The 576,716-nt window shown below is 35.9% G+C and overlaps 19 protein-coding genes across 38 annotated transcripts in view; 10 read left to right on the top strand and 9 right to left on the bottom strand.

Annotated features, from left to right (window-relative positions):
* LOC120630845 (1,4-alpha-glucan-branching enzyme) overlaps positions 1–13,297 on the top strand; it is a 13,629-nt gene extending 332 nt beyond the window's left edge. The window contains exons 2-14 of the mRNA XM_039900144.1: positions 1,438–1,607; positions 3,678–3,895; positions 4,763–4,907; positions 5,479–5,569; positions 6,184–6,393; positions 7,014–7,085; positions 7,834–8,005; positions 8,439–8,648; positions 9,037–9,208; positions 10,006–10,190; positions 11,197–11,334; positions 11,675–11,788; positions 12,227–13,297. Coding sequence (XP_039756078.1) covers positions 1,438–1,607; positions 3,678–3,895; positions 4,763–4,907; positions 5,479–5,569; positions 6,184–6,393; positions 7,014–7,085; positions 7,834–8,005; positions 8,439–8,648; positions 9,037–9,208; positions 10,006–10,190; positions 11,197–11,334; positions 11,675–11,788; positions 12,227–12,274 — 1,945 coding nt within the window. The 3' untranslated portion in view covers positions 12,275–13,297. The remainder of the gene's footprint in view (positions 1–1,437; positions 1,608–3,677; positions 3,896–4,762; positions 4,908–5,478; positions 5,570–6,183; positions 6,394–7,013; positions 7,086–7,833; positions 8,006–8,438; positions 8,649–9,036; positions 9,209–10,005; positions 10,191–11,196; positions 11,335–11,674; positions 11,789–12,226) is intronic.
* Positions 13,216–15,219, bottom strand: LOC120630846 (glutathione S-transferase C-terminal domain-containing protein homolog). Its single transcript, XM_039900145.1, has one exon. The coding sequence runs from the start codon at positions 15,126–15,128 to the stop codon at positions 13,314–13,316; it is 1,815 nt and encodes a 604-aa protein (XP_039756079.1). The 5' UTR covers positions 15,129–15,219; the 3' UTR covers positions 13,216–13,313.
* Positions 15,220–15,635: 416 nt separating this feature from the next.
* LOC120631070 (guided entry of tail-anchored proteins factor 1-like) lies at positions 15,636–17,818 on the top strand. Its single transcript, XM_039900486.1, has 2 exons — positions 15,636–15,839; positions 16,183–17,818. The coding sequence occupies exons 1-2, from the start codon at positions 15,753–15,755 to the stop codon at positions 16,606–16,608; spliced, it is 513 nt and encodes a 170-aa protein (XP_039756420.1). The 5' UTR covers positions 15,636–15,752; the 3' UTR covers positions 16,609–17,818.
* A 1,902-nt stretch (positions 17,819–19,720) lies between these two features.
* LOC120631099 (mitochondrial carrier protein Rim2) lies at positions 19,721–55,213 on the bottom strand. Of its 2 annotated transcripts, none has more exons than XM_039900535.1 (8): positions 54,759–55,213; positions 53,164–53,317; positions 39,771–39,838; positions 32,880–33,058; positions 29,174–29,286; positions 27,062–27,281; positions 22,772–22,874; positions 19,721–21,036 (listed from the first exon to the last, which is right to left on the bottom strand). In XM_039900535.1, exons 1-8 carry the CDS (start codon positions 54,797–54,799, stop codon positions 20,916–20,918), a joined length of 999 nt encoding a protein of 332 aa, XP_039756469.1. In that variant the 5' UTR covers positions 54,800–55,213; the 3' UTR covers positions 19,721–20,915. The 2 variants fall into 2 exon arrangements, with proteins under 2 accessions (XP_039756469.1, XP_039756467.1); XM_039900533.1 differs by having other exon boundaries at positions 39,771–39,928; positions 54,759–55,212.
* Positions 55,214–55,584: 371 nt separating this feature from the next.
* On the top strand, positions 55,585–61,045 carry LOC120631166 (superoxide dismutase [Mn] 1, mitochondrial). The gene is made up of 5 exons (XM_039900623.1): positions 55,585–55,743; positions 56,964–57,142; positions 58,357–58,495; positions 59,182–59,336; positions 60,764–61,045. The coding sequence occupies exons 1-5, from the start codon at positions 55,712–55,714 to the stop codon at positions 60,907–60,909; spliced, it is 651 nt and encodes a 216-aa protein (XP_039756557.1). The 5' UTR covers positions 55,585–55,711; the 3' UTR covers positions 60,910–61,045.
* A 316-nt stretch (positions 61,046–61,361) lies between these two features.
* LOC120631240 lies at positions 61,362–63,114 on the top strand. The gene is made up of 3 exons (XM_039900722.1): positions 61,362–61,391; positions 61,561–62,925; positions 63,062–63,114. Exons 1-2 carry the CDS (start codon positions 61,362–61,364, stop codon positions 62,914–62,916), a joined length of 1,386 nt encoding a protein of 461 aa, XP_039756656.1. The 3' UTR covers positions 62,917–62,925; positions 63,062–63,114.
* A 343-nt stretch (positions 63,115–63,457) lies between these two features.
* On the top strand, positions 63,458–194,449 carry LOC120630886 (kinesin-like protein unc-104). Of its 17 annotated transcripts, XM_039900205.1 has the most exons (42): positions 63,458–63,562; positions 72,371–72,407; positions 133,265–133,422; positions 149,567–149,649; positions 155,502–155,580; positions 158,910–159,070; positions 159,997–160,181; positions 162,366–162,477; positions 162,779–162,922; positions 164,791–164,793; positions 165,580–165,743; positions 166,553–166,692; positions 167,108–167,152; positions 169,554–169,685; positions 169,998–170,198; positions 171,206–171,363; positions 172,000–172,156; positions 172,433–172,605; positions 173,082–173,196; positions 173,826–173,959; positions 174,710–174,921; positions 176,741–176,932; positions 179,627–179,764; positions 180,431–180,561; positions 181,392–181,580; positions 181,974–182,154; positions 182,508–182,598; positions 182,677–182,775; positions 183,467–183,676; positions 183,837–183,975; positions 184,185–184,305; positions 184,940–185,042; positions 186,244–186,424; positions 187,079–187,191; positions 187,945–188,004; positions 189,182–189,310; positions 190,119–190,248; positions 191,033–191,159; positions 191,933–192,134; positions 192,710–192,846; positions 193,385–193,486; positions 194,185–194,449. In XM_039900205.1, the coding sequence occupies exons 3-42, from the start codon at positions 133,323–133,325 to the stop codon at positions 194,243–194,245; spliced, it is 5,334 nt and encodes a 1,777-aa protein (XP_039756139.1). In that variant the 5' UTR covers positions 63,458–63,562; positions 72,371–72,407; positions 133,265–133,322; the 3' UTR covers positions 194,246–194,449. The 17 variants fall into 17 exon arrangements, with proteins under 17 accessions (XP_039756139.1, XP_039756143.1, XP_039756142.1 ...); XM_039900209.1 differs by lacking the exons at positions 63,458–63,562; positions 72,371–72,407 and adding an exon at positions 128,650–128,762 and having other exon boundaries at positions 173,847–173,959; XM_039900208.1 differs by lacking the exons at positions 63,458–63,562; positions 72,371–72,407 and adding an exon at positions 128,650–128,762 and having other exon boundaries at positions 181,407–181,580.
* LOC120631239 (15-hydroxyprostaglandin dehydrogenase [NAD(+)]-like) lies at positions 97,260–101,468 on the bottom strand. Its single transcript, XM_039900721.1, has 5 exons — positions 101,364–101,468; positions 100,362–100,598; positions 99,008–99,181; positions 98,450–98,601; positions 97,260–97,434 (listed from the first exon to the last, which is right to left on the bottom strand). Exons 1-5 carry the CDS (start codon positions 101,466–101,468, stop codon positions 97,260–97,262), a joined length of 843 nt encoding a protein of 280 aa, XP_039756655.1.
* On the bottom strand, positions 103,095–108,553 carry LOC120631238 (15-hydroxyprostaglandin dehydrogenase [NAD(+)]-like). The gene is made up of 5 exons (XM_039900720.1): positions 108,449–108,553; positions 106,996–107,232; positions 105,730–105,903; positions 104,700–104,851; positions 103,095–103,269 (listed from the first exon to the last, which is right to left on the bottom strand). The coding sequence occupies exons 1-5, from the start codon at positions 108,551–108,553 to the stop codon at positions 103,095–103,097; spliced, it is 843 nt and encodes a 280-aa protein (XP_039756654.1).
* A 9,782-nt stretch (positions 194,450–204,231) lies between the features above and the next one.
* Positions 204,232–225,210, bottom strand: LOC120630811 (vacuolar protein sorting-associated protein 11 homolog). The gene is made up of 17 exons (XM_039900102.1): positions 225,069–225,210; positions 224,832–224,900; positions 222,325–222,498; positions 221,544–221,696; positions 221,095–221,225; positions 220,132–220,282; positions 219,070–219,498; positions 218,121–218,396; positions 217,691–217,910; positions 216,369–216,591; positions 215,385–215,543; positions 214,401–214,558; positions 213,766–213,847; positions 213,148–213,363; positions 212,318–212,452; positions 206,530–206,774; positions 204,232–205,127 (listed from the first exon to the last, which is right to left on the bottom strand). The coding sequence occupies exons 1-17, from the start codon at positions 225,081–225,083 to the stop codon at positions 204,772–204,774; spliced, it is 3,192 nt and encodes a 1,063-aa protein (XP_039756036.1). The 5' UTR covers positions 225,084–225,210; the 3' UTR covers positions 204,232–204,771.
* Positions 225,211–226,552: 1,342 nt separating this feature from the next.
* LOC120630813 lies at positions 226,553–228,042 on the top strand. Its single transcript, XM_039900103.1, has 2 exons — positions 226,553–226,712; positions 227,162–228,042. Exons 1-2 carry the CDS (start codon positions 226,624–226,626, stop codon positions 227,346–227,348), a joined length of 276 nt encoding a protein of 91 aa, XP_039756037.1. The 5' UTR covers positions 226,553–226,623; the 3' UTR covers positions 227,349–228,042.
* Positions 228,043–233,985: 5,943 nt separating this feature from the next.
* Positions 233,986–464,533, bottom strand: LOC120630905 (beta-1,4-N-acetylgalactosaminyltransferase bre-4). 3 transcript variants are annotated; one of them, XM_039900245.1, is made up of 11 exons: positions 464,271–464,533; positions 285,809–285,896; positions 246,733–246,833; positions 245,134–245,338; positions 243,787–244,076; positions 243,223–243,358; positions 240,365–240,462; positions 238,747–238,936; positions 237,944–238,066; positions 236,044–236,139; positions 233,986–235,211 (listed from the first exon to the last, which is right to left on the bottom strand). In XM_039900245.1, exons 4-11 carry the CDS (start codon positions 245,298–245,300, stop codon positions 235,079–235,081), a joined length of 1,233 nt encoding a protein of 410 aa, XP_039756179.1. In that variant the 5' UTR covers positions 245,301–245,338; positions 246,733–246,833; positions 285,809–285,896; positions 464,271–464,533; the 3' UTR covers positions 233,986–235,078. The 3 variants fall into 3 exon arrangements, with proteins under 3 accessions (XP_039756179.1, XP_039756178.1, XP_039756180.1); XM_039900244.1 differs by lacking the exon at positions 285,809–285,896; XM_039900246.1 differs by lacking the exon at positions 285,809–285,896 and having other exon boundaries at positions 245,134–245,335.
* Positions 464,534–478,266: 13,733 nt separating this feature from the next.
* LOC120631236 (sperm flagellar protein 2-like) lies at positions 478,267–484,081 on the bottom strand. The gene is made up of 2 exons (XM_039900718.1): positions 480,672–484,081; positions 478,267–480,304 (listed from the first exon to the last, which is right to left on the bottom strand). Exons 1-2 carry the CDS (start codon positions 483,986–483,988, stop codon positions 478,267–478,269), a joined length of 5,355 nt encoding a protein of 1,784 aa, XP_039756652.1. The 5' UTR covers positions 483,989–484,081.
* A 2,490-nt stretch (positions 484,082–486,571) lies between these two features.
* LOC120631068 lies at positions 486,572–491,186 on the top strand. The gene is made up of 2 exons (XM_039900484.1): positions 486,572–486,679; positions 486,762–491,186. Exons 1-2 carry the CDS (start codon positions 486,653–486,655, stop codon positions 487,239–487,241), a joined length of 507 nt encoding a protein of 168 aa, XP_039756418.1. The 5' UTR covers positions 486,572–486,652; the 3' UTR covers positions 487,242–491,186.
* Positions 491,187–494,709: 3,523 nt separating this feature from the next.
* LOC120631138 (coiled-coil domain-containing protein 47) lies at positions 494,710–513,499 on the bottom strand. The gene is made up of 11 exons (XM_039900584.1): positions 513,348–513,499; positions 512,125–512,267; positions 510,694–510,794; positions 509,609–509,713; positions 507,562–507,736; positions 505,527–505,660; positions 502,733–502,891; positions 499,687–499,877; positions 496,664–496,817; positions 496,074–496,208; positions 494,710–494,916 (listed from the first exon to the last, which is right to left on the bottom strand). Exons 2-11 carry the CDS (start codon positions 512,261–512,263, stop codon positions 494,812–494,814), a joined length of 1,398 nt encoding a protein of 465 aa, XP_039756518.1. The 5' UTR covers positions 512,264–512,267; positions 513,348–513,499; the 3' UTR covers positions 494,710–494,811.
* Positions 513,500–520,511: 7,012 nt separating this feature from the next.
* On the top strand, positions 520,512–539,070 carry LOC120631154 (lysozyme-like). Its single transcript, XM_039900607.1, has 4 exons — positions 520,512–520,673; positions 533,203–533,376; positions 535,310–535,383; positions 538,815–539,070. The coding sequence occupies exons 1-4, from the start codon at positions 520,523–520,525 to the stop codon at positions 538,962–538,964; spliced, it is 549 nt and encodes a 182-aa protein (XP_039756541.1). The 5' UTR covers positions 520,512–520,522; the 3' UTR covers positions 538,965–539,070.
* Positions 539,071–541,801: 2,731 nt separating this feature from the next.
* On the top strand, positions 541,802–546,261 carry LOC120630956 (lysozyme 1-like). The gene is made up of 4 exons (XM_039900325.1): positions 541,802–542,198; positions 543,377–543,553; positions 544,525–544,598; positions 545,974–546,261. Exons 1-4 carry the CDS (start codon positions 542,135–542,137, stop codon positions 546,115–546,117), a joined length of 459 nt encoding a protein of 152 aa, XP_039756259.1. The 5' UTR covers positions 541,802–542,134; the 3' UTR covers positions 546,118–546,261.
* Positions 546,262–548,075: 1,814 nt separating this feature from the next.
* On the bottom strand, positions 548,076–565,502 carry LOC120631136 (low density lipoprotein receptor adapter protein 1-A-like). The gene is made up of 6 exons (XM_039900582.1): positions 565,388–565,502; positions 553,291–553,464; positions 551,309–551,414; positions 549,732–549,903; positions 548,551–548,613; positions 548,076–548,207 (listed from the first exon to the last, which is right to left on the bottom strand). The coding sequence occupies exons 1-6, from the start codon at positions 565,434–565,436 to the stop codon at positions 548,127–548,129; spliced, it is 645 nt and encodes a 214-aa protein (XP_039756516.1). The 5' UTR covers positions 565,437–565,502; the 3' UTR covers positions 548,076–548,126.
* Positions 565,503–569,194: 3,692 nt separating this feature from the next.
* Positions 569,195–572,501, top strand: LOC120631120 (inhibitor of growth protein 5). Its single transcript, XM_039900562.1, has one exon. It carries the CDS (start codon positions 569,410–569,412, stop codon positions 570,232–570,234), a length of 825 nt encoding a protein of 274 aa, XP_039756496.1. The 5' UTR covers positions 569,195–569,409; the 3' UTR covers positions 570,235–572,501.
* The last annotated feature ends 4,215 nt before the right edge of the window (positions 572,502–576,716 follow it).

Raw genomic sequence — 576,716 nt, 5'->3', positions numbered from 1 at the left:
ATAAATGGAGATAATTCAAAAAGAGAATAGTCTTTGAGGTTAACATTTATGTTTACAGTCTTTTGATATCCCAGCGGTTAAAGCGCTGTAAGTTGTTTTCCGATTCGATGGAATTTATATCAATTTCTGCATTGTGTGAAAGTTTAGAAAGAAAAAATATGTTTAAGAAAGCTTTTTTTATATTTATAGATGTTACGTATAAAAACAAAACATGCATTTGAAATATTTTTATGACGAAACTAAAACTAATCTTAGATGAATATTTGCAGCGCTTTAATGATTGAAAAGCCAGTTCAATGTCAAACTTAAGGTCATTGTAGATTACATAGCGTAGAGCGTAACTTTCTTCGCAAAGTTTTCAAAACAAACGAAGTACCTACGATTTTTTAACCGACTCTATAGAAAAGAAATCATCTTACATGTCATTTCGATTCCTACTCGTTTATTGTCCTTAGAAAGATTTTTCTATGAATGTGCCAAAGCGACAATCTCGTTTAGGCTAGTTAGCTGCATAGGTACAAAAATTAGAATTACATAGGTACATACCTACCTAACTACCTACGTGGGTACGATCTATTGCCCACTACTTCGGTAGAATACCCATGGTAAATTGTAGATTTCATCATTATTACATTACATCTTTCGCGATCTAGAATAAATATAAAGACCGGTTTGTAGGAAAATAATATTTTTTTATAAATTATTCATAAGCTTTAACGAAACGATAAGAGAGACCTGGGAACTCGTAAAGGAACTATTCTGGTGAACGATCGGAGTACGGTCTCAAACGAACTCCCTAGTTACCTTGTCTAATTTAGTCTAAATGAGCAAGTTTTAGTGCCGTGTTTAGTTTAGTATCCTACAGAAGCTTTACAGTTTAATTCGTGTCTGTATTTCCTTTACAAGTTAACCCTTGACTGCAATCTCACCTGCTGTTACGTGATGAAGCAGTCTAAGTAGCAACACTTCGCAGGGCATCCAAGGAACACGCATTACAACGTGCTGCCCTTTGTAGGTGTTCATTCTCATGTGCCTGTAATTACATCTGCAACCACGCTCTTCAGACCGGACCACAACATTGCAACAATGATTTCTTTAATATAGTTCAACGGGTACATACCACGGTGTATCTAGTATGTCGAAAAGTTAGCGAAATACTGACAAAAAGAACACGAAATCGGGTAGTCCGATTCTGCCCGTGACAGACTTGACATCTCGTACCAACGCGAAACTACGAAACTACTACGAAATATCGACATATCGTGGTATGTATGAACTATACTTAAGCAATGTTGATTAACCACGAAATTCTTAGTTCAAAATCTTTAATTGCAACAACGATGCTTAGCGGCATAAATAAGCTATTACTTTTTACTAGCAGGTATATAAGTGAAGTATATAAGTATGAGTAATAGTATCTCATTTTTATGTTTACAGTTACGCGTGTTTTAAGGACATCTGGGACAAAATCCAGGCGTGGGATGGCGGTTTGGAGTCATTCACAACGGCCTACACGTATTATGGTCCGCAATTCGGGTTCGACGGATCGGTAGTGTGGCGAGAATGGGCCCCAGGTGCACACAGCATGCACCTGCAAGGGGACTTCAGTAAGTAGCCAATAATACGTACTGAAACTAATAATTTGTATCGTTAATTCACTGTTGCCGACTCTTTGAGGTAGCCGACGCCCATCTTTCGGCCTGTGCCAGCGAGCTTCAGTCACTTCAAATTGTTGGCACGTACAGCGTATTGTACACCATATTAATTCTGTGTTGCCGACTCTTTGAGGTAGCCGACGCCCATCTTTCGGCCTGTGCCAGCGGGTTTCAGTTACATCAAATAGTTGGCACGTACAGCGTACTGTACACCTGCAGCATATATTGGTGCGTTGCGATATAGAGTATTCAGATGAGAACCCCCAATATGTGTGAGTGAAGGTACTTATCTTTATTTCCTTGTATTGTTGTTGTTAGTTATTCTACCTATGTATCACGGCACGGTAATTATATCATTGACGGCCGACTGGCGCAGTGGGCAGCGAACCTGCTTTCCGAGTCGTGGCCGTGGGTGCGATTCCCATAACTAAAAAATTTTTGTGGGATGAACATGAATGTGTTTCAGTGTCTGGGTGTTTATCTGTATATTATAAGTAATTATGTGTATTATATTCATAGAAATATTCATCAGCTATCTTAGTACCCATCGCTAGTTGGCGATGTGTGTAATGTTGTAGTATATTTATTTATTATTTATTTATTATCCATCTATCTTTTACGGATGCTGTGGTCCATCAGTCTAAGACTCTTGCGAAATAACCTTGTAGATATATATTTCAATGAAAAGTTTATTTCAGTGAATACTTTATGTAAATTTAACTGGCCTATTTTAATAACATACCATTTATTTGTACCATAATGTATTCCGTTGCGCACTTTAGTTGTTACACAGATCAAGGTATGATAAGACCGTACAAAAGGAGTCCTTATCGCAAAATATCTTTTTCAAAACATTCAACCATTTCAAAATAGAATGCTCACACGTGGAATAGGAAGTAGGTACCACGGTAACTACAACAATGACTGGTAAAGGATATTACTAAAATTATTATCTAAGAGGGACAAAGGCCTTTGCGGTGATAAAATCGGTAACCTTAATTGAATACGATTTATATAGAGGCCCAACTCTTGGTACATACAAAAAAATTATACCAATCCTATAAGATATGTAATGTACCAACTTTATCATCATCATCTTAACCACAGCACGGCTAGCATGGGACGGAGACAATTATGTCCCCGGGAAAAGGTTATTCAACTCTCAGAGTTTTGGCGTACAAGTTGAAATAATATCAAAAAATAATAAACGGGGATAAACTTCTCCTATTCCATGTTCCCGTGGTTTAGCAGGTGGACACATTAATTATATTCCCTGTTAGGGGATATAATTTTTATCTTCTGCCTGTACTAGCCCTGCAAGATGTCTACTACTGGACATACTCGTATGTGTTTGTGGAGGTTCCCACATGCTACGGTTTTGTGGCGCTTGTACCTATCCAGCCACTCCCTAGGACTCGTTTTATGTCTTCTGTCCATCTTGTAAGGGGTCTAACGACACTACGCCTTGCAGTTCGGAGCATCAGGGTCGTTCACCTTGATATTAAACTTCTGAAAACGCACATAACCCCGAAAGGTTAGTGGGTGCTGGAAATCGAACTCAGCCCCTCCCCGAAAGGAAGGCCGAAGTCCATAACAATTGTTACAGTAATTTTATAAAGTGGGTAAATAATTAAACTTTTTATAACTATAAATACATATTGGCCCGATATTGTATTAAATTAATTAGTATTTATACAAATATAATTATTATATTATTAATAAATAGTTTCCAAGAAATAATTTAAATTATATTTGATTAACACTCAATGTTCATGGCGTTGAGTACGTGGGTATTTTGATTAAATGCGGGTGCACTTTCGAAACACTTCAGATGACGCCGTAGCAACCCCTCAGGTGGTTATCGGCAAGTGTCCTACCGAAAAAGAAGATACATTACAGTCCTGTATGGACTCGAACGATGCAAAGGTACCTCCCGGTGTCTCAGTCTTTATCACACTATTCTATCACCCATGTAAAGTCACTTAGATACTTGCCTCACTTACTTTATTCATTACTTTTCAGATGGCTGGAATCCGAAGAGTCATCCATTCAAGAAGCTAGAGTATGGGAAGTGGGAGCTGTATATCCCAGCTAACCCGGACGGCTCCCACCCTCTGAAGCACCAGAGCAGAGTGCAGATTATTGTAAACGACCATTTGTACCGCGTGTCACCATGGGCTAGCTACGTCAAACCTCACGAGGGATTCACTTACCAACAGTTCATTTACAGGCCTAATGAGGTAAATCTATAAAATATCGTATGACGACTTCCCTGGCGCAACGGTGAGCGCTGTGAATTTAAGTAGAAGGTCCCGGGTTCGAAAGACGTGAAGCTAAGCGATTTAGTGTTCCGGTGCGATGTCGCGTAGAAACCGATTAGGGGTATGACTACCATACTCTCTAACAGGTTAGCCCGCTACCATCTTAGACTGAATCATAACTTACTACCAGGTGAGATTTTCAAGGGCTAACGTGGAATAAATATATATATATCGTTGGCTAAACTATTAATAAACAAATAGGTTGTTTTTGGATGAAAATGACTAGATGGTATTCTGTCAAGGCAATTTCTAAACGTATTGTCTCAATAATTCCATTATCATATTTAAAAATCTGTTACTTTTTATGAGATTACCTTTCGTTTTTTAAAATTTTCCTTTACTCAAGTACCTAAGTAGTAAGGTCTTAGGCACACAAATTAACCTCTAACAAAATACTCTTTAAACACGAGGCTGAACCGTTTATCCGACGATATGTCACACAGTACATTAAATAAGAATAGTTATAATATAATTAGTTACAGACAGCCTTATTTTTACTGCAATTATTTTCTACTGTACACTTCTGTACACATTTTACTACATTTAATTAATTCTTAATATATCACCTGCTTCGACGGTTAAGGAAAACATCGTAAAGAAACCCGCATGACGGAGAGTTCTACATAATTTTCTGAAAGGTGTGGTGGAGTCCTTACAGTCCTACAGCCCTTACAGTTCTACAGCCTTAACCCCTTCTCATTGTGTGAGGAGACCCGTGCCCTGAAGTGGGCCCGTAATAAGTTGATATTATGATGATCATGATGAATTGGTTCTTTATTGTTTTAGCCTTACAAATTCAAACACTCCAAAGTTAATCGACCAGCTTCTCTAAGGATTTACGAGTGCCACGTCGGTATCGCTACCAATGAAGGTCGTGTTGGCACGTATCTGGAGTTCAAGGACAACGTTCTGCCTAGGATCAAGGGCTTAGGTAAACCTCGTCTTTTAGTATAAAACAGATTTTTCTATCGATAAATTCTTAGTGCCATCTTGGCGTGTAGAATGTAGTGCCAAGATTATCAGCTAGAAGTATGTCAGCCATAGAATGGAATTTCTTTCTGGTGCCCAATTTGCCATTCTACCAGCAGCATCTCCACAGTAAAAGCTACTACCAATGTCTATAGGTATATTGCCATTTTTCTGAATGAAAAGTTAGCTGCTTTGTTAATAAGGTGGTATACAAGAACTTTGGTCTGCTAAAGAATATGTTCACATTACAAATTAATAGAATATCAATGATTAATTTTGAAATCAAATGGTTATTCCTACGGATGATAAAAGAGAGTGCACCTGTGTTTGCGCACACAGTTGTTTAATATAATATCCTTGCAGTTAGAAAGAATCTCTGGAGATTGACCCCTATGGTGGGTTTTAGTTGGAAACTGTTTATATCCTGCTAAACATAATACTATCTCTATCTCCAGAGGAAGTTAGAGCACGCAGAATGTTCGAGAAGGGTTTTTGGTAGCTTCCTAAATATAAAACAAGATCTTTTATTACAGGTTACAATGCAATTCAGTTGATGGCTGTAATGGAGCATGCCTATTACGCATCATTTGGATACCAAGTCACAAGTTTCTTCGCGGCTAGCAGGTAAGGTTTTATGAATATTGCATCAAATTTATATTATGAGTTTTTATTTTTGTTAAATGTTGTAAATACTGTCGATTAACAGACTTTCAGTAATGATGTTAATAACGTCATCAGGACTGAAAGTCAGTTGCTTCATCTAGCTCGGCTACAGTAAGCCGATTGACAAGTTGTCTATATCTATTTACGGCTCGGATTCAACCAACAGACAGGTAATTTTATCACCTCCAAAACCTGCTAAGCTACCTTCGTGCTCAGTTTGGTTTAAATAGAGATCTCGGACTCCTCTGCATTTCAGCCCGAATAACTTTTTCGAAAAGATCTTTTGGAGGTTGTAAAGTTGAAGTGTTTATCTTGCGTTATCTGGACGTGGGTTCACTCCGTAGCCTCGGAGGTAGTGGTGTGCACTATGCACAGGGTTTATAACCAGGGTACATAAAATGGATAAATTCCGCATCTGTATGAGTTATATAGAAACTTAACGGTAGGCAGTGCTTTTTGAATGTATGAAGTGCACGCCAGTACAGTCTTAGGTCATTGGCACTCCCACAAACAACAGAACACCACTGCCTGTCAACAAACTCTTAATCACCTTATAAGTGATACTCACTTTTCAGCCGATATGGAACTCCCTGCGAGCTAAAACAGTTGATCGATAGAGCCCACGAGCTCGGCATATACGTATTGCTAGACGTGGTGCACTCCCACGCCTCGAAGAACACTTTGGATGGACTGAATGAGTTCGACGGTACCAACGCGGGCTTCTTCCACGACGGACCCCGCGGTACGCATTCTCTTTGGGACAGCAGACTGTTTAATTACTCAGAGTAAGTAAATTCTATATTATAAATGTTCTGGTATGTTTTTTTTTTAACGGAACCACTCGTCGACTTTTCTTATCCCAGCTATGTGGCATAACATATCTTCTTTTAAAATTAAAGATATTTTGTTGTAAAATATTTCTTACGACCGACCGGGCCGACCGGTTTCATATAAATTATGCGTATATGTGCTCAGGGTTCATATGTGAGCCAATTCCTCAAGCCTGTTGCCTGGAAGAAATCACTATAAGTGATATATAATATATATAATATATATATATAATATATATAATCACTATACCGCCTTTGTTACACAAATTTAAATGACTTGTACCTTTGTTCTCTTTTATTTATTTCTTGTGCAATAAAGTATTTTTGATTGATTGATTTGCCTGTATATAAAGTCTGTGACACTCTCAGGCCTATAAGCTACCTACACGCAAAAAATCAGTGAAAGAATCATAAACAAACCAACAAGCTTTCTCATTTAGAATGTTAGTGTAGAGTTATAGCTCTTTCCCAAGTACAACCGTTCAGTTCAACCGTAGGCATCTTGGCCCATTATATCCATTTTTATGTTGCAGAATTTTCGTCTTTAAAAATTTAAAACTTTATATTTTTTTCAGAACCGAGGTGCTACGATTTTTGCTATCCAACCTGCGATGGTATCAGGAGGAATATCAGTTTGATGGATTCAGGTAAGTCAAAAGTGCAATGCATGACTTAAAAGATTGGAGCACCGTCTCAAGGTCGTCTATGTATCAGAACTTACAAAATACATCTCGGAGATTTGCATTGAATTGCAAGACACCGGGCAGAATTCCATCACGATGTCGTCAATATCTTATTATTTTCCCATGCATAGCTACAGTTTGAAACGTTCTTCAGAGTCAGGAAACACTGATTTCTGATTCTTACAATCTAGGTTCCTTTAAAACAAGTTTTATTAGACATCTTATAGTGCTCACCTAAGGTCATATCCAATTAGGTAAAGATCCAATTATTGAGGACTATTTTCACGATACTTAGGAAGCACCTTAATCGGATGCCTAGTGATTTAGGTGATTCCTAAAAGAAAAAAAAGCTTAACGAACTAAAACGATGACTAACGACGTTGTGCGCCGTCTAAAGTTACGACACCGATTTGGCGGCGGATGGTAAAGTTTAGGTGACTCGTAAACTGAAACATACATGAAAAAATATAAATTCCGTTTTTTGTTATATATCAATATCTTACGAAAAATTAAAAATATGATTATACAAACAAAATACCGCACTTTGTAGAACCATAGACAAGATGGTTTATATGGGTTGCCCAGTGAAAATCGGTTAGTGAAAGGTATATTTTTGATTAGGTGTTACTTACTTAGGCATTGCCTTGTCCATCAGTAGTGAAACGGGCATATGTCTTATAAAAGGAAACTATATTATTACTGTATTTCACAGATTCGATGGTGTCACCTCCATGTTATACCACAGTCGCGGAATAGGCGAGGGTTTCTCGGGACATTACGATGAGTATTTCGGCCTAAACGTGGATACCGAAGCCTTAGTCTATCTGATGTTGGCCAACGAGCTCATTCATAGAAACGATAAACGCGCCATTACTATTGCCGAGGTATGTGATTGAGCTTTAAACGCAAGTTTTTTTTTTTAATCCATAGTAATTATTGTCCTTGTTGGCAATCCTTTTGGATATCCAGCTTTCAAACTATTAATTTGCTTTCAAACATACGACGAAATTGGTATATTCCTTTGATGCTGGCAGCATTTCCAAACTAATTCTTTGGCCTACTCTAGGATCACCGGTAGAATCGTTAAACCTTTATGACAATTCATTAAAAGAGCTCGAGCCCACGGTCCCAAAGTATCTACTCGACCCACCATTGACGAGGTGTATCGAAACACGTTGCATCCCACACAAGTGACCTTCCCAAACTCCACGGAATGAGCTTCATACTATCAGGTCTCTTGCTATCGTTCCGCACATAACCAATAGCTTCCAATACAGCTGAATTTGGTGAATGTAATTAAATTAAGAATGTGTTCAGGATGTATCAGGCATGCCAGCTTCAGGGCGGCCGGTCAACGAAGGCGGCACTGGGTTCGATTACCGACTAGGCATGGCCATTCCTGACATGTGGATCAAACTGCTTAAAGAGGAGAAAGATGAAAACTGGGAGATGGGCCACATAGTTCACACTCTAACCAACAGACGCTGGCTGGAGGGAACTGTGGCTTATGCTGAAAGTCATGACCAGGTATTTTTTTTAGTGTTTCCTACTGTCCCATTAAATTTTAATTGTTGTCTCCACATACGCGTATAGAAGCAGGCGTTACTTTGCGGAAATACATAATATATTATGAAAATTAAACTTAAATTTGCTATACTCCGCGAACAGCAGCGGAATCTGTATGGTGTAATTTGTAATTACTTCAATCCGTATACTCCACACCAAACAGATCCCCGGCAATGTACCCTCTATGCACGTTTCGCTCCGAAACCATCAGGAGATGTTGACTTTGCAATGAATAATGGTTAACAATTGTTAACAATTGTAAATCGTAAACGTTATCACGAGCTCTGTTACCCAAAGGTTTACTACTACTGCTAAAAGGATTATGATTATTCCTTCGTATCATGTACAGGCTCTGGTTGGAGACAAGACCATCGCGTTCTGGCTGATGGACGCGTCGATGTACTCGCACATGAGCACGCTGAGTGAACCCAGCCCGGTCGTAGAGCGGGGCCTCGCACTGCACTGCATGATCCGGCTCATCACCAACGCGCTGGGCGGCGAAGCTTACCTCAATTTTATGGGTATATTTTATTCCACTACGAGTTAGCCCTTAACTCATCTGGTGGTAAGTGATGATGCCGTCTAAGATGGTAGGCGGGCTAACCTGTACGGAGTATGGTAGTCTTACCCTTAATCGCTTTCTACGCGACATCGCTCCGGAACGCTAAATCGCTTAGCGGCACGTCTTTGTCGGGAATCGTACCCGAGACCTCCTCCTACTCGTAGATTCACTGTGCTCACCGTAGCGCCGGAGGGCGTAAGGGTCAAATGTCAAAGTTAAAATCAAAGATGGCACTTTTGATGCGTAAATTACAGTAAACATGTGTATGGTGAGCTCAAAGCGATAACTACGTTCGTAACCTTAAATCTAAAGCTACGACGCGATTGTCCTAAAGGCGCCCTGGTCTATGGATAAGACCACAACAAACTTGCTCGACAAAAGGGTATATTTATTGAATAGAAGCAGGCGTTACTTTGCGGTATTCCATGATATATAATGAAAATTAAGCTTAAATAGGAGAAACTGTATGGTATAATTAATAATTTCAAACCTAACCTAACCGTAATGCTACAGTATTTTATTTCGTGACAATTTTCTATATTTATATCATCATCATTACGGGTCTCCTCTCAGAATGAGAAGGATGAGACCGTAGTCTAACCACGCTGGCCAATTGCGTGCGTGCGTGCGTGCGTAGGTAGACTTCACACGCCTTTGAGAACGTTGGAGAACTCTCATCTTTTCCATCACTGTTGAAGCAAGGTTGGCGCTATATCGTTTAAAAAACATACGCTTATTATATTCTCTGATCATCAGGTAACGAGTTCGGCCACCCCGAGTGGCTTGACTTCCCTCGGGAGGGCAACAACTCTTCGTACCACTACGCGCGTCGCCAGTGGCACCTGGTGGACGACCCCCTGCTCAAGTACCGCTTCCTCAACAAGTTCGACGTCGATATGAACGCGCTTGAGGAGAAATATGGCTGGCTCAGTTCTAACCCGGTGAGACAATTATTGTGATAGAACTGCTAGTACTCTCGCACTTAATTTGGCCCGCGTGTACAAACGTATTGTAAAGTGCGCCCAAATAATCCGCGGATCAAATGTGAACAGACAATGAAAATTTTTAATGAGTAATTTTCATCTTCCCGGGACGAGCTACTTACGTTATGCAAAGAAGGCACCGGTGCGTTCCTGGGTGATCCCGGAGCTTCCCTAAATGTACTGACGCTGGCTATCAAGGGGGTTTAGTGCGTAGACCGTAGTCCACATAACCACAGAACTCTCCCTTTAAGATTTCTCCCCCGTCAACAATATTAATCAATATAGGTTAGGTCATTTTATTAAACATATCAATTTTTACAACAGACTAAAATTAAAATTTATTCTATTTTTTGCATAAGACCTAATATTTTTTTGTTTACATCTAGTCCGCTGATAAGTTGGCCGCACTATACATGTATTTCCATATACGCAAGAGGTCACCCAACATCCTTGTTAACTAATATACTCACTTCCGTAATTAAAAGGTTTTTCAGGAAAAGCACCCTGTCTATTATTACATCAAAAATTCAGGCGCTTTAGCGGTCCCATAGGAACCGTGCATTTATCTAACATAAAGACTATTCAAATTTCAATGTCACTCTCCCGCCTTACGAGCCGATGAGGCCAGGAATAAAAACAAAAAAGAAGAGGTTGGGTTCCATGAATTCCAACATTCCTATAATCCGTGAAAATCAGAAAATCGGAGATACGGTGCAAATTGTTACTTCTTTAATTTGTATACTCTAGGCAATAATTCATTGAAAATTTAACATCTCTTGAGCATGCTTCGGAACGAAACGTGCGTAACGAATACATTTTAAACAATCCATTTGATGTGAAATTTAAAGATTGAAGATATAATCAATGTTATAATAATTTGTGTCAAAATCCTTTTTTTCCTGAAATAATTAAATGGATTAAACAAAAAGGAAGGTCAAGCAATATTATCGCTTTCTTTCCCCAGGCCTACGTGTCGTGTAAGCATGAAGGCGACAAGGTGATTGCGTTCGAACGCGCCGGCCTGCTTTTCGTGTTCAACTTCCATACCTCCCAGAGCTTCACTGACTACCGTGTGGGCATCGACGTTGCGGGAAAATATAAGGTAACAAGCTGCCTTCATTATTCTTCTGTTATTGGGTGTCCCACAAGGCTCAATTTTGGGACGCTCTCTATTTCTGGTCTATACATATAAATGCTATAGAGATACTTGTGACATTTTTATTATTAAATTGTTATTGATAGCAGACAAAGGGTATAAGGATAACTTTGACTATGTAAACTTAGCTATGTCTCATATAATATATTATGTCACACTGGTTTACTAACAATAAACTTTTAAAAAAACTTACCTTTAAATAAAATGATAAAGCACATTGAATGTCACGGTTACGGTTAAAAATAAAGAACTGAAGCGATATTGAAGTAAATTGCGTTCTTTTCAGGCTGTATTGTGCACTGACAGCAAAAGGTACGGCGGTTTCGGGCGCGTGGAACCAGACAACGAATTCCATCATACGCAAAACATGCCGTGGGGCAACCGGAATGATTCAGTACAGGTAATAAAATATTTACTTATAGATTTTACTGTAAAAAGAGCTTTCTGTTCGACATCGTCATCAGCTTTCCTGAAAATTATCCCCGAAATTGTTTAAGAAATGGCCGTGCGTGTCTCGCAAACACTCGAAAACTGTCAGCCTGAGACTTCAGTATAAGTAGTTTTGAACATGAAAATTAGAACAAACAGCCGAAAAACATTAAGTCTTTTGTAAGGGCATTGTTAATTTGTTTTTAGATTATATTAAGTCCAAAGACTGTTCATAAAAGGAGTGTAAAAAATTGGATAAGGGCTAATTAGGTTTTGCTTGAATCCTTTTAACATCCCAAGTGACGCTGGATAAATTCGTTAAAATCATTATGTCGCCATTTTCTAATTTATATCGTACATTATGCAGCGGTTATGTATTTTTATTTTTTATCTTTAACTTTTGTTTCAGATCTACATTCCTTGCCGTTCAGCTATTGTTTACGCCCGATATGAATAAAAACAAACACTAATTTCTTAATCAAATTATTATTTTATATTTAAGGTAGGTATATATATGATTCTTTTTCAAATTCCACATTGTTTAATGTATGTAAAAGTGTGCAAGCATTTAATTTAGCATGCAAGATTAATGTATCTACACATTATTGTAGTAAAATAAATAGTTTCCAAATGACATTGTTCTGTGCACCATATTAGCATTTTGGTAAAGGTTACATGGTTGGTGTATTTATCTCACATGTTAGACCCTGAAATATAAAGTGAAAGGGCAATTAAACAAAGATAGCTTTTTTGAGTTGCCCAACAATACAAATAATTAATGATCATGAAACAACAGCATTAGCAGTATGCTCACTAATTTGGATTGTAGACAACCAATTTGCAATAACTATACAAACATAACTGTAATGTCTAACAATAAATCTGATCAAAGCATATGAGAAAGAAAGAAAATATCTCAATAAACAAATTGATGGAAATCCTGATAAGAATATCATTATAGTGTCATTTTTATATGTATACAGGTCAGCTCAGGTGCACTTACTTATTTACAATATTTTATATTTTATTGTATATTTTATTTTATTACATATCGCGATGTATTATTAAATGTCAAGTAACTGTATACTTGTGTCGAAGTGCCATAACCTAGTCACTCTATACATTTTGATTTGTTTTTTTTTTAAATTTTATTTAAAATATTAGAAATTTATTTTCAATTTCATAAGTGTCTTTAATACAAGTCTATATTATAAAGGGCTATCCTGTTCATTTATTTACGAGTATTTCCTTATAGAAACAAACATAAAGAAAAAAATCTGATTGCTGTATTAAACAGGTTGAAGAGTAAAGTTGTTATTAATATGTATGGCATACCTAGTAGCATGTTATATTTATATATTTGGTTGTTTAGGAAGCCAAGGTGTTATTGTTTATTACTTTCCAATTTTATGTAATTGAAAGACTTAGATAGTAGTACAAAAATATTTTTATTTTTTATTAAACATTGTTTTGTATGTAACATATTGTTTTTCATTTTATGATGGTACACCTATAAGTAAATTGTTCTTTGGAGTGCATGATAAAGGTTTTAACCTTGACAGTGTTACTTTGAAGCCAAATTCTTCAGCTAGTCTTGCACGATCAGAATCTATTACAGCCATACATCTTGCTCCTCTGATAGTCAATGGATGTTCTTTATGAGTTTGATCAGCAGTGTGGCCAATACACAAATATTGGCTTATTGTCATTTTCCTAAACATAGCACTCCGCGGATAAATAAGCCTATCAGTTGCATGTAATGAACCATAGCAACATGGACAAATAACAAACTTGGCATTGGCCTTCAAACATTTGTCCAAAACTAGATCACTTGCTATTCCACAGGCATGTAAAGCTATTCCTATATCAAATTTTCCAACAAAGAAATCTAAATTGCATTGGAAGAAGTAGACATTTTGTAGACCCATTTTATGGACTCTATCCCGAGCCCTCAAAAGAGATTGCTCCTTATTTTCTAGGAGGATGACTGTGCATTTTGGAAGTAAGTATGCAATGAGGATACCGAGATGTCCACTTCCACTACAGAAGTCAACGATAAAGTTGCCTTCATTTGCCATTGCTAAGACAGCAAGACATAAATTTTCCAGCTGTTGCGATTTTCTTACAACTCTCTCATCTGGTAGGTGGCCAGCTGATGGGTTAGCACCATCAGGAATTAAGCTCCAATCAAGACCTTTAACAAAACCAGAATCACTTAAACCTAATTCCATACCTTCTTCCAATATACTTAAAGCATTCTGTATATCTTCTGGTTTGGTAAACAACCTTTTTTTAGGATTAAGTCGTTTAGGATCTGACTTATAGAGACTAACATCTTCTGTATGTGGCAATTCCATATTTTCAATTGACAGTTCCTTAATATTTATTGTGTGTATAATATTATTTATATTTTTCAGTTCTTCCATTCTTTGTACATTTGAAAACCATTTATAAGTTAATGGTAATAGTGACTCAATTACTTTCTCATCAAGACTTTTAATTACTATGGAATACAAAGTGAATAAAATTAAGTCAGCAAGTGTAAAGAATGGGCCTTCAGCAAATTGATGTTCAACGTTAAGATCTTCAACTTTAACACTACACTCTACTTCAAGTTCTTTTTTAATATTTGATTTCCATTTTCTTACCTTTGGGGTTCTTGTCTTTTCAGATGATTTGTTAACCTTCTTCAAATCTGAAATACTGTTTACAGTGTCTTTATTATTTGATATTATATTCTCTTTCTTTAAATCCCTTGCGATTTTGTATACATTATGTATTCTAACAGGTTTCTTTAAATGGTTTTCAAATCTGACTAAACTTTCTGGTATTTCTGATAATATTTCTTTATGTAGTAAGTGATTAGCAGAATTTAATAAATCAATTTCACAGAATTTAGTCCAAATGGATACTTCATTTGGAGCTTGAAGACAACCTTTTCTAAAACCAAGTAAGCCTTCTTCGGACTCACTTGGAGACAGTGGAGATGACCTGTATTTACATATATGGCGTGAAACCGCGCATAAACCAGTAATTATTGTATTCTCGTAGAGAACTGAAGGATATGCACATGAAGACACTTGCCAAGGAATCTCGCTATTATCAATGAATTCTATACAACTATCACTTAAGTCTAATAGTCCTATGTCTTTATCATTAGATGCATGAAGAAAGTTCAGTTTCACTTCTTCAGACCGACAATATTTGTGTACACAGTAAGTTATCAGTGATTCTAAAGGGATCTTTATTATTCCTGTTTGCTTATACTCTTCATTCGATGAATATGTTAGTAAATATACTTCGTTTTTCATTATGAACTTTATTTATCTGTGAGTGTGGAGAAAAAGATAATGAAATAATTAATATTTCACTATAATATCTAGGTTAGAAATAGTTAGAACTATGGAGGGTAGAGGTTAGAACTTTGGAATAGTACAGATGTCACTTTCAGTTTCATTCAATGTCAGACGTCAGTATCAAAATATAATCAAATCTCTAATTACCTACTAATTTATTTGACTGAATAGGAATAAGATGTCAAATAAAAAAACAACAAACATCTCTTTAATTATTTTTGATAATTAAAATTATTTAGCCATTCTGCTACGAAAAGAAGAAAAAGAAGATCTTTACCTAATGGTCTCACTGCGGACTCTGGTTAAATTATTTCACTATAAAAGCATTAACATTAATTTACATTATGACTTCAACAACCGCGTTGGGTCTATAAAATAGATTCCAATAAAAATGTAAACAAAAATTATGCAGTGGCAACATTAGTATCGAAATATATCAATTGTCATTTTGACATTGAATGCGCCAAAATATTTGTTTTGAAGAAAAGTACCTAGCCTAAAATCAGATTTTTTTACCACAGATTTTTCTGTGAGAATATTTCATACTGCAAAAAATAAACCTTTGCATAAACATCCATAATGTTAGAAGTCCTTAATGGATTTCTCCTCCTTTACTTCGTAATCCTTTGTACATTGAGTGCATTCGTTCCAATTTTAGTAAGACCAGTAAGTATAACTCTTAAAGTAATAGAAATATTATTTTTAAAGACTAATTTTTCAGACTTTTTCAATTACAAGTTAACCCTCGACTGCGACTTGACTTGATGAGTATCTGTATCTCGAGTATGTGGGTTATACAAACCTAGTTAGGTACTCATATCACGGTCCTTGTCAATACAGCTTTGCCATTAGATGGTTACTAGTGGGACATGTCTCACACCATACTATATGTGCCAATTTATAAATTAATTCCAAAGTTGGCCTTATAAAACCCTGGGACCAACCACTTATGTGTGCCTTATATCCTGCACACTTCTTCATGTTACTGAGTCAAAAAAATATTTTACAGATTGCTGCATGCTTTGCAAGGCCTTCAAAAGATGACCGGTCTCTTCTTGCAGAAATGGTGAAACTCAAGTCAGAGCAACAAAATATATCAATGAAAGATGAATTTGCAGCATTCTCAAAAATACAGCGAAAAATAAATAAACTAGACACCATACTAAAAGAAAACTCACAGACCCGTTTAAGTAAAAGTCTAGCTATAAAAGGATCAATTCATGTGGTGCTGCAAGTTGTTATTGCTTTAGTTATTGTTGTATCTGTATTCTGGTTTAGGCGAGAGCCAATAGTAGCTTTAGAAGGAGATCTGTTTCCTTTTTCCACAATGCTTAGATATCCAAGCAGTACACCAAATGCTGTATCAACACATGTATGGGTTTTGATCTCAAATGTATCAATAAGAACTTTGATCAAACCTTTTGCTTCAATATAAAAAAAATACTCAGATGTTCATTAACTATATTCATTCATTATAATGTACTGAACAATCAAAGCTTGCTCAAAGATGCTTTGAAAAAGTAGTAAATAACTTCTAACTGAACAATGCATGAATAATACATTCAAATTTCTAAGTTCAAAAGTGTTTTATTCTTGTCTACATGGGTAAAAATGTCTTATTGCAGGCACTTATAAAACATGTTATCACTGAAAACAAAAGCTAGGAGAGTTCCAAATCGCCCTAGCTGGCTGCTTAAGAAGGGCCCACAACAAACATAGCCAGGTTTATATTTTATTTTTGTTGAATTAATATTTAGCTATAAAGTTAGAGCAATTCATATTCAGGCTTTTTTTTCATACATGTTGTGTAACGTTTTATATATACTTTGAAGTAATTATTGAGAGATATCTCAAGGAATTTCATCTGGTAATTTGTTATAAAATCATATACAATTACTCTTAAATGAATCACTTATTTCATGCAGCCTAGTAAATGCACTACAGTCCAGTCTTTTTAAATTTTGTCATTTTTATGTATATTAATTCAATTTTTAAAAATTTAAAGGTGAAAGTTTTTTAAAAACAAGCCTAGCAGTTTGTCATACAACATATAATATTACTGGGTATGCTGCATCGCTGCATATGCTGTTTGATAAATTATTTATATGTGGGCCCCATTGAAGTTAGCACTTGTTATACCTAGAAATATTGTTGTATCCAACAGAGCAATTCCTCATTAAGTTGTTCAATGATTTTTACTTGTTTAACATTCGGTAACGTGAATATAATACACTTGATTTTCCTTCTGTTTAAATTTACCTCAAACCATAGTACTACTTTAGCAAGGCATTTGTTTACATAGTCAAGATTAGTTTCGCGTCGTATAATTTCAACCATCAGTGATCAACAAACAATTATATAATAATAACAACCCTGTGATTGTCCTTAAAAAGATCATCCATGTAAATGACGTACAGAAAAGGTCCTAGTATAGACCCCTAAAGGACACCTATTTTCACACATGACTGTTTTCCATTAACGTCATCTTTTTGAATTCTATTGTTAAGATAGGAAATCTTTAAATATAGTGTTATGCCACAAATAGTGGTGTAATTTTCTGATTGATGCCTCATGTTGAGCACAATAAACATATACATATTAGTAAGGAGTTATAAAAATATTTGAATAAAAAGCTTTTGATAATTTTTAATTATTTTATTCAATAAACAAATTTAATAGTACTCTTATACTCAGTCTGACATACGTCCAAATCTTTCCATAGCAAATATACAACCAGAAAATCTGTTCTACCAATTCCTAATATTTTAACATGAATCAATGTTCTACAATTGTCCACATTATTTTGTAAACTAATCAAACTTAAACCTTAATTTTAGGGATCAAAATAAACTTGACTTGGCTGGAAATAAAATGGTCTGATTCTTTGATAAAACCTGAGTGAACAGATATAAAAACTCACATGTCCTCACTTATGTATTTAACATCGTAGACATCTGAATTTGATTGTTATTAAAATATTCTTATTCAAAAATAGGCTTTAAATTGATCTTTTAAGGATTCATTTTACTTAAACGCAATGAGGATATAATCACTACCTTGTATAGTAAATAATTGCCAAAAATTATATAAAATGTATTCAGATTATGTATACATATATGTGATATGTACATGATTATTTTTAATTTTAAGTCCCTCATACCTAATTTCTACAAGTATTTTTTATTTTCAGACAATTTTAGTACCAGACTAGCCAATCAATCACTTTGCTCATATAGTAAAATGATTTATTAATAATTTGATAACTTGGGACCATTATGGTGACTCCAAATTACTAATATTTACAAGCGCTATATCACAGCTCACAACTTACTAAACCTGTGCTAAACTGCTCAATTATATAGAGTTGAGCTGATTCTGCGCATACACTTCTCTGAACTCAACTAAACCAACAGAGTAAAAATACTGGTTCCCTTTTCCACAAAGAAGATAGTGATGATAATCTGGTATTATGCTCTCTAGATATATGATTGGCGCGACTTTAAGACTTGTCTATTTAGTTAAGCTTAGAGATTTATATACACCAGAATTGGCCGCATTATGGAAAACATTTTATCAAAGCACTTTTCTTACAACTATATTATGGGCGTTTATCAATAAAACTTCAAAAAACTAGAAATCTTATTTGGCAAAACTTAAATCTCAATAATGTAGCATGATGATGATGTGATAAAAATCATGCAGTTTTCTACAAGGAAAATTGTGAAAATTATAACAAAACTTTTTATGTTTATGCAAAATTATTGAGATTAGCATGGTAGGAAAGAATTTTATAAAATCATCTATGTTGACTGTTATAATGTAGTTAATATTTATTTCTAAATCTTGAGACAAGGCATGAGAATAATCAATGTATTTCATATAGTATATTTTTGTACCGTAGTACAAAAATACTCACTTTAAACTAATTACACATACTGTGATACGGGAGATAAATGAAATTGAAAACTTATAAATATAACAGAATTATTTAATCGTGTTGCATGTTTAAATTTTGCTTTATACAGGTAAATTTATAAAACACAAGACTAGAAATCTACGACTAAGCTAATATGTATTTATGCATTAAAAAATAAGACAGTTTGAATTTATACAGCGGCAGTAAACCAATGTGTGAATTATTTTTTCGATGTTATCCAGCCATGGTGAGTTTTTGGTTATCATAAAAACTACATACTATAATCGGCTTATTATAATTACCAATGAGCCTTGTAAGACAATGGATATTCTAATTATAGTAGAATGAATATTAAGTTACCGACATAGCTCAGCGAGTCTCGAAGCTGAAGTGGAAATGGGCGGGGCACATAGCTCGGAGAACCGATGGACGTTGGGGTTCCAAAGTGCTGGAATGGCGACCCCGCACAGGTAAACGCAGTTTTGGTCGGCCCCCAACGAGGTGGACACACGACATCAAACGAGTCGCCGAGAGCCGCTGTAAAACAAGCGGCCCAGGACCGTGGATTTTGGAACTCCCTACAAAAGACCTGTGGCATTGGGCTTCAATCGGTTGAAGTGATGATGATGAATATTAAGTCAAGGTCATATTTATATTGTACAACAACAACATCATCATCTAAACATCATTTTAAATTGCATGTCTATTTTTATGTAAGAATAACGTACAAGTTAAGTTAACGTACTAAGTAACCGCTGAATAAAAAAAACTATTATAAAAAAATATTTCTATTACAAAGAAACACCATAAAAGTAAAAAAAAATGCAAACATGATTTTCGTGATAGAATTTTACAATCTTTTAACTCTTTAAATTCTAGTAGGCACACTGAAACAACTATAATTTTTGTTACAATAGTTTAGAGTCAGCAATATTTGATAAAATAACTTTGTTTATAAAATTTAAAATAGAAAAATAATATTATAATTATCATATTAGGTAATGTTAAAATAAAAAAACTTTTAGCTCAACATAAGAATTTCCAATCTCTTAAAACCAAGTTTGTTATCCAAAATAAAGTATGACAGTTTATAATATTATGTATTGACGACAAATTAGTTTCTACACTGGTCCATCCCTGCAGTCGTGAAACTGCATAGAAATATTTTCTCACAGTACCCTATCGACCAATGAAAATGTATCAACAAACACCCAACATGCACTTTTTTCAAAATGTTTTCCGGTGTATCGACCAATGAAAATGGGCTCGTGACAAAGTAAGCCTTAATCGAACTGTTCTATTAAAAATAATCTCTGCCATATTGAATCCCAATTATCATCATTCATACGTAAAACGTATGTGACCAAAACAATCACTCATCCAAGAACAAAACGAGATTTACATCTTAATATAACTGGACTTAACATAAATAGACTGAAGTGATCGAAAATACTAATTAATCTACTTCGTGAACTATAAAAAATCTGAAACTTTTAAAATAAAACCTCCAAATATAATCAATAGCTGCATATTTTTCATAGCATATATGAAACTAGAAAAACGTCACTAATTTCATGTTTTATGAGGGCATGCTATTTTCTAAATAGAGCATGCCACAGCTGTATTACAAACATAACTACATTGCGATGCAATCATCGATTAGCCAATAGGATGGGTGCCGTGTAGTTGGACTGTGATAATCACATTGGTGGCATCAAAGTATAGCAATAGAGTATTTAGCAGTGTTGCCATCCTCCTCTAATCTGTTGTTTCTAAGCGAGACAAGCTCATTCTACGGGTATCTCAAGTACTGATTTGGTGCAGAGTTAAGTATTTTCGTAGAAGGAGCTATTGAAGTGGGTGGTGAGGAGATATACAACTGCTTCGTATGTGCTCATCATGATGGCTGTGTTCGGAATTTGTCGGACCAGCTGTGTGCCGAGGCCCCTGTAAAATAAATACTTTATTGGCTTATTCAATTTGAGAATTTATAATTTCTGATCTGATCTGATCTCTAATTTCTGCTTTGCACCAGTGGCGTGCATAGAGGGTATACGAGTTATAAAAAACTTAAGGATAGACTTTGTAAGAATTATAAACAATTTGTAAGAATTATAACCCTTACTGGAGATTTTCTTCATTTTATACCATCTGCATACCCTGAGCATACCCTCTATGCACCCTACCTACAAAGACGTGCCGCAAAATAATTTGCGTTCCGGTTCATCACAATCGGTAGATTAGCCCTCTACCACCTTAGACCGCATTATCACGAACTACTCTGTGAGATTGCAGTAAAGGGCAAGGACCAGAGAGCTCGTACTTTATTTTCGCTTACCGTTCTATCTATTTATGACATGTGGGCCTTTAATTACGTGGAGCTCCAGTACGTTGAATTATTTGGAACTACGTAAGTCCAGCTATGAAATACGTAAGACATATGGCAATATTATTATTTTCGCTTACTCTAATATCTTGTTGTTTGTTTGTTTTATTACTTTATTGAACAATTAAAAAATTATATGTACGTAGGCGAAACTTAATGACTGGAGGTTATTTTAATAGTCTACCCTTTGGTAATGTAGACAGGGTTTAGTAGTTGTGTGTAGATAGAGAGTAGTCATAATTTACAAAAAAAAAAACAAAATTGGAGGGATTAGATTGCAGTACGATTTTGTAAAAATAAAAACTATATTCAGCAATTAAAATTGATTGATTACGCCTCTTCAATAATTTAGTCTTAAAATTACCGTCTTAATTTAATAGTAAATAGAATATTTAAAAAAAAAACGTATTTTCACCTTTAATATGTGATGATTAATTATCATTGGTTGAAGATAAATAATGAAAAAAAAAATAGAGTTCAGCCCGAAATAATATTTTTAACGACTTTTTTTTAAATTAACTAATAACGCAATGTCAGTTCGACCTTGTCAATGCTCATATAGGAGACTGGTAACAACGTCGCAATTTATCGCTAATTGAGATAATAATTAGTTTGACGTAGATTAATTAATTAAATTAACTAAATGGCAATCTGTTTTGTTTTGGTCCAATGAATTTTTATCAGCGCTGCTCTATTTTCTCTCAGACTAGTTCTTAAAATAGAATTAAAGCGAGTACGGAATTATAATAAAAACACGACAGTCGAACACTGTTTTTTAAATTTCAATGTGGCGCCATACAGCAGAAATTTACTCAAAATTGTAGCATCACAGGTTTCGGTATCTTACCGAAACTCTAAATTGCTTGTTAATCAATAAATATACTACTACAATAAACACATCGCCATCCAACACCAAAGTAAGTGTAGCTTGCGTTATGGGTACTAAGATAGCTGATGAATAATATACATAAATAGTTATAATGAACAGATAAACACCCAGACAATGAAAAACATTCATGTTCATCACACCAACATTTTCCAGTTGCCAATCGGCCGACAAATCACTAGGATGGTCATACTTATACCAGACTTATAAGTTCCCAAATTCAGACTGGTGTAGTTTACAACACTCACCAGTCTGAACACAGCACTCAAATCTCATTTACGATGAAGATACAAACAAAAGTTATGTAATAATAATTAAACAACTAACTATTGTTTGTATCTTCACTGTCAATCTTTTTTTTTAAACGAGGAGTACTTAGATATATAAATTAAGAAAAAGTATTTTTTTACCTATATACTCCGCGGTATCCCTCCTCCAACCAAACGGTGTGCAGCGTCTGCCAGAATTTGCGATACTTGTCGCCCTCCTCCCGCAAACGCGTCCTTGCTACCTCTGTAAAAACAACCATTTTAACTCGACTCGCGTATATTTTAATATTTTTTTTTTCTAAAAGTAATCCTTTGACTGCAAGAGTAGCTATAAGGGCAGTCAATGAACAAACTTGAGTGAATAGATACTCATTTTGTACGGAGAAAAAAGTACAGAAAGCAAAGAAACAATCTATAAAAAATAATCAATTTTTTGTGTGACAAGTGATAGTCCAGTGAGTAAGAATTTGCCTTTACTTTCGGGGGGCCGAGTTTGAATCCCAGCACGCACCTCAAACTATTTTAAGTTATATGCGTTTTAAATAATTAAAATATCAATTGTATTGTTAGCTTAATTTTATAATAAAACACTGGTAACCTAGTTTCTAGATTGGTTTAATCAATGACCATAGAATCTTACACCATACATTATAATAATAGAGTACATTCATAACATAGATATATGACATCAATAGCAATTAAAATATCACTGGCTTCAACGGAGAAGTAAAACATGAACTGCATGCCTGAGACTTCTCCATAAAGTTCTCATAGTTGTGGACTCCACCAATCCGCAATCTCTCTCGCCACACTGAGCTCGCATACCTATATATATTGTTATTTATTACGTCACTCATGTGAGGGTAACCTGAGTTTTACATAAATCATTTCTTTAACAATCAAATATGTCTGATAGCGTTAAGTCAGAAAGTGAAAATATTTAGTTCCTGTCATAATCTGTACTTTTGTGCCTAATACTTGTACAAAATAATTTCGATGTTTCACATCTGCCAGGCGTCCCGTGACGGCTCACAATTTTTTTTTTATAACTAGCCTTTTACATAATTGGTCGCATAGAAGAAAGTCATCACTATTTAGTGATAAGGAAGGCGATCTATACGCTGTAGTTTGTGTTGTTTTTCTGATTTGTGTAGTCTGGTTTATACATTCATTAATTCCAAATTTAAAAGTTTATCTCAAATTGGTTGGCAACAATAGTGTCAAATGTCATCTGTTGTCGTAAAAGTGTACACTCGACGATAAAAGTGATGCGTTGAGTTACCTATTTACATTATTACATATTTATGTATTTACAGTTATCGACCGGGAAGAATTTATGTTTATTCGTTTACGTTGCGGTTACGGTAGACTATTATCAACCCATTACCGTCCCACTTCGGTATTCGACACGGGTAGTTCAACGCGCTGGTAATTATTTATGACAAAAAAAAATCTTAGTGACGAAATAAAAAACTTCGGTATATAGTCGGGCAACCAAAAGAAACGACGTTACGAAATATATATTTAAAAAATATGTAAATATAATTTATAACGCTGAAAAATCGGTGAACAATTAGCTTATATTTTTATAAATTACATTGTTAGGACAAACTTAAATAAGCTATGTATCTTAATTTGTATATTATAAACTTATTGTTTTTTCAGTAATGATTAAAAAATATTTATTTATTTTATTTATATGTACTTGTTCTGAATAAATAAAAACTTATTAAAAAAAAAATACAATAAAAAAAACCTAAAACGTCATGGAACCGCGAGACATAGTGCTAAGATCGTGGCAGTTAAATTAACTTGATCATAAAAAAAAAAACTAAAAGAGGCACCTAGGCTAATTTTTGTATCGCACTTGATACTACGTCAAAGACGTAGAAATAGAGTTTTAATAAAATGAAAGATTTATTTTTAGTATCTTTGTTTGATATGCATAAAAACTAAAAAGCATAGTGACGAAACCGGCATGCCTGAGGTGGATGGAAAGAGCTTTTAAATGGCGGTGGAAATAATGTAATCTAGAAAAACACAAATGAATTGGTCCCTTGTGACTTAACTATATAGCAAGCACTAAGATAACTTATACAAATAATTAGTCTAAAATAGTAAGGAAAGCAAGAAACAGCATTCAAATTGGTCGATACCTTTCGGCGCTACGATGGGACTGCACAGAAGAACACAAGACACGCAAAGTCAAACGCTATTAATCTAATTTTAATGGCGTAGGTAAAACTAGAATGAGATATAATTGCAGAGTGGTGTAAACAAACACCATAATGCAGCGTACCCATAAATACAACGTAAACAATGACAACTGATTTATCTTATATACTATCAGAGTACTTAGCTCACGTATTTTATGGACGCCCCGTCCATAAAATACGTGAGGTGTTTTTAAATTTTCTGTCCCTCCCCACTGTGAGATTTTTCAAAATGTGGGTTTCTTACGTTAACGCGTTGGATTTGTATTGTAAAAAGACCAATCTACCAAAATAGTATAATTTTTTTTTGTATCAATCAGAAAAAAAGGCGTGATATTTGCCGAGACCCCCCCTCTCTCCAACGTAATATTAGATGAGATTTGACTCGACCCCCTTCCTCCTTTAAACATCACACTTATTTTGTGAACGCCCCCTTAGCTAGATTACGAAAGTACTCAAGTACTTAAGGTAATTGCACAATTATCTCTGAAAGTACTTTGTGGATTAATTGATCCACAAGTCAACAGCGAACGATGAGTTTGTTGTTTACAATGTCGACTTATCGCTGTCGGTTTCTTCTATGTTTTCGCTTCCGCTCTTGAGCTTATTCCTATCGTTAGCAAAACTTTTTTTATATGTATCTCTCTCTTTAGTCGGTCCCTCATGACTGAGGATCGTCGATCGGCTATGGCGAGTAATCTTGTCATATATGATCTCTCTCCATCGGGCCCTTTCTTTGGCCATTTGTATTGCCTTATAGAAGGTACGGGCACCAGTTGTCTTAGTTGATCTGACCACCGGGTTGGAGATCTGCCATGGGGACGTTTGCCTTCTACATTTCCAACCACTATCAACTTTTCATTGCTCTTGTTTCCGCGTCGTGTGATATGTCCAAAATAACTAAGGATGCGCTGAAGGCAGATGGTAGAAAGACGTGTTTTTTTTTAAGTTGTAAAAGAATAGACGATTGTGCGCTTGGCAGTCCACGGTATGCGTAGCATTCGCCTCCAGCACCACATTTCAATTTGCTGTCTTTCTCTAGTTAATTTATATTAATATTTAAGTTTATTTGTATACTTAATAATAATTCATAACCAAGCAGAAGGTCTGATGGTAAGTTGAAAGCGTCGTCTATAAATAATGCAACACTTCGCACTTCGCGTTCACTGCTGTCCCTACGGACAGCAGTGAACGCGAGATTTACGCCTGCACAAGCCTGTCACGAGATACGTTATCACCACTGCCTGATTAAGATTAAAAAAGCGCGGGGCCCGTAGCAAATTCTTTAATTGCCCTTAATCTGCTAAGGGTTCTTAAGTCGAGTTTGACGGCCGATTGGCGCAGTGGGCAGCGACCCTGCTTTCTGAGTCCAAGGCCGTGGGTTCGATTCCCACAACTGGACAATATTTGTGTGATGAACATGAATGTTTTTCAGTGTCTGGGTGTTTATCCATATATTATAGTATAATTTTTATAAAAAAAAATATTCATCAGTTATCTTAGTACCCATAACACAAACTACGCTTACTTTGGGGCTAGATGGCGATGTGTGTATTGTCGTAGTATATTTATTTATTTATTTATTAAAGTATAAAGTAGTTAAAATACAATTCAATACTCAATACGTATAAACGTATCTTAAGTACAATACGTATTTGCTATCTATAAGTAACAATTTTGTGGGTAATTAATAGTTAAGTAAATTACTATAGGCGATCTCTGTGTGAGTGTGCCTGTCAGTCAGTCTGTCAGTCAGTCAGAGATAAGCGGTATTAAACATGCGGGGCCCCCTATCGCGCGCGGCCCGTGTCAATTGCTTCTCTTGCTACGTGGTTAATCCGGCACTGGTTATCACCCCGCCGGTCTCCAACCACACTTAAAACTCACATACCATATAAAAATATTAGAGATGCGTGCTGGGATTCTAATCCCCGACCCCCCCGGAAAGTCTAAGTCTGAACCACTATGCTATCACCGCTTTTGCATAAATATTATATATATATGTGTACTTCTATTTTAAATTTAATTTTTATGTGTTTATTGTTTTATGTTTGCACTGTCCCGCTTTCTTGGTAATCTAGGCTATCACCAAGGGTCGTCTGTGAGAAATTGATTTAGCAGTAAGACCGCCTTTGCACACAACGTATGTAGATTTCCTTCTTAAAGTTTTGCTAAATACATAAAATGCTAGGAAATAATTTGTCACAACATAACATACCATGTGGATAAGCGATGCAAGAGGCGACGGTTTTGGAAAAGGCCCCGGCTGCCATAAACTCGAGGAAGTCCCTTGGCGAGCGCTGATCGCTTGGAACACCGTCTAAACTTCTCGCGGCCATTAGTCTAGCCTTCACGCCTTCGTACAGTACGAAGTGGACGACCGTTTCACTGATGCCCATGTACGATGCTGTTATGCCTTTGTAAAAACCTCTGATACCCTGTAACAAAATTATAACAACACTAGTTGCCGCTCGCGACTTCGTCTGCGTGGACTTCAGAATTGGGTCTAAAGCTTCGCTCGTTAACAATTTTTAATCCTATCACGGGAACTATTATTGGAATTAATAGCATGATGTGAAAATTATAGTATGGTGTATAAATTCAACGCAAGGGTAATGCTGTAATCGTCTTGGGCGCCCCTAAACCCATGGCTACACTCAGTATTATAGACGCAACGCCCTCATTACGCTCGTTATGTACTCCAAAAGTCCTCGTTACGCCGATGGACATTAAATTACCCACATGTTGAACAATCCTCTCTTGCTCAAAGATGGCCTCGAAAAAGCTGTTAATGTAATTTTGGAAAACCTAATATTTGACTTTATGTTAAGCTTACAACGATCAACGTCAAGACGATTTTCAATTTATTATAAAACGTTAATATAATTAATTCTACAGCTGATTGCAAGGCTACGGTAAAGTAAACAACAGTTATTACTGTTATTACATTGAAAATTATATACGAGGAAAATGTCTGGTACATAGATTTGAGTGTTGCCGATAGTATTAAGGACTTAGGTCAGTTTTCACTAAACCTCGGCATCAAATGCCTAGTGATTTAAGAGAGAGAAAAAAACGTTTCACCAACTCTTATGTGATAACTATTGGTGAACGTTTGATGTGCGCCTAGGAGTCTCTTTAGATAAGGCGTTACTTATTTAGGCGTTGCCTTGGTCGTTATTATTGAAAACAGGCATTAATTGCAGGTAATGTTATGTTATGTTATATTTCATCATCTTCATATCAACGTGCCCGGCCGATTACAGGGCACGGGTCTCCACAATAAGAAGGAGTTAAGGCCGTAGTTCGCCACGCTGACCCAGTGCGGATTGGCGTTATGTTTAGGTTACGTTAAAAAGGTAGTTATTCTTACTGCAAATGCCTTCGATATTAATTTACTCATACACCCACGGTGTATTTTAAATCTGGCTTAGAAATTGTACTCAGATTTGATCAAAGTTTCAGAATAATTTGGCACAGGTGGATTAAACGTGTATTGAGTGCAAAGATCTATAAGAGACACGGCGCACTGCAAATAATGTTTTATTCTTAGGACGAAAAATAAAAAGTATTTTATAATTTCTACATAAATAAGCATGCGTTTCAGGTCCGTATTGATAAACTGCATCGAGCTAAGATTAGGTTCTCAAGTAGCGGTCAATCTATGCTTAAGACTGAAATTGAACAAGCTGGCACAAATTTGGGGCGGTGACGTCCGTATTTTATAGTTCCATGTGGATTCGATTGGCAAATTTAAAGATAGTTTTTTTTTTAAAACGCATAATTATGAAATATGAGAAAAAGTAACCTTTTCTATCGAAATACACTGTACGGAAGAATTAAGAAGTGGTGACCACTATAACGGATAGTTTTTTGACTAAAGGTGAAATTGATAAGAGCACGGACCACTTAGCATTTTAGGTCGCTTTTTAGTTTTGAGCGTTCTGAAATCGAGTCAGGTCATATAACGCTTATAAAATGAGTTTCCTTCTGAGGTACGTTAACCTCGATGCGAGTCTATCGGCCAAGTACAAGATTTGCACGCTCGCAATCGAGGAGTCGTTATTGCATATCAAACTCTACACCATCAAAGTAAAATGGACCTAATGTCGCATATTTTAGAGTCGTGAATCCTGCACTTCAAAATTTTGTTTTACAAACGTTCTGTAAATCACCCGGCAAATTTGAGCTTATAAATAAGATTAAGACATTTTATTTCGATCTTCTAGTATTTCGATACTCGAAAACGACTACTCGAGCGCGAGCGTGCAAATCTTGTACTAGGGCCGTTTCCTTAGTACAAAGTTTGGTTGTTTTCTTTGGTATTTACCGTTTTTGTATATATCCTTTTAATGCACTGCCACGCGGTGACGTTGGCGCCATCGAGTTGAAGTCGCGTCTTCACGAACCATATGGGGTTAGTCATCGTGCACGAAACGAACCCTGAAATAGAATAGATATTCGAATACTTAATATAATATAAATGCCAAGGTGTGGCACTTGTTTTTTTTGTTAACTATGCTTTGCTCAAACGTTGAACCGATCCTGATGAAATTAGGCACACATGTAACAAGCATCACATCATAATCATCATAATATCAAGCCATTACCCCTACAGGGTACGGGTTTCCTCCCACAATGATTAAGGCCCCAGTCAGCTCCGCGGCCGACCGTCACGCGACATGCAACACACAGTCGAAAAAGTCTGGGACGATGTAATAAAAGTTTCACTTAAAAAATATCATTCGTATTCCTTAGTAAAATTATGTCTGTGAATTTCACATAGAAATAGTTTGGACGAAGTCGTGTGGAACATTTAGAAAACATATGATATTATTATCCCCGGATACTGTAAACATGTGTTGTTTGGCTTTGTTTACTAAATAAGTAATTGAGTGCAACTTTTTCGCGAGTCTCACACGCTATTATATTACGTGGGCATGGATGGTTATAGCGATTTCCGCCGCATTTAATTTCAAATGACGTCGTATTTGCATGGAAGACGTATACATTGGCCTTAAAGATAATGTATTCAATCTTTTTCCCGTAATAGATCAGCCTGTAGCCATCATCCGTTTTAAACAACTGTCTTATTGACTTCACGTTTGGATCCAGCAAAACCATGACACAGGTAGAACTAATAATATCTACAAAAACATTACTATTAGTCCAGCATTCAACATGATTTCAGCTGGGCTCGAGATTAGATCAGTTAAAAAAAGGCTTAAGAGGATTGGAGATATCATACCTCCTTGCCTTACACGTCGTTGATGTACGCGCAAAAGTATCATATCCCCCGATCAGAGTTCAGTGGGTAAAATATCATACAACATAGTGGTTTAAACATTAAAGTTCCCCATAATCCTTAAATGGTATGGAAAGTTATTTAACTTTAAAAGCTTTTCTCTCAAGTCTTTAAGTTCTGTAACTGCGAAGAACACCGTATGAACCACTACCGAGGCGGTCACAACATTAAAATAGATTAAAAATGTTTGCTATCTCCATATGATTTTTGTAGTTAGTTTTTAAACATCCAAGTTTCTTAAAATAATTGTATTTTCTTTACAATATCTAAATCTGGTGCCGTTTTAATTTACCTCTGCAAACTTCCCCGTTAAATTCCAAATAACACCGGATATAACATACCACAGTATGTGAATTTTTCATACAAAGCATTCACCTCAAATGATGAAGACGAATTGCGCCGAGCAACGCTAACAAATATGGCTAATATTATAAGCAAATCGTTTTGGAAGAATACCTAGATCAGGTAGCTATGGTGAGATTGACCCAATATTGAAATTGGCACGCAATCTGTACTTAGTTTCTATATATAACCGTTTGCCGCTTCAAAGTAACCAGTAAACAATCGCATCCGATGTTGAAATAGAAGGCAACAAACGAAACTACGCGACATCACCACCTTTGCACACCATAAGATTTGTTGCTTGATTTTTCTGTACACCACTACTTCTTTGGTGAATTAAGATTCTTGATCTTTGCTAAAAAATACAAGAAAAAGTTGACATTTAGCAATCAAGTCTGATTTACTAATATTAATCTGTTCTTTTATCTGTATATTAAGTATTTATGTATATAATTCATTAAAATATTCATCAGTCATCTTAGTACTTAGGGCTAGCAAAAAACCCTTTGGATCAAAGAAGAACCATGATGTGAAGACCAACGGACAACAAAAATTTTGATCAAATTTCTTATTTGGTGCTTAAACATTTCTTAAAAAATGTGAATAAGAAGGTTGATAATGTCCTTTGCACCTTGAAGGTCAGTTATCCAGTAGTCAAGTAGATACCCTGACTATCATCTTCATCACCAGATCAATCTAAGGAGCTCTTCCACTGGACAAAGGTAGGTTTGTAGAGATTGCAACACTACGATTCGGAGCCGCAAGTATTCAGCGACTCCCTGCAACTCGTATAATGTCGTCTGTCCACCTTTTGGGGGTCTACCATAGCTTCGCTTTCTGTTAGCGGTTTGAAACACGAGCCCCTCGGGATCCCAATGGAACAAGACGTACCCAAGCTCAAGTTACGCTGCTGTAACTAGGTGAGGCACTCCCGACACAGAAAAATCACGAGCAAAAAGTATTTCAAAAATATATAACCAATGTTTAAAAGTAAACAGTAAAACTAAATGTAACGGATGTTGAGTCATTAATCGAATCGACGAATTATTTAAACCGGAATAAACATGCGCCGAGTTCAAGAGCACGGCATCACAGATTTAAATAATTTTCAAGGAGCGCTTCACAGATATAAACATCTTGACATTGAAAACTATAACTGTTATTTTATTTAACTTTAAATATTATTATGTTATCTTAAAACAAAACATTTCAATGCCGGTAAAATAACCTCTGATAACAGGTTGTAAAAAAACCTTTTTGTTATAAGCGAACGGGAGACGGAATTAAGGAAAAAGATGTGTAATTGAATTGGTGTTATTTACAGATAATCTGTTCTATAATTGCCCTTTGAGGTTATTTATAGGAGATGTGTTATATATCTTGGTTCTCAAAATCTGGTGTCTCTATTGTGCACTGCCAATGGGCAAAGCAGTGCCACGTTAGTTCCTTGGCAAGGTTTCTATTAAACAATACCGTATATCCAAAGACTTCGTATTAGTGTATGATTCGGCTTTCCTACACTAAATTCCTATTCAAATTGGGGACTCTTCTAAGAAACAATTCAGCCATTCAACCATAATTCATTACGAAGACATAAGGAACACCCCCAATTTGCCACTTTTTTTTTTTTTTGGCAACGCACCCCATGGAGACATTACAGTTGACTTATTCGTCTCCCCGGGGCTATTAAAAGAATGTAACAACAAGTAATAATTACAAATAATTAAATTAAATAAAAACAAACAAGTAATAATTACAATTAATTCAATTAAATTAATAAGCTACATAAAATTTAAAATTAATAAAAAACAATAATAATAACAATCCCCAAAAATTCAAAAATAATAAAAAAAACTAAAATTACATTTCAGATTACCTACTCTCTAATAATATTTGAATCTGGTTTTGGAGCTGAAGCGGCGGATGAATGTTAGAGGTTGGAAGCTAACAAATTTTCTCAGTCCCTTACACCTTTCCATTAAATTACTTATTTAGGTGACAGTTGAGATAAAGTGACACGCATAGAATATTTGCTGTATGCATGAAACTTTTTAAGGGATTTTTCAGCGAATTTTACTATGAAAAACAACAAAGGTTGTTTCGACCTTCATAAATGGTAAATGGCAGATTTTCGAGTCCTGATCACCTCTAGTCAATGAATTCCAGTTTTAACACTTAGAAGTTAGCACCGAAAACTTTACAAATATCATATATGTTGTAATGTTATTAATAATGACTGAGTTTACGGAGAAGTTTATTTCAGCCAATAGGAATTGTTGGCGACTATCAAGCAAGAGATGGTTGGTCAAAGTTTGGTTTAACAATATACGTCTGCTTCCCTTCTGTCAAGCGCGAAACACTAAAAGTTAGGGCTAATATATAAACATACCTGCAGCACTGGCTGCAGACAGGTGCACTATTGGTGTGTCCGGTGGAATATGTTGGTTGAGTATAGCCTTCGCCTGCGAATACGTGCAGAAGTAGATTGCTCTGGAAGGAGCAACGCCCACTATGTTCGGCCCAAGGCCTTTGAAGAGTGCACGGGCGCCTTCATTTTGAACGATATGCCTGAAAATAATAAGAGTAGTTATCCTTACTAATATTATAGATGCGGAAGTGTGTTTGTTTGTTTGACCAAGCTTAACGCCCTAACTTAGCAACAAATCTACTTTGTGTCTTTGGAAACTGTTATAAACGGGGACGAAGAAACCGGGCAAAAACTATAAACTATATTGAAAAAGGGGAATATAAAACTAAATAATGTTACGGTAAACTTATTTCTCTAACTTAAGATAGAACCTAAACAATATAGTATAACATGTCCGCATAGAATGACGCAAAAGTTAGGTTTTTGGGTGTGCTGAGCCTGATTTCTAAATTTTATTGGCTATGGTTAAATCACTTCACAGCACTCGGAAATTCATTCAATGTAATGGACGCAGCTGAAGCCCGAGAGCTCTGTAGGAATCATGCGTGTTTTCGGGCAATTTTATAATAACAGTTTCTGAATTTTCACCGGTCTTGTCTGTATTGACACGTTGAAACTAAAACCTCGTACGAATACCAATTCCAATTCTCATACTGAAGTAAATCTACATATAACCTTTAGTTTGAACTTATTTACCTCAAGATATTGTATCTGCTTGCGTAATAGTGCGGTTTATTTACAACTCGTTATCAATTACAATATAGGTATGTTATAAAGTATTTACATCATTTACTCCGCGGTGAGAAAATAGTCTTGCTATTGCGCATATACCATTAAGAATTAATAAATTTATCTCGAGGTTGAATCTCAGCAATGTAAACGTAAATATTAATAGTTCTTATTTGATTGTACATCAATCATGAACTAAACTAAATTAGTAGTTCTCTAAAAGTTATACCATTATTTTTTTTAAATATTCCCATAACAACACAAATACTATATTTATCATCATCACATCAACCCATTACCGGCCCTCCTCTCCGTGTCCTCCCACAATGAGAAGGTGTTAAGGCCGTAGTCCACCACGCTGGCCCAGTGCGGATTGGTGGACTCCACACACCTTTGAGAACATTATGCAGAAATCTCAGGCATGCAGGTTCACGATGTTTGCCTTCACCGTTGAAGCAAGTGATATTATAATTACTTAAAACGCACATAACTTAGATAAATTAGAGGTGCGAGCTGGGGTTCGAACTGGGCCCCCCGAAAGTGAAGTTAAGCTCCTACCCAATGCGCTATGACCGCTTCATATATTTATATGAAGCTTTAAGTTAAAAGTCTTTTTATTATTGCTTTTCCAGTGTTTGATGCACGGATCGGGCCAATGATTAGTAGTGGTGGAGCTTAGCTATGATCCTCCCCCGTGCCTCAGAGAGCACGCGGCCCTACGCTTTGGTCTCTTTTAGGTCACGTCGGAACTCGGACTTTGAGAGTGAGGTAATAGAGAGAGAACCTGCGTTACACACGTATGCAATATAATATCTCGTAAGTTCTCGTTGGAAAATCTCTCTGAAGGTTTTACCATCAGGGTGATCAGGGAATCTGTTTTGTTATATAATTATTGCAAACTCTGTTACTGTTCAGCCAAATTAAGTCACTAGCGCAAAATGGTCCACTTGCTGAAATTGAATTAGGAGGATAACCTGTCCGAAAATTCAAATAATCGTGCTAATTAAGGTTATGGTACACCGATGGTAACCAGACTCATTCCTTTCTGCAGAAAAACCAGTGAAAAAGATGACGTAGTATGCGTATTGAAGTTTTCGTTTATCTGATTAACAGCAGTGTACAATGTATGAGACGATCACAATGCTTCGAAGTCAAGTTATGTAATATGGGGGCCCGGTATCTTTCCAGTCAATCTTCATGTTGCCCGAACTGTCTTTGCATTTTCTTATCGTCATTACAAATCGATGTGTACAATGTTAATATTATGGAGCAAACTGATAGACGTCTGCTTACATTGACTGAGTGCGACGTTAGGGTTGCTCCTATAGAAATAGATTACATTATATATACAAACATTAATCATCCTAGTCCAAGTCATAATATAGGAGAAGAATCATAACGTAGGTAGAAAATCACGCTCTGAAAGGCGGTGTGCACTTAGATTTAGCCGGCTACATATAGTAGCGGTAGAGAAGCAGTGATAGCCTAGTGGTTAGGACTTCGGCTTCAGACGCACCTCTAACTTTTAAAAGTTATGAGCGTTTTAAATAATTAAAATATAACTTGCTTCAACGGTGAAGGAAAATATCGTGAGGAAAACTGCATGCCTGTTATCCATTATGTTCTCAAAGGCGTGTGAAGTCCACCAATCCGCACTGGGTAAGCGTGGTGGACTAAGGCCTTATCCCTTTTTATCGTGGGAGGACACCCGTGCCCTGTAGTGGCCCGGGAAAGGGTTGATGAGATGGTGATGACATACATAAGTCGCGGGCGGTGGTTATCGTTTGGTTCGATTTATATATGAATAAATTTAGGTTAGGTTATAATAATAACTACTGCCCCCCAAATGCATATAATCAATCCTGTGTGTCTAGATTGTGATTATTTTATTTGGGATGCGACGATAAGTAACGAAAAAATGTACGTCGATTAGATAAGTTTTATTTAGGTACTTTTAAAATTGAGATAACAGTTTTATCTAAGTACAATAGGGGTAATACTAATATCGGAACAAATTATTGTAAATAATACAAACTTATATCATAAATATGAATTTGTTCTTGTTTATCTCTTACCAAATCACGACTCGACGGATGGACCGATCTTGACGAAATTTGGCAAAGAATTAGCTTGCATCCAAGACACGTCAAACGAGACAGTTTATATTCTAGGAAATAATATACTTCTATATTATCAGCAACATAAATAGCTATCTACCGATTAATAAGTGATTATTTAATGTTTTATTATATCTATTCTATGGGTGTCCTCAATTGGATGGGATCTTTCAAAACTGCATTATTGCGTAGGGGTAGGTACCTACTTAAGATCGAATAGACGACTAAGACTATGAATAAGTCACCGTAAACATCTGTATTCAGTACCCTTACAAGCAAGATTTGTACGCTCGCAATAGAGCAGTCGTTTTTGAGTATAGAAATACTTGGACATGACAGTAAAATGGACCTAATAGGCTCTTGTTTAAAGCTCAAATTTACCTGTAATTCTTCAGCTTGGTCTTTTGGCGGCTTGATCTTTTTTATAAATAAAAATCAACAGGACGGTATTAGAAACTCTAAGACATGTAAAATAAGACCCATTTACTTTAACGGAGGTAGTTATGCAAGAACGACTCGTGGATTGCTAGTGAACAAATCTTGAACTAAGGCTACAGAATATCATATTTGAGTTTTGATTCGAGGATAAGATAAATTGTTATTGATAATTTTGACTTTAAAACAAACAAAATGAACGGAAACAGGTAACTCAGGCAAATCTGGTGGAAAAAGTAAGTGCTTAAATATTTGGCGTAAATATACACCGAGTGCAAATTCTTCACGCACGTCTCTCGTGACCAGCGGGTACCCCTTATCTATTAGCGCAAGTGTGATAACCATTCGGTTCAACTAATACTGGTTACAACTAATTTGTCTTTATTTAGTTTGTCTTAACAAACATAATTCTTACGGTATAGAGATTGGTTGCTATACAGAGTTATTATTGAGACAGGCATCGTTTGGTAGCTATGGAAACAACGGTTACAGGTCGGATTTGTTAATTGAAATTAAACTCAGATTTTTTTTAACATCAAAATCTGCCATAAATGGCACCGCACATAAAATAACGATTCATAACGCAAGCGTAAAAGAGGCAACCTTATTCTCTCTCAATTTCGTCGTTCATATTGAAACAATCAAAAGAAGCCAACAACATACGTATTGAGTTAGGTGGTACCTACTCATGACTCGGGAGCAAATAATAAAAACTTTTAGAAGCACTTTATATTTTGCGCATTAGGATCATAACCAAATATGGTAAAAATTCCAACATTATTAACTGCATTCTAGAAAAGCATACTATGTATAAATAATGCTAGATAATAGCAATCAAAAAATAATAGTTTAAGTAGAAGGCTATTATTAATATTATTCCAACAGAAAGACGAAATATTAATGAATCTACTTACTGAATGGATTTATGGAAATAGGGTTGCAACTTACAACATTTTATTTGAAATAAAAAATCTCATACGACCTACTTAAAAATGCTTGTTTTACTTCGTGAAAAAAAAATATTTCACGGTCCAATTATGAACTTTACTAATGAAAAAATACTTGAAGCTATTGAATCCATAACTATAACCTATTAGGCAGTGGCGTGCATCGAAGGTATGCATAGGGATATGCAGTAAGAGTTATAAATACTTAAAGATAGGCTTTTTATGACTCTTACTACTCTTATCCTTAAGTTTCTTATAAGTCGTACTGGAGATTTTCTTTATTTTATATCATCTGCATACCCTGTGCAATACCCTCAATGCTCGCCACTGCTATGAGGTTATACCCAACGGTTACATACGTATTTTGAAGGCTGGTGTAAATAATAAGTATACTATTTCTACTTTGTATAATTAAAAACATTACTATGAAGTCACATAATGCATCATGGTTTGAGTCTTTATCAGCATCCTGAAAAATGTTCTATTGCTAGAAACAGGCTTCCTAGTTCCTCACGTATAGGAAATACATGAGCAAGGAATACATATATCATTTAGAACTTTAGACCATGCAGATTATGGGCATAGAGGCCCATGAAAAGGAGAACGTTCCAAAATTGAGAAAAATAATGGCGTAGTTAAGTATGTATTGTGATAGCATGTCGAATTATTAAACGTTGATTATGTTAAAATAGTAGGATTAAAAAGAACAAGGATATCTCAGTGGTTCGATAATTGCTTCCAAACATGCAATGATGACTGCGTGCCAAAGTGTCAGTTTGCAAGATAGAGATACATCCACATTAGCGCGAAAATAGTTTAACATGAAACGCTACGCTACGACTGATGAGTGAGTGACATAGACTGCATCGTCACTGAGTAGTCAGACCCACTATCTAGAGAATAAAGCCGAAAACACATTTGCATCACAACAATACACCAAGCGAAATGTTGAGTACATGTCTGATCGGGCAAAATACTACGATTGTAGATTCATCAAAAGTGGCGTAACGTAGCATGTCATAAGTGTGGCTAGATCGATTTCATTAAAAAAGGAAACCGCAAATATACAAAATCCGCGTCTAGTTTCTTTAAAAAACAACTGAAACAAATAAATATCTGATTTTGAACTTTTTTTGTTACTGCTAATAATGAAATTTAAGTGATTTTAACTAAATTCAAAATCAGATGGTATTTGTAAACCCTCTAACCAGTGTTTGCTCCAATTAATAATATTGTTGATTTAAAAGGATACGAGTAAAAATGTTTCAAGTACACCATGTGAAGCAAAAACTCGAATACCAGACAAGAAATATCTCGTGATAAGAAGTATCTTAAAATTATTATTTTGGTTCATATCCGAAACAGGTGATCCGTAAAGATATAGCAAAATATACGAGTCCGTATCCATTTATTTCACATTTTGTAATTATTTGGCATGCTCCAATGTCAGTTTATGTACGGTTCTTTATATCCCAGTGAAAACTCAAATAACATTCCATAAATTTCTGATTCAGAAACGGGTTGGCTATATTTAACTTTGCATCTTTGCACATGCTTATAAAACATACGTGGGTACAAAATTTATTGAAAGTGATGACGTAGCCTAGTTATATCTAAGTTGATTCTCATACCTAAAATTATAGCGAGTTATTTGCTGTTTTACATTCAGGAGTACTATCTCATTTTTGTATGTAAAACAGTAGTCTTTTCTACTGTCAGATTATCAACAGGTCTTGGTCTATGGCGCTAGAGAATAGAGGACGCCCTGAAGGTGTATAAGCAGCAAAATAAAGATAAACGTTAAAACAAATACAAGTTACGAATTAACTGATATTTCTTTCTGCAATTATCGCCGAGAAGTAATAACTGAATGACACGGCCAATTCTGCTCTTTGGAAAAATAAAATCAAAACAAATTTTTACGGTTGTTACTTAAAAGACGCAATATTTTTTACAGAAACCAGAACAATGGAGGTCAATATCAATAGAAATTTCATTTTTTTTTTAGTAGTTTGCATATTAATGCAAGAGACCAGAAAACAATGTAGAAGTGGTTACAAAGTATCAAGATTACGCGTAGATTACTTGAACAAATAGAACAGTAGCACTTAGCACAATTGATAAGGATAACCTTGGTCATATTAGTTATGTAATTCTTGCAAAAATTGAGAATATCCTATTGCCTAGAGATGTTTTTTCATAAGCTAAAGCAAATTATGTTTTATGTATGCACTTAAAGAATGTTTAGATAATTGTGACTTGTAAAACATAATTTAAATGATAAACAAAATTGGATTACCTGATAATATAACCTAAATTCTAAAATAAAAATAATAGACAAAAAAAATGTATTTTGTTTATTCATAAACTACTTTTTCAACAATAATTGTCTGAAGAACATGAACCATGTAAAACAATAAGTTAAGTCGTCCCGGTCAAGAAATATTAAGCAAACAGAATACCCAGTGTGAGATTTCCTATCTCTGTTTACTTATTCGATCGGAAAAAGCTCTTCATTAGATGGCGCTCTTTCGATACCTTACATCGAATTTACACGCGATGGAATAGTAAACGTAGGTAGAAAATCTCACACTTGGCCCTTTTTATGATATAACTGTTCTCACCTGAGGCAATGTATGAGACTCATCCTCGCTGCGGTCCTTGCGTGGCCGGCCCTCGCGCACTGCTGCACCTGGTAATTGTAGGACATCAGCATTCGATCTGCTTGCTTGGTGTAGGCGAACATTGCGCCCATCGTACGTCTGTAGCCCCATTTGCCCTCCTGCATTATATTGCCAATTAATATATTGGTGCTGCTCAATTCTATTGAATGCAAAACTGAAACCAAATTGACAGGAAGCAGATAGGATGGTCACGTATTTTCGACACACATAAAACAATTTAAATTCGATACAAATGATATTTATGCATATCAAACTCTAAAACTTGTGATATCCTGTCAATTTGGTTGATTCGATTACGTAAAACTCACGTACAACCTAAATTAATTAGCACCGTATACCTCTACTTATGGAGGTTAGTTCTAAGAGTAACCCAAACACACTTAAATGTTTTCTTATTCGTTAGTTATTTTTTTTAAATATTCTTATGGTAACTAAATTACAACGTCTTTCATTTTATTTTGGTGTGAGTATATACATAAACAAGGCATTCAACTTCTGGTTATTATCGATATTAAAACTGGTATTTTATTATTGCGTTCTAGCGGTACTACTTTTATATATCATAATTTCCGGTGTACTTTTGTGAATGTTAAAAAGCGGGTCAAAAGTTTGTGGCAAGAATATTTTTGTTATTCTACCACTGCTGGGTTACTAAATACAACTATATCAGTTCCAGTCCTATCGGTTTATTACCCTATGAGATATTGCTAGATAAACTGGTTAATTGGGAAGCGCACACCAACAATCTAATAAAGTTTCTCACTCGCTAGAAGATGCCATAGATCAGTAAGGGAGCAATGATATCCTGTTTAATGGGACTAAGTATCGACTCAATTGAAGAACATCGTTCAGGCTGGCTGATTGAGTTAAACATCTCGGTTAAAATAGGCTCGAATTTTTTGTGGTTCCACAGTAAGATTGCCGTTTCAGTGGAATATGATGCCGAGAATGGTCTTATTAGATTTAGAAAGATGCGATGTGGTTTTGGACGACAAAACTTCCATACATCTCGATAACAGAAGTCCAAAAGAAAGGCGTATCACTGCACAAGTTGAAGGTAAAAAAAACATGGCTACAGATTTTGAAAATGTAGGTAAATTGTTTTTTGCTCGATTAATAGTCATAGGAAAATACAGCGGTATAAGATAAAATGCCAAAATGTCTCATGGGGTGTGTACAAAAAAATGCGACCACTCCCAAAAATCATATTGTGTTGCGTTCCAAACAAAATGCTAAGAAACATAGTAAATCACATCTCTCAGAATTGGACATTTATTTGTGCACACCCTCGCGTTCTGCGAACTTTTTGACCAGCTCACGTATACTATCATTCTTAATTTTATTACGTTGTCTTATCAATAATCAAGCAAAAATTTTAAATTCAATTACACTTCTTAGTGTTATTACCGCCCTTGGCTTCACGAGAATTTGATTAGAAGTTTATTCGAGGTATTCAATTCAATTCGATAAGAAGTTCGTTTAAGGCATCTGGGATATTGTTTAGCAGGTTTATCTACTGTTCCTGCAACTTACGAATACAATGATTACGTAAGGTACCATTAACATTATAGCAGGAAGGTTAATAGCGTTAATATGATGCCGCAAATACAACAAAGGCAAGGAAATTGACCGAGACAACAATGAACATTTTGTCTCAATCATTTTGTGTACATTCCTTTGTATATACGATGATAATGTAGCTGATTGAAGCAATCATTGGGTCAATCACAAACAAACTAGGGTATTAATTGAGAAACTTAAAAACCACACGTTTTGCTAAGAAAATATACGAACACACTTAGTACACAAAATTCTTAAGGACTAAGAAGTAAACGTGGTATAACGACGAAAAACTTGTGTAGGGTTTTGTCACACTTCACCTGACCGCGCCTTTCAAATGTCTAAGCGTGATAAAAATAAGAACAACAAATCCGATTATTTCATGTTGTATGTATTTGTATGGACCTATTAGTTTAATATCAGTCTTGAATTCAGTTTTCGCACGACACGAGTATTATATCTTATCGTTACCTGAACTAAATTAAAAACTAAATAAGAGGAAAGTTACTAATACGTGACGAATACTTAAAGAGCTTGATCTAATATCTTGTTATTTGAAACATAATAATAATGTGAACATTGAAATCAACGGGGTGATGGGAACATCCGAAGAAGCAACTAAGCATTATAATTATATTGTGATTAGAAAATAATCTTTTCATATTTCGATGAAATTTAAAAAAGAAAATCAAAAACAGTCTATCAGTTTGCAATGATTTTATTATTCCATTTCACAACGATTGCGTTTGAATTTCGTAATGATTTCTACACGTTTCGTATACTTACCATCTTAGGGAACAATATAACAGACGATGCAATCGTTGTAATAATCCTAGTGCTAGAGCTGGAATCGTATTTTATTATAGGACTATGGTTTTACTTGAGAACAGATGACCTTGACGTTAGTCTAGCATTTGACCTTGAAGTTGTTTACATTGCCTTTATACAGGCACGCTACGGTTTAAACAATGTGGCATTTTGAAAATCAATACGCAGACAAAATGTGATTTACTCGATTTCCGTTAATTTAACGTTTAATTCTAAGCAACGAAAAGCTAATAGATGAAAATAAATCGAAGAACGCGAACATTAAATATTCGACTAAAAGCAAATGATCTCTAATTAAATTAGAACAATCAAAAAGACTACTGATCAGTATTAGATGATTGTTTTAAAATTTTATAAGCGAATAACCGGCCGCCACATCATTTTTTTTAATAGTGACTACGTAAAATTCATATTGTTAGAATGAATAGCTGATATCTCACAGTGCCTGACACTATAAGTTACAGCCGAAATATATGCTATTAAAGATGAAGAAATGGTGGTGGAACCATAACTCTTAGCTCACCCTAACACGAGTTAGGTAACTTTTACGATAGTCATAACCAAGTTAGGGACAAGGGAAAATATTTCATGGACCGAATCAAGAGTGTTCTGTAAAAAATATTTAAGCGGTAGCTAAAATAAGGCCAAAAACTAATAACGAACATTCGTTCACTTGTATAAACAACGTGCTATCAAAATATATGGAAAGATGTCTCGAAAAAACCAAATAAATATAATCTAGATAAAAGAGTGTACTAGATAGCTAAAAATATCCGAATCTACTGTGTAAACAAGCTATCGCAGTACAAACCTCGATCAATCAAGTAAGTGGTAAATAAATTAGACGCTGAAACCTTACACGGTGTCAGTTTCCTACATGATTCACTTATTTTGACGCCATTTAACATAGGTACCATCAGCACGGCTAGCGTACGTAGGCAACAAAAATGTTAACTCCGATTATATAAACTGACAAGGGAAAAATTTATTTGTCCACATGCCAAAGCACGGTAAAGGATAAAAGGAGAAGTTGACCCCCTTTTTATATTACACGTATATTATTTAAACTCGTGCGTGCGCTTATGCTCGAAGAGTAGATACAATTATCGTGGGAGAATATAAATCTTTTCCTGTGGATAAAATGTGCCCTGCCCATAAAAGCCCCGCCTTGAGCTTATTCAAATACTAGTAACATATTCAATTAATGGATACGATATCCTTGTAAGTACTTATATTATGACCTATGTAGAGCACTGTGGACATTTGTTGGTTAACATGACGACGGTGATGATTATTTTTTATTATACTATAAAATGACCATAGACTGCAACCTCACCTGCTTGGTAAGTGATGATGCAGTCTACGACGGTAACGAGTTAGAGTATCAGGAGTATGGCATTAATATACTAAACCTAAAGCTTTATTGCTACCTCCAACCCTTGGGCACCAAGGAGGTTACGTCAGACTCCCCCCCTCTAAAGGGGGGAAACCTAAACTAAAAACCACCACGGCATGTCCCTCTAGTTGGTTAGACGCCCGGGAAACCCTTTGTATACCTCCCGCACGTAAACCAGCTACCTATGGATATAAGTGTTATTTCCTCTACAGTTTACCGATCTACCAAAAGGGTTATGGGTATGTTAACCTTCGATAGCTATTATCGAAGGTTAACCTACCCATAACCCTAATCGATTTCTACACGATATCGTAACGGAACGCTTAGCGGCACGTCTTTGTCGGTACGGTGGTAACTAGCTACGACCGAAGCCTCCTACCAGACCAGACCAGAAAAAAACAAACAGAAGTTATAAAAAAAATCGTTATTAAGACAATCAAATCTAATAAATAACTCACTAGATATCGAAGGAAATATCCGATTTCTGAGACATTTCCCAAAAAAGTTGTGTACTTTCCACTTCCGGGTGATTAGTGCTGCTTATTCAGGTATTAGTTGTACACAGCGAAAAATATATGTTTTTCTTGAGCATATTTCTGACTGAATGAACCTCGATAGAAAAACATTACAACGTTACCTCGTACGAAAATTTCAAGTATGTTTTTGTTAATATCTTAAAAAATGGAATAAAACAAAGTGAACGAAAGTGACATATAATATGTAGACATTAATGATCGAGCGTACACCTACCTAATTTGTATCAGCTTATCTTAATTACTATGATACGCCCTTCGCACAATTGTTATGATTTCAAATTTAAGTAGATAAGAAGAAGAATCACTAACTATACATTTGTTGGATGAAGAATTATGGAACAGATAATAATAGAAATAACCTACCCACTGCGTCGTAAAAAAATCAGCAAGAAATAACAAAAATAATCCAAGTATATAATAGCGTTCGTTAATTTCATCCGCCTTTAATACCAAAACTTATCTACGAATTTGTCCAGAAGTGATGATAAATACGTGATTTTGACCAAATTAAAGGACAGTTTAAAAAAAAAATTGTGGGGCTCCCACGACACAGCGGAAACGGAATTTATAACCAAAACAAAAAAAAAGAGGTCATAAGAAAAACGTAGAATGGGACACCTCAGTAGGTTAGCAAATGACATAAAATGTAAGAAGTTACTGGACACAATCAAAATACGTATGTCCAGCAGTCGACGACCATCGTTTTAAGATATGATGATGATAAAGGAAGTAAAAAGAGATTTTATTAAAATTTTGTAACAAGACAAACTCTCAAATTAAATCATTAGTGTTATCTAGTAGACGACTGACTTTACTGGCTAGACTGATAAAATGGCGATAAACACGTAAGGCTAGTTATGTTAAGTTTATGCAATTAATAAACAATTAACAGTGTTTATTTATGTATTCTTTTTGTTAGCTTTTTTCAGAATTGCTAACTCTTTAATGCAAATAAAAATGCATTGTACCCAATGCAGATGTAGGTTCTCTGCACTATGCAGAGCTGCATCGGCTGGGCTTCAGTATAATCTAGATTTAACCTAGACTAGGAATCATCAGTGGGGCTAGCAAAGGCAGGAGACAAAAGTCATATCCCCCGATTAGGGATAAAATAAAGCACGGCACACATTATATATTTTTTGGATATTACTTCCACTTATGCCCTAGTGCTCAGAGAGTTGATAAAGCTGTGGGAGAAGCTTTCCTCGGGGAGATAATTATCTTCTGCCTGAATTTTGGTTTTTACCGAGCACTTTCGTGACGCATATTGTAGCGAACTTGATTGTGAGTAACCGTATGAAACAAAGAAACAAGAAAGTAGCGTCTAAAAGATTTTTATATCCAATTTGCATCATACGCTTATTTATTGAGCAACTGTTCAATTTAGTAACGTTTCCAACAGAATATGTTATAATATGACTGCGACCGTTGTAAACTTATCGCAAATTATGACATGACCAGTTAGCAACTATCAGAGATTTCACACGATCTTTAACGATTTCTAAAAAAATTTAAGTGTGATTTAAAATACCATTATCTATGTATACTTAAAATTTATTAATTATCTTTATATTTGAATGCAAGTATTTTTATATACATAAATGCATAGTGCACACTATCGCCAATCAAAGAAAACATGCCTATTAATAGCGAGGCCTTGAATTATAGCTTCGTAGGTCGATATGACATTGGGCAAGGTCGTCACTTATCTAGGTCATCTAAGCATTCAAGAGTGTCTTTATCTGAATTGCTCTTCATCCATCATCTAATTTCTAGTTTATGAAACAGTCGCACAATAGAGGGTATTAAAAGTAGTGCTGGCTCGAAGATTATGCATTAAGCGATGTTATTACTTTTTAATACTGTCATATATGAGTTTGTTTTATACCTGGTTAAGTCGAGTTTTATATAGGTCAATCCGTACTAATAATAGAACTGAAAATTTTGACTCTTTGTTTAAACGCGCTAATGAATGGGGTAAATGAGTATGATTTAAAATATCATTTTTGAATTTGATAGCCCTTTGCTTGAGGAGGGGTTTATTAAATAAACACTATATAATATAGGCTATTTAAATCAACTATAATCAAACTACGACCCTTAGAAAAAGGGCATTCTAAGTAAAAATGCAGGAGGGCGATGCGACACGGTGGGTAGGGATATATTGTGAATAATATCTGCATCATTGTTTTTCTTGATTTTGCTGATAAAGGTCCTGGCGATACTCATTTAAATCAAATGAATCTCACTCAGTATTATCAAATATTTAATAAGATAGAATTTAACTATTGACAGTAAATATTTCTAAAAATACAACTTAGAGCAAAACTTCTAAAAAAATAAAAAAATCAAATATGATATATCTAAATTTTTTTTTTCTTAACTAAATTTGACTTTATCGTTTTAGCTCTTTTGAACTTCTTCTGGTCAGATAATACATATTTTAATATCAAAGCATTGTTTTGATACCAATAAAAATTCTTTAATATAGATACGTATGTCATTATTCTTATTTTTGAAATCATAATTATTGTCACAACTGTGAGATTTGAGAAATTATTTATGATATTTAGATAAGAAAAATATTGTGTTATCTATTTTTAATAGGTACGGTTAATGGATATTTTTCTTTATAATCATTTAGATTGGGTTATCAACTATAATTATTTTTATCTACCCACATGGTTTAAATCCCCTATAAAAGATTCTGAAACAGTTAGGTTTAAAACATAAAAACACCCATCAAATGATATCATGTTGGACTGCCTTTTCAAAGCTACTTACTTGGCACTGGCAAAGTACATTGTGCAGTTTGGCCCTACGTAAAGCCATAAATCAAAAGAACAAGAAAAAGACCATGTTGGACTGAATTTCATAATAACACTCCTTGGCTTTTTTTTACCAGAAAAAATCAAGAAAGTAATGAATGATACTAGGACTGGCTGTTTTAATTTGGTAGTAAGCTAACTGTTTCAGAATCTTTTATAGAGGATTCAAATTGGGTGTAGATAAGATAAAGATATATTTAACCCACATTCGTGTTTTAATGTCCATTATTGTACAACAGTTGCATAAATAACTATTATCAAGCACTGTAATTATAAGTAATTCCTATAAAAATATTTTTAAACTTATCTAAAGAAACTATTGAGAATAAACATACTTTCCATAGAAAATAATAATAGATGATATTATATACGCATCGCAACCGAACAATCGCCTTCGGGACTGATCCATTCTACGTGACATTTGTACAAAAATATTTGTTGGCATTCGAGAGATCCATTAACTACAAGTTCTTATTGAAAAGATCGACTAAACGCGTTTCACCTCAGACTATGAAAATTCTTCATAATCTATTAAAACAACAATTCATTAAAAATACTATATGAAAGATTCTAAAGAATCCCTTTACTAAAATGAAGATTTTCACCACTAAGGTTTGTCCGGTTGTCCTTAAAGTTGTAATAATAATTTTAAATAGAAAGTAAAGAAATATGATCGGCAATATAAATGACGATATGCACTGTACAATATAATATTATACAAGATAAAGAGCCAACGGTCTCATTAAAATGTGGCCTTATGTGGCTTAGACTAGAATAGGAAAGCTATGTCAATAACAAAACAACGCGACGCCTGCACCGGCCTACACCTAACAAAACTGGTTTAGGACAAAAATAGACACAGTTAAGAGATGCATAGCAAAACTATTAACCTAGCTATATTTACTACGGTTAAAGGTTTCAAGGAATTTACGGACAAATAGCGCGACTGACATGACATGACCCCGCAGGGTGATTACGTATCTCGCGACAGGTAATCGTAATCACCCTGCGGATTTGATTTCAGTGGAGGTGTAGTCGTCGATCACTTATAATAAGTTAATTTTTACTAGCGATCGTAGGGTGTTGTACACAATTTTTGTTGCAGTTTTTGATGTTTTGTAGAAAATTGTATTAGGTTTTCTATCAAGTAATTCTAACTTGGAAAGCATGTTGAGATGTCGGTGCTGCGCCTGATTTCTTTCCGGTCGTGTCGGAACTGCCGTCTGTAGGTGTCGATCGAGTAGGACTATGAGAGCGACTATAGATAGAGATTGCATCAGTGTTTACGCACACTCTTCTGCACTATAAATCTATCTGGAGATTGACTAACGTGGCCGAAATCGGTCATCGATCTGTTTTAAAATTAAATTAATATTTTTATAAATGGTCTTTTAGCTTAGCTTTCAGAAAATATCAGTATATATTTTGAAAGGGATAAGTAATTTTTTTTTTTTCTCCCAAAATTTAAAAAAAAAAAAATTTATCTAGAAAACTTGACTGAATCGAGAAAACCGGATAACCACGTTGCTAGGAATATGGTCAAAAATAATGTCTAAGTATATATTTTTCACTGTGACGTTTAGCAAACGCCATTTAGCAGTACTCAGCAACTAAAGAATTGCTGTAATTTAATAAAATACGAGGCGTGCGTGAAAATGCTTATGTATATCTTTGAAAAGACAATGCAATCTTAAGCAAATATGTAAATGAATCCGCATTTGAATCCAATGTATGCGTAGGCGTAGCCAATGAATGAGAAACAGAAACTGACGTTTCGTATTAACTGAACTGTCAACTTTACTCTCACTAAAATTATTGCATTTATAATAGAGAATAACAAACTTGAGTCAAATAATCACATAGTTTTAATCTAATCGTAACACACCCTTGACCACAACTGTCAACTTATGACGTACAATTTTACTGTCCTTGTACGAAGAAATAATCGCTGATAGCCTAGTGGCTAGGACCTGTCTTTCATAGGATCGAGTTTAATATTCGGCACTTTTTTTTATTCGTTTAACGTTATATGAAAACATCGTGAGGAAAGCTGCTGAGGAGGGTTCTCGCTAATGTCCTCAAAGGCGTATGAAACCTACCAATCCGGACGTGGCCAGCGTTGCACTACGATCTGAGCACTTTTCATTTTTTAAGGAGATCCATGCCCTTTAGTTGGTTGCTAATGATCATTATGATGACATGTCCATTAAGTCCTTTTACATTATGTTTTAATAACATGTAGTTGCCACGGATACTTGAAATTAACTCGTATTGAAAAAAAAGAGTTTATAATTCGGTCTTTAAAATACCGTTGTATACAGAGACTTATTGCAATAGCCTTAGATACACGAAAGTTGCTCAAAACTTGCGGGGTAGTAAGTAACCAATTAAATTGGCCACCTGACATTTAAAATTACATGCTGTTCAGAAATCTATATCCTGAATAATATCTGAGATAATATCTCATTCATTCATTCATTCGTATATCCTACTGAAAATGAACCCTTAAAATAATCCACAATTCCACAATTCGTAAATAAGTCGTTTTAGCTTATTGGATTGTTGTTTGACTGTATATTATTATTGAAGCAGTGGTAGATACTCCTTAACGGTAGCAGTTCGGCCAACCATCGGTCAATCACATCATCAACTTGGGTCAATGTCATTTAACAATCTGGCAGATATAAAAAAAACTCAGATAAATAAATAAACTGTTCAATTTAATTTTACTAACCATTCCATAACAACTTATTACGTCATAAATAAAGATCATATTATTTAGCGTGCGTCGTGGCCTAGCTTTTAATAGCGGTATTTTATACATATCGAATTCTGCGCACCCAAATAATGGTAATAATACTTTGGCACATAAATGACCTTCTGGACGCGTCGTTAAAATTTTTTTTTACACTTTTATGACAGAACAGATTTAGCTTGACAACGATTGGTTTCGTACGTCCAAAAATATATTACGTTGGTGTAATCAAGAAGATTGTATGCAGAAAGTTTGACGTTGATGGCTAAACAGAAAGTTGAATACAGCCTGTAAATGCGCCTTTATTCAAGCTGACGTTCACGAAACATCTAGGAAGGAGAAACCAACGAAGCTATAATATTATAAGATTTGAGCGGTAAGCCACTCTTTTGCTTAAATTTATTTAAATTATCCACCGACTGACTCATTCTAAGATCGGATTGGTGTGGAGTTTAAAGTAAAAAAGCGAGAATTTCTTTCAATCGAGCAAAATTGTGTCTAAAATAATTAAGTAAGGAAGATTTGTTGCTAACGGAAAAGTAGGTATTCTAAATTATGCGCCACTAACAGATGCCAAAAATACTTCTGACATGAATAACAGCGCCGAATCTGAACCATCGATTGTAATTTATGACTTACTGAAAATTAGATCAACTCATATGCTTCTTACCTTTCATAACGTTTTAGGCAAAAGTTTTATTACCAAATAATTATATTTTTATTAAGACGTCAAATTATGTCGAAACTAGTGTTTACTTGCTTCCCACGTTTTTTATATTTATTTTCCTTTTTAAATTCTTATTTAAGTCATACTAATTCTGATAAAGATGAATTATATCTAAAAATTCAAATTATCAGAAAAATATCAAAACACGCGGTAGCGTGTAAGCCAAGTTAAAGATTTAAGTACTTTTATTTTGCAAATAAATATATTTTAGAAAATGTTACGTAACTATCCTTTGAGGGAAATCTATGTCGATCAAATAAAGATTTATATTTTTATCAAAATATAATATTTTTTTTTACCAAGAATAGCAGTAGAATCATGTGATAGTCATTATCATGATTTGTTCACCATTTGTACTGTAATATAAATATGTTACGCTACTTTTTATATCCTAATGGCGACCGAAAATATAAAAACTATAAAAACAAATGTTTACCTATCAGAGTGGATAAAGCATTCATTCAACTTGTTGTATATAAATTACTTGATTCGTTTCGTTCTACTGACTGCACATAATTGTTTAAGATAATTTATTTTTCCGCTTTTTAAATGATAATTTTATGTCAATTTATTATGTCAATTAATTTATGGAACCACCGATTACATTTACGTATAATAGGTTACTATAAATAGGTTATTTTATGAAATAGGCAATATATATTGTCTTGAAGGAAAATGAATATTATTATACCTAATAATATATAATCAATTGAAAATCGGGATTCATTTACGTATGACGAACAATTTGTAAAATCGGTTCAGCAGTTTCAGAATTTATGGATTACGAATGAACAAACAAATCTTTATTCTTTATAATAACAGTATAGAACTTTATTTATTACTTTATTGCTCCTCAATGATCGTTCGAGAATAATCTTAACTGTCCACATTTTGATTAGCTAATACACTATTGTTCAGGAAATTATGAAAATAAACTGCTTTGATAATACACCAATAAGGTATGTAATGAGCTTATTATGACAGCACTGTGTAGTTGCATGCTACTCTAACAGTTTCCTGCAATCACATAATTAAGAACCGCTTATCTCTGTTTTATGATTGCAGCATGATACTGTTGCAAACAGGACTAAAGTAAACTTATTACAGGTATTCTCTGCACCATTTTGTTGTAGATATCTACTTTGAATACAGATGCAAAAATTGTTTATTTCAAGCATATATATTCAAGCAATATTCAAGCATATTATATATAGCAGCTCTACTATTCTTTTAAAACATCAATTTCATTAAACATTTTTCAATAACCAACATCCTATTTTGGGTACATAGTAAGATAACTATTAATATATTTTTTTAAATTAAGAATATTTGGTGGTTCTTCATTAAAAAAAGTAAGCACATTTTTTGTGGCTAGTTTTTTTAATAATACACTTGCTTAAAAAGTCATGGTTGGTTGTATCATTTTTTTTTTTAAACTGTCCATAGCAGCGTTCATAATTTTCATGCACTATGATAAGCAAAAGTGGACTGTAAGTAAAAATCTTTTAAAATTTTAAGAAAAAATTGTGGTTATTGACTGTAGTAGAAAAACTACAGACAATCACTCATTTTTTAAGGGTTTATGGTGGTTTACCTAGTCCACCAGTGATCCTAGAGCGGGCAGTTACCTTGGCCTAAGACTTAGCTTGGCCATTCAAAGAGCAATGCTGCCAGCATCATAGGCACTATACCTCCCTACAGTGGTTTTGAAGATGTTTTAGATGTTATTTGTTTTTATTTTCATACATAGGTTATTCTGTTTTATGAATAAAATTATGTAACTCAGATTGGTAAATAAAAACTGAAATAATTAAAAAAAATTGTGTTCATTGTAGTTAATAATATCACAAGAGATTCTGAAATTCCTTTGTGAAGAAAAAAATAATTTTCATTTTATTGTCATTTCAAGTTGTTAACTATATTTTGATTTTATAGATCAAAAACCAGGCAGTGTAAAGGACTAGACTGATAGAACTGAAAACTCAAAACAATGGAATAACAAAAATGGAATCAGTCATTGATGCGAAATCTAAAGATTTTACCCATCCATAAAGCCAAACACATATGATACAGTAGAGTATATACAATGTTCTAGTGTACATATACACTAGCTGATCCGTGCAACTTTGTTGCACCAAATCAGTTATTACCGGAAAACACAAATAAAATGACATTTTCTATAAAATGAATCCTAGTTAGATCGATTTATCGCCCCCGAAACCCCCTGTATACTAAATTTCATGAAAATCGAAAAATAAAAGGTATAAGATATATATCTACACAGGCTGCTATACTACATGGTACTAGTCTGGTGCAATAAGTCACATGCATATCGAGGGCATCCGTAAGTTTTTCCCCTAATAAAAATCCCTTAACATGGCTAAAGAGTTTTCACTTCAAAAAATGAAGTTTTTAATTTTCTCAAATAACATTAAGAATATTTGCATTTAGCATTGGCAACTATAATAAACGACTTTCTATAAATTAGTTATACCCACACCATTACTGGAAAGCTCCATTATTTATAACTTAAGACAAGAATTAATTTTAAATGTCAGTAATCATGCACCACACTGGCAAAAGATATTTAAATTATTACAGTAATCTATCAAATCCAGGGACTTATCTCAAGAATACAGTAGTTATAATTTTAGTTTAAGCTTATTTAAAAAAAAAAAGTAAGGATAGCTTAGTTATATTCACCTGATGTTTTGGAATCTTAGAGCAAACTCGCTTTGAGGTGGCAGCACCAGATGGAGGGGGTGGTGGTGGAATGCCCACACCCTTTGAGGATTGGAGTCTTGTCTTAACTACTTCTAGAGGACAGGTAACCACTGCACCTGCAGTACCAGCAATCCTAAAAAAAAATTCCTTGTGATTTATTGACATAGCTCAAAGCCACAAATCCACTTCTATTATTCTACACATATCTCAATATACCCCAATCCAATGTGTTGTAGTGAGATGATAAATACCTTAAAACCTTCCTAAAGAAACAAGTTATCAATATCAAATCAAAACAGAAATTTGATTTGATATTGATAACCTTTGACTCAGAAAGTAGGGTTGCTGCCCCCTGAGCCAACCGGCTGTCAATTGAAGGTATTTATTCCACTGAAGAAATTAAAAATACAAATTGTTAGAGATATATATTTTAGAGGTTCAATTAAGAAGTGGGGTTTGTCTGACGCTGGCTTTAGTATTTTGCTTGGTTATTATTGAAGTGAGGACAGGTTTTATTTAGTGCACCACTCCTGACCGCTGTTTGTAAAAGATATATATAGGTGTAGTGGCCCTATCAGTGACTAAATGAGTAAGAGCTTTTAAATTATTTTGAGAAGTACTACAGCTTTAAATATTTTATAGTATACAAGAACTAGCTGGTGGTTGGTCAAAAACCAGAGATTAGTTTTATTGGAACTGCATGCGTATTGGCACCATAAAATGTATATATATGTATAGTATGCTTAATAACTATTATGTATAGTATACAGCTCACCTGTCAGATTAGATTGCTAGATATAACTATAGAATATATAAGAATAAAATTGTATAAGAATAAGGCCTTGTGACGTAATACCAACCCAAAAAACTAAAAAAAAAATACAAATTATAAAACCTCTTGTAATTTTTTGACATTACATTTTTTGATCAATGTTTTTTCTTATGCACCATGATGAGACCACCTTAATATAATTCTATACTGACATTTTTTCCCCTTTTAATGAAACTGAATAACTGTTATGATCATTAAAAATACAAAGTACAGTAAGAAACTACTATAATTCTGTAATCATATTCATAATTTGCATATTTGTATACTAATCCTACCAAATGCAGTACTAGAATCACCAGCATCATTTCAAAGAAATATGTGGCAATGTCACATGTAACTTATTGCCAGTATTTTTGATAATACTGTGGCGATTGATGTATTTCAAATTCAATGCTCCAAAAGTACTGTTTACATTATGTCAGCTAAAGTTTCTTTAGATATCGATGCAGTTTAAATAAATCGCTACTCCGATCTTTCGAAACACAATTTTTTATGCAATTAGAAAATAGAAAATGTATAAATAACCCTAAAACGTTTATAACCTACAGTAAGGCTACGAGCAAAGGCAATATTATTTCAATTAGATGGCGTACTATACTAAATAGTGGCGTAAACATCACCAGCGATCAACATGTGCGTATTAGTTCGTATCAGCCCGATAAATTATGCTAAGACCTTTTTGCGTATCAACAATTTTCAAAGTTATAAGTTTTTAATTAAAAGTAAATAAACATTAACTCACCCGCCGGCTAGTAAATGTATCGCTGTATCCTTTTGAGACATTTTAGCGGCACCGGTTAAATTACATGACTGTAATTACGTCTAAAAATAAACAAATGCACTACCACCACATATAGCAACGTCTACACAGTATTTATTTACCAAGTACACATTTAATTCTGGCACGTAAAAGTTACATCATAGTTAAAAAGAAATTTATTGGAATTTAATGAGTTACAGTTAAAATTGTACCAATGATAAGAATTTTTAGAAACACTACTTCGCATCAGATCTACACAACACCAAACCGAAACCATACAATATCAACAACAGGCACAGACACAACTTTCGGCACAACGACTACATGTCAAGTTAGGTACTAAACACAAACAGGGGTTCACGTGCACTATCACACGTTTGCATTGTAGGGCTATATCAGCGATTTCACGGAATACTAGGTTTTATGCCATCAACTAAAAGGCCTAAAATAAAACGATAGAAAAACGATATCAAAACACAAGACCACAGACCTAGTACAAATAGGTTTGTGCGCAAAAAAGAATAAATGGTTTCGTCATAGACTACATAATCTATTTTACCACAGATCTTTAGCCCCCGATAGTTTACATTTCGTTCTCAATTGCCACTTGAATTGAATTGAAAATACAAACTGAGCACAATGACAAAATGTAATCATCAGTTACTAACATTATAATTTGAATCATGGATCAATGCGGGCACACAGGTACCATTGCGTAAACGTAAAGGTACCCTGACTCCAGGCCAATAGTGATATTAAAAAAAAAAAATAGTTTGACAGTTATTGTCAATTTGTGCAATTGCAAAACGCCAATTTGACTTTGACATATTCGATTTTTTGCAAAGCAGATTTATTGCATAATTGTTTTTCTATTTCTCTAAATAATAAATTACGTATATATTTTCGCCGGTTGTTGGCAGCTACGCTCGGTAACAATGCTCGGCACACGTGGGATTGTCACGTTCATGTAATTATCAGTATATAATTTTTTATAGGTACCATAAGTATATTCATCAACTTTATCCTGAATATGTGTTCGATCTATATTTTAACTATACAATACGTCATATATTTCCTCTAAGAAAAGATATATATACTAAGTACCCGACGTTTAAAAGAACTCAATATTGTACCAAAGTTACCTAACTGGTTTCTTTTAAATATTCATAATTGACGAAAATTATTGTACAAACAGAGTGGAACAAAATTATGGAATGAACATTGATAGATGAAAGGTGAACTCTACGGGTGCACATTTATCTATCTCTTAAAACCGTAATACAGTTGCATATTAGTTGCTGTGTCCTGTTGTTTCACCTACATTAACTTTGGGTTTTGTATAATGTTATGTAATCCTAAATCTTTATCTTTAAGTTCATATAGTGTATTTTTTTAAGTACTATTGCAGTCCTCTCTCTGTTATACAAGATAATTAGTACGATAAGAATTTTTTTTAACATTAGGAGGCATACTCCTTGCTTCTTGATGCTAAGTCTGTCATTGTCATGCTTGCCATTAGGCATTATTGTTGTGTATATAGCACTAATGAGATCTAGGTAGGGGCAATCTCCCCAGAAAATCAATTAATTATTGCATTGAAAGTACTCAACTTATATATGTAGAGCAGAAAAAAAAGATGCCAGAAATTACTTCAAGGGGCATGTAATCTCCACTCAATTAAATGTCAAGACTTTCTAGAAACATTTTTGTTTATAGTCACTTTATTAATATTGCTTGAAATATTTTTCATTGTTGTAAGAATATAATATACTTTTTTGCTATTTAGAAGAAATCTTTTTTTTTTGACACTAAAAGGTTGGGCACAGTCCTGTCTTAGAGGAAGTTTCCTGTTAGGGCCATTATAATTACTTAACTATGAATAGTTTAGGTGTGTGCTGCAATTTGAACTTGGTCTCCCAAAAGTGAAGTCGGAAGTCCTAACCACTGGGCTATCACCACTTGGCCATTCTAGTGATGATCATTTTAGCTTATTAATACCACACTGCTGAGAATAGGTGGCAGCTTGTAATATATTAAATTTTTGAAATAGTAAAAACTCTAAACTTCTTGAGATACATGTCCAACACAAACTGTAATTTTTTTGCTTTGAAACAAATCAATTTATGTTTCAAGTTATTTGAACATCTTGTAACCCATTTATGTACCAAAAGTTTTGTATGTTTTCAGGAGAACTGTAGGTGCATCTCGCCAGGCTCACACCCTACCAGAACTGCCATATGATTACAATGCACTTGAGCCGGTGATCAGCAGGGAAATAATGAGCTTGCACCACAGCAAACATCATGCCACCTATGTTAACAATTTAAATGCAGCTGAGGAGAAACTGGCACAAGCCCAGTCTAAAGGTTGTATATTAAAGTATATTTACCTTTGTCCACATTTTATCATTGTGGCATCATTATTTCAAAAAGAACATAATTCAAAAGTATAGGGCAAAGAGCAGAATATATAGATATTAACGAGAATATCTTGTTTTATATACCATATATACATGATGATGAAAAATTTTAGGGAATCTTAGTTTTATTACATATTATAGTTCATTTGTCAAATAAATAGGTTGTCTTATTTTAATTTTGTTTTTATATCTAACAGCAGTGGACACAAATGCAATTCTCTCCTTATTGAGTGCTATAAAGTTCAATGGCGGTGGTCATGTCAATCACGCTATATTCTGGTTGAATCTGTCTCCATGCAACTCCGAGCCATCCTGTGAACTGAGTCTAGCCATTGATCAGTAATGTGTTAAAAATTGTGTTGTAAATTATACAAACTGTAGTTTGAGTAATAATATGGTATATCCATTTAAAAGCGGGTTTTAAATAGATATACCTAATACCATAGTTATAGTCAAAGGGATATACCACAATTTAGTTAAAATTTATGTACAATAGCACCAGTATCTTATGGAAATTAGTAGCAGAATTTGACTTGCACAGTTTTGTCAATAACTTTTCAATACTAGTAATAAATATAAAAAAAAGTATATTTAATGGCTGGACTGGACTGGTTTGGTAGCCTAATGAGCAGATTGTATTTAAAATATGTTGGTTACGAGACTCCGTTTTTTTTGACTACTTTTGTTATACTTTAAAGTTTTAGTAAAGTGACACTTTCTATGTTATAACATTCAGTCTTAAAAGCAATAGTTATATGTTGTTTCGTAAAATGCTCATTTGTAGTTGCAATCTATTTGCAAGTTTAATATTTTATTGATATAAATAAATTATAAAGCCCTATTGATATATGCATTGAAAAAAAATACAACCACTTTGAGAACCTTGTCCTTTTTTTGTAAGTCGGTAAAAGGTGTAAATGCAAGAAACTTTCCAAAACACTGTTTTCGTTGAGTCCGTTGCTGGGCTGGAATGCTGCTTTTTGATTATCTTGATGTACATATGAATATTTCCCAGAATTACAATTATAGTGTTTCAGTTCTCCAAAAGTTATAATTCCATGAAATCTCTTTCGATTTTTTTTCATTACATCTAATATCTTACTATGGCAGTGACATAAGGTCAAGTATAATAATGTTTTTACTGTCTCCAACAATCTTCAGGTGACATCTCAACAATTATCAGCTTGGCACCAGCCCTCAAATTCAATGGGGGTGGACATATCAACCACACAATCTTCTGGCAGAATCTGTCTTCTAGCGGTGGTAAACCATCTGATGCGATTAACCAAGCTATTCAGAAGTAATTATTCAAAATGATAACCTGTGCCCTTTTTTTCTTTTTTTGTTAACATTGATACTAACCACTAATCATATTTCTGCATTTTCTTTTTTTTTTATTATTTTCCTATTAACATCCTTTGATATTTGCTAGAAAATATTAATTTTATCTGATCTTCTCAATTGTGTTTGTATTTTTGCTCCATTTTTATATAAGTTTTAATTTTATTTTATGCCTTTTCGTATAGTATAGTAATTGAGCACTTATTTTGTCTTTTTTAATTTTTAAACATTTAATAACCGTACGTATCCTCAAGTATTTTATAGAGAATATTTATAATAGTATTTGATATTGTGCAAGTAGGGTACAGTTATTAATTTTTTAACTAGATTCCCCCCTCGCTTATGATTGGTGGTAAGCCTATGACCATATACAATTTCTGTTTTGCAGTGGGCCTAAAACATATTTTTGGTATAAAAAGTATCCAATTATCATTTGAATCAGTTCAGCTATTGATTACAAAACTATTAAATTGTAAAATTAGTATTCTATTAATTAGAACATGTCTGCACATTGCTTTATTCATTACAATAGCAAAATGGAAAGGGGTTCGTTTATTAACGCTTTTACTAAAATTATAATCATTTGAACTTTTTCACTTGATTACAATAAAACGGGAATTTAAATCAATTTTCAATTCATTGCAGAGATTTTGGATCAATGGAGAACATGAAGAACCAACTGGCATTAGCATCAGTGGGCGTACAGGGTTCAGGATGGGGCTGGCTCGGATACAACAAGCTGATGAAGAAGTTGCAAATTGCCACTTGCCAGAACCAAGATCCTTTGGAAGCTACGACAGGTTCGCACATTTGGATTTATTATTCGTATGTGCCAAATTAAACATTCCGGAATGAACTGGCTATCACGATAAATCTACGTCCAAACCCGTATACGATACTAGACGTGCACACTTGCTCGCGCATTTAAGTTTACTCTCGCATTTAAGTTTACTCTCGCGTAAGCACATAAAACTACAAAAGCAAAAAATGATTGAGATTAAATTACTTTTGCATAAATGTCTTTACTTAAAATATCACTTGCTTCGACGGTTAAGAACAACATTGGGGAAACCTGCATGCCTGAGAGTAATATTCTCAGTGTGTGGAGTCCACCAAAACGCACCAGCGTGGTGGAGTTACCCCCTTAGCCGACCTCAACCCCTCTCATTATGGGAGAAGACCTTTGCTCTGTAGTGGGCCGGAAATGGGTTGATGTGATGATGATATCTGTATGGTCACATACAATATCAACTAATATGATTCGGAAAATGTAATGGTAGTTTCCATCAACTACATTATAATCTCACTATAGCATAGGTAGGTAGACCGTTAATAGCTTTTAATTGGAAAAAGTATGATATGATAATAATGATTCAAATGAAAATTAAAAAAGCCCAGAAAAAATTATTTTATAGAAAATATCTGCTCCAACAAACCCATCTGGCAGGGTAGCCAAAATTAGAACTAATGACACTATATTGAGATGCCAATCAGGACAATTCTAGAAATTGAGAAATTGAGAAATTGAGTCAGATATTTTAGGGGTATATATATACTTAGTGAGGGGACGCCTACCATTGCTAGATGGGTGATCAGATCACTTACAATATCCCCTATAGAGAGGTTTGCCAGGTCTTCTACACTTATACTATCCTAACCTTGTAGTTCCCATCTTACCAGCTCATGGGGCTCAGCTATGAAATGAAAACTGGTTTCCACCTCACCACACTCTGGACAGGATGGATCTTCTGCAATTCTAATTATCGTTAGGGGTCTATTTAACAGGCAGGGACCTGTGGTTATGCCTGCTACCAGTACTATAATGGTTCCATGTTATGAAAATTAAGCTTAATTTTCTATACTCCGCGAAAAGCAGGAAAATCTGTATGGTTTAATTTATACATCCTTCAATCTTTATACTCCACACCAAATAGATCTTCGGCAATGTACTTTTCGCTCTATGCATGTTTCGCTCCGAAACTCTCAGGAGATGTTGACTTTACAATGAATAATTGTTAAGATGTTGACTTATGAATATACTTGGTATAGTAATAAGTAGTTCAACCTAAAGTTGCAATAAGGTGGATTGCGCAGGTACAACGCCTCGCTGTGATCTGTTCGTTCATTTCGCAGGAACACTAGTGTGCAGATTAAGAATGTTCTGGATCGTCATATGAAAACATTAATACCACCAGTAAAATAATGCTCCCTTTCGATTTGTTTTCAGGTATCGTACCTCTGTTTGGAATCGACGTTTGGGAACACGCTTACTACCTTCAGTACAAGAATGTCCGGGCTGATTATGTCAAAGCAATCTTCGAAATCGCCAACTGGAAGGACATTTCAGCGAGATACGAAAAAGCCATTAAGTAGATCTGTACCAAAAAAAAAACACTGCATTTGTTATTTTTTTTGCAAAGCAAAATGTTTGAATGATGTAACGGTTAGAATGTTATTTGCAAATTGTGATGCCTTAATAAGATAATTAATCATAATAGAGGTAATGTCCCCAAAATGTGTTTTATTGCCATTAAATTTAGTAACTAGATCGACAATATAGTCATAATTGCAAACTGTTGTGCCAATGGAAGCACCGCAATGGAAACATCATAAACTATTACTAATTCCATGTTCTAGTGGTTTGCATTTTTGGTATACTTTTTGCAATTCACGAAGGCGAGTGAGCTTTGCTCGTGGTTGAACGTGTATATGTACATTGCTGTAGTGTGCGTGTCTGACGGAGCGATCAGTTGCGACCGAGCCGTCGCAACGGTCACTTGTGCTTGTTGTTTCCACGACGCTCATTGCCACGAAGTACTGTCAGCATGTCAAAACGCAAAGTTGTTCATAGCGAGGTAAGGCATTTTTTATTTTTAATCGTTTTTTGATGAATTTTGAAATAGTTAATTTATATTTTGCCAGAAAGAATAGACAGTAGATATCATTTTGTAGGAAAAGGTTTTTGGACATGCAACAATTTTCTAAGTGTTTTGGATATTTAATAGTATGTTTTATTATTTATAGGGACGAGCAATTATCGCTAAAGTATTTCACTTTCTTCAAGAAGAATATAATTTTATGAAAGTGAATAACAGTGACAAAAGTGATTTAAGTCCTTTGGCTAATTCACTTAAACGTACTGCGGAAGCAACTGGCATCTCTGGGCGCACTTTAACTAGAATATTGAAAGAAGAAAAGGAGTTGCCGTCATCTTCCTCCAAGTTCACTTCACCCATGAAAAAACGACGTAAAAGAGACAGCAAATTCACGTTGGACAATATGAACAGAGAAATTATTCGAACTACAGTACAAAATTTTCACATGGAACACAAACAAATACCAACTTTAGCGAAACTTCAGTCAGTTTTGAGAGAAAAAATTTGTTTTGACGGATGTTTGAACACTTTACGCTCTTTGCTCATAGAAATGGGTTACAAATGGAAAAAAATTGATAACAACCGCAAATCATTACAAGAAAGACACGAAATACAACTATGGCGTTTTAATTTTTTGAAAAAAATTAATCAATATCGTTCAGAAGGCCGTCATATTGTATATACAGATGAAACATATGTACTTACTTCTCATGTACGACAAAACACCTGGTGTCTAAATAACAAAGATCCAAGAAAAAAAGACACTTCTTTTTCAAAGAAGTTGAGTACGGGCAGCCGTTTCATTATAGTGCATGCAGGCAACAGTAGTGGTTTTATTAAAGATGCTTCTTTAGTATACAAAGCAGCATCCACAGCTGGAGATTATCACTCCAACATGAATTTCGACAATTATGTCAAGTGGCTTCATGAAAAGCTTCTGCCAAATATTCCAGAAAAGTCAGTTGTTGTGATGGATAACGCATCTTATCACAACACCCGAAGCAGTAAAATACCTACATCAAATTCTTGTAAGAGTGATATGAAAAAGTGGCTGACAGAAAACAATATTCCGTTTGATGAAAAGTCGCGAAATATAGAACTGTATGATTTAATAAAAAAAAATAGAGAGCGTTTTATAACGTATAAAATTGACGAGATAATAAAAAGCAAGGGTTGCGAAATATTGCGATTGCCTCCCTATCATCCCGAACTAAACGCGATTGAAAATATCTGGGGTATTTTAAAAAATCGCATTGCCTCTAAAAACATAGCACAAAACATGACTGAAGTACAAAATTTAATTTTTGAGGGCTTGAACAGCATTGACAGCAACACTTGGCTTAATACCTGCAATCATGTAGAAAAAATTGAAAAAGAATACATGAAGTACTTTGATTCTGACTTTGAGTTTGTTATTAATGTAGGTGAATCAAGTGACAGCGGTACAGATGAGTTTGAAAGTAGCAGTGATAGTTTAAACGAAGATGATTTATTATCGACCTAAATTAACCTAGTAATTTTGGGATTTTATTATTTTTATTATTTGCATTAAAAATATTGTATAGTAAATTATGAGTTTTTTTCTTTTCATTTTTTTTATGCTAACCATACCCGCTTTCGATCTCACGCACACTGTTACACCTTTACAGATACGTGTTTACCACAAGTAAATCCCGCTCGCCTTCGTGAATTGCAAGAACTATAACTGAACTTGAACTGAACCCAGGATGGGTTCAATTTCTCGTTGTTAAGTTAGGTTAGTCAACTTGAATTTTGTCAACCCTTGAACTTGGGATGGATCTTTAAAAAGTTTAGGGACCCCTTGCTTATGGAACCATAAATTAACTAAAATATATAAACGCTCACACCCAGGTAAACTAACATTGATTAAAAAATCGTTGGTGATCAAAGTGTAGGACGTTCCGTTTCACGGTGAAAGCAGTTGCCGTGAAACGGAACGTAATACGTATAAACGTCAAAAAGAAGAATGTCATGTTGATTGATTATTATCCTCATAATGTCATAGTTTTTTGTGATAGTGTTACAACTGCTGCTGAAAATAAATAAATATTTTGGATTATTCTGATTGTATTGACGATTGAACATTTAAAAAGTGTTTTCCGAGATCAGTTCCAGCCTCTTATGATCTGGTAAGTGGACATTTTAGTTTGTATCTCTTATATAGTTACTACTGAACTACATCTTGTTACCCTTATTGATTTTTCAGGAAAGTAGTACTAAAGATACTAAACCAGACTAGGTAATATCGTTTATTTCAATTACTAAAAGCACTAGCGTGACTTAAAGAAGCATATAGATGTTAATTATGGGTCATTCATAGTATTTCATGTAAAATTTTATCTGTAAAGTTTTTTATTTATTTAATAAATTAGGTGAAACCCTTCGTGCTTGAAGGCTGTTGTTCAATTATTATTAGGAAACTAGAGTCTGAATTACAATCTAAACTAACTATTGCTACAAAATTTTTAAACAAAGAACGTTAATGTGAAACAAAAAATCAATATAATACATCGGCTCTGTTTTACTTTCACCTACCAATATATTATACTATAAAAAAATACCTTCTGTGTAAGTTTATTGAACTCCAAGAGTAAATTAAATTTTTACCCAACTTTTTATATTTATAAAAAAGTATTTGTATAAACTTCCTATGGAATGGAGGAGTGAATATTGGACTAAGCCATAATGAAGTTTGGCTGGGCTTAACAAGTATAAAAATATATTTATAAAATGTATAAAAACACACTCAATACATCGAGGTTACTAAACTATTGATGAATTTCTTAATGACAAGATTGCCTGGAAGCAAGCCATTCCATTTTCATCTCACACAAGATAAATTCAAATTCATAAAAATTCAAATTCATTTATTTCAAGTAGGCCTGCTTTATAAGCACTTTTGAAACGTCAAGTATGTATGTTTGTAGTGACTCTACCACCGGTTCGGAAAGCAGATTCTACCGAGAAGAGCCGGCAAGAAATTCAGTAGTTGCTCTTTTCCAACATCAACATTTACAATCATTTTGCTATCTTGCGGGAGATGAGAGCGAGGCTGGCTGCTTCCAATCTAATTTGTCATTGAGGAATTCATCAAATTTATAGTAACCTCGCTGTACTAGATGCGTTTTTAAACATTTTTTAAATGTATGCATTGGTAGGTCAAGAATTTCCTTAGGAATCATGTTGTAAAAGTGTATACTCAACCCCACAAAGGAGTTCTGCACCTTTCGCAGACGATATGCAGATATCACTAATTTATGTCAGTTTCTGGTAAGACAATTGTTTAGAACAAAGATTGTTAAATTGTAAAACAATGTTGGAAAAGAACAACTGCTGAGTTTGAGTCTGCTTCGCCTCGGTAGAATCTGCCTTCCGAACTGGTGGTGACTCACTGCAAACAGACATACTTGACGTTTCAAAAGTAATAATATTAGGCCTACTGGAAATAAATGAATTTTAAATTTTTTACAGTAATTGTTCACTTACCATACATATAAAAAGGTTGCTACAATATATTCGCTCTCTTAGTACTTTAGTATGTTGTGTTCTGGTAGCATTTTTGTGATATGATTTAAAGAGTGTGGTTAGTAAAGTAGCATAGCTGTCGCCAAGCAGCAGTGCTGTGTTCCAGTCTGTTTGGTTGCCGAGGTAATTACAGGTACAAGGCGTACACTTACGCCTCAAGTTGATGGAAACACGGTGGCGTGCACTTTTTAAAAGAGTTCCTTGCATGCCCTGCGAAGTGTTCAAAAGGAAGGATGTTGAGACGCTGTGGCTACTGACCCGCACTGGACAGCGTGGTGTACTAAGGCCTAAAACCTTCTGGTCTGTAGTAGGTCGGTAATTCGTTGATAATAATGATGATGGCTGCTGGCTGAGATCAGCTGCTTCCGGCTACGCTACTCTTTGCTTCTATATAATATTAATTTACGTTCTCGTAGGAACTCTCAGATAAAAAGTAGATACCTACATCGTTAAAAAAATACTTCTTTCTAGTTATACTAACAGTAAAATAAGCAAGCGTACTTTTGTTATACTAAGGTTTATTTAAATTCCGGAAGTTTGATCGAGGAATGTCCCGATGTCAGGCACAAGTTTTTTAAAAACCGTTTGGTGAAATCTTCAATAGGGTCCTACATTCACTGCTTCTACATTAATTAATTATTTTAGTCCAATTATTTCTACAGTTCCATGCAAGACTTTGAGATGCTAGACCTACGCCAAGAATGCAGCACATAGTTGCAATGTAGGAGAATGTGTCAGCTATGGGGATAGGTCATTCAATGTTGTTGTTTTAGGGTGTCTTTATGGTTTAATGAGTCTGACCTACACCAAAATGCAGCGCATACACGCAATGCAGGAGGGTACCTATGTTTTAGCTATGCAGATATTTTCGGCAGTGTTGTTTTTCAGGGTGTCCGTAAAATTGAATGTGCCTGACCTACACCAAAATGCAGCGCACACATGCAATGCAGGAGGATGTGTCAGCTATGGGGATAGGTTTGGCATGCCGTGTTGTTGTAGGGTGCCCATGAAGTTTAATGCTAGATTTTATTTTGCCAGACCTACGCCAAGGACTCAGCGTATACAGACAATGTGCGGGGATATGTGACAGATATTTTGATCGTTAGCAAAATGCAGCGCATAAATGCAATGCCGGAGGATTGAGTCAGCTAAAGCTAGGTCTGACAGTATTGTTGTTTTAGGGTGTCCATAAGTTTGATGCTAGATTTTGATTTGCCAGGCCAATATGCATCAGGTATATGTCATGCAGGTGGATATGTGACAGCTTATATCGAGATCGGTGCCGCAGTGTTTTAGTTTTGTACGGGAGCTATGGTGATACGCTCGAACGTAACAATAGGAAGATCTTCCTCCGAGCGGTTGATCGTGCTCGGGGGCCGAGGTACGAACATTCATTTTTGGAAGTTTTATATATAGGCATTCTTCGTGAACACTTCGCTAGCGCGATGCAGGAGTTTTATAGCGCCATCTAGAACTGTAACGTGGAGACCGCTACAGTTTCAATGTGCCCATAAAGTTAAATGTTAGCATTTTATAAACCTGACCTACACCAAAATGCAGCGTATATATGCAATGTGTGTGTCAGCTATAGGGATAGGAATGGCAGTGCTGTTCTTTTAGGGTAGCCATGAAGTTTATTTTGCTTGACCTTCATCAAATGAAGCTCAGACATGCAATGTAACAGGATTGTGTCAGCTAAGTGGTTAGGTCTGGCAGTCAGTGGTGTGCATAGAGGGTATGCACAGGGTATGCAGATGATATAAAATGAAGCAAATCACCAGTACGAGTTATGAAAACTTAAGGGTAGGCTTTTTATAATTATTTTATAATCTTATAATGCCTAATCCATAACCATTTTATTAGTCATACTTGATTATTTATTCTTTTTTATCATCTGCCCGCTTGGTGCATACCATGTGCATACCCTGTGTGCACGCCACGCTGGCGGTATTGTTGTTTTAGGATATCCATAAAGTTGAATGCTAGATTTGTTATCTCTCTATATTCATTGCAGGAGACCTTTGCCCAATATTTGGATAAATAGGATAAGGTTGATGATGTATTTGTTTAGTTAAGACGATCCCTACTGTTTCTTCGCTTTAAGGAATCATATATTTAAAGTTCGATGATGCTTATGAGATGACAGATGACAGGAGCCGACTAGCATCGTCGCTTAAAGCATAAAGCATAATAAAATAATATTTATTATTTTGACGCTCTTGTTTCTGAATAATAATCTTTCTTTTAAAGACGGTGGGCATGTTACATAATAAACACATTTTTTATTATTTTCATTAGTGTTTTTACCTATACTTGGAGGAGTTATCAATTTTATAAATTTAAAATGCATATAAAAAACACATTATATACTTTATTCTCAGAAATGAGACGCTGCTAAAAGCTCGGAAAAATTTAAAGAACATTTCTTAAATATAGTTCAACGGGCACATACCACGATAATAGTTTGGATTTGTGTATATTTCGACTCAGTTGCATGGATCGTTGTCACGACGGGACTCAATCGATCCATGCAACTGAGTCGAAATATCGACAAATCCAAAATATAATCGTGGTATGTACCCGTTGAACTATATCTAAGAAATGTTGATTAACCAAAAAATCTTAGTTTAAAATCTTTAATTTAAAGAACATTAAAAACAGTAGGCCAACTAGTACCTTCGGCGTTATAAACTTATAATTGTCCGGTCATAACTCATCGGAAATTCCAAGTGGTTGTCATTTGTGTTATTATTATATTGTCCCAGTAATTGTAATAGCATGGCAGCACTACTGCGATGTGTTATCGAGGGTGGCGCCGCACGCGATACTGCCGGCCGGTGAATGCACTCGTCCCATCCATTACAAAATATACTTCAGGAAGCTAAAGAATATTTTGCAAATGGATTTTTATTAAGACAAGACATCCTGTATGTATGATCGTACAGGACACGTATCTCTTCTCAGAATAAGCAGTTTGTACCTTAGTGCACCACGCTGGCCAAGTGAGGATTGGTAGACTAGACTAGTACTGTCATATCCTAAAGTTATACTCATTCGATTTTAATGTTTTATAACTACAAGTTAGCCTTTGACTGTCTCACCATCGTTAGTGTAAGTCTCACGGTGGTAAGTGATGATGCAGATGTGAGCGGGTTACCTGTTTGGAAGACGGCAGTTATATTAAAACTACAGAATTAAGAACTTACAGAACCCTCATTCAGCCATTGCATGCAGTGCATTTTGCCCACAAACAGTGAAACACACCCGCGGAATGTTGCTTTAACAAACTATACCCATTTTGCCCATTTTATGGTAAACGTTTAGAATATTATAGGTAAAATATTTAGTGTCAACTGCTAAGTCGAATGAAGTGATTCACCGCCTGTGCGAGAAACGCTACTAAAGCGGAGTGATTTTTGATGCTTCAATATTAGTAGTGTAAACGGTTTGTCAAAACTTTTGTACGGCTTGGTCGATTGGATCGCGATCGGCGGCATTCGAAAGAGCTTCACTAAACTTAGATTTTCTACAATTTCAAAAATAACAAAAAATCTCAAAAATAAAAATTTTGAGCAACTGTTTTTTAGAATAACTTTTAAACGGCTCTACCGATCGATCCCAAAAACCTCGTCGATCACCGCCGGTCCGGTCAAAATCAGTTGATCCGTTCGAGAAAAATTCCTAAAATGTGTTTTTTTTAGAATAATTTTGAAAATTTTCGTCTAAATAATTTTTGATCTAGAATTCTTCGTAGAACTCAATAAGCTGCGCCGAATGGCGCCAACCACGTGCAAATAGGATGATTCGTTCAAAAGTTATAGCAATTAGAGAATTAAAAAATAGTTTTTTATGAAACTTCTATCAGACTTTCGAGATCGAAGAACAAAATAAGTATGGAATTAGCGGGAAGTTGCAGAGATGGCCTTTAGGTCAACCGTTTTCCTAATTTTTTTTTAAATGTTACTTTTAACATCGGTATTAACATTATCGTTGTTCCTAACTTGTATATGCAGGTTATCCTAATCCCTCAACCAGTGAACTACTTTTTTAATGCTTGTGAGGCGCTATTGGTAAGAAAATCAACTCGTACGGCACAAATATTGTTCAAATTTTTAAGAAACCCCATCGAATCTACAAAATTACTGCAACCCATGATTGTGGCAGAGATACGAACTTCCAAAGACTTGGTTGCGTGGTAACATGCAATTATACATAATATTTATTACATACATACATAAATTATTTATAAATTTAAAAAAAAAACAGACTTCAACACACGCCCAGGAACTAAAAAGCAAAAAAATAAGCTACATTATTTTTACATTATTGTTGATTTTTAATAACAGCTCAACCGATTTCTATGAAATTTAAATGGGACCACCTGAAAAGTATGCAGTGGCGGTACTACCATACAAGCCGAAAAGCCGGGCTTGCGTTACAATATCTCTTAAATAAATTTCTCGACTATTCCGAAATTAAATTAACAAAATAATTAAAACTTGATAGCAATGAGTATATAAATACAATGTTTTAACTTTTGCTTAATAATGTATATACTCTTTGTCTGCTTTACTGCAAGCACTACGTTACTCTGTCAGGTAGTCTCTGTGGTAGCAACCAGCCGAACGGCGCGGCGCCGCGCCGAACTGTCACTATCGCGCTCTTCGCGTGTCTTCGTACGCGACCGGAGGCCCCGCTTTGTCTCGCTCATACTCATTTGCTTATATGGGGCTTTTATTATACTGCTCTCTCTCATAGAAATTTCAATGTATTTAGCAGAGACAATCTAGATTATTTAATAATTTAGTATGGAGATCAAATGCCAGATTGCTAGTTGAAGTTAGTGAAGATGACCAGAGAGCGAAATGAAACAACTTCACGCGTGTTATTGTTTGCGTTACAACTAGTTGACACTTGACAGATTCATTATTATTGATTAGTAACTACTTAGTTGTTTATTATTGTTTTTTTGAGTTGAATAGTGCATTTTACTGGTTTGTTTTCTAAAAATTATAGTAAATATTGTTAAATATGAGCTCAATTTGTGTGCAAATTATTTCTGTGGCGAAAACAAAAAATAATTGGCGAGCAACAGGTAAATTTTTGCATATTTTTTTCTAATAAAAATAATGGTTGGAACGCGGCTGGTTACGACATAAAGTACCAGGCATCATAAGAATTAAAGAGAGCAGAACTCAAAGAAACACTTGGGATTACTATGATTACTTTTTAATTTTGGCAAACATTGCATAGGTAGAAACTTCTTTGTCATAATTCGCGTGCTGACCCTAACCGTAGTGTTTTTCAAAGATTTGTTGATATGGTTTGTCATTTAGCACAACAAGAATGGTGACTTAGAGATCATGACGAGTTAAATTTGTCCTTTAGGTAACTGGGCTTGCTCAAATTCAAAACCATAGGAACGCCACTGAAAGTAAGCCCTTTAAAAAAAAAAAATTTTTGAAATCGGTTCAGGCGTCTTTGAGTAATCGGGTTACATACTCGTACATAAAAAAAAAAGATTCCGACAAATTGAGAACCACCTCCTTCTTTTTTAAGTCTGTAAAAATAAGAAATTTGGGTACTACTGAATGATGGGGCTTTGGACCTCCTACAACGACAAAGGTAGGTTGTAGCTTTTACGGTTGTACCTTTTTCGACTCCATTGTGCCAAAATACTTTATCGATAACGTTTATAACGGGCTTAGTGCCATTAATTAAATTTCGTCAAAACCCTATTTAGGAGTTCGTTTACCCACAGTTGACTTTGTCGCCCTTTCGCGAACAATAACACACCCTGCGATTTCGGTTACGGGCCATAACGGGTCAGTGACTCATGTGATAGGACAAATCCATTTATCTTACTACGAGCTTATGAAAAATGTTTATTTTAGATGACAAACAACGCTGTCATTTTTTTAATATTCATTATCCTTATCCATTAATAATGTCAATGTAAGTTTGTTTGTTACGTTTTCACGCAAAAACTACTTAACCGATCCTCATGAAACTTTGTACACATATTCTTGGAAGTGTTAGAAGTAATATAGGATACTTTTTATCCCGACATTAAGCTGGGTTCCTTTGGGAGTGGTTGACGATTTTACACCATAACTCCGACAAATTATAACCGATTTAAATAATTATTTTTGCACTATAGAGGTTGTAATATGTGTTTAATTTTGCCAATCTTTGTGTATTTCTGATGAAAGTGGTTGGAGATAGAGGACAGAACTCCTCAGCGGCCGGCAGCAAACCCTTCATTTAAGGCTCAGCAATACTGAATACTTAAATTTTTTAGAACTACAACTAAATTGAAAGACTACATCAGATGTATAGGGGGAGGCCCCTATACGAACATTGTTTAAATATTTTAGGGTAGGCAGTGCTTTTGTGCATGTATGAAGTGCACGCCACGGGCGTATTTAAAGGCACAAAAGGCTTAACACCTACGCCTAAGATATATATTAAGTGTTCTTTGCACGCTTTCCTTCTTGTTATTCCTTATTTATCTGCTTGCTTGTGAAAAAAAAACCGCGATTTTGTTCGCTGAAATTCCGTATTCGGAATTCTCGCGGTATGTAAATATAGTAGAAATCTTATAAGGCTAGAAGTGATACGTTCTTCATATTTAAGTTGTCTGTCCTCGATATAGGTTGAGATCGAATCGCAGTAGATATTACGTTTAAATCGTTTTGTGGAAGTAGGTCGGTAATCTACAATGCAATACGGTGCTCGTTTATGCTAAGTGTCGCTTTTACGGCTTCTGCTAACGAGTTACTATTTTTTTTTAACGTTTAATCGATTACAGCTCGACTATAATAAAATCATTGATATTCAACAGTTGTTCAATAAAATGTTAATGAATTAAACAGAAAATGCGATACATATAATACCCGTTGTTTAGAGTAGGCTGAATGTGATTAAACCTTCGCCTAATTATACTGAATTTAAAAAAATTGTTCCTTGTGATGAAGACTATTATATACATACAGTTGAGAAAATTATGCGACTGAATAGGCTGTATGGTCAATTATCTTTGTCTGTCCTAAAGGGTACAAATGTTAAAATATATACTTAGGTATCAATGCGTAGAAATAAATAAATAAATATACTACAAAGATACACACATCGCCACTTAGCCCCAAAGTAAGCGTAGCTTGTGTTATGGGTACTAAGATGACTGATGAATATTTTTATGAATAATATACATAAATAAATACCAATATACATAAAAACACTCAGACACTGAAAAACATTCATGCTCATCACACAAACATTTTCCAGTAGTGGGAATCGAACCCACGACCTTGTACTCAGAAAGCAGGGTCGCTGCAAACTGCGCCAATCAGCCGTCGAAAACCGTAGAAAGATATTTGATAATGCCTTAATAACTGACTTTATTGTTCCAGATGTAATACAACAACAAAAACTCGAAGCACTCTTAAGGTAAGTGCCTCCTAAGTGTGTAAAAAGGATTTGAAGTTAGATACATTTCTCCCATACAATATACATACATATAAAGGACGTTTCGTATTTATTTCAAATCTTATTTATTTATTATGTGTCTATGTAGAATTTTAAAATAAATACTAGTGGGGGACATCCGGTAGACGTCGCCTTTCTCGAAAAGCAGCGCCACGTTAAATATTATATCTTAAACAAATGTAACATACCGATACCAAAACAAATTAATATTATTTTTTTTGAAAAAAAATTACAGAAAAATTCTGGATACGGGCACTCTCATACCTACTAATAACAATTTTTAAAAAATCATTAAAATCGGTCGAGCCGTTTCGGATGAGTGCGAGCACATATTATACTTACGTGACACGAGATTTTAATATTCAAGATTGACTAGGTTTTTATAGTTTTACATTGCTGGAGGTCATGTTGTATAGTTTTTCCGAATGTATTTTTTTTGTGAATTTTTTCACGCATAAAGAAAAAAGGAGTTTTTATAACAAAACTAAGTTAAGTGTCGCTAGGCACTTACTATTTATCATAGCATGTTATTAAATATCTTTTTCATTTAAACCTTGAACTTCAAGTGCACTTTATAAAAGTGGTCGCGTGTATATTGTTTTTATTGCGAACTGAACTAGAACAAACATGGTTTATTTATTTATCCAAGGAACAACAGGTATACTTTACTTAAATACACAAGACAAAGAAATAGGTAGTATTTGCCGTGCGGCCAATATTTTTCGTCTTAGAGCAGCTAATCATTCAATAATTCCAATTATTTCTGAATGTATTAAGATTTCTTAATAAATATCCAGTGAACAGTGGTAAATTTTAAGTTTTGAAGGTGGGCGTGATCACTGTTACGCAGTTTCATACTTTTACAGTGATCATCGTTTAATTCATTAGCTGTTAAGTTATGTTATTGTTCACAAATAAATAAAAATGTATGTAATGCATAAGTGATAATAAACAATAGCAACCATTAAACAATATAATTAACAATTCGTTGCATAAGAAACACCCTATGGCGCAGGTGAGGCTGGAGGTGCGGCATTAATATTTTGCAAATTTGGGACAAATTCGTTCACATAAAATTTAAATTACTCTTTCCCATAAACTTGTTTCTATTTTTCGAAATAAACATCCACGTTCGAAATATCATACCAAGTTTTACCAACAAAATTTAACAAATCTAATTTCATGCCTTCATGTTAATCTCTATATATAAAACAAAGTCGTGTTAGTCACACAATTTATAACGTGAGCACGGATAGACCTATTTTCATTTTGTTTGACGTGACAACGTCTTATAATTCGATGGAGCCTCATGCGGCGTTACCTCGCTCTGAGGCGTTCCATTTAAGGCTTGAAGTGCAAGCGAGAGCGCGGAACAAGCGACAAAGAGGCACAATCGGCCTCCGCATTCGGCAGCGTTCGACATCAGTCTCTTTACTACTTGAGTGAGCGATGCGTCCGCGTGGACAGCTGCTATACAATAATACATTTTCGTCAAGTATGAAATGCAGTGAAAAGTTTAAAAAAAAATTGACATAATTGTATTATCTATATCTATCCAAAATATCTATCAAACAAACAAAATTAAAATTTTCTTTTGAAAAATGCAGCCATTCCATCAGTGTTTTCTTATGACGTTGGCACGTTCAACTATCGTCAGTACAGAAAACCGATTTTTTATTTGTTAGATTTCTACTACTAGTCCGGAATAGGATAATAAGTGTTAAAATAAAATATTTATTAATAAAAAAATATATTTAAAATAAGTGGCAATGGGCCGGGCACATAGTTCGGAGAAAGGATGGACGTTGGGGTCCCAAGGTGCTGGAATGGCAGCCCCGTACTGGTAAGCGCAGCGTTGGTCGACCCCCAACGAGGTGGACAGACGACATTAAGCGCGTCGCAGGTAGCCGTTGGATCCAAGCGGCTCAGAATCGTGGAACTTGGAACTCCCTACAAAAGACCTATGTCCAGCAGTGGACGTCTATCGGTTGATGTGATGATGATGATTTAAAATAAAAACAATAGTCTAGCCGTCAAGTTGTATTTAAACGTAGAACGTTTGATGTGACCTATAGAGAGCTTCATTAATCCGGTGTAAGATGAGTAGATACTTATTGTACATACTTAGTGTTCGTATTATACCTTACAAATACTTTCATATGATACCCATATTGAGGGAGTTGTGAAAAAAGGTTAATACACCATCTTGTTTCACACACGCACACGTATCCAAAGTCTTAGGTTTTACCTAAAAGAACGTTTATCCTTCCGCATTTCTAAGAAGTATTCATTATCTTCTTAACCTATACAGCACTTTTAGGCGTCTCAATTAAATTTCGTGTTCGGAGCAAAACTGTGGTGAGGCAACCTGTGCCTTTTGTTCGCCAGTTTTAATTATTTAACAAGCATCATTAGTGTTCATTGTTTGTTTTGTTTATGCAGATTATTTATTGTTTGAGAAAATATTGCCCGAGAATAATAATAATAAATAAATAAATAAATAAATCATCATCAACATCATCATCTCAACCAATTGACGTCCACTGCTGGACATAGGTCTTTTGTAGGGAGTTCCACAATGCACGGTCCTGGACCGCTTGCCTCCAACGGCTCCCAGCTACTCGCCTGATGTCATCTGTCCACCTCGTTTGGGGCCGACCTACGCTGCGTTTACCGGCTTAATAAATAAATATACTACGACAATACACACATCGCCATCTAGCCCCAAAGTAAGCATAGCTTGTGTTATGGGTACTAAGATGACTGATGAATATTATATACATAAATACTTATAATATACATATAAACACCCAGACACTGAAAAACACTAATGTTCATCACACAAACATTTTCCAGTTGTGGGAATCGAACCCACGGCCTTGGACTCAGAAAGCAGGGTCGCTGCCCACTGCGCCAGTCGGCCGTCAAATAAATGACTAAGTTTTTACTACTGAAGTTTTCATCTATTATTTAAAATCCTGTGTCCTTAAACCTGAGGCACAGATGTTAAGCCTCATGTGACTGTCATAACACCACCAATTACGCCCTTCAGACCGGAACAGAGTATTGATGGAACACGCCAATGCCGGAATACAGCAGTGCAGAGCGGCATAAATAATGTGGCGTACACTTCATAAATCCACAAAAGCACTGCATACCCTAAAATTGATGTATAACCCATATACGAGGAGAATTTTAGTCGATATATTCAATTTTCCTGCAGTATGCATACCCTGGTAAGGAACCCAATGCACGCCACTGCGAGCTCTGTCACAAAAACACAATCTGACTGTCACAAATCTCAACGCTAATCTTAGATTGCATTATCATTAAGCACCAAGATCAAGATCTATTAGTTTAATAAATTAAATAGTTCAAACAAACTGGAAAACACGTTATAAAAGCGTTTTTTTTTAGATTTTCTTGATCTATTATTTTTATTAGGGCAAAATTATAATCAGTAACCCATTCACCATCAAAGAGATAATTAGAGATCAAAGAGAGAAGTTAAAGATAATGGTTGGAAATTAAAATGAACATCATGCCTGCCTTAGTGGCTACAGCTGAAAATTATATAAATTAACAAAAATCTTAATTTACAAATCAAAAAAAATGGAATAATCTTATCAAATTAGTATATTGTCATCGGTCCTCGATATATCATCTCCAAAGTTTGAACGAAATCAGACCGTTTGAGGAGGGTCAAAATCCAGTCCAAAGAAGTCGGTTACAAACATACCAACAAAGCTAATGAAAATCTTATTTTTTACATTGAAAATTGGAATAATCTTCTCAAATTAGTGTATTGTCATCGGTCCTCGATATGTCTACAAAGTTTGAACGAAATCTGACCGTTTAAAGTGGGTCAAAATAGCGTCCAAAGAAGTCGGCTACAAACATACAAACATACAAGTGAAGGTAATAATAAAGCGTGTAAAAAAGAAGTCTCAATATTTTTGGAATACTCTTAATAAACAGACCGACGATTTGCGTAACTACGCAGCACCCTCCCTTAGGAGAGAGATTCCAACTTAAAACTACTCTGTATCCCCAAACTAAAACCATAATTTCATAAACGAAATCCCTTGAGACCATTTGTTAATTCGAAACTGAACTTGGCGAGTTACAGCCATGTAGCTATATAAACGGTAAAGTTTTAACAATTTTACTCGTGTAAAGAGCCATTAATATCCCGGGACAGGGTTACGAGCCGGCCGACCTCTGCCAACTCACTTGCAATTTATTAATTATACCGAGGACAGCCTTTCTTGGTTTCAGTTATATAGTAGATTTCATTTACGCAAGTAACCACTTCGATCAAGTAGTCTTCGATGGTGAGATACCTGGATACGTCAAAGACGTACGTACGTAGTACAATTCCAAAGTGTCCCCAAAGTGACCCAATTTCAAAGCGACCCAGTTAATCTGTTCAATGTTATTATTTATTTACGAGATAAAAAAATATTAAGAACATTAAATTATTTGTTGGTGCATATGAAGCATGCTTTATCGAGTGACAGTGGCGCGGTGCGGCGGCGGTATGAATTCATTCAATAGCAGTCTATTCAGGCAGCTAACTAAAATTAAGAGTTGCTTCCAAATTTTTAAATGTATAAAAAACCCGGTGTATATTGTAATTGGTAAAGGGTTTCAAATATTTTTCTTCAGGTTATTGTGTAAAGATTATGACTACTCCCGTGGCAGTGGTGAAGTGCTATGCTGTTGTCTTGTGGAAGGGCTAAGCGTGGAGGTATCCATGAGGATTTCCCCACGAAAAAAAAACCATAACATATATTTATATAGATATTTATGTTATATATTTTATTTGTATTTATATGTAATATATATATATATATATATAGTTATATTTATATACATATATATATATATATATTATAGTTATATTTATATACATATATATATTTTATTTATATTTATATATTTGTATAATTTTTAAATCTTATTTATTGCACCACCTACCTCTTTTTCTATGTTTTTTCCTTTTACGCCATTGGTTGCCTGGAAGAAATCGCTATGTAGCGATAAGGCCACCAAATTGTACTCTCTTGATTTGTATTTATATCTTTGTAACGAAACTTTTTGTTTCTTTGGTGTACAATAAAAGTGTATTCATTCATTCATTCATTCATAACTACCTGATCCGCCGAACTGCGTATTGCCCGGGATGGTGATAGATTAATGGATCAACGTTTCCATGAGAATAAGAATAAAATTGTTGTTTTTAGTATTTTCCTTGCAACTTTTCCGTATTTTCCGTTTGAACCACGTTTTTTATCCACGTTTCTGATACGTGCCGCTAAGATGTGGAACGCCCTCCCGGCAACTGTTTCCTGCCACGTATAATTTGAGTACCTTCAAGACTAGAGTGAACAGGCTTTTTCTAGGCAAGCGTGCTCCAACCTAGACCTCATCATTGCTTTCTAACGGGCATGATTGTCGTCAAACGCTGGTCTTTCGTTAATAAAAAAAAAAAAACCTTTCTTAGAAATCCACGAATATTTCAAAACCTAAATCAGCCAAATCCGGCTAGACGTTTTCGTGAGACTCACGAACAGCAATTCATTTATATATATACATATATTGCGCGAAGGTCAGGATAGGACATATTGACATAACATCATACGCAGACACCCATTTACGCCCACCCACGGCTCCGCACTCCAGTGACGTCTTTCGGGAAAATTAGCAAATCTTGAGTGGGGTTGAGTAGGCTTTCCAATGGGACATTTTATTAACGTGCGTGACGCAAAAACGACGGGGTGTTATAAGTTTTAAGTGATGCGTATGCGTGTGCGTGAGCGTGTGCGTGTCAGTAAGTCAGTACGTCAGTTAGTCAGTCAGTCAGTCAGTCAGTCAGTCCGTCGCGTCGGCAGCTTTTTCAATTGTTAATTTAAGTATAGTAGTTATTTCTCATAAAATCATAAATAATATATACTTCAATTAAAAACTTAACATTCATGACCTCTGAGCTACCAGTATTACAATTTATTAGAACCATGCGGTTTATGTAGCTTAATACATATGCCTCAAGTTGATAGAAAAACAGCCGCAAAGGTATAATTTAATCAAAAGTACTTATACTGTGGTATGAGTTAGATAAATGGTCATTTGTCTAGGGCTAGAGAATAAATCTTTGGTAGGGATAAATTTTGTATATTTTCTTACGTCTAATATGGGGAGATAGCTGAGGAAGTAAACAAACTTCCTGCAAACAAAGAATGGGGAGTTACAACAGGGGTGGGTCACTCGCCTAACGGCAGAGGAGATAGTTCATATTTACCGCTCTATGAATAAGTTAGCGGTGGTTAGGACTTCTGCTAACCTTGCGGGGGGAGGGGAAATTTAGAACCAGGCTTCCTACAAAAGTAGCAATATAATATTTTAACGCATTAACGGTGAGGGAAAACATCGCAAAGTAACCTACATTCCTCAGCATAATATATTTATAATATATAAGAGCGCCTTCTACTTGACAATTATATAATAAACGAATAAGTCACAGAATTAAGAACATACAGAACTCTCATTCAACCATGCAGTGCATTGTGTACAAAATCAGTGAATACGCCCCGCGCACGTCTTACTTCACAACCGCGTTATGTTGGATGTCACACACAAACTTTTCCCATTTTTCCCATTTTATGATAAACGTTTAGAACATTAGAGGTACAAAAACGATTGTCAACTGCTAAATGGAATAAATCTGTACCAATATTTTGAATGTGATAGTGTGTTTCTTTGTATGTAACAGCATAAGACGGCATAATTAAAATAAATATAACATTCGTAAACACAGTAAACGACACGACATCCACAAAGTGACCGCATATTCAAGTAACACACAGTATTATTCTAAATTAGTTTTTCTAGCTGTTTGCAGCAGCCTTATGTACCCAACGGATTTGCATGCTATGTTCGCATCGAGAAGGCACAATTGTATACACATGCCAAATGTCCTATAGTTTATATTAGAGTAAGCAGTTGATTGTCAGTTTTGCGAACTAAATTAAAAAAAAAAAAAAAAACAATACTAAAATGGAGTGCCTTTTAATGCTCCAATATTAGTCGTATACACGGTTTCTGTAATGTTCTGAATTCTGTGGAATATGTATACGTAGGTAGAAATTCTCACACCAAACCCCAAGGTACTAAGAAATTTGAACAGATTCCGGTCCTTCCCTAGGAATCGAAACCAGGACCTAGTGTTCGTAGCTGAACAACTACCAACGAAATATTTAGAGAGCATAACTTTATTATTATTAAGCCGGCTCTTTACGTACTTTTCAGTTTATTAGCATAATAAACAAAACTTGAAGTTTTAATGAACACCCGAAACTGACGGAATAGTCACGTGCCTTGTTACAAATGAAACGAACAACGAGCTCCTCACGTTTTCACGTCACGTTGTCAGAGGTTGGAAAATAGGAAAAGTTGTTTTTTTTTTTCAAGTAGGTAGGTACTAACTTCGTCTCAAGGTTTCCTGTCTATCTGTATTCTGCAAGATATTTTTTTTTTTATTTGGAAAACGTACAGCTTTACATTTTACATGGTTACAAAATTTGATAAGATAATTCCAATATCCAATCCAATATTTGACGGCCGATTGGCGCAGTGGGAGCGACCCTATTTTCTGAGTCTTAGGCCGTGGGTTCGATTCCAACAACTGGACAATATTTGTGTGATGAACATGAATGTTTTTCAGTGTCTGCGTGTTTATCTATATATTATAAGTAATTATCATCAGTTATCTTAGTACCCATAACACAAGCTACGCTTACTTGGGACGGCTTAACTAGATGGCGATGTGTGTATTGTCGTAGCATATTTATATAATAAGTCAGTTAAGTTTCCACCAATTTGTAGGTACATATTTACATTTCCCGAGACGTGCTTATATAAGCTCGCGTTCAACAGTTAGGTAAGGTTTGCTGCCGGAAGCAGGACACGACTTAAACACGTTCCCTGATTTCGGATGCAAACCTCTCGTACTTATAAAATAATATATCAATATGTTGGTATTTATTGCTATATCTATCGCATGACATTAGGAGAAATCTAGTTCTACAGTAATTACGATTAACTTGTGCAAGGTGAATTGTGTACGTCTGACAATTTCTCTTTAATGGTTTTTGTATCCTATATTTAATTTTATTTAATAAATAAGGACAATCGATCATACTATTAACTAATTTATACAAAAAAATCTGATCTTTACGTTCGCGTATTAATTCTAAGGAAGTAAAGCTGTAGTTCGAGGAACCAAATCTCTTATTGTTGCACTTCAGAAAGATATATGCGAAAGTAATGTTTTGATCTAGTTCTTCCCTCACAAATCAAACTGAAATAACGTGAGGATCTGTACCCTTACGGCCACCGCACACCGGGCAGCATTATTATTTTTACTAACGTCGTACGTAACTTGTGGTAATAATAAACATATTACAGTGTTTGTAGATCGACATGAGAAATCCCCTTTGATGCCTTTTCGATGTCTAAACATTCATTGAACAACACAACCATTCTAGCCCTAGTGCATTTATAGAAGTTACGAGGACGTGGCGCGGTCCTGTAGTGTGTATCCATATTGAATGAATGAATTACACATATTATTTTCAAGTAGTTACCACTGAGTAGTACCTACTACTTTATTTGCTCATTTGAAAAGTCAATGCTGTTTGTACTTGTTGTAAACCAAGGATCGGACGGCAGATTCTAGTCATTAAAGAATGTTGTAAATTTTGCTGGCGATATGATAGACATGGTTAACTTAAGACCCTCTACATTCCATAGTTTATACACCATAGGTTTGACACCTAAACCTCAAGTTGCTGGAGTCGGGTGGCAATTTAAAAGGACGTGTTCCTTGCATGCCCTCGAAGTGTTGCTCTGATCATAGGCGATGGTTACCGACTGATCAACAAATGGGCCTTAAAAAAATATGTCCATTCCGGAGAAAATATAGTAGTATATTCATTTTCCTGAAAGTGGGTTATAGCTATTGGGTAAATACTTGATATAAATATTGCGAAGTGAAATACTTGTTAGCCTAAGGATCAGCGTAGACCAAGTAAATATAATTCTTGAAAAAATATTAATGTTTACACCGTTGCGGACACATAGTGTTTGTCGGGCCGTAAAAAAATAACGTTCCGCGATAATATCCGAACGCGGCATACTATAATAGTTTAAAGAAGAGATACAGCAGTTCTAGTACAGACAGTACGTCTAGACAGTGTCGCGACAGTGTATAAAGGTTACGCAGGTCTTTTACTAATGCGACCATTAAGGGTCCTGCACTTTTAATTTAAAATCCGCACTTTGAAAACATATGTGGTTGACACAAAATTGCGGGTGCAGGTTAAATTTGTTATAATATAAATATATAATATAAATACACAGTCGTGTTGAGTGGTGCCGTGCCCTCCATAAAAAAAAATAGCGAGAAAATTTATTGTTAATACTTATACTAACAACTACCTGTTAACCGCGTTATTCGTGCGCGTTTATTACTTTTGTTTTTTTTTAAATCACGTGAGAACTGCTTGTTTTCTTGGGATAAAAACGTGCCTATATTACTCTGCGTACTTTCAACTAACTTTGTGTCAAAAAGTAAGATGATTGGTTGCTTAGTTAACCGTGAAGAAATGACAAAACAAAACAAAAGAGCACACACACTTTCTTTGATAACATTGCTTTTGTGCGGTGGGCCTTAGAGCTTTAAACTTGTCACAGCGATTTTATATCGCTGGCGATGACGTCACCTTCTTAATGAAATTGAACTTTAAACAACCTCTATTGGTATATGCCTAAGTTGTTTACTTAGGAGATGAGTCGAAGGGCAGACGTTGCTAGGCCGAAGTAGGCCCAATTCGATCCGAAGCAGGACCGTATTCATCTAATTTAAGTCTTCCACTTCACTTTGTATAAAAGCTTTAACCGTTGAAGTGTATTGTTATTTCCATGTTATAAATGGCTGGATATTAAAAACTTTGAGCCTTAACTAAGCAACCATTCGACTTGATTTTTGGTAAAGGGATAGTTGAAAGGACGGAGAGTAAATTTTATCGTGGGAAAACAAATCGTTACCACGGGATACTGTAATGAACGCGGAGGAAAACTGCGAGCTAACTGCTAGTTCTTTTATAAATTGTGCTCGAGCTCTGAAAATATATTCATTGGTTATTCAATTTCATGAAAGGCGTCGCTGAAAGCGCGTGGGTGGAAAATGATTGGTTTACTCGTAAAGTTATATTGGAATGTGTCTACCTTATATTAAGTATTGTGTCATAATAATTTACATCGATTAATATTTCGCCCCTTTTATATATACATAACGTATATTTGTAGACCTCCTTGGCACAGTCGTTAGTGTTGTGGATTATAAATTGGAGGTCTTGGCTTCTATAACCGGCAGGGGTAATGGAAATTTGTATATTTTTTTCTTGTCTGGCCTTGCCTCGTGGGAGGTTGCAGCTGTGGCTAGCCGCCCTACCGACAAAGACGTGCCCCGTGTGACATTTAGCGTTCTGTCACGATGCCGCGAAGTAACCGATTGGCGTCACGATACACTATCTATGTAGCAGTGGCGTGCATAGAGGGTATGCACAGGGTATGTAGGTGATATAAATTGAAGAAAATCTCCAGTCTTAAGGAAAACTCGAGTATTAAAAACTTAAGGATAGGCATTGTAAGAATTATTAAAGGGTATTTTTTTATTTTTTTTATTTATACACTTTATTTGTACACCACAAATAGGAAAAAAAAAACAATGGACACAACAAAAATAAACTTAAAAAGTAGGATACAAAGGGCGACCTTATCGCTTAGTAGCGATCTCTTTTAGGCAACCTTAGGATTAGGAAAACCAAGGGAAACCGATTAAGGGAAGGGTAGGCACCCTTAAGTATTTATAACTCGTTCAGGAAATTTTCTTCATTTTATATCATCTGTGCATACCCTGTGCATACCCTCTATGCACGCCACTGCTATGTAGGGAGGTTAGACTGCATCATAATTTTCCACCAGGAGAAATTTCTGTCTAGAGCTTACCTTTAGTGGAATAAACAAGCAATTAATTTATTCTAGTTCTAATAGATTAACTAACAGGTAAACTAAACAATTTATATTCTTGAAACTGCTCCTGAAGGTTAATTAAAGTCTCATTCGCAAACAATATGCCTAGCAATAATTTACTTCGTGCCATTCCTTCCCACGCGTTTTAATTATGTAATTCGCTCGCAGAGGGGATGTATAAAGGCACGCGTTGACTGACTCGCGTCTTAAAAAAAATGAGATTTATGTAACAACTGTGTTTTTATTATTTTATTCGCAATTAAAAATTAAAAAAATAAGTATGTCTTATTACAATTGGAATCTCTGACTAAGCTCCAACGATTTTCATGAAATTTAGTATACAGCGGGTTTCGGGGGCGATAAATAAATCTTGGTAGGATTCATTTTTAGAAAATGTAATTTTATTCGTGTTTTCCGGTAAACCGATTTGGTGCAGACGAAGTTGCACGGGTCAGCTAGTATTTATAAAAGTGAAAGTGATATTAATGAATTTTAAATAGAATATTAAACGGAATAGTGAATATAAAATTAAATGGCGGAGTACCAGGTACATTTTACTCTTTCATTAATCGATAATAATAAAAGTTTTACTTAAAGGCGTAAAGGTTACACGCACACACTTTTTATTCATTTTCAGTAATTTGCCCACTTAGGGCATACCCTGTGCTGATACTGTACGAGCCCCATTGGTAGTAGGCCCTAGGCCAGGCCCTTGCCCAAGGTCATCCGGATAAGCTCACATCCGACTTTATACCGTAAACATTTTACATGAAACGATATCGGATCGCATGTTATGAAAACTGAAAACGTAATTTTTCATATCGGTTAATGGCTCATATAGCAACATAATAGTTGATTGTTGTTTAGCTACGATGAATTTATCTGGGGCAATTCCGTATAAAGCCATATTTGTTGTGATATTGCGTCAGATTTAATATCTAGCTTATAATAACGACTAACAACTTTTGTTGACTGGACCTGCGACTCTATGGCCGCGATTGCCAGAGAGTCTTAGGTTCAAATCCTGTCGGTTACGAAATTTTTATTTGCCATTTAAAAAAATATATTTTTGATATTTTTTCCAAGATAGATAATAACACTATTATTAAAATTGTAAAGATATAACTTGTGGATCCTTATAAAGTATATATTAACCGAGGCATATTTAAAAAGTACTTAATGTTTCGATTTTTTTTGTAAGTTTGAGAACTTGGAAATTGTACATCCTCGTCAATTAAAACACTCCCATATAATACTGAGAATTCATAATATCCCTTGCTTTAAAACCGTAATAGTTATATGTATTTCATTTATTTTTATTTATTAAGGCTGAAACAGTATAATTGAAACTAAGAAGTAAAACACATAGAATGTAGCATACACCAATTAAATAACCGATAATAATATAAATATACCCGTACACATATATAACAAACGCGACTTCGCGTTGGTTTTTGTTTTTGATGTACACAATCTTTTCATTAATTTTTATTAGAAAGTATATTTTTAAAATAGAATAAAAAGAAGTGCATTAATATTAATAGAAACAAATAAAATTAAAATAAGATTGCGTTAAGAATGTTTTTATATATTATTTTTTAATATTTCTAAAACGTTTTTTTACACTAATAAGTTATAAAAAGACAAGTAACATGAAACAAAAAATAGATTATAGATACTTTAGTCTTACATATTATTTATCTACTTCGTAAATACGAATATTCTTCGCGTTTGGGGTTAAAAATAAAGGAAAACGCTAAATATATTACTTGCAAGTTTTAGTACTTGGGCGCCGGCGAGACGCAGTCGGGAAATCGATGTTAAAGTATTGCCTTTCAACCCCTTGGCGAAAGCACGCAATTCTAAACTATAAATACGGGAAATTACCACCGTTGCTTACCACGACCTAGTCTATGTTCGAAACCGACGCAATAACATGGGACCTGTTACTATGACCGTTTTGTTTCATATGACAACAGGAGTTCCGTAACACACCTCTGAAGAACCTACTAATCGTACTCATCACATCAACCCATTACCGGCCCACTACAGGGCACGGGTCTCCTCCCACAATGAGAGGGGTTTAGGCAGTGGTCCACCACTCCGGCCCAGTGCGGATTCGTGGACTTCACACGCGTTTGAGAACGTTATGGAGAACTCTCAGGCGTGCAGGTTTCCTCACGATGTTTTCCATCGCCGTTGGAGCGAGTGATATTTTAATTTATAAAAACGCACATAGCTTAGAAAACTTACTGATGCTTGCTGACACTCGAATGGTAGCCTGTCATATGAAATTTGAATATCTTAATCGTTCCAGTATATCTATATCTTAGCGCGCTTAGTACTCGTGTCAACGAAATTTGTTTTTATTTTGGAGGCTTACGTGTTACGACGGGAGCTATGGATGGTAGCTAAGTGAGCGCATCTTACCCTATCGGCTACAACATTTAGGATCAGTGGAAACGATCATTTAGTTTCATAGCCTAGCTCACAGCTTTGCTGCCTAGTTGCATTCTGGTGAAAGAACTTTAAAAACTAGCCTTTATAAGCTAGCCATTGTCAATTGCCGACTTATAGTCAAGTGCGTTTCAATGTAAATTTCATTAGTTTTCAACAGCTAGCTCACCTGCTGGCGTGTGATGTAGTCTAATGTGGTAGCGGGCTAACCTGTTAGGGGTATGAATTATATTAAACGTTCCGGAATGCTAAATCGCTTAGCTGCTTGTTTCTATCGGTCTATTATTGAAGTGAAGAATTATAATAATAATTTAATAATAATAATTTAATTCACAAGAATGTAGGTCCATACAGTTTTTAAAATGTAAAGTAGTTATTATAATATTTATACAAACAAATGCGTGCCTCACAAATTATATTGGTGTGTATGTAATACATGTATGTAATGGTGCCATTTAAAATCTACTGTCCCTGATTTAGGTAAAAACAGGTATTACAGGCTAGGCAATTATAACGCTAATTACTATTTTAAGGAAGAATGAGGATAATGAATATCTTGATTGATGTAGTGAGTTTTGACGACCGCCCGGCGCAACAGTTAGCACTGGGAATTTACGTAGGAGGTCCCGGGTTGGATTCCCGGCAGGGCAATTCAGGAATTTATAATTTCTGACCTTCTCTGGTCTGGTCTAGTGGGAGGCTTTGGCCGTGGTTAGTTACCACCATGCCGACAAAGACGTGCCGCTAAGCGATTTAGTGTTCCGGTGCGATGTCGCGTAGAAACCGTTTAGGGGTATGACGACCATATATATATACCCTCTAACAGGTTAGCCCGCTACCATTTTAAACTGCATTATCAATTACCACCAGGAGATTGCAGTCAAGGGCTAGATTGCAGTGGAATAAAAAAAAAAGTGAGTAGGTAGGTGCCACTATTCTTAAGAATTTATTCTTACACCGTAATAGTATTAAGACAACTTGTAAATTTTAGTTAATAAATTAATTGAATAATAATAATAATAAAGGTAATTACTGCTCATAATATATCTCCGTTTAGCCCTTAATCGTACTGCATCGTAAACAAATCGAGGGATGAGCTTAAGAGTCACAAATTGCAAGAGAACATCTATAAATTAGGGCAACGTTCTCTCCCTGGCGACCCATTCGATACACGTATTTAGGTACTCACCTACCAATGTTCTGTTAACGTCTTCACAGCATTTTATCTGATCCGCTATAGTGTTTCTTCCACAATGAACACAAAGCTTTATTTATTATATTCCATAATACTAGGTATAGATTTCCTTTGGATACAGTGCCTGATTAAGCAAGCGCGGGGCCCGTAGCAAATTCTTTAACAGATCCCTTGATCTGCTATGGGTTCTTAAGTATAAAGTAGTAAAAATACAATTCAATACTCAATACGTATCTTAAATACGTATAAACGTATCTTAAATACAATACGTATTTGCTATCTATAGGTTACAATTTAGTGGGTAATTAATAGTGTAGTAAATTACTATACGCGATGTCCGTATGCGTGTGCGTGTGCGTGTCTGCCTGTCAGTCAGTCAGTCAGACAGAGATGAGAGGTATTAAATATGCGGAGCCCTCTTTCGCGCGGGGCCCGTAGCAATTGCCACTCTTGCTACGTGGTTAATCCGGCACTGTTTCCTATTCTTCTTCCTCGGAGTCCCAAAATGGGGCTCGGGGTAACCGCTCAGGGCGATGGCCCTTTTCGGTGGTAGCAACGCCGTCTGCAACTACAGACGGGTCACTTGGTGGGACCGTTGGGTCCGTGGTGTCAAGTCCGGGGAAGAAGTCGCGGCAGCGCGATCAAACCTGCGTTATGACGCGGCGATCAGCGGTACTGCGGCGACTTGGTATGTCCTGGATGGGGCTTACGCCCGCCGCTCAGCGAGGTCGAGCTTGCCAATGTGCATTGGCAAGCGCCCGTCAGCCAGCGGCGAGGAAGCGTTTGGAAGTCCGGTGGTTATGTGGTCCTCGTGGGGCGCTCCGTAGACAGCGCGTCTTCATCCGCCACTTGAAGACGCCTGTCTTGGCGGCACTGTTTGTATACCGTTCCCGTTTATATCATCGTCGTAGCATTCTGCTTTATAAGGGGGGGTAAATAATTAAACTTTTGATAAACTATAAATTCATATTGGCCGCTAATAATTATTATTTAAATAATAAATAAAGTTTTTTTTTTCACTCTGATGTTATCCTGCGATCAGTCCTTGACTATGAGCAGATGTGTTCATAGATATTTTAATTATTTAATGATGATTTCCCATTGGAAATTGTCATATTGAGGAAAGACTGGGTTAGCATTTATTTAGGTCTAGAATATTTATCCTTTTTAGCCGGTTGAGACAATCTGGTACGGTGAGTTGTACTGTTGATCCGCTCGACCGTAACAATAGGAAGATCTTCCGAGCGGGTGATCGTAGCCGAGGACCGAGGTCAGAACATTCATCTTCGGAAGTTGTAGGTATATAGTAATTTTTTGTGAACACTTCGCTAGCGCGATGCAGCATTTTTGTGGTGCCATCTAGTTCGGTAATGTGGAGACCGCTAAAAACTTATTATTGTGTAGTCCCGATGGCCATCCGTTCTCTTCATCATCAGTTTAACTTGACTAGTACATTTCGAAACAAAATGCTCAAGTTACTTAAAAAAATACTCGAATCGCTACAGGTGTGGCGATGTGAAGAGTTCCATAGATTTCTGCAAGAACCCTCCATAAATCTTGACCTGGTGGAAAAGAGTAACAACTTGGGAAATCTACATTTAAAAAAAATAGGATTTGCTTAATCGTTTTATAAGTAACAAAGTTCTAGATAACAAACGTAAAATCGATTCCTCCTAAGATCCCTGTGATAAATCTTGACCTGGAGAAAATGAGACCACTTGGAAAATAATCCGGTTCAAAAAATAAAATAATTTTCCAAATCTCTTAATAAATGAAAAAGTTCGAGGTAACAAGCATAAAATAAAGTCGGTTATAACAAACATTTTTTATGACGCAGTGGGGGTTCCCAAGCTTATTATGAGAGCGGCGCACTTACGAGTACAAGTTAAGAAATTCGTAACGGCGCAGCATCCCACGCCCTAACCCTATTCTACGTTTGTAGAGAAAACGACACTAACAATAGAAAAAAGGTTTTGTTTGAATTGTTGAAAGTCAACTGTCAAACCTTTTTTAGAAAAACTAAAATGTTGACTTTAGCTTACTTCATGGTGTCGGTTTTTTGTGACAGTGTGCGCGCGCATCGTAAAAATTTACTCTCACCATTTTTCCCTAACGCGCGAAAAGAAGTATAACTTCAAAAAAAAAAATCTAGATTTTTTTGAAGTACAAAAGGTGCGCCTTGCGGTCTACCTCTGTACTTTCTACGCCCAGGTTGGGAGGCCCTGGTATCAAGTATGATAAATAGTCGCATGAAGCTTCAAGCTACAGACTATTTACCTTGAAAATACAAGATTCCCATCACTTTCCATTAGTTTCCGCATGAACGATTCGAATTAACCTTCAAAGAAATGTACGCTTTGTATTATATCGGAGGTCGAATCAAAGACATTGGCTCTGATGTAGGAAGTACGCCCGCATGCCCGCTGGCTTTATTAAGGTTAGGCTCCCTCCTGGAATCCCAATTATGAAACGACTTTTTATTGGCCGCGGCAACCTTTGATCCTAATCTATGGCTTGTATTTTCCTGCAAGTTGGTCTGCTCAGAATTTCTGTTGTTTTTATGCATATAAAAAATCAAATAAATATAATAAACCCACAAACAATGACGCAGTCGTCAATATCTGCCATCTTTATTAAATTCATTGAAGAACTGAAAAGATAGAATCAAGATTTTATTTTAATAATCTTAGGCGACAGTGTTCACGAACGCAGTCGGAAACATCGGCTTACTCCAAGATTTTGTAGCTCTACCAGTTTGTATTCCTTCTTTCGCATTTGGGTAAAAAACATCACCCTTCTTTTACAGTCAGATAAAAATACTGGTCGGACTGATCTTAACGTATATCCCGAAACCCACTTGGGGTTGGAAACTTAAAATTTTGATATATAACTATATGTTTTTGTACACATTCTGCCAACACACTTCGCTACTACTTCCGTCTACTGCGATCAAAATTGAAATTCAAAATTCATTTATTTCAAGTAGGCCTAATATGAGCACTTTTGAAACGTCAAGTCTGTCTGTGTGTAGTGACTCTACCACCGGTTCGGAAGGCAGATTCTACCGCGAAAAAGCCGGCAAGAAACTCAGCAGTTGCTCTTTTCCAACATCAACAATTTACATTTTACATTTTAACATTCATTTTTCTATCTTGTGAGAGCTGAAAGCGGAGCCGGATGCTTCCAAGCAACCTTGTCATTAATCACCGAACTGCTTGTCAAGCGTGGTGATTATGGGTAAACCTGCCTTGGGAGAGGGCATTAGTCCAGCAGTGGGCTGTTATAGGCTATTGATAAATAAATATACTACGACGATACACACATCGCCATCTAGCCCCAAAGTGAGCGTAGCTTGTGTTATGTCATATAATGTCATATGACGATGTCATAATTCGTTCAGAGGAAATTGCATACAATTCTACAATATACTACCAATTGACATCTTGGAGATGTCTCTTAAAAAGTTCAAAGTTTGTATTAAACGTAAGCTTAAAGAAAAGTCCTATTATAGTATAAAGGACTACGTAATCGATAAAAAAGCTTGGGTGTAAATTATTGCTCTAACCAGGTTGCTCTTCTAATAATTTAAAATGACATTGTGAGATGGTGATAGCAAAAAAAGCACCCGGCTAAGTTTGTTGTGGGCTTCTTCTTAGACCAGGACGCGTTTGGAACCCTCGTAGCTTTAGTTTTAAGTTTACGAATGTGGTTATCGCCATCATCTCACTACCGTGTAATTCTTATGTACGCATCAACAGTGCCACCTACTTGAATAAAGATATTTTTGACTTTGACTTTGACTTTATGTGTTATGATTATTTTTAGGAGTTATATATATCCTCATCATTATTATGTCAAAATTAGCGGCCCACTACAGTGCACGGTTCTCTTACCACAATGAGAAGGGCTGAGGCCACGCTGGCCCAGTGGTGGAATATACATAAATACTTAACAGCCCGTCGCAATTGATGATTTAGATTTATAACAGAAGCCTCTCCTATTGCGCAGTCATACCTATAGATTCCGATTATACAATCGCGTGATGGAACCACTTTAACCCACGTTACGGTTACACGTGTCACTCTCAATAAAGGTTGCTTTTAGGGCTCCGTATACGAGGGGTGGAACGGGACCTTATTAGTAAGCCTCCGATATCCGTCGGTATGTTCGTCTGCTGTGCATAAATCCACAATAAAACCCTGAGTTGCCAACTGCCTCGTAGATTGTGGTGTCTACAGAACAAGCATAGAAAAGGGCATGGACCCAAACTTTTGCTAGTACAATTCACTAGGAGGTACAACTAGAAAATTAAAAATTCTAAATTCAAAAATGTTTTATCTTGTAGGCCTTATTACAGGCACTAATAAAGCGTTTATACATTTAACACGTCACACTGTTAGTGATGGTGATAACTGCATTCGTTAACTTAAAACGAAAGCTAGGAGGGTTCCAAACGCGCCCTGGTCTAAGAAGAGCCCACAACAAACTTAGCCAGGTTTTTTTTTGTTATCACCATTTCACAGTCTAGTTAATGTTGAGCTATGAAGTAAGAGCAATTCATACCCGAGAGAACTAGAGATAGTGATCGCAGTACCACCTATTTTGCGATAAACGTTTTAAACTGATTATTTGGTTCGGCTAGACCCTGTGGCAGACTGACAACGACCCAAAGGCAGGGTGGTTTTAGTAACTGCACTTCTATCTGATACTCGAAAAAGAACTGGGTTTATACTTAATGGAAATTTAGTAAATTCATATGACAACAAACTCTTAACGGCAATTTTAGTTGTCGATATAACTGGATACGCCAATTAGTTTAATCGATAAACGCTTTAAGTACCTAATAACTAATTGTATATATTGCTCAGTCATCTACATAAACAATATTATGTATTTCTTTAGATTTCAGGGTCAACAGTGTCAAGACAGTTTGTCGTAGGTCAGTGTTATATAAAAAAGATTTTATTTCATTTCTACTTATGATAATTTCCTGGTCAATTTACATGTATATAGTAACATCTCTTAGATAATCAATTTCTCTAGAAAACAAAACAAGAAATTCAACAAAAGGCCCACGCTTTGATAGGAACCTCAAGCCAACCCTTTGTTTCCCGGATGGCTTTGTAAAACGCTTTTTCAAAACAAACTCTATCCATGTAACACTGTCAACCCCACTACGCGAGCCAGCTGCCGACCAATAGCGATGAAGCGTAGGTACACAGGTAGGTAGGTAGGTAGACTTTTCGTTTCTTTACCTTTTTTACGACCTACTGTACTGCCTACGGAGGCAGTACAGTAGGTCGTAAAAAAGGTAAAGAAAATTGTATCTGTACGTACTACTACGGAGTAGTACGTACAGATACAATTTATGCACCGATGTGGTGTCTGGAAATAGCATGCACATTGGACTAATCTCAACTCCAATTTTCCCAACGTCATCCTACATTGATTGAATTGTCACCGATTGAGGGTGTCAGAGTCTTCCAGGCGTCGCGGTGCACTTCCGTTGGCTTCGAACTTCTGAGCCCTAGACATTAATCTCGGGTGAAGTTTATTGCTCAACCCAACCACTGATAACACTGCTGCAAACATTTTTAGGGTAAGCAGTTATATGAGTGGTAAAGCTTTTGATGACAGATCTCGTTTGGGAAAGTACTTTCGAGTATTTCGGCTGCAAAGCCGCATTGCTGTTTTCCGTTCAGAAGGGCATGGTAGCTGGTGTAGTTAAAGGCACATGAAGCCTACCTTCTACTACTACTACCTACATAATACCTACGCCTCAAGTTGATAAGCAAGGGGGGGCATCGTAGGCCGTGTTTCTTGCGGCAGTCTCGCGGATAGCATCTAGTTTATGATACCATGGGTCGCCTCTTGAATGAATGAATGAATGAATACACTTTTATTGTACACCACAGAGAAAATTTACAGAGATACAAATACAACAGCACAATAAGGTAGAACGTACAATTTGGCGGCCTTATCGCTATATAGCGATCTCTTCCAGGCAACCTATGAAAAGACAGTGGTTATTTTTGTCTTGACTATTACGAACACTAGAAAACTAGAAACCTATAACGCATAGTATGAAAATAAATAAATAAAATAAATATACTACGACAATACACACATCGGCATCTAGCCCCAAAGTAAGCGTAGCTTGTGTTATGGGTACTAAGATAGCTGATGAAAATTTTTATGAATATTATACATAAAAACTTATAATATACATATAAACACCCAGACACTGAAAAACATTCATGCTCATCACACAAACATTTTCCAGTTGTGGGAATCGAACCCACGGCCTTGGACTCAGAAAGCATGGTCGCTGCCCACTGCGCCACTCGGCCGTCAAGACCGTCGTCGACCATCAAGAAACATTATAAACATTAAATGTTAGGACAAAGTCAACTTAGAAAACGTAGCAAAGTAAACGATGTCACGAGGCTTTAGAAAGGACGTATGATAAGAGATAGATATAGCAAATGAACAAGAGATGGTATCAAAGAATGAAAGGGAGACAAAGGAAAAGGGTGTTATATGATGTTGAAGAGGTGGTTGGACCAACGTGGCGGAGCACAGTACAGGAGAGTCGCAAGACAAGCTGATCCAAAGTCAGAATAAAGGCTATGATTGACTATTATTATTTTTTCTGTATACGACATTTTGTCGAGCTATTTGCTGTGCGAGCTTAGGGAAGAGCGGACGCATGCGCGCCGGTGGGCGGGCGGTCGATACGCGTGACGTCACGCGCCGCTTTTAACGGCGCCGACCCGTCGCACCAATCGATGTGGACGTTTAAGAGTTTCGCGAATTTTCTGTTATTATTTCATTACAAAAGTTAGCATCTACCATATTTATACTACCATTTTGTTGCGTGTGTGCAGGTGGAGGCAAATATTCTCTGGTCTGGTCTGTTCTGGTAGGATTGCAGTCAAGGGCTTACTTTTAATGGTATAAAAAAAGAATCCTACCCTAAGTGTCTGTTTGTTTGTTACCTACGTTGGGCTCAACCACTGCCCCATGTTGATAAATATTATATAGCTTGGACCTATGATGATACCTATTATGCCGGAAAACTATCAGGGTACCGTTCACGCGACATTTGAAAAAAGAAATCTCATGCACTATTTACTCAAAAATTGATTTTGGCGAAGCTTTGCATAAAGATAGGTCTGCAGAGATATTTGGGAGTTGTACAAAACTGAAAAAAAAAAACGCTTAAGAACTCACGAGCAATTGCATTTAATAAAATACTAGCTTCTGCGTAGACTTCAAAATTGGGTCTCAAGCTTCGCTCGTTAACATTTTTTAATCATACCACGGGAACTATTTGAGAGATGTACCTACATGTCCTTTTCCATAGCATACCAAATTTGAAAGCTGTCTACCCGTAAACAATTTTCCTTGGGTACTACTTAAGGAATCGAGATGAAAGGTAGCCTATTTTCTTTTCCATGACAAAGGCTACATGCATGACAAATTTTATCCTAATCCGTTCAGCCGTTTCTGCGTTGATTGAGTGACAAACATCCACACTTTCACATTTATATACTATATGTTCGTAGGATTTGCCTGTGGCTTCGCCCGCGTTTACTACCCTATATCCCAGCTAACTTTAATAAATAATAAATATAATAAATATACTACGACAATACACACATCGCCATCTAGTCCCAAAGTAAGCGTAGCTTGTGTTATGGGTACTAAGATAACTGATGAATATTTTTATGAATAGGATACATAAATACTTATAATATACATATAAACACCCAGACACTGAAAAACATTTATGTTCATCACACAAACATTTTCCAGTTGTGGGACTCGAACCCACGGCCTTGGACTCAGAAAGCAGGGTCGCTGCCCACTGCGCCGATCGGCCGTCAAAACTTTATAAATGCGAAAGTTGTTGCGCGAACTATGGGACGTTTTTTCTAAATTTCTTCAGTTAAAGATATATCTATATGAAACGTATTAAGGTAGGTCTTGGAGCCTACCTTAATAGGCTTCCACGCGGCAAGTTTCGGGGTAAACGATCGTGGTGAGTTAAAAGTAGGTACTATTAATTCAAGTTTTTTTTAAGCTTTATCAATAAAGTAAACTATTTTATAATATTCTTGCTATTATTCGAGACCGCGTCTGAGTTCTTGTTAAATCCAGCGGGTACCATTTTTTATTCCTGGGCTGGAAGAAAAAAAATCCTATTTCCTTGCCTAGAGGGAAATCTTGCAAAATTGCGCAATCTTACTAATATTATTAATGCGAAATTTTATGTGGATTCTTCTTCTTCTGCTTGCGGCTCAGGTTCGCCAAATAAGTTGTATGGATGGATGGATGATTGTTGATCTTTCACGCAAAAACTACTGAACCAATTTGACTGAATTATGGAATGGAGATAGATTATATTAGATTAACACATAGGCGGCCTTTTATCCCGGAAAAATGTACAGATTCGACAGAATTCATGAAAAACCCAAAAATCCGCGTACAAAGCCGCAGGCAACAGCTAGTAGTAATTTTGTTGTAGAAGTCAGTTTAAGTACTTCCACCATGCTTATTTCTGCCGCTAAGCAGCAATGCTGTGTTCCGGTCTGAAGGGGAAAGCAACACTTCCCAGGGCATGCAAGGAACATGTTGCGCCCTACAGTGCCGCTCTAGGTATTAAACCTCATGAAATTTAAAATTGGATGAGCTCAGTCACAAAACCCTCTACTACTACTTTAGTAGTAGTAACTACTACTACTAGTAGTAGTAACTACGCAAACTACTAAAGTAGTAATAAAAGAACCGTTAGGCCTAAGGGCAACGGCACGTCAACGATTATTTTACTATAGGTAAGCAATGTTAGGTCGGGGCCGTTACATCGCCCCAAATTCACCGCGTAATTCTCGTAGCAAAAAGATCACTTCATAGTTTAGTTTCACCGCTAAACCTGTCGTTGACATTGTTTGGGTGATTAATAACAGGTGGGCTGAATCCCTCGGCCTGTTGTTTTACATACAATTCGTGTGAGCTTGTGTACCGTTAATTTAACGAGCCGTTATGTCGCCCCAAATCCACCGAGTTATAGCTAAATTTCACATCATAGTTCAGGTGACTACTACTGCTGAGTGAATAACGACCGGTATAACCAGATCCATTAAACAATGGTTATAAAAGTCTGTATGTGATCCGTCTTTTATTTACTTCATAGACATTGTGCTTTGATGTATATCAGGTGTCCTAGCTTATTAATCATCAATCTAATCCAAAATCTTCAGATGGCAGATTTAATTTATATAACTACTACGAGTACATTCAATCGGTCCATTGAAGATTCTGGATCATGTGTATCGTAAAATGCGACAATGTGTAACCGAAATACTGTTGAACGGAGCATTATTATTTCATAAGGATTCACTCCAAAAAATATTAATGAAAAAAACGATATTTCTTTTTCTATACAAACTAATTCAAAACATTTTAAGTGTTTACTAATGACAACCCAATTGAAACTAAAAAGACCGACACTCGAATAGTACCTACGCTACACGACGCGTATCTTTATCTATATACATATATATAAAAGGAAGTTGTGCTAGTTACACCATTTATAACTCAAGTACGGCTGGACCAATTTTTATGATATTTGTTTTTTTGATTTCTCTTAGTCCGGAATAGGATAATAAGTATTATAATAGTAATAAAAAAAAAAGATCCGTGGTACGAATTTCGCAGAAACAGCAAGTAATAGATTAAATAAGTGACACATCACTTGATTTTAATTTTTTATGTGATGTTATGGCTATGTCTGATTTTTTCAGTGTGAACTGTGACAGTGGTTTACTCGAAAACTATTAAAGCGTTTCGGTTTCACGGATAATTCTCAGAGACAGTAGGTAAATAATGTGCCTCTAAAGCCTGTAAAGTAATATTTCGGTTATCATTTACACGTTGTATACATTTCCTTGCGGCGGACACAGGATATTTTTTTTATCCCGGGAAAGCAAACGGCACCCAAGAGATTTAAACGAAAATCGAAGCTAGTAGCAGATTTAAATGAACACGTTTGTATACTTTGATGTTTATTTTGAAACATTAGTGACACCTTCAGGTAGCAAAAGCAGTTGCAACGGCTTGTTGGCTTCGTCCAATATGGATGTAATGTCTTGTACGGGTTTGTCGCGCGTGGACAGCCACACTGATCCCGGCTTGCCTTCGCGGAACATCTTCAGGAAAGCTTCTACAGCAGAGTCAACGCTAAAACGAAATAAATTTGTTTCTTACAAAAAACAAACCGACTTCTTAAATAATTGTTATACTTACGGACTAAAAAAAAAATAAAGTTTTGCTTAAATCAACCTTGAACACTATGTGCTACAACTAGCTTCCAGTTGCAAAAAAAATGTACTACAACGATTAACTCGATTGAAATTTTGGTTGTACCCCGATTTACTGAATAAATCTGCGTAACGTTTCCGAGTTTTTTTTCTGTTGTTTGATTGCGTAAACAATGCATATTTATGGCATAGCAGGAATCGCGGTTGGTTTGCTGTAATTTTTTGAAGAGTTCAGTTGTCTGTCTCCGAATCTTTTTATCAGATCTATACGAAATTTAAATGGGACCATTTCGAAATAAACCCCTTTTGAATAGCTGAAAACCTTTAAAATGTAAGTGGTGTGGCATAACTATTCCGACTTTATGCCACGTTTATTTGCAAGACACTAATGCCCGTTTTCACTAACCAAAGACAAGGCAATGTATAGTCAGTAACGCCTCATCAAAAAAGATTCTTACATACATTTACCCCTCACTAATCGATTTTCACAAGGCACCTTATATAACCTTGTCTATTGTTCTTTCCACAAGGTGTGGTATATTGTGTTTTTATTATCATGTTTGTCATTTTTCGAATGGATTTAAGGCTATTAAATAAACCGAATTTTTATTTTTTCATTTGCCAAGTTTACAAGTCCGCTAAATCGGTTTCGTAACTTTAGACGGCGCCTAACGTCGTCAGACATCATCACCGAGGAGATTATAAAACTTTTTTTCGGTCTAGGAATCACATAAATCACTAGGCATTCGATTATGGTGATTCCTAGATTTAGTGAAAATGGGCATTACAGTCAAAAGTTAAAATTAGCAATAAAGTGTCTTCCAGTGGGTACGATGGTGAATTTTTAAATTACCGTCATGTAGCTCATTGAGTTCTAACTTTGGCAAATAACAATATATAAACTTACGTTGCAATTTATCTGAGTAGGTATTTACCTTTGATAAGGATAATTAACAGTAGCACAGAACTGCTGCGAGAATTTTTGATCTAAAAACTTAGATTGAATATTGCTCAGAATTGGTGTCGATGTCGGTCCAAAACACATAGTCAGTATCCGAACTCCGGTATTATCGTAGAATTCAGGTGACTAGAAAATAAAAAGTATTTCATATTCTGAGGTTTTTAGGATTGTACGCTGTCGTCCGCGATTCTTACGCTTTTTAGAAAAACCTCTTTTGACCCTTTTTTTGACTGGGAATAAAGTAGCTAGTAAATGAGTAATTAAATTCAAATGCAAAAATTCTTTATTCCATTAGCGGCCCACAGGATAATGCGGTTTAACGTAGCTGCGGGACACGGGCCTTCTACCAGAATCAGAAATGCCGGAGTTTTGCCCGACCATAGATTAAAAAAAACAACAAAACTGATAACCACCTCATTATTGCAGAAAGTCTGTAAAAATCAACTAGCGTTTATGATGTTGATTTTTTTTTTAAATAGTTTCTTTATACTTTAATTTATCGATCGAGCGATGGTGATTTGTACATGCTTACCGAAATGCTCCTACTAAAGTGTAATACAGCAGCCTTAGAGCCACAGTAAATAGGCAGAATATCCATTTTAACGATGGCGGCGGTTGAAGCTATGTTGATAATGCTGCCGCCAAATCCACCCTCATCTTTGTGCATGTGGCTTATGCCTTTCCTCGTGAAGGACACCAGACCTTGCTGAAAGCAAAGCAATACAATGTTGAAAGTAAATAAATCATGTTTGATCTATCTTGAAAATATAAATAATGTAATAAAGGAGATGTACTAGCGGTTAGGATGTTCGACTATAGATTTAGAGGACAAGGGCTTGACTCCAGACTATTAGGGGTTATTTTTGAAATCCTTATCCCTCCAATTTGTTGATTAACGGCGGTTAAGCCTTCGTGCAGGCTTAGCGATAATAATCGTCAGAGCCTGCGCCCTCATTTTGAAGAGGCGTATTGGGTCTATGGTCTGGATATAATGAAAGGGAAGTGCAGGTGAGAGAGGGAGGGGAGCACTGAAAATTTAAAGGTCGGTGATGATGATGATGATCATAAAGAAGAAATTGTAAACGCTACAAACTTTTGAAGCGGTGATAGTATTAGTGAGGCTTCGGCCTCGCTTTCGGGGACACCGAGTTTGATCCCCGGCACGCACCACAAACTTTTCAGGGCGTTGTGCATGTGCGTTTTTAATTTAAGTTACACTTGCTTGATAAAATATCACTTGGTGAAAACGTTGAAGGAAAACATCGTCAGGAAACCTGCATGACTCAGAACTCTCAAAGTCGCGTGTCTGTGAAGTTTAGCAATCGTCACAGGCCCAGCGTGGTGTACGACGCCCTAAACCCTTCTGATTTCGAAAGGAGACCGCTTAATGCCATTCTATCGCGATCGGCTGGTTGCTACCACAGAGTCTTCCTGCCAGAGTAACGCTGTGCTTGTATACTCTTTGTCCACACATCATTGTGCAAAAGTTTAAACATTTTGTTTGTGTCCTCATTGCTATCAAGAATGATTTGTTTTATTAATTGCATTTCGAAACAAGTAGTCGAGCAAAATTTAAAATAGATTTGAAATGAAAACTTATATAAAGTTGTCTTAACTTTATGTAAGTTTGATTACTTTTCAATGCAAACTTTTTTTTTATTAGGAATAAAATGATTTAGGAATAAAAAATAAAACAAATTCCTGACTGCAATTTCACCTGGTGGAAAGTTACATTAAATAGTTATGAAAAGATTGCTTACATAATAACACAAGTATAAGAGTTTGTGCTTTCAGAAAAATTTTGTTCGTGGCATTGATGGCTCCTTTGCGATTGATTTATTTAATTATGTACAGAAAATTAATTGATTATTTAATTATGTACATACAAAATTGACATCTGCAGCTGTTCTCCAGGCATCTATGGAATCGTCCATGATACCTGCATTGTTGATTATAACGTCTATCCTTTCTAATGCAGTTAACACTTCTTGAAAGCTGTTCTTAATGTCCTCTTCTTTACTCACATCGCATCGGATGAAGATGACTTTGTTTTTGTATGTTTCGTTAAGTTTTTCTGCAAAATCTTTGCCAACTTTCTCGGCGACATCCAGTATGGCTATTTTCTAACAAATAAAATAATATCACATTGATCCGTTAGTAACCGTAAAATAGGTACTTTGTATATTTTATTCTGCATGACACACTAAGTTTTTTTTAGAAGAGGTTACTGGTTTTTATTTCAATACAAATTCTTCCATGACCGCAACCTCACCTGGTGGTAAGCGATGAGCAGTCTAACATGGCAAGAGGCAGTTAGGGGTACAGCAGTTATATTCAACTCATACCTCTAATCGGTTTCTACACGCCACCTTAGCGGAACGAGAAATTGCTTGACGGCATTTGTTGGCAGGTTGGTAGCTCGAAAATCTGATATTTAAAAGGTCTGCGTTACTTTTTCTGCTACGTAGAAAGAGGACTAGGCTAGTTTAAACCGTGAAAAACCAGTTAATTCTATATGTACGAGTCGCAGGCAAGTTCTTTGAAATATAAACATGAAAGTTGTAGAATAAAATATTACGTTAACCGTAATTTATAACTGACTTGAAAGATAAGACATTCACGAGTTGTGTAACGTGTTAAAGTAATCGAATATTACTTTAATATGATCGAAGCGAAGAAGCGAAGCTTACGCTTACGCTTACTCATCACAAAATAACTCATAGTGAACTATCAGAACTTCTTATCTTAACTTATTGTCCCTGCAGCAAAATCTATATGTATTACTCGAAGGGTTGTGATCAGTTCACAAACCTTTACACAAACCAACCCGCTAAAAAGCGATAAAAAATTAAAAATAACTTTTTTTTTTTAATTATGAACACACTCACCTTTGCCCCGAATGCTAAAAACGCTTCGACATACGCTGCTCCGAGTCCAGAAGCACCGCCAGTTATCAAAAAGGTTTTATCCTCAATTTTTCCATCTTGTGCCATATTAATTTATTACTCAATACGTTCGCACTGCAATATACGAGCAATCAACTGAAATGCAATCTATCTGATTTGCGGTAAGTATTATACAAAATCCGCTATCTTGTTGGCATCTTATGATAATGTTTATTCTTCAAAATATTTTATGAATGTTATTTAATTTAATCCCCGCGTTTATATGATAGGAGTAGGTGTTGTGCGCGGCTTCATCCGCAGTTTTTTCGTTTTTTTAATACCGCGGCAATCGTTTGTTCTTCGGCATAAAAGTATCCTTTAATCAAAATCAAATCAAGCTGTCTTTTAAATCCTCCTTGAACTTTTTCTGGATAAAATGAAGGTATTCTAAATCCATTTTAAAGATGCAAACTATTTGTATTTTTTTTTCTCGATGGCCTGGTCACTGCCGAATCCTCAGGTAGGCGCACGCTACACGGCACGCCGCGCCGCCTTCTCAGCCCTGTCAATAGTCGGATGCCAAACTTCCCCTTAAACCCGCCACCCGCAGGCCTGCAAAACTATATGTATGCAATACTTTATCAATAAAGGTGCAGTGGTTGCGCCAAACATAGGTAACGAACAATTAAACAAAATCGCAGACATATTTTCGCTTTTGTAATAATAAGTACAAAAGCAAAGGTGATACTGATAGTGAAATTATGATAGGTTATTTCTTGATTACATAAACCTGTCTGACATAACATGATAAAGATAATTTAATTGGCATTTTATCTTTTATTTCACAATAAATTAAATTTATAATATATATAATAACACAACAGCAAGATGACAATATAAACTATATGGTTGTATTATTAGCAAAAATATTTTGATACACACACTTATGAAACTTTCGTGTATTGTGTGATGCGAGTGTAAGTGTTTTGTTTTTATTCCATTTCTGAAATGATATTAGTTACAGCGATGTTACATTTGCGTTTACGTGCTTTGCGTACCTACATCATAGGACTCAAGGTCAAATTTGTATGATAGTTCCAGTATCTTATAAGAAAATCTGTAAAAATATTGTTTCTTTTGTCGGTTCGGTGATGGTATCAGAGAATGAAGCCTTATTTATATTTCTCATTAGCTGTTGCCCGCGTTCTTCTTTAGCGTCAAATTTCGTGGGAACCGTTTGCTTTTCCAGGAATTAATGTTACTATCGGTCCCTTCAACTAATTGTATGCCAAAAATCAAGTCGATTGGTTGCTTAGTTAGTGCGTAAAGTAAGGAAAAAAAACAAACAAACAAATACACAAACAAACACATTTTCGCAATTATAATATTAGTATGGATATAGTTGTTGATGGATGAATGTGTATTTGAGCAAGTAAATAAGGGTTATATTTATTTTTTAATTCTAAATAGTAAAGGTCCAGCACTCCATACATTTTTATACAGTCTGTTTCTCTGACCCATTAAAAGGGTGATCAAAAGTGCAATGAAGAGGATCCTGATTGCATCCAGCGTGTATCCTAGAGAAGTACATTTTTTTATCCCAGGAACTTCATTTCCAGGAATACAAAATGTCCGTCGTATTTTCAAAACAACAAAACAATCGCGGACGACTTACTCACTCTCAATCGCGGGTGCATTTAGTTTTAAATAAACACGTATTGCATATATTGATGTTTATTTTGAAACATTAGTGACACCTTCAGGGAGCAAAAGCATTTGCAATGGCTTGTTGGCGTCGTCCAAGATAGATGTAATGTCTTGAACCGGTTTGCTGCACGTGGAAAGCCAAACTGATCCAGGGTCGCCTTCGCGGAACATCTTCAGAAAAGCTTCTACAGCAGTTTCAACGCTAAAACCAGATAGTTTTTTTTTATATTAAACAAACTAACTTCTGAAATCATTGTTATGTGTGCTTTAAGCTAAGTATAGCTTACAAAATAACGCTACTACTACTAACTTTGATAGAAAAAGTATTAACTGAATACATCTGCGTAACCTTTTCGAGGGTACAGTAGTAGTTTTATATTTTTAACAATGCGTATTTATGTCATAGCATCGGCAGCAATCGCGGCTGATTTGCTGTAATTTCTTGAAGATGAGATCAGATCAGATCATATCAGATCTATATGAAATTTAAATGGGATCATTTCGGAATCAACCGCTTTCGAGCAAAATAAAAAAAATATTACACTTTATAATAGGCTGTATATGTCGCATCGCTCGTCGTATACAGATGGCTATGTTAGAAGTTTCCCTGAAAGATGAAATCCGAAACGAAGAGATCCGCAGGGTCCGGGATCCGCACCTACGTGACCTACATATCCCAAATCATCAGCTAATTGTAATGGTAACGGACAGGCCAAACTACTCGTAGGCGTGGTGGAAGTTGGACATGGAAATTCCTGGAGGAGACCGTGAGAAAGGAAGCTTAGTGTTCGATGCCTCCAACAAGAATATGTTCCGACGAAATATAGAGAGTGGTAGATAAAGAAGGCTAAGGACCGATTGTGATGGCATTTTTTGAGAAACGTGTATGTTCTCAGTAAGGAAGCTGAAATTCAGATTATGAGGCTGGTACGTTGAGAAGAAATGAAGACAACTCAGTGAAAAAGTACTAAGTATTAGGGATACTTAGTACTTTACCTAAACAACGATGGCAATGTAGCCACATGACGGTTTAGTGTAGAGAGGGACAACAACTCAGGACAAAAAGGGAGGGATTTAAAACTCAGGACAAAAAGTCCTGACGCCTAGGTGCAAGGTGGCCTGACCCCAAAGTAAAAAGGAAAACGTAAAGAAAAAGAAGCGGTTAGTCCCAAATACATGTTATAGGTTTTTTCTACATCGGTTTCAAACCCTGTTTGAAACGTAAATCAAAGTAGTTAATGTATCTACATTTCTTCACGTCAAATACTATTACTTACTACAAACAATGCAGGAATCAAAAATCCGCATTTTACAGGATTGGTAGGGCTTGACAAACGCGACATAACGTCGAGGAAGCTGTGCAGTTTTTCACTCTTCGACTGACAGCACCTTGCATACGAAACACACTGCATAACTATTCCGACGTTAGGCCACGTTTATTTGTAAGATCCTTACAGTTAAAAGTTAATAATAAAGTGTGTTCCGGTGGTTTGGATGGTCAAAGTTTGATAACGTTATAAAATAAATAACTTAAAATACTAAGTTAACATTTTAACGACGCTGTTGCTGGGTTGTGGCGATCCAAGTTTAGCTGTGCGCTGCATTAATCTAGTTAAAATGTATCGTACTTACCTTTGATAAGGATAATCAGAAGAAGCACAGAACAGCTGCGAGACTTTCTGATCTAAAAACTTAGATTGAAGGTTACTCAGAAGTGGTGTAGATGTCGGGCCAAAACATATAGTCAGTATGCGAACTCCAGTGTTGTCGTAGAATTCAGGGGACTGTAAAATAAAAAAATATTTCATCTTCTGAGGGTTTTTAGGATTAAGTGTACACTGTATAATTTTAATTTCAAATATAACTTGCTTTAACTTGCTTTTAAGAGTCCTCCATTATGCTCTCAACGGCGTGCAGATTAGTAGACTTCAGAAGTCTACTATTCTGCACTTGGCCAGCGTAGTGGATAGACTACGGCCTAAACCGTTCTCATTCTGAGAGGAGACCCGGGCCCTATGGTGGGTACGGGCCCACTATAGGGCCCGGGTTTATATGATGATGACCTTGACTTAGAGATATATTTGGGGACGAGTTTTAACCCCGGCACGTCCCTCTATTTATCCAATTTATGTGCGTTTTAAGAAAATTAATTATCACTTGCTTTAACGGTGAAGCATTACATTGTGAGGAAACCCGCATGCATGAGAGATATTCATAAAGTTCTCAAAGGCGTGTTAAGTCCACCAAACCGCTCTTGGATAGCGTGGTGAAGTATGACTTAAAAGCTTCTCATCCTATGAGGAGACCCATGCGATGTAGTGAGCCGGTGATTAAATGATAACTTAAATATATAGAGTGACAGTAATTACACGCCTTATATTAGCTTCACCTGTACGTTTGTAACTGACTCCTTTGGACTTGATTTTGACCTTCGGTCTGATTTCGTTCAAACTTTGTAGATATATTGAGAACCGATGGCAATACAATAATTTGATAAGATTATTCCATTTAATTAATGAAAACAAATTTGATAACATTATTTGCTAAATAAAATTCTTGTTAATTAATATAATTTTCATCTATAGTAGATAAGGCAGGGATGATGTTAATTTTAATTCCGATTTCTCTAATTGAACTATTACTTTTTATTTTACTTGCTTACCGATATGCTCCTACTAAAGTGTAATACTGCAGCCTTAGAGCCACAGTACACAGGCAGAATATCCAGTTTAACGAGTGCGGCTGTCGAAGATATGTTTATAATGCTACCGCCCAATCCACCCTCATCTTTGCGCATGTGGCTTATGCCTTTCCTCGTGAACGACACTAGACCTTGCTGAAAGCGAAATGTTGCTATTACTTAGTCAAAAATTATTTTTTTTATTTTGAAAAATATAAATAGATGGAAATTCAAATAAATTATTACGTAATGAAGAAACGGAAGTCTCTTCCTGGGGTTTTTTTTTATTCAAGTTGATAAAGTCAAGGGACTGTAATCTCATCTCATTGCTGGTAAATGATGATGTACGCTATCTCGATAAAAGTCATATTAAAACGCTTATGTAACTTTTCATTGTCGGATCGAGCATTGAACTCAAGTAATGTTGTGTGCCAAAATACATAGCATATTAGGTACAGTTAATCAGACCATGTTAAACTTGTAATTATTCAAATCTGGGGTTAACCGTAGATTTTAGCTGTTTAACTTTCTTTTTCTAATTAGCCGCTTTTTTAACCTCACTGCATCCAACAACTAAAGTTGTCTTAACATTTTGTAAAAATATTTTTATTACTTTTTTTATGCCTTCAAAAATTAACCCTTGACTGCAATCTCACTTGGTTATATGTGATGGTGCAATCTCAGTCTAAGATTGTTAACATTAAACTAATCGCTTTTGTTCGCGACATCCTACCTATTCCTTCGCGGTATGTAGGTAGGTAGGTAAAAATAATAAAGGAAATCTGCTTTTAAATAATTGGTTTTTTGTCTTTTTTAATAAAATACTTTTACTCTATTTTCAAACCGTGCTTTACATTCAAAAGTAATAAAAAGATTGATTACATTATAACACGAAAAGGTAAGGTAAGGTAAAACAGTATATTTATCGTTTGCTTATTGGCTATCCAATCAGAAAAGTTTTGTCCATGACTTTAATGGGTATAGCCCACATTCTTACGAATATTATAAGTGCGATTTTTGGCATAGAGTTAGTTGAAAGGACGGAGAGTATTGCATAAGATCGGAGAGTACTATATGCTACTTTCTATTCCAGGAAGAAAGAACGTTATTGCACGGGATTTGTAAAGGAACCGTAATAAACGCGGACGTTTACGGTAAACAGCTAGTAAAATATTATTCTTTGCACGGGCTACTTTACGATTTAATTGAGTAAAAATGAATTGATAAATTATTTATTTACGGACATACCCAATTGACATCTGAAGCTGTTCTCCAAGCATCTATGGAATCATTCATGATACCTGCATTGTTGATTATAACGTCTATCCTTTCGAATGCAGTTAACACTTCTTGAAAGCTGTTCTTAATGTCCTCTTCTTTGCTAACATCGCATCGGATGAAGAGGACTTTGTTTTTGTATGTTTCATTAAGTTTTTCTGCAAAATCTTTGCCAACTTTCTCGGCGACATCCAGTATGGCTATTTTCTAAGAAACAAAAGAATATAACATCGATCGGTTAGTAACTTTAAAGTACTCTACTTTAAAGTTTTTTGCTAATTTAGAATTCTGTAATCTATGTAAGCTGCAAATTAATTTTTGATGAAGATTTCACTTTAATGCCTCGAAATGCTTAAAATCCAGGGTGTCATACTGTAAGGTTTGTCACCCAACTAATGACTGGCCTGAGAAGGCGGCGTGGCGTGGAGCGTTCGCCTCCCTGGAGGATTCAGCAGCTACCAGGCCATCGACGACGGGACGGATCCCGTGCATTGGGGGTCGAAACTTTGGCGAGAGAGCGGGTTATACGAAAGTGAATCCCGTACTCTCAATTTATGGTCTACCGAGGGACTCAGGGAGTGATCACTTAACTACTCCGTTTTCCCCAACTGAGTGGTATGAGTCAGCCATTTTCGTAAGTAAATTCTATGTGGATGAGTCGCAGGCATTTCTTTGAAGTAGAAATATGAGAGATTATTACGAGTATTCCCGTAGCCCGTTTTCACTAAATTTTGGAATCGTTATAATCGTATGGCTTTTGATTTAGGTGATTACTAGAGAAAAAACGTTTCACGAACTCTCATTTGATGTCTACGGTCGTTAGGCGCATGAAGTAATATATACGACACCGAGTCGACGGATCGTAAGGTTTTGGGTACTGTAAACAGAAAACTTTGCAGAAGAAAAAATTGAAATTCGGTTTTTTCTTATTAACCATAAGTCCATTCGAAAAATTAAAAATATGGTACTAAAAACATAAAATATACACCTTGGGGCAACAACCATGGACAAGTTAGGTTATATGAACTACCTAGTTAAAATCGATTGGTGAAAGGTAAATATATGCCTAGAAATCTTTCTTGATTAGGTGCTTACTAGGCATTGCTTTGTTCGTCGTTTGTGAAAATGGGCATTGATAAAGGGAGTTGCGTAAATATTAAAGTAATAAGCTCACCATAACAAAATAACCGATAGTGAACTACCAGTAGACCTTTTAAACAATTATCGTCCATGCATCAAAAGCTATATTTTCTGAAAGATTATGATCAGTTCTTATTTGGATAAGATAAACTTGTGTTTAGTGGGTTGGGAAAACACAACCCACTAAACACAACGAAACGAAAAAACGAAACGAACCGAAAACGAAATAAAAAAAATAATAACAAACCGACTTTAATTTTATTTTTATTATAAGCACACTCACCTCTGCTCCGAATGTTAAAAACGCTTCGACATACGCTGCTCCGAGTCCAGAAGCACCGCCAGTTATTAAAAAGGTTTTACCCTCAATTTTTCCGTCTTGTGCCATATTAATTTATTACTCAATACGTTCGCTCTGCAATATGCGAGCAATCAACTGAATTGCAATCTATCTGATTAAGCGGTAAGTATTATAAAAAGTCCGCTATCTTGTTGGCATCTTATGATAATGTTTATTCGGCAAAACATTTTATAAATGTCATTTAATTTAATCCCCGCGTTTATATGATAGGACTCGATGTTGTGCGCGGCTTCGTCCGCGGTTTTTTCGTTTTTTTAATCCCGCGGCTATCGTTTGTTGCTTATTAGGTAAAGTATGCTTTTTTAGGTTTAACTTAAAGCTGCTCAATGTTCAAAATCAAATCGAACTGTAGTAACTTTATTAACTGTAACTGTGAATGTACGAGTATCTAAGGATTTTGTTTAATCCTACTTGAACTTTTTCCGTATAAAATGTAGGTATGCCTATACACCTGCATCAATAAAAAAAAAAGAAAAGTTCATCAATCCATCTCGAAGATTCAAGCTATATGTATGCCATATTTTACGAATAACGATGCAGTGGTTGAGCCAAACATAGGTAATGAATAATCAGACAAACCCACAGATATATTTTCGCTTTTTTATTAATGAGTAGTATAGATTATTCTGTCTGTTAAATCAATAAAATATGACATACAAACACATGATTAGAAAAAACATCAGTGCATACGAAAAAATATAATGAAAAGGTCTGACCCTATGACAAGACGCCCAGCGGGCTTTTTCTCTTTGTGTGCATATAGTGTTTAGACCCACCACACTGCTCCGATGTGGGTTTAGATAAAGACACAGACTCTTAGATACGGTTTATAATGAGATAATACTGATAGTGAAAATATGAAGGGGCATTACATAAACCTACTAATGTTAAAGATAATTGAATTGGGATTTTATTTGTTATTTCACTTTAAGTAAAATTCACAATGTAGATACATAATAACATAAGATGACTAATAGAAATTGTTGAACTATATAGTTTTTTATACTAGCAAGATTATTTTGATACACCCACTTTGCCTTTTCAATGCCTTACCTTTTCAGTTTAATCTCGGTCGTAACTAGCTTTATTCTAGGCCTAGCGTCACGACGGTAATATATCTACTTTATTATTACTTGATTCAAGGCCGCTTTTTAGCTTAAATAACGATTCCTTAGAGCCACATCTAAATTATGACTTGTGTGTGTGGGTGTATGTGTGCGCGCGCGTGTGTGTGTATGTGCTTGGAGGCGTATGTATGTATTTTTATATTCCCAAGCCGGAGAGAGATTTTCGCTGAGACAAGGTTGAGCTCGCGATTATCATAAGAGCCACTTGCATAACGGCACACCGTTGCATATTCAGGGCGCTAATTAATGACACTCCAAACGAGATCGTAATAGATTTAACCCCGTTTCGTTTAACCTCTTCAAAAAAAAGGAAGATTATTAGTTTCCCTGCAAAACTGCCATTCCTAAGTTCGTCACCCTCTAATGAGGACGGAGATATCAATAAATTGTTACAAGTGGAAGGGTATTAGGCATCGTAACGTCACAACAGATGTGATGAATTTTGACTTAGCTATGACGTGCCCACTGTGTAAATTTTTTGTAGGTTTTATTGACGGCAGGTGTTTTTTTTATAACTAAAATAGACTAGCGCTTGACCACAATTTCACCTGATGGAAAGTGCAGATGTGGCCTAAGATGGGACGCGCTTGCCTCGAAGATGCCTATTTACTCTTGTTTCAAAGATACCCAGGTTGTAAGAATTCGGAAGGGTGTTCCAAACCCCAGCCAAGTGTCCCACCTAAAACCATCTCATAAAAACAGAGCAAAACTTCGCAGGGCATGCAAAGAACATCGGTAACCACGCCTTTTAAACCGGAACACAGCAATGATGCTTGGCGACAGAAATATTCATGGACGTGGTTTTTGCACGGACGAGCTTTGTCAAAAAAGAGCTCTTTAACTACTCCACACAGATAAAACGGGCAAACTTTTAAAAACTAAACTAACTATATAACCTTTAAATTATACAAGTGGGAAGCTTTGGATGTGGCTAGGCTAGGCTTTACCGAACAAAGACATGTCGCTTAGCAATTAAGTGTTCCGGTGCATTATCGCGTAGAAACCTATTGGGGGTATGACCATACCTAACCTGTTTGGGGAGTACCCTAACAGTTTAGTCTGCTACCATCTTTTACTGCATCATTACTGGTGAGATTGCAGTCAAGGGCTAACTTGTAGTGGAATAAAAAAAAAGAGGAAGCACCTCTATACAATAGTACCTTAATATATTTTTTGCGAGAAAGCATTTTAATCATGCAAAAATAAGCTTAAAAAACATTGTTTAAATTTCTCATAAGCGCGCAAACTTTTATAAAACTACTAAAAGTTGTTATTTGTTTAAGCTGCTAGTTTTGTACACTAACTAGATAATATATTACCAACCACTTTATTGTGTTAATTTTAAATTCTGATTAAGTAAAACAATTTTTTTTTGAGAATAGAATGTCTTTTTTTATTATTTTGAATTTGAATTTTTGGTTATTGTTATTATTATTGTTTTTTTTTTAAATTCTTAATGTTATATAGCTTATTTTTATGTTTTTATTTAATTTAATTTGTTGTAATTATAACTCGTTGTTACATTCTTTTAATAGCCCAGGGCAGACGAATACGGCTACTGTAATGTCTTCACGGGGTGCGTTGCTAAATAAATAAATAAATTAGTCTAAACGAATAAAACCCTTCTTTCTGAGTTCATGGTAAAAATCCATCAGTGCATTGGTGGATATTTTTTATCTTTTGTTTCCTCGCGCAGAATGTTCTCTGGACAAGAGGGAATTACGCCTTTTGTTACTGCCTTTTTTATTACGTATAGTGCACTCTGTTTCTAATCTAAAATAAGCTCTTACAAAATTTAATTATTTAGTTTTATTCGTCACTCAGTACAGGAGCAATCCTGTGTAATTGATACGCCTGATGATTCGTGATGTTTTATGGCGTCGAAACAAAGAAGCCTCAGATATAAGGAAATCAATAGAATAACCAAATAAAGTGGCATAGCTTGATAATGAATTAATTTAAATTATTATATATAGGTATAAAGACTCGCGGATATGTGACCGATGCAAAAAAAAAAATTCATAACAAAGTATTTTCGAAATTAAGTGTAGTATGCGTAGAAGCGTAGACCTTTATTTAATGTTACGTAGACGTTGCGTAGAGTGTTCTACATACGATATACTTTGAAAAATATGTTGGACGCAAAGTCCCGTTAGAATCAAAACCCATCTAAAATAAGCAAAGCTTTAAGAGCAGCACTTATAGATAGAGTGAAGTAGTAATATTTGTAGTAGTATTTATAGATAGATAGATAAAATACTTTATTACACATGAAAAAGAAAACGCAAATTACATCTTAATAAATTTAGGCAAATATTGGTATGCAAAGGTGGTCTTATTGCCGACAATCCTTGGGGAAAGTTATTTAAAAAAGTAAAGGTTGGATTCACACAAATGTATTTCAAAATTAGTAAAATAGATTTTAGTGTAGTCTATAACCTCTCATAGACAAGGTACAGATAGAGCTAACTTTCTAGAACCTGTCGGTTCTTGTTAAACTGAAATTAAGATAATTGCAGTATAACAGTAGTATCTACCAAAGTTTATTGATTGCAAATAAACAGACAACAAACAAATCTTTCATTTTTATCATATTAGTAAATATGTAGGTCCGTTGATACATGATTTGTACAAAAACAAATTCTGCAAGTCTCGATAAACCGTATATGACACAAACTAGCTATGTACCTACACTCTGGGAGTTATCGATTGTGCACGGAAACCTGACCTTTAGCCTTTGTGCTGAATCGCACTACGTAGCTTTAGAGCGAGAGGGTTATTTGTATTAATTTATCGTTTAATTAGCTGCCTGCAAGTATGTAAATTGTACATGATTTATGTGATAACAAACAGATACGTGCTTAAACACTCTGAGCGCATGTATTGGTAATAGTAGAGCTTTTTGTGACAGCTCGTCTGGGGAACTACTACCGCAATGCTTATATCTGCCGCCAAGCCGCGTCCTTACCACCTGATCCTGTATCGCACCTACAAACCCTTTCGGTCTCCCCAAAGAGGTCACCGAAACGCAGCCATTGCACGGACGCTTATTATTATTATATTAGTACTAGCTTCTGCACGCGATTTCGTCTGCATGGACTTCAGAATCGGGTCCGAAGCTTCGCTCGGTAATCATTTTTAATCCTACAACGTGAACTAAGTGAGAGATCGGTATGGAAAGTACATGTCCTTTTCTATAGCAAAGGTGACATGATGGCAGACATCTTTGAAATTTGGTATTAAATTTCAAAAATTTCTGCCGCGGCTTAGCTCGTAAACAATTTTCAATTTTCACTCGGGAGCTTCTTAAGGAAGCTACATGCATGCCAAATTTCATCTAAATCCGTTCAGCAGTTTTTGCATGATTGAGTAACAAACATCCACACTTTCACATTTATAATTTTATATAGTAGGATAGTATATTAGTAATTATATATGCTCGTAGGTTAATGTTTCTCGTCGGGGCGGGGTGCCAAATAAGCATTCTTTGGCTTGGCTTTGTATCTATGCTTTTTTCGTCTAATCCTTTCGGAAAACTATCGTGATTTAAAGTTTCTGAAAAAAAATATTGTATAAGTTAGTATTTTAGTAGTTGTTAGTATAAGTTCTACATCATGCCTAAATATGAGAAATATAAAATAAATTTTTTAAAAGACTACAGATTATTTTGCTTTAATGGCGGAAACGTATTTTTTTTCCAGAGGTTTAATGTAGTGTTTAACCCATTTACGCCCACACGAGTTCAAACCTCAATTGGGTTGGAGCATTCAATGTAGCAGCAGAAAAGCAGAGTAAAAATGTTTTGCCGCATTATTCCAAAAAATTTTTTTTTGTCACTGCGTCGCGTCGGCGTTGAATGCAGGTTGTATGCTTAGAGAACATCATTGCTGATGGAAGGCTTTTCCGCTTTGGCTCTGTTATTACGTATCACAAACCACCTCGCCACCAACTGCCTTGTTTGTGTTGTCGTTAGACTGCATCAGTACCATCAGGTGAGATTGCAGTCGAGGGCTAACTTGTAATGGAAAAAAAGAAAGGACTGTACTGTAGTAGGATGGATGTCGATGATAACATATCAACTACCATACCACGCAAACTTTCCTTTCCATATTCATAACATTGGAAAGATATAGATTTCAGTAGGTACATCTAGCTGTCTTGCGGTTCAAAGAACTGAAGGCTGGGACATATCTTCATGAATATTTTAATATGCAACGTTCCACACTGTGCGACCTCAAAGGGACCAGTTACAAGATGTCTACTGTAGATGTCTACTGGCGTGTTAATATGTAAGACCGTAGGCTGAAAGCTTTCTAGCCAATTCGAGAGCCTTCCATTTGATGACCTCCTGGCGCAGTGGTAAGCGCTGTGGTCTTAGTATTGGATGGGTTCTATCTCTGCTGTGGTCTGGTGAAAGGCATCGGCGGTGGCTAACATCCTATCCTACGATGAGTGTTATTGGCTTAATATAACTGCATAATAAGTAACGAGAAAACCGCATTTGAAAAAGGATTTTATTGATAAATGAAATTTACTAACAATACTTAAATTAATACATTTAATTCCTTGGACAGAAAGACGTGGAATATAAATATCGCATCATATGTCAGAAAATAGTATGTAATAAATAGTAACTATCGAGAGAATTTCTCCTTATTTTGGTGGCATTCAATATATTTTCAACCGACTTAAAAAAAGAGGTTATCAAATTGATTTTTTTTTCTGTATATTTGTTACGCGATTACTCCACCAATTAGAAACCGATTTAAATGATTATTTTTTTGTTTAGTATGTCATACTTTAGATCGAGGACTCTCTTTTCTTATGTTAGAGGCACAACATTAGCGATTTGAGTATTTCTTTCGAAAAGCACCATTTGGTAAGTGAAACCGATGACAACTACCACGGATGGCCACCAGAAATAAACAATAATAAGTATTAGACGGGTTACGTTTCCTTTATGCTATACAGTAGTTAAGCAATTTATGCTCGTCACAATTAAAGAGCCGATGTTGAAGTGTCGGAAGAACTCCTCAACCAATAACGCCTCGGCTTCGGGGAAACAATGTATTGTAAAAGGTTGAGAGTAGTTGACATTTGGCTATTATAACTTATGGCTATGACAACGACTTTCTAGAACAACTAAAAAGCAAGAAGTAAATATTTTCCACGAACCAAACATTTATTATTTTTTAAAGAACCGGATTTCTAGACTAACTAAAAAGCAAGACATAAATATTTTCTATAACATTTTTAAGTCTGTGTCAAAATGTAGAAAATAACTATTTACTTTTCTACATTGCTACTATATAAAAGGGAACCGGATACAAACAGTAGGTATATATTCATGAAAAAAAAAAAGACAGGCTTAGCTATCCTAAATACATAAAGTGCTGCCACATTTATGGGGCACATGTCTTTCGAAAAACAAAAGCGGATGAAGTCGCGGGCAACAGCTAGTACATTATACATAATAGTTTTACAATTTACTTGGCATCGACTTAAAAGTGTTGCAGAAATTAGTTTTTCTAGAAATCCGGTTCTTTTGCAAAAACATTTTTAAACTGTTGATAAGTAAGTAAGAATCTTAAAAATATTTGTTTATTAAACCAAAAACTGTATTAAATTAACACATAAAGATTATTATTTCCTAAGGACGATGATACATTGCCTGGATTATATTACAAAGCCTCTATACGTTCCGAGGTTGAATTTGATGCCCCGGCTCGAGAACGAACAACGTTGACCTAAATTCTTCTCACAGCTAGAGTCGCCCTGTTTCTAGTAAAATATTGCTTGCGCTTTTATCTTGAAATCAATATTTTATTAAACAATACCTCGCTGACAGTAACTTTCACGTAAATGTGCATTTTGTATTTCGAGATACATGAATTTTGTGATTAAGACTGCTTTTCCACCAGAGATGTACTACGTTGCTAAGCTGCGGATATGTGTCAACCCCGCCAATAGGATAGCTTCGTATTCCTAGCTTAGCCACACTTCGCTCTGGTGTGTGGTGGTACAGCAAACGTATGGTGTTTAATGAGTGTCGAACCCACCAATAGGATAGCTTCGTATTCTTAGCTTAGCCAAACTTCGCTCAGGTGTGTGGTGGTACAGCAAACGTATGGTGTTTAATGAGTGTCGAACCCACCAATAGGATAGCTTCGTATTCTTAGCTTAGCTAAGCTAAGCTCTGGTGTATGGGGTGCAGCAAACGTTTTGGTTTTTAATGAGTGTCGAACCCACCAATATGATTGCTTTAAATTTATAGCTTAGCTATGGTATGGTTTTTGTGTAGAAAGAGACATTACAAGGATGTGTGCCCGTTTTTACTAAACCTAGATATCGCCTTAATCGAATGCCAAATTATTTAGACTATGTATACAGAAAAAAAAACTTTTCACCAACTCTAAGGTGATAAATATTGGTGTACGGTTGTTGTATGCCTAGGCATCTCCTTAGATTAGACATTTCTTAGTTCGTTGCTTGTAAAAACGGGCATAAGAACTGTAAAAAAAAAAAAAAAACTTAAACTTAGTGTACTCAGGAACTTCACAACCTTGTTCCTCCTTCCCCGTTCTACCACAGAGCAGCGAGACACCGTGAGCGGTGGCATCCTTATGTGGTTGATATTTCATCAACACGCACGAAACGTTTTTTATCCACGTTTTTGATACGTGCCGCTAAGATGTGGAACGCCTTCCCGGCAACTGTGTTTCCTGCCACGTATAATTTGAGTACCTTCAAGGCTAGAGTGAATAGGCTTTTTCTAGGCAAGCGTCCTCCAACCTAGACCTCATCATTGCTTTCTAACGGGCATGATTGTCGTCAAGCGCTGGCCTATCGTTAATAAAAAAAAAAGAAAAAAAAAGAATGCTTGCTGCACCCTTTGTCGATGTAAAGGTGTAACAAGAGACGACCGAAGTCTTTCACAAGGCCCTCTACTTTTTTGTCGTAATACCCTTGCTAGAGTAGTCTTGGTCATCACGTTGGGACACTGTTTGTTACTCGACTCACTATCGTTCGCCACTCCTCCCTATTTGAAGACACTCTGGTTAACTCGTGCAAGTTACCACACACTGCAGATTTGATTCCATCGCATGGGTGACCTACCTGGCGCTCTAGTGCCTTCTACATTGCACGCTAGACAATATCTAAAAAGGAGGTCACCAATACCTAGATGCTGTAGAGAAAAATACTAATATTTACATTACATAGCAATATAAGAAGTCTTTCTCTACAATATAAAGGTTCTTAACGAATCTGTCATTAATTGTTGATTAGACCTTTCTTTGACGAAGATTTTATAATAAACAAGTCTCACTAACCTTGTTAAAATAAACTCCTGTTCTAATTACATTATTTGTCAGATAAATTACAGCAATTTTCTTGCGGATACTTTCAAAAGACGATAAAGTTTAATGGGTATCCCACTTCTGATTAATTAGTGGTCTGTATCTCCTTTTAATAGATCTTAATTACCTGTAATGATAACCAAAAGATTCTCATTATAATCAACGGCCTACATCTAGGTACAAGCCCTATGTCATAGGACAAAGGGATTTGAGTTTTTTACCCGTCACGCTGTATGTACGACATACAACACAACGAGTACGCAACAAACAAACAGAATAACAAATCTCTCATTTAATAAGTATGGATTTTACGTAACTGCTAACTAAAATACGGCTTCGAATACATTTTCCAAATAACAAAGATGGTGTGTGTACGCGACTGCAGAAAATCGATACAAGAGTTTCCTCGACCACCTTCCGTTACGGCGTTCATGTATTAATACCGTGCAAGATATACTACGTAAGTAACGTCGAGCGGGACTGAAATTGGGAACACCAATTTTGCAGAAATGTAATCTTATAAAATAGTAGCAGTATACAGTTGCACACGACTTTGTTTGAGTTAAATTTTTCATCTTCTCAGTCTTACTTAACAATTGATCATTGTAAAGTCAACATCTCCTTAGTATGCTCCGGTACATTGCCGAGGATGTGGAGTATAAGGATTGGAGAAATTATAAACTACACCATACAGGTTCTCCTGCTTTTCGCGGAGTATAGCAAATAAAGCATTTCCATAATCTTCTTAGTCGCTTCAATCTTGTCAGACTGGTCGTGGTCGTCATCACAATTTATAGGTAGTTAATAATAAATAAATAAATATACTACGACAATAAACACATCGCCATCTAGCCCCAAAGTAAGCGTAGCTTGTGTTATGGGTACTAAGATGACTGATGAATATTTATATGAATAATATACATAAATACTTGGAATATACATATAAACACTCAGCACTGAAAAACATTCATGATCATCACACAAACATTTTTCAGTTGTGAGAATCGAACCCACGGCCTTGGACTCAGAAAGCAGGGTCGCTGCAAACTGCGCCAATCGGCCGTCGAGAGTTGTTAATTTTAAGGAGTAGAAGAGCTTTTTCTGTTAAGAGTTCATCAGTTGATGTTAGTCACTACCTCGATGCTTATTTCTGACGCTAAGGAGCTTTTGTTTGTTTCGGTCTAAAGAGCGTGGTTGCCGGTGTCATCACAGGCATTTGAGGCTTCATACCTACGCCTGAGATTGATGGACACAGGGCGGATCTTTGTAGTAAGTGTTCCTCGCATGCCCTGCCTACTGATGCTGTGGTTATAGGCTTTTCAATTTATCATCCGGTTGGCCATCACTGCCCCATCAATTAAACAAACAAAAAAGTATTATAATACAAAATTCACTCTCGGGTTTTTGTTTGACAATACTTGCATATTTCAATGTTTGGAATTTCTAAAAGAAGGACTTACCTACCGGATTGATCGCTTCCTTGACGAGTGTTGCTAGAATAAAAAGCAGTCTAATAAATCACTGTATAATATAGTTTTATATTCTGGCTTATACTGTTTTCAAATTAATCGCAGATAAACATTTCAATTTTATTAATTTAACTAGATAATCGCGCAGTACGTATACGGTGTCAAGTAGAATAGTTTCTCTAAAAAAGCCCATCAATTTCTAGCTCATTTTTAAAGATTTGTTACTGCACTAGATAAAAAACTCGAGTTATTTCTATCAAACAAGGTGGCTCTACATTGCGAGGTAGAAATCAGGTATTCCTCTGGGTTAGACTTCAATTTCATTGCCTTATTGCATTATTTGTTGCCACTCCGCCGGGAAAGTCTTTGATGACTGCCATATTATTGTTTGTTGTTGTGTAATGTATGACGGAGGTTGGTATTTTGTTTGCTTTTATTAGTCGTTTGTTTATATTGGAATCTTTATATCGTTCACGGACATAGAAGTCAGGTATTCTCTTTGGGTTAAAGTTCCATTGCATTGCAGTGTTTGTGTTCGTTCTAACAGGATTGTCTTGATATTTCTTTAGTTTTGTTAAAGGATGTCAAAGTAAGTTAAAGTAATGTTCACAAATATTTACGTTATCTTTTTCTGTGGTTTTTTCCAATTTAATTGCATGATTTGTCAGCATTCTTAGTGGCCAGTCATCGACATGATTTCTTATTTTTAATTATTATCATTAATATTTTTTTGTTATTTGTTGTTTTTGCATCCCTAAGAAAACGTCGCGCTACTTGCCGAAGCTATAGGCTCTTGTCAATTTTCAAGTGATATTTCGAAAAATACGACCGTCATCAACTATTAGGTTCACAGCGCTCACCGTTACGCAAAGGAGGTCGTTAAAACTCAGTAAACATACAAAAAAAACAACGTTAAGTCGAATATAAAACCTAATCCTTTATTAAAATCGATTACTAGGTTAAGTTATGTTTAAGGCACAGCAGTTGTTTCTGGTACAATACAAAAACACGAAAGAGGAAAAACTGGATCAGTTAATAAGGTTCGTTCTACTTTATTTCACATTGCCTTAGAGAATATAAAATTTCTTCAAGCCTAGTAATTTTCAGACGTTTTCCTTATCCCTAAACATTTATTTACGCGTTCACTTTACGTGATAGCAGATATCAAGATGGTAATTCTCGCCTCGTACAATGACGGTCAAATGAGGCGTTTCTCAAGGCGATTGCTGGAATTTTATTTGAGCGAAAATTCTTTCCGCCAAATGATTTGTCCTTTTAAATTACTAAACCTGTTGCTCGGAAAGCCGAAATTAATGCTACTTATCTAACAATGGTGCTATTGACACTAGATTTTTCATTTTATAGCAATAATTGACAGACTATGCAGATGGCGTGGATGGATGGATGGTAAGGGAAACATCATTGCCCATAGTTAAAGCAACACTTTGCATGCAACGAACACAGTTTAGAAATTGTCGCCCTGTGTTCATCAGCCTCAAGCCTCATGTGACTGTAATTACGACGGCCCTTCAGACCGGACCAAATCAACGCTGCTTGACGGCAGAAATAAGAACGGCGGCCGTAGTACTTTTCAACGACTGAAAAAATTATCTGCAAACCTGTTAAAATAATGCGGTAAGCTACGATTACGGTACTATGTCGTACTGATTGAGTCATCACCAGGTTATAAGATCAATGAATCAGTTGTTATCATTGTCATTATTTTCCGGTCAAACAGTCACCCATATTCTGTTTTAGTTCATATTAATAACCCCAATATAAAATACTCTTTAAGCCATGAATTACTTAATTGATTTGAATTGGTATGAACATGAATAGTGGAATTGACATGAATTGGTTCAAAGTTGCGATGATACTTGCGGCTTATTAAATAAATATAAATAATTTATAGGTACTGCGACAACGCACACATCGCCATCTAGCCCCAAAGTAAGCGTAGCTTGTGGTATGGGTACTGAGATGACTGATGAATATTTTTAGGAATAATATACATAAATACTTATAATAAACATATAAACACCCAGACACTGGAAAACATTCATGCTCATCACACAAACATTTTCCAGTTGTGGGAATCGAACCAACGGCCTAGGACTGAAAGCAGCGACCCGCAAACTGCGCCAATCGGTCGTCCAAATATTAAATGTTTGATGTGTTGGTTTTATTGTTTTTGGCGCGTTTTGAAAATGCTGCTATCGCATCTTAACTATGATAAACTCGCAGACTTTTAGTAGGTAATAATGAGTGCTTCAGTCATGTAATAGATAATTTTTATGTATAGGCAATAGATTTCTCAGCGCACGCCAATTAATGAATTTTGCTACTTTGGGTTGGATTATTGCAATTTTCTTTACGATCCCCAATTTTTTTAAACTTGTTATAGCTGTGAACAAGTTATATATGTGTAAACAAGTTATAGCTATATATGTATATGTTACTTCGTGTTAGTTTAATTATCCGTTGGCCAATAAATGGCTAAAATCGGTCCAATACTTTAGAAGACTATTCCGACACAAACAGACAAAAATAACACGACCGTAGCTGGTATTTGGGAAATAGCAGTACTTGTTATTTTGTATTGGAGATCGTCGACTCAGTTTAAAATTTTATGATTAACAAAATAAGTATGACTTTCTAGATTAAAAATTGGTTGCCTGTAAAGTCGGTATACGGGCGAAAGTTTTACGTGACAACGACTTTGAGTGGTAAAATAATTTTAATGTGAATATTCATTCGTATAGTAGGAAGAAGGATGAAATAATAGTAACAATTTAAAACATTTATTTATACAAAGAATTATATTTAAAACATTAATTTATACAAAGAATCTCGCACTGAATTTAATATTAACAAAATTTTATTTTTACCTTTACACATACATACGTATTTATATACAAATATACATACAATAACTTGCAATACATTTGCGTACAATGAAACAGCGTTTACTACAAAGGGACGCGTGCCTTTCACTTTTTATGTCTGCCTCTCTCGCTCTTAGGCGGGCTAACCATGCCCGAGTGGAAGGGACGCGTGCCTCTCACTCGCTCTCATTGTGAGCGCATAACGTGAGCGGAGCGTAACGCAGTTTCTTGAAGTGTCACCCGGCAAACCAATTTATAAGACGTTGTCACGTCAAAAAAACAGATACTAGTTTTTTTTTCTATAGAGAGATATGCGTTGATTTATACTCAGTTTATTTTTGTTATAAAAATTGTTTAACATCAATGTATCCATCTAAAAATATCTGCTTCTGTTAATGCATGTATTTTCTAGGTCCATTAAGGCTACAGTAAAAAGCTCTCGTAGTGCCGTGGGCGACGCTATTAAGCGCGGCAACGTTTTTTATAATGTAATATAGTGAGAGGCTTTCAGTAAAAAATTGTTTGCGTCGCTCGTGCAAAAAGTTAGCGAAGCAACAGTTAAAAACACCGTATAGAATTATTATCGTCAGGTTGGTGCATTTAGATGGCTTGCTTCTATTAACTGTGATGTCAGTTTTGATTCTTTTAACAATTTAGTGATTTTTTTAGCGGCAAATAATCCGTTTCAACTTTATTACATAGTAAGAGATTGTTTGGATATTAAAAAATCGAAACGTAATAAGATATACTAATGTTAGATAAAAGTTCTTGAGCTCTACTTTTGTTTAGAGGCTGTTCAATAATTGCGTAACCAAAAATATGGTTTCATCTAAAGTCCACTTGGCAGATTTTTTAGTTCATTTCTTGATCCTGTTCTATTAGAGTTAATTATATTTTTTGTTCCTTATAATCTGGTTTATCTATTCTGTGGATTTCACTTTACGTAGCAATATACGACCTTGCTTATATGTAGGTATGTCTAAAAGTGCATTATTCAACTTGTATTTCAATATGGCCGCCAAGCATTGTTTGCGGTAAAGCTTTTAAATTCGCTCGTGAGTCACAATCGATGGTATTAACTGTAACTTTCGTTCGGAAAAGAGCTCGATCTCTAGGTGGCGGTGACGTCAACACTCGTCTAAACTTTGTTACTGCATGCAGAAGATCTTATTTAAAATTCGCAGTACATAAGATAAATATCTTGAAGAGAAGTTAAGCGGGCGTAGAAATATTTTTAAAGCGCTTTGGGAATTTCTTAAACGGATTGCAATTCTCGTCTTTGTATCTGACTAAATTTGATATTTAAGTAATATCCTACCTAATATTATAAATGCGACTGTGTGTTCGCTTGTTAGTTTGTCCTTCCTACACGCTCTTATTAAGCAACCAATTAATTTGATTTTGCCATAGAGCTAGTAGAAAGGACGGTGAGTAACGTTGGCTTCGTTTTATCCAAGGAAAGAAAAAGTTTCCCCTCGGGATAGACAATAAATATTTTGTCCTAAATAAATATAAAATATGTATTTTACTTTAACTCACCATTCTCATTTACTGGCTCTTTGCCTGTAAACTTACAATCATCACTTTACTTCCGGCAGTTCTTGTATCAAGTAGTGTCAAATGAGATGTAGAACGTTACACGGGCGAAGTACAAAGAGCTGATTAGGCAAAAAGTTTAAGCAAAAGAAGAAAAATAGACATAACTTGTATGGATTGGATGAACAACAAAAAAATATATAACAATTGATTTAATAAAGATACTACTAACTGCAGCTCTATCTTACGACCCAACTTCTATAGTTGTGATGTTGATGCATTCCTTAAATCATTCCCAATTCACAGCACTACCTAATCTGTTATTTATATAGGTATACATATGCAACGGTGCAGTTTAGTTCGAAGTCGCTTCAGTTCTTTTCGAAGCCACTAAGTTCAAGTAAGTGCCACTTTATCGGAGCTTGGCTTCGACCCAGGTCGCTATTTTTGAATTCGAATTGTCTAGAACATTCTATAGTGGTTTCACTACTTATATTCGTATTTTCATTGAGCAAACTGGCACGTTACGATCCAGCTTGGTTAATTAAGTGGTGTTCCATATCTATGTCAATCTATATCTTTAAATAATATATATGTATCTTTAAATTTTAATAATACTTAAGATAAAGCCGAAGAGTTTGTTGGTTTGATTGGACGCGAAACCATCATTTTTTATATTTGTCATCATGCTACGCATACGAGCAGAGAAAACGGAGTAATACCGCTGGCCGACAAAGCGACGCGTAAGGTTTGGAGAAATGGACTCATGAAAGAAGTAAGCCCAAAAGTCACAGAGCAACTGCTAGTATGTTAAAGTTATTGCGGTTTTTTTCAGTATGAATGTTTTTTAAAATTTCAAATCCATAAATTACTGTTTAAATACTTTTGACCTGAATCATTTCTTATATTGCAAATGCGAACGTGTGTTTGTTTGTTTGTTAATCCTTTCGTCACGCCCTTACTAAGGAACCAATTTACTTGATTTTGTCAGAGAGTTAATAGAAAGGAGAGTAACAGGGCTACTTTTTATATCAGGAAAACAACGGGATTTGTAAAAAGACGTAACAAACGCGGACGAAGAATGCGGGCAACAGCTATTTTATTTATTTTATTTATTAAAGAACAAATTTTGAAAAGGAACACCAACAGCTTGTTCACGATACTAATGTAAAGAAAAGTTACAAATATTATGTTTCTAATCAGTGTAACTAGCCACTTAAAGGTGTGCACAGCATTTACTACAAAATGACGGATATTAACACTACAAACTATAACAAAAAGTTAAACAAAACTAATATTACAACAAGAAAAACTAAAAATAACAGAAAAAAACTAAAAATTATAATCCAAAAGTGCAGTCCGGATGGCTTGACAACGCAGAAATAATAGCAAGTTTAAAATCCTTTGCCCTTTGAAAAAATAGATCAATATTGTTATTTGCGCCAGCAAGATAATTATAAACACGACTTAGGCGATTAAGAGCTAGTAAAGTTATTAGTACTAACAAAATCTGCAAGGGTTGAAAATTTGTCATCAAATGTTATATTTACTAGACAGCGGTAGACAGAGAGGAGGCAAAGAGTTACAGTTTCTGTGCCCAATCAATACACGGGTGTTGCGTCATCGCTTTGTGCCGATTAATGCGTACTTAGGTTCGTTCCTTGACCTCTCCCTTCATGATTTCCAGCTGAGGACAAGGGTTCGGTTTTCCTTACGTTTTAGTTGGAAGCTTATTTTGAAGACGGCCTTAAGGAGCTACGAGTTTTCCATTATTTTATGTATGTATATATGTTTTTAGGGTTACATAATAACAGTTCTCCAAACCGCTTAAATTAGTGTGGAGCGCCTGTTTACTGTTATTTGGTAGATGTTTTTAAATTTACAAGTGATGAAAGAAATTGGGTTTTTCTAATCTTTTAGCTGAAAGCTTCTTTAGATGACGGTCTTGATGCTATAAATAATTAGTGTATAATTTGATTTGCAAAGAATCTAATTTTTCAATATTTTGTGTGGGTGGTTTTAGAATGACGTATGTACAGTTCACTAAACCGCTGTAACAGCATCGGTTGTCTTATTAATGCACCTTGACCTCTTCCTACATCATTGTCATTTACAGCAATATTTTGATGTTCCCTATCGCCTTAATAATTCACAGCTTTCGGCAAGTTATCAGTTTTCCCTTCATAATTTAGAGCGCACAGTTAGGTTTCAGTTTTCCTTACCGATACCTAACTGTGAGCTATTCATGATTCACAGCTAAGGGCAAGTTTTCGGTCTTCCTTAACCTCTTTATGATTTCCGGATTACAGCACGGTTTCGTTTTGTTTATGGTGAAATTTCGGGAAAGCTTTGGCGTAACGAAATTCAAACAATAAAATCGTTGCTTTTCTTTTCCTAAATTTCGAAAGTTATCGGTTTAATTTTATAATGTGTACGGTAGATACCTATTTAAACACTAGGTATATACATCTGGATAGTGTAAAACTAACTAATAATAGTAAAAATATTCTTTATTAACAGACATTTGTAAAAAAACTAAATTAAATTAAATTTTAAATAATTAAAAAAATACCAAATCTATATCAGTATGTTATTTGACATACCTTCCATTTACAGAGCACTGAGAAAACACATGCATGCCCACCCAGTGCTGCATGGATTCTTGTTTTTCTGATAGTGTACTCAGAATACCGTTGGAGCTAATTCAGCTAAACAACGATGCTGCTTTTTCTATCATAATACCATAGAAATCATTGGTTTGAGCTTCAGCAAAGATGTATTAAAGAAACGCGACAACAGTCTGAAACCATTATTTTACTGGACGCGCAGGTCGTTCTAGGCCCTTCACATATATGTCAACCAAAGGCTACACGTGTAAAAACTTTGGCAATAAGCTTTTAAGAGTGTAAGTTGTACCTCCTTATTGCAAAGTGAGACCTGCGACCTAACATGTAGCATCGGACCGCCGACGCCCAGCGCTTACTTTCACATCACATCTGACAAGTCTTCTGTTAGTATATACTCCACATACTTGAACTCTATGACTCTTTTCAGAGGAATTTTCAGATTAATTAATGAGCATTTATTAATTCAGTGTCTAGCAATGCATTGCAGCAACATTAATACCAATTAAACAGATTGCAAATAAAATATTCTGTTTAGTGCCTTTACAACCATCATTCAGGGTGCTAACAGCATTATAACTCTCCTGATAGTAAATAACATTAAAGTAAAAACTGTTAACAGACATTAATTAATTTACATTTTGTTCGATAATTGTTTAAAAGCGGTGATAGCCCCGTGGTTAGGACTTCGGCTTCACTTTAGGGGCCTGTGCCATGTGCGTTTTAAGTAGGTAATTATAGATAGCCCCGTGGTTAGGACTTCGGCTTCACTTTAGGGGCCTATGCCATGTGCGTTTTAAGTAGGTAATTATAATATCACTTGCTTCAACGGCGACGGAAAACATCGTGAGTAAAGCTGCATGACTGAGAGTTCTTATAAGTTCTGTTAAGTCTGCATGTGACCACGGCCTAAACCTCTCCACATAACCTTCTCATTATGGGAGGAGACCAATGCACTGTAGTTGGCCGTTAATGGGTTGAAATGATGATGATGATGATGATGATGAAATAAATATTTTATGAAAAAAAACGTGTGTGTACTTATGTACACGTGTTAGAAGTTATACTTCTTTGGCGTAACAAGATAAAAATCTTTTCAATAATTTTATCTTGCGCCTTATTCCGCGTTTGTAGAAAAAACTACTCTAACAATAGAAAAAAGGTAAGTATATAATACATTGAAAGTTTTTTCGTAACTGTATAATGCGTTATAAAGAACTTTCAACTAACTATCTCATTATTGGTCAACGAAGCTCCATTCAACATTAAAATTTGAGATTATTGAATCAATTAGATTGAAAGTGTACACTGTCAAACCTTTTTTGAAATTAAAATGTTGACTATAGCTAACTTCAGGGTGTCGGTTTTTTGTGAGTGTGCACGCGCATCGTAAAAAAATACTCTCATCATTTTTCGCTAACGCGCCTAAAGAAGTATAACTTTAAAAATATATTTGGAGGCATTAATAAGTTTCAGCATGACCTACCGGTCCAATATTCAAATTCTGCGCCCTCACAACCCATGTACTTGATGGGGCGACTGAAATCAAAGCGTACGTGATCAGGCTACCGAACAGTTTCATTTTCAGTTTCTGAAGTCACCTTTATTTACATTTTGAAATTTATGTGTACCTATTACAGACCCAGGGGCTCGCAAGTTTATTCCTTATAGCTGGAGCTGCAGGCTAGCGCTGAGGATGGGGTTATTACAGCAACACATTGTCACTTAAAAACTTAGTTGATACCTAATAAGATAAATTCTTGACGAAGGCTTTTTTAATTATTTGTTTTATTTCCTTAGTTCCAAATTTAGTAAAAAAGAGGGAAACAATCTAACTTATCTCTATATTAAATCTCGGCCATAGGCCCTTCACATAGATTTTCATTATTTATGTAATGCTTAATATAAGATCGAATAAAGTTTTATTAGATGTCATTTATAAGCTTATTTGAATGCATCAATGTATAGTTAAGTTACAAGAAGTCTGTATATTGTAAAAATATATGATGAAAACAGTGAACGCATGGGCTGACTAATTAGATTTTCCTTGCTGCTATATAATAAATTAGAATGATTAGTTTCATTCAAAAATTTTACTTTCGAGGCGTAAGTAGATTAAATACTACGTCTCGAATTCCATATCGAATCTCATTGAATTTAGCTACGCTTCGGGAGTAGAACATCTGAAATGGACGGCATGTGTATTTTTCTAAAGCTATAGATTCACTTACGGGTAAAATCGCAACCGAATTTTACGGTTTATCCCTGTCAGTGTTGGTTGTCAGTTTTGTTTACATTCAAGTACAACTTTTGAAGGTACTTAAGACCGAAATTTGTAAGAAAGCACGATTATATTAAACATGCAATTTTTAATGTATCGTGTCAGCTTTATCAAGTTTTATCTCTCTGCTCCCTGTTTTGAATTTCATTCCACAAACAAAAATAATAATTTTGTTACGCTTCTGGAGAAGTGAGAAATGTCTGTCTTATTTGCTTTAAGCTCGCTATCGGATAAATTCGCAGCCGTGCTTTACGGGTTTTGGCTGACAATGTTGATATTTTTGCCATTCTAGTCCCATTTTTGCAGCTAATGCCAGTTAAAAGAGATTTAACACAGGCAACTAATAGTTAGTAAAAGTGCGATTTTGAAACTTAACCAGTGAGTTATTAGTGAGATATGCGTTAAAATTTAATTTCCAAAAAAATCTTTTAGTTAAGTTACACTTCTGGAGTAGAACATTTGAAATGTACGGCTGCGTAGATTACTAAAGCTTTAAATTCACTAACAGATTAATTCGAAACCGTGTTTCTCAGTTTCTCTCTGACATTGTTGCTACTTATGAGATTAAAGAATAACTTCTCATGCTTATGCCTAAACTTTCAAGAGGTTCGTGAAGTACTAAAATTCATGTTTTAGTTATCCATTAGCGAGCTTTATTGGCTAATAAGACCGCTGTATTTTTCATCAATGGATTCAGAGCCTTTAAGGTTGTTTGCGGTGCGAGCTGCGCGGTGGGTTGTTCGCGCACCGCGGTGTTAGATCGAAGGCCCTGGAAGGGTACCGCGCATGCGCCCCTACGGCTCCGCCGAGGCCTTTTCCGTCAGCCCGCAGTCGCACCGCGCATACATCGGCGACGCCATGCCGACCGACGCTGCGACCTGACTGGAGCGCCCTGCTCTGAAAACCCCTGAAAACAAACAGAAGCCCCAATCTACACCCTCGTCCACCAGACAAGGGTAAGTCCACAGCGGCTCGCAAGGATCCCGCTAGGCGACGGTCTCCATCAAGGTTAAAAGCAGAAGCTTTCCCGTATCTGAAATGCACAGAGGGCGCCCGTGTGCCCGGTGAGTCATCTCTGCGGCGACACGTTTTCATGGCCGCCTCTTCTTCGATCTCCTGAAGCATCGGGCGTTTCGATTGAGATGTAGGTTGCAGTGCATGTTACGTAAGTGCGTGGGGAGTGCAGCGGCCGTGGGGCCGATACTTTCGAGTCGGTGTTCAGCCAACCGTCCGCAATTACAGCACGCGATGATTTCAGGAAACATTCACCATTTTGTACGCGAACCTTGTACCGTGAACAACTGTGAGTACAGCTCGTAAATCGTGTCGGAGTCATGCGTATATCGTTTTCGTTTGTGTTTCATCCGTACATTGAGTTGGTCGTAAAGAAAATTGTGTGATTTTTCGTCTGTTGTGAAAGTGCTTTCGGATTACAATTGCTAGTTTTTCCTAAGTGCGACTCTTCTTTTGTTTGAGTGCTTCTATTCCGTTATTGTGATCTCCTTATTCAGTGGTGGGTAAAATACTTCGTTCTGTTAATTAAGCAAGTAGCGAATGATCGTTACACGTATCTTTTTCTTTAATAATGATTTCAACAGTTAATTTATATTATTGACATCGAAAAAATTATTTTGCCGACGAGTTTTTACTACCCAAAACGAGTTTTTTTGTTTTTTTTACAAGACAGACTAAAAATAAATATTTTTATATTGCACAACTAGCAGGTACACTTAATATTATATGTACTTAATACTGTATTTAAGCTGTTTTACCTTTTGCTTATAATACGTGATGTAGCTATTATATAACCCTAATATTGTATTGACTCTTATTGCCTCTTTCTTGCTAGTTGGATGTACTAATGAGTCGTCCCGTTCTGTTTATGTTCCTTTAAAATATTTAAATACAAATTTCGCTATCTTTATTATTTATATTTTATTATCTTTCGCTTAACCCGCACTCCAATAACTAGAAAATATCAACCTTTATCAATTGAAACTGTTATTATAAAGCCGAAGAGTTCTTATCTTATAAAGCGTTAAAAGAGTGTACTACCGATTCTAAAATATTTTTAAATAGCTCGCATAAAGATGAAGGATAAGGGGTTTTATAACTTTAATTAAGAATCCATAGTTAACTAGGATAGAACTCCTGGTGCTAAAATGTACAACACAAATCAATGATCGATGACCTTAGTGAACATTTGGTTGTGTCGGTCGGCGCGTGCGCTGCTGGCTCAGATGCCATCCGGACCGTGACAAGCGCAACAGACCAACGGATCTTGACCCGCTATTGTACCCTAACGCTCGAAAACTAATAAACAATCTTAACAAAAATCTTCACACCGAAGATTAAATTTAGTAGTGCTATCGTTAAAAGATGTTGATATTATGTTGTGCACAAATATGTTAACTAAGTTGATAGGTCTATCTTTTTCCACAAAGAGCATAGTGAAAAGGATAGCACTATTTTAAATTGTTTCAATTTAATTCAGTTACGAGCTTTCTGTACAATTTGCTCCATAAATTACCACTACTCACTTCAAGAGTCTTATACACGTCCGATCTGAATCCGAGAGAAATAATCTGGCAGTCTAGAAAATAGGTCTGGAGAAAGATTAGTAAATTTGGATGTTGTTAATACATCTGGATATAACCCATAAGCAATGAAGTCAAAACTTGAAGACAATATTGTGACGAATAAAGGTTGTAAGCTAAACCTGTCGTAGGAGAGATGTCGACGAGGTAGTGAGCGGAGAACTTACTAGTAAAGGTGGGATAATCTCCAGCAATATGACATGACATGAAATTTGATGGAAAGTGGCTGGATGAGGCAGAAGGCACACTTCTGCCTCGCGATACCAGAAATGAACATATATAGGCTGCTGACTAATACATTAGTGCACTGCACTTCGTATTCAGTAAAATAACATTGTTCTATACCATATACCATCTGAGGAACTATTCAGAACGCAGTAAAAAAACAACAATGAAATTGCCTTTGTAAAAGAACTTTTGAAATAATTCGAGTTAAATAAAATAATGAGCTTCCAGAAGGTGTTTCTGACGCAAACGCGATTTAAATTAAAACTTCTAGTTCAGTTGAGTGAGCCTCATTATATGCTTTCACAGCTGTTACTAGGTCACTTAAAGGATTTCCTTTCATTTCCAGCGCCTGCCTTTAAAAATATAACTAAACGAGGTGGAACGCAGAGATATTTGCAAAAATTAATTCAGCTCTCTTATTAACCTTAATTTACATTTTATAGGGCACGACGTTCATTAAGTTTTGTGCTCTGTAAATTTTTACTTTTATTAGTGCCATAACACTATTCTGTTTTTTTTATATCTCAATGTTATTTACTTTTGGCTGCCGACACAATATACATTTATCTTGCTCGCCATCAACATTATAAAAAAAGATACCTAAATATGGTTTATTTCTACAAAGATGATCTGCAATTCACTTTGCCCCTCTTCCAAGTTTCTTATCAATCGATTACGTTAATTTATCTAATAAAAATAAAACTAATATATGACCGTCTCAAATATTATGCCTTATTTTCCTAATAAAGCATATTCCATGCAGATAATAATTTCGAAATCTGTAAACAATTGTCAGTAAATAAATTAAAGACAATGTTCTACCGTTATCGCAGCATTCCTCTGGAATAATAAACGCGAATATACAAGTAATTATCAAAATAAAGACTTTTATGTTTGTCAAGAGCTTGTCTCTATATTGTTTACAATTCTAAACCATATCTGTATCGACTATGTACCTATTCGAATAAATAAATATTTGACTTTGACTTTTGTTTCTAGTATGTTAGGTTAATTACTTAATTTGTAGATCAAGGCCTTAGCCTTGAAGCAGTATTTTAAAATGTAACTGTATATGACATGCCTGCACGTCCTAAAAATAAGGATTATAATCCTGAAACAAAACGATACAAAACAAGAACTTGTAAGAACTATGATGAACACATACTAATTATTTTTTCTTAATAAAAATGACATTTGTAAAACATGGCTGGTTAACTAAAAAGCATAAGCATAATAATGGTTCGAGCTCTGTTGTAGAAAGTCTCTTAGACATAACATTGTATTTAACAGATCTCAAAATGAGGTGAAGTCGTTTCTAACAGACAGACGGAAATCTTGAGACTTGAGGGTCTCTGAAAAGTAGGTACGTGTTGCATAATAAAATACCCTTCGTTATCACAGGCAATTAAAGAGGAATTAACGTTTCCTATACATATCGTTAAATCTTCCTGGCCTTTTTTTAAAGCATATAATTGAATAAATACAGCATACAAATATTTCACAAACTTGAAGTGAGCCGTATGTTATCCATACCATTTGTTTCTTTGTTTTAAACTATGTTCGGCTCAACCACAGCACCGATCTTAGTGAAATTTTGCATAGAAGTAGCTTGCTTTCTAGATCTATGTTACTTTTTATACATAAAAGAACTGGGGTAGTGTTTCAGGGGGATTTAAAAATGAGCATTTGTTACCCTTTACAGCTACACCGATCTGACATTCTGCGTAGAGATAACCCCGGGTAAACTTGATCGGTTTCTGTAAAATTTCCGAAAAAATATTACTTCAGATATATTCCTTTGGTTCGCTCAAAGCCTTTCGCTGGCGTCCAAAATGATTAATAACCTTGGTCACCGAAGCTTGTAGTCAAACGATTGCACGCGAAATGTGGTTTTATTTTCAGCACCACAGAGGTTATTTTTTTAATGAAGTGTCCTGTGTTAATTTTTTACAACTGCGGTTATTAGAATGTTAACCAACTTCCTCGTACACAAATTTAATTTGTTTCTACAGTTTGTATTCATAGAGTTTTATATTCATCTTGTTTAATTAATTTAACAAGAAATGAATACTCGAGATTCTTTTGACCGTTATCTAAAAACAAAAAAGTTTATCCGTCCACGGGCAAGAATTAAAGTTATGCACTTTAATATAAAATATTTCTAACCTTGTTTAAAATGAAAACTAAAGGGTGTTTCTCCATTATTATTGTCAATATTTATTTTCTCTTAATTACCCTGTTATCAAGCTTCACCACAATTTTTATTGATTTATTTGCAATGCAATTTTTATTGATTTAAAGCATATGCAATTGTCGGCACCATTCAGCTGTTTACAAATCCCTTTAACTAAATAGAAATGTCTATAAGTAGTTCCATCGTTTTCACTATGCTCGTTGTGGAAAAGGACATGCAAATTTAGTTAACTCTAGTATTTTATTATTGACCTACTAATTCAGACTACTGTGTACAACAGGATTGGCAGGTTGCTAGTTGGAGCTTAAAACGATGAATTTCTGTGTCTTATGTGTTTTTACTTTTCTTTAGAATAAACAAATGGTGATTTCGATTTTTGTGGCCTATGAATATCGTTATGGTCGAAAGATACATTTTTAACCATTTCCTTTAATTCCAGGTGCAAATCGGTTGCAGTACCGATGTGTTAGAGGCGCGGCTGCATAAAAACCACCGCCATGTCGTCGGTGAAGGTGGCGGTGCGGGTCCGCCCCTTCAACTCCCGGGAGATCGCCCGCGAGTCCAAGTGCATCATTGAAATGTCTGGCAACACTACAGGTTAGTGTTACTTACTTTCGTTTTATTTGTTTTCATTATACCTTAGTGCGGAAGATAGTAAGATTTCGTTAAATACTACCAGGAAATGCTGTCTCAATTCCATACGTTCTCTAGTTACCACAGAATACATTTTTTTTTCAATAAAGGGGTTTGTCAGCCATAAAATGACGAAAACAATAAATATCCGTCTATACTAATAAAGCTGATGATTTGTGTTTCTTTGAAACGCGCTAATCTCTAGAACTTCTCGTTGGATTTAAAAATCCTTTTTTAGCATTTGATAGCCCAATATCAAGGAAGGCTACATGCACTTGCTTTAACGGTGAAGAAATCTTTATGCCTGAAAGTTTTCCATAACGTTTTTAAAGGCGTGTGCAGTCTACCAATCCGCACTTTGCCAGGGTGGGTGGAAAACGGCTTAAACTGCCGGATGATGATGATATTTGGGTTACAAGCTTGGCAAGTAATTGCAAATGATGATTTCTAGATTGCCTAGATTAATCTGATTTCAAACGCGTCTCGTTTACCTTCTTAATTGTTAATGTATTTCGAACTACTAATTACTGCCACATGTTTAGGCCCGCTTGCATCAATAGCTGGTGCAAACAAATCCAAAATTCAAATTCAAAAATTCTTTATTCATGTAGGCCTATTACAGGCACTTATGAAGCGTTCATAAATACGAATATATGTTTACATAACTTCGTTGGCCAACTTACGTAACTCCCGGTTTTTTGTAACTTCGCATTAAATGTTAAAAATTATAATACTTTATTGTTGTGCGTCAACGAAAATTAACACAGAGTTAGTCAACCCGGGATTCTTTATTTAACGCTGTATTAACGGTCCCGGTATATGATTCGTCTAATTATGAATGGGTGACGATTACTGAAAACACGTCTCTTTTGCTCTACCACAATTTGTGTTTTGTTTGTTTTTTTTTTTTTTTAAATTATGCCTCAACTCGGTTTCATTGCATTGTCAAATTGACTCTCAGATTAATCAATTTGGTCATTACCAATCCTGAGTTAGTAATTCAACCCTCCAATATTATTGAGTTAAAAGTTTAAAAATATACCCAAGGTTAGTCCGCAATACTTTGACGGCCGATTGGCGTAGTTTGCAGCGACCCTGCTTTCTGAGTTTCCGTGGGTTCAATTCCCACAACTGGAAAATGTTTGTGTGATGAGCATGAATGTTTTTCAGTGTCTGGGTGTTTATATGTATATTATAATTATTTATGTACATTATTAATAAAAAATATTCATCAGTCATCTTAGTACCCATAACACAAGCTACGCTTAAATTGAGGCTAGATGACGATGTGTGTATTGTCGTAGTATATTTATTTATTTATTTATTATTTATTTAATACTTGAATGCGTTAGGCATAATTGTAATTTGACCCCGATATTAGCAGCTTACTCTGAGTTAAATAAAATACCCCAGGGTAACGCAAGCGGTGTATTATTGAATATGTAAACAAAAAGTTTTCGTTAAAATAATATTGTTATTCATTTTACTCGAATGAATCTGTCTACATTAAGGTGACATTACTGTCCATTAAATGAGGCTTTACGAGCCACGTCTGTTACAATTTAACGCGTATTTCGTGAGACCTCGCTGAATTAACTTCATTTGGCCCTTGGTTATGAAGAGTGGCGTTTACCGCCTTGCGGGAAAAGCTCTGTAATTCTATATAGAGTGCCTTTGAATGAGTTTAGTGAATTTTCTTTATTTCTTATATATTTCGTTTTATAACACAGTTTCCCCTTTTATTAAAGTTCGATACCCAAAGGGAAACACGGGACCCTATTTCCGAAGAGTCTGTGCATCCGTGTATCCTCCGTCTCCATCCGTCAGTTGAAACTTTCATATATGATGTAAAATACAGAATAAAATAAATATATAACGGGGCTCCTATAGAAAAGACACGATTTTTGACGTATTTTTATTATTTTTATAATGGTACGTAAAATATTAGGTCAGTATTAAAAGTAGATATTTGTTTAGTTTTGTTTTCAATATCTGCAAACATCATAATAGAATCAGTCATATTAGACAGCGGAAGAGTTTATGTGGGAAAGTTTATTGTAAATTACACATTCAGTTCATAAAAAGGGCAATAAAATGTGAATCACCCTGTATTTGAATTGCCTATGTTTGGGAGGGTGCCGCGTGAGTCATATTGCAGTTTGGGATAAAGCCAGAATTGCAGGGGATGCTATGTATGAGCAATACACATCTGCGAGTAGTAGAATTGCTTTTTCTGGTAAAAGTTGAATTACGTTTTTTTCAGAACTCCCTCAATATGTGTATCAAATGAAAAGTCGTGACTAGTAGACAAATGTACACTATATTGTCAGTCGTAATAATAATATTATTTTAATATTTTGTTTAAAATGTTTTTTGAAAACTAAAGCTACCAGGGTAACAGACGCGTTTTAACTAGTTGTACTACAGAACTGTAGGTACTATTGTTTCTTTATTGTAGATTTCTCCATTCCTTTACCGTTTCAGGTCCTAATAGAATAAACATTACTGTGGTCTGTGACTAGTAACAAAGTAGACGACGAACGTGTGCGTGCCCTCCAACGAACGACTATTACGACAGAAGGTCGGACGAAACCTTTAAATGTATCAATGTCACAAGAAATAGATAGCCTAGCGCTGAACAAATGTTTGGAAACAATTTTACGGTGAATCAATTCCATCCGAAATCAACAACCGAAACGCTTGCGAGACTTTGGTTTTAATGGGAAACCGAGATTGATTAATTTGTTACAAAATAAATGATAATTATAGTGGCATCGTTTAAATTTATGTTTTGATTAAACACAATTTAGTATGTACGAGTACAGTCAAAACTCAATATCCTGAATTCGTTTTGTTTAAGAACACATACAACTAATGTTGAGATTGAAAATAAAACGTAAATACTGTAACGACATTGAAATTAATTACTTTATAGTGCTACTAACTTGTTTTGTATCAACGATAGTTTTATGTTTTATGCTGAGACAAAATGTGTATAAAATCCAAAAGCCTTAAACCTATTAAAATCTAAATAGAATGACGACATAACCATTAAATTATTTTAAGTGCTAAAGGTTATCTCATGTTTTAGATTGGGTCACCCGTTAACACTGTAGAATTTAATAATTTTTTTGCTATTCCGCTTTAATCAGATTTTCCACATTATAAGTTTCGCAGGCTATTGTGTAGGTGGGATAATTTTTTATTACAATTTTTTCTCTGCCAAATGTAGTTAAGATTTCCTCATTGATAGATTGATGTTTAATCTGCACCAGCTGTAAAGCAGCGCCACCTACCGGTTCTAATAGTGCTTTCAAACCAACTAGAAACCCATTGCAATATAAACACAAAATTTCATCCTTCCAAAAATTTCAGTTTAGGAAGAGGTGAAAAACACACATACAGAAGGATTTTAGTTGTTTTCTTACCGTTGAAACCTTCCATACACATTTTCGGAAGTATTTCAAGTCCTAAATCAGCCAAATCGGTTCAGACGTTGTCGGGTTTTAGTAAGACTAACGAACAGCAACTCATGTTTATATAAATAGATTTGAAGAAATCTAGTTCCATAGTTTTATAAGAATTTTCTATAACCCGGTCAATTGGTAGCTGGTACCACTGCGTCTAGCTTTAGTATTCACGGCGGCGGCGTTCTCTCATGTGAATTATATATATTTGTCCAAAGAATTTGGGAAAGTATTGGAGCCAAGTTAGATTACAAGTGAAATATTGCCCCGTTCCTATTTCGGCCAGAGGGTGTAGTCATGCCACGCAAGCAGCCAAATAGCAAAGTTTATTATATCTCACGCGATGTTTCACTTATATTTCACTTTGTGTATTAACTGACCAGCTTTGTTTGTTTGTTTGTGCTTCTTCTACAAGTTTATGTGTAGCTTGTTTAGTTTCACATGAACTTAGTAGCTGCTGCCCGCGACTTTGTCGGCGTTAATTACGGTTTTTTTACAAATCCCGTGGGAACCGTCAGTTTTCCCGGAGATTTTTTGTAGGTAAGGCAATGATAAGTACTTTAGTCATTTAGTACAATACTTTCATTAATAGTTTTCTCAGAAGACGCCAAAAATGAATTTTATGAGCAAAATTTATCAATTTAAAGATAAATTATTGAAAATTTCTAATGGATCTAATATTCAAAATCTTTGTTACTTCCTGTTAAGTAAGCTTTGTATTAGTTATAAAATTGTAAGAATTGGTCCACTCGTCTTGGAGCCTATTGGGTGCAAATAAAAAAAAAATCCTCTTTACAATACTAATTATTTATTACATTATTATTGTATAAATAGACGGCCGAATGGCACTGTGGGCAGCCACCCTGCTTTCTGAGTACAAGAGAAGTCTGGGTGTACATTAAACACATCGCCATCTAGCCCCAAAGTAAGCAGAGCTGGTGCTATGGGAAGTAAGATGACTGATGAATATTTTTTGGAATAACATGCATAAATACTTATAAAATACAGATAAACACCCAGACACTGGCAAATATTCAGTAGTATTTTTTTATTCAGTAGTAGTATTTTTTATGTAAATTATAAGTATTTAAATGTATTCATAAAAATATTCATCAGTAATCTTAGTACCCATAACACAAACTACGTTTAATTTGGGGCTAGAATGCGATGTGTGTATTGTCGTAGGATATTTATATTTATTTAATTACATATACTTAATTTTTTTAGGACCATAGTGGTCTTTACGGAGAATTGGTACATTATTTTAGTCGTTGAATAGATGAATGAAACCAAAAAGCAGACTTGGTACATTAACACTCTCTCCAATGGTATTTATGACTTTTTGCCTCTTTACAAACTTGTTACCTAGCCTCGGAGTAAAGCACTAATTACGGCGGGTAAAATTCATTAGAATTTTAATTAAAATCGTCTTACTGAGTTCTGGCGTACAAAGTTTCTATTTGAGAACGGATGTTTGATAGAGCTTTGTAACTTTTACACTGTTGAATATTGGTTTAAAGATTCTTTTACTTGTATTTTTAAGAGCAACTCGCTACTTGATTGCAAGCTTCTAGCCAATTTTTCTTAGTAGAAGCAATAGGGAGGAAAAAAGGTTAAGTAAATGACGGTAGACAATTGTGCTAGACTTTTAATTTAAAAAAGCGCATTAGCAGTGCTCCATCACGGAAAACGGCGTAACGTTCTCTTATGCGGTCAAACATTTTCGTCTGCCTCGCTTGTCAGCGCGAATACCACAGTTTTTTTTTTTTTGATAATTTTAATTCTTCACATCTACATCACATCACGAGTGTCGTGACGGACAACTTTTTTCCACTTTTAGCTGAATATTTACTTTTGAAATATTTATAACTAGTTCTTGGATAGAAGCAGACGTTATATATATTACGAAAATTAAGCTTAATTTACACCGCGAAAAGCAGGAGAATCTGAAATCTTCTTAAGATTGTTAAGTCAACATCTCCTGAGGATGCTCCGGTTTCGGAGCGAAACATTCGTAGAGGGCACATTGCCGAAGATCTGTATGATGTGGAGTATACGGATTGAAAAAATTATAAATTATACCATACAGATTCTCCTGCTTTTCGCGGAGTATAGCAAGTTAAGCTTGATTTCATAATATATTATAACGAGTTGTTGCCCGCGTTAAGACTTCCGCGATAATGCAACAAAACAGCAACGGACATATTTTTATGGGCTGGATACTAACCATAGCTATGTATTCTTTATCCTAGGAAAATGCAAAGTTCGTATAAGACATATCTTCAGAGCTCAATTGAGTTTTCGAAACAATATCCAAGACACAAATAAAACATTAAATACTAATCAAATTAAGACAATAAACATTACTGTAACACGTAGAAAGACTTTCGTATTTATAACATACGGAGAAGTAGGCGTTAAGAACATCATAATACGAGTACATTAAACATTAATCTATCAATTAGGGAGTCTTTATAACATATCGAGAAATAGACGGTACAACAAAATATAAATACCAGTGAATACCAAATAGGACCTTTGTAGTCGTCACTCATATTGAAGGTTTTGTAGTAGGCGTTACTTGGGCGAACTCGTGACGTCACTGTGTGCGTCATCTCCGAGGGATACGTTATTATAGATTTCCGTAGGCATTACATTTAATATATCGAATCGTATGCGGATAGAAGACGGACGCTAAACGATTTAAACTCCATTCCATAATCATTATATTTCCAACTTTCTACCTAAATATTATAAATGCGATAGTAAGTTTGTTACGCTTTCAGACCTTAATTACTGAACCGATAATCATGAAATTTCGCAAACACGTTGTCAGGGGTACAGAGAAGAAAATAAACCTTTGAACTTGAGACTTTGAAAAACTTCTCCACGTTTCATCAAGGAAGCATGGCGGTATTAAAAAGTTCCTGAAAACAGCACGTGATTTGTTTATGTTCGGACCTATAACATTTTTAATAAGCAATTAGTATACGATTTTGGTACCAAAAAGGAGAGTCTTCAAGTTACTATGAAATTTCAGATCGTTTAAACGCTAGAATACCAAAAATTAATAATAGTTCAAAATAAGCTAATCAACACGTTTTTAAAGAAACTACTTTTCGAAGAAACAACGAAAAAACAACATTTTCTAGTATAGGAATGAAATGATGAACGGGAAAATTAATATCATTGTAACAAAAACCACGTTTTTGTTACAATGATATTAATTTCTCTTTTCATTAAGATCTTTTTCAAGATATTGTTATAGTGACTCTTCTTTTACTAATATCTATGAATAAAATATATATAACAATAATAGATATAATACTAATTTACTCGGGTACAAACATCGGTTATGCCAAATATCATAGATCCGTGGTGGCACTAACATTTTTGACAGAAAAACCATATACAACCTGTAACGGAATAACGAAATACTGTTAAAGGGTGCATAAGTATATTTCATAAGGAATAACCCTGTAAAAATATTCAATCAAAAGAAGCATATTTATTTTTCCTACAAACTAATACAAAATATTCTAAGTGTTTATTTATGGCAACCCTATTGAAGATTTAAGACCGACACGTGTAAAGTACCTACGCTACGCGACGCGTACCTTTTTTTATTTTTTTGTCGTGGTGGAAAAGCTTTTTGGCTACCTCTGTCCTTTTGGGCAGGACAGAGGTTATGTGGGACTCGTTTAACCGAACTAAAAACCACCACGGCATGTCCCTCTCGTTGGCTTTATTGGACGCCCGGGGAACACGCGACGCGTACCTAGTAGAGTGACAGGAATCACTTGATTTTACATTTGCATGTGATGTTCATTGTTAGTTCATTGTTAGTTCTGTATCTGATTTCCTTCAGTAAATCGGTTTCGGTTTCCCAGATAAGTCTCAGACAGTCTCAGACAGACATTGAATTATTTCGGTTTTCATTTACACGTTGTACATAAAAAACCTAATACTAATAATCAAAAAATATATTAGCCCAGAGTGAAAATGTTTCCCTCATATTAGGTTACCTCTATAGCCAATAAACGTCAAACCGCTTGTGTTCCCTACGGGGTGGCTAATTCATGTTGGCTCACTTTGATTGCCATTCTGGGCCTTTGCGGGGTGCTTAAGAACAATGGATTTTTCCCTTCAATTGTTTTTCGCTTGGTGTAGGGCTATTAATTAAGTATGACGCTTGTCGCGTTTTATAGGTGTCGCGTAGGCTGGAGAAAATTCTGAGCAGAAGATATAATAATATTGTTGAAGCCCCCAGGATCAAGGTTATTATTAGTTTCGAATTCTCCAAGTTTTTGGCAAAGCTAAATCGTGGTCTCTTAACAATTTTTTTTAGTATATACTATAACTAGCTGTTGCCCGCGACTTCGTCTGCGTTTGATTGTGTCTTTGATGTGACGTTCAATTTAGTTGTAGTTCTAAAAAAATTTAAAGTATTCTGTATCGCTAAGCCTTAAATGAGGGGTTTGCTTCTGTTCGCTGAGAAGTTGTGTCCTCTATCTCCAACCACATTCAGATCTACATAAAGTTTGGACAAAATTAAACCCATATTATAACCTCGATAGTCCAAAAATTATTATTTAAATCGGTTATAATTTGTCGGAGTTATGGTGATAAATCGTCAAACACTATCATCCCCTCTCCCAAAGGAACCGATCTTAATGTCGGGATAAAAAGTATCCTATATTACTTTTAACACTTCCAAGAATATGTGTACAAAGTTTCATGAGGATCGGTTAAGTAGTTTTTGCGTGAAAGCGTAACAAGAAATTCCCATTGACATTTATAATATTAGTAGGACGTATGAATGTACTACTTCTGTCAAGTTTTAAATAAGTAGGAAGTTTAAATTTTGAGCTCGTCCGGGGAAGTACTATCGTCATGCTTATTTCTGCCGCCAGAGGCTTTGTTGCAATTCTGTGTTCCAGCCTCAAGGGCGTCGTAACTGTTTAATTACAGGCCCGTGACGCTTCCGCGTCCTTCGCGGAGGCGTGAGGCGTAAGGAGGAACACCTACGCCTCAAATTGATGGTCACAGGGCAGCCAACTTCAGGACGTGCTCCTTGCATGCCATGTGAATTTTTGCTCTGCTTTTAGGCGATAATTTTCCACTTACCATCAGGCCGGCCATCAACTTGGTCCGTCAATTATTACTGAAAAAAAAAGATACATTGGTAGTGGTCTATAGTATAGACTCTGTATATTAAACTGATGTACTGTATATAAAAAAGTACATAATAGGTACGGGGATATAAACTACTGAATAAATATCTAATCCCCACGACACAAGCCTAAGCCTTCACGAATTACATACCATAAAAGTGTTCCACGTTCCGAACGTGGAAGTAACGCTCGGAACGTGTCCGTGCTATAGGAACGTGGCTTACGTGCAGCGTTTAAACTTAACATTATTTATTGTCTCTTAAAATTCCTTCACTCCTGCAATGCAATTTCGATATCCAATGTGCAGCTTCTGAGCACTTCTGTTTATTTTATGGTGGTTTGCCATTAACAATCACGTTCAATAGGCTATTTGGTACGTCAATTAAAATTATAAAAAAAATATATAGTATCGTTCAAACTAACAAAAAAGGCTGTAAAAGCAGACATGAGATTTTGTTTACGTCCCAGATGAGTTGTCTAGAACAAAGGCTTACATCTATTTAGGTCAGACGTGTACGTTACCGAGCTTTTTGCTAAGGATTTGAGAGCACTCGAGCAACACGATTTATGCAGGACCCAGCCTTGTAAGAGCAAAAAGGTCTTTATACATTTTCGGAATAAGAAATTTTTGTTGAGAAATTATTTTTCAACTCTACTTTCGTTTAAAAATAAGTTCTGTTGTAATGGAATATTACAAACTCTCCAGTAATTTGTCCTTACGAATCTATAACCGGTCATGGGTCTCCTCTCTGCATAAAGAAGAAATTAGGCCGTAATTAGTTCCCCACTTTCAAGAAGTTCGGTTTGGTAGACAACATTATGGAGAAATCACAAGCATTCAAATTAACTCACGATATCTTCCTTTACCGTTAAAGCAACGATATTTAATTCCACAAAAGATGTCCTAAACACTAGCCTAGGGAGTTCGGATTTCAGCGCTTCATTACCACTTCATTGTCATTATTAGACTTAATGTCACACTCCTGAGGACCGGTCTGTTCTATCATAGGAAAGAGGGTTTAGCATTGCTAAGCGTAGCTTATTATTTATTTCCAATGCTTGGCTAATCCGTTCTTAGTGAAATTTGTCATCGATGTACTAGAGACTGACTTTTAAAGCGTAGAGAAACTGACTGTAAACTGTCTAGTCAACTGAACTCGTAGATACCATTATTAAGGTAGGTACATTTCCACATTTTCCGTTACATTGGCGCCTTTTGTAACGAGTAGGTAAGTTGTGTAACCTTGGGTTGTTAATAGACCTTGAATGTTAGAATGCGAGAAACAACTACTGTTGAAGGTGTTTTCCGGACCGGGGAGATAGCGCGTAGCTTTGTGCTCCCTTGCTTTATATTGTTGCCTTGCTATTAATAATTGTTATAGCCTACTACCCATATTCTCTATAGCGTATCAAGGCAGTGCACAACGTTTGTGATAGTTCACCATCATCATCATATCCACCCATTACCGGTCAGCGACAGGGCACGGGTCTCCTTCCACAAAGAGAAGCGGTTAAGGCCTTAAGTCCACCACGCTGGCCCAGTGAGGATTGGTGGACTCCACACAACTTTGAGAACATTATCGAGAATGAGGCATGCAGGTTTCCTCACGTTGTTCTCCTTCACCGTTGTAGCAAATTATATTAATTCCTTCAAACGCACATAATTTAGAAAAGTTAGAACTTGTTGGGATTCGAACTCGGCCCCCCGAAAGTTCCTTCCCACATCACCGCTTCGATTCGAAAAATTATTTGATTTTGTAACAGTTAATTGTATGGTAACAACAACCAATCCATTCTTATATTATAATCGTGGAATTGTGTTTGTTTATTTATCTGTTATCGTTAAGTCCGATCTAGGTAAAATAGGGCACATTATTTAGCTTCTGTTCAGCATAATCACTTTTATCAACCCCTTTGCGTGGGCTAGTTGGAAGACAAGGTATTCGGTAGATAACCTTTTCATCTCGTGCGTACAATACTTTGAACGACAAATATAGTTAGACAGACATTTTTCACGACAAAATTATTTTTCACTTTTAGAAATTTTTTATGGCATATTAAGTATATTAAGCACTTTAAAGTTTATGTTTCTTTTTAAATTTTAATGTAATTTGTGGTTAATGTTACCGTTTATGAGAAGTTGTGGAAACTTCATTGGTTTATGCGATATAAAAATGCGTCATTACTCTTTTGTGTAATAGTACCTACTTACTGTTCGTTTCTCTTGAAAAGCGAATAAAAAAATAAATTGACGACCTCCCTGGCGCAAAGGTGAGCGCTATGAATTTAAGCAGGAGCTCCCGGGTTAGATTCCTTGCTTACTTTCCTTTGGTGGGAGGCTTTGGCCTTGGCTAGTTGCCACCCTACCGACAAACACGTGCCGCTAAGTGATTTAGTGTTTAGTGTAGTGTTTGTAAAAGTCCACGAGAGCTACTGCCGACTAACTGTCGCTGAGTTTGGCAGGCTGTGTTTAAGTGTATGTACAAATCTTTAAATAAATAAATAAATGCGAAACTAGAATGCCTTTATTTAATAAGAAACATAAGGAAACCGCGACTTACAAGAACTGCGGTGTAGGTACTCGTAAACATAACTTGGTTCAACAAAATTTTTAACCTAACATAAAAGTCTTACCAGGTTTTTACCCCGACAAAGTTGAAGAACACTGTTGCAGCTGGAAAAGCAGTGAAACAAAATGAAATTACACGAGTCTCGGTGGGGGTCGTAAAAGTGCTTTTACTTAAGGGCGCAACTTGACTCATAAAACGCTAGTGTTAAGCCGCAGACTTAGGCGAGAGCGTGTTCCCGTACCCTTAGCAAGGAAATTGCACGTTCGCAGTCACAGAGTCGTTTTCCAGTGTCTCAAGAGTGTAAAAGTATTTTTTCTTCGGCAAAACTATGGATACCGCTGTGCCGCCTTTGGCGTGGAGGTTCTGCTAATTAGTCGCCTGGTGACTCTGCAAAAATAACGTTTTCCGTGACCCAGCCAGCTGGCTAAAATAACCTTACCTTACTTCCTTTATATCAAGGTAATTTAAGGTCAAATTTCCTAATTTCAATCACTGAATTATATAGGATTTGCTGCTTCGGAAATGTCGTTATTTGAACGACCGCTTCAATTGTATATTGAGCAAGCTACTACTATACTAAGAAAATAGTATACGTAGCGCTACCCAGCGAAGTAATCGTAGCTAAGAATCAAATGCACAAGAAACAAATAATTTTGCAGTCGTATACACCAATTTTCATATCACTACTGCGGGAAAACTGTCCGAAGGAAGCCAAACAATTCAAATACAATACACAATCAAGGATTTAAGAATGAAAGAGCGAAGCGCGTTTCTCAACGTCCCAATATGTTTTTTAATACAACAAAAAAAAAACAAAAGTAAAAAAACGTTTACAACATTTCGTCGTGTTCGAATTTCAAATAACTTTTCCAGTCTAGTAAAAAGTCATTTTTAATTATCGCAACACTATAACGAAGGATATCTATTGAAACACGTTTTATAGCCTCAAATTCCGGCTTTCATTTCACAAGTGTGTCATTAGGAGCGCTAGTTTTAGAAGACTGTTACTAGTGTACAAGGTTTTTGAGGTATTAGAATTTTATGAAGTTGCTGGTACTTATTGTATCATGATGAAAGACGCATATCAAGAAGTACACGTATGTATTGTAATATCAAAGTTAACTCCCCCTTCAACACTATGTATCGTATGGTATTTATATTTATTTATCCTTTAAACTGCATTCACGGATGCAATGAAGATTTCTTTGATCGTTGTTAGATGTTTGGTTGCACCGTAAAAGTGTTTATCTTAACGACCCATAACGCTGGAAAATAGGCTAAAGCGAGCGCAGTATAAGGTGTTTTTTTTTCTTGGAGCAAACTATTCTAGCTAAATCAAACCAGGCACATAAGATTTTTGATTTAACTTTATTGAGTTTGACACCATTTATCATGTACATAAACCAGTTGATATAACTCTTTGAGTTTTGGCCAAAAATCCTCAGTGGCCTCAGTAGTACGAGATCTCATGTAAACTAACATCAAATCCACTCTAGCGTTAAACTGCCATTTTGTATGAAAGGCAAGTCCTTAAAATTTGATACCTCCATACTTTGACAGATAAACTAGTATTAGTTGCAACCAATCCGCACTTGGCCAGCGTGGTTGACTACGGCAGTTAACCCTTCTCATTCTGAGGGGAAACGCCTGCCCTGTAAGTAGTGGGCCTATTAATGATGAAGTTACTCATATCACCAAAATGAAAACCTCTGTACAAAAAAAATGGCTGCTAAGATGTAAATTTAATGCAATAGAAACTCTTTGCGAGTTACCTATTTTAAAGTCGGAAAGTTGGCGAAATGCAGTGAAATAAAATGAAATGATATCTCTCGGAGTGCCGCTTAGGGAATGAAATCTTATTTAAGATGCAATATGACGAGTCGTAAAGCAGTATTGTAGTAAATGGCGTGAACGGGAGATATTGCGAGAACTGCTCAGGATTTTTTAATAAAGGAATCCTTTTGATGTGTAGCTTTTACGGTATTGCTATTACTAACCAGTTCTCATTCCCATACAAAACACCGTGCAAAACTATCAATTTTTTTCCCACTGAAGTATATTTCAGAAGCCTATCAACATCCCACTGTTGCACACAGGCAATCTCTCCCAGAAGAGAGGGGGATACAAAGCATAGAACCACCGCACTGCTTCAATGCAGTTTTTACCCTTTAAAGATTATTATAACATATTAGTAAAAATAACCGGTTCTGACGGTTTAATGAATTCTCCGAGGCACCACCAATTGAAACGAAGACGGCGGATTGGCGCAGTAGGCAGCGAGCCTGCTTTCTGAGCCAAGGCCGTGGGTTCGATTCCTACAACTGGACAATGTTGTGGACTGTGTGATGAACATGAATGTTTTTCAATGAATGAATGAATGAATACACTTTTATTGTACGCCACATAAACATAACAAATTAAAAGTAAAAATTTAAAAAAATGTATACAATTTGGCGGCCTTATCGCTACATAGCGATCTCTTCCAGGCAACCAAAGTCGTTAAAAACAGCTCAAGAAGAGAGTCTGGGTGTTTATCTATACATTATAAGTATTTAAGTATATTATTCATATAATTATTCATGAGTTACCTTAGTACCCATAACACAAGCTACGCTTACTTTGGGGCTAGATGGCGATGTTTGTATTGTCGTAGTATATTTATTTATTTAATTACCAATTCCGGGCTGGTACTGAGTATTTAAACAGAGAAGTCTAATAGCTTACACATCTTGACCCGACCCAATCGAATCCAATACCTTGAATATTTAATAGGGTCCCCATACAAGAATCGTGCTTTTGGAGTCCTTTCTCACTATCATTATCACATTACCGGCCCTCTACAGGGCACGGGTTTCCTCACAGAATGAGAAGGTTTTAGGCCGTATTCCACCACGCTGTCCCACACACCTTTGAGAAAGTTATACAGAACTCTCAGGCGTGCAGAGTTCATCACGATGTAAACCTTCACCGTTATAACAAGTGAAATTTAATTGCATAAATTAAAAACGCACATAACTATGAAAAGTAAGCCGTCACCACTGGTCTATCACCGCTTACCACTGGGCTTTGACTTCTTATGCTGCTTTTTGCTCGATCCATATAATGTTAACACTTAATAGTGTTTCATATTGCACGTATTGCACATTGGTATAATACGTTTATGTATAAGTCCCGAGTTAAAAAAAAGAGTTTAGAGAAAGAGCGTTAGAAGTTATAGGTAGGCAAAAAAAATTATTAAAACGCAGTAGTGATTAACGATAAATATTAAAATCAATCAAAAAGGTTTTATTAACGTAATAATGTTTATTTATTCACACTGTACAGTTACGAAACACGTGTTCTAAATATAAAAATACTAGTACATATATACAACTTGAACATAGTTATCGATTTTAATGCCACCTGGAACTAACATTACAATGTAGAATTCAGGTGTCGGTGTGCGCGCATCGTAAAAATTCACACTCATAATTTTTCTCCATCGCGCCAAAAGAAATATAACTTCGCATTTCATACGTTAACGTGTCTGAATTCGTTTGAACTGCGATGCGACGCAGCGGTGTCGCCGGTCGATACGTCGCGACAAACCGTCATCTAATCCGGCCTTACACAACGAAACCATTTCATAAAACAAGCATAAAACGGTATCTTTTAAGAAATGCATATCGAAGAGTTATTGAATTCAAGGCGTGTTTTCAGATATCGGATAAAAGAAGACTTTAGTATACGGAAGTCTATATCAGTACACTATTTGTTTACCAGAACTACGAAATACATATCGGAGCGTAATTGAATTTGAGATATGTTTCTCGATAATTTATAAATTTTTCAAATGAATATAAAAATTTCAGAACCAACCGGACTTGAAATTGCTGCTCTTTTGCAATCTCTTGAATTTTTGATATCTTTTTCAATAATTTATAATTTTTTTTAATGCATATAAAAATTTTGGAAGCAAATAAACTTGAACCAGCGAATCTCTGGCAATCGCGACCTGAGAGAGTCACCAGAGCGTCGCAGATTAAAGGCAATGGATATCATTGTGTGTGTGTGATAAAAGCAGGTTTTTACCGGATGGATTCGAATCCCACCAGTTTTGAAATTTTTATTCATTTTTGAACTATAGAATTAAATATATATGTATTAAACGCGGACGAAGCTGTGATAGCGATAGCGATAAATTAATAGAATGGAAAATAGAATGGAAAAAAATACAATAATTGGTACTAACATAACAAAGAAAAAGAAAAGAAAATAACTGAATAAAAATGACACTATCATGCCGTACTTTTAAAACTATTTTGACTTCTTTTTTGAAATAAACGCTGACGAAGAATGCGGGCAACAGCTAGCAATAAATAAAGTTTTATAAATCCGCAATAAATTAGCGTTTACAAACTTGGGGTGTCCCAAATAAAGTGGTTTATTTACTTTTTAAATTATACATTGAGGCCGAAGTAATTTGCTACTCCGCAATCTAAACTACTAAAAACTAAAAATTATTATCTGACTAACATACTTTTCCATTACTACTTAAATAAAAATGAATTTTCATCTCCTTTCCATTATGAAGTTTACTTTCTTTTAAAAAGTTTATATTTTTTTGTTTTTATATGTGATTTCATAACTGGACTTCCCTCAACTAAATAGGTACTGACAGAATACCAGCGTTGTGGGTACATTAGTATCCGGAACATTAAGCTGAGTCAGAACCTTTTTATTGGCACGACACATCGTAGACTTAAGCTATTAATAATTAAGTACAAAAGTTTTAAGTTACTCCGTATGTAAGTCTGTTTGTGTTGTTCTGGTAAATAAACAAATTCTATTCTATTCTATTCAATCTATAACAAGTGCTATTTTTCAGTTCTTAATACTATGTATTTGTTTGTTACAGTTATAATCAATCCGAAGCTGCCCCCGAACAACAAGGAAGGCGCTAAGAGCTTTAACTTTGATTTCTCCTACTGGTCGCATAATGTGAGTACATAATCTATCCTACATCCACTATATTTTCACCCCTGTACGGGAAAATTATGATGTCAGCAGTCTATTTTTGTGTGTGTTATCTATTGAGTTAGTTTTTTTATATGTAATTTATTATATGATCGATACCTATACAAAAACAATACGCAACTTGTAAACGGTCTGTTATCATATACAAGCTCCAGTAACGCAAAAAATCCTTACTAGTACTAAAATGCGTAAGTGTCTTTTCGTGCTTCGGCTATGAATGCGAAAGGGTATTGTCGTGTCGGCTTCTTCTCGGTAGAATAGCCTTACGAACCGGTGGTAGAGATATAAACAGACAGACTTGACGTTTCAAAAGTGCATGGAAGTGTGTGAATTTTTAATTTTGTGCGACTGTTTTGTCTGTTGGTAGGCTTAGGCCGTGACCAGTTACAACCATACTTACAAAGATATGCCGATAAGCGATTTAGCGTTCCGGTGTGATGTCGGGGGTACGGTCTTACTCCCTAACAGATTAGCCCGCTACCATCTTAAACTGCATCATCACTTACCACGGGTTGAGATTGCAGTCAACTGCTTACTTGTAGTGGAATAAAAAAAATCTAAAAGTGTAGTTGTTTGTTTTTCTAAGTAAGCAATCAATCAACTCAATTTTTGGTATATAAACCTTATTAAGCACAAACGCGGCGCACTTACTAGTTAAAAAGAAACGGCGTCCGCGCCTGAAGCTAGCTAGTTGAAATAGATGGGTAGGTACTCGTTAGTTAGGGCCAAAAATAAATTATTCTAATTATTAAACTAATAAAACAGTAGTAAATAATAAATTTTAACAAAGAATTAAGATAAATGAAACTGCACCAACAATGGGATAGATAACTTGGTGATCTCCACACACTTCTTTTTGAAGTACAGAAGGAGTACAACTGTACATCCTACGGCGTCCAGGTTGGACGGTACTTTTTACCCCATGAGATCACAATAAATATGGCTCGAAGGATTATTTTACAAATTAAATTGCAAAATACGCAAGCGGCAAGACGCAATACTTTATCTACTTTCATAGGTAACTACAACTAAATGCAAAAGTGTTAAGCGCTAACAGCTTTAAAAGATGTATCCATTGTCTAATCCTCACACCATGTCAAGCGAAATAATGACAAAGGTATGAACGAAGCCATAGTGTAGCGATGCATTCGTAAACGGACCTGCACAGAAGGTTCTATAATTTTGAAAGTTGCAACGATTATGCATTTAAGTCGGTGTAATTATAAATTCAGATATTAGTGCGTCAAAACAAATCAGCTTTATAAGTCGTAACTATTATACTCTGTCTCTATTTTTATTCTCTCTTTGTTTTACGACAAAGAAAGACTATCTCCCACCTCTCAAGTGTCTCACTTGTTCCGTTCGCAAAGGTAGCCGGGAAGAGATCACTTTTGGTGATAACGTCGCCTTTTTCTTCAAAATTATCTTTATTTTTACCTGTATTTTTTATCCGTTTTTATGCAATAAATTTATTAAAATAAAAATTTAAAAATACTTGTAATAGTCTTACAGATATTTATATATGTATGGTTTGTTAAAGTATATATTGGTATTCTTATTTCTTCAAACATATGTTATTTCTTAATACAACGTGTACTGTCTCTGAGACTTATCTGTGAGCCCGAAAACCTTTTGAGAAAACCACTGCCATAGTTTTTAATGAAAGAAATCATATACAGCCCCTAACATCACATGCAAAATTAAAATCATGTTAATCCTGTCACTTTATTAGGTACGCGTTCTATAGCGTAGTTACTAGGCGCGTGTCGATCTTTTAAGTTAAACAGGGTTGTCATAAGTAAACACTTGAAATGTTTTGAATTTCTTTTTAGGGAAAAATAAATATGTTTCTTTTGATTTAATATTTTTACAGGGTGATTCCTTATGAAATACACGTAAACTTCCTTTACTATTATTTCGTAATTCTGTTACACGTTGTATAACGAAACTATTCCTTAATTTGTGTTTTCTAGTTTATATATGAGCATGTAGCGCCGCCTGTTAAGTCCGCTTGGCGGATAGAAATGGCCACCTTTTATACTCTACTCGTTTTCTATTCTTCTTTTGTTTTTATTAACTCGTAGTGGCGTGCAAATAAAGAATATAAATAAATAAAAAATAAGTTAACGCAAATGCAATACGTATTTATACACATATAGATTGTGTATATATACATATTGCATTAGTGTCTAGGAAACTATTTAATATATATCTCAAATAGTTTCCTAGACACTAATCACTAGTGTGTCTAGCAATAAGCCACACAAGGTATTATACATTATGCTGTATGGTCTCGGAACAAACGCACAGATTGGCTTCCAAAACAGATTTCCTCTGCCAATAGAGAAGATTAGTTTGAGGGGCTGCGACGCGATTGGGTATTAGTTTTCAATTACTTACTTCCTAAAGTAAACTCAGGCTTTGCATTCACTTCCTTGTTTTGTCTGAGTTTATTTACTTCACAATAAATGTTTTGTATAAATTTATTATGTATGTTTTGACGGCCGATTGACGCAGTGGATAGCGACTCTGCTTTCTGAATACAAGGCCATTGGTTCGATTCCCACAACTGGAAAATGTTTGGGTGGTGAACATGAATGTTTTTAGTTCCTAGGTGGTTCTATCTGTATATTATAAGTATTAATGTATATTATTCATAAAAATATTTAGCAGTCATCTTAGTTCCCATAACACAAGCTTGACGTGTCTAGATGGCGTGTGTATTATCGAAGTATATTTATTTATTTTTATGGATATATAAAATGTTCCTGCAACCACTTCTATTTCGAAAAAATCAACGCTATAAATTAGTATACTCATGAACAATCACGGCCAGAAAATGACCTTGTTTATACCACTATAAGTTAACCCTTGATTGTAATCTCACGTGTTGGGAAGTGATGATGCAGTCTAAAATGGTAGCGGTCTAATCTGTTAGGGAGTAAGGTCATACACCTAATAGGTTTCTACGCAACATCGCTTAGCGGTGCCTCTATGTAGGTAAGGTTAGGGCTGTGCAGGTTTCCTCACGATGTTTTCCTTCACCGTTGAAGCAAGTGATATTTTAATTACTTAAAACGCACATAACTTAGAAAGTTAGAGGAGCTGGGATTCGAACTCGGCCCCCTAAAAGTCCAGCTCCTACCCAATGCGCTATCACTGCTTCTTACGAGTAATATATCAATATGTTATTACTCGTTAAGGAAATAGGAAGGCAGCCATATTAGATCTGGCACCAACGGGATTAGGGTATTAGATATCTGTTGAAAGTAATAAGGCTTCTAATGCCAACCATTGCTGTCTCTTTATGTAATGAGCCTTTCTATATCTTATTATCAATTGCATTAATCAATGATTATGACAATGATTATATGTCGATTGTGTACTTTCTATTTAAATAGCAATATAAGCGCACAAAAGTAAGTGTTTTACTAAATCACATTACAAATCATTCTTGGCTTTTCCCTCCCAAATATAACATGTATGTTTACTACATATTAAACATTCTCTTGAATCACCGATCTATGGCTTAAAACTAAATTAAAATCCATTGCGTAGTTTTAAAGATGTCAGCGGACAAACAGCGACAGTGACTTTGTTTTATACTATTACAGATCATTAATAGGCATGAAATTTTAAGTAAGTAATTTTATTGCTTACTTAAAATTTCAAGTAAGTAATAAATTTTAAGTTATAACATATATTATTACCAACTTAAAATTTCATCATTACTGATTGACTCAGGTCTCTTCCCTCATAGAAGAACGCGTCTTAGTGTATTGGTAGGGTGGGTCTTTGCTCTTAAACGCTACTCCTATCCGAGATGGTGGGCTCTAAAAAAGCCGCACGATAACCCCAACCTGGTAGTAGTCGAGGCGTCCTCGTACTCCCAAACCGATCTCATCAGGAGACGCCCCAAACACGCGTAGGTTTCCTTAAAGAACAAATAACTAATGACAATGCATCTCAAGTAGGATGCATCGCCCTTCAGACGGGAACACATCAAAATACTGCAGCAGTAGCGGCAGAAGTAAACGTAAACGCCTACGAAGACGCTGTGTGCCCTATTTCTGATGTCTTCTGGACGTGGTCATTTAGACTAAACCCTAGTCCATGAACTCGCAGCCATTAGTTATCAGTCGATCCTCCCGAGACGATATAAACAAGAATGAGATTTATTTGAAAATATTGATTACGGTATTTAATATCAGTGAATCGAGGAGCTTTTGCATGTCAAAGCAATTTATTAGCTGCGAGCTGTGAACCCAGGCGGGTCAACTGTCTGCCAGGCCAGACTGGCCATTAAGGTCGTGAACCCACGCGCTAATCCTAAAGATGTATAAGTTTTCTTCATTAGTAACAATGAACTCGGAATACTATTTTGTTTCTTCTTACTAATGGCATAGAGTTACATGAATGAATGAATGAATACGTTTATTGTACAGAAAACAAATATAACAACAAAAAAATGCGAATACAATAGAAGAACCGTCCCATGTAGTGTGATGTAGGTAGAAATTGCCTCGTTCAGCGCAACGCTTCAAACCGCAAACTCCAATCTCTGTGTCAATAATAATTAATTTGCAATACGATTTCTACCACGGCCTGTGGAATGGTTCGATTTGCGGTTAAATCTCCGAATGGACTACGATTCAAATGACAATATTATCTTTAGGTATTTCATTTAAAGCATCTAAAGTAGGTAATTAATAAAGCTAAAGAGTTCGTGTTTTTTAACAAGCTAACTTCTGCAACTAATTGTCACATGTTAACAATATTTTCTTGAAGAAGGCTTTCCGCTATGCACAATTTTAAATTTTTCTCACTATGGGTCGAATAGGGGAGGCAAATTTGTATGAACGCGCCTCATTTTTTGAAGTTATATCGATAAAGGATTTAGGCTCACAATAATTAAAATGGTAAAAAACATGTTTCCGGACTTGTAAAAAATACTGGCAATAATTAAAATGGTGTAAAATACAAATTTTGAAATTATATATATGTATACAGATATATTTTTTTCGTAGTCGTAATTTTAAACAGTGGTATACGTATTATAAGTATCTACATATAAGGTATCTACTAAAGTATCCATGCAAGGGTTTGTAATTTTATGCGTCTTTCCAGCTAAATTACAGATTCGTTTCATAAAGGAGGTACGATTGTTTTGATATTTAATAAACCGGCGAACAGCACGATGTTACAGGATTTGCAATTTTAATGACGGATTTCGCCGCATCTGTTCAATTTATGCAAATTCATTAGACGGTTCCCACACGCTGTGGATATGAAATTTATGTTCTGATTTAAATATTTATATGAACTATTTACACTAGCTGTGGTTTAGTTTGAATGATTGATTTCATCGGCGATGAGTTCTTGGTTTTTTATTTATTTTTTTATTATTTATTTATATTTATAATTTGTGAATTTTCTCTGGCCTGGTCTGGTGGGAGGTTTCGGCCGATAAAGACATGCCGCTAAATGATTTAGCGTTCTGCTGCGATGTCTTATGGAAACCGAAATAGGCACGGCAGTTAACTGATATGGGTTCAATATAAGTTAACTGCTGTGCCATAACAGGTTAGCCCTAAATCATCTTAGATTGCATCATCACTTAACAGCCGGTGAGATTGCAGTCAAGGGCTAACTGATAGTAAAAAAAAAGTCTTAGCGATATACGAAATGTCATAAGCTATCAGTAATTTTTACAATTTACAAAGGAGCTGAACAACTGTATTTTTTATACCGTCATCCTTTCTTTCCTTAGGCAATCGTTGTCTTTGAAGATTTTAATATATGAATTTTGTCCACAGCCACATGACCCGGAGTTCTCCTCTCAAATTATGGTTTACAAAGATATCGGCGAAGAAATGCTTCAACATGCCTTTGATGGTACGTCATATATTTAATTTGGCTTCCTTCTTTAAATCAGTACATCCACTGTTATTTTTTTGTAAGAAATCTGGGCACTTGTATATTAAAACGTAAGTAAGTAGTAATAAATTGTATAATAAAACGCATAATAAAACGCAAGTAGTAATAAATTTTAAGATGCTAAAACGATTTCGACTTATAAGTAGGTAGATAGTATAGGGGGCAGTGGCGTGCATAGAGGGTATGCACAGGGTATGTAGGCTTTTTTTGTTTTTTTTTTTTTATTAACGATAGGCCAGCGTTTGACGACAATCATGCCCGTTAGAAAGCAATGATGAGGTCTAGGTTGGAGCACGCTTGCCTAGAAAAAGCCTATTCACTCTAGCCTTGAAGGTACCTAAATTATACGTGGCAGGAAACACAGTTACCGGGAGGGCGTTCCACATCTTAGCGGCACGTATCAGAAACGTGGATAAAAAACGTTTCGTGCGTGTTGATGGGATATCAACCACATAAGGATGCCACCGCTCTCGGTGTCTCGCTGTTCTGTGGTAAAACGGGGAAGGGGGAACAAGATTGTGAAGTTCCTGAGCACACTCACCGAAGTATATCCGGTAAAAAACCGATAAACAGGCAACATTGCGTCGGTGCTGGAGACTATGTAGTTTCGCCTGCGTTAACGAATTGTCGCCTATAATTCTCCTGGCGCGACGATCCACCGAATCCAAAGCTTCAAGTTGGTACTTGGCAGAGCCACCCCACAGGTGACTACAGTACTCCATGCAGGTTCGCACTTGAGCCTGGTACAGTGCGAGGCGTTGACCTGGCGTGAAGTACCGCCTAACGTTATTGAGGATACCAAGTTTTTTAGCTGCCACTTTGGCTTTGGACTCGATGCATTTGCCAAAATTGAGATTGGATGAGATGTTGACACCCAAGAGCTCAATATGGTCGCTAATTGGTACGGATACACCCCGGAAAGTGGGAGCCAAGGTGAAAGGGCTCTTTTTTGCGGAAAATAAACACGACTGCGTCTTGGCAGCATTGAACTTAACCAAATTGGCGTCACCCCAATCAGACACCTCTTTTAGAGTCAAGTTAATACGCTCCACCAAGGACTCTCTATGCTCAAGGATATCATTAGCACTGGCCCTAGGGCTGGACAAGTACCTCTCCGTAACGGTGCTGTCATCAGCGTACCCAAAAAGATTGGGATTCAAAAGATCGTTGATGTGTAGCAGAAAGAGAGTAGCGGAGAGGACAGATCCCTGAGGAACACCGGCATTGACAGCCATGAGGTTAGAAGAGTGGCCATCGACAACCACTCGAAAAGACCGTTCCCTCAAAAAATCAGATATCCAGCTGCAAAGGCCAGCAGGTATTCCGTAAGCAGAAAGCTTACTGAGAAGGCCGCCGTGCCAGACCCGATCAAAAGCCTTGGAGATATCCAGAGAGACAGCAAGTGCCTCACCGTGTTTCTCAATGGCTTCGCCCCATGTATGAGTGGCATACACTAGAAGATCACCAGTAGACCGGTTCTTACGGAAACCATACTGTCGGTCTGATATAAGATCGTTTCCTTCTAGTATGAGAGGAGCTTGTTATTGAGTACACGTTCCATAGTTTTACAGAGTATGGACGTGATGGCAATAGGTCTGTCAATGGCAATTGGTCTGTAAATAGGCTATATAAAATGAAGAAAATTTCCAGTACGAGATATAAATACTTAAGGATAGGCTTTTTATAACTCTTACAATGCCTATCCTTAAATTTTTTATAACTCGTAATGGAGATTTTCTTCATTTGATATCATCTGCATACCCTGTGCATACCCTCTATGCACGCCACTGATAGGGGGAAAGTTTGAATACTAGCACGCACTTTTAACTTTTCTAAGTTATGTGCGTTTTAAGCAATTAAAATATTACTTGCTTCAACGGTGAAGGAAAACATCGTGAATAAACCTGCATACCTGAGAGTTCTCCAGAATGTTCTCAAAGGTGTGTAAAGTCCGCCAATCTGCACTGGGCCAGCGTGGTGGACCCCTTCTCATTGTGGGAGAAGACCCGTGCCCTGTAATGGGTTGATATGATAAGGATGATGATGAAATGGGTCCTTTACTAGCATTTAGGTACAGATCCCTCACAAAAATACATCTCTAAGCCTATTCTTTAGGACTCTTTTCGAAGCCTTAAGGCAACAAATGCAGAGACATTTGTGTTCCTAAACTCATTCATCACACTGGAAACAATAATGTATGTTGTCCAACCACCAAAGTAGTTCTGGTTTTTTGCACTACTTCCTCACTATAACTGTGCCGTGTGGTGCCTGCAGATACATTAATACAGTTGTCAGTACAGTACCCCTCTTCTTCCCGCGTACCTCGTACGAGGCGACTAAGGGAGTATAACGGAGAACGGGCAGTAGCGTTCTCTGCGCCACTACCATCATCTACGACGATCACCAAGCCGTTTGCCCAGCGTGGTGATGGGCAAATCCTTCCTCGTTTATTCCAGCAGTGGATTGTTACAGGCTATTATTGAATTTATGTTTAGTAGAAGCACATAAAAAAGTCACATCGATTTTTAACAAGCAAATAACGCACTATTAAGGTGCTTATAGCGACGAATGATTGCCCCCACAAATTGTTTGCCAAACGACCTAACTAAAAGCGGATTAAAACACTATTTATTGTTAATTGCAATATAAATAATGGTATGCAATCGCAGCGTTCAAACGGTTGTACGGTTGTACCCATTTAAATGGTTTATATCTATTCGAAGTTTATTTCATTATAGTAACCACCTTACCATACATCTTATATGCATATAATTGGCCGATTGGCGCAGTTTGCAGCGATCCTGCTTTCTGAGCCCCAGGCCGTGGGTTCGATTCCCACTACTGGAAAATGTCTGTGTGATGAGCATGTATATTTTTCAGTGTCTGGGTGTTTATATGTATATTTTAAGTATTTATGAATGTTATTCATAAAAATATTCATCAGTTGTCTTAGTACCCATAACACAAGCTACGCTTACTTTGGGGCTAGATGGCGATGTGTGTACTGTCCTAGTATATTTATTATATTTATTTATTTATATGTTTCTTGTGTGCGTGTGTATGTCACTGAACTCCTCCTAGACGGCTGGACCGATTTGAAAAAAATTTTTGGTATACGTTCGGGTGGCACACTGTATGGTTTAGATTCACAAATTAGCTCCACAGATGGCGCTGGGGTCCGCTAGTGTAATATAAATAACGTTCATACATCATTTATAATAGCAGCCAAGCTTCGTATTAGTGGGAAGAACTTTAACTATAACTAACATCTACTATTTTATCCGCAGGTTACAACATATGCATATTCGCCTACGGACAGACTGGCGCGGGAAAGTCCTACACGATGATGGGCCGTGGCGAGGATGGCCAGGAAGGTATCATCCCGCAAATCTGTAAGGACCTGTTCCGGCGCATACGCCAGACGACCTCGGAAGACCAGTCGTACTCGGTAAGATATGAAACCAGTGTACAACACAATATATAGGGTTATATAAAAAATTCCGGAAAGGTCTCCTGTAGTTAAAAACCCCCGATTTTCAATATACTGTATTCTTTCTGACTGATTTTCATCAAATATAGCTAAGAACACTCTCGACAAACAAAAAACAAAATGAAAATTGGCTCATCCGTTCGGAAGCTATGATGCCACAGACAGACACACACACAGACACATCAAACTTATAACACCCCGTGTTTCGTCGGGGGTTAAAAATATAAAAAAACAAGGCAAAAATGTGTGCCGTTCAATGTTTTTTTTCCGATCGACAGGGTTAAGATGTGTGCCAAGAGATAGTTATGTCTTCCCATCATTTCGTCTTAACTCATATAAATAGAAAGAGAAAATGGTAGACATAATTATTTATCACGGGGCGCGCATGTCAGCACTACATGCCGTGTTTAGAATCCTCGTAGCTTTTGTTTTAATATAACTAAATGTAGTTTCACCATCACCCAACCACAATGTGTACGTGCGTTACAAAAGTGCCTTCTTTAGGTACCTATTGTGGATTATTTTACACGTTATTTTTATAGAAAGAAGGACCAAGCAAATGGTGTGTTAAAGACCATCGGCTATAAACAGAGTAACACTTCGCAGGACTGCAAAGAACAAGAAGAACCAAGAAGTGCCGCCCCGTGTAAACCACCTGTTTATCAATCTGTGTGCTACCTTGGCCGTAGGTTTTAAGCCTTATGTGCCTGCAATTACAACAGCAACCATGCTTGACCGGAACACAGATATGCAACTATGAAGCAGATATAAGCATAGCGGTAGTACTTTCTCGGACGAGCTCTGCCACAAAAAACTCTAATACTAGCTACTATATCTTTACTGAAGTCTTCATAATTTTGACAGATATCTCTAATTTTTACCAGGTGGAGGTGTCATACATGGAAATTTACTGCGAGCGAGTACGCGACCTTCTCAACCCAAAGAACAAGGGCAATTTGCGCGTGCGTGAACATCCGGCTCTCGGCCCCTACGTTGAGGACCTGAGCAAGCTTGCCGTCATGTCCTACCAAGACATCTACGACCTCATCGATGAGGGTAACAAGGCCAGGTAAGAAATGTTATGTTTCATATCCTCTCGATTTTTATGTCCCTTTTAAGCAATGTGGTGAATCCGATTATGTAAGTCTGAATTTTCTAGTGCCATTTTGGCACGCGAACTCGTGAATGTTTTTATGGTAATTTTATACAAAACTATATGGTAATCCGGCGCACTTGTGGCGACATTCTAAGCAAGCTTGCCTTTATATCATACCAGTCTTCTACCTCATTAGTAAGTGTAACAAGGCCAGGTAAGAATAGTGGTGGTCTATATGAGTTCGTAATCTGCTCATTCAAACTGCAGAACAAAGGTAACTAAACGCTCTGCCCTTATACAGAGAACTTGATTGCTCAGCTTTTCTACCAAGTTTTCTGGGAGCTCATCGATGAGGGTAACAAGGTCCATTAAGACGTAATTTTTTTTTTAATGTATTTAACCTGAGCGTCTTAGAAACACCAACGTCCAGAGAACTTTAGGAAGCTTGCCGTTATGTTAAGGTAATTTTTTTAATTTTTATTATTCCTGAGTAATTTAAGGTTATTTTTAATGGCCCTTCTTTTGAACGACGTTAGTAGGATATAGGATCAGGAAGCAAATAATTCTCACATACACTTCTTAATTATAAAAAAAAATGGAGTTGATTATGAATCATAAATAGGTATTTAACCGAAGTCCTCAGAAACAGTTTCGCCTTGCAGTTCTAAGTCAAGGTGAACATTTGCATGCATTTTACAACATTGCTGCTATACTCGGGGGTTTAGCGTGGTAATGCAAGATTACATGCATATAATTCGTATTATGTAATGCACACTTTATTTTTTCAATATTGTTGAATTCGCTTTCATTGCTGACATATTTGTTTACAAAATGGCCGGTTGATTCAGAAGGAACCGTACTTAGGTATTTCAAAGGATTGTGTCACGGCTGTTCTTACGGCTACTTTTCATCTGGGTGGGCAAAGCAATTACAAAAGATCATCATAGCCAATATGTATCCACTGCTGGCCTCTTTTAAGCAGCGCCAAGTCTTTCTCTTCCAGCCTTCTGCATACAATGGATGCCTGCTACTCACCGAAAGCCGTCCCAGTCGTTGTCAAGGGACGCCATACGGCTGCATGCCGAGTCGTGGCAAATGATAACAGAAAGTTTATTGTTGTATTGCTTGCGACACTATCCTAAAGAAGTTATGACAAACTTCTCTTTCGCCTTACATCATTTTCTTCTTCCAACAGATTATATCTTCTATCTTTTAACAACCTAGCTTTTTGCCAAAACAGGGGTTTACTAATATAACTTAAAAGCTTGAAGCCAGTGAAGCTGTATTATTTTTAAATATCAGTAATTTTACACACCAATAGAATTAAGGCTTGACATTCTAAATTCTAAAACATAACGCCAGCAGTATTAAAATAATACTGCAATGGCAATGATGGAGTAATCCCGCAGTTTTGATAACGTTGTTTTTTTAACCCAATGTCATTTAGGAAGAAAGCTCTACTCATACCACACAGCTTGTTATCTTGGCTTGGAAAGTCATAGTCATTAGAAGTATAACTATGCATTTTAACCAATGAAATTATTCAAAAACGACATCATGAAATAATCACCTAATCCGATTGGCTTATGCGGCACATGTCGGTCCCACCGGACATCCTAGGTCCTAGACTTACTCGTGTTATAGAAATGTGTAAGTTATATTTTAACTTGTCATATTTGTACGATCCAGCGGTGATAGCCTATTTTTATTTTTTTTACGTGGGGAATCCTCATGGATACCAACACACCCGGGGAGGTGCAACGGTTATGTCGGACTCTTACCGACTAAACCCCACGGTGTTAAAACTCGTCGCCTAGTGACTGGATTACGGGAACGCTTTCGCACACGACCGCGAAGCGGTGATAGCCTAGTGGGTAAAGCTTTGGCTACCCTTTCGGGAGTTACGTGCGTTTTTAAAAAAAGAAATAAAATGTCACTTGCTTTTACGGAGAAGGTGAAAACATCGTGAGGAAATCTGCATACCTGAGAGTTTTAATTACGTCATAACAGGAACGAGAAGTCTACCAATCCGCGCTTGGCCAGCGTGGCGGACTAAAACTCCGAGAGAAGACCGTGCCCTGTAGTGGCCCGGTAATGAGTAGATAATAATGATGATGATGATGATATTTGTACGCTTGATTGTTTGTTTGTACGCAGGACGGTCGCAGCAACAAACATGAACGAAACCTCTTCCCGTTCGCACGCAGTATTCACTATATTCTTCACACAGCAAAGACACGATAAGACCACGAATCTCGTCTCTGAAAAGGTAACCATTTATTTAATTTAACAGTCATTTTAATTAATTAAACAAATTAAATAACTTATTACTATTGTATTTTTCTCTTTGTATTTTTACAACTATTACATTTTTTTTAAATTAGTTCACCAGGCTATGTAGTGTTTATATCATTTATTAGTATTACAATAATAGCTTCCATTACAAGCAGAATTGAGAGCTTTAGAAGTTAATTTAATTAAATTGAAACGTCTCCTGATAAACTTTATCAACATTTATAAATAAAAAACACTTTTAAGACGGATTGTTAACATCGTAACTTTACTTGTAGGTTTCAAAAATATCTCTAGTGGATTTGGCCGGCTCAGAGCGAGCTGACTCGACGGGTGCCAAAGGAACGAGGCTGAAGGAAGGTGCTAACATCAACAAATCGCTCACAACGCTCGGAAAAGTTATCTCTGCGCTCGCCGAAATTGTAAGTAACGTTTCCATTACTTATGCGTGAAAAAAGGCTTCCTGGTTGTACAATGAAAAGTTGTCATGTATTAGACTCTTACAACACCTAACGTTGAAAGCAACAATCGTATTTAGTTGGTGTGCTATAGATTAATATTAAATACGACAATAACAACTTAGTATTTACGTGATGTGACACTTAGATGTAACTGGAAAACTATGACAATTAAAGAATTAAACAAGGGTGGAAAGTAATCTGTCAGTTTACGATACCCTTAATGAAATCACGTAATACAACTTTTTATTGTACAACTGAAGAATCTTTGTATTATGTGTCTTTAGTTTTATACATAGTAGCCGGATTGGGGATGTTCGGTTTAAAGACGGGCCAGTATCTTATATATTTAAACGAGCAATTCTTGTATATATATAAATGGAATGTCGGAATCGGCTCAAACGATTTTCATGAAATTTAGTATACGGGGGGTTTCGGGGGCGATGAATCGATCTAGCTAGGATTCATTTTTAGAAAATGTCATTTTATTCGTGTTTTATCAACAAATATATATATAATTAGAATCTCGGAATCGGCTAAAACGATTTTCATGAAATTTAGTATACAAGGGGGTAATATGATCGATAAATTGATCAAGTTAGGATTAATTTATATTGGACATACGACTATTTTTTTAGTCGACTCATTCGCGGACGAAGTTTTTATTATAATTCATTATTGTTTAAAATATTTATAAACTTCAGCATCGTCGCAAGGTTTCCTATCTATTGATATTCTATAAGATATATTTTACGAATTATGATCAAGAACCTCCCTCACCACAGAACTGACATTCCAATTTCTTCTGTTGCCCCTGCCACCTGTATATAATATCAAATCAATAGGGAATTTTAGATAAGGCATCTTCAAGACAAACGCACTACACTTAGGTTTCGACAACATTTAGCATCAAGTGTGATTGTAATGTATATATTTCAAAAAAAATATTTACTTGTTTCACATAAGATCTAACTGTTTTAAACATACTGGTCCTCTTTCGCCCCGGCCTACGCCCACCTCGGCTTCTATCTGTTTAGTGCTATAATGTGGTTGGTAATGTGTAGGTAGCTGTGTACTATATAGTAGTGGGGTGAATGCGTTTGTAATGCTAGGGTTACACGTATCGTCGTTTTTGATGCAGAACAATCTATCGTAGTAGTAGAACTTTTTGTGACAGAGCTCGTCCGAAAAAGTACTACCGCCATGCTGTCCTTGGGTCTGAAGTGCGTGATTGGCGGTGTTATTACAGACACATGAGACGGCTGAGGTTGATGGAAACAGGGTGGTACATTGTAGGACGTGTTTCTTGCATGCCCTGAGAAGTGTTGCTCTGTTTATAGGCGACGGTTTATATTTATCGATTACGTTGATGGTAAATATCTATATCGATAGATATATAGATAATAAAAATATACAAATTATATAATAATAATTTACATTAAAAACGACGATAAATTCTTCCATGTTCTTATAAACAATCTATCATCAAAACTGTCTATGTGTTGTAAATTAGTTTATACAGATTTTATTTAAAATGTTTCTCTAACGTCAATCATATACAATCTAAACTCATGTACTTTTTTATACCGTAGGGTACTTATAAAAAAATAAAATAAAGAGGGAGACAATAAAAAACTATTAATTTTCCTTATTTATGATAAAATCATGCTCATAACACAATTAATTTTAAAATTTTTAAAATTATGATATAAAATGTGACAATATCATTATGTTATACTTCGTATATGATTTCTGTATGTAAATATATATTATGATTTCATTCACATTTCGAATGTCCTTCTGCATCTAATTTGCTTGGATGATGTGTGCAGTCGGTAAGTGGAATGGGTCTTTTTTAATTTTGTGTAAATGTGTGCTCTCTTATTTTGCATGCTTTGTATACTTAAAAATTTGGCTAGTTTTGTTTTCAAAATAAAAATTACACATACTAGGTGGAAACGATAAGTGAATTATCCCTGGACATAAGAATATGATTGATGCTGTTGTGTAAACTACATCGCCTGGTGATAAAAATTACATAAATAACCTAGTTATTGTTATAATTTGTTGTCTACAAATTTAATTATTTATAATAATAAATAATTAATTTATAATAATAAATAATTAATTTGGTATTAAAATAGGTAAAAAAGCTTGCGTTTCCACCCTGTGTATCTTTAACAATGTTTATATCATTAGTAAATAGAACGTGATTCCTACAATCGTTGGTATGACGCAGTCTTTCAAAATTAAAAATAATGGTTTTATCTTTGCCGCTCGCTTACTGAAATAAATTTTCTCCCTCGCACAAAAATCAAAGAAATTGCGAAATCGTTGAAGTTTATTTTTTTAGCTTATCACTATAACTTTACGTATTTTGTTTTGTTTTCCTACACAGTCATTTTACTCCATAACTATAAAATATTTGTATAGCCCCAAGAACAAGATATATCAGGGAAAATACAAAGCTTCATAATAAATTTGATTATTTGTAAAACAAATAAGGCTTTCATCAATTGTTTATAAATTACTCGTAGTCATTGTTATTTTTGTAATAAAAGTAGGTAGGTGCTCTTGAAAGAAATAATCTTAAACGGATTCATTATTATTGTTTACGGCAGGCATCAAAAAGCAAGAAGTCAAAAAAGGCGGACTTCATACCGTACCGCGACTCTGTGCTCACTTGGCTGCTACGTGAGAACCTCGGAGGCAATTCCAAGACCGCCATGATAGCTGCCATTTCACCTGCCGATATCAACTACGACGAAACACTCAGTACATTACGGTAAGACAATAACTTTTACGAATACACAAATAATAAAATAACTAATAGGACGATAAGTCGTATAGTAGGTAGATTATTCATTCATATGCATAATATTACTTATATAAAATTTCTGTTAGGTAAATAAAGATTTGAATTCTCTCGCATAGGCGTTATCATAAAACGGTACATATTATTAGCCCATACTTCTCTGGTAATTTATTATTATACTGCCGTGAAGTGTTAAGAAAAACCAGTAGGATAGATTTACAGTAGTAGAGTGGAATAACTCCTTCTTAAGGTGACCCTGGTCAAACACAGCCTAGACATGAATAAGGTGGACAGTCGACATCTAACGAGTCACAGAAAGCTGCTGGATACAGATGGCAAAAATTCGATGTTCAACAGTGGACGTCCATTGGTTTAGATAACAATGGTGCAATAGTTATCGTCAGATCTTGATGATTACTGAGAGTTATAACTAAATTTGGTTACCGAAACACTGTGGCAAGGTAAATGACCTTCAAATTTTGGTCACCTAGTTACAGACTTTTGCAACAGGTGATTGGTAAAGTGAAAATTTAAAAGATTGATTGTTTATCAATCGAATAAAAAAAAACAAATCAATCTAATCTAAATTCTTTAGATAACAGATTGAATTTAGTAGTGCTATATTCTACACTCTTCTATGTAGATAAGGGATAACACTACTAAATCTTTGGGCATTGTATTGTATTAATTGAGAGGCCTTCAGTTTGCGAGACTGGTGATCTGTCCTCAGTAATATTCCCCATTTCGGGCGTTAAAGACTTGTAATATGCTCTGAACAGATATGCAGATCGCGCTAAGCAAATCGTCTGCAAAGCCGTGGTCAATGAAGACGCGAATGCCAAACTTATCCGAGAACTCAAAGAAGAAATACTCAAACTACGCGAACTCCTCAAAGCGGAAGGCATCGATGTCGAAGAAGGTACGTATAAGCGTTTATTTGAGCTCTTGTTTCTGGAAAATGTTATTACAATTTAACGTGTGCTTAAATTTTGATAAGTATTCAGTGTTTGGGGTTGAATCACGTAGGTTTAGTCGTCATGTGAAAGCTCGATAATTGCTTGAAAAGCTCGTCTTGTGAGTGTTAAAATGTAAGGCCGGCTTTGGGTTATCGTCAATTATGTAAAAGAAGAATAGGTGTACGAATAGGATAAGGTACATTTTCGGATAAATTTATTACTCGCTGAAATAAAATGAAAGAATAAGCGAGCGGTTTGGCGAATGAGTTTTAACTAGCTATAAAAAGAATAGCTTGATGAGAATAAAACGCCACAAAAGTTTTTAAAAAAAGTATGAGTATGATACTAAACTTCAACTTTTGTTTTTCAATTGCGAAGGACCAGATGGTCGAGTCTTATACGAAAAGAAAGATCAGCCTACCAGTAAGTAAAGTAAAGAGGCTTGCATCGCATATGTACACCCCACCTGTACGCTTTGCCTCAGGGTTGCCAGAACAAAAAATATTACATGTTGAATGACAGATATATGGCAACCCGACACATTAAAAAAAGAAAATTGCACCCTTTTCCAGAGCTTGTGGCGTTGTAGGCGTGCATACGTAGCAACAGATATGTAACCGTCACTTGTCGGCATATGATATATATATTATGATACATAATACCTGCGCTTCTATTTATTTATATTGGTGTCGGTGTTGGTTTCTTCAATATTTATTATACGATGTATTTTTAAGTAATTATTTCAACGTCTTCGTGGTAAATTTTAACGTAAATATTTTCATGTGTATATTTACTAATTATTTTCACAATCGCTGAGCATTTTTTGAATTTCGAACTTCGTTTAACTAACATATACTAACACATATTTTAATTTGTCACTACTACATTTTATCGTCACATACTTTCCTGAATTATGGTATTATTAAACTTAAAATGCTCAGATTTTTCTTACCGTTCGCAGGCATTTAGGAATCGTTTTTTTTTAATTATTTTTAAAACATTAAATGAGGAAATGTAAAGCATGTTACGAATATTTGTATTATTTATTGATATAATAAAAAAAATCAACATCATTACAGTATACTGAAATTACATTAAAGTAATGTCGCGAACGGAAACATACCTATTTTTATATCCATGTTTTGCAAACAAGCTTTATAGCTTCGCATGTTTTTTTCTTATCTTTTGTGTCTAATTATAGACTTTATCTTAATTATCGAAACAAAAATATAAAATATTTAGAATAAATACATTTAGATTGCATTTTGAAAGAATACCTAAAATATTGCAATATAGCATTGCTGGAACGTAAATATTTCAATCATTAATTCAGTTTTTTAGTTACTTCAGAACAGTTTGTCAAAGCTTTAAAGTTAACAAACGCGGCAGCGAAGCTACGTTAATCTGTCAAAGGGATTTTAACAGTTTAGTACTGAGCATAGCTTACCTACAGTCCACCATTTTTAATGCTGTCCACGCACAAATCCTTGATTAATTAATCAATAGCGAAAAGGTATTGTATGAAGCAACATTTTCTAAAGCACCTTGTTTTAGTTTTTTATGTATAAAAAGTTTTTACTTTGTATTTTTAAACATACTCAAATATTCCTAAAAGAGGTTCCAACATCATGTATTAATGTCCTATTTCACTAAACCTAGGGATGGCTTAAATCGAATGTCTTATAATTTTGACGATGTCTATAGAAAAAAAAACGTTTCACCAACTCATAAGTATTAGTAAACGGTTGATGTATGCGTCGGATTCTCCTTAGATTAGGCGTTACTTATTTAAGCATTGCCTTGTACGTCGTTAGAGAAAACGGACATTTTATCTATTAATACCTTTACAGAAAAATATTCCAATTTGTACCAAGCCATCACATGTATTTCTGAGTACACGATTATGAAATGATAATGATTACGAAAAAGTTAAACAGTTTACGGTTGAATAAATATCACACACAATTCATATGTTTATGATTCTAGCTATTGAGTTAAAAAGTTCCATATGCGTTGTCGTCTTTAAACCAAACAATAAAATGGTGGACAGTAAGTAGGCCAAAAAGGGCAATACACATTGCATACGAAGTTATCGCATCATAAAATTTGCTTTGACATACAATTACCAAAAACCTATCGATGTGACGCTTGTCTTGACTCAAAAGGATCTCTGTGTACAAAGGGCATGGATGGAATATTAATATTCAGACGAGTTCAAAGTGAATCAATTTAATTAGAGGTATTTTATCAAAATGTAGTCTAAGTTTATTTACTGGTATTTTATCTAGAACAATACAAGTATGAAGGGTTAAACGCACTTGTATTGGTTTGGTGGGCACAACACTTTCACGTAAAAGTTCAAAGCGCAAAAAAGGTTTTTGGTTGCAAAGATAATAATTTTCACAAAACTCATTTTAAGTTGAAATTATTCGGCGGAGTTCAGTCGATAGAGTTTACATGAAAGTTAAGTGTGCAAAAAAAAATGCTCCAACAATTAAATATTACAAATCTTTAAATTCAGTCAAAATATCGCAATGATCTTTCCAAAAGCAATAGGAATCTCTTTACGAGAACTGTCTGTCATCTGAATCTTTCAAAAACAGGTGCAGTTCAAAATCTTTGAAATCATCCAAAATTTGCGGTGTAATAAAAATAATCACATAATTGGACTCGCTTTACTCGAGATTTAAATAAATAAATAGTTTTTTAGTCTATGAAATTATTAAAATCCTCAAACATATGCCTCAAAAGATTGACAAAACAAACTAGAGCTTAACTATAATTGTCCATATCAAACATACACGTATACTGTACAATAATACAGGTGAGGAGAATGCATCGCCAATGCGCAAGAAGAGTGAATCGGAAGCACTGTCCCCCAAGTTATCAAGAGCTGCCACCACCATTGCTGAGGAGGCCGTGGATCAGCTACAAGCATCAGAGAAGCTTATCGCAGGTAAAAATGTAGATCTCAATCTGTATTTTAAAATGTTAAAACATTGAAATTCATGAATTTCTTGACGGTTAGTTCGCTTTAATCTTCTTTCCTATGGTAAAGTACTACAGCAAACAGTGGTTAAAGAAAATAATTTTGTGTTTATGTGATCCAGATTTTCACCAGGTAGCATTAAAGGCACACGGATTTATCGATCGTATAATGTCTTAAATAAAGATTGCAGGAATTATTCCGAAAAAAAAGCTTAAACCCGTTAAGCAAAATAAGACGGTTCAAGTGTGCAAACATAAAAATATAATTTCTGTGTACTAGAACTCAACGAAACGTGGGAGGAGAAGCTTAAACGTACGGAACAGATCCGTGTACAACGTGAGGCTGTGTTCGCGGAAATGGGTCTTGCGGTCAAAGAGGGTGTCACAGTGGGTGTTTACTCGCCGAAGAAAACTCCGCATCTGGTTAATTTGAATGAAGACCCCAATCTCTCCGAATGTCTACTTTATTACATAAAAGACGGTAAGTTAATATGATTTTTAAAACATACGTTTATTGATATTTTTAGGAGTTAAGTTGATTATTTGGTGTACCAAATAATGAAATATAATGGGATCCGTAGTTACCATTATATTTCTGGAGCATTCTAATGGATCTTGAATTCATTAAATTTTATGTATACAATATTATATTGTTAAAATTTATAATCTGTTAAAAAATGGTTTCATGATAAACAAATTAATGTCTTTCTTGATTTCTTTGTTTTGTATATAAGCAAACCGTGGGCGTCAATAGCTGTAAAACAGTTTTTAACTAATACAGTTGTTATCCTTCCTCAGATTATAAGAATCCGTTGTAAATAAAACGCAATACAGACTATTATTATTACTTGTAACTTGATACACAAGAGTGAATAAATCTATCCTTTCCATTTTTAAATCTATATAACTTCTTGCAATAGCCCCTTAATGTCGCATTTCTTTTGTCCATTTTCTTGTTATGTTAATTCAAAGTACTACTGCTCTTTATACTTTCTACCTATGTTATCTACGCTTCTACCCGGAGATCAGATTGCGAGATCAAATGACACACTTGAAGATTGTTTCGCTTGAATTATATTCCTATAAAGTCAACATGTTCTCCATTAACACATTTTATTCTATTATTCTTTAGTGACTGAACAACGTAACATGTAATTAAAATAAAACTCTTAATGCTTAACATTTTCTTCGCTCTGGGAATTTCCTTTGAAATCTCGCTTTTGGTTATGTTTTAAAGTTTTCTAGTGCTTATAAAAGTTCGTCATGAGCAAACATTTGAATTTCAACATTTCTTAATTAGGCCACTAAACATGTATTCTTGATTTTCTTTATATTTATACGCGTTTGTGAATGTCAATTGTTTCTAGAATCACAAGTTCTTGCTTGAATTCAAAACTTTCCGAATGTACAAGTAGGTCTTGCAACTTTCGCAGAATGTTTTTTTATTTTCATAAGGAGGAAACTGTTAACGATAATAACATTTCGTAGGAATAACTCGTCTGGGTACGGCCGAAGGAAATGTTCCACAAGACATACAGCTCTGCGGATCACATATACTCAGTGAGCATTGTATATTCGAGAACACGGATGGCGTGATCTGTCTCATACCACACCATGGCGCTTTGGTCTACGTAAATGGACGTGAGGTGAGTTTTTTTTACATATGTTAATTCAAATGTTAAGTCAAACTTCGGTTTATTTATCTGAGAAGGTGGTAGAGGAGGAAGTATAATGTTGTTAATGCTAAGCAAGCGAAACAGATTGTGAGTCGTACCATATTTTAGACTGTGATCAATAACGTGTTATGCTGTCAGTAGTGTGTAAAAGTGACCTTGAGAAGTTGAGAATAAGTTCCTACGAAACGAATCAGTAATCTTTTTCTTGTTTACATTTGTATTACATATATGTATGTGCTTGGCAAAATAAACAATGAAGGTTAAATAATTAAAATTAATAAATAAGATTTAAGTTGAATTCAATATCACACACCAGGACACACCTTTTCCTGCATTCCTGCAGTTATTACATTTGGGCTCAAGTGGTAGACTTTAAGATTACAGATTCTGATCGTGATTTTAGTGGGAAGGGACCCAGCTTATCTTTATATATATATTTCTTGTGTGCGTATGTATGTCACTGAACTCCTCCTAGACGGCTGGACCGATTTGAATGAATTTTTCGGTATGCGTTTGGGTGGCACCCTGGATGGTTTATATTCATAAATCAGCCCGACGGATGGCTCTGGGGTCAGCTAGTATAATATATATTTCTTTGGTTTCTAGATAAACGAGCCAACCATCTTAAAGACCGGCTCCCGCGTAATCCTAGGCAAGAATCACGTATTCCGTTTCACACATCCCGGACAGCCACGTGAGGAAATCGTTTCGTCGAATAAGGAGCTCAACGATGGTAACAGCAACACTGAAACTAACAAAGATGGTAAGTTTTTTTCAAATATTTTGCTTCAAATGCTAGTTTTGTTACAAAAATACATTGAAGATATCTTCAGTTACATAAAGTTATGGATAAAGTTCGATTCAAATTTTATGTGGTCGCGTGGAATTTAGCTGCGAGTGTAGTGTACATTACAAAAAAAAAAGGATATGAAACTGTTTTATTATTCGAACCAATTTTTTTCAAACATCTGTTAGCTTTCAAACCATTCCATTCTCTCAATTTAACGGAAAACTTCTTAATCAGTGGTTAATTCCTTAGTCCCGAGTGAAACAACCACCGAAAACGTCGACTGGGACTTTGCACAGTGCGAATTGCTGGAGAAACAAGGAATTGATCTTAAGGCTGAGATGCAGAAGCGGCTTATGGCTTTAGAGGAACAATTCCGCAGGGAAAAGGAACATGCTGATCAACAGTTTGAAGAGCAACGAAAGGTATTTTTATTGTGGTCATGTGTTATAACACTTTTGCGTCGATTACGTCAAAGAACCATTTAGAGCTACTGAGCCAGCCAAGTAGGAAAGTATTTGTTCCGAAATTTCTGTGATGATTTCAAACGCTACAATGTGAAAACTCGACCTTTTGAATTGATTGATATGTTAACTATCAAGTTCTAAAAAATAATTTGCTTGCAAATCATTTTCGTTATAAAACTACATTATTTACGAATTCCGTCAATCTTCCGTCAAAATTCCGAATTTTAGGACAGGTGAAGAAATACTTACGCCAGCTCTTAAGTTTTCAAGTGGGTCGACGGATTGCAATATTTCTGACTTTGATATTTGAAATTATTCTATCGTTCAGACAGCGCTGATAGAGCAAAATGTACAAGAAAGTGAACATTATTGGATCGGACGGTTTGACCGCACTGAGAGAAGGATTTCAATATTTTTTTAATAAACTTTGCCAGAATTACGAAGCTCGTATAGACGCTTTGCAACGACAAGTCGAGGAGCAGAGTGTCACGATGTCGATGTACAGCTCCTACACACCGGAGGACTTCCATAACGACGAGGATATATTCGGTGAGATATTTTGAATAACTGTAATCCTTAGGTCAAATTATTAATATACTAATAATAATATTTGAGAGTTTAACAATTGGCTTAGAGTATTTTTAATACTCCCTAATCTCTATCTGTTCTACTAATAAAAAATCAAAGATCCTTATGTCGGGTGTAGTACGTATTTCAACTCGCTGGCCAAGTGCGTTTTACTAGACTTGACACGCTCAAATTAACTCTTTCCGAAGTGCCGTGATAAACTTTAGTGAACCGATGGATTATGTCGATCTCCATGGCTCTGATGGGGAGCGTTGCAGCCTTTAAGTGGCTGGTTCCGGGTTCGATCCCGGCAGGAGTTATCGGAAAATTTATAACTTTTGCATTTTTGCTGGTCTGCGAAGCCTTCGGTCGTGGCAATTAACCCTCCCTTCCGAAGAAGAAGTGCCGGTAAAGGATCTAGAGTTCCGGTACGATGTCGCATAGAAATCGATTTGGGGTATTTTTATTATAAAACAGGTTAGCCCACTACCATCATAGACTGCATCATCACTTACCAACAGGTGAGATTACAGTCAAGGGTTAACGCCAACTGCCGCTTCCGGGCAAGCTCTTGCGTAGTAAAGCATTTGTAACGTTGTGTTATGGGGTAGTGAATCCCCTGTTTGAGACAGAGTGCTGGTCGGCGCGCGAGGTGGGACTGGCGGCGTGGGCCTTCCGCAAGTGGAAGTACCATCAGTTCACATCACTGAGAGACGACCTATGGGGCAACGCTATCTTCCTCAAGGTTAGTGAAGACTCCACCAGGTTTACTGATTTAATAAACCATTCTCATACAATTCATAACTCTAGCTGAGACAGCAGATACTAACTCTATATATTAAATCTACTAATCTACTAAAAGAGAACAAACATGCAATCAAAACTCTGGCTCATCAAAGTGCTCAGATTTGGATTGAAAACACCTGATAGTTCTGATAATACTTAAATCAGCCCTTCAATCCAATGTTCAAGGACGCACTTACAATCGCAGGTTAACTTTAGTCCAAATATGTGGTCGCGGTCACTCAGTGTCACACTTGATAACTTAGAAGTGGCTTCACTTCTCAGAACAGACAGACTCAGACGTAACGTACGCCTGCTTCTATACAACGTATCTCAAGGCCTACCTTTGTAACGAAAATCTAAAATAAATGGAATGCTCCAGAAAATTTTTGGTTTATGACTGTTTTCAAAATGACATTGTCGTTTCGTAGATTCGGATTTGGTATTAGGTACTAATATGGTCCTTTGTAACAATTTGTTCCGCTCGGCGACCTATAATTTAGGACTTAAAAGTGGTCTGGTAAAAGGATTCAGCCGTTGCGTAGTGTTCTAACAGTAAAAGTAACCTATTGAATTTGCCAACCTAAAAACTAATTCTGGGATTGATTGTGCAAACTATAAACCTTAGAAAATAACACATTTTTCTACTTTAGTAGTATGTTCAAATTGTTATTGATGATCACTATTCAAAAACGAATCTCTCACCGAACAGGAAGCAAACGCAATATCAGTGGAATTACGCAAGAAGGTCCAATTCCAATTTACTCTGCTAACTGACACGCCCTATTCGCCCCTGCCCGCTGAACTCGCGCCAAGAGACGATGCAGATGACGAGTACCGACCTTCCGCACCTACCGTCGTAGCCGTTGAAGTTACCGACACTAAGAATGGGGCTACGCATTATTGGACTCTCGAAAAGTTGCGGTAAGTTGAAAAACTATACAAGACTTCCTGCTCTAACGTTTATAGACATATCTAGTAAAATATTTGGGGCCTCATTAATAAACTTGGTATAGCGACGGGATAGTTATGCAGTGTTTTGTCACACTCTAACAGAAATCACCTTTAAAAAAAAATTGGACGTAGCTAAACGAAAAGGCCCACATTCAGGTAGTTTTCAGACATTAGGGTCTTACAAAGTAACGGTAAAACCGTCTGAATACTTGTTTCCTTGTTACGTTTTTTAAATTTCACTTATATTTTTTATTACGTATATTTAAGACAAAGATATAGAATATGGATAGTCCTAAAAGAAATAAATAATTATATAACGACAATACACACATTGTCTTCTAGCCCCAAAGTAAGAGTCGGTTGGGTATGGGTACTAAGATAACTGATGAATATTTACCCAAACATTCATATTCATCACACAAACAATTCCCAGTTGTGAGAATCGTACTGCAATACTGCATCAATCTGTCGTAATCATATATTCTTAATTGTAGGATATATATATATATAATAAATATATACTAGGTACAACCAGATAATTATATATTCTAGGTTATATTTTCATTTTAAAAGCGTTTTTATTTATTATTTATCGTATTACGTACCGTACGTGATATATATATATATATAATATCTATATATATATATATAATATCTATATATATATATATATATATATATATATATCTACATTTTATTTAGTATTTAAATATACCCATTTGTTTTTATTTGCGTTGTATTGTGTTGTTTATTATTTTTTTATGATTTTAATGGGAAATCTTACGCTGCAGGGGTGGTATCAAATTATAAAAAAGTGTCCCTTGCGTGCTTCTTGAGTATGGTTATTGGTATATAATATTGTATGTATGACCGTATTTTATTAGGTAAGTACATTTTTCTCTATAGAATTACCATTTAATGTCTAGTTTGTGTAATATGTTATATACGGATAGCGCTTTCTTATTTTGCTGCCTTTTATTTTCTTTTTTCCCTTACGCTTTATATATTTAATAAAATAGTTTTTATTGTTTTGTAATTATGATATTTTAGGACATTACAATGAATGAGAATTTTTAATAACTTAGAATGTTATAGGAGATAGTTATTAATACTTTGTGTAGATTTAGATTCATCCAGCGGCTTCGACGAGTAAAGTTTGTACGAAAAGTTTTCAGCAAGATGCTATTTTTTTAAGCTAGTGTATTTAGGTTGGGATTTAGAAAAGGTATATGTCTAAATTGAATAAATTTTTTAAATAAAGATTTTACAAATTTATTTATAGGGTAATAATATAGGGGTTTGAATGATACTCTTAATGGTAATTGTTTTGTAATAGTTTTGATGCAAAATCAAATTTGAAACTCAAAATATATCATATTGAATATCTAATAATAAAGGACTTTTTAATTGTTAAACCATAACATCTATATAATTGTTGTCTTCTATGGTGTCTCAGAATATTAAAATATTTTCGCACATCATTTTTTCCATAAATTTATTTACAATCAATTTAAATGTTTTTCAAATTATGGTTACTTTTATGTCCTGTATCTAATACTTATTTACACCAATCGTTTTATTTAAACTGTAACGCATAGAAACGCGACGTTCGTTTGCGTTTTCATTGTCAGCCCTTGTCAAAATCTATCTAACAATGGCGTATATAAAACACGTACACGCAAAACACGGCCGTGTCCACGACACAGCCGGACACCGATTTTGTTTTTTGTAATTCGTGTTGGGTTACGCGACTGCAAGGCGGGTGTATTGTTACATGTATTGTACATAGCCATCGGTTGGAGCTCATGCGCCAAATATACAACATGAACGAGAGCGCGTACGCGGACGAGGACGAGCCCGCCACGCCGGTGCCGTCGCCGCCGCCCGCCATCCCGCCACCAACCGACTCGGACATACTACAATGTATCTCAACGTGTGCGAACAACACGCGACTCTCACTAGCGAACCTACTGCCCTCGAGGTTTGTGCCTCATGGGAGAAACAAAGCAGAACTTCAATAAGCCAGGCTGATGTGGTCTGGGGCTAAGACTGGCTGGGTTTTCAAAATTAAAAATCAAAAATTCATTTCGTTCCAGTTGACTTGACGTTTCAATAGTGCTTATACTTTTGAAACTTCAAGTCAGTCTGTTTTAAGTGACTCTATAGATATTGTATGAAAAGTGTCATGGAATGCCACTGTGCTGGAGACCAGTGTCTCCACAATACCCACTACTGACACAGCCCCTGACCGCTTCTGTGTGCTGACTGCGAGATTTTTATCTTTTTGATCGCGTAAAAGTTAACTATGATTTGTATGGCGTCGAAAGACCGCCATCTCTGGTCCCTCGATTGCGCTCTTTCGACGCCATACAAATCAAAGTTAACTTGCCCGCGATCGTCGAATAGATAAAAATCTCGCACTCAGCACACTGTTCTTCTGATACAGTGTTTTCGATTACTTTGAAGTACATATTGAATTTTTAGCATTTAAAAATCATTTCCTGCTAAAAATTCGCGGCAAAACGAAATGTTAGAAGTTAATTTTTGTTCAAGGTTTAGTGGGAGTTAGATTTGTCTCTCCTTTTGTTCGTATCTACTTCGGTAAACTCTGTTGAAGTAGGCACGAAATAAATCAATTAATCTCTTTGTTTGGATAATATTTGGAATTATTTTAAAAATAATTAACAAATGTCGACGTACCGTAAACTCGGAAAGCGATTTATGGACTTATTGCCAGTCCAAAGGTCGAAGTTTTCTCAACTGTTTTGTTTCTGCCAAAAAATGAAAAAAAAAGTACACTTAGAATGTCGAACGTGTCTGCTCAAGTCACGCTTTTGTAAGGCTTCCTCTGCTTTGATGTTCAAATGCAGTGCAGCAACAATCTCAAAACCGCAACATTGTATTAAAAAAAACCCTTTTTATCCCATTCCATGTTTGTTCCATTGCTATATGTAATACTCGTAAAAATATTGACATCCGCATAGCATATGCTGTAACCCAGGTGGGGTAAAAGTAATATCTTAAGGTGCTGAGTGCTGCTTAATGATACTGAAAGAATTCATACTATTAATCAATTATTCTACGTAGTTTTTCACAGCGAAAAAAATATATTATGTTATTCTTGACCATATTCCTGACAAATGGTTGTCCGCTTTATACAATTCAGTAAAATTTTCTCGATAGAAAAGAAGAGCTACCTCTAATGGAAATTGGAAGGATATTTTTCTTACTTATTAATTAAAACTTTATTTAGATCTATTGCAAGATTCAAATTGCCGTTAAAAAGGCTAAAATGTGCATCAACTCAGAAGTTGATCATTTGATATTCTTCGATAGATTTTTTACTCTTATGTCATTTATCTTACACGTTCCAATAAACTTTCCTTCGAAAAGTGAACATTTTTTTTATTTCTAACAAAATGGCCGCCAATTTACATTATGTTATTACTTTTATCCCACCTTCTAACTTTCAATAGAATCATAATATGATATTTAGTGTACCCAAGATGAAAATCAAATTATGCTCCCATTTCTGAGTTGTCATAAACTGCTAAGTTATGCCGAGCTTTATGTACGCCTACACGAAAGTATAAACCGTAAATTATGCGTAGTACTTTATGTGAACAGTAAGTGTTTAGAAAAATGCATGACATATAAAATATGAGTGTTCAATAAAAGGTTTGAATGTATTTTTATAGCAGAAAAACAATTCGATTGGTTTATGTTATATTTGTTCGCATGTGCCATCGCAACAAGCAGAATAAGTGCCGTGTCGTTTCATATATCTGTATTCACTAACATTATTTTGAAGTCTTACAGTGTTTTGAAACCTCCATCCCTTTTTCGATATCGCGAGGAAAACTTCAAAGTATTGTTGGCGATAGTCTTGTCATAGTTTACACATCGAAAAATCTACTAAAAGCAGATAAGCAAGTTTATTAGCAGTAAATGAATAGTAAATAATTAAGTTGTTTTATGTCTGGTAAATTATTTATACGATATTGTAATGGTACTAACTATTCGTTGGCTCATTACTACACACAGTCGCGAGTGCAGGCGCACTTCCAATCCGTGCCTACATTGTCAGTCACAGGACATCTATTTAATAGAAACAAACTCTACAGATATCATCAGTAATTTTTAACACTGTGCCTTGTAGTGACGGCAGTTCAGAATACAGTTTTCACGACCCCTCCTCTTCCCGCGGGTGTCTTAATGGGTGACTACCCATTATATAATGGAAAGTCACCCATTAAGACACATGTATAATGGGGACAATTAAGACACATATATAATTGGGACTGTTCCCATATGTGTCTTAAAAATAAGAAAATGATAGATAATTCATGCTTGCTTATTATGCTAAATGCTTTTTAGATTTGTTGATACAGTTTAACTGCAATTAAATCATTACAAACTTTTGAGTTATCTAAGGAAAGAAATGCGAAGTGATCCCATTTACACTTGGCCGTAAAAAATTGTATGTTATCTAAAAAAATACTGATGCTTTATAGTTATTAATTTTGCCATACGCGACGTTGTCAAACCGTCTCTTTTGCTATAGCCATGTGGAAAAATAACCAAGTGTGATGGGATTGTGTAGTTAACGTGAAGTTTTTAAAACACCAGGTTATTTTGTAGAGACAGTTTTTAGACTTTGAAGTTGTATTGACAGGCAACGTCTGGAGCTGATGCGCGAAATGTACCACAACGAAGCGGAGCTTTCGCCGACGTCGCCTGATCACAACATCGAGTCGGTCACCGGCGGTGATCCGTTCTACGATAGATTCCCTTGGTTCCGTCTTGTTGGACGGTGAGTTTGGCTTATTTATCCATTGCTGACATTCATCCTCCGCAGCCAAGTAGATAAGATCTTTATTTGCATAATACACCACACCTTTACATAGATGTCATTTAAATATCAATTACGAAGTAATAGTGTATTGCTATTAGAAGGCGTGCAAAGTAACGTACCAATGCTGGGCACAGATCTCTCCCATTGGAGGGACGGTTTCAGAGCATAAGCCCACCACGCTGCTTTTAACGTATCGACCCATTACTGGCCCACTACAGGCTAGGGTTTCCACCCATCGGGGTTAGGACCGTAGTCCACCACGCTGGCCCAGTGCGGATTGATTGACACCACATACCTTTGAGAACATTACGTAGACTCTCAGGCATGCATTTTCCCTCACGATGTTTACCTTCACTGTCGAAGCAAGTTGAATTACTTAAGTGCGTGCTGGGATTCGAACTCGGCCCCCCGAAAGCGAAGTCGAGCTCCTACCCACTACGCTTTCACTGCTTCTAATGCGTTCTTTATAATGTTATTAAAGGTGTGAGAATTTTACTACTACTGAACCCATACACCATTCTGAGGGTAGACCCGTGCCAAGTGGGCCGGTAAAGGGTTTAAAGTGATGATGGTGATGAAGATATTCAGTGAAAAAAATTATGCAATTGTTATTATTTTTAACAGGAGCTTCGTATACCTGTCGAATCTCCTGTACCCGGTTCCGCTCATTCACAAGGTGGCTATAGTGAATGAGAAAGGAGACGTGAAGGGCTACCTCCGGGTGGCCGTACAGGCAGTCATCGATACTGAAAAAAGTGAGTCATTTCTAAAGATGTACCCTTTTAATAAAAATATCGCAACCTAAAATATCTTTATATATATATTTCTTGTGTGCGTGTGTATGTCACTGAACTCCTCCTAGACAGCTGGACCGATTTGAATGAATTTTTCGGTATGCGTTTGGGTGGCACCCTGGATGGTTTAGATTCACAAATCAGCCCGACAGATGGCGTTAGGGTCCGCTTGTATTTCTATAAATAGCTTCGATGAGCATTAAGCTTTATTTGCTATACTCCGCGAAAAGCAGGAGAATCTGTATGGTGTAATTTATGATTTCTGCAAATTTAAAAAAAAAACAAAATTCAAAAATGTTTTATTGAAGTAGACCTTATAAAAGGCACTTATGAAGGGTTTCAAACGCGCCCTGGTTCAAGAAGAGCCCACAACAAATTTAGACAGTTTTTTTTTGTTACCACCATCTCACAGTCGAATTAATATCTTCAATCTTTATACTCAACTCCAAAGAGATTTCGAGGTTCTTCCGCAGTGTTACACCCGAGTATCCTCAGATGTTGACTTTACAGTCAACAATTGTTTTATCAAATATAATAAGATACATCTAAAATAACTGATGATTGTACAGTGTAATAGATAATGACATATGATTTAATATGATAATATTAACAATGAACTAAAAGATAATTAAAGTTTACTTACTAACCTCCGTAAGAGGTACATGCAAAATAATAATTTGACTAAAACAGATTAATATTCCTCCCCACAGAGATTGAATATTAAATACAATTGTATCTTGTTAAACTGAATCTGGCTGACATGTAACAGGTGACATAATCAAAATATAAAGACAATTCTCTCGTAGATAACGCTGAATTCGCAGCTGGGGTGAAACAATCGGCAAAGATCTCGTTCGACGATGACATAGCGCCCGCGAGGTCCAGACTCAAAGCGATATCTAACGTCGACAAGAACAATGCTATAAATGCTATAAATATCGAAGATAGGCCCGAGCAGGACTCTAACATCAAAATCGAAGGTAACCAGCATAAATTACATTTTACAAACTTATATTTCAATTAAATGTATGCATTTAAATTAAATAAATAATTAAATATACTACGACAATAAACACACCGCCATCTAGCCCCAAAGTAAGCGTAGCTTGTTTTATGGGTACTAAGACCACTGATGAATATTTTTATGAATAATATACATAAATACTTAGAATATATATATATATATAAACGCCCAGACACTGACACAGTTGTTGGAAACGAACCCATGACCCTGGGCTGCAGAAAAGCAGGGTTGCTGAAAACTGCGCCTATGGGCCGTCAAACAATGGCATTTAGCGTATGCAACTATTTGAACGTGGATGTTTATTTTAAAGCGAAGAAATTACCTTTTTGATTGGTAAATTTCTTTGTAGAACTAGCCGTAGCAGAGTGCGACGCCGACAGTGGACGTGGAGATAGTTCTTTAGCTTCCGAGCTGAAGGAGGAAGATCTTCCTGAACATTTGACGCTAGGTCGCGAGTTTACATTCCGGGTGACCGTTCTTCAGGCACATAGCGTTTCAACTGATTATGCAGATGTGTTCTGCCAGTTCAAGTAAGTGTTTTTAACGTTTTGTTTTGCTTTTAATTGCTAAGTGATCTCTTAATATGAATAATTGTTATAATTGTGGCATGAACGGGATCAGAATGATTTAAACATTAATGGGATTTCAATTATTTACAAAAACTGTCGAGAATTCAAGAAACAATTCATCAAATAGGTTTCTAAAGATAATAATTCTTAGAAGACTAAAGTCAAATGATTTAAAATTAAATTATGTGATAATTATTTAAAAAGGGTGTTATGTATGGAGAAAATGTCTAAAACTATTAAATGAATATGTGTAAAATTGATTTAAATGTCGATTGACAGATATTGCAAAAACTTGAAACGTATCTTTGTTATAGCTTCCTGCACCGAAACGAGGACGCATTTTCAACGGAGCCGGTTAAAAACGCTGGAAAGAATACGCCTTTGGGATTCTATCACGTTCAGAATGTATGTTGGTTATACTGTGTCTTATTCATTCTCTATTGCTTATTGTCCACTGTTCTAACTATTTGTTTATCTCCACAGATCACAGTGCCAGTAACAAAGTCATTTGTCGAATATATTAAATCGCAACCGATTGTTTTCGAAGTATTTGGACACTACCAACAACATCCTCTACATAAGGTTAGCCCTATAATTTTAATGACCTCATATTTAGGTTTAATTTCAACAGTTTAGTAATAGTTATATTTAAGTTATGTTTTAGTAACATATAATAAATAAATAAATATACTACGACACACACATCGTCATCTAGCCCCAAAGTAAGCGTAGCTTGTGTTATGGGTTCTAAGATGACTGATGAATATTTTTATGAATAATATACATATATACTTATAATAAACATATAAACACCCAGACACTGAAAAACATTCATGTTCATCACACAAACATTTTCCAGTTGTGGGAATCGAACCCACGGCCTTGGACTCAGAAAGCAGGGTCGCTACCCACTGCGCCAGTCGGCCGTTTCATTAATATTTTCTGCACTGATATAAGTACAGTTACATAGCAACTGATGGCAGACGTGGAGTTAAATGAATATTCCAAATTTTTTTAAATTACCAATGAACAATAACTTTCCATACTATCTAATATAAAAGATTGTGTTTAGTCACTGTACTCATTTTGACGTGAACAAGAAATGTCTTACATATTTTCGGTTGATATTTACCATGGAAAATTAACGGAATATAAAAATTAGAGAACACTATTGAACGGAATAAATAAGTTAGTGATATTTACATACTAAATTGATATCGCTAGGTGTCATAACCTATCGATAGGTACTTTATATGAAATTACATTGTTCCAGGATGCAAAACAAGATGGACCAGTGGGCAGGGCTCCACCTCGACGAATGCTCCCGCCATCACTACCGATATCAGCGCCAGTCCGAAGCCCTAAATGGAGTGCCGCCAGTGTTGCGCCGCCTTGCTGCTCCTCACATTTGCACTCCAAACACGACCTGCTAGTGTGGTTCGAGATATGTGAGCTGGCGCCAAGCGGGGACTATGTACCAGCGGTACGTTAATCAGTAAAAAGTACTGTTTATTAATAAATGCGACTCTAGACTCTAGATCGTGAGTTATGGCCAAAAAGAAGTAAAACTTATTTTTAAAAACATAAATGTAGTTTGGGTAATGTTGTACCCTGTCACTTTAACTGGGTTGTATTCACTCTAGGTGGTGGAGCACAGCGACGAGTTGCCGTGCCGAGGGTTATTCCTACTGCACCAGGGCATCCAGCGACGTATTCGCATTACGATTCTCCACGAGCCATCATCCGACTTACAATGGTCTGACGTTAGAGAACTTGTTGTTGGTAAGTACAAACATGTTTAATAAAAAAAAACGACAATTGAGAATTTTTTTTTTAAATTCAGTTATTATTAGTTATTTTATTACCACCTAGGTATTATAAAAAATAGAATACCATGAACTGACCCTAGAATAAAAGAAACATAGAAACTTTATTTTCCAGTGATTTAATGAGAGAAAAGTATGCAATATATAGGACAATGTTTGTTGTAGGACGCATACGAAACATACCGGAAGCAAACGAAGACACGACAGACGGTGACGAAGACGGGGCTTTGTCGCTCGGACTATTCCCCGGTGAACGACCCAACCTGGACGATCGAGCTGTATTCAGGTAATTCGGATCAACAAATTGCATTAATTAGTCTCATTTTATGTTTTTTTTTGTTGGCTTCCAATGAGCTGGAATGGCGACCTCCCGGTAAACACAAACATTAGGAGCCACCCGATGAATTAGACAGATGACCAAAAAGGAATCGCTGCAATACACACAATACTGTAATATTTGAGACTACCTATCTACAACAGTAGATGTCATCACGTAACCTGACGATGACGATGATAATGAATTTTGTTGGAGTAAGGTATATATTTAAGTAACATTGATTGAGAGATTTTTTTTTTAACAGTCTGTCAACAAGTTATATCAAGGTTCATGCAACCCTTAAAGAAATTTGTAGGAAGCATAAAATACTCGCTCAGAGAAGAGTTTAATCTGAGTGGGTATTGTTAATAAATATAAATAGTAAAATTTATAATTAATAATGAAGACTCGAACGCGGTGGCAGGGCGGCATAAGACAGCGTCTTGCCGTTTTCTGTGACGGCATACTACTAACATCTCCTGCGATCGCCAACTGTCTGCCCAGCGTGGTGATTATGGACAAATCCTCACGTTAGGGCAGGCCATTGGTCCAACTGTGGACTGTTATAGGCTATTTATAATCGACATAATTTGTTTGTGTACAGATTCGAAGCGGCATGGGATAGCAGTTTGCACGGTTCCCCGCTGCTGAACCGAGTGAGCGCTAACGGAGAAGTGGTTTACATAACACTCAGCGCCTATCTTGAGGTGAGTCGCAACTGCGGTCTCTATTTATCGTTCTAGTATCTCTCTCACAAGCTGGCGATACTTTGCGGAAGTTCATGATAAACTATAAACGTTAAGCTAAATTTGTATATTCTACGAAAACCAGGCATATCTGCACGGTGCACCTGGTATTTTTTTAAATCTTTATACACTGATGTGACACTGGTCTTCCAAAATGTGCTCCAAACGTACTATCAGTTTGACACTGGAGCATCATCAAATGTTGACTTTGCCATCCGGAATTGATTTAGGTTTAGTTTCACAAGTATCGGATAATTATTTGTCTTACGACCGAACTTGCGGTTAGCTTGATGTCGGTATATTATTACAGGACTAAGGCCCGTTTACACTAAGGACAATTATTAAAACTCTGTCTACATTACCAAAGGTTTGACTGGCAAAACATGCCTCCAGCCATTTAGTTTCGCCTATGTACATATAACTTCTCAATAAAGTATTAAAACAAAACGAAATAAGAGTTGGTGAAACGATTTTTTTCTATAGACATCGCATAAATAATTAGGCATTCGATCAAGGACATTCCTAGGTTCAGTAAAAACAGGAATTAGTGTAGATCTGATTGATTACTTCTAAAGAATTCCACGACGTTATAAATAGTATCAAAAATCTGACAACAGCTGCAAAGGGTAGTATATAGATTTTGATGATGTGCCGCTCGATAAATTAATTTGCTAATCAATTAGGGTTGAACTTTGCTAAAAGTTATTTTTCCCTTACCCAGGAACTGTCCATTTCTGCAACAGTAATAAAAACTGTCTTCTGACAACGTGTATGCAAAATTTGGATCAGAAAAGCGATGACGCCAACAAACTTATATATAATAATTATAGTTTAGGATGTTTTTTTTGACAGTGTAAGTTATTTAATAAAGTTAGGATAAAGTGACTACTATAACTGAAGCCCCAAAGAAGAAGTAATATACATTTTATTTAAACGGTTTACAAAAGACGGAATTAATGCTAAAGCATCTATCAGCCAGCCTCATTCTATCGACTTGTTCACCGCCGAACTGCTTCTTAAGTAAATGAACAATATTGCGAATCAACGGCAAACTAAGTGTAAAGTAACCAATGGATTTTGGACAACCCAAAACTTCTTGTACAAATTTAGCAACACTATGTTTTAATGAGATCAAGGATATAGGCATGTATTTGTCCATCAGGTGGAGAACTGCGGTCGTCCGGCAATTATAACGAAGGACCTATCAGTAGTGGTGGTTGGACGTGAAGCACGTACGGGCGCAGGTCGCTCGCTACGTCGTGCTTTGTTCGGTTCCAGAGCCGCAAGAGCTGATCGTCTTACAGGATTGTATGAACTCAGCTTGCATCGGGCGCTCGAACCAGGTTTATGTTAAAAATATTTATTCTATTATCATACTCTACCTCTTAGCACTTTTCCTTTCAAGGTTTTGGGCTCATTTATTAGGATTGTCCACGGTTTATTAAGGCAGACGAAACAAAAAATAAAACAATTATTCGGTCCAGTAATTTTTGAGTTTTTGCGAGACTTATATCGATTCTTTTATTTAGATATTGGCTTTTTTATTGACTATTTTACCTAGCTGTAGTTTTTAGTAAAAAAGCTAGTTGGGACTGCTAGTTTTCTCGGTATGAAAAGTTTCCTATATCCGTCTCGAAAATGTCCATCCAAAATTTGCCAAGATCCGTTTAGCTATGAAGCGGTGCATAGGTAACGAAGGCTATTCTTTAAATCTCCGGTACCGAACCCCGGTGCTATTTTGGGAGAGAAACTATCCTCTGTCTATCTCCAGGATTGAAGCTTTATGTGTGCCAAATTGCATCGAAACTCTTATGGCAGATCCTGAGAGTTTTAATAACGTTTTCAAACCGCGCTGGGACAGCGTTGTGGACTACGGTCTGTAGCCTTCTTATAGCCTTCTTATTCAGAGAGAAGAACCGTGCTGTGGTAATGTTGATGACCAAATTCAAGAGAGATCCTACATTATGAAGTAACCGTACTGTTTGACATTTTAACAGGTGTCCAGCGTAGACAACGACGTGTGTTAGACACCAGTGGCACCTACGTACGTGGAGAAGAAAATCTGCACGGTTGGCGTCCTCGCGGTGACTCGCTTATATTCGATCATCAGGTCAGAGTTCTGATCCTTTTTCACTATATAATGCGTACTAGTAAACATTAAGACATTAAGACTCCTTTAATTTTATGATATCATTAAAAATTAAACTAAATTCAATTTACTACCAATTAAATGTAAAAAAATGACTGTTTCTACTCATTCAATTTGAATTACTAAGTAAAAATATTAACAATTCTTTGATTTAATAATAAAACTTCTGTGCCATTTTATAATAAAATTGCATGTTTTGTGATAAAGTTGATTTGATTGAGAACATCTTTAACAGTGAATTTCTTCTTGTTTGTGATATGAATTTATTTTGAAGCTAGTAGTTTAAATATTCTTTTGTTGCTACGCTGCAATATTTTACTCTATTTAAAAAACTTTGGTTCTTTAAATCCTAATTTAATAGATCGTCAACTTCTATGGCGGTATATAGATCGTTTAGTTTTAACCTTCATAAATCCCAACTCAAGTATGTTTTTTTTTTTTAAATAATGAAATGGATAATATAAGATAAATTGCATCCGCACTTTTCAATACATTTTAAGATTATTGTTTGAATAAAACCAAAGTCCATTTAACTATAAACTAATTGTAACATATCTTAAGAAATATTCAAAATATTAGGTAAAATTAAAAATTTATACCAGAATAAAAACGTATGTTTCATGTATCGTACAGGAGGTTGACGAACTATTTCTCCTGTTTTATTATTTGTTGTTTGAAATCATTAATAATTGTTTCTTTTTTCTACTCAAGCAGAAACGTATCTGGCGCAAACTGTTCTATGATTGGCCGCTGGACGTTATCGATAAATTGCAGGTCCACAAATATGTTTCCTTAGCTATTTAGTATGTGCGCAATCATCCATTCGGTGTATACCTTACTCTCTATTCATTCGTACTAAATAGCTACTGAAAAGTAATTTGTGTACTGATTAACAGTCCATTCTCACCTATTTCACGCAAATGAATAATTAGGCATTATTATATTATAATTATTGTGTATTTAGTGTTTTATTACTTTAGTTTTAGAAAGGGCGTATCTACATTTATTTTATTATTATTGCTTACTTGAAACTATCTATGATTGTAAATATATAGTTTGTCTATGGTTTATATCAGTATAAAATAAATTCCAGGTCTTCCAATAATCAAAATTCAAAAAAAAAAAAAGGTTGATATTCTTTTTCTTTGAACTGCATTATACCTTACTTGAAGGTAAGTTATATAGGGCAAAACTGCAAAACCACGGAAAAAGAAAGAAACAAAGCAAATATTAAAGTAATAATCCTACCCTACTAAAAATACTCTATACTACTCTCAAAAAAATTATAGTTTCTGTTATCATATTCATTGCTTATTTTGGTTGATGGTGTATTATTATTTATCGATAACGTCCTATAGTATGTATAGTATTACTAAAGCAGTGTAGAATCGCCCTTCCAAAATAAATATCTATTACCTTTTGTATCTGCTTAAAGCTTACATTATTAACATTTAATCACACATTTGTAATCCTTACACAAACACGCTTGATCATGTATTGTTTTATGAATTATTATTAGTATTGAAGCTTTATATTTCGATATAATTGAATTAAATCAAAATATTTTTTATATGGGATCATCGGTGTAAAATGCTTTGGTGTTTCAAAAAGTTTAAATAGTATTTAGTAATTTTATTTATCTCGTTAATATCAATTTATCAAATTCGGTTAAATATTGAGTGGACATGGTTTTTCACTGAAGTTAGTCATCACTGAGTTACTTTTAAGTTGTAAGGTAAATGACAAAAGTTAATTTTAACGCTAACGCACAGGCGTAGCTGATAAACATCTTTCAATAATAAGTTGGTTAGTGCATACATATTTGTGATAACAAGCCTTTCATTTTGCTTTATCTAGATTATAATAAATATACCTGTATATATGTAAAGAAAACCAAACTAGTTTTTTTAGTTTTGTAGATCGGTAGTATAATTTAAACAAACCATTTCAGTGGGAGCTCGAAAAGATGACTCGATTAGAGCAAGTGGGTCGGACAAGACACTTCCTTGCGTTACGCGAGCGTCTTCGCCACGGACACGAAAATACCGTTGCACCAAACGACTTTACTAAAACTGAGAAGGTATGATGATTTAAGAAAAAAAATGCTAAGATAATTTTATATATGACACTTAAATTTTAATTATATAAGCAAGTTCTTGCATTAATACAATAATCTTGGCGACGTTTCCTGGATATCGGAGAGAATTGCACTATGGACATATCTATTTAGTTAAGTTGAAGATTTGTTTTGATTTATTGATGTTATAAATTCCTTTGTAGAATTACCGCTTTCGCCACTAAAGTTTACGCTCGTCGGCGATGGATTTTAGAATAATTATAATTCCTAGGATCAAATGCCTTATTTTATGCAAAACCTAAAATTAAACACATTTTATGTTTAGCGATAACAAAAAATAATAATAAAAATGTTGGCTTCATTGCTGTAAGCAATCTCTTACAGGCAACCTTTGTATGAAATAAATATAGCAAGAGAGCGGGACAGTGCTATGAGCATACAAATAAATTTGAAATCTAAGATGGCCGAACTAAATCATGAGTTTATTTTTTGTTTTACAACATTGTTTTAACTAATACACTGATAGGTCCAATATTCATATTATAGGGATGGGATTGAGTATATGCTAATATACTCAATCCCAATATATTTTAAAGGAATTCAATGGTGGCATTTTCACATGGTACTTCAGGCCAAGTAAGATATTTCGTGTCGTGTAGCCAAAACAGACTTCAGCGATTGCTCAGTTATTGTATATAAGCTGATATCAAACAAAGAAGCACGAAAAATTAAAATTTTGTGACGGGCAGAAATGGTAATTGTAAATTTACTACCGCTTGTTTTTTAATTTGGCCTCTTTTATTTACCTTAGGAGGTCAGCAATATGGCTGCCAAGGCTGCATCAGAATGCGCGCATACACGCGATGAGTCTGTTTACGAGCCGTGGGAGATGAGTCCGAGAGAAAAGGAAATCTCCACGAAATTCCTCAAACTTATACAGGGTAAGAACATAAATTGGGCAAGAACCCAATACTTACAATAATCAGATTAAATAAAAGGCTTAGATTCCACACTCTAGATTTTCTTACAAACTATAAATGAAAAACTTATTTATTTATCGTTCGTTTAGTAAGCTTCGCTTCGTTTAATTTCCGAACTTGTGGTCAGTAGACTTCACAGTCTTGAACACCGTCGCAAGGTTGCCTGTCCAGCTGTATTCTACAAGATACATTTCGGGGAGTGTGCTCAGGAGTATTCGATTTGGTTAAATCATCTCCTTTCTACCATCGAACTGCGACGACGTACGTTTTGCTTCTTCCTTTCTGATCCGCACCGTAAGGCCTGGAATGCCCTCCCATCTTCTGTCTTCCCGATAACTATAATCTTGGTACCTTCAAATAAAGAGTGAATCGGTATCTTCTAGGCAAGCGCGCCCCATTTTAGGCTGCATCATCATTTACCATCAGGTGTGATTGCAGTCAAGCAATTATCTATATATTAAAAAAAAAAATTGCTCCATATCGGACTCCAGTGAAATCTTGACAGTTAAATTATTTAAGTATATTGGGGAATTACTTATTTCTACTGCCCAACAGCATTTTTGCAATGCTGTGTTCCAGTTGGAATGGCGTGGTTGCTGGTGTAACACACATAAATTGTTGCTTAGTATGTTCATAGACGATGGTCCCCGATTTACCATTAGGTGTGCTATCTGCTCGGTCCGGCAATTATTAAAATAAATAAAAATCAGTAGCCGCTTGAAGATGGTAAATTTGGATGTCACAGGAAGGATAGGTGGCAACAAAGAGGTGGAAACTGCAGTATCTCCAGCGACGCCGGTCGACGAGGGCGTATCCGCAGATATCTCCACACCCAGTCTTTTGTCATCCATACACAGCGCCAGCAGCTTCGAGTAAGTATTTCATAATAGTAACCTAATTGTTATTTAAGTACTTTATTAGTATTTAGTCTCGAAATTTTATCATCATCTTTTAAAGCCGAAGGAAAACTTTGATTTACTTTATGTTCTATATAGACACACGAGATAGGTTATAGACTGGATTTATTTCCTTAAAAGTCAGTATCAGTGTCCAAAAGTTTCCGCGCGGGCATAGTTTGCTCTTACTAATATATTAAACGTGTGTCTGTTTTTTTGTTTGTTTGTCCTTGCTTGGCGCCCTAACTAAGCAAACAGTCATCTTGATTTTTAATATAATAATTTCAATGGACGGAGGTTGATGTCGACTACATTTTATTCCAGAAAAAGAAACGGTTCCGACAGGATTTTTCACTCTTCTCATTCGGAAAAACCACCATTAACGCGGATGAAGTCGCGGGCAACTTAGTAACATTAGTAGGATAGGACTATCCTACTATCCTACTAATATTATAAATGCGAAAGTTTGGGTCGATGGATGGATGGATGGATGGATGGATGGATGGAGTGATGGATGGATGGATATGTATGTTTGTTACTCTTTCACGCAAAAACTGCTGAACCAATTGGACTGAATCTTGGAATGGAGATAGATTACACTCTATATTAATTCATAGGCAGCAGCCCAGGATAAAAGCATTTAATCCTGGGAAAATGTATGGTTTCCGGTTCCCTTAGCAGTATGCACAAAAAAACGGTTATGAAGTTGCAGGCAACAGCTGGTTCTTAATAAAGTTAAAATTCTTCAGGCTATGCTCGCCGGAACGGGCTTTATTGGAGAAAGCAGCAGGCGCCTGGGGAGTCACGGGCATGCACGGTAACAGCGTAGTGAGTGCTGGCGTGCTGTTCGTGCCAGATTGCGAGGAGGTGCGAGTGTCGGCCGCCGTGGCGCGACGTGGGTACCTCAACGTGCTGCAACACGGGACACATGGCTGGAAGAAGCGCTGGCTCGTGAGTTCTTTTTTCTAATACAAATGATCTTCCCCACATCACCTACATTATTTTAAGGTCAGCACGACATGGCTTCATCAAACTTTATGACAGACTTGTTGTTTTATTAAATTTGAGTCATACTCTTGCTCTTATCTAACGTGATGTGAGTTCGTCACAACATGACTTTTTAAAACTTGAAGACTTTTTCAGACACACGTTTTGGCATATTTTTTAAAAATCGACCGGACCTTCAAACCTCCTTGGGAAAGTTTTGTTGGGTAAAGTAACCGCCACTTCTCGGCTGGGGTAGGCATTATGGAGTAAGGTGATATAATACTGGTTTAATACTTTATTATTTTGGCCATATAAATATAATTTATATGGTTAAAATAATAAAGTATCACACCTTTAAAACACGTAGGTCATTCATGTGCCACTTTCCGAATAAATGCGGACGCATTATTTGTTCTGGATAGCAGTGCTCATAGCATTGCCAATGAGTACAGAGTTACGACCTTCGATAATATTCGAATTGCAGACTCCATTTTAATTCCTCGATCAGATGTAGTAAAAGCCATGATGACGATCTGCAGGTGGTCCGCCGGCCGTACGTGTTCATCTACCGCGACGAGCGCGACCCAGTGGAGCGCGCTGTCATCAACCTCGCCAACGCGCACGTCGAGTACTCGGAGGACCAGGAGCAGATGGTCCGCATGCCCAACACTTTCAGGTAACTTTCTTTGAGTGGCTTCCTCTTCTTTTTGACCTTATCCATGTTATGTGGTTTTGCCACAACACGTGCTATTCGTTCATTAGATAGTTTTAATATTATCTGATGATAATCCTTGAGGATTAGGACGGAACTCTAGATTCACTATAGACATATATTTTTTATCTTTATTGTACAACCATAAATCCGCTTACGTAAGGCGCACTTAATGTTAAAGCATTTTCTACCGACAAACCTTTGATACACAAACGAGTCAGACGATGTAGCCAAAAAAAAACTAAAGTAATAAAAAATATATATGAATATCTTATCAACAATCAATACAAAAATTTAATATTTGGTATTGTTTAAAAATCATCTCATTCAAATTCTGTGTAACCACCTCCACTACTGAGTTTTATTTAAATAAAATTGTTTTTTTTCCGGAGAGAATTCCTACCTTCATTGTATTCAGTTTTCATTGTGGAATCTATAGTTTCATTTATGAAAAAATGTGTTGAATAGTGTATCATTAGCAAAGTTCTGTTTAATGTTCCAGTGTGGTGAGCAAGGAACGTGGATACTTGCTTCAGACGCTGGGCGACAAGGAAGTTCACGACTGGCTTTACGCCATCAACCCATTGCTAGCCGGACAGATTAGGTGAGCAGTCCTTCCTCTTTATAATATACTCTTTTACGCTAGATCCGTCACTAGCAAATCTGTTTTGACTTTGAGTCTTTATAACCGTTTCCAAGCATCGCTCTTAAATACAGAACGGATAATGAGGTATTCTCTGAATATAAACAAGCCTAGACTCTATAATGTCGTGAGTCTCGGGGCCACAATTGCAGGTTCGAACCCTGGGTTTTCTGACATAGACATTTTTAAACCCTACCTTAAAAAACATTTTGAAGAATATAAATTGTGGTTATTATAATTTTATAAGGCGGTTTTATCTAGTATCTTATGAAACCTTTTGGCAGTAAGATGATAACAAGTAAATTTCTCTGTGTGTATGAGTGTATTACCACCACATCAACATCACCGCAGAAAGTTGTGCGAGAAAATTTGACAAAATTGAACCTTACGTTGAGACGACCAAAAAGCGGTCTTAACACAAAAGTGTTTTGTAAATACTGATGAGATGTTGTAATAGTGAAGAAAAGCTAATTTAAAAAGGCCTTTTCTTAATTAACTGTCCTTTTTGGGAATCGAATCTGGGACACGTGTAATTTGATAGAGGCTAAACCAAGGTCAAAGTTGAATATAATGCCATAGTATAACTAGAGTATAAGACTAAATAGAGCCAGCCAGCTCGGTCCATATCTCTATACACGCGTGAAGGTGTGCGCGCGCAGGTCGCGGTCCGCGCGCCGGCCCCGCCCCGCGCCCGCCGCGCCCCCGCAGCTGTCCGCATGAGACCTCACCATGGAGTCTATCCTCGTTTTTTAAGCGCGTCGCCGACGGACGCGTGTACGCGCACAGACCGCTCCGCGCAGTGCGCACCTCGCATAGATATTAACACGGCCCAAAAACTATTGACACTTTTGCTCGGTGTGTAACGAACCTAACCGATTGGCGGGGTTAAGGTACGCTTCGGTTCCTCCGCAACGCATTTCTGCTTTGTAAAAACAAACGCTTCAAGCGTTTGTTTTTACAAAGCAGAAATATTACTTGCTCCAACGGTGGGAGAAAACCTGTATGCCTAGGTACCTCCATAATGTTTTTAAAGGTGTGTGGAGTCCCAATCCGCGCTGGGCCAGCGTGGTGGACTACGGGCTTAACGCCTTCTCATTGTGGGAGGAGACCCGTGCCCTGTAGTGGGCCAGTATGTTGGTAGATGATTGTTTGAAGCGAAGGCCACGCTAAAACATCCAACCTGTTTCCTGTGTCTTCTTGTGTTTTCTGTACGACCAACCAAAACCAACCAACTCTTGCTCAAACGGGCTCGTATTGATTGGTCAATAAAGGACGCAAACTTGCATCGCGTAGGTTAGTCGTTTGGGTTTGGTCTTCCTTTAATTCATCGCGAAGTTCAAGTTCAATCAAGAAACATGGATAATAAATACTGTTGAGGCTGAGGAGGTTGACGCGTCAGTATGAGGCTTGCGGCCTCGGGCAGTCAAATACTTTGGGTGCTGGGCATGCGTTCAAAGGGTGCGGGCCATTCGAAGCGTACCTTTAGATTGTACACATCATCAACATGTCGTCAAATTTCCTATATCTCGCACAAAGTGTATCTTCTTCATACGCGTGGCTGGGATTTCAGACGCCCTTCAGAGACTTTTATGTTCCTGGGTCCTTACTACCGTTTCATCAATTCGTTTTCGAGCACATCAATTTCTGAACTAAGTTCGGTTGGTTTTGCTTACATCATTCACGCTCACAATTTTAATGATGCCAACAAAATTAGACAAAAGCATTAGAAGGCCCAAGGTCATCCAATTACAAACCAATGATGAGTGCGCAGAGGGTCAAGGGCGTACATTGCCGAATATCTGTTTGGTTTGGAGTATAAAGATTGAAGTAATTATAAATTACACCATACAGATTCTCCAGTTTTTTTTTGCGGAATATAGTAAATTAAGCTTAACTTTCATAATATATCATGAAATTCCGCAAAGTAAAACCTGGTTCTATCCCAAGGTCATATGTAATTTTTTAGCTCACAAGCGTCTAAATGGCTCAACCTACTCACGTAAAAGCAAATTAGTATCAGTTGTAGCGACATTAGCACTTATGTCCTGTAAGTTGTGCTTGACCACATTGTTTGAAGTCACTCAAGACGAATTAACGGCAACCGGGCTAAAATTTTGTAACCGAAATGGGACAGTTGCGTAAAGATCTCGAAATATCCTTAGCCAAAATCGGATTTATTGTAAATTGGATAGAATACCACCGAGCAAAAGTTTAACATTGTATTGTATACGCAAGATTCTGTGACTGGTTTGGTAGAAAGAATAAAGATAGTTAACATATTCATTCGTTTAAATATTCATTGAAATAGATCAATTATATATAGAAATTATATTACGTTGCATTCCACTGACATGGTTTGTTAGAAAAATGAAATACCAGTGGAATATTACAAGCCCTGGTTGGGGCCAGAGATTAATAAAAAATAGTTCAATATATATTATATATATTTTATAAACTTCTGAATTATATACTTAAATCAATTAATTTAGCATATCTCGATTACTATAAAACAGTATTATTATTGTATATTAATTGTAGCATTTGATGCTATATACGGTCTATACGTAAATATAATATGGGTTGTTATATTTTTACAATGTTCTTAATAGTTTTAAAATGACGGTCAAGCGTGAGTTGGGACCAAACCGGTGCACCGATAGCAGGAATGGGGTAAAGTGCTATTTACATTAAAATATTTAATGAACAATAACTATTGGACCTTTTTATGCGGGCTGTCTTAATATCTACTGTAGGACGCACAACTATTGTAATAAGTTTTTTTATCTGTGTATTTTTAACAGTATATAAATGTTATGGTCTTTGCACCGCTACATTTTAAATATTTCTTGCCAAATATTGAAAAGAAAAAGAAACATAGAGCAAGACCAATTTGACTAGATATCTTAAACAAACTTAAACGTTGGATACGTAGGAGGAAGAGTTACAGATATACTAACAAATGTATGCAATATACATCAAATATGCTAAGACGCCGTATCCCGTCAGACTGGCCTTACTTTAGTTTTAAAATCATAAACTAGATAAGCAAAGCAAAACATCTTGCCCGTTTATGTGTTCTATACTATTTCCGTATAGATGATTAAGAATAAATCTCAATTTACTATAAGCTTAAATCATAGTTTTAGGTTGCACGGTGCAAGGACTTAGATTAAATTTTACCCTTTATTTCGTCTTTATATTACGAAAACCAATTTAATGTACGACTAAAAGTTATTAGACAAATGTAACGTACTTAAAGCATGAAATATCTAGGTAATTTAGTCTATGTACTATTGTGTATCTGTATAATATTCATCTTTTAATTGTAGTTTCAGACTTCGGTAAATTTACGTAAACCTTTATCTCAAGATAGGGTATTTCGTAGATTAACGTTTTCGTATTATAAAGGCGTAATATTTCGTGCAGTATTCGTTCAAATGATGCGCACAAAAAAAAAACATTGTCGGCGATGTCACTCTAATATAAACAATGGACTCCATAATGTATCGCGGGGAAATTTCAAGTGTAATATGAAATGACAAATTATTGAAAATATCTATTTTAGATTCTCACTAAATGTTACATGTAATAATTGTGTAATTTAACTTGTAATCATACGTATGACCCGAACGGTAGATATATTTTGGGACTCCGCTGGACCAGAGGCGAGATGTTTGTTCGTGATGTCATACGTTGTTTGATTTCACCCTAGTATTGATTGTAAATACATATAATAATTTAATGGCAACGTAGTTAAACGTAGACTACGCGTTTCAATAAAAAAAATGCTGCATGGGCGATCAGAATAATTATTAAATATAATAATGATTTGCTTCGATCAATAATTTACTAGATGTTCTTTTTAAAGAGTGTCCGGGAAATAATAAATTGGTTCTCACCCAATGTGTTGGTTACCAATTCCACCTCTCGTGCTAAGTCAAAGTGAAATATACAGAATGGCACACTTTTGATGCGAACGTACCTTACATTACAAAAAATGTGTACATGGTAGAAATGTGTACATGTTGCACTGTACTTAACGGCGGAAAAGTTTAAGTAATAATACAAGTTATATTACAAAACTATTAGGTACTTTTTCTGCTAGATTTTGTATGCATTTTCGTTATGGGACGACATATCTAGTAAATAATTGCTCGAAGATTATTTGTGTTCTTTATTTCTTTATGTAATTTTCTAATCGATAAATAAATGAATAATTAATTTATAATTTTATCAAATGGATTGTATAAAGTAGGTTTAATGTCATGTTACCGGTATATTGTCACGGTAACGAAATGTAACGTTGGTACCATTCGTTAGTCCAGCCTCACAAATCATTCCGAAAGTTATCTAGTCATGTACCATGTAGGTACATTGTATGTGATAGACAAAGATTAAAATCGTGGATACCCTAATCGGCTTTTTTCTCATCGGTAAAATTTTGTAAGTCACCCATTTGACGTTCAATGAGTCTCTAAACTAAATTGACAAGTGTAAAAATAGTGCTGTAATTTACCTACTACGAATAACATTTGTGTTATGGATGGTTTTACTATTAGAACTGTCAATTTAATACAGTTTAGAGTTTTGTGTAAAACGGAATAAGCTCCAACGACCAAGGTATATAATCAAGTAGTCCAGATGGGATTTTATTCGGTGGACGTATCTACGGTCAAAATCTTTGGTAATAGAATATAGTTTCATAGGTACAATGCTGTGCTGCGAACAATCACCAAGTAGTTTGTTAAATAAATGTTTCGGTGTTACGTTATTAATACGCGTGTACTCGTTCACATTTCCTCACACTCGAATAGGTGTCCCCGCTCGATTGCTTTTGTCTTCATCTTGCGTCGTATCTTTTTATTATATTATAAGATCGTGTCACAATGGAAAACTATTGTCAGCATTTAAAACATTAAATACAACTGTTTACAACAATAGTACATCTGTATTCGGTTAGTTAACATCTAAAACCATTTTTGGTAATATTTATTACCAATGGAGAAGTCTTAAATCGCAAAAAAAAATTGGTCTTCAGCCAAATAAATCCTAGGCCAGTATCATTTAACCGATATCTATCTTATGACTGGCTTTTAAGTTGACCTATAGTTGAGCTATTCTTGAAATCCTTTTGCAATTAAACATGGTTGGAGTGAAGCCCAAGCAACGTTAAGATGAAGATAAAAGCGCAAGAGCGTGGACACACCTAATTCTTAGCTCAATGTTAAAGATAGTCTACACCTGCCGAGTGCTCGACTGAGTACTAAAGCTATTTTGAGGATGGCATTCATGATTGTTACTACGCAGTTTAACAATGCAGTGCACTTTATTGAAATAGACGACAAGATACTATAATATCGACGTCATCTTTCGATTATTTGATTGGTGGAATCAGTGCTAAATGTAAACAACATACAGGCATATCCCAATGAGATTCGACCTATTTAGCTATCTAGGTAATTTTTTTTCCTGCGGATAAGCATAGCTCAATTTATCCTCCACTGACTGACTTGAGCTTTCATAAGGCCCAGAAAGATCATGTATCGGAGACATGCTGCTCCAAGACGGTCTACAGTTGTAGATGTATTCATAATGTTTATACTAGTACCTCAGTCCAGTAACTCTCTCGGTGTAAACCATCCTTAAAGTACCAGATAACAATTTATCACCGTAGTTAGAGTAATTGATGTGACCATAGGTTTTGTATGTTTTCATTCTCAATATTTTCTATATATATGATTCGGATATAATTCTTAATCTTGTTACCGCTTTGGTGTTGAATTAAATAATCGTCACTAAGTATCGCTTTTAGGTGACTATTTTCGAAAAATAAAAATCATATTATATACCTAATTCTATCCCATGACGACTTCGTAAGCTTAAGTAAACCTTAGTGATTGTAAATAAATTAACTTCTTTAAAAAATAGTTCGTTTGGGTATATGAGTTACAGTTAAACTAGAAAAAATTATAAACCTATTGCTTTCTTCTACGTTCTAAAGTCCATTCACCAGCTTTCATGCCGTGGGCTTTGCTGTAAGATTTTTTTGATATTAAAGCGATTTAAGAACAGGAGTTGCGAGCTGTCACTTTCAGAGCACGATTGTCTGACACCATGACATAGTTATATGACAGGTCGCGACGAGCTGTCAAGAAAGATTACAGCACAATCCTGCCAATTTCGTAGACGGTACTCGGCTAAACACTAGAATAACCTGGTAATAACTTAGCATAGACAATATAGATGTAAGATCAAAAGTATTATCCAAAACTTAGACATGCTGTGTGTTATTGAATATTTCTTAAAATATTTATAAAAATAATACATTCATAAAAAAAAAATTGTCGTCGAGCAAAATTACTGTTTTTTGAAATTAGAGTTTCTTCCGGCGCAACGTCAAATATTTTTTTGTCTCAATGGTTTGTTGTCTATGATTTCAGAGGAATTTGACGGTGTGCTTTTAATTCTTGACAAAACGTCCCTTTCAGTAATAAGTTGTCATGTCCAAAATCGGCTATTACCACTAATATGTGCTATTAATTATTATATATATCTCCCGTTGGTCGAAAGTATAGATCTTTAATCGAATGAATCTATTTAATATTTATAATTTTCTTTTCTAGTCATTTATTTAAATATACATTCCAAAGCTGTAAATTCCTTTATTTTTTTTCTATCTAGCGTAATCTATTTTGCATAGCAAAATGGCGTTTATCCTGTTGAGAGAACGGAAATTAGAAACACGGGAGTGCCGTGCGTTGGATAATATATTTTAGTTCTATTTATGAAGGAAAAAATTAATTTGCATAGCTTCATTTAGGTTATATTTTTGTAGTTCCAAAAGATCTTTTTAAATTAGAGATAACAGCTTAAGCTGGATTATATATATTTTTATAGAGTGTACTCTAAAAGCTATACTGTTATTTTTATAGAAATAGCTGTTTTCTATTCTTACGTTCACTGTTTTGTGTAATTTACGTTTTAAGTATTACTTGGGAGTGTTGAGTAGTAAGGGGGTAGGAGGGCTTGTGAGGGTTAAGTTGGAGCGCGAGGCGTTCACAGAGGCGGCGAAACTCTCGCCGTTCTTGTGATTTCGATAGTGATTGTTGTATGTTGGACGAGAATGATATTGGAGGAATTATAATATATTCTATGTATAATTTATGAATTTCATTCAATTTATGGAGATAAGAACAATGTAATAATTGGTAATATTACTCATTGCTCTAAATGTACTATCAAAATATATTATACACAGTGTTAAAGGTCATAAATAAAATGCTTTGAAAATTTCCATATTGTTGTTTCTTTTATAAATATAGACCCTGTCAATACTGGAGTTGCCACTCTGTTACTAGATATTGGTTATACTGAAAAAGGGCGAAACTTTGCTACCGGCCCACTACAGGGTGCGGGTCTCCTCCCACATTGAGGAGGGATGAAGGCCGTAGTCCACGACGCTGCCCCAGTGCGGATTGGTGGACTTCACATGGATGGATCAATAAAATTTCATCCACCATAGTTTTGACATTGATAAGGCTTTTAATGAGTCTGATGCAAAGAGGAACTGCTACTGTGCGGCTAACAAAGCAGTAGACCAAAGTTATATCCCCTGTCAAGGGATAAAATTAACGTATCCACCTACCAGTGCACGGAAAAAGGGAATAGACGAAGTTCACCCGAAGTTTTTTTTAATAGTTGGTGACATAGTGGCTTCACTGACGAATAGGTAGTATCTCATTATCGGCCAACTACAGGGCACGGGTCGGCTGTCAGAATGAGAAGGATTTAGGTTTTAGGTAACCAAGGTCAAGTCCGGATCGGTAAACTTCACACACCATTAAAAACATTATGTATAGCTTCTAAATATTAAACTCAAAGATAGACACAGAAACGCAACCATTAGAAATAAAACCAATGTTATAGATGCGTTAACCTATAGCAGAAGCCAGAAATGGAAATGGGCAGGTCACGTCGCACGCGCCCCTAATAATAAATGGACAAAACGCATATCTCTATGGAAAGGTTCAAAGGGCATTAAAAAACGGGGTCGACCAAAGGTACGATGGGCAGATGAAATTGAGTGTGGCTGGCGAGAACTGGCTTGAAAGAGCGCTAAACAGACCTGAGTGGCAGAAAATGGGGGAGGCCTTTACCGACAAGGGGTCCTTGGTTTCATAACTCAATTTGTCAAAAAAAAAAAAACAAACAAATTTGTAACAAATTTGCAAAAGCTTATATTCTTATCTATTTTTATATTTATTATGTTTTTTTTTGTTTATATTTTTAACCAAGGAATAATAAAAGGCTTTTTATTTTATTTATTTATAGTTTTCGGGTATGTAGATTTCCTCACATGTCATTCACTGTCAAAGCTGGTATTATTTTAAATTAATAATGCAAATATCTCTGAAAAATTGAGAGGAAGAACCACTGGAAAGTTTCCACCGAATAACCTCAATTCGAATCCCAACGCGCCCTCGAATCTTTCCTAAGTTATGTGCGTTTTTGCAAATAAAATATCACTTGCTTCAACAGTGAAGAGTTAATAATGCCAATGAGTCCACCAATCCACACTGGGTCAGTGTGGTGGACTATCCCCTTCTCATTGTGGAAGGTGACCTGTAGTCACACAAACAGACAGACGACATTTTAATAATGCTTATAAAATATGCCTACTTAAAATAAACAAATATTGAATTTTTTATCATGATTATGGTAAATACCATTTTCAATTAGTTGTTCTATTGAACATGCCTCGATATATCTTGTAGGCCCTACATTTTCTATCTTTATTAAACCATTGAGTAAATCCAACCTCGATAAACGAGATAATTTAAAAGAGGTTTTTGAACAAAAACAATGAAATTTTTAAATGAATATTCCAGAAAAAGAAACTACAAGTTTCTATGATAATGTTTATTAACTATACATTTAGAATCTGGGATTTCATCTGTAGAATATACATGTAAACAGTGATCACGCGAGTCCATAACGCGAGTTAATCGTATAATAACTAAATCGTATAAACTAACATAAATAGGACGCTGAATATTACTTTTTTTTTTTTGCTTATGTACACACACTTTAACAAAATAATTTTATTTAATAAATATCTTTAAGCACAGTTAAAAAATAAAAATATAATAGACTGACTTATTTTTAAATGACTAATATCCTCAAACAACTGATTCTTCAATAGATTTCATTCTATTTGAGAGTTCAACAAACACAATATAGGTTATAAAATTTGAGGATGTCCTTCGATCTCCATGGGATCCTATCATCAGATCCTGCATTGGTGACAATGGAACCACATCGTGAGTATGTGCACTATACGTACACTATTATAGAATAAAATGATTTTCAAAATAGGTCAACAATTCATTTCAAACAAACTGATACACAATGATGAAACAAGAACCTGCTCCATTTTTAAAGTCGACCGAGGACCATTTGCCACCGTAGTGCCAGTTTCTAGTGTCGAAATGCTATAATGTCAACGTAAAATTGATCTTATGCTGCTCATTTTACAGTCTCAAATCGCGTGCTAGTGCATTTTTTTAAAACATTAGTAAAATGGAACTTATTCAATTTTAGGTTCCAATCGCGCCCTGGTCTTAAAGGAAGCCCACAACAAACTTAGCCGGATGTTCCTTTTTTGTTATCACCACCTGGTCATTTAGAATTATTAGAAGACCAAGCTGGTTAGAGCAATAATTCACACCCAAGCTTATGTCAATTTCACTTATAAAATAATTTTCATTATAATATGATAACATAAACAATAACTTATAAATATTGACACAGAAAATTTAGTTTTCTCGCGCCAATCATGACTATTCAGTCTTTCGATTAAATATTGCCCAAAATTATTCTAAATCTTCACTAATAAGGATTCAAATTCTTATACTACGTCGAAAAGATTTTCATCATAATCCTTTTTTATGTTGCCCGATGTGGTTTTTAAAACATATTATTATAGCTTGACTTTACATCTGACCAGGTATTTTTTAACCCCTAAATATTCAAAAATGCCGAATTACATTTTTTTCAATATGGGTATCAAATTAAAGGGCTTGACTTGTAGAATAACGTACACAATATTGAATGTCGGGGGTTTTTTTATTCCACTACTAGTTAGGCCTTGACTAAAATCTCACCTGCTAATAAATAAGTGATGTTGAATTCTAAGATGAATGCTGACAAGGTATAGCAGTCATATTAGCCCACATCAGTTTTTACGCGACATAGTACCGGAACTTTAAATCGCTTAGCGGCACGTCTTTGTCGGTAGGGTGGTAGCTCTAGCCAATGCCGGAGCCCCCCACCAGGCCAGAACCGAGAAAATTTTGCAAAATATACTAAGATACAGAGTAATTGTCCAAAAGGTGCCTAATAGTTCTTGATTTGAGTAACCTTGATTGATTGATTGAGATAAATCTTGATTGATTTGAGTAAAAAGTATGCTTTTTTTTTAGTTATTATATAAATGAATTTGTTTAAATTAAGATTTGCATGTCTTAGATTATGACTAAACATGTATACCTACAGTATTTTATGCAAATAAAATAATTGAATTGAATAGGACCAGTGGCGTGCATATGATATAAAATGAAGAAAATCTCCAGTATTAGTTTTAAATACTTGAGGGTAGGCATTTTATAACTCTTATAATGCCTATCCATAAATTTTGTATAGCTCGTACTGGAGATTTTCTTCATTTTATATCATCTGTATACCCTGTGCATACCCTGCATGCCCCTGAATAGAACCCATATTACATATCACCCGCGGTGAATAAGTCTGTACACGAACTTTGAGTTTAATGCAATTATGTGTAAAGAATTCATCATCGCGAACAACAACGCGGAGTGCAGCTGTTATAAATCTAATTGCAAGGATATTTGCTTTGACAAACTATAGCAATATCTCAGTTTATCACAAATCGCTCGGGAACCATAGACTCTTTTGGTGTAAAACTTAGCGTATATGTTATTCCAGTATATAAACTATATTCATTCCAAATTTCAGTAAAATCCGTTTAGTAGTTTTTGCGTGGAAGAGTAACATACACACTCACAAACTCACGTTTATAATATAACTAGGATGATGGTATAACGGCAGCCTAATGGATTCTAGATCTTCGCAATGTGTACTATACGTGAGGAAGAAGTGCTAATGAGATATACACTCAAGGCCCAGTCTTTCCATTAAATAGTGTCCCAAAGAATTACTTAGAATCTTCACGCAAAAGGATTCAGATTCTTATCATAATCGTCATCTTCGCCGAAGGGATTGTTTGTATCATTGTTATCTTCGTCGGCGAAAGGATTCTTGGCTTCGTCGTATCCTTCGTCGAAGGGATTCCTGGCATCATTCGCGATAGCTGTGGATATGTTTTGGGGTTTTCTTGCGACTGCTTTTCTGACTGGCAACGGAGAGTCAAAAGAGGATTGTACTTTTGGTAGTAGCCTAGTGAGGTTAGCTTCCAAGCTGGAAGCGTATTGCTGTTGTTCCAAGAGCCTCATTCTACCTTCTGGCACAGGTATCACTGAGGTACCTTGTGGTGCGACCTGCTTTGCTGTATTTGGTACGAACACTGGAAAAAAAAAGTTGATAAAATTGTAAAAAATAATAATGCATGTTGTATTAATGTATACAACGTGTAACCGAATAACGAAATACTATAGAAGGGTGTATAAGTACATTCATAAGGAATCACCCTGTTAAAATATTAAATCAAATAAGCATATTTATTTTACCATACAAACTAATTCAAAACATTCTAAGTGTTTACTTATGACAATCCCTATTAAAGATCAAAGACCGACACGCGCATAGTACCTACGCAACGCGACACGTCCCTAGTAAAGTGACAGGAGTCACTTGATTTTAAGTTTGCATGTGATGTTAGGGCAGTATCCGATTTCTTTCAGTAAAAACTATGGCAGTGGTTTATTCAAAAACTATTAGCGTTTCGGTTTCACAGATAAGTCTCTGAGACTGTTATTAATGTACCTCTAAAGCCCGTGAAGTAATATATCGGTTTTCATTTACACGTTGTATATATGGGTACATAGACTCAAACAAATGTCATTAAAACTTGTGTCGTATTTTATTTTGGACCTAATAATTGTAGTCGTTTTGAAAAACTGTAATAAGCAGAAATTTCACTATAGCTTAAAACGTAAAAATATGCATAAGAAAACAATTATTAATATTATTTGTTGGTTTTCCGAAATTCGACTGCGTCACCTTTACAGCCTGAAGGCTGTAGAGCGTTTTCGAATATGTTCTCTCGACTCGCCTGATGTCATCTTTCCACCTCGTTAGGGGCCGACCTACGCTGTGGGGTCGCCATTCCACCTTATGTCCCCAATGTTCATCGGTTCTCCGAGCTATGTACCCTGCCCATTGCCACTTCAGCTGCGCTACTCGCTGAGCTATGTCGGTAACTCTAGATCATTGTCATTTCTGATTTGATCACGTAGAAATACTTCTGAGCCTTCTTATGAGGCCCATAGTAAGCGACCACGTTTTGGATCCGTAAATCATCACTGGCAATACGGACTGTTCGAAAACTTTAGTCTTCAGGCACTTATTTTATTTATTTATTTAAACTCTTTATTTGTATACCACAACATTTAAAATATAACAAAAACAGAAACATCGAAAGAAGTAGTAATACAAAAGGCGGCCTTATCGCTTAATAGCGATCTCTGCCAGGCAACCTTAGAATTAGGAAAAAAAAGAAGAGGAGAATAGACTGCTGGTGGTACAAATATTAAAATACATACATGCAAATAACTACATGCTAATACAAAAACTAGTGTGCACAAATAGATAAAAAGTAAATAATATAATAAATAAATAAATATAAAAATAAACTAATATATATAATAACAACACTTACATAATTAAATACTTTAACATACAATAAATGAGTAAGTACATATATACATACTATTAAAAGTCGTTAACACTTAGTATATCTTTCTTACCTTGTTTACTCTGTCCCTCTTGCAACCTCAATTTGGCCTCAGCACCCGGGCCGTAAGTTTGCAAGGTCACGGGTGCGGCTACGGGTGCGGCCACGGGTGCAACCACGGGTGCGGACACGGGTGCGACCGCGGGTGCAGGTGCAAGTGTAGATCCGGGTGGTGTAACAGACTGCTCAGGCGTTTCGGTCACAACTGTCACCTTATTGAATAGTCCGCGACCGAAGTATTCTGATACCACTGTGAAGCTGAAAGTAAATATAATAAAAATTATTTATAATTTTTTTTATTGATCCAATTATATTAGGGGCCCATATCTTAATTAATTTACATTTCGTATCTTCTTCCTATAAGAACGACTATATGAAAATATAAAACCTACTTTTTTAGTAATGAAACTTGGAAGACTTTATATTCTCGGACTTTTGATTAAAATCTCACCTTCAGAACCGAATTTGGACAAATATCTTTGGAACCAATCTAAAGCTTACTTAACTCTGAAAAGTATATATTTTGAAATAAAAGAAGAATATTTCAAATTTGTTTCTAAATTATGGAGCTCTAAGGAAAATAGCATAAACAAATAAAAAGGAACAAAAAAAAATGTTTGTAAATGTCAAGAAAGGTTATTTGGATTTGAAAATGCTAATATTTAATTTTGGTTGTTTTCACTATAAAGTTTTTTAGGGTCACTTAAATATGCTAACCAACACATTGGCTCTGCTTCACTCTCATCGCCATAGCATTTCAGTCCATAGAATTGTACCACCTTTTTCTTACTTTGTTAATGCTCACCATGCAAACATGTTAAAATAAAACAGTATAATTTAACAATCGCACCATTATTAGTGAAGCTAGGAAGTTTTATAAACTTTCCGATATTTTTTAAACAAAGAGTATTGGGAAATTTGCCATTTTAAAACACAAAGCTGACGCGAATTAATACACTTAATAATACACGTGGTTATCCGTAATGGTATCGTTGATAACAAAAACATGTTGTTAAATTAATTTATATACAAGCTAATTTAATACTGTGTTGAAACTTATCACCTAAAACTTGTAAATCAGCGATAAAAAATGCTAAAATAATCAAATCTTTATCCAATTTCAGCAAATAAATAAAATTGATTATGCTGTCTGTAATTCAAATTTTCTAAGTATTATAAAATACTCGTAAATTGGACAATTTTTTTCGATAGTAAGTTTTGAAATGTGTCACAACACTATCTTAAATTTCATAGTGCAATGCCGCAAGTGTTGTTTCAACATCGATAGTGACTAAAAAGAATAATTAACATTTCATAACTATGAATGTTGCGTATTCCGAAAACGCCATGACAACGGCACTTATGCTAAAAGTTCGAATTAATAAAATGGTTTAAAATTTGACAAAACTTAAAACTTTTTTTAATAGAAATTATTTCAAATGTGATGTTATTTATCATCATCAATTAAGAGCTTGTTACAGTCCACTGCGGAACTAAAGGCCTCTCCCAATGGGAGGGCTTGCCCATAATCACTACGCTTGGCAAGCGGGTTGGAGATCGCAGTAAATTGTAGTAGTAGCATAGAGGACGCCGCTGCCCGTTCTCCGTTATATTCCCTTAGTCGCCTCGTACGATACCCGCGGAAGGAGGGGTAGATAACTATATTCTGATCTACCGTCACCACGTGGCATGAAAAAATAGTATTTTATATATATTGATTGGAACCTAAAATTCTGGCAGCATTTTTTTTAAAATGATTATGACCATTAAGCTTAATTTGCTATACTCCGCGAACAGCAGCAGAATCTGTATGGTGTTATTTATAATTTCTTCAATCCGTATACTCCACACCAAACAGATCCTCGGCAATGTACCCTCTACGCACGTTCCGCTCCGAAACCGGAGCATTTTCAGGAGATGTTGACTTGACAATGAATAAAAGTCATGCGTAGAGGGTACATTGCCGAGGCAGATCCTCGGCAATGTACCTCGGTAATGTATTTGGTGTGGAGTATACAGATTGAAGTAATTATAAATTACACCATACAGATTCTGCTGCTATTCGTGGAGTCAGTGGCATGCACTTCATACATGCACAAAAGCACTGCATACCCTAAAATTTTCGTATGACTCATAAATGCGAAAGATTTTTCCATTTTATGACACCTTCCTTCTTTATGCATACCCTTGTCAAAAACCCTGTGCACGCCACTGCGTGGAGTATAGCAAATTAAGCTTAATTTTCATAATATATTATGGATTTCCGCAAAGTAACGCCTGCTTCTATCCAATATTTTTTAAATGAACTAATTAGTGTTGTCTTCTTGGGATTCACATAAATACCAAGAGTTAAAATGGAAGAAGACAATGAAGAAACACTTTATTGCACGTATAAAATACAGGAAAAGAAATAGTAAGGAGTATACAGTACACAATGTAGACATGTAAAGGCGGCCTTATTGCTGCAAGCAATCTCTTACAGGCTTAATGGACTATTTTTCTCGATAGCATCTGTTTGAAATGTGCCACAATACTATTGCGGGCTGTCAAAAATTGCAAAGTGTTACGTCGCACGTATAATGTCAACATTGCTCGTGGATAAAAACCATTAACAACATTTTACCTTTCGTAGCCCTCATCAATGTGACTCCGAAAACACCACGATAGAGGGGAAAACATATCGATTCAAATTATACACATCACACATCACTGACCCGTTAACAGTATTAAATTTAAACAAAACTTGTTTACACCATATAGTCCAATTTGATAAGAAAAAGTAAGGTACGCGCGCGGTCACGACTCAAGTCGCAATGACATTGAAGAGCCAATGAAAGGCCGGTGTGATAGCGATCGGTGCAAACGTAATTTTAAAAGCGCAAATTAAATATTGCTAGCTGTTGACCGCGACTTCGTCGGCGTCAGTGTTTTAAAAATCGGTCAGTTTTCCCGGGGATTTATATAGGTAATAATAAGTACTTTAAACATTTAGTACATAACTTTTGGTCACGCCAAATAATATGTAGGTAAAATTTTGCTACTTCAAGTTACAGTATTGCAATTTACTTAAGGATATCAATTTATTTTTCAATAAATAATAAGCTATGATTTTACATCGTGATTATTTAGCTTTCTATTGCAAAAAAAAAATGGGTAAAATCGGTCAAGTAGTTAGGGAGTCTATTGGGTCCAAACAAACAAAAAAATCTAACATCTTATAATATTTGGTACTAGTTGTTGCCCGCGTTTATCACGGTCTTTTAAAAAGACCTGTGGGAGCCCTTTGTTTTTCTGGGATGAACGAAGCCTTTGTTACTCTCCGTCCTTTCAACTAATTCTATGCCAAAAACCAAGTTGATTGGTTGCTAAGTTAGGTCGTGAAGGAAGGACACACAAATTAACACACTTTCGTATTAATAATAAGTGAGGATTTAACAATTCAAATTCAAATGAGTTTTATTCATCACTTATCACAGGCACTTAGGGGGTTTCCATAAATAACGTGAGTTGGTTTTTTTAAATTTTCTGTCTAAGGTAATTTCAATGTTGTCATAGTAATGTGAAATAATAATAGTATATTGAATTTTTTAAAAGGACGGAGTATAACATAGGTTAAATTTTATTCCAGGGAAGTTAACGGTTCCCAAGGGGTTTGTTACAAACGCGGATGAAGAAATTAAACTATAAAATAAAAAAAAAACAAGCTCTGCTAGTCTGCTCCGACCGTGGTTCCGGTTTCGACCGGTATATAAATTATTTATCAACTCAAGGTGAGCATCAAAGTATGTGAATTCGTTATAGTTTAATTGTTCTTACGTATGTATATTTAAATTATCTATTTATACATTTTGGTATTTACGTTACATACATATCTATCAACACTCTTGGCACTATCCCGTTCTCTTGCTGGAAGTCCTGTCTACAAAGGTTGCCTGTAAGAGATTGCTTGCAGCAATAAGGCCGGCTTTCCTACTTCCTATTTCTTTTCATGTATGTTATACGTGCAATAAAGTGTTTCATCTTCTTCTTCAACGGTGAAGGAAAACATCGTGAGGAAACCTGCGTGCCTGAAAGTTCTCCATAATGTTCTCAAAGTTGTGTGTGCCCACCAATCCGCACTGGGCCGGCGTGGTGGACTACGGCCAAAGCCCCTTCTCATTGTGGGATGAAACCCGTGCCCTGTAGTGGGCCGGTAATAGGTTAATATGATGATTACGACCATTTATTTGCAGTAAGCGCTACACGCTAGCGCAAATCGTACTTGAACATGACTGTTAACTGAATTTTAAACACATTCCGTTACTATATGTGCTATACGTGTTTCTGTCGTCTTCTATATTTACTCAGATGCTATTCCTAAAGCAACATTATACATATATCACTGAACTAATGAAGTATAATATCATTGGTTCACAAGCGATTATTTCTGGTCTATTACCAGTATGTTACGTTTCTGGTATGTTACGTTTTTTAAATGTTTTTAAGGGTGATTCCTTATGAAATATACTTATGCACCCGTCAATATTAATTCGCAATTCTGTTACATGGTACATCGAAAGAAAATTAAACACCGGGTGGGTTGGTCCGCTGTACTATTCGAATTTAGGTAATGCATCCCAATTTCCCCACCAATGCTATGAACACAAAAGCGTTTATTCGTGGAGAGGTTATTTGTTCATTTATTTATTTAGTACCAGAAATTTAAAAATTAACATACAAAGGACAGGACCTGCACAAGAACAACTTATCTCTTAAGAGATTTCTTCCAGATGCCCTCGAATGTGAGAAAAATTGAAGAGTAGAGCTGAGTAGGTACAAATAACTGATACGAAGAGATACAATACATGTGTGACGGTCTCCACATTACATAACTAGATGGCGCTACTAAAAATCCTACATCGCGCTAGCGAAGTGTTCACTAAGAATGCCTATATATATAACTTCCAAAAATGAAAGTTCGTACCTCGGTCCCCGAGCACGATCACCCGCTCGGAGGAAGATCTTCCTATTGTTACGGTCGAGCGTATCACGATAGCTCCCGTACACATGCACACATATAATTATAACAGAATCCCGATTTATCCCAAAGGAACGACGCTTTATTCCAGGATAAAAAGTACATTCACTCTCATCAGATATATTGATGGCCGATTGGCGCAGAGGGCCTGCTTTCTGAGTCAAGGCTGGGTGTTCGATTCGCACAGCTGTAAAATGTGTGTGCGATGAACATGAATGTTTTTCAGTGTCTGGGTGTTTTTTAAATTATAACTAAACAAACGTGTAACAGAATTACGAAATAATAATGGATGCATAAGAATCACCCTGTAAAAATATTAAATCGAAAGAAGCATATTTTTCCATACAAACGAACTCAAAACATTCTTAGTGTTTACTTCTGACAACCCTTTTGAAGACAAAAGACCGACACTTGCATAGTACCGACACAACGCGACGCGTACCTAGTAAGTCACATGATTTTATTTTTGCGTGTGATGTGTGTGTGTGTTTACTCAAAAACTAACTTTTCGGTTTCACAGATAAGTCTCAGAGACTGTACACAACGTAGCTGTAAAGCCTGTGAAGTATTATTTCGGTTTTCATTTACAAGTTGTATATGTATGTTATTATTAAAAATATTCATCGGTCATCTAAGTATCCATAAACCAAACTACGCTTACTTAGGGGCTAGATGGCGATTTGATGTCGTAGTATTTTATTTATAACTTTGCTTTCGCCGGGCCAAAGCCCTTTCGGGCCCTAGGATGAATACGCCTATGACTATACTAACACAAACTACTCACGGGTCAAGGTCAGCGTGTAGCCTCGAGTGTAGTTGTTCTGCGGCGGGGGGTGGCGGCATAGACGCTCTGTTCCTGCCCGCACTAGTGACGCACGACGGACACTCGTGCTCGCTCTCAGAGTACATTTGGAAACAGCTGTGGACAAAATAACTGGTGTTTAGTCTTTCTTTTTTTAATTTCGTTGATACATTTAGATGCAAAAGTGACCTTACATCTATTAATTCGCCAAACTAGAAACTTCGCTAGAAATTGAACCTAATGCACCTAATAACCAAAAACCATTTCTTATTACAGTTTTTATCATTTATTGATTTTCATTTTTTTTTTAATTCTTAACAATGCTTAATTAAAAAAAAGTCCACCCTCCTTTTGAATCGACGACGAGCAACCGACGGTCAGGGCTCCAGAGTGAAGAACCTCCTCACGATACGCGCCATGCAAGGAATACTGCCTTCTGTATTCGACCCATGATCCAACAAGCGAAAGCTTCATAAAATGGTGGTCGAAGCTTTTCGCGAGAAGACAGTCAATTATAACTATATAAAAAAAAATCATTAGTAAATTTTTTTTTATTTTTTTTCCTCTACCATAAAGCATCACTGTGATGCTTATTCTAGCGTATTTTCTTGATTAATGAATAACAACAATTTTAGACATACTGGCGGCTTTCTCAGTCCAAGGCTGTGGGTTTGATTACCACAACTGGAAAATGTTTGTGTGATGAACATGAATCATTTTCAGTGTCTGGGTATATATGTTCACACGAGCGTATTACGTAGCATAGTAAGCAAATAATTCGAGACATTAGTTAAGTTCAGTTTAAAACTTACTCTTGGTGGTAGGAATGCTGGCAGAGGAAATGCACGGAGGGTAGTTCCAGAAGTTTGTTGCAAGCTGCGCAACGGGAGCTTTGGAAGGTCACTGGCTCATACTGGATCACCTTGATCTGGGCTTTCATCTTCTCGATTTCGGATTTATATTTCGCTGCCAAGTCTCGTTCCCTCGTGATGACGTCATCTTCGGACTTTAAGACGTCCATCAAATACCTACAAGGTATTTATTATTGTAGTTAAGTTCGAATTCAAAACCATTTGTCAATCGAAATTATCAATAAGTAATTAGGTCTTAAGCGGTGCTACCGCATTGGGTTACCTGCACTCGTTCTTGAAAGCATTATATGTAAGGATTTCTGTTTCATTTTACTTTACTGAACTCTTTATAAACGAAAAGTGGATATAAACAACTGCCTTACTCGAAATGAACATAAGTTACATCTGCATATCTTTTGGGATAGGTGCAGAAGTCATTTGTGGGATTGAGTATATGCTTTTATAATCTGATTCTCGAGGTAATTTTGGACCTGCCAATGCATAAGTTAGATAATATATCTATAAATAATACGTTATTTCTTATTCATTACGTTATTCATTATATAATATTATACTTACTTCCTAACGTCTCCAAGTGTATAGTTTGATGTGCTCGCCAAGCAATCGATGACTTGGATAGGTGACAAGAGTTTTTCAGTAGCTAAAAAAAAAACAATATAACAGATACTAATAAAAGTACGTAAACCTTTAGGATACAGTTAGTTAATAACAATACAAATTAAATTATTTGAAAAACATCTTATCCTTTAAATGCAATTTTGAAATATCAAATTTGTATGTCTGAAGTTACTCTGAAATCAGGTTAGGAAAGCAGGTTAAAGAATTTATTTTCAACAAGGGTAGTGGATTTAAATATGTATAAACACTGAAACGTAAGATGTAACATCTTATTTACTTTACTAGCGTGATTTTTTAAATAATACGAATAGGTTAAAAAACTACAATCACGCATGCGTACGACAATCACCTATGCGTACGAAGATCGCGCATGCGTACGACATTCACGCATGCGTACGACAATCGCGAATGCGCAATTTGTAATAGATAGACACTCTTACCCTCTATGTGTTATCTTTCTCCGATCTTATGCAGTTCTCGACTCTCAAGAAATGTGGCTAAATGTGACCTTGAAATTTAACTTTCAGTAATATCTAATGGCAGCCGATGAAGTTTCACTGAAAAAATATACTCACCCGCAACGTGCAGTAATTCAGGCAGACACGACGGAGGCGGCGGTGCCCAAAGTACGTCGAGCCATAGCCTCGGACACGCGGCTCCGCGTTTACGACACACGCTTAACGCACGCTCCGCGTCACCCGACCGCAGATGTAACGCCACTTGGGCACGCCATCTAAGGAAATTAAAATTGCATTAAAGGAATCTCACTACTATCCCATACATCATACGCCTTTTTAAGGGTATAACTAACTTTTGGCCTGAGGTCATTGTGTACCGTCGCTATAGGGAAGTGTGACCAAAAATCCCTTCTTATGTTTTCGTATTATTTGTTTTGTATTTATGTTATATCCTGTATATATTGTTTCTTGTTTAATTGTGTTTTGGTTTTGTATAGTATTTAGGTTGTGTCTATTATGGGCCTTGATGGGATCTATTCACCTATCAAGGTACCCTGTTGCCACCTTAGCCTACATCATAACTTACCAGAAGGTGGGATTGCAGTCAAGTAGTGGAATACAAAATAATAAAATTATTTGTATCGTTTATCTGTATACTATAAGTATTTATGTACATTATATTCATAAAAAAATATTCATCAGCTCTCTTAGTACCCATATTACAAACTATGCTTACTTTGGGGCTAGATGGCGATGTGTGTATTGTCATATATTTATTGATTTATTTATTATATTTGTACAGCCCAACTACTACTGCGTTAGATATCTACAATGAGATATCTACGTTTAATCCAGGGAAAATAAAAGGTTTGTACGCGTTTCACTTAACTTTTGATATTTGTTATGTACCCATTTGACTTAACCGCACATATATTTTACCGCTTTCTAAAGGTGAACATAGGTTACTATTTATCTCGAGAAAGATTTAGACGGGATTTATAAAAATATTCGTTATAGAATATATTATATGGAAAAAATAGGACACAAATAATTATATTGTATACTTATAGTACTATAAGTTACATAATTTTTAGTACTTACAACTTAATGTCTTCATATAAATGCAATATTCCCGCTTGGAATCCCAGCATCTGGCATATGATAAGTATTTGGTCGCGGTCGAAATTTGCATCGGGGTCCTTCAGTATTGTTAATATTTTTTGCTCATAAGTTTTTTTATCACTTTCTGGTGACTTCGCCCTAAAAAGCGTATGATAAGTTTACAATTTTTTTTTAATCTTAACAACAAGTGTATGGACCGAAAATTTGTAAGAACCTTATTCTTAAATTTATATAATTTAAAATGCATATAAAAATTTTCGGAAACGACAGGATTTGAACCTCTCTGACAATCGCGGCCTGAGCGATTTATCCAATTAAGCTACGGCTCTCCTACCGTCGATGCCGAAATTAGTAAATGCCTTTACATCAGTCTCATTGCGACTATAGCGTCATCTATAATCATAAATTTATAAATTTGATAATTCCTCTAAGTGTAGGTAAAACACTAATAAAATTATACAAAACCTTATTTTTGGTTGTTTTAGCACTTTTCGATTAACCCTAAAGATAAATATAAACAGATAAAAATAATTTTATTGTTCCATAAAAATGACCACACTTGAAGTAGTTCTGGCATCACTATATACTCAGGTTAGCCTAACCTAAACTGAGTATTGTTATATAGTCGTCAGTCACATCAAATGGTCCACCTATTCGCACTGGGTTAGCGTGGTGGACTGCGGCCTTAGAAGGGTTTAACTGTGGGGGGAGACCCGTGGCCGGTAATGGGTTGATATGATGATAATGACATAAAATAATTTGTACGTTAACAGCAAATAGGCGGTGATATTGGGTAGGAGCTCGACTATACCTTGGGAGGTCACAGGTTCTTTCCCTTTTTTTTTAGCTCCCTCTGACCCTTGGGCAGAACGGACGTTACCACCACGCTGGCCCAGTGCGGATTGGGGGCAGGTTGGGGATATACCCTTGTTTACAATAATTAAAAAACCGGGAAATACTGACCAAACATGTATATAATGTTCGATGAGGGCGTTGTAAACCAAAATGGTGCACTTGGAGTCGACAGAGATCATGTGCTCCAAGAAATCTATGAGCCTCTCTGAGTTGCTGAGGAACATGTGTATGAAATCGTCCGGATACGACCGGTCCGGTTCCGTGAATCCACCGGATAATGAGTTCTCGTCTACTAATAGACGATCGCGTGGTTTGTAGTCCGTGCAGAGAACTGGAAATATTGAAAAAAAACATTATTTTTATATCACACCACAGTGACCTAATTAATGTGTCCAAGGTTTACTATTATATTCAGAAATATACAACGTGTAACGCAATTCGGAAATACTGTTGAAGGGTCCCTGTAATGTGGGTCCATAAACATCCCTGTAAATATATTAAATCAAAAGTAGCATATTTATTTCTCTGTACAAACGAATTCCTAATTATAATAAGAATAAATAATAAACGAACCCTATTGAAGATAAAAGACTGATACCTACATTATGCGATACGCGACGCGTAGCTAATAAAATGACAGGAGTTACTTGATTTTAATTTTGCATGATGTTAGGGCTGTATCTGATTTCTTTCAGTAAAAACTATAACAGTGTTTTATCAAAAAGTATCCGCATTTCGATTTCACAGACAAGTCTGAGAGAAAGTAAATAATGTACCAATATAGCCTCTGAAGTATTATTTCTTTTTTTCATTAACACGTTATGTAGGTATAAAGGGACACATTTCTAAAAAGTAATGGACCATAAAATTTAAGAAAATTTAATTAATAGTTTGCTTACAAGAAGCATCCTACATAGGGTGACAGCGGCGCGGTGCGCAGGCGGTATCATTTTAATTGCGGTTGCTTGACTAACTTAATTTGATAAGCTTCCTTATTAAAACTTAAATTATTTGAATATTTGGTGTTCCTGTAGATCGGAGTGCCAAGTGTGAGATTTTCTATATACGTTTACTTATTCAATTGTGAAAGTTTACTACGACTTATATGGTATCGAAAGAGCTCTAGTTTCAATACTGGGAAACAGAACTGTCACTAGATGGCGCTATTTCGATTCCATATAAATCGTAGTTGAGTTTCACGCGGTCGATTATATAAACGCAGGTAGATAATCCGACACTTGACACTCAGATATATTAAATGTCGACTTTATACGAAAAAAATCACTTAGTATAGAAGCGCTATTCGCAAAATTATGTGCATTGGCCGGATTTTGATTTGGATTTGATTTGAATTTACCGGATTAAAAAGTTGTAGAACTATAGACTTATTTTCATTTCAAGGAACCGGACATAAGTCTAAATTAACTCACGCTTCAGAAGTTTAGTGCTCTCTTCAGGCTCGTTCTGGATTAATTTATGGCCGTACTTCTTCATAAACATATCGGCGTCCTCATACTCGAGATTGGCTATATATGACAGTGCTTGTTTGAATTCCTTCTTGTCTTCTATGACCATTTTGAGGTACCAGTCGTGGCGTTTATGGTTACCTGCCAAGGAGAGCGCGTCGTCCACGCTTACTTGACGTACCACCTATAAATGGTAAGAAATAAGTTGCTAAACTTCTAATGAGGAGTTACTAAGGGATAATTTTGGCCTACTAATCCGCACATGGCCAGCGTGGCCTTTCTCATTCTGAGCGGAGACCTGTGCCCTGTTGTGGGCCGGAAATGGGTTGATGATGATGCCTTACCGGAAACATTGTTAAGGGATGATACGATATTATTTGTGTAACATACAAACCTTGATAGCGACATCCACGTCAAAATCGATCGCCTTGTCCTTGGAATTGATGAATTCTTTTAGCTTTCCTTGTTGATCGTGTTGGTCGATCTTCACGTAGCAAGTTAGCAACAGTGTCGTGTGGTCTTCTGTCGCGCATCCTTTCTTATGGAGGACCTCTAAATACTGGACTAGCGGTTCCAAGTGTCTCGATTCGAGGTATTTACGGATTACGTATGAGGTTTCCAGCCATCCTATCGTTTTAACGTACTGGTCTATTGCTCCTTTGAGATCACCCTGCAGGAATATTATAAAGTTTACTTTTTACTCCTATGGAACGGAGACAAATTAATTACATTTTTGTTATAAACAACTATGGCCGTCACGGCAAACGACTTAACGCCCTCTTGTGCCGTCATGCGACAACTCTCGACAAGCTTGTTTGTGTATCACGTAGACCATTTTATTTCCAATATATTAAACTGAAATGTTTCACATCAGCCAAACGTCCAGAGACAATAATTTTTCACCTGTTTTTCAATAACAGTGGGGACTTGACTGAAACAGACTGGACTGAAATTGGCCTTGGGATCCTCCCCCTCCCGCCAAGTCAATGCCAGGATCAATCTAGTTGAAGTCCCCACTAAAACTTACTGCCTTAGCCATAGTTGGCTAGCTTTCACCTTAAGACTCCCTATAGCGCTATGTATGAGCAACTGAGGTCATCTCATCTCCCGCAAGATGTAAAAAATATTTGAAATGTTGATGTTGGAAAAGAGCAACTATTGAGTTTCTTGCCGACTCTTCTCGGTAGAATCTGCTCTCCTAACCGGCGGTAGAGTCACTACAAACATACATGCTTGACGTTTCAAAAGTAGGCCTACTTAAAACAAATGAATTTTGAATTTGAATTTGATCGATTTGATATTTGAATAACTTGACATCGAATATTTAAAAAAACCTTACTTACCTTGCTATATAAATGGTCACCGTACTGCTTATATATCTCCATCAGCCCTTCAATATCGTAATGCTGGCTACTAGCTGTTCTTATAGCCACGTCATACAAATTCTTCTTAAACAGCATAGACAATTTTGACTGCAGATCTTTTTCGTCCAAAAATATCATCTCTTTTTTCTTTGTTAATATATAAAAAGAGCCCCACTCTGTCAAAACTGCGTCAATTTCTTCGAAGGACTTTGAGAATACGATAAATTTGTTCTGTATGTCCAGTATGGTTAGGTGGTTTAGTTTTGGCGTGGTTGCGGAACTCGAAGCTTTGTTCGAAGTCTCGTTTGTGGTGATGACTAAATAACTTCGGAACCAGTTCAGTCTGAGCTTTTCTCCTTCAAGGGCGTAACACGGACCGCGGCCGTCGGTTGTGTAGCAATAAATGGCCTAAAATGCATATATGATTCGAGCTGTAGCTGTGTAGTTACGGGGACTAAAGGTCAGTACAGACCAAACTAAAAAATACCCCAACAATTTCCAACTGACTCCACGCAAAATAGGACTACTATATTTATTCCCAAAGCCTTTAGTAAATGTCTGAATCGGATATACACGTCAGTACAGACAAAACTCAAAAATACCCGAACAATTTACTAATTCCATTGAAAATAGGACTATATTTATTGCCAAAGCCTAAAGTATATGTCCGTATTGGAAAAAAAAACCTTCGACTATTCCACGGAATCGGCAACTGCTCGGTCATTTTTCCGTTCTGTTAGAACGGACTTCTAGTAACATTCGTTTGGTATTTTGTTTTATTGTTGTTTACAAATTCCGCGGAATTTCGGTTTCCTCGAGCTAAAAAGTATCAATTGTTGTGTTAGCCCCGATTTCTGACGTCACTCAGTCAGATAGCCCTAGGCCCGACTCTTGGCGAGCATTTGAACTCTCTCCCATCCCTTGGTGTATCTGTTTGGACTGTTAATCCCATCAACTGGTAGAACTCTCCAGCTGGCTAACAGCTACAAACCTTGTCGTGAGTATACATACATTAGTGGTGGCAACAGTGAGTATACATACATTAGTGGTGGCAACGGTAAGACGATGTCCGTCCGCGAGTACGCTGCAGGCCGGGGAAGCGCCCATTGCGTCCAACACAACACAACGCTCGCTGCCGATCCAGCAAACCATCACACAAGCGCGAGACACCACGAACAACTTGTCTGCGCCCCTATACATTAAACTATTTATGTAACTTATACGCAATGAGGTAAATTATTATTCGAGTGCTATTTCTTTTAGGTTTGCTGAGGCTCAAAATGTCATCTATGTACTAACAACACATTAGCGGCAAACACAGGACATGGGTCTCTTCCCAGAATTAAAACGGTTTAGACCGTAGGCTGCGGTGCGGATGTGTGGACTTCAAATCGCTTTGAGAACATTAGGGAGAACTCTCAGGCAGTTCTCCTCACAATGATTTCCTTCTCCGTTAAAGTTATGTTTAATGCTTCAAACGCACATAACTTAGCAAAGTTAAAGGAGTGTGTCGGGGTTCGAATTTGGCCACCTCAAAAGTGAAGACGAAGTCCTAACCACTGGGGCCAAGAGGTTAGGACGTCGTCTTCACTTTTGGTCTAGTCTAGTGACTACGCTAGACCAAAACTCCGTCCAATGTTAATGAATGATTAAGAGATTTTTAAATTTCACAATTTGATTAGAGATGTTTGTGACAGATATTCCGGGGAAAGATTATCGCCATGCTTCTTTCTGCCGTCAAGCAGCGATGCTATGATCCCGCTTGTAGAGCTTGGTTGCCGGTATAATTACAGGCTTAAGAATCTTAACACCTACGTCTCAGATAGATGGACACAGGGTGGCAATCTGTAGGATGTGTTCCGTGCCCAGAGAAGCTTTGCTTTGTTTATAAATGATGGTTTTTCACTTACCATCAATTGGGTCATAAGCTTGGTACGTCAATTATAATGTCAAAAAAATATATATATATATTATAGATTCTGATAATATATAAATAGTTTTTACTTGAATGCGAGACCAGTTATGGGACTAGATCCAGTATCCGGTAATGTCTTCATCTTCCCACTGCGTTGCCTTGTGATATCACCGCGGTATAACGTAACTGAGCCGTCTTGGAAACCAACAGCAAGGAGATTCTTGAAAAAGGTTTTAAGATTTACAAAACTTGAAAATAAATATGACTTTGTTGTGTTTATATGACTAGAATACGTGAAATTAAATTATTATTTTAATACTTTGATATAAAACTAATAAGTTCGACAGCATACAATGCAAGCGAACGAGAGACAAATAGAAGATAGAAGAGAAAAGAGTCAACGAGAGGAGAGGTGAGAGTCAAAGACAGGAGAGTCAAAGATAAAAGCTACACGAGAAAAAGAGATAAGAAACAAAAAGAGATACGGGAAAGAGTGAGGGAGCCGAGATGGACTTAGTCAGAATTAAGAGAGACTTACTTTATTATCATGCACCGCAAGTGCGGTCGCTTGTGTGGGATACATATGTGATGGCACGGCACGCGATGTTCGCACGCATTTTGGATTGCCGTGCCTGTCGACGCGCGACCAGTCCCATACTTTTATTAAAGGTGTCACACCAGCTTCATCTTCCTGCAATGATAAAAGGCAATAGTTAATTCCGATTATTAAAAAAATATTTATTTATTTATTGATACTCTTTATTTGCACACAAAAAAAATACATAAGAAGAATAAAAAAAAAACACAGCAGAAGCAGTATAAAAAAGGCGGTCTTATCGCTGCGTAGCAACTCTTCCAGGCAACCTTAGGATAAGGAAATCAAAATGATAACAGACTGCAGGTGGTGAGTATTAAAAAAAAATACATACTAATACTTGAAATTAAAACAATAATAATATATTAATAGCATTCTGGTCTACCTGCTAACCTAGTGGAATCACTTATTGTTGTGTTTACTGGTACAAAAATATTTTAACGTTTGCTATGTTTCATTACATCAAAGTCAAATATTTCTTTATTCAAATACATATATATAGATAATATAAATACAGGCAAAAGTATAAGTTTTTTATTTGGATATTATTGCCCGGAGATTGGTTACTGTGGGAGGGGAAATTAATTTAGTCCTATCCCCTTAGAGAAAATGTCTTCTGCCATCGGTCAGGCCGAAGACCAAGCTAGTCTAAGAAGAAGCCCACAGCAATAAAAGCAAGGTCCTCTTTCTTCTACACATGTGTTAGTTAAAAAAAAAAACTCACCCCAATCGTAACCAGATATGGATCATGTGGCAATTGCTGACCAAGAGTAACTGTCAGGTCGTATGCTTTGAAAGATGTGATCTCCCAGGAACGAGAAACGAGGTGCGCCCAGCCGGTCACATCGCAAAGTACCACATGATTATTACCGCTAGTTGCTACTGATACACTAGTGTCCTTGAAAAAATAAAAGTTATCATATTTATTAAATTTTAAATAAATAAATAAATATACTACGACAAAACACACATCGCCATCTAGCCCCAAAGTAAGCGTAGCTTGTGTTATGGGCGCTAAGATAGCTAATGAATATATATATTTTTTATGAATATAATACACATAAATACTTATAATACACAGATAAACACCCAGACACTGAGAAACATTCATGTTCATCACACAAACATTTCCCAGTTGTGGGAATGGAACCCTCGACCTTGGACTCAGAAAGCAGGGGGGCTGCCCACTGCGCCACTCAGCCGTCAATTCTTTGAATCTATAATTTTTAATTTGTTCAGGTCAGGTTTTAATCATCTTTGTTTAAGTTAATTTGACGGCTGATTGGCGCAGTGGGCAGCGACCCCGCTTTCAGAGTCCAAGGCTGTGGGTTCAAATCCTACAACTGCAAAATGTTGTGTGTATGAACAGAAATGTTTTTCAGTGTCTGGGTGTTAGTGTATATCTATATTTATAAAAGAAAGTTTTGTTAGTTACACCATTTATAACTCAAGAACGGCTGGACCAATTTTTAAGATATTAGATTTCTTGGATTCCTCTTAAGCCGGAATAGGATAATAAGTATTAAAATAAAACATTCATCAAAAAAAAAAAATGATCCGCGGTACGAAGTTCGGGACAGCTAGTTATTCATAAAAATATATAACACAACTACATACAAGCTACGCTTACTTTGGGGCTAGATGGCGATGTGTGTTTTGTCTTAGTATATTTATTATATTTATAAAAAAAAAGAGTACTCTAAGTAGTATGTATAGTGAGAGTAGATCAAGATATATTTTTCACCACCCGTCTTCCTGCGGGTGTTATATAAGGTAACTAAGGGAATATAACGAAAGGGCAGAAGCATCCTCTGTGCTACAACTACCATCTACTGCGATTACGATTCTGATTAGTGCGAAGTAAATTTGTAAAATCTTAGTAGTAAACCTATTGAAAGAAATATACACAAATTAGATATAAGTCATTGGGCAAATCTGCTTCAAGGATTGCACATAAACCTTAAGATCTGTTAGTTGTGTTAAGTCTTTATTCTTAAACAATAACTTAAGGTCTTATTTTTTAGTTATCTTGTATTTGGTACTTGTTGAATTATCATTGTTAGCTTATTTATCCCATTAGGTTTAGCCTGTAAAGATAGGTTTTATATTATAATAATAAATAAACAAATGCACCTTTGAAATTGATAACTAGGGAATTTATACATAAATTATTATAATAAAGACAAAGTTTCCATAAAGTACTACAATCCTTATGTTATTTTATGATGTGAAAACTAATCATAATTGATTCCTGACTAAGTAATTAACATAATGAGTATTGTGTGTTATAAAATTTCTAATCAGTAGCCATTGCTATAGACACTTATCAAAAAAAAAATGTAGTAGTTATGTAAATAAATTAATTAGTCGTTTTGATAAAATTTAAATCTGATGTGTTTAAATATTTGGACGGAATAAATTTCTAAATACAAAATGCTAAATCTATGAGATTATCCGTAGTGATCATAGCACTACATAGGAGTGAATTCATATCGAGCTGAATTCACAGAGCAAATTCAAATTCAAAATTTCTTTTTCATGTAGGCCTACCACAGGCTCTTATGAAGAGTTCATACATATATGTTTACATAATTGTAAGGGGATGGTGATAACTTTGTTTGCCAACTTAAACCTAAAGCTCAAAAGGGTTCAAAATGCGCCCTGTTCTAAGAAGAGCCCACAACAAACTTAGCGGGGTACATTTTATTTTGTTATCACCATCTCACAGTTAATTTATATTAAACTATGAAGCTAGAGCAATTCACACAAAAGCTTTTTTATTGTTTAAGTAATCCTTAAGTAAAGCTTTCTGGTTCATCCAAAAATAAACATTAGGCCAATTGAAAAAGGGGGTACGGCAGGTTTTTGGTATTATATACCAGTATTGAACAAAACCAAAGTCAAAAATTCTTTGTAACATAAAAAGCAATGATGTTTGCAAACGAAGTGGTTGGTTTTAGTGGGAATTTGGTGATAGCTAAATTGCAAACTTATGATTATTGCTAAAATTTACTAATGCATTATGTCTGAACAAACTCAGATTGCTGCGTGATTTAACTTTCTATCATACTCAACACTTTTCATCAGGAAGCTAAGTAAGGTCTGAGACCTTAGGTGGTACGTTTTCACGTGAGTAAGGTGAACCTGACTTTGGTGTTAAGCTGTATTGATTATCCATACTAACTACTATAAGTAACTTATATTTTTAAAGTTTGTTGAATACACACTTACTTGTAAGCATTCTGCAATCTTGCCACTGTCTATATTTTTATGGATATCAAAAAACGTAAAGCGACGCCACTGAAAATATAATGTTAAATTAGTACTAACTAAAGCTTCTTAAAATTATAAAGAAACTAGCTTAGTGCATCTTAATAACTTCTTGAGATAGTTATTTCAAAAAACAGCAACGCAACTCCCCTTTGACCATATAGAAGTTTAAATTTTACCTTACAAAAGTAGACTTACCTCTAAAAATGCCATTGTGTCTAAACAAAAATGATCATGCTACTGCTAATTTGTAACTATTTATTTAATGCTTTGATTTCCTATAAACTGGAATATAAGAATAAAGTAAAATTGAAAACAGAAATTCTGTGTATAGTTATTATAGTCGGAAAAATGTAATAGGCCCGTTTTGACATTTGTGCAAGACCATAGAATGTAACTTGGAAGGAAACTGAAAGAAACAAAAAAATAAAAATCAATTACATACAGTGTTTTAAAAAATACGTAAATTTTTTTGGGACGTTAAATAATATGAAAGAATATATCGCGAGTATTCTTTTTGCGCTTACTTCATAGTAGCATGCAATTTATAATTGTTGCGAAACGTTTCGATTACAGTTACGTTCTCAGTCTTTTTTTTTTTATACTAGAGCTGTAACCATTTTTTTACTGAATATCGAAATTAAATATTGTGTAGTTATCTTTACTGCAAAGAATAAGCTTGGTTCTCAAAATGGGTTCTAAATAATGAGTCTGAGATGATGTATCTGACCAAGCGGCACATGATTGAAGCGTCCCCGCGCGCACTGCGCAATTTTTCGTTCCATATCTTGTAAAGTTGACTGTGCGCTCGTTTAAGTTTGATATATATTGTTTACTATTACGTTAACTATGGCTCTTCTAATTTGGACATTAATTTAAACATAGTGATTTGACTCGATTTTTGTGTTTGTTGTTATATAGTACTAACTCTGTTTCAACATGTTGAAAAGTGGACGTATAATCAACAGCCAGTCACGCGTATTGGTTGTGAAGTTAAAGGAATACTTTGAACGAACGAACACTTTACAATACATAATAATATCAATCAAGTACTGAAACAAACGAATTGATTTATCGTGAGTATCGAATACAGAGTCTTATGGTTCCATAACTAGTTACGTCGCGATGACAAATGTCAAAACGGGCCTATTACATTTTTACGACTATAGTAATTTGCATTGTCTTTGACAGCTGACTGTGACAACTGACAGTTGACTGTAACTGATAACTGACATTTAACAGTGACAGCCGTAAACAAAATGTGTGCTTTTTGTTTTGGGTTCTAGTCTGTGTGTAAGTCACGAAGAATATTTTATCATTGGTTTCCACCAACAGAAATGATCCACCAATCAAGGGGTAATGTTATACCAAAGTAACTTGTATACTTAAGTACAAACCTGTAGTTACTTTCGACATTCCTTGCTTATTTTCTAGATTACACGTATTATCTATTATTATTTTTTAATATTCAGAGGTAGACTTTAGACTTATCATCAGGTGTGATTGCAGTCAAGCGTTCGTCTATAGACATGAAAAAAACAAAAAAAAAGACACAGCATGCAAGGCATTCAAGCGTACTTTCTGCAAACACCTTATTTTAATCAACAATACTGGTTGCTCTGATTTCCCATAAAAAAGTAAAATGAAGTCAAAACCCAAATAGTCTCATTTTATAACTGAACCCAATTGAACCTAAACCTGAACCACAAAAATAATGAAATTTTATTTTATTTTTCTAAATTTGTATTGAAATATGCCGAAATACTATAGATTTAGAGCTACGTCACCCACTCTTAAATTAAAACGAAGTAAAACGGACAATGAAAAGGAAGTTTTAGAAAAGTGAGTCATCATTAAAATATAAAAATTTGTATGGCCGAATATTCATTCCAATGTCCAAGAAAAAGTAGGCAGTTACTAATATTAGTAGGGCAAGCTGAGGTGGCATTGCGTGCGTGCGTGTGTGTTCAGTAAGGTTGATTTAATTTGTTGTTGTTTAAAAGTAGGTATTTATTTTGAGATCACTATGCCCCAACATATTTTACTCTCCTAGTATTACGGGTTTCGTACCAAAACGGTATAATTGTGGACTTTGAAATTTTGAATTTTTGGACAAGTTTGTGCTAATTGAATTGACAATTCTAACTATCCTTTTCCACTGGTAGCATTGTGATAAAGATGCCACTACTTTTAGACCAGTGATGTATCTAGGATAGGGTACCCACTGGTGTATCCCATACTATAAAGGGTAAACACACAACTGGTGTTTTATCAAAGGCCTCCTATTCCAGGAGTAAAGATAAAAACGGGAGTTGGCTGGATGTGACGCTGGCTTGCACGACAGCGCCCTCGTGGTACCTCAGGCGAACTTCGTGGCGGGAAAGCCCTCCTCCGATGGGACTGCCACGGCAACTGGCGGCGATGCTCCGAACCTCACTAAAAGTGACCAACCGTGCGATGTACGTCTTTAAAGTTTGATGTTGCCAGTTGGTGCTATCAAAATAATTTTAAACACGACTAAGATAATTTTTACCCAAAGAATTTTAGTCTCTAGCATAAATGATCAGGGCCTGGGTAACCATTTTGTATATTAAATTAATACGTGCGTACAAAATCCGTTCATTTTTGTTCATGTCCTCGGTTTTTAGTAAATAAACAATTGTTTTTGTGAATAAGTTTTGTAAAAATTAAATGGCGTATGATAGATAAGGTGCTAAATCCCGCTATGAGATCTGTCAACATAAAATGTTTACCATTGGATCGGGATATTCTTTTTAACAGAAATAAATCTCAAAAAATAAACAACAGATAAAAAAATCTAAAACGCATTTTATTTAAAAGATTTCACAAGATTAAAGGGCAGTTAAAGCTCATAATACGATAGAAATAGCAGTGGTCTACGACAAAAAAAATGTTGGGAACCGCTGGTAAAGTTTTTTACCAGGTAATTCTGTAGGATATTTTACAGTCATGACAAAAATCTATTGACACAAAACTTTTAACCGCCCATATTCAATTGACTCGTGTTTACCACAATGTAACCTTAAAGTTTAGGCATATGATCTGAGATGAACGATCTTGCCAAGATTAGGCTAGAAAAAATTATCGGTGTATCGATATCTTTCTTATTTCGTCTATTCTATGCGCCATACAACGCAATGTTTTTTGTAAAGGTAGGATAGTAGGTAGGTAAGTAAAACAGCATATTCAAAAACAAACGATATATTTATAAAAAAAAAAAAACAAATCAGCATAAAGGCAGGGTCAAACCCAAAGCGTCCAATATGAAGCTCCACAGTGGCCTGCACGCAGCTAACTCTAGTTCAATCTGTATTAGAACGCACGCAAATTCGTAGGTCCTTGTGAAATTTTGGACGCCACTGCGGATACATTTTGTACGCTTTTGTTTGGCATTCGATTTAAAAAAAAACAATGCACTGTTACAATCTTAAGTACCTAGCTAACTCAAAGATCTCTGACTATAAATTACATTTGGATGGTTAAGCGAATTCTGTACACCTTAACTATATTCCGCATGTATAAAATGCTATTTTAATACAGTTAGCTAAATTACGAAGATATTCTAAAGCTTGTTATTTATTTGTTTTATTTAATGTATACAAAGGAACAGGCGAATAGTGTTATTATAATTAATGTTATAATTGTATACTTTCTAATAATACATTTTATATTAGTTTGAAAGAATGTATTGAATTTAAGGCCGCTTAGCAACGCAGATTTTAATTGTTATATCCACCTTGAAGAAAGTTTATTTAAAGCATAGAAATAAGTAAGTATAGTACAAAAACTACTTTGAGAGCGCCCTAGACGCAGAGTCAAACGCACCAACCAGCCAGCAAACCCCCGCTGTCGTCCTACTGAGGTGGCAGGGCTGTTACCTCTTTAATACTTTGAATTTTCTAGAATAAATCAGAAATATGGTAAAGTACTAATTTAGATTAGATTTATGATATCTCATGCCACTAAAATAATCTTTTTTAAATACAGTTTTACGTGAATCGTGTTTCAAACGTGTGTATCGTTTAGTTACTAATGTTATGAGACTTTAATAAATAAAAAAAATCAAGCTCAAGTTGATTATTTGTTATACCTACTATTATAACATTGAGCCCAAGAGGCGTACTTTTCATAATTTTTAAAATCGATTAAGCTGCATATAAAACCATATCAAAGTTTTTAATTAATTGAAAAAGTCGAGAATTTACACTTTAACATCATCTTTTAATTGAAATACTTATTCGAAGTTATCAAGGTATGGTTTTTCTTTAAATAAAGCCTTTGGAAAAAAGCATGATTTATATCATGTTAGCATGTTAGCGTTTGAAAAAATATTAGAAAATATATACCTACTTGTTTGTTAAGTTTACGAAAAACGGTATTATAATGCATTTATTTTAAATATAACATTCCCGGAAGTTTGAGCTTTTACTAATTTACGCGATATATTTAACAATGTCAATCACACGATTTCGGATTATCAAAGACGATAATAGGCGTCAGTTTACAGTACCGGGGAATTCCGAAGATTCAAAACGTTTATCAGGTTTCCGTTCGTTCCATTCATGTACGTGTTCCTATGCATTTGGAGAAGTAAGTAAGTAGTACTCGGAGAACTTAAAGCGATATCGTAATGGTAACTGATTTATGCTAAGCAACTTTGGTTCGTTAGTGATCCACTAACTAAGTATAAAAACGAGTGGTGGATTTATGCTTTAGAACCCTCCGTAATGTAAGGAAGGAGCCCCATGTCTAGCATTGTTAAATTAATAAGATGTGGAATCACTGTCCAGGTCTGAAATAGAGCAACACACGGTCGAGGAATATTGCCAGAACGGCCAATAAATATCATTTGTTTAAAACCATCAAGAATAAGGGTCTACTTTGAAAACGCCGCTAGAGCGTACAGCGGTCCAGCAATTTCTGTAATGTTCGTGCTGGAAATTGAGGTTATATTATTTTGATGCGCAGCGACAAAACAGTGTTTTCTATATTTGAAAATTTTAATTATTAAGTGGGACAAAAAGTTGTGAAGGGTGGTTTTCTATTGAAAAGGTTTGACATAAGGGCGTAGGGGTAGTAATAATTTGTTCCCATTATGCGTAAGGACGTTAAATGTTTTGAAAGAGTTGGTGTGGGCACTTCAATTACGTATTTAGTCATCATTGCAATTCTTGAATGTTCATACCCAGTCTTCAGCTTTTTAAGAAATTTTGCATTTCGAATGACCGATAAAACGGTAGGACAGTAGGACGATAAAAAAAATCATGTATGCGTATGTAAGTTATACTTCTTTGTCAATTACAATTATTTTTACACATTCAAATTAAGTTAAACAAGACGACGACATTTGATGTCGGCTGCTACGTATAAAAAGCAAAAAATCTTTTTGGCGTCTCATAAATAAATCATTGGAGACTAAATTTGCTTGCATCGTCAAAAAGTTGCCAAAAGAAGAACCTATCAGATCAAAAAGTTGCCATGTGTCACTAATCTAATTAAAAATTATCAATTTCAACATATAATATTTTTTTTTATCATTAATAGGTACATTTTGTTTAGTATCGGAATATCAATTTAACTTATAAGATAAGATTACAAAAGCGGAATAAAAGCACTTATAATGGAATTATACAGCATATTGTATGTACTTACAAATTGAAATGACTCTGGACTTTGAATTCCTTTTAAATATAGGCCGAAGTTGGGACCGACCACTACTCAACTCTGTACCATAGTTTACCGTAGTTAAAGCTCAATTTCGCGTTAGTAAGTTACTTATTTTTAAAGTGCCATCGCACTTTATTTCGATTTTTTTTTATAATTTCTCACTTTTATACTGAGCTCTACTATTCATATGTACTGGACAGTGCAATTTAATTGCATAAAGAAAGTTTGGATATTTTCGTATACCTTTTAGCTAGCCGTTCCAAACAAAGTTATGTCGTATTTACATAATGACGTCTAAGAAAGTTTAATCATGGTCCGTCCGTTATACCATGTGATGTTCACTCATTAACTAAAAAATATACTAGTATCCTCGTTGTTCGGAAATCGGAATAAACATTTTATTTTAATAAGATTAAAAAAAAAAATTGGTTGCTCTGGATGTTTACAGATTAGCCAAAGTCAGGGTAGCCCTTTCGGCTACTCTGACATTGGCTAATCTGTGAAAAGCCAGAAGGAAAAAAAAAGAGAGAGCATCTCTACTCTCTTGATTACAAGGCCGATAAATTCGGGTTGAAACATCGGACTCGTGTTTTGTTTTACTATTACTGTTTGCATATAAAATAAACATTCCATGTATCCGTTTGTATATTGGTCTTATCTTTTTTTTTTATTGGTTGCATCTTTGAGTAGTGGCGGTCTACCTTAATCCCTATTTTCATATCACAATGAGTCGCTTACAACTAAACGTACGGAAGGTAAATTAAGCAAAATATTACAATCTCATTGATATCACATTACTATAATATACCTACAAGGTATGACGATGACGATGCAGATTGATCAAATCTGAATATTTGTATTCCCGGAAACCCTGGTGTTAGCTTACAACTTAACAGATACAAAATGGTAATAAATTTTAGACGGATACAAAAATTCTAATAAAGACTTTAACCGACCGGCCGATCTTAAAAATTAGTTTTCAAGTAAATTTAGCAATTTTATCGATATTTAGTTTCTTTTAGCACATTACCTCAGGTTAAAATATATTTGTCTTGTTTTCCGTGTCACATTGACCGCCAAATAAATTCTGCCTATAAACCTCTAACCCATTGACCTCTATTACTTTTATATAGTCTAAAAGAGGTCAGTGATCTAACCTCATTTTTTTTTTCTTTATGCCTTTCCGTACGGATAAGGCAAAGGTTTATCGCAGTACAACCATATCTCTAGCGGTGTTATAGAATACATTGCGGTAACCTGTCACTTTGTAATATTCAGCCGCAATAAATGTCGTTATTTCGTAATTTACCACTGTTAAATTGCTGAAACTAACACAGATTTAAGAAATATTTTGAATGATAGTAGAAACGAATGTAGTGGTACTAAAAGTCAGTACTGGATCAATACAATCAATCATCGTCATATAAATATCACGAACACATTAAATTTATAGGTAATATTGAACAAAATAAATTACTTTACATATAATACATAATAAACATAGTTACGCCGACTTTACAATCTTATTAGTTTAGTTTTATTCTGAGAATAGATTCGTAATCAGTTAACATATTATTCCTAAAGTAAGTACTAATAAGCAGTGAGATGTTTTTGCCCCAATAGAGGAAGACCTAGATACCTAGATGGTTAGAACGCATCGTTAGAATCTTTTTTTATCATTAAAAGCTTCAAGATTTAGGCGTTAATCTCAGCGCTAAACCCTAAATTATGTAATTCCTCAATGCTATTGGAAATAACATTTCACTGCCATACTAATAAGTTTGCGATTGTTTTACTTGTGTACGCTTCTATAAGCTATATTACCCAATTAATTAGATATATTCATGTTATCGTAAGTACATTATTATACTCGTACATATAGTTACATACTAAAATCTTTGGACACTACGACATTTTCATTGCTTGCGAATCAGTTACTACTAAAACGCGATGCAAATGCGACAGTCGCATCGTATAGATACCTTTAGTAGGAGTTTGCATGCCACAACCGTCGACAGTATTCGAGTATTGAAATACTATAACCTCATGTTAAAATGGACATTCGTGTAAATTCTTCACATGTAAGATACATAGCTGTATGTACAAACTTAGATGCCCGGGCATGTTTTATCTAGCAGCATCTTATTACCTAGACCATCTAATATTAAGCCTTTAGGACCATGGCCCGGCTTTTTGCTTTTTTTTTGCTTTGTATCTGTATACGTTTACTCAGATGGATGACATAAAAAGGAGTAGCAATCATATAACAATAATTTCAGATAGGCGTGCTGGCTGTTGATGTATGGACAACAAAACATTATAACATTATTTATATTTAAAGAGGTCTCAGGAGGAGAAATTACTCTAATGGTAAAGTATTTGACACTCGAAAACCATCGACAGGAGTTATGATTTTGTACTAAGGGTACAGACTGTGACTGTATAACATTCGGAGCTAGTTTAAGCTGCAAAATGTCGAGACGTGCAAAGGTAATTAGATCAGGGTTTTTGTTCGTATATAGCATAACTACGAGTAACTATTCTTTTGTTTAATTTATAATATATTTATCATTTATGACAATCTATTTACAAATAAGCCGTATTTGAGACGTGTTTACTAATGCAAAGATTCTGCATACTCATCATAATTTTATTGTCCTGCTATATCTTACTTTAAAAATGAATTATACAAGTTGTTATTCAGTTAGTCCATTAACCAGATAAATACTTTCAGTTATTATTTTATAAACCTCCAGACAGGTCAAATCTTAAGCTATTGAAGGTGAGAGGAATTTGGTATGAGTAATAGATATATCAAAAGATGATGAGTGCTCAAAAGGTGATCTAAGATACACACATTTATTTCATAAAACATACTCTATTAATTAAAAAAAATACATTTTTAAATTAAGATCCGTGTATGATATTATTAAAAATAATGCAATTATTCATTCGGTTCTTCATACCAAATTTCTATAACTCTTATAATTTTTAGGTAGGATTTACTTACTTCTAATTTAAAAAGAATATTAGCTGTATGACCTTCACATTAAAATTTCGGACTTTGTGACAAAAATGTTATTCTTATAATATATAGATATATACTTCGTTTTTCTTAAAGTAAGCCCAAATAGTTGACACCTGTTACTTAAAATAAGGAAGCTTTTAAATTATAGCAATGATCTACTTGTAAACTTATTGACTATAGTTATCTAATTATTTATATTTATAAGTTCAAACATTTTACATTCAACCGTTCATTTTAACATAAAGTTACTTAAGTTGCGTATAGCGTAAGAATGTAATAGAAAATATAAGAAAAAAATAAAATAATTGTTAATTTAACTACTAAAAAACACTATAAAAAAGTGAATGTTTATAAAAATATAGATTTAAAATTTAAAAATAAAATAAAAATACGAGTAAAAGTAAAATCGTTGAATTAATGATTGGCATTTTATGACGTCTTACATACTGATAGAAATTGTACAGTATCCTGCAGGAATATAAATTTTACTGCGTCCCAATTTTTTTTAATTATTTAATACATATTAGTTTTGAGAAGAGTTTTGTCTGACTAATCAATTGATTGTTCCTTATAGATTACTCATAAAAAACTCGAAAATGAGAAGTAATCCAGGAATTCAATTTAAAAATAACAAAAATTTAATTTACTATCCATTTAAAATGCTGAGCGAAAGCAACTTCAATTGAATCACAGTCATAATAATGTAGTGTCCACACAATGCCAACGTATTATAATATAAAATAATTTAACTTAACAGATAAATTGATGAGTAAGAAAAGCAAACCTATGCAGAACTAAAATAGGTATTTATTTTTTATTTGACCCGATCGTTTTGTTAGTTATCTGAAACACGTTATCTGAAATTAACTTTGACATGATTCCTTTCGCTCAGCTTTTTAAGCGGACGATTATTAACACTATCACCTCAATATCATCCGTTGACTCGATAAATGAAAACATATCGTAATAAAAAAAAAAGAAAATGGAACCATAAAAAATCTGCAGTAACACCACTGACCTCTATTCATAACACATTAGACTGTGTCCCCATTTTGCCCCCATTTTAAGCATCAAACGAGCATCATATGAATGTCTCTGAAACGAATAATATAAATAGTAAATTAAATCATAGTTCCTTGAACCCTCGTGAACAGCACCAAAATGGCGGCAATAATTTGAGGCTGTACCCTTAATACGATATTATTTGCTCGCTCACCATCAAGGAGTCGTTTTCGCGTATTAACCGTGCAATTAAAACGGACCTAATGCCACTCATTTTAGAGACGAAAACCCTGTAGTATTAATTTTCCAAACGTTCTGCAAAAAGACCTAGCTGAAAAAGGAATATTGACCTTTAAAACAATTCGTATGAGATCCATTATACTTTGACATTCCTGTGTACTAAGGGTACAGCGGTTAGAGGTCAGTGAGTAGGACAGTCTATGAACAGACGTTACCTATCGCCAAACAACAGCTTGGCGAGATACATCCGTCAGCTACGCTCGTCTATATTCGCTAAGATGTGCGTGTACAGATGGCGTTGCGTTACCTGTACCAGCTCGTATTCGAGCGTCGATAGGCCGTCCTTTTGGAATGTTTTGCTAGTTTGGGATAGGAGCTGGTACCTGGAATATGCAGAAAAAATATGCTTTAATGATATCAAAATCAAACTCAAAGTCAAAAATGTTTTAAAGTCAAAGTCTTGTTGACCTATGAGTAATTTTAGGTAATGGTGATTCGTTGACTTAAAACTAAAACGTGCGCTGGTCTAAGATGAGCCCACAACAAACTTTCGGGGTTTTTTTTTGGTTATCTCACAGTCAAATTAATATTCAGCTACGAAGTTAGAGCAATTCACACCCAAGCTACTTATCGTTAATGTAATCCGTTATGAAAGGATTTTTCTATAAGCTTACGTTATATATAAACTTTGAACTTATTGAGTATCATCTGGTAATTCGTTTTAAAATGATAAATAAATAAATATACTGCGACAATACACACATCGCCATCTAGTCCCAAAGTAGGCGTTTATGAATAATATACATAAATACTTATAACATATAGATAACACAAAGACACTGAAAAACATTCATGTTCATCACACAAATATTATCCAGTTGTGGGAATCGAACCCACGGCCTTGGACTCAGAAAGCAGGGTCGCCCACTGCGCCTTATTTCTATTTATGTCTTTATACTGCGCCAGATTGATTCAATGATATACCCTTAAATGAAGTACTAATTTTATGAAGCCTAGTAAACTGCACTACAAGTTTATTTTGACTTCTAATATCCATATTGTTACAGTCCACTTTCTTTTTGGATTTTGTTATATTTCCCTTATCTCAGCAATCGGATTAGTGGTCAAAAACGCTATCACATCATGTTTAATTTACAGTACCCATATAAATTTATTATGATGATGTAGCAGTAGCAAAACATATTATGTACTTACCTCTTAGGATTAGGTGCAGATTTCTTATGATCTAGCATCGCGTATCGTGCAATCGACATCTTGTACCTCGCTATATGGTAATTGACCTTTTTTAATCTGTAACCAAAAAAGTCCATGTTGTGAAATTTGCGTAAGGTAAGGTAATTTGCGTTTGGCAAATCCTATAGTTTCCCTATTTACAAGCTTAGTACCAAGGTTACCAGGTTTAAAGATATGAGAAGTCTACTATTTAGATTTTCGATGACCTTGATTTTTTTTAGCTCTTTATGGAACAAATAAAAAAAACGGTTTACAAACTAAACGCTACAAGCCAACTGACTTGCTGGAGGGCTGGCTGGTAGCGTACAGTTTGTAACGTGCGAGAAAAACAAGTGTGGTATGGCATGGCATGTATGGCAAAAACCAAACTTATGTCATTGATTCAAAATTCAAAAAATTCAAAAATTCAAAATTCATTTATTTCAAGTAGGCCTAATTAATAAGCACTTATGAAACGTCAAGTCTGTTTATAGTGACTCTACCACCGGTTCGGAAGGCAGATTCCACTGAGAAGAGCCGGCAAGAAACTCAGCAGATTGCTTTTTTCCAACATCATTTTAAAGTTTAACAATCTTTAGAATTTTTCTGTTTTGTGAGAGATGGGAGCGGAGTGGCCTGCTTCCAAGCAGCCTTGTCGTTTAGGAATTCATCAATCGTGTAGTAACCACGATTTATTAAATGTATTTTAATATATTGTTTAAACTTAGGTAAAGGTAGATCTAATATTACCTTCGGTATCATGTTATAAGAGCATATACCCATCCCCACAAAGGATTTCTGTACTTTTCTCAGACGATATGCAGATATCACTAATTAATGTCCGTTTCTTGTTAGTCGACTGTTTATATCGACTTTTTGTTTATAATTACTTATGTTTTGTTTAATAAAGATAAAGATAAAGATAAAGATTATAAGGTATTACATGATTATATGATTTGAAGATACCCAAAATTACAATTAAAATACATATAATCCTACTATCCTACTGATATTATAAATGTAAAAGTGTGGATGTTTGTTACTCAATCATTCAAAAACGGCTGAACGGGTTTGTATGAAATTTGGCATGCATGTAGCCTTTGACATGGAAAAGAACGTACCCTACTTTTTATCCCGATTCCTTATGAAGTTCCCGAGGGAAAATTGAAAATTGTTTACGGGCAGAAACTTTAAAGTTTTGGTATGCATTTCACCTATGCTATGGAAAAAGACATGTACTTTCTATACCGGTCTCTTAAATAGTTTCCGTTGTTAGATTAAAAATTATTAACGAGCGAAGCTCTACGCCCAATTCTGAAGTCAAAGCAGACGTAAACTTAGACGTACGTATATTTAAAAGTTATGGTTCAATGGAGCTAACTCAATTGCTAATTTTGAAAATTAAAGCTTAAATTGAAGGTTCTAAACACATCCTAGCAAAAGATAATAAAGATCCTGCAGCAAACTTATCTGCATAATAGAGTTATTCAAACATCAAACAACTATAGTGACACAAAAAACTGCACTGCAATGAATGTTCCGTGACTCAGAGATGTTTTCTTAGGTAATAATGGATACTTTCATTATGTTGTAAATATTTTTTACGTATCATTCATAGTTTCCTCAATGCAAGTCAAATAATGAATTTTATATGAAAAATGTTGCTACTTCGGGTTACATTACTGCAATTTTCTTAAGGGTCTCCAATTTTTTTTTTTAAATAAATTATAGTCTATATATATCGTAAATAGTTCAGCTTCCTTTTGGCAAAGAAATGGTTAATATCGGTCCAGTACTTTGAGAGCTTTTTTGTTTGAACCCAATGTTCAAGAAAATCTTGAGTATTTATAATATTAGTATAGAAGTATAGATATAACCTTACCTATAAAACATATCATCGTCTTCTCCGCCCCAACCCCAATACTTATTGGAGAAACCATTGACCTTGGTAAACTGTTCCGCAGTCATGGCAGACACACCGCCAAAAATGTCCTCGTATGGTAATCTGTAAAGAAAAAAAAAGAAAGTATACTTTATTGTACATTCAAAATGAAACGTAAAAATTAAAAAAAGACACTAACAGAATTCAAATGTGTTGAAGCTGAACAAAATCAACTTCAAATAAACAAAAAGGTACTCGTAAATCCCATTTTTGTAACAACTGAAAATTTCCACTATTACATTCTACGCAATGAGTGACAATTCTCATGCAAGTTGTCAGAATTTACCTAGTAATGCCTAATCAAAAAAGATTTCTAGGAATACATTTACTTTTCAGCAATAATTATCACCTTAGAGTTTGTGAAACGTTTATTTTTACACCGCCACCGCCTAAATCATTAGGCATTCGCTTTAGGCGATGCCTTGGTATAGTGAAAACGGGAATGAGGTATTAAAGAACATAATTTAATTTTTTTTTCATCTGTCAAGTGTCAGATTCTGTGTCGTAACTTTAGATGGCGCCTAGCGTCGTAAGACATCACATAAGAGTTCGCGAAACAGGCATTAAAGAAGGGTCCATATCAAGTTATAAAAAAAAAGTTATCTGACTCGCAAGTTGTTTTTTGCAAAGTTAAGTCTTTGGAAGTTCTGATATTGGAGTGAAAAAAAAGAAACATAATTTTCTGTCTGCCGCTTACTAACCCAAATGAAGCTCTAACTTTTGTTTTATCAACAGTGTCTTACTTGAAATTAAGTTTATCAATAGAAGCGGACATGTGCCTCGGCTGTCTGGGACAGGAGTACAGATTCCTAGAGTCTAGAGGCAGGAGGTCGATGTCGTGGAAGATGAAACACTGCCATCCTCCGTTCTTCTGCTTCTGGCTTTCCGCAAAACCAACGTTCATCAACTTGGCGCGGTTGAAGTCGCTGTTACCTATTTAAAAAAAAAAAGATTAAAACGCATAACGTAAAATATCTTGCACAACGCTTTTCAGTGTTCTTATATATCCAAGAACCTGCATCTTTTGAGATGATAATAGACGATAATGTAATTGAATGGCAATAATAAATTCATTTTAGTAGAGCTTTTCGTCACAGAGCTGGGTCCGGCGAAGTACCGCGATGCAATGTTGTGTTTAAGTCTGTAGGGTGCCGGTGTAATTACACAACAATACACGGTGGATACAAGAGCAGTGGCGTGTACTTCATATATGCACAGAAGCACTGCCTACCCTAAAAAGTTATATCACTCGTAAAGTAGGAGGATTTTTCCATTTTGTGCTTTTGTTTTATGTTTTTGAATTATGTCTACCCTGGTCTGAAACCTTGTGTACAAGAAGCCTAAGACCAACGCAACTGTACAAGAAGCCTAAGACCAACGCCACTGTACAAGAAGCCTAAGACCAACGCCATTGTACAGGAAGCCTAAGACCAACGCCACTGTACAAGAAGCCTAAGACCAACGCCTCGGGTTGATAGACACAGAGTGGCTTGTTGCAGGACGTGTTCTAAGCATAGCCTGCTTAGTGCTTCCCTGGAGTAATGTTTTTGTTAAGCAATTAATTATCAGTTGCTTTAACGGAGAAGGAAAGCATGGTGAGGAAATCTATATGCCTGAGACTTCTTCATAAAGTTTTCACAGGTGTGTGAAGTCTAGTATGCATATTGATGCATTGGGCCAGGTTCGTGGACCCAAAGCCTGCTCATTCTGAGTGGGAATTCGTGCTCCGTAATGGCCCGGTAATGAAAATTATGACATTGATTGACTAATCTAAGAAGTGTCGCTTAAACAGTTTGAAACGTCTCTCAGACGTACAGGCCATTTTTGTTGTTGTTGTTGACAAATCAGTTTTTGTCTAATGACACCTTCGTTTGTAGCTGGTTACCAACCCGGCGACAACAAGATACGCGTGATGCGTGAGACGTCACGAGTCACGACGCCCATTAGGGTTAGCATGCGTGCCAAGAGCTAGTCTCTACCTTTTCCTCCCTTTTTTATCTATAACGACACGCGAGATAATGAGTAGACGACATAACTATCGTAGTGCGCATACTAGCCCTACAGCAGGGCTAGCACGGGTAGGAGACAAAAATTATCACCTGACAAGGGATATAATAAACATGTCCACCTGCTTAAGCGCGAAAATATGGAAAAGGAGAAGTTAAATCCCGTTTATTATTACAGATATTATTTCCACTTGTGCTCCAGTGCTCTGAGAGTGGATGAAGCTGTGGGAGAAGATCAATTTTTATCCTTTCCCCGGGGATTTAATTGTATCCTGCCTATGCTAGCCATGCAGGTGAGTATGTAGGTGTATTCACAGATCGCACTTGAGAAAAGACATAAAGAAACACTACTCACCTTCCTGTTCAATAATGAATATGCCGTATTCCATTTGTTGCTTCATCAGGAAAGGATGCATATGGTTTAAAAATATCGCTAAATGCTGCTTGCGATCTCTGAAAAGCAAGACAAATTGATCAGTCACTGGTATTATTGGATAGAAGCAGGCGGCGTTACTTTGTGGATTTCCATTATAGATTATGTAAATTAAGCTATATTTGCTATAACTTTACAATTATTGTGATGCTCCGGTTTCGGAGCGAAACGTGAGTAAAGGGTACATTGCCGTAGATCAGTTTGGTGTGGAGTATTAGGATTGAAGAAATTATAAATTACATCTTACTCATTCTCCTTCTTTTCGCGGAGTAAGTAAGTGTGGCAAATAAAGCTTGATTTTCGTAATAGTCACTGGTAAGTCTTTGCTCTTTACGAGGTACACTAAGAATTGCTTTTTTTTTGTGAAAGTTCTTTACTTAGATTCTTTGTATTTGAAAATCGTAAAACGAAAATGCTTCACGATAAAGAAAGAAAGAAAGAAACAAATGTATGGTTGGGAAAGAGATAGAACAAACTCTGTTTCCTATTCTGTTTTATATTCTGTAACTGAATAACATGTTTTGTGCTTATTTATTTTACAGTGGGCAGTGACCCTAACTTCTGAGTCCAAGGTTGTGCTTTCGATTCCTACAACTCCTAAATGTTCGTGTGTTGAACATGAATGTTTTTCAGTGTCTGGGTGTTTATTTGTAAGTACATTATAAATAATTATGTACCTATATTGTACATAAAAAAGTTCATTAGTTATCTTAGTACACGTATAACAAAAGCTACGCTCACTTTGGGGCTAGATGGCGATGTATGTATTGTCGTAGTATATTTATTTATGGAATAATTTTTAAGCTCGGAAACAAATTATACAAAACTTTACATTCATCCTAAAACTACAGGACTAGCAACTCATAAGGCCGTAGCGCTCGCCACTGCGCCAAGGAGGTTGTTTAAATTTACCCGAGATTTGAAATCGGGCTTTAGCATATTGATGCTTGAATACCTGAAACCAGGGTGGTTAGAAAACCCTGCAGTGTATACGCCTCTGAATATTTATATTAAAGCAGAACAACTCGTAATTTTAAATCCCGCCACCATAAATTCACCAGAAAGCGAAAAAGGTGGAAAAAAGCGAAAAGAGCAAAAGGTCGCAAGGTGAGATAAACGCCTATCTCGACGTTTATGAAGATTGCTTATTGGGTAGATAACATAAATATCACGCCCTCGGATTCACTTAGACGCGGAGGGTGGTGAATCTGGGAACCGGATTTAGTATAATTTTTTGGCGTTAAAGGATTTCTACCGCGTTACGTTTTAAATTTAAGTATGTACGGAATAGAATTTAATCAGAATCGTCATAACTATCTATTAAATACAAGCATACGCGAAACTTCATGTTATACAACCAAATTTAAATTCTATTTTTTCTTGTCTTACAATGTTAACAATCTTATTGTGACTTTATTATAAATTTATTTTCAAATTAATCAGAAAGATTACATTTTGTTTTCCCACTACAATTTAGCCCTTGACTGCAATCTCACCTGGAGGTAAGACTAACCTGTTAGGGAGAATGGCGGTCATACCCCTAATCGGTTTCCACGCGACATCGCACTGGAACACTAAATCGCTCAGCGGCACGTCTTAGTTGGTAGTGTGGTAACTAGCCACGGCCAAAACTCCCACCAGACAAAACATAACAGAAACAAAAGACCAGAGATAGATCAGAAATGATAAGTTCCCTAAATGCCCCTGCTGGGGACCGACCACGGAATCTCACACCTACAACCACAGCACACATCACTGCGCCAGAAAGATCTTCAAAAGCAATAAAAATAACGCTGCGCGCCGTTCGTATTTGTCTGGTTGTAACGGATTGTAGCAAATTAAGCCAAGTGTTTTTTGCATGAAACCGAAGTAGTATAGAAATGGATATTGCTTTTCAAGTCCGTATGCAGTAACTGAGTAATTAATATTCATCAAATCAGTAGAGTAGGATATACCTACAGGAATCTCGAATTCGCAATTCGTGTATCATTTTGTTTGACCTAGGTGCATGATTATCTACAATAATGAAATTACGTTGTGATTATATTCTCTGCATTCCATAACGTAAATTTTGTTAGTGTTTTATACAACGACTAGAATAATTACGTCAAAAACTTTTGTACCACATTAAAAACAAACAGTGTGTAACCATTAAAAGTAATAGAGAACAAGATAGGCTTAAACAGTTTTGGACGTACAGTACAATCCATTTGTGCATCAGTACACTGATTAATTTAAAGACCAAAGGAGGAGTGAACTGGTTTGTAAACGCAACCATCTTAAAATAAACCACCCTCGAACATGATACGGCGATGGTAACCTAACTTTATCATACTGCTTCTTTCAGTATGAAGATTACGCCTAATTTACGCCATTTTGCAAAGCCTATGAAATTGAGCTTAATTTGCAATGTACCCCAATGTTATGAATAATTGTTAAGACAAACTTAACAATAATTCATTTTAAAGTCAACATCTCCTGAGTATGCTCTGTTGTCGAAGTGAACCTTGCGTTGCCGAAAACCTGTTTGGTGTGGAGTATAAAGATTGAAGAAATTATAAATTACACCATATAGATTCTCCTGCTTTTCGGGGAGTATAGAAAATTAAGCTTAATTTTTACAATAAATCATGGAATTCCGCAAAGTAAGGCATGCTTCTATCTAATAAACGAAGCTTTCCAAACGATGCATCCGGAATGTAGTTAGCATAGCCGAAATAAGCAAAGGATTATAATTCAAAATCCTGGATGTAATTCTGACAGTTGTTGTGATTGTTTACCTGAATGGCACAATAATTGCCACTTTATGCCTGGCAGTACAGTTTGGTGGCGAGTACCGCCCTCCGAGTTGTACTTCAGGGTACTTTTTGTCCACTGCATCTAGTTCCATTTCTGTTTTGTTAACTAGTACGGGACCTGTGAAGTATAAAATCACAAAGTAGTTTAGAAGTAAAATATATTGGTGCAGAAGCAATTCTAACTTTTTGGTTGCATATCTTGATATTTTTGTAATGTCCAAGAAATAATGACTTCATCCATTATCCCGAGAGACAAGAAAGAGTGTCTATCGCAATTTATATTCTTGCTTAACAGTAAAGAAAAACATGGTGAAGAAACCTGCGTGTCTAAAGTTCTCCATTATGTTCTCAAGGTCATGTGGAGTCTACCAATTCGCGCTTTGCCAGGGTGGTGGACTACGGCCTGAACCCTTCTCATTCTGAGAGGAGACCCGTGTCCTGTAGCGGTAATGAGTAGACCATGGTGATATTGCTTATTGCATATGCAGATTTTACAACTTCCTCATCAGGTTAGCCTAAAAAAAAATATAGAAAATATGATCTTACCTAAGTCCGGTGGCATTTCATCGCAAAGCGGCATTGAAGGTTCCGACATTTTGAATTCCGCGTCTTCAGTGGTTACAAGATTTTTGATTCCATCCATAATCTTCGTGATCAATAGTGGTGTGCTTGTATCATCTAACAAGTTCTGGCGAGTCATATTGATTGCTTCTTTACTAGAATTCCTGTGCATTGTACTGTTTATTGCGGCTTTGTGTGTAGAATTTCTTGTCGCGTTTTCTGTTGCAGTGAATGGAAACTTCTTAGGCCAGATTTGCAGTGTTTTATCACTGATTCTGTAATAGAGGTTAGGTTGGATTAGAAATATAATATTTGTAGACGCAAGCATGAGCGCAAGGTCACGTTATTTTGCAGAATGTTTTACAAGGTTTAGTGGAGTGAAAATTAAGAAATTTACCCTACTGGGAGCTTATAAATTGAATGTCTGTCTAAGATACGGACTAAATACAAAAAGCAGCATTTGCTTTTGGCACCCTTGGCGGTTACTAATGTTAGGAGGTAGATTCATACTCACTAAAGGCAAGATTGAGGAGCGTTTTGCACTGGTAGCATCATACTCACTGTAGGAAAGATTGAGTTGCACTGTACAGAAGCGTACAGACGTAGCTATAATCAAGGGAATATTAAGTAGCACTGTCCAGATGTATTTAGTGGTAGAGTAATACTCACTTGGGGCCAAATTGAGTAGCGTTGTGCAGAATCGTCTATAGGTTTGCTTCGTACTAACTTGAAATAAGGTTTAGAGCAGCACTGTATGGAGGTAGCCAAATGCTTCAGAGAAGATTGAGAACCGTTTAGTCAGGGGTAGGCTTATATTCGTTGCGTGAGTAGCGTTGTGCAGAGGTAAGTAGAGGTAGTCTTCTACTCACTTGGGGGTGGATTGAGTAGCACTGTGTTACGATAGTCTCATACTCACTTGAGGGAATATTAAGTAGCGTTGTGCAGAGGTATGGAGAGTTAGTCTTATACTCACTTCGGAAAGGATTGAGTAGCAGTTTGTTACGATAGTCTTATACTCACTTGAGGGAAGATTGAGTAGCGTTGTGCAGAGGTATGGAGAGTTAGTCTTGTACTCACTTGGGGAAGTATTGAGTAGCAGTGTGTTACGATAGTCTCATACTCACTTGAGGGAAGATTGAGTAGCGTTGTGCAGAGGTATGGAGAGTTAGTCTTGTACTCACTTGGGGAAGGATTGAGTAGCAGTTTGTTACGATAGTCTCATACTCACTTGAGGGAAGATTGAGTAGCGTTGTGCCGAGGTATGTAGAGTTATTCTTATACTCACTTGGGGAAGTATTGAGTAGCAGTGTGTTACGATAGTCTCATACTCACTTGAGGGAAGATTGAGTAGCGTTGTGCAGAGGCGTGTAGAGGTAGGTGCGTAGGGGCGAGGCGTCGAGAATGGAGCCGAAGAGGAACTCGACCGCGGCCAGCGCCAGCACCAACAGCAGCAGCAGGCGGAGCGCCCGCGCCGCCCGGCCGCCGCCCGCTCCGCCCATCAACGCATGCGATGCGCGGGCGCACGATTCGAGCACTGCTGGATTATGTAATGCAGACGGTTTAGAAGCCTGAAGCCAGAAGAGCTTCCTTCAAATGGAGGAGGTTACCAATTCGGATGTTTATGGGCATAGCTTCGTCATTTACAGACGGATAGGCAAATTTAACGAAACTCATCAAAAAATGACAGCTAATCTACTGCGATTGCCGCTACGGCATAAATATGCATTGTTCACACAACATAACATCAAGCCTGTACGCCTCGAAAAGGGTAGACCCACATTTCTAAGTTAGTAGTATTTGCATAGTATTATCATTTTTTGCAAGTTATAGCTTATTTATATTATAAATATTATTTATAGTATTCAAGCTTGATTAAGGCAAAAAAAATCTTTTTACGAGTATCTATTTATAAATATTTTTTATAGTATTTACTAAAGATTTACTAATGAGGATTTATTAAAGCTTTAATAATAAAATGGAAACCTAGTCCATTTTAATCGCACTTAAAAGCGATTAAACGAATATTTTTACTAAAATCGCTTACCAAGTCATTTCGTCCTACGTCCATAAAGATTTAGTACCAAACTCATAATCATTAATGTAATCAGTACTTAAATGGAAATAATTAGTTTTTAAGATAGCGTTGTGGCAAAACGAAAACCGTATAGGATCACAGTTTGTTTTCTATTCAGGCTATTTCTGTGTTATATACTCGATGGAAAAATAAATGGTAAGTTTGAGATTTGGTACACATTCAGGGCGTTACATAACTCAGTTTTGGTCGTATGCAGTAAATTAAATTAAAATGTATAAAAGATTGTTGTTTTTTCCTTCTACATTAAAAAACAAAAAAAAAACATACATTTAAAACTATCTGTTTCACTGTAATTTCAAACTGCTATATTATTTTTTATAACTTTGAATATTTTAGTTTAAAGTATTTTTTAACGAAAGATAGTGTGGAAAGTTGCAACCAAATAACGCCTAAACCTTTATTATAAACTAGCTTTTGTCCGCGTTTGTTTTTGTTTTGACTGCATCCTGTAGGAAAAGTTCATGTTAACTGGACTCAGTAAATGGACACGACTTCGAAGGAGAATTTAGTGTACGTCGGTTTCAGCTTCTATCACTAGCAACAAATCAACAAATAGTAATTGTTAAATTAAGAGACAACATCGTACTCCAAGTAATTGGATCTGGCAACCGAGTTTAAATTAACATACATAGTTGGAAACTTAGGTTTCAGGCAACTTTCCACGGTGGCTAGCTAAATTTGGTGTCAAACTGAGATACACAATCGGCCTGCAGACTAGACAAGAGAAAATTCAGACATTATAAATTCTAAAAATTGCCCCTGCTGGAGGTCGAACCCGGGTCTACCCCTGGAAGCTAGGAAGCTCACCATACATGTGTATTAATTTTATATCGTACCTTTGAAAGAAATCTGTGCAAGGAAGGGGCTCTATGGAAGTGTCCCATTGTCCTCATTGAATGTCCCCGCACCCGATGTTTTTGTACGCTTCCATTTTAACCTGCAAAGAAAAGAAACTGCTCTATAGAATATACTTTTCACTGATCGAGCGAAGCAGCGTCTTAGACTTTTAGTGAAATTGCATTTTGTCCGTCTCTCTGCCCGTCCGTCCTATATCTAAATATCCGCATATATCTAAATATTGCAAAGTTGTGACTTTTTGGGTCAATACGTTTACTTCACAAATATTATGTTAGCACGGTTAGCATGGCACACATTTTCTACAGGGGGAAAGGACAAAATGTTTATCTTCTCCCACAGTACCCACTCTTCGCACGTTATTTCACAAATGGTTCATTTATATCATTATCATCATCATAATGATCACGGTTTCCCCTCAGAATGAGGGCAGGGGGTTTAGGCTTCAGTCCATCACACTGCGCGCTCACCAAGTGCGGATTGATAGACTTCACACACCTTTGAGAACGTAATGGAAAACTTTCAGGCATGCAGGTTTCGTCACGAATGTTTCCCTTCACCGTTAAAGCAAGTGATATTTTTAATTCCTTAAATGAAAAACGCACATAACTAACATAACGCTAATGTTAGAGTTCCGTGCCGGGAATCGAACTCGGTTATCACCGCTTTATTTATATAATAATAAAGTCAATGTTGTTTGTAAACAGAAAAACAGTTGCCGAAAAACAAATTTACATGGCAGTCAATTCACTTCTTTTTTGTCTAATTTATAATGGTGCGAAGCCGGGGCGGGTCGCTAGTTTATTAAAATATTGAGGCACATGAATGAATTACACTCCTATCTTCATATATATATTTCTTGTGTGCGTGTGTATGTCACTGAACTCCTCCTAAACGGCTGGACCGATTTGAATGATTTTTTTGGTACGCGTTTGGGTGGCACCCTGTATGGTTTAGATTCACAAACCAGCCCGACAGATGGCGCTGGGGCTCCGCTTGTCTTTATATATATATTTCTTGTGTGCGTGTGTATGTCACTGAACTCCTCCTAAACGGCTGGACCGATTTGAATGAATTTTTTGGTAGGTATGCGTTTGGGTGGCACCTTGGATGGTTTAGATTCACAAAACAGTCCGACAGATGGCGATGGGGTCCGCTAGTTTCCTATGAAACTAAGCGCAAAGCTTGCACCAGTATGTAATTATTGTACGAAATTAATGGCAAGGCTACGCCAGGCGTAATTAGCGTAGTCTGTTGTAATTTCCCTCTTTAAATTAATATAACATGGCCGGGTGCATGTTAAATCGCGTAAAGCATGCAGAAAGTAGCACGTCGGGCAAATTGGACAAAAATTTGTACTAGCATAGCGGTTTCACTAATTGGCGTCGGTTTATGAGTGCATGTGAATAATTCTTTCCAGCAGATTATTCTGAACTACCGGGGGGTTGCTACGTTGTCGAAATTCGACCGATTATTAAATAGGGTTGATTTGATTTTCAGCACAAAGCTTTATTCTTTATAGGGGTCGCTGCGTTCTCTAAATTCGAAGGATTAAAAAATGGGATTGATTTTATTTTCATCACAAAACTTGAATCTAAATGGGAGCCGCTACGTTGTCCAAATTCAGCCGATTATAAAATAGGTATGATTTGATTTTCAGAAAATAATTTTAATAAACGGGGATCACTACGTTGTCGAGATTCGAGCGATTATAAACCAGGATTGTTTTGTTGTAAGTAAAAAAAATATCTAATTATAAAAAATCTAATATAAAATATAAAAGCACTGTCGAAAAAAGGCTTCCAATTCGTCAATGTAATTCAAACTCATTTTTCATGAACACTTTTTGACGACTGACAGTAATTACTTATGTAATACTTATATTATTGATATTGTAAAAATAAATATATATATAAATTTGGAACCGGATTAAAAGACCAATTATAATAGTAGTAAAATAAAGCTCCGCCATTTTCGAAAGTAGGCTGATAGTAAATGAAACATATTTTCATGCATCGGCATTTCAGCTGAAGATTTATCGTGGCGTGCCCTCAATTAATATTTCTTGCTTTGTTCTAGTAACAATGGAGCGGCCGGGTGGTTTAACGGGCTAATATTTTAACGCCCCTGTTTTGTTTCTACTACCCTCAGTTGCCTTCAAGGACTTAATAAACATTTATTGCTTATTGACATAGATTTTCCGCTGAATTTATTAAGAAAATTTTAATTGAACAATAATTAAGAATAAAGATAATAACATCAAATAGTTTATTGAGTTTTAGGTTATTAGTCTACGCAGTATAAATTAACTTTTTTAGGAGCCTATCAATAAGGAAACAGAATGAAAAAAAATGAAACACTGACGACTACTAAAGCTCAGTCCATTCTCAATGACTTGCCCTATCTCTTCATATAAAAAAAAACAAAAATTAAGTTTACCTTTATTAAAAAGGGGGCAAAATCAGGGGAGGGGAAACGACAATTAATTGAAAATTGCGTTAAATACGAAATTTTCAAGTACGACCCTTTGTTATTTTTTTTTTTTTATTTCGTTCGCAAAACTGACAATCAACTGCTTACTCTAATATAAACTATAGGACATTTGGCATGTGTATACAATTGTGCCTTCTCGATGCGAACATAGCATGCAAATCCGTTGGGTACATAAAGCTGCTGCAAACAGCTAGAAAAACAAATTTAGAATAATATAACAAAAAAAATATATAAATTACTAAGAAAAGAAAAACAAAATATTATGGAAATAAAATTACTTAAGCAATAACCCTTTTCTTAACTTTAGCTTAATACTAGGTATGTTATCATATATACCTAACCATTTGATGCAGGGATCGGAGGAAAAGGGTAGAGGAAGAGAATTTATCATCCTAAAGAATATAGTATGCATGATTGCGCATTCTTTTGTGCTTGGCTTAAAAATATTTTGTACGGACATAAACGTACATTACGTATCATGCGTTCGAACAACTTCGGTGAAAAGAAGCGTGAGTTTATTGAACGAACTAAACTGTTAAACTTTTATCACAAAGACAAAATTAATGTATTTCGTTTATTCGTGCGGAAAAACGTGCCAAATATACACAACACATGAAAAACACAACATGAACAACAGAACATGTTCTGAGACAAGTTCGGGGGTACGTAGTCATTGTAAAATGAAGTTGTTTTCAACAAACCGTTTTGACCGTTGAAGTCACCTGTCGTGAAGTCATTTTTTTTTAAATACATGTTGATTAAATAATATTTAGAAATGTGAAATAATATAGTTGATTACCTCATTGATTTATAGATAGCATTCGATTACGGATAATAAAATGTCTTAGGTTATTTTTTTAGGGTCGAGGCAAAAATGGTAGGTAGGAGGAAATGAGCTTAAGATACAAATGCACTTATATCCCGGGTTGCACATTGTACTTGCAGCTTAGTTGCTTAGCACTAACTAGCCCACAAGTGGGCAAGACGTCCCACCAGACAATATGGAAACTTAATGCAAACGAGTCAAACGTACCCTGCGAACTAGAAGGCCGCTGTGCTAAAGAGGTCGTAAAATGTGTTTTCACTCTTTTAAACGACGTAGCTGGCACTTAATGTAGATTAAAAAAGCAATTCGAGGTAACGACGGGAAGGTGATAAATTAGCGTAAACTGCTTTCAAACAGGGCACTTCTTTATGACATTTAAATTTCAACTGCAAACCTCTTGAGATTTAAATTTTGACACCTTAAAATGCAAGTACTTAAGCCTTAGTACCGGTGGCGTATGCACAGGGTATGCAGATTACATAAAATAAAGAAAATGTCCAGTACGAGTTATAAATACTTTAAGGTAGGCTTTTTATAACTCTTACAATGCCTATCCTTAAGTATTTTATAACTAGGACTGGAGATTTTTTTTCATTTTATATTATCTGTCCGCTTAGCGCATACCCTGTGCATACCCTGTATGCACGCCACTGCTAACTACCATCGCATATTAAAACGACAGTTTTATATGACACAGTTTGGTGTCTCTAAAATCGTTATCAATAATAAGTAGTATAAATAAATGCACTATAAATGCGAAAGTGTGTTTTTTATTTCGTTATTCCTCCACGCCCTAAATAAGCAACCAATAAACTTAATTTTTGTAAGTTTAAAGACCGGCAAGTAACATGCGCTATTTATTTTTTTAGGAAATCGAGCGGTTCTTACGGATTTTGAAAAACCGTTATAAACGCGGACGTAGAACGCGGGCAACCGCTAGTAAGAAGTACCTACTATTATTTTGAAACAAAAGAGTCAGCTATATTAAAATTATTCTGCTAGCTATCCTAGTCTGCCTACTCACATTCGCCGTAATCGCGTATTCGAATCACTTCACATAAATAATAACCCTACACCTAAAATAAACCGAATTTATTTTCCATTAGGTCTTTATTCGAAATTGTTTTTTTCATAACGTCCGTTAACAAAATATATAAATCGCGAGGCACCGTGATGCGAACGAGCGTGAAATACTCGTACACGACCTGTGAATGAATGAATGATTCATGTGAATAAATCTAAAACCATGGGCTACACAATTCGAAACGCAAAATTTACGTTTTTTTTTTTTGCTTCCTTTCGTTTTAAAACCAATAGCAATTTGGCTTTTTTATTTACTTTTCGAGGAAAGTAAACAAAAGTGCTTTTAAAATAACGCTGTAGGCTAAATCATGATATGGGTATTTTTTATCCTTTCTACGCGAATCAAATAGCCGGATAGGTTTCGCGAGGCAATTGCCCGAAGCGCTAGTAAATTTAGCTCATCGCTTGTGCGCGCAATGTCTCATTTAAGCTCATCAAGTCTTATTTGCCTGATTGATGTATGATGAGTACCATTTTAGGGTAAATGAAAACATAGCCTATAAACAGAGCAACACTTCGCAGAGTACTGGTTCCATCAACCTGTGGCGAAGGTGCCTGTATTTAATAATAATAAATAATAAATAAAAAAAAAAAAATACTACGAAATGAATAAATATACGACGATACATATATCAATTAATAATTATAAAATACTAGTTGTGCCCTGCCACGCTTCGCTATGGCAAATTTTTATGCAATGGGTTTTATGGGTGGATATACAATGTTTTGTTTTTCCACTGTCTGCGTAGATATAAAGACTCGCGGATATGTGACTCATACAAAAATAGATAAAAACAATCCTTGATGCGGATATTCTATCAAACTAAAATTTCAGCTCGATCGGTGCAGAACTTTTTGAGTTTTTGAAGCGTACACAAACCAACATAACATTTATATATATATAGACGAATAAACATCCAGACATCTTTCATAACAAAAACATTTTCCAGTTGTGGGAATCGAACCCACGGCCTTGGACTCAGAAAGCAGCCCACTGCGCCAATCAGCCGTCAAATTACACTGGTAACCACGCTCAGACCGGAACACAGCCATGCTGCTTCGCGGCAGAAATAATGTCACAAAAACTCTGTCACTCTGTCTCTTCTACTAGTACTAGTTTTAAGTTAAGTGTACAGGTGCACTCATTGAACAACTGGCGATTTTGTGGAAAGCAACATGCTGAAACATTGTTTCTGAATGAGTATTGCAACATTGTGACGACCATTACTACGATGAAATACGACTTGTTGAAAGTTGTTGTTTTTGTATCCACTAATCATTCGTTCATTTAACAATGTTGCTAAAAACCCAAATTTTGGGTTTTCAGTTTAAAATTGGAAATTAAATCGAATAGTTATAAAGTTATTCAGTTTATTGAGGGCGAGAAAATAAGTGCCCAAGAAAACAGCATCTTTAAAATCATCATCTCTTCAAACAATTGACGTCTACTGCTTTACATAGGTATTCTGTAGGGAGTTGGTCCTAGGCAGCTTGTTTCGGCGGCTACCAGTGACTTATTTTATATCGTCTGTCCACCTCGTCGGGGGGCGACCAACGCTGCGTTTACCGGTGCAGGGTTGACATTCCAGCATCTTGGGACCCAAAAGTTTATTGGTTCTTTTTTTTTTTTTTCAAAGGATCTGATTTTATCACTTAGAGATATTCCTAACATAGTTCTCCCGTTATACTATATTAATACTACGTTACACAACGTTACGTTACACTGTATATACACTGTATACATAGTCTACATTGTAACGTAGTTTTTCCAAAGGATCTATTCATTTTCTGATTTGATCACGTAGAGATATTCCTAACATAGTTCTCCCGTTATACTATATTAATACTACGTTACACAACGTTACGTTACACTGTATATACACTGTATACATAGTCTACAGTGTAACGTAGTTTTTCCAAAGGATCTATTCATTTTCTAGTTTGATCACGTAGAGATATTCCTAACATATTTCTCCCGTTATACTATATACATACTACGTTACTCAACGTTACCTTATACTGTATAAATAGTCTACATAGTTCTCCCGAATATAAGGACAATCAATAAAAGCCTATTTAAACTGACCAATCGGCATGAGTGTTTAGAGGCCGCAGTAACAATAACTGATTTGTTAGATACGACTGTAGACACTATTGTAGAACGTGCCTATGTAAAATGAAACTTTTTTATTGGTTATTGCAATAGACTTTGATCAATATTAATTATGCAACATGGCTAAAAACTGCTGCGTTCAACAATCCGTTGCATCAATTTACTCTTGGGATAGCGTAAATGCATCATTCAAATTTCATTTATTTAATATAAGCACTTTTGTAATGTTAAATACAAATGTTTGTAATGACTCTACCATCGGTCCGGGAGGCAGATTCTACCGACTAGAGCCTGGAAAGAGATCTGCTGTATTTGCTCTTTTCCAACATATTGAATGAATTTTTTAACTTTCAACATCAACATCACGTTATATTGAAGCTGGTATAGAGATGTCAAGTCGTAAGGTTTAATCATCCATTACAAATGGAACTAGGCTGTATTTTAATTACGCTCTTGTATTTAAACGGGAAAGTAATAAATAAAATATTCTATACTGCGACAATACACACATCGCCATCTAGCCCCAAAGTAAGCGTAGCTTGTGTTATGGGTACTAAGATGACTGTGAATATTTTTATGAAAAACATACATAAATACTTATAATATACATATAAAGACCCAGACACTGAAAAACATTCATGTTCATCACACAAACATTTTCCAGTTGTGGGAATCGAACCCACGGCCTTTGACTCAGAAAGCAGGGTCGCTGCCCACTGCACTATCAAAGTGTGTCTTTTGTTTATTGTTTTTATATTGTTTTATCTATGTTCGGATAAGCTTCACACATAGACGCAGTGTACTGCTACAAAGTTCTCACCTACCTGAATAAATAAGATACCAAACGATTTTTTTTTCAATCATCCGGAAAAATTATGTAAAGTAGGTATATATATATTTTTTTTAAATAAATTTAAAATGCATATAAAACTTTACGGAACCGACAGGATTTGAACCTGCAGCTCTCGGGCAATCGCGGCCTGAGCGCTTTCACCAATTAAGCTACGGCTCTCCTACCGTCGCTGCCGAAAATTAGTATATGCACATCAGTCTTATAGCGACTGTAGGAGGTATATATAGCATTTCAACATCTTTAGACTAACGACTGAGATGTAAGTATGTATTATACCTGTCTAATCACCCGCCATTTTAAACCTTCAATTATTTAAACATTTCTAATCACAAATGCCCGTCCCATTTTTCCTTATTTTAAATACTTTGAATTCCCTATAACAAATGACTGCATTAACAATGTGTGGCATAACAGTAGCGTACGTATTATCGGTAAGCAACGTTGAAATCTCATAGTTAGTTGATTAAAGATTAATTCTAAAGATTAATGGCGTAAAACTTTAATCCCCTCTCCCAAAGGAACTGAACTGAATTTCGTGTTAATGAACTGAAATTCAGTAGTTTCAGCGTGATGCGCGGCCTAGATGCAGTCAGACAGTCACGAACGAAAAAAAATAAAGTATTGGGTTCAGTATAGGTTATGTTTGTATCTACATGTATCAAGCTATTATATATATGTATTTATGGTAAATTTTATCAGGACCAATGCTGTGCTAAAACAAAACACACACACTACACGTTTATAGTATTTCTAGATACGGATTACTCTGTTCTTATGTTATCGAAACTCACGTAAAGCTTATCGAGACACTCCTACACGGAGTATTGTCAGCGCACGTACAAAACAATATTCAAACACGTAAATATTTTCCGTATTTTTTGTGGATCCATGAATAATTAAACCAGTCTGAATTATTAACATGGTGCTTCGTTTAAAATGTGACAAAATATCACTCGTATTTTTACGGGGAATTCTGATGCTTTAGTAATTTTACGATTTTAGGCTCATTTTCGAAGCTTTAGCATTACAATAATAAACAAATATGCTACGACATACACACGTCGCCATTTAGCCCCGAAAAAAGCGTAGCCTAATTATTGTGTTACGGGTACTAAAATGACTGAGAATAAGAATTTACGCTGGTTTCGATGTTTATTTATTTTTTTGAATAATATTTTTTTATTTAGATATAAAGAGATGATGTCTAGTGGACAGGAATATATTTTTTTAAATTTTTAACTAAAGGCCAGCGCTTGACGACAATAATGCCTGTTAGAAAGCAATGATGAGGTCTAGGTTGGAGCACAATTGCCTAGAAAAAGCCTAATCACTCTTGCCTTAAAGGTACTTAAGTTATACGTGGCAGGAAACACAGTTGCCGGGAGGGCATTCCACATCCTAGCGGCAAACGTGGAAAAAAAACGTTTCGTGCGTGATGATGGTATATCAACCACATAAGGATGCCACCGCTCACAGCGTCTCTCTGTTCTGTGGTAGAACGGGGACGGAGGAATAAGATTGTGAAGTTCACCGAAGTATATCCGGGAAAAAAACCGATAAACAGGCAACATTGTGGCGGGGCTGCAAACTATGTAGTTTCGCCTGTGTCATCGATTTGTCACCTATAATTCTCCTGGCGCGACGATCCTCCGTAACTAAAGTTTCGGCTTGACTTTCGGGGGTAAGGAATCCCGGCACATACCTTTTAATTTTCTAAGTTATGTGCGCTTTAAGCTATTAAATATCGGTGAAGTTACAATAATTGTGAAGATAATTTTTTTTCAGTGACGTAATGCGTTTTCGAAATAGGAATTTGTTGTTTAGGAGTTTTGTGGCATTGTTATTTGTATTATTGTCTAACTCAGTTCAAGTTTATTTAAAAATAGAAACATGTCTAACGTTCTATCGGAAGTTGTTTTAAAATAAAGCAAATGAAAGACGTTCGTATCTACAATTGATACACTAGCCAGTTTCTATCCATTGGACTACAAAAGATGTTATGTGTGGTGACGGCATATCAGAATACGGTTGGCACCATCTCTCCTCTTCCCGCGGGTGTCGTACGAGACGACTAAGGGAATATAAAGCAGAATGGTTCTCTAAGCTGCTTCTGCTACCATCTACGGCGATCACTAACAACCCGTCTGTCCAGCGTGGCGATTTTGGGCAAACACTCTGAAAGAGGCCTTTAGTCCAGCAGTGGACTGTTATCGATGTGCTTGATGGCTACAAAAACTTGCTTTGCAATACTATCTGCACCTGTAGTTCGTAACACATTGCGCAAAGAGTAGAAGTAAGTAAAAGTTTTAGCTATCACCTAACATTTCGCAGAATTAGTTAAACAAATTCGTTGCCGAGACCAGCTTGGCGAGTGCCAGCTCAAACAGACGCAACTAACGCATTGCAGATATCCCCGGACGAGATTCGTTTCCACAAAAACATGTTTGTTTATTTTACTTGCGTCCCGTTCAAAAATTTAATTTGTCGACTGCATACTTTGTCCTGTGCTCAACATCTGTATAGTAGATACACCTGTCCCTTTTGTAATTATGGTTCTATTATATAAACTACAAAGTTCTAATTTAAATATACAACTTTTTGTGTATTTGTTTGTTTGTTACCTTTTTATATATATATATATGGTGTAAATCTATTAAGTTCTTTACTTATATTGTTTCCGACAATTTTTTGTGCCTCTAGCCATCTATCGTTTTTTTTGGTTGTTGCTAACAATCATTACGAAATGTGTCACACATGTAACTTGCAACCTGGAGATGGAAATAGGATACTATATATCCCGGAAAAGTTGCTGTTGAAATGTTATATTTAAGCTATTTATTGTAAACCAAAAAAATAATTTACAAAAGGCAGATTTAATGCTAATGCATTTTCTACCAGCCAAGATTTGAAAAACTAGCATTTTTTACCTATGCATGGCTTGACCGCTTTACATATCTGGGTGACTTAATTTAACTCTTAACTTTTCTTACATATACATAATAGATGCGAACGAGTCTTGGGCAACAGCTATTATCTATATGGGGCATGAATAATATAAATAGTCGTGTTTAGGTACATCTAGCGGTAGCTAGCAACTTACTGATACACTTGCCATGTCATTGGGGACCACAAAGCGTACCCCAAAAATTGGCTACGAAGTATCATCTCTAGAACGTATTTCATTATATAGATAAAGCGTAAAATGGGCATAGTAGGTATACTCATATCCTACAAACTGAAATGGCACTATTTATATAGTCTGATTTAGAAGCATGATAAATTTTGCAGTTTGTCAAGCTTTCGGAGAAAATTTGTCAAGTTCTTGGAGGAAATTCGCTGTGCTCTAGCAAAAATTTGTCAAAGCTTAAAGCGAGATTTTGCTGAATAACGTATTATAATAAAAGGCTTTATTGACCTCGATAACTCGTAAGCAACACACAAACAATTATAAAATTAAGAAAAAATACACTTAAACAATTAAAATGTTCATTGTGTCGTTGTGGACAATGGGCCACCACCTCAGCTCTGTTCTGTGTTGCAGGACGATGACGTAGGTAACTGCCTAAAAATATTGCAACGCTGATTTTCAGAGGTTTTTTTTTTTTCTTAATTTAATTGTAGGTCTTTGAGTCTTTTTGAGATTATCATCATCATCATCATCATCATCATAGACGTCCACTGCTGGACATAAGTCTTTTGTAGGGAGTTCCAAATTCCACGGTTCTGAGCCGCTTGGATGCAGCGGCTACCTGCGACGCGCTTAATGTCGTTTGTTCATCTCGTTGGGGGTCGACCAACGCTGCGCTTACCAGTTCGGGGCTGCCATTCCAGCGCCTTGGGACCCCAACGTCCATCCTTTCTCCGAACTATGTGCCCGGCCCATTGCCACTTCAGCTTCGCGACTCGTTGAGCTATGTCGGTAACTCTGGTTCTTTTACGAATCTCCACATTTCTGATTCGATCGTGTAGAGATACTCCGAGCATAGCTCTCTCCATCGCCCGATGAGTGACTCTGAGCCTTCTTATGAGGCCTATAGTTAACGACCATGTTTCAGAGCCATAGGTCATAGGTTTTACAAAACTTAAATTATATGTAGATATGATTTTGATAAATTCGCTTTCCGAATTTTTACTATAAGTACTTTTAATTATTCTGAATCCATACACAATCTCTGTTTATGTAACACTTACATACTAGCACATATAAATGCTAGCTTAAATCTGTTTGTTTATTCTTCTTTCACGCAGCAACATTTTTTTTATTGATTGCTTAAGGCATACAGCCCACGCGTGTCAAACGGAAGAATCCGTGGGCTGAACAACCGCCTGTACTTATACTTTGACGTAAGAAACAGAGTAGTGTAGGCGGACTGCTTCATAACAAACGTATCTACGTGAGATAAATGTTGGGGGAATACAAATACAAAGTATGTTTGCTTAAGCTTGTTTTCTGAACGCTTTCAGAACACGAAGGAAATTTTTACCTTAGTTTATACAATTTATTATTATTTTATTTAACTCTTTATTTGTACACCACTATAAAGATAGGAAAATAAAAAAAAAACAATAGAAATACAAAAACAGAAGTAGAATACAAAAGGCTGCCTTATCGCTTAGTAGCGATCTCTGCCAGGCAACCTTCGGATTAGGACAAGATGAGCGAGAGCGGACAGGTGGTGTAAAATGATTATAAACCTATATTCAAATAGCAAAATACAAATACATAAACAAAATTGCACAAATAAACTAATATATACTCAATCATACATAAATACTTAAGAACATATAGACAATAAAAATAAACATAAACAAGGTACTAAAATTCGTCAATATTGCGCAAGATAATATGCTTTCACCGCGTTTTTAAATGTTACAAGCGATTTAGACTCACGTATATTTAGTTCATACATATATTCTGGTTATTATCAACATCAATCTCCACCTATTGAGTAGCATCACCGGATACGATTACAGAACGTTGCAAAATTAGCTACACGTTGAAACGCGACTAAAATACTCTCTAATTAAATAAGCAAGAGGTTTAAAAGAGGCACTTACTTCCGTATCACAGACGGACAATTCTATTTCATTTAATTCTATTTCTATTCATCGTTATGATAGCTAAAGTTTCTTTTTTTACAAAAAAGCTTTAAAAAAAGCTGCTTTAAATCTCCCCTATATTAATTTTCGGGAATAAGTTTTAGGATAATTTATTTATATAAGCCATAAAAAAGAAGGACTTCCAAAACCAATTAGGAACTTTGCGTATATTTTCCCCTCACTCTGGAAAATTACAAGCAATTAAACTTTTTGCCGCTATAATTTGATTCGAATGAAACGACTATTACATGATTTCGTAAAACTAAGTTACTAATTCTTTTTTTTCTCTTTAAAAGTTCTGATATGAAGGAATTGCGACCTCACGCTTATTAGAATGCAGTTTTTGAAACTTCTTTAAACAAGGTCTAAATTTTAAGTCGTAAAATGTAGTTAAGGCTTCGAAGTTCTCCGTAGCTTAACCTCGCATCAATGCAAAAAAAAATGTACAACGCATCAAAAGTTTTGACTTTGCTTAGCCTATATATATTACATCCTTTCCTAAGACTTTGACTCTATTAGTGTTAATAATTGAGGTCAGTGAAAAAGATCCGTTCCGTCTGAGATGTGTGCAATCCTGAGGTGCACACAGAAAACCAACTGCCATTATTGACATTTTGCATAGATTATCTCACATAGACTACATATCATAGAAGATATAAACACTACGTTCTGTGTTTATATTATCTTTGTATAAAATGCTCTTTGCTATTTGGCTAACAAAATACGTCCAAATAGTATTACAGCCTTGCACTGTAGTCTTGCTAGTTAATCTGCCATCTCAATATCTAAATCCCGAATCAACGTCGCGGGATAGCGTAACGCAGAATATAAATGTTTGCTATTTTCCATGACATAAATGCGGTTTAAGAGCATACTTTCATTTACAAACATAGTTTATATTCCCCGCAATAATCGCGTTTGAAGTACATTAGTACACGAAAGTTTGTGTGTTCAACTGTTCACGTATTTACAGGGCAGGAACAAAACTAGCGGATTAAGTTACCGAGCTCGCGGGTCTCGTTTGCGGTTACTAAATCCTGTTAGTGTACACAAATAGAGCAATAGGGCGGAGACCATAAAGATAACTTTCCTAAGCACATATAATATTTCGGGAAAGACAAATTATATTAGGTTTCCTTACCTTACAATTTCATAAAAATTGCTGTATTATGTCGTAATGGCAACTTTGATCTCAAATATCTACTCTTTGGTTAGAAATTCTAATTTCAAATTTATTCAAGCTTTTGTGTTTTAAAAACCCTGATTCATTTGTTTTTTCCTCTTTTGTTTTTTCTTTGGGTCATAGTCACTCAGTTTACAAAATGGAGTACGAGTTCCATCGTGGCACCAGTGCTGCAGAAACGGCTCGAAGGATTAATCATATGTATGGCGGCGGTGTCGCAAAAGATTCCAAAGTTTTCATTCTGGAAATTTCAACCTACAGAACAAGCCACGTGGACGGCCGGATGCCAAAGTTTTTAATGAAGAGTTAAAGGCTATTGTGGAAGTGCACGCACGTGCTAGCTGCTAACACCGAGTGGTCAAACAGTTTTAATCCACTTGAAGCAAATTGGTTAGGTGTCAAAGCTTGAAAAGTTGGTACCTCATGCTGAATTGAGTGAACAAGATGATTCCTAAGGTAAAAACAGATCTAATATAGCGAGGTTACTATATATTTGATGAATTTCTTAATCTACCTTAGATTGGGAGCAGCCCGTTTTGCTCTCATCTCCCGAAACAATCAATCTGCTTTCCAAACCGGTGGTAAAGTCACTACAAACAGAAACGCCTGACGTTTAAAAAGTGTTTATAAAGTAGGCCTACTTGTAATAAATGAATTTTGAATTTCGAACCTGTGATGAAAATGGAGCCAGTTTGATAATCGGAAACGTTCACACACACATACCAGAGAAAACTCAAAAATTATAAATTTTCTAAATTGTCAGACCGACACAGTGCTTACTACTGCGCCGGGGAGGTTGTCAAAAATAATGATTGCGCTTGCTCATTAATCAATTAATTGTCTAGACACTACATTTGAATAGAAAGTTAAGCTCAACACGTAAGCAGCAATGGAAATACTCCTCTGTACTAATCCGTCTGTCGGTGCTCGACACAAGGGATTTGATGATTAGAACCGTTTGCGGTTGTAAGCTTATTCAGTATCTGTCCAAACAGACTTAGCTCAAAGATTAACCATGACAAATAGTAAACAGCGCTCGAGCGGGTTAGATAATAACATTTTTAGCGTTCCATAAGAAAGGCACTTGGGGAAAGTTCTACAAATTCTACTTACTCCATTTTTTAAAACTTTATTTACTTTACTTTTTAGAGCTTTACTAGGTACCTACTACTTTTGACAGGGCATTATTGAATAGACGATATAATCTTAAAGTGGAGATCCCTTACGATTAAAATATATGTTTTGTTAATCGAATGATTTTATTACTAAAAACTTATATTACAAAGTTGACCGTATTTTTTTTCATTCTTAACGTGCTGTTATAAGGTTAAAACCTTGATAGCAGTTTCATATTTGTGCCTTTTGGAGTAGAGGCTTTGAGACCGTGGGCTCATATCTATTTAAAGAAATGTCAAATACGAGTCCATCAGTGATCCTAGAGCGGGTCCTTGGCCAAATAATTAGTTTTGCCATTGTAGATTATTTTTGTTAATGAATGAAATTATTTTATTTCATAAATTAAAAAATAGATGACCCGGTGAACTTCGTATCACCAGCGAGCCATCTATTAACTGACTTGGGCAACGTGACTTACCCAGCGCTGTTTACCAAATTTGACTCATATGTGATACTGCTACTTGGCCATACATTATTTGCAGGCATGTGTGATAGAAAATTAAATGTATCTGTAATAGGTAAGGTAAAACTCGAGTAGATACCCGGGACAGTCGTATACGATTGAAAATATTTATGTGATGTAGGCTTCGAATAGTTGGTTAGACAAGCTCCGGGGGCAAGAGAAGACATATTTGATGAAATATGTTGATAAAAGTTCCATCGCTAGACGTCTATCTAAAATCAGACAAATAATAAAGGCATTGGCAGAAAAAAACCGTAAATTAACCACACAGAATAAAAGAAAGGAAAAAAATGGTTCTATGCTTCTAAATATCTTTATCCAATGGAAGTTATGACAGCAAAAAGTTTAACTGTTCGAGACTTTGTAACGAGGCGAGTGCAAGAAAAATAGGAAAAGTTTTAATGGATTTTGTGGATCTCCTGTTTCGTGAAACGCTGCAAAATGTCTGGCTACTCCCAGATGATTATCCAGCGTAAATGAATAACTAGTCTTGGGTATAAGGGAAGTTATGTGAAAGTGTTAGCATTTAGAAAATTACGTGACATTACATATTGCTTCAAGGCGTATGTAGGTATTTATATTTTCCTTCTTTACCACGCCAAATTCTTTAAAAAAAAAAATAACATACGGTGAGGTCTTTGGGGATTGCCGATAGAAGTGAAACTAATGCCCGTTTTCACTAAACCTAGGAATCGCCAAAACCGAATGCATAATGATTTAGGTGATATACAAACGAGAACGATTCACCAACTTTTAGGTGACAACTATTTGTGAAAAGTTTATATATGCCTAGGAGTATCCTTGAATAAGTGTTACTTATAGTTAGGTATTGCCTTGTTCATCGTTAGTGAAAATGGGCATATATCTATGTACATACTATACACAGTCTACATATAGTTCATGGGAAGCGAGCGGTGGCGATGACGCGAGTTTCACGCTTTTTGTTCCCCCGAAAAGTGCTTACCGCGCCTTAAGAAAAGTCTAATGCCCGTTTTCACTAACGAAGAACAATCCTTAAAAAAGTAACGCCTACTTTTGGAAGATTCTACTACCTATCTTAGGTTTACCAATAGTTATCACCTAAGCGTTGGTGAAACTTTTTTTTTTCTACAGACAGCTGAAATCGTTAGGCATTGGGTTTAGGCAATGTAAAAAGTCTCCTAAAAAGTAGTTTCTTGATGAAAAAACGCCTTTTTATGAGACAAACGCGCGAAAGAATGATGATAAATTATGAAAAACACAATAAAGTTTTATTATAAAAGTGAAAGCTAGTCTGGAAAGTCAGTATGCAACACAAAAATACTAGAAAGTCTATCTTCCACAAACGCATTGCAGATATTCTGGCATCGGGAACAACGTGTTCGGTATGTTCCACAGCAGTTCACTCTAAATCTTGTTATAACATATTGGTTCTCACCATTTTTCTTACTCTATCAGATTTGTGGAACATGTAAGTGGCATATAGATATCTAAATTCGTATTCAAAAACGTATATCAATTAAATCAAACATTAAATAAACCCATGTGCCTGTAATTACACTGGCAACCACGCCCTTCTGACCGAAACACAGTATTGCAACAATCGGATATAAAAATGACAGTAATGCTTCTCCAGACGAGCTCTGCACAAAAAGCTTTACTAGCTTTACTACTAAAGTACTGTAAACCTCCTCTCCCATGAGAAAGGAGGCCTACGCCCAGCAATGTAATAGTCCGGGGTGTGTGATATGTGATAGCTGATAACATAAGATATAAGGTATATTAGTCATTAGCGCAGTCAGTATCAAAGCGTCCTACTATCCGAAGAACTGGTGCTTTTAAACATTAAAATTCTTTTTGAAAGTACGAAACGATGTTTAAATTCATAAATACTCCCGCATTTTACGGAACCATGAATAATAAACAAATTTGAATAATTTAATACGTAATGTTATGCCTTAAAATGTGACAGAAAGGTATGAGCGAACCGCTGCTTTATATAAAGTAAACATTTAAATATATGAATTCTGCTGGATATTTTCTGTCCATCAATTAATTGGTTTTCGATGATTACGTAATTACTATGCAATGACGAGTTGGACTATTCTTTGAATTGAGAACGACTTTCCTGTTCTCTGATCGTCACAGAAAGAAATTTCATCCCCAAATTTGTAAGCCATATTATTTATAGGTCAATAGTTCTTGATGAAGGCTATAGGGATATAGCCTATATATCTCACCTCTAAGTACATTAAAAAAAAGGATTGTGTGCTTTTATGAAACCACGGTTAAAGCGAAACTTTCTTTCACATTGTAGATATTTAACTAAAAATTTCCGTATAAAAATCGCTTCGTCAATCTTAATTGCATACTTGGAAAATGGGAATGATAAAAGTAGACTAGGTCGCCAACTAATATTTTTATTGAACTCTGTGTCTTAGAGTACGATATACATAACACTTACCAATTTGACGGCCGAGTGGCGCAGTGGGCAGCGACCCTGCATTCTGAGTCCAAGGCCGTGGGTTCGATTCCCACAACTGGAGAGTGTTTGTGTGATGAACATGAATGTTTTTCAGTGTCTGGGTGTTTATCTGTATATTATAAGTATTTATGTGTATTATATTCATAAAAAAAATATTCATCAGCTATCTCAGTACCCATAACACAAGCTACGCTTACTTTGGGGCTAGATGGCGATGTGTGTATTGTCGTAATATATTTATTTATTTATTTATTTTATATTTAATTATTTAGATTGAGATTATACACATATCAAAAAACTTAAAACAATATTTTATAATCGTTGAGTCATTTTGATTCGTTTTTCAATTATTTTCAATTATTATATTATCAATTCTATCTTCATCATAAATGAATATTTTATGGAGCACTGGCACTAATGATTGATGGTCTATACTCTATACACTACACGGTCAGTTAATCCGAACTATAGGCGCCGCCATATTGGTATCGGCTGCTCTGACTAGCGCCTGTCACTTTATCCCTATCCGCGGCCGGCCGTCACGCGGTATGTATTACACAGCCGAAAGAGTTTCAGAACTTCAATAAAGAATGAAATTCTGGATGTGAGTCTGAATGAGAGTTTTTGACATACTAATTCTTAACGCCCTCTCGCTCTTATGAAAAGTTAGAGTCCTTTTTAGAACTTAAAAATTTATCTCGCCTAGGCGATGCAAGGATTTTATGACAGTCCTTTTAAAAGTTGCGAGTATATCGATGAAAATTAAGATTTACGTTGACAATAAAAATGGAAAAATGTATGTTTCAGGTTACATAAAAATTCCTCTCTCAAAGAGGTTAAATGGGTGCTCATACCCCATTTAACCTTGTTTATTTGTTACAGTACGGAAAAGACAGTATAACCAGGCCAATTTTTTAATAAATCTTTCATTTACCAAAACGTTACACTATAACGTTTTGGTATTAAGAGAAACCGACAGATTTTTTTCTATATAAGTATAAGGAATAAGCTGCACGCAGTGAGCTAAATTAAAATACAGTAACATATTACATCAGTGTCTGCACCTACGAGTATATACATTATGTAATCTCATCTATTTACAAAATCAAATGTTTCATTTGTTTAGTTTGATGTTTTGTTTTCCAGAGCCATCGACTGATTTGCTCTTTATAAGTATATACCTGAGTATAAAAATTAAGCTGCACCTATATAAATTATACATAAACAAATCTTTCATTTGTTTAGTTTGAGATTTTTTCTTCTATAATAAAAAAAAAGAGTGCATGCTTAACATACCGCATGGCAGAAGTGAAAACAATTACTGTGTTTTTATCATCTATAATGTTTATAATGTTTTTTTTCAATATATAACAGTAGCACGATAAACCGCTAACCACACAAACTAACCTAACGATGTAAACCAAATAATTGTTGAAATAACTATTATTATGCACCAATAATAACTATTAGGTATGAATTGAATGTATCTGTATCTTTCTCGCTTGGGGACACTCGCCGGTCCCGAGTTCACCCGATCGAACCTTTCACCTCGGAACGTGATGGTTCAGCCTAACTTAGTTACCTACGGAAAAATCTGTGAGAGGTGCGCCGAAAGAAGTTTTCACTTTAATTTATTTAGTTTAACGTTTTTTTTTTCAGAGCAATCGAATAATTTGCTTTTTATAAGTTCAAAATAATAAGCTGCAGCTATATCGATAGATCAATGTTGTATAAACTAATTATAAAAATCGACTCCACCCTTCCCAATCGTGCACTACTCAATCGATGGTGGTCGCGTGAATAGAAAACATTATCCCTTAGACTTAGTACGAGATATGCTAGCTCGCTATCGACGCGACGGGTCGTTTTCGCATATCAAACGCCGTACCGTCAAAGTAAATGTTTCTAATGTAACTGGTTTCATGCCCGTTTTCACTAAAACTAGGAAATGCTTAAATCGGATGCCTAATGATATCGGTGATGCGTCGAGAAAAACGTTTCACAACTCTTAGATGATGACTAGCGACGTTAGGCGCCATTTAAAGTTACGACACCAATTGGGCGCAGCGACGCGTAATGTACTCGTAAACTAACACTTGAGAGATGAAAAAAAAAAACAAACAAAGTACCACACCTTGCAACAAAAATCATAGACAAGTTAGGTTGATTTAGTGAAAATTCATTTGTAAAAAGTGAAAAAAATTAGGTATGTCTAGAACTCTTCTTTGATTACGCGTTACTTACTTGGGCGTTGTTAGTGAAAACGGGCATTACAGTCGCAAATCGTGTATTTCTGAATTTTAGTTTGACACATATTCTGTCAAAACGCGTCCTGTTGAAGGGAAAATTTAAGCTAAAATACTGTGCAGATAAGGTCCATTTTACTCCGATATTCAGTATTTCGATATTCGATTGCGAGCGAGCAAGTCTTGTACTAAGGCTACAGAGGCCACACCTTACGTTCCATAAACACGTGTACAAACAGTGTTTTCTATAATAATTGCGTTCGGTACAAACTTTGTTTGATCACGTACGACGACGCGGTAATCGAAGGAAATGCTAAAATCATCCGCATATTCTTCATATTTATACATAGACTAGCAGATCCGGCAGACCTGCAGGGTGATTACGTATCTCGCAACAGCCTTGCGACAGGCGTAAATCTTGCAATCAATGCTGCCGAACGTCACTTTTCCATAAAATAAATAATCGAAGTTAATGCTAAAATCATACACATATTCTTCATATTTATAGATAGACTAGCAGATCGGGCAGACCGGCAGGGTGATTACGTATCTCGCGACAGCCTTGCGACAGGCTTAAATCTTGCAATCAATGCTGTCGAACGTCACTTTTCCATAAAATAAATAAACAAAAGTGACGTTTGACAGCAGTGATTGTAGTCATGCAGGGGCGCTACCCATCGAGTCCAAACCAACCAGGAAACCAATGAAATACATACACAAAATTACATAAAATACAACACAACAATCGTCTTCCACGCGTGTGGTAAGGAAGACGACTGTTTTTTTCTGTTGCCTTGGTAAATTCTTGACTTTTGTTGATCGTAAATGTAAACACCGGTGCTTGTTACTGATTTGTTTTTATAACACAGTAGTACACTGGTACAGTTATTTCGCTACAATTATTTATCTCAACAAGTTATATATTGTTTATGAATAGCGTAACTTAGCTTATCCTTCTTTATAATAATTATTTGGAATAGAAAATAGCCTGTATTGTTATTTCAAGTCAAATCTATCATCATCATCATATCGACCCATTACCGCCCAACTTCAGGGCACGGGTCTCCTGCCACAATGAGAAGGGGTTAAGGCCGTAGTCCACGACACTGGCCCAGTCCGGATTGGTGGATATAACAAAAGACATTAAGGTAAGAAATTTAAATAAGAAAAGTACATCTATAACCTTATTTATATTATAATGGTACATATAGAACTTGTACACTATATATATTTTTACCAGGGTAAATAAAAAATAAAAAAAATACTCACCGAAACTGTTTCCAAGCGGCGATCTAGCCTATTCAGATAGAAATATTAAATTATTAAGTGAAAACTGGGTGAAAAGATGGATAGATATTTTTACATCACAGGATTTTAGTGATCCCAAGGGACTCGTTCGAGTAATGGATCGTTACCCGACGCGTGGTGTTTGACATGCCATATTAATCAGGGTTAAGCGTGAAATATTTTGTGGTTAGGTATTTCGCTTATGTACATAAAAGTTGGATAGAAGCAGGCGTTCCTTTGCGAAAATCCATGATATATAATGAAAATTCAGCTTAATTTGCATGGTGTAATTTATAATTTATTCAATCCTTATACTCCACACCAAACAGATCCTCGGCAATGTTCTACGCACGTTTCGCTCCGAAACTGGAGCATCCTCAGGAGATGTTGACTTTACAATGAAGAAATTATAAATTAAACCATACAGAAGCTTCATTTTCATAATATACATAAAAGTTTTGTACAATTATACTGCTTTGGCGAGACCAAATTCTTTGGTAATCTGTATGTTTGACTTCGGTTGAGATTATTCGATCCCTAGGTCGGATGAAAACAATATATTATAGCTACTTTACAGTCTCATACAAAGACAGATCACAGAAAGACGTAAAGCCATTAAATAATACTCAGGTTTTCAGATATTTTTCACGCTACGTTTCCCGAAGAAATTTTAATGTTGACACCTTGTTAACTCAATTTTGATGGTATTTAAACTATTATCACTGTTATTTTATTTCATTTCTAGACACACTTTTTTCCCCCGCTAATTTTTATTTATTTTTCATTTGGTTTCGGAAACTGCGACTTTCATAAAGTTAATGTACCTATAACTAATTAATTTTGATTTTCTTTAGTGTTTTACAAAAATATTAGATTAAAAATAATGGAGCATTTTAAAAATATTACACTAAATTCAAAACACTTTTAAAGTTTTTAAACACTTTTTTTTTAAACACTTTTGGCGCGTTAGGGAAAAATGATGAGAGTAAATTTTTACGATGCGCGCGCACACCGTCACAAAACACCAACACCCTGAATTTAACTATTTTTGACAGTGTACACTTTCAATTGTCAGAGTGTGCGGACTCATTCCAGTGATTTAATTGATTCAATTGTACAAAAATCTCAAATTTTATTGTTGAGTGTAACCTGGTTGTCTGATAATGAGTGCATTAGTATTCCAAATTTAAGTATGTTTATTATGTCCATTTCTTTAATTATGTAGAAATTATGTTTTTCTGATAATTAAATAAACTTTATTTAACTAGATAATACGTTATAATTAAACTTTCAATGTAAAAAACGACACTAAAAATAGAAACATACTATGTATCTATTGTTGGTGTCGTTTTTTTCTACGAACGTAGAATAAGGCGAAAGAAAGAAATCTTGTTACGCCAGTATGACTTGTAAAGCGTGCACATAAGTACACACAAGTTTTTATTTTCACTGGCCTCCTTACTGGGTTTAGGCAGCAATATCGCCCTTTTTGAGCTATCGAGGTGAAAACAAGTAGTCTGCTGTTGTATCTAGTACATTGTATCTGCTGTATCTAGCTGTTGGCCGCGACTTCGTCTGCGTTTGATTTTGTTTTTTAATGTGGCATTATATTTAGTAGTAAGTAGTTCTAAAAAAAATCAAAATACTCAGTATAGCTAAGCCTTGAATGAGGGGTTTGCTGCTGTCCGCTGAGGAGTTCTGTCCTCTATCTCCAACCACAGTTTGGACAAAATTAAATACATATTATAACCTCGATAGTACAGAAATAATTATTTAAATCGGTTATAATTTGTCGGAGTTATGGTATAAATCGTCAAACACTCTCATCCCCTCTCCAAAAAGTACCGAGCTTAATGTCGGGATAAAAAGTATCCTATATTACTTCTATCACTTCCAAGAATATGTGTACAAAGTTTCATGAGGGTCGGTTAAGTAGTTTTTGCGTGGAAGCGTAACAAACAAACTTACATTCACATTTATAATATTAGTAGGGATTTATGTTCTACAATGCAATAGCTATATAACACTTTACACGGCAATATGTTAATAGCCACCGCTGTAATACTGATGGAGTTCATAAATCCCTTGGGATTTGGGACGTAGCGTTGGTAATGAATCGCCGAAACCCGTGAGCGGCAGGTGACAGCTCGCAACATTCATCATGATCCAGGTTACTGCATATATACTTGTACGAGGTGTTAAACACATAATTGTCATATCAACCGACGGATGTCTACAGCTGGAAGCCTTCTGAAGGGGTGTCCTACTTAAGAAACATTTATTTAAAGTAAATAAATAATAATTGTCCACCAATCCGCACTGGGCCAGCGTGGTGGACTACGGCCTTAAACCCCTGCTCTTTGTGGGAGGAGACCCGTGCCTTGTAGAGGGTCGGTAATGGGTTGATATGATGATGATGATGATGAAATAGATAAATAAAAAATATACTACGACAATACACCTTCTCTTTTTTTTTCCTAATTCTAAGGTTGCCTGGCCGAGATCGCTACTAAGCGATAAGGCCTTGTATTCTGCTTCTATTTTTATGTTTCTTTTTTTCTTGTATAGTTCTTAATGTGCTATACAAATAAAGAGTTATAATAATAATACACACATCGCCATGAAGCTCTAAAGAAAGCGTAGCTTGTGTTATGGGTACAAAGATAACTTATGAATATTTTTATGAATATACATAAATACTTATAATGTAGAGATAAACACCAACCATACCATAAACATACATAAATACTTATAATGTGCAGATAAATACTGAAAAACATTCATGTTCATCACACAATTTCCAGTTTTGGGAATCGAACCCACAGCCTTGGACTCAGAAAGCAGGGTCGCTGCCCACTACGCCAATCGGCCGTAAAATAAGGCCTATTATAATCACTGTTTACTATGTTTTAATAATAGGAACCAAACAATTTTATGAATGTATGATATTAATATTTTCATTATAGGTATTCAATATTTTTTTAAACATAATGTATTTTGTACACAAATAAATACTGCTTAAAAAAATTATATTCATGTAAGAAAAGTTTAAAAGACTAGCTTATAATATGTGCACGTTGTAAGTTTTGCAATTTTCTGAGCGATTACGGTGACAGTCACATATATATTCTGAGCCCCCTATACAGTTGAGTTTAACTATAAGTTGATCTTTCTTATCAGGCCGAAAATTAGCGACGACTTTTGTAGCAGTATGTAATATATAAACTGCTACCGCGGGTGTATATTAAATGACGGAGTTCGTAAGTCCCGTGGGATTTAAAACGTAGCGTCGGTAATGAACCGCCGAACCCCGTGGGTGGCAGGTGACGGCTCGCAACATTGTTCAGTTTACTGAATACATTTACTCGTTAAAGGTGTTAATACATTTTATATCGTGATAGACATTATGGAGAGCGATGTGGAATGTGTGGGGGAATATATACGGATTTCTGAAAATGAAATTGGCGCCTTCCTTTCTTCTCCTTCCATCACGCCCAGTGGCGTGCACTTCATACATGCACAAAAGCACTGCATACCCTAATTTTTTCGTATAACTCATAAAGGCGAAGGATTTTTCACTTTTATGCCATCTTCCTTCTTTATGCATACCCTGGTCACAAACACTGTGCACGCCACTGATCAAGCCCAAAGAAAGCAACCAATCGACTTGATTTTTGGCATAAAGTTACTTAAATAAATTAATAAATATACTGCGACAAAAAACACATCGCCACGTAGCCCTAAAATAAGCGTAGCTTGTGTTATGGGTACTAAGATAGCTGATTAATATATTTTATAAATTTAATACATATAACACTTAAAATACACAGATAAACGCCCAGACACCGAAAAAAAAACATGTTCACTACACACAACGCCATCGGGCCCCAAAGTAAGCGTAGCTTGTGTTATGGGTACTTAGATGACTGATGAATATTTATATGAATAATACACATTAATAAGTACTTATGATATACAGATGAACGCCCAGATAAACGTCATCACACAAACATTCTCCAGTTGTGGGAATCGAACCCACGGTCTTGGACTCAGTAAGCAGGGTCGCTTCCCAATTCGCCTTACGGCTATCGACTTGAAAGGACTGTAACATAGGTTACTTTTTAACCCAGGAAATAAATAGGTTTTCACAGGATTTGTAAAAAAACTGAATAAACGCGGACGACTAAGTATAATGGAAGAAATGAATTTATTATATGAAATTATTATTGGTCTCGGATATTCATTTCGCCGTAAATGTGTTTTGTATCAAAGTGCAGTGAAAACAAACATCTGGTTTGGTTTAGATTAGTCTGTATGCCAGGTCCCATGTGGTGCGAGCCGACACGTTGAAATTACACACACATATTTGCAGCTTACAATATCAGAACTAGCTAGGAATTTCGTCTCTCATTTTCAGAATACAATAATGGTCTGTTTTCATTCCATTTTAAACTTTAACTATTATGGCTAAGCTTAATTTGAGTTATTAGGCTTTAGAGCTTAGGCTGTATTAGCGGCTTAAATTCCCATTGGAGGAAGGAATAAGTGAGTAAGCTAAGGTAAGGCTAAATAATAACATAGCTATTGTAATTAGATTTTTCAAATTGTTGTAGCACGTTTCCTACGTTTGTATTACTTACTTTTTTAACTTTAACATTTTCTGTAAAAAATTTAGAGTGTGCAATAATTTTTTAGTTGTAGATCTAACCTAACCAACAGTCGCACGCCCAATCGCCCATAATATTATAATGTTTTTGTACCTATAAGCTCAAATGTTTGGACGCACTTTGGTTAAAGAGCCAGTTATCTTTAAGGATGATCATGCAACGTATAACATAATTATAAAATAATATATAATTCTGTTATACGTTGTATACTGTTATATAATGAAGGATGTATATTCCATAAGGAATCACCATGTGAAAATATCAAATCAAAAGTAGCATATTTATTTTTCCATACAAACGAATTCAAAACACACGAACGGCCGTATTCACGCAGTGGGCGGCGACCCTGCTTTCTGAATCCAAGACCGTGGGTTCGATTCCCACAACTCGAAAATGTTTGTGTGATGAACATGAATGTTTTTCAGTGTCTGGGTTAGTATTATGTATAATGTATATTATTCGTAAAAATATTCATCAGTAATCTTAGTACCCATAACACAAGCTACGCTTACTTTGAGGCCCGATGGCAATGTTTGTATTGCCGTAGTATATTTAGTTATTTATTTATTCTAAGTGTTCACTTATGACAACCCTTCACTTACAATAGAAGATATAAAATAGACACGCGCTTCGTACATACTCTACGAGACACGTACCTAATAAAGTGACAGGAGTCACATGATTTTAATGTGATGTTAGACCTGTATCTGATTTCTTTCAGTAAAAACTACGACAGTGGTTTACTCAAAAACTCTAAGGTTTTCGGTTTCAAAGATAAGACATTAAATAATGTTTCACTTAATCCAGTGAAGAATTATTTTGGTTTTCATTTACACGTTGTATTCATTTAAAATCAAAAAATCCCCTAACTAACGCGAACTTTACACAGATTTTTAATGTGCCTCTCAAAAAGTTCTGGCTACGCAAAAACATCGCTACTAGTTGCTATCGGTTCGTTGAGTTTGTATTATTGTGGTCCCGAAAAGTTGCAGGGTGTCTACTTTAAGCTTGTTTTCACGCACAAGGCAATGCCTTAATAAGTAACGCTTATTCTAAAGAGATTCCTAGGCATACATCAACCGTTCAACAAAAGTTATGGACCTAAGAGTTAGTGCAACGTTTTTCTTATAGACATCGCGTAAATCATTCGATTTAATAAAAAAAAAAAATAACTATTAGCCAACGAGACTAAAACAGTTTTATTAAAAAGTCTGCAACAAATTTATAACCGCACCACCTAGGCTTGTTGTAAAGGTTTTTAACATCCACTGGCAATTTGCCAAACGTAGATAGCATTAATTACTTACTTGGACATATGTTGTGAGGATTTTGCTCTCAACTTGAAATCTCACTTCGGAAACCAATGAAACCAATGGGAACATAGCTGCAAAAAACTTGGCATCCTTAATAAGGTTAGGCGGCACTTCAAGCCGGAACAGTTTCTTACCTCGTCCCAGTCAGGTTAAATCATCCCGAAGTACTGTTCCTATTAATGGGATGGTTGTGCCAAAGCTTTAGATTTTCAGTAATGATTGCAGCCATATTCTGCTCAGTATATGAATATAAAACAAACAACGCTTTTAAATTATATCTTGGTATTGCTTAACAGTCTACGGTGTTCATTATAACAGCAGTTGCATTAGACGTTAGAAAGGAATGTTTTATTGTACACTAAAAACCCAATAATTTATCAACAAAAAAACCACACATTGAATATATTACCACACATAGTTGTACAATTAATTGGTCGACCTATCGCTAGAAAGCGACGTTAAGATCGGCAACCTTCTTTTAGCTTAATTTAAGATAAGAACTGAAATAGAAGTTTATTTAATTGAAGTTCTAACGCGTCTTGGGGCAGGAGCTAATTCGAAGGAAAAAGAGTTATCCATGCCAGTCGTTCCGTCCTGTGCTACTTATGTTATCTTCATTTCAAGAAAAACTTCTTTACACACGCTTGACTTGAGGAGTAAGCTGGTGAATGCATGACGAGAGCGTTACGAAAAATGTGATTGGGCCAGGCGAACACAGCAAAAATGTGTCTCTAAAGCCTGCGAAGTATTATTTCGCTTTTCATTTACAGGTTGTGTATACATACATATAGATAGAGCTAAAGAAGTTTTAGTTCAGTCTTGCGGTCTAAAGCAAGTTTTTTGCAAATTCGGTATCGTTAGATTTGTCTCGAAAGTAAATTTCTATTAAATAAAAATCCAGTCTGCCGCTGCTTGGTTTACATTGTTTACTCCCGTCAGTGCGCAGGCTGGTGTGGCCATGCTGACCCGCAAAGCGGAAGCAAAAAAGTTATCTATTGCTTGCCATAAGTTTCTGCAGGCTTGGCGCAAGCTGCCTGGCGAATGGCCAAGTATACGACTTGCTTAAATTAATTCGTCGCAGATACTTGGCGGAAAGTGCGGTCTCCACTTGTGAACGTTGTTTTCTGCAAAGGTACAGTTTTAGTTGTTGCTATATTATCAAAATTAAGCTTAATTTGCTATACTCCGCGAAAAGCAGGAGAATCTGTGTTGTGTAATTTATAATTTCTTCAATCCTTATACCCCACACCAAACAGATCTTCGGCAATATACCCTCTACGCACGTTTCGCTCCGAAACCGGAGCATCATCAGGAGATGTTGACTTTACAATGAATAATTGTTAAGTGAAAAATTCGCCAAATGTGTCGCCTTTTATACCTTTCTGATCCCCACCTAATCTATCTAAGCCCCTCCCACCTCCTATAATCCTCCATTAAAAGGAGGATTATAGGAAAGAGTTATATGTCATTTATCACATGGCAAATGCAAATGGTTACAATTCAGGTTTGGTTGATAGCATAATTAAAAAGAAACAACAGAGGCTGATTGCTAAGGAGTTATACGCCGTACCAATGGACAAACTGAATAGGTATAAGACCAGTCTGACTTACTTCACAAGAGCTTGTCACGTAGCTATTACGTAAGGATGTCGAATCTACCTTGGAAATTCTGATCATCATCCTCATCGATAGCCTAAAACTTCGCCAAATGTGTCGCCTTTTATACCTTTCTGACCCCCACCTAATCTATCTAAGCCCCTCCCACCTCATTAGTGCCTCTGAATATGTTCAATAGAGGTGAAGTTGATAAATTTATTTGTTCGTTTAGTAATTCGAACCTCCCATTCCTATGTTTAATAATTTCTAATTGTTCCCTCAAATCAAGTCTCAACCCTTTGTCGCAAGCATGTAATATTTCGTATGAATGATTACTGGTTACGTTATGTCCACTGTCTAAAAGATGTTTTGCAAAATGAGATTTTTCAGGGTGGTTATGATTGAAGGCTGCCATATGCTCTTTGTAACGTGTTTCAAATTTACGTCCGGTCTGACCCACATATGTGGCGTGGCATTCAGAACATTGGAGTTTATATACCTCCTCTGCCTCTGTTGTTTCTTTTTAATTATGCTATCAACCAAACCTGAATTGTAACCATTTGCATTTGCCATGTGATAAATGACATATAACTCTTTCCTATAATCCTCCTTTTAATGGAGGATTATAGGAGGTGGGAGGGGCTTAGATAGATTAGGTGGGGGTCAGAAAGGTATAAAAGGCGACACATTTGGCGAATTTTTCACTTAACAATTATTCATTGTAAAGTCAACATCTCCTGATGATGCTCCGGTTTCGGAGCGAAACGTGCGTAGAGGGTATATTGCCGAAGATCTGTTTGGTGTGGGGTATAAGGATTGAAGAAATTATAAATAGCACCACACAGATTCTCCTGCTTTTCGCGGAGTATAGCAAATTAAGCTTAATTTTGATAATATATCATGGATTTCCGCAAAGTAACGCCTGCTTCTATCCAATATTTAGTTGTTTCTGTCTTCATAATTGGAACAATTTGTTTATTAAATATCTCAACTCTAGTAACAGACCGGATACGTCGCAAGCGTCAGTTTTTGGTAAAATAAATACTTATTTAAAAGGCAATATTTAAAAGGACATAAAAAAAGACATACACAGGACATGTGTTTTAGGCTATCGATGAGGATGATGATCAGAATTTCCAAAGTAGATTCGACATCCTTACGTAATAGCTACGTGACATGCTCTTACCTAAAGAATAAAAGGTACGAAGATTAGACGCCACCCTCGAATGGATATAATCCAATTTGTTCCCGGTGACTAGTTCGCCGATATTTATTATCGGGGCGCTGAAAATCTGACGCCTCGAGTAATATTAACACACTTGAATAAACATTGAATAATGTATTGAAATACATGATGTACCCGTAGGTTTGTAGGTTTCCCCATTCTCTGTGTGTGGAATATTTCGTATGTTTGATTCCCGGATGAGATGAAGTTAGGTTAAGTTTAAAAAATCAAAGTAGAAAAAAATGTTTCACTATCTCTTTCTATATGGGCACCTTATTCATCCTCATCATTATCATTTTGTTAACAACCCACTGCTGAGTTAGGCATAGGATAGACGGTCTTAGAGCATAGACCCACTACTTTGTTGCAATGAGGGATGGTGGGTTTAGGCGATTAATTAAAACTTAGTGACAATAAGCGGTTTCAACGGCTTAGCAAGTATAGCTAAAGTCAAATATTTCTTTATTCAAATAGGCACATAGATGGCGCTTTTGATGCGTTCATTACAATTTACATACTCAATACTATGTACCTACACTATGTATGATAAATACATGCGTAAACTTAAAACTCAAGCTACGAGCGTTCCAAATGCGCCCTGGTCCAAGAAGAGGTCCATAACAAATTTAGCCGGGTGTCCTTTTTGTTATCACCATCTCACATTGTTATTTGAAAATATCTAAGGAGCAATCTGGTTAGAGCAATAATTAACACCATAATACCATATAATTAACGCATCTTTATCCTCATAGTAAAATTCCATAAGCTCCTCGAGGCATGGAATTGAATAAATACCGCCAATTCCTGGCTGGTATTGAGAATTATTAACAATCTCAATATCCATCAATTAGTTTTAACTGGACATCAAACCCAAAACCCTGCGATCCCTAGTTGAAAATTCCAGTAGACCTCGAGGCAGCCTTATTTTAAATATGGCTGGCTTCGTACGCGGTTTTTTGGTATTTCATGAATCCTGCTTAGGGAACCGGGAACAGTACATTTTGCCGGGATAAAAAGAAGCCTATGTGTTAATCCAGGGTATATTATCTATCTCCATTCCAAGATTCAGTCAAATTGGTTCAGTACTTTTTGCGTGAAAGAGTAACACCCCCCCTCCATCCATCCATACAAACTTTCGCATTTGTAATATTAGTAGGATTCTATCCAGCTGCTACCTTAAATAAAGCTACATTAAATAAAGCAATAGATAAACTAATAAACAAACAGAGGGGCATTTCAATTTCTTGAGACTGAGTTTGATCCGCACGAATGGCTTCTCGTTATAACAGAGCTTCCTGAATTGCATTCGCCAAGTTTAAATTTATAAGCTAACTAGCTGACCGGCGTAATTTCATCTGCCCCTAATTGGTTATTACCGGTTCCGTTTGCATTTCCAAACGCGACAAATCTTAATAAAACTATATATATTAACGTTTGCAGCGCCACCTGTGCCAAATTGTATATCAAAACTATCCAGGACCCCACTCGAAGAGGTAAGGAGCATATATCTGCTCACGCTTCACGTACGCAGCTCCAGCCTGGTTTGCCCTCTGCTCGGCCCACCAAGAAGACCGGCTACAGGTTCAGCAAAACAAGCGCCTGATTTTAGGAGCCCTAAGGTACGTCAGAATTGACGTCATCAATCGAGACACCAGGACGCCTATCGTGGAGGTTTTCGTCCGCACAATCGCACGCCACATGTTCGCTCACGCAGATTACGGGCCGTGCGAACACCTCCACGGAATAGCCCCAGCTCTGGACAGACCTATAACAGGGCGTCTACTACCTCGAGAGCTCCTCCAATCAGCTCCGCCAGCGCGACAACGCGTAGGCACAAATGGTGACATCGATGACGCGAGGCCCATCGGAATTGACAACATCCCCGGCGGCGACTTCGCTGACAGTGACGCGGGGTCATTTTACGGACACGACAAACCAACAGTCTCAAGGCCAATGATGGCGGGCCCTAGCCCCTAGAGAGGGGCTAAAACAACAAATACCAGGGTTATGCTGCGAATATGACCCGGGTATGGAGGCGTTGCCTCGAGGCCCGTACCCCCGACCGGCCTATTGACCGCTTGGAGATGACCCCCACGCACGCACTCAAGATGAAGTGAAGAAATGCGTCCGCAAACTTGTGCAGCGTATTTTTATTCAGCAGTCCACCTGAAGGGCGTCAACTACCTCGTGGCTAGCATCTACAATCATCTTCTTCGACGTGGCGAACCACATGTGCGGTTGGAGACGATGCGAGCATCACCAGAATCGAAAATGCACCCCACAGTCGCACGGCGCCAAAACTTTCGCCCACATCGCGGGGTCTTGTATTATACTGATGACCTTCAGGCCCCAATATATATAGGTCTTAGCTACAGAATTAAAAACATACAGATCCCTCATTCATTGTAGCCGTGTACACAGTTTCTGTATGTTCTTAATTCTGTGGTCTCAGCCTATTTATGATGAGATAGACTTGATGAATAATTATATGGATATAACATAATAATATGCACTTATGATACGCATATAAAAACCATTCCTGTTCATCGCATAACCATTTTCCAGCTGTGGGAATCAAACCAACTGCCCACTCAGCCAATCATCCGACACATATATATATAAAGAAAATATATTGGAGAAGTAAAATAAAGCATTGAACCATAAACGAAATGCAAGACTGAAAGTTGCAACGACTCCGGGATGTGATCTACTTTGCTCCAATTGAATGTCTCCTAGAGTTCCCTGGACTATATAATATGTAGTACGACCAGTTTCTATTGTAAATTTTTTCTTTTGAAGCAGTCAAATAAAGTAATAAAGGAAGGAGTGAGACAAAGTTGCAACGTCAACGGATGTGATCCACTTGGCTTCAGACGAATGGGAGCTCGTTAAGTTCCCTGAATTGCATATACCTATTTTTTACCAATTTTTTTGATGTTTTTTGACTACTCTGCTAACGTAGCGAAGCGTCGCCATGTTCGTATTACTATTGCCGTTCTTCTTCGTCGCGTAAAACCTTCTACACGATTGTAAGAATTAAGTCTGGAATCGACTTACTTTTTAAGACTCATAAGGAGCTAGTTGATCATACTTCGTCCGCATTTATTACGGTATTTTAGAAATCCCATGGGAACCGCTAATTTTTGTATAGAGGCGTTACTTTGCGGAAATCTATGATATGTTATGAAAATTAAGCTAACTTTGCTATACTTCGCGAAATGCTCCTGAGAATCTGTAAGGTGTCATTTATTATTTCTTCAATCCTTATACTCCACACCAAAAAGATCTTCGGCAATGTACCCTCTACGCTACCCGCAACCGGAGCACCCTGAGGATATGTTGACTTTACAATGAATAATTGTTAAATTAAGTGCGCTTATTTTCTTAACATAAAAATTAGTCTATGCTACTCTCCGTCCTTTCAACCAACTCTATGCCAAAAATCAAGTAGGTTGGTAGCCTTTATTTAGGGCGTAAAGTAAAGACAAACAAACAAACACAATTTCGCATTTATAATATTAAGCATGGAATTATTTCATTTCTATTATTGGTAATAAAATTATATGTATTTTGATAATCTATCATCATCATCACATCAACCCATCACCCACTGCAGAGCACGGGTCTCCTCCCACAATGAGAAGGGTTTGTTAGTCTATACTTCCAATATATTTTGAAAACATTGATCGGCGGAACATAATATCGAAAAAGAAAAAATTAAAGTAAGCACTGACGTTTACGTCAATGTAAGGTATAGACTATAGTATAGTATCCAAAACAGTATTTTTGTAATTTTTTGTCTTTAACAGATTTTAATGCGATTCCTTAGATACTGATACTCTATTTTGGAATTTAGAAAAAACTAGCGTACCCAGCCCGCTTCGCCGGGCTAGATTTTACTTTATTTTATTTAATCAATAAACTTACATCATTAAATTTTTAATTTAAGTCTCATAATATATTCAATCATTTATTTCTCTCCGTATTTATTTTCTTCTATTCTCTTCTCGAGCGGGTGAAGATCATTATCTACACCCATGTACACCCAACAATAGAATATCATCATAGTAAATAAAAGCTGTTTTTGACAGTTTGACAGTTCAAAAATAGGAGTGCTCCGATCGTCACCAAACTTTACAGGGTTACTCGCCAGGTCAATCCGGAGATTCTCTGAAAGTTTCATTGAAATCGGTCCAGCCGTTTCGGAGCCTTTACGGAACATACTCACACACTTTCTCTTTTATATATATAGAAGATAGATAGAAGATTTGATAATTTTCCTAATGACAAGATTGCATAATAAATATAAGCACGCTGCTCAGTTATTCTCTCGTAAGATAGATAAATAAAGTGTGCGTGCCACACGTTGCAGGACATGTTCTTTACACGCCCTGTGAACTGTTGCTCTGTTCATAGACGATGGTTTTCCACTTACCATCAGGTAGGACATCTGCTTGGTCCCCCAATTATTAACATATTAAGCTACTTCTTAAAACTCTACAACTAGTTTAGTGTACACACGACCTAATGCGAAAGTGCGTTGTAGTTTCACGAGCTTATCGTACCGCATCCGGACTGTAGCAGACTCCCGACGGACCGCTAATACATTATACATGCGATAACAGTGTGTTAGTTTAGGAACCGTGGAAAACCCTATCTATATATATAACTTGCCCGCTACAAAATCTGCGTCTTTTTCAGGGTTTTAAAAATCCCTCGGGAACCGTTTGGTATCAAGGAATACATGGAACTATAAATTAAAAAGCCCCGTCTCAAACAAAAATAAGTAAAATCAAAATAGTTTTATCCGTTCGGGAAATATGATGCCAAAGACACACAAAACCCACCGACACACCCACACACAAACACACACCCACACCCAAACACACACACACACACACAGACTATTTATTTAAATAAATTGGTAACACAAAACAGTTAATAGTTTTGAGGCTAAAACATCTTCCTTGTATCCTTATCTTGAGGTTTAAGTATGAAGCACCGGGCTATTGAGCCGTGATGATAGAAGTTATCTCAATTAAACAGTTACGAAGTTTGCAGTACTTGATTCAGTTAAATTGGATTAATACACCGTAACTTTTGAGAGCCGCTTAAGTTTGATGCTTGGGTTTTAGGCTTTGTTATAAATTCATCACAAGACGACAACGTTTAAAAATTAAATATACTACGACAATACACACATCGCCATCTAGCCCCAAAGTAAGCGTAGCTTGTGTTATCTTATCTCTTATATCTTTAAACGAGCAATTCTTGCAACGATTTTCATGAAATTTAGTATACAGGGGATTTTTGGGGCGATAAATCGATCTAGCTAGGATTCATTTATATCTCGGGCAAAAACTGCAAAAATATCCTTTTTGAGAGATTCTGATGCGTGCGATGCGTGACTTGTAAACGTTACGCCAAACGTGTAAGTATATCGGAATTGTCGGAATTGTTGTTTCTTTAAAGTTTTATCAAACAGTCCGTGTCAACATACGAATATTTTTTTAAGTCGGCTCATTCGCGGACGAAGTCGCGCGGGTCCGCTAGTGGATACTAAAATGAGAAAGGACTGATGAAATTTTTTATGAATTAGTACTTATAATATCCAGAATAACTAATAGCTTTAGTTAACGACGTCGTTTGCGTTAAAATCACTGCATATATATTCCTACGTTATGCTACTTTTTTCTGTAATACGTGCTGTGTGGTGATGGCAGATCAGATTACAATGGTCACCACCCCTTTTCTTCCCGCGGGTGTCGTACGAAGCGACTAAAGGAATCTATCGGAGAGCGGGCAGCGTCTATACTACTAATACTAATACACCCCACCAATCGGTTTCCCTTGGTTTTCCTAATCCTACGGTTGCCTGGAAGAGATCGCTACTAAGCGATAAGGCCGCTTTGTATCTTACTTTTAAGTTTATTCATGTTGTTTTTTTTTCTTATTTGTTAAAATAATACCATCTACTGCGATCGCCACGCGTGTATCCAGCGCGAGCACACGATTATGATTACCCTCCCGTTGGGATAGGCTTTTAGTCAAGCTGTGTTCATAGGCTATGAATTTAGGGCATATTGCTAAACTTTCAATAAATTTATTCAAGATTTCAAACTAAGATTTACGTGGTTAATCAACCTTTCTTAAACCTCCCGTCCCTGTCCCGACGATCGATGCAACTGGGTCGAAATATCGACAAATCTAAAAATATTATCGTGGAATTATCAATTTAATAAATTCAAAATGCATATAAAAATTTTCGGAACCGACAGGATTTGAAGCTGCGACTCTCTGGCAATCGCGGCCTGAGCGCTTTTTTTAATTAAGCTACGGCTCTCCTACCATCGATGCCAAAATTAGTATATGCCTTTTAAATCTGACTTATAGCGACTGTAGTGTAAAATTGATAATTCCTCCAAGTGTAGGTAAGAACACTAAAAAAAATTTATAAAATTATATTACCCGTTGAACTATATTTAAGAAATTTTTTCTGTCATTTGGCATGAAGTAACAGACATGGTTAAAGTGTAGACCTTCAAAACCTTTTCAAGGTTACCAGGGCCTTAAACAAACCGATATTTATTTAGGTCGAAACAACCTCTTCGGCATAATAGTCCGGCGTTGGAAAGTTATGAAATTTGCAAAAGTCAAAGTCAAAAATATCTTTATTAAAGTAGGCCCGGCCCATAGGTGGCACTTTTAATGCGTACATAAGAATAACACGGTAGTGAGATGATGGCGATAACCACATTCGTAAACTTAAAACTAAAGCTACGAGGGTTCCAAACGCGTCCTGGTCTAAGAAGAACCCACAACAAGCTTAGCCGGGTGTTTTTTTATTATTTTTATCACCATCTCACAATGTCATTTTAAATTATTAGAAGAGCAATCTGGTTAGAGCAATAATTTACACCCAAGCTTTTTTATCGATTACATAGTCCTTTATACTATAATAGGACTTTTCTATAAGCTTACGTTTAATACAAACTTTGAACTTTTTAAGTGACATCTCCAAGATGTCAATTGGTAGTTTATTGTATGCAATTTCCTTTGCATCATATTCAGCCTATTACAGTTAAGAGCGGTGATGGCTCAGTGGTAAGGAACTCGACTTCACTTTCGAGGCGCCGAGTTGAATCCCAGCACGCACCTCTAACTTTTCTAAGTTATGTGCGTTTTAAGCAATTAAAATATCACTTGTTTCAACGGTGAAGGCAAACATCGCGACGAAACCTGCATGCCTGAGAGTCCACCATAATGTTCACAAAGGTGTGTGGACAGTGGCGGGCACTTCATACATGCACAAAAGCACTGCATACCCTTAAATTGAAATATAGCCCGTATAAGAGGAGGACTTTTCCATTTTATGCAATTTTCGTGCTGTATGCATACCCTGGTAAGAAATCCAGTGCACGCCACTGTGTGTGGAAATCAAATCTGCAATGGACCAGCGGGCCGTAGCCTTGACTCCTTCTCACTGTGGAATTATACTCTTGCCCCGTAGTGAGCTAGTAATGGGTTGATATGATGATGACATAAATAGGCATCAAAACATCACACTCATGCTTTAAATTCTATTAATTAAAAAAAGTGGTAGTGGTACAATTACGGTAAGAAAACCATAAGCTTTGAAGGAGCATTAATGTATAATAAATTACCTAACGACATTAAAATAGAACAAAATTTCAATAATAATTAAGAAAAAACTTAAAACTTTTGTAATTGATAAAATCTGAGTGCTGTCCTGTCAATGTATGACAGTATTAAGTATTTATTTATAATTTTACCCTCAAGTTTTTTTTTTTTTACAAAATTTCTGATTGTTTCGTACGTGCCGTTGTTTGTAGTTTTAATATTACCTACATGAAATCAAATCTGCAATGGACCAGCGGGCCGTAGCCTTGACTCCTTCTCACTGTGGAATTATACTCTTGCCCCGTAGTGAGCTAGTAATGGGTTGATATGATGATGACATAAATAGGCATCAAAACATCACACTCATGCTTTAAATTCTATTAATTAAAAAAAGTGGTAGTGGTACAATTACGGTAAGAAAACCATAAGCTTTGAAGGAGCATTAATGTATAATAAATTACCTAACGACATTAAAATAGAACAAAATTTCAATAATAATTAAGAAAAAACTTAAAACTTTTGTAATTGATAAAATCTGAGTGCTGTCCTGTCAATGTATGACAGTATTAAGTATTTATTTATAATTTTACCCTCAAGTTTTTTTTTTTTTACAAAATTTCTGATTGTTTCGTACGTGCCGTTGTTTGTAGTTTTAATATTACCTACATGAAATAAGGTGTAAATATTCTCATTGAGTGAAATTGTAATTTCTTTTGAGAAAAATAAACGTCTTTAACCACAAGTGTATTATTGGACGCCTGTACCCAGCCCTGCGGGGGGCTCCCCTCTCACAGGAGAGAGATTTAACCCTCCACGCTTCTTCAATGCTGGTTGACCAGATTCAACGTTCTACAAAGTGCCGCGCTGTGTACATAAAACGGAGGCCTACGAGTAATATGCCTGTAATCGGATGCGGACCTCTGTCACGGCCAAAAAGCTCTACCGAAAAAGATTTAGCCACAGAGTCAGCGTTATGTGCCGTGCTATACTATTCGAGAACAGCAACGCAGCTTATTTCTCAGGCACTCGTTTTAATCAATGTTTCCAATCAAAGGGAATTCCATTACAAAAACTCCATTAACAATTTCCATTTAAAAGTTCTTTTTAAAGCAGAATGTCCATAATTAAGACGGTATCAGCCATCGCTCCCAGTGCCCCGGGCGTAACAGAACATTACGAACTGTTATAAGGCGAACTTGTTTATTGTACGAGTGCAAAAATAAAAATTCCGATTCGTCGCTGCGTCAGCGTTGAAAGCGAGGTTGTGTGAGACAATCAAGACTGCTAAGTTAAACAATTTAGTTCAGAGACACATTTTGCTTACTCACCTTGGAATTGTATGCTATTAATCGATTTGTTCTTATGTTTGTCACATGTACCCGTCGCTATAGAACACACTGTACTGTGTATCGTTACCTGAAAAAAAAAAGAAAAACTTTAGTACTAAAACATATTTTTTACATAAAACTCAAAGTATGCTATAAACTCTGAACGGAGTTATTTTGTTATTTATTTTTTATTCCACTACAAGTTGACTTGACTGCATTCTCTCATGGTGGTAAGTGATGATGCAGTCTAAGATAGTAGCGGGCTAACCTATTAGGAAGTATGGTAATCATACCCCTAATCGGTTTCTACGTAACATCGTACCGGAAAACTAAATCGCTTAGCGGCACGTCTTTGTCAGTAGGGTGGTAACTAGCCACGGCCAAAGCCTCCCACCAGGCCGACGTATCAACGAAGTTAGCTCAAAAGGTCGACTAATGAATAAATAATTAAGTTTAAGCCCGAATTAAGAGGTTCCAACGAGTTTGTGTGTGATAATCCAGTTACCCGAACAATATTCTACCAACTCGTCCTCTGTACCACAATTTAGTTATCATGCAGTCGGTAACAAACTTACGCTGAGCTACGGTGAGGATATTGCGAGGAAACGAGAGCTGTAGGTAGCGTGCCACAAATTAGTTTAGTTTATCTAACATGCGGAATAGAGTTTAAAATGTACGTGCCACAAGATCTAGAACTTCTAGTTCAAGATAAATAAATAAATAAGTAAATAAATATACTACGGCAATACACACACCGCCATCTAGCCCCAAAGTAAGCGTAGCTTGTGTTATGCATTAATTTATTGCAAGAAAGTGGTGCATTCAAATAAAGATATTAACGGCCGATTGGCGCAGTGGGCAGCGACCCTGCTTTCTGAGTCCAAGGCCGTGGGTTCGATTTCCACAACTGGAACATATTTCTGTAATTAACACGAATGTTTTTCAGTGTCTGGGTGTTTATCTGTACATTATAAGTATTTATGTATATTATTCATAACATGATTCATCAGTTATCTTAGTACCCATAACACAAGATACGCTTACTTTGGGACTAGATGGCAATGTGGCGATGTGTATTGTCGTAGTATATTTATTTAATTATAAAAAAAAAAAAAATTAATTGTAACCAAACATACTCTGCCGAATAGGCCACATGTGCCTGTAATTACATCGGCAACCACGTCCTTCAGACCGGAACACAGCATTACAATAATGCTCCTTAGCGACAGAAATAAGCATGGCGACAGTACTTCCCCGGACGAGCTCTGTCACAAAAAACTCTACTATTATTTAATATGTATGTCGAGTTTTTTGTACAAGTCAAATTTTACATGGCTAATCTTGCAGTGGTAGAGTAACTACAAACATACATACTTGACGTTTCAAAAGAAATTGAAATAAATGAATTTGAATTAGAATCTTTATAAAATACAAACGTTGTCGTGATGTTTCGATTGTCAAACTGTGACTTCACTGTGCTTGTACAAACCCTTTAAACTTATGTGATAGTAATGGTAACCTTTAGGGTTACTATTTCCGTCACGTTTCGGAAAATTGCGGTACGAACCCGTAAAACAACTTTAAGAGAACTTTTCCAACTTAAATTACGGGAGCCTTTTGTACAACCCTCGTGTCTCAGTTAAAAAACTGTGTTCAAACTTTTAGTTTTACATAGATGAGTAGCTGGTTTTTTTTAAAACAAATATACCCTCTTTTATGATATTTTCAAGAATATTTATTTTCTTTCTTGTTAAAGATTAAAGATGTTTTCATTAAATGAAAGGAATAAAAAACTAATTACTTACTAAAAAGCCTGAACACAATAAAAACGTCTTTATTACGATCCTATTCAGAACCAGGGAAGTCCCGTTTTCTATTTTTACGTGATCCTGTTTCCCGATAAGACAAGTTCATTTCGCACAATGAATGTCACCAACAAAGCCTCCAGCGAAATGTGCTGTTGTTTTGAAAGCACTATGTTCCTTTTTTACTTCATTAAAATGTTATTGGGGTGCTGATTTTATAGGATTCGTGAAGCCTAGTTTCATCGTCAGCCTAATAACCAATAACTGTTTTTTTTTTTTTAATAATGTTTGATGAATGCCAATTGGTTGATATACTAGTTCAACTTGTGTAGTTCAAGAGTTAAACAAATCGATTTTGTTTGTAAAAAAAAATAAAAAAATTACCTCTTATTTTTTTTTAACATGCTATTGGTGTAATTCTTTTATTGTGCCATGTGTGGTGGCAACTAGGAAAATTTAACGGAGAACGGCCAGACTACCTTGGCGATACCAACTCGTCTGTCCAGAGTGGTGATTATAAGTAAATCCTCCTTTTGGGAGAGGCCTTTAGTCCAACAGTGGACTGTAAAAGGCTATTGATGACGTAAAGTTATAAGATCATACTTAAAAATTCTGGATAAATTGACTTATCAACATATTTCACGTACGTTTTATTAAAAACATTTTGATAGAACTCATAATCTATACGATATTTTTAAATTTCTTACTCAAAACTATATGTAGCTAAATGAAGCTAAGATAATAATCCACCTATACCTGGGTGGGCCAGCTACATTTTTCCACTTTTTGGCTGGACGTGCTTAACCCGGAATGAACAGGGCAAATTACGAGCCGAGCACTAGAAGCTTGTCCAGAGTGGTGATTATAAGTAAATCCTCCTTTTGGGAGAGGCCTTTAGTCCAACAGTGGACTGTAAAAGGCTATTGATGACGTAAAGTTATAAGATCATACTTAAAAATTCTGGATAAATTGACTTATCAACATATTTCACGTACGTTTTATTAAAAACATTTTGATAGAACTCATAATCTATACGATATTTTTAAATTTCTTACTCAAAACTATATGTAGCTAAATGAAGCTAAGATAATAATCCACCTATACCTGGGTGGGCCAGCTACATTTTTCCACTTTTTGGCTGGACGTGCTTAACCCGGAATGAACAGGGCAAATTACGAGCCGAGCACTAGAAGCTTGTCCAGAGTGGTGATTATAAGTAAATCCTCCTTTTGGGAGAGGCCTTTAGTCCAACAGTGGACTGTAAAAGGCTATTGATGACGTAAAGTTATAAGATCATACTTAAAAATTCTGGATAAATTGACTTATCAACATATTTCACGTACGTTTTATTAAAAACATTTTGATAGAACTCATAATCTATACGTTATATATATTTTTAAATTTCTTACTCAAAACTAAGATTCTGCGAAGATAATAATCCACCTATACCTGGGTGGGCCAGCTATATTTTTCCACTTTTTGGCTGGACGTGCTTAACCCGGAATGAACAGTGCAAATTACGAGCCGAGCACTAGAAGCTAATTTAAAGAAAATACCAACACCTACCAAATTTTTTCAACCTCGAAAGTCGAACCTACGATCTATAGTCGAACATTCGAACCTCTACACCAACGAGGCAGTTTAATCGATAGAAAACTGTATTAATGTAAACTCTAATAAATAAATAATTAATTTATTGGTTTGACTATTCGCAGCGTATCCTATATAAAATCAAATCAATTTATATCAACGGTATCCGAAATACAATACAGTATAAATATCCATTAATATTGTAATCAGCAATACCAATCAGGGCGAATTGCAATTAAAATGGCAAGTGCTTCTGTAAACATTTTATTTACTGAAACTTTACTAATTGGATTTTAATATTGACTAATTAAAATTTACGCGAATAGCTGAAATCTGCGTTCGGTAAACAGGTATTTCATTAATACGTGCGTATTTAATAAGCAAAAATAGTCTCGTTCCCCAGTTCGATCTCTAGCGGGCGCAATTGGGAAATTTTCCAGCTAGCGAAGTTTCTAGAACACATGACCATATATACAACTTCCAAAGAAGAACGGGGACGATTGAACGTCGGTCCAAGCACGAACACCCGCTCCGTGGAAGATGTTGGTATTGTTACGGTCAAGCGTATTAACTTAGCTCCCGTAAAGGGACAATTTCGGAATTTGTAATGTCTGAATTTACCCTGGTGTGGTCTGGTAAAAGGCCGTCTCTAGCTAAAACGCTACCGACAAGACGTGGTGCCGCGATTTAGGGTAGGCGGAAAGCCATCGCGTTTAACAGAGCAACACTTCGCAGGAATGCAGGGAACACTTCCAACATGGGCCTCATGTGCCTGAAATTACTCCGACAACTGCATTACAACAATGCTGCTTGGCGGCGGAAAAAAGAAAGGTATTAAATTGTTGTGCAGGCTTGTGAGCAGTACCAACACCCTCCTTAACACATGGGCCAATAAGCTGGATAGCCCCCTCTGGAGGTGCTGGAATGGTGCACACACGGGCTATAGGAGGGCCACACCCAGAGCCTGGTTTGTTGGGCCGGTATAGTTTAGGATTTAAGTTGTCTAACATAGGATAGTGGTTTTGTATTGTTACTAACATTATATTTATTTATTTTAATATTTGTTTCGTGTTTAATTATTAGTATTTTATTAATTTTAATTATTTTTATTATTATTATTATTATTATTATTATTGTTAATTTAATTTGTGCTTCATTTTATGTTATTGTTAAAAACTGTTAAGTGCACACTATATGGGCTATGCCTGAAATAAAATTTTATTATTATTATTATTAACTGACTCTATTCCACTTCTTCGCTTTTGTCCTATTTAAACTTTTCTAGGCGTCAGTTTACATGTCTCTGAGTGTGTGTGTGTTTTTTTTAAATAAAACTGTAAATGCAAACCGAAATATTACTTCACATGCTTTAGAGTTATATTATTTACTGTCTCTGAGAATAATCTGTGAAACTGAAACGACAATAGTTTTTGAGTAAACCACCAACAAACCATAATTTTTACTGAAAGAAATCAGATACAACCACCAACTTTAATGAATAAATATATTTCTTTTGATTTACAATTTTTACAGGGTGATCCTTATGAAATATACTTTCGCACCCTTCAACACTATTTCGTTATTCGGTTACACGTTGTACCTATATGTACCTGTATATTTACGTATATATCTGTATAAATATATATATTAAAGATTAACACCCATAGCCCACATGTCACACTGCAGATTGGTTGTGCAAATTGTACAACTTAAGTAACCAAGAAACACATAAAACAACACGTTTTATGTGTTTCTTGGTGTGCAAAAATACATTTTTTTTCTTTCTTACTTCCCAGGAGGACGTTTGTCACAAAAAGCCTTACTATTAAAATAATCAATTAATAACAGAAGCGAAACGTTCCTCAATATAATCACTAAAATAACGAAGATCAAGTAAAACCGAGTTTGTAAGATCCCGTAATTCGACTCAATTGTCTAAGTTTTCTTTCGAGGAAAGCAAAGTTCAGTTCAGTATAGTTTGCTGGGAAAATGAAACAATGCTTGTCTTTTTACTTTTGTATTTATGAATACCTTTTGTGTTTTATTACAGACTTGTTTCCTGCTGGGACCTGTATTGTTTTACCAGGATATTTGATGATCTATGTAATGGTCCAGTATATGGCATATTCTTTTGTCTGCATGGCTTCGGCCGCGGCTAGTCACTACCCTACTGAGAAAGACGTGCGGTCATGCAATTTGCGGGTCCAGTACGATGTCGCGTATAAGCCGATTAGGTAGGTATACTTTCAATATAACTGTCGTATTCTTAACAGGTTAGCCCGCTGTTATCTTAGACTGCATCATCACCATCAGATGAGATTGTAGGAAAGGGCTAAATTGCAGATGAATAATAAAAAAAAAAGAAAGAAGTCAAAATTCAATTTTGACGACCTTGCTAAGGCAGTTGTCAGCACTGTACTTTTAAGTGGGAGGTCCCGGCTCCATCTGGCGGCATTTTAGGTTTTTTTTTATATCTGAATTTTTTCTGGTCTGCTCTGGTAAATAAGTTAGCCTCCCACCAGACCAGACCAGAAAATTAAGAAATTATAAATAGATATACCTAAAAGAAACCGCAGTGCACCCCGCTGCGCCTGGGCGGTTGTCAAAACGAGTCGCAATTGACACGTAGTTTCCCGAACGCCACCCATCACACTTAGATTTCGCCCAGAGAACAAGGTTATCATCATATCAACCGATAAACGTCCACTGCTGGGTAAAGGTCTTTTGTAGGGAGTTCTAAATTCCATGGTTTTGCGCCGCTTGCGTCCAGCGGCTCCCTGCGAAACGCTTGATGTCTTCTGTCTACCACCTCGTAAGGGTCGACCAATGCTACGCTTACCAGTGCTTGACTGACATTTTAACACCTTGGGACCCCAACGTCCAGGACGTTGAAATCCCAAGGTTCGAGTTATGTGCCCCGCCCAGTGCTAGACAGCTTCGTTGAGTTATAACGGTTAATCTGGTTCTTCTACGGCTCTCGTCTGTTCTGATTTTAGAACAGGGTGATGATATCAAATACTATAGCAATCTTTACAGGTCTTCTTTATCGTGTCTGAGTTAGTGCGAACGTGAATCTACAAAAAGATATGACTTGATTGATCTTGGCGCCGACCGGGTGGAATTTAATCTCGCGGAGGCCAGAGATTAATCGCCCCAAGGAAGGGTATTGACGTCAAATGAGCCTTCCGGAGCGAGCTACTTTCAAAGGAAAACCGAACGATCCATTACCAATTTTATACTTATTAATGAAATAGATTTTTCATCCAGTACGAGTTATGATTTTGATAATTCTTGAAATTAGCTTTAGTATTTAAATAAAATCGACTGTTAGATGGTGATAACAAAAACAAAATACCCGGCTAAGTTTTTTATTGGCTCTTTTGGGATTCTCGTAGCTTTAGGTTTAAGTTGGCGAACGAATTTATCACTATTGCCTCACAATTATGTAAACGTATATACTATTATACAATAGTCTAAAATTTAAGGATTTTCTACCCATAGAGGTTTTTTGCGAAAAATCTTATAAATCATTTAAAAATAAGCTAAAAAAGCATTGTTTACATTTTTTATAAACGCGCCACCTTTTGTATTTTTGTGTTTGTTTTGTTTTGTATCAAACTAACTAGATAGTAATATATTACCACTTCCTTGTTAATTTTAATTTCTCATTATGTGAAACTGTTTCTTTTAAGAATAAATGTCTTTAAACTTATATATGTATGAACGCTTCATAAGTGCCAGCGATAGGCCTACATTAATAAAAAATATTTGAATTTCAATTTATTAGTGAACCTTTTGTGACCGAGCTCGTTCGGGGAAGTTCCACGACCATGCTTATTTCTGCCGCTAACCAGCATTGCCGTGTCATTGTTTTTGTCTGAAGTGCGTGGTTGCTGGTGTAATTACAGACACGTTAGGCCTCCAATTTATGTACACAGGGCAATCGGCAATTTAAGGATTCAGCGTCGTATAGCGCGCCCGATAAGATTGTCCGCCCCCATAAATTAATTGCAAAAAAATATAATACTAGAAAGCAGGCTATTTCGTCTGCTTTTCTACTCCCATTTTCTGTATAACTATTTCCCCCACTGTTATTATAAATATAAAAGCGTTCATACATGGAGAGGTTATAAGAGTATTATCCTAGCTCTATCCCATAAGAACTATGCATTTTCCAGGGTGAAAAATTACATTTACTCTTAACTTCTACTTGCACCGCCCCTCGCAGCCAGCCGCCATGACCTTTTTTGTCCTAGGGTAAATACGCGGCACTTTATAGGACGTTTTCGGCTGTCTGCTTGGTTCGACAATTATTATTTAAATGTCGGTTACTAAACATAACTCGAACAAAAACGTGTGTGTATTTATGTATAAGCGTTATAAGTTATACTTCTTTGGCGAAAAAAGATATTTTTTTTATCTTTCGCCTTATTCTACGTTTGTAGAAAAAACGACACTAACAATAGAAAAAAGGTATTGAAAATGCATTATCAATAGTTTGTAGTAATAATAGTTTCACTCAACATTAAAATTTGAGATTTGTGTAGAATCCATATATTGTCATCGTCATTATAACCCCAATACCGCACTCACACACACCGCTCCAATATGGGTGTAAACAAAAACACCAATACCTACCCGGTAGTAGTACCCAGGACCTCACAATCCCTTATTGAACAATGAAAACCAACGAGGCAGTTCGCAATGAACAATTATCTGCTTTTGTTGCTTATTGCTGGATTTCAATAATGAATAATTGCTCATCCGCACCGAAGCTCGGCAAGTGACGCGCAAGATTGAAAATCTTTTGATGAATAATTCACATTCACTCGCAGTTTCATTCATCAAATCATTTACAAATAGGATTGAGAGACCGAGACCTTTTGTTAGAGGTAGGTTCGGCGAAAATATACTCTGATTAAAATGGCTATTTCGGGATCAATGAGGAAAGATTTCAGAGTTCAAGAGAGCAATTTATTTGTACAGAAAAACTTTAAGTCACTGTTCAAATTAAAATTTAATTCATATTTGGTGAATTTAATTTAACGCGTAAGTATACAACAACTTAGTTCGTACTAAAATATAGATATTTTAAAAATGGTTTACAAAATTACGATAAAAACTTTTATTTACTTTTAGCTTCATATGTGGCTTTCTTGAAACGGGCAAGAACACCGCAGGAAAAATTCTTAATCTTGAAAAAGTTAGCATTTGACTGCAACCTCACACGCTGGTAATTGATGATACAGTCTAAGACGGTAACGGGCTAACCTGATAGTGGTATGGCATTTATATTAAACCCAGTAAGGGTTCAACGCGACATCGCACCAGAACACTAAATCATTTAGTAGCATGTATTTGTAGTTGTGGTAACTAGCCACGGCCGAAACCTCTCACTACACCAGCTTAGACCAAGGAAAATTCAGATATTAAAAATTCTTTGAAATTGCCCTTTTTTTTTTAATCTCCATCTTCCTGGAGCGCTTATTTCCTCCGATGTGGTGGTCGGAGACCTTTTGTATCCTTTTAACTTTTAATTAAGTATTTTTATTTGTTTATTTATGTATTATTATTATTAATTTATTTATTTATCTATTTATTGTTTATTAATTTATTTATTAATTATTATTAGTGTTTATTCATATATTTGTTACAGATTTTTGAGTAGAAGTAGAAAGAGATAGGGCACTACGATGTTACATATGTAAATCTTTATATTTTGAAATTGCCCCTTTATGGGAGCTATGGTGATACGCTCGATCGTAATAATAGAAAAATCTTCTTCCGAGCAGGTGTCCGTGTTCGGAGACCGAGGTCCAACGAGGCATCTTTGGAAGTTGTATATATAGTCATCGTGCCATCTTATTAGGTAATATAGAAACCGCCACATCCGCTGCTGGGAATCGAATCCTGGACCTCGGTCCATCTTAAAACCATGCCGCTCACTGCTGCGCCAGGAAGGTCGACAAAAACCCATTCGCTAGTTCAGTATACTCAAACCGACCTAATTGGGCACCGTCTTACGCTAATACCTCCTAGACGTCATTAAAACGCTATCAATTATTATTGGCAATGACGTTAGCTTCGGAAATTGTTACACAAGTGGAGTTTCAGAACATCGATATTCCATTAATATCTCATCTATGTGCACAATCGACTACCCTGTGCTCTCAGAGTAGAATTCATTAAATGGAGATCTCTGGCGTAGTGGTTTGCGCCTAAGTTTCCGGGTTCGATTTCCATCATTTTCAACCAAATGATCACAAGCGTGCCCCATTACATCCGTCAAAGTAGTAATCTTCAAATGGTTACTACAATCAAAGGGTTACTACTTCGCATTTATAATACCAATATTATAAATGCGAAAGTAAGTTTTTTTTTTTGTTCCTTCAGGACCTCACTTAAGAACCAATCAAAAAAATTCCTACGTTTTTTTTTTTTTTTTTTTTTATTTATTTATCAAATAAAGCAATTACAATAAAATGGTTAGTATAAAAACACCGAAAAAACCGCAGAGGTTTGTCCTCGGTGCCTATCTGCAACGATTACCTAAGGTGTTAATTAGAAGAATAAAACCAGCTGTGGGAAAAACATACTGCTACATTGTAGAACGATAGGAACCAAGTAAGACTGTCAATTTTAATTTTTAATAGTAGTAAGTACCAAAATAATACATATAAACTATACGAGATACAAAAGAGTCAGCCAACTAACTTCGCTAAAAAGTATTCTTTGAGTTTACGCTTAATGTTTTTAATATTTACATTTTGGATCAACGTTGAAGGTAGTTCGTTCATAAATCGCGGAACCAAAAAGGCATATTTACGTACGTAACGTACGTATTTTTGGCATACAGTTAGTTAAAAGGACGGAGAGTAACCTAGGTTACTTTTTAACCCTGTAAAATAAGCGGTATTTGAATTGAATAAGGAAATGAAATATCCTTTTGCACCCTTCAACAGTAATTCGATTACACGAGATATTGTTGAAGAATGCATATTATAAGTATATTTCATAAGTAATCACACAATAAAATTATTTAATCAAAAGAGGCACATTTATTCTACAAACCAATTCAAAACATTCTTATTGTTTATGGCAACCCTATTGAAGATAAAAGACCGACACGTACATAGTACCTACGCTACGCGACGCGTACCTAATAAAGAGTCACTTGATTTTAATTTTGCAGGTGATATTAGGGCTGTCTCTCATTTCTTTCAGTAAAAACTATGGTAGTGGTTTAAAAAAAAAACTATTAGTGTTTCGATTTCACAGAGACAGAGACAGTAAATAATGTACCTCTAAAGCCTATAAAGTAATATTTCAGTTTTTATTTACACGTTGTATATCTTAAATGAGTACAAATAAAAGTCGACTAGTGAATCAATTTGATGCACACGCTAGTTTGTTAAAAAAAATCGCCCCATACATCATTGTAATCGCTTTATTCAAATGTGCGATCGGGTGACAAGTAGTCCAGCGCAATGTAAATGCGGTTTTGATGTATTACGTATACTCAGAACGTATAAAACAATTTTTAAATTTTTTAACGGACGTCAAATAAATGGTGAGTACACCTACATATAGATCGCAGAAATGGTTTGTGCGCTTTGCAAGCGACGGCACAACGGCTCATGCACAAAGCAGGCGTCGGCTACTTCAAAGACCGGGCACGTACTGTGCACCTGCAATGTAACCGCGATATGGAGGAATTAAGTTTAATAATACTAACCTACTAAGTATTTTATATATTACTTATACTAGCATGTGGTTTGTACATTGAGCGTACTAACTTGTTATCTCGAATCGTGAGGCCCTGAGTTCGATTTCCGAATTCCGATTTTAATTGAAATTGTTACAAATATGTTTTTTCTCTAACAAACACACAACTAACAATAATATGTCTAATAGTTGTTAACCCGCCTACCCGCACTGTAGCAGTGCGGTGTGCCGAAGCTCTGAACCATCTCCCCTAAAAGACCCGGCTTGCTAAATTTCCACATTAGTAGGCTGAGGTTTATTATGACTATGAGGTACTTAAACTGACCCTATGTTTTACAAAACTTTGTTCATAATCATAACGATTTCATTGTGATATTTGTTCATCTTTTATATACAAACGGAAAATATTGGTAAATAAAGCTAACGGAACGGAACGTTTACGGATTTGCTGAGTAGCCAATTTATATAATATTTTGTGAAGGCCACTTAAACGACGTAGCTCTTGTCTACGACTACGACTTTAAACGTGCTACGCTTTAGCTTCGGTTGAGTAAAGGGGCTACAATCGCTACAGCATTGTCTACGCCTCGTTAATCAAGTGTCTTAATATATAAAAAAAAACCCAGACTTTCAATCTATATAGTGTACATTATTCTACTGGTCAAACCCTTTCATTTCAGACCAGTATTGAGGGAGATGTGAAAAAAAATCTACTTCGCCATTTTGTGATGGCGGCCATCTTGGATTTGCCATTGGTCATGGGTATTACACTGATCTGGCGGTTGAGTATACCCATACTATGGGAGTTTTGAAATACGCTATTTTGTGGCGAAGGCTATCTTGGACCGATTTTCATTAACCGTAGCTAAGAACACTCCCAAATAATTAACCTTTCGAACAAAAAAAATAAAATTGGTTCATCCGTCCGGGGAATACGATGTCACAGGCAAACACACACACACAAACACACAAAAGGGCAACTAATTCTCGGCTTTTGTTGAAAAACAATAATGTAACTAGTACTACGTACTAATAACACAAATTTAGTGGGTCTGTTTTTTTCTTAATGAGATTTGGCACGGATAGCAATTTTTTTCCACGAAGTAAAATAATGGGGTACCGCGGAATCCATTTCTTTTATTGTATACGTAAGCTATATTTGCCGCAAATATATACACTGATTGCTGAGCTACCGACTTCTAATCAGTAGAATCAGCATTCCGCACCGATGGTAGAGTCGGACGAAATAACGACCACATGTCGACCCTAAGCTTAATAAATATACCTAACAATTTAGTCTTAGTTATAAAGTCTATATAATATATATGAGAGGGTCCGTTTTTTACGTATGGAATACCGGCAGGGGTAATAACAGCTACGAATTCTCCTTCTACCTTTCATATTTGAAAATGGAACGAGGATAAAGCTTGATCGCTATAAATCCGATTCCTCCGTCGGGACGCATGGTACTATTCTTATTTCTTATTGGGAATCATTCATCACAGACCCTTTGTTGAATCTCTAGGCTTGTCGATTCCGCCCATTAAACAACAGTTAAAGGGGTTTTTTTTGGGATAATGCCAGGTTCTTTGGCTTAAGTAGATCGAGCCTTAGAGAATCCATTAAGTGTTTTGAAAAACCAATATATGGCAAGAAAAACTTTATATATCTAATATAGTACGCGGACTGATCCGAGTCTGACTGGCTTACCAATTACAGGCGTGAGTACATTCAAGGAATACGTAGAAGAATACAGAAAAAAAACATTAAAACCTTACATTCCATAAAACTAAAATACTAGTAAACTCTGCATGCTACGAGTAGCATTTACTCTTATTTCATACGATTTTTTTGTTACGTTGCAAAAAATATGGGACAATATAAAACTTGACGCAGCAAAGATAGGGCCACCCATTATTTCCCTTTTGCACGAGAGCTCGGTATAAAATTCTTTAGAATATATTTTCAATGTGAAATTATTTCGCATCGCGCTCTTTTCGTTTCGACGTCGGAGCGACGTGTTCCGTAAACACGTGACCTGCCAAGCAATTGTAGATCTACTGACAAGAGAATCGGGTATATAATCCAGTAATCCAAAGTACTGCCAACCACAGTAAGGACACAGATTAGCGGTTTTACAGTTGGGACATGGCCGGAAATATTTTCAACCAAATTTTAGTTTGAGTATTATGGTAATCATAATAAAACCTAACCTTAATATTATTACATAAAAATCAATTTGTATAATGCAAAGCAACTAAAATAGTTAAGTGGTGCTTTAATTCTTTTTACATATTTAAAAATTTAATTTATGAACATAAAAATATAACAAAATTTAAGAAGAAATTGTATTGTAACAATATTAATATTAGAAGTAAAAATAAACTTGCAGTGCAGTTTACTAGGCTGCATAAAATTAGTAATTTATTTAAGAGTAATTGTATTTCATTTTATAACAAATTACCAGATGAAATCCTTGAGATGTCTCTCAATAAGTTCAAAGTTTATATCAAACGTAAGCTTATAGAAAAAGCCTATTATAAGAAGAAGAAGAAGAAGAAGAAACACTTTATTGCACGTATAACATACAGGAAAAGAAACAGTAAGGAGTATACAGTACACAATGTAGACATGCAAAGGCGGCCTTATTGCTGCAAGCAATCTCTTCCATACAGGTAATCCTTAATATAATATTAAGGATTACATGTATGATAAAAAAGCTTGGGTATGAATTGCTCTAACTTCATAGCTGAACATTAACTCGACTTTGAGAGGGTGATAACAAAAAAAAAACCGACAAATTTTGTTGTGGGCTCTTCTTAGACTAGGGCGCGTTGCGAACCCTCCTAGCTTTAGTTTCAAGTTAACGAATGAATAATTTATCTCCGTCACTAACATTAAATACCAGCTGTAGCCTGCGAATTCGTCCGTAGTGTTGTATGGCCCATCTCAGAATAAAACATCCTATCTCCGTCACCAGGACTTAAGCTTTCTCTATGCTAAAAGCCTAGCTGTTAAGCCATGCGTAACAACGACATTTTTTTAGAATCCGCCGGGCACGTTACTATGGATAAAAAGTATGACTCGATTTCCACGATGCCAGCTGTATCTGTGCCAAATTTTATCTAGATCAGTTCCGCAGTAGATCCGAACAAAGGTGACAAACAAACAAATAAACAAGCAGACTTTTTTACAAGATTGACCGAGCTTGCCGACGCTTGTCGACTTGCAGTAAAAGCTTGACCTAAGCGTTCGTTTTCCTATGTGCCTGAGCAGAGCCTCAAGTCAAGTATGTTTGTGTCACAACTGTATGATTGGTAAGCTATGGCAGGTACAAGGCAATCATGCATGGCACCAAAAGTTGTAATATTATTGCATATTCAGCAAACGCTTGCAGCAGCTGGTGTATGTGAAAACCGCCACATCCCGAGCGGTAAATTTTTAGATTAAAATATGTTTGTGAAATGCGAGATGGTTTGTGTCTTCATGTTTTTTTTTATCGTCGACGCAAAACGTGGCTTTTATAAGTTTATCGATCTTTTAGAGTTGCTTTTAGAATATCTCATTGGTCTAGTTGATACAAGTTTGAGTACGGATCAAGAGTTATTTGGTTTCGTTTCCCGGAGTCTTTTTTCTATTCCAATACAAGTTCGCCCTTATCTGCAAATTCACCTGATAAATACTATAGTCCATAATGGTAGCGGGCTAACCTGTTAGGGGTATGGCAGTTATTTTAAACCGATACCACTAATCGGTTTCTACGCTATATCGTACGCGGCACGTCTTTGTCGTTAGGGTGGCCAGTGGCGTGCATAGAGGGTATGCACAGGGTATGCAGATGATATAAAATGAAGAAAACTCTATAAACGCCGTTTAAATAAAATAAAGCAAAATCTAGTCTGGCGAAGCGGGCTGGGTACGCTAGTACAATATATTTTGTAACGTAACTTAAGGTTTAAAAAGGTAATACCAAAAGCAAACCTTTTCACGCATAATCGGTCGCACACTTACCGGTCAGTGGACCGAACTCAGCGTCGACCGTAAAATACGCCATATATTACAGAAACTGCTTCACGTTAGAGATCCGTCTATACTAATGCGTATAACAACCAAAGCGGAGATACATATATATACTAGATACATTCTATTTTGTAACGTAACTTAAGATTCAAAAAGGTTATACCAAGATTAAACCTTTTTACGCATAATCAGTCGCACAGTTACTGGTCAGTGTACGAAACGAAATTCGCTATAATATATTAGCAAAACTGCTTCACGTTAGAGCACCACGGGTATTTACGAGTAGCACAGCCATAAAGTACTTATTTTTCATTCTCCATAGTAAAAGTAGTAGTAAAAGTTATATCAAATTGAACCTTTTCAAGCATAATCAGTCTTACCTATACCGGCCAGTTGAGGCGAGCTCACTCCGACCGCAAAATGCATCATACATCACTTTTATTGTTTCAACAAAAACGCAACTCATATTTCCTTCTAAGTAGACATATAGTTTACTATACTGGCGTAGTGATTTATATATCATTTGGTACCAATTTCAACCGATTTAAAAAAAGGGGGAGATGCAATTCGACTGTATTGTTTTTTTTGTATATTTGTTACTCGATTACCATTACACCTCAGACGTGGTCCCATTTTATTGGTGAAGATTGGAGGGCTGGAGAAATCGAGGAAACTAAAAAAAAGCATATGTATATTTACTAAGTAATTTTAAATTTTACTTCATCATCATCATCATCATCACATCAACCGATAGACGTCCACTGCTGGAAATAGGTTTTTTGTAGGGAGTTCCAAATTCCACGGTTCTGTGCCGCTTGGATCCAGCGGCTACCTGCGACGCGTTTAATGTCGTCTGTCCACCTCGTTAGGGGTCGACCAACGCTGAGCTTACCAGTTCGGGGCCGCCATTCCAGCACCTTGGGACCCCAACGTCCATCCTTTCTCCGAACTATGTGCCCCGCCCATTGCCACTTCAGCTTCGCGACTCGTTGAGCTATGTCGGTAACTCTGGTTCTTCTACGATTCTCCACATTACTGATTCGATCGCGTAGAGATACTCCAAGCATAGTTTCTCCATCGCCCGCTGAGTGACTCTGAGCCTTCTTATGAGGCCCATAGTTAACGACCATGTTTCAGAGCCATAGGGCATCACTGGCAACACTGGCAAATTTTACTTAGCGCCAGCTTAAAATTGTTAAAGAAACTATTTATTATTTGCTCTTTAGTTGTTTAAGAAAGTCGATTTCTTTGTCACTTTTTTTTGTACATAATTTTCTTTTAGTTATATTAAGGTATCCCTTTCACGGGTAATCAGTACTCTACCGGTCACTGGAACGAGCTCACCCCGACCGCAAAATGCACCATACATAACTGGAATGGCTTCACTCAAGAGCGCAATCCATATAAATTTGCGATAATCGGCCAATAAGAAGCGAAGCGGACAATCGAATCGGGGTTAGAGGTGAGCGTTTATTTTGAGTTAGATCAGTAAGTAGGTAGTTTTTTTTATTGGATGAAAGGTTAAATTATGACGTCAGAGCTTTAAGGTGCCAATGGTTTATTAGAGGCCCTACTATTTATTGCACAATAAAGTTAAAAGTTAAATAATTCTGCATTCAAAAAGGCACTTGGATGGCGTTAAAAAAAATAACTGGCTAAGTTTGTTGTGGGCTCTTCTTAGACCAGGGCGCGTTTGAAAGTTGGAACCCTCGTAGCTTTAGGTTTAAGTTGGCGAACGAAGTTATCACCATCCCCTTACAATTATGTTAAAATATATGTATGAACGCTTCATGAGTGCCTGTGATAGGCCTACATGAATAAAGAATTTTGAATTTGAATTTGCCCACAACAAACTTAGCCGTGTGTTCTGGGAAATAAATGCATACTAATGTTATAAACGGGAAAATGTATCTGTTTGCTTTATTTCTTGCCTAGATTCAACCACTGCACCGAAATTGTAATAATAAAGATTTTAAATATAAATAAAATCCATGCTTTAAAAAAAAAAAACATTTTAAATATGCCCTCGCCTTTATCCCGTTGTAATTTCGTCAACTAAGACCTAAAAAGTATCGTAGGCCTGTCACTTATACACTCCGATGCAGTCAAAATTTACCCTGAATTTTTTACATTTATGTTAAACTTACATTTACGCTACACATCTCAGGGTAAATTTTAACTGCATATAGTTTTATACACAGAGGTTTACATATATTTATATTATTCATTTAGTAAACGCATAAACCCGTGATAAATTAGTTAAACGATGGTGAAAAACGCGTTAAAATCCATCGCGTGGAATAGAAGGAGGTAACGGTGTGAGATATAAATTAGGTTTTCCTTTTCTATCGCGTCATGAATAAACCCACCAAAACATCGAATAAGGAATCGTTTCTTTTTTCGTTTCTCGGCACTTCTTTGTCGCATTAAAGCCTGAATAAACACTTTAATCAAAGTCTATTTTCACCGAATACTCACTTGGATAAAAAGATTTCGGCGCTCAATCTTATTTGAATAACAAGACTGTGAGAAATTTCGAATAATAAGATCTGAAAATCCCAAACAATCTTCGACCTTATGTGTTCTTCAATCATCTGGCAATCTTGGATAATATGAAGAGAAATCTATAGCTTGAGCCGTTGAAATATTTGAATTCATAACAAAAAGGTTGCGATGTATTTTGTTATGTTACAGTATCGTTTTTGTTTTTCCCCACTCCCTTTATCCCTTTGTCCTAATTTTGTGTTCTTCTTCTTGGTCGCTAACTAAGGGCCTCATATTCTTATGCTCAGAGTCACTCAGCGGGCGAGAGAGCTATAAGTTCGGACTATCTCTACGCGATCAAATCAGAAATGAGGAGAACAAGAGTTACCGAAGTAGCACAACGAGTTGCGAAGCTGAAGTGGCAATGGTCGGGGCATATAGCTCGCAGAACGGATGGTCATTGGGGTCCCAAGGTGCTGGAATGGCAGCCCCGCCCCGCACTGCTAAGCGCAGCGTTGTTCGACCCCTGGACAGTGGACAGAAGACATTAAGCGCGCCGCAGGAAGCCTCTGGACGCATGCGGATCTAAACCGTGGAATTTAAAACTCTCAGACCGTAATTTTATCAGCGACTATAGCGCCATCTAGTAGGAAATATTGCAGTTTCTATATACTTGCAGGTCCATCTTACAATACAGGCGCGGATATTTCAACTGCACAGTCAACAAATTATGTTAATGTCTTGCTGAATTTTACCGGGAATCACGACTCTGCATCAATATATAAACAAAATTTAATGATCTTTTTAATGCTTACAGTAAGCCGGCATCCGTTACATATCCGTGTATCGCCCTGCCAACGATAAAGCCCTGCTAAACATCCTTATTCTTATTCCCCCAAACCCTCAGAAGTCATAACAAGTAATATCTCCGTGTTATATGGACATATTTCTTTTGAGATACGTGTTTCGGGAAGAGCTAGACGTTGTATCTTTTATTTTTATCTTTATGGAGTATTTCTTGTTGGCTTCGTATCTTGTAATAGATAAATTCCCTAATAGTAGACGCCGAATACAAATAACTGTATAAGGAATTCGCGAAGAAGTATTTCTTCTGTAATGTGTAATGCTTCGTTAGTAGTTTTATTCGGTTGTAAAATATTAATTTCCCTACTCTCAGTATTGGATAGGAGCAGACATTACTTTGCGGAATTCCAAGATATACAATGAAAATTAAACCTTATTTGCTACACCTAATCTGTGTAAACTATAAAAATCAGCATGGTGCAATTTATAATTTCTTCAATCTTTACACTTTACAGTAATTATTTCTTCCAAAATGTACACCTTCGCACTTTTCGCTTCGCCTCCGGAGCATGCTCAGATGTTGACTTCACAATGAACATATTTTGTTCGTATCATAAAGATAGATTTCGAATAGTGAATGAATTTTTTTTTAGAATTACGTTTCAGACTAGAGAATTACGAACAAACAAGTCTTTCCGCTTTATAATATCAGTAGGTTATATTAGTATAGATAAACCCCTATTTGTGTGTCAGTGTTTAAAGATAGTCTACAGTCGGTCGCTTCTAGGGCTATGGATAAAGAGTGCCTAGTACTATTTCGTGAAGATATTTACAGTACGAGTAAGGATTCAAAACTCAATTAAATTTTTTGAATTTAGAATCTTTGATGTACAATGTTTACACCTACAACGCAAAACCTGAGCATAACTCTCGTTGTACAATTCGAACCCTGAGCATAACTCTCGTTGAGTTTGCTCCAAAAACTGAGCCTGAGTGAAAAAATAGCCCTTATTTAGAAGATCGGCGATGGACTGCGAAACGGTCGATCGCCTGACTTCATTATTTATTAAAACGAAGTTAAGAAGTAAACGCACGTTCCGGACGTTAGGGACGTCTGGAAAATTTTACAGGGCGACTAAAATAAAATAAAAAGTCGAGAACGAGCAAGCCAATTATGTTATATCTTATGAAAAGGGTAATAGTGCTTCTACACGATACGTGGAGACATCCTTACTTCCTCATCCCCACTAATACGAAAGCGTGTTTGTTTGTTTGTTTGTCCTTCACGCCATAACTGGGCAACCAATCAACTTGATTTTTGGCATAGAGTTAGTTGAAAGATATTATGTCTTGCTTCTAGAATAGAGTTAGTTACCTTGCATCATGAAAACGGATATAGAACAATTATTATCTCAGGAAAATTAACGGTGCTTGTTTTAAAAATCGTTTAAAATACGGACGAAATCGCGTGCGATGCTAGTTAATGATAAAGACATCTTTAAAAACAAAACTCAAACGTTTCCAGGTCGCTCTTTAGTACAAAAAGAACATCGTAAACCTTTATAGAGGTCACTCCGACGTTTTGTGCGATCCTACTTTCATACGGAGAGTGAAAATTCATAAAGCAAAAATTTTATGACTCAGAAACTCGGTATATTGTTGGTAAATCGTTGTTCTTTGGCAAAGAAATAAACATTTTTACAATAACGGCCCACAATGATGTCAAGATACTAAAAGTTATGTACGTATTTTATCCATTGAATTTTCCTACGGGTTTGTTACGTAAACCTTTTTATTTAAATTGAAAAAAAAAACCTAATAAACCTCAAAGTCAAAGTCAAAGTCAAAAATATCTTTATGCAATGAAGAAAATACCATAGGTGGTACTTTTGATGCGTACGAAAGAATTACACGGTAGTGAGATGATGGCGATAACCACATTCGCAAACTTAAAACTAAAGCTACGAGGGTTCCAAACGCGTCCTGGTCTAAGAAGAAGCCCACAACAACTTAAATTTCAGTAGTGCAAGTACGCCATGCTTATTATTGCAAAGCATGATTGGTGTGTACTGATCTGAAGCGCATGGTTGCCCGTGGAATTCCTTGCATAATCATCACCATCAACTCATTACCAGCAGGCACTACAGGGCACGGGTCCCCCTCTTAGAGTGAGAATGCGGCCAAGTGCGGACTGGTAGACTTTTAAGATGCCGTATTTTGGTACAGCTATAAAATAATGAACCAGTAAAGCCACATGTGCAAATAGTTACGAAAATAATGTTAATTTCAAAGAAGCATACGGAACGAGACAGAAACAAAAATTGTGCAAACATCAAAGCTATGATTAATAACGTAAGATTAAAAATGCGAAGTTGATTACATTTTTATATCATGTAATTTGGTTCGTAAGCTTTAACAAAGGCGTTTTCGTGCGAGCATCACAGTGTACACTGGAGACGGGCGAATGAAATTTCTCGACAAAATTTCACTCTAGTTTTAATAAGTTGGCTCGTACCCATCTTCCGAGCGCACAAAATTGTTATGATCCTGTTTAACATTTTATATGGGTTATTTTATATCATTATTATATTCCAGCGGGATGCAGGTCATAACTAAATGTACTACCTTATTTACTTCACATTGGGGTGAGGTTCGCCGTAATCGATCCCAAGCGTCACGAGGGATTTGGAATAACGTAAAACGATGGTGTGGAATTCAGAATCCTGAGTGTATCAAGAGGTTTAGGGGCGCCCATTTATCGGGGTTGGAAAAAATTTAGTGTAACATTTTTCAGTTACGCGTCACATTTTTTCGTTACGCGCCGTCTTTTTCTTGTCCCAACCACGGTTGATTCGAGTTTATTCGAACTTCAAATGCATTGCAAAATTTAAACGGCTGAAGACGTAAGCATATATCATAATACTAATGATGTTGTTAACTTTGTAACTTCATCGATAGATTTTTCTGTTCTTTCTCCTGACTGGCTCAATGCCAAATGGAAAATAGGATGAATATTTTGATTGTTGCACTTTATATATCTCCAAATCAGAAGTTGGACGATATTATTAATTTTTATCATGAAATTATTATTGAAACATTTGTTTTAAGAAACCCTGCGAGAACTGTACGAGTCGACGTTTCTTAATTCTTATATTTAAAGTTTACTTGATTACATCTAAATAAGACTAAATAAGACAATACAAATACGACAAGTACAATGAAATACATATTGGTGTATTCTGGGCTCCCTATCGCGTAGCGCGGTCAGATCCTAAGCGCACGTCCTAATTCCTTCGACTTCATTGCGATTCCAAAACAGATATAAATAACAACAACTAAGTGACAAAGTACCCAGGTACTTACTAACTCGCAGCGTAATGTGATCAGCTTTATTCCCGGAAACACGGAAAAATATAAGCGAGATAAATCACATTAATTTGGTTGTGCCGTAACGTGAATTGTGAATAGAAACATTTTAATGTAACGGAGCGGGCTGTTACAGATCCGAAATCCGAGTAACAGATGTTTGTTATCAAGTCAGAATAATTTGTATGAGGTAATAATTTATTTTACTTTTGGAAATATAAACTGCTTATCCCTTGTTTTTTTAGTAAGAAAACACAACTGTAATAAGACTGATTAACAACCGTTTCACAATTTTTATTTAATACAGTCGAATTTGCAAAATTCTTTTTTTACTCGAAAGAGGTTTATTATTATTCCGCATATAAATCTCATTTTAATGCTTATAATCGACGGAATAAGCACAAGCCCCACCTGAGTAAGTGTAAGTGGGGAACCATCGCCGACAAACGTGCGACGTTTTCCGTTAAACGTGCGACTTTTTCGTTAAACGTGCGACGTTTTCTGTTATACATTTTGTAGGGTACAAAGTGCCACACTATGTCCATCAGCCTGGGTCTTAGGCCTGTAATTACATCGATAACCACGCCCTTGGGACTGGGACACAGCAATGCTGCTTAGCGGCAGAAACAAGCACTTCCCCGGAAAAGCTCTGTCAAGAAAACCTCTATTACAACTAAAAAGGTGTTGTTTTCTATTAAAGAAGAAGCTTCCATGACATGATATATGTTGTAACTCGAAACCATTTCAGAATTGACGCATTGAAACAAATTAATAATTTCGCTAGAAGGATGTTTTTTATTACTTATAGATTTAATTTTGTAAGCTTTTATAGATAAGCTTTCTTTACATGATATAAGTTATAACTCGAAACCAATTCAGAATTGACGCATTGAAACAAATTAATAATTTCGCTAGAAGGATGTTTTTTATTACTTATAGATTTAATTTTGTAAGCTTTTATAGATAAGCTTTCTTTACATGATATAAGTTATAACTCGAAACCATTTCAGAATTGACGCATTGAAACAAATTAATAATTTCGCAAGAAGGATGTAGTTATTACTTGTAGATTAAATTTTGTAGGCTTTTATATAGACTTTCTTTTCATAATATAGTCATAAGTTTTGACTAGAAACCATTTCAGAATTGAGGCATTTAAACAAATTAATATTTTCGCTAAAAGGATGTGTTATCTATTACTTATAGATTAAATGTTGTAAGCTTATATAGAGAAGCTTTCTTTACATAATATATTCGTAAGTTTTAACTCGAAACCATTGCAGAATTGAGGCATTTAAACAAATTTATATTTTAGCTTTAACCGCGGCCATACCCAAGGGTCGCATAAGGATTTATAACAGAGGCTGTAAAGGTCCGAACATTCAGTCAACAGCCATAAAAAAGTCCTTTATTGCATTACATGAAGACGGGTTTGTTAGCATTATAAAAATGTGTATATGTTTCTAAAACCAGATACTTATCGCAGCTTCATATAGGAGTATTTATTCTGTTTAATGTATTCTATGAATTTAATCCTACTTCCTTATCCTTATAATATTATAAATGTGAATGTTAGTTTGTTTGTTACGCTTTCGCGCGAAAAGTACTTAACCGATCATCACGAAACTTTGGACATATTCTTTGGACGTATTCTTGGAGATTTCAGAAGTAACATAGGATACTTTTTATTAAAAAAAAAAATATATTTTTACTAAAATGTTTGTCGAAAATCTCATGTATGACTATAGGTGTAGACTATGTAGCAGTACGCTGCGTCCCGAAATTTAAGTTGGCGAAGCTGCAGGGCATATCTAGTGTATTATAAATGTGAAAGTGTGGATGTTTGTTACTCAATCACGTCGCAACGATTGAATCGATTTGGCTGAAATTTCTTACAGAGATAGATTATAGTCTGAAATAGCACATAGGCTACATTTTATCCCGGGAAAAAAGAGAGCTCCCGCGGGAATAAAAAACAGTAATCCACACAAACGAAGTCGCGGGTATCAGCTAGTGTAATAATAAGGGTATGTGCAGACGATTATAGAACAATGCTTTTTAGTATTTTAGTTTTCATATTTGTTCTTGCTACCGCCAGGCTCATATGATATGCGCAGTAGCTGAGCGCTGTAGTTTTAAGTGGGAGGTCCCGGGTTTGATCCCCTTTCCCTGGACGGGTTTGGTGGGAGACAACAGCCGTAGCTGGTACCCACTGATGTACGAGACGATATTAATCCTAGTAATATTAAGAAAAAACTGAAATCCTTCTTTTTAAGTCACATGATCATTTTTATAGAGATCACTTTTTAGCGATAAGACCGCCCATTGTACCTGTGTTTTATTGTGTTGTTTTTGTTTATAATTTAATTTCTGTTAGGTGTACAATAAAGTGTCTTTTCATTCCATTTCATTTTATACACAACACTGGCAATAATGTTCTGTATGCGTAATAATTCTCTGTTAGCATATAACACAAACCTGGGTGGTTTTCTGATGTTAGCTATAAGTATTTTTTTGTAAACTTTATGTTTATAAATAAACAAATAATAATAATAGTTAGCAAGCGTTGAAACCGATTAGGGATATGGGTGTAATATGACTACCATACCCCTAACAGGTTAGCCCGTTACCATCTTAGACTACAGCATCGCTTTTCAACAGGTGAGATTTCATTCTAGGGCTAACTTGAAGTGAAATATAAAAAAAATACGATACCAAAAAATCAAATTAAGAATAGAATAGTTTGTGATAATGACTACAACACTTTGGTATTCTTCATTATATCAATCCATTACCGGCCCCATACAAGGCAGGGTCTCCTCCCGCGATGAAAAGGAGGTTAAGGCCATACTCCCCCACGCTGGCCGCATGCCTGAGAATTGTTAATAATGTTCTCAACGAAGAAGAAAGAGTCAGCCAATCTGCACTGGGCCAGCATGGTAGACCACCGCCTAAACCCATCTCTTTATTGGAATAATGGGTTAATATGATTCAAATTCAAATTCAAATTCAATATTTCTTTATTCATGTAGGCCTATCACAGGCACTTATGAAGCGTTCATACATATATGTTTTCATAATGGGATGGAAGGTAAGGGGATGGTGATAACTTCGTTCGCCAACTTAAACCTAAAGCTACGTGGGGTTTGTGATGATGAGATTGTTCAATATGGATGTTCAAACTTAACGATGAGTTTAAAGTAGCTGCCGAGCATAGTGAGGTTGTTGCATTTATAATTCTGAGTGTAGTGATGGGTTTAGGGGCGTCCAAAACGTGGACAACGGTTATGAGGCATACTGTAGTGTTTTACCTTCTTTATTTGGCACTTCCTTACTTTATGTCAAGTAATTGAAGTAACAATGATAATAATCGTGAACCAGCTATCCGACACTTATCAGAATGCTGTGTACCGGGCTTTTAATACACGATATTTTACCGATAGTAACAAATACGTAACTACTGTTTATCTATGATAAAGCAAAGATGAGCAAATTACCAACAAGGCGCCTAAACTTAGGCTTACAAAATTGCAAAATTTTCCCTATTACCTCGGACCTTCTCAATTTCAATTTATTCAGCACAATGCATAATGTTACATTTATAATACAATATTTAAAACAAATCTAATTATATAATGTAACGTATGTACAACCAGTTTTGGCGCAGCTTCTTAATTAAATAATTTTATGAATTTAAATAACATAAGTAAGACATCGTATAGTAGGGAAACCGATTTTATTGGGAACGCTCAAAATAAAAAAAAAAACATTTACGGAATAAAAGCATTGCTCTATGAGGTGTTTTTTTTATATTTAACTAGCTGACCCCTGCAACTCCGTCTGCACCAAATCGGTTATTACCGGAAAACAGGAATAAAATGACATTTTCTTAAAATGAAGCCTAGCTAGATCCATTTATCACCCGCGAAACCCCCTGTATTCTAAATTTCATGAAAATCGTTGGAGCCGATTCCGAGATTCTAATTATATATATACAAGAATTGATCGTTTAAAGATATAAGATAGATCGATTTATCTCCCCCGAAACCCCCTGTATACTAAATTTCATGAAAATCGTTGGAGCCGATTCCGAGATTCCAATTATATATAAACAAGAATTGCTCGTTTAAAGATATAAGATTAAATTCATTGTGATTTTCAGTGTTCCTCTTAAAATCTGTCAGATAGTCAATATTTTTACAGACATTGCGTATGGACTTTGCTTGTGGAGTGCTAATTTTGAATAGGGGGAATTCAATTTATTTTTAGTTTTTTCCGGAAAACGCCGTTCATTTCTTTTCTTTTTGGTGTAAATTTGCAGATTTTATAGATATATATATATACAATAGAAGGTACTATTTTTGCCTTGCTGCATTAACCAACAAAATGGGTTCGTAGGTATAAGTATATAAGTGGAACTACGTCTCAACTCGAGTGCACCACAAAAACCCCCGAGGGCGCTCGCAACCTGTAAAACTGAAACTTCCCTGTTACCAACTCTGTAAATGAGTTAAAGAGCAGTACCCATCCAACTCCGCGCACTTCAAACAGATTAATCGGGCCCTATTTCCTGCCCAACTTCCTGTAATGTTGACTACTAACTATTGTGTACACTCAGTAGCGTGGATACAGGGCAAAAAACTACCAAACTAACTTTGGGTAGGCGTTGTGAGTTAAAGTATGCCTTCCGTTAAGTTAATATAACTCATACTGAAAATAATTATTCATTATAAAGTCAACATCTCCTGAGGATGCTTCGGTTTCGGGGCGAAACGTGCGTAGAGGGTACATTGCCGAAGATCTGTTTGGTATGGAGTGTAAGTGATTGGCGCAGTGGGCAGCGACCCTGCTTCCTGAGTCCAAGGCCGTGGTTTCGATTCCCACAACTGGAAAAAGCTTGTGTGATGAACATGAATGTTTTTCAGTGTCTGGGTGTTTATCTGTATATTATAAGTATTTATGTGTATTGTATTCATAAAAATATTCATCAGCTATCTTAGTACCCATAACACAAGCTACGCTTACTTTGGGGCTAGATGGCAATGTGTGTATCGTCGTAGTATATTTATTTATTATTATTTATTTACCATATAGTCACTAGCTCACTAAATATTAAGTTGGTATGTAGTAACCTTTCTAGTAAGAATAATTCAGTCAAGCTTTTTATGAGAGTTCTGCAGGTCGCTGGTTCGCATATCCAACACTGTATGTCGAAGTAAAATGGACCTATTGAGACTCGATTTAGAGTCGCAAAGGACTTTTGTTTTACAATCGATCTATCAAATACGATACGTGTGTTGTACGACAACACACATCGTATATTTATTTATTTATTTATTTGTCACGTAAATTATATACTAATTCTTAACCTCTCCATACTTGACAAGATAAAAAATGAGTCTACACCTCTAAAACGTGTAACATAGCCAACGAATAGCCCCGAAGCCCCGAAGCTATATAAATTTTCTACGTACAGCATCTATTCTCAGAGTGCACGGATATAAAATTAAACTGTCAGACGCTCCCTGAAGACCTCATTAATATCAAAGACTAATTATCACTGGAGAACCCACTGGGGTACTTGCTGTTTATTATGGATTATAAAAGCCTGATGTATTTTAATATTCAATTTGAAGCCACGTTTTCTTAAAAATGGCCACGAGGGCACCAATCGCGTCCTGTAGCCCGCGAGAGTATTATGTATATTTTATCTCGTTAAATAGGATCGAAAATCGCAGATACATTTGCCACGCATGTTTGCCTTAGTGGTTTGAAAATACGCCCTTGACAACCCTTGATAGCCCTTATTTTAAACGTGATACTTGATTGATAAAAATCAATGAAAATATTTTATTTCGACCAAACAGTCAGAGCATTGTATATTACCCGGTTGCTCATCTGCGTGTTTCTTTTCGTTTACCACACATAAATGTTTGTGTGATGAACATGAATGTTTTTCAGTGTCTGGGTGTTTATATGTATATTATAAGTATTAATGTATGTTATTCAGTAAGTATTTATCAGTCATCTTAGTACCCATAACACAAGCAACGCTTACTTTGGGGCTAGGTGGCGATGTGTGTATCGTCGTAGTATATTTATTTATTATTATTTATTTACCATATAGTCACTAGCTCACTAAATATTAAGTTGGTATGTAGTAACCTTTCTAGTAAGAATAATTCAGTTAAGCTTTTTATGAGAGTTCTGCAGGTCGCTGGTTCGCATATCCAACACTGTATGTCAAAGTAAAATGGACCTATTGAGACTCGATTTAGAGTCGCAAAGGACTTTTGTTTTACAATCGATCTATCAAAAACTCGAGCCGAAGAATTTTGGGCTCCGTGAACTTCAATGTGAATAAGATCCATTTTACTCCGATGTTCAACTATTTCGATACTCGTAAACGTCTCCTCGGTTGCCAGCGAAGCAAATCTTGATGTAAGGCTGCAGGCTGCCCTTGACGTCGGGATCCGCCATACATTGGTGGGTCAAAAACTTGACAGATGTCCGGTGAACACGCATGGTATCAGAGGGACACACAGTTGTAATGCAAGCCCCATAAAACCAGTCTGTTTCTCCCATCGGATTCACACTGTCTAAAAAAAAGCGTGATCCCAGCCATAGCAGATTCTAAATGCATCATTAAGGTCAAAGATTTATCTGCAACGCGATATTAAATATAGGTACTGCTTTTTAATCACGACGTTTTGCAATTCCAATGATTGTTTGTGTTGAAAATATAAAAAAAAACAGTTGGAACAAAGAGGATTTTCCGCTCATCCGCTCTGGATTCTGACAGTATTTCCCTTGCTGTCGGTCGGGTTGATTTATATTGTTAATTAAACCGCTCGACAAGATTACGTGAGCGTTAATGCAATAATCGTATTTTTGCAACAATATCACGCGAATTCCCGCTGTAGTTGCTACTCAAAACATCAAATTTAACGAAATCTCTTGACGGCACACCGTCGTTTATATGTTGGCAATTAGCCACGGCCGTATATTCCTAGCAGACCAGACCAGGAGCCAGAGAAAATTCAGCAATGATATCATCCCAAATTGTCAGGAATCAGACCCGGATCCAAGCTAAGATATTTTTGTTTTAACTAATCTTTGGAATGAAAAGTTGGACTTGAAAACGATTCTGACGTTTAACATCGGTCTATAGACGACCCACAGCTGGGCCTCCTCTCTCATAGGAGTGACGGTTTTAGAGCATAAACCCACTACACGCTGCTCATATGCGGCTAGGTAATAATAACCACTATTATCACAAGTAAATGATAAGAAGTGGGATCGATGGCTAAACTTGTAACTCCAGCCTGGTACTGAAAAATAACAAAACAAAAAACTGCCATACAAAAAACCAACTTCAGAAATAAAAATGCTATACTAACCAAAAGTATATTTCCTGCATTTTGAAGTCGGTGTCATGTAAAATGCAAAAATACTAAGTACTTTCCTTGCAACAATAGCGGACGGAATTACGAAATACCGTTGAAGGGCGCATAAGTATATTTCATAAGGAATCACCCTGTAAAAATATTAAATCAAAAGAAGCATATTTATTTTTCCATACAAATGAATTCAAAACATTCTAAGTGTTTACTTATGACAACCCTATTGAAGATAAAGGACCGACACGTGCATAGTTCCTACGCTACGCGACGCGTACCTAATAAAGTGACAGGATTTTCGGATTTCTTTCAGTAAAAACTATGGCAATGTTTTGCTCAAAAACTCTAATAGTTTTTCGTTTAGGTTTCACAGATAAGTAACAGAGACATCAAATAGTGTACCTCTAAAGCCTCTGAAGTATTATTTCGGTTTTAATTTAAAAGTAAAAAAAAACAAAAAAATACACTCAAATTGATAACCGCCTCCTTCTCTTAAAGACGATTATAAACACACAATACCTAACAAAGTTTGCACCGAATCAGGATTCGAACCCAGGACCTCGCGATCCGCAGTCGAACATGCTAACCTCTAGACCAACGAGGTAAAGGTGTTATACAAAGTTTACTATTAAGGCCCAAAAAGTTTGACATTGTATTCGCCTTCGATGTTTTTCTCGCTACAATACAGGAAATAGTACGAGGAACCTTCGTAGTAAATTTCCGGTGCCTAACGACCCAATGTTCCTTCCTGTTGACTTCCTTTCATCGCTTCAGGTACATTTGCTATTGCAATCGTTCGGGCGTTTCAATCAGACCCATACGTAACTGGTAAAACTACGCCAAGAGTGAAGAGCTAGAGAGGTAGAGTAGCTAGACTCTAAAAACAAAGTTGACAGTTAAAATATAAATTGATAAATAATAAATAGCTAAATAAATACATATACTACGACAATACTTACATCGCCACCAAAGTAAGCGTAGCTTGTGTTATGAGTACTTAGATAGCTGATGAATATTTTTATGAATATAATACACAAAAATGCTCATAATACATAAACACATGAAAAATATTCATGTTCATCACACAAACATTTTCCAGTTGTTGGAATCGAACTCACGGCCTTAAACTAATAAAGCAGGGTCGCTGCCTACTGGGCCAACCGGCTGTCACGATAAAATGTATCTGACTTATTTCAGTAAAAATTATGGCAGTGGTTTACTCAAAGACTATTAGGTTTTCAGTTTCACTGATAATTCCCCGAAACAGTACATAGTGTTCCTCTAAAGCCTGTGAAGTATTATTTCGGTTTTAATTTAAACGTTGTATATACAAGAATCAATATATTAATATTCTCTTAAAGCCTAAATTACCCGACATTAACAAAATAAAAGAAAATCACTTTTAATCAAACAAGACATGAAGTGTAGGGCAATTGCACTAAAACCAATATGGCTCCACAATAAGTTGTATTGTGATAAGTTTGTCACGAACTTTTTTCTATATCAGCTCATTCTATATCATATCAGTCGCTTCGCGGATAATAAGCAAAATATTATACGTACGTATGGGGTACGTTTTCCCCATCAATTAATTATAATCTTGAATTATCTACTTATTTTGGGTATATATTAATTTTAAACAAAATCAGAGTACAACTCATACACGCGCGTCACAGATAAAATGATGTTTCAAAGCTAAAATAGAACACATTTTTCAATTAAAAGGATTTTGAATCGCTTCACTCAAACGCAAATTGAATTTTCGCATGGAAGTTCATAAAGTTATCAAATTGGCAATAATTCTTTCTGTTTTTACGAGCTAGCTTTATAACTGGTTTTATGAAATGGTAAAATTAAGCAATCAAGCGGTATATAATCTTCCAGATTAGATTTCATCTATGGCAGCTCCTTTTGGTTAGGTCTTCTCTAGTAACTTCTCAACGATTTCAGCTTAATTTATGTACCACGGCTGGGCAAACACTTTCTCTTTTATAAGAGAGAAGAGAGAGGGACTACATATCATTGATTCGCCCTTAACGCTGCGATGTAAAAAGCTGGGCTTACTTAACGAATTCCGACTATTTGGCAACAATTTATGGCTTAGATAAATTAGACTGAAAGCTTAACGTACTCTTGACGAAGGGTACTTCAATTAGATCCTAAGTAGCACATAAAAACTGAATATTAGATATAATTACTTAATTAATATGCCAAGTTGAAATAGGAAAGCTATAGCAGCATTTATTTAGCAGCAATATCAGCGAGCGAAAGTTATGAGGTGTAGTGTAATTATCCTTTGCAAGGGTCCCCAATAATACAGTCCACGGCTGTAATATCTATAACATGGCCGATTGGCGCAGAGGGCAGCGATCAAGCTTTCTGGGTCCAAGGCGGGTTCGATTCCTACGACTGGAAAATGTTCATCACCATCAAATGTTCATCATCAAAAAACATGATTATTTTCAGTGTCTGGGTGTTTATCTGTATATTATAAGTCATCATCATCATCATCAACCGATTGATGACCGACCGGCCCACTACAGGACACGGGTCTCCTCTCAGAATGAGAAGGGTTTAGGCCGCCTTTGAGAACATTATTGAGAATTCTGACTGCATTGCTGTATAACTGCCCGAGCTGTATAGATAATACAAAGACTGATACCATGCTGTTCCTTTCTTACGACGGAAAGACTGAACCGAGTTTGGGGAAACTTTAAGTTTCCCCAAACAAAGTTAGTGAAGTTAGTGAAACCCACTGCTTGTAGATAGAACCTACTGCTTTTAGATAAGTAATAGTTAACGCCAATAGTTAACAATAGCCATCCAAAGTATATAACAAAGTTATAAACTCGCAATGCCCCAGGCCGCCGGGATCACTTGTCAATTTATAAATTGAAAGCCAAGGAGGGAAATCGCCCGAGGCAGACAATACTAGGAGCCATGTAATGAAGTTTTAGATGTTACAAAAAGCACCCTCGGGGAAAATATACTTTCACCTGAATGATGACAGAAAACCCTTTAAGACACTTTGATTCTTTTAATAGTTTACCTGTAACAAAAACATATTATATATATATATTAGTTAAACATATATTTAGTACTAGCTGTTGCCTGCGACTTCGTCTGCGTTTGTTTTTCGAAAGACATGTGGCATTCAAATTAGGTGTAATTCTACTGAAATTTTTATGTTGTGTATGCTTATATAAAAAAAGTAAGTAAGTAATTATTTAAATCGGTTATCATTTGACGGTGTTATGTCGTCCCATCTACCAAAAGAACTGAGCTTATTTTCGGGATAAAAAGCATCCTATATCACTTCTAATACCTTCAGGAATGTGTACAAAGTTTCATGATGATTGGTTCAGTAGTTTTTGCGTGAAAGCGTAAAAAACAAACTTACATTCAAATTTATAATATTAAGTAGGGATAGGGATTGTGTGTGTGCCCTGTGGTGGGGGCAGCATAGAGCTGTCATCAACTCCCCTCTTCTAGCGGGTGTTATACAATGCAATATAAATAATAACGGAGAAAGGGCAGAGGACGCCCCTTGCGCTACTACCGCGGTCACCAACCCGTCTGCCCAGCCAGGTAATTATGGTCAAACCCTCCCTTTGGGAGAGGTCTTTAGTCTATCAGTGGACTGTTGCAGGCTGTTGATAATAATGATGAGTTATACATGGCACACAAACACAATTAATTTGACGGCCGATTGGCGCAGTTTGCAGCGACCCTGCTTTCTGAGTCCAAGGCCGTGAGAAAATGTTTGTGTGATGAGCATAAATGTTTTTCAGTGTCTGGGTGTTTACATGAATATTGCTATTTATTTATGTATATTATTCATAAAAATATTCAGCAGTCATCTTAGTACCCATAACACAAGCTACGCTTACTTTGGGGCTAGATGGCGATGTGAGTATCGTCGTAGTGTATTTATTTATTTATTATTTATATTTACAATTTTAAACAATAGATACGGAGTATTGACGCTTTTGATCGCATGGTAAAACAAGACAACGTCGGGACACTGTATAGACGCTGTTTATGTCCCTTACTACTGAGGCCAGCAAGGGTCCTTCGCACTTATAACACGATAGCTCCGAGACACCTTCGGACCTCTACTAAAAGGACATAATCGTTATCTTCTACAATCAAGAAGGATATAGTAAACATTAATGTAAGTACACATGATACCAAACTTCATTACCGCATAACAAATATTAGCGTCCCAACAAAGTGTTTTTCTGTGTTAGCTTACGTTATGTACGTAAGGTTATTACTGAGGAAATATTCCGCTCAAATCAAAATTCTTTATTACTGAGCAAAGCGTAGTCTTGAGTTTACTTTGGTGAAATTGCACTTGGCCGTTAGTCCATATATATAACTTCTGAATCAAGGAACGTTGTAATTTCAAATTCATAAAGTATATGTAATATATGAAATCTTCTTTCGCTAACAAACTTAAAGGGCTTGCTTCTAAGTGACTTACAAAAATCCTACATCCGAAGCTAGTGAACGTAGACATTTGAAATTGAGGGAGATTATTTATTCTTTGAGCATCCCAGAGATATACTTAGAATGTTTTTTTTTTTTAATTTTAACGCTCTTTGATAGATTGATAGCTAAATTCTTTAATGCACACAATTAAGTGATATAGATAAAAAATATTGGAAACAGGAAAATTAAAATTGCGCAAAGTCAGTCTTATTGCTTCAAACTATCTCCTCCAGACAACGCTTAATGAAAGAAGAAAATACATGATTAGGTAAGAGCGAGGAGTAGGAGTTAAGAGCATTAAAAGAGGAAGAAAGTCTGTATGAAAGTCGACCAATCATTTGTAACTAAACCCAAAAAAAAAAATAAACAAAAAAAAATACGCTTACGCTACTGGGTTTTTTTTACGAAGTATTTCTGTTTTTAGTGTATCCATTTATTCTACCCTAAATCAGTTTTAAAACGCTATAATAAATAAAAAATATATATATATATATATATATATATATATATATATATATATATATATATATATATATATATATATATATATTTTATTTATTTTATTTTATTTATTAATTGTATTATTATACTATAGCGTTTACGAAAGAAATAAATTTTAATAATTGTATATATATATATATATATATATAACATAAATAATACAATTATTAAAATTTATTTCTTTCGTATATATATATATATATAGAAATAAATTTTAATAATTGTATATATATATATATATATATATATATATATATATAACATAAATAATACAATTATTAAAATTTATTTCTTTCGTAAAGAAATATCGAATCAAATAATTGTTGTATTTTGATTAAGATTAAACACTATCGTCTGAAAATTAAAATTGGTTGTACACTTCATTTTCTTATGACCCCGAATTGTAATTACCATACCATTATTTTAAAAACTTGTACACTTGTCAAGGTTTGCAAATTGGAATGCAACTTGACTGTCCTTATTGTTCCAAAGATGCTGGGAAATATCTGCCGCACTTCCTTATTTTTACATACTTTCTAAAAAATGCTCAAGGTTCATCAACTGAGCCGAGAAATATGTATAAACATAACCCAGACAGGAAATCTATATTTTCCTTAAAGTTTGTTAAAAGCAGAAACCAAAAAGTGTACTGAGTTAATTGGCAAACATTCTTGAAAGAAAAATAAAGCACTGATAAAATTTTATCATTTTCTCTAATAGCTTTCCTCTAATGTCCTTTTTGAGCGAAGTTGTGACGGGCAATAAGTTTAATTGCGTCCAAGTTAAAAGGCAAAAATGTAATGAGAGGAAAATTGTGAAGTTTTTCAGGTGCTCCTTGACATTGCCGTTTTCCTTTAAAAGTACGTTACTGATCTGGGGCCTTACTACCACCGCTTAAAACAGTGTTATTTTAATATTTTAGATGCGCTCGTTTCAAAAATGTAATCCCTATTGCTTATTCTAATATGTCAGCACCGCACCTATCCTATTTTATATACTGCCTTTCTAAAGCTAAAGTTACGTTTACTACATAAACAAAGTTTCTAGATATGATCGAAAAAACGCAAAAATATAAAGAAACGATGCCATTTGATAACTAATAAACATATAAAAAATTTGAAACGATGAAAATGTAGATCTAACGGAGCTCCAAATACAGTTATTCGAAATAACTGTACTTGGAAGTTTCTAGAGTGAATAATAATTAAAGCAGGAGATTTTTGGCTTTTTAGTCTAGGATTTTTCTGATAACGCCTTGTATGTACATAACTAAAATATCGTAAAGTTACCTTTTTGGCTTGGATTGCATTTTATCATTTATACGAAACATTAAAAATAATTTAAAATAGTTTACAAACATTTGAGGTTTTAAAAAAAAAGTGACGGTAGCTACAACAATGGAAGCCATTACAGTCCGGTCTTTTATATTGGTAAAGCAGACGGTAGTAATACTTAAACTATTTTCAAAGCGTTTACGTACGAAAGGACATTCAAGAAACTTAAATATACAATGAAATATTAAAAAAAAAACAATAAAAATCTACTTTTTATAACAAACCAAAATAAACCGACTTACTATCTCTAACACAACAGCTCTAAGGGCGTTTTTAAACAAAATTAAATAAAAAATAAACGTTACTTTCGTAAACATGTTACGAACGTAGATATTTGTAATGTGCATAGGTAATTGTTATTTTATAAATTACTCAATAGGTCAATAGGTTACAATAAGTTTAATAATTACTGTGACCTCATTATATATTTTGTACTCGTAATAGGAGAATAGAATAGGACAGAAGCGAAAGAATAGACTAGACTAGAACAGAATATGATGGAAAGAATATAACAGAATTGAGCGGAACAGAATAGAATAGAACAAAATAGAATGGAATAGACTAGAACAGAACAGAATAGAATATAATATAATGAAATGGAATAGAAAAGAATAGAATAAAACAGAACCGAATAGAATAGAATGGAATAGGACAGAATATAATAGATTAGAACAAAACAGAAAAGAACAGAACAGAATAGAAAAGATCAGAACATAACAGAATAAAACAGAATATATTGGAACAGAACAGAACAGAATAGAGAAGCACAGAACAGAACAGAACAGCACAGAACAGAAAAAAACAGAAAGAGAATAGAACAAAGAAAATATAATATAGTTAAGGCCGTAGTCCATCACGCTGGCTCAGTGCGGATTGGTGGTGATGCAGGTTTGATGTTTTTCTTCAGCGTTGAAGCAATTTAATTCCATAAAACGCACATAATTAGAAAAGATAGAGGTGCGTTTTGGCTCTGGCTCGGCCTCCCGATATGCACAAATAAAGACAATTGCATATACCGTATTGACACATTCAAAAATAAATATCTTGAGTACATTAACTAGATTATAACTTACTTTAACATTTTAAAGCTAAAATAAAATAAACGTTTTTATGTAATTAAATTATCCATTTAGCAGAAATTCCGTTTCAACAAGGTACAAAGTTAGGACAGGAAGCTTAAGAAATGCTATCTCTTGAAAATAAATTTTCTAGAGGCAGCCATTTAAATTAAATTGGGAGTAAACTGGAGTGCATCCGCTTCCATTACTCAGGAGTTTTCCGATTACATTAATCGTCTCTCCGACTTCAAATAGAAAAGCCGGCGGATCTTTTTAATACGATAGTCTTTTTTAAGCCGTGTCTGAGTGCGGGATTTCTCATCTATTCGGTCGGTTAAAGTTAGCTATGATTTTTATGGTGTCGAAAGACTGCTATCTCTGGTCCCTAGATGGCGCTCTTACGAAGCCATACAAATCAAAGTTCACTTTTACGCGATCGAATTGATAAAAAATCTTGCACTCAACACACCGATGGAAATACGGAACGGTTTTCGGATAACTTGTGTATTTACCTTTTTGGTCGTCTGCCACCTCGTACTTTCTCCTAGTTAAATGAACTAAAAGTCATTTGGTACACTAACAGAGTTACCTGACTTAATCACCTATCTAAAAAGTGTAGAAAATACGAACACACATGATTCAGTCTTGCATGTTCGTATTTAAAATTTATTAAGAAGAGAGAAATTTATAAGAAGTTTACAGTGCTATGAACACATAAAGCAAGATAGAGGGTAGAATTTTTTTTTATATCAATAGCGGGCAAACGAGCAAGTGGGTCACCTGATGATAAGTGATCACCGCCGCCCATAAACATCTGCAGCACCAGAGTAGCCACCGATGCGTTGCCGGCTTTTAAGGAATTTGTTTATCCGCCTCTTGAATAACCCTAGATTGTATTTTTGAGGAAACACAGATGGGAGATTGTTCCATAATTTGCAAGTGCGAAGTAGAAATGATCTGGTATTTCGAACAGTAGAAGAACTTAAAAATTTTAAAGGTATTAAATCAAATAAGTATAAGAAAATCAAGCAGTTTTACGTAGTAGTAGAGATGTTTGTGACAGAGTTTGTCTGTGGAACTACCTATGCCATGCTTATTTCTACCGGCAAGCAGCATTTTCGGTACAAATATAGGCACGTGATGCCAACATGATGCGACACCTACGCCTCGATTTGATGGACACTGGGCAGCCTGCATGCCTTTCGAAGTATTGCTCTGTTTATTGGCGATGGGTCAAAATTCAAAATTCAAAATTCATTTATTTCAACAATAAATGAATTTTGAATAAGCACTTTTGAAACGTCTGTTTGCTTTTAGTGACTCTACCACCGGTTCGGAAGGCAGATTCTACCGAGAAGAAGCCGGCAAGAAACTCAGCAGTTTATATCTTTATTTATTAATTATTTATGTACCATAAATTGCGATTGTGAACATAACATACATGAAGTGTACAAGGGAAAGCTTATCTCTATAAGAGATCTCTTCCAGCTACCCCAGGATGTGAGTAAGATGATTTAATTTTGGTATAGGTCAAATAAAGGTACAATATACTTCATAATAACTAAGTACGAAGTATAATTAATATATCTAAATAATAACAAAATTCTACATACTAATGCAATAAAATTTGAATATACTATATATACAAAATACATAAAAATAATATAATAAATATTTATATTATATAAATATAAATATATATCTATAATAAGTAAACAGTGATAAATATACTATGACAACGATAGATAATGCTCCTTTACATTGTGTTTAAAAGAGTGCACCGATCGGCAGTGTCTAATATGTTCTGGTGGTAAGTTCCAAAGGTGTGTAGCGTGGACGGAGAAAGATTTCTTGAAGAAAATAGTATTATATGAAGGGACATCAAGAGGATTTTTTGACAGTTGCTCTTTACCAACTGATCAAAAATTTACATTTTATATTTTAACATTCATTTTTCTATCTTGTGAGAGATGAAAGCGGAGCCGGATGCTTCCAAGCAACCTTGCCATTAAGAAATTCATCAATTGTATAGTAACCTCGCTGTAATAAATGTGTTTCGGTTTTAAACTTTACATCTGATGGGTCAACTGCTTGGTCTGTCAATCAAAACTATAAAAAAGCATACATGCATGACCACAAAGAAAAACGCTCTTTACAAATTATAGCTCATTCAAGGCACACGACCCACTAAGTGGCGTCCTATGCTCATCAACCTGGGGTGTAGGTGGTAAAAACCTCATGTGTCTGTACACCAGCAATTGGCTGTCATTATATCGGCAACCACACTCTACTACTACAAAAAATTGGTTGTCTGTAAAGTCGGCTTACTGACGATAGTTGAACGTGACAACGTCGTAACTGATGGAATGGTTGCATTTTTCAAAAGAAAATTTTAATTTTATTTGTTTGGTAGATATTATCGTTGCTATAAACAATTGACACCACATTCACTTTTCACTGCACTTCATCCTTGCCGAAAACATGTAAATGTATTATTATATAGAAGCTGTCCACGCGGACGCATCGCTCACTCAAGTAGGAGAGAGACAGATGTCGAACGCGGAGGCCGACTGTGCCTCTTTGTCGCTCGTTCCGCGCTCTCGCTTGCACTTCGAGCCTTGAATGGAACGCCTCAGAGCGTGGTAACGCTGCATACGTCATGTTTTTTCGTGCGTGCAGCCGGCTCCATCGAATTCTAAGACGTTGTCACGTCAAAAACGGATGTAAAACTGAATGACTGATGATGTTAATATTTCATAACAAATTACCGAATGAAATCTTTGAGATGTCTCTCAATAAGTTCAAAGCTTATATAAAAAGTAAGCTTACAGAAAAATCCTATAATTATGTTAAGGATTAAAAAATAAATAAATAAAAAACTTAAACTATAAAAAAGCTTGGGTGTGAATTGCTCTAACTTCATAGCTTAATATTAATTTACTGTGAGATAGTGATAACAAAAAAAAAATACCCGGCTAAGTTTGTTGTCGGCTCTTCCTGGTCTAAACCAGGGCGCGTTTGGAACCCTCGTAGGTTTAAGTTGTCGAACGAAGTTATCACCATCCCCACACAATTATGTAAACATGTTTGTGTGAACGCTTCATAAGTGCTTTTGATAGGCCTAGATGAATAAAGAAATTTTGAATTTTTACACTAAAACTCCAACGAACTAAAAAGTTTATTCATCAGTGTGCTGCAAAAACAACATGGAGATATGTACAATATTATTATAGGATCTGTGCCCGCCTCTGAATAGACTTGGCCTCCACAATCAATCGCTCCCATCAAAGTTATAAACAACAAAAGAACATCATTATTTGTAGGTTAATTTATTATTCATGAAACTACGAATAGTATAAGCATATTCACAATATGGATCATTTTCATTTATTAGCTTTAGATGTTATTTATTACTAGAAAACGTGTAGTAATCGCATATTGAATACTAATGGAATGTTGAGACTAATCTAAATGTTAATTTTTAATTTTTTTTTTTTATGAACAAACAACATCACATAATGTTCTTTTTTAAAGTGACGCTTTGCAGTAAAACCTCGTATGCCTGTTGTACGCAACGACCACGAAAAATAAACAGACTTAGTCACAAATATCTTTATTCTCCTCCCACAATAAGAAGGGGCCTGAACCCTTCTCATTGTGGGCGTGTGTGGCAGTCCACCACGCTGGCCCAGTGCAGAATTGTGGACTTCACACTCCTTCTAGAAGACTCCTTTCAGCACATTTATACCCGACTAAAAAGAGTCTTACCAAACCAAAAACTGGAAAATGTTTGTGTGATGAACATTAATGTTTTTCAGTGTCTGGGTGTTTATCTGTATATTATAAGTATTTATGTGTATTATATTCATAAAAAAAATATTCATCAGCTAACTTAGTACCCATAACACAAGTTACGCTTACTTCGGGGCTAGATGGCGATGTGTGTATTGTCGTAGTATATTTATATATTTATTATAAAAAAAAAAAGCCATGGTCTAATTTAATTTTGGTTAACTTTCATACTCTCACAATAGCTCGGTTTGAAGCCGTTTTAACAGTCGCGCAATCTTTTCCTGCAAAGTCTTTAACAATATTCACATTGTACGAGGTCTCCCTCACTGCAGGAAATAATTCTATAACCTCAATGTTACTTTTATAACGCCCCATCGTGCAATGGACAACAATGGAAACTAGTTCTTTAGAAGCCCTAGGATGTTGCCCGCTGATGTCATTTTGTTTTTATAACAATGATAAGTCTCCATTTAGCTGGGTCTTTAGTAAACTTATTTATGGCGTGAAAACATATTTTTCTGACAACCGAAACGAGTTAATTGAAAAAAAAAAACTGTCATTTGATACCTAAGCTTGTATTATGACAATTAAGCTTAATTTGCTATACTCCGCGAACTGCAGGAGAATCTGCATGGTGTTATTTATAATTACTTCAATCCGTATACTCCACACCTAACAGATCCTCGGCAATGTACCCTCTACGCACGTTCCGCTCTGAAACCGGAGCATCCTCAGGATATTTTGACTTTGCTTTAAATATATTATGGATTTCCCCAAAGTAACGCCTGCTTCTATCCAATACCTAAACTTGTTTAAATAGCTATGTAACACTTAATATATTTGTTATTACGGACTGTCTGTTGCGAAAATAGGCACAGACCGCCTCATTTGGCGCCAACCTATGCATAATTTAACTGCTTAAGATCTTGCTTCAACGGTGAAGGAAAACATCCTGAGGAAGCCTGCAAGCCTGAGAGTTCTCCATAATAATCTCAAAGGTGTGAGGAGCCCACCAACCCGCACTGGGCCAGCGTGGTCGTCTAAGGCTTAAACTCTTCTCATTCTGACAGAAGACTCGTGCCTTGTAGAGGGTCGATGATGATGATTTAGTATAAGTGGTTATTACAAAATGTCTCTTCCAAAATTTGACCCATACCTGTCTGGGAAGGCGCCAATGAAACAGTAAACGCCTAATTTGATTCCAACCAATGGAAAACGTTTATTTATTACAAACAGTGGCAAGGAAAAGTTTGGTACAAAAACAGGAATAAATAAAAAACAGTAGTACTTGACAAATCGCGACTGATATGTTTAGAAGTCAGGTGGGTAAAATAAATATATATTCCAACTTTCCGCTATGTTATCTATTCTTTGAATATGGGTAAGTTTGCTCCTCAGAGACAAATGGAAACTTTCTTAGTTTTGATCTTTGTATGCAAAGAAGAGTATAAGTTTGATTTATTATACCATCTGTTCGAAATGCTAAGCAGAAGACATTTGTCAAATACACTAAAATACACGTTAGTTATACTAAGTAAATAATTCAATTCTTTTGGTGGTTTTTTAAACAGCTCATTCGCTTTACGTTTGAAGTTCTTAGATATAGATATTTGCCATAAAAGATTCAAAAAGTTTCGAGGATTTAGAATTAGAACACCTGATGACTGTTATGATACTTAAATGCCGAAATGACGGCCGAGTGGCGGAGTGGGCAGCGACCCTGCTTTCTGAGTCCAAGGTCGTGGGTTCGATTCCCACAACTGTTTGTGTCTGTATTTCCTTTCAGATCTTTATCCAAATAAATAGTTTTATAGTTAAAATTGATTATGTACCTGCAAATTCTTCTTTAAATTATTCAAATTGGACCTATCGTTAAAACGTTACGACGGGTATAGAAATGCTTAAAAATATTTTAATTATATTTGATGCAGACGAAGTTGCGCGGGTCAGCTAGTATATAGTATATAGAGAAATTAGGAACAAAAAAATAAAAATGATTTATTTAATCATAGTTCATTCATTTTAAACCTCGTAATATAGCCAAATTGGAATTCAAATACGTACATACATATGCAGTCAAAATATAACCCTCCTTTTGGAAGTCAGGAAATAAATCACAGCACTCAATAATAACCGAATCACATAATTTCATCACGTGTAAAAATGATTAAGCCCACTGAAATTGGCACGGATCAGCTTTAATATTATAAAACTTTTGAATTAGTTTAGTTGAACGCGCTAATCTCAGGAATATGGTTCGAAATGGTTTTATTTTTATGTTGGTTTATCGGCTTAAGCTACATTTTACTTAGCACCGACTTAATAATAATGTTGTAGAAAATATTTATTACATGCTTTTTCAGTTACATTACTAAAAAAAAAAACGAATTTCATTTATAAGCACTTTTGAAACGTCAAGTCTGTCTGTTTGTAGTGACTCTACCACCGGTTCGGAAGGCAGATTCTACCGAGAAGAGCCGGCAACTCAGCAGTTGCTCTTTTACAACATCAAAAATTTACATTTTACATTTTAACATTCATTTTTCTATTTTGTCAGAGATTAAAGCGGAGTCGGATGCTTCCAAGCAACCTTGTCGTTAACATAACAAAGCCGGTTCTTTTTTTTTTTAATTTTTTTTATTCATTTATTATTGTGTCTAAATAAACTTTAAATCAAAGTAATAAGTGTAGTAGTGTAGTGCACACAAATATATAATGTAGTCTGATCGTAAACGGTCCGTTAACTGTGATCGCTGCCTTAATTGAAAATCGACGGCATTGTGCTTTCATTATTATTTACATTCTGTCAAATACGTCACTTACATTTGAGCAGTTTGCCTTCACGACGAATAACCAAATCAATTTGTAGAATCTTTAATTTACTCGTAAATACCTATTTCATGTTTTACTGTATATAAACTACAGTTTTATCATTAACAAATTGATGAATGTATTGCCTAAAATTTTACAACACATAGCCACCTAGCCTCTAAGTAAGCGTGTCTTATGGGTACTAAAAACAAAAATTACTGATGAATATTTTTTTTAAATATTTTACAATAATACTTATAATGTTACAAAATAAGATAAACAACCAGAAACTGAAAAACATTCATGTTCATCACACAAACATTTTCCAGTTGGGGGCATCGAACCCTCGACTTGGACTTAGGATCCAGGGTCGCTGTCCACTGCGCCAATCGGCCGTCGACCAACTTTTATCGTACGGAACCGTTCGTGTGCGAGTCCGATTTGCACTTGCATTTTATTATTAAAAAAAAAACTAACTCACCCCTATGCTTCATCCGCGTTAACTATGATATCGTGATTTTCAACTTCGTTTCCATTATTTTATTTTGCATTATGGAGAACGCGTCAAGCTAGCCGAGTCTAGCAAGCGTCAGCTGCAAAATTTAATAAAACTTCGTAACCAGTGGTCTTTCATTTTCACTCCTTCCTTTGTTATCTTTACTGCAATTTATTCCTCTTCCCTTTTTTAAAATATTATTCTTTCTATACTTTATAATTACTGTTTCTGAACTGTAAAAGCAGGGTTTTAAATTAATGGCCATGACATTCCAATTTTGGGATTGTTTGCACACTAATATTATAAATGCAACGGTGTGTTAGTTTGTTTGTCCTTCCTTCACGCCTTAAGTATGCAACAAAGAGTAAGTTCATAAAACGGAGAGTTACAAATGATACCTTTCATCCCGGAAAACCAGCGGTCCCGCGGGATTAAGTAAAATGGACGGACGAAGAATGCGGACACTAACTAGTCACACATAAACCAGAGATGAGCTGATAAAGGAAATAGAGTGTATAGCCAATATTTTTAATACCTGTCTATATTTGCTCCCCAATAGACAGAGTTAGTATCTAAAAGTCCACCAAACTGCTACTTTGTGGCGAGGAGACTTCCGTACTGATAAAGTTGTCTCCAAAGCTTAGTCCTATCATACACTACTAACTAAACTCTGCCAAACTTCCCAGCTGTATTATTCAATTTGAGAATGATTATTGGTAAGAATGTGCCATTTCCGTGGGTACATATAGGAATAAAATGATATTATGTAAACACTCGACTAATCAAATGATGTTTTTATTCGAACCATATGGAAAAAAAATGTTGATCGGTGTGTCAATGTATAAAGTTTGTATAGGGAATTTATCAGAAGTTGAATTCTTAAGGTATATAGATTAAAACCAATGCCTTATAATAACAACAAGACTATTGCCATTCAAAAGTGGGTATCGTTAAGTTAACTAGACTAACAAATTAACCCAGCCATCAAAAGTAAGTAGGTATCGTTAGTTAGGTAAACAGGACTAACAACCTAACTTAGCTACCAAAAGTAGGTAGGTATCATTAGTTAGGTAAATCGGACTAACAATCTAAGTCAGCTGCCAAAAGTAAGTAGGTATCGTTAGTTAGGTAAACCGGACTAAAAACTTAACTCAGCTACCAAAAGTAAATAGGCATCGTTAGTTAAGTAAACCGGACTAACAACCTAGCTTAGCCACAAAAAGTAAGTAGGTATCGTTAGTTAGGTAAACCGGACTAACAACCTAACTAAGCTACCAAAAGTAAGTAGGTACCGTTAGTTACCTAAGCCGAACTAAGAAACTAAATAAGCTATCAAAAATATGTGAGTAGGCATTTTAAACTAATTTATTGACCACATGACCTTAACGTGTCAGCAACGGCTTATGAAGCCCGACATTCAAAGTAACAATTGGCTTATCTGTGTACAAAGTACGTTATGTAAAAATGTCGCGTTTCATCTATATAAAGATGTTCATAGATAATGCCCACCTACGTATTTATAACGCATTAGCCGGCCCGGCAAATGATGTCGTGCTATGAAAATAAACCTTTGAATCTGTTAGCTACGGGGTCCAATTGTCAACCTAAATCATTCAGGGACCCACTCAAACAAACACAAAAATAAAATGACTTAGTAGGAAATCGTAACTGAGTAATTTTTCTCACTTATAGCATAGGTACGTATGTTAAAAAGTTCGCAGTATCTCTGCCAAATTTCAGCCAAATCGGTCCATCGATCTATCCATCCATACATACATCCATCCATCCATACATCTATCCTCACAAACTTTCGCATTTATGATACCAGTAGGATGGTACGCATGCATTCGTCCCATATGCCTTGCGACTTGCTGTTATCTGTGAAGAATTATGTCCTTGATCTCCGACAATATTCATCAGATCTTCATTAAAACTAGACAATACATGATTGGTAGTATACAATGTCAAATAAAAAAAGAATTATTAAAATAGATGCAAATTTAACGGAGATATGAAGTAAAATTGATAAAATTTCCTCCCATTTCCCGGAGGAAACCTATTGTATCGGGATAAAAAGTATCCTATATGTTGACCCGGGATATCAGCTACCACTATACCAAATTTTATTTAAATCCGTTCAGTTGTTTTTACGTGATGCCCGGACAGACAGACAAAAATTAGTACAGAAACCTTCCAGTTACAGTTTTATTATAAGTATAGATAAGGCAGGGCAGAAAATATAGACTGTATTTAATCGTTCTTCTTCATTGGTGGAATACCATAAAACCATTAACCGTTTAAGGGGTATGTTAAAGAATATATTAGTTTATTAAGTTCACTGTTAGTCAAAGATAACTTTACAAAAAACCGTTTAACACCGATTTATGTCTGAAGCAACACACAAGAGCAGCAATAACACACAAAAGTAGATCGAAACTTCAACGTTTCCTACTGATGACGGTACAGTCGCTATAAGACTGATGTAAAAGGCATATAGTAATTCGCTATAAGACGGATAGTAGCTTAATTGGAAAAATCGCTCAGGCCGCGATTGCCAGAGAGTCGCAGGTTCAAATCCTGTCGGTTCAGAAAACTTTTATATAGATATTAAGTTAAAATAAAAAAATAAAATTGATAACTCCTCCAAGTGTAGGTAAAAACACTAATAAAAAATAAAAAAATAATAATAACACAAGCGGAATTAAAGTTTGAAGGCTAAAACCATTGAAGTCGTTGTCGTCGACATAAAATATGCTAATCCTCAAGACCCTTTCGGAAAAGTAGCGAAGTTTTCAAAGTTCGTTCATTAGTCCACATTGAGCGGTTATGAGACACAAAGTGCTTGTCTTTGGTAAACGACAACAAAGATGTTGGCGCCATCGTCGGTGCCAACGTTGGTCTCCAATTGCGTTAGTTTACTCTAGTTTGAGCCAATGTGAAGAGAATGTGGTGATGTCGGCATAAGTACTTACTTCTGTAAAATACTGATTTTACCATCGTCATCCGCAGCGTATTAACGTCCCACTGCTGGGCACAGGCCTCGTCCCTCACAGGACGATTTAAGAGCATAGACCCACCATACTGATCCAAAGTGGGTTGGTGGGCTTTAAAGACTATTACCACAATCCTACTTATATTATAAATGCGATAGTTTGTGAGTATGGATGTATGAGTGGATGGGTGTATGCATGGATGGACATGGATAAAGTAATCATTATTTCCTACAAAAAAAATCCGGGAGGCTAAATGTCTAACTGTTAAGACACAATAACCGCTTTTTGTTATAATTTGTCAATCAAAACACGGGTACAATCTTAAGATGGAGACGTTCCTATCAGATCCTTATCCAAATAAATAGTTTTATAGTTAAAATTGATTATGTACCTGCAAATTCCTCTTTAAATTATTCAAATTGTACCTATCGTTTAGTTACGACGGGTATAGAAATAATAAATAAATAATAAATAAATATACTACGACATTACACACATCGCCTCCTAGCCCCAAAGTAAGCGTAGCTTGTGTTACGGGTACTAAGATGACTGATGAATATTTTTATGAATATAATACACGTAAATACTTATAATATACAGATAAACACCCAGTCACTGAAAAACATTCATGATCATCACACAAACGGGTCTCCTCTCACAAGGTAGAAAAATCTTAAGATAGTTAAACTATAAATTATGTTGAAAAGAAAATGTGTTGATGTCGGTATAAGTACTTACTTCTGCAAAATACTGTATATCAAACTGCTGAGTTCCTTGTCGACTTCTTCTAAATGAAATCTGCCTTCCGAATCGGTGGTAGACACTACAAACAGGATGACTTGAACTACCAAAAGTGCTTATAAAATAGGCCGACTTAAAATAAATGAATTTTGAATTTTGAGTTGTCCGCCACTCTGACCAAGTATTCAGGTCATATACATATACAATAGAACGTTTAAGCAATTCTCATTCTGAGAAGAGAACCGTGCCCTATAGTGCTATAGTGGATTGATAGTGAACCCGTATTCAAGCAGTATTGAGGGGCTCAGCTTTAAATTCTATAAAAGGTGGGGCCTATGCCAAGAAGTTGTAAATGAAAAGGCTGTTGGATCATTAAAAATGTAATAAAACCATTGAAACTTGTTTATAAACACGTATTATTACTTTGTCTATGGTAACAAATGAGTACCCTAACGTGATGTACAAACAAACTTTAAGTCACGTAAGCCGGAATTTTGTAGCAACTTATGTAGTTTGCAGTTAGCAACAAAACGGTATCTGCGCAGATGGCAGCAGCGGAGAGTAATGAACGAAGTTAGGGCAACTTTCGCTACATTTCCGAGACTGTATCGAGGATTAACATAATTTTACACCGTTGAGTGTTGAAAACTGCCTCAAGTGATCCATTGAAGTAACTTTTTAATTACCATCACCTATCTGAGTTTGAGAAGTTATAGCTTGTTTATGAAGTGAGTGCGAAATATTTTAATAACTTTCAGAAAGGAGTATCTACTTAAAACTTTACTTGTCTTCACGCATTTATGTGTTAAAGTGGCTGAATGATTTTACTTTTTTATTTGGTAGTAATTATTTATGGACCAAGCAGATGTACTGATTATTTTTAAGTACAATCAATTATATTTTTAAAAAAATTTCTTACGGATGTATTTACTATTATTTATGTAAATGTAAAAACAAAAAAAAATAAGAGTTTATCAATGCATTCAATTGAATTTAATTCAAACGGTTTTTTCTCGCTCCAGAGAGATGGGGGGTTATAACTGCGACTCAGTCTTGCTAGCAGTATTATCGAATTTGGGTTTCATGATACAAATTACCTTATGTTCGCATTATTTACTACTACTTGTACTATTTTTAATTTACTGTGTAACTGTTAATTGAAATAAACTTAATATTATTATTATTTCTAATATTTATCTTAATCTTTTTTGGTGGGTAGGCGCATAAGTGTTGTGACATATTAAAACCTAGCTCTTGTTTTATTTGTTTAATAATAGTAAAAATCATAAATATACTATTACAAATGTACCTGTAAGAACTTAAGAACCACCAGCATTGACTCCAGTAATTGTTTTATAACACTCTTCTCAATTTAAACTTTTGCCACATCATTGCCTTTCTGTCACTGACTACACATAAACCTACTTTAAATTGCACAATTAAACCATGGAATTACTGAAGAAGTCAGTGGAGGAGCTAGCTGTAACTTTCACTGCAAGGATGGATGAGTTCCAGAGGGAAGTCAGGACATCTATCCCCGCGGCAAGTCCTTCCTCCAATATTAATTCGCAGTTTAGTGTGTTCCGGTCATTTGTAATGACAGCTTTGGAAAATCTACAGCTTCAACTCCAACTACTCTGTAGACAGCAGGACGCAATGGAGGTTAGGTCCAGGCGTAAAATGCTTTTTGTACATGGGATGCCTGAAGTCCGCAATGAGGATCCAGCGCAGAGGATTGTCCAATTACTGTCTGAGCGGCTTGATATGCCTGATGCTACTGGGAGTTCCATAAGCCGGTGTCATCGATTGGGTGGCCCTGTTAGTGACAAGCCTCGGGCAATACTTGTGAAGTTTAAGGACCATGGCCTACGGGATAAAGTGTGGTTTGCCAAAACCAGTCTTAAAGGCAGTGGTATTACTCTGTCTGAGTTTTTGACTAAAGGTCGACATGAGGCATTTGTTGAGGCTAGGAAGCGGTTTGGGGTGACTCGGTGTTGGACAAGGGACGGCTGTGTTGTGGTGCTTGGTGCGGACGGAACCCGGCACCGGTTGGTATCCGTGGCTGAGGTAAGCGCTATCCCTGCCCCCGTTGGCGGTGCAGCTGGAACCTCAGTGACGGCGTCTACTGCGGCAACGGGGCCATCTCTGCCTATGCCGACCTCCGCAGCAACCCCTAAGCCCCATGTAACAGTTAGAGCCCGAAAGCCTATTAGGAAATAACTCTGTTAAAGTTTTCTGTTAATTTCACTTGTGTCGCACTTAGTTTGTTATTTCGCCGTCTTCATATATGTTTATAACAGCTTTATATTTCTATTTGTATACAGTACTTGCGCTTGCTAATACTTAAGCAGGTAGTTTTTCAGTAAGGTTATTTTATATTTAATTTAGTTCTGTCGGATTTATCTGACAGACAAATGACAATTGGTATCTGACGCGTCACTTACTTTATTGACTATGTTATGTGTTCTGTCAATTGGAATTTAAATTGTTTGGTTTTTGTAAATCTGTAAAAGTTATTGAGAATGCAAAAAATAAATAAATCCAAAGACAGCGCTCTTTGCTTTTATTTATTATTTTTTTTTTATTATTATTATATTTCTATTTTTAGCGTTGTGTTTCTGTCCTCTTTGTAATCGACCTAGCATATATAGAGCGTGGTGTATTAAGCATGAAACATACGAGCGCTCCGTTGGTTATTGTAGTCAAAGTGTGTGTGTGCGTCGTGTTTGCATTCTCATAGTATTGCTTAAGCTTCGTAATATATTTTGAGCCTTGTTTTTTTTAGCAAGGAATGTAAAAATTTGGTTATATCTTGTTGTAAACAATTATTTTACTTTTGTGTCTCAGTTCTTTTATTTGTTATTTTTTAAAGAAGCTGGTGGTTTGATGTTTGGGTACATTTTGCATATTTTATATTTTGGTACTTTTTTTTTTTTTTTTTTGTTTTATTACTATTTATATAAGTATATATATAGGTAAGTTTATATTTATTATTGTATTATATAATTTAGTATATATATATTATTGTTATTATTCTTATTTTTACAAGGTATTTATCTCTTATTTATATGTCATCCTCAGATACAGATAGTGATCTATTTCTGTCATTGTCCTCCGTTGATGAGTCACTAAGTGGTTCAAGTTTCCACAGTGCTACAGCAGCCTCATTTCCACTCAATGTCACTCTAAATTCCCATTTCTCTGACTGTGTGAAAAACTTTAATGTTATTCACATTAATGCCCAAAGCATTCCGGCTCATTATCTTGATTTGCTTGCGTCAATTGAGTCCCAAAATATTCATGCCGTTTTAATTTCGGAGTCCTGGTTGAAACCCTGTTTGCCTTCGACGTCATATTCATTGCCTGGATTTCATCTGATTCGCAATGATCGCATGAGCAAGGGTGGTGGTGGTGTGGCGATCTATCTTAGATCTTATATTCCTTTTAAAATTATTAGTTCGTCATGCCAGCCGCCGCCTATTGATTCTGCTGAGCATCTTCTGGTAGAAATATCATTAGCCAAGACTAAAACCCTGTTAGGGGTTTTCTATAGCCCTTCTCTCTTAATAAATTATTTCTCTTCTTTCGAAGCTTTACTTGAATCATTTGTGCCGAATTATAGCCAGACTATTATAATGGGCGATTTTAATACTTGTCTGCTTAAAGGCGATAGTCGAGCTAGAAAATTTGTCTCCATTATCGAATCTAGTAATATGCATATTCTTCCTTTATCAGCTACAAACTTCCGAACTGTTCTCCTTCTCTTCTTGACTTAATAATAGTCTCGTCTCCGGATCTTATTTCAAAGTATGGCCAGTTTTCTGCCGATGCTTTTTCTTATCATGACTTGATTTTTCTTTCATATAAACTACGTCCTCCTAAAATTAAACCTAAAACACTTCTGCGGCGTAATTTTGGTGGAATGGATATCGATCTATTGTGTGATGATGCTTGCAAAATAGACTGGTCAGTGGTTGAAAATGCACCATGCATTGAGGATAAGGTTGCTGTTTTTAACTCTTTTTTAACTCAACTTTATGATACTCATGCACCCATAAAGATAGTAAAGCTAAAACATTTGCCTGCTCCCTGGCTAACTGACGACCTGAAAAGTCTTATATTAAAGAAAAACGTTGCAAAGTCCAGACTCAAGGCAAAGCAATCTGATGAAAACCAGAGAAAGTATATTAAAATCAGGAATCGCTGCAATACATTGTGTAGAGATGCACAACGACGCCATATTCATACTTCAGTCGAGGACGGCGACTCATCCCGGGTCTGGAAATTTCTTGAAACTGTTGGAGTTGGTAAATCATCCCATAATTCATCCCCTTCTAGTGTTGATATTGAACATTTGAATCAATATTTCTCATCTCCTCTTAACTCTTTTAATAGTTCAGATAAAGCTAATACTCTTCATTCTCTTTCCGTAACTCCAACTCCCGCTTATCCTCCGTTCACTTTTAGTCAATTCTCTGAATGTGATGTTAAGAAAAGCATATTGTCAGTCTCTTCGAATGCAGTTGGTAGCGACGACGTTAGCCGTAATATGATTATTCCTCTCATAAGAATTATTTCGCCTATTATCACTCACATTTTAAATGAGTCCATCTCTTCTTGCAAGTTTCCTGAAGCTTGGAAGAGTGCGCATGTTGTTCCTCTCCCTAAAAAGGCTAATCCTACTAAGTTCTGCGATTTCCGTCCTATCTCTATCTTACCGTTTCTTTCTAAAGTCCTTGAAAAACTTACTTACCAACAACTAAACCTTTTCCTTAATAGGCAGTGCTTACTTAATCCTCTCCAATCTGGTTTCCGTTCCGGTCATAGTACGGCTACTGCTCTGATGAAAGTTACTGACGACATTCGTTGGGGCATGGATAATAAACAACTAACTGTGTTGACCTTGCTGGATTTTAGCAATGCTTTTAACACTGTAGATTTCGATGTACTGTTGGCTATTTTACGTTCTCTTAACATATCTCCATCTGTGATTGACTGGTTTCGTAGTTACCTTCAGGGACGTCGGCAGCGTATTCGCGTTGAAGAGACTTATTCATCTTGGTGTGATATCTCTGCCGGCGTGCCTCAAGGGGGCGTGTTGTCACCATTACTCTTTTCTGTTTTCATTAATTATATTACTCAAAAACTCTCTTCTCTCTATCACATGTATGCGGATGATGTTCAAATTTATACTCAAACATCTCTTGAGAATCTTCCGACAGCCGTTTCAAGGATGAATAAAGATTTAAGTGTTATCCTGGAATGGAGTAGATCCTATGGCCTCACTGTAAATCCTAAAAAATCTCAGGTGATTATTATCGGTAGTCGGAACCTAATCTCAAGAGTTGACTGGTTTTCCTTGCCGCCCATAGAATTCAATAGCTTCATAGTTCCGTACTCTGACAGCGTTAGAAATCTGGGTGTAACTATGGATTCCACTCTAAGTTGGACTAATCACTTAAAGGAAGTCAGCAGGAAAACTTTTGCATCTCTAGGTTCTTTGCGTCGCCTTCAATTTTTCCTTCCGATTCCTACCAAGATTATGTTAGCACAGACTCTCCTTCTTCCTATTCTGGATTACGCTGACGCAAGCTTTGTTAACCTAACTGACGATCAGTTAAATAAACTTGAGAGACTTCAAAACATTAGCATTCGGTTCATATTTGGGTTACGTAAATATGACCATGTATCACAATTTCGCTCTCGTCTCAAGTGGTTACCTATTCGACTTCGCCGGAATTTGCACATTCTTTCTATTCTCTACTGTGTGTTGTTTTTTCCTTCTTCTCCACCTTATTTAAAGTAAAAATTTGAATTCGTTGGTCGCCCTGGTGAAGTTCTCCGTACTGCAAGGAAATTGATCTTAAGGGTGCCTTCACATAATTCATCTTTCTTCCACCGATCTTTCACTGTTCAGGCTGTTAAGCTTTGGAATGCCTTGCCTCTTGAAATCCGAGAGGCACAGTCTATTACCATTTTTAAAAAACTTGTCAAAGATCATTTTCTGTCTGCATCTGCGGATCTTTAACTTGCCTATTCCCTTCTGTTTTATTTGTGGTTTGATAATATTGTATATATTTATTTATTATTGATATTAATTATATAGGTATATATTAATTATTATCACTATCTATATATTTTATTGTAAGTTTGTTATATGTACATATTATATTTGTATATATAGGTTTATGCATGTTTATTTGCAACACAGTACAGTTAAATGCACCACCTACCTCTCTTCTTGAGCTGTTTTTAGCGCCTTTGGTTGCCTGGAAGAGATCGCTATGTAGCGATAAGGCCGCCAAATTGTATACCTTTTGTTAAATTTTTACTGTTAATTTGTTATGTTTATGTGGTGTACAATAAAAGTGTATTCATTCATTCATTCATTCATTCATTCATTCATTCATTTATTATTTTTCTTTTTTTTTAAATTATTAACTTAAGAATAAAATAAAAAACACTATTAAAAATTTATAAAAAAAAAAAAAAAACTTCCACCCTCCGCTTGCGGGGCTTTTGAATGCCCAAGCAACCGGCGGTCAGGGCTCCAGAGTGAAAAACCTCCTCACAATACGCGCCGTTTCAAGGACTACTGACTTCTGTATCCGACCCTTGATCCAACAACCAAGCGAAAGCTTCTTGAGATGTTGGTCGAAGCTTTTCGCGAGAATACCAGTGACTGAAACGACGATCGGAACAACAACGGTCGACTCAACACTCCACATGGCGGTAATCTCGTGAGCAAGGTCCAAGTATTTAAATACTTTTTCCTTTTCAGCTTTCACCAGATTATCGTCTTGTGGAATAGTTATGTCAACGTTAGTGTGCACGGCGCACTGATCGATCGACTAGCACTATATCAGGTCTATTAGCTGTAATATACCTGTCAGTGATAATCGTTCGATCCCAGTAGAGCAATGCACTGCTATTTTATATTTTTATTATTATTATTATAACTGATTATGAGGAAAACTATCGCCTATAAATACAGAAACACTACGCAGAGTACGCTAGAAACATGCTTCATGAGCCTATAGTTATACCGGCAACCATGCCCTTCTTACCGGAACACAGCATAGCTGACGGCAGAAATAAGAAGGGCGGTAGGTTTTCCCCGGACGAGCTTTGTCACAGAAAGACATTCGTGTAACTCGTTTGTTAGAAAAAAGATGGAATGGTCAAAAATGACACTTGCCTATTCATTTTTTATTATAAAAATATAATTCTTATATTCACAATGAAACTTTACTACTAAAAAGGAACTTGAATCACAACTTCATAGTGCTAATAACATTTGCTTAAACAAACCGTATAACCGAGTGAAATTGTAATGTCTTTTGAGAAAATAAACGTCTGTTACCACAAAATAATTATTAATTAATTTGGGCGTGAAGAGTATGCCAAAAATATTATTTACCCTTAATAACGATTATTTTATTCTCATCCTTTTTGTATGAGGTAAGACGAGTAAATGACAAGACATAATTACCTTTCTCAGTTTGTATAGTTGAAAACTATTGTTTAAAATTCATTTTGCGTTTTATTTATTGTCAGCTTGGTTGCTTTAAAGCGCAAGTCACTTAAGCTACAAAGAAGTTAGTCTACAAAGCTAATGTGGACTTTTAAGAAAACCGGGGGGGGGGGGGGGGGGGGGGTAATAAAGGAATTCCTTGTTCTTTTTCTCTTGACTTGCTTTCCTTTTAAAGTATAGAAAAATAAACTAAAAAAATCCTTTTACTTTTGTGTTCGTTTGGTTTCCTTCTTTTATGCCCAGGTTGTTTACCAGCGTTTGTGATTACAAAAGATTACAATATAGTGGTTAAAAAATTTTCGTTCTTTATGTTCATACGAAATTTTTTTCGGCATAAAGACAAATGTTTTCATTATGTGGTGTTAAAACACTAAACGGAAAAAAACTAACAATTCACTTTAGCAAAGAATTAATTTTGGTTAGTTTATAATAACATCCATATGAACATTTTTAGCACGATTGCCTGTATTAGAACTGAAGAGTATAAAAGAGTATTTCGTCATCATCATATCAAACCATTACCGGCCCACTGCTGGGCGCGGGTCTCCTCCCTCAATGAGGAGGGGTTAAGCCCGTAATCCACTGAGCTGGCCTAGAGCGAATTGGTCGACTTTGGGAACAGTATGGAGAATTCTCAGGCATGCAGATTTCCTCACGATGTTTTTTACTTCACCGTTAAGCAAGTGATATTTAAATTGCTTAAAACGCACATTACTTAGAAAAGTTAGAGGTCCTCGGGTTAGGCGTACTCGGTCGAAGTCCAACAAACTAGGCTATCACTGCTTCAAAAGAGTATTTAGATCGCTAAAATATTATTATTTTAATATTATAAACGCTCTTGTTTAAGAATTATGTTCGTTTCTAGCCGCGCTCCGCGGTGAATAAATCGTTTAGTTACTTTGTTGAGACACAATGGAAGGACGATGTTTGATTATATACAGGGTCAAAATATACCAGATAGCTCTCGACCCGTAGTTGCTTACATTCAAACTAACAACTTTTGTTCTACAAATTATTTTGAACTAGATAGTTTGTGAAATATTAAATATTTTACATAGTTACTACTCTGTAATGTAAAATAGGTAACAGCGCGCGAACAACGACTCTATCGTGCGTGCTCGCAGCGGTTTGGCAACAGGGACAGTGGACTATGGTGACTGTTTCGCTGATCACATGCATTTGGTTTCACAGTGTAATGTCACTACAGAAATAACACGATAATCATTTATTTGAATGAAATAAATAAATACTGAATTTTGAAATGTCGTAGAACAGAAGTTGGTAGTTTTAATAATAGGAACTACATGGCCGACATGCTTTCTGGTATTTTTTTTAAAGCCCTGTATATAAAATACGAATGTTCCTATAAACAACCTTCCTATAATCCAACTCCTATGTTACTCTCCGTCTTTTCAATGAACTCTATGCCAAAAAAGAAGTCGATTGGCGGCTTAGGGCTTGAGGGGAGGACAAACTAACAAGACAAACACTTTTCCTTTTATAATATCACTGGCTGTTCTACGCCCTCGTTTATTAAGGTTTTTTACTAATCCCGAGGGAATCGTAAGGTTTTTGGTATACAAAGTAAGGTCAATATAACAAACATACGCAACTTTATAATATTAGTTAGGATGGTTTAGATTTTAGGGGCGTAGTATGAAATATAAAACTGTCAGTTTAAATAATACTGCCAGCGATGGTAGAAAGCCCGCAGTTCTGGGGATGTAAAATCATGTAAATCTGCGACACTTGGCGAGACACTTGGCGAAAGTTGCCACAACTAAGTTCCTAACTCGAAACTTTCGCGATCACGATCTCCGATTCAACGACCAGAAATCTGACTTAGTGTTCTATCACAAAGTTGATACCACAGCTATGGGTAGCACTGCTTAGTTGTTTCTAATCTTCTTGACGACCTCCCTGGCGCAACGGTGAGCGCTGTGAATTTAAATAGGATGTACCAGGTTCGATTCCCGGCACTGACAATTTGGGAATTTATAATTTCTGAATTATCTCTTATTTGATCTGGTAGGGACTTTGGACGTGGCTAGTTACCACCCTGCCGACAAAGACGTGCCGCTAAGCGATGTAGTGTTCCGAAGCGATGTTGCGTAGAAACCGATTAGGTAGTTTTAGATTAGTATGACTGCAATACTCCCTAACAGGTTAGCCCGCTACCATCTTAGACTGCATCATTCCTTAATACCAGGTGAGATTGCAGTCAAGGGCTAACTTGTAACGCTATTTTATAGCGTTGCTTAATTCGTCAATTGAACTGAAAAATTTTTTATTTCATTATAAGTTAGCCCTTGACTGCAATCTCATCTGGTATTAAGTGATGATGCAGTCTAAGATGGTAGCGGGCTAACCTGTTAGGAAGTATTGTAGTCATACTAATCTAAAAAAAAATAAGATTATAGATATCTAGACATGATAAGCTAACCTGAAGGTATAAGACGACAGTTGTGGGCCCAGTAGGTTCACACCGTGGTCAATCGACCACTAGCAGTAGCAATTTAACGCAGTACCTCTTCTATCGACAACTTTATAAAACGTCTCTTAAGTCTACACGACTTAGTCGGTCCATACTCTTCTTTTCACCCAAAGAGCTCCATGAGCTACATATCCAAAGCTTCGCATTATTACAATTGATTTTCATGACATATCACAGTAATTTTAACATAATTTAATGACTTAACAATTGGCTGAGCCATTATTTATATAATAATACAATGATTTATTATTCTGACACATATATATATATACGTATATATATATATATATGGTGGTAGGTGATATGTCTGTATATATATATGGATATATGGTGGTAGGTGATATGTGTGTATATATATATGGATATATACTAGCGGACCCCAGCGCCATCTGTCGGGCTGATTGGTGAATCTAAACCACTGCCAATGCCGAAAAATTTATTCAAACAGGTCCAGTCGTTTAGGAGAAATTCAGTGACATACACACGCACACAAAAAATATATAATATATAGAGATATTTCCAATAAACTAATTATAATCCTACGACAGAAATCGTGTATTTGTAATAATTATAAGGGTCAAACTGTTTCTTATTGCTACGCCCCGACAGGGTCTCATGACTTTGTCAAGGCATCCCTGCCTTAACAAAGTCATGAGACCCTGTCGGGCATGTTAAATAAATAAACAAATATAGTCCACTTTGGCAATGTAAGGAATGATAGACCTTTCTGCGATTAACTGACACAAGCCACCCGACAGCTGCAAATGTGTTTTAAATTCTTAGGTTAAATTAAACCTTAAGATCACGGACAGTTAGGCCAACGACTGTCAAGACGCAGACCAATAGGGTATACATATATAAAGGTATCCTAAAACAAAAGGAACTAGATAGATATAAGATAATTTTTTTTGTATAAACCACTATTAAGATAAGAGTCATCGATTTGATATCGAAGTTAATATATAATGAATGTAACGTACGAACCGAATGAATCCAATCGCAAAGAACTCGATTCAGTTCAGGATGAGAATCAAAAATTTATGGAGGCAAGAAAGAAAACGCTGTTTCAGCTCGCCTCGCGTAATTTGATCCGATTTGCCGAGTACCCTCTTAGGGAAGGGCAAGTAACGTTGATTAAACTTTAATCCATAGCTATAAAATAGTACTGTAACATTCGGACTCACTGACTCACTGATAACGCACATAATTAGCTGGACCGCTTTTCTCGCCAACCTGAATTAGATCATTTTTTTAGATGGGAAACAACTTTTCTGGCGCAATGGTAATTCTGTGGTCTTATAAGTGGGAACATTCGACTGCCTTCCTGACGTCCACCATCTTAGTTTCTTAGATAGATAAATTCTTTATTGCACACAATTAAGTAATAAAGATAATATATATTGAAAACAAAAATACGAGAAAAATAAAAATGCACAAAGGCGGTCTTATCGCTTTAAGCGATCTCCTCCAGACAACCCTAAATGAAAGAAGAAAATGATCACGGAAACGTTTCTTAATGGGTTTTTGGTGGAATATTCCTATATCTTTCCGTTTAAAGGGGTAAATGTTTAAGTATATATTAGTTTATTATATTTTTTTATAGTTTGTATTATTTTATTTGTGTAATCTAGTTCATGTATTATTATGTAGTTATTCTTATGTATTTTTTTTAATTTTCCACCTATCTCAGCACGGATCACGACGGCCTTAACCTCTTCTCATTGTGGGATGAGACCCGTACTGAGTGGCCGGTATGTTGATGATGCTGATGCAGTCAGTTTTCCTCATGGTTTCATTCTAAGGTTGCCTGGCAAAGATAAGGCAGCAACTAAGCGATAAGGCCACTAAGCGATAAGGTCTTAGTTTTTATCTTCTTCTATTATTTCCTTAACTTGTGGTGGTGTGCAAATACTGTGTATAAATACAGAGTATAAATAAAAAAGGATGGAAACCTACTTAAATGTACTAATGTACCTATTGTGTCCTTACTGCTCGAGTTTAATACCTGTACTTGCCATAACATCTATTTTTGTTCACATCCACAAAAACTTTTGTTGAAGTTACATTACTCTTTCATAGCAGTTTCGAGTCACGTCTGCTTTAATATCTCTCGGGAGTTAAGATTAGACATTTCGTACCTTTACGCCGGATACTCATTAGCGAACGTATCCCGCTACCGTATCCATATAGACTTTCAACTGGGGCTGTCAAAAAATGCTATTTGTATAAGGACTAATGGGTGGTAAATTTGACAAACAAACAAACTCATCATAGTATTATTTTTGTTCCAATTTTAGAGCCTAAAGTATAAATATGAAACTTGAGCAAGTCCACTCGCGTATGCTCACGATTCGGTCACGGCTCAAAGGCTCAAACTTACGCGAAGATTTCTCCGTTCTATCCTAACTGACGCTAAAGCAAGGTACACACCACCGCAACCAAATTGCGTCCAGCGTTCTAGGTCACCCTGGTTGATGGGTACTCAAGCAACAAGACCCTAATATTCATCTTCCTCGGAGCAACAAGACCCATCCAACTTCTTCCGAGATATGAGGCTCGGCATTTTTTTATTGTAATAATTGACAGACCAAGCAGATGGCCCACCTAATGGTAAATGGAAAATATTTTTCGCCTATAAACAGAACAATACTTCACAGGGCATGCAAGAAACACGTCCTGCAATATGCCGCCCTGTGTCCATTAATTTGAGACGTGGATGTTAATGTCATGTGTCTTTACACATAAATACTTAGTATATACGTATAATATGAACACCCAGACAATGAAAAACATTCATGCTCATCACACAAACATTTTTCCAGTAGTGGGAATCGAACCCACGACCTGAGGCTCAGAAAACAGGGTCGCTGCAAACTGCGCCAATCGGCCGTCTTTTGGTGTTACTACTAAGTCTGGGTGTTTATTTGTATATTATTCATAAAAATATTCATCAGTTATCTTAGTACCAGTAACACAAAGAACGCTTACTTTGGGTCTAGATGGCGATGTGTGTATTGTAGTAGTAAATTTATTTATTTAAGTATGTTTCTTTGGTTTATTTATCATTCTCTGGGCTCATCGGGGCTTCCTTATCCTAGCATTGCGGGGTCAAACCTTAATGGCAGTTATATTAAATTCATAGCCCTAATCGATTTCAACGCGACATCGTGTAGGAACGCAAACAGGATTGGCGAATAGGGCAGTGAACCTGCTTTCTGACTCCAAGGCCGAGGGTTCGATTCTCACAACTGGAAAATGTTTGTGTAATGAACATGAATGATCTTCTTTATCTGGGTGTTTGTCTTCGTCGGTAGGGTAGTCACTATCCACGACCATAGCATTCCACCAGATAATAAAGTTAACATTTCAATTTATTCGTAGTTAACTTTATTATATTCCTGATGAGTGAAAGGTTTATTTTGACAGACGACGGGAAAAAGTGGCTTTGTTTGAACGAACAGGCTGTATTTCTATGGCCTAAATACTCAATACAGAACAAATGCTGAATACACCGGCAAACAGTCGAAAGGGTTCTGAATATATAAAACGGTATAAAAAAAACATCTGTCGAGGTTTTATTATTTTTAGGGTTCCGAACCTCACGATGAAAAACAGCACGCTTTGCTGGTTATGTCTCTATACATTTTTGAAGGCGAAATTTAAAATACGATCATTTAAAACTTGATACCATATGTCCCACTTGTTAAGTGTAACAGTACCTATTTTTGGGTGCTTCCCATTGGCTCAAAACATTTTAATTTTAAAGCCAACGACCAAAGTTGGCACAAGTCACAAGCGACAAAAAATGTAAAAGAATGCTTTAAAAATCAAATAAAATTAACATCCGTTTTTTTGTTTTTCAGGCAGTCGAATATTTTGCAAAATAAATAACTTGCTATGTGTTTCAATGGCAAGGAACGCGCCTACGCGTAAGCTCTTACTGAAAACTAACGCATTTAATATGGTAGATACAAATATATTTTTTCTTTTTAAGGTACGGACTCCTCAATGCGTGGATCTAAAGCACACTTAGCTGTACAATTTGCCCAGTTCAATCTATAGTACAAATATTTTTTTATATTCCGTATTCGGCGGCATGCGGGTTCGCACCCTGCTGGACGGACGGTTTGGTGATGATAGTAGGAGGTAGTAGCAGCACAGATGACGCTGCTGCAAGTTATCTTTTATATTCCCTGAGTCGCCTCATACAGCACCCGCGGGAAACGCAAGACAATGAAAAAACCATGGTCAATTTAGTTAATAATATTTAAGTTTATTATTAATTTACTTTAGGATAGCTATCATATTAATCTTTGTAATATTTTGCAAATATTATTATTATTATCTAACTCTAGAAACTTAACCATTTTCTGTAGCACAGTGCTATTCCGTATGACGCTTTGTCTCAGATATTCTTAGCAAATGACTTTATTATTGTTCGTTAATTAAATAGAAGGAGAGAAAAATATGTTATTTAATAAATTATGCTACACATTACAATTTGCGACACCTTACGTGGTATGTCATTAGGTAGCATCATTGGGTGCTTCTCCTAAAAATTCTTCTAAAACATTAATTTATCGGCCGAGTGGCGCAGTGGGCAGCGACCCTGCTTTCTGAGTCCAAAGTCGTGGGTTCGATTCTCACAATTGGAAAATGTTTGTTTGATGAACATGAATGTTTTTCAGTGTCTGGGTGTTTATCTGTATATTATAAGTATGTGTATTATATTCATAAAAAAATATTTATCAGCTATCTCAGTACCCATAACACAAGCTACGCTTACTTTGGGGCTAGATCCAGCCCAGCAGTGTGCTACATGCCCTCCCAGGCATAAAAGCATCTAGTGCTGATTTTCAGCTGAAACCCTAGTCCACGCTACGGAAATAACAACTAAAGCTGCTGATTTCAATTAATTAAATTCTTATTAAAATTGAAATTAGAAATTAAAACAAAATATAAAAGATATTAAAAAGGTTTTAAAAGATATCAAACTTTTTCAATTCCCTTTCAATATTAATCCTATGCTTTACTAAATGTAACCATGCCATAAGTAAATTATGTGTAACAAATAGTTTTCGTTACATACAAAGCTTATTAACGCCTCATCATTATCACATGTTATAGTCGTAAAAATGTAATAGGCCCGTTTTGACATTTGTCATCGCGACGTAACTAGTTATGGAACCATAAGACTCTGTACTCGATACTCACGATAAATCAATTCAAGTTTGTATCAGTACTTGATTGATATTATTATGTATTGTAAAGTGTTCAATCGTTCAAAGTATTCCTTTAACTTCACAACCAATACGCGTGACTGGCTGTTGATTATACGTCCACTTTTCAACATGTTGAAACAGAGTTAGTACTATATAACAACAACACAAAAATCGAGTCAAATCACTATGTTGAAATTAATGTCCAAAATAGAAGAGCCATAGTTAACGTAATAGTAAACAATATATATCAAACTTAAACGAGCGCACAGTCAACTTTACAAGATGAGGAACGAAAAACTGCGCAGCGCGCGCGGGGACGCTTCAGTCATGTGCCGCTTGGTCAGATACATCATCTCAGACTCATTATTTAGAACCCATTTTGAGAACCAAGCTCATTCTTTGCAGTAAAGATAACTACACAATATTTAATTTCGATATTCAGTAAAAAAATGGTTACAGCTCTAGTATAAAAAAAAAAACTGAGAACGTAACTGTTTTCGGAACGTTTCGCAACAATTATAAATTGCATGCTACTATGAAGTAAGCGCAAAAAGAATACTCGCGATATATTCTTTCATATTATTTAACGTCCCAAAAAAATCTACGTATTTTTTAAAACACTGTATGTAATTTATTTTTATTTTTTTGTTTCTTTCAGTTTCGTTCCAAGTTACATTCTATGGTCCTGCACAAATGTCAAAACGGGCCTATTACATTTTCCGACTATAGTGATAATAACCGAGACTGACGGCTTAGCGTGCTCTCATTACTCACCCTCAATATATAGATTTTTTTTAAACTCAATACAAATTCTTGACCTGACGCGGAAATCGGACCAAGGACCTCGCGATTCGTAGTTGAACCCGACAACTACTAGACAAACGACGCAATTAAAATTTTATTACTCCTTGTAGCCGCTATCCCACATTGTGTGGCCACAACATGTTTTCTTCAGACTTGTTTTGGTTTAAGCGATTGTTTTTACGACCGACCACCTATCTGACGTCACCTCTCCTTGGGAATGCCTTGTTTGTTTGTGGTTTCGTGTAGTAACACATTTAACAAATCGTGGTTATACACGATTGATGAATTCCTTAACGACAAGGCTGCTTGGAAGCAGGCCACTCCGCTCTCATCTCTCACAAAACAGGAAAATTCTAAAGATTGATAAACTTTAAAACTATGTCGGAAAAAAGCAATCTGCTAAGTTTCTTGCCGGCTCTTCTCAGTGGAATCTGACTTCCGAACCGGTGGTAGAGTCACTACAAACAGACTGACTTGACGTTTCAAAAGTGCTTATTAATTAGGCCTACTTTAAATAAATGAATTTTGAATTTGAATTTGGTGGAATAACCACCACCTTTGAGCGTACAGGTTTTAATTGTTTATTGCCGTATATATATAGAAAATAAAAAATAACATTTTAACTGAAAACTTTTTCTTTTTAAAATAAAAAAGCTTGGGTATGAATAAATGCTCTACGCAGGTTGCTTTTTCATAATTTCAAAACACCATCTGTGATGCTAATGTTTTGGGCTTGACAAGGGCGGTTGGAAACCCTCGCAGTTTAAATTTTTGGATTACGGATGTCAATTAATTTCATCTCACTACCATGTACATATTCTTTATATAATGTACGCATAAAAAGTGCCATAAATAGTTACGCATCACGTAACGTATGTACTATGCGCGTGGCGGTCTTTTATCTTCAATAGAGTTGTCATAAGTAAACACTTAGAATGTTTTGAATTAGTTTTTGTGGAAAAATAAATATGCTTCTATTGATTTAATATTTTTTCTTATGAAATATACTTATGCACCCTTCTGATAGTATTTCGTAATTCCGTAACACTTTTTTGTATTTCAAAACAGCAAAAGAACAATCAGTCAGAGTTTAGAACAAATTTGGTTAGCATAAAAAAGGATATGGTGATCCAACATTACAAGATACATAATATAGGAACAAACAATTTTGTAATGCATGATTTATGCAAAAAATTTAACGCGGAGCACGCAGGGGAAGCTTTCAGAAGGAAAAAAAATCCCCCGATTTCGAAACATTCTTCATTGGTGCTCTTTGACGGCCGATTGGCGCAGTGGGCAGGTTTTAATTGTTTATTGCCGTATATATATAGAAAATAAAAAATAACATTTTAACTGAAAACTTTTTCTTTTTAAAATAAAAAAGCTTGGGTATGAATAAATGCTCTACGCAGGTTGCTTTTTCATAATTTCAAAACACCATCTGTGATGCTAATGTTTTGGGCTTGACAAGGGCGGTTGGAAACCCTCGCAGTTTAAATTTTTGGATTACGGATGTCAATTAATTTCATCTCACTACCATGTACATATTCTTTATATAATGTACGCATAAAAAGTGCCATAAATAGTTACGCATCACGTAACGTATGTACTATGCGCGTGGCGGTCTTTTATCTTCAATAGAGTTGTCATAAGTAAACACTTAGAATGTTTTGAATTAGTTTTTGTGGAAAAATAAATATGCTTCTATTGATTTAATATTTTTTCTTATGAAATATACTTATGCACCCTTCTGATAGTATTTCGTAATTCCGTAACACTTTTTTGTATTTCAAAACAGCAAAAGAACAATCAGTCAGAGTTTAGAACAAATTTGGTTAGCATAAAAAAGGATATGGTGATCCAACATTACAAGATACATAATATAGGAACAAACAATTTTGTAATGCATGATTTATGCAAAAAATTTAACGCGGAGCACGCAGGGGAAGCTTTCAGAAGGAAAAAAAATCCCCCGATTTCGAAACATTCTTCATTGGTGCTCTTTGACGGCCGATTGGCGCAGTGGGCAGCGACCCTGCTTTCTGTGTCCAGGGCCGTGGGTTCAATTCCCACAACTGTGTTAAAGCAAATGTTTGTGTGATAAAGAGGAATGTTTCTCAGTGTCTGGGTGTTTATATTTATATTATAAGTATTTATGTATGTTATTCATAAAAATATTCAACAGTCGTAGTACTCATAACACAAGCTACGCTTACTTTGGGGCTAGATGGCGATGTGTGTATTGTCGTAGTATATTTATTTATTTATTTATATATTTTTGGTCTTAGCGTGAATATATAACAAAGGCTTTTAACATTCCTAGATAAATGGGCTATCTCTGAAATAGTTTTTGGACAAATCATATCGGACCGGTAGATACGGACATGCAGATTTATTCAAGAAGTTCCTTCACCGATAAATCGCGTAATAATAAATTACTTAAAACGCATATAGCTCCGAATAGTTAGCCAAACCACTAGGCTAACATAAAATACACTAACATACACACTCACGTATTTATAATTTAATATCCTCTCAGCCAATGCTGACGTCGCTTGTGTGGGTGGCGAAAGCGTAACACAGAGTTTTTATTCCAAAAGGGTAAAAACAAATTGCTTCTTCCATTAAGCATCGTATAACAAATTCGGCGGTGTCATGTTACTAATTTGCGCGAAATCGGGATACGAGTATGTTACGTGATTTTTAAAACGCAGGTAATGGGTTGTTATTAAAATAAATAAATAAATATACTACGACAATACACACATCGCCATCTAGCCCCAAAGTAAGCGTAGCTTGTGTTATGGGTACCAAGATGACTGATGAATATTTTTATGAATAATATACATAAATACTTATAATATACAGAAAAACACCCAGACACGGAAAAACATTCATGTTCATCACACCAACACGTTCCAGTTGTGGGAATTGAACCCACGGCCATGGACTCGGAAAGCAGGGTCGCTGCCCACTGCGCCAGTCGGCCGTCAATTAGGTTTATTATGATACTGCCTGTTCTTTGCAATTAGAGTTAACTATGCCTACTAGTCGAATCATTATGATATATACTAGCGGAATTCTGTAGCCTTAGGCAGTGGGCCGACCGCTGACGATGAACGAGAAACGAGTATAACTAGAAACTATTGAAGAGTTGGCGATCAACGGGACGCGAGTGTGTAGTTAAGATAGTTTTCTCGCCAGGCTATAAGCGACTGTGCAAGTGCGTCGAGCGATTACTCGCGCCATTCATACGTCATTGCTATCCATACGTCTACTTTCAATGCCGCACGTAAACAAATGATCAAGCGTGCGAGCATTACTGAACGAGTATCGCTGAGCGAGTTTATTGCTGAAAGCTCGTCGCTCAACGACAAAACTAGTAAGGCGAGTCGTCGTAGGCAGTGTAAACAGTCAGCAACTTTTACGGAACACGGAATGTACGAGTACATTTACTGTGCGTTTCTTGAGAGAGAAAATCGCCGATAGTTAGGCGTTTTCTCGCCGGCGGTCGGACCACTGCCTTAGCACAAGATTTGCTCGCTCGCAATCGAGGATTAGTTTTCGCATATCAAACTCTGTATCGTGCAAAGTAAAATGGACTTATACCACTCTTTTTTAAGTCGCCAATCGTTTACTTCTGATTTTTGTTTTACAAACGTTCTGTCTAAAGCCAGAGCTAAAGATTTTTGGGCAAATTTGAGCTTAAACGAAATACAAATAAGAAACATTTCAAACTTAAATACGAACTGATACCCTATTTAGCTCGTTAGTATATTCAAAAACTGTGAGTTAAGTGTTTTCTACTTTTTAAATAAAAGCCAATTACCGGAACGTACCAAGTTTTGTTAATATAAATTGAAAAATGACAGACTTTCATAAAAAATGTGTAATCATGTTTAGCGGTATAATTTAAAAATATTTTCTTAGAACACCAAAGAATATCTTTAGCAAAAATGCCTGTTCTTCACTCAGCATGTTATCTGTCTGTATATAAAAGATAAACAGTAAAGTTTTCCGTAATTTTAAATGAAACCGAAACTAATAAAGGAAGAACTATATATACTTCATAATTACATAAGAAATTAATTAAAATCCTCGTTATTTTAATATTATGGTGATAAATCATCACCGTAAAATGCCATATTGCCTGAGGCAGGAAACTTTATGTGGACGCTTTAATAAATCACATAATGTGTGTTGATGTTGAATGGAATGATTTAATGATGGTAGTTACCAGGATAAAATTATCCTATTTCGTTTAAGCTCAAATTTGCCCAAAAATCTTTAGCTCTGGCTTTAGACAGAACGTTTGTAAAACAAAAATCAGAAGTAAACGATTGGCGACTTAAAAAAGAGTGGTATAAGTCCATTTTACTTTGCACGATACAGAGTTTGATATGCGAAAACTAATCCTCGATTGCGAGCGAGCAAATCTTGTGCTAAGGCAGTGGTCCGACCGCCGGCGAGAAAACGCCTAACTATCGGCGATTTTCTCTCTCAAGAAACGCACAGTAAATGTACTCGTACATTCCGTGTTCCGTAAAAGTTGCTGACTGTTTACACTGCCTACGACGACTCGCCTTACTAGTTTTGTCGTTGAGCGACGAGCTTTCAGCAATAAACTCGCTCAGCGATACTCGTTCAGCAATGCTCGCACGCTTGATCATTTGTTTACAGTGCGGCATTGAAAGTAGACGTATGGATAGCAATGACGTATGAATGGCGCGAGTAATCGCTCGACGCACTTGCACAGTCGCTTATAGCCTGGCGAGAAAACTATCTTAACTACACACTCGCGTCCCGTTGATCGCCAACTCGTCAATAGTTTCTAGTTATACTCGTTTCTCGTTCATCGTCAGCGGTCGGCCCACTGCCTAAGGCTACAGAATTCCGCTACCTTAATGATGGTAGTTACCAGGATAATATTATCCTGGTAACTACCATCATTAAATCATAATATACCATCAACACATAGGCTGCAGGCTGCATAGGCAGCCTATGTGTTATTTAAGGATATAAGCTATCTTCATTTATAGGTTCCATTATCGTATCTATATATATATATCCTCCTGGCCGTATCCGACCACAGCGACTCCTTCTAGATTTTATGAACGTACCTGATGTGCTTTCAAGTGACTGGCATAACCATTCTTTGTTTTAAATGTGCGATCACATTGGCAGCACGTCATTATCGTGGACGGAGTGACGCTCCAACATACAAACAATAACATCCATACTAGTATTATAAATGCAAAACTGTGTCTGTTTGTTTGTTCGTATTATTTCCGATGTCCAGATCAACCGTTGCACCGATCTGGATAAAAATTGTCACACATAAAGCGTACATCCTCGAAATGGTCATAGGATACATTTCCCGGAAAAGCTGCTTTTAATATTTACTAGCAGGATTAAAGAAAATAGCATATGTTACCCGTTCATGGCTTTGCCGCTTATCTTAGCAAAATTTTGCATGGAAATATGGTGGTTGCATCCTGAAGGCGGCGAAGGATTCATTTAATCCCGGAAAAATAAATTGTTTAAAATGCATTGCGCGGTTTCTGCGGGATTATATAACAACCCCTAATAAACGCGAACCAATTCGTAGGCAACAGCTGGGTTATAATATTAGTAAGGGGATGTGTATACATTAACAAGTAAAATTGCTATAAAAAACTGAAGACGAACAAGGTCTTCGAACCCCCCGTCGAAGGTATCATAGACATTACTAGAAAAAAATAATAAGATAATAGGATTTTGAACCAATATAAAACTAAGTTCATTGTACATAATGACTGAACAAGCAAATGTCCCACCTGACGGTATCGAGGGCATGCAAGGATCTCGTCATAAAAAGTGCCGTCCTGTGACCTGAGGCTTGGTAGGTGTTAAGCCTCATGTGTCTCTTATTCAAATTCGAATTTCAAATTCTAAATTTCTTTATTCATGTAGGCCTATCACAGGCACTTGTGAAGCGTTCATACATAAATGTTTACATAATTGTAAGGGGGTGGTTATGACTTCGTTCGATAACTTAAACCTAAAGCTAGGAGGGTTCCAAACGCGCCCTGGTCTAAGAAGAGCCCACAACAAACTTAGCCGGGTATTACACCGGCAACCACGCCTTTCAGACCGGAACACAGCAATGCTGCTTAGTGGCCATAATATGCATGGCCGTAGTACTTCACCGGAAGAACTTAGTCACAAAAAGCTTTCATCATCATCATCATCATCTCAACCAATTAACGTCCACTGCTGGACAATAGGTCTTTTGTAGGGAGTTCCACAATACAAGGTCCTGGGCCGCTTGCCTCCAGCGGCTCCCAGCTACTCGCCTGATGTCATCTGTCCACCTCGTTGGGGGCCAACCTACGGTGCGTTTACCGGTGCGGGGTCGCCATTCCAGCACCTTAAGACCCCAACGTCCATCGGTTCTCCGAGCTATGTGCCCCGCCCATTGCCACTTCAGCTTCGCGACTCGCTGAGCTATGTCGGTAACTCTAGTTCTTCTACGGATCTTTTCATTTCTGATTTGATCACGTTGAGGCACTTCCAAAAAGCTCTGCTTCTTAAATATTTTAAGTTACCATAGATTAAAAAAAAAAAAAAAAAAAACGTGTGTGTACTTATGTGCACGCGATAGGCGTTATACTTCTTTGGCGTAACAGGATAAAAATCTTTTTAAAAATTTTATCTTTCGCCTTATTCTGCGTTTCTAGAAAACACTACTCTAACAATAGAAAAAGGTATTTAATACATTGAAAGATATATTATAACGCATTATCTAATTATATCGGAAAACCAAGTTTCATCATTAAATCTTGAGATTTTTGTTTGTGCAATTGAATCAATAAAATCACCGGAATGAGCCCGCAGACTTTGTCAATTCAAAGTGTACAGTGTCAAACCTTTTATTTTTATTGAAAAACAAAACTGTTGTCAGGGTATCGGTTTTTCGTGACGGTGAGCGCGCGCATCGTAAAAATTTACTATCATCATGTTTCTTTAATGCGCCAAAAGAAGTATAACTTCAAAAAACCTTTCAATATCGTCGTCATTCTTTAGAAAATCGAAGAAACAATAAAAGGTAAACAAACAATAGAATAAACGACACAAAAGAAATCTCAACTTTCGACTTTTCTTCAAAGCAGTCGTTACTTTTGTTTCTAGTTTAGTTATGTTAAAAGTTTCAACGCTCTAGTTTCGTATTACTTTTTTACAACTTCATTTCCTAACGTACGAACAAGGGCAGTTAATTACATTCCTACTCACAAACGGTAAAGTTTTACTTACGTTAGTTTGTGTTATACGAAATTGAGAATTTTCTTATTGAAATAGAAATAGAAAATATTTATTAGGAAAACACAGTACAGTAAATCTTTGAAACCCTGACCCCTAAACTAGGAAATCCCTAATCTTAGGGGCCAGTGCCTTCCCAAACATTGATTCAATCATTGAAACAATATATAGTGCACTTTAACAAAGAAAACTTTACAAAGGTCTGTTCTCTAACGGTTAAGTGAGAATAGCATGCTCACTGAAACGCGAGTGTGTGTGTTTATGTGTATGCGTGTGTGTGTTTATGTTTGTGTGTGTATTGTTTATGTCTGTGTGCCCATCTGTGTTTACACCACCCATAACTGATGGCCGATAGGCGCAGTGGGCAGCGACCCTGCTTTCCGAGTCCAAGGCCGTGGGTTCGATTCCCACAACTGGACAACATTTGTGAATATTTTTCAGTGTCTGGATGTTTATCTATATATTATAAGTATTTATTTATATTATTCATGAAAATTATTCATCAGTTATCTTAGTACCCATAACACAAGCTACGCTTACTTTGGAACTAGATGGCGATGTGTGTATTGTCGTAGTATATTTATTTATTATTTACGAGTATTTATAACTGGCCCACTACAGCGCACGGGTCTTCACTCAGAATGAGAAGGCTTTAGGCCGTTAAAAGAAAACTTCGTGACGAAACCTTCATGCCATGAGAGTTTTCCATAACGTTTCAATGACGTGTGAAGTGCCAACCCGCCCTCGACCAGTGTGGTGGACTACGGCCTAATTATGAGATGAGACTCGTGCCCTGTAGTCGAACGATGACGAACGAAAACTTCCTACTTCTTTGTCGGCCTGATTATTATCTGGCCTATGCGAAATTAGCAGTGTTTAAATTTTTTGAGCTTTATCCCAGAAGGATTGACAAGCATTATGAAAATTAAGCAAATGCTATACTCCGCGAACAGCAGGAAAACCTGTATGGTGTCATTTATAATTACTTCAATCCGTATACTCCACACCAAACAGATCTTCGGCAATGTACCCTCTAAGCACTAAGGTTTCGCTCCAAAACCGGAGCATCTTCAGGAGATGTTGACTTTACAATGAATAATTGTAATGATTTACAAGCAGACAGATATGAAGAAATTATAAAGGTTTCTGACCATAGCCTAAAAACTGAACCATTAAGCTAGTTACCTATACGTGTTGCTAGGAGATTTCATAAAGAGCTCTTACCTAATTATAGTGTCCGTGATAAGTAAATGTGCTTTATATAGTCCATGTAAACTTAAACCAAAGTACTTATACGTACAAGATGTCGTCGCACAGACTCGTAACTCAAACCTTGACTTAGATAAGTAGGGCGAGAACACAGAACACGAGAACTGCTCCGTACTCGGAGCATTATAGAACAAGGCTCTGTCTTACGATGGTCTTTGGAAATTGGACTGCGGCCAAAAGGTCAATTCTACCAACTTGTAACATTGGACTGGTTTCCAATTCAGCTATAACAAAATCACTTTATCAATCTGACTTGTGCCAATTTTTAGTGTTATATGTTCACTACGACTATATCGTTTTGGAGACCTCTCTGGCGCAGCGGTGAGCGCTGTCTGTGGTTTTAATTTGGAGGTCCCAGATTCGATTCCCAGGCAGGAGCAATTTTGGAATTTATAATTTGTGAATTTTCTCTGATCTGGTCTGGGGGGCTTTGACCGTGACTAGTTATTACCCTACCTACGAAAACGTGCCGCTAAAAGATTTAGCGCGTTACGTTACGATATCGCGTAGAAACTCTTTAAGGATACTGATTTATTCGTAGACATTAGATTACGGGTATGGGCTTAATATAACATACTCATAACAATCGTTTAGGTTCGCCAACGCATTTGTCTGATGATAGGCTTCCGCCGTAGCTAGTCACCACCGACCGACGTGCCACTAAGACTTATTTGGTTAACCAACAGTTTTACATTACAATAAAATAATTTAAAGTAGTTTATACAGTATGAAGACACAAATGTTCAGCTACTTATAGGTAAACACCGCATGCAATAAATAGTGTTAAACTAGCTTACAAGTACACAAACAAGATATAAGTATATACAGTGTAGGCAATGTATAAAATTTCATTCAGGCCATAGAAAACAATTTGAAAAATGTACCACTGCAATTTTAAGGTACCATAAAAAGCTAACATTAATTAACAATATAAAATTAAGAAAAAGTAAATTAAACGAACAAAATAATATGATTTAATACAAGCGCATAAAATAAAGAAATAGTAAAAATTCAAATAGGACACTGATAAAAAACATTTCATGCATCGGAGCATCCTCAGGAGATGAATAATTGTTAAATCAACATCTCCTGAGGATGCACCGGTTTCGGAGCGAAACGTCCGTAGAGAGTACAATGCCGAAGGATTGAAGAAACTATAAATTACATCACACAGATTCTCCTGCTTTTCCTGTATAGCAAATTAAGCTTAGTTTTCATAATATATCATGGATTTCCGGAAAGTAACGCCATTATTCAAACTAGTTTAGATTAGAATAATATGTATAGTTGCAGTAGATGTTGCACGTCGATATTCCATTAATATCCCATCTACGCCCCGCTCGGCCATCCACTCAGCTTACAATGGGAACTTGTTATAAAATGCATTGCGGAATATTATATGCACGAGTATATACCTTTTGCTATGAATTGATTGTTCTCCACGGTTTCAAACGGTCGTAACGTAATGTTATAATGGCAACCACGTTGAATTCTCATTGACACACACAACTCGCTGACATTTTAACCAGGACACACGATAGTGTGACAGCTAAGTTCCCGCCAAGAATTAGTTAATCATCATCACATCAACCCATTCACCATTACCGGTTGTTACCTCCTCCCACAAATAGAAGGGGTTAAGGCCGTAGTCCACCACGCTGGCCCTGTGCAGATTGGTGGACTACACACACCTTTGAGAACATTATGGAGAACTCTCAGGAATACAGGTGTCCTCACGATTTTCCTCCACCGTTGAAGCAAGTGATATTTTAATTACTTAAAACGCACAGAACTTAGAGAAAGAGATGCGTGTTGGGATTTGAACTCGACCTCGAAAGTGAAGTCGAGCTTCTTACACAATGCCGCAATAAGTTAATATTTCATTATAATTAGACCAAATAACCTTCTGAAAAGTGCAAGTTATGTACATAATATGATTGTATTGATGTACGATTTAAATTTTTCGACGACACAAAATGCGTTAGTGTGCGTTTATTTATAAGAGTTAGATATATCGTTTCACAGACTTTTCATAGCCATCATTATGAAATAGTGGAGATTTATTCATTCATTAAATGTTTTCAAAGTTTATCAATTACAAACACACATACCTAAGTATCGTTCCTCTTTTTAAAATTAGTACACATTATATAAATAATAAAATCGAAGCGTTGATAGCCCAGTGGGTGGACAAAAGTAACCACTTTTGTTTTATGACAAAATTCAGTATTAATTTATTTCATACAAAAAATTTACAAATCATGTTTTTTCTAAGTGACTGTACAATGTGAAATAAAATACATGCCCCTGTTGCCAAACCGCTGCAGGCACGCACGATAGAGTCGTGGTTCGCGTGCTGTTGCCGATGTTACATTACAGAGTAGTAACAATTAGAGTATCTATGTAAAATATTGAATAATGAATATTTCCCAAACTAACGCCTTAAAAAAAGGTCGTAGAACAAAAGTTGTTAGTTTTAATGTAAACACAAACAGGCCGGGAGATTTCTGGTATTTTTATTCAACCCTGTATATGCGTAGAACTAAATCAACTACTAACTTTTGCCCGCGATATCGTCCGCGTTTCTAACACTTGCACATTAAAATCGCAGAGTCAGTGAAGTGGCTGTAAGTTGTCAGATTCAGTACAGCGTCGTGATATATCGCATCCATATACCATTTTTCACGCATAAAAGCCGATGTTTGAAATTCTTGTTCGGTCTAATAAATATTACCGTAAGAGCCTCACTGATCTAGTGGTTAGTCTGTTCGTTAATGAAACACGAGGTTCCAGTTTCGATAACCAGGTTGGATAAAAAAATTTGAAGTTATCGAAATTTTTATGCGCATATACGCAGTTGGGCGTTTTTTTATAAAAACTATTTTAACTCTCATTCTGTTTCATTTATAGCATTAAAATAACACTGGAGTTAACTAAGCCTTATTACGTAGTTGCATAAGTAGTTATTAAAGCCCACATAGCATTGATGATTATTTGAAGTAGCGTGGATGCTCTAAGAATCTAAGGAGCCATGTACGAGTAAGTCAGTCGTATAACGTTTATATAGTGAGAATATTGATGAACAAATAGTTCTGTTACATTGTAATTTTCCCTTTAAATAACTTATTCCAGTAGTCAAGCCCTTCATTTGTTATCCATATTGTGAAATACAATTTAAACCGCCACTTTGTGGTGGCCGCCATCTTAGATTTGACATTCATCACAGTGTTTAATATTCTACTAGACAAGCCCTTTAATTCGTTACCAAATTTGAGGGCGATTTTGTAGCGGCAGCCATCTTGGACCTATTTTCTTCTGACGTCGCTAGGAACACTTCCAACTAATTCACCATTGAAATAGTTAAAAACGAAATCAATATCGGCTAATATATATCGGCAATAGCATACACACACACACGCGCGCGCGTACGTAAGAATTTTAACTAAGAATATAATATATTTTATAATCAGTAAAAGATTTTTTAAATAAATAACATTTCCTTACATCATATTAATATACAAATTTAAGTAGAAAACTAAGCTTTTTTCAAATTGTAGTAGTTCAATCTAAGTTATTACGTCACGAGACGCACACTTCTTTTCCAATGGGTCACATTACTACTGGGAATAGACGATTTTATAAACGCTTTTTAAGCTTAAAATCTAACTGTCTGTAGTGACTCTTCCACCGGTTCCGTAGAAAGATACGACTGCAAAAAAAAGGCGGCAAGATTCTTAGTCGTTGCTTTGTTAACTTTTCTCCGTTGTTTTGAAACGTTGTTACGTAAAGGCCACTACGCAGGTAGTCTCTACAGCGCATGACTGTGCTGATGCTGCATAGCGTCTTGCTACATCCCTAAAATACTAGCATACATTGCTTGCTACTATTGATTTGCTTAAAAATAAAAATGCGGTGATAGCCTAGTGGTTGGGACTTGGGCTTCACTTTGTTGGGGCCTCGTTCGAAATCCAGCACGCACCTTAAAGTTTTTGAAGTATTATGTGCGTTTTAAGCTATTAAAATATTTACTTAAACGGGGAAGGGAAACATTTATCCCAGCTTCGAACTCGGTTTGCAGCGGTCTCCGCGTTAATAAACTGTATGGCATATCATGAAAATTAAGCTTAATTTGGTATACTCCGCGAAAGCCGCTTTTCGTTGGTGCTTGGTGTTTTTGTGTGTGTGTGGCGTGTGTGTGTGTGTGTGGCGTGTGTGTGTATGGCGTGTGGGCGTGTGTGAGTGTGTGTGTGTGCGTGTTAGTACCGAATCAGTTTATATTCAATGTACGAAATTATAAGCCGTATATACCATCATCATATCTAACTGCTGGAAATCAGTCCGCTTGGCTCCAGCAGCTCCCTGCGAATCGCTTGATATCTGCTGCATCTGTCCCTTGTGGGGTCTATACCAACGCTTTTTTTCGGTGCGAGGTGGCCATTCTAGCACCTTGGGACCCCAACGTCCATCGGTTCTCCAAACTATGTGCCCGTGAATTCAACTATTATTCAATGATGTAGAAAACAGGAACATTCTTATTGTCTTGCAGTAAACCTAAGATGTTTAATTAGTGCAGCGGTGAGTTATGGTACTATGCTGATGCTATTAGAATCATACCTTTAGTTTTACGAGTGGATTACCTCTTATCGCGTGTTCTAAAAAGTATGAGTAGAAATCAAAGCAGGTCACAAACATTTATACAATCCATTTGTACGAGTAGGTCTAAGGCCTGACGAAAACATTTTTTTATTAACGTGTTGGAAAAGCTTTATGGCAAGGGACTTCCTCCTATACCAAAAGACCATCACGGCATGTTGCTCTTGTTGGCTTTGCTACACGCCAGGGGAACCTGTTGTATACTTCCTGGAGGTCTACCAACTACCCCGACCGATTGCTGGGGCTCCCGCGCTAATGAGGAGGGGATCAGGACAGCTTGAACTCCCCCTCACAGACAGTGGAGAGGCTAGTATACTGACGGTTAGCTTACCCAAAAGCGAAGTGTGTGTAAGTACGACACAGATCGGTGTAATTTTTTCTTACCTGTAACAAAATAAATGTAAGTTAGTTAAATGCAGGATTCAGAGCAAACTCATGAAATTTCACAGCCGATTCGATTTCCCAAAATGTTTTTGTGATAAACATTAATGTTTTTCAGTCTCTGGCTGTTTATATGTATTAATGCATAAAGTATAAGTTAAATTTATGTATATGACGGCGCCGGCAAGAAATCTGTAAACAACACGTGCACCGCTCTCGCCACCTGGCGCATTGTTCATTATCCCCACTCACCTACTACTCAAGTCGTTATGATCCGTATATAAAGACCAAAACTACAGTGGCGAGGCAGTCTGGGCTCTGGCGTAGCACGGTGCACATGATGTACCCTGCTAGTAGCTTATCCTAGACCCTTTGGATAATTAATTTGTGGAAAACGAATTAATTATTATTCTCAACTATAGATTGGAATTAGTAGCCACAATTTATAGTTGATAACCATCTCGTATAATTACTATCTTGATTGAAGTAGTGGTTAGTTATTATTAACTAAGTGATTATAACTTCACTTCATTTCAGAGTTACAAAGACTATATTCCTGACTCATCCGCTTCTTTTATTTATCATGTCCGACCCCCCTCTGCCGACATATATTATTCATAAAAATATTTATTAGTCGTGTTAGGCACACAAGCTTTATTAATGAATCGAAGAAATTTTGGAAGTGAAAACTTCTTTTAGCGCGGTACGCATATTTTTAGGTTAGATAAAATCTCTGGACTCGTGACACCGTTACGGTTTCAATTTAGTAATTATTTTAATCATAATGATGATGTTATGAGAGTTGTCGAAATTGTTAAAGATTGATAAAGTAATATTAAATGTATTTTTCCGCCGCTCATTCTGACTTTTTGTCGCTGTGACTTACTGTCGCCAACGATGCACCCACTGTTGAACGGCACTGGGCGCACGTTAGAGTCGTCGGTTGCTGAAACTATTTGTCGCCGTATTGTCACGTATCTACAGTGAGCGCACTTCCACATATCTTCATAGTACTTCCCTCGGTGCCAATAAGTGACGGCGACAAAAAATCACATTAAGCGGCTGCCCTTACAGACAGACACGCAGATACATAATTTGCGTCGAAATTTGGGGGGGTAAAAGTTTAAACGAACAACGTACAAAGCAAACAACGGAATGAGCTCGGAATGAGTTCATCGAGGCTCTTTTAAAGTTGAAAGTTGCAGAAGTACAGCATAAGATGCAGGAGGGCCGATTGCGCTGGTATGGGCAAATAATGCGTAGACAAAAGCCACATGACACACACCAAAGTTACATGAAATTAAACAGACATGTAAGCTCCCATTATACATGGATGCCCAGTTATAAATTGTTTTAGTTCTAACTAAAATTTTACGACCTGCAAACAGCGGGCGTTTCCTAAAATTGAGTGCAGTTTAAACTGTTGCCGGCTTCGTGACAACGGGTGCCCGAATTTTAGTTAACTATCAAATATTTGCTGAACACTACCAGTTGTTCTGGTGCTGTTATTTTAAGAATTGTCGTTTTGGTTATTTTTGTTTTATACAACGTGTAAAAGAAAGCCGAAATAATACTTTACAGGCTTTAGACCGTACAATATGTACTGGCTCTGAGGCTTATCTGTGAAACCGAAGACCTGATAGTTTTTAAGTAAAACACTGCGATAATTGTTATTGAAAGAAATCAAATCTAACATCAGATGCAAAATTAAAATCATGTGACTACTGTCACTTTATTAGGTACGAGTCGCGTAGCGTAGGTACTATGCGCGTGTCGGTCTTGAATCTTCAACAAAATTGTCATAAGTAAACACTTCGAATGCTTTGAATTCGTTTGTATGGCAACACTTGGCTTCTTTTGATTTAATATTTTTACAAGGTGATTGCTCATGAAATATAATCATGCATCCTTCAATATTATTTCGTAATTCTGTTACATTTTGTAAATTTACTAGGTTCTAGCCGTTGCCCGCGACTTCGTTAGTGTTCATTTTGGTATTTCACATATGCGGAGAGAAGCGTCCGTTTACCCGAGGTAAGTTTTTTAGGTAGTTTGGTGACTTTTTTTTTATATATTAATTAAGTATTTACACAAGATAATGATATTTCTGATACGTATCTGATACCGCGAGGATGCTGAACGCCCTCCCGGCAACTGTATTTCCTGCCACGTATAATTTGAGTACCTTCAAGGCAAGAGTGAATAGGCTTTTTCTAGGCAAGTGTGCTACAACCTAGACCTCATCATTGCCTTCTAACGGGCACGATTGTCGTTAAGCACAAGTTCTTAGAAATATATAATTGTAATAGCAGAGTTATAAGAGCGTCCCTAATTCGAACTTCACCACAAAGCCATCTATCTAATCTAATCGCAGCTAGATAGCCTCGTAAAGCCGTCATAGCCTAGTGGTCAGGACTCTGCTCTTTCGGGGGGGCGAGTTCGAACGCCGGTACGCATCTCTAACTTTTCTATGTTTGATATGTGCGTTTTAAGCAATTTAAATATTACTTGGTTCAACGATAAAACTACTAGGTACTAAATTAATATAATGAACTGGAAAGTGTGTTGGTCTGTTTGTCCTTCCTTCACGCCTTTACTAAGCAACCTATCAACTAGGTTTCAGACATAGGTTTAAAAAAAGGTTCCCACGGGATTTAGAAACACCGTTAACGCAGACGAAGAAAGCGGGCAATAGTAATAGCTACGACAATAATTTCTAAGCTAATCACAGAGCTCCAATTTCGCTGCCGTCCACATTTATTTAGTACCAAACGAATTGACATTTCTTGTCAATTCACTTGTGTTCACTTCTCCCGTTTATTTTCATTAATCTTTTCCAGCGATGCGATTCTCTAAGTGTAGCCTTGCTGTCAACGTTGACGCAGCGACGAAATGAAGCGTTACGTAATAATAATTATTCGCATGGTATGAAAGCAAGAATTAAGTTAGGCTTATTATAAATCTAAACTTTTAGAGTCGCCAATGGTACCCTATTAGGTACTAAGTTTCCGTCTGTACGTCGAACCGCTTGTCTGACAGCGGGCTGTATCTTATAAGCCGTGTGCCGAGTTGAAATTTTCAAAGAGGATATGTCTATTTCCGCTATAAAAAAAATGTAAACTATACCATCGCACCTAATTCACACAGTATTTTATTTACAGAATGTTCAATATTAATAATATCCATCTTTGCTTCAATATATAGCTGCTAGCTATATATGTATATATATAGCATATATAGCTGCTTAGAGATTAAAGAATAACACTACAATTTACTCGGTACTCAGAACTCGCTTTAATCAATGTTTGCAACCATAGAGACTTTCTACGAAAACTCCATTTACAATTTCCATTGATAGTTCTTTACTAAGCAGAATTTATATTCTTAAGAAGGTATTTTTACTGTACTACTGAAAAAAGTCATAATTTGTCTTTATTATGCATTTACATTGGCTGAGATTTGTCAATGGCCATTCCAGTAGAGCTACGAGATAATAATATCCAAAATATTTTCTTCCTATTCCTATGAGGTAAGGCGACAAAAAGGCAGACATAATTATATCCATTAATCCGAGCGGTCCCTGCAAGTAATGTTGAGAAAATTGGGAACAAATAATTATTCTCGAATTGTAAGAGCTTAAAAATACAGGATAAATACAATAAAATACTTTCATTTACAATTAAATTTATAGATGTATCAACGTTGTAAGCGATGATGTGCAATAAGAGAATAGCACCGCAGCTTAAGGCTCAGGCACTCGCTTTAATCAATGTATCCAATCAAAGAGAATTTCTGTGAAAAGTCCATTTACAATTTCCATTGAAAGTACTTACAAAGCAGAATGCCCATAATTAAGACGGTATCAGACCTCGCCCCCGCTACCCCGGGCGTAAAAGGAGCATAACAAACTGTTATGGGGTCAGCTTTATGATTATTGTATGTTCTTACATCGGCAGAAAAAAATCGTAAAGGTAGGGTTACATTGACGGAGCAACGACGACGATTTCACCAAAGTCCTGAATGGTGGCATTAAAATGTTAACTGCACACGAAATATTTTTTGACACCTCATCATACAATAACTGCAAAGTTTTTACATCACAAGTTTTCGACAAGTATATTAAGTTTAAAGATATGGATAAAAGGACAAGAGCCCAATAGTGTTAATAGTAATATGCATAACGTGTTAGAATAACGAGTGATAATAACTGAGAACGTATAACAGCTGAACCAACCTTAAGTAATGAAACTACCAAATAAAACAGTATTATTTTAAACAATTATTTTGACAGTTTATTTGTCATACCTTGACGTCCCAAAAATAAGGATTCAAGTTTTATAAGGAATCGTTAATACTATTTTTAAAATACCGCTTTAAGTAAGTAACAAAGTAGTGCACAAATCCGCACTGGGTCAGCTCAGTGGACTACAGCCTAAACACTTCTGGTTCTAGGAGGAGACCCGTGTCCTGAAGTGGGCTGGTAATGGGCTGATATGATGTGGTGACAGTTATATATTTGAATGATAATGAAGATGATTAAGTAATAGCAGTAAGGCCCCCAAACATAAATTGTATCATGGACATAGAATAATTTTTATCCCGGAAAACCCAAAACATTGCTAAATGTAAGCCAACCTTAACGCCAAGTAGTCAAGATGTGGATCAGAATTGGGTGCTTTGGTTCGTTTATGTTTTGAGGAAATTACATTTCCAGTTTAAAATGGGGTTTAAAGAGGTATTAATTATTACTATTTGACGTTTTCTGTATCCGTTGTAACGTGATTATACTCGCGTACCTTTTTTATCCTTTGACATAAAAAACCGGGCATAGAATTGATAATGGTGATGATGATGATGATGATGATGAAGTAAAAGCAGTAAAGCCCAAACACAAATCCTATCATGGACATAGAATAATTTTTATCCCCGAAAACCCAAAACATTGCTAAATGTAAGCCTACCCTAACGCCAAGTAGTCAAGATGTGGATAAGAATTGGGTGCTTTGGTTTGTTAATGTTTTGAGGAAATTACATTTCCAGTTTACAAGCCTTTTATAAGCTCTAATACTCCCATAACTTTAACAGTTAGATGAAATTGGAAATGGACCAATTTTATACCCAAATAGAATAGCACTAAAGGACAAAAAAAAACTAAATGTAACCAGGTAACTTTATATTATGTAGTCTCGAGAAAATAGGGTGTGATAAAAAAGCTTAAATTAGTATCTTTTTTATACTAAGATTTTGCATTTCTAAAAAACTTCATAAACGTAAGTGATAACTACGCTCCAATTCTATGCCCGGTGTTAAAGTCGAGGGGTAAAAAAAAGAAAAGCGAGTATAATCATGTTATAACAGACAGCAAACGTTAAACAGTTATAAATAATACCCCATAAAACCCTTTTTAAACTCATAACTTTATTACATTTTTAATAAGTCAATTTAATTTTTCTCGTACAAATTGATACCCCAAGTTATTAGCCTTTCTGGCCTAGTAATGAACCTTTTAGTCTCCGAAAAGGGGTTGGGAATTTATAATTTTTCTGCTACTTGGAGAGGCATAACCTGTAACTGGAGTAATATCAACGAATAAATAGTTTCCAAATACAAAATGTATGGATTAAAAGTGAGAAGTCAAAGAGAAATAATTGGCTTCAAAGTAAAAAGACACCAGTGAGAGGAAAAATTCGCCTTTGTCAGGTTAGTGAGGTTCGACCAATAATGAAACAGACCGCTGAAGTTCGCTTTGTACAATCTAACTGGGAATGTCTATGCACATTCGCATGCTGTTTTTACGTTCCTTTCTTTATTTTTATGTATTACTTGCACACAACAAAGAGAAGTGTTGTTCCAAGTTAAAATGTTAAAGACTAGCCTTGTTCTGAGGTATATCACCTCGCTCTGCTGGCTCATCTGCCTGCAATATTGCAACGTTCGCTCGGCTGTTAAGAGTTGTAGTGTGACGTTTATTGCCCTATAAACCAGAACCGGTGGTAGAGTCACTACAAACTGACTGACTTGACGTTTCAAAAGTTCTTATAAAAGCGGCCTACTTAAAATACTGGATGTGGACTTCACACACCTTTGAGAACATTAAGGAGAACTCTCAGGCATTCAGGTTTCTTCGCGATGTTTACCTTCACCATTGAATTGAAGCCAGTGATATTTTAATTACTTAAAACGCACATAACTTAGAAAAGTTAGAGTTGCGTGCCGGGATTCAAGTTCGCCCCCTCGAAAGTTTAAGTCCTTCCCCACCGCTATAACTAGAGAAAGCCTTCTCAACCAGCCAAGTCTTCAGTTTTTTTTTAAAAATATATTCTCATTGATTTCATTTTAAGGTTGTGAATTTGGATAGAAGTCTATGAGGGTACCGTAACTAACAATGTATCTTTTTTTGACAGCCGGTTGGCGCAGTGGGCAGCGACCCTGCTTTCGGAGTCCATGGCCGTGGGTTCGATTACCACAACTGGAAAATGTTTGTGTGATGAACATGGAAGCTTTTCAGTGTCTGGGTGTTTATCTATATGTAAGTAATTATGTATATTATATTCATAAAAATATTCATCAGCTATCTTAGTACCCATAACACAAGATTCGCCTACTTTAGTATACTTATTTATTTATTATTTTTGCCAACTCGTTTTTTTATCGGCATTATGTTTTTAGTAGCTGATTTTATGCTGACAGTTTTCAAACTATTAATGAGACACGAAACCGAGTCACCCGCCGATAACAAAGCGGCATGCTGGCAGTTCGACAGATTTGATGTGCAGACAGACTCCCGTTGCTAACAAGCATTCCAGCTTCTCAACTTTCACGGTATGTTATGATGCTATACAAATTAACTTACGTTATCGACAATGGAGAAATCTTCACCATTATTATAACCAGTGGCGTGCACAGGGTTTTGGGCCAGGGTATGCATAACGCAGGTACAAAGCATAAAATGGAAAAATTACCCTCCAATTCGAGTTATATAAAATAATTTGGGTATGCAGTGCTTTAGTGCCTATATGAAGTGCACGCCACTGGTTAAAACTCTGTCCACCCTTTACGCTCTAACTGAACCAGTCAACCTAATTTAAGGGCATAGTTAGCTGAAAGGACGGAGAGTAACATTGGCTACTTTTATTCCAGGAAAACAAACGGTCGGACAAAGAACGCATGCAACGTCTAGTTTTATCATAATAGAAAAAAAAAACTGGGCTACAAGAAAACTGAAAAGACTTACTAGAATGTTTCAACATCATCACATCAACCCATTCCCGGCCACTACAGGGCACGGGTCTCCTCCCACAGTGAGAAGGGGTTAAGGCCTTAGTCCACCACGCTGGCTCAGTGCGAAGTGGTGGACTCCAGATACCTTAGAGAACATCATGAACTCTCAGACATGCAGGTTTTCTCACGAACTTTTTCTTCGCTGTCAAAGCAAGTGAATTTTTTTAATTACTTTAACGCACATAACTTAGGAAAGTTAGAGGTGCGTGCTGGGACTCAAACTCGGCCCCCCGAAAGTGAAATCGAGCTATCACCGCTTCAGAGTGAGTGCCCAACTTCAATTTAAAGATTGCATCTAACAACGATTACACGACTCTACAAAAAAATTTTCGTTCTTTGTCCTAAAGTTTATACTATTATTTTCCAGTTAGTTATGCACAAAAACGAAAAGAAAATACCTTTTTTCGGTATAAAGTTTGCTTTTGTGAAAGTTTTAATAATAATACTCATTATTCAATTTTTTCATAAATTTTAATTGATTTTAATATTTTTAAAAAGACCGCGCGGTGAGAGTGGGGTATTAACGTTTACACTGTGCCGCTAGATGGCACCCGAGTGATAAACAACCATCAGGTGTTATTTACAAGCCCAGAATAACTTAAAATGTCGTCAAAATACGATGCTGATGCATTTTGTTTTATATGTGGTCAATTATAACAGTCTTCTAAGCACAAAAGCAAAGTTTTTCATGCCATATATTTTTTTTCCGTCTTATTACGACCTAATCTACCGAAATTTAATGCTTTGCAATCAAAGTCAAATTTCATGTTGACCCGTGTTATTATTAAAGGAGTATAATTCCAGATCTTTGTTATTAAATGAGCTTGGTTTTAACTCTCATTCAATATATCTATTAACACACCTTAATTTTTTTTTTCCTTTTTTTAACGAATGGTTTGACGATAATCATGAGGTCCAGGTTGGAGCACGTTTGCCTACAAAAAGCCTTACTCTTGCCTTAATCATGGTACTAGGCAGTAATCACAGTTGGGGGAGTGCGCTCCACATCCTAGCGGTGCGTACGTGGATAAAAATTTAAGTTCAGACGTCGGCCGGTTAAAAATCGTACGAAGATATGCTTGTGATGATAAATTGGATATCAGACCATCTTCCCCTTTACCTACTGTTAAAAATAATTTATTTGCCTGTAATGCTTTCAAGCCTTAATAACTACGATAGTAAAAGTGTATTAATTAGTTTATGCAAAAATTCTTAAGATACACGTTGACAAGGGTGCGTATAAAAGTCTTAGGAGACGGTTACACAAAGAGAAAGGCACATTTGCGGAGGGACAGAAAAAATACTTTTAAAAAAGGATAACCCAAACTGATTCAGCCGGGCTGATTGATAAAATCCAGAACAACGTGAGCGAAACCACAGGCAAAAGCTGGTAAAGTGAAAAACTTAAAGCCACAAACGTTTAATTACTAAGCTAGTCATTAACATTCGAAATGAGGCAGATGTAAAGGAGACAAATTGAGAGCTTGAATAAACCTCAACCGCAACCCGACGGGAGGGTTCTTGAAAGCTCAAGTGAGAGCTATCAAATTACTAAAAGCGTAGATAACGTCAAAACCTTTCAAAAGGATCCAAATTGACAGAGTTTAACTTTTCAACAGACTTCCAAAAGGTTATTAATTCCAAGTAAATTTTTGCGATATTGACTGATATAACTTAACTTATAACTTTTGCAATTTTTTATGTGCTAGTAAACGCTTTAAGCACATTTTCTAGGCGCCCATAATTTAAAGAGCAGTATCTCTATTTTCTACCATTTTCAACTTGTCGACTAGACCATGAATGATTTTAATAATTGGATACTGTTAACCGTAGATTTTCTAATCTTAAATGACTTTAATTTGACTTTAATGCCCGTTTTCACTAACGAAGAACAAGGCAATGCCTAAATAAATAACGCCTCATCGAAGGAGATTCCTAAGCATACAACAACCGTTCACCATTAGTTATCCCCTACTAGTTGGTGAAACCTGCCTGAGTGACGGATTATTTTTCTAATGACATCGTCTAAATCTCTAGGCATTCGAGTAACACGATGCCTTCTTTTAGTGAAAACGGGCATAAGATAGATAAATAGATACGTTTATATATCATCATCATCATCATCAACCCATTACAAGGCACGGGTCCCCTCCAAATATAAGAGGGGGTTAAGGCCGTAGTCCACCATGCTGACCCAGTGCGGATTGGTGGACTCCACACACCTTTGAAAACATTATGTAGGTCTCTTAGGCATGCAGGTTTCCTCACCATGTTTTCCTTCACCGTTGAAACAAGTGATATGTTAATTACTTAAAACGTAAACTTAGAAACGTAACTAAGCATAACTTAGAAAGGTTCGAACTCGTTTATTCATATATTTATTCATTTTTTTTTTATAAAAGCATGACAATTGCATAACAAGTTAGCCCTTTTCTGCAATCTCACCTGGTGGAAAGTTATGAAGCAGTCTATGATGCTAGCGGGCTAGCCTGTTAGAGGTATGGCAGTTATATTAAACACAAACCTTAATCGGTTTCTACGCTGCATCGTATCGATCAAATCAGATCTGATATCTAAAGTTAAGATGTTTTCAATAGTACTGATAGTGCCAAATACACAAACATAATGTCAAATACAGATATAAAAGAGACAACGCAACTTCTCTAAATATATCACTACATTTTACTTGGTAAATAAGAAATATTTATTTTCTGCTATTAAGTTGTATATAACAAAGTCAATTGTTTTTTGTCAAAAATAATTTGCATTTTGCTTGCTGTATGACAGAAAAATCAAAGAATTTGACTCAACATATACGTGAGCTGGAAACGTTTTCAATTCACTTTTGGCCCTATTACCTAAAAGTAATTCCACCCTAATACGAACTCTCGCTTTAGAGACTAATCCTGGATGCCTGGAGGAACATATAAGACTATTTAGCCTTTTCACAGAACTTTTAATTAACTAAACCATTTCGTTACAATGAGGTTTAATCTTATCGGTGCCTGCCCTTTCGTTATTTTAACGTTGATAACGATACTTTTAAGGTAGTTATTTAATTATTTAAGCATACATTTTTTACTGAAACATGTTATAAAGGATTGTTTGTAGCATAAAACCGCAAAAGGTAACCCAGTATTTTCACAGAAAATTATTAACATAAGGCTGAGTAAGAAAAGGTTGTAATTGTACATGACCAATGAAAAAATGAACTAGTACTCGATGATGAATATATATAATGAATGGTATCATATCGAATGACAATAACGTATATTCGTATAGCCTGTTTTTTCAAAATTAAATTTCTTCAATAGAAAAGAAGTAATAAAATCAGTTAAGTAATTTCAAAGCTTATTGATTACAAAGAGACAAACTTTCATCTTTTATAATATAAGTAGAGATATAGAGAATTTCATAGCATGCAAGTTAACATTTTAGTACTTTTAAATGCTATAAAATTATCTAAATCTCTACTAATGTTATTAAAGATGGAAGATTTCTTTGTAATCAATAAGCTTTGAAACTACTTGACTGGTTTTCATACTTCTTTGACTATTCAATAAAAAAAAATTAGATTGGTTATCGATACACTTTTAAATTGAAACTGTATAACTCTAAACTTGCTATGATATTACATAATTGCTTATTTCACTGAGCATATTTTAATTAGTGTATCTCTATGGAGCTAAATTAAAATAGCAAACTATTCGTTAGTGGAGTTTGCTTTTTAATTCAGTTCAACGACAGTTCGAAGCACCCAGAATGTTTACGTCCCTCAGTAATTAGATGCTCTCACAAGAGCACTAATAAGTTGTTTACTTGGTTGTTGATTTTGCAGCTTTATAACTAACTGTACAGTTTAATTTTATATTCAAATAGGAGCTATAAAATATTTTCAACATTTTTCTTCATAATTAACTGGCTGTTGGCCGCGATTTTCATCATTGGATAGGAGCAGACTGGTCGTGTGCGATTTGAACCGCTTTTATTATTGGATAGGAGCAGACTGGTATATGTTTACTTAGCAATCGTTCATTGAAAACTCACCATCTCCTGAGGATGCTCCGGTGTCGGACCAAAACGTGCGCACATTGCAAAAGTTATGTTGTACATTGCCGAGTTATGGTAAAACTTTTCTACATCCGTCTCCGGAATACAAGCTATCTTTATCCAAGATTGGTTAGGCTATGTAGCCTTGCAAAGGTAACAAAGGCTATGATTTTAAATCCTACGAATATGTTACCCTAGTGCTTTTCCGGGATGAAAAGTATATGTCTCATCTTCTTCGACGGCCGATTGGCGCAGTTTGCAGCGACCCTGCATTCTGAGCCCAAGGCCGTGGGTTCGATTCCCACTACTGGGAAATGTTTGTGTGATGAACATGAATGTTTTTCAGTGACTTGGTGTTTATTTGTACATTCTAAATATTTATGTATATTATTCATAAAAATATTCATCAGTCATCTTAGTACGATAACACAAGCTACGCTTACTTTGGGGCTAGATGGCGATGTGTGTATTGTGGTATTGTATTTATTTATATTTATCTAGAGGGTAGCTTATAAAGCTTGTATAAGTCATCGATTTCATCAACATCGATGCAGTGGTTCAACCGAACATAGGTAACAAATAAATAAAAAAATATCACTATGAAAGTCTCCCTGCAAGGTACAGGCCTCCTCTGTCATACGAGAATAGAATTTAGAACTTAGCCCCGCCACGCTCTTCAAACACGGACGGTGGGTATTGAATAAAATATTTGGTTTTTTTTCTTACTGCCACGATGGTCGACTGCAGTACGCCACGGTCTTGGGTTCGCCTCCCGAATCGAGCCAATGTCATAATCTATTTTCTATCTTATTAAGTCTGGAAATTGGCGGTGATTCACCCCCGTGCCCCGGAGAGCACGTTAAGCTGTCAGTTCTGCTCTGCACTTGTCTCTTACCGGTCATGTCGGACTTGCAGTCCAATTAGACTAATAGTATGAGTGTGTACTATAATATCTCTCTGCTAGCATAGGCAGCACGGTTAGCATGGGCAGAAGACAATTATATAATCGGGGAAAGGATAACAATTTATCTTCTTCAGCAGCTTTATCAACACTCAGAGCACTGGAGAAAAATATCAAAATAATATACGTTGAAAAATTAACGGGGGTAAACTTCTCCTATTCCATGTTCCCCTGCTTTAGCATGTGGACACGTTAATTAAATCACTTGTCAGGGGATTTAATCGGGTGATATAATTTTGGTCTCGCAGAAATCGGTCAGGGAAACTGTCGTTACTGTTATATTTTTCTTCTTTAGGTGTGTAACTTAAAACAAGTCAGTCTTCTTTGCTTGTTATTTAAGTTCAAATACAGCTTTAAGCTTGTACTGTTTCTAGAAAATACGATTTCATGGTACATTTCAATTCCGTTTTCCAGTAAGAAAGTTTTATGTATTTACCGCGGTAATTAAGTTTGCGTTTAATTTTACCTAGTTCTGCAACAGTTTGAAGCTGTTAGTGTTACCTTTTAATTGTAGTTTATGGGAACATCTGATGCTATATTTATTATCATTTTAATTTAGTTCAGCTGCGGCGTTTACGTGTTTGAATATTATTTTCTATAGACCGAGCTTGCCCATAATTTTTTTATCCGACTGCGAAAGAAGGAGGGTTATGCTTTACAAGGGTATGTATGTATTATCGAATTAAGAACACACATAATCCTTATTCAGCCATTATTGTATGCAGGGCATTGTGTCCGAGAATAGTGAAAGCGTTTTCACTTTATACTTTTGGGAATGTCGCGAGCTCACCAATTTTTTCCCATTTTATAGTGAACGAGGAACCATGATTACTGTCAACTGCTAAATGGTATGACGTGACTAACCGTTTGTTCGAGAAACTATTCTACAGTTGAGTGGTTTTTGATGCTTCAATATTAATCGTATGCACGGTTTCTGTACGTTCTTAATTCTGTTATATGTATAGATCTTCAGGCCCTAGTATATAAAAATTAAATAAACAATTTATTTTGTATATTTTAGTTTTAAAATGTTATTTTATAATGTTCACACACGCATTCGGAGGCATCTGCTCTCTCTGAGAGTCTCTATATCACCAACCAATACAGAAATCGTGCTTCAGTTTACTAGGTTACACTTGTTTGTTGAGTCAGTTAATATAGATGTGTTTTATATACAGTTTAATTTGCTTTCATCGAAGCGGAAGGTTTAATTTTGTATTCCAGTTAATTACGTTTGATTTTTAATTTAGGTCGCAGTAGCTACATTGTTTACCGGACTCAAAACTTTGTGCTCTCGTTCGAGCTCGTAAGAGCTTTATAGAGGGCTTGCGGTTATATTTTCTTTGGGTATTTATAATTGTATTTCATAAGCATAATTAAACCTTAATAAGCCTCTAATATTATTCGAGAAAGAGATATTGGTGACGAAAAACGTACTAAAATAGATGTTTTATAGTCTAGTATATTTAAATAATATAATACAATAAAGGTCAACAGTACAGGATAGATAGACAGCAGGAAGCATCTTTGTTTTATGTAAGTACACTTATTAGAAAATCGGTTTACATTTATTGTCAAAAAAATTAAATTTTTATATCCTTCTAGTAGCCGAATATATAAGTGCATATATCGCCTTATGTCACTGTTTACCATAAAAATGTAGCTAGCATGGTTCTTTGTTCGTACGTACGTCTTTGATAATAGTCCGAGAATAGATAAGACAAGTGGAGCGTTGTTTATCATCCCCTATCTAAGGAAGCGGCTTGCATCTTCCTCAGTAATTAATAGGATGGTTTGGCCTACTTACATGTTCGTAAAGGATAATGCGAACTAGTTTTTCGATAGTGAAATTCTCTATCGAGATCATATGGTTCACTGTTCATGCCACTAGTCCGCGGTAGAATGTGATAATCCTAGGACAGCTGTAGGTACTCGTATGATAACAGGGCACTGCCCACTAAATGAACACCTTTCTCCTGCTTTTCGCGGAGTATAGCAAATTAAGCTTAATTTTGATAATATATCATGGATTTCCGCAAAGTAACGCCTGCTTCTATCCAATATTTAAAAACGGTGAGCTTGACCGTGCAGGCTCGACTTTACATAAAATTAACTAAATTACATCGAGTCGCAGTTCAAAATATTTGGTTCAATCAACAATGTAAGCAGTTAAATGTCATTCCAAATTATATTAATATCAGATCCAACACTCGAAGTCGAGCATGTAATATTGCAATAACCAAAGCCCAAAGAATTTGGTTAAATGATTCCTCATTCCTCGCGTCACTGGTTTACGGTTAGAGACAATTTGAAACTCCATCTTAAAATACTTTACTCAGAACTCACCTTTAAATTACACAATATTGAATTTGATTTATTAGACAGTAAAGCTAGAGATTTGGCATCTTTCGAAGTCCACAAGAAATTTCTTTCCCAAAAGAAAAAACTCCAAGTCTTAGTAAATAAATCCTCCCAATATTCTCCGATACACTATGATACGATGAATACTGCAAACTATAGACGCTATGACAAATATGCCCAGTCATGTTTTTCATCCCCGTGTTAAGAATCTTACGGATACTATTCTTTCAGAAGACGAGACAAAGCTTCTGGAGAATGGTTTAAAATATAATATTCCCAATAATATTTCTAAAAAATCATTGGAAACACTGGCAATTGACGCAGAATTAGCAGTGTCTCTTAGTAAAAAAGATGACATAGTTAAGAATATAGTTGCGCATGAAATTAAAACTACGCCTTCAGCCCCATTATATAATCCAGACATCGGAGTATTAAGATCTTTAAAGAACACCATTGCAGATAATGATCTTATAATTTCAAAAGCAGATAAGGGGAATGCCGTTGTGATTATGGACCGCAACGAGTATGTAAACAAAGTTAAAGATGTAATCACAGGGGATGAATTCTCGCAACTATCTTCTGATCCAACTAAACATTTTGCAGCAAAAGTTAGATTAGCTATAAATAAATCAGAATACATATTCCCTTAAACATCATTAAAGCAGAAAGTCATTGAAATGAATCCTCGGGCCCCAGCATTGTATGGCTTACCAAAGATACATAAAGGAAATATTCCTATACGTCCAGTGGTTTCATACATTGGAGCCCCAGCATATAATTTAGCCAAATATTTAAATTATATTTTAAAATTGAAGACTTCTTTTCAGCCAGAATTTGCAATCAAAAATAGTATTGAATTAGTAAACAAAATCAAAGATATAAATCTACCTATCCGTTGCAAATTGCTGTCATTGGATGTGGACAGTCTGTTTACTAATGTTCCAGTTAATGAAACTTTACATATTTTGACTGAATTATTAGAAATTAAACGTCTACATCCAGGAGAAGTATCAGAATTAATAGAATTAACACAGATATGTATGCAGCAAAATTATTTTAGATTTAATGATATGTTCTATCATCAAAGAGAGGGATTAGCTATGGGATCTCCACTAAGTCCCTTAATGGCTGAAATATTTATGGATTATTTTGAAAATAAGAACATAGTAACTCATAATAATATTTTGTATTACTATAGATACGTAGATGATATAATTATATGCTGGACGGGGACAGATAGACAGCTAGATGTTTTTGTGGAAAAGCTTAATAAAATTCATCCAAAAATTAAATTCAAATCAGAGATGGAACAAAACAATTCATTAAATTTCTTGGATTTGGTTATAACTCGTAGTAACAATAAGCATCGATTTGAGATTTATCGTAAGCCTACATATACAGATAACACCATACCAGCTTCATCGTGTCATCCTTGGCAGCATAAACATGCAGCATTTCTTAATTATGTTCATAGATTATTATCTATTCCATTAACTAAGGAGGATTATAGGAAAGAGTTATATGTCATTTATCACATGGCAAATGCAAATGGTTACAATTCAGGTTTGGTTGATAGCATAATTAAAAAGAAACAACAGAGGCTGATTGCTAAGGAGTTATACGCCGTACCAATGGACAAACTGAATAGGTATAAGACCAGTCTGACTTACTTCGGATCTATATCAGAGCGTGTAGCAAGGATACTTAGATCACATGGAGTTCATGTGGCTTTTAGAACAAATAACCAACTGAGAGCTATTTGTAACGGTAAGGACAGATTGGACAATAAGCACAGATCAGGGGTATATAAACTCCAATGTTCTGAATGCCACGCCACATATGTGGGTCAGACCGGACGTAAATTTGAAACACGTTACAAAGAGCATATGGCAGCCTTCAATCATAACCATCCTGAAAAATCTCATTTTGCAAAACATCTTTTAGACAGTGGACATAACGTAACCAGTAATCATTTATACGAAATATTACATGCTTGCGACAAAGGGTTGAGACTTGATTTGAGGGAACAATTAGAAATTATTAAACATAGGAATGGGAGGTTCGAATTACTAAACGAACAAATAAATTTATCAACTTCACCTCTATTGAACATATTCAGAGGCACTAATGAGGTGGGAGGGGCTTAGATAGATTAGGTGGGGGTCAGAAAGGTATAAAAGGCGACACATTTGGCGAATTTTTCACTTAACAATTATTCATTGTAAAGTCAACATCTCCTGATGATGCTCCGGTTTCGGAGCGAAACGTGCGTAGAGGGTATATTGCCGAAGATCTGTTTGTTGTGGGGTATAAGGATTGAAGAAATTATAAATTACACCACACAGATTCTCCTGCTTTTCTCGGAGTATAGCAAATTAAGCTTAATTTTGATAAGAACACCTTTCCATTTTAGGTATAACTGACAGTCCTCTCTGCAGAGCATGCATGAAGACGGTAGAAACACCGATACACGTTATGCTCCAATGCAATGGAGTATCAGAACAACGCGCAGAATACCTTGGCTCCTCAGCAACACTGCATGAAGCACTCGGCGACCTGGGCGGCCTGCTAAGCTTCTGGAGTGAGCTCGGCTGGCTGGAGTGATCCGTCGGGGAGCCGCATCAGTGGCCATATGTACAACGGACGGTTCTAGACCAACCAAGTACGGAAAAGGCCAAACAACAGAAGAAGAAGATGATGCGATATCCTAAATACAGTACTAAATAAAAGTCAGATACCTTATCATGGCCAAATTGTGACTTTTTGCCTTAATGTATTCAAATATTTGGGGGTATACCTTGTTTTTATACATACAAATACATTCAAAAAAATCCCCTACAGAAAGATAAGAAATAAAAAATGTGACTTGAAAAGTCGCGCCGGGAACTCGAAACTAGCGAGGAATTAAGGGGCGAGTTGTAGACCTACATAAACTGTGACATTTGTAAGTTTAATTTTTGATTCTTGTTTTACTCATAATGTGAGATTGCAGTCAAGGGCTAACTTGTATAAATAAATAAAAAGTTCAAAAAGAATGTATGTAAAGTTAAGTGCGCCGAAAGTGTCGGCATAACGATGCGACACCCGTGAATTGTAGTACAAACGTAGTACCATTTTCCTTTCGCGCACCGCAACGCTTTGTATTCATAAGCACTGTAAACTTCACATGTAGGTATCATGTCAGCCGAGTATCATCTGTATGGATGTGTCACCCGAATCTACACCGTCCGAGGCTACGCAAGCAAGGGCACTCGGTGTAGCCGCTGAAAGCATATTTTTATCATATATATATATTATATATGTGTATATATATATATATATATTATTATATATTATATATGTGTGTGTGTTCGTGTGTGTGTGTTCGCGTGTGTGTTGGTGTGTGAGTGTTCGTGCGTGCGTGTGTGTGTATTTGTGGCATCGTAGCTCGCAAGCGGCCGAACCCATTTTCATTTTGTTTTTTTTAATTTTAATTACATTGTACGGATTATAGCAACTAAAGCATGACATGACATTGACATATATCATAGACTGCCTCGTTGGTCTAGTGGTTAGTCCAACGATCTGTGGAATATTATAGCGCTATAATATCTACCACGTTGTTGGAAAATCAATCCGCAGACTGACCAGCTCGGCCGAAATCAGACTGGGAATCTGTGAGTATTATCATGGAATTCCGCAAAGTAACGCTTCCATCACATAATTAATTAATTAAAATCTTAAAAATCAAGCGTTCAAAAGCGTTCCACGCTAAAACACTTATACCTATTCTGTAAGTCGCCAAATTAAATAAAGTCTACATTCACTCCTCAACTTTGTCGAACAAGCCGGTCTCAGATCCCTTTTTGGAATTAGCATAATCAGTTCGGCTCAGGCTCCAGCTTAGCGGAAGTTTTGCCGATCGTAAAAGCTTTGGGAATAAGCATGATAATGTCTCGTGTAATTTCAAAGACATTATTTATACGTAGATACTCTATTTTTATTTACAGTGTGGAAGCGGAGACGCATTTAGCGCAAGAGGTTTTCTTTTAGCGCGAAAATCACATTGATCCGTTGCTCTTTTGCTGCGTGAAAGAAAGAAAACCTACAAACAAAAAGCAGTAATAGCGTAGAAAAAAGGGGTAGCATAGTCTAGTAAATTTTTATAAAATTGAATCAACCCTCGACTTTCGATATAGTGTACATAACGTACTAGTCAAGGTTGATAATTCGCCATTTTGTGGTCGCTATCTTGATGTTAAATTATATATAATAGTATAGTATATAGTTATATATAGCATAGTATATAGTTTCCTACTAGTGAATCCCTTTGATACCCATATTGTGGGAGTTGTGGAAAAATATGTAGGCCGCCATTATGTGGCGGCGTCCATCTTGGACTGATTTTCATCAATCACACACACTCCAGACTAATTCAGCATTCAAATAAAAAAAACAAAATCAAAATCGTTTTGTTCGGGCAGACCTACAGACACAGAAACGTCCAACTCATAACACCCCATCGTGTTTGCGTCGGGGTTTGGTAAAGAAGCCTGGTTAGTACATCAGCCTCCCGATAGGGGGCCGATTTCCATCGCCAACTCAACTTTTAGGAATTATGTGTAATGTGCCAAATTATTTTCATTTCGTGCATTATATACAAAAATGTAAAAATTTGACCGCTATAAAACGTTGCAATTTTAATCTGTATTTAATTTTGGTTTCATACATTTATTAAAATATAATAATTTTAGAAAAAACTTAAAATGTTTGCGCGAGTAATCGTCAGGTGCAATTACGCAAGGGAACTCAAACAAAGGCTGCCGGCATACATAATATGAAGTATATTCCAACATAGTATTGTATTGATATATCGGGGATTTAGCTCGCAATATTGACGCACGCATTCAGATTTCAGCTGGAACACTGAGATAGGGCTGCCACAATTTAAATGAATTATTTTATGTGTATCTACGAGAATGCTTATAGATACACGATATTGAGCTGTATAGAGTTGAAGGTCATGGAAAATCAATTAATCTATTCATTCATACAAAGTATGACATATTACATAGATTCTTTGAATACTTTGAGTATTCAAAGAATCTATGTAATAGGCGTATCTGAGAGGTATCTTGATGTGCGGTGCAAAGTCACAGATTTAAACTTAGATAATGAAGCATACGATCATTTCTCTTGATTAGTTCTTAAAAAGGGCCGTATTAAGTAGATTTTAGTCTAGTCTTTTGTTTCAAGTTCCACGGTTTTGATCCGCTTGGATCCAGCGGCTACCTGCGACGCGCTTAATGCCGTCTGTCCACCACGTTAGGGGTCGACTATGTGCCCCGCCCATTGCCCCTTCTGCTTTGCGACTCGTGTAGCTAAGTCAGTAACTCTGGTTCTTCTACGGATCTCCACATTTCTGATTTGATCACGTAGAGATACTCCGAGTATAGCTCTCTCGATCTCCCGCTGAGTGGTTCTGATATGAGGCATAGTTAGCGACCGTGTTTCTGAACCATCACTGGCAACACGCACTGTTCGAAGTCCTTTATAATACAAGTATTATAAAGGACTATACTATCCATTACCGGCCCACAATAGGGCACGGGTCTCCTCCCACAAAGGGTTAAGGTTAAGGCTGAAGTCCACCACGTTGGCCCAGTGCTGATTGGAAAACTCTCAGGTGTGCAGGTTTCCTCATAAAGTTTTCCTTCACCGTTGAAGCAAGTGATTTTTAATTGCTTAAAACGCACATGTGTTACAAAAGTTACAGGTGCGTGCTGGGATTCGAACTCGGCCCCAACAGGAGTGTAGTGGAAGTACCACTGGGCTATCACCACTCCTTCGATCAAAGATTATCTGTATCTCAACAGTGCCGATACTTAGATAACATCATCTAAGGTGATCACAATCTAAGAGCCTCTACCAGAAAGCAGGCTTTTAGCCATGGATTTACATATTATTTGAAGATCAGAGTTTGATGACATTTAATTATTACTTTAGAATGTATGCTCACGGACCTTCGAAAGCAGCTAATTAACGTCGTAGATCTCGTTTCACCCAATTATTCTTCTTCTTCTTAGTCGCTACAGCCTTAAAAGACCGGCCGTGGTCGTCATCTGGGTGGGTCAGCTATTATTCATTAATAAAATTTAAAAAATGTCATATGCCATAGTGGCTTTTTAGCTGGTTCAGGGAAGTATTACCGTCATGATTAGTTCAGGTCTGAAAGACGTGGTTTCCGGTGTTATTATAGGCACATGAGACTTAACACCTACGTCTCAGGTTGCCATATGGACACAGGGCAGTACATTGCAGAACGTGTTCCTGGCATACTCTACAAATTGTTGCTCTGTTTAAATCAGACGGTTTTCATTACCATACTGGGCCATTTGCTTGCATTTAAACATTATAAAAAAAATGTGCAGTTCTAGAATAGTGAATTAACCAATTCACTAAACAGTGGCAGCCCTACTCAGAAATAAACAGGAATTTTCATTCAATTCCAGGCTTTTAGAGATATTTGGAGGATTGAATTGGTTTCACGCTCGTATCACGGCTCCCTAATTACAGTGATTGCGTGTTTTAAATTAAAACGTGTTGCCTGAAATGCTGCGAAAGGACAATAATTGAATTAATTATTGGTAAAGCATAGCAATTTCCGTGTGGCAACCCCACATAACCTAAAAATAGTAACTAAGTTTAAGCCGTCTTAAGCCGTCTAGCCTTATATTTAATTCTGGAAAATAACTTGAAATTAGGTATCCACTATTAAAATAATAGTAGCGGGCAGAATCTTGCATTTTTGAAGTTAAACGTTTTTTGAATCGTTGTGATTTCAAATTCGATGAAACGAAAATAATAAGTAGATAGAGATATAAATGTATAGGATTCAACTTGCGAGAGAATGAGATAGAGCACATTACATATTTTATTTCCTATTTAAGTTACCAAGGAAACCGAATATTATCTAGATAAAGAAACCAACACATAATTGTATAGGACAGAGTGAGATAGAAAACAATATACATTTTATTTCCTATTCTAGTTACCATGGAAACTAAATAATAAACCTTACATTTATCCTAATAGTTCTGATACTCTACATCCCCCTCAATCTCTCGTAGGCTACTTTTCTGTAGTTACACTTCAGCCGTGTGTGAAGAAATTGCACAGGATTTTTTTTATATTAATAATTGATGGGAAACGCAGATGGCGCCACCCGACGGTCATTATCAGCATCATCATTTCAACCCATTACCGGTCCACTAAAGGGCATGGGTCTCCTACCATAATGAGAAGGGGTTAAGGCCGTAGTCCACCACGCCAAGGAAAACGTCCTACAAAGTACCGCCCTGTGTTCATCAACCTGCGGCTCATGAGGCCTAACACCGTAACAGACTATTAAGAAAATTAAGCTTATTTTGCTATAGTCCACGAAAAGTCCGTCTTTTCGCGGATAATAGCAAATTAAGCTTAATTTTCATACTAGCTGACCCGTTCAACTTCGTTGCACCAAAATGGATTGGACATTTTCTAAAAATGAATCCTAGCTAGATCGATTTATCGCCCCCTGAACCCCCTGTACATTCTAAATTTCATGAAAATCGTTGGAGCCGATTCCGAGATTCCTATCTTAATATATATAAATCTCCTGTCACGATGTTTGTCCGCGATGGACTCCTAAACTACTTAACCGATTTTAAATTAAATTGGCACACCGTGAGCAGTCTGCTCCAACTTAAGAGATAGGATAGCTTAGATCTTTAATTATAGTCGCAATTTTATTTTATTGCAAATTATTTGTCTTTAATTAATTGACAGTCACATGTTATACATATATATACTACTTTACTCATTTAAGGCTTAACGATACTGAATACTTTAAAAACAAAATCAAACGCAGACGAAGTCGCGGGCAACAGCTAGTTATATATATATACAAGAATTGCTCGTTTAAAGATCTAAGAATATATCATGGATTTCCGCAAAGTAACGCCTGCTTCTATCCAATACCGTAACACATGCCTCTTGTGCCTGTTATCACACCGGCAACGATGCCCTTCAAACCGGAACACAAGAACGCTGCTCGGGGACATTGCTTCCCCGAAAGAGCTGTGTCACAAACAGTGGCGTGCACTTCATACATGCACAATAGCACTGCATACCCGATTTATAACCCGTATACGAGGATAATTTTAGCCGTTATATCCAATTTTCCTGCTGTATGCATACCCTGGTAAGGAACCCAATGCACGCCACTGGTCACAAAAAGCTTTAATACTATTCCTAGTATTCTCTATATTCCTAACGCGAGGAAAGGACGACCAACTTACTAATGTCGATGTGCATTAAGAGTTTAGGACGAAAATGGCCTTCAACTAAACTATTTCGGAAATATTTACATTTACCACTCGGGTGGGTGACGTCATCGCAAATGAACTATGCAAAAACGTAAATGAACTTTTTATTTGTAATCATCACTGTACAATAATGTAATTTATGTGTTTAAACAGTTTTAGAAATACCGTCAGTAATATTATGACTATAAATAATATACAACGTGTAACGGAATTACGAAATACTGTTGAAGGGTGCATAAATAAATAAATATACTACGACAATACACACATCGCCATCTAGCCCCAAAGTAAGCGTAGCTTGTGTGATGGATACTAAGATGATTGATGAATATTTTTATGAATAAAATACATAACAAATACTTATAATATACAGATACACATATACATAGATATACAGATTTCTTATGAAATATATTTATATATACCTAAAAGTATATTTCATAAGAAATCACCCAAAAGAAGCTTATTTATTTTTTCCATAGAAACTAATTAACAACAAACAAAACATTGTAAGTGCCAACCCTATTGACGATGAGAGACCGACACGTGCACAGTACCTAAGTTACGCGACGCATACCTAATAAAGTGAGAAGAGTCACTTGATTTTACTTTAACGTGTGACGTTAGGGCTGTATCTGATTTGTTTCAGTAAAAACTATGTTCTCAAAAACTTTCAGTTTCACAGATAGGTCTCAGATACACTAAATAATATACGTCTAAAGCCTCTGAGTATCCGACTTTCAACATAGTGTATATCATTCTACTAGTCAAACCCTTAAGCCCATAAGATAACCATATGGAGGCAGTTGTGGACAAAAATATATAAGTCGCCATTTTGTGAAAGAAGCCATCTTGGGCTGATTTTCAACAACAATTGCTAAGAACTCTCTCTAGTAATACACCTTTCAAAAAAAATACAATCAAAATCGGTTCCCCTTTCGGGAACCGGGAACACGCATAGACAAACTCAGACACTTCAACCTTATTAAAACCTTATTAAACCCCTGCGTTTCGCGTCGGAGGTTAAAAAGGTTTCGAATGACACAACTGCATTGGTAGCTGCCAGTTCATGCGTCATGTCCTTGTAATTTCCTACAAATCGATACTAAAATTATGTATTGAAAAGTAGCTGTTTTTATTCGGACATTTTCACTCCGAACCCGCTTAACAAAATTCAACAATTTTGGCAAGATGATTACAGCATAGGATAATTTCAGCCAGAGAAAGCAGACTGTTCTTAGTTTAAAAAAACCGTAGGTAATATATACAAAAACCGGTGACGCCTCGGGTAACAGCTACCCCCTTGGTAATTAATGTTGTACAGCGGTTGCATAGTAACGCAATGTTTTGTCTTCTTCTTTCAAATGTCAAGTAACCGATAACAGATAGAGAGAAAACATTGCATAACTAATCACCCTATACAACTTTTATTAGTGAAGCCCCTAGCCTAGTATTTTAAAAATATACCACACAATACTCTATTCTGACGAGTTGTACAAAAGTAATTTGTAAAAGTCAAAACTTTCTTTATTCGCGTAGGCCTTTGATGAATACCTGCAAAGAACGAAGAACTTACAGAAACCATGTACACCACTTATAATGAAGCATTAAAAACCACTCCACTTTAGTGTGGTTTCTCGCACAAACTGTTAGTCATTTCATACCATTTAGCAGTTGAGTAATTATTTTACCTCAAATGTCCTACACGTTTACCATAATCACCAAGTTAATGTTTCATTTTAACAGATAGTTTTTTAAACAGTTACCTATAAACTACTAACATAATTGATGTAGTTTAGACGTAGTGCACTTCAAGTTTGCTATCACTTAGGCAACCCTCCCTCTATCTTTGTGTTTATAAGTCTAACAAGTTTGAGTAGTAATTTAATTAGCCACGTGTTAAGGAAACCTTCCCGTAAGCTTCGGCGGTAATGTTTTCTTAATGTCTTCCTACAGTTAATACGAACCTAGTTAGATATACTTATTTATACGGTAGGTACCTAATGCCGTTGGTCTAGTGGTGAGCATGTTCAGCTGCCGTTCACGAGTAGGGTTCGTTTATCGGTTCGGGTCAATGGATGGTATTGGATTTTTTACACGCTTTTTATTATCTTCACTTATATGTTGGTTTGTTTACCCGACTCCTTTGGTTTTTTTTTTTTTTTGTAAACTTTTTATTTTATATAATATACAAAATTATAAATATAACCTAAAATAAACTATTTAAAAACTAAATAAAATCTAAAACGTCCTCGAAACCACCGCAGCGAGGCACAGTTCCCAAGATGCTGGCAGCATTTCCCCTTTGGATGGCCAAACTAATTCGTTGGCCAAGGTAACTGCCCGCTCTAGGATCTCCTTTGGACTATATTTTTTCCACCAAACCAACGGTCTGATTTCATTCAAACTTTATAGATCCATCGAGGTCCGATTTGAATACCCTAATTCAACAAGACTAATCCATTTTTCAATTTGCAAAATAAGATTTTTGTTAAATTATTTTCATTTAAAGTCGATAGAAACAATTCTGAAGCGTTGACGGTCGATTTGCGAAGTGGGCCTCTGCTGCTGTTTTTGAGTCGAAGGCCGTGGGTTCGATTTCCACAGCCGATTTCTCTAATATCAACAAATTTGATGGTGAATGGATTAATTTTGCTCTAATAAAATTAATACTTAAAGAAAAACTAAATAAAACACGCTTTTATAAATAGTCTCAACTAAAACGCAGGAAATTAAAGTAATCGAGTAGCCACCCGTGAAGTCCCTTTTACTGAGTAGACCCAGTATCAATCGGGAACTTCATCGTCAGTTTCACTTGAACCGAATAGTGCTTTTCGAAAATTCGATAGGAAATGCACACGTTACTGTCAAATAAAAATTACCGCAACCGCTATAGGTCGGCCCTTTATTTGAGGATTTAGGTTTCCCGGGATGAATCGTAACCTAAAGAAAATCATTTTTATAGGGACATTTTCTTTTGGAATATAACATAGTTCTTTTTCTTCCTGGCACCTACTTTAAATGTTGTAGAAAATATTTATTACTTCCTTCTTTGTTGGTACTACATTTTTTATTTATCTTTCAATGGTCGTTCATATTAATCACTTAATATTGTGGTACTGGTTAGATCTCAACTTCGAGGAAGTAAATTGGCTCCATCGCATTCCGGCTCCATCGGATATGATTATTATTATTTTTTAAATTAGTTATACCAGAAACATTCAATTTAAAACCCATAACCACTTTAAAATATACCCCATATTTAAAAGATGGTCTTTCTACAGATCTAAAATTTTTTTTAATAAATATTCTATTGTCTATGTTACTTCGTGATAGTTAGGCGAAGGAATAATTAAAATTGGTTCAGTACTTTCGGAGCCTATTGGGTACTTTTGGGTAAAACTTTTCTGTTTATAAAATTAGTAGAGACCTAAAGATTGTAAAACTTACCTATTTATAATATTAGTAGAGAGAATTAAATAATTAAAAGTACTAAAAATAAATTATTAAATTATCTACGTGGTAAAATTAAATTATTAAATTATCCTTGAAGTTAGCGTCAGCTCTTTTTTTTCTTAATGTCTTTCCGACTGTACCTACGAGCTAAGTGAGGGTTACAATGGAAAAACGAGACACCCCGTAAAACATAATATCACTAATTAGAGAAATTATTTATAATTTAAATGTAACGAATACTTCAGCTTTCATATAAAAGTTATCTAAGGAAAGGCTCGCAATAACCTCATTATTATAGCTGTTTCTTTAATCCGTGACCATTGCTCTTAAATGTAAACACATGTATAATATGTTATGGTTGTTGACACTGCGTTTAATTAACGTATAAAATAATTTTTTTTTTTTCTCATTTGTCTTTCAAAATCCGCGCAACGGAGTTTTAGATTGATGCGGTTTTTTTTGATATGCATAGTTGTAATATATAATATAGCTATTGAGTTTGTTTGGTTGAGCGCGCTAATCTCAGAAAATGTTGTTTCGATTTCGGTTCTGTTTTTTTTTTTGATGACTAATGGCTACTATCATTAATGATAAATGTTGCAAAAGCTGCAAAAATATCCTTTTTGAGAGATTACGATGCGTGCGATGCGTGAACGACGGAAGTGTATAGTAAGTATATATGTATGTATGTATAGAAATTGCCGGAATTGTTTCTTTGAAGTTCTATAAAACAGTCCGCGACAACATATGTATTTTGAAGTTGACTCATTCGCGGACGAAGTCGTAAATAGTGAAATGATGAAAATGTCGAGTAGGGCCGTTTATTACTAGTTCAAACAGTTATTTTTCAAAAATATTTGATGCCGGAAAAAGCCGCACAATCGCGTACAAGTGTGATTTGTAATATTGTATTTAGCTAGCAATTAATATAAATTTTTTTATACAGCCAGCGGCTGCGTCTCATTATATTGGTAACATTCACCTACGCGGCAAAAACCGCGGACCAAAGCGATAATATAATAAAACTTTATGCTAGACAAGAAATGTTTTAATGGATTAAAAGACACTTCGATATATAACCACTTATGTCCAAATTTAATTAAGCACTATATCGCCATTAAGATACTATAAAGTTAGCTTAAAAGGTTTAGATAAGTAACTTTGATCGCGAGCGTCTTGCATAATAGTCACAATAAAGGCATAAAGAAATAATCTTCTTCGGGGAATCGTCCTTAAAACAACATTCAGCGATATTAAGGCTACGCTGGTGCTATTAATACTGTATTGTGATAATTGTGGGCGGAAAAACGATATACAATTTTCCGTAGCGTTTTTCCGGTCGGTTATAATGGCCTGTACGTAAATACAGTAGAATTTCCACACTGCCTGATGCAGTAAATCGAGGTCGATGACGTTTGAAGTTAATAGCACACTGCTGCAAGAGCCGCATGAATCGTATGACGTCAGCACGATGAGTCCACCACATTGAGCGTACTGACGAAATGCCTACCTTGATTTTTCCGATAAGACGTTATTCGCGTAGTTACAATAAAAAACATTAATTTAAATATAGTGAAGGTACATTATTCAAAGCCCCAAATTTGATATCCATATTGAGGGAGTTGTGAAAAATAAAATCGAACGCCATTTTCTCTTGGTGGCCAACTTTGTATTGCCTTGTTTCAGGTTGAAAGATACATGGTTGCAATTTGTAGGGCGTGTGCTTGCATCCTTCGAAGTGATGCACTATTTATAGGCGATGCTGCTTGCCACCTGCTTGGTCCGTGTGTGTGTGTGTGTGTGTGTGTGTGTGTGTGTGTGTGTGTGTGTATGTGTGTATGTGAGTGTGTGTGTGTGTATGTGTGTGTGTGTTACGAATCCTATTCGTTAAACTACACTACAACGTTCCCACGCTCTACATAAAACAGCGTAACAAATTTACAGGATTGAGTAAATTGATCCGATATCAAGATAAGATATAAAAGTAGGTATGTTTTATCTTACAATTGAATCTTAAGCAAAATAGGATTTGATTAGCTGATAAACACGCGCTATAAATTTATTTAGGTTTTTTAATGATAGAAATGCTACTGATTTTTTTATCGATTTGTTTGTTTTTGCTTATTATAAAGTTTCACAATCTTTTGGTGATCGGCAAATTGTTTTATCTCAATTAACCGTCAATCGGAATGAAATGATTTAAAGTTGATTGCTGACTGCCGCAAGATCCGCAAGCTCCGTAGAAGCCACGGACGGGGCAAACTGCACGCAACACTTTAACTTACTGATAAGTTATGAGATTGGAGTAAATGAGAAATTATTTCCATAATTATAATATACGTTTCCGTTCAAGCTACGGTACCCTCGGTGCACGAGTTTGACTCACACATGCCGATTTGTATTTCCATTGCCTTTTATTTATTATGTTTTGCTTTCATGTACATGATTGTGTTTCTTAAAAAACATTAAACATTAATTTGACATGGACGTGATGCTCTGACAGTCTATTAGTGCAACCAAAATAATTGATTATTTATATAATATTCATGCACGAATGTTCCATATATTATGTACAATTATTATATCGTTAAAAGCATATTTATCATCATCATCATATGAACCTTTTACTGGCCTACTGCAGGGCACGGGTCTCCTCCCACGATGAGAAAGGGTTAAAGCTGTAGCTGTAGCTGTAGTCCACCACGCTGGCCCAGTGCGGATTGGACTTAAATTGTAGTGAAAATTGTTTGTGTAAGAAGTGTTTTGCTTCTTTCGAAAGCTGCGTTTCTCGTGGCAGTTTACAATCTACTTAAAGACAGATAAATAAAAAAATTACCAACGATTCTTCACCGTGCGTAACTTGAGATAGTTTTCCATACTATCTTCATTCTACATAATAAAAACCCTGGCCCAACGCGTCGCGTCGCTTGCCTACATTATTATCTCGTTTGCTCGGCTCAGGTCGCAGCAGGATGTTACAATATAACCTATATACCCTTTCTCAATATATATATTTATTTAAACCGGCAGTGTAGGTATTGAAGAGTTTAAAGACACAAGAAAATAAACTCCTCAACTGTATACTAATATTTCTTTTGTAAGTACTTATTGAAGAAAGACAGATTAGGAGCTTACCGCTTACAGATTACGACAGACTTAGGAAAACCTTTAAATAAACAGATTATTCGGCTTCGAATAATTAATGTACATAATTATGAATTGTGAAGCGGCTTAAGTGATTCAAGAATGAATCACTGTTTCCCTTCAATTCCTATTATAAGTGAAAAAATTAAGGCGGTAACGCCAAAATAAGTTTAAGCACAGTTTTTATGTTCAAGTAATGATTGATAAAAATCAACCAAAAACAGAAATGTGAGCACTAAAATTATCTGGAATGATAAGAAAAATTAATATTCTCTGTTTTAAAACAAATTTTGAAAACATTTAAAACGAAAACAAATTTTGAAAACATTTATACCATCCCCGCCTGATGACCTCGGAGACATGTTTTTCATACTCTTCGATAGATTTAGTAATAAAAGAGGCTGAAAAAACTAGTTTATCGAGCAATTTATGGGTTTTTACTTTTTTTTAAAGTCTAACGTATATAAATATGATATCATGTTTGAAAATGGACATTTTAAAACCCAATTACATTTGAATAAGTTACGGTTTTATACATTCAAAACGGACAATTAGCGAATGTAAAACAGTTACTTGAAGTGTTGTAATTGTGCTTTACGTATCATTTAGATAGAGTTTAAAAAAACCTATAAATGATTAATCATGTGACCGATTATGTATTAGGTTCAGAAATGCCAATATATTAGACAGACTTTTTCCTTTTTTTTTTGTAGTGATAATTGACGTACCAACCAGATGGCACGTTCTGCAATTTGCCGCCCTGTGTCCATCAAACTGAGGTGTAAAGCCTTATGTGCCTTTAATTACACCGGCACTCACACCCTTCAGACCGGAACACAACATTGCAACAATGCTGCTTTGCGGCAGAAATAAAAAAATTGGTTGTCTGTAAAGTCGGCTTACTGACGATAGTTGAACGTGACAACGTGTAAGAAAATACTGATGGAATGGTTGCATTTTTCAAAAGAAAAATGTAATTTTATTTGTTTGATAGATATTATCGTTGCTATAAACAATTGACACCACATTCACTTTTCACTGCACTTCATCCTTGCCGAAAACATGTAAATGTATTATTGTATAGAAGCTGTCGCATCGCTCACTCAAGTAGGAGAGAGACAGATGTCGAACGCGGAGGCCGACTGTGCCTCTTTGTCGCTCGTTCCGAGCTCTCGCTTGCACTTCAAGCCTTGAATGGAACGCCTCAGAGCGAGGTAACGCCGCATACGTCATGTTTTTTCGTGCGTGCAGCCGGCTCCATCGAATTATGAGACGTTGTCACGTAAAAATGGTTGTAGTATTTCCCAGACGAGCCGTCACAAGAGGCTGTACTTCTACTAAAACTCTCGTCGCTGCGTCGCCTTATTTTCAAATTTTAACAAGAGTACGAGAAATATTTCGCGCTAAATTAAATCTTCAAAAGTGAGATGTTAATTAAAAATCTTTATTTCCGGTGCGGCTGTACACTTGTAAAGGCAACGACGGAATTTAATGAAATATTATCTATATCTATATACTTATACATAAAATGAATTCATATTTCCCTTGGTTAATTGAAAACGACTACCGATTTCATCCATCTTTTATTCTTAATTTTTCTAATGCTTTGTGAAACGTTCCTACGGAGAAAAATTTCGCATTCGAATGCTTAATTAAAGATCACGAAAATGGCGTTCGTTAGTTAATGCTATTAATAATTGGCGACGGGAGAAAATAGGTACTGCGAATAATCAATCTGATGCAAATATATATATCTTTTTTTTTATTAAATAAAAACCGATTTCTGAAATAATTGATACACCAACTAAAAAGCAAATACTAGTTTACGGGGGTGCATGCGTGATGTTATGTTATTTGATTGCGTAAACAATGCATATTTCTGGCATGGCAGCAATCGCGGTTTATTTGCTGTCACTTTTTGAAGAGTCCCGTTGTCTGTTTCCAATCATCAGATCTACATGAAATTTAAATGCGACCATTTAGGAATAACCTCATTTAGAAAAAAAAAAAGTTTTTGCAAATCTGTCCATAAATTACGAAGTTATGCCCTTTTAAACAAACATTCATAAAGAAAAACAGTTTAACACTGACAGAAGGACAGACGGACAGCGGAGGTTAAGTAGAACCGGACCGGTCTACTAAACCTCCGCTGTCCGTAAAATGCTCATTTTTTTCATATCCAAGTCAGAGGAACGTAATTATTCCCCTTGTACCCGTGACAAAGATTAATTACTCGATTGCCTACTAAAGGGGCACTCGATCCCTTTTGGGCCACAAGATAGCCTTACTTGTATAACAATTACGTAACCTACATACAAAGAATGCGGAAAAGGCTCTCTAGCGGGAAAAGCTAATTTATGTAATTACCAACATCATCAGAAATTGGGACATTCATATCCCAATGCTACGCTAAGGCTTCCTTTCTAGGAAATCCAAGATTATTTCGAACATTTATAGGATTACCTATTGCGCTATCTTCTATTAAAGGGACCAAGTATAGACCGGCGTGCACTTCGTACATTCACAAAAGCACTAAGCACAGAATCATATATCTTTATATTATATATTTTTCAATTTTAGGGTAGGTACCCTAAAATTGAAAAAAAGAAGGAGGATTTTTGGTGTTTTTGGCAATCTTTCTACTGTATGCATACCCTGGTAATAAGCCTAGTGCACGCCACTGACTGCAGTTATTATTTTGTTATTATAATATATACTGCCTCTGTACATATCACACCGCTGTACATATTATGATATTGTATGCCTCTTACTGTGTCATTAGGTCTTATTTAAGGTAGAAGTCGCCTCATCGGCGTAGGCCTCCCCCAAGTTTTTCCACAGAGAATCCAATTTTCTGTGTAAAACATATCTCCACCTTTTCTTATGCCAACCTTTTTTCCTTTTTTGTCTCTAGGTATCCATTCAGTTAGTTGTTTCTAGAGCAACAGTTAGTTTCTAATAACTATTGTAACAAGTATAGATTATGTAGTTAAGGCTGTACTTAGATCGCATTATTAAAATTCAAAATGTCTTTATTCATGTATTACTATAACAGGCACTTATGAAGCGTTCATACATATATGTTTACATAATTGTAAGGGGATGATAACTTCGTTCTCCAAATTAAACCTAAAGCTACGAGAGTTCCAAACGCGACCTGTTCTAAGAAGAGCCCACAACAACCTTAGCCAGGTAATTTTTTTTTTGGTATCACTATCTCACAGTAAATTAGTATTAAGCTATGATGTTAGAACAATTCACACCCAAGCTTTTTTATCGTTTAAGTAATCCTTAACATTATAATAGGAATTCATTAGAGAGTAACCTAAATAGTTAACCATTAATGGTCCCTCTCAGAGTACAACTTATATAACTTGTAAAGCAATTACGTAGCCACTCGAAAGCACTTACGTAAAGGACGTATGGGTAAAGGTAGAGGTTATGTTATTAACTTGGGAAACTATATTACAGTTTAATCGAAGTTGATGTACTTCCAATATTCAATGAAAATCGAATAGCTGGTTCGAGTTAATAACGAACAGAAGATAATAATAATATATCTCCCCTTACTTTTCACTTATTTATCGGCTTCGTACGCTCAGGTTGCCTTTAAAAGACCACTTTTAGTGATCCATTTGCACCCTAGCACTAAATTGTGTTGTGTTGCAATAAAGTTTTTCTATTCTATTCTATATCTCTACCACAATTGTCATCCCAAACACAATGCAAACCAATCTCGACATACTAAAATGCCAAATTTAACTCGCACAGTTATTCAGAAGGCAGTTATTCTTAACACATGTCGTATAACCCGATTTTTTTCAACACAACCAGTATCCTCCTAGCCCCTTATAAAAATTACTACAAATTCTGTTACGACCCACGTATCAGTTTATTTACCCCTTTTTAAAAGGGAGATTAATTAGCATTTTCATTTATGGGAATCGAACCCACAGCCTTGACTCAGAAAGCAGGGTCACTGCCAACTGCACTAATCGGCTAAGATAAGATTACAGCGATTACACTTGTAACCGACAGATTAGATTTGATTGACTTATAGAATTATCTCGAACACCTACTTCAAAACAATCTATACTAACAAAATAAAGATTAAGACTTTGATTTCTTTTATTCGAACATGCTTATCTAATCTTTGGTTAGTACCTACTGGTAATTGGATTAAAAAAGTGGCATTTGATCTTAAACAATCTATAATCTTCCTTAAAGAATTGGGGACAATTCTTAGATTTAATTCAAGATTATAGGCTGTTCAAACTACGGCCCTACGCTAAAACTAAAAAGTAAGCTCGCTAACGACAAACGAAGAAATAACGAGGGCGGGAACCGCGCCTGGGGTTGTCAGGGTATAATGTGAAAGATGTCTGAAGAAATCAGACATCCTCCACATTATATTATTATAACTAAATTTGGTCTGTGAAATATATTTCTTATTTGTGAAAGTGGAACGTGGAACGAAATCTCTAGTGATAAATAACAGGAAAAATCTATAAATTACAATACGTGCTCTGAACACAAGCACTATGGGAGTTGAAGAACTCTCCTCGTTCAGGATCGTTTCGCTACGAGTGCCCTTATCTGCGGCGAGTGATTCCTACACGCGTACTCGGTTTGCACATAACATTATCTGGCAATATCCTGAACGGGACAATAGACAGCAAAAATAATATGGACTGATGTACTTGTAACACTCATAATTATATTTTACAAGCTGTGCCCCATGGTAGCTTAAGATCGTAACGTGATGTCAGTGGCGTGCACAAAGCTTTCGACCAGGGTATACATAAAATGGAAAAATCCTAATAATATACGAGTAATATCAAAAAACTAGGGTAGGCGTATTGCCTACTTTTGCGCACAATAATGGCTGAATGAGGATTCTGTATGTTGTTAATTCAACTTTTTTAGCACCATGATGCGTAATGCTGTTTAGGAATAGCACCCACCCAAAATCACTCGTTTTTTTTAATACCTACAAAGAATCTTAAAATTTATAAAAAAAATCGTTTGAATGTTGTTGCTTGGCAACGCCGAGTCCAGGTCACACTAAACTCTACTTTTCGGTTTAGAAATCGCGCGTTTCCCGATAAAATAAATACACTTTTCATCTTTCTACACCCCCTTACGCCCTTGTGATATTTCGTGATTTTTGACAAAACACCTCCCTCCTTTCGAGCATCTCGTGATTAATAGACGGCCCATAACCTAAGCGACTAAATAACATTTTGAAATGGCAAAGTTTATGGTAATTTTACTTTGTAATGTTTTTCTTGGTTCAAATATCTTGTTCTTTTTGATTATTTTCACTACATCTATTTATCTTCGGCTTTTGTATTGATATTATTATTTGTTTCAAGAGTTCCCAGCAGGCGTTGTCCTGCTCGCTAAAGCAACTCCACCTACCGGGTGTAATAGAGTTTTCAAACTAAACAGAAATCTTTTGAAATTTAAAATATAAATTACATCAAAATCAGCTAGCTGTTTAGGGAAGGTTAAGTGACAAAAATGCGTACGGAGGAATTATGTACATTAGCATCATTTTTAGTATTTTACTCGCCGTTTAAAGGTTCTCTAGACTTCTACAAATATTTCAAGACCTAAATTAGCCAAATCGGTCTTTCTCGAGTTTTAGTGAGACTAACGAACAGCAATTCAGTTTTATATATAAAGGTTATTTATATGGTAAAAAGGGTCGTGGTGTTTGTATTATCTTTGCTATTTACCGTTAATTTAACTTAGGGTATACAAGCACTACGTCGCAGCTTATCCGTGGCCACAAATCACCTTACCTTACCTTACCTCCTACCATCAGCTATGGCGCAACGCAGGTTCTACTTTTTAATTATTAGAAGTGTTTTTTTCCTCTTAATTTTTTTATCTGTATGTTGCTGTACAAGCAAACTAACAATATAATTAAACTAAATTGTGTTGAATAAAGCTTTGTTATCTAAATAAGATTGTCTTGACAATTAATTTGATAGCCAGAAGTGTTGCAGTCTAGGTTGGCAAGCTTGCATTTAAAATCGCTATTCAGTCTTGCCTTCACACTTTCAAAGCAAGAGTGAATAGCCATCTTAAATGCAAGTTCAAGTTATGGATACACGATCGTTATATGGCCGTTTCACACCTTCGTGATTCCTATCAGAAACGTTGTTGAATGCGAGTTGATTGGATGTCAACTACGAAGGAAGCACGACGTACGTTGCAAAATGCTTAACAATAAAGGAGCGTCGGCACTTTTTCATCGGTAAGGTGGTAACTTGTAACTACCACCACGAAACATTAATTCAGACTTTATTTTTTATTATTTTTCTTTTTTTTGATTATGACGTATAACAAATGTACCTACCTAACAATGCTATTATAGTGTACATATGACATTGAATATAGTTTTTATTGCACACCACAAAAAGTACATAAAAAAAATTGGTTGTCTGTAAAGTCGGCTTACTGACGATAATTGAACGTGACAACGTCGTAAGAAAATACTGATGGAATGGTTGCATTTTTTAAAAGAAAATTTTAATTTTATTTGTTTGATATACATATTAACGTTGCTATAAACAATTGATACCACATTCACTTTTCACTGCACTTCATCCTTGCCGAAAACATGTAAATGTATTATTGTATAGAAGCTGTCCACGCGGACGCATCGCTCACTCAAGTAGGAGAGAGACAGATGTCGAACGCGGAGGCCGACTGTGCCTCTTTGTCGCTCGTTCCGCGCTCTCGCTTGCACTTCAAGCCTTGAATGGAACGCCTCAGAGCGAGGTAACGCCGCATACGTCATGTTTTTTCGTGCGTGCAGCCGGCTCCATCGAATTATAAGACGTTGTCACGTCAAAAAGAAAAGTATAACAAAACAAAACAACCGATACAATTTGGCGGCCTTATTTATCGCTTCATAGCGATTTTTTCAATGGCGAAGAAAAAAAATCAGGTTTACCCTCCGCCTATAGATATTTCACATCAAAAACAAATATTTCCTCTGTATAATTCTAATTAAGACTATTGTTTAAAATTTTAATTCAAGCAATTTAAATATCACTTGCTATAAACGGTGAAGGATAACATCGTGTGGAAACCTGCATGCCCGAGAGTTCTCCAAAACTTTTTCAATGGCAAGTTACCAATCCGCACTACCATAATGCCAGTCTCCACTCAGACTGAGAGGGGTTAAGTCTGACTACAGACTTAACCCCTCTCAGTCTGAGTGGAGACCCGTGCTCTGTAGTGGGCCGGTTATGGGTTGATGATGATGATTGTTTGAAAGGTTTAAACTGAAAAGTCAAGCAATTTAACAGATGACGCGGTAAAAATGGTCACACATGATCATGACACAATTATAATAATGTCACAAAATATGAGCCTATATTAATATATTGTTCACTTCCGACTCCGACAGATACTTTACAGTGTAACACAACATAATTTGGTATAGTCCACTATACACTATAATTCTGTGTCGGGTACTAGCCATGTTTGGTAGTCTGTGGTTTTTAATGTGAGTCGGGGCCGCCATGTTGGGAAGTTGACGAACACGACTCTCCGAAGTAAGGTGCGTAAATTGTGAATCTTAATTTAAAACTGTGATTCTTATAATTATGAACTAGATATTATTGATGTAAAAATGTGAGATTATTAATGAAGTGATACACAACTGTAAATACATAAATATTGAATCTCGTGAATAATTTATGAGAACCATCACTATGTTCGAGTAAATGACTATTTTTCTCATTAAAACCTCATGCCTTTTATTTTGGCTAACCCTTTTGAGATGCTATTACAACAGGTAGAAGGTATATAATCCATTAAGATTTTCAGCCAGCATATTCCCCAACAGAAAGGTAGACTACCTTTGTTACTGTAAGAGAAATATAATAATGTCACAAAATATGAGCCTATATTCCTATATTGTTCACTTCCGACTCCGATATATACTTTACAGGTAGGAGGTATAATCCATTACGATTTTCAGCCTGCATATTCTCCCGCAGAAAGGCAGACTACCTATATTACTGTAAGAGAAATTATGAAGTAAATTCGTCTGTAGTTGAGGAAAACTTTACCCTAATTTGTCGTAGTAACAAACCATAGACATTTATTTTTGTATACTCCAAGAAAAGTGCATACAGCGAATAAAGGACTTCACACACGATAGTTATGATGTATATTAATGTACTCGTACATTACATCCTGGGATGTATAGCTTTAAATTATCTTAACGTATCACACACACACAACAGGTAATGTAATGTATCTTTCCCTTCATTCCATTCGTATACGTGTCGATTGACGCACTTTCTGCTGCTAAGGACGCTAAGGTGTTATACAGGATGTTGGTATTTTTAATAAATATACTACGACAATACACACATCGCCATCTAGAACCAAAGTAAGCGTTGTTATGAGTACAAAGATGACTGACGATTATATTTATGAATAATAAACAGAAATACTTAAAATTTACAGAAAAACTCCCAGACACTGAAAAACATTGATGTTCATCAAAAAACATTTTCCAGATTTGGGAATCGAACCCACGGCCTTGGGCTTAGAAAGCAGAGTCGCTGCCCACTGCGTCATTCGGCTGTCCAATGTTGTAATAATATGGATCTGTCGAGATACTTATTACTATATCAAATTATATAAATAATAATACAGAAAAAATTTGTGATTATTTCCGGAAGTCAAGATCAACGTTTCCTTCATGGTGTAATTAACACAACAACAGTGGGAACAGATTGACTCGCTGTACCTAAGGACTGTACTATTTGTGTCTCTGTCTATCACAAAAACATTTTTAACATCCTCTTCGAAGATAGATGTTTATACGGAAATGTATTGAGATGTATTAAGATCGATCGAAATATAAATGTATCTCTGTATATTAAGATACGAATATATAAAAATATACATTATAGTTGTCGTGTGTGGTCTCCTGACGATTTTTATGGAAAGATGTGATGACATTTATTGTGCTATAATATACATCTTTATAGTATAGCTGGCGTGTGTGAAGTCCTTAATGTGCAGTAGTGCACTCCGCAGACAATAGATAAGAGCTGAGCTTGTGGACCCGGGCTCGAGGGGGGTTGGGGGAGGTAAGCTGGAGGAAGGGGAGGTAATTCATCATGCCTCTATCCGGTCCAGCGTTCAAAAACTATCGTGGTGGTCAAAGTTAAAATAAGTTATTATATCACTCTATCAACGTGTGGACTGTGGATGGTTGTTCGATCGAAAACGTACAAGATTTTGCAGTTCGAACGAAATCTAATTGAATAAAAGTGCCTAGTGAGTGCAATGAGAGATGGTGATAACAAAAAAAACAGCCGGCTAAGTTTGTTGTGGACTTCTTCTTAGACCAGGACCCGTTCGTAGCTTTAGTTTTAAGTTTACAAATATGGTTATCGCCATCATCTCACTAACGTGTACTTCTCATCATAATGTACCACCAATGGGCCTAGTTAAATAAAGATATTTTTGACTTTGACTTTTGACTTTGCCCAGTGATGAATTTGCTTTATTGCGTGACAACGAGACAAATATTAACCGTGTTGTTAACAATGTCTTTATTCTTTAACACCGGCCCGCTATAGGGCACGGTCTCCTCTCAGAAAGACAAAGGTTGAGGACGTCCACCACGCTGGATAAGTGCGGATTGGTGAAATTCACACCCCTTTGAAAACATTATAGAAGCCCTCAGGTTACATTGTTAAAGTAAATGATATACATACACATAACTCTGTAATGTTATAGGTGCATATCGGTCATCGAAATCGGTCCCTCCGAAAGCGAGGTCGAAATCTAACCATTAGGCTCATTCCCTCTAGTTTCTCTCTTCTTCTAGTTTAATAGACAAATGTACATTTACGTTTCCTTGAAAAGTTAAAAGTTATGCCCATAGTTCAATTATGAAATGAGATATGCTGCTTGTTTATCTGCTTGTATCCCACTGCTGGGCATGGGCGAGACGGTTTTTGGAGCCATTGACCCATCACGCTGCTCCAATGCGGGTTTATGGGCTTTAACAACTATTATCACGAGTAAACCTAAAAGTGGTAATAACCGGGACCGACGGCTTAACGTGTTCTACTGTTGTAGTGGACACCGCCAATATTTTATCTCTGAGCTGGTCTTAAAATTTATTAACGGTACAAAAAAAAATTTAGTACGACCCGGGATTCGAAACCAAGACTTTGTGATCCGTAGTTGAACATCCAATGACCAACGAGGCAGTTAGTTAAGAAATGATCGTTTCATATCGTCGAATTGACATACCTAGCAGAGCGTGCGCAGAGTTTTTGACTAGGGTATGCATAAAGAAGGAAAATGGTATCCGGCCTCTTTATGAGTTATACAAAAATTTTAGGGTATACAGTGCTTTTGTGCATGTATGAAATGCACGCCACTGATACCTACGTATGATTATATTGACTGGTTGCTTTATGCAGGGCTTAGGCCAAAGCCACCAATCAGACTAATTGCTTCGATATCGGCATTGCTGTAGCGGCATCTAGCTATGGCAGTGGCGTGTATTGAGTGTATTCAGATAATATAAAATGAAGAACATCTCCAGTACGATTAATAAATACTTAAAGGTAGGCTTTTTATAACTCTTACAATGCCTAGTCTTAAGTTTTTTATGACTCGTACTTGAGATTTTCTTCATTTTATATATTTTATATCATCTGCATACCCTGTGCATACCCTCTATGCACGCCACTGAGCTATGGTACCGCATAAAATCCGATGGCTGTGTATTTTGAAATAATAAAAACTATCCGAGACATCAACTGCGTCATCATGTCAACCAATCGACGTCCACTGCTGGACATAGGTCTTTTGTAGGGAGTTTCACAATACAGGGTTTTGGGCCGCTTGCCTCCAGCGGCTCCCAGCGACTCGCCTGATGTCACCTGTCCACCTCCTCGTTGGGGGCCGATCTACGCTGCGCTTACCGGTGCGGGGTACCATTCCAACACCTTAAGACCCCAACGTCCATCGGTTCTCCGAGCTATTTGCCCTGCCCATTGCCACTTCAGCTTCGCGACTAACTGAGCTATGCCGGTAACTCTAGTTCTTCTCCTATACTCCTAGCATGGCTCTCTACATCGCCCGCTGAGTGAATCTGAGCCTTCTTATGAGGCCCATAGTTAGCGACCATGTCTCAGTTCTGTAAGTCATCACTGGCAACACGCAATGTTCAAAGACTTAGGACTTCTGATTTCCTACGAGTTGACCAATTCCCATTTCCAAAAGACTGCAGGCAAATGCCTTTTTTATAGTAATACTTGACGGACCAATCAGATGGCCCCTGATTCTTAGAGAAAAACCATTGACTATAAACAGAGCATCACAGGGCATGCAAGGAGCACGTCCTGCAACATAGCGCCCTGTATTCATCATTTGAAATCTTGGAGATGTCTCTTAAAAAGTTCAAAGTTTGTATAAAACAAAAGCTTATAGAAAAGTCCTATTATAGTATAAAGGACTACGTAATCGATAAAAAAGCTTGGGTGTGAATTATTGCTCTAACCAGGTTGCTCTTCTAATAATTTTAAATGACAATGTGAGATGGTGATGAAAAAAAACACCCGGCTAAGTTTTTTGTGGGCTTCTTTTTAGGCCTGGACGCGTTTGGAACCCTCGTAGCTTTAGTTTTAAGTTTACGAATATGGTTATCGCACTCATCTCACTACCGTGTAATACTCATGTAATGTACGCATCAAAAGTGCCACCTATGGGCCTACTTGAATAAAAATATTTTTGACTTTGACTTTGACAATTAGTTAAAGAATGCACTGTTTTTGTTATTTAAATACTAAATCAATTTTAAGGAGGGTAGGTCGTTGATGCCTATAGCACAGGGTTACCTGAATTAGGCAGCAGAGACCGTCCATACGTTTTGTTTGTGTATTACTAAATGTTACCCTGTTAGGGGTATGGCAGTCAATTAAATCCATACCTCTATGCGTTCTACACGGAATCGTACTGGAACGCTAAACGCTTCGTCTGAAGGGTAATAATAAGCAACGGCTAAAGTTTCTTTGGTGTGGAGCATAAAGATAGAAGAGATTATAAATAACACCATACAGATTCTTCTGATTTTCACGGAGTATAGCAAGTTAACACACACACAAACACACACAAACACACACACACACACACACAGACACACACACACACACACACACACGTTCAATTATACAAACGCGCCCATGCACAACTGCAAATACACGTCAAACTTATAAAACCCCGCAGTTTTTGCGTCGGGGTTTAAAACACCAACACTCATCTTAAAATAAACAACTTTGTTTCACAATTCATCTCAAGGCTGATACTTAGGCTCGTTACTTAGCAACAGGCGTGGGAGTGAAAAATACAGGGTGCGTTTGCCTTCTTAAACGTTAATGAGACAAGTAATGCTTTAAGCTGGAGTGACGAAGTGGAGGCGATTTGTTATTCTGGACTGTTCTTGGGATATTGTGAATGAATGAATGAATGAATACACTTTTATTGTACACCAAAGAAAAAAAGTAGTTACAGAGATATAAATACATATCAAGAGAGTACAATTTGGTGGTCTTATCGGTACATAGCGATTTCTTCCGGGCAACAAATGGCCTAAAAGGAAAAATTCATTGTGTTGTTATTTTCACCTGAATTCACCGATTTTTGCCAGCTTGATCTGTCCATGTATCCGTGTCATCGGTTGACGGAAGAAACAGATTCCATTGCAGTTATTTGAATTCATTTATGTTCAAACTTCAACTGTTTAAAGAGAGCGATATAGCTATCTCATTTAGATTGGACTAAGGCTGACAATATTATGACATTAAAATATATGGATAATTATTTTCTTTTTCTTATTAGTTTTTTTTTAAATTATTAATTGGATATAAATTATATAAAATTCAAGATTGCCAATTTGTATGATCATTTGAATTTTTGCATACTAATATATGAGTTGAGTGTTAAGGAGTCACAAAAACTTATTGTAACACCAAAACATGTACCACATTTTAGTGAATAAAGTAATTCTATTCTATAGAATATATAAATTCTACAGACAGCCGATTGGCGCAGTTTGCAGCGACCCTGCTTTCTGAGCCAAAGGCCGTGGGATCGATTCGAAAATGTTAGTGTGATGAGCATGAATGTTTTTCAGTGTCTGGGTGGTTATCTGTATATTCTAAGTATTTATGTATATTATTTATAAAAATATTCATCAGTCATCTTAGTACCCATAACGCACGCTACTTTGGGGCTAGATGGCGATGTGTGTATTGTCGTAGTATATTTATTGACGTGACAACGTCTTATAAAATGGTTTGCCGGGTGACACTTCAAGAAACTGCGTTACGCTCCGCTCACGTTATGCGCTCACAATGAGAGCGAGTGAGAGGCACGCGTCCCTTCCACTCGGGCATGGTTAGCCCGCCTAAGAGCGAGAGAGACAGACATAAAAAGTGAAAGGCACGCGTCCCTTTGTAGTAAACGCTGTTTCATTGTACGCAAATGTATTGCAAGTTATTGTATGTATATTTGTATATAAATACGTATGTATGTGTAAAGGTAAAAATAAAATTTTGTTAATATGAAATTCAGTGCGAGATTCTTTGTATAAATTAATGTTTTAAATATAATTCTTTGTATAAATAAATGTTTTAAATTGTTACTATTATTTCATCCTTCTTCCTACTATACGAATGAATATTCACATTAAAATTATTTTACCACTCAAAGTCGTTGTCACGTAAAACTTTCGCCCGTATACCGACTTTACAGGCAACCAATTATTTTTTATTTTATATTTATTTTTATTTTATTCTCTTTGACTCTTTCATTAACTATATCCCAACCTTAACCAACTATATTCAATCCGATTCCGATATTCATTAACACCTATAACAGTCCACTATTGGCCTCTCCCAACGGAAGGGTTTGCCCACAATCACCACGCTGGTCAAGCTGATTGTTGATCGCAGTAGCTGGTAGGAGTAGCACTGAGAACTCTGCCGTTCTACGTTATATTCCCTTAGTCGCAGAAAGAAAGGGGTGGTGACAACTGTATTAATCCGTTACTAGTGGCGTGCACTTATGCACGAATGCACTGCCTACCCTAGAAATTTTATTCAACTTATATAGAAGGAGAGTTTTTTTTTAATTTTATGCGATCTTCATGCTTTATGCCTACCCTGGTTTAAACCCCTATAAACGTTACTGTCCGTTACTATATAGAAAGATAGTGTTTGACTTTTATTGCCGAGAATAATGTTTAAAAGCAATGGAATAATGTTCATCGATAACTTTACAATATCAAAACTTTTACACTGATGTGATGGATGGGGGTCTCTCCTCCCACTGGAGCGCGGTCCACTCAGCGCGTCCTTATCTACTGTTTTCGGAGTGCACGCCGTACGTTAACCGCTGTGTTTGCGCTCCGCCCGGGCAAAATAAACAAAACAAGCAATGTCTACTGTCTATAATAATAATACTGACAGTTATATTACAGCTAAAAGAACTGATATAGTGCTAGTCCATCGATCAGTGCGCCGTGCAATAATTGTTGACATAACTATTCCACATGACGATAATCTGGTGAAAGATGAAAAGGAAAAAGTATCTAAATACTTGGACCTTGCTCACGAGATTACCGCCATGTGGAATGTTGAGTCGTCCGTTATTGTTCCGATCGTCGTTTCAGCCACAAGTATTAACAATTTATGATTATTTAAAAGAAAAAACTGAATTTCTATTTTTTCATCTAGTGTTTAGTTAATGAGTCTAAACATTACGCACCGCCGAATCGGTGTTGTAAATTTAGATGGTGCCTAATGTCGTCAGTAACGCTTTTTCCTCTAGGCATCTCCTAAATCACTGCACATCCGATTTAAGCATTTCCTAGGTTAAGTGACAGGTCATCATAAGTCATAAGTAGCCCTATCACTGACACCATGGCATTTAGAACACTATTAAGACAACCATTAACTTTATCAATTCACTTAAAAGGAGTCCCTTAGGGACGCGTCCCAAGTTTAAAAGCCCTGCTCAGTGAACTCTTCGCAATCTCTATTTATAGGAAAGCTTAAGACCGCTAAAGGTACGGTTGCTAAGGCCCGGAAACTTCCCATTCAATTTATACTTAGAGAGATTGTCTCAGGAAAGAGCTGTGAGCCTTTTCGAGTTTAAAATTCTTTGCATAAAGTATAACAAGTTGTAATTTTATAATGCCCAACTACAGTTGAGAAGTTCGCCGTGGTGACACTTTGAATTTATAATACAAGCAGCCATTTTGTTTTTAATTTATAATTAGGTTTTGTGACCTAAGCGGCTTGTCGACTAGACCAAAATTTTGGTAATACTTGTCTGTTTCGTTTCTGATAAAAATACAAAGATTAGTGCCAATTCTGATGTACGCGAATCTCAAATCAAAACAAAAGCAGATCTAAAGAGTTATTAACTTACTCTTTGAACTCTAGCGAGAGCTGTGTTTCGGTTTCAATAATCGACCGGGGGGAAATTTAGGAATTTATAATTTCGTGCCGCCAAGCGATATAGCGTTTCGGTACGATGTCGCGTAGAAACCGATTAGGGGTAGGTATGCGCTTAATATAACTGCTTCACCAAAGACCCGAGACCAGGGCCATATGTTGGGCCGGTAATGATGATGAAAAGTTTACCAAAATCATCTGATGATGAGGGCGTCTGAACGCTGAAAAGACGATCATTACAGCGTGCAAATGTCCACAGCCTAACATAGACCTTTCTCAATAAACGCCACCAGCCAGCCCCAAGCTTCCAAAACCACCCACACCCAGTCACTCTCTTTGGTCCATCGAGGTAGTAAGCGTCCTCCACCACACTCGCTTTCTCGCAGTCTTCTCTCTAAAACTTTCGTGGTCCTTAGGCCATAACATCCACGACGCCTGTCCAATGCTATTTAAACTTACCTATAGTTTGGCTAAGGGACTTGTTTTATAGTAATCATTGGAAGACCAAGAAGATGGCTCGCCTGATGGTGAAAGGATAACAATCGCCTTTGAACATAGTAACATTTCTTGGGCATGCAAGGATCATGTATTACAAAGTGCTGCCCTCTGAGCATCAACCTCAGGCGTAGGTATTAAGCTTCATGTACCTTTTTTTTTTTTATTGTAGGAGGAAATCCTCATGGATGTCAATAGGTCACTTAATAACCCTTAACATGCCCGACTTCGCTGAGAGTACAACACTCCGCGACCTACGGACTAAAACCTCCTACATATCCCGACCGTCCTTCTCGGAACCGCAATACGCATGACTTCAGAAAGGGGGCTGTCTGCTCAGGCTGCGTCTGCCTTTTGCCGATCCCATTCGTCCTTTACTCGTTTTTGCATAATGTTCTGAAGCATTGTTGCACCCTTCTCTAAGCTTCATGTACCTGTAATTACACTAGCAGCTAAGCCCTCCAGACCAGAACACAGCAATGCTGCTTGGCGGTAGAAATAAGGATGGCGATAGAACAACGCGCAACATACCTTGGCTCCCCAGCATCACTCCCTGAAGCACTTGGTGACCTGGGCGGCCTGCTAAGCTTCTGAAGTGAGCTCGGCTGGCTGGAGTGACCCAGCGGGGAGCCGTACTAATTGCACTACGTACAACGGAAGGTTCCGGCCGACCAAGTACGGAGACAAGCCCAGAGAAAGAAGAAGAAGAAGAAGGATGGCGGTAGTTCTATCCCGACGAGCGCTATCTCAAAAAGCTCTGCTTTTTCTTAAACTGTTACAACTATAGTTTTAAAAGCGTAGCTTTTCGTGCTTCATTTTTTAATGAGTCATTAATCACTTCACAGTTCTGAAGACTTTTCAAACCAACGGCGAATAATCCTTTAATGAACAGTGAAAGACTTTTACTCATCGAAATCAAGCGGCGCCGAAAATAAAGCCAATAATTAGTTGATCCGCTTTATAATTTAGCACGCCATTGAAGCATCGGGTGAATATAGTTTAAGACGCTTCTTTTACAGTGGCTCATAGAAGTGACGCCTAAAATAATGCTAATAATGAGCTAATCCCTTTTACGTTCAATTTAACACGGCATTGCACCTGCTAGTACCAAGATATCCTTTTTATTTTCTTTGAACTTCAGAAAGTTGTGGTATTTTTCTTGTACCAAGTTCACCATTGGACGTTCACTGCTTCTGGAGGTCTTTTATAAGGAGTTCCAAATTCCGTGGTCTTGTGCCGCTTGGGTTCAACAGCCCCGTATTTGTCAACCTCGCCAGGGGTATACCACAATCACTGGTTGGCTGCATTTACTGGTGCGAGCTCGCCATTTCAGCACCTTGGAACACCAACGTCCATTAGTTCTCCGAGATATGTGCCCCGCCCTTTGCCACTTTAGCTTCGCGACTCTTGGAGCCATGTCGGTAACTCTGGTTTTCTGCGGATCTTCTCGTTACTGATTTGCTCACGAAGAGACAGTCCAAGCAAAGCACTTAGTGACCTCGAGCCTTCTTATGAGACCCATAGTTAGCGTACCAGTTTCAGAGTCATAATTCAGCACCAGCCCGTAAATCAATCATCGTCAGCCAATATGAATCCACAGCTGTACATACCCATTTTGTAAGCAGCGCCAAGTTATCCTTTATTCAACCATTCGCATTCAATCGATGCCTGCGGACTTTTCTCCACCTAGTTGGGGAGGTGTCCTCCGACAAACGTGACCAGCCAACTGCTACTTGAGCGTACTAGCCCTAAGGTCAAGTAAGTCTGTTACTTTAGTTCTTTCACAAATCATTTCGTTCCGGAACTTAGCCACCCACCAACCCATCAAACTTAAAACAGATAGCGCGGAATATTTAAAAACACCGAACTAATTGCAAACGAAGGCGCGGGATAAAGCTAGTAGTTAATTATTAATCATGAGCAATGTACCATGTAACCTATGTATTGTAAAATGGAGACATCGTATGCAACGAAGCTAGGTTTAAATACACATTGTGTGAAAGACCCGACTCCCGCAGGCGCTGCGTCGTTAAGCCGCACAAAGCTCGCGACTCAATAATGGCAGCCACCGCTGATTTTACTGCGCTCAGCTTTTTTGTGCCACATTCTCTTTTTTATATACGTTGCATGTATAAGATAAATAGTGCAAGCCATCTATTATCGTACCTATTCCCTCATCAATTAATAAAACCTAATATTTGTTAAATATAAGATACGCATTATCTTTCTTCTCTTCAGAGTGTACATTTTAGTATAGGAGTTTGCGATTGCACATAATGTGATATTAATAATTTAATTTAGGAATAATCTTACATTCTAGCAGATGTCATAAGCGACGCACTACTACTGGGTGCCGTAATGGGCCCTGTGGGCAATATACACGTACAGCGCTTTTTTAGCACCGTGTATTTCCCCGTTACACCATGTAACCTAAATTTTCGACAAATACCGATCATGTAACTTAAATGTAGCAGATTTTTGACAAATAAATCACATGGTTTGTAAAATATAGATGTGGCATGCACTGAATCTAGCTTGAAATACACGCTGAGCGCTGCGTTGTTAAACCGCACATAGAGCGCGACTCAAAAATGGCAGCCACAGTTGATTTGCGTTCAACGTTTTCATGCCAAAATCTCTTTTTTATATGCCACAGTCTTCTTAACAGAAGGTTCTTTACACAACTAAAAATGGGTGCCGGTAACGTCACTGCATTGCACCTTATCGGCGCTGAGAATACGTAGCATCAGGTAGATTAGTTTGTAAAATATAGACGTTGCATGTAATGAAGCTAGCTTAACGTATAGTGAAAAATAGCCGAATCCTGTGGGCGCTGCGTCATTAAACCGCACAAAGCGCTCGACTCTATAATGGCAGCCATCGCTGATTTCAGTGCGTTCAGCTTGTTCGTGCCACAGTCGCTTTTATTGTATGCCACAGACTTCTTAAACAAATATTAAAACTGGTTTTCCTTCGGTTATGACTGCACATAGCGTGATAATTTAATCCAGGGCAGATTTTATCATCAGCATCCATTTTTCGTAGAGTAATACTAGTAAAAATTTATGCTGATGACTTAACTATTATAGCGCTCTTTTCAACACTGGGAATACGTTGTATGAGACAGACGAGACGATTTTACAGAATTAATCACACGGTTTGTAAAATATAGACGTTGCTGAAATCGAGCTAGCTTTAAATACACATTGTGAAAAATAACCAAATGCTGTGGGCGCTGCGTCGTTGAACCGCACAATGCGCTTGACTCCATAATGGCAGCCACCGTTGATTTTACTGCGTTTAGCTTTTTTATACAGCATTCTTTTTTTATATTCCAAGGTATTTTACGAACGATCGAGAGTTTTGCGAGCCCTTAATGAATTTATTCAATCAAACCTTTTCAGTTGAAGCCTTGTGAATAAAATAAATTTCAATATTAATTCAAAAGTTTGGTATGCATTTAACTTTGCGGTAGACCACTTTATAGGTTGTAGGTTTAAAAAAAATTATAGTATTCAATATCGCTAAGCCCTAAATGAGGGGTTTGCTGCTGTCCGCTGAGGAGTTCTGTCCTTTATCTCCAAACACAGTTTGGGCAAAATTAAACACATATTACAACCTCTATAGTACAAAAATAATTATTTAAATCGGTTATAATTTGTCGGAGTTATGGTGTAAAATCGTCAAACACTTTCATCCCTCTCCCGAAGGAACCGAGCTTAATGTCGGGATAAAAAGTATCTTATATTACTTCTAACACTTCCAAGAATATGTGTACAAAGTTTCATGAGGATCGGTTAAGTAGTTTTTGCGTGAAACCGTAACAAACAAACTTACATTGACATTTTTAATATTAGTAGGGATAGGGATAGCACTGTACTTTTTATAAATCTTCGTATTCCCAATAGAGTATTTTTATCACCACCTGTATTCATTGATTTGCATTAAAATAAATGTGGTTGCTTATTTTTTTAATTCATTAGTAAATTTCGGTTCCAAAGATATTCTAAAACCAATACCAGTCTATGTATTAACCTGTTACATCTTCAAGTAGGTATTAATTACCCAAGTTCAAACCTAAATTCTTCAATTATACGCTCCTTTCAAATCGCACCAGGTTTTCGAAAGGCCTTGATTTATCGGTAATAGTTGAATTTTGACAACTGCGATACCACAGTGGTAAAAATTCAACTATTATTAATTTCAATAAAAAGTTTATACTTTATTAAGTTTCTACTGAAGGATATACTTCTATTATCACAGATTATAAAGGAACTGACACTGAGACTGTTGATATTCTTTTCAAACATATTATAATCCAAAATGTTTAAAAATTAGTTCATATGCGTGTTTGAGCCAATACGTGGTTTTGTTGTATTCTCATTGATTTAATGTATTTATTATGCATAGTTAAGAAAAAGAATTAATATTCTGCACTAAATAAACTATATGTGTGGGAAATATCATACACCTGGGTCAGCGCAATTTTCGTAAATAGGTGTACAAATTTTAATAAATGTTATTAGTGTTTTACCTACACTTGGAGGAATTATCAATGCATTTTAAATTTATAAAATTGATAATTCCTCAAAGTGTAGGTACAAACACTAATAAAATTTATAACAATTATAAAAAAAGGAATGTGTCGTCTCTTGTTTCAAATGTGTCTCATTGTAATATGGACCTTTGAAAAAGTAGATCGAAACTGCAACGTGACTAGATGACGCTACAGTCGCTATAAGACTGATGTGAAAAGCATCTATACTAATTTCGGCACCGACGGTAGGAGAGCCGTATCTCAATTGAAGAGATGCGCTCAGGCCGCGATTGCCAGAGTCGCAGGTTTAAATCATGTCGGTTCCGAAATTTTATATATGCATTTTAATTTATAATATAGGTACAAAGTTTCATGTATTAATATATTATAGATATTCTGCAACATAAACAGACGAGACTAAATTACGAATTGTACAATTTACGCGTATTTACATGAAACGTTCGGTTTAATGACTTAAATTATTTGCGAGCATGACTGGAAATTATCTCTAATGTTATGATTATTTACACTGAACATGTTATTGGGGAGTGCACAATTACATATACATAGGGACATATGATCATAATAATACGAGGGATATGTTATAACTTCTAGAGGTATACACGTGACTTATGGCACGGTTAATACATTGCCACAGACTAAGCTTTTTACAAAATATTTGGTACAAAATCTTTGTTCCAAAGTTTTAATCGTTCCATGGACTCAGTTTTTTTGAATGTTCCATAAGAATTGTCATAATCATAAACAAGAAAGATTAGCAACATCAACAAGTACATTACACGCATACCATAAATAAAAACACACAATTTCGCATTTATAATTATATTATAAATGCGAAATTGTGTGTTTTCCTGTTCTTCCTACACGTCCTAATTGAGCAACCAAACAATTGTCATAATCATAAACAAAAAAGATGTGGCCAAGAGAAAACTTATTTCAATACGACATCTCTACCATGGACCCTAGACAGTGGTTCTCCTCCCCACAGAGTTAAAGAGGGAAGGAGAACTGTTCAAAATAGTGTGTATGCAAATGAAAATAAATAGGAATATACGTACATATTATATGGAAATATATACCCATTGAAATTTCTAAACTACCTATTTGGAAAAAAAAATTAATCAGTCCAGCTGTTTAGAAGGAGGTATGTAACAAACAGACGTACAGCAAATTTATATGTATTAAGATATAGACATATCTATAGATATATAAATAAGACTAATAACTTAAAAATATTCAACATTTATTTTCACTTTAGGTTTTTTATAAAATATTCTCAGTAGCCGGGTTATAGTCTTTAAAGTTTTATAACGTTATAAAGCCACTGAATCTTTAGTCATAAAGACAAATGTAATAGAATCCGGGATGAAACGTTTTTGTGGGGCAGTGCGGAATGTAGAGGTATAATAACATTTCACCGTACACCGCGCAGCTGAAAATATAGTGTGGAATAGTTAATGCGAATTTAAGTGGGTGCCAAGTGCCATTATTTGCACGTATCAGCGCCTCATTCAACCCTAATCTATACTTATAATAAAACTGTAACTGGGAGATTTCTGTACATTTAATATATTTTGAAAATTTTGACCGGGGGATGCTTTATAATCGATACCGAGTCCAAAACAGATTTTTATTTAATTTTTGTCTGTCTGTCTGTCCGGGCATCACGTGAAAACTACTGAACGGATTTAAATAAAATTGGTATAATGGTAGCTGATATTCCAGTTCAACATATAGGCTACTTTTTATCCAGAGATGAAATTTTTTATCAATTTTACTTCATAGCTCCGTTAAATTTGAACCAATTTTAATCATTATTTTTTTATTTAAAAGTGTATACTATCAAGCATGTTTTGTGTAATTTTAATGAAGATCTGATAAATATTGTCGGAGATAAAAGACATAACTCTTCACAGATAACAGCGAGTCACAAGGTATATGGGACAAAGATCGAATGCATGCGTACCATCCTACTAATATAATAAATGCGAAAGTTTGGGAGTATGGAAGTATGGATGGATTGATGGATGGATGGATGGATGGATGGATGGATGGATGGATGGATGGATGGATGGATGGATGGATGGATGGATGGATGGATGGACATGTTTAAAGTAACCATTATTACCTACAAAGAAGTCCGGGATATATGTCTAACTGTTAAGGCACAATAACCGCTTTTTGTTATAATTTGTCAATCAAAACACGGGTACAATCTTAAGATGGTGACGTTCCTATCAGATCCTTATCCAAATAAATAGTTTTATAGTTAAAATTGATTATGTACCTGCAAATTGCTCTTTAAATTATTCAAATTGGACCTATCGTTACCGGTATAGAAATGCTAAAAGATATTAAATCCGATAATAACCGATTTGATGCAGACGAAGTTGCGCGGGTCAGCTAGAGTTATATAAATTAAACTAAGGGAATATAACGGTGAATGTGCAGCATACTACTATCTATTGCGATCACCAACCGTCCCGTTTCCGTTTCCGGGAGAGGCCTTCAGTTCGCTGCTGGACCATAGGCCTCTACCGGCGGGATGGTTGGATGGTGGATAGGTTATAGGCTATTCTTCATCATCATCATCATCATCATCATATCCATTACCGGCCCACTACAGGGCACGGGTCTCCTCCCACATTGAAAAGGGGTCAAGGCCGTAGTCCACTTTTCTCAAAAATGCTCAGAAACTGCATTGCTTAAATTTTTCTCTTTCTCCCATAATGCGATCAGCTAAAGCAGTTATAAGATTTTCTCCGTGTGTTTTGTCACATGTGCGGCCGGCCATCCATCAAGTTTTTTTTTAATATATATTTTTTTTAATTTATCAGCAGAACATTAGAAATAAATGTTATTTAAGGCAAGCAATTTTTTCTAGGGCACGGGTCTCCTCCCATAGTGAGAAGGGGTTAAGGCCGTAGTCCACCCCGCTGGCCCAGTGCGGATTGTTGGACTCCACATACCTTTGAAAACATTATGTGGAACTCTCACGCATTCAGGTTTACTTAAGATGTTTTCATTCACCATCGAAGCAAGTGATATTTCTAATTACTTAAAACGCACATAACTTAAAAAAGTTAGAGGTACGTGCCGGGATTCGAACTCGGCAAAGTGAAGTCAAGCTCCTACCTACTGCGCTATCAACGCTTCTCATGGGCTCTTCTTCTTTAAGACTTGATGAAGAATAATAGTAAAACTCAAAACTGTATTTCTTATTAGCTTATTTATTACTTTCATTGTATAAAAGGATATCGGTTGCTATATAGACACAAAATAATGTAGCTTCTGCTGATATTTAAAAAAAACATTAAAGCCACTTTATTCGAGGCCTTATATAAAAAAAATTGAAAGATTAAAATTAAAAAAATAAAGAAAAATGTTGTGTTTTAAAATAATTAGTTAAATTTTTTTTTCCTAAAAGTAAAATACCTTTACGCGAAATACCGCGCTCCCAGTTAAGTAATGATGTTTGTTACCTGAAAAAAAACATATTTCTGTTATTAATACGGACACGATAATTATTTCCTTGTCACTAAAAAAATAAATAAAATTGCATTAGAGATTTCGAAAGAACTGTTATGAATATTTCGACGATTAAAATGGAATCACAATGCTGAAACCCGATGCTTGTTATATCACACTGCTAATGGCGATTTACGATAACCTCGATTTATTATATAATTAGCAACATCGACAAGTACGTTACCCGAACTTATATTATAAATGCGAAATTGTGTGTTTTTCTGTTCTTCCTACTCGTCCCAATTGAGCAACCAATCAACTTGACTATTGCAATACAGATAGTTAAAGAAATCTAGAGTAAAGGTCTATTAGGACATTTTCGGTTCTGGAAAAACATCAGTTTCTACTACTATTCATCTAGGAGCTATGGTCATACGCTCAACCGTAACAATCGGAAGATCTTGCTCCGAGCGGATGATCGTGCTTGGGGACCGAGGTCCTCACATTCATCTTTGGAAGTTGTATATATAGTAAATTTTTGTGAACACTTCGCTTGTGCATTCCTATTTTTATCAAAAATATCTCAATTTATTCTCATCTTACCAAAAATCTACTTGTTTTCGTATTTGTACATCAAATATCGCCCTTTTTTCAACGCCGCGGTGTTACCCGCGTTTTATTATTGCAATTACGTGTACATCTTTATTCGCCGCGAGTAGCACCGCGGGGCGAAGCTATTTATATTATAGAATGCAAATTTAACGAAACAAAAAATACAGGTATTAACAGATACTTGAAAATTTCATCCTACCGAGAATTGACCAGGAATTTTTGTTAACTTTTCCTCCACGATTAATCGACTCTAATTTTTTGGTAATTCTCTTTTTAAAAGAACACCATCGCACGTGTTTCCGAACGATTGTGCCTTTTTCTTTTTTTTCTCCTTTCACAGTAACGCTTGCCGCGTTGCGGCTTTTAAAGTTTCATGCTTTGCATATTGTGCGGTTTTATTTCTCTTTAGTAGCGTTAAAAGTCAGTATCGCGATCTTTAAACACTACGTATTTTGTAGCAACACGATGACCTTAACGGTTTTTATAAATAATATAGAAGAATTTTATGTATATGTAAAAAGATATATTTATATATATAATTCAAAGTCCTGACTGACTGAGATATCAACACGCAGCCTAATTGGGTTAGAAACCTGAAATTTAGACAGTAGGTTTCTTTCGAAACCGCACACTTAGAAAGGATTTTAAGAAATCCTAACCCCAGGTGTTAAATAGTTAAAGTTTTTATGAAACTGTCATTTTTCAAGTTATATACCTACATGAAACTTGGTACATGAACTTTGGCTCTTAATATTGAAATTATCTCTCTCTCTCTTTAGTCGCTCCCTCATGACTGAGGATCGTGATCACTGGTATGGCGAGTAATCTTGTCATATAAGATCTCTCTCCATCGGGTCCTGTCTTTGGCCATTTGTATTGCGTTATAGAAGGTACGGGCACCAGTTTCCAGATTATAATTGAAATTATAAGAATACCTTTATCGCGGTTTTTGGAAATTCTGCCCCAAAGGAGTATAAAGTTCTGACCGACTGAAAGAAAATAACGCAGAGCCTAAACTGAAGTTGCAATCAATCAGTTTGATTCACAATCAGAAAGAATATTTTCGTCGAAAATGCATAGATTAAAAAAAATAATCAATAAGCCTCTGTAGCTGAAGATCTGAGATGGCGCTGCGATGAGCACTGTAGTTTTAACTTGGAGGACCCGGGTTCGATTACCGGCAGTTTGGGAATTTAAAATTTCTTAATTTTCTCAGTTCTCGTCTAGTGACAGCGATTTGGCGTTCTGATACGATGTCTTGCAGAAACCCATAAAGGATATAGGTTAAATACAATTGCCATACTCCCTAACTGGTGAGTCTGCTACCATCTTAGACGGCATCGTTGCATTCAAGGGTAAACTTGCAATGGAATAAATAAAATCAAAAAAAAAGTCTTAGACAAAAATTTTGCCCGCATCAGCTCTCACTCCCTAAGGACCGGCCTAGAGGCACTCAAAACCACTCAACACTCACAACTGGGACGTTTCCTTTATCCCGCAGCTAGCCACGAGTAAAATGAACTCTGTAAATTGTGCCAAAACCACAGATTTGGATACTCATTCTAGATAGTGGATGGCTGTGTGGGGTCGGTGGGGCTGGCTGAAAACCAGTGCTGCGCTTTTTAGTATGCAGCTATACTGAGCCAGCTCCTTTTTTTTTTATTCTTTAACCAATTTATGACACAAATGTACATTTTATACAAATGTGTGACAATAAAGACGATTTTTCTTTCTTTCAAAACGTGTTTATTGATGTAAAATCATTCATTCAATGTATTAAAAACTAAATTAGCTTCTTATATATTAAGTTATACCAATAAATTTAAAGACGAATACATTGAATGAGTAGATAATAGTAAAATGGAATTTAGTTTAGTTCAATGGCGTAGTGTATTAATTTATTATAGAAAATTAAGTTTCCTATGTAAGTGACTTAGGTCTTTTTATGGGAATAAATGTCTTTAAACCTAAAATGCAACTTCTATGTAGAAATCACTATTAAGATTATTGGACTATTATTAGTGTAAGTCAATTTTTTTTCGTTACAATTCGATTGGTAGACTTCGCACTCCTGTTGAGAATATGGAGATTGGAGAACTCTCATGCATGCCGGTTTCCTTCAATGGGTTCGATTCCCGCAACTGGAAAATGTTTGTGGGTCGAACATGAATGTTTTTCAGAGTCTAGGTGTTAATCTGTATACTATAAATATTTATGTATATTATTTATTAAAATATTCATCACTCGTGTAAGGTCCCATAACAAAAGCTGTGCTTATGAAAACACCCGTTTATCTGTAAATTTTAAGCATTTATGTATTCATAAAAATATTCAAGTCATAGTACCTGCCCAAACGCTACGCTTACTTTGACGCTAGATAGCGAAGTGTGTATTTTCGTAGTGTTTCTTTATTTAAAGACATAGTTAAATGGTCTAGAATCCCTTCTTAAATGATGACAGCATGAGATTAAGATTTTCCCTGCATCAGCTCTCACGCGGCAAGGACCGGCCGAGTGGCACTCAAGCTACACCCAACCGACACTCAACCGCCTCTGAACCGCCACTCAACAGTCACAACTAGGGCGTTTCCGCAATCCCGCAGCTAGCCACGAACAAAACTCAGTAAATTGTGTCAAACCACTGACTTGAATCTTGATTCTATAGTAGGTACCTCTAAGAAACCCCTTGTATAATAGGTACACGAAAATAGCTTGTCCAAGTCAAAGTCAGTGAAAGTCAAATATTTCCTTATTCAAATAGGCACATAGATGGCACTTTTGATGCGTACATTACATGTAAAAGCTTTAGTTTTAAACTAAAGCTACGAGGGTTCCATAATTAAAAAAACTACTAGCTGACCGGTGCAACTTCGTTGTACCAAATCGGTTATTACCGGAAAATCGCCCCCAAAACCCCCTGTATACTAATTTTCGTGAAAAACGTTCGAGCCGATTCCGAGATTCCAATTATATATATACAAGAATTGCTCGTTTAAAGATATAAGATTAAAGAAGCAACCCGGTTAGAGCAATAATTTACACCCAAGCATTTTTATCGTTGACGTAGTCCTTAATACTATAATAGGACTTTTCTATGAGCTTACGTTTAATACAAACTTGCATTAGCACAACCCTTTTTTTGACAACCTCCCGCAACGGTGAGCGCTGTAAATTTAAGTAGGTGGGCCCGGGTTTGATTCCCGGCAGGTGGCATTTGGGAATTTATAATTTCTGAATTTTCTCTGGTCTGGTCGGGTGGCAGGCTTTGGCTGTGGCTAGTTACCAGTGGCGTGCATAAAAGGTATGCGCAGGGTATACAGATGACATAAAATATCTATAAAATTTTAAAATTTGTACTGGTTATTTTCTTCACTTTATATCATCTGCATACCCTGTGCCTACCCTCTATGCACATTGCACGTCACTGCTAGTTACCACCCTATCGACAAGGCGTGCCGCTAAGCGATGTCGCTTACAAACCGATTAGGAGTATGACTACCATACTCCCTAACATGTTAGCCCGCTACTATCTTAGACTGCAACATCACTTAATAACAGGTGAGAATGCAGTCAAGGGTTAACTTGTAGGGGAAAAAACATAACTTAAAATACTTTGCAGTAACAGAGGAAGACATCACTTTCGGGTGTCCGAGTTCGAATCACAGCACGCACGTTAACCTTTCTAATTTATGTGCTTTTTTTTAAAGCAATTAAATTATTACTTGCTTCCTCGTGAGGAAACCTGCATGCCTGAGAGTACTCCATACTGTTCACAAAGGTGTGTGGAGTCCACCGATCCGCACTGGGCCAGTGTGGTGGTCTACGGCTTTAACCGCATCTCAGCGTGGGAGGAGAACCGCAGGGGTATTACGTTTCTCGCGACAGGCTTGCGACAGGCGTAAATCTTGCAATACCTGCTGTCAAACGTCACTTTTGTTTATTTATTGTATGGAAAAGTGACGTTTGACAGCAGTGATTGCATGATTTACGCCTGCCGCAAGCCTGTCGCGGGATACGTAAGCACCCTGCCGTGCACTGTTTTGGGCCTGTAATGGGTTGGTATGATGCTTTTTGCGAAAGTGCTCGGAAGTACTACCGCCATATACCACTCGACTACAACGTAGAGTTTGGGTATGCTTATATCAAAAACGATGCTAGTTATCTGCCCTTTATTCAACAGTCGTTTTAACCCTCTGCTTTTTTAGATACTATGTATTCCAAAATTAGATTCAAACATCATAATATACAATCACTAAAAAATATTTATCACGCAATTATTTGTTTAAAAATATCTACTAAAATAATTATAAATCAATACAAATAAATATTGCCAGTGGTACAGCATTTAAAATTCATATATGGGAATAATTTCATCAAAAAGAAAGTAAACATCAAATGATTTGTACCATAAATTACACTTTAATTCGACATATATAGCATCGCCATGCAACTATCGATTCCAAGTTCTATTAAAAGAATAATTGATAATCGAATTAGTTCACTAACGATTTTACGAAACCTGATCATTACTGTGAGCTGTTAAAATTATCATCCTAAATTAGAAAAAGTAGGACGAGACAGTCCGATTAAAATAAATTATCAGAACGCAGCGTTATTGCGTCGCGCATGATATATAATTTGAATGCACTTTAATTATTATTCTAATGAAGTACACTGCATGGATGTAGTCATGTCGAAATTACGTTTGCTAGAAGCTGTACCGCATGCAAATACTTGCTAACTAGTTGATTTTGATGAGCAGAACCCAAGAAGCTCGGCACCTCCCCGTGAGGGGAGGTACATAATGTTCCGTTCTCTCCGTACTGGACCACAGGGTCCAGAAATATACACAAATTATGTTATTAATATTGCAATTATTTTCTTTGTAAAAGAACGGTAAAATCACCATCTTACCACAATACACACATTAGACAATCTTAAACTAATATTACGAAAGTATTTTTGTTTGTTTGTCCATCCTTCACGCCCTAACTGAGCGACGACGTAATAGACGAGACGAGAGTAAAACAAGTTTTTATCCAAGGAAACAAACGGTTCCGTGGGAACCGTTTGTTTCACCGATTGTAAAAGAACCGATTTGTAAAAAAACTTTACAAACGTGGACGAAGAATACTGGCAACATCTAGTTTTCTTATAATTAATCAACCCCGCCAGGACGAGGGATTATATCCACAAAAAGTCTTGTACAGCTGCAGAAGACTCACGCTTAGTTGCATTGCAGCTGAGCAGGAGAATTTTAGTTCCTTCGAGCTTACAGTTCATTGAAATGTCTGTTAATGTATGCGTGTTAATCCGTGGAGATATGTCTTAGTGCCGGCTAAATTTTGTCACAAAGTTTTTCTAATATAGAACAACAGTTTACCCGAGTATTCGAAACTAAAACTTTCATTGTCGTAGTATGCCTTCTCCCAGGCGACTCGCTTGATGAGTGAAACAGTAAGATGGGAGGGCATTAGCACGTTCTCCTTAATTATATAAGGAGTATATTGGCCTAACTAATATTATTACAAATGTGAATGAAAGTTTGTTTGTTTGTTTGTTACGCTTGCGATATTTACATGGTTTTCTGTAGAAATTGACAAAGGTGCCTTAACGACAAAAAAATCATGTTCCCGGGGGATGAATAAATAGCTTTTAAAAAAGGGCAACCCGAAAACTATACTGACATAATGTACATTAAAAAGAGCGAAGCAGCGGGAAAAATCTCATTCTATTCATTACTAGCGGTCCACCACAACGAACGCCTACTTTCCTACACAAATTTTCATGCTAAGACCCGCTGCGTTTCATTGCCCGCCGCCCGGCATCCAAAAATCATAGCGGAGGAAAGCTTTAAATTATTTGTACAGTAACTTGAAGCTTTTCTCAAGCATTAGACTGGTTATTCCAGGGATTAGCGCTTTCTAAGAAATAAATTTTTATCCCCTACTTAATCCCCACGTGGGTGGATTATTTATAATTCCGAAACTCCTATTTTACCATTTTAATTGGCTATGTAGCCTGCCCCACGAAAAGAATCGGGCTATAATTTTTTAACAACTCGTAATATAACACAGAGTGAAAAATTTTAAAATGAAAATAAATGAATTAATATTACTCGGATATACCGAGTAATATTAGTAACATTTGTTTTTATTTTTAATTTTTTTGCAATCCTTCCTTTTTTATGATTAATATATACCTAAGATAACTGTTAAAAAAAATTCTAAATGTATTTATTTCAAGTAGGCTGAATATGAGCACTTTCGAAACGTCAAGTCAGTCTGTTTTTGTGTCTATCACCGGTTCCGAAGGCAGATTCTACTATGAAGAAGCCGGCAAGAAACTCAACAGTTGCTCTTTTTCATCATCATTTTACAATTTCACAATCATTGTTCTATCCTGTGTGAGAGGGAAGCGGAGCGGCTTGCTTCCAGGCAACCTTGTCATTAAGAAAAACATCAATCGTATAGAAACCTCCATGTATTTAATGTGCTTTTAAACATTCTTTAAACCTATATAATGGTAAGTCTAATATTACCTTCGGTATCATGTACACCTGAGTATAAGAAATGTGTCTATGACACAACGTTTGTCATGAAATATCGCCTTAGTTTAACATGGCGGAAAATGTTCTCACGTCGTTAATGAAAATCAACATTTTGATTATCATCGTATAGTGGCTAAGCCCGAGAGGTAGGTTTGTTAATTAAACCCCCCGTAATACCAGTTTAAATGTCGCGAGTCCCCATTATACGCCAGTGCTCTTCATTTAGGATAATTAAAGGCCCCGGAGTGTTTAATATTTCCATAAATTTTTGATGTCGCCCTCCTAAATGTTTGGATTAACTCTTATAAGCGACTTATGCGAGCTTTTAATATACTTTGAAAATAAGCTTTATATGACTATGGCATTTATGCTTCAAAATCATCCAATAAAATATAACGAATGCTTCACTGCGCAACTCTCTTAGAAACGAGACAGATACATCAGAGAGATCATAGAACCGTCACGCTGTACCAATCCGTTTTAGCGGTATTAGGTAAGATTGGGTTTGAATGATTCCTCTAACTAGGTTGCTTTTCAAATAGTTTAAAATAAAAATGTGAGATGATGGTAACAAAAAGACACCCGGCTAAGTTTGTTGTGGGCTTCTTCGTAGACTAGGGCGCGTTTCGAACACTCGTAGCTTTACTTTTAAGCTTACTAATGTAGTTTTCGCCATCGTCTTGCCACTGCCATGTAAAAGTCTATTTACGTGACGTACGGAACAAAAGCGCCATGAATAAAATATTTGAATTTGATTATAAAGTACTAGATGATCCAGTGAACTCCTTTCCACCTAAAAGGGGAGAAAGAAAAAAAATTGTAACGCTAACTTTTGAATGTTATCCGAAGTACCGGTTATATACGTTTTCTAGATTATTCGGTCGGTTTATTGTTTATTTTTAACCACCCCAGTATTGTCGGCGATGGTTTGAGGCGAGCAAACCAAAAAATAAATATTCAGATCGGCTGCCACTTTCGAGTTTTTGCAATACACTATCGTACAGCTTATGGTGTGAAGTAAGTGCCAAATTCTGCCACCTGCTTCCAATCTGATGTGCGTAGTTGCCGGTGTAATCACAGGCATATGTGGCTTACAACCACGCGTCAGGTTAATTGACACAGGGCGGTATTTCGTAGGACATGTTCCTTCCATGCCCTGCGAAGTGTTGTCCGCCCATAGGCTATGATTTTTCTCTAAATATCACATGGGTCAACCGTCAATTATCACTATAAAATAACTATGAACTTTCTGGCAGTGGCGTGCATAGTGATTTATATCATATGCATACCGCACAGGTTACACAGGTTATGCAGACGATATAGAACGAAGAAAATCTCCAGTACGAGTTATAAAAAACTTAAGGATAGGCAATGTTAGAGTTTGACAGCCGGTTGGCACAGTGGGCAGCGACCCTGCTTTCTGAGTCCAAGGCCGTGGGTTCGATTCCCACAACTGGAAAATTTTTGTGCGACGAACATGAATGGTTTTCAGTGTTAACATGAATATCAAAAGTATTGATGTGTATTATATTCGTAAAAAAATATTCATCAGCTATCTTAGTACCCATAACACAAGCTACGCTTACTTTGGGACTAGATTGCGAGGTGTGTATTATCCTAGTATATTTATTTATTTATAAAAAGCCTACTTAAGTGTTCATAACTCGTACTGGAGATTTTCGTCATTTTATATCATCTGCATACCCTGTGCATACCACTCGTACTGGAGATTTTCGTCATTTTATATCATCTGCATACCCTGTGCATACCCTCTATGCACGTCACTGCTCTCTCGCAAACCTTTTTGCTATCTTTTGGGTGGAATTTAAGTTCGATAGCCGAATTGATCCTCCTTTTCCAGACAGGTAGAGGAAACCCTTAATGCCCTTCCAATGAAAAAGGATTAAACGTTTGATAAGTAAAGCTGAAAGCCGACAGGTGCCTGGCCGCGCTTAATACGTCAAAGAGAATCTAATTAAGAATCACCTTTTGTTCTTACCTAATAATTCACCAGCCATAAAGGAGGTTTGTACAAATAATATATCCATGTACAAATTAATAAGAGTACAGCTATTTTTTATTTGGAGAAAACAAACGGTATCCATTACTAGCTAACGATGTCGCGACAGTGATAATAATTCGATTTGCGATGCCTTGCCGAATTCCGAGAGAACCGAATCGAAGGTGATGTAAATTCCACCTGCGTATTTAAAAAACTATACACATCACATTTTAATTGTTGTAATGTGTAGAGTTATATATTTTAATATGAGCAACTCGACCTTTGTGAGAACGTATAAAATTAGGTTACTCCATATGTATGCCATTTCGTAATCCAAAGAAGCCGGCAGATATTGTCTCTGAAATGAAAATCTTACTCCCAAAGCAACGGAACGGACTATAAACGACCATTTTATTCAAAACTCCACTCCATATAAAAGGAATGTTAAGCGAAATAAAGAAAAACGGCCGTGTAAAGCTACACAATAGACTTTTAAATGAAGATAAGGTTAATGAAGTTAGAAAAGAGAACTTTTACTCCGATGAACTGCTGAAAGTTTTTTTTTTTCATTCCACAACAAGCTAGCCCTTGCTTGCAATCTAGCTAGATAAGTGATGTTGCAGTCTTAAATTGTAGCGGTCTAACTTGTAAGTGGTATGGCAGTTCAATTACATACCCCTAATCAGTTTCTAAGAGGCATCGTACTGGAACGCTACTTTTATGGGGGGAATTACATAATAACCTTGCCGGGAACTTAACTCGGGAACTTCCATATAAGAAATACAAATTAAATAAGTAATTCCATACAAACTTATACTTTCAAAGAAAAAAATACATTAACATATTCGAAATTATGAGTTAACGTGGAAAAACAAAACATAATTGATCTTTTTTATGACGTCGGTTGAAAAACCGCATTGTGTGAAATCTATCGAAAATAGAGAAAGCGTAGCATTCTAATAAATAACAACTAAAGCCAAAAAGGGTTTTCAAATAAAACATACAGTATCGCGCTCTGACCGCTTTCCTCTAATATTTCACATAGTAAAAAGCAGTCATGTGGGAAAAAAAATATTTATTCCTTTGATATTCAAATTAGCCGGTATAGATCGGCCAAAAATGTTTCATTTTTAGGGGTCAAAACATAATATTAAATTGGTTATATATTTAAGAGAGTTTTAGGGTTGGGCTAGACAAGAAGAAGAAGAAGAAATACTTTATTGCACACAAACATCGAAATATACATAAAATATAGAATAAGCAACAGAAAAAATTGTAGGCATGCAAAGGCGGCCTTATTGCTGCAAGCAATCTCTTACAGGCAACCTCTGGCAAAAGGAAAAGCTGCAAGAGAGCGGGATAGTGCAATTATATATTCGAAAATAAATAGACGTACATATAAAATATATATATATATATATAATATATATATATATATATATATATATATATAATATGTATATATATATATATACATATATATAATATAAATACATATATAATTAAATATTGAAAAAAGAAAAATACAAATAATACACAAGATGAAAATTTGGTTCCCGTCGTGGACTATTAAAATTAAAGATATAGTTTTTTTTATAAGTTAAAGGGGATTATTAAATGTAAGGTGTATTCTAAGACCAAAGTTAATGAAACTTTGGTCTTAGAATACAATCCGTTTAATCTTTGCATGAAGCCATCAATACAAATAATTCACTTAGATCCAAACACATCCTTATAAAATCAATTAAATTTACATCTAACTAACATAATATAGAATTGTTGATGAAGATTTGTTTGTAATCGACAATCCTAAAACTACTGAAACAATTTTTATGATTAAAATGCTAAATTTTATAATTTAATTCTCATTCGAATTTTTTAGGTATAGAATATTAATTCTTACAAAATAAAAGTCACTTTAATATCGTCTAATGTTATTTACATCAAAAAAACGCTTCACAATATGTAATTTAGTCACATAATTCAGGAAATATTGTAATTTTAAAGTTACTTGACGTGCGTGAGGAGTTTACGACTATGAGTAAGCTAGCCGCGTGCATAACGTTGCGATCCTTAGGTATAGCGGGTTAAACAGCTAGTCCGTACCTATATTATATATTCAAAAGTGAGATTGTTTTTCCTTCCTTCACGCCCCAACGAAGCAACCAATAAACTTGATATTGGTTGAGAGTTTTTTGTGAGGACCAGTGGCGTGCGTAGAGGGTATGCACAGGGTATGCAAATTACATATATAAAATGAAGAAAATCTCCAGTACGAGTTATAAAAAATTTAAGGATAGGCATTGTAAAAGTTATAATAAACCAACCCTGAATTATTTGTAACTCGTAATGTATATTTTCTTCATTCTTTATCATCTGTATACCCTGTGCATACCCTCTATGCACGCCACTGGTAAGGACGGAGAGTAACATAGGCGACTTTTTATTCCAGCAAAACAAAGGTTATTAAAGCGGACGAAACACGCAGGAAACAATAAAATAGCGAGAGCTATGCTAAAAGTATCTCTACGTAGATGCGTTGAACAACTAGAGTTACTGATAAAGCTCAACCTGTTACGAAGCTTAAGTAGCAATGGCCGGCGCACGTAGATGGAACTGGGGAAGAACTGATGGGAGATGGGGTCCCAAGGTTCTGGAATGGCGACCCGATAAACGCAGCATTGGTCAGCCCTTAACGAAGTGGATGGACCGACATCAAATGAGTTGCACGAAATAAGAACCTTGGATTTTTGAACGCCCTACAAATGTCCAGCAGTGAACGTCAATCGGTTGAAATGATGATGATAACGAGAGAAGAAGTAGGTATGACTCCCTACAATACCCTATATATCCTTTACCCAAATGGTTTCAAATGCCCTAAGATTTAGTAACCCTGCCAGCTAACACGATGGAATCTCGAAATTAATTCAGATGGTGCCGTTAAAAGTTTTCACCTCGTGGTCCAACTCGATTGATTTTCCAAAATCTGTTGCGCAATCACTTACAAGCCAGCGCCACAGACTAGAAGAAAATATAGACGGTGTCCTCGAGAACTGTGTTCATAAATTATAGCTAATTACGAGTAAATATTACGTTCGAATTCTGTATACTTTATGTAGGCTAATAATACAAATGCGCAAGTTTGACGAACACAGGTAACTAACAGAAAAATAAACAAAATGTTTATTTGTTTGCTCTTTACTGTTCAACTCGCCAACAACGCCTCAACCGCCGCCGCATCTGACCAAAATTTCGTACTGAGATAACATGCATCCTTAAAATGTGCATATGACACGTACCCGATCTACTAGAAAAACTTCACTTAATTTACCGCATACCAATATTCATTCGCTTTTGAACAACCCACTGCATTGTGTCGCTTGACATTTTTCCTTCTTGCTCGGTTCGAAATGTTCGTAAACTGATTTTAAATATTATTTAATAAATAACTTTGAAGAGTTACTCCGATTTATACTATCTATCATTTTCCTTTTATCTGTGGCTGGAAGTGGTATACCTGCAGTTTCTCGTTCCCTTTCCTGCGTTACATGAACGAGAGGGACAGATTTTCGTCTCATGCATTTGTTTCGAATGTTATTATTATTAGACCATGTCGACGCAAGGCTGTCCGTTGTTTTAGGAACTTTTTGAACAATCGCCGCCGTTTGACTTCTAGATATAACGGTACTCATAAATGGTTCAATCCGACTTGAATGGATGAAGGATATTACAGGTTGTTTTTTTTTGTTTTTGTCGTAAAATATGTTTGGTATTCAAATGAAATAAAACTTTACAACGGAGCTTTAAACAATTATAAAATTAACTCATAGTATTATGCAATCCAGTACAAATAATAAAGTACATAATTTCGTGTAATTGGATCTAATTTTGTTCCCAACTATACAACTGAAATAGTAAAATTCAGTTATACTAATATATTCTAGTATTTATTCGTTAAATGACAGATTTCCTGTATTTTGTTTAGTGTACAACTTCTCCATATTGTTAAAAACAAATATAACTCTGGATATTAGGAATCCAAAACCCTTTTGCGTAGACATAGCATCACCGACAAATTCAGCTACGGTCCTACGCTGAACCGCATTGCTACGACACGTAGCAAATAGCTACGGCACTGAAACCGCCTCGTGATATTTATGCGTGTACAGATAGCGAATTTGTCTCCTTTATTGTGCCACGCGGAAACTGTATTTCTACACCTATATTATTGCACTACAGTAGAAATGGGAGTTGTTATGAGATGCTTCTATCCTTTATGATGATACCTACTTTGGCACGTACTAAGCCTTGAATTGTACCAGTGGTGTTAGAATGCTCCCCAGCCTTCCCTTTGAAACGTAAGAAAATCGTATGTGAATAGAGAAGAAGAAAATTTGTAAAAACCGCCTGAAGTTAGCTATAAGTTTTGACAGTGTACAATTTCAATTGTCAAAGTCTTTGGGCTCATTCCGGTGATTAAACTGATTCAATTTTACAAAAATCTCAAATTTTGCTGTTGAGTGAAACTTGGTTGTCCGAGAACGACATTAGTAGGTATTCCATATTTTTTTTGTGATATTTTAATAAACTTTATTTAACTAGATAATGCATTATTATAAAACGTTTTTCGTTTTTTCTATAAGGCGAAAGATACAATTTTTGAAAAGATTATTATCTTGTTATGCCACAGAAGTAAAATTTCTAACGCGTGTACACAAGTACACGTATATTTTTTTTTACTGTCTTGGTTTTTATCTGTATATTACTAGTATTAAAAAGTTACTCATAAAAAGTTCATTCAGTTATCTAAATTTTTTTGTTATCACCATCCCGGAATCATTTAATTATTAGCGATGAAGTTAGAGCCATTCATACTCAAGCTGTTATTATAAATTATTTAATTAATTAGTTATATTAATAATAATAACAATAGAAAAGAAACACAAAAAATTTTTATCCGGTAATTTGTTCTAAAATATTTCCTAAAAAGCACTACCAATTTCAGGTACCCCAATTTTAGAGTACCTTATGACACAGCGTCAGTTAAAAGTAATTGAGTAGATATTCGTGTTCTAAGCTACATAGCCCAATTTATCTAATACGCAATCCAATTGTTTCTTGCTAGACAAATATTCAGCAATTTGCAAACGTAATACTTGCTCTCACACCTCTAATATATTCCAGCGTAAATTCGAAACGTTTAAGTCGTAAATCATGTTTGTTACAATATATGTCACCTGTAGTCTTAGTATAAGATTTGCTTGCTTGAAATCGAGAAGTTGTTTTCAAGTACCAAACTATGTATGGTCACAGTAAAATGGACCCAATGCCCCTTGGTTTAGAGTCAGAAATCTTGTGCTTCTGATTTTTGTTTCATGAACGTTTTACCATAAGCTCGAGGTGAGAACTTTGTCACTTCGTATTTCAAAGTCAAAGTCAATGTAAAATATTTATTTTTCAAAAAAGGCGCATGGATGAATATCTGTGTAATATTGTAAGTATTTATGTATATTATTCAGAAAAACATAAATAGGTACTTGTTATTATATACCGATAAAAACCCAGACACTGCCCACATTCATGTTCATCACACAAAAAAATTCCAGTTGTAGGAATCGAACACTCAGCCTTAGACTCAGTAAGCAGAATAACTGCCCACAACTGATGCCGTCAAATTGATGCGTACATTACATAAAAATATGCACATAGTAGTGATGATGGCGATAACTACATTCGTAAGCTTAAAGGACAGTTATTTTTGTTATCACCATCTCACATTGTCATCCCCATCAGCATCATCATCAGCCAATTTATGCGCTATTGACCAGATCCGAACCTCGGTCTTAACCCTTAGTTACAGGGACGAATCTTAGTCCGATGCTACTTATTTCGCTACAAGTTTGCCCTTGACTGCAATCTCACCAAGTGGTCAGTGCTGATGCAGTCGTACGATGGTAGCAGGCTAACTTGTTCAGGGAGTATGGCAGCTAGATTTGGAACATACCCTTAATCGGTTCCCACGCGACAACGTACCGGAACGCTAAATCGCTTAGCGGCACGGCGTTATCGATAGTGTGGTAACTAGATACGGCTGAAGCCTTCCACCAGACCATATTCCGAAATAAAAAATTCCCAAATTGCCACTGTCCGGAATCGAAAACGGGACCGGTAACTAAAGTCACAACGTTCACCGCTGCGCAATAGAAGTCGTCACAACTCCCCTACCCTACCTACTCTTTACGTGTGAATGAAGTAAGGTATTTCTAGACAAGCGTGTCAATGTCATAACGTGTTTCTAGACAAACGCGCTATATCTGACGCTGCATCATTACCGACATCAGATCTGATTGCAAACAAGTGCTAGTCTATAAATTAAAGAATAAACATGACAACAATTGACCCTCATCACCGGATGAGGAACTAAACATAACCAACGAGGCAGTACATATTATTTTTAACGTTCAATAAACTTCCGGTAAAACTAAACATATTTCGCTGGCTCTCAGCTTATCTGGAATACTTCAAACGCCTTGACCCAACTCGGCCCGCAGCGATTGCTTCAGCCTAGATTCAACAGAACAAAGTAAACAATACATAACCCGAGCAGGTTGCCAAATATAGAACGCTTCTCGCAAAGTTTCCTCAATTTTGAAGATCGCGACTTCCTTGACATAATACTATCTTTATGATTTTTTACTATTCCTACCTATAAGCAGCCGTTTAAAAACGGGAATAGTGGTTAGAATGGCCCCTAGAAATAAGTACAGAATCATGCAATTGTTTCTATTCGGATACGTGTATTTTAAGCAATAATATATCACAATTTATACAATAAACGAAAACATCGTCATCGTTTTAAACTGCCTGTGTTCTACATAATGATTTTAAAGGGCGTGCGAAGTTCATCAATCCGCACTTCTGGACCGTTGTGGACTGTGGCCAAATTCCTTTTCATTTTTAATGGAGACATGTGCCCTGTGATGGGCTGGTAATACTAAGGCAATACACACATCGCCATCTAGCCCCAAAGTAAGCGTAGTTTGTTATGGGTACTGAGATGCCTGATGAATCTTATTCTTGTACGTATATAAATGGAATCTCGGAATCGGCTCCAACGATTTTCATGAAATTTAGTATACAGGGGGTTCCGAGGGCGATAAATCGATCTAGCTTGGATTCATTTTTAGAAAATGTCAATTTATTAGTGTATTATCGATAAATATATATATATGTATATATATACATATATTTATCTCGGAATCGGCTCCAACGATTTTCATGAAATTTAGTATACAGGGGGTTTCGGGGGCGATAAATCGATCTAGCAAGGATCAATTTATATTGGAATCTTGGTATCTCGGAATATTGGACATACGACTATTTTTTTCGACGTCGAGTCGACTCATTCGCGGACGAAGTCGCGCAGGTCCGATAGTATTTATTTATAAAACACAGATAGATAGAAAACCCAAATTGATTAAAAAGGTAGGCCTACATAGATATTTATTTAATGACACTGCTTAACCGCCTGAAGACATTGTTTCTCTGATTGAATTCCAGATAAAGAAGCCAATTAGCAGCGCGTCGAGATAATTGAACGAAATCAAATTTATACCTCGTAATTAATGTTTAACAAGCCGGGGTGGCTATTCAATTTAGTGAATTATGTTTGTTAACTAAATTATGAGAGAAGCGGTTGCCCGAGACTTCGTTTGCGTATAAGTCTTATTTCCAGGGGACTAAGCATTTTTCCAAAGAAGGCTCAGAGTAACTCAGCGGGCAATGGAGAGAGCAATGTTGGGAGTATCTCTACGTGATCAAATCAGGAATGAGGAGATCCGTAGAAGAACCAGAGTTACTGACATAGCTCAGCGAATCGTAAAGGTGAAGTGGTAATGCGCGGGGCACATAGCTCGGAGAGCCGATGGAAATTGGGGGTCAAAGGTCCTGGAATGGCGACCCCAGGTACCAGAGTTCTAGGACCCACAGGTAAACGCAACGTTGGTCGACGCCAACGAGGAGGACAGACGACATCAAGCGAGCCGTTGGAGGCTATCGGCCAAGGACCGTGGATTTTGGAACTCCCTAAAAAAGACCTATGTCCGGATGTTATTTCAACAATCCGCCTGGCCGGCGTGGTGGACTAGGGCCTTAATCTGTTCTCATTACGTAAGAAAACCCGGTGCACTTTAGTGGGCCGGTAAAGGGTGGATATGATAACTATGATGTTTATATAACTTTCTGATCTGCATCCGCGACTTATTAACGCCCCACTGATGCGCTTAGGCCCCGTCTCACTTACTTAAGATCATAAACCCACCATGCTGCTCCAATTCGGGTTGGTGAGTTTTAAATACAGGTATAGCCTTTTATAATAGACGTGCATTTTAAGCATTTGAAATATCACTTGCTTTAACGGTGCAGGAAAACATCGTGAGGAAACCTACCTGTGATTACGCTATAATGTTCTGAAAGGCGTGCGGAGTCCACCAGTCCCCACTAAACCCCTTCTCATTGCGTTGGGAGACCCGTGTCCTGTAGTGGGCCGGTAATGGGTTGATATGGTGATGATGAAACTATTCCACTGTATGTATATTCCAATAAAATGTCAATTGCCGGCCACAATGCATTGCGATTAGATAACGCTATATCTAGTTATTTGCCTTCAATACTGGTTATACATTATGTCACTACAACTATAGATTAGCATCGACGTTGTTATATCTATGTAAACATTAAATCAAGTGAGTGTTATTTGCGATATAGGTAGTATTTATTTAGATAAATAATCTAATACAAACGCGCGATAAGATAATACAAACAGGGATAAAAAATGTCTGGCTACCTGTCTGAAGACCCGAATTACGGAACGAATGGATCAATTGACATTATAAGGTTTTTCAACACAAGTATCATTTAATACGAAAGCTATTAGCGATTTAGGTATTGTTTTAATGAGTTACTAACTAAACGTAGTTACAATTTTGTTATATATTTAGATTACTAGATTGATTTTAAAATAGTTTTAAGTGACAATATTAGTATGGTGGTAACTAGAGAAATACCCGGGTATTTCTAAGTTTGTTGTAGGCCAATTAAACGAAAGCATAAAATGTATCCTGGAATAACTGCTGTTGAGCGTAACCCGCGGTATATAAAATAGCATATATATGTTACCTATGCATGGTTAGACCGCTTCACTTATTTTGGTAAATTTTAGACATAGTTTTCATTATGGAAACGGCCAGGATACGTTTAATCCCGGGAAAATAAAGGTTTCATGCGGATTTTTAAAACCATATTACTCTTCTACGCTAGTTTTTACGTTTCATAAGCGTCATACATGCATAAATCATTTCTACCGCGCACTTGCAAGTTATGGAACAATCTCCCATCTTATGTGTTTCCTCAAAAATACAATCTAGGGTTATTCAATGGGCGGATAAATGAATTTCTTAAAAGCCGGCAACGTATCGGTGTCTCCTCTGGTGCTGCAGATGTTTATGGGCGGCGGTAATCACTTCACATCAGGTGACCCACTTGCTCGTTTGGCCGCTATTAATGTTTAAAAAAAAATATTGTAATTTTTATGATTACACTCCTGAATTTTGATTCTGTATTAACAATAGAACGTACTAGCCATACTTTGGTACGGGATAACATTAATTCTAAACAATATTTTTCAAAAAATTCTAAACCTAATCAACGCATACCAGATTGACATCACGGCACGGGTCATCTCCCACAATGAGAAGTAGTTAGGACCATAGTCCACTACGCTGGTACAGTGCGTATTGGTGGACTCCATACAACTTTGACAACATTATGTAGAACTCTTCCCTTCACAGTTGAAGCAACTGATAATTTAAATGCTTAAAAAACGCACATAACTAAGAAAAGTTAGAGGTGGGTGCTCGGATTCGAACACGCCCCCCCTAAAAGAGAAGTCGAAGTCCTACCCACTGGGCTATCACCTCTTCTGCACACCTCTACACAAACTGCCATACTGTGGCTCAGATAACAATGCCGTAATTCCTTTGATATCTAAGCAATCTTTCTTGATTTCTTGCGGGACTCTACTCCGGAAATAAAAGACCCGACTTCTGAAATTATTAAAAAAATTCGCTGGTGTCCGTGTTAATTTCTGCTAATTTAATACTAGCGGTTGCACTCGACTTCGTTCACATTTGTAAATTTATTGATGTGATGTTTGACAGCAAAATTTACGCCTGTCGCAAACCTGTCGCGAGATACGTAATCACACTACGGGGTTTCAAAAGTCAAAACAAGCACTGTATCTCTAAGAAGCCCACAAAAATAAAGCCGGGTATTATTTTCATTACCATTTCAGCGTTAAGTCTGCTTGGTTAAGGCAATGAATCATAACAGAACTTTAAATCCTTAAAATTACAAGAAAAGTTTTAAAAGAAAATAAACCTACTTCAGTGTGATTGACTGTCGAGTTCTGCGTGGAATTATTACGCAAAATTCAACAAGCGGTTTTGATTTCATGTTAAAGAAAATGTAACAATACGTCTAAAAGTTTCGGAGAAGTTCGTGCACAATAATACCAACACATACATATTAGTATACCCGACCCCTGTGTGTATTTCATAATTATTATGAACAGCCTATAACCGTCGACTGCAGGACTAAAGGCCTCTCCCAACGGGAGGGTTTGCCCATGGTCAGCACGCTGGGTAGACGGGTTGGTGATCGCAGTAGATTTTAGTAGTAAGTAGCACAGATGCTAACCATTCTGGTTTCCTTAGTCGCCTCGTACGACACCCGCGGTAAAAAAAGGTTGGTGACAACTGTATTCTGATCTGCCGTCACCACACGGAAGAACGCGGCTTAAGTGAATATGTTCTTATTCCATTAATATTAATACAGACGAAGCGGTGATAACGCATTGGGTAGCTCGACTTCACTTTCAGAGGGGCCGAATTCAAATCCCAGCACACGCCTCTAACTTTTCTAAGACATGTGCGTTTAAGTAATTAAAAATATCACTTGCTTCAACGGTGAAGGAAAACATCGTGAGGAAACCTGCATGCCCGACAGTTCGACATAATGTTCTAAAGGTGTGTGGAGTCCACCAATCCGCATTGGGCCAGCGTAGTGGACTACGGCTTTAACCACAGAGCACAGGTCTTCTCCCACAATGAAGGTCATTGCGGAAGAAGACCTGTGCAACTGTGCTGTAGTGGGTCGGTAATGGACTGGTGTTATGATGATGATGCAGGTCGGCAAATTAGGAATTTTCTATAAGCTGACGTCATGTCGTCGGATGCTGGCCCGCAGCTTCAAACTCATCAAAATACTTTCAAAAATAAACAGTTTTTCGGGATGTTATAAAATTAGATCGCTCAAATTTCTACTTTTTACTACCCTAAAAACCCGTGGAGCGTCACCGGGCGGCGCTTCTAAGTCGATAAAGCTAAGAGATTTTCCGCTCGAGCTGACTTGTCGCATCGTTCATTATGACGTAAGAGGACGTTAAACCGGGTCACCGTACTCACATTTAATTCCAAAAGAGTTTAAAATGCTTGAGTAGTTAAAATTCATTTTACCTGAACAATTTTTCTGCGAGTATTGGTTGTACACTCCATTATCTCTTACTTTTATTATAATACAAACAATATTTTATTACTTTTAAGCTTAAATCATGTTTATAAATATAAAAAAGTGTGTTAAAATTTCATAAAAAGAAAGAAAATGAATAGAGATTTTCATTATGTAAGTGTATTTTTTTGTTATTTAAACTTTAAGTAACGAAAAGATTGTTTACAATAAATAGACAGGAAAAAGGCGTTACTTTACGGGTCAGTAAACATTAACTGTAATGATTTCTCGATTCCCACGTGATTTGTAAAAAAGCTTAATAAAGGCGGACGAAGCATAAGCTAGTTTTGATAGTAATGCGAGTGCATTTTCGATACACTTCAGTCTTATGATAGACTCAGACGGTGCTTATAAACTCCCCGTGTCTCAGTTGTAACCGTATACGTGAAAAGAAACTCGAGCCACTGCGTGCCCGGAAGAGCGTTCCGCACGCGTGTTCCGCCGTTCATAACAGAAAGCCGTTTATCTCACCGCTCTAACTGTACAGTTATAGATAATGGTGTACATGATTATATCCTATAACCTTAGTACAAGATTTTCTCGCTCGCAATGGAAGAGTCGTCTTCGAGAACTTGAACATCGGAGTAAAATGGATCTTATTAGCATTGAAAGTTCAAATTTGCCTTTCTTTAGCTCGAGCTTTTGACAGAACGTTTGTAAATAAAAATAAGCAGCACTGGATCTGCGAGTCTAAAAAAAATGTGTGCGTTTACGCGCGATTGAAGTAAAACTTTTATTATTATTTATTGATGAAAGAGTAAAATGTTCCAAAATAAATAAACAAGTATATTTAGAGATTTTCAAAAAACTGAACAAAAATATTTTTTTTAATACTGTTCAAATTTTATTCACTTTGCTATTCACAATTGATCCGTTTGAAAATACTGGAAATAAATAATCCTAAGTGATTATGATATTTGCCACCAGCTGGGGTATAAGTCACGAATCGTGGATACACAGTGGCGTGCACAGGGTATGCATAAAGAAGGAAGATGGCATAAAATTGAAAAATCCTTCCCCGTTATGTGTTATACAAAAATTTTAGGGTATGCATTGCTTTTGTGCATGCATAAAGTGCACGCCACTGATATTACATATACTTACGACCAATCCAAATTATTATTTTTAAAACGGAAACTACAGACGTCTGACGTAAGCGTTACTTCCGTCAGAAAAAATCTGAGTTACTCCCTAGTCGCACCTAAAGAAGTTTTACTTCAACAAGTTATATTAGTTTCATTTTACAGTTTGATACTCGACTCGTCAATTGTAAGCGGGCAAACTAACTTGTACTAAGGCACAACACAAATCTATACTAACACTAGCTGCGCCTTGCGGTGTTACTCGTGGTGAATAAGTCGTATGATTGCTTTTTTAGAACGTGAAGTGATATTTTGTGTTTAAATACGAATGTTCCTGTAAACCACCCTTGGGAATTTGATATTTATTATTATCTAAGACCAAAAGTAGCCTATGCTACTCTCCGTCCTTCCAACAAACTCTATGCCAAATATCAAGCTGATTGGTTGATTAGTTACGGCGTGACGTAAGGACAAAGAAACAAACAAACTTTCGCATTTATAACATAAGTCTGTATTATAAAGAGGGTTTGTGTATTCCTAATCAATAAATTTTCTTTAGGAAGCAATTGTATCTAGAAGTGACATAGGCTATGTTTTATTTCAGAATTAATACGCTTTCAGTCTCTGACAATAATATTGGTACACCAAGCCATAGGCACCCACATATATATATATATATGTGTGTGCTACTTGTATATATATATATTATATATATATGTATATGTAATATATATAAATACTTGTATATATATATATATATATATATATATGTGTGTATATACTAGCGGACCCAGTCTGTCGGCCACCCAAACGCATACCAAAAAATCATTAAAATAGGTCCAGCCGTTTAGGAGGAATTCAGTGACATACACACGCACACAAGAAGTATATATATAACTTTATAAGATATATGTTGATGTATATTATTCGATGGATAGCGATAGTAAATTAACTTAAGGTATTTAAGATACTAGGCATTACGAGGTTAGGTAATAACTCTTCTATCTTGTACTCGTATCTTAATAGCTAATAACTCTTTATCGACTCGACTGTACCCAGTCTGCGAAGTCCGCTAAACGAAAGCAAATCCACTTTTCGTTTCAAATATCCACTGTTTCGGTACATAATGCGATTTGGTCTTTGTCTAAAGCAAGCTAGCGTAGCTCCTGCATCAGAGATTAGCCGGAATCACTGAATGGGAGAGATTAGAGTGTGTTCGGATTACTTAATTGTCTATTCTAAGGATAGGTATACATATATATATATATGTTCCTCGCCTGTCTATCGGTATTCCACAGGATATATTTCAAAGGAGCTATTCAATTTGGTTAATACAATACCTTCTGAGGTGCATCAGCATCGGACTGGCCATGGGGACAGATCGCAAACGTTTTTTATTCTGGCACGGTTTACATGTACCATTATTTCATTAAAAAACATTATTACTAAAATTAAATTAAGCCTAAGTTCCCTTGGGATAAATATCATTTTATAATAGTAAAAGAATTATAAAATCGGTTCAGTAGTTTCCAAGTTTATCGCTTACAAATAAAAAAACATATCTTTCATCTTTTTAACATTAGTACAGATATGACAGATATGATTTCGTTTAGTTTCTGGGACTAGAAAACCTCTATATTCGCCCTAAAATGCAAACAATCTCCGTGCCGAATTTCTTCAATGCCGGTCAAGTGTAATCTGTGCACAGGTAACATAGATTACGTTTTTATTTCCCGCCGGAACTATTTCCATGGCTGTTTTCCGGAATAAAAAAAAGTATAAGCTGAAAGTAAAAAAAAAAGTAAAATCCGAGCCAAATTTTGACATGATAGGTTCAACATCTCAGCTATGCGTACTTATTATATATTTGCTCTGTATGTATTTGTATATATTTATATGTGTATGTATTTATTTCTGTATTATTTGTATTTGTATTAGCTGTTTATGTATTATTGTTATTTTTTTTTTTTTTTTATACACTTTATTTGTAAACCACAAATAGTAAAAAAAAAAACAATGGACACGACTAAAATAAACTTAAAAAGTAGGATACAAAGGGCGGCCTTATCGCTTAGTAGCGAGTTATATATAGTAGATGTAGTTTATTATATATATTTTTAAAATTGCACTATCCCGTTTCCATACTCCCTTTCTTCTTTCATTAAGGGTTGTCTGGAGGAGATCGCGTAAAGCGATAAGACCGCCTTTGCGCATTTTTATTCTTCTTATATTTATGTTTTCAATTTATATTATAAATAGTGTGCAATAAAGAATGTATCTATCTATCTATCTATGCGTAGGTCACAAAGCGATACTTTCTTACCTACACTTTTAACTTTTTTTTTCTATAAATAATAAATGTAGTACATTAGTATACAGTAACGACATCTAGTATTAAAGTAAGCGTAGCTTGTTATAATAAAACTGTAATTTACAATTTGAGGTTGGATTAGATTATGTATAGTTTTAGCATATCTGAGTTTTAAATCAATAAATGCGGAATACTTTCTTGTTTCCCGGACGACTTTCAAAATTATTTTTTTTAATATTAAAAAAAAAAAAACGTTTTATATACCATCAATGCAACCAAAACTTGTCGCATATCTATATCTATATATGTTTACTAATAGTAAACCTACAGTTTGTTTGTTTGAATGCATCGTTATCTTTAGAACGGATTTCAAACATTTTTTTTTGCATTAGGTACTTCCCTGAATTCTTGCGGAAGACAAGTACGAACCGAGTGCGGTGGGGCGACGCGGTAGGTCGAGGTGTATAGTGTACTGGGTAGAATAGCGGCATGAGAAATTAAACAGAAATTTTACTCGGACCAAGTCGCGGGAGACTCCTAGTTAATATAAGTGAATGCATTGTAATAAAATCAATGCCGTGGTATCTCGCGGTGAAGTACCACTTCAAGTGCCCTTAGTATGACACGCTTGCAATCGAGTAATCATTACAGATTACTGTAATACTATAACGTCAAAGTAAAATTGACCTAATATACATTGCGTTAAAGCTCAAATTCATAAAGACGTCTATAACTATCGGAATGTTTGTTAAATATGAATCATGATCTCATATCAACCGATGGACACCCAATGTTGGGTGTAGGCTTATTGAACGAGTTTACATACTACATTTTCTTATCCAGCCGCCGCGCTCGGTCGCTTTCGTCCACTTTATGCACAAAAGCATTGCCTATCCCAAAAATTGTACACTTTTTTTACAAGTTTCACCTTATCTGCATTCTCACTCAGATGTCTCACCCTGAAGTCTAAAATGGTAGCGGGCTAACCTGTTATAGGTGTGATATTTTAAAAAACTTAATTTTTTTTTGTTTCTTCACGGGATCATACCGGAACGCTTAACCTTTATCAGAAGGGTGATTAATTATAACTAGCCACCAGACCGGAGAATAACAGAAATTATAAATTGCCAAATTGCCTCGGCCAGGATCGAACCCGGCACCTTACCCGGGACAACTACGCCAGAGAAGTCGCCAACTAACGAGGTTGTCGATAGTCTAAAAAGACTGACGAACGTAAGAATCTCTTACTGAGGCCAGTTCCCATATCCAATAACTGACGCATGATTATAAAGTGGGTAGGTACATCCGCTTATCAAGTTGTTATGATAACTGATAAGCATATGAAACGGTATAGGTTTCTGTTATAAATTGTGACATGTGTAATGAGAATTTAATCACAGACGATAAAATCCATCAGCCAGATCCAAATATGTACCTCTAAAGCCTCTACAGTGTTATTTCGGATATCAATTACACGTTGTATATATGACGCAGGCGAAACGGCCAGGGTTAATCACATTGAGGTAGCCAGGGCCTTAAAAGTAAACGTAGCATAACGTGGGAACTTTTATAACTACGAAGAAATCGTGTCCACCAAAAAACGACACTAAAATGGCGACAGACGCTTGTGCATACTATTGTTGAATAATGTTTTTTTATAAAACTTCATTAACAATGGTATCATGTCATGAAAGCATATATTGAACTTTTCTTAGACGATATCCTTTATAATTGTCAATGTGAGATGGTGTTAAAAAAGTCACTCGGCTAAGTTTGTTGTGGGCTTCTTCTTAGACCAGGACGCGTTTGGAACCCTAGAAGCTGTAGTTTTAAGTTTAAGAATATGGTAATCGCCATCAACTCACTACCGTGTAATTCTCATGTTATGTGCCTATGGGCCTACTTGAATAAAGATATCTTTGACTTTGACTTTGACTTTAAGTTAAATACCTCGATGTGGGTTGGATCCGCTTCATTTAACTACTTTCAATTCGTAAACAGAATCACCAAGCTGGCTTTGTTCCGCATGATAATCTCGAACAATCTAAATCATGACCTCGTACTGCGGAAATGAAGAGCGTCTTGATGGACAGATTATTAACTAAATCCTCGACCGTCGACACTGCGAAGTGACAACTCATAGCCGGGAAGTCGTAAATACGATGACAAAGTTTGATAGACACTACGGTCTTTACAAGTAAATGAATAACGTCGGTATACTTACTATTGAGTACTTACGATAGACTTATAAAGCTACGTGCGTTTTCAGCAATTAAAATATCACTGCTTCATCGATGAAGAAAAACATTGTGAGGAAACCTGCACGCCTGAGAGTTCCACACACCTTTGAGAACATTATAGAAAGGTCTGTGGAGTTCACTGGGCCAGCGTGGCCATCTCCTCATTCCTGATTTGATCACGTACTCCGAGCATAGCTTTCTCCATCGCCCGCTGAGCGACTTTGAGCCTTCTTATGAGACCCATAGTAAGCAACCACGTTTCGGACCTATAAGTAATCTGGCAAAACGCACCGTTCGATTTTGGTCTTCAGAATAAGAACTGTCATCATATCAACCAACTACCGGTCCACTACAGGGCACGAGTCTGTTCCCACAGTGAGAAGAGAGAGATTAAGGCCGTAGTCTACCACGCTTCCCAAGTGCGTATTGGTAGACTTCACACGCCTTTGAGAACAATATGGATAACTCTCAGGAGTGCAATTTTCCTCAAAGTATTTTCTATCACCGTTAAAGTAAGCAATATTCATTTGCTTAAATTAAAAAGGTTACTCCGAAAATTCGGAGGTGCGTGCAGTTTGGGAATTGATAATTTCTAAATTTTCTCTGGTCTGGCGGGAGGTTTTGGCCGTGGTTAGTTACCGCTCTACTCAAAAAGACGTGCCACCATACGATTTCACTGCAATTCCATTAACAGGTTAGCCCGCTATCTTTATAGGCTACATCATACCACCAGGTGAGATTACAGTCAAGTCCTATTTTATATTAAATTAATAACAAAAAAACAAAAAAAAATGTTATTTCTTATTCTCAATTACTTGAGTTTTTACTCTATTAAATTATAATAACCTGATATCAAGTAGGTATTTCGTTTAGTCTAATGGCTTAATTTCCAGAATTTCATGAAACTTGACACTTCTTCTGCTAAGAAAATGAAAACCACAATGACGGACAGCTTATTAGTGAGCAAAGGGGCCTCGACATTTTAATGGCGAAGTGGATGAAAAAAAAATATTCCGTCAGCCCTATAAATAGCTTTGTAAATGTATGTATATCTATATTATTTGGTTTTAAGATGGTAACGGGATACCCTGTGAGGGGTATTTTTTTAATTCGTGTAGGCCTATCACAGGCACTTATGAAGCATTCATATATATATATGTTTCCATTATTATGAGGTGGGGGCAAAAGAATGGTAAATTAAGCCCATAACCCCAAACGGCTTCTACGCGGTATCGTATCGGAACGATAAATCTATTGGCGGCACGTTTTTGATGAAGCCTCTGAGACCCTTTGGTCAGGGGGGCTTCGGCCGCGGCTGATCCAGAGATTAATACCCAAATTACTGATGCCGGAGATCGAAGCCGGGACTTTCCAGTTACAAAATTGCTCACCACCGCGTCACCCCGTCACCGCAAGAGGTTGTTGAATTTTGCAAACGATACATCCTAATTCCTAACTATTATAAACTTATGTGAAAGTCTTGTTTGTTTGTCCTTTCTTGACCAGGCAACCAATCGACACCATTGACATAAGGTCAAACTTCTGCATATAATTGTGTGCTATCATAGTGTCACAGACTGACGTCACAACAAGCGCGCCAAAGTGGCGGGCGTATAAAGTGGCCGTGTTGGCGTACATATTCTTTTTAAATATCGATGTCAACCATCAAACAAAAAACCGCATGCACTCACATGAGATGGTCAGTTAAAGTTAAACTACGTTTTTTAATTTCTATTAGTGTTTTTACCTACACTTGGAGGAATTTACTTTAACAATTTTATAAATTGGTGAAAGCACTCAGGCCGCGATTGCCCGAGTCGCAGGTTCAAATCCTGTCGGTTCCGAAATTTTTTATATGAATTTTAAATTTATAAAATTAAACTACGTTTTAATTCTACTTCATGTTACAGGTCTTGACTGCAATCTCACCAGCAAGGCTAGCATGGGCAGGAGACAATTATTTTATTTATTTTATTTATACTCTTTATTTGTACACCACTCAGAAAAACGAGACAAAAAAAAGAACAAACACATGAAGAATGAAGCAGGATACAAAAGGCGGCCTTATCGCTAAGTAGCGATCTCTGCCAGGCAACCTTAGGATTAGGAAAACTAAAAAGAAAACCAATAGGTGGGGTACACTATTTAATACATACATACGAATATCTACATACTAATACATAAACCAGACTACACAAATACAAAAATACTATTGATAAATATAAAAAATAAATATACTAATACATATCTTAATATACCATAAATACTTAAATATGAGTTTGAGTAGATAAATAAATAATAATAGTCGTCTTTACTGAGCGAGATAATGAGCCTTAACAGCATTTTTAAATATGCCCAATGACTTCGACTGTCTTATGTTCAATGGGAGTGCATTCCACAATTCAGTAGCTTTAACAGTGAACGAATGCTTATAAAACTTCGTTTTGTGGAACGGCATGCTCAAAGTCAGCGCACGACTCGATCTAATATGTTCCCGGGGAAAAGATAAAAATTTATCTTCTCCCACAGCTTTATAAAATCTTAGAGGACTGATGCGAACAAGTCGAAATAATACTCAAATTATATATAATGTGTAAAATAAACGAAGGTAAACTTATCCCTTGTGTATTCTTAGGGGATATAATCGGGGGATACAATTTTTATCTCCTGCCCGAGCTAGCCCTGCTGGTGGTACGTGATAATGCACTCTAAGATGGTAGCGGGCTAACCTGTTAGGGAGTATGGCAGTTATATTAAACACTTACACCTAACCGGTTTGTACACGACGTTGTACTGGACCGCTTAATCGCTTAGCGGCATGTCGTTGTCGGTAGGGTGGTAACTAGCCCCGGCCGAAGCCACCCAGACCAGACCAGGGAAAATTCAGAAACTATAAATTCCCAAATTGCCCCTACCGGGAATCGAACCCGGGACCTCCAACCTAAAACGACAGCGCTTCCCGCTGCGCCAGAGAGGTCGTTATGCCATTTTTATAACTAAGGCGCAATCATTTAATTATTCACCAACTTTACCTCAGAATTACTGTAAAAGATTACCATGGGATGACGCAAGCGCATAAAAAGATTACGATTTCTTGCTTCATTCGGTCGCAGCCTTCATGTTTCACTACCTGCCTATTTTTTTTTTCCAAGAACAACAACGACAAATAACCACGCATTGTTTCAGCTTTAACTCAAACCTCATTACGTAGATTAAAATATAACTTTTTCTTGCGAAATCATCCTTATCCGAATATGTTATTCGTAAAGATCTGTATGAAACCAAAACAAACGCGAGAAATGTCGCGGGCAACAGCGAGTCTATACTAGTATTATGAAGAGGAAAGTTGTTTGATTGTTCGTTACAATCCGTATAATTTAATCTACTATGTATTTAACTAGTGTAATTGGTGTTAACCGTACTAATTGAATTAAAAATAAATAAATCAATAAATAATTTATAAAAATTATGTCTAACATAATTAAATCACTCATTATTAAATACTACAAAAAAGTCCGCAAGGGTATATACTCGTATCTTTAGTTACGCAAAAGCAGTTTGTACTAGATCGCCGGTAGAAACAAAAGTAGGTTACATAAATATCGCAGTATTTATTATTATTCAAATAAATAGTTTTATCATATAGGGTAGTGTATATAGCAATATAATACTTTTAAATTTATTCCAACATGACATTTAATGTAGAAGTTATCGCGGGTATAAAAAATTTTAGGACAACTTAAATAAAACTTTTTTTTAAAAAGTTATTTTTAAAAAATTAACCCGATTTTTTATTTTTTCAAGAATACACAATATGCTTTAAAAACAAACTCGAACTATGTCGCGGGTAAAAACTAGTCTTTGGTAAACCGAAAAAACACGGACTTAATTACTAAAAATAATTACTTTTTTAGTAATAATTTCAAAAAGAGATTATTAATTTCCAAAGCAGTAGTCCTCCCGCAAGAAATCAAGGATATTGGAAGTCTAATCAATACATTGCCGTCTATTGTTCAGATATCAAAGGAATGTCGGGATTGTTATTTGAGCCACAGTATGGCAGTTTGGTATGCGTTGATTAGGTATCGGAATTTTTGACAAATATGTGTTCAGAATTCCCGCAAGCGTTTACCAAAATATTGCTATTACGTACATTGTTTATTTTATACGCAAACGAAATTTGGCATTTTAATCATCAAAGTATGTTAAACTACCTGTTTACCCGTTAACCGTTTATTTTGGTTTTAAAATCCGTAGAAACCTTTATTTTTGCTTTATAAAATATTTCCTACAGCCGTCTCCAAGATGCAATCTGTGTCTTTGTAAGATTTCACTGAATAATCAAGCCACGTATACGTAACGTTATAATCCGTAGGAACCTTTTTTTAACGATATATAATAGGTAGCTAGTAGGTAGCACTGCAATTAGTTTCTACATTTTTATAATATACTAGCTGTGGCCCGCGACTTCGTCTGCGTTTGATTTTGTTTTTAAAGTATTCAGTATCGCTAAGCCTTAAATGAGTATAGTAGTATGACTGTCATGTGACTGTCAATTAATTATAGACAAATAACTTGCAATAGAATAAAATTGCAACTATAATTAAAGATCTAAGCTATCCTACCTCTTAAGTTGGACCAGACTGCTCACGGTGTGCCAATTTAATTTAAAATCGGTTAAGTAGTTTAGGAGTCCATCGCGGACAAACATCGTGACAGGAGATTTATATATATTAAGATTAAAACGATTTGGTGCAAACGAAGTTGCGCGGGTCAGATAGTTTTAAATAAAAAGTTCGCAAAATGCATAGGTACAATTTACAAACTATAAAACGTATAAAGTTTATGTATCGGCAAAGTATTGATTAAATTTCCTATGCTAAGGTGCATAGGTGTTCCGTTAGATATTCGGGGTTTCGGGGGCGATAAATCGACCAAGCTAGGATTGATTTTTAGAAAATGTCATTTTATTCGTGTTTTCCGGTAATAACCGATTTGGTGCAACAACGTTGCATGGGTCAGCTAATAACTTTTTATATTAAACGTATTTAATACTTGTGTTTAATAGTTTGGATCCGTCCAGCAGACGGGTGTAGCCAGATAATTTTTAATACGTGTGCTGATATATAACACCCACTTGATTTAATGTTTACAAAGATATTACATTGTCGATGCTATCTATAGTTGTAGCGATATGATGTTCAATCAGGATTGCAGGCTTATCACTAGATATAGCGTTATCATAATGCATTGTGGCCGGCAATTGACATTTAATTAGACTATACATACACTGGGATAGTCATTGATTTAATATGTTATATATGTTATATATGTTATTGGGAATAGTGTACGCAATGTATATGGATTTAGATTAGATTTTTAGCCAGTTTATGATACTGAAGCAATGGTGAGCGGTTTGGACATATTCCGGATTATACTCAGGCCGGGAAAATTTCGGAATATATAATGCCATCAAAAACAAAACTTGTAAAAAAAACCAACGCAAAAAATCTCGCAACTGACTGAGTTGCGAGATTTCGACCGTTCAACCGTAAAGTGACGTATTTTGTTCAACCGTAAAATGTAGTGAAATCCGTGTTTTACCGAGTCAGTTACTTTATTAAGTCCCTAATTACCTTCTGTCTTAAGTTATTACGTAATTAGCTTATCTAACAACATCTTATATCATAAAACAAATTAAAAAAAAACTTTTTTTTTTTAAATAAAACATATTGACTTTGCCATATCATGAAAACACACTGTAATAAATCATTATAAATATTATACTCGTATTACATGAGATTATTTAGGAGTACTGTTTAGTTTTAGATTATATTGTTTGTTTGTATTACATAGATGGTAATACAGTAAGGATTTTTTTACTATTATATCATGCAACTGTGTAAGCTTTACTTAGCAATTGTTCATTGTAAAGTTAACATCTCTTGAGGATGCTCCGGCAGTTTATTTATTGCTTCGGATTTTATATACGCCCTCTTGGTACAAAACTCGCCCACTCAGTAATTCTATTAGCCCGCTTTATTTTTTTTCCTAAATTTTAATTATTATAAGTAAGTATTTACTACAGGGTCTCATTAACGGAATTTTTAATTTTATAATTCTCATAATGTTTTACCTACACTTGAAGTTAATGTCAAATATTCCCATATTTATTGGGTCAAGTATTTTTGTTTTATAGTTTGTTTATCATACGTTTCATTTGTGAAATTGTGACAGTAATGTATCCTACTTCTTAAGTTCCAGGGCTCTGCTAAACGGACGAAAAGCACGCATATTCACCAAATCGCGAAGCAACAAATCTACTTAAAATTCTGAGCTTTCCAAAATGAGGTTCAAACAACATAATATGCCTAGGCATATACTAATTTCTATGTAGGAGAGCCCTTAGCTTAATTGGAAAGAGCGCTCAGGCCGTGATTGCCAGAGAGTCGCAGGTTCAAATCCTGTCGGTTCCGAAAATTTTTATATGAATATTAAATTTATCACATAATATGCCTACTAACTATAATTATTGAATCTATGTAATTCTTTGCAGCGGAAAAATAGATTATCCTTACTAATATTAAATATGCACAGGCGTGTTGGTTTGTCCTTCCATTACTAATTCAGCAACCAATCAACTTGATTTTTGGCATAGTTAGTAATTTTTGGCAAAGGACGGAGAGTAACTTAGGCTTTTTGTCGCAGGAAAATTAACAGTTTTCATGGGATTCGTAAACTCGGACGAGGTTCGCGGCCTTGAGCTAGTTGTTATACTTGAGCTAACTAAATGCTTGCAAATTTTTTTTTTTAGATAAAATTAAAAATACTCTTGTCAATGTTTATTTAGATAATTGTTTTATTCTGGAGTAGCTGTTGCCCGAGACTTCGTGCGCGTTTGTTCTTTTTTAAGCATCGCGTAGAAACAGTTTATTTGTAAGATGCGTGGCATTCAATTTAAGTGTATGCATCTAGTTCCAGTGGCGTGCATATAGCTTTTGACCAGGGTATGCATAAAGTATAAAATGGAGTAATATCAAAAAATGAGGGAATGCAATGCTTTTGCGCATGCATGAAGTGCACGCTACTGCCTAGTTCTACATATACTTTTAAGTAGTGTAAATATACTTGTAAAACTAATCGGGTATTGAAAAATTTGTTCCAAATTATGTGTTAAAAAAAATTGTAGGTAGGTAATCCTTAAGTCTTTAAACTCTCGATAACTCCTGAATTAAATGGCCGACTCGTGCCAATTTGGTACAAACAAACAAAAAGTAGTACAGATTAAGTGATTATTTTGATTGTCGTCTTTGAATCCGGTCGTATCTGGTAAGAACTTGTAACGAAAAAAAATTCTACAACAAGCAAAATAAACAGCAAAAAAGTCACGTTTGTTGTAGGGGAGTCTCCTTAAATATAAATTATATTTAAATAAAATTTCAACTCACTAACTTTCACGGTTCATGGGATACAGCATGGTGACAGAGGGACAGACACAAAGACAGACGGACTGACAGAGGACTCTCAATAATCGGATCCCGTTTTACCCTTTGGATAATCAATCAATCAAAAATACTTTATTGCAGACAAGAACAACACAGAAATCAATAAAAGAGGCCCAAGTCATTTAAATTGGTGTAACAAAGGCGGCCTTATCACTTATAAGTGATTTCTTCCAGGCAACCATTATAAAGAATTGACTCACATATGAATACTTATAGCGGTGCGCAAAGCTCTAAGAATAGATACATACATATTCATAATTACAAAAATATAAAATAAACTAATACATATTTCCCTACGGTAAAATAAACTATACTTTAAAATAAATAAAAATAAAACTACATATTTATATATTTAGGACACTCTAGTATAATATATATATACTATACTAGCGTGTCATCGTCCTGGGGAGTCCCTCAGGCATATAGTTTCCGGTTGTTCTCATTTTGCTAGGCGAATACTTGCACAGACATAATCAAGTATCTAATAATAGTATCAAAAATATAGGTACGAACCGGCGTCAGTTCTTGAAAATAGCAGTGCATTGCTCTACTGGGATCGAACGATTATTACATAACGAGAAAAAACATCCACCCCGCAAGTGGAGGGTGGATATTTTTTCTTATAAATTTTTAATAGTGTTTTATATTTTTTTTGCATTGTTAAGAATTAAAAAAAAAATGAAAATCAATAAACGATAGAAAATAAAAACTATATATAATAAATATTGGATATAATAATGTTAACGGTACAGAAAGTAAATGTGAAATTTAATAATCATACTTATAGTGTTAGGTAATAATTCTTTAAACGACTCTTAAAAATATTGTGTGTCTTAGCGTAACCATAGAAAGAAGAAACCGGACAAATATTGGACAACAATATATAAACAGCTTACTGAATCCTTCTTTACACACATCTTATTTACTTACATGGGACGCTAAGCTTCTTATTTCTACCACGGATTCGATAATACGGAAAACGTTTAGGAAATCATCTTCCTATCTAAAAAGTAAGCAACTTTTCCTTGTCTCTATAAAGGCCAGTGACGTAAACGGCAAAAGATATCGTATCTTTTAAATAAATCTTTTAAGTAAATGGTTTTTTATTTTTTTATGACTCTTATGACTATGACGCAACTTGATAACCACATTTTATTATATTAAGTAACTTGTGTTTTTTTTATCTTTTTAGGGTTCCATTAGTTTTAGGGTTTGTTGGGCTCCCATTCAAAGGTAAAATGGGAGCCTATTACTAAGACTCCGCTGCCCGTCTGTCTGCCTGTCTGTCTGTCTGTCCATCTCTCCGTCCGTTCCCCATTCTGTTTACTTGTGACAACCCTATTAAAGATAAATTACCAACACGCGCATAGTATTTACCTACGCAACGCAACGCGTACCTAATAAAGTGACAGAAGTCAATTTATTTTAATTTTACACGTGTTGTTAAGGCTGTATCTGTTTTCTTTCATAAAAAATTATGGCAGTGGTTTACTCAAAAACTATTAGGTTTCCGGTTTCACAGATAGGCCTCAGAGACAGTACATAATGTTCCTTCCTCTAAGGCCCTTAAAGTATAATTTCGATTTTCATTTATACGTTGTATAGGAGCGAAATTATTTGCCAACGGAAATCTAAGTATCGCTGTGTTATTATTTATCGGTTGTCATGCAATAAACGATGAGAAAAAAACCAGTTTCCCTGACTGATTTCGGCCACGATGGTCAATCTCGGGAGAGATTCTCCAACTATGCGTGAGATATTTTAGTGCAAAAGTGTGCGCAATAATTATAGTCATAGACCGATATGACGGAAAGGGATCAGCGCAGGAACGACAGCTTAACGTGCTCTCCACGGCACGGGAATGAATCACCGCCAATTTCCAAACTCCGGGCTGGTAATGGATGGTTTCTTGATAGAAAAACCCATTAATATTCACTGACCCGACCCGGGAATCGAACCCACGACCTCGTGATCTGTAACCAGACATGCTACCAACTAGCTAATGAGACAGTTACGTAACTGACACATTAAACTTACGTGTCGGGTTGTGACGCTTGGGTACATCAGTAGCCTTAGTATTAGATTTCTACGTACCTAATCGAAGGTCAGTTTAGTAAAATGGAATTTAAATAGCTTATTTAAGGCCCAAATTTGACTAGATGCAGCGCTCTTGACTAAAAAGGATTACGGAATTAGCGACTCTAAGTCGAGCAACACCAGGTCCATTTTGCGTTGGCGTTACAGTGTTTCGATGCGCGTAAACGACTCGACGATTGCGAGCGTGCAAATCTTTTTCGAATTTATATATTTAGGTGAATTATAAACTGATAAATACTTAATGAATTAAACGTTGAGATTATTAACACTAATTTATTTTATTCTAAAAAAGACTGAATAGGCGTATTGTGCCGAAAGTGTCAAATAAAAAAACACATCTCTGAACGAAAACATTACCCATACAATCATCATGTATTTCCATTAAGACGTTTCTAACACTATCTTATACGTTTATCCACCTGCGGCCTGTCCTTTAGAAGAAATGAAAACAACAAATTTGTAACAAAACAACTGACCTCGTTATGATTAAACTCTGTTGATTATCAAAAAGGTCTCATCGAGTCGAGATTATTCATAAATTGAAGGTAAATAATATACTCAACCGTAGGTTTTTCCTACCGCAAAAAAAAATTACGTATAGGTTGCACAAATCTTGCATCACACATCTTTACCTAAATATATAATATTATTTAAATAGTATTTGTCTACGTACTTCCAAAGAACCTAACAGAACTTTTCTTTTATCGTCAGTGAAAAATAAGTAATAAATATAATATCGTCAGTGGAATGGTTATAGCATCGCATTTTAATTTGGTTTAAATTTACACATTTGCAGCAACATTTTTGCTGCCAAAAAGGTTATAGCTTTCTTATTTATTCTGCAGTTAAATGTGAAAGTCAAATTTTTTCGCTGAAATATTTCTACGTCTCTAGCGAGTTTCGTAAATATTTTTCATAATTATTAAGCAACAATATAACATGAAATTTCTTACCGTAATTTAGTAGTAATTATTCAACTTCTAAGAATTATTATAATTTCAAAATCAAATCGATTTGGATTTTTTACAAATTTGCTTATAATTCTTATTTAACTGATGAATAGTTTTAAAGAAATAAAGTAAACTATATTTGATTCACAGCAAATGTTCATGATATTGCTTAGCAACACACCTCAGTCTTTTATTGGGATTTTCCTGGTGTCTGAGTCGTTCACATACAACTATATAAGAAACATTTGAACGGTATGATAAATCAATGTTCCAAGTATTTATCTCGTATGGGCGAAGTCTGTGCACGGCACTTCTAGACTTTAACATTATACAATGTTTATATGAAAACCGACATAATACTTCACAGGCTTTAGAGGTACATATGTACTGTCTCTGAGACTTATATAGGAAATGGAAAACTTAAAAGTTTTTGAGTAAATCCCTGCCATAGTTATCAGATAACATCACATGCAAAATTCAAATAATGTGACCTCCAAAACCAAAATTCAATGTACCTAATGAAGTGACAGAATCACTTCATTAGGTAGGCGTCGCGTAGCGAAGGTACTATACGCGTGTCGGTCTTTTATCTTCAATAGGGTTGCCATAAGTAAATACTTAGAATGTTTTGAATTCGTTTGTATGGAACAATAAATATGCTTGTTTTGATTTCATATTTTTGCAGATAAATATTTCGTGATTCGGTTAACCTTTACTGCAGAAGGATATTCTTCTACTGCAACCACATAGACACGTGTGCGATATTAAAACATTGTTTATGACGAATCCAGCCGTCCGACCTACAAAAGTTTTTACGAGTAAAATGAGCCAAAGCGGCCATTTGCAGCTCAAGTAGGTAACTATTCTTTTTTCACACTTACTTTGTTTGGCATTGTGCTTTTTTTGTTTTAATGGAATCCCAGTGTTTTGCGTTTTGATTTAACGAGTGCATTACGTTCAGCAAAATGCTATTTAATATTTATTCAGGAACAAGCTGTTAGGCGCGACGTTTTTTTCGGGGGTTTAGGAATCCCGCGGGAGTGTTTGCCGGGACAAAAAGAAGTCACAATCGGAGTGTCCAAAAATCAATATATTTAACTAGGTGTTACCCGCGTTCTTCGTCTGTTTTATTACGGTTTTCTGGGTTAAAAAGTGGCCTATTTTACTCTTCGTTATTTCCACTACCTTTATGCCAATCACGTTGATTGGTTGTCTAGTTAAGGCGTAAAGGAAGAACAAACAGACGAATCTTTACGATTAAAATATTAGTAAGGAAGTAAGGATTGAAGAAAGGTTGAAGGTTTCTACGCACATCATTCTAAACCGCTTAAATGATTAACAAAACAAGTAGCCGTTCGGTTAGCATGATTGGTAATTAGTCGCCTGTGGTTTGAAGAACAATAGCTATTGCTACGTCAAATAAATAGAATTTAATTGAATGTCTGTGTTTAAAATAACTTCTTTTTAGGATTCTTATAATATCTCTATTTGAACGGTATCGATAGCACGATAGAAACACACGTTGAAATTTTCGTAGGTTAGTACGATGGATGGAATTTAGGTTTTTAAAGGTATTAAACTTTCAATTTCAATTTATCGCACAATAAATAATGTTAGATTTATAGCACTTTTGGTGTTTATAGGTTAGTTCTAGAGCCTAAAAAACATACAAACATCTACCGATAAAGGGTTTTACTAATAGTTACCGAGGCATATAGTTATATATGCTAAGTTTTGTACGTGACAAACGTTAACCTGTATGTAATTCTTTTAGAAAAACAAAACTCTCAGTAGAGGATAAAAGAGTGTATAGGTAAATTTTACGTGTATCAGATACTGTACGCGAAATACTCAGGCAACCGCTAGTTAATAGATACTAGTTGATGCACGCGACTTCGTCCGCGAATATTTCGAACCTTAAATTAAAAAATCCCAGAAAAACCCTTTGTTTTCCCGGGACGTCCTTCGTCTGTCTTTAGGATGCAAATGATTTCTCAAAAAAAAAAAACACAAAATTTCACCAATATATGTTAAGGCATGCATAGGTAACAAGTTAAATCCCGTAGTTAACTTTTACCAACAGCTTTTTCGGAAGAAATATTACCATATATCCATCTACAAGATACAAGCTACATAACTAAATATTATCAAGATCGGTTTAACGGGTGAGCCAAATATATGTACCAAACACACTTTCAGAAAAACTTTCGCATTAACAATATTTGTATGGATTACTGCACAAGTACCAGGCGGTCAGCACGTGAAGATGCTCCAACAATCTTTTAGGTATGGAAGGACCATTCGAACAAATTGTTTTCTTACAATACAGTAGCAAATTAATTTCAGTTTTATTTATTTCTTTTCCGGGATAAATATTACCATATGTCCATCTCCAAGATACAAGCTACATGTGTACCGAATATTATCAAGATCGGTTTAACGGGTGAGCCGAATATATGTACCAAACAAACTATCAGAAAGACTTTCGCATTTACAATATTTGTATGGATTACTGCACAAGTATCAGGCGGTAAGCACGTGAAGATGCTATAAACAATCATTTAGGCATGAAGGTCCATTGGAACAAATTGTTTTCTTACAATACAATAGCAAATAAATTTCAGTTTTATTCATTTCTTAGTCTTATCTTGGCTATGAAAGGTTTTTCTACACTGACTAACAGACGACCCAAAAGGCTGAAGTGGCATATGAACATTTTAGAGAATATCCTTTGAACAGTTGAACCCCCTAGGGGTGTGCTAAGAAAGGTTTCTTTTTTCTAAATCAACCCTTAAGGAGAACATTTTTTTATAAAAGTCCGTCGTATTTAGGGTTCCTTACCCAAAGGCTAAACGGGACCCTATTACTAAGACTCCGCTGTCTGTCCGTCTGTCACCAGGCTGTATCTCATGAACCATGATAGTTAGACACTTGAAATTTTCACCACAATTACTGATAAACAGGATAAAATTAATATTTCAGGGATGGGAGGGAACCTCCTACATATGCTGTTTTTATAGAATGTGCGCGAGTCCGACTCACAAATAAAGTAAATTGATTTGAGACTTTTGTTCACCAAATAATTATGGAGAAAAAACTTTGAAAGTTTTTTGATAGTGATTATTCAAATTATATCCGTAAATTTGGTATTTATTTGACTTTAATTTATGGCGAAAAACATTTCTTAACCACACAGATTATCAGAGGTTTTTTAGCAAAATACGCGCAGGGCCAGACCAGACCAGCGAAAATTTTAAAACCATGAATTCCCAGAACGTCCCCGTCGGGGATCGAGCCTAGACCTCTTACTTATTAGACCATAGTGTTTGTCACTGCGCTAAGAGGAGTGACAGATAATAAACGTAATAAATGTTGCGTAGCATCAGAATAGTAACGCAGTTTTTTGTCACACCTCAACTTACAATTCCTTCAAATATCTTACTTGACTGTGAGATGGTGTTGTATGGAGATAATTTTTAGCGAATAAAGATTTTTTAGAGTATTGAATTTAATAAAAGCGTGAGGTTGCTGCGTTACTGTACCGAAGCTATGTCAGTTTTACTATCGGAAAACCTCAGAGGCGGAGTGGTTTATATTTACCGATAAAATAACTACGAAACCAAACACGGTAATTTCTCTAACGACATAATAAAACGTCGATTCCATCAACTGTTTGCCGATAACTTAATGATGGGTATAATTTATTATGTAATGGCGAACCATTTTCTAAAACGATTAGTGCCATACCATTTGATACTAACTGTGACAGTTATTGCTGGCATAAAAACATTATTTTTGCACCTACGAAATAAAGTTATTTATAACTGACTGAGGGCATTGAGGACAACTACAGGCCATGAGCTTCCTGGTATTTTTTATTTAACCGTATACGCAAATGCTTCTTAAATCTCTATCATTTAATGATTTTTTTTTTATTCCTAACAATGCTTGAAAAAAACACTATTAAAAATTTATAAGAAAAAACATCCACCCTCCGCTTGCGGGGCTTTTGAATGCCCAAGCGGTCAGGGCTCCAGAGTGAGGAACCTCCTCACAATACTCGCCGATTCAAGGACTACTGCCTTCTGTATCCGACCCTTGATCCAACAACCAAGCAAAAGCTTCTTAAGATGTTGGTCGAAGCTTTCCGCGAGATAACCATTGACTGAAACGACAATCGGAACAATAAAGTTCGACCTACTTATTATTACCAAATGATGCTCATAACCACACGAATTTTCCTTAACCTGCCATGGATAAAATACTCACCTATAAAGAACTTTATGCTAATGTTTGAGCAAACAAATAAATAAACTTTCGCATTTTATAATATTAAAATATTAAGTAAGGATTAATAAAAGAGTTCGTTATTTAAAGCAGTAATAGCCTAATAGGTACACGTAGGCTTTCCTTCCGTGGAGACCGAGTTTGAGCCCCGGCACGCTCCACTTTTCGGAGTTACGTACGTTTTTTACTTAAACAATTTAAATACCACTTGCTTTAAACGGTGAAGAAAAATAATCGCGAGGAAACCTGCAGTCAAGAGTTACAAACAGACATACTTGCCGTTTCAAAAGTGCTTATAAGTATTACGCCTGCTTGAAATAAATGAATTGTAGCATTTGAATTTGAACAATAACTAAATTTGCTTTTTGACTTCAACTCTTGGACTCCACTTTTTCTGTTGATTGTGATCGAACTCGGTAAAGAGAAGCTATATTCTTATCCTCAACGCTTCAGTAGCCTAAAACAGTCCACTAAAGACTAAAGTATAGACTAAAGGCCACTCCCAAAGGAGTTATGTTCCCCATAATCAACACGCTGGGCAAACGGGTCGGTAATTGCAGAAGATTGAAGTAGTAGCACAGATTACGCTGCTGCCCGTAATACTCCCTTTAATGATGTCGTGGGACAGGACAGGTAGAGACAACTGTATTCGGAACTACCATCACCAGACGGAGTTTTACGATGTTAAGTATTGTATACTAGATATTTCTATTATATGGTGACAAGTTTCTCTTTAAATATTGCAATACAATCTTCTTCTTCTTCTGCTTGCGGCTCAGGTTCGTCTGGTCCCTGGTGTCACGTCGACCGGCTACGATCTATTGTGACGCCGCTGTCTAGATCTCCCAGCAAGCGTTGGTCGCCTTCAGGAAAAGCAGCACTTTCCTTGCTGGAAGAAATTTAGCATCCTCTGGTTGCATTATGTGTTTCCCCAAAAGAGTGCTGCGTTTATGCATCAGCGCGGGGCAGGAACAGATCAAATGCAGCGGCGTCTCCGCAGCCTCCTTACAGAGTCTACATAGATCTGTGTCCTGCAGCTTTAGGTTGAACATGTGTCTATTAAGCCCACAGTGCCCCGTAAGAGCTCGCACTAGTATGCATAGGTTTTTTCTGCATTACAATACATATAGTTTATATTTCTTTACATTACAATACCAAGGCTGGAGTTCTTTGCGTTCCTCATAAAATACCAAGCATCCTTACGTATTATGTTTTACACAACACTTCGTGTGGAACTAATATTCAATGTAATTAGCATTTGTATTACGCGTTTTGTATGAGTTTCATGCTGCAATCACAGACATGGAGAAAATAGACGGAGATCATGGGAAAATCAAATTTAACTTCACTTCCCCTCAACTGTTTTTTTTTATTCCACTTCACATCACAGTTCAGCTCTTGACTGCAATTTCACCTGTTGATAAGTGGAAGTGATAAGTGGAGTGTCTAAGAGGTAACAGGCTAATGTGTTAGGGGGAATGTCAGTTGTATTAAAACAATACCCTAATCAGTTTCCATGCGCCATCGTCGCGCCGGGAACGCTTAATCTCTTGGCACTACATCTTTGTCGGTAGGGTGGTAACCAGCCACGGCGAAAGGTTCTGACGTGACCAGACCAGAGAAAATTAAAAAATCTCGCTGATGCGCCCGATTGCGGGATGTCGTGAAATCGTCGTACAGTAAAAACTTTTAAAAGAAACCTTGTTTGTGTACCTGGTTTAACATAGTAAACCTTTTATATTTTATTATTTTTTTTCACCTGGATTGTTGTTTTGACAAAATGCTAAACTAGCTGGAGGACGAACAAACTGAGAGCCCGTAAGTGCTAATGCGTGGAGTCGATGCTAAGTGCTAACACAATTTAGCGTAGTACGCTGACCGTTGACTCACCAGCCGTGCAGTAAACATTTTGTGATAAAAGCCAACATAGTCTTTACAGCCACGCCACTGGGTTCCCTTACTACTGAGTCCAGTAAGGGACATTTCTAGGTCCCGCACTTCCCACACGATAACTCTAAATAAACGGCTTTGTCGCACCAAACCATCCTCACTATGGAATACTAAAGCCGACGAAACTTAATGAAAACACGCCTAACACTGGGCTACTGCTACTGCTATATGATTATGGCTGAAAGTATGGAGTTAAGCAGACCTAGCCTTATCTGTTCTCCGATGTTTTCATTTATCGTTCTCCGTCTATATTCCGTTTACTCCGTTGTTAAAATGTATATCAGACGGAAACTTCTTCCTCCCAAAGTACCTCTATAATCACATGTGCTAGTTACACTTCTCACGAGATTGCTTTGGAATATGTACACAGTATTATTATTTTAATATAATTGCATAGATGATTAATATTTGCTAACCATATTAAAGGAGCTGGCATTCAGCGTGCGATGGAAGGAGCTAATGAGTTTCTACGAGATCAAATCAGAAATGATCAGCCCGACATAGCTTAACGAGTCGCAAAGCTGACGGGCTAATGTGTGGGCTTCGGGTACATAGCTGAGAGAACCAATGGACGTCGGGGTCCGAAGATGCTAGAGTGGGACATTGCACTGAAAAACGCAGTGTTGGTAGACCCCCCACGAGAGGACCGACATACATTGAGTCGCAGGAGGTCTCTGGATGCAAGCTCCACAAAACTGTTCGTACAAAAAAGACCCATGTTACCAGTAGTGGACGTCGTGAGGTAAAGATTATGTTATGTTTTATGTGTCGCAGGATAGTATGAAAACCTAAGTTCTGACCTAGCTTAACCTAAGAAAGGAAAAGGAAGGAAGCAACTTAAGAAAGGAATGCAAAATCTTTTGAGTTTCCAAATATACGCTCCATTGCTGTCCTAGGTTTTATGCAGACTCGATTAGGTCAATTATCCAAGTCGACATATTAAACAAGTAGCTACGTAATAATAGAAATAGAATAATATTAACGTTCAGTTCAGTTTAATTATTATAATTTATACCGGACATAAAATAGATCGTAACTATTAGGTACGAGTTTATTTCAAATCACCGCTGTTTGTTTTACATATAAATAGAGAGCCAAAAAGCAAGTCTGTGACCTGATGCTTAGATCACCGCCGTTAAACATCTTCAGCAACAGAGTAATCTATGCGTCCATACAACCCCAAATCGCAGTTTCTCTTGCCGCCTAGCGATTTAGTGTTTCAGAACGACGCCTTTTAGAAACTGAATATGGCAGTTACTAGCCATATCAACAGGTTAGCCTGCTTCCATCTTTTATCATTTCTTACCAGTAGGTCAGATAGCAGTCGAATCGAATCAAAAAAACTACAATCAAACAAGTCGAGGGGAGACTCGGGACACTGGATATTGTGTGGAAATCCCATCAACCTTGTAACCAATTTACATTTAATTCTATCGGTCACTTTGGTCATTCTATCGGTAAAAATTATGATATTGATTTAGAGGAACTATTATCTTTATATATATATTTCTTGTGTGCGTGTGTATGTCACTGAACTCCTCCTAGACGGCTGGACCGATTTGAATGAATTTTTCGGTACGTGTTTGGATGGCACCCTGGATGGTTTAGATTCACAAATCAGTCCGACAGATGGCGCTGGGGTCAGCTAGTATTATGATAAATAATTAACATGAAGTAACATCGGAATAGTTAAACACTGTATGTTTTTTCCCGCTCTGATATTTGATAGTTGCTCTTTGTTGAAAATTGATAATGCACTATGTGAATGACGTTTTTAAGACACTAATTGTAAATGTATATTTATTATATGCAATAACCAACACATGTTAAATGTGGTATATAATATGTACGCACTTAAACGATAAGTTTCTGGCGTTGATAACAATTTTTTTTTCACTAAAATAACTTAACGAGTCGCTTAGATGAAATGGAACCTAATTCGGAGAATCCTTGGTACTGAAATGGTAATCCCGTTTATTGTGAATAGTCTATAACAGTCCACTGCTGAACTAGAGGCCTCTCCCAACGGGAGGGTTTGCCCATAATCGCCACGCTAGGCAGACGGTTTGGTGATCGCAGTAGATCGCAATAGATTGTAATAGAAGCAAAGTATTATTTACGCATAGGGCCAATGTACATAATCTCAGAAATAAATACAAAATAAATATTTGGCGGCCAAGAACTTAGACCTATGGTAATAAAAACATTTTGTGTGAAGGTGCTCATGCATACTATAAATTACCAAACTCAATAAAATAATGTAATAACATGAACATTTTTAAAAAAGTTAGCTAAAGGATTATATCCTAGAAAATATTGATAAATTTTCACTTTATCTAGAATTCCTAATTTATAACTTCACCACAGAAATACTTTTAGACATAATATAATGTGTGCATGCGTTCTGTGTAGATTTTAAGAATTAATTGTAAACCTATCATCTCTTTTAAGTGAACAGTATACAGTTCTTTTTGAGAAATAAATATCTTTAAACCGAAGTATGCTGCCCGTTTTCCGTTATATTTCCTCAGTCGCGTAGTAAACACCCGCGGGAGAAGGATGGGTGGTGGGGACTGTGATGCTGTGTGGTGGTCACCACACAGCATTGTTAATTAAGCTCTTGCGGTAACTGCTTCATTGTTCTTTTAGGAAATCAGGAAAGGTCAAAATCAACTTCATTCTTCTGGATAGGATGAGGTGAGGAAACTGGAAGAAAATTACAATATTTTAAATCATTATCATCATCAACCAATCACTGGCCCACTACAGGGCACGGGTCTCGTCTCTGAATGAGAAGGGCGCAGGCCGTAAACCGTAGTATTCTTAATTGTTACATTTTAATGTAACAATTAAGAACTTGTGTATCCGCAACAATTAGTAACATTGGTCTTTGTAACTTTAATATCTACATAGAATTTAATTAATAACTACTTATGAGTGGTTCCCACAGGTACCTTTGAGCATTTTAAACCCATAACATCTCAAGTTATCTTGCTTAATTTGAATAATCAAAAAATGTGAATTGATTGGTTTAACAAACAATTAAATTTTCACATACGGTTTGCTCTTTATACATAGTTTGTTAAATGGATGCTGATGTGTAATGGCTTATTTGTTTGTGTTATACGTGAGTGTCTTTGGTGTTCATTTTTATGTAGTTCTTACCCTCACCTCACAATAATGGAAATAATATGCTTCTAAGGAGCCTGTACAGCTAGTTTGAATAAAGAAGTTTCAATATTTGAGTTGCTACAATATAGTATCAAGAATATTTACAAACTCTCACAGTTAAATCATGTAAATACATTACATTGAAACATTTGAAGTCCATAAGTTTAACAGCATCCTAGGTAAATTCTAGGTAACTGGATAAAAGTCAATTCCTAGGTTCAATAAATATGAGTTTAATATAACTGGCATACACTTAACAGGTTCCCAATTAGATCAAGTATAAGTTGTCTCAAGTAAAAAGTGTGTCTTACATTAGGCGGTCGTTAAAATTGTATACAAATGACTTTGTACATTTGAAAGCTTTACCTATCATTTTATGCATTATCTACTGCGCCTGCATAGATTTGTTTTCTCCACTTATAAAGTAGCTTATTTTATATTCCAGCTACGAAATTTCATTACATTGCTGCAATCTAGCACTTCACGTTTATGATGTTATATTATAAATGATACATTAAAGAAATGTCTATTATTAGCTTACATAATGTCACTCATTTGCATGAATTTTTTAATATGTCTACACAGTTTGAACTTTTTGCTAAATGACTACCGGAAATAAAATAAATTATTAGTACATATTAGAATACAGATGTTTGATGATAGATGATTGATTTGATTATAGATGATTCTCTTACCACAGGTATTATACGAGATAACTAAGGGAATATGACTGAGAATGGGCAGCAGCATATTTTGTGCTACTTTTACCATCTACTGTGATCTACCTGTAGGACGGGTGTGTATTGCTAGAATTTTGAAAAACAGAAAAAGCAATGAACATAGATTTGCAGCAGTGTAAAGGGATACAAAAAATATATTTAAACGATTAGTTTGCACCATTTAAAATGAAGAAGATTAAAATTAGATTATTAAATTTTGATTCTTGAGATTAAAATGAGAATACTAAGTTTAAATAAAGTAAACTTAGCAGTATCTGTAATCTCTATATTTATTTAATTTATGATTTACAGAAACTTTTCATCGTCATTTGATCACAGCATCTCGACTTTTTAAAACATAAGTATTAAATAATATTAAAACATAAACAGGAATTGAAAAGAAATTAATTGGCAAAAACTGTTCTACCTCTAAATCTTTGGTGAATATATCAGTGATCAATGGCTATACATCCTATTTGGATTGCATAAACTGCTTACGCCATTTAAAGTGTAGAATGGAATAATTTATTGAAAAAAAAACACCTAAGCAATGCTTCCTATGAAGGACTTCTAAATATAGACATCACGCATACACGGCTTCGATGTTTACATTAAAACCATTGTAAATAAACAAAACTATAGGAAAACTAACCTTTAAGACCATCCAGTGGAGAATTTTGGTAAACTTGCGCCAAAAACTGGATCAAATTTGCACACAAAAACTGACCCAGTCCAAAAAAATCACTGCTTAATAAAACACATATGTTCCCGCTATTCATACAGGTTCATGAGACGATACCTTGCTAATAATATAGGATATTTGACACTCCGAATAAATAAAATATAGTGAAAGTGCGAAAATACGTTTTCGGAAATCAAGAATGTACACAGCTGGCCGCCTACTACCTACCGCAAACTGCAATATTCAACTGACGTTTATCAAAGTGACGCTCGAAGTTGCTAGCTAAAAAAGCGTGATCTCCTTGACAATAATAATTAGAAGCTGCCTTACAGCCGGCTTAAGCTAAACAATGAAAATTAACTTATTAAGGCACCAGCATATTACACTCTCAGAAACACTTGCATGCACGTGCTAGTTGCATATCGTAACCTGGCATATCTCAATGTTATACTACTTAACCTTTTATTGTATGTCATGTTAACAAATTATTAATTTTAAGTAAACCTTACGACAGTGAAACAGCACTGTGTTAATATTTGAAATGAATAAATTAAAATAAATTTGTCCAGCTTTTTTCCTTGAGTTAAGGTATAATAAATTTATTTTAATTTAAGTTCAAAAGAATATCCATTTTGGAAGAACAGTGAAGTACGTGACTTTTTGTGCCCCTTTTAAATAGGGAAATCTGTTAGATATGGTAACACAGGAAACGTTTGATAGGAACGTTCCGATCTATGCATATAAATCGCAGGTTTGAGTCCCGGGGCATCTCGTGTCTCGAAGTCTCGGGACTTTCCGTAATTTTAGTTGTCTCGAGTCCTGGGACTTTCTAATTGAGACTGGAGTCGAGACAAGATTGTCGAAAGTGTTATGTAATAATTATTATTTTCAAATAATTGTAGGAGCCTAGCGCCATCATTTAGGCTGCCTGCTCATACGTGAATATAATTGCCAATATTCTGCATATTATCAATAATATTTGCTATGTGCCCACGTTTAATACAACCCCTATAAAGTGTTGCTCTGTTTATAGGCGATAATTTTCCACTTTCCATTAGGTGAGTCGTCTGCTTGGTCCGTAAATTATAACTATTAAAAAAAACGTGTATTGTATGCATATATAAAATATCCTTGGTATCAAATTCATAAATAAAATAATAATAATAATAAATAAACAAACTACGACAATACACACACATCGCCATCTAGCCCCAAAGTAAGCGTAGCTTGTGTTATGGGTACTGAGATAGCTGATGAATATTTTTTTATGAATATAATACACATAAATACTTATAATATACTTATAATATACAGACACTGAAAAACATTCATGTTCATCACACCAACATTTTCCAGTTGTGGGAATCGAACCCACGGCCTTGGACTCAGAAAGCAGGGTCGCTGCCCACTGCGCCACTCGGCCGTCAATTCAAATTTAAATTCAAAATTTTTTATTCATGTAGGCCTTTCACAGGCACTCACGAAGCATTCATACATATATATATAATAACCCAACTATCCACTTCTGTCTTCTATTCAATTTAATCTTTATTTAAATACATAATAATAACCTTTGTTAGTTGATTAAATAAATAATAAATAAATATACTAAGACAATACACACACCGCCACCTAGCCCCAAAGTAAGCGTAGCTTGTGTTATGGGTACTAAGATGACTGATGAATATTTTTAGGAATTATATATAAATAAATACTTAGAAAATACATATAAACACCCAGACACTGAAAAACACTTATGCTCATCACACAAACATTTTCCAGTTGTGGGAATCGAACCCACGGCCTTGGACTCAGAAAGCAGGGTCGCTGCCCACTGCGCCAGTCGGCCGTCGAATTTATTTTAAAAATATATTCGAATGTGGATATATGCGGTTGTTTTATGGTCAGAGAGAATGTATATGATAACACCTCTGTTGAATTAAACTATGTAAGGTTTTTGTTTATTTTACCTAATCGTATCAAAGTAACTCCCGTAAGTGTACTTCCCTCTTCGGTGTAGAAGTTACAAAAATCATTATTGAACGCTTAAATATCAGGCACCTGGCCCTATTAAAACAAATATTAAATCTATTAATAGTCTATAAGCGGATATGATCATCAGTTTAGTTGGCACCCCGTTGATGAACTATTTCTGAGCATCATTTTCTACATTTGGATTTATATCGACCAATATGTGAGTGAACAGGTGATGTAGCGTCACGGACTCCACTTTGTACACCAAAGAGGATAATCCTTCTTTTGTACTCGTATATCTACCTTTTGTCGAGCATAGGAGATGTTATCTGAAAAAAAAGATCTATTTTTATTTCGTAATGAATAAATAAGTTTGTTTGGTATATCATCAATTTTTATTGTCACATTTATTTTCTGCTTGTTGTTTATTTGTTACTAGCTGTTACCCGCGACTTCGTCTGCCTTTGTTTTTATTTTTTGATGTGGCATTCAATTTAGTTGTAGTTCTATAAAGTTTGGTATTCTTATAAAGAAAAACTGGTGTATTTTTAAAACAAAAACACATATTATAACCTCTTTAGTACAAAAAAAATTATTTAAATCGGTTGTCATTTGTCGGAGTTATGGTGTAAAAGCGTCAAAAACTTTCATCCCCTCTCCCAAAGGAACTGAGCTTAATGTCAGGATAAAAAGTATCCTATGTTACTTCTAATACTTCCAAGAATATGTGTACAAAGTTTCATGAGGATCGGTAGTAAGTAGTTTTTGCGTGAAAGCGTAACAAACAAACTTACATTGATATTTATAATATTTAGCAAATAGGGATTGTCTCAATGCTGAGTATACCTCTTAAAAAAGAAAAATTATATTTATTTAGTGCTAGCTGTGCCCCGCGGTTTCACCCGCGTCAACTACGAATATAGTGCTACATAATTTACAATTTCCTGAATACAGCCTACCAAACGCAGATTATTTTCTATCGGTTCTAGACATACAAACAAACGGTTAAGGTTTAGTGTATAATCAAATTAAAAAAAAAAATCAAAATTTCTTTATTCATGTAGGTTATCACAGGCACTTATGAAGCTTTCGTACATATATGTTTACATAATAATAGCCTCTATTAACAATCTTATAAATTACATTTCACCTTATTCTACTTAGTACTACCAAAATATTTATTTTATTTAGTAAAGTAATTATAATAATTATACAACAAAATGCGTACCTTATATTGGTGTGTATGTAATAAATGTATGAAATGGTGCAATTTAAAATCTACTGTCCCTGATTTAGGTAAAAATCTTTATTACAGGCGACAGTCCACTCCTTAAATTTGTTTTCTCGATTATTGAGTGTGTGAGTTTGCGTCGCGTTGGTACTTGTACTCGCGTATATGTTTGCTTATACAAGATAATTATTATATTAAATTATATCTTAATATATATAAATCTCCTGTCACGATGTTTGTCCGCGATGGACTCCTAAACTACTTAACCGATTTTAAATTAAATTGGCACACCGTGAGCAGTCTGGTCCAACTTAAGAGATAGGATAGCTTAGATCTTTAATTATAGTCGCAATTTTATTTTATTGCAAATTATTTGTCTTTAATTAATTGACAGTCACATGTTATATAGTACTACTATACTCATTTAAGGCTTAGCGATACTGAATACTTTAAAAACAAAATCAAACGCAGACGAAGTCGCGGGCAACAGCTAGTATACATATAGAAATTTGTTTTGCGTGTGACTGTGTGTGTGTGTGTGTGTGTGTTTGTATGTATTTTAGTAAAGAGACTTTATAATCGACTTAGGTATGCGTGCATGAAGTACCTACTTATCGGAGCTGCAATCACATAAACATTGACAATAGTGTTAGACGCATCAAATGTTAGTCAAGCGTGCTAGGCAAGCAAAGTTCCTTTAAGCCAGTAAATATTCACCTGGCATGTTTGCAGTGGCGGGCACTTCAAGCATGCAAAAGCAGTGCTTACCCTAAAATTGATATTTAACTCGTATAGGAAGAGGATTTTGCTGTTTTATGCAACTGTATGCATACCTTAGCAAGAAACTTACTGCACGCCACTGCATGTTTGCATATACTTATTACGTGTTCAGTGAGCGCTTTGCTTTCCGATCACTGAGGGGCAGTGGCGTGCATAGAGGGTATGCACAGGGTATGCAGACAATATTAAATGAACAAAATCTTTAGTAAGAGTTCTAAAAAACTTAAGGATAGGCATTGTAAGAGTTATAAAAAGCCTACCCTTATGTATTTATAACTCGTACTGGAGATTTTCTTCATTTTATATCATCTACATACCCTTTGCATACCCTCTATGCACGCCACTGCTGAGGGGTTTAGTCCTGTTTCTCAAACAACATTAACAAGATCTTCACAAAATGTGGGCATAATCAAATTAATAACAAAACCTTCGCAATGAAAGAAAATATATTTAAATCAGTTGTTGGCGTATCCCGAATTAATTCTATTGTTTATCGGGATGAATACTATCGTACGTATTAAACTATATATATATCGGATATCGGATATCAATGTACCAATTTCACTAAAAACGTTCAGTAGCGTGATGCGCGCACAAATCAGCAGACATACAGACAAACAGATACACAGAAAACAGACAATAATTACAAATATTTCATTTATGCATATTTGCTTTCTATTACTTATTTCTCATGTTATTTTTTGGCGTAAATCTTTAATGTACAGACTCAGCTAGTCTACGATTTATAAAAGGGAAAAGTAAAAAGCAAACTTTCCGCGAGAAACTTGTACTTACCTATAGACTATAGAATATAGAATGGATTGCATTTTTCTACAATAATTACTAGTTAGTATAATCCTTTTATATTTCTAATATTGATCCTTGATATGAAATCCTTGCTGTATGCAGGTTCAAACTTAGGAAAAAATATTTATTACTGACGGCCGACTGGCGCAGTGGGCAGCGACCCTGCTTACTGAGTCCAAGGCCGTGGGTTCAATTCCCACGACTGGAAAATGTTCCTGTGATAAACATGAATGTTTTTCAGTGTCTGGGTGTTTATATGTATATTATAAGTATTTATTTATATTACTCAAAAAATATATATATTCATCAGTTATCTTAGTACAAATAACACAAGCTACGCTTACTTTGGGACTAGATGGCGGTGTGTGTATTGTCGTAGTATATTTATTTATTTATTTACTCCAGTTTTCAAAAGGTGGTATTTACTGGTTGTGCCGTATGGTGACGGCAGATCAGAATACAGCTGTCAGCACCCCTCTTCTTCCCGCGGGCAACAGCGTCCTCTGTGCTACTACAACTATCTACTGGGATCACCAACCCGCCTGCCCAGCGTGGTGATTGTGGGCTAGTCCTCCAGTCGGGAGAGGCCTTTAGTCCAGCAGTGGGCTATAATAGGCTGTGGATGATGATGATGATGATGATTTACTAGTTTCTCGCGAAAATTTTGCTTTTTACTTGTCCCTTTTATTTAGGTTCAACCATAGAATAATTCTTCTATTTGATTTAATTTTGATGACGTAATTTAGCATTGGAACTATTATAGGCAAATATGTAGCGCAGTGGGTAGGAGCTCGACTTCGCTTTCCGGGGCCGAATTCGAATCCCAGCACGCACCTCTAACTTTTCTAAGTTTAAGTAATTAAAAATACCACCTGCGTGCGTTTAAGTGTTTAAAAATACCACCTGCTTCGACGGTGAAGGAAACCAGCACGCCTGAAAGTTCTACGTAATGTTCTCAAAGGTATGTGGAGACCACCAATCCGCACTGGGCCAGCGTGGTTGACTACGGCCTTAACCCCTTCTCATTGTGGGAGAAGAAATGTGCCCTGTAGTCGCCTGGTAATGGGTCGATATGATGATGTAACGAGTATCCTAAATAGTACCTAATGATCAATGTGTACGTTTCATACGAGGTTTTTTTATCATAATTGCGACGAAAAACAGGCAGAAAAAATTTTAAATACATTTTTAAACACAAGCAAAATCTAATGCTCTGCTTTACAACTTAAACTGGACATTTTAGATTATCAATAATCAACCAAATAACGGAAAATATTCGCGCGGCAATGCTAGACATACAGGCTACAGGCTACAGCCTATAGTAAAATATTATATTAAAGGTAATATTATAGTATTTAAAACATTAAACATTATATCATATGTGAATAATTTGATCAATTATATTAAATAAGAAGGTACAATATATAGGTTTGTACGTTTAAGAAAATGCTTACTATTTATAGCCGCAACAAAAACGCTGTGTTGGTATTGAAAGATGTATAGGAATAAACTATAGAGACAGTAATATTATATTCGAATTGTACTAAAATTAGTAAACAGTAATAGAAGTTTGTGATGAACAACTCATAAATAAAACAGGGAGTGAAATGATGCTAATTACCAATCGGATTTTATCAGATTCGCTGACGATATAAAAGCCAAAAATGTCTGTGAACATTAAAGAATAGCTCATCAAGTCATACATCTGGAGCATAGCGTTATATGCATGAGAGAAGTGGACTTTTACCTACAGGGAACTGCTGGAAGCATTCGAAATGCTGTATTGGCGCCGAATGGAGAGAATATTGCCAAAGTTCTCTGGTGTGGAGTATAAAGATTGAAGAAATTATAAATTACACCATACAAATTCTCCTGCTTTTCGCGGAATATAGCAAATTAAGCTCAATTTTCATTGTATGTCATAGAAATCCGCAATGTAACGTCTGCTTCTATTCAATGTTTAACGGTATGGGTTTAATATAAGCCTTCTTATACCGTAACAGGTTAGCCTGCTGAGATCCAGGTGAGATCGGAAACAAGGGCAAAAAAATATACTTTTTCCAACATAACTGTTACCAAACGTTTTCTCAGCTACGCGTCGCCTGTGCGAGCGTAATACTTTTAAGTTTGCACAAAGTAACGAAATCACTCAGTATTGTAACCTTAATGCTTCCATTAGAAGTATAATATCAAATTGAAAACACTCTCGAATAAAAAGGCAAATGGATTTTATATTATTTTACAGAAATGCAGAGCTCCGTATCAATTCTGTTTATTTTTTTGAGCTTTCCAATCGCGATAAAGCGATAGCAATATCGTAACGAAAGGTACTGGCGATGACAAAATGCTCTACTTAAAACAATAATAAATAAAAAAAAAAATGCATAACGTATAACTAATAGGATTATGTACCTGTATTATTCATAAAAATATTCATCAGTCATCTTAGTGCCCACAACACAAGCGTAGCTTGTGTTGTGGGTAATTAGTGTGGGTAATAAGTGTTACGGTAATTTTATAAAGTGGGTAAATAATTAAACTTATGTCCATGACATTGAGTTGGTGGGTATTTTGATATAAATACGGGTGCATTTTGCTATACAATTCATCCCCCCGATGTCGTCGAGCCCTGGGGCTCTTCTCATGGCGAGCTTTCGCGCTCGCCCCACTCCCCCGGTGACGCCGTAGCAACCCCTCAGGTGGTTATCGGCAAGTGTCCATCCGAAAATCGAATCGAAATATACAATTCAGTCCTATATGGACTCGAACGATGCAAAGATGCCTCCCGGTGTCTTAGTCGTTTATCACTTACTTTGGGGCTAGATGCGATGTGTTGTAGTATATTGTGACGTTGTCGTGTAGTATATTTATTTAGTTATAATAGGAGCATCATCATCATATCAAACCATTACCGGCCCACTACAGGACATGGGTCTACTCCCAGAATGAGAAGGGTTTAGGCCCTAGTCCACCACGTTCGCCCAGTGCGGATTGGTGGACTTGACACGCTTACGAGAACACCATGGAGACGCACAGAGCAGCAGGCTTGCAGGCTTCCTCACGAAATTTCCTTCACCGTTAAAGCAAGTGACATTTGATTTGACGGCCGATTGGCGCAGTTTGCAGCGACCCTGCTGTCTGAGCCCAAGGCCGTGGGTTCGATTCCCACTACTGGAAAATGTTTGTGTGATGAGCATGAATGTTTTTCAGTGTCTGGGTGTTCATACGTATATTCTAAGTATTTATGTATATTTTTCATAAAAAAAATCATCATCAGTCATCTTAGTACCCATAACACAAGCTACGCTTACTTTGGGGCTAGGTGGCGATGTGTGTATTGTCTTAGTATATTCATCTATTGTTTATTTATTATTTAATTTATTTTAATTAATCATTATCATCATCATATATGACCATTACCGGTCCACTACAGGGCACGGGTCTCCTCCCGCAATGAGAAGGGCTTAAGGCAATCCACCACGGTGGCCCAGTGCTGACTCGTGGTCGACTCGACTCCAATTCGTGGACTCATACCTTCGAGAACATTATGTAGAACTCTCAGACATGCAGGTTACTTCACGATGTTTTCCTTCACCTTCGAAGCAAGTAATATTTTTAATTACTTAAAAAGGACATAACATAAGTTTGAGGTGCGCGGTGGGATTTGAACTCTGCCTCCCCAAAGTGCAGTCGAGCTCCTACCCACTGCGCTATCAGCGCTTCTATTTATATACCTACCATTTGTATTATAATTGCTAAAATAAAAAAAACTAACATATCCTTATTTTGTTAGGGACGCTTTTTTCATTACGGACTTTAATTTTTATTTCGTCCACCTGTAAGGACGTTCTCAGCGGTTGTACATTGCGAAAGGGCTTTGAACGCTTTCATGCTTTACATATTCGTATTTTTATAACACTTTAATCCTTCATATGACAAGTTTTGAAAAACTACATATACTGATGACGCTGAAATCTGAATAGACAATGTAAAAATAATTTACTTTGTGTACCATGTTACAGTATTATTTTACAGTTTGTAATTTTAAAATGTAGTCGGGTACTACATTTTGAAGTGATAAACTATCCCACATCGTTTTAGGACCGGTACATCCACCCTACATACTTCATATACCTACGGACTACATACTAGTATATGTACCTATTTTCGTTTTTTTCTCACTCCTATTTTTATATTATTCTTATAATTACAACGTACGACGTAAAACAACGAGAAAGTATTTAAAAAAAAAATATCTAAGGTTCTGAGAAAAACTGAGAAAAAAGTTTATCCTTTAAAAACCCCTTTTCTTCTTTCAACCTGGTTGCACGATTCTATTTTAGATTATTAGTAACAACAAGCAAGCAAAGTTAATTTTTGTATTCTATCCTTTCTAATTTTGAATTCAGAACTAAGTATTTATTGAAACTACCTGTAAAGTAAGTATAATTCATTATAGTGATGATAGGGATTCAACTGTTTTATTGCTATGCCAATCATATCTCATTTTATATAGGTACGCAACTTTTCATCTCACTGGCGAAAAAAGTTTCTATTGTAGACACTTTGATTTCACGCTCTAACTTTAATACAATTGAATACAGTGCTGAAACATTGACATTTTGTGAATAATATTATTTTTAAGTTAATTTTTCAGAGCCGTGTTTTAGTATTCAATTGTAGGTTATTAAAAGTAGATATAAACTTAGGTACTTTTTTATGGAATTTCTAAACGTTTCGCGAGCGTATATGAAACGCCACTCCGCAGTGTCCTAAATTCAAATCAATCTTTCACCAATTTTTTCAAGAGCAAATATTAATATAAAAGCTATATCATATATATATATATAAAATATATATATATATGATATAGCTTTTAAACAACGAAGGCGTAAAAAAGCTAGTCAAATAAAAAAAACCGCGAACCTTTTGTAATCTCTTTCCTGAAAAGTAAACAGAAAAATAGACGGAGGGATCGATTGCCCAAATCTGATGAGCAGGGTGCGATTGGCGGTACCAAAGCATAATGCAAGGTCGCATATTATGAATAAGCTAACGTCCTAGGATATGCGTGCTGTCGTAAGTTTCCGCACAAGTTTACCTTAACAAGAAACACGTGAAAAATTTCCAAACATAATTTTGGTTCCTACCGACTGCGCCAATTAGAGGGTTCAATTAGAGAGAGCATTTGAGTATTACAAATAATATACTCTAATTATAAGTAATAACATCACAATGATCTTCATCAACCCAAGCCGAAATCGAGTTAAGATTGTAGAGATCATCAGGAAAAGATGTTTGTAGGTTTATAGAAAAAATGTTTCAAGAAATGCACTATAACTCTAAAAAAACTTACTTACTACTACTACTTTAAAAAAAGTAATCACCAATCCTGACTTACTAATCCTTATTAATATAGTAAATGCGAAACTGTTTGTTTGTCCTTTCTTAACGCCCTACATAAGATCATCGCACACACACTATGTAACTACCTACCTGACACCTGTCATTGAAACGAGTAAGTATGTTTTAGTAAAACTACCAAAAATAGTCCAATCTAAGAAGCAAGAAGGCGGCACCGTTTTCGAATCTGAAAATTCCAAAATATCAATAGAGTCCTAATGATTGTGTTATACTTAAAAACTTTTTCTGTTATCTACTTAATTATTAGAAATTATATCCGGACGAAATCGCGTAGAACCGGCAGTAAGAGTCCGGAATATTTGTAGCACTTAATTTGTCAAAAGGGATTGCTTTATTGACTTATCAACACGCGTCAATAGGAAAAAGTTATTTACTTAAACGATAATTTTAAAAAGGTACCTTTGTTAAGTAGTAAATCCTCATACGAAAGTCAGCTTGGTGTGTATTTGATAAATCCTTTAAATTTTCAAAAATTATGTTGGACATTCATTTTTACAAAATCAACAAACAGCGCCGCGCCGGCTGGACAAAAGGCTTCCTTCAGCCAACATTAAACAATTAAAATTCCTAAATAAACAAGACATTTTTTTTTTTATTTACGCCGGCGTTTAAAAGCGGCGTCGTTTTTATACTAATAATTGACGGACCAGCGATGGTTTTTGATCCAGTGGGTTATCTGTCCAACGTCGACGGGATGGAGAACCATCGCCTACTTATAAACAGACGAACACTTCCTTAGTAGACTCTTGTGCCATATTACACTGGCACCGCAACATAGTACCTACCTAATGGCGGTAGAAATAAGCATGGCGAAAGTAGGCACTCCTCCGGACGAGCTCTGTGACAAAAAGCTCAAGTACTCCTTCCTACTTTAGTTTGAGTATTATCTATCACATTGTCATTCGAAAATATTTAAGAAGCAGCATTGTTAGAGCAATACACTTAAGCTTTTTTATCGTTTACGTTATCCTTTATACTATAATTAGCGGACCCTAGCGCCATCTGTTGGGCTGATTCATTTAAATCGGTCCAGCCGTTTAGGAGGAGTTCTGTGACATACACACGCACACAAGAAATATATATATAAAGATAGGACTTTTCTATTAGCTTTCGCTCAAAAAAAATTGAACTTTTATCGAGATTTTTATTTTTATCTCCTAGATATCAACCGGTAATTTATTGTAAAATTGTACAAACACTTTTATTGGGCCAATGATGACGATGATGATGAGATATTGGCTAGAACTTGGGATGAAGCAACATTACTTTGCGGAACTTAACCATGATAAACACTTTAAAGTAACAGCGGCTGGGTCACGGGAGCACAAAGAAAACAAGGAAAGGAACACCGAAAAAAATAATTCGTTGTGACCCGGGAAGAAAGCGAGACGTGAATATCGATTCTGCCTTTTGATCGGTTGCCAAAGCCTGCAAGTTGCACTCTATACCTACCCTATATTACTGTCGTGTTTAAAACATACTTAATATAAAACAACTGCGACCACTAAGCTTAATATAATAAGCCAAGTCACATAGATATAAAAGATGGTCAAATCATCCCTCTAACTAGTAAAATAAAAATTGTTTTTTTAATTTAATTCCATCTGTCCATCACCGAATATTTGTTATTTTTTTATGGATATATCTATGGGATAGATACATCTTATATTTCGTTATTTAGATACATCTTTAAACGAGCAATTCTTGTATATATATATATATATATATACAAGAATGTATGTAGTATGTATGTAATGTAGTAACTATTATATATACATATATATATATATAGTTCTATATATAGTATATTTCGGCGGCGATATATCGATCTAGCTAGGATTCATTTTTTAGAAAATGTAATTTTATTCGTTTTTTCCGGTAATAACCGATTTGGAGCAGACGAAATTGCACGGGTCAGCTAGTATTTCTTTAATAGTCTTCTATATTTGCTTTTCTCAATAGCAAGTCGTATCATAATTTCTTGTTTGTATTAGAGTTATAAAAAAATAAGCGGTGATAGCCCAGTGAGTAAGACTTAGACTTCACTTTCTAGGGCAGAGCTTGAATCCGCTAGTTTGTTTAACTAGTTAAAAAGTTTGCTCTTTTTTTATTGGCAAGTATCAAATGATAATTGAAGCAAAAAATTGTGAGGAAACATGCCTGACAGTTCTTCATAATGTTCTCAAAAGTGTGTTGATTGCACCAATTCGCACGAGGCCAGGCGTTTTGGACTACGGCGTTAACTCCTTATCATTCTGAGATGAGACCTGTGCCCTGTAGTAGGCCGGTAATATATGATAAAGAAAAAATGGACTTCTTAAACAATTATTTATTCGACGGGCTAACATTAATAATTGACAGTGCATCCCTTGTTCACAAAGGAAGGTCGGTCAGTGCCTTATCCTACAAACATTTTTTGAACAAATAAAACTTAGAATTTGTTATTTATGTTATGTGCCGTGCATATTTACGTTAAAATTCTAATAATAATGTGAAACTTACTAGTGTATCCACGTTTATTCCACAGCACATTCATAAATTTTCTCACGAAATAAGCCATTGCACAAATTGCACGAAATTGCCCACAAAAAAAGGAGACGTTCTTCTCGCAGTTTCAACTTTGGAACAAAACTGAAATCGATGTTTGAATTTACTGACTAAAAATGCCACATGTTATGCCACATCATAATAATGTCGCAGCAAAGGATGATATATTCTTACATCCTTTCTTAAATAACAATTAATTTATTTACAAGACGACCTTCCGTTCAGCGGTTCAAGTCACCTGAGTCCAGAGTTAACTCCTTTAAATCCGACTACGGAATAGTTCAGTCAGTAAATAGCCTATAGCAGTCCACTACTCCTAATCATCACGCTGGGCAGACAGGTTGGTGATCGCAGTAGATGGTAGTGGTAACACAGACGACACTGCTGCTCGTTTTTCGTTATATTCCCTTAGTCGCCTCGTACCACACCCGTGGAGTCTGGTGACAAGTGCATTCTGATCTGCCGTGACCACACGACACTCCTTAACTAGTATGCTATACTACAAACAGTGCCTTTATTCGGTATTGAGAGATTCTGATGCATTCGTCAGATTCGGGATCAGACAGATTCGCTGTTCGGCAGAAATTTTAGTCGTGCACACAAAAATAAAATATACCTATCTATTATCTTAGTTTCCATGACATGTTGAAGACATCTGTATTTAACATGTCTACACTACGCTTTGATTCTACGAAAAAAATCATTCAGGAATACGTGTGTGTTAAATCCTGCCTATACTTTTCTCTTAAAAGTCGAGTGAACATATCAATATTTTTACGAATATTTTTTAATTCTTAGAGTGGCTTTTGAATTCAGGATATTCGAAAAAATAATAGAAACAAGATAACCATAATTTATTTAAGCTGCAGAAGAGTTTACAGAGTTTAGAAACAAACAACGAGGAAAATTAATACTGATAAAATCTGTAAAGAAAAAGAGGGAGGGAAGCTTTTTCACAAGGATGCATGCATGCATGATGATTGCAGATACTATATTATAAGCATCTGTAAAAGTACCTTGTGAGAAAGCTTGTTGGCTAATAAGAAAAGTCTCAGCCTATAGCTATTCAATCATCAGGCTATTCATCTCTCAGTGAAAACAATTTACTCACAGGTAATTAATTTTTACCCGCTTTTCTACAACAATAATTAAAAAATACAAAGACCTAAGTAAACCCAAATACCGTCACCTACTGTATTCATCTCACATGCAAACATTTTGAATTTCCTCAGCTAAATTTAATGCAACAAACTTCTTGGATTTGTGTAGAATTTTACAAATACTAGGTTCAGAAACGAATTGGCACACATATATGTGCTTGTTATCCGTGTTAACTTCAAGTTGTTTCATTACTTCTTCTACTTCTTCTCTAACTGGTGTAACTTTTCCTTTGGGTGATGGCCAGAAATACCAGGGTAAGCAAACATTAAGAACGTTCCAAATAACGGATTGGCTGACTGCATAAGCTAAAGTAGGGTCTTTTAGTGGTTCAACTTTTGGTTCTTCCTCCGGCTCTATAAATTGTGGAGGCTTTTCTTCAACAATCTCAACCTCTGGCTCACATGGCCTACAAATAAAGGTAGTACTTTTTATGTCCGTAGCAGATTGTGTTTTGCTCCGACGTGGAGCGCTTTTTTGTATCTTAGGTAGTCGAGCACTGACGGAACTTTCAATTTTTTTGGCTTTAACTCCTTTACTCTTCTTCCCTCTTTTGTCTATATCGGGTGGGAGTTCTGTATATTCAAGCTCATAAATAGTAGTCCCCTCACAAATATTAATGACATTCGTTATAATTTTCTCTAAAAATAGTGCTGTACATTTGAAAGCACAAGCCAAGCACTCATCTCTATATTCTTTGTCTCTTATAAGCCTACACACCACTTTTTCGCATTCCGTTAAACTAAAGCATATTTTTTTGCCATCAGCCATTGCTAACGCTGAAGCGAAACCTTCAATTGGATTAACACTCTTACAGAAAGCTAACAAAAAGGCTGAGTAATTCATAACATTCTCAGCAGTCTCAAATAATTCAAATAAGAAATGTTTCATCAAGACTATTCTTAATTGAGCATGCCTGTCTTCCGTATTAAAATCCTTCTCAAACCAAAGTATTTCGTTGATGAAATCTTCTCTAGAAATCAGTTCAGTAGATTCCAGATCATGACAACGAAAGTTTTTACGAAGCAACAATAACTCTTCCACTGTTGGAAACCTTATGTTAAGACAATATATAAGAAAATCAATCCAATAAACGTATGTAGTTTCTCCGAACAACAAAATCACTAATTTAGGAATCTGTTCAGGGTCTACGCGTGTCCATTCCTTAGGGAACAATGGCCCATCGCAAGACTCTTTGCTAAAATATAAGAAATCTTGTAATAAAAAAATAAAGGCTTGTTGCAAGGCTATTCCTGTTGGCGCTACTATTTTAAACTGGCTACGCAGTTTAGCTAGCTGTCCAATTTTGAATTGTATGTTGTTTACCAGTTCTTTCACCATTTTCACTCTACGTTCATCTTCTGATGCAGAAAAATGTATAAGATTTGGATCTATGATGAATGTGTCATTTTCAAGAATAAGGTTTTCTTGAATCCTTTTGCCACCTTCTACTGCCATTTGTAAATATTTACAAAGACGATCTACAGATTTAATCTCATTTAAATAATAGGTGTCTATATTATTTTGAATGTCCATAAATGCTTTGTGTATGCTATCATTAAATAATTTCATGTCTCTATAACATTTGTACTGCAAAGCAAGCAGACGCAAATTAGCTCTAAACATTTCCCCATTAATTCCCATCGTCCACTCCTCTATGCATTTTAGAGCGTTCTGTTTAAGAAATTTTTCCGCATTAATGGACTCTTCTGAAGTGTCTTCATCTTTCTTTTTTGTTGGTGGTACTATTTTTGCTATTTCACTATATTCACGACTTATAAGTGATCTGTATGAATCATTGACATCTTTAATAACTTTAAAAGCAAATTTTACATTGTTTTCTACTATGATGTCAAAAGGATTATTACTGTAATCAATTTTAATATTCTTCAACTGTAATTCTTGAAATGAGTTTTTCAACTGTCGATATACCTTATCTTCTCCTCCTTTTCGACTTCCAGATGTTTCATCGGATTCTCTAAATATTTTAGTTAACTCCTTGGAAGTTAATCTATCGTGAGGTGGGCAGCGTTTAATCATTGCAAAATAAAAGTCATGCAATGATTGATATGTCAACATAGCTCTGAAATAAAAGTTGTTTATTTTAAAATATCAAACTTACAGGGTTAGGTACAGGTAGACTTTAAAGGGTTCCAAATGATCATCATCATCACCATATCAACCGATTGATCTCCACGGGACATAGGTCTTTTATAGGGAGTTGTGCCGCTTGGGTCCAGCGACTCCCTACTAGGCGAGTCGCCTGATGTCGTGCTTCCAACTCGGGGTCTACCGGTGCGAGTTCACCAGCACTTAAGGACCTTAAAGTCCATGGGTACTTCGAGTAATGTGCGCCGCGCATTGCCACTTCACTCGTTGAGTTATGTCCCTAACTCTGGTTCTGCAGTTCTTGCTCTTAATTAATTAAATTCAGTTTTACAGTTACATACCTATTTAATTCAGTCTGCATACAAGAAATATACGTGTTAACCATAGTTGTTAGTTCTTCCATCGTCCAATTTTCACAAATAAGTAAATATCTCTGCTTTTCGGCGTGTAACTTTCTTTGGTCGCATATTTTATAAAGCTTATTCTGTAACTCCTTTATTCTGCAGTGCCATTCATTTTTAGTCAAGTTTATGTCACGCCAATCATTTTCAAAATCGTTGTATTCTTGTAGAAAAGTACTTACTAAATCTTGTTTACGAGAAGGAAGTGTAATTATTTGTTCCATTTTGTCTTTTATAAATCTAGTGTAGGGAATAAGACAATTCATTTGTATGCGTATTCCGAAAAATAGTTGCTGCATGTCGTATATGTAAGTTTTCTCAATTTCTTCCCAACATGATGCTAGTGCTACACCTATGATGTCAGATATTGGTATTTCACTGTATTCCCAGTCCTCTTCCCCTGCTAACAAATCTATTTCCTCCACGATGGTAAGTGTTGTAAAAGACTTAATTCCATTTTCTCCAGCCTCACTACATTCCATAGTAACTAATTCGTCGTTCTGGACTACTTCTACTGAATCAGGAGCCTTTACAACTTTCAAATCATTAAAGAAAAAAAAAGGCTTACTAAACTTTGAATGCCGACCCAGCTTTTCTTTAGGTTTTTCTATAGAAGTTTCAGGTTTGACAATTTTCGATTTTGTTCTCTTATCATCAGAACTTGGGAAGTCAAGACAGCTTAAAACATTTTCCCCAAATATTTTATCGTCTGACTCTATATAAAGTGTATAATCACCTAATATGTATTTGCAAATTAAAGCCAGTTGCTCCTTTTCTATTACTTCATAGTACATACTATAATTTATTCCTAACGCAGCGTAAAATCTATCAATCATTTCTGAATTTTCCGCTGTTAAATACCATACTACAAACTCTTGTAGAATATCTTCAGTTTCTTTTAGATTTAGATAACAAGTGAAGTAACTTGTAAACGGTATAGATATTTTCTTTTTATGTGGATCGTTAACCAGTTTAGAAACTCTTACTTCTTTATGTGGATCTTTGTCCTTTTTTCTATGACTAATAATACTCTCTTCAAGATAAATTTCATCACGATCATCAAGGTCACCTTCATCTGGTGGAGATCGACCCGAAAACGTTTCTTCTAAAATTTGTGCTTCGCGATAAGTATTAGGATAGTTTATTATCACAAATCCATTAATATCATTTTGGTCTTTTATATACTCAACAAGCATAGCAGATAATAAATGATCAGTTAGAGATTCCCCGAAATTCAAAGATTCATATGCATATCGGCCCAGTTCCGCTGGATTTGATAAAGTTATTTCTTCTTCGGGGATGGTTTTTGGTGTTTGGGTTTGTTTGGTGTTAGCGAGAAAAGGACCCGCCAAGGGTGGTAATATCTCACTATCTTTACTAAGTATCTCATCTTCAGTTTTTATTGATTTAATTAACTCCTTATCCTCGTCCTCTTGCGCTACGGCCATAAATTTATCAAATGATAATTCGATATCTGTGCAACCTATCATCTCAATTTTAAATCTCCTAAGACAATAATTAATAGCAGATTCCAGACGCACAACATGTATTTTTTTGTTATTAAGTAGTGTTTGCAATGCAATTGTAATTGATCTATCTGGGAGACCACGAACAACAGCTTTCGTAGAGAAAGTATGTAAATCGGCTGGTAATCTTTGAGGTGGATATGGATACTTAATTTCAAGAAGAGTATATACTAAGTGTCCCAATATTCTAGATCCTAAATATTCATATTTCCTTTCTTCTGCTTCTGGGTCGTAATTTGGAATTAACAATTCTAATTGCCAAGGGTATGTATAGTTATGATACTCATTAAATTGAATATCATTCAAAGCCTCTTGCCTGTCTAATTCTAGCCGAATAATTTCTTCTTCTTTGGGCGATGGTTTTTCTTCAATTCCTGTGTCTCTTAAAATGTTTTCTATTGGTTGATAAATATCAAAAATAGGTTGTTGTCTAAAGTATAATGCTTTCCACTCGTGGATATAATGGTTTGGAATTTTGTCATTTAATAATCTTTTAAAATAAGCATATTTTGTTGCAAAGTCAATAATCGAAAGAATTGTTTCGTAGCATATTTCGTAATAGTGCTGCCTTTTTCTCTTAATTTTTTCTGCATACAGTTTCTTGTGCAGCATGTTCTGTCTTTTCTTTTCAAAATCAATTTCAAAAAATCCTAAATTCATTTCTGCTTTTACATTGTCAAGAAATTGATTAAATTGCTGCATTCTTTGGTCTGCAAACTCTGTTTCACCTTGAATTCTATTCTTTGCTAGATTCCGTGCTTGTTGCTTGGTTTCCATTATTTGAGTGCACATTTGTTTTTCAAACTGCGACAGTTTCATAACTTTTTTGGAAAGTTCTGTATCTAATTTAAATTCTTCCTTGGCAACCGAAAGATCCCATAATGATCCACTTAAAACATTTCTTATTTGTTTTTGGAATTCCTCTGAGTCTGACTTTTTATGCATTCTAATGTAAAGATTATCAATATAATTTTTTGCCCATTCCGTATCAATAAGAGATTTCTGCCTTTCAACAGCTTTTTTTTCTAATTCAAGCAAGTCTTCATAAGTGTAATTTTTGAATTCACAAGGATACCTCAATGAAAATTCCTCCATTTCTTTTTTGTTTTTAGCTGATCTTTTTTTTACTGTTACATCTGAATGTTGTAATGGTGTTTTAGATTCTTCTATTTTAGCTAACATTTTTGAATATTTATGTCGTATATAATCATAAGTTTCTTGAACGTCCTTTGCTTTTTTTCTCTGCCATTCAATAAACTGTCTCTGATCTAACAAAGGTTTTGATAGTTTATCAACAAAAGATTCTGGTTTATCCTCTACCTTGTTTATCGTAAATCGATGTTCCATTTTGTCTACTAAACCTGACACTTTTTTTCTTTCTTGTTTAATGAAATTAGTGCGATCCATCTTGTCTAAATGAAGGAACAGTTGATAAAATAGACGGAGCAATGTAGATCCTTTGCCTTCTATAATATTGTGCGTATCATCATCAGTTAAATTTATTTCTAAATCACGCATCCATTCTTTTATCAACTGCCAATTGTTTTTAATATCTACACCTATGTTACTTGGCCTTATAAGATAATGCTTTTCATCATTTATTATATGATAGCTTCTCAAAACACAAGATATAATATACCCGTTTTTCATTTTGTCTCCAAACACTTCGGCCTCCCACGTTATGGGTCGCTGTAATCTTTTAGTAAGCCATTCTTTAAGCATTTCAGCCATTTCTTCTTTCTGAAACTTGCAAGTGGAAATTTATATAATATTCTAGCTATTGATCAATGAAATTAAAGACCATATCACAAAGCTAAAGCTAAAATGATGCATAACAAAATACAAAGATATTATAGATTCCATATGGACTGACATCGCTTCGATTTAAATAATTTTTTTACATGAAATAGGTGCATTTGGTGTAGTTTCTTTATGTTTTAAAAAACATTTAAAATAAACGAGGATATAAAAACTACGTAACATTTAAAAAAAAAAGAAAAACGTGTATGTACTTATCGTAGACTGAGTAATAGATTACTCAGTCTACGGTACTTATGCACAAGGGTTAGAAGTTGTACTTCTTTGGCGTAGCAAGATGAAATTTTTTCAAAATTTTATCTTTTGCCTCGTAGACAGAGAAGTAAATAGACAAATGGTTGGCGTGCCGCTTGTGAGACAGAGCATATTTGAGAAGTGTTGCCATACATTTTTTTACCCCGATTCTAAGGTCCCAGATTTCAGGTCTTCTCCCACACTTATAGTTTGTTGGTATGTGTTTATTACTATTTGTTCCATACAAAATGTAGGCATTTGTTTCATTAGAAGCAGCTGCACTTAGAAACATATCCTAAAGGAACTGCATAATAATTTTGAATGTTCCGTAATTAACTTAATTGTAAAAAGGGAACAGTTTATGGAATAACATTAGTACGTTGGTCTGTGAAGCAATTTGGCAGTTTTTATGAGAAAGGCTCGTGATTAGTTGGAATAGGGAAACATAAATACTGAAAAAAATAAAACAACGTTATAATGGTAATAATATAACAATAATCATTTATTTGCATATATACTTTTGTAAACACCTGTATGTTGTTGTATTATCAAAAATTGTTTTGCTGTTGTACAGGCATTTAAATGGTTTCTTTACAATCATAAAATTGAATTGTAATAATTACAATTTAACAAGTACACCAAACAAGAGAGAAGCATAATGTAGGTTTCGCATCAATCAGCTCAATTCAGATGAATCTATATATCGAGGAAGGCTATAGAAAAATGTGAGCGAACGAAGTCGCGTTTTTTCGAACCACTAGTTGTAATTAAAGATAACCGAGGGTTCATGAATGCCTCTCGAGATTAAAAAAATTGTATTTTGGCAGACAATTTATTAAAGATTATCAAGGATATTTGTATCAAGAAGACCATTCTTAACAGAAAAAATACTAATTCGTAAATTAATGATTTTTTAGTAGGCTAAAAAACAAAAAGTGTCATAATTATATCATCCAGCATATCTCCATACAATGAAAACTCAAAAGTGTTGGAACAGCGTTAGGATACAGAACCTAGCTTGTTAGCTTGTTCTTTTTAATGACCATATTTTTATGAAAGTGTTTGCTGCAAATCTTTGTACTCTTTTTGGGTGTCCAATTAGTGCGACCTGTGGATTCAACCCATAGCATCAATAAATTATGGTCCGTAGGAAAACTGTAACAAAATATTTTAAACATAATTTTTAATTATAGTTGGGAGATTCGTTTCTCCACAGAGTATAGTTTTAAGTTTAACATTCTGTACATGAAAATGGTCAAAAAATATTTCGAGGAGTATCAAAAATTAGGTTTAGACTTTACAACGTAGTGCTTGCATATTTGTAGTGTGTGTTTTTTACAGTTCCACCAAATAAATTTTTTCTCTAATACATCAACATCATATCATACATCCATGGAATTAAATTTATGATTATTGACACATGAAACTTGAAATTCTATAATTTTAATAAATTAAACTGCGCAGTTTGGGGAATTTTCATGCTGAATGTAGGCAACACTACACTCTATTATACTTTAGGTTATGTATGATTGAAATTAGCATAAAACCTTATAAACGATCTATTTTCTATTGTAAATGGTGTTGTATATTATAGAAATATAATAAACGATAATTATCTATACTTTTAACAAATCAAAAGTATTGTACTTACGAGTGGAACGACAAATCCGGAAATTTACGTTCTCTATCACTTTTACATCCTAAAACACTGCACAGAGCCATGTTTTCGCAAAAATTCTTCACGGAAGCTGGTTATTAACAATGTCAAATTAGTTAGGTCTGTATTTTTGTGCTCACAATCCGTTTATCTCGAATTTCTTACTAATAAAACGATGGCTAACTGTCAAACTTGTTTCGCAAAGTGCTTTGCTAATCCATGAAAAAACCGGCACGCGGTATGAGACAAAAGACCCTATCGCTTTATCTCGTTTATTTACAAGACGTATACATAAGTTGTTCTCTTACTTGTGTGAATGCGACGGATGCTATCCATTTGTCTATTTACTTCTCTGTAATTACGTTTTGCCTTATTCAACGTTTGTAGAAAAAACTACACTAACAATAGAAAAAAGATATAGGCACACTATTATTTTAATGGGATGGACGGGTGTTTCAAGCCTCCTCTTTCCATTTTATTCATTGTTATTGTTTTTAAATGTTAGTATCTTCATTACATCTACAATTTTTAAGACTGGCAGCAAATTTTTATTTTTATTAAATATATGTATAGTTGGCAACTCGTTAATCAGTTAAATGTCATCACTTATTATGACTTTTTTGTGATGTTTATTTTCGCACGGTTTTGCATATTTCTCAAGTATTTATCGCCGAGTTTATTCCACGATGAAATGCAGTGAATTCGAAAAAAGTGTATGTAACTTTGTAACATCATAGATAGAGAGTCGTTGCGGTCGTATCGCGGTTCTTTTTATCAGGATTACCTTGTTTGCAGAAACCTCGCCACCACATGAACCTGGAGAATATAGATAAGGCATTACACGATTTGGGCATGTTGAGTGCTATAACCGAGGCACGGCGTGAATATTTACGTGAGTCCAGATCTACTAATTTGGGTGTGATGCGTCTGAACACGAGGTATGTGTCGAACGTCACGGTAGGATATTGTATGAAACGAAGCACAAATAAAAACAGACTCTGCCCGTATGTTTTGCCCGTCCGCCACAGAACTAAAAGTGAAAACTCTGACGTGATGGGTTGCGACGTGAGCGAAGCGAGCTGTGAATTTAAGTACAATATGTTGGAGCCATCGACTAGTACTTACGCCAGAGAGTGTGATCTCAAGAGCCCTGCTAAGCGTTGCCAATCGCTAGAGAACCTCAACCTAACAGTAGATGCCCCACCAAAACCGGAAATCTCACCCGATATGGATTGTGTGTCCACAAGGATTCAGAAACTACAAGTTGATGAATGACACTCAAGTTAGAAATTATTGCAATATAGTTACATACATGTCATTAGGGACACATTTCAACTGACAGTAAATTTTTAATAATTAAGGTTGCAAGATATGCTTTAAACCATCTTTATATTCTTCAAGATCACTTAATGTGCAGAGAGATGTTTTTACCTCTAGACATGGACAGATTAGGTTTGACTCTTTGTGGCAGCTATGAATACTGTCACGTTATTGGTAGGATGTCTAAGCTAGACCAATTTATGCCTTATATATCAATTCTAATCAGGTCTAGTGCCAGGGCCTTTGCATGGGTAGTTTTCACATTGGTAAACTCAAAAGACTATTACACTAAAATTAAGGGAATAATAGAGTCAATGAAAACTATCAAACCCCTTCTAGGTTATTCGCAAGTCGCAGCCATCTTAGGTTGTAGGCTCATACGCAACGTAAAGGGAGGTTGCATTAAAGTGCTGAAAATGTTAGTTATATACCAAAGAAAGGAATTTATAAAAAAATTTTGTAGTATTGGTTTTTTTATTGTTCGTGTTTAAGTTCAAAATTAGTTTACCTATTACAAATTGATATAAAAAAGGATATCATTGCCATGGTTTATCATGGAGAGAATTGACACAGTTTGCCCCGGCCAAACCATATGTTTTAGTTGATAATTGAGTTGTCTTAAGTTACTCCCAAGCCCACATCCCACATTTGAATCTTGGAGGGCTTAAGAATGTTACTTTTATTTGTGGATGACGTCAAACCCAGTGATTTAACATTATGTCGTCCACCACTATGGCACAATCTAGAGTTAATAACATCTTACTGTATACTTGTATTAGAATATTATTATTGAGTACCATATATATGAAATAATTCATTTACAAATATAAGCAATGAAAGGAGATAATTAATGTAAACAAATTTTATTTTGTTTATTTTAATTCTTTATTTTACAATGAAAGAGTTATAGTTTTGTTGATTTGTCATTATTGCTGTGTCATAAATCTTGTTAAGTCTTACTAGAAAAATAAAAAACAGTTCTGGGGATGCAACATTTGTATGGCAAAACATTTGACAGAGTAAGTGTATAGAAAAAAATACTTTCATTTTTATCTGCAATACAGTAAGGTATTTTCCTGGTAAGGCATTAATTAAATAATGTAATATTCCTTTACATTAATTGTCTCATTTTTTATGACGTTTCTTTAGTCCCCATATCTGTCAGTTTATATGCTGTCTGAATTATTACAGTGACTTGTGACTAGTAAATGTTAGAATTTCAGTGATAATAATATGGACTATTGATGTATTTTTCTGTATGTGCATTTGTATGATAGTATGAAAGAATATTAGATACCGATTATAAATGTTCCTAGATGTTAAATTAATTTTTAAAGTACATGTGAGCCCCATTGTTTGTTTAGTTAAGAATTAATTTAAATTATATAGCAAATTGCTCAACAGTTTAACCAAAATCATATAATTTTTCCCTATAAAGTATGTCCACACTTGCATGCTTTAATCTCCAAATGTTGTCTTTGTATACCTACTCAAAAGACTTAGTACATAGATAGTATACAAGCAACCCACAAGTGCTTTTGCAACGGAAAGTTGCTAATATGATTGTTATTACGGTCTTGAGAATGATGAGTCTACATAGAAGACCAGTGTCCGTGTTGAAAACACAAGTTGATGATGAAACCAGTTTCCATTGTTCATATTCAGAATATGAACAACAGAAACTGATGTGCCCAGATTATTCAAAAACCTGCAATGTTTAGTTTTATAATACATCGATACTTTGGTACTTAGTTAGCGGTACCAAGTTTTTTAGCAGCTTTACTTGGACTATACATTTCCCAAATTTGCTATTACATAAGATGTTTGGAGCTCATCAATGACCTAACTGACGTGCACCCCAATCAGACACCTGTTTTGGATTCAAGTTAACGCGCCTTCCAAGGCCTCATTGCTTAGGGATCTCAGTTCAACACGCTCTAGAACTAACATGTCCTCCATAACAGTGTTGTCATCGGTGCACAAAGGTTTTCCGGGTCTCGCTATACGTTGATGTTCAGCAGAAAAAGTGGAGTGGAGAGAGATGAGATGAGAAGTGTAGTGGATTCCTGAGGAACATGACAGCTGTTAGGGCAGAACGACTCTAAAGGCCAATTGGTTTTACCCCATGTATGGGTAGTATACACTTGAAGTTGAAGGTCACTAATAGAATCTTAAGAATGGCAGTTGATCTATTTTTGTCAGCAACTTTTGCAACTTTCTTCGATTTGAGAAATATTGAGAGAGAAACAAGCGTATTAGCAGACACTTTATAAATTATTGTATTCAGATAATAGAGAATCAGGGTCCAGAACACGGTTATAATAGTTCTCGTTAAAACTATTATGGTCCCGTACCTTAATCATTGAAGAATTATTGAATATTACCAGTCCACAGATTACAGCTAGACTTAAATAGTCCGGCACTTTCAGCATGGTTTTTGCCATTTGCCCACGTTTGCCATTAAATATATATTATTTTTTCCTGAGCAGAAAAAGCTAGCAGGATATATATGTTTCCCACTGGAGAACTTGACTCCTGCCCATGCTATAGGGTCAGTAGGAATTCTTTATGTAGTAAATAATAAGATTTGTTTGTTGAATAAATCTCAGTTTAGATAATTCACTCACTGAGCCACATGTTGGTCCTATAACCCCACGCAAACATTTAGGGCCAGCGTTTAACATGTGATACCTGAGGGTACAAAGAAAATTGTATGGTATGATGGCTGAAATAGAAAAATATGTTTGTTTAATAAAATTACAAAAGTAACCAAATGAATAAAGATGTAAAACATTTTATAATACATGTGTGCACTAATGCATTAATTTATGTTTGTTGTAAATTACATATTTTTCTTTGCAAGCCATCTGTGTCTAAACAATATTATTACAATATGAATTGAAATCCGGCAGCTTTGTAAGCGATGGTGTAATCAAGGCGTCCAAGCTGTCGTGCAAATTTGCGCCCTGCTTCCGACCAGTCATAAGGCTTGCTCAAATTGTTCTTCTTGTGATTGCTCTTGCACGTTTCGGTGGACGCAGGCAAAGAGGCATGCCAAATCAAAAAAGGCATTTAGCCTTGGTTTGGCCTGCGTTTCAGTGTAAAAGAATTTTAAACAGACTTATATGTTTATAATCTTATTTTTGTCTTTGAAGAGTACCAATCAAATTTTTGTTACACGATGAATTACAATGTTGAATGCAATAATACCACAGTTTAGCTATCATACGGTTCGAACATGCCGGTCGCCTATGTTTATGCTGAGTGAATATACTCTACCTCTTCTGATTGTCCTTTTTCCACGCTATTTGGGCTCAGCACAACGTGTCTTCTTCTTCTATTCACTTCTGTCAGCCGTCATTTGGTCACTTTTTACTCCTTTTACTCGCATATCCTCTTTCACACCATCCATCCATCTCTTGGGTCTTCCAGAGGAAGATCTCCATGTTATATTGTTAATATTTTTGGTTTAAATGAAAATTATGTATCTACTAAAACAATATTTTAATTTATGTACGATATTAAAACAAAGTCCGAAGCTTATTTTACCACCGGATATTACTTTCCTACATAATAAAATTATTTACTAGATGAACCGAAAATTGTTTTTGGGCTCAGCTCAAATCGCTTGCTAAAACAAGTCGAGCTAGTGCTAATATAAAACCATATTACTGTCATGTTAGAATTTGGAATATGTATATTGTTTATGTTTTGAAGTCATAAGTTATAGGGCTGCGACAGACAGGCGTACATACTCACAGGCGCAATCGATAATGTTTTGAAACGCTACGTTCAGTTTTAGAACTGTATGATAACTAAGCCGTGGTAACGCAAAACTGTTTTTTTTCTTACTTGTCTTCTAATAAAACAATGTTTTTATTACTTTTAATTTTAAAAATAGAACAAACACAAGTGCATTCGAATAAATTAAATTAAATGAGGTTTTCTTTATTATTGTTTGTTTTTTATTTCTTTCATATTTTTAAAACATATTTTACACTGAAATTATAATTTTATGAAAAGGTTTTTTACATAATAAGACAAGTAAGAAAAAATAGATTTTAGGTACACAACTTTTGGGAGTTTATTATTTTATAGTTACCTTTGTTAAATGGTTGTGATTAATACCTTGAACAATCTCATTAATGCATTGTTGTCACAAGCCACATTAGTCACAAGATGTGTGTATTTTTTTAAATGGCTTCCAGTTCGAGAATATTGAGTTTTTAAATTTTATTTAAGTCTTTTTATATGTTGAGATGATTTAAATAGTTAGTTATGCTCTCGCCTTAAGTTCAAATTGGCCAAATGTGTCCACTAGTTTCACTTATTAGGAGTGAGTGACCGATACCTTTATACAGGTTGTGTTTGTAGAGTTCGACAAAAATAAAAGAGCATGATATTTAAATGGAATTGCAATCTAGGACATATTTTTTTTTAAATTTATCTGTACATGAGTCAAGCTTAAAAGATAGTCATATGCTGTCGCGTATGTTTTTTTCAGAACTTTAAAAGAGGAATTGTAATCTATGGCATATTTCTATAATTTATTAGGATAGTGTGACCTTTATTCTAGTTTTGATAAATTAGAATAATTTCTTATTTTAAAATTTTCCGAGTGAAAAGCTTCCGAGCTTTGATTTTGAATTGTCTATTCCATTTGCGAATCATACTCTATTATTTTCCGTATTCAAAAAGCGACTTACGGAGTACCCAGTGGCGTGCACTTCATACATGCACAAAAGCACTGCTTACCCTAAAATTGATATATAGCTCGTATAAGAGGAGAATTTTTGCCATTTATGTAATTTTTCTGCTGTATGCATACCCTGCTAAGAAACCCAGTGCACGCTACTGGGAGTATCTATATTCAGCCTGTTCCTATAGGTTTCATTGTCTGTATATCTGTCATTCGTCATTCCGTAACTTTACGATAACTTCGTATATTACTGTGGAGACCTTTCAGCTTCACTCCGTATCCTTTCTTCTTCTTTAGGTTAATGACTGTTCATGCACGGCACAATTTAATGACAATGTCGCGTAGGTTGCTTGAAGAAGACACAAAGGTGGTTATTGTTTGTTTTAACCCTTTTTTTAAATTAGATTTATGAGCAGTGTTTCAGCATTTCAGAGCAGTCATGACTGCGTTATGTCACCCGTCTGTAAAAGCGTTACGATCCTCTTCGGCGAAACGGATACGGTGATTTTTTATGGTAATCATTGATGGACCAATGGCAAAGTAGAAACTAACTAGCTTAATACAGGAGCAACACTACGCAAGGCATGCAAACACGTCCTTCGACTTTCCGCTCTGTTTTCATCAACCTATCTTCTTCTTCTGCTTGCGGCTCAGGTTCGCCTGGTCCCTGGTGTCACGTCGACCGGTTACGATCTATTGTGACGCGGCTGTCTAGATCTCCCAGCAAGCATTGGTCGCCTTCAGGAAAAGCAGCACTTTCCTTGCTGGAAGAAATTTAGCATCCTCTGGTTGCATTATGTGCTTCATCAACGTATAGACTCGTGTGCCTATAAAACACAACAAAAGCACATTGCTTAACCTATAAATCTTTTTATCAGAGCTCAGTAAACTTCTGCTGTAGGGACTCATGGATATTTAAAGTTAGAACGGTGCCATAATATTGTGGTGTCAAGAGGTGAGGGGTTCTAGCGATTTAAATCTTTGTTTTTTTTTTTTTTTCAAATTATGCGTGATTTATTAGCTATTTTTTAATTAAGGTAAACGGTTGTTATTGGTAAGTTAGAAAGATCTCAATTTGTTGCAGCTTTGTAACACGGACTAAAGGAAAATGGTAGACGTTGTATTGCCTTCTTGAATCGCTGATCTTTTTATCATTTAAATCTTAATAGCACGAGTTTTAAAGATGACCGTGAACATGTGCCATTGTTTACTATTGTGCTTTGTTAAAAAGACATAAGTACTTATTTTGAGTTATATGTTTCATTTAAATGAATGCACTATAAATATACCAGTCAAGCAGTAGACTGGTGTATTTATAGTGCAATCATTTTAATATGGGCGTGGCCTACGATGCAGTTTTTAAGGCATCAGTTATATGAGTTAACTGATGTTTAATATATCTAGTAGCAAATTATTTGCATTTAACTTAAAACGTGATAGTTTAAAGTTGGAATAATAGCTGTGCGGCCCGCCCTTCCCAGATCCCGCATATTTTTTCAGGTAATGCCTGAATATTGGCATACACCCAGTTTAGACGTCGTCGTCATCGACGTCTCTATAATTGGAATGGCTTTTTATTTTATGACCACGTTCATTGTCTAAATCTCCGTCTAACCCTTTCCTTTAATCTGTATAATTTTTAATATTTTAAAATATCTAAAAATTTCTGAAAGTTAACTTCTCACATTATCATCCACCACTTTGCTTTTGTGAATTAGAAAATAGTTTGTAATAATATGTTTGTTAACATATTTTGTTATTTTGTTTTCTTATTTAACAAATATTTTAAATAAATATTGCCTTTAAATATGTACAGCTGTTTCATTATTTGTTACTACATTAGTTATATCTGCTGTTTCATTCTTGCAGATTTGTTTTACTGGATCTCACGGAATTAAGCAGCCTAGAATAATTGCGAAGTCTTCACCCTACCTAACAGACAGTTTTCTCGAAATCGGTTAATTCAAGATAAAGGGTAGCCCGGATGACCTTGCAATGTCCTCTCTTTGCCTATGAAAGCTCGATCAAATTAGGGTATTTTAAAATAGCACATTATTATCGGAAATGAACGGAAATCCTTGTCTAAACCGATAAATCTTCAGAATTTTATTTTTCTTTCAATAATTACTTTTTCCGAATGTTTTGAAATAAACAAACGTGTAAGTAACGTCAATGAAATCAAACAAAATAATTTCAGAGGCTTTAGAGGTACATTATTTAGACTTATCTGTGAAAACTAAACGCTACTAGTTTTTGAGTAAATCATTGCCAGTTTTTACTGAAATAAATAAAAAAGTAAAATCAAGTAACTCGTGTACTATGCAGATGTCGGCCTTTTATCTTCAATAGGGTTGTTATAAGTGAACACTTGAATTTTCTTAGTTTGTATACAAAAATAAATATGCTTTTGATTTAATATTTTTACAGAGTGATTCCTTATGAAGTATACGTACGCAACCCTCAACAGTATTTCGTAATTCCGTTACACGTTGTATACCGCTACTAGCTTTTATAACTAATTTAACTTGTAACTTGATTGAGTTAAAAAATAAAAAGTATTTATATTTAGTGATCTCTTCAATTTCGGTAAAAAATCAGAAACCAAGTCGAAATAAAATTATTTAAGTGAAGGTTAAAACTGTAGACCTTATATATGTTGTTGATATTACTTACATAAATAGTCTCATCTATGTTAATCATAACAAGGAAATAATAACAATGGTCTATAATTAAATCAATTTATTCACATGACTGTCTGTTTAACACTTAGAATAGGTAACAAAAATCCGTTTAAATAATATTGTATTTGAGTTATTTCATCATGGCTTACAAAGCTTTAACTTTGAGCTGCTTCATCTTGGGCGCTTTGCGTTTTTGCTGGCGCTTTTGTTCTTTCAGCTCCCAACGGCGTTGCTTCTCCGGATCGTCTTCCTGTAAAAAACCAGAGACATTTACAACTTTTTCATCGTTACACATGGTCATTTGAAAAGGGTTATATATACATTATGAAAATTAAGCTTAATTTGCTGTACTCCGCGAAAAGCAGGAGACTCTGTATGGTGTAATTTATAATTTCTCCAATTCTTATACTCCACGCCATGAATAATTGTTAAGTCATAACTTAATAATACGGAATTTTGAGGCAAATTATCACGGGTACAATTTTTTTTTTTTTTTTTTTATATACTACGACAATACACACATCGCCATCTAGCCCCAAAGTAAGCGTAGCTTGTGTTATGGGTACTGAGATAGCTGATGAATATTTTTTTATGAATATAATACACATAAATACTTATAATATACAGATAAACACCCAGACACTGAAAAACATTCATGTTCATCACACAAACATTCTCCAGTTGTGGGAATCGATCCCACGGCCTTGGACTCAGAAAGCAGGGTCGCTGCCCACTGCGCCACTCGGCCGTCAATATTAATAAACAATATTTTTACACGAAAGATTTCTTTAATTTTTTACGTTATCACAGATTCTCGGCCCGAACATAATACCTGCTATTACAAGTAGCTACTCTAATTATGTTTATATCGAATAAAAAAACCGCTACCTATTCAAAAAGTACTACCCTTGGCGAGCTCTAAAAGCCCTACAAACTGTTGAGTACTATTAATACTCGATTTAGAGAAATGATTATAACTTCAAGTAATATATAATATTTCAAATTGAATATAAGATTAACGTAAAAAAAAAAATTATAAGTATACTTTTAATATTAACAACATATATTTTTAATACTATATTTATAAATTTGGTAAATATTCAGTACAGTATATTTTCGTAGTATAAAACAAAGTCGCTCCAGCTGTTTGTACGCTTAGATCTTTAAAACTATGCAATACAATAACAGTGCTCTCCGAAGTCCAGTTACCGATTTGGATCAACGTTGGTTTACCAACGCATTCGACTGAACGCCTAGGAACCTATTTTAATGATACCTAAAGTAGTCTTTAGGTGCCTCTTCAACTAGTGAAGGTTGGCCATCAGTTTTTGGTACTTTTCATTTTTTCTCGCGAGGCTCTCCACTCTCTAATGTTGTGCGACCGAGACTTATTTTAATGATACTCACCGCCAAAATCTTCTCCTTCTCTTGCTTTCTTTTCTCTTCTCTCCTGAGCGCTGCTTGTTCTTGCCTTGCGGCATGAGAGCCTCGGACCCACGCCTCAGCTGCTTTCTGACGACGCTTCTCGCATTTCGACAACGCCTATTCGTTTAGGACGAAATAATTGAAGCGTTAGAAAAAAAAACGTGTGTGCACTTATGTACACGTAACTATTATACATAACTATAATACATATATAATATAAAAATGTTATTTTAGTTTGTACGCTTCAAAAACTTAAAAGTTCTACACCGATCGAGCTAAACTTTTAGCATGATATATAATCCGCATCAAGGATTGTTTTTATCTATTTATATGTAATGTGTTTTGTTTCTCATTTCTTCATTATATATTCATTTCTTTATTATATATATATATATTATATAATACTAGTTGTACCCTGCCACGCTTCGCTGTGGCAGATTTTTATGGAATGGTTGAGATGTAATATATTTATATATATATATATATATCGCCTTTTTTCAGCAGTGGAAACTTGTGGGCTGTTGACGATGTTGATAGTAATTTCTAAGCATTTTTAAAAATATATAACGTACCTCCTTGCTAAGCCGCAGCCGTTTTATCTTGTCCATCAGGTAGAAGACTAGAAGCAAAAGTGGGCGGACTTCGTCGCCGCCGCCGTCGGGGCCCAGCGCAAGACTGACCAGCAAAACTCGCTCCGTGTCCGGAGGCTTGGTCGCTACTGTTTCCCTATTAAACGACAACTTATTATTATAAATGCGAAAGAGTTTGTTTGTTTGTCCTTCGAATCAAATCAAATCAAATACACTTTATTGTACACCAAATACAAAGCATTAATAAAAACAACACAATTATAATATTGACGGCCGATAGGCGCAGTTTGCAGAGACCCTGCTTTCTGAGCCGAAGGCCGTGGGTTCGATTCCCACTACTGGAAAATGTTTCTGTGATGAGCATGAATGTTTTTCAGTGTCTGGGTGTTTATATGTATATTCTAAGTATTTATTTATATCTATATATATAAAAGAGAAAGTGTATACGGTATGTTCCGTATAGGCTCCGAAACGGCTGGACCGATTTCAATTAAACTTTCAGGGAATCTCCGGATTGACCTGGCGAGCACTCCTATTTTTGAACTGTCAAATAAAGCTTTTATTTACTATGATGATATTCTATTGTTGGGTGTACATGGGTGTAGATAACGAGAAGAGAATAGAAGAGAATGTATACGGAGAGAAATAAATGAATTAATATATTATGAGACACATTAAAAATTTAAGGATGTAAGTTAATTGTTTAAATAAAATAAAGCAGAATCTAGCCCGGCGAAGCGGGCTGGGTACGCTAGTTATTCACAAAAAAATTCATCAGTCATCTTAGTACCCATAACACAGGCTACGCTTACTTTGGGGCTAGATGGTGATGTGTGTATTGTCGTAGTATATTTATTTATTTATTATAATAAAGAAGAAAAGGTACGATAGGCGGCCTTATCGCTTTAAAGCGATCTCTAAGCCAGCAGGGCTAGCACGGGCAGGAGATAAAAATTATATCCCCTGACAGGGGGTATAATTAACGTATGCACCTGCTAAAGTACTGAAACATGGAATAGGAGAAGTTTATCCCCTTTTATTTAAATAATAAGAATATTTACACGCTTTTCACGGAGTATTTGTTACAGAAACCGAATTGCTTCTTAACATTAACACTCACATATTTTATCATTGTGATATTGATAAAAATATTCATCAGTTATCTTAGTACCCATAACACAAGCTACGCTATTACTACGTATATTTATGTTTATTTATATATTATTTCGATATTATTTCCACTTGTGCGCCAGTGCTCTGATAGTTGATGAAGCGGTGGTAGAAGATACATTTATATGTTAGCTGGTAACTATACCAAATCAAATTGAGTTCATGAAGTCAAATTGAGTCCTTCGCGCCCTAACTATGCTGATCTACTTGATTTTTGGCATAGAGTTAGTTTAAAGGACGGAGGGTCGTCATATCGCCCCCCCACAATAAGGAGGGGGTAAGGCAAACTTTTCCCATTTTCCCCATTTTCATGGTAAACGCTTAGAACATGAGTATTAAGTTTTTTTTTTTTAAATAATTACTTTATTAGTCAACCTATTTAATGGAATGAAGAATAATTTCCCATTATAATGTCAAGGATTACTTAAACGATAAAAAAGCTTGGGTGTGAATCGCTCTAGAAGAAGAAGAAGAAGAAGAAGAAATACTTTATTGCACACAAACATCAGAATATACATAAAATATAGAATAAACAACAACAAGAATTGTAGGCATGCAAAGGCGGCCTTATTGCTGCAAGCAATCTCTTACAGGCAACCTCTGACAGAAGGAAAAGCTGCAAGAGAGCGGGATAGTGCAATTATACTACATATAATATACATATATATTCGGCAATAAATAGACATACATATAATATAAATAAATATATAAATACATATATAATAAATATATATATAAATACATACATAATTAAATAATGAAAAAAGAAAAATACAAAAAAAAAACACATTAATTACGATATTTGTTCAAATTACTTCACTCAAAGACAGATAGTAGTCTTTAAGACGACATTTAAATATGGGAAGGGATTGACTTTTACGGATGTCAGCAGGCAAATTATTCCAAAGAACAACAGCCTTAAAAGTGGAAGAGTTACCGAAGAACTTGGTTTTGCAAAATGGGAGTACCAGGCGGTTATCGTGCCGAGATCGGAGGTCAGTATGTGAGGCAGAATCAGAAATATAGCGAAAACGGTATTTAAGGTACGAGGGTGTAACTGGATTATTTAGGATAGAGTACAAGAATGAGAGGAGATGAAGTTCACGACGCAATCTGATCGGCAGCCATTTAAGTCTAACCCGGTACTCCGAAATGTGGTCAAATTTACGCAGTCCAAAAACAAACCGGATACATAAATTTTGTAGGCGCTCGAGTTTGTTCAGCAGTTCTTCGGTAAGATCAGGATAGCATGAGTCAGCGTAGTCAAGTAACGGAAGAAGAAGAGATTGTGCAAGAGAAATTTTCGTTTTAACTGGAAGGAAATTTTTCCAACGTTTTAAATAACCGATCGAAGCAAAAACTTTACGACTCACCTCAGCTACTTGAGGTGACCAGGATAGGGTGGTATCCATAAGCAGGCCGAGATTCTTTACTGTAGCAGGCCGAGATTCTTTACTGTACCGAGATTCTTTACTGTACCGAGATTCTTTACTGTGCCGAGATTCTTTACTGTACCGAGATTCTTTACTGTCCGAGATTCTTTACTGTCCGAGATTCTTTACTGTAAACCCTCTACGCACCTTTCGCTCCGAAACCGGAGCATCCTCAGAAGATGTTGACTTTACAATGAATAATTGTTAACAATTATTCATATAGGGTATATTGCCGAAGATCTGTCTGGTGTGGAGTATGAGGATTGAAGAAATTATAAATTACACCACACAGATTCTCCTGCTTTTCCCGGATTATAGCAAGTTAAGCTTAATTTTGATAATATATCATGGATTTCTGCAAAGTAACGCCTGCTTCTATCCAATATTGAAAGAAACACTCACTCCATCTGCTTGGGCCCGCAGTAGCGGTCGGACACGTGGATGAACTGAACGTGCTTGTGGTACTGCTCTAGGGCGGCGGTGACCCTCGCGTCCAAGAGACCAGCCGTCGCCTCAGCGCACTCCGACAGCACTGACAGCGCTGGGGGGAGCCCGTGCTTGTCGCCAGGTCGCTTCTCCGGGCAGAACATGCTCTACGGATACAATGAATAAATAATAAATAAATATACTACGACAATACGCACACCGCCATCTAGCCCCAAAGTAAGCGTAATTCATAGGCCTTAACTCTTCCGTACGTAGTTTAGTTATTCTTATCTCATGGGTATACAATGCGTCCAAATAATACGCGAGGTACGTTGATGAACGTTAATCTACATAAGAGTGCCTCCATTATAAAATGACTCTTTTTTGTATCTACATAAAGTATTAAAATCGTTACTATATATGGAATGAGGCTCTTAAAATAATTTGTACAAAAAAATTTGTTTCTTTAACTTTTAGGTAGAAAATTAAAAACTTCGTCATTATCGGCAACTTGCGTTTCAGACAACTTAACAATGATCGTGAGCTACCTAGTAACGCCATCTATCGAAGTGCTTCGGAAGATCTAGCTACATTAGAAACTAAATGCATTTGATAAGTAAATAGTTATTGCATTAATTAGAGTTAATTATACGAATAAATAAGAAATAAATACATATCCCACAAACAGATTACTGTTATAATTATTACATTATGATGCAGATTATTATCGCCTGGCCGCCGCTGTGACGTGCCGTCATAACATGTCAGTTATTCTGATTGGTCATCGCTATCAGGTATTTAAGGAAAAAATAGGCTTCACTACGTCACGTTGCCGACAACATCTCTTGAAGATGCCCCTCTGTCGGAGCGAAACATCCTCAGAGTCGTTTTTGCAGTGTGGTGTGAAGATTAAAGAAATTAATTCTAATGCGACTTGTGTTATGGGTACTAAGACGACTGATGAATATTTTTATGAATAATATACATAAATACTTAGAATATACATACATATAAACACCCAGACACTGGCGAACATTCATGCTCATCACACAAACATTTTCCAGTTGTGGGAATCGAACCCACGGCCCTGGGCTCAGAAAGCAGGGTTGCTGCAAACTGCGCCAATCGGCCGTCTAAACAATACTAGTGACAATTACAGAGTTTACAGTCAACAGAAAACAGGAAAGCCATATTGGTTTAGCACGGAACTATTGTACAGGGATAGACTTGAACTGTACTTGAGTGCAAATTTTTATTTTAAAGATAACTCTACGAAAGCTTAAATCATTACCATTCAAAATTCCTAATAGTTCTGAAGAGACACGAAGAAAGCAAAAAGTCTGCTAATTTGAATTGCATAGAACAACTCTTGCTGGTAATCAGTACTCAAAGTCAAAGTCAAAGTCAAAAATATCATTATTCAAGTAGGCCCATATGTGGCACTTTTGATGCGTACATTACATGAGAATTACACGGTAGTGAGATGATGGCGATAACCATATTCGTAAACTTAAAACTAAAGCTACGCGGGTTCCAAACGCGTCCTGGTCTAAGATGAAGCCCGCAACAAACTTGTCCGGGTGTTTTTTTTGTTATCACCATCTCACATTGTCATTTTAATTTATTAGAAGAGCAACCTGGTTAGAGCAATAGTTCACACTCAAGCTTTTTTATCGATAACGTAGTCCTTTATACTATAATAGGACTTTTCTTTAAGCTTACGTTTATTACAAACTTTGAACTTTTTAAGAGACATCTCCGAGATGTCAATGGGTAGTTTATTGTAGAATTGTATGCAATTGCCTTTAAACGAATTATGAATTTTATGCAGCCTAAGCATATTGCACTGTAAGTTTATTCTTACTTCTAATGTTTAAATTATTGCAGTCACATTTTATATTAAATTTAGAAATGTTTTTATGAACATACATTAAATTTTCAAATACGAACTGACTATACACTGTCATTGTTTTAATATCTTTAAATGTATCTCTCAATGACTCATGTACTACAATTCTTTGGTCTAAGTTATACAATAAAATAAACAATGCACTCAATATTTATCCACTAAAATTAAGCGTATGTAAAAAAATGGTTATAGATTACCTTCTTAAAATGTCGTACGACCGAACTGAGGAACTTCTTAACGGGGCGTTATTAAACACGTGAGATGTTGAAGGGGGGGGAGGGGGGGAGGCGGCCGAGTCAAATCTCGAGAGGGGGGGGTCGGCAAATATCACGCATTTTTTTTACATTAATTATACTATTTTGGTCTATTGGTATTTTTACAATATCAATCCAACGCGTTAACGTAAGAAACCCACATTTTGAAAAATCTCACATGAGATTGGGGGAGGGGGGAGGGGGGACAGATAATTTAATAAAAACACCTCACGTAATTTATGGACGCCCCCTAAAGCAATTTATCTATAAGATTTTGCAGATAATCAATCACTCTCTCTCTCTCTCTCTCTCTTTCTCTCTCTCTTGCATACATTTAATACACACCCTTCATGCATACATATACATAACACCACTATACACATACTTGCATGTTATAATTATAAATTTTACTTTAAATGTCAAACATGTATACCTACTATACTACACACATTACTTTGCATACATTCACTACACACCCCTTCTACATATCTACATATACATAGCACCTATATGAGCATACTTGCATGCTATAATTATAAATTTTATTTTAAACTAGCGTACCCATCCCGCTTCGCCGGGCTAGATTTTGCTTTATTTTATTTAAACAATAAACTTACAAAATTAAATTTTTAATAAAAGCTGTATTTGGCAGTTTGACAGTTCAAAAATAGGAGTGCTGTGATCGTCACCAAACTTTACAGGATAACTCGCCAGGTCAATTCGGAGATTCCCTGAAAGTTTCATTGAAATCGATCCAGCCGTTTCGAAGGCTATACGGAACATAGCCACACACTTTCTCTTTTATATATATATATATATATAGATAGATAGATAGATAGATGCCATGGGTCATACGCACCAGGTCCTGCATTTCCTTGGCGAGGCGGGTGGCGAACTTCTTCTGAGCGATGCAGAGCACGTAGGGGTCGCTGTCGTCTTTGCTGAGCTCAACGCGGATCAGCAAAGTGTCCGGTGTGGGACGCACTACCCCCAGTAGCACGTGTACTAGGTCTTGACGCTGGAATATTTCATCCGTCATCATTCTCTGTCGATTTACTTACTTAGCCTTTTCGTTTTATTATAATATAATATAAATAAATAAATAAATAATATAAATAAATATACTACGACAATACACACATCGCCATCTAGCCCCAAAGTAAGCGTAGCTTGTGTTATGGGTGCTAAGATGACTGATGAATATTTTTTCAATGAATAATGTACATAAATACTGATAAAATACATATAAACACCCAGACACTGAAAAACATTCCTGTTCATCACACAAACATTTTCCAGTTGTGGGAATCGAACCCACGGCCTTTGATTCAGAAAGCAGGGTCGCTGCCCACTGCGCCAATCGGCCGTCTATATAATATGGACTAATATTTGGAATAAATATAAATAAATAAAATATCCAAACAAACAGATTGTAATAAACAGCACTAAGAATCAGTTAGGATTAAATAAATAATATGAAACGACATCAGTTGTTTAGTAATCCCGATTCCTGAACGAAAACTGTAGGTCTTAGTAGGAGGAATGTCAATGTCAGTGGGGAAAAAAAGGGGGCAAAAAAGGGGGAAATAAGGGGGAATTAACCGGTGATGGTGGAAAAACAAGCATGGTTAAAACTTAATAGTACAGTTGGTAGAAGTTTAAAAGGTCATTCTATTCTCTTACACCTATTTATGAGAGGAAGTAATTGTTTATAAAGGAAAGTAAAACGAACAACCAGTTTAATTGCGAGTCATTGAAAGTTACTTTCTTACAAACCTCAAGTTGCTGACGAGATTGGAGATAAGTATTAACACATTTACATTAAACCTAGTTGCTAGCTGTTATAAGCACCATTGTGACCAAATAATAACGGTTAAAGTTTAGGCATGATAATTAAAAACTTTATAAAACTATTCAAACCTATTAAGTACTATGATAAATTATAAGTACCTGCTTTAAATGAAGCGAAAGCAAAGTATTAGTATGAAAAATGTTTACCTAGTTGGTAACTAAAATAAATATCGAGGTACAAAGAAAATAAATAACTCTTAAATATGTGCACTGTATTTTATTTATGTGAGCCTAACCCAATATTTCTAACAATTATTTTGTATATGTATCAATTTTTTTTTCTTTTTATTTGGTAATTTCTTGTCTACAACCTAAGTTTAAAGTCTAAGTGTTTTTTTTTCCTTTCCTTTGTTGGGTAGCCTGGCAGAGATTGCTTTTTAGCGATGAGGCCGCCTATTATACCTGTATGTTTTATTTAGTGTATTTTTTTTTTGTTTAAAATTTAATTCTGTTAAGTGTACAATAAATTATATTTTCATTTCATTTATCAAACAATGGTAAATAGAAGATTGTATAATAACAAGTGCATGAAACAAGATATCGTCCGAAGGCGATTATTAAAATAAACTGAAAATTTGAATAAATATTGTACCTTTAAATGTGCATTCTACATACAAAAGGTATATATCTACTATTTTAAATCGAAAAAATATACAACTTGTAAATTAAAACCGAAATAATACAGGCTTTAGAGGTACAATATGTACTGTCACTGAGACATGTCTGTGAAACCGAAAACCAAATAGTTTTCAAGTAAACCACTGCCATTGTTTTTACAGAAAGAAATACAGCTAGCCAGCAGATACAGCCCTAAACATCACATGCAAAATTAAAATCATGTGACTCCTGAAACTTCATTAAGTGCGCGTCGCGTAGCGTAGATACAATGTGCGTGTCGGTATTTTACGTTTAATAGGGTTGTCACAAGTAAACAATTAGAATGTTTTGAATTAGGTTGTATGGAAAAATTAATTTGAATGAATCAATATACTTGTATATTTATATGCTTCTTTTAATTTAATATTTTTGCAAGATAATTCCTTATGAAATATATTTATAAATCTTTCAACCTTATTTCGTAATTCGTTTACACGTTGTATATTTGGATTCAGATACATGTTGCGACTATAAATCATGACAGTCATAAACTTTAAACAAAAAAAATTTAGACTTTTATGCACAAGAACATAAAAAGCAATTTTAAGTTGGAACCTACCTTAGAGATAATAACAATTATTAAAAACTATACAACTATAAAAGTCAGAATAGAGAAAATGATGGTCACCTAATAAGATATGATGAATTTGTCATGAATATTATGAGAAGGTAAAAGGAGTACCAAGACTGGTTTTTTTTTTCGATAAATAACACGTAAGGACTTCCAGAAAAACCTTACAAGAGTTATTACGTTAAATGAGTGAAGCCACAGAGAATAAATAACAAATTTCCAAAAAGAGATGTGTTTATTACTTATATACCTTAGTGAGTTTGAGAAAGAAGAAGAGTTAGAGGAAGAGTTCTCTGTAATATAGTTGATTTAGCTTTAAGGCGAAATTATACTTAGAGTACTATTTTTTAAACTGTTGTTTTTTTTCTTTTTTTTGTTTAATATTAATTCTTTTATTCTTTTATTCTTACTATTTTTGCTTTTAACTTAATTTCATTATTTTTAACCGGACTTACTTCATGTTGTGTATACCTGTAAGTGATAACTGTACTATGACAATAAACTAAAAATCTAAAATTATTAATGATAATATTGTTGGTATACCTAATGAAATAAATAAATAATAAACAAATACCTTGATGAGTTTGAGTGCGAGCAGCATGCCCTCGCAACACTGCCTGCCGCTGCACCACATGGTGAAACAGTGCTCTGCCTCCCGGCGCCACCCGCGCTCGTCGCACACCGCCACTACGTCTAGGCCGCTCTCACCTAGTATGCATATTATAAAGTGAAACTTCTTAGAATCAATGTGATTTTAAACTCGATGAAAATAAAATGCGTCACGATACGGAAAGACACACACAAATGTGATAAGAGAGAATGAGATAGAATACATTACAGTTTTCCCATGTTAATTACAATGAAACTGAATAATAATGTGATATAAAATTTTATATTAAAATATTAAATGATTTTTAAGCCGGCGCAACGGTGAGCGCTGGGAATTTTGAGTAAGTGGTACCGGGTTATAGGTTATAGGAGGCAATTTGGGAATTTATAATTTCTGAATTTTCTCTGGTGCGATGTCGCGTAGAAACCTATTAGAATTCACTTCTGCTGTGTGCATTATTATTTTGTTCATCATTATAATCTTCCTCAGCCCATTAAACTGTTACGCACAGGCCTTCTTTCTCATAGGAGAGGCGGCTTTAGACCATGGACCCACCACGCAGCTCCAATGCGGGGTAGTAGGCTTTAAAGATCTGTTGACAATAACCGGGACCAACGGCTTCGCGTGCTCTCCAAAGCACCGGTATTGCTACTGCTATTTTCCTAACACCGGTACTGAAAATTCCTTAACAGTAAAAACATAAGCCTGAAAAATTACACCCGAACCGGGATTCGAACCCTGGACGCCGTGATCCGTAGTAAAGCATGTTAACCGATACTTTTACTTTTGACTTGAGCTTTTTTTTTAAACTCGGTGCAGCACAGGTAGGAGACAAAAATTATATCCCCCGATTATAAAGTCAAAGTCAAAGTCAAAGTTAAATATTTCTTTATTCAAATAGGCACATAGATGGCACTTTTGATGCGTACATTACATGTAAAATGTGACATAGGAGTGAGTTGATGGCATATATCCCCTGACAGGTCATATAGTTAACGTGACCATCTGCTCAATCACGTGAACATGGAATAGGTGTAGTTTACCCAGTTTATTATTACTCATATATTATTTGATCGCAACTTAGTAAATAAACTGTTCCATGCTAGGTAAACTTAACAGTTTGCTGCATTTTTGCTGGGTTCTACCAGGTACCCTTGTTTATATAAAACTTATCTGTGTAACCTGTTATTAGTTTTAAGTGAACCAATTTGTTAACTTTTTAGTATTTACAGCTGGTTTTCCAGTTAAAGTAAAATAAATAAATAAATTTTATTTCCACTTGTGCGCCAGTGCTATGAGAGTTGATAAAACTGTGGGAGAAGGTACATTTTTATCCTTTCCCCGGGGATATAATTGTAGCTAACCGTGCCGGCGATTCTAGTGTTTTACTATCTAATCAAATTGGTCACAGCGATTGCTGTTAACTGCAACTACTTGTTGACTTTGGAACGAACGGCCCGCAGTCGTGCGAGCGGCGCGTCTTTGACACAAGTGCGCGCTGACCTTGAGTTTCAGAATGAAATGGGTTTAGGCCGCTGCCACGCTCCAAAGGGCCATCGAGCGCTTAGGCGCTTGGTTTCGCCAATGGAGGATAGAGGTGAATCCGGATAAAAGCACAGCAGTGCTTTTATTCACGAGCCCACCCTGACCTCAGGGACAAAAGGGACCTTCACTTATTCAACCGTCCTATACCGTGGCAAAAGACAGCCAAGTACTTGGGTGTAACTTTTGACAGTCGCTTTAACTTCGCAGATCACTAACTTCAAGTGTTTTATTATCGTATCGGAACGCCAACTAAATAAATCATTGACTTGGATGCACTCGTCAGTGACAAGCTACGGCCGAAGCCTGACACTGTGCTATCAAAGCAGTCCAGAAAATTCTGAAAATACCAAAAAAAAAAAAAAAACAATTTCCCAAATTGAGATAGAACCCAGGACTTCCATATTATAAGACCCACAGACCACTACGTTAGGAAGATCGATAGTTTGTAACTTACCGACTAAAGTGAAGTTTTCGTCCAACAGCGGCTTGTGAAACTTGAGGAAGTTGGTCGCAATGGACGCATTCTTGGCGCGTCCGACTGCGTACGCGAGCGCGTACGACGCGAGCAAGCAACACAGGATACCCTCCAACCAGTATGCGTCCCAGCGTGGATGCACCATTATAGGAACCTATGGAAGATACCACAACTTCACCGCTTGCGCCATCACCGAGGTAGGCCCAGTGGGTGGGTATATTTTTTCATGGTAAACTGTAAAATAATTCTTGCCGGCTCTTCACGGTGGAATCTGCCTTCCGAACCGGTGGTAGAGTCACTACAAACCGATTGACTTGACGTTTCAAAAATTCTTGTAAATTGGGCCTACTTGAAATAAATGAATTTTGAAGTTCTGAAAGGTGTGTAGAGCCCACCAATCCGCATTGTGCCAGCGTGGTGGACTACGGCCTTAACGCCTTCTCATTGTGGGTAGAGACCCCGTGCCCTGTAGTGGGCCGATAATAAATAAATATAAATAAATTATGATACGGCAATACACACATCGCCTTCTAGCCCCAAAGTAAGCGTAGCTTGTGTTCTCGCTACTAGGATAGCTGATGAATATCTTTATGAATATAATACAAATGAATACTTATAATATATAGATAAACACCCGGACACTGACAAACATTCATGTTCATCACACAAACATTTTCCAGTTGTGGTAATCGAACCCACGGCCTTGGACTCAGAAAGCAGGGTCGCCACTGCGCCAGTCGGCCGTCGATAATGATATTTTTCACACATTTTTTTTACTGGACCATAATTATGTACCGGACCATAATTAACTCTATGGAAGAGGATATTCACTGGAATACCCCTCGAAATCAAACAGCATGTACCATACAATCTGAGTATGGCTGGAAAAGCCGATGGCAGATAGATACAAAAAAAAATTAAAAAAAAATCTTTTTTGTAGCAGTAGAGCGTTTTGTGACAGAGCTTGTACGTTGAAGTACTACTGCCATGCTTACTTCTGCCGCAAAGCAGTATTGTCGATTTCGGCAGGGTGATTACGTATCTCGCTTTTACAACATGATTCCTAAGGAAATTCTTGACCTACCAATGCATACATTTAAAAAATGTGTAAAAACGCATCTAGTACAGCGAGGTTACTATACATTTGATGAATTCCTCAATGACAAGGTAGAATGGAAGCAGCCAGCCTCGCTCTCATCTCCCGCAAGATAGCAAAATGATTGTAAATGTTGATGTTGGAAAAGAGCAACTACTGAGTTTCTTGCCGGCACTTCTCGGTAGAATCTGCTTTCCGAACCGGTGGTAGAGTCACACAAACATACATACTTGACGTTTCAAAAGTGCTTATAAAGTAGGCCTACTTGAAATAAATGAATTTGAATTGAATTTGAATTTCGCGACAGGCTTGCGACAGGCGTAAGTCATGCAATCACTGCTGTCAAACGGCACTTTTCCATACAATAAATAAACAAAAGTGACGTTTGACAGCATTGATTGCAAGATTTACGCCTGTCGCCAGCCTGTCGCGAGAAACGTTATCACCCTGCCGGTCTGAAAGGCATTGTTGGTGCTGTAATTGCAGCAACATGAGGCTTATAATTTTTTTATGTCATAGAGCCTTAGGGCTGCCTCCGTCCTTTTGGGCAGGAGGCAGAGGTTATTTGGGATTCGTGTAACCAAACTAGACACCGTTGGGTTTACTAGACGCCCGGGGAAACCGTTGTATACTTCCACAATGTCTCCGATGGGGATTAACACCTACGGGCAGTTCAGATTGGTTGGCAAATTGCAGATTGTGATCCTGGCATGCCTTGCGAAGTATTCCGATGTTTATAAAGGCATCTATTTGGTCCATCAATTAATACTATGAAAAAAAAGAACTTGTTACTCAACATTTGCTCGCTCTGAGTTCCCGGAGAATCCTCATTATAGTTTTACCTAAGTCCAGTGTGAGTTGCAGATTAATATATTTATGACCAATGTTTAAAAAAAATTGCATGATGTTTAAAATGGTTAGTAAAGTTACCTTAGAAATTGTAATTTTGGGTTGTTCAGAAGTTTTTGGGGTTGTCTCCTGGAAACCCTCAAACTCCTCAGGATCTTGGAAATGTTCAAATTCATTGTCTTCATCCTAAAACCAATAACATGTTTTCATAACAATGTGTTTTCTCAGTGCCCTGTAAATGGAAGGTTTGACAGCATACATAGCTTATAAAAATTTTTTAAGAAATGCAATTTTAAATTATTTTAATTTTATATTATTCTTTAGAAATTGATGTAATGTTCGTAAACAAAAATTATTGTTAGTTTAAAAATGTTTTTAACTTATATTATTTAGAATTACAGTAACTTGTACATACTTAAATATAAATAATAAATAAAATAAAGCTGTAAAGCGGTTACGGTTATATGATATTTTGTCTTCTTTAAAATATCAATTTGCTCACAAAAGAGGGGAAAAAAATTGTATAATCACCAACTGACTTGATTGTATAATAACTATATTAGAAAGGCCCATTGAGTTAGATAAAAAAAAATTATCTTCCTTTAATCCCATAGGCCAATTTTATTCAGTACTTTATATTGTGTGACATGAGTGTTAAGTTCATAAAAACTAAAGCTATATATTCATTTTTTTACCCACGGTGGTAAGAGAATGGATGATTCCAAAAAAGTTGGTTGGGCAACCAAAATCAGCCCACTGGGTTTGCGGGGTATATAACTTACTAAAGCTTATTTATTGCTTAATCATCATTGATATTTTAATCAATTAGTCTATATTGACTTTTTAGAAATAATAGTGTTTGATCTGTTTATTATTCCTGAATAGTTGGATAAAATTTTTAGACTTATCTAATATACAAGAAATTGTATATTACATAACAAAAGGCAGTTGCATTTCTTTCGCATTGACGCAATTTTTTTTGCATTCAAATACATTATAATTGAGTTAAATAATAGCGACAAATATTAATAAGAGAAACTTTAAATAACTATGTTATTCAAAACAACAGCTTGTTTAATATTTGTTTCAATTGAAAAAATTCACGGTCATCTGATTTTCATGGAGCCTACAACTTTCTTCGAAAACAAAGAAAAGTTTAAACATACCTCAACTATAATATCGTCATCTATATCAATACTATCTTCAAATTGGTCTTTAACAGGTGATAATTTTGGCTTTAACACTGGTAAATCTTCATCCCTGAAATCTAAGAAAATACAATCAGTATTATATCTTATTTTAACTTAATAAGGTGGGTGCAGATGAGTTTGGATATATTTTAACTTAGTTAATTAGGTGAGGTAAGAGGCATTTGGAATTTGATAAATTTAAACAAGCCATGTTTATCATACACTTTGCTTATACTTTTCACATAAATATGAAAAGTATCTCATTTACATTGCAGTTTGAACGGTCGAGTTTAAAAATTCCCTACCCCCAAACATTTAGTAAATAATACCAATTTCACAAAGAAAAATTATTGTAATTCTTTTTTAATCAAAAAGTTAAATCTCCTTTTATTATAAATCCTCGGGTAAGTGTTTAAAAAAAATACAACTTTTTGTGGACTTGAGGAACTTGCTTATTCAATTACCTCTGTAGACAAGAACTTATTCTTATATTTGACATGTAGCCTTCTCCAGGCCCAATATATGCTTCAGCAAGCTTAAGGGTGCAGGGCAAAATCAGAGGAAATGCTTAGGTATAGGATTCCACCATTCAACAAAAGGGCCGCCTCTGAGGCATTAGCACTCAACAGAAAAAACCTATGCATACTAGTGCGAGCGCTTACGGGGCACTGTGGGCTTAATAGACACATGTTCAACCTAAAGCTGCAGGACACAGATCTATGTAGACTCTGTAAGGAGGCTGCGGAGACGCCGCTGCATTTGATCTGTTCCTGCCCCGCGCTGATGCATAAACGCAGCACTCTTTTGGGGAAACACATAATGCAACCAGAGGATGCTAAATTTCTTCCAGCAAGGAAAGTGCTGCTTTTCCTGAAGGCGACCAACGCTTGCTGGGAGATCTAGACAGCGGCGTCACAATAGATCGTAGCCAGTCGACGTGACACCAGGGACCAGACGAACCTGAGCCGCAAGCAGAAGAAGAAGAAGAAGAAGGTATAGGATATATAGAAGCAGTGATAGCCAGTTAGGTTAGGACTTCAGCCTTACTTTTTACTAGGGTGAGTTTAAATCCCAGCATGCCTCCTAACTTAAGTTAGGAGTGTTTTAAGTAATTAAAATATCACTTGATTCAACGATTAACACGACCACATCGTGAGGAATCCTGCATGCCTAAGAGTTCTCTAAGAGTGCACTAATCTGCACTGGACTATTGTGGTGAATTACAACCTAAACCCTTTTTTTTGTGGAAGAAACCTGTGTAGCATAGTAGATTTGTATTTGGTTGATATGATGATACATAGGAGTTTTCTCTGGCAGTTTACATACATACATCATCACTCACCACATAGATCAACAGTTTGTAGAAACCAGTATGTGTATGAGTTAGAAAGATGTTAGGCACATTACCTCCATCCGTGACTTCATCGTCCACCTCAAACTGCTCAAACTCTGCAAAATCATCATCCTCTGGTGTCTGATCCTCGTATGCATGTGTAATATGCACACTGCAGAATAACAGTGTTAATGACAAAATTATTATACGCATATTCCTGAAACAAAAGAATTTTTTTTCAATATTCAACTAGGTATGAAATTTTAAAATGGATTTATCAGTCATCAAGATATACTATACATATGGGTTATGTAGACAACATAAAGTTATATATTGCAGTTTCTGGACTCAATCATTACTAGCAATTGGGAAATGGAAAAGTGGCAATCCCTACAAAAACAACATTTGTAGAGCTTGTAGCAGAGTTTAGTAGTAGCAAATCTATTTAAGACAGAGCTTATTCCTGGGAAGTACAACAACCATTGTTATTTTTGCAACAAAGCAGCATTTTTCCAATCATTTCTTACCATCTGAAGAGAGTAACAGTGTAATTACAGGCATATGAGGCTAAACGATCATTATCTTCACAAATAGTATAATAAACAATGTGGACAGAATGTTTAAATTATCAGTTACGATGATAAAGCCATCTTTCTCTTCCTCATATTTATATATATTATTGGTTCAGTATTACATTCACTGTAGAAACCAGTGCACATAAAATATGCAGCAGATTTTTTTTTTAAATTTTTTGTCATATATCTTTGGTTTCATCACTTTTAAAAAGGGACAAACCAAAGGTTTCTTTCAAATTGGGCAGGAATCAGAATTTTATCTTACAAACACTGCAAATACACTAAAACGACACTTAACAGATATTTCTTATCAGATACCAAGGTTTTGCCCAACTTTTGAGTTCTAGCAAGTTATTTACATTAGACTCTAGTTTGTTACTAGAGAAGGTCTTTTCAATGCAAGGCTAATCAATACAAGGTAGCTCACGGAAATCTTTAATTAATTCGACGCAAAATCCCATACACTCTAAGGTTTCTTTAAACAAATTGATGTAAAGATTTGGTGACCTACTAACCAATTCTCTTTATTCAAATGACAAGGCATGAATCAACTAATTATTATTTTCCAACAATTTAGCGACCAATTATTCCTGTAGGTACATTTGCATTCTTTTAAGGGTTTATTTTTAATTAATACTGTATTCCAAGTTACAGTGCAACCGACGCTGGGCGGTTTTTAGTATAGGAATGGATGGGACTTTGAAATATTTTATTACAATTACCTGTTAAAACAATACTCTCTTGAACTTATAAATTAAAACAGTATGTACATTTAGTATTAACTTATTTTTATCGAATTTTTATCCTAAATTTACCACTAGTGCATAGCACAAAAATAACTGATTTGTTTTCTTTTGTCGCTCTTCAGACTTATTTTGGACTTGTCTACAGTACTACTTTACTACTGGTTAGAATAACAAACTTATGTTCCTGCAGCCAATTACAAGCTGATTTTTAAGATGACGTTTACGTTAAGTATATTCCCTGTAATAGGAAACACTCTTGACATTGACGTTTTTTTCTGTCGTCACATGACATTAGATAAAAGTGTTGCTACTTTTGCGTCTTGTTTTTATTGTAAAATCTTTATCTTATTGTTTTTAACAAAACGCCACAAATATCTATATAATTTTTTATTGTAAAACGTACATAACAAAATTTAGCGAAATTGTAATTGGATCTACTAAAGGATAGAAACACAAATGGACCACGAAACCAAGTAGCTCCATGCTGTTTTACCGTTAGAAGATCCAATATTCAAAAATAAAAATAAAGTATTAAAGTAAGTGAAAACTACACGTATAGGGAGACCTATTAGAAAGTTGGTATCTCTGATGAACTGATTTTATATAAATCGAACACGAAAAGGCGGAAATATCGATGTAAATGTAGTAATTTCATCTAAACTGTTTATGTATTTCTTTCGTGCTCATTATATCTGACACTTGGGTAAAATCATTGCTTTAAATAAAATTTAAAACCAACTTAAAATGTCCCATAGCACTAATTACAGAGATTGATTTAATGTTAATAAATTACAATTTACGTCGATACGCAAAATAAACTAAAGGCTTCTCCCCTTGAATGGGATAATGCGTCCTGATTCTTGCCACACATTTGTGTTTCATTCAAGTGTCAAAATATAAGAATAAAAATATGAGAGTAACTTAATGATAGACAGTCCTAGGAAAACCAAACAAGGTCGCGGAGGAAATGTTCTAAGCACTCCAGAATGTCGCAGGACGGAAATTGCATGCGTCTTATTGCGTCGTTACTATCCTAAAATTGTGTCGGTCGGACGTCTTAATACAAAATTTACTAAAAACTGAGATCGCAATAGCCCATCTGCCATTAATGAGATCGCGCTGATAAAATTGCGCCCGTGTGGGAACGCCTTTATCCCTACCCTAAACTGGTTAGGAGGTTTATGGTTAAAGATATTGCTTTTTTATACTTCTAAAATAAGAAATAAACCCCAATCTACCTTACATTAATATATACATATTAAGTTATCTAAATCAGGAGAAAGATTATAAGTCCTTACCTACCTTTTTTTTCCGACCCTTGGGCAGGACGGAGGTTATGTGGGACGCCCCCATCTAATCCTCATTAGATGGGGGCGTCGGATAAACCCAAACTAAAAACCATCACGGCACCCGTTTGGAACCCTCGTAGCTTTAGTTTTAAGTTTACGAATATGGTTATCGCCATCATCTCACTACCGTGTACTTTACAAGTAATGTACGCATCAAAAATGCCAGTTGCCACCTAGGTACTTGAATAAAGATATTTTTGAAAAAAAAAACACAAGTGCTTACCTACATACTAAGTAAAATAATTCAAAATTTTACAATTTCATTTATATATTAAAGTAGATATATCTGCCTGGTGAGCGGCCTCGGAAGTGATTATTTACCATCGTACTGACAAAACCGTACTGTCGTTTAGTTATTTAGTCGTTTTCCGGGCGGCCTATCGATATTTTAGATGTTCCGTAGTCCTTACTTTACGGAACCTTAAAATAAGGAGTCGGTCCTATTTTAACTTGGTCAATAAAAAAGCTTTAAATTAATAAAAGTTCTTTTGCCCCTATCTGTGTAATTTGTTCTTTTACGTATTTATTTACAACCTGTCTGCCGTTTCAGGGCGGGCCATTGACTTTTAAATTAGTAGAATATAAAGCTGGAGTATTTATATATTCGTTAGTACTGTAAGTATGGATGAATATATGCATGTATAATGCTTAAGAACTATCAGTTCTTTTTTTTTATTTATTTATACCTGTTAGCAGTAAGGTAATTATATTAAACCCATACCTACTGCTAATCAGTTTCTACGCGGCATCGTACCGGAACGCTAAATCGCTTGGCGTACCTTTGTCGATAGGGTGGTAACTAGCTACTTGGCCCCGAAGTCTCCCACCAGGCCAGGCTAGAAAAAAAAAAAAATACATTCCAAAAATCCCTGAATAATGTTAGGACCACAACGCATACCAATGCGTCGACAAAAGGTTCAGGAAGTGGAATTGGTTCTTACTGAAACTTTATTATATATATATCTTAACAAACATACTTGTTTCTGTACCTCTGGGACGTAATATTTTTTATCCTCCTCCTTTTTATTATCCTCCAGGATTTTTTACACATCAAAATGGCATACATACCATTTTGATGTGTAAAAACCTACTACATATTTTATAACATTTGTATAAATAGTGTCGTTGTCTGTCATCTGTTATCTACTGGGACGTAATAAAAAAAATTTACTACTGTTGAACCCTCCAGGAATTTTTACATATCAAAATGGAATACATACCTACCTACTACATATTTTATGGCATTTGTATAAATAGTGTCGTTGTGGATGATGTAGAGAATCAAACAATATCTCATCTACCCGCCCAAATCTATTCAGGCAGGCTATTTAGGTAAGTTATGGTACAATAAAAAAAGTCACGTACCACACATAATTACATGCAAACATACATTCATAAATAAACACTGAACACACCCCTTTGGGTATTATAAACATTCCTGACAACATAATACGTAACATACAACAGACATACACAAATATAAACCTCAAGTATTCAAACCCCGAACGTAAAATGTTCTGTCCCGGACAATAGAAACTCACGAATATTGACGGAGGGTTTTCCATTAGGTAGGCACTAGACACTATAAAAGGAATCACGTAAAAAGGTGTTTGCGGTATTAAGGCGCATTGCTGTTTTCTGATGTGCTAAATTTTTTTTCATCTAGAACGTAATCTGACATCTTATATACAATAAACGAGTTGTATGGTTAAGCATAAACAGCATATGCTAAGCTCTTAAACCCAGTTTTAAGTGGTATTACAGACAGGCACACTAATATCTTGAACTAACATTTAATACCTACGAAAGAAGATTTTTTTCATAAGACGCGTCAGTTACTTTTTATGATACTATTCCGATAGTTTAGTTTACAAAAGTGCAGTGTGGTAATATATTAGTGTGAAGTTTAAATATGTGAATAGGTACATACCTATTCACATATTTACACTTAGGTAGAGTATAAAATAATTAATGCGTTAATAACTAATATTCTCATTTAATAAATTCTACAAATTGTCAATTAAATAGGTAAAGCGCAAAGCGAATGCTCTTTTTACCTGCTACCTACAATACATGAATAAAGATAGAGTCAGATGTCAATCTTGCTATCACGATTATGTCCTTACAATATGATCACGATTATATTAACTGTATTTGAGACCACAAGTGATATACCCACGACAAAACCCGGAACGTTACCTGGTGGTAAATGTCATACAAAACATGACTCATCATCATCTTAATCATCCAATTACTGTCCCACTGCTGGGAACAGACGTCCCCTGTTCCAACACGGCTAGCATAGGGTAACAGACAATATTTATATCTCTATATCCCCCTATCTAGACTATATCCCCTGATTATATCCCCAAGGTATAAAATTAACGTACCCACCTGCCCAAGCACGGCAACACGGAATAGGAGAAGTTTACCCCAGTTATGATTAGGATAATAATAATAATCTCTTTATTAAGACAACTAAGGCCTCCTTTGTTAGTAATACTACTTAAACGACTATGTTAGTATTCATTAATTATATTATAGAACTAGCTGACCCGCGCAACTTCGTCTGCACCGAATCGGTTATTATAGGTTTCAATATCTTAAAAAACCTAGAAACAAATTGCAACGCTACCAGGTCCAGTTTTATTTCCAAACTATGTTATTCACGGCCGGGCGGCCCGCTGCATATTGTGACTTACATGACATGACATGACATATTTAGAAAACATCGTTATATTTGAGCCAATTTACAGAAATAGGATGGTACGCATGCATTCAATCGTTGTGCCATATGCCTTGCGACTTGCTAGTGTCTGTGAAGAGTTAGGTATGTCCTTTATCTCCATCAATATTTATCGGACCCACTTCGATTCTTGGCACGCACCTCTAAGTCTGCGTAGTTAAATGCGTTATAAGCAATTAAAAATCACTTGCTTTAGGTAATATTGAAGGAAAACGTCGCGTAGAAAATGCCTGGAAGTTCTCTAAATCCGCAATTGGCCAGCGTGTTGGAATACGACCCTAAACCCTTCTCATTCTGAGAGGAGACCCGTACCCTGTAGTGAGCCCTTAATGGGTGGATAATGATGGATGTGACTAAGGTTCTAGATTTGTATTCGTATTACGACTTGCTGTGTCAAGGTTCTGACCTCATTCTGGACACCTTTTAGTTTACTCCGTGTTATATCATCAAACTGTCCAGTTCTGTGTCGGCTCTATTTTAATGAGCCATCCCAACTCTAGTCTACATGAAACGATACTTATGAGATCACGATACGCGTAGATGATACGGATGTATTGGATGGGGTCGGTCAAATGATATAATATATATCAGGCCTTCACATACCCTTTGCATAACTGCCCAGGAATCGTACTAAAACAAGTAAATAGAGACTAAAAGTTAAATCTTACAATTTGTTAATATCTACTTTAATACTGTTAAGATTGGTTTGTGTTGATTCTAACTTTCTTAACTCATGTAGATTCCCGCGAATCTTTATTAATGAATAAGCTATAGCAACCTATACCTGTTCTTGTGTCCTGTGAAGAGGCATTTTGAAAATAGAGTTAACAACAGCTTCAGACTAAATGGCGTCATGTCGCCATTTTCGTCAATGAGTCAGTGCTGCCATCTAAAGAAAAATCAATAGATATATAGATGTCAATAAGCAAGATAAATAAAAAAATAAAAGCAGTTGTTTTGTAATAAGCAAATCATTACAATAAATCATTTCAAGGTATCAGAATTATAATTCAAGTCAAACTTCCGAGAAAACCCGACATTATTTTCCCGGATCTGATTGTTTAAAATCCCCAATACATCCTTGAATTGAAATATTTTTGTACATTTGGCTACTGCGTTTACTCTCTCCTTTTGTGTTAGCTGAACTAATTCTGTTTGCATTTTCAATGTGATTTGCACATTGGTGCCAATTCAGGTGAAGTATAAAACCTCTACAGATAAGAGATAGCCTAGTGGTTACGGCTTCAGCCTCTCTTTCGGGTCCGAGTTCGACCTCCGGCACGCACCTCTCACTTTTCGAAGTTATGTGCATTTTTAATCGTCGTCGTCAGGAGACCTGTAGTATATCGGTTCAGAGTTAATTATGATTATAAAATCTCTACATTAAACGAAATTGAAGTCTATAAAAAGTCATATTCTTACACGGGAAATAATTTAGAAATACTGTACACATACAACTGCCAATTTAGTTAATATTAGTAACTAAATTGAACGTCTAAAAATAGTTCCATCCTTTTCCACAACAAACATTGTGAAGAGAACAACGATACTTTTAGTAAGTTTAGAAATTTCCTGTTTAATGATAGGCAATTTTTAAGTAATTATAAAAGTATATCTCGATATAATTATATATACAACGTGTAAATAAATACCGAAATAAGACTTCGCTGACTTTAGAGGTTCATTATGTACTGTTTTTGAGTAAACCACTGCGATAGTTTTTACTGAAAGAAATAAGACACAGCCCTAACATAACATGCAAAATCAAAATCATGTTACTCCTGTCACTTTATGCACTCGTCGCGTAGGTACTATGCGCGTGTCGGTCTTTTACCTCCAATTGGGTTGACATATGTAAACTCTTAGAATGTTTTGAATTCGTTTGTATGGAAAAATAAATGTGCTTCTTTTGATTTAATATTTTTACAGGGTGATGCCTTATGAAATAGGTATACTTATGCGTTATAGAGCGGAGCGCGCCTATATTGTATATCTACAGCATACAGACATACATACTTATACAACGTCAAGATTCAGTAGTTTGGCGACTGTTCAAATTTTACAAACGTTTTTTTTGTATCATCATCAACCAGTACCGACCCACTACTGGGCACGGGGCTTTTTTCAGATTATTTCGTAATACAAGTTTGTAAGATAGCTGTTGCCCGCGACTTACTCCTCACTTGTTTTTGTTTTTATAGCACATTTTGAAGTTGTGTATTCGTGTAAAAAATCGTGTGTAGTTTTTAAAAAGAACTTTTTCAATCTCTAAAAATAACTGTTTTGGTGTGGTACTCAAATTTTTTAAACTTGCGATAACTTATACACTAAATGTCCAATTGGAATGGAATAAAATAATTAAAAAGTATTTTACTGCTATATAAATACCCTTAATGATGAAGCAGTTTATTTGAATAAAAATTAATACTAATTGATAGTGATGCGTATCCGTTGTGCACAAATTTCTAAACTAATTTGACACGTTATAATGGCAACTTTTCTGCATCAAACTAAAGAAGAATCACGTAAACGTGATCATACGAGTAAGAATGGGCTAACTTGTAGTGGAATAAAAAAATAGTTACGTCTGTTCCCGCGGTTTGACGGATTTGGTATGAAGATTATTTTATAGTAAATAAAATATACGTAATAGTGTAAATAAATATTAGTGTAATCGATGTACATACATCAAAAAAAAATATTAACCGATTTGGGAACCTTTTTGAAGTCTGGTAAAATAGTTATTTGAGAAAAAGGATAGTACTATTTTCAGACATGTCTAATTAGTTTAGTGAACAGATTTTTATTAACATAATTAGCACCAAATCAACTCAAAAATTTAAATAAGTATTTCTTCATGTTTTATTCTATCAGAGGATAAAATATGATATCCTCTAACGATTTAAAGAAATCCCTCATTTCATACTTTCCCTGCGACATTTATGTAGGGTTGTCAAATAAATGAACCTAAAAATAGAATTTAATATTTTCTATGGAATTCAGTGAGTCAAAGCGGTCGTCTCGCGTCCATATAAGCGGGTTTAAGGCCACGATCAATGTCAGTCCACTTCAGATGCGCAAGCACACCCAACGCATATAACTTTATATTTCATATCATTTATTTGTTCATTTCCGTCACGATGGTGTCAGCTGTGATTAAGTTAAGTGCGGTGTTAATGCTGGTGGGAATCTGCTTTGCTGATATAAGTAAGTACCTACTGTAACATTATTGCTTGTAAAATTACTAGCGGGTGCCGTCGTATTTGCCCGCGTTGAATCTTTGGCTGAAAAGGGAAATATTACTATTGCAAATGAAGAAATAAATATACTACGTCAATACACACGTCGCCATCTAGCCCCAAAGTAAGCGTAGCTTGTGTTATGGGTACTAAGATGGCTGATGAATATTTTTATGAATAATATACATAATAAATAAGTTTTTATACAACGGAGAGCACTGTGGTTTCAATTGGAAATCAACGGTTTGATTCCTGGAGGGGCAATTTGGGAATTTGTATTCCTGAATTTTCTCTAGTCTTGTCTGGTCCAGCCGTGGCTAGTTACCATTCTACCGGCGTTAGCGTTTAGGGTACGACGTCGCGTAGAAACCCATTAGGGCTATGGGGTTAATGTAACTGACTTACTCCCTAACAGGTTAGCCCGATACCATCTTACCATCATCACTAACCACCAAGTAAGATTGCAGTTGAGGGTTAACTTGTAGTAGAATTAAAAAAAATCAAAAAGAATTTCCGCGCATGCTGCGCCATTATAACGATAAAAAAGGAAATAAAGCCGAAGCTTTAAGCTTTTATCTGGTGGAAAATTCGGCTGCGTGTAGCAAATTGACAAAGCACGACCATGTAACAACTAACAATGTCGCATAGAAACCGATTAGGGGTACGGACTGCGGTCATTAGCCCCTTCAGGTTCCACGCTTCCGATCTCAGATCTAGTCAAGTGCTAACTTGTTATTGAATTTTTAGAAACCATGGTTGACGAGCTCTTGGCATATTAACTTAAATACCATTGACTATTATTAGTGTTTTGTAGATGTTTTATATAAAAATTAAAATATTGCTTTCATCTTTCACAAAAAGTGATTTTGTTAATTTCTGAAGAACATAGTTATTGGCAACAATATTAACTATAAACATATTATCTGTACCATAGACAATTACAATGCTAATTCTATTGTACTATCTATTATTATGTATATCTATTGTTATTTCAATTCTTCACTAATTTGGACCTGACAATTTAGTTAAGTATAGACATTTATCGAATTTGCACTATTGATGGCGCGCAATGGTTTGCTAGAGTAGGTTTGTGATATTTTCCCGTGACTGAGCAAACCTCCCTGTGTAACCACAGACTATCACAATGGTGTGACGGTAATTGCCAGGGTGTAACGTATCCCACGACAGGCTTGCGACAGCCGTCAATCTTGCAATCTTTGCTGTCAAACGTCACTTTTTTTGTTTGCAATAGTGACGTTTGACAGCAATGATAGACAATGATAACTTGAAAAATGATGATGATGGTGCTTACAACCAAAAGTTTTATTCAAAAAGTAGAGTTAGCCACATTTTTTTCCTTAACGTGTCTTCCATACCGGATCGGCCACTGGAATTTTGTGGCGGGAGGTATTTTTGATAGATAAACCGCCGTAACTATTAGTAATAATGAAGTTGTTTGTGGCTTTGAAAATAGTAATTAAATAAAAACTACAAAATCGCTGCATTAATTATAACTACTTCGTTTGGTTTCTCCTACTCAAATTATGGAAAACCCTAATAAACACCAACAAAATATAAAAAGATCTTTTGTGTGATTTTTGACAAGACTATCTTTAGGTGGTACGAAGTATTTCGGATTATTTAAAGTAGGTCCCTAATATGCATACATTTCATAAATTTTATATCTGAATAAGATAAAAACTTCTTCTTATTAAAAAAAGTTAAGTTAAAGTAAATAGTCTTCTGTAATTTGTTAACTAATATTAGCAGTTATTGTTTACATTTGATCTGAAGTATTCCCCTGACCTACCTATTTCAAGAATTAATACAAACAATCATCATTTTGATAACACTTTAACCTACCCGATTGATCTGAGGATCTTCTTATCTATGGCTGCAAAAGTACCTATCGTCTTTATCAACTTTGCAGTATTAATACAGACACTTTTAAGCTAGAAGCACTTGAACTCGGATATGAATTTACTGGCCTCCGTTTGGATCGAAAGGTTCCATTGCCATAAGGCACAAAAAGATTTAATCACTAAGATTTTTGACTCAGCTTTTGACGACCTCCCTGGTGCAGCGGTGGTCGCTGTGAGTTTAAGTATGCGGTCGCTGGTTCGATTCCCAGCAGGGGAATTTGGGAATCTATGAATATACTTATTTTTCTCTTGTCTGCTCTGGTTGGAGACTTTGGCCGTGGCTAGTTACCACCCTAACGATTAAGACGTGCCGCTAAGCGATTTAGGTGATGTCGCGCAGAAATCCACCATCAGTTACCATCAGGTGAGCTTTCAGTCATGGGCTAACTTGTACTGGAATAAAAGAGCAAGTTTGCAAGTATTATCCATTCCATTTGCGTTTTCACTATTTTTGGTCACAATACACTTCTATTCACAGTATTACTGTTTAAACATATCATTTAAAGTTATGCATTGGTAAGTCCATAATTACCTTAGGATCAATTGCAATCATTATCATCAGCCATCTAATTTCCCACTGCTGGACACTGGCCTGCTATCTTACAGAATAGATGGGAGTAAAACCCTAGACCCACCACGTACGGGCTTTAAACTTTATAATCTCTCATTCTAGTTCTGTCCAAGGCATAGGGCTTCATGTTGGTACTGAAAATGTCTGAATGCCTTAACTGACTAACACATCGCACCCAGGACCTTGCTCGTACATAGTCAAACAATCTAACCAATAAACCAACCACTTTGCTCGTTGATGAACATTTAGATGGCGTATACATTTTGTATATATTTCAGGACGGCGGTTTAGGTAAACATTTTCTATATGTGTTTGTATATGTACCCTATATGTTTGTAAATATTTCAGTAAGTAATAGCTTTTAAGAAGTATGTATTAACTACCTATATAAAAACATAATAATAAACAATTAAGTTAATCTTCCAACTCCAAGAATAGGCAAGTAAACAAATATTTCATCTATTGCTAAGTATTTGTTCATCAAGAATGTAGTAAACGCGATTATAATGAAACATAAATTGATACACGTCTTATTGGAGTTTAATTGTTGAATCGATTATTGAATTAATCGCTATTACCTCAGACATTGATTGATGATCTCAATAACCTATTAATTAATGGACAGTAATGGAAAAAACACTTAGTTCGGTTTCTTCACACCACACACTTTATGTGTTTTACTTGGTAACGAGGGTATTTTAGCAAGCATTTTATATTTATTTACATAAGTGCTACAGCTGTGATAGCCATTGTTAGCCATATATCAGTGGTTAGGAATTCGGCTGGGCAGAGTTCAAACGCCAGCACACACTTCTTACTTTAAGCAATTAAATATCACTTGCTTATTAAGTATACATTTCAAAAGTGTGCACACTATTCGACCTATATGTAGGTGTAGTTATATTTATTAGTGATCTCTGGTACCTGAAAGTTTCCACTAATTTAAGTAAATAATGAAATGAAATTATACTTTATTGTACACCTAACGACGAATGATATTATAAACAAAAAAACACTTAATATAACAAACAGGTACAGTTAGCGGACTTATCGCTAAAAAGCGATCTCTACCAGGCAGCAAAGGAAAGGAAAAAAAAATGTAAAATACTTTGACTATAGGGTTAGGTTGTACACAAGAAGAAGGTGACTATAGGGTTAGGTTGTACACAAGAAGAAGTACAATATGTACCTAATTACATTAACCATCTATAACTGTAGCAAATTACAGGAATAACAATCGGATTGCGAAATAAAAATAATTATATTAAACGCATATAATAACCCCTTTTGCTTACAAAAAAAACTATGCTAGCCAACCAGCAACAATGCATTATACATGAAAAAATTATAATTTCCTGAATTCCTGCATGCTTTGCATACGATTTGCATAACAATAATTATTATTGTTCTCTGATATTAATTAGAAAAAATTTACTTAAGTCGGTCGGTTCCTACCTCGGTATTATGTTAGAGCAGGCTCGACGTGTTACAGGAAAATATTCCCGTTGCCTACTTACTAGATTATTTTCCTAAATGCTTCTTAGATTTGCAGCTTCTATTAGACTCATTCAGCAAACTCAAGCCAACAAAAAGGTCGTATGAGCAATAGCTGTAGGTAGATATTTTTTGCAAGTATTAAAACATGTTGGCCGATGGTGCCGATTCATGAGATTAAAACTCTTTACACAACTGAAGAGCTACTGAGATTTCTTCATCATCTCATCGACCCATTATCGACAGGGCACGGGTCTTCTCCCACACTGAGAAGGGGTTAAGGCCGTTGTCCACCACGCTGGCCCAGGGCGGATTGGTGAAGTCCACATACCTTTGAGAACATTATGTAGAACTCTCAGGCAAGCTGGTTTCCTCACGATGTTTTCCTTCACCGTCGAAACAAGAGATATTTTTAATTACTTAAAACTCACATAACTTAGAAAAGTTAGAGGTGCGTGCTAGGATTCGAACTCGTCCCCTGAAAGTGAAGTCGAGCTTACCCACTGCGCTATCACCGCTGCTGAGATTTCTTAACAAACCAAAATTGACAGGTTAGACGTGTCAATTAAGTTTATTTATAAGCAACATTTGAATTCTGTTGTCACGAATTCTCTAAACTAAACTAAAACTTTAAAAATAAATATTGCTAGGGACAGAAATCCACTCTACTTTCACAGGTAAAATTACTAGTACTTTTACGTACTTTGAGATACTTTTACATTTTAAAATAAATTAATGTTTTATTAAGTAGTATTTTTATTGTTATGATCGGTTAAAAATGTAGGTTGTTGAAGAAAATTACGATGATTTATAATAAACAATGAAGTTTATTCTGCATTTGCATTTTAATCTCAAAAGTTTAGTCTTCCGTACATATTTGCCTAAATGAAATTACCTTTGTGTTTACCAGGGTCATATTCACATAGCATATGTATACGGCTAGCAATTTGATGAACTGCAATAGCTATACTTTGGTAAATACGTTTTTAGTCTTGACACAATGTTGAAAGAGGTCACTCGGACTGACCATGGACTGACGAAAAGTATTACCTATTATGCAAGTTCCATTAACATAGTGAAATTATATATTACACTTCGTCTTGCATAATACGGAGTAATGGGGAAAATAGTTTCTTTTTTTTTGAATTTTTTAGGAGTTTAAAAAAAACTTGTTTTTAATTAATGATCCTTTAATTCAATAACCCATTTCGATATATTTTGGCCTCAATGGAAAAAAAAAACTAATAATTATATTTAGTAAGAGAAATAGTTTTATTTTTCTGATGAAGAAAAAAATATTTAAAAACTCCTGCCCACTAGAATATTCTCGAATGTTAATATGAATAACCTTACCTATTCAATTCGAGGTAGTCTACGACTTGTTTTAGAAATATTTCCCTCGACATTAAACTCATAAAATATTCGACTATATACTAAGTAGATACTCAATAAGATTTATTTATATACGTAACTCGCAGCTGTAGTTGCGTGGTTTATTTACATCATCTTATAACGAATTCCATATATAACGTAGGATGTATGAATTATATATAAACTAAATTGTCAGGTCTTATAATACTGCTGTTCTTTTTACAATGCTCCTTACGGAAAACGACAGCACTGTTTTAAAATACTTATGTCAATTTAGTTAGTATAGTTTAAAAAAGTGTGAAAAATAGGGTTGGCGTCTAAATTCCCAATGTTGTTGTACTCGGATCGGCAAACTAATTCAATAGGTCTAAAATTACTGTTGCAAATCTGTTGTTTTCACAAACTTTCCGATGGATAGCACCACTTTAAGACCTCCCAATTTAGTTTAGAGATTTGTCTACAACAGAATATTTTGTACCTACACGTAATAAATAGTTTTACAACTATAAATAATCCCATACTAGGTCAAGTTTGGTATAACTTTCTAAACACATGTAGAATCGATATTATGATTTTTTTATATAGGACACCCCATAATAATCATATTTAAAGTAGTGATATCGATGCAGGCTTTTAACAGCAGCACTGCTGGGCACACGTATACGAGAAAGGGATTGATGCGGGTTGGTGGGCTGAGAAAGGAAACTTTATGTATACCTATTTACTTAATTGGATAGAGGCGACTCAGTTTATAAACCGGATTGATTGGCACGCGGATCTAGCAGACGTAGTATGTTAAACGTCTCAGAAGAACCGTAACGCACCAGTTTATTTATTGATGTTAACGGTATTTAAAACTTTGTAAGGCAAGCTAAACATGAAAGATGTCTGAGCAAAACCTTTGCCTGTACGTTTGTTTTAAAAAAAAATGTATCTTCATTTAGACTTGCCGAAATTATGCAATATCTGTGGTCGATGCAAGTTGGGATGGGAATTGAAAATGACAGGAACCCAGATCAAATAAGGTTATATAAAAAGTTATAATAATGGCGGTAATAGAAGGTACAGTACGGACGGAAGTGTTAAGAAAATTGAAGAAGAAGAAGAAAACAATAAAGTTGATTAAAAATTCATATGCTTAAGTCTATGATGAGTTATGTTTTAATAAGAGATAGGTACTTTAAGCGGTGATTGCCCAGTGGGTATTACTTCGACTACAATTTCGGAGGAGCGAGTTCGAATCCAAGCTTCAAACGCACCTCTAACTTTTCTAAGTTATGTACCTACGTCTTAAACAATTAAAATTACTTGTTCAAACGGTGAAGGAAAACTTAATGAGAAAACCTGCATACCTTAGTGTTCTCCAAAATGTTCTCAAAAGTGCGTGAAGTCCACCAATCCGCACTGGGCCAGCGTAGTGGTCTTCGGCCTTAATCCCCTCTCATTGTGGGAGGAGACCCTTACCCTGTAGGGGGTCGGTAATGAGTTGATATGATGATATATAAATAGGTGTGTGTATAGATATTATTACCGAGAATTTTTTTTTAACTACTTAGTAATTTATTCCAATTTTTCCAACATCGGAATATATAACAGAGTAATGAATTACAAATTGCAACGTTGTATACTAAAATCGATTAGCGATTATAATCTTTATTTTTATCACTTGTCATTGACACATCATAGAGTAAAATATTAAATAGTTGTAGCTTCCTTCCATTTAAGTATTTACAAAACTTATGAATAATTTTGTTTTACTAACAATTGTTCATACGTAATTGAGGTGAGTCACGTAATTCGAGCGTGAATTTCGTTCAAAGTAACGCTTTCCGGCACTTTTGAGATACATAAAAAAACTGCTTATTTCTCAATGGCAACTTGGCAAGTCCGGGTACAAGCTAATCTGAATTAAATATATTATCTCCTTAGACAAAAACGGCTTTCTTTATCTTTCTTGAATATTCCGTTAATTCCAACTTGGTCGGAAACTCAGTGAATTGAACAGTTTATAATAGATAATAGGATCAAAATTTTGAACTACCCATCAGACCCTACGTCCAAGACCGTGGGTTTAATTTCCACAACTGGAAAAAAAAATGTTTGTGTGATGAATACGAATGTTTTTCAGTGTCTCGGTGTTTATCTGTCATCATCATCACATCAACCGATAGACGTCCACTGCTGGACATAGGTCTTTTGTAGGGAGTTCCAAATTCCACGATTCTGAGCCGCTTGGATCCAGCGGCTACATGCGACGCGCTTAATGTCGTCTGTCCACCTCGTTGGGGGTCGACCAACGCTGCGCTTACCACTACGGGGCTGCCATTCCAGCACCTTGGGACCCCAACGTCCATCCTTTCTCCGAACTATGTGCCCGGCCCATTGCCACTTAAGCTTCGCGACTCGTTGAGCTATGTGGGTAACTTTGGTTCTTCTACGAATCTCCACATTTCTGATTCGATCGCGTAGAGATACTCCGAGCATAGCTCTCTCCATCGCCCGCTGAGAAGGCCATGGGCCTCATAAGAAGGCTTAGAGTTTATCTGTATATTATAAGTATTTATGTGTATTATATTTCGAAAAAAAAAATTTAATAGCTATCTTAGTACCCATAGCACAAGCTACTACTTTGGGGCTAGATGGCGATGTGTGTATTGTCGTTGTATATTTATTTATTCCCATCAGTGAAGACACCATAACAGGGTAGGAATTAAGTTAATAGAACGATACCGCCTCAATATTACTACGAACAACTAAATATATACATCAGTCCGTTAAATAAGTAAATTATTGATATAATGATAATGATACAATTTGTATGTTAATGCGTGGATCGAATACGGAAGCTAAGCGGATGATTGCACCCTTGATCTCGATATGATCTCAGATAGCTGCTATGTTTATGTTAAAGGATGTATGATATTTAGCTTATGCCGCAAAAATTCCTTGCTTACACGGTAACTGCCCCGTTGATCTATAGGTGTTTTTTTTTTTTTTTTTTTAATATACTACGACAATACACACATCGCCATCTAGTCCCAAAGTAAGCGTAGCTTGTGTTATGGGTACTAAGATGACTGATGAATATTTTTTTTTAATGAATATAATACATATAAATACTTATAATATACAGATAGACACCCAGACACTGAAAAACAATCATGTTCATCACACAAACATTTTCCAGTTGTGGGAATCGAACCCACGGCCTAGGACTCTGAAAGCAGGGTAGCTACCCACTGCGGCTGTCGGCCGTCAAGGTTGGCATGTTCGAATACCGATCACGAGATCCTGTGTTTTATTCTCATATCGTGCAAAATGGTCAGGTAGGTCTTGAGGTCGCTGTAAGGGCATTTGAAGTACCAGGTATTAAATAAATTGGTGACGTCAACCCCCGCGCCTCGAAGAGTTTGTACCGTTCTGTACCTTTTTGAATCCACTGCAAGCTAGCCCTTCAGTGATCTCAGCTGGGGGTAAGTGGTGATTCAGTCTAAAACAGTATGAGCTTAGCATGTTACGGGAAGGGCATCAGTTCTACACGGCATCGTACCGGTACGACCGATCGCTTAGCGGTTAGTTTAGGGTAACACTTCATTGTTTTTTTTTTTACTACGACAATACACACATCGCCATATAGTCCCGTAAGCGTAGCTTGTGTTATGAGTAAGTATATAACTGATGAACATTTTTTATGAATAATATACATAAATACTTATAATACGAGTATAAAGATTAACATCCAGACACTGAAAAACATTCACGTTCATCACACAAATATTGTCCAGTTGTGGGAATCGAACCCACGGCCTTGGACTCAGAAAGCAGGGTCGCGGCTCACTGCGCCAATCGGCCGTCATTGTCGGTAGGGTGATAACAAGCCACGGCCAATACGTCCCGCTAGACCAGAGAAAATCAGAAATAATTAATTCCCTAATTGTCTCTGCCGGGGATCGAACCCGGGACCTCCGACTTACAAATCGCAGCGCTCACCAAAGAGCGCCAAGGAGGTCGACAATTAACTTCCTTAGTATATCGTTCATAACCACGTCACGTTATGAAGTTATATATCCATACAAAGAGTGGCGATTATCCACATAATTAAGTTGTAATAAAAGGCCACACATTAGATACCGATCTGACAACTAACTCGAACGCTCCGAACAATGCACTGTGACTAGCCGGATCTTACTAAGCACTCCCACACTGGCAAGCAAGAATACATACATAAATTATTATGAATTTTACGGTTAAGGATACGCTGGTCGGTAGCTCGTATTACGGTAGGCAGTTTAAGTCAGTCATCATCATAGCAACCGATAGACGTCCACTGCTGGACATAGGTCTTTTGTAGGTGATTCCAAATCCCATGGTTTTGTGCCGCTTGTGTCCAGCGGCTCCCTGCGACGCGCTTGATGTCTTATTCAAATTCAAGTTCAAAATGTCTTTATTCATGGCAGGCCTATCACTGGTACTTATGAAGCGTTCATAGATATATGTTTACATAATTGCAAGGGGATGGTGATAACTTCGTTCGCCAACATAAACCTAGAGCTACGAGGGTTCCAAACGCGCCCTGGTCTAAGAAGAGCCCACAACATACTTAGCCGGGTATTTTTTTTTGTTATCACCATCTCACAGAGCAATCCACACCCAAGCTTTTTTGTCGTCTGTCCACCTCGTTGGGGGTCAACCCTGATCTCCTCATAACTGATTTGATCACGCAGAGACACTCCGAGCATAGCTCTCGCCTCTCTCCATCACCAGCTGAGTGACTCTGAGCCTTCTTATGAGGCCCTTTTTATTTTTTAAGTAATAAACATAATACTTTTAACTTTAAATTGTATTTTTTTCATATAGTAATTTTTGACAGATTAATATTTTAACCAAGCAGATGGTGGTTCATTCTTAGTCACGACGGTTAGTGTAGAACCATCGCATTTGAACGGGCAACATGCAAAGAACACCTCCTGCAAAGTGCCAGCCATTGCCCAATAACCTACCGGCCGGCGTTGACGGCCGATTGGACCAGTGGGCAGCGACCCTGCTTTCTGAATTCAAGGCCGTGGGTTCGATTCCCACAACTGGAAAATGTGTGATGAACATAAACGTTTTCAGTGTCTGGGAGTTTATCTATATATTATAAGTATTTATGTATATTATTCATAAAAAATAATAATCAGTAATCTTAGTATCCATAACACAAGCTACGCTTACTTTGGAACTAGATGGCGATGTGTGTATTGTCATAGTATATCACCCGGCTAAGTTTGTTGTGGACTTCTTCTTAGACCAGAACGCGTTTGGAACCCTCGTAGCTTTAATTTTAAGTTTACGAATGTGGTTGACGCCATCATCTCACTACCGTGTAATTATTATGTACGCACCAAAAGTGCCACCTATGGGCCTACTTGAATAAATATATTTTTGACTTTGGCTTTGACTTTTGACTTTATTTATTATTATTTATTATATATATATAGTCTACACCTATAATAGTCATATATGAGATTTTGAGATTTTATCACAAACATTTTTTTATCTTACGTATTTTTTTTGATGAAAAGTTTACTATATTATTTATAATACCTCCAAGAATTTGTATAAAAAGATTCATGAAGATCGGTTCAGTAGTTTTCGCGTGAAAGCGTAACAAACAAACTTACATTCACATTTATAACATTAAGTAGGGATAATAATAAATATTTACAAGGTTTTTTCTATATCTGTCATAAGCAATTTGGCATTATAAGCAATTTACTATAACAACACTTATAGGCGTTTTTTAATAAGGGAGCATAACTTTTATTTTTTTCGAAAAAATAAACTTTTTTTTTCCTTCCATATAGTTCCATGCACGCGTGAGATATTATTAAAATTACAATCTAGCCTGAAGACAGATAAGTAACATTTTTTAACCTAAACTAAACTAATTCCAATCACTTCTGACATAAGACACTTTGTTTTGGTATCACTATTTATGATTTCTCAAAAGGTGTTTTATAATATATCTCCTGTGTCAAAATTAATGTTTGATATGCCGTTTTGAAGATTATTCTTTCCCTTTTAAGGCGGAAAATAAAACCATTGTTTTCATTATAAAATAAATTATAAATCGTCAATATTATAAAGAAGAAAGGCCGATAGCCCTATATGATTTCATACATTTCTACCGTTCTCTTCTACTGTGCAATAATAAACTGTTTGCATCAACCACGGTTACTGTCCAAGGTAAGACGTACCTTGACCTCCCTATATATTACGAATGTCTTCTTTGCGGTTTAACGATTTACATAAATAATATCACGTAATTCTCTGCCGCATTTTATATTGACATTGTCGTATTGGAAATGTGAATCTTCTACTAAATCTTTAAAAAAACATAAAAAAATATTATTTTAGGTTTATGCGTGGTCCATTTGTGACACCTGTTTTAGCTACTAACTGAATGACTCTATAATTTCATATACACGTCAATATTATGGGCAATATTCTTTTACTAATATTGACTGTATTGCCGCCTAAGATTTCACCGTACGCTTTGGAAATCGCTTTAAATATAACGCCATCTTGCTATATCAGTTTAACGCCTAATCTGAGTTTAAACAGAATTTTTGGGTAAAATTAAAAAGAACAAATGAATTAAAGAAGTAATATATAGTGAACTATGAATATAATTATGTTTTTGATTATTTTTAAGTATTTTTAGGTAATATATATATTTTTTTTCCGTGGGGTCCAGAGGCAAGAGCTCTTTTCAAAGAATTATCGAAAAGGGTTATCGAGTCTACCGGTGACCCTAGAGCGGGCAGTTACCTTGGCCAACAAATTAGTTTGGCCATCCAAAGGGGCAATGCTGCCAGCATCTTAGGAACTCTGCCTCGCTGCGGTGGTTTCGAGGACGTTTTAGATTTTATTTAGTTTTAAATAGTTTATTTTAGGTTATATTTATAAGACAATTATTTTAAAGGGTAATATAATATTTTAGAGATATAAATTATTTTGATATCAATGTGTTCAGCGGAAGGCAGTGGTTGATTTATGGTTTATTGATTTATGGATGGATGAAAATACAATGACCTACATTTACAGTATTTATAATTCGTCATCAATAAAACAATTAACCTTTTTTTTAATTCCAGGCCTAAAACCGGTAACGGAGGTGTGCCTTGGATGTATGTGCCAAGCTGTCTCCGGCTGCCAGCAGGGTGCCACCTGTGAAGGTGACGCCTGTGGCCTGTTCAGAATCACCTGGGCATATTGGGCTGATGCTGGCAAACCAACATTGCCTGGCATTTCTCCCGACTCCCCTGACGGTAGGTTTGATCACTTACCTATTTATTTGATATCAAAAAATTTCACAGACACACGGGAGCACATCATATCGTATGATCAAGGCCTGATTAATAAAGTTACATTGAATTAAAAACAGGCTGAGGGCCTGTTTTTAATTCAATGACATTGAGCTAAGATCAGAATACAGTTCTCACCATCCCTCCTCTTCCCGCGTGTGTCGTACGAGGCGGCTGAGGAAATATGACGTAGAACGGACAGCAGCATCCTCTATGCCTCTACTACCATCTACTGCGATCACCAATCCGTCTGTCCAGCAAGGCCTTTATAGGCAGTGGACTATTATGGGCTATTGGACCTACCACCTACCTACATTACATACTACATTTATTACAGCGAGGTTAATATACAATTGATGAATTCAAAATTCATTTTTTTCAAGTAGGCCTACTTTATAAGTACTTTTGAAAGGTCAGGTATGTCTGTTTGTAGTGACTCTACCACCGGATCGGATAGCAGTTTCTACCGAGAAGAGCCGGCAAGAAACTCAATCTATAGAAAAATGAATGTTAAAATGTAAAATGTAAATGGTTGATGTTGGAAAAGAGCAACTGAGTTTCTTGCCCTTTTGTTCTCGGTAGAATCTGCCTTCCGGGGGTCGGTAATCTGACAACTTTTTCGAAAAAAAATTCGAAATTTCTTATTCGAATCAATGATGATCGGACGAAACCGTTGGAAAAGTCTCAATAATTAGGTATTCTAACATAAATTAAATCAATGGGTAAAAAATTAAAAAAAAAAACATGATAGCAGATCAATTGTTTAATATGCAAATTGATTTGAATACAAAACCTACGGTCACCTTACACCTGACATTTACAAGATCCTGGCCACCTCACGCTTCTAAATGTCAATAGAGAAGTGTACTGAAACGTCATGTCATATACATTTATTAGGAGAACATAACGTATGATTTGAACCACGAATGACGCATTCAAAAGCTTAAATATCAGGGTTAAGTTCCCGGAATTAATAAATTCGAAAAGTGAGTACTTCGGCTGTGAATAAATACCATCCAAGGTCTTGAATAAAGCGGCAGCATCATAACTGACTGATGATTCAGTGAATTTACACTGTTTTTATTTAACATGCTAATCTAAGGCCTTTTTTGTTTTTTTTTTATTCAACACAGATCATTCTTCACCAAAACAAAATAAAAAGTTTTTTTCCTTCTGGCTTTACACAGATAAGCCAATGTCAGGTATCTATAAAAAAAAAGTTTGACATGAATAAAATTTAACAACTAATACAATGGCCTTATCGCCTACATCCGATCACTACCAGGCAACCTAGGACAAATTAAAAGCTTCATTATAGGGTTGGGGTTGGAAATGCAAGGATTCTGTGGCGATACACTTAATTTTAAATGAGATTGAAACTTTATTAAATTCTATTAAATATTTCAATGACTCTGACCATATGAGCTACAGTTTTTTAGAGCACAGAGGATTCGATTATAGTTTATTATACTACTTCAGTTCATCAGTTTGACTTCAATTTATACTTCGATGTAATAGTGTAGAGTAGAGGGTCATAGTTACCAAATAAAAATTATTATTATATTTTTATCATTTATTCTTTTTTATTTTTTTTTTAATTCTTAACAATGCAAAAAATAAAAAACACTATTAAAAATTTATTAAAAAAAACATCCACCCTCCGCTTGCGGGGCTTTTGAATACCCAAGCAACAAGCGGTCAGGGCTCCAGAGTGAGGAACCTCCTCACAATACGCGCCGTTTCAAGGACTACTGCCTTCTGTATCCGACCCTTGATCCAACAACCAAGCGAAAGCTTCTTAAGATATATTATTATTATATAAAGCGGAATTATAGACTACTATAAATTATATCATATTATTAATTTCTAATTATAATTTTATTTTATCTGATTTCAGCATATGCTAGCTGCACGAATGACCCTCACTGCGCCGCCGACTGTGTCCAGGGCTACATGAGGAAATTCGGACAGGTAATTGTTTTGTTTAGTCAGATCTGTCATTCCTTAGCTGAGTTTTAGTCAAACACAGCCTTTAACATGCGTACGTAAGCATTGAATTGAGGAAACACAGAATCCTCATTTAGCCAGTATTGTTTGCAGTGCATTGTGTCGAAAACTCCCGCGCACGTCTCACTTTACATCCGCAGTATCCATTTTATAGTGAACGCTTAAAATATTGTCAACTGGTAAATGGTATGAGGTGACTAACCGTTTGTTCAAAAAAACATTCTAAAGTGGAGTGGGCTTTTTATTTGTGTACAAGGATTCTGTATGTTCTTAATTCTGTGTGCGTGAATATACGTGTCTACCTACCAAAGCACAGGGAATAGAAAAAGTTAACCACTGTTTATAATAACACGCATATTATTTTCACTTGTGCGCAAACGTTCGGGCAGTTGATTTAACAGTTGTGAGATACAATTTTATCCTTTCCTCGGGGAGAAAAATCTCTCCCATGCAAGCCGCGATACGTCCACACGATGTCCTCGCCGTCACTGTCTGTCTTATTTTTTTCGCTAGAGTGAATGACCGGAACAATAACAGATGCCGCTGCCGCGCCGCGTAATTCGCTGTCACTATAGGGTGCTTCTTAACAGACCAAAATTATAATTATTTTCTTTAAATAAAAAATAAACTGGATTTACCTACCAGGCAATCATAGGATATCCGCATATGGAATGAAGGCGGATTTTCGAGCCACAAATAATAATTCTCAGTAGGCTATTGTACTGTCAGCTTGTCATTAACATTTGCATATGTGCCGTCGCTCAGCGCGCGTGAGATCATCGTTCTTCGCCAATCATCCAATAGAAAGAAACAATCGAAGAGACTTATATCAGGTTTTTTCTAGCCCTTGTCTGTATTCCTTCCTAAAGGCAAGTTATAATACAGTCTGAGATAGCTGCGGGCTAACCTATTAGTGGTACCTATATAAAGAAAAGTATGGTATATTGGACCACTCGCTAAATTGGAATACCAGCAGTGGCGTGCACTTCATACATGCACAAAAGCACTGCATAGCACAAATTTTCATAAAACTGGCAACGGATTTTGCCATTTTATGCCATTTAACTTCTTTATGCTTACCCTGGTCCAAATTCCTGTGCACGCCACTGACCACCAGTTAAATAGCAACATCGTAGGATACGAGCCTTAACTTTATTGCATATCGGCCATATTGTTTTACTTGAAAAATCGAACGGTTTTGTGATGTGAGAGTAAGAAGGTGAAGATTATATTTAACCCATACCCTATGGTTTTCGAATCGCTAAATTGCTAGGAGCAGTGGCGTGCACTTCATACATGCGCAAAAGCTCTGCCTACCCTAAAATGTTTGTATAACTTTTAAATGCGAAGGAATTTTTTATTTTCAATTCCATGGTCAAAAACCCTGTACACGCCACTGGCTTGGAGGCACGTATAGTCGGGCAAGAGGAAACAAGCCGCCGCCAAAGCCTCACATAAGACCTGCAGGGTGATTACATATCTCGCGACAGCCTTACGACAGGCGTAAATCTCGCAATCACTGCTGTCAAACGACACTTTTCCATTCAATAAATAAACAAAAGCCAACCTGCAATCTAGGGAAAATTCTGAAAGTAATATCATGGATTTCCGCAAAGTAACGCCCGCTTCTTTTTCGTCAGTCGTATAGCGACTGTAGCGCCATCTAGTAGGAAACGTATTATAATGAGACTCGTATGAAGCCAGGGATTACACATTTCTTTTTCTTATACTTTTTTTTATAATTTAGTCCCAAATTGCCCCCTACCGGGCATCGAAACCTGAGACCTCCCACTCTGAGACATTACAAATTTGCTTACCACCTACATAGACCTCTGAATTCTGCGTGTCCCTATTACTTTTGGGTATGCTCCATAAAACCTTCAAATTAAGAGTAAAAAAAACATCTTTTAGGCTTTAAGCTAATATTAAAGGTCTCAAGTTTAATTTAATTAGGTTTACCTACTCATGATACAAATAAAAACATCGATTGAAACGTATTACTTAATTAGCATAATCCTTTATCACTGTCGAGAGTCAAATAATTCAAGCGTGATGTCATAGAAACTAGTTTGACTCAGAAGTAGGTATAAAACAACACCTATCCTCGAAACAACAAAATGTCACATAAATAAAAACAAATCGATGTTCTGTGTCCTTTAATGCAACTGCTTTACCTACCAATTTTACATTATTAATTTTCTTACCTTATTCGTAGCTTATCAAATAATAATTCATATTCAAAAAATCCTTATACATGTAGGCCTATCATAGGCACTTATGAAGCGTTCATACATACATACATGTTAACATATTTATTGTGAGGTGATGGTGATAACTACGTTCGCCAACTTGATCTTAAAGACTACGTGGCCCGGGTTTCCAAACACACCCTGTCTAAGAAGAGCCGAGAACAAACTTAGCCGGGTATTTATCACCAGCTCAAAGTTCATTTATATTTATCTATGAAGTTAGAGCAATTCACACCCATGAAATTTTAAATATTATCATCAACTGACAGTTAAAAGATTTCTTTCGGTAATTTGTTACAAAAAATACACAAATTAACTTGAATGAAATACTAATTTTGTGTACTTAGCCTAGTATTATATTAAGGTACCAACGAAAAATTTAAATGAATCATTCCAGTCTGTCCTCTGAAGGGACAGATTGCAATGTATTCATTGCAATCTGTCCCTTCCAGTCTGCCCTCTCTGGGGACGGATAGGAATAAAAAGTTAGATCTGAAGTCAACAGTTAAAGTTGCGCTACACATACACGTGTGTATATATTTATCTACAGATATAAAATATTCCAAAACTTCCATCACTTGTTATTCCACCATTAAAATGTGGTTTTCACTAACTCCTGGCTGCTATTGCGGATTGCTAAAAACATTTAAACCTTGTTTATTTCACTTTAAATTTAGACTCGCATAAAACCTGTCTGAGCTCATCTTTATGTTTGGAGAAGTGATTATTTTTTGTGTGCGTGTGTATGTCACTGAACTCCTCCTAAACGGCTGGACCGATTTAAATGAATTTCTTGGCATGCGTTTGGGTGTCACCCTGGATGGTTTAGATTCACAAATCAGCCCGACAGATGGCGCTGGGGTCCGCTAGTATTATATATATATTTAATATTGGCAAAGGCAGCACATTTAGTTCTTTGAATAATCTGCAGGTCTTTGAAGGGTCTGCAGCTTACGAGAGGGTCTATACGAAAAATAGCCCGAATGCACTTCTTCTCAACTCGTAATGCTCTTGTAGGATGTGATTTGCATGCCCTACGAATTTTTGTTCTGTTTACAGGCGATAGTTTTACACTTACTATCAGGCAATCTGCTACGTACGTCAGACAATACCATAATTTTTTTTTGATTTCAATTTTTTTTTCAGGATTGCAATGGAGACGGCGTCGTGAACTGCTACGACTACATGGCGATCCACAAACTCGGCGGGTACGGGTGCAAAGGTGATTTGCCGTTCCAATATGTTAACGTGTTCAACCAGTGCGTAGCAGCGGTTGCTCAAGCTCAACAAGGCTGAATGGAACATCCAGGATATTTCAAAAATAGAACAGTTTATTTAAGATTTTACAAAAAAGCATTACTACGTCATAAGATGTGTTAAAAAAAACATGTCTATTCAACTCTAAAAAAAGTAAAAAAATAAATATAATTAAATGATGAATACAAATTTCAAACAGACGTTTTTAACTAAGGATATATAAAAGCAATCTTTTAAAAACTTCAAGCTTTAGAATTTAAGCATTTATTTAAAAGAAGGACAATTAAATAGCATAAATCCTTGAATTTGAAAATTGGACCAAAAAAAAAGCCACTACATTTATAAACATTAATTATTATTAGAATTTAGTTAGGGTATACATAGATTATATTCTAATAGATACATAGTCATTATAAGTTTTTATATTATGTTCGTAATAATATAAAGAAATTATGCGGAATGTGCCAATGAGGTTGGCTTTGATATTTTTTTTGTCAAATTCAACCGCTGAAAGCATTATTATAAAAACAACAATGTAGTTTTATAAATGTATGGAAATTTATGTAAATAAAAAATATAAAACCCAGTCGAATTTTATTTTGGATGTTCCTAGGACCATTAAAACCCAAAACCCAATACTTTCCGTTTGGCTCTTTGTTTTAAGTTAACTGAGAGTTATATGAAATCAAAATAGCGCCATCTAGTGACAAACTGTTATTGTAACTGGCACCCTAGTAAATAAAAGTTTCTACTTTTATTCTTACGTCATGCCGTGTGGTGACTGCAGATCAGAATACTGTTGTCACCACCCCTCTAATTCCCGCGGGTGTCGTACGAGGCGACTAAGGAAATATAACGGAGAACGGGCAGCGGTAGAAGCAGAGTTCTTTGTTCTATTACTACCATGTACCATTATGTAGACCAGTAGATGATAGAAGTAGAAAAGAGTCAACAACCTGTCTGCCCGGCGCGGCGTGGTGGTTATGGCCATCCCCTTCCCTTGGTAGATGCCTAAGTCCAGCAGACTGTTATGAGCTATTAATGATTCCAACATCGTGTTGAAAGCAACGATGTAAGCGGGGATGACTAGGGGCATTGCATTTCTTCCGATTTTTTTAAAAAGCAACTCTTTAAGGTGTGTAACTAACAAAAATCTACTTCGAATTTTCCTTAGAAATAACTTTGAAATTTTTATTTTTATTTTTAGTTTTGACTGACTAGTTTACGTCATTTGTAGGTTAGTATCTTTATATATATCTTGTGAAAACCATGGCCTAAAACAGAGCAACAGACCGCAGGGCATGCAAAGAACACGTCCAGCAACGGGCTGCGTCCATTGATCTAAGACGTAAGTGTTAAGCCTCATGCGCTTATAATTACACCGGCAACCACGCCCTTCAGACCGGAGCACACCATTGCATCAACACTGCTTCAGAGCACAAAAACGAATGGCAGTAGTACTTCCCCGGACAAGCTCCGTCACGAAAAGCTCTGCTACTTATACTTATTTAAATTACATACACTCCGAAGTACCTACCTAGTACGTACACGTGTATACTCTGCATATTACAGATAATATTTATTTTAAATGTCAAATGTCAAATGTTATCAAATCATGCATTTATTAATTTATTTGAATTGACCTTACATCAAGAATATAGCGCGTGACAACGTCGTAAGAAAATACTGATGGAATGGTTGCATTTTTCAAAAGAAAATTTTAATTTTATTTGTTTGATAGATATTATCGTTGCTATAAACAATTGACACCACATTCACTTTTCACTGCACTTCATCCTTGCCGAAAACATGTAAATGTATTATTGTATAGAAGCTGTCCACGCGGACGCATCGCTCACTCAAGTAGGAGAGAGACAGATTTCGAACGCGGAGGCCGACTGTGTCTCTTTGTCGCTCGTTCCGCGCTCTCGCTTGCACTTCAAGCCTTGAATGGAACGCCTCAGAGCGAGGTAACGCCGCATACGTCATGTTTTTTCGTGAGTGCAGCCGGCACCATCAAATTATAAGCCGTTGTCACGTCAAAAATTACAAATAATTTGTTTCTAATCAGAAAGGTGTGCACAGCATTTACTACAAAACGACCTATACTAATACTTAACTATAATAAAAATTCAAAATTTTAAACAAAAGTAATATTACAATAAGAAAAATTAAAAAAAATTCCGTCCGTCTATCCGTGAGCGTGCTCTCTCATGAACAGCAATAAGTTGAGAGTTGAAATTTTAACATAATGCGCCAAACCAAACCGCTAAACAAAAAGTAAGTTAAGAATTAAGTTGAATAATTTTATTCAAATAGTTGTACAATTGATACATAGCACTTAAAACAAATAATAAATTATAATGCAGTAAAGAATTACTCGCTGTCGGAACCGATACATTTTTTTGTCAACTAAGCTAAAAGCACGTCATATTCTCCTTCAAACCACCAAAGTTGGACACCCACCCATTTACTGACTTCAGTCAACTTTGCTTACCCAGCCTAATCGACTTAGTTCTGCTACTAGGCCACAAATCTCACGATGATAAGCAATTATTTGTGTTAGGGAGTAATTTGCATCCCAGAAAAAAAGGAGTACGGTTTCCGCATATTGAAAAAAAAAGTTTTTTAAATACGGCTTAGCAGCAAAATCTTAATAAAAGGGCCATGTCGTTAAGATTTCTCTCTTTGCACCCTGGAGATTAGACATTGCATAATTTTTAAGCCGGACAAACAGTTGTGTTAGGACAACTGTACGGGTTTCTGTTAAAACTAAAATAAACGCGGAAGAAGTCGCGGGCAACAGCAAAATAGAGTAATTATTTCCAAGTGATTTATAGCTGAACTCAAATCTAGTTTACATTGGTTCACGCTTAGGTAGAGCAAGCAGTTCGTGTAATCGAAGTTTCTAAGACTAATAGGTACCATGGGTTTTTACTCGCACTTTTTAAACCGAAGTAGGTACATTCAGATCCGCCTTTTAAACCTACATCCTACAAAGTTATTTGTTGTTTAGTTTTTGTTCACGACGCACTTATTATGTCATCATACGGATAAATAAATATTTAGATTTTAACATATATATAAACAAGTTCAACCAGTTATCTTACGAAGAAAGTCTACAGTAATACTCAAAATCTGTAGTAAAAACACAAAATTTTGTTATTTTGTCGAATCTGCAGTGTGGAAGGACGAAAAGTTGGTGCAAAATGTATACGAGAGCATTGCTAGTGTTATTTGTTACTGTGTTTTTGTTTATGGAGAATGTCACAGGTATGTCTTTACTGTCATCATCACCCTCATCAAACCTTTATCAGCCCACTAGAGGGCGTAGTTCTCCTCCCATAATGAAAAGCGTTTAAGCCGTAGTCCACCACACTGGAAAAATTGGACTCCACACGACCTTGAGAACATCAGGCATGCAGGTTTCCTCACGATGTTTTCCTCCACCGGTAAAGCATGCATTTAAATTCTAAAAAACTTTAATCATAGCCAGATCTTAGAATTTATCACTCAATTATAATAAATATACTACGACAATACACACATCGCCATCTAGCCCCAAAGTAAGCGTAGTTTGTGTTAGGGGTACTAAGATAGCTGTTGAATATTTTTATGAATATAATACACATAAATACTTATAATATACAGATAAACACCCAGACACTGTAAAACATTCGTGTTCATCACACAAGCATTTTGTTATCATTACAGTTGTGGGAATCGGCCTTGAACTCAGAAAGCAGGGTCGCTGCCCACTGCGCCAGTCAGCCGTGAAATAATGGTTGACCATTTCATGATATGGCCACATCATTTTTTTTTTTCGTCCTTTACAAGTTAGCCCTTGACTGCAAAGGCAAAAGGGGAGTAGTAGTAGTGTAGTGATGTTGTAGAAAAAGTAGCGGGCTAACGTCTCAGGGTGGGCAGTATTCATTCTTCACGTTTTTGTAGGGTGTTAACCAGCCACGGCCGAAGCCTTCCAACAGACAAAAAGAATGAAGTTAAAAATTATAAGATTTAGCCTCACATCGACTATGATTCTCTATATAATTTATATCTTACTGAGCACTGTTACTAGCAGTGGCGTGCATAGAAGGTATGCATATGTTATAAAATAAAGAATATCTCCAGGACGAGTTATAAAAACCTTATGGATAGGCATTGTAAGAGTTATAAAAAGCCTACCCTTAAGTATTTAAAGCTCGTAGTGGAGATTTTCTTCATTTTGTACCATCTGCATACCCTGTGCATACCCTCTATGCCCGCCACTGGTTACTGGGAAAGGCATTTTGTGATTTATTTTGACACCTTTTCTATAAGGGATGTCGATTTTGTTTACATTCTTATTTTAAATATCAATAACGGGTGCCTTATTTGCGGGTTCTCCACTACTAGTCCACTACGCATGTTTATTGTCAGAGAAGATATCATATCCTGGCGAATTTTTTCAGGCATCTATATACCGAATCTAAATGAAACATGTTTGCGATGCCTATGCCACGTAGCGGGCTGCGATTTGGCCCACAGCTGTACCGGCGGTTACTGCGGCCCATTTTACATCTCCAGGATATACTGGGTGGATGCTGGAAAGCCCACGTTGGTTGACGATACTCCCGAGAGGAAAGAGGGTGAGTTCTGTTCTATGCCTCGAAACTAACTGTGCCTTTTGCATAGGTATATCCTGATCCGGTGTCCGGTGCACAGGGTTTTTTTACCAGGGTAGGCATAAAGCAGAAAGATGGCGTAAAATACAAAAATCCTACTCATAAACGAGTTACAGGAACAATGTTGGGTAGGTAGTGCTTTTGTGCATTTATGAACGTCACTGTCCTGATCCCACCTAATTAATAACTTCAAGGCAGTGAATAGTATATACAGATTGGAACAAAAAATACAAACTTATTTATAAAAAATCATTATTAGAATCAAAGTGACTACTGTGTTGAAAGACAACCACGCTGGTCCCACGAGATAGACAGACGACATAAAACGAGTGCCCCTAAGTTTTTAGGTTGACAAACTCTTCATTAAGACATTTGGATTTATGAGTTAATTTATTCGTCCATATATTTAAAAGGCATACACGCAATGCTATTAACTCTGGGCCTTCTACTATTATCGCTTAAAGCAGTATACTTTTTATATGGCAGTTTCATATGACCTTGATATCTCTAAAATAAGGATTATAATTAAGAAACAAAAACGGCAAAAATATATTTTAAAATAATACTGCTTTATGCGATGGTAGTAACTTAAGCCTAATGATTTTCTTATTCAAGGGCACAGTTTACTTCGCCGTTCAAAACTCGTTTTTACCAAGAGACCTTTACTAATGTAGGATCAATATTTGTCTCGACGCAATTTTAGCTTGTCGAAGTAAAAAATTGCTTCTTCTTGAATGGATCATATTTTCAGTAAATAAAGCGTATAAAAAAGTCTCCTACACGAATTCGTTAGTCCTGCATTCATGTTACTTTGCTTGTGACAAAACAGATGTACTCTAGATGTCTCCTTTGTACAATTTTTATGGGACTGGATATATTTTACGGCTGCTTTATTGCACCTCCATAAAGCCCCATAAATGAAATATCAATTTCAGCATATGAAGACTGCGCGAGGGATTACGACTGCTCGCAACACATCGTGGTGGGTTACATGGCTAAATTCGGAAAGGTAAGTGTCAAATTTCACCTATTACTACGAGAAAAATTAACATAGTCTATAATTGACTGATATTTTTATACCACCAACAAAAAGTTAGTTAGATAGGTTAGTTTCTTCAAAGCCTTTTGTCAGACCTTTTACACGGGATCTCTGTGGACCAGCTCTACACAGTAGGTATAATGATTGTTGGGTTCACCACTTTATTGTAGCGCATCTGCCATATTGTTGCCATCAGAAAGAAACGAACTAACGCATTCTTGATTAACAGAACGTAGGTAAATAGTAACAGCTTTCTTAAGGCATTAATAAATAGATACGACTCTAAAATTTACAAGGTATATATTAATCTACATGTAGGGCTGGCTGACTGAAGGCAGAAATTCTAGTTTGTAACTATTTTGTATATTTAATATTAATATATCATGTATTTTTTTTATTATTACTGTATTTTAATTATTCTTTTATATTATAGTGTAGTGTAGTATTATTATTATTATAAAAACATGCCTAAGGCCGGTTGATGTCTTAAGTCGTCAAAAATATACCAATACCGAAACAGTATTTAAATTTGATGAAGACATGTTATGCCAGCCGTATAACGTGTAATAAGTTCAAGAAGAAGATGTGATAGGCTTAGCGTGCTCTCTTGGACATTTCGTAACTGTGAAGTTCTTCAAAGCGACGTATTCGGTTTATTTTAGTTAATTTTTATTTTATTTATTCATATGAATGACATATAAGCAAATCATTTTAACAAAATTCATACAAAATCAGTCAGTGATCAGAATTACAAATTCTGTCTAATGCCATTACAACAATCCATATATATTTTTTTATATATATATAAACTACTAGCTGTTGCCCGCGACTTCGTCTGCGTTTGATTTTGTTTTTAAAGTATTCAGTATCGCTTAGCCTTAAGTGAGTATTGTAGTATATATATATACATATATATATAACATGTGACAAATAATTTGCAATAAAATAAAATTGCGACTTTACTTAAAGATCTAAGATATCCTATCTCTTAAGTTGGACCAGACTGCTCACGGTGAGCCAATTTTATTTAAAATCGGTTAAGTAGTTTAGGAGTCCATCGCGGACAAACATCGTGACAGGAAATTTATATATATTAAGATTTAAAATTATGATGTCGACACGTTACATTGTTATGGTAAAGGTACTTTTTCTATCGAAATTAGTAGAAATTTTTTTAGCGACTGGAAACTGTAGCACTGTTATTTATACAAAAATGTATTTACTATTCAGTTGGTAATTGGTATAACATTTATTATCGGAATCGTTTTTTTTTATTAATAAATTTATTTTGTAGATTTTGATAATATATTCTCTGCACTGGCTCAAGCACCTTCGTATTTTCTAGGACTGCAACGGTGATGGTGTGACAGACTGCTTCGACTACATGATGATCAATCACAACGGCGGCTGGAGCTGTTCCGCACCCCTCAACTCCACCATCGAAGGACAACGAAGACTGGAGCTGTTCGAGCAATGTCGCTTACAATAATATTATTTTAAATCAATTGTTCAACATCATCATCATCATCGTCAGACCCATTAACCACTACGGGGCACCGGTCTCCTCACACAATGAGAAGGTTAAGGCCTTAGTCCACCACGCTAGCCAAGCATCCTCAGGAGATATTGATTTTACAACGAATAATTAAAACAACAATTGTTCTTTGTAAAGTCAACATCTCCTGAGGATGCTCCGGTGTCGTAGCGAAACGTGCGTATAGAGTAGGTATATTGCCGAAGATCTGTTTGGTGTGGAGTATAAAAATTTGAAGAAATAAAACACCGTACTGATCCTGCTTTTCGCGGAGTACTTATAGCAAATTAAGTTTAATTTTTATAGTATAGTATTTCTTATAGTATATCATGAAATACCATGGAATTCCGAAAGTAACGCCTGCTTTTATCGAATATTTATAGGTTAGTTTTGCTCTGAGGTAAGTCTGTAATAGTAATATGTAACATTATAGACGTTATTGCCCCTTACTTAGCCATAATTTTTAATGAATGTGTTGCTAGAGGTACTTTTCCAAATTTAATGAAAAATAGTAAACTTATTCCTCTATTTAAATCTGGCAATAAAAACGACATTAACAATTACAGACCCGCTTTAATCTTACCAGCTCTTAGTAAGGTCTTTGAAAAAATTATATTAAATCAACTTTTGAATCACTTCAATGTAAATAACTTACTACATCTGGAGCAGTACAGTTTTACTAAAGGTCGTAGCACTACGGATGCAGGCGCTAAACTTTTAAAACATGTGTACGATGCCTGGGAACGTTTGCAGAATGCCTTTGGTGTTTTTTGTGATCTATCCAAAGCATTCGATTGTATATATATACATAAAATATTTATTTTATGATCAACACAAATATATTTTTTTGATTCATAATATATTATTATTATATAATTGATGAATTTCTTAATGATAAGGTTGCTTGGAAGCATCCGGCTCCGCTTTCATCTCTAGATGGTAGACAAGGTAGAAAAATAAATTTTAAAATGTAAAATGTAAATTGTTGATATTGGAAAAGAGCAACTGCTGAGTTTCTTGCCGGATTCTTCTCGGTAGAATCTGCCTTCCAAACCGGTGGTAGAGTACTAGACTACACACAGACAGGCTAGACATTTTTAAAAGTGCTTATATTAGGCCTACTTGAAATAAATGAATTTTGAATTTTTTGAATCAGTACAAACTTATTGTTGGTGTCACGTAAACAGAGTGCAAAGAGTGACACCGAATAACGTAGAAGAGAAAATGAGTTTTTTTTTTCTTAATAGTAATAACCGAACAAATGGCCCACCTGATGGTGCAATTACCTTATTTTTTATATTATAATTTTTTTTTATATTTTCGTCTTCATCTCATCACATGAGTCAAAACAGACTGGTTATATTCGAAGGCTCACTTGACAATATTATTATACTCTTTGTATTAACAAAGAGTATTGCCACCATTGCTCCCAAACGACAGTTGATACTCCTCCAATAGGCTCTTAATTTGATCTGTCCATTTCGGATCTCTGACATGCTCTGTTACCAAAACCCGTTGCTCTGTTACTGTAACTGCTTGAACCAAAAGCCAGTTATGGGTGTCCATGTTTTAGACATATTGACGGCCGATTGGCGACCCTACTTCTGGGTCTAAGGCTGTGGGTTCGATGCCCACAACTGGATTTTTTTTCTATAATAAACATAAATGTTTTTCGGTTGCTGGGTGTTGTAAGTTTTTATGTATTATTCTCATAAAAATTGTCGTAGTGTATTTTATATAAATCCCATAAAATTAAATAAACCATCAGCGCTGTTTTTACGTGACAGGACTTACACACCTACTTACATTTCCAAAAACAATATTATTACTTACATTATATTTATTACTTAATACATTATATATTATAATTAATTATTATTATATTTTTTTTTCCTTTTTTTTTAAAGCTTAAGTCAGAGTTTTATTAAATTAAGAGTATTTAGTTTAGTTTATATTGTTATTGTTCAGGCGAAAGTCACAAGCGGAGCGGGAGAGTTCCATTGCTCGTTTTCAGTTTCTTCGTCGGATTCATCGGGGAAATGGACCTGGAATATATCACATATTAACATTTTTTAATGTTAATGAATATTTAGCTGTTCTTCGTCCACGTTTATTACGGTTTCTTACAAATTTCGTGGGAACCATTTATTTTTCTGGTTTAAAAAGTAGCATAGGCTATTACTCTCTGTTCTTTCAACTAACTCTATACCAATAATTAAGTCAATTAGTTGCTTAGTTATGGCATGAAGTAAGGACAGCACACAAACTAACTAAGTTTCTCATTTATAATATTAATACGGATTGACAACTTAATTTCCTTGTTGGAAAAATTATACAACGTTTATTTCATTTTGAATAGACGAAAATAATGTAAACAAATAAAAGTACCCATGGAGTCACAAGGCGCTGGCCACCCGATTTTAAGGACGCAGCTTCGTTTGCTTGCCAAGCCTGAAAATAAATATTAAATTAATATAAGATTTAAATAGACAAAGGCTTAATTATCACTACGGAAATATTGTAAAACTGAAACTTGTATTGTAAAGTGTACAGCACTTAACTGAAATGTTTGGCACCTCTCACTGTCTCTGTTTCAATATTGTGACATGGTCCTAGTAAATTACGTGAGTAAAATAGTTAAAAAGCGCCTTAATATATCGCGATTCTTTACACTTCGACGTCATTTCAAACTATTTTTTTTAAAGGAAATGACGTAATCGATTCCAGGTGTAGTTAATTCAATCATGATATAATATATGATAAATGTCTATAAAATATCTTTGGGAAAATAAAGTGTTTTCGAAAAATTAGATGCCGCAAAACATTAATCAGGATCAGTGTTTTTTGCGGTAAGGCATGCCTAAGAGTTCTTCATAATGTTCTCAAAGACGTGTGAAGTCCACCAATCCGCACTTGGCCAGCGTGGTGGACTACGGCCTAAAACCTTTTCATTCTGAGAGGAGACCCTTCCCTGTGTCGGTAATGTGTTGATAATGATGTTGATGATAACTGTTTTAGCTGTTTGATGAAGATTTAAGAAGTATGCTTTTTGGCGATTTTACGGCGATTTAAGTGGTGTAAAAGTAAAACAAAAATCTATAGTGATACTAAAATAATGAACATTCATCAATTATATATATATATATGGCACGTGCATCTTTATTAGAAAATCAATAAACAAAACAATCCACACTAATATCACTTTCACAAAAAAGAAAAATAAAACTCGTCGAGCCAGTTTCCTTACCTTACCTAGAACAAGAACAAATTATGGTAAAAAACCCCTTACCTTTGAAGGCGCCAAATTTTATAATAAAATACCTATACTTATAAAAAATGTAAACTCATTCAATGTATTCAAAACTAAATTAGCTTCTTATATATTAAGTAATACCAATAAATTTAAAGACGAATACATTGAATGAGTAGATAATAGTAAAATTGAATTTAGTTTAGTCTAATGGCGAAGTGTATTAATTTATTATAGAAAACTAAGTTTCCTATGTAAGTGACTCAGGTCTTTTTATGGGAATAAATGTCTTTAAACCTAAACCTAAAAGTAACAGTACCTGGTAAGCATCGTTGAAGGCGTGTGCGAGCGAGAGGGCTAGGGCGCGGGCTTGCTTCCGTCGGGCGCAGACGAATACGTGCACCACGTGATTCTCTTCCCCGCCTGCGCTTTTGCCTTCGACCACCGCAAAGACTCGCGCGTTCGCAGCATCCGCGGAGCAGTATGAGATCCTTCAAAATTATAAAAATTGGGCTAAAATAAAGCGGATTTATTAAAAACTAAAGCGGTGATAGCATGTATTTAGCTTTCCTTTCGATAGACCGATCTCAATCCCTAGTTCCGCACGTAACGCTATTAGCTCGCGCGCTAATAATGCCTCGACTGTGGAATGCAATGAACCACATTTATAGTATAATGTAATATTATCAAATTGTGCTTAGATTGGTTTTCATATTATAGTACATGAAGAAACACTTTAGCCTTATAACATCATTAGTAACTATAGATTTAAAAGATATTGTTGACACGATTTATTTATCGCAAGGTACAATGTTCTTTCAATAAGACAGGCAGGTCAGGTTAGTTCAGGAGATAAAAGAGTCAATGATTTTTCTGCTATCACATAATTAATGCGCGGTGCTCTTTGATACTAATACACATTATTTTGTCATTACATAAGAAGTCGTATAGAATTTTGTGACAGAGCTCGTCCGGTGTAGTACTGCTGCTATGCATTTTTCTGCCGCCAAGAAGCATTACTGTGCTTGACATGAGGCTTGACCTACGCCCCAGTTTGATGGAAACAGAGCGGCATTTTGTAGGACGTATTTCTTGCATACCCTGCGAAGCTTTGCTCTGTTTGTAGGCAAAGATTTACCAATTACCATCAAGTAGGTCATGTGCTTGGTCAGTCAATTATTGCAAAAAAAATACACAAAAGATGTGCCAGGATGCGCAACAGTGGGAACCGATTTTATTTTATCGTTTAGCTATCGACTGAGGTGATAGGAAACCTAAATCAAACCGCTCTTTACCCAGCAACATGTGTACGTAACTACGCCCGTGCAGGCCACCCACTCCTTGCCACGATTAGTGGGAGATCGAAAACGAGCGGTCAATCAACCCAGTAAACGCTCACCAGCCAAAAAGGTTTCGTTCTCAGGTACCGTTCCCAAACATTATCTGTTGTTGCATTATCATTATACTCAGCCTATAAATGTCCCACCTTCTTAAATAAACTATTTAACAACGGCAGAAATGGGTCACTATAGATAAATGCACAGAATTAAGAACAGACAGAACCCTCATTCAGCCATTATTGCATGCAGTGTTTGTGTCCAAAACAGTGAAAACGCTCCGCGCACATCTCACTTAACACCCGCGGAATAATGCTAGCTCACAAACTTTACTAATTTTCCCCATTTTATTGTAAACGTTTAGAGAATTAGAGGTAAAATAAATACTGTTAACTGCTAAATAGAATGAAGTGGCTAACCACCTGTTCAAGAAAGACTACTAAAGTGGAGTGGTTTTTGATACTTCAATATTAGTCGTGTACACGGTTTCTGTATGTTCTTAATTCCGTGGATGATGCCGCGCACTAAGATATAATCTAGAACTAAACTAGTTAAGTACCTGTAAATAGAGACGCTGAGAACATTGTCTTGCGACTCTGCATCGGACACCAGGATGCCCTTTGGACTTATATCCAAGAACACTCTCTGCAACTTTTTGTTAAAGGCTGAAAAAAAAACGCAGTGTATTCATTTATTCCAAACAATCTATACTAAACTTGAATAGTAGTAGAGACGTTTTTGAGCTCGTCTGGGAAAGTACTGTACTACCGCAATAATTATTTCTGCTGCACCAATGTTATGTTTCGAAACGGAACACTGGTTACCGGTGGTAGCCGGTGTTATTTCAGACATAACTACATCATATGGACCCATTACGGGTCCACTACAGGGCACAGGTCTCCTCCTACAATAAGAAGGGGTTAAGGCCGTAGTACACGCTGGCCCAGTGCGGATTGGTAGACTCCACATACCTTTGAAAACATTATGTACAACTCTCAGGTATGCAGGTTTCCTCACGATGTTTTCCTACACCGTCGAAGCAAGCGATATGTCTAATTACTTAAAACGCACATAACTTAGACAAGTTAGAGGTGCTGGTATTCGAACTCGGCCCTCCGAAATTGACGTCGAGCTCCTGCGCGACCACCGCTTCGACATAACTACGCCTTATGCTAATGGAAACAGGGCGTCACTTTGTAGAGCATATGATCCTATGACGCTCTGATGTTCTACAAACCATCGGGTGTGGAAGTTGCTTGCTCCGTCATTTATTATTATGTAAGAAAAATAGAAAGACAATACGGATGATTGTTTTTTAATACTCTTTTGCCTTTAGTAGAAAGAAGTTCGCGGCACTTTGATCCACTGTTACGCATTTTATTTAAGATTAATTTTCAATCATTGGATCGACAAGCAGACAGAAGACATTTTTTTAAACGTTAAGGTTAAACTAATGTAATCATTTAATAATAATAATCTCTTTATTTCGGGCAAAGCCAATAAATAATACATTTATAATAACAAAATTAGAAAAAAAAATGCAATATAAAAAATTACAAAAAATTCATAAGAGTGCGTTATTTCATATTTAAGGACAAACATATCATATATTTATATTTTAACCATCCTGTTTATCTCTTGTCTCGCGCTTATCTATATCCTTCCACCTTTGCACCACCGAAGACCAAACATTGTTCAAAATATTTACAACATTTTTGCACAAAACCTTGAACCATACGCGATTAGCTAACCATCCAAAAATATTCTCTTCCGTATGATAAAAAGTACGCAATCTCTTTTAAACACGACCGAGCTGAGATAGAAAAATTATTTAGCGTTTGTCCTTCGCGCCATTTTCCTGAAAATCTACTGGGCCGATATTTATTTATTTTATTTTTGGAAAACCAACCGTTGTAAATAGTAAATAGTTAACAAATTGCTAATAACTTATATAATATATTATATAAGTTTTATATCAACAAGGTTACCTGGAACCCAGCAAAAATGCAGCAAACTATAACTAAAAATTAAGTTTACCTAGCATGCAACAGTTTATGTATTAAGTTGCGACGTACCCTATTCATATTACCATAAAATAAATCAATTTCGGGGTCATTGTAAAAAGATTTAAGAAGGCGAGAGACAAAGATTACAAAATTATTAAATCTGTTCTTAGTTTTACCCTAGAACCCTAGGGCTCGAAGAAGCGAAGGGATCGTCGGCCTGAAGGCGCCTCATATGAGGCCGAACCTAGGCTCAGGCGACGATTGGAGTGAAAGGTTTATGGACGGTGATTAGTCCGCACGCTTCCGAGAAAGTGGCGCGAGCCCACGTCCATATGACGTTAGAAGTCGGGGACCTCGTCTTCGCGTGCGAAGACGCTGTGCAGAGGTTGATTGTTTGTTCTGATAGTATTGTCAGTAGTAATCTGATCGCCAGGGTCGTAAAGGATATGTTTAGGCCTCCTCTTGTTGAGAGTGGCGCTAAGGTAGGGTGAGTAAAAGGAAGCCGGGGCAAAGAACAAGATGGTAATTGTCTTACTTTTGGCAGTGTGCAGCGCTGAACGAACTGCTAATGCAGTGGCGGGCGCGGATGCTGCGCGTTCCACAGGAGCGATGCCGGCGTACCGCACCTCCGTACTGCCTCTGCCTTCCTTCGCTTCTCTCCACCAACCCTCCCCTTCACATTCAGCAAGAGCCCACTCCTCGCACAACTCTGAAAATTAAACATAATTTTCACTTTCAACTTTATATATTCAAATAAAAATATAACATACTAAAAATATAACGAACTTAGTACCGCGGATCATTTCTTTTTTTGATGAATGTTATATATAAATACTTATTATCATATTCCGGTCTAAGCGGAATCCAAAAAATCTAATATCATAAAAATTGGTCCAGACATTCTTGAGTTATAAATGGTGTAACTAACACAACTTTCTTTTATATATATAGATTTTACAGGTTATTATTTTTTATATTATGCAGTTATAGTAGAGTGTTTGTATTTTTATATGTTTGTATAATGGAATGGAACATGTATGGAATATTGTATATTGTATTTTTGTATATATCTTTAATATGTTATGGTTAATATTATGCACTATGTTATATGTTTATTTTATGTTAATTTAGTTTAAATCCTAGTATTTCACCAATGTGTGTTGAACCACCTATAAATTTCTTAAAGCATTTTCTCGCATGCCTTTGGTTGCCTGGAAGAGATCGCTATATAGCGATAAGATCGCCAAATTGTGCGCTCTACCTTATTGTGCTGTTGTATCTCTGTAAATTTTCTTTGTGGTGTACAATAAAAGTGTATTCATTCATTCGTTCATTCATTCTTCGCACCCTTAAGCCTTGTCGACTCGTCAGGGTACTGCACATTCCTCTATGGCATATTAGGTACATAAATAGGTACTAAAATAAAACGAAACAACAGTCATCATGCTCGGAATGTCGGTATGCGAGAAAACATATTGTTGGTAGGGTATTCTGCAATTTAAACAGTATCAAAACACATATAACACACGCGAAGTTCGAAATAATTGTTAAGGATAGTAACGCCCGCTTTTATCCAATATGAAAATTAAGCTTAATTTGTTATTTTCCGTGAAAAGCAGCAGAATCTGTATTGTGTAATTTATAATTAGATGGAGATGTTGACTTTACAATTAATAATTGTTAAGTAAATCAGATGATAGTTGCGAGAATTCGTCCCCTGTGATGACCTCTTTAACTTTGGTGTGATATTTGCAAATTTTTTTCCGAAGAAACTCCCAACATTCGCGTCGCGCTACTTTAAATTAGAGGATCAGGTCAGCTCAGTTCAAGTCGCTAGTCAGGAACCTATTGCTTAAATTGCAAATAAACCTAAGAAAGTTTCTTATGTACTTAAAATAAATAACTAAAATAGATAAGAAGTCTCGCATTAAAAAAGCGGAAGCAAAAACTTGTGTTGCAATGTAGAAAGTTCAAATCAGTGAACGACCGCGATAAGCTAATCGCAGTGGGTACTGCAGTAGCTATGATTTCCTTTATAGCTACATAATAATATAACTATTGGTAATAAACTATCATTATAATCGAGCATAATTGTCCGGCCAATCGACGTTATGAAATTCAGCGTGCTACTGCACAACTTCTCACGTTAAAACTTAGGTAAAAGTAAGTTTTAGGATTCCTCACAAAAATGATGAAAAGGTCACTTAATCCGTCTGCCACAGTTAACTTGTATTAGCGAACTCTGATGTTTGTCAAGTTGAATACTTGTCGACTAGACAATATGACACATGGCACAAAATAGAGATACTGCTCTTAAAATTATGTGCGATAGCTCATTGGATCCGGAATGACGCCTAGAAAAATGTGCCAAAAGCGTGCATTAGCACATACCTAATAAACTGCAAAAGTTATAAACAATTAAAAATGGCATTTCGTTTTTTTCCAATATTTCATTCATCATCATCATCATCACATCAACCGATAGACGTCCACTGCTGGACATAGGTCTTTTGTAGGGAGTTCCAAGTTCCACGATTCTGAGCCGCTTGGATCCAACGGACGACGCGCTTAATGTCGTCTGTCCACCTCGTTGGGGGTCGACCAACGCTGCGCTTACCAGTACGGGGCTGCCATTCCAGGACCTTGGGACCCCAACGTCCATCCTTTCTCCGAACTATGTGCCCGGCCCATTGCCACTTAAGCTTCGCGACTCGTTGAGCTATGTCGGTAACTTTGGTTCTTCTACGAATCTCCACATTTCTGATTCGATCGCGTAGGGATACTCCGAGCATAGCTCTCTCCATCGCCCGCTGAGTGACTCTAAGCCTTCTTATGAGGCCCATAGTTAACGACCATGTTTCAGAGCCATAGGTCATCACTGGCAACACGCACTATTCGAAGACTTTCGTCTTCAGGCACTGAGGGATTTTTGACGAAAAGATGGCACGAAGTTTCCCGAACGCTGCCCATCCGAGTTGGATTCGGCGGTTCACCTCCTTCTCGAAATTGGACCTACCTAACTGGATCGTGTGTCCTAGGTATACGTATTCGTCAACAATTTCGAGTGCAGTGTTCTCAACGATTACTGGTTGAAGCGGAACATGAGCATTAGACATAATCTTCGTCTTGCTCATGTTCATTCGTAGGCCAACCTGTTGAGAAGCTCTGCTGAGACCATCGAGCATCGTATTTAGGTCTCCCAGAGTCTCTGCCATTATGACTACATCGTCGGCAAACCGAAGTTGAGTGATGTACTCGCCGTTAATGTTGATGCCAATATTTCATTAACTATTAATATTTAAGAAATTTCAAAAACAAAAACTCTGAAAGAGGAGGAAATTTTTCAAAAAAAAACTCCCACTCCCACATCTCCATTATTTAAAAATTTTTATTTGTTAAAAATTTAAAAAAAATATTTTAAACAAAGTATAAATATTTTTTAAACTTTTATGGCACGATCTTGTTAAGTATAAGGCTCTACGAAGCGAAAATTTTTTACAACTATTAATTAAAATTTTTTTTAGTCTAATCTACTGTAATTATTTTTCATTTTCATATTACCAAGTTTTGACGGACCAAGCATTATGCCCCAGCTGATGGTATCTTCATTGTAATCCATCGCCTAAACATAGCAACATTTCGGCGGGCGAGCAAGGAATAAATAGGTCCTACAGAGTGTGGCAGGGTGATTACGTATCTCGCGACAGCAATGCGACAGGCGTAAATCTTGCAATCACTGCTGTCAAATGTCACTTTTGTTTATTTATTGTATGGGAAAGTGACGTTTGACAGCAGTGATTGCAAGATTTACGCCTGTCGCATTGCCGTCGCGAGACACGTAATCACCCTGCCGTTCTGTGTTCATCAACCTTAGGCGTAGTTTAATTACGCCGGCAACCACGTCCTTAGAACGGCACAAAGCATGCTGCTCGGCGGCAGAAATAAGCACGGCTCTCTCAGAAAAAGCTTGACTACTATTACCTACTTCAAGTCAAAGTCAAAACTTTCTATATTCTCTATTATGTATCTATAGGTATTAGGTGACACCGTTAATGCTTACATATATAATTACCTACACCCAGTGGCGTGCACTTCATACAAGCGCAAAAGCACTGCCTACCCTAAAAATTTTGTATCTCTCATAAAGGAGAAGAATTTCTCTATTTCATGCCATCTTCCTTCTATATGCCACTGCCTACATCTATAATTCATTTCCACAATGGTAAAATTTCAAAATTCATTTATTTCAAGTAGACGCTTACTTTTCAAACTTAAAGTCTCTGTTTGTAGTTCTGAAGGCCGAAAGTAATTAGAAAAAAGAAAAGTAGAAAAACAAACAAAAAATATTTTTTTATTTATTTTATATTTCTGTTTTGCGCTCAACTCAGTTGGTACTCATGGCATAATTATGTTAGCAAAAACGGATACTTGCATAAAGCACCAGCAATTTGTGCTTGAAAGTGCACTCCGCTTACGACAGTTTGCATTTAATATTATCAAACCCGCATTTAATATTACCTACAGTTTTAGAGCAATACATGATTGCTTTATAATTGCGGCCGAAAATTTAATGGGTCAGATTACAGTTGATCAAAAGGGGCCTAAAAAATCGATGATATTTGGCACAGGTTGTCTACTAAAAGAGAACGATCAATAATTTTTTTTTTTACTTGTTATATTATGTCAACAAAGTTCAATCCCGGATAGTTTAGTTTAGGATGTATGTTCGTTTTAAGCCATTGAATATCATTTTGTTAACCGGCGAATGAAACCATTATGTACCTTTTCTCCATTGTTCTCAAAGGCGTGTGAAGTCTACCAATCAGCACTAAGCCCGCTTGGTGGACGACGGTCTAAACCCTTCTCATTCTGAGCTGAAAACCGTGCCCCGTAGTGGGCTGTTAATGATATAATGATGATGATGATTAAGTAAATGATATTATTTTCATTGTTAAATAGTATTGTTGTAAGCTCCTAAGGCGAATGAAATAGCAAAGTCAGCATTTGTGCCTTGTTACCTAATTCACTTCCACTAAAAAGCTACAATTAAAATAAGCTAATATGTACGTACGTACAGTCTTTTATTTTCTATTTATACTCTTCTTTGCACACTACAAATTAAAAAAAAAGAAGAAGAAGAAACACTTTATTGCAAGTATAACATATATACAGGAAAAGAAACAGTAAGGCGTATACAGTACACAATGTAGACATGCAAAGGCGGTCTTATTTCTGCTAGCAATCTCTTACAGGCAACCTTTGTAGACAGGACTTACAGCAAAAATAAAAAAAAACACAGACAGAAGCAGTATATAAAAGGCGGCCTTATCGCTTAGTAGCGATCTCCGCCAGGCAACCTAAGATAGGAATAAAGAAAGGGTAGGAACTAGGGTAAGGAAAACATGAGGATAACAGACTGTAGGATGTATATAATTAAAATACAAAATACATAACAATAACTAGATACTAATAATTGAACTATTTTAGCGGAGCACGGGGCTGTTTCACCGCCAATTAGTAAACTTCAGACTGGTGCTGAGAACTTCTTGATGGCAAAACCCAATACTTATTCATTGGTCTGACCTGGGGTTCGAAACCAGGAACTCGTGATCTGCATTCTACCATGCCAATGATTAGACGAACGAGGCAGTCGTAAAAGAATAATATTTAAGTATGTCAAATGCATATAATATGACAATCTGATCCGCATAGGTCTCGCTGTCGAATAAAATATTCGCAAACGCCATCCTACATGAAACGTTATAGAGCGTTTATCGACACTCTATCCAGGTCAGTTTGGAGATAACGAAAATAGGCCGTAGGTCAGTATATTAGGCGTAATAGCGTATCGATAGAATGGCCAATCTGATCTCTTATTTATTACTAAATAAGCTACCGCCCGGTTATCGATAAGTCTAGGCCGTGTAGAGTTTTAATAGGTAAACCAAACTTTGTGTAATCAGAACGGGCGTATTCTTTCTTTAATTCAGTTACAAGGCAACGAAATTGTATTTATTTAGTCTACTTTAATGCGTGCAAAAGTAAATATGTGTATATTACCTACAAAATAAGTTAAAGACTATTCAGATACCTATTTGCAAAGACGGTCGGTCTTATTGCTAAAGTAATCTCTTATAGAATTGTCAATTACATTAATTGTTGGTTTATACTAATATTGATAAGTATACTAGAGCTATCTACTTTGGATTTTTAAATATCCCTTCATTTCCCATGATGAAATGGGTGTCGCCATTTTTTTGCAAGGTTTCACACAGATAAGTGCAACTAAAGCATTATATTTTTTTCCAAGTACAAATATGGCACCATTTAAAATAAACAGTGCTTTTAAAACCCTCTTTTAAGCACATTAGTACTAAGGCTCGGCCTTAAAACAAAAATTAAAAATGAAAGAAAAATTAACTTAATGCCGCTTGTATTATAAATGTTTAACCATTAACCATTTTTTTTTTAAGCTGAAAGAAACCCAATAGGTACCTAAAAATGTTTGGCTCGACCCGGGAATCAAATCCAGGACCTGGTAATCCATGGTCGAACATGCTAAAGCACTAGACAAACGAGGCATAGTACCATAAAATCAGTGCATCGGACAGTTATAGGTGCAAATAAATCATAACGGATTGAGATGCGCAGTTATAATTAAAGCGTTCATAAACCTTAGATAAGACTTGACTAGAAAGTAAGGAAATGAACAGGTTGCGCCTTCGTAGAAAGTAATGTATAAAATGTGTCAAAGCCTATATTTTTTTTTCTTGGCTTTATGGAGGCGAAGGAATAACGGTGCAGCCTACCTTCCCGATTGAAGCATGTTGTAGTGACCGTAGATAAAATATTGTTAGAATGGCGAACCTCATAATCGAGTAAAGAAACCGCAGATTCTATAAGTCACTTGTCTGTTCTTCCGGGTGTATAGATCTTTTTTCTATCAAAAAAGAACATATACTGAATACCAAAACAAATTATTGAAACCAACCCCGCTTTCTTAACCCTGGGTTGGATTCCCACAACTGGAAAATGTTTGTGTGATGAACATTTTCTATTTGTGGGAATGTGTGTGTGAGTGTGTGGATTAGTGTTTTTCAGTGGCTGGGTGTTTATCTGTATATATATTTATTTATTTAAACAATTTTATTGCATAAAATAGGAAACACCTACTTAAAATTAACTATGAGCAAAAGGCGGCCTTATCACTAAAAGTGATCTCTTCCAGGCTTCCTTAACTATCGGAATAAGGCAATGAGTGACGGGCAATCGCAAATATCGCAAATCGGGTATTTATTTATATTTTTCATAAAAATATTCATTAATCATCTGAGTACACAAGCTACGCTTTCTTTGGGGCTAGATGGCGATGTGTGTATTGTCGTAGTGTTTTTATTTATTATTTAATGGTCTCTTGCTGCTTTAAAGAAGGCCCTCATAAGTAAGACAAAGTATAAAGTTTTAAAAGCTTGGCTGTACTACAAATTACTCTCACTGAGTTTTTCTTCATCATTTTTTCATAAACCCATTTCCAGCCCACTAAAGGTCACGGGTCTTCTCTCAGAATGAAAAGGGTAGTCCAACCCGCTGGCTAAGAGCGCATTGAAATACTTCTCATGCATTTGAGAACTTAGCGGAGAACTCTTTTACATACATGGTTTCCTTACGATTTTTTCCTTCACCTTGATATTTAAATGTTTAAAACGCACATAACTCCGAAAAGCCAAAATCCTAACCTAGGCTATCACCGGGGCTGCTCTTACATAGGTTTCAACATGGTCTTAATGACACACCGAAGTAATATTTAAAAATTAAGTTTTAAATATGGCACACCTTGGCGTCTCGAAAATACCTCGTAAGCCCAGGTTTGATTTCCGGCAGGGGCCATTTGGCAAATTATAATTTCAGAATTTCTTGTGGAAGGCTTCGGCGGTGGTTAATTACTACTCTACCAACAAAGACGTGCCGCTAAGCGATTTAGTCCTCCGGTGCGTGGAAACTGATTAGGGGTATGAAGGACTACTATACTCCCTAACAGGCCCGTTACCATTTTAGACTGCATCATCACTTACCACCAGATGAGATTGCAGTCAAGGGCTAAATTTTAATGGAATAAAAAATAAAAAAAGTTTATTTCGCAAGTACCGAAGTATATTTTCAGGTTCATTGTACTTTGAGCAAATAAACGTTGAATTCGGAACACAATAATTTTACTCCTACTCAATTTGGAAGCTGATGTAACAACTAGTAAATATCATAGTATTGTACCTAAGCTTATCAGCAATAGGGAAGCACTAACCTTGGGAAGGATGTGTATTGTCAGTTCAAACTAGAATTGTAGGAAATTACATGTTCGCGTCATCATTCATCCGTCAACATATTATAAAATGTACCAACGTTTATTTAATTAGGTTTCACATTTGTTTTATAAATATAACCTAAAATAAACTATGTAAAACTAAATAAAATCTAAAGCGTCTTGGAAACCACCGCAGCGAGGCTCAGTTCCTAAGATGCTGGCAGCATTGCCCCTTTGGATGGCCAAACTAATTCTTTGGCCAAGGTGGAGGAGGTGTAGGAGGAAGATCTTTCTATTGTTACGGTCGCTCGCGATTTATAGCTCCCGTAAATCTTAAAATCCCAGCACGCAGCTGTAAATTTTCTCAGTTATGAGCGTTATTAGCTATTTAAATATAACGTGCTTCAACGGTAAAGGAAAACATCGTGAGGAAACCTGAGTGCCTGAGAGTTCTCCATAATGTTCTCAAAGGCGTGTGAACTCTTCCAATCGGTGGCCAGCGTGGTGGATTACGGCCTAAAACCCTTATCATTGTGTGAGGAGTCACGTGCTGGAGTGATCCGGTAATATGAAGAATAGTCAGCATTCGCGCTATGCTGTGTTCCGGCCTGAAGGGCATCGTTGCCGGTATAATTGTCATATGAGGCCTAACACCTACGCCTTGGGTCGATGGAAACAAGGTGGCACACCTGATGTGCCACTTACCATCACGTGGGCCACCTGATTGGGCCGTCAATAATTATTACTATAACAAAAAATATATCGAATAAAACGTGGACTAAGCTGAAGACAATAGCTAGTTAGCAGTGGCGTGCATAGAGGGTATGCACAGGGTATGCAGATTATATAATATTGAATAAAATCTCCATTACGAGTTATAAATACTTGAGGGTTGGCTTTTTATAGTTCTTACAATGCCTATTCTTAAGTTTTTTATAGCACGTACTAGAGATTTTCTTCATTTCATGTCATCTGCATACCCTGTGCATATCCTCTTTGCACGCCACTGCTAGTTAGAGTATTCATTTAAAATCATTTCACATTTTTCATTTTTTATCACGCGTAATTTGCCAAAACCGCGTTTGTATATACCTATGTTGCAATGCTTTGGGTAAATAAATTTCTAACGCCGCGCCGCAGTGCACTCGGTCATGTACACCCTTTTAACACCCATACAACACATATACAACGTGTAACGTAATTACGAAGTAACGCTGAAGGGTGCATAAATATATTTTATAAGGAATCATCCTGTAAAAATATTAAATCAAAAGAAGCATATTTATTGTTCCATACTAACTAATTCAATTCATTCTAAGTATTTACTTATGACAACCCTATTGAAGATAAAAGACCGACACGTGCATAGTACCTATGATACGAGACGCGTATTAAATAAAGTGATAGGAGGAGTCACTCGATTTTACTTTTGCATGTGATTTTAGGTATCTTATATCTTTCAGTAAAAAAATCTCCTTACTCAAAAACTATTAGCTGATAAGTATCATAGACAGTAAATAATGTACTTCTAATGCCTCTGAAGTACTACTTCAGTTTTCATTTTCACGTTCCTATATCAAAAAAAAACGTGGACGAAGTCGCGGACAGCAGCTAGTTGACTATACATTCAAAACCACGACTTAAAAAATTCGGCCTACATACCCTTCAAGTCCAACATGTTGCAAAATGAAGTGGGTACCTACTTTAAGGACCAGGCTCGGCAAATATTTACATCTTTACACGGCACCGCGCGCCTTAACTTGCTTCCGATGACCACAAAAAGTTAGTCAGCGATCACCGAGAATCCATAGGTACAAATATAAAAAATTGCTAAAGTGATTGTTTGTTTGTTCTTCATTTTTTTGATGAAAGCGGAGCAACCTTGTAATTAAGAAATTCATAAATTGTATAGTAACCTCTACCACTATAAAATGAATCCTCAGGATATGAATCACCATGCAAAATTTTGCCTATCGGTTTGGTTAGGACGCCTTGCATCGGCAACCAAACTTCCAAAGCTATATTTATTAAAAATCTGTTCATCATCGTCATCATCGTCAACCCATTACCGGCCCACAACAGGGCACAGGGCTCCTAGAAAAATGAGAAGGGGTTAAGGCCCACGCTGGCCCAGTGCGGATTGGTGGGCTTATACCTTTTTGAAAATCGAGTTTTCATCAGATGTCGACGTTTTGAGGTCCTAGAAAGCTTTCCTGACTATTCCCGCGATGGTGTCATCATGCATGTATATGTGTGTGTGTGTGTGTGTGTGTGTGTGTGTGTGTGTGTGTGTGTGTGTGTGTGTGTGTGTGTGTTTTGTAAACCTCTCATAACTTTTGAACGGCTTGATTGATTGGATCGCGATAGGGCACTAAACTTAGATTTTCTACAATTTCGCGATCGATTCGGACCTACAGATTCCGAGAAATCCCAAAAATTATTTTAAAAATTCAAAAGACTGGAACACAGCACTGCTGCTTTGTGGCACAAATAAGTACTCTCTCTCTCTATTGTCGTTCCTTCATGACTGAAGATCGTGGTCCTGGTGAGATCTCAACTTCGCGTTGGTAAACTGTCTCCATCGACTTCTGTTGGAGGTCATTTTTGCGATAGAAGCGGTCTGAGTTTGATTTTTTCAGCTGGTCTGCCCATCTTGTTGGGGACCGGCCTCTAGGTCTGATACTGATATCTCTCTTTTATATCAAGAAGTCAGCGTGGGCAGCAGTAGGATATTATTTATTAGCTCATTATATGTTCATCATCATATCAACCCATTACCGGCCCGCTACAGGGCACGGGTCTTCTCCCACAATGAGAAGGGGTTAAGGCCGTAGTCCACGCTAGCTCAGTGCGGATTGGTGGACTCTACACACTTTGCATTGTGTATAACTCTCAGGCATGTAAGTTTCCTCACGATGTTTTCCTTCATTGTTAAAGCAAGTGATATTTTTAATTACTTTAAACGAACACATTCTAACTGTGCCCCCCGAAAGTAAAGAGCTCATACCCACTGAGCTATCACCGCATACATATTATGTATGCATAAATATTTATAATGCTATGATATATTTATAGCCACGATATTTTATATATGGATCTGCTACCCTTTACAATCTTACTTAAATTACTTTCTCCGAGGGGTGTCTCGAAGAAATTGCTTTGGCAATAAGACCGCCTTTCCGTACTAATATTTGTATACATTTATTAAGTAGTCTTTTGTGTTGTTTCTTTATTGTGTGCAATAAAATGTTTATCTATCTATCTAGGATATTATTACTAGGCTGACGGTTCAGGATATGGTACAAATTACAACCTCAATAGCTGCCTATACCGTACCGTGCAGAATTACGTTCAATCGAGCCTCAAACGTCAGTGTAAAGCGATTACTGTCTCTTACAGAAAACTGACACAACAAGTTTTTTCTAATCCCGAGAATCTCCCAGTAAGGTGTGTTGCGAGTTCCAATTCCTTAGCGATTAGAGAGAAACTTAAGCGTCGTTGAAATCTGAGCTAGTTAGTAAGTTCGGAATCAACATTTATTTTTTATTTTTTAATAAGTAGATACACATTAATGCGTAAAAATTGGTTGAAACCTTTTGTGATATTTCTGTTTGCGTTATTTTACTCGTAAATAACTACTGATTGCTGTCGAAAAAAAATTTTTTGAAGAAGTATAATATTTTTTTCGCGTATTTTGAATTTTTTCGTTGCAACCAAATGAGAGCTCAATGTTATTGTTTTAATACGACTTAAAGTGTAATTTTTAATCTAAGTATAACATTTTATATTTTTATTTTAATGCGAACTTTTGACATATTTATACTACACTAGCTAGTATTGCGGAATGTTTTTAAATAATAATTTACAGCTATTATAAGTGATTATTAATAATTTTTGCATAAAGCTTTACCTTCATTAAAAGTGCCGATTCCAAATAATATTATTATTTAAGTTTTCTGTTAAATTCTTTTAAAATATATATTTAATAAATTTTATTCTAGCGTAGAATACAATTTATTAAATATATATTTTATTAGTTAATTTTTTAATGAAACAGGTTATCATTTTAATTATAATTCCTCCTAACCCATGGTTTACCATTAGTTAATTTGAGGCTTCTTACATGAAAATAAAAATAAAAATAATATTGTGTTAATGAAAATAAAAGAAATCGAATAAACAAATTGTGTCTTATAATCCTCAGAACGGCATATTTAAAACTATCCATCATATAAAAATCATGCTTCTTGGATGATGGGAAAAAACCTACCCGAAGAAAAAAAGTTTTTTTTTTTTTAGTAATTTTAAGCAAAACCAAAATGTATAAACTCACTTTTGTGTTTTGAATGATTTTTCCACATTTTCCTGAGTAGAGTCGTCATATTTATGTTATAGCTCTCGTAATGTTAACTTTACAAACTTTATTTAAGCACGCAGCTTTTCCCGTGCGTGGTCAACAGATAACTGCAAGTTCGCGACGCGACCAACCCTCTGATAATGGGCATACGAGATGTAGGAACGATCGCTAGTTTACAGCGTAAGTACATTTGCACGCAATCGTTTTATATGCGCAATTAATTTAATATCAAAGTTATTGGAATAAAAAAATAACCTTACCTCTAAGCAATAAGAAAGTTAGCTTTTATATATTTTTTTTTAATGTGAAACATCTATTGGCGTACCTTGAAATAAATTCAAATCGTACGCCGTCATGGCAAGTGGCATGACACTTATGACATCATTCCCCCTGCATCCCCTATTATTTTTATTCTGTAATGGATGCTAATGGATTTTTATTATGCTGCCAGCATCTTAGGCACTATGCCTCGTTATTGTGGTTTCCATTTCATTTTAGATTTAATTCAGTTTTATGTTGCTACATAAACTATGTTAGGTTATTTTCGTCTATAAATATTTTACGGTGGTATAAAAGCGGTGATAGCTTAGTGGTTGGAGCTTCAGCCTCCCTTTCGGGCTAATTGAGTTCGATCCCCGGTCCGTAATTCTAATTTTTCAGAGTTATGTGCGTTTTTAATTTAAGAATTTAAAAAAAGTTTCATTTGCTTAAACGGTGAAGGCTAAAGCTGGCAGACTCCTTTGAGAACATTATGGAGAACTCTCAGGCATTCCTCACGATCTTTGCTCGGCCAAACACTGAGAAACCCAATACCCATTTCTTGGTCGACATGTACTTGAACCTAGGACTTCGTCATCCGAACGTCTTCGTTAAGCGTTCTTTACAGATCGTCGAAGTGGCTTTCGTCCGTGAATCAATCCGCTTGTCTGTATGCCAGTAGGTTGTATCTTATGAATCGTACTATGTAGGGATATCAATGTTTCAGTGGGTGCATTTGTATCAAAATAAAATAATGTTTAATTTTTAACATTTACAAAAGGGGAATTTATATTAATAGTTTTGTGCTCGATTTTAAAAATAGTAGGTAATTGTGGCATTACACGACGGCCGAGTGACGCAGTGGGCAGCGACCCTGCTTTCTGAGTCCAAGGTCGTGGGTTCGATTCCCACAAGTGGAAAATGTTTGTGTGATGAACATGAATGTTTTTCAGTGTCTGGGTGTTTATCTGTATATTATAAGTATTTATGTGTATTATGTTCATAAAAAAATATTCATCAGCTATCTCAGTACCCATAACTACGCTTACTTTGGGGCTAGATGGCGATGTGTGTATTGTCATAGTATATTTATTTATTTATAAAAAATAAAAAAAAATTACTCTACAGAGTTACATACCTATTGCACGTTGGTAACCAAAGATAAAACACTATGATGATACCTACGGAACTCTCCATATGAGAGTGCAACTCGTACTTAGCCGGTTTTCTATCGAGTACATACAGCAAAACTTCAAAACTTCGTATTATCAATAATAACTTGCAAACTCAATCAAAATGTATGTAGGTACCAATAAGGAAACAACAAAATTGCAGTGATTATTGCTTGCACCGAACTCTGCTTGCATTAAACCGTAATTATTTGGCGGCAAAAAACCTGGTGGGGTCGGTCCAAACGAGATCTGAGGGCAAGAGCTCCGTTGTTGCATCAGAAATGATCGTCGAACGGTAGCTCCTTGCATCAGGAATATTTCTTAAGGAAACAGGATTCGATTTAGAACTCAATTTTTTCTTAGCTAAGTTCTTTGGTTTTTTGGCTTGTCTCCGTGGAATCTTTTTACTTTTTGATGTAAAGTAATGTTTAAAAAAAAGAATGAATTCCATAAATGTGTTTTAAAATAAATAAAAACAACAGACTTTCTATAGCCAAGCCAAACTCGATGTGGAATTTATGTAAACAAACCAAAAATCACGATGTTTACGTTGTCACACTTTTAATAATAAACATTGTAATTTTATATCCATTTCCAAGTTAAACATAAAATTTTAGCTTAACGCCGTTTTCTAAAAGATTATTTAACCGCCCAGTATATAGTAGGGTTATAAGTAAGTAAAATAGCTTATAACTAAAATATACAAATATTTAATTACTACTACATGTCTAGCAACCCTATAACCTACTAATTACCTTTTTGACGACCTCCCTGGCGCAGTGGTGAGCGCTGTGAATTTAGGTAGGAGGTCCCGGGTTCGACCCCGGGCAGGGGCAATTAGGGAATTTATAATTTCTGAAATTTTCTGGTCTGGTTCGAGGCCTTAGCCGTGGCTAGTTACCACCCTACTGACAGATACGTACCGCTAAGCGATTTAGCGTTCGGGTACGTGGTCGCGTAGACACCAATTACAGGTATGGGTTTAATATTATCGCCATACCCCTAACAGGTAAGCTTGTTACCATCTTTGACTGCATCATCACTTACCCAAGGAGATTGCAGTCAAGGACTAATTTTAGTACGAGTAGATTAAGAAAACACCGGTAACCACGCCCTTCAGAACGGAACACAGTATCGCAACAATGCTGCTTTGGGGCAGAAATAAACATTGCGATAGCAATTCTCCGGTTCCCTGAATAACAGGGCTCGTCTCTGTTACTAAAATCCACAACTTAACGTTAATAGAGATGTAAATTTGAACTGGCATTACTTTACGATTAAAATATTTTCATTGTAAATTCTCAATAATAACAAATGATTGAATCATTATTTTGACAATTCTACTTTTTGTCCACACAAATATGTAATTAAAAATAATGAATGAATTCACTTTTATTGTACACCACATAAAAATATTGGAAAATTGTAAATACAAGTACATGTACACAAATATATGTGGATAAGAAGTGCAAAATTATGAAAATAATGTAAGTTTGTTGGTAGCTATGTTCCGCTCATCAGTGCATCAACCATATCGCTTGCGTTCTTAATATAAACAGGGTAGTTTAGCCTGGAAAAGCACGAGGGTAACATACAAATGGGAATTTAAAAATATCTTTTCACATGCACGGTTTCACAGCTTAAAAAATCTGGGCAACATTTTGTATAAAGATAACTTTCATCATAAAGGACTACTATTTAAGGATACTTTAAAGCCGAAAAACCTTACAGTTCTTGAGCTTAAAGCGAAAAACGAATGACCGCCGTAAAACCAACACGTACATGCACGTTACATGGCCCTAGGTGTGCAACTGTTACTTCCGGAATCAAAGAAATACGTCTAAATTTTAAGTTTGATAAAGTATAACTAAATAAAATAAACTTTCTTTTGGGAGGCAAGATTTAAATTTAAGGTTGGTACAAAAGTCACCACAGGGAGAAGATCTAGTTCGAATCGCGGAAAATTACTGTCAGCAGCAGTCTGTGGGGCTTATATCCTAGTTTCTATCCTCATTGGATCAGACAAAAACGTGGTCTATAACTCTATAGGTAGTCGTCTTTATTTAAAAAAAAACTCTATGAAAAAAAAGCGTCTTTACAAGATGTTTCATTTTACGCAACTGGAGTGTTAGTTAACATTTTTAATTAATTTGTATATAATGGCAAACAATTACTTTACAAATTTTTATTAAATTTAAACTTTAAATTTAATTTAATTTTTATAATAAAAAAAGTATATAATCAAAGGAGTTAATCCGTTTTTATTTAATTTAAGATTTTAAAGTAAATTGCTAATTTCGTATTTGTGAATAGAAACGTAATTCGTTCAATTTGGTTGGTTCGCTTGTGAAGATTGAATTAAGTTGCTTGCTGTAATGTGAGAGAATTGTGTGCAGTTTTTAGATTTTATTTCCTTAATCTTTAAATGATTTTACCGATTTTCTTGTGTGAGTTAAAATGTTAAATTTATCTAAATTAAGTTAGTGTAAATTAAATTTACTTCTTCATTCATTTTTGTGCTGCTGGCATAAATTTTTATCGAGCACGGTCGTTACAAAATATTGCAAAATGACTTCAGCCCTTTATCTGGAACATTATTTGGACAGTCTGCAGCACTTACCCATAGAATTACAAAGGAATTTTAAGCTGATGCGGGACCTCGACGATAGAGCTCACGGCCTAATGAAGACAATCGATCTTATGGCCGATGATTTGTTACCAAATATATCTACAATGGACGATGATACGAAAAAAGAAAAGGTGAACACTATTCAGGGGTTGTTCAACAAGGCAAAGGAGTACGGCGACGACAAAGTTCAGCTCGCAATTCAAACATACGAGCTAGTCGACAAACACATACGTCGACTTGACTCTGACCTCGCGCGATTTGAATCCGAAATTCAAGAGAAAGTAATGAGCTCTCGAGCGGCGCAGCAAGCAGCCGCAGACCAAGAGACCAATCCTACCACAGTCAAAAAGGGAAGAAAGAAACTTAAAGGGACTGAAAAAACTGCAACAACAGCAGGTAAGAAAAAACGCACTGGCGCATCAAGTGAGGAGGAAGCAGTAGCTAGTGGTAGATCAGCGGCTAAAAAGAAAGCGCAACGCAAGGGTACCACCACCACAACCGCAACTGTTAAAGAACAGGAAGAAAATGCTGACCTAGATTCGGTCGGAGGCATGGCTCATCCTAGTGATGTACTGGACATGCCTGTCGACCCCAACGAACCCACATACTGCCTTTGCCACCAAGTGTCCTATGGAGAGATGATAGGTTGTGATAACCTTGACTGCCCTATTGAGTGGTTCCATTTCGCATGTGTAGATCTTAAGATAAAGCCAAAAGGTAAGTGGTACTGCCCAAAGTGTACTCAAGACAGAAAAAAGAAATGATCCATAGTCAAACCTCCTGTCCAACCTGCAGAAAAGACTGTAATAATAAAGAAAGAAACAAAGTGATTATATTAGGCTTTAAGAATAGTATCTAATATAACATATTGTTTTCTATTAAAATATATTATATTGATTAAATTAGGAATAATTTATTTTTAGCATAAATTGTTTGATCATCAATTATAATAAGAGTAATATTAAATTATGAATATATAGGTTGCTTCACATTAAAAAAGACCTCTGGTGATTGACCTGTGCAGTAGCCAGTTATTTAAATTTTATTTGTTGAAACTGGCCTGTTAATTAATGTTTATTTCTTTATACAGCTGTAATCAACATTAAACCTATGTGTTATAATAAAACAATGGGCTGAACACTGACAAGTCTTAAATTATTTGTTTAAACTGCCCCTGCACAGTAAATTGTCATAGCTCTTTTTATGTGATCTGCGGCACATTAACTTATAAAACCTGTATGATGTATTGATTTTAAGAGGTTAAGAATGTGTGAAATGTATGAATCAGTAATAATGTAGAGTGGTCTGTTTTTGAAATGTATTAAACCTTATAATACAATTTTCCTTACAAGCAACTCTACGTACAATGGATAGTTCCCGCCAACTAGGTGCAGATACAGGCTGGCCCAGTATGAAGGAGAATGCAATATTCTTAAATTTTGTAGATAAGTACTTAAAAAAACAGATGTCTAAAAAAACCATATTGAATCCTATTATATTGGAATCACTATGGTTTCTTTTAGTAAATAAAATTATATTCTGTGATTTGCCTTAATGATAACAATTCTTTTATATTGTTGCAACATAATATTACAATTACCATGCCTTAATTATGTAATAAAGTAATAGTTGCCTTATATATAGAGGATAATTTAAATCTATATCACATTGTCTTGTAATATCTTGCAATCATTACATATGTTATTAAATGGATTGCTACATCATAATTATTGTTATTGTTTTTAACTATAATTAAATTAAAATTATTAATATTTCAACAACCATTAATTTTATTTGTTTGTTGGTTTGTTTAATCATTTTACCAAGTCTGTGACATTGTTGTTATGAACTTTTCAGGTAAAAATTTAAATGATCAATAAAAATCATTTCAATTTTGTTCCAAACTTAAAAGATGTAAAAAAATTACTAAATTTTAGCATTTTTGTCATCATTAATTTCACGTTTATTCATATTTTAAATCAGGAGTATCCCTTTTGGGTTAATTCTATACTTGCAAACTAATTTTCTTTTAAAAGTCATAAAGTAACTATAGTTATTTGTGTTTAAATGCTTTCCAAATAAATCGCTTTTGAGTTAAGATGTATTTGTACAATGCACATGGGCCTGACATTTACACTTACTTTTAATTTGTTTTGGTACCTACTAAATAAATTGACAAAAATAACATTTCGTATGTACATTTTGTATAAATAAGATACTCTGTCACTATTATTGGTTTTCCAGATGTTGAGCACATTAACACTGGGTTTCTTGCTAGCTAACTTACAAAAATAGTTCCCAAATTGTAGTTTAGCTGTGTGATCTTATTTTTCATTGTTACTTTTTGATGACTGACATGATATCTAATATATTAATGATTGATGCTGCATACTCTTACTAATTTGGACCCATTTGGTTGATATATGTTTGTGTAAGAAAGCTGTTACTTTCGTTTAGTTTATTAGTCCTGTAAAAATTCACAGCTATTATGTATTAATGATTATTGCTTTTTTAAGTATGTATGTATTTCTTTTTATAATTCATTTTAAGTTACAATACAAATTCTGTTAAAGAATCAATTATATGCATTGAATGTTTAATTTGTCTGTTGGATATTATTTGTGTAAGTAGGTATATCATTATTTTGACTATAACTAACATTTCTTTTAGATACTGTAATTATGTGTCGCTAGACATTGGTGAACCCTGTTACTCTGGCATAAAAATGACAACAAAAATGATTTATAAAAAAAAACATAAATTATGACACATCTTCAAACGAAGACACGATTTTTAGGTCACTAATTATATTGTTAAGTGGTTTTGAATTATAATGAAATAGAGAAAGTCTGGAGTGATAACATCACAATGCTTCTAAAAAAACAAGTGCAGAAATTTACATATTCTGAAATCTAAAGATATTTCATGTTTTATTGAAATCAAACACCAACTATAATATACAAGTAGTCTTATATATATAAGTTTTACAATTGCCTATAGTTGTTAATTTTATTAAATATGAATTAATGAACATGGTTTTTTTTTTCACTTCTGAACTTTTGGTTGACATTTATAAAGTAAGTTTTACAGCTATTTTTAAGTTTAATTTAGGGTCGCAGCAGGGTGCAGAATAAAAAAGATGATAAGACTAATATAAATTTATTACTTAGTCTAAGAATTATATTAATAATTATTATAATATTAAAACTAAACTTATTATTAACTACGCTCGGCCGTATTGTGGCATGTGCTCCCTAGCCTAGGTCTTACAATTAATTTTCGTAGGAAGCGCGGTTAAAAAAGGTCAAAATCACGATTCAAAGCTAGCCCCGGAATTCGCTGCGCCGCGCCGACGTAACTTGAACATGATGCGATACGGCCGCTGCTTGGTTAGCAGGTATACTATAACTATCCCGTAGGTATGCCTACATAACATGCAAGAAAATCCATATTTTTGACTTCATTACTATCTTTTTTTTTTTTTAATATAAATAATTAACGGTCCAAGCAGATGAGTCACCTGATGGTATATGGAAAACCATCGCCTATATGCAGAAAATACTAAAGGACACATCGTGCAACGTGCCACTGTGTGCATAAACCTGAGGCGTAGGTTTTTAGACACGTGCCTGAATCACACCGGCATCCACGCCCTTCAGACCGGAACGTAACATTAGAACAATGCTGCTTTTGACCCTTCAACAACGGTCTCTAAAAAAAATTGATGTACAGAGTAGTATCGCATCGAAATAACATCTGGTTCTTTTTTATTTCACATATTGTTTAGGTACACAAGATTGCCAGAAATAGGTACTCATGCCTTAAATTGGTTTTTACCAATCGTATCGTAACGCTAAACTGCTTTGCGTAAGGGGTATAGTCGATAGGATAGTACTAGTTCATGTATCTGGGCAGAAAAAGAAAAGGTAAAACATCGTCAAAACGAATTGTCCAACCAGCTCAAGTTCTACAGTCAGCTTAATAATCAAAGTTTTCGCTGCAGAAAAATAGTACGTACTTTACCTACCTACCACCACCTTATTGTGCTGTTGTATTTGTATCTCTGTAAATTTTCTCTATGGTGTACAATAAAAGTGTTTTCATTCATTCCTTCTACTTGGCACTGCTACTGTACAAAAAGGAATACGAAGTTTTTGATTCATCTTATCGTAGGTATCAAATCTTAGCTTAGCTTGTTTATCATACCTAGTAACTTTCTACATTTTACTTGGAACAGACTTAAATATGTTGTAGAAAATATTTATTTCTTGCTTTTTGTTGTACTTATAACAAAGGTTATTTTATCTCAATAATTTTTCTATTATAACAAATTCAACCATAATTAATTTAAATTGTAAGTTTAAACCAGTGAGCTTAGCGATAGTAATCAATTATTTTAACATTATTAAGGTTCGGTTGTGAAACATGACTTCTACAATCCCAGATTTCGCCAAGGCTACATTTTTAATTTGTCTTATTTCGCTTCTGAAAAAAAAATTATATTATATGCATGTGTATCAATAATTGTGCTGTGTGTTATGTTGTTTTTATTGATTTAATGTATTTCTATGCATGCAATAGAAATTGAATTAAGAACAGAATAAAAAACAGTAGTCTGCACTCTATTTAAACTACAAGTGCGATAAATTTCAGTCCTGCTAAAAAAAAAAAAGTAAAAATTTCGTAAGTGTACCCCCTCTTTTACCACGAGTTTTCGTACGAGTAGATACCGGCCGGCGACTGCACCCTCAGTCCGGAAATAAGCAAAGCTGCTAAGCGGCAGAAATGAGAATGGATGGCGGTACCGCTTCCCGGATGATTTGTCACAGAAAGCTCTATTGCTGTTTGCTAATAAAAATTCGTGAATACAACTGGTTCTAATAGCTTAGTTATTTCTACAATGAAATTTAAGTTTTTTTCTATACTCCGCGAAAAGCAGGAGAATCTTTACGGTGTAATTTATAATTATTGCAAAAACATACTTGAGGATGCTCCGGTGTTGAAACAAAACGTGCGCGACTAAATTATAATTTACACCGCTATCCTGCTTATCGCAGAGTATAGCAAATTAGGCTTGATTTTCATTGTAGGTACATCATGCAAATGAGTATCGCCTGCTTCTATTCCATATTGATTATTACTGCTACAATATAAAGGTTTTATGATACTCCTATAGCCGATTTAGACATAAACCAGTTAAAAAGTGTTTCTTAACAGCCTATAAAAGTAACTATAGTCTTTGAAATTAAATAAATATACAACAATACACATATCGCCATCTAGCCCCAAAGTAAGCGAAGTTTGTGTTATGAATACTAAGATAGCTAATAATTATTTTTAGGAATATAATACACATAAATACTTATAATATACAAATAAACACCTAGACACTTAAAACCCTTTCCAGTTGTGGAAATCGAACCCACGGCCTTTGACTCAGTAAGCAGGGTCACTGCCCACCGCGCCAACCGGCTGTCATTAATTGGAAGTAATGGAACAAAATTGGAATGAAAAAAAAAAAACAAACAATGTTTTTTTTATATTTTATTGTATGTATTAGCAAATAAACAAGTTATAAAATATTTTCTTAATAGAAATGCCACTAGTCCGGGATACGAAGCACTAGCTTAGTTTACATCAATCTTACTATGGGTTTTCATACATTATTAACGCCTTTGATAGTTTTTAATTATTCGTACATTTCGTATTACATAATAAATATTTGGATTTTAAATTACTGCAAATACCAAAAGCATTCAAAGTTATTATTATAATTATTTATAAAAAAAACCCATAATTTTTAATAAAATGTATTTTTCGAGGACTAATAATTATTGATCTCAGCAGAATAACAACTTGCTTCATATTATAATAAACATTTAAAATTATAAACTTTAAAACGTACAAAAAAAATGCAAATAAATAATTAGCAATAGCCGCATCACGGCAAAATGTGGGAGCGTTTACATAATCTACAAAATATAAAACATGCTTTATTTGACATCTTATTTTCCTATAATTTACATTCTCTTAGCACATAATATCGTGATCATATACGTAAGTTATACTGCTATACTACAACATTGATCATAACATACCGACAACGTTAATATTCCTATGTTGTTCCTGTTAAGGTAAAATCTGACCAGGAAAATAAAAAACCTCGCCATATTGCGGATAAAAATGGAACTATTTTTTTCTCAATTCTTTTTCTGTCAAATGTATTGCCATGCAAAAGTGGCGTCCCCAGAAAAGGTTCTTTACTTTCCTGCTAAGCTTTTAGATTATTATATCTTCCTTTAACAAAGATTATACTTGCAGATAAATAACTTGAACATTTTCGCGCAAATTTATAAACTGGCCTAAATTGATAGATTAAACTAAATTGTCAGTCTAGAATCTAGATTGTCAATTTAGTTTAATCTAGACTCTAGATTAATAATTGGTATCGGCAGCGATCTTGATATAATGATAAAGCACTAACTGAGAAACTACTTGAATGCGGCAACTTTGAACTTAAAAGGTATGTATGTATATATAGTCTATTTTACGAAAATTTCTTTTATAAATTTAATTAGTCGAAAACCTAATGGACTATTTAACAGTTTGTCTAATCTGCCAGATTTTTAATTTACAAGCTTATATTTAACTATTGAATTCAGTTTTTCAAACCAATCTTTATACGGAAAACCAAAACCAATGACAAGCGCCCTCCGCATCCTCTGTACTGTTGCGCTCTGAGTGAATTCACAAGGATCGTAATGTGTGTTCTTTGTTGCGGGAATAGGTAATAGCTATGGAGGGTAGAGGTAAGGAGAGTCATCTTATATGGGAGAAAAGTTGAAAAAGTGTCCAGTTGTTGCGCTAAATAACAGTTCAAAAATCCTCCACAATGGCGCTGGTGGATGCACAGGGTATGGTATGAATGTAGCAATCGTAGATGAATTGAAGTATGCAGAGTTAAAAAAATTAATGTCATTATCGACTAAAGTAGTTAATTATTGAGAATTTCAACAACTTACGTTGTACAAAATATTGTGGTAAATATAACCTTACAGATTTATTATAACCAAACGTGCGTTTAGAGTGATTTTATTTCGTAAACAGTAAATAGTACGGTATTTATATTTGGCGCTTCTTTTAAGAGTTACCCTGATGCAAATGTGGCGCCATCCTAATTTAATACATTTTGACGACACTTTTTCATATACACAGATGACTCTCCTTACCTCTACCCTCCATAGTA

Source organism: Pararge aegeria, chromosome 17, assembly GCF_905163445.1.
Source record: "Pararge aegeria chromosome 17, ilParAegt1.1, whole genome shotgun sequence".
Lineage (NCBI taxonomy): Eukaryota > Metazoa > Arthropoda > Insecta > Lepidoptera > Nymphalidae > Pararge > Pararge aegeria.
The sequence above is the reverse complement of the archived record's forward strand: the minus strand, read 5'-3'. Positions and strand labels throughout refer to the sequence as shown.

Bases quoted from the DNA above. Each gene is read 5' to 3' on its own strand.
- LOC120631120 (XM_039900562.1), top strand. From the start codon at position 569,410: ATGACTTCAGCCCTTTATCTGGAACATTATTTGGACAGTCTGCAGCAC.
- LOC120631238 (XM_039900720.1), bottom strand. From the start codon at position 108,553: ATGGCACAAGACGGAAAAATTGAGGGTAAAACCTTTTTAATAACTGGC. The intron at 105,904-106,995 runs GTATGTCCGTAA...TTTCGCTTTCAG, and splicing joins CAGCTTCAGATGTCAATTGG to CAAGGTCTAGTGTCGTTCAC. The intron at 103,270-104,699 runs GTAAGTACGATA...ATCTGGTTTTAG, and splicing joins TCTGATTATCCTTATCAAAG to CGTTGAAACTGCTGTAGAAG.
- LOC120630905 (XM_039900245.1), bottom strand. From the start codon at position 245,300: ATGGGCGGAGCGGGCGGCGGCCGGGCGGCGCGGGCGCTCCGCCTGCTG. The intron at 243,359-243,786 runs GTAAGATCATAT...TATACTTCACAG, and splicing joins TGAAATGCCACCGGACTTAG to GTCCCGTACTAGTTAACAAA. The intron at 235,212-236,043 runs GTAAGTACATAA...TGCATATTCCAG, and splicing joins TCTGCACCTAATCCTAAGAG to GTACCAGCTCCTATCCCAAA.
- LOC120630811 (XM_039900102.1), bottom strand. The intron at 220,283-221,094 runs GTAAAAACTATT...TTTAATGTATAG, and splicing joins ATAACTGGTCTCGCATTCAA to GGGCGCAGACAAGTTGTTCG. The intron at 217,911-218,120 runs GTTTGTATGTTA...TACCATTTATAG, and splicing joins ACGTGGATGTCGCTATCAAG to GTGGTACGTCAAGTAAGCGT.
- LOC120631236 (XM_039900718.1), bottom strand. From the start codon at position 483,988: ATGGCTGAAATGCTTAAAGAATGGCTTACTAAAAGATTACAGCGACCC. The intron at 480,305-480,671 runs GTATGTAACTGT...CTTTTATTTCAG, and splicing joins ATGCAGACTGAATTAAATAG to AGCTATGTTGACATATCAAT.
- LOC120630886 (XM_039900205.1), top strand. From the start codon at position 133,323: ATGTCGTCGGTGAAGGTGGCGGTGCGGGTCCGCCCCTTCAACTCCCGG. The intron at 167,153-169,553 runs GTAAGTAAAGTA...ACAATAATACAG, and splicing joins AAAGAAAGATCAGCCTACCA to GTGAGGAGAATGCATCGCCA. The intron at 192,847-193,384 runs GTAACTTTCTTT...TTAATGTTCCAG, and splicing joins CGCATGCCCAACACTTTCAG to TGTGGTGAGCAAGGAACGTG.
- LOC120631138 (XM_039900584.1), bottom strand. From the start codon at position 512,263: ATGCGTATAATAATTTTGTCATTAACACTGTTATTCTGCAGTGTGCAT. The intron at 507,737-509,608 runs GTAACTTTACTA...TATCTTCCATAG, and splicing joins CCAAAATTACAATTTCTAAG to GTTCCTATAATGGTGCATCC. The intron at 496,818-499,686 runs GTGAGTGTTTCT...GTCGTTTAATAG, and splicing joins TGCGGGCCCAAGCAGATGGA to GGAAACAGTAGCGACCAAGC.
- LOC120631239 (XM_039900721.1), bottom strand. From the start codon at position 101,468: ATGGCACAAGATGGAAAAATTGAGGATAAAACCTTTTTGATAACTGGC. The intron at 100,599-101,363 runs GTGAGTGTGTTC...TTTATTTGTTAG, and splicing joins TTTTAGCATTCGGGGCAAAG to AAAATAGCCATACTGGATGT. The intron at 99,182-100,361 runs GTATGTACATAA...CTTTGCTTTCAG, and splicing joins CAGCTGCAGATGTCAATTTT to CAAGGTCTGGTGTCCTTCAC.
- LOC120631166 (XM_039900623.1), top strand. From the start codon at position 55,712: ATGCTCGGCACACGTGGGATTGTCACGTTCAT. The intron at 55,744-56,963 runs GTAATTATCAGT...GTATGTTTTCAG, and splicing joins CGTGGGATTGTCACGTTCAT to GAGAACTGTAGGTGCATCTC. The intron at 58,496-59,181 runs GTAATTATTCAA...AATTCATTGCAG, and splicing joins ATTAACCAAGCTATTCAGAA to AGATTTTGGATCAATGGAGA.
- LOC120631240 (XM_039900722.1), top strand. From the start codon at position 61,362: ATGTCAAAACGCAAAGTTGTTCATAGCGAG. The intron at 61,392-61,560 runs GTAAGGCATTTT...TATTATTTATAG, and splicing joins GCAAAGTTGTTCATAGCGAG to GGACGAGCAATTATCGCTAA.
- LOC120631099 (XM_039900533.1), bottom strand. From the start codon at position 54,799: ATGTCTCAAAAGGATACAGCGATACATTTACTAGCCGGCGG. The intron at 39,929-53,163 runs GTGAATATAACT...AATATAATGCAG, and splicing joins CTAAGATTCCAAAACATCAG to GAGGGCAAATGGGGCTACAG. The intron at 27,282-29,173 runs GTAAATACCAAA...ATTTTGTTACAG, and splicing joins AAAGGATATATACAAAAACG to GGTATCAGAGGTTTTTACAA.
- LOC120630813 (XM_039900103.1), top strand. From the start codon at position 226,624: ATGCCGAAATACTATAGATTTAGAGCTACGTCACCCACTCTTAAATTA. The intron at 226,713-227,161 runs GTGAGTCATCAT...CTCCTATTCCAG, and splicing joins GAAAAGGAAGTTTTAGAAAA to GAGTAAAGATAAAAACGGGA.
- LOC120631068 (XM_039900484.1), top strand. From the start codon at position 486,653: ATGAAATGCAGTGAATTCGAAAAAAGT. The intron at 486,680-486,761 runs GTATGTAACTTT...CCTTGTTTGCAG, and splicing joins GCAGTGAATTCGAAAAAAGT to AAACCTCGCCACCACATGAA.
- LOC120630956 (XM_039900325.1), top strand. From the start codon at position 542,135: ATGTATACGAGAGCATTGCTAGTGTTATTTGTTACTGTGTTTTTGTTT. The intron at 542,199-543,376 runs GTATGTCTTTAC...GAATTTTTTCAG, and splicing joins GTTTATGGAGAATGTCACAG to GCATCTATATACCGAATCTA. The intron at 543,554-544,524 runs GTGAGTTCTGTT...TATCAATTTCAG, and splicing joins TACTCCCGAGAGGAAAGAGG to CATATGAAGACTGCGCGAGG.
- LOC120631154 (XM_039900607.1), top strand. From the start codon at position 520,523: ATGTCAGTCCACTTCAGATGCGCAAGCACACCCAACGCATATAACTTT. The intron at 533,377-535,309 runs GTAGGTTTGATC...ATCTGATTTCAG, and splicing joins TTCTCCCGACTCCCCTGACG to CATATGCTAGCTGCACGAAT. The intron at 535,384-538,814 runs GTAATTGTTTTG...TTTTTTTTTCAG, and splicing joins ACATGAGGAAATTCGGACAG to GATTGCAATGGAGACGGCGT.
- LOC120630846 (XM_039900145.1), bottom strand. From the start codon at position 15,128: ATGAAAAACGAAGTATATTTACTAACATATTCATCGAATGAAGAGTAT.
- LOC120631070 (XM_039900486.1), top strand. From the start codon at position 15,753: ATGTTAGAAGTCCTTAATGGATTTCTCCTCCTTTACTTCGTAATCCTT. The intron at 15,840-16,182 runs GTAAGTATAACT...AATATTTTACAG, and splicing joins TTCCAATTTTAGTAAGACCA to ATTGCTGCATGCTTTGCAAG.
- LOC120631136 (XM_039900582.1), bottom strand. From the start codon at position 565,436: ATGACGACTCTACTCAGGAAAATGTGGAAAAATCATTCAAAACACAAA. The intron at 549,904-551,308 runs GTACTTAACTAG...ATAATTTTGAAG, and splicing joins CTCAGCGTCTCTATTTACAG to GATCTCATACTGCTCCGCGG. The intron at 548,614-549,731 runs GTACTGTTACTT...ATTTATTTTCAG, and splicing joins CCTTCAACGATGCTTACCAG to GCTTGGCAAGCAAACGAAGC.